Source organism: Zootoca vivipara, chromosome 2 (genome assembly GCF_965207765.1).
Source record: "Zootoca vivipara chromosome 2, rZooViv2.hap1.1, whole genome shotgun sequence".
NCBI classification, from domain to species: Eukaryota; Metazoa; Chordata; class Lepidosauria; order Squamata; family Lacertidae; genus Zootoca; species Zootoca vivipara.
In genome coordinates this window covers 13733547-14285046 of record NC_142584.1, presented here as the reverse complement: position 1 = coordinate 14285046, position 551500 = coordinate 13733547, and the positions used below count along the sequence as shown (strand labels likewise).

The 551500-nt window shown below is 43.3% G+C and overlaps 16 protein-coding genes and 3 long non-coding RNA genes across 55 annotated transcripts; 12 read left to right on the top strand and 7 right to left on the bottom strand.

Annotated features, from left to right (window-relative positions):
• Positions 1–1003: 1003 nt before the first annotated feature.
• On the top strand, positions 1004–12823 carry LOC118081597 (transmembrane protease serine 12-like). The gene is made up of 5 exons (XM_060271063.2): positions 1004–1232; positions 4390–4591; positions 6817–7085; positions 7604–7746; positions 12402–12823. The coding sequence occupies exons 1-5, from the start codon at positions 1124–1126 to the stop codon at positions 12645–12647; spliced, it is 969 nt and encodes a 322-aa protein (XP_060127046.2). The 5' UTR covers positions 1004–1123; the 3' UTR covers positions 12648–12823.
• A 1978-nt stretch (positions 12824–14801) lies between these two features.
• Positions 14802–28793, top strand: LOC148686741 (transmembrane protease serine 12-like). The gene is made up of 5 exons (XM_088661370.1): positions 14802–15012; positions 19098–19299; positions 21481–21737; positions 23448–23590; positions 28452–28793. Exons 1-5 carry the CDS (start codon positions 14913–14915, stop codon positions 28686–28688), a joined length of 939 nt encoding a protein of 312 aa, XP_088517496.1. The 5' UTR covers positions 14802–14912; the 3' UTR covers positions 28689–28793.
• Positions 28794–30639: 1846 nt separating this feature from the next.
• Positions 30640–45113, top strand: LOC118081596 (transmembrane protease serine 12-like). The gene is made up of 4 exons (XM_088664383.1): positions 30640–30792; positions 32331–32665; positions 35657–35971; positions 44031–45113. Exons 1-4 carry the CDS (start codon positions 30696–30698, stop codon positions 44040–44042), a joined length of 759 nt encoding a protein of 252 aa, XP_088520509.1. The 5' UTR covers positions 30640–30695; the 3' UTR covers positions 44043–45113.
• A 2195-nt stretch (positions 45114–47308) lies between these two features.
• On the top strand, positions 47309–60260 carry LOC148686740 (transmembrane protease serine 12-like). Of its 5 annotated transcripts, XM_088661364.1 has the most exons (6): positions 47309–47538; positions 49693–49894; positions 51191–51447; positions 53467–53609; positions 59462–59564; positions 59714–60258. In XM_088661364.1, the coding sequence occupies exons 1-6, from the start codon at positions 47439–47441 to the stop codon at positions 59839–59841; spliced, it is 933 nt and encodes a 310-aa protein (XP_088517490.1). In that variant the 5' UTR covers positions 47309–47438; the 3' UTR covers positions 59842–60258. The 5 variants fall into 5 exon arrangements, with proteins under 5 accessions (XP_088517490.1, XP_088517489.1, XP_088517491.1 ...); XM_088661363.1 differs by lacking the exon at positions 59462–59564 and having other exon boundaries at positions 59714–60260; XM_088661365.1 differs by lacking the exons at positions 59462–59564; positions 59714–60258 and adding an exon at positions 55678–56019.
• A 4937-nt stretch (positions 60261–65197) lies between these two features.
• Positions 65198–76541, top strand: LOC118079552 (transmembrane protease serine 12-like). 2 transcript variants are annotated; one of them, XM_088661362.1, is made up of 6 exons: positions 65198–65351; positions 66932–67136; positions 68202–68467; positions 71591–71736; positions 73497–73739; positions 76414–76541. In XM_088661362.1, exons 1-5 carry the CDS (start codon positions 65255–65257, stop codon positions 73734–73736), a joined length of 954 nt encoding a protein of 317 aa, XP_088517488.1. In that variant the 5' UTR covers positions 65198–65254; the 3' UTR covers positions 73737–73739; positions 76414–76541. The 2 variants fall into 2 exon arrangements, with proteins under 2 accessions (XP_088517488.1, XP_034959704.3); XM_035103813.3 differs by lacking the exon at positions 76414–76541 and having other exon boundaries at positions 73558–73739.
• LOC118079553 (transmembrane protease serine 12-like) lies at positions 74649–84965 on the top strand. Its single transcript, XM_060272014.2, has 5 exons — positions 74649–74849; positions 76414–76615; positions 79421–79686; positions 82437–82582; positions 84703–84965. Exons 1-5 carry the CDS (start codon positions 74738–74740, stop codon positions 84946–84948), a joined length of 972 nt encoding a protein of 323 aa, XP_060127997.1. The 5' UTR covers positions 74649–74737; the 3' UTR covers positions 84949–84965.
• A 1189-nt stretch (positions 84966–86154) lies between these two features.
• Positions 86155–112737, bottom strand: ATF1 (activating transcription factor 1). Of its 12 annotated transcripts, none has more exons than XM_035103806.3 (8): positions 112654–112737; positions 102822–102983; positions 99153–99275; positions 97413–97510; positions 96217–96347; positions 94543–94707; positions 93206–93365; positions 86155–89858 (listed from the first exon to the last, which is right to left on the bottom strand). In XM_035103806.3, the coding sequence occupies exons 3-8, from the start codon at positions 99273–99275 to the stop codon at positions 89714–89716; spliced, it is 822 nt and encodes a 273-aa protein (XP_034959697.1). In that variant the 5' UTR covers positions 102822–102983; positions 112654–112737; the 3' UTR covers positions 86155–89713. The 12 variants fall into 12 exon arrangements, with proteins under 12 accessions (XP_034959697.1, XP_034959698.1, XP_034959703.1 ...); XM_035103807.3 differs by having other exon boundaries at positions 102847–102983; XM_035103812.3 differs by having other exon boundaries at positions 102866–102983.
• Positions 112738–116343: 3606 nt separating this feature from the next.
• DIP2B (DIP2 acetate--CoA ligase B (putative)) lies at positions 116344–289445 on the bottom strand. 4 transcript variants are annotated; one of them, XM_035103797.3, is made up of 38 exons: positions 288958–289445; positions 207500–207571; positions 186007–186129; positions 178735–178860; positions 168551–168763; positions 164993–165142; positions 162093–162212; positions 159672–159869; positions 159281–159372; positions 158929–159039; positions 156179–156302; positions 154241–154350; positions 153243–153345; positions 151722–151786; positions 151074–151167; positions 149910–150029; positions 146505–146619; positions 144594–144733; positions 143312–143448; positions 141441–141521; positions 139940–140067; positions 138401–138515; positions 136944–137145; positions 136087–136196; positions 134913–134993; positions 134304–134427; positions 132711–132832; positions 131400–131511; positions 130664–130773; positions 129620–129750; positions 128532–128700; positions 127168–127338; positions 125969–126030; positions 124144–124201; positions 123503–123577; positions 122917–123094; positions 121858–121981; positions 116344–120452 (listed from the first exon to the last, which is right to left on the bottom strand). In XM_035103797.3, the coding sequence occupies exons 1-38, from the start codon at positions 289058–289060 to the stop codon at positions 120200–120202; spliced, it is 4722 nt and encodes a 1573-aa protein (XP_034959688.2). In that variant the 5' UTR covers positions 289061–289445; the 3' UTR covers positions 116344–120199. The 4 variants fall into 4 exon arrangements, with proteins under 4 accessions (XP_034959688.2, XP_034959689.2, XP_034959690.2 ...); XM_035103798.3 differs by lacking the exon at positions 288958–289445 and adding an exon at positions 275571–275768; XM_035103799.3 differs by lacking the exon at positions 168551–168763 and having other exon boundaries at positions 288958–289319.
• LOC148686739 (uncharacterized) lies at positions 124120–125945 on the top strand. Its single transcript, XR_015947954.1, has 2 exons — positions 124120–124255; positions 125772–125945. It is a non-coding gene; the product is annotated as an uncharacterized LOC148686739 (long non-coding RNA).
• LOC148686738 (zinc finger BED domain-containing protein 4-like) lies at positions 241390–244312 on the top strand. The gene is made up of 2 exons (XM_088661353.1): positions 241390–241705; positions 241866–244312. The coding sequence occupies exons 1-2, from the start codon at positions 241469–241471 to the stop codon at positions 243693–243695; spliced, it is 2067 nt and encodes a 688-aa protein (XP_088517479.1). The 5' UTR covers positions 241390–241468; the 3' UTR covers positions 243696–244312.
• Positions 289446–292879: 3434 nt separating the features above from the next.
• Positions 292880–329773, bottom strand: LARP4 (La ribonucleoprotein 4). Of its 8 annotated transcripts, none has more exons than XM_060272024.2 (17): positions 329505–329773; positions 320405–320509; positions 318475–318619; positions 316066–316218; positions 313713–313788; positions 312005–312141; positions 311039–311142; positions 309920–310030; positions 309099–309152; positions 308506–308715; positions 306660–306763; positions 302421–302654; positions 301782–301830; positions 300824–300982; positions 299632–299750; positions 298092–298257; positions 292880–297674 (listed from the first exon to the last, which is right to left on the bottom strand). In XM_060272024.2, exons 2-17 carry the CDS (start codon positions 320405–320407, stop codon positions 297333–297335), a joined length of 2166 nt encoding a protein of 721 aa, XP_060128007.2. In that variant the 5' UTR covers positions 320408–320509; positions 329505–329773; the 3' UTR covers positions 292880–297332. The 8 variants fall into 8 exon arrangements, with proteins under 8 accessions (XP_060128007.2, XP_060128004.2, XP_060128005.2 ...); XM_060272021.2 differs by having other exon boundaries at positions 318475–318622; positions 329505–329765; XM_060272022.2 differs by lacking the exon at positions 329505–329773 and adding an exon at positions 329135–329488 and having other exon boundaries at positions 318475–318622.
• Positions 329774–341978: 12205 nt separating this feature from the next.
• LOC148686737 (uncharacterized) lies at positions 341979–354809 on the top strand. The gene is made up of 6 exons (XM_088661350.1): positions 341979–342105; positions 344503–348421; positions 349468–349660; positions 351423–351610; positions 352708–352896; positions 354683–354809. Exons 1-6 carry the CDS (start codon positions 341982–341984, stop codon positions 354735–354737), a joined length of 4668 nt encoding a protein of 1555 aa, XP_088517476.1. The 5' UTR covers positions 341979–341981; the 3' UTR covers positions 354738–354809.
• Positions 345472–356130, bottom strand: LOC148686736 (uncharacterized). Its single transcript, XR_015947953.1, has 3 exons — positions 356080–356130; positions 349565–349666; positions 345472–345591 (listed from the first exon to the last, which is right to left on the bottom strand). It is a non-coding gene; the product is annotated as an uncharacterized LOC148686736 (long non-coding RNA).
• Positions 356131–383130: 27000 nt separating this feature from the next.
• On the top strand, positions 383131–450502 carry LIMA1 (LIM domain and actin binding 1). 9 transcript variants are annotated; one of them, XM_035103789.3, is made up of 11 exons: positions 383137–383296; positions 400852–400988; positions 407516–407561; positions 414713–415165; positions 426478–426589; positions 429339–429493; positions 433807–433914; positions 439346–439394; positions 440499–440614; positions 446134–446267; positions 448168–450502. In XM_035103789.3, exons 2-11 carry the CDS (start codon positions 400870–400872, stop codon positions 449168–449170), a joined length of 2295 nt encoding a protein of 764 aa, XP_034959680.2. In that variant the 5' UTR covers positions 383137–383296; positions 400852–400869; the 3' UTR covers positions 449171–450502. The 9 variants fall into 9 exon arrangements, with proteins under 9 accessions (XP_088517467.1, XP_034959680.2, XP_034959684.1 ...); XM_035103793.3 differs by having other exon boundaries at positions 383147–383296; positions 414713–414826; positions 426481–426589; XM_035103792.3 differs by having other exon boundaries at positions 383147–383296; positions 414713–414826.
• A 6823-nt stretch (positions 450503–457325) lies between these two features.
• On the top strand, positions 457326–489126 carry CERS5 (ceramide synthase 5). Its single transcript, XM_035108087.3, has 10 exons — positions 457326–457584; positions 469274–469379; positions 470862–470992; positions 472380–472437; positions 472835–472885; positions 475573–475665; positions 478715–478843; positions 479039–479145; positions 480846–481002; positions 487818–489126. The coding sequence occupies exons 1-10, from the start codon at positions 457382–457384 to the stop codon at positions 487968–487970; spliced, it is 1188 nt and encodes a 395-aa protein (XP_034963978.2). The 5' UTR covers positions 457326–457381; the 3' UTR covers positions 487971–489126.
• A 3149-nt stretch (positions 489127–492275) lies between these two features.
• On the bottom strand, positions 492276–494425 carry COX14 (cytochrome c oxidase assembly factor COX14). 2 transcript variants are annotated; one of them, XM_035103787.3, is made up of 2 exons: positions 494349–494425; positions 492276–492701 (listed from the first exon to the last, which is right to left on the bottom strand). In XM_035103787.3, the coding sequence occupies exon 2, from the start codon at positions 492694–492696 to the stop codon at positions 492517–492519; it is 180 nt and encodes a 59-aa protein (XP_034959678.1). In that variant the 5' UTR covers positions 492697–492701; positions 494349–494425; the 3' UTR covers positions 492276–492516. The 2 variants fall into 2 exon arrangements, with proteins under 2 accessions (XP_034959678.1, XP_034959679.1); XM_035103788.3 differs by having other exon boundaries at positions 494358–494425.
• An 80-nt stretch (positions 494426–494505) lies between these two features.
• On the top strand, positions 494506–507185 carry LOC148686735 (uncharacterized). The gene is made up of 2 exons (XR_015947949.1): positions 494506–494662; positions 506969–507185. It is a non-coding gene; the product is annotated as an uncharacterized LOC148686735 (long non-coding RNA).
• Positions 502309–520711, bottom strand: GPD1 (glycerol-3-phosphate dehydrogenase 1). Its single transcript, XM_035103785.3, has 8 exons — positions 520631–520711; positions 516849–517026; positions 511839–511979; positions 510591–510729; positions 508652–508764; positions 507859–508092; positions 505549–505655; positions 502309–503450 (listed from the first exon to the last, which is right to left on the bottom strand). Exons 1-8 carry the CDS (start codon positions 520669–520671, stop codon positions 503354–503356), a joined length of 1050 nt encoding a protein of 349 aa, XP_034959676.1. The 5' UTR covers positions 520672–520711; the 3' UTR covers positions 502309–503353.
• An 11291-nt stretch (positions 520712–532002) lies between these two features.
• SMARCD1 (SWI/SNF related BAF chromatin remodeling complex subunit D1) lies at positions 532003–545702 on the bottom strand. 2 transcript variants are annotated; one of them, XM_035103782.3, is made up of 13 exons: positions 545444–545702; positions 544075–544262; positions 543083–543125; positions 542872–542994; positions 541892–542014; positions 540925–541041; positions 540311–540412; positions 538951–539112; positions 538760–538857; positions 537428–537563; positions 534774–534896; positions 534462–534563; positions 532003–533737 (listed from the first exon to the last, which is right to left on the bottom strand). In XM_035103782.3, exons 1-13 carry the CDS (start codon positions 545609–545611, stop codon positions 533684–533686), a joined length of 1539 nt encoding a protein of 512 aa, XP_034959673.1. In that variant the 5' UTR covers positions 545612–545702; the 3' UTR covers positions 532003–533683. The 2 variants fall into 2 exon arrangements, with proteins under 2 accessions (XP_034959673.1, XP_034959674.1); XM_035103783.3 differs by lacking the exon at positions 545444–545702 and adding an exon at positions 545169–545318.
• Positions 545703–551500: the final 5798 nt, after the last annotated feature.

Below are 551500 nucleotides of genomic sequence, written 5' to 3'. Positions count from 1 at the left end.
AGCCCTGACACTGAGGTCCAAGTCTGAGGGCCTTCTGGTGGTTCCCTCACTGCAAGAAGCGAGGTTACAAGGAACCAGGCAAGAAGAGGGCCTTCTTGGTAGTGGCACCCATCCTGTGGAATGTCCCCCCCCCCGTCAGATGTCAAGGAAATAAACAACTACTTGACTTTTAGAAGACACCTGAATGCAATTTTTTATATGCCTAATGTTTTACCATTTTTATATCAGGGACATGGATGGCGCTACTGCTCTAAAACACTGTGCACTTGGGCTTGCCAATCGGAAGGTTGGTGGTTGGAATCCCTGCAATGGGGTGAACTCCCGTTGCTCTGCCAACCTAGCAGTTTGAAAGCACGCCAGTGCAAGTAGATAAATAGGTATTGCTGCGGTGGGAAGATGAACAGCGTTTCCGTGTGCTCTGGTTTCCATCACTGTGTCCTGTTGCGCCAGAAGCGGTTTAGTCATGCTGGCCACATGACCCGGAAAGCTGTCTGTGAACAAACACTGGCTCCCTCTGCCTGAAAGCCAGATGGGCACTGCACCCCATAGTCGCCTTTGACTGGACTTAACCGTCCAGGGGTCCTTTACTTTACCTTTACAAGTTTTTAATGTGCTGTAAGCTGCCCAGAGTGGCTGGGGAAACCCAGCCAGATGGGCGGGGTATAAATAATAAAATCATCATCATTATTAGGCATTTCAATCCTCATTTATCAAAATCCCTTTAACTGCTAAAAGCACCCATGCCCCACCCCTTTGCCTCTCTTAGCCCCGATTACTTTCGTAAAATACGATTTATTGTAAGGGGTAAAGTCCGCATCAGCTGCCATCTCTGTCACATTTCACCAGGCGGTGTTTTACTTTCCTTACGTCGGGTTAAATACCGGTAATAGGAAGCTTTGCTTCCGTAGGGCTTGGGGAGAGGTTATCCCCATCCTCTTTCGTTACCGGCTCTCGGGATTCCCTTATCGATCCCCGACAGGAGACTCCCGCCCCGAGGAACAAGCGATCCAACCGACGGGCGTAAAGAAGGCGCGGAAGCTCCTGATGCGCGCGTCGCCCCCCACCTTCCCCTCCCCCGCGCTAACGTCACTTCGGCCGGACGAGAAAGTTTCCTCGACGGACGATGCGGCGAAGGCGTCGCAGGGCAGCCGCTGCGCCTCTGCTGGCGCTGCTGGTGCTGCTGCTGTGCCAAGCCGTGGCCATGAACATAACGTCTCTGCTTCCCTCGGAGGGTGAGCCGGGCTTTCTTCGTCCCCCTGAGCGGTGCGCTGACCGTCGGAAGCGTTTAGGATTGCCCAGCGCGCCGCCAAAAAGCAGGGGCGGAGCTGTGCGTGGAGCGCACTTTCCCCGAGGAAGGCAGGCAGCGGGAGGGAAGCCGCCTCAAAACCTCCCGCGCAACAAGCGGCGCAGCAGGGGAGGGAAGGATGCGAAGGCATTGGATCTCTCAAATCAAGCGGGTGGTTTCTTTCCTGCAGGTCGAGGCCCATGGCTCCGCCGTGAGGAGGCTCCGCTTGGACAGGGAGGAGTGCGGAGCCCCTTCCCATCCCTCCCCGTCTCCTGGCAAGAGGCTCTAGGGGTGGCATTTGGGTCCTGGAAACGACCACTGTTTATACTTTTAGATATGTGTGCATTTATGAATATTTATTCTATATCTGAGACCTCCTTAAAATAGCACTATACACTCATCCTTGAAGGTTTATGCCCCCCAAAACTAGGCAGCCTCGAAGGTTGCTGCCTCTTGTTTCAGGCGGACCTTCTACCACCCAGCCAACTTCTTTGTTGCTACCCTTTCTGCTCTGCTGTGAAATCTATCATCTCTGGCTGACACAGATTTCACAAGGTGTTGCACAAGATTTAAACACTGTTACACATACTGTAGCCTACTGGTCAACAAGTTACCATAAATATCCTAGTTTTGACCTTTTGAATAATACAAAAACAGAAACCCAACTTGCCGTCCTAACTAGCCACTCTGGAGTTCCTCACATAATAAAGTTTACATGCAAACACACCCCTGTGTTTGGGGTGGGTAGAATAGTTTGTAATACTTGAAGTATACACACTTTGACCTTTCAAATTATTGTAGATAAAATGTATTCCTTCCTTTTAATGAGATTGAATCACATGTGGTGTTATTTTATGTTTTTAAAGATTCAAAAACAACAACAACACGCCTCCATCTTGAGCCGCCCAGCGACACTTGCTGGAAAAAAGAAAACATTTTTTTTGGGGGGGGGGGGCAGCATGCCTCCTGACTCATACGGCCATGATAGGTCCTTCCACGGGGACCCAAATGCCACCCCCAGAGCCGCTTGCCAATAGATGGGGGGGGGTTGCGAATGCAGAAAGCCAAGCTCTGCAGCAGGGTTCCTACATACGGCTCTGCTTCGCGCTCTCGTTGCCGCATTTATGCAGTTCAGATGGGAAGCGAATCGGAGCAGAGCAGTCACATGTGAAAGCTTTTCCAGGGGCGTCTTGCCACCTCCAAATGGGTGCCGCTCGCATGGCCGCTGCAATTTATGCAGAAGAGCCTCCGTTATAGCAGAAATCTGGGCGTGTGAAGGTGCTGGTTCTCACAAATGATGTCTCCAGTTAAGTGGTGCTATGTAGTCCAGAACCTACCGTATACATGGTAAAGGGTGCATTTTGCCAAGTCCATACCTCAGGCTTTATATCCATTAGCACGAGGGAGAAACGGGATTTTAAGGAAGTTGTGGTGGAGCAACACCATGACCAAACAATAAGTGGCAGCGAATACAATAATTAGTGTTCTAACTGACGTTCATTTCATGTGGAAAATAGGCTTGTTGTTATTATTTTTAATACTCAAACTTTTCTAAAGCAGACTTTAATCGTTTGTTGTGTTTGGGGGGGAGTAGGCATGACTGATGGCTTGGATTTTCTGCGATCGGTTCTCGGCAAAGTAGAGTCAAAGTGGTGGTTGGGGGGAAAATAGCACCTAAGTGAAGCAAAGAGCTTTCATTCTATTGTGTAAACTTAAAACCATAAGCAAAGCCAGTGGCCTATCGAAGTCCAGCAACCTGTCCTCTCTGTGGCCAATCAGATGCCTGTAGGAAGTGCTTTTGATACCATTGACCACAGTATCCTCTTGAACTGCCTCTTTGGGTTGGGACTTGGAGGCATTGTTTTCCTGTGGTTTGGTTCCACTCCTACCTGCATGGACAATTCCACATAAAGCGCCAACATATCTCCATCTTGGCAATTTAGCTGCAGGGCGCCACAAGTTCTGCCGCCAGTGCTATTTAACATTTATACGAAGCCATTGGAAGCAGTCATCGGGAGTTTTGGGGCACAGTGTCGTCAGTGTGCTGATGACATTCAACTCTACTTTTCCAGTAAATCTGAGTGCATAATCTGAATCAGTGCCTGCCTGGATGCAGAGGTGGAATGTATGATCCATGAACGAAGGACAATCAACTGAATCCTGAGATACCGGGTGCTAAGAATTGGGGACTCTTCCCATTCTAGATGGGTTTGTACTCCCTCTGAAAGAACAGGCACACAGTTTAGGGGTATTATTGGAATCATCCTTGTTCATGAGGGCCCAAGTGGCTGGTATATTTATTGGCCACTGTGACACATGCATTGGAAATCTCCCATCTGGACTACTGTAATGTGCTCTATGTGGGGTTTGCATCTAGTGCAGAGCAGACCACACAGCTTGGGTGGTGAGTGTGCACATACCATGCCAGCGTTGAGGGATCTTACAGTGACTGCTTAATAGCCACCAAGCTTTAAGTTTCTGCTTGCCTACATACAAAAACCTATACAGTTGTACCTTGGATCCCGAACTCCTTGGTACTTGGGCGTTTTGGCTCCCGAACGCCGCAAACCCGGATGTGAGTGCTCCAGTTTGCGAACCTTCTTTGGAACCCGAACATCTGACAGGGCTTCCATGGCTTCTGATTCGCTGCAGGAGCTTCCAGCAGCCAATCAGAAGCCGTGCTTTGGTTTCCAAATGTTTTGGAAGGCGAACAGACTTCTGGAACAGATTCCGTTCAACTTCCAAGGTACAACTGTATGTATATATATATCCCCTGCAGTATATGATCAGCTAATGAAACCTAGTTACCGGTAGTTTTGTTAAGCTAAAGTTTTGGAGAAAATGAGTGAGACTGAATGGTGGCAGAAGCATAAGTTTAAGTGGCCAGCAGGAGTGGGAGTTGGGTTTTGTTGTCCAATAAGTAAATAAATACTTCCCTCCACAATGCCCAACAGAAAGTCATCCGGTAACAGAATTGTTGTGCTATACCGATCCATTCAAAACAATGGTTCTAAGGATCTGCTTTAAATGTATTTGTTGCTGAACGCCTGCTGTATTTTGAGGGACGTATCTCACCACTAGCATAACTATGTTTTGATTTATAGATTGCGGGACAAGGCCTCTGATGGGTGAGATGACAGAATGGAATCGGATTGTGGGTGGACGTGATGCTGAGCCAGGGGCATGGCCATGGCAAGTTAGTCTTCAAGTTTACCGCTTTGGTACAGGATATCACCATGTATGTGGCGGATCTGTGATTAATAACAACTCAGTGCTGACAGCAGCACACTGCATTAAAAAATGGACGTAGGTATATTTCTGTTCTAAATCTTTTTCCTCTTCTTTTTGCCAATTATAGGTGTGAGAAAAGTATATTCCTTAAAGCGACATTAGCTTATTTTTGAAATCTCTATCTACAGCTAAAGACCCGGAACAAAAAGTTTCAGTATATCAATAGCAGGAGCAACCCACTTGTGGCAATAGGCCTGTAACATCAATCCAGAGATCAGAGGCAGGGGGATAGTTCAGAAATTGTGGGCCCTTTTTCTTTTCACCCCCATCCCCATCCCCACCTGAAACCATTCCCTGCTATGCTTTATAGCAAGGGTGGGGAACCTTTCACAGCCCATGCGCAATCAGAGGCAAAAAGTAGATTGAACAATGGATCTAATTCATACTTTTCTGGAGTTCACAGGTTTATACACACACAAAAACACTCACATCCCTCCAACCACCACAGGCAGTGAATTTTAGCATAGACATCCAAACGCTTTGCAAAGATCAATACATGGCATGGATAACCAGATCTCTACAGCGGAGTTCTTTACAAAAAAAATCCCATCTGGACCCTGCAGTTAAAATAACTACCACCCAGTCATAAATACCCCCTTCTTGGGCAAGGTGGTGGACAGAAATCTACTAGAATGTTGTAGTTTTTCAGATCTGAAATGGGAGGGGGGGCAGGGACTCTGCTTTCTATGTATAAAATAAGTTCACATCTGTTTGGTGGAAAATGCCAAGCATTTATTTATTTAGAACATTTGTACTCTGCTCTTCAGCCAAGAAGCCTCCCAGAGCGGCTTACATGAAATCAAGACACTCCCTACCTGTAGGCTTACAAACAAACAAGCAAGCAAACAAGAATACAACACACAAGGGAAAAGGGAGGAGGGAAGAGGAAAATAAAACTCAAGCACCGATTTCTAGACAGTTTCTATATTTCTATATTGACCAGCCAGCATAGTTCAGAGGCTGGAGGTAGCTGATGGAACTGGGCCGCCAGCAAAGCAGATGCAATGAAACCGATTGGAGACATTTTATACTGTACTGCAAAAGAATAACTTCAGTAGTTACTTCCTTATCTCTTATGTACAGCATATTTTTAAAGCACATTACTTCTTCCCAAAATCATGGGAACTATAGTTTGCCTCCTCACTGCCCCAGTACCCTAAACAAACTACAGTCTCCAGGATCAATTTTTTTTGGGTGTGTGTGTGTGTGCTTTAAGAGTGCAATGAATCTTATTTAAATGTGGTGTGGCTCTGATTACTGCAGATAATCATACTTTTCAACTCAGTTTCTTGCAGGTGTCTCGGGTACAATTGGTTGTGCATTTGTCTGTTAACCAAAGGTGTATTTGACTTTTTAACTCCAAACAGGGATAGTTTGAAGGTTGCCAGTTCGAATCTGCACGATGGGGTAAGCAGTAGATAAATAGGTACCACTGTGGCAGAAAGGTAAATGGTGTTTCCATGCGCTGTGGCTTCTGTCACGGTGTTCTGTTACGCCAAAAGCAGTTTAGTCATGCTGGCCACATGAACTGGAAAGCTCTCTGCAAACAAAGGCTGGCTCCCTCTGCCTCAAGCAAGATGAGCGCCGCAACCCCATTGTCACCTTTGACGGGACTTAACTGCCCAGCGGTCATTTAACTTTACCTTTATGTTAGCTCAATGAAACTATGATTTAGCCAGATGTATTTATAATTACATCTGTAAATAAAATAATCAGCATCGAAGAGCAGTAGGTGTAGTTGCACTGTGATAAAGAAGTCTCATTAAGAGGTGGTAGTTATATTGAGAAGACATGGCCACATTCATGATGGAGATGCAGACAAATATTTTTGCAGAAGATCTCCATTATTAAGGTATAAAACAAACAAATGGAAATAGGTGTTGCTCACACACAAATCACATGCCTGTTGTGAAGGTGGTAGCATTTGTCTTCCACACTTCTGAATGTTGTTTTTTTTTACAAGGCAATGGAGCAAAACTGTAGTGGAGGACAGAGAAAGAGTGGTTGGGGTGAGGGACAATATAAAATCCAGAATATTTTTCATCAGGATCTGCCTACTGATGTGGACAGTAAGCAGTGGAACAGCAACAAATATGGTGACTGAAAAAAAGGTATGAAGGTGTCTTATGAACCAATGACATGTGCAGTAAAATCATTTCTGAACCACCCGTTTGTAAAAAAAAAAAAAAGCCTGTATGTGGGCATGACCTGACTCTACAAAGGATTTTATTCTTTCTTAGGGATCCAGCATTTTGGAGGGTTGTATTTGGCTTGCACCATCTTTATAACCATGAGTTTCCTACTGTAAAGCGCTATGTCAGAGCTATCGTGATGCATTCTGGTTTCAAGAGAAGCACATACGAAAATGATGTTGCCTTGTTTAGACTAAAAAGGCCTATCAGCTACAGCGATTATATTCAGCCTATCTGCTTACCTAACAGCACTACTCAGCTAGTGGCAGATGAAAACCCATGTTTCATAAGTGGATGGGGAAACACGGAGGAGAAGGGTAAATATCTTACGTGTCGTCTAATCTGTGTTAAAAATCAGTTTGGTGATCTAATTGAGATTGGTGATCTCAGGAAGCATCTTTGCAATGAGTTGTATTCAATGCTAGCCCTTCTCAGAGTAGCATTTGATTCACTCCAATGAGGATATTCGGGATTATTTCGCACAATGCACAGAAAGAAAACTGAGTTTGCTGTAGAATGTACGGATTATTCCTTGTACCTGTCAAAGCTCCCTCCCTCCCTCCCTCCCTCTCTCTCTCTCTCTCTCTCTCTCTCTGTGTGTGTGTGTGTGTTTGTTGCATTCACACTGTGTGTTTTTTAAAATGTACTCTTAAAATGCTTTAAAAAAATTATTAATCTGTGGAATACTGGAAATAGACTTCACAGGGGATGTGTGGCACAGTTCATGAGTTTTATCATTGTCCTATCCCAAGTGCTGCCATAGCTAGCAATTTTATATTACACAGTGCTAAAGAGGCACAAGCATACTTCTAACAGTGTTTTGTGTTCATTACAGGTAGAGGAAATTTTATATTACAAGAAGCTCAAGTTGACATTATTCCACTATATATCTGCAATAGATATGACTGGTATGCAGGCGTAGTATCATGGAATATGCTTTGTGCTGGTTCTGCAACTGGAGGTGTGGATAGTTGCCAGGTAAAAAGGAAATAATTCTATTTAGAAATATATTGCCAAAAATGTATTAGTGCACCATTTTTTACCATGCTTCCCATCTCCCTATCTGCATGTGTACACAAACTAGCATGTTATGCTTGCACTCACAGAAATGTGGTTTTGGGAATCTTTAATCTGGAGATCATTGCACGCCGCAAAGTTACTGTAGTGTACTATACCAGTGCCAAGTTTTTTTCTTACTTGGGAGAGTTAGCAAAAGACTCATAGATTGCGAGATAAATAATATTTATTTTAACAAAATGGCAGAGAAAGTGGCTTTGTAGCTAGAAGCATCAGTTGCAATGGTACAGAATAAAATGGGTAAGTTACTACTCTAACACACATTGCCTAGACCAAAAGTCTACACTTAAGTAACAAGACTGTAAGTGGCAGCATATATGCACAGTGGGAATGCTCAGATGCCGATGACTGATGTTTGTGAAAATGGGGAGGGCAGAAAGACATCAAGGTTTAGGAAATGAAGAAGGCAGAAATCAAAGGAACGAATAAAATGTTGGTGTTTGGAGTTAAAAAGCTGACCAAAGTTGAACTGAGTACTGAATCCCTGCTAGAGGTGATTATCCTGGATATGATCACATTAAGGCTCAGGGTTTTCGGAAAAACACAAAAGCTGTGTTCATTGTAGGAAATACATACATGATAGGAAAGATCCTAGTTCTATCCCAAATAGCTAACTCCTCCCCTACTATGAGGTATGGAGAAAGAGGTGGAATTGAGGCCAGCAACCCTAAGAGTATTGGTCTAACACTGAGGGAGGATCAATAGGTCAGCACAAGGATGACAAGCTTGGGAGGTTCCTCACTAATCTACCCTTTCCTCATGCAGATACATCAGCCTACAGGGCAAGCAGAGTTGCCCCTGACTTTATTAAACACTAATAGTTACCTGTCCTGAGGAAAGGATTGGTTCCCTGAGTTTTACTATGATTTGAAGGTGTGAGGCCGTGTCTGTGATAGGTGTTAGGAGCACATGCAGTGGTACCTTGGTTCTCAAATGCCTTGGTACTCAAATGCTTTGGTTCTCAAACACCAAAAACCCAGAAGTAAGTGTTCCGGTTTTTGAAAGTTTTTCGGAAGCCGAACGTCCAATGCGGTTGCCGTCTATTGTTTCCAGGGCACCTGTACCAATCAGAAGCTGCGCCTTGGTTTTTGAACATTTTGGAAGTCAAAAGGACTTCAGGGAACGGATTAAGTTTGGCGCTTTTGTTTTTGCTATTTATTTTGCGTTTTTTGTTTTTGAGGCTTTTTCAGTTGATTTGTTTTTGTGACTGTGTGGAACCCAGTTCAGCTACTGATTGATTGATTGATTGTGTGACTGAGGAAATGGATAAAAGCCCCCCATCCAAACAATGACAAACGTCAGTGCAGGTAAGAAAAAATAATAATTTTAATTTTTATCATCTACAATACTGTCTTGTTTATTGTATAGTACAGTATATCGTTGCTTTCATTTTATGGCTCAATGGTCTCGTTAGATAGTGAAACTCATGTTAAATTGCTGTTTTAGGGGTTGTTTTTAAAAGTCTGGAATGGATTAATCCATTTTGCATTATTTTCTATGGGAAAGCGTGCCTTGGTTTTGGAACGCTTTTGTTTTGGAACGGACTTCTGAACAATTTAAATTTGAGAACCAAAGTACCACTGTATTTTGTTGGCCATTCTACCTATGTGTCAAGAAACATCCCGGGAAAAGGCTCAAGCAGTGATATAATGGTCCAAGATAAGCCAGCCTTTGTAGTTTGCTCTTGAGGTGCTAGGCCCATACACCAACCCTGGGTTCCTTGTCTAATGCAGTTCAAAACACATTTTTGAAAGCTTCCTTAAGGGAGAACACTAAGATAATGTTCCTTTCAGAGGCCCTGACTAACCCAAAGAAAATAGCAATGTTGGAGAGGGTCAAGAAGGGCAATCTAACCAAGTTTAACTTTCATGGGAATCCACAAGGTCAGGTACCCTGGGGAAGAACTAAAAAAAGCTGGGCAGTTTTGGGGTCTCAGGAAAATGCAGTTAAATGAAAAAGAACCTGATGGATGGTACTTTATAATCAAGGGATGACCATCTTAAGGTCTAAGATAGATGGAAGGAGTGCAACATGACAAAGGAGACAGGTAGCCAGTTGTGAGCAGGCACAACATGATTTCCTGTTACAAGGGGCCCCATAGACAATTGAAATACCTTTCTAGGTGACCAAGATTTCCTACTTGGGAAGAGGCAGTGGCACTTTCCCAGAGAATGGAAAAATGCAACTTAACCAAATTACCAGTGGAAAATGTTATTGCCATTTTATTTTTGAATATCCAATATACTTTGTATATATTCCCCCCCAAAACATTAATAAAACCTATTAAAAAGAAAAAGTTACTGCCGTGGCATGCCTTTTGGGGGGAGGGTGTCATGTGACCCCTCTCCGATGATAGCACGCTGCTGCAGACCAATAGGATGAGGTTTTGAAACTCTCAACCAATCAGGAGGGTGGGGGAACTTGGGCTTGAGGCAGGAGGGCTTAGTTGCATACCCAGACATGTTTGAAGGCAGCATCAAAGCTGGCCGTGGCACCTGTGGACTTTACCTACCTACTAGGCACTTTGAAGAAGAGCACCAGGAGAGTACAGTAGGTCAAGAAGGCAGATACTGTGAGTTTATCATACTCCCTGGCAGCCATCAGTGTTAAACCTGAAAAGTGAGAGTCAGGGATGTTAGGGGGGGGGAATACCTGTTTCAACCCAGAGCTTACCTGTAACGATGTTTGCAGTGAGACCAGACCCTGAACTTGAAGCTGCAATCCTTGTAAATGCCGTGATTCTGACCCAGAAGGCTAATGTGGTGTGTGTGTGTGTGTGTGTGTCCATTTCCTGAAGGATGAGGACAAGGAGCCCACATCAACATGCTTACCTGCAATGATGTTTACAGCAGGACAGGATCCAGACCCTGAAACCATGTTCCTGGCAAATTCCAGCAATTCTGGTCTAGAGTGGGATTGTAGATATATGTGTATATAATATTAATGCTCAAACCCCAATGGATGAGGCTACATCCATTTCCCTACCTGCATAGCTGCCAAGTCTCCCGTATTCCCCAGGAAACCCCCATTTTTTCCAGCTGTTCCCAGCCAAAAAAACATATGATTTTGTTTCCCCCAGTTTATTCTGGTGCGGTGGCCATTTTGGAACTGGGCTGAGCATGCCCAGAAGCGACTTTTGATGTTGCGCTGCCCAGTTCCAAAATGGCTGCAGTGCGACTTCTAGTGCGGCGGCCATTTTGGAACTGGGCAGAGCAGCATCAAAAGTCACTTCTGAGCATGCTCCGCCCAGTTCCAAAATGGCGGCAGCGCTACTTCCAGTCCGATCCCTTATTTTTCAGGCAGGAACGTGGCAGGTATGCCCTACCTGTAGAGGCTGTGGATGGCAGTGTAACTTTTCAAATTGCAGAAGAAAACGGGTCAGCAAACTTTTTCAGTCCACTGTCCCTCAGACCTTGTGTGGGGCCAGACTATATTTTGAAAAAATATATGAATTCCTATGCCCCACAAATAACCCAGAGATGCATTTTAAATAAAAGGACACATTCTACTCATGTAAAAACACCAGGCAGGCCCCACAAATAACCCAGAGATGAATTTTTTTAAAAAGGACACATTCTACTCAAGTAAAAACACGCTGATTCCCAGACTGTCCGCAGGCCAGATTTAGAAGGCGATTGGGCAGCATCCGGCCCCCGGGCCTTAGAAATAGAGCATGAAGGAAAGGAAGCTTTAACTGAAGAGCTGGAGGAGGAGATTCTGCAGGTGAGAGTTTTGTATCTGAATGATGTACGTGTTTGTGTTTTATTAGAAGGTTGGTTTCCCTTGTTACTAAAGAGCTTCTTTGTTTTCTACAGGGTGCTATATAACTTAAAGGTAAAGGTAAAGGGACCCCTGACCATTAGGTCCAGTCGTGACCGACTCTGGGGTTGAGCGCTCATTTCGCATTATTGGCCGAGGGAGCTGGCGTATAGCTTCCAGGTCATGTGGCCAGCATGACAAAGCCACTTCTGGCGAACCAGAGCAGCACACGGAAACGGCGTTTACCTTCCCGCTGTAGCGGTTCCTATTTATCTACTTGCATTTTGACGTGCTTTCGAACTGCTAGGTTGGCAGGAGCTGGGACCAAGCAACGGTGAGCTCACCCCGTCACAGGGATTCGAACCGCTGACCTTCTGATCAGCAAGCCCTAGGCTCAGTGGTTTAACCCACAGCGCCACCTATAACTACGTAGTGGTAATTTTGATGAAGCATCAATCGATGGAAGAGTACTTTTGAAACTGCAGGAGAAAATAGAGTATGAAGAAAAGGAAGATTTAACTGAATAGATGGATGAAAAGAGCTTGTCGGTTGTTAATATCTGTCCTATGTCCGAGCCCTGAATGCCAAAGGGTGCATGCATGTGTGTGTTTCTGATGTGTGTAAATAAAAATGATTTGCTTTAAACATCTGTGTGCATACCTTTATCAAACAGCAACATGGCTGAGCATGATTACTGATTCAGGCTTTCTCAATTGATCCATATTTCCTAGAAAACTGTATTTTGTTTTGCCTATTCATGAGATGCAAATTCAAACTTATTGTTTTTCATGTTCCAGGGGGACAGTGGAGGACCTCTGATGTGTTACTTTCCAGATTACACCAGGTTTTATCTGATAGGAATCACCAGTTTTGGTGTTGGCTGTGGCCGACCCAAACTTCCTGGAATCTATATACGTGCAAAAAATTATCGACCATGGATAGATAAAGCAGTCACAATATTGAGCAGAACTTCTACTATGAGCTTGCAACACATTCTCATGTTTTTGACCGTTGGATTGGTAACCTTCCATTTTGTACTATGAAAAGTCCTGCTGTTTTGGAATTTTATATTTTCTCTTTTAAAACGTATTCATTCTTCTTGAAAACAAGTATATGGCGCCATTTGTTTTTTATAATAATGAATGCTTTGTACTCAGTTGTTTAACCTTGTCCAAAATAAATGGAAAACTCCTTCATTAAAAACGTCAGTCCAAAAGGCATTGTTCAGTTACATTTATATGTTTTGGGGGCTGTAAGTTGTATTGTGACTATTGTACTGATCGGCTCCAATATGAAAAAAGAGCATGGTTTCAAAAACATGCAGAAAATTATAATTTAATATGTGAAAGAAATGCTTTAATTCTTCATAGAGGCTTAATTTACAAACTTCAAATGATCCTATCCCAAATATATATTTCCATATTCTATAAGAAATATAGATGATAGGTTCCTACCACTGCCATGCTTTTCTGTATCATTTAAAAAATAAAACATAATTTACAATTAATATTTTTTAGTCCTTATCCCCCAAAGGAGCATCTACAAATGAGAATTTTGTCTATAAGTAGTTCCATGTTTATTGTTATTAATTGCTTTCTGAAACTTCTCTTACAGCAAAGCAAAGTATTTAATGATTTGGTGTTAAATGGGTTTGGGGCTCCTCTGCAATCCTGTAATTTCATAGTGGTAAAATTGGGTTCTTTCAGAAGCTATTACTAAAATGGTCACACCAGTTTCTTCATTAAGTAAATACCTAGCCAGATCTGCTAAGTATATACTTACTGGCATTTACACTTGGGCCAAAATGTTGCAATCGAAACTACTGCTCCTGGAAAGTGAGCTGTAGGGGGAAGATCTCTAGTTGCAGATTAGCTCAGCAAGGTCTGAGAGTGAAAAGGAAAAATCCAGGGGTCAGCAAACTTTTTCAGCAGGGGGCCGGTCCACTGTCCCTCAGACCTTGTGGGGGGCCGGACTATATTTTGAAAAAAATATTCCTAAGCCCCACAAATAACCTAGAGATGCATTTTAAATAAAAGAACACATGCTACTCATGTAAAAACACCAGGCAGGCCCCACAAATAACCCAGAGATGCATTTTAAATAAAAGGACACATTCTACTCATGTAAAAACATGCTGATTCCCGGACCGTCCGCAGGCCGGATTTAGAAGGCGATTGGGCCGTATCTGGCCCCCGGGCCTTAGTTTGGCGAACCCCTGGTCTTATCTGTGCTTTGGATGGCAGTGCTAAAACCTGAGACATGAAAGCTTGGAGCTAAATGGCACCTTAAACCTAGGTTCTGGGCACAACAACGGAATGTCTAGGCGCGCTTTTTTAATCACAAGAATACAAAGCTGAAAATGAATGAACTGCAGGTAAAATATTATGTTTATTTTTCACAGGGTTTAATCCTTCCCACTCCCACCCCCACATATTTTTAAGAGGGTCTCTTCTCTGGTCTTCAGAGAGTGGCTGGAAGTGGGGAGGCTGAAACAGCTCCTCCTTTCCTTCCATTCTGCAGTTTTAATCGTGCAAAATGCTCCTAGGAAAATGATGTTTTTATTATTTATACCCTGCCCATCTGGCTGGGTCTCCCCAGCCACTCTGGGCAAAATGAGTTGGCTCCTATCCAGGGCCGGATTTAGTTTTGATGAGGCCCTAAGCTAGGCCCTTTATATGTCCAGCTGTCCTTTGTCAACAAATTGTCCCTGTTTTTTCTGTTGAATAGATGCTATATGGTAATTTATGGACCCAATAGGTATCTAAAGCCATTTGCACTTGCAGAATGTAGGCACCCTATATACAGAAATGAGCAAACCAGTGATATTTTAGGGAGCAGGCTAGCAGGTGGGGCCCATTACTCACATCATAGGAGCCTACACAACACAAAACACTGTTGCTGTATGTAGGTTTCGTTTTATTTGTTTTTTATCTTATATTTTGGAAATGTACATCCAGGTGTTTTTTTTCCTTTAAATTTTTAGGGGGCCCCCCAAGAGAGTGGGGCCCTAAGCTATAGCTCGTTTAGTTTATAGGTAAATCCAGCACTGATCCTATGGCCCTAACCTATGTTATGAAAGAACCTATGCTATGAAAGAACGGCCTCAGCTCCTTTAATGATCTCCCCTCGAGAACCAGAACCCTGCAAGACGTGTGTGTATGCGTTCGGTGAAAGCAGCAAAAGGTTCTGTCAGAACGAGCGAAGGAACTCCGCGCCATCTTCGCTCCATTTCCCTCCCGTGCGCCGCCGCAACGTTATTCCCGCCGCGGGGGGAGGGGGCGGCCGCCATTTTGTTTCGCCGACGGACGATGCTGCGAAAGCTCGTCCGGGCAGCCACGGCCTCTCTGCTGGCGCTCCTGGGGCTGCTCAACGCGCCCAGAAACGTGACGTCTCTGTTGCCCATGGAGGGTGAGCCCGGCTATCTCCTCCCCCCGCCGCCTCCTCCACGTTCCCCGCGCGTTGCGCTCGCGCCGCCAAAAAAGTACAGGGGTGGAACTGCGCGTGCGCGTGGGAGGGAGAGAAGGAAGGAAGGAGGAGCGGGGATTTCTTCGGAAAGTCTCCGAGAGGACTGAGATTTGCTCCCAAATCGAGCGGGTAGGCGAGGCCTGTAGATCCGACGTGAGGAGGATGTGGCGGCGGCATTGGGGTCCCCGTGGAAGGACCCATCGCGGCCTCACGAGTCGGATAAATGCGGTTTTTATTTTCCCCCCCCCAGATGTTTTCTTTCCAGCAAGTTGTCGCTGGGCGGCTCGAAACGGAGGGGTGTTTTATCATATTCATGATTCATCGTCATTATTTTAATCTTAAAAACCATAAAATTACACATCACGGGCTCCCATCTCATTAAATGGAAGGTTAAAATGTGTATAGTTCAAGCATTCCAAACTATGTTACCCAGTCCAAACACAGGAAGGTGTTTGCCTGTAACCTTTATTGCCTGAGGAATGGAGTTCCAGAGTGGCTGGTAAGGTCTGCAAGTTGGGTTTTTGCTTCTGTTTTTGTAGTATAAAAAGGCCAAAACTATTCTGTGAGGAACTCCAGAGTGGACTGTTAGGTCCGCAAGTTGATTTGTTTTTGTTTGTTTTTTGTATTATTAAAAAGGTCATAACTAGGACATTTATGGTAACTTGTTTCCCAATATGTGTAACAATGTTTAAATCTTGTACAATACCTTGTGAAATCTCTGTCAGAGATAATAGATTTCACAGCAGAGTAGAAAGGGTAGCAACAAAGAAGTTGGCTGGGTGGTAGAAGATCTGCCTGAAACAAGAGGCAACAACCTTCGAAGCTGATTTGTTTTGGGAGAGCATAAACTTTCAGTGGTCAGTGTGTAGTTAAATCAGATTTGGGAAAGCAGTTTATAAATAATAAATTATTATTATTACTTGGAAATTGAAGTCCCCTCCTTCCTAAAGTGCTTCCATGGAGGATGCTATTGCCTAATAGACACAGTGACACAAGTAGGCAATGGAGCATTCGCTGTTAAAATAGTGCTTTAAATTTGGGAGCTCATGAGTGGCATTCATTCTTAGGGCTTCATCCCTCTGCACCGTTAGCCTTGGAGTAAGCCCTACTGAAGCATGGAGCATTGGTGTCTTGTGAACCATGTCCCACAGAGTAGCTGTGTTAGTCTCTTCCAGCAAAAAGGACAACGGAACTAGTGACAGCTTAAAAAAAATAAACAGAAGCTTTCACAGACTAAAAATCACTTCAACGGATCATGAAGTGTTATGAGGGGCAGAGGGAGGGGTAGAATTTTAATAATAATAATAATAATAATAATAATAATAATAATAATAATAATAATAATAATGGCATTTGAAGATTAATTTGAAGATCTGGAAGAAGGGGCAGTAGTTATGGTTAAGACCAGGCATCTCCCAAACTTGTCCCTCCAGGTGTTTTGTGACTACAACTCCCATCATCCCTACCTAACAGGACCAGTGGTCAGGGATGATGGGAATTGTAGTCCCAAAACATTTGGAGGGCTGAGTTTGGGGATGCCTGTAAGACCATCACCCTTTGTGGACTAACCTCCAGTCCTCAGAGTTGAGGTGAATATGTTGGCAAACCCTTTGCTCTAGTAGTGATGTTATTTGATGCCAGATCAGTCCAAATAAGTCATCTGTTTTCCGTGGGGGTGCCCAAGGTGGCATGTATTACTGAGACCCAGGTAGGTTAGCTGAGCAGACCATATGTATCCTAGCTTTGTCCCCCAGGGTACTTGGTGCAGAACCAGGCCAGCTCAGATGGGAGGGGAGAGATGCTGCTGACCATTAAAATTCCATTGTCCTCACCAGGAAGCCGGTGTGCTCTGTAACTGATAAGAGGGTTTGTTCCTGGATTTGGGCCCTCGAGATACTATTGATGTACTACCCATCCCACTGCCCAGCTCAGGTGGTCTCAGAGGTCATGTTGGAGAGCATTTCACTGTTGCATTGGAAGACGTCAGTGCAGCTGAAGCTGCATTTACTGAGCCCACGGAGGATTTCATGACCTTCATGACAACCACGGGGTTTCTCAGTACATCAAGGTTCAACTCATGTTGTGGGGCATACCCCAGATCTGACTTTTGCGACAGAAGGAATTGTTGATTTGTGGTGAACTGTTTATCATGGATGAATACTTTTGGTGTGCTTTGGACTGCTAGCAGCAAGATCCCCCTTCAGATGTGGGGGGTTAAGATGGTCCACCCTGGAGACTTACGGAATCCAAAGGATTCCTGAATGTTTCATGGGATTTTCTGACTCACGTGGTTAGTGCTGCTGTTGAAGCCTTGGTTGGCCACAGGTTTTTATAGTCTGGTTATTTCCAAGTAGGGCTATTGTAATGTGCCCTACATGCCTTTGAAAATGGTCTGGAAGTTGCAACTGGTGCAGAATGCTGATGCCAGAGTTCTAGCTGAATGCCCCACAGGCTATCCTCTAACATAAATTCTGAAACAATTGCACTGCTTGTCTATTGTCTTCCAGGCCTAATTTAAGATGTACAAATTTATAAGTTAACCTGAATGCCCTAGGCGCCAAAATCTGAAAGTGTGCCTCCTCCCATAGTGACCTGCATTAATTTTAAAATCTACGTGGGAAGCCTTGAGGCTTATGGAATAGGGGTCTGTGGACCATCTTTCTCTGCAGTGGCTGCTCTTCTTTGGAACAGTCTCTCCTTTAGTAGTGGCATGGAACCTTTGAAATTATATTGTTGCTGATGGTTTCATTTGTTACTGAGTCCCGTATATTGTTTTAGAATGTTTCAATTTCAATTTTTACCTTTTGGTTTGGATTGTGTATATTTCCAACCTAGGACCTTTGGTTAATAACATACAAAATTACAACACAGTCCAGTCATTGTTCATAGCGTTTCATCATCTGAAGCATGTGCCAAAACTCTGGTGGGCTCAACAATGTCGGAGTGGGCATTTAAGGATGATCACGTTGATGGCCCTAGACACCTTGCCATTCCACAGTGAGACCAGGACCTAAACAGGGGTGTCAGACATGCCAATCAGAAAATCCCATAGAGCAGGGGACCTCAGACTGTGGCCAATGGACCATGAACGATAGGAGCCATAGCTGCCAAGTTTTCGCTTTTCTCGCAAGGAAGCCTATTCAGCATAAGGGGAAATCCCTGTAAAAAAAGGGATAACTTGGCAGCTATGATAGGAGCACTGTCTGTGAACAGTGGGTGCAAAGACTGCTTCATCATTCTTAGAACCCAGCGATCCAGTCTGGACACAAGGTGAGCAGGAAGTGGTCCAGAAGTAATGGGAGGGAGACACTTGGAAAGGGTTCTAAGCAATACAGATTGTAATACAGTACAATGAAGTACAGTATATGAGGAAAAGAAGCAATGAAAGTGCAGTTAAAAATCATACAGCATTTACCAAATTGCATCACATTTACAACAACAGGCAGAAAAAATAAGTGGTCCACTAAGACCCTCAGCAATTTTCAAATGGTCTGGGAATGAGAGGTTTGGGAACCAATGCCCTAAAGAATTCCTGATCATCTGTAAATTTCTTAACCTGTCCCTCACCTTTACAGGGGGGGAAACCATCACTGCCAGACCTAACTCACCAATAAATGGTGTCTATCTTTATTATTTATCTAAAACATTTATATACCACTTAATTATTTGCATTTCTAAATGGTATACAGTATATAAAAACCAGCCACAGAAAATGGGTCCAGAGGGTGGGTGCATAACAAAGGTGCTAACACCTCCAACCACAGAGTCAAAACCAGTCCACTCTGTGGCAAAAACCAGATTGTGATCCACAACGTGTGTCAAAGGGGTAAGTGATTCAAAAGTTTGCAGTCTTGCATAAACTCTCCCAGTAGTCAAGAGACAGAAGTGCTATGGCAAACTGGTTGGTTTATAACAATGACCCTTTAAATCTACTTTTAAGTTTCTTCGGTCGATGGATTAGTCGTGTGTATTAACAGAACATTTACGTTCATGGCATCTCATCAGTATATCTGTGTTTTTATTTCTAGACTGCGGAACAAGGCCTCTTATGGATGAGAAAGTAACAGAGACTCGGATTGTAGGTGGACACGATGCCATGGTTGGATCTTGGCCATGGCAAGTTAGCCTTCAGCATTATACCACTGGCCTAGGATATTTCCATATGTGTGGTGGAAGTTTAATTACAAACAACACGGTGTTGACAGCAGCACACTGCGTTAAAAAATATAGGCATGTATCTATTCTAAATCTTTTTTGCAATTTTAGGTGTGAGAAAGGTGTACAGATTTTTTTTTAAAGCACTTGCTGAATATTCAGAATTCATGGGGGGGACATATTTCAAGGAGGAATGGGAGAGGAAATGGGACACTGGGACTTCAGGAATACATTTCTCCTCTCATCCTCCCCAAAGCTTTCCCCACCAAACAACATAGCATGTTTCCTTTAATACTACGGTATATTGCTTGGTAGGTAAAACAGTGTGGCAAAGTAGATTTTTAATTGCCTGGTGCTCTTCCCCTCTGCTCCCATCGGCACTTATCAGAAGCCTCTCAGGTCTGAAAGGTGAAGAGGGAAATGGAAGCAGGGAAAGAATTATGAGATTATTTCAGTTGTGTGCACTTCTCCTTTATTACAGTAGGGTTACAGTTTCGAGCATAAGTTCATGTTTCAAGAGACTCATTGCACGGAAGACAATCTAATCTATTTTAGGGTATGCAAGTACAGAGGGCACTAATGTCCTTCAATTTCCAAATTACGGTATGCCCAGGTGTTTTTTTCCTACTTTGGCAGCAGGCATACATGCTGATTCCGCAAAGTGTTGATGCAAAACTGCACTCAAGCTTCAAAATATGCTTTTCATGCAGCATGGGTTATCAGCTACCCTTTTGTAGTTGACACATGCCCAAAATCTTGGTGCAGAATTATTTTTTGCAGTTCTTCGGCTTCTAACCTTAGTATTTCTAACTCTGTGGGGAGTCATCCTCAGTATTCTTACTCTGGTTTCCAGGGATGGAGATTTTATTTAATTCTAAATATATAGGTTAAAATTCAACATCACAGAGATTTGACTGTTCTGTTAGTACAAGTATTTCCGCATGCTGGAGAGATCAATATCCCATATCCTCTTCCCACATGCTGTTCTGGAGATTTTTCTGAGCTTCCAGACCGGGGGGAGCTCCCGTCACACTTACATTTTTGCACTGGCTTCCACTAGTGCTCCGTGTTACTTGAATCCAACTTGTAGCTTCCATTTTTATTTTATTTATATACTATCTTCTATTTAGATAATTTCATTATGGTTCACAGTAGAGTTATTAAGACCAATACATTAAAGCAATAAATAACAGCAGCGCCCCCCAAACCAAACAAAAACAGAGCTACTGGTAGCTAATACAAATGATCAGAGAGAACCATTTTTCAACAAGCCCCATGAGCACATCTCTATTGGTGCTTGTCTTATTTCATAGCAGTGGTGATTCCAAAGGGTCAACGGCACAACGGGAAAATATCCCGTACTTAAAGCAAGATGGACCTCAGCAGATGACAGTTGGGCTAGGAAGGTCTCGCCTGCAGATCTTGGTGACCTGGAGATTCACATTGGAGAAGGGATAATTGTTATCATAAGACCAGTCCAGAGGCAGAGTCCTGGCAGAGACAGGCAAACGACTTATAAAGTTGCTGTGCTTATTGATAAGTCCATCATGATAAGATTTTTTGGGAGTTGTGTGTAAATGGAATTATTGTGGCATGTTTCAAGAATGCTTTGGTCAATGTGAGGCATATCAGCTTAGATGACTTTAAAAGTGCATGAGACAAATTTATGGAGGATATGTCTATCAATTGTGAATAGTCATACTGAGCATGGCACATGCTGCTTCCAGATTTAGAGGCAGTATAACTGAGTACCAATTGCTGAGCAGCAACTGTAGGAGAGGGCAGTCACCTTTCAGGTTCTGCTTGTGAGCTTCCTACAGGCATCCATTTGATTGGCTGTTATAGGACATGATTTGGTTTGCTCTAGTCTAGCAGGATTCCTCTTAGTCTTATGCATATACTGTATGCTTTTACTGGTTATATTACTACTAGTATCTTGAAGCCCGTTAAAATAACGGGTGCTAGAGCAGACCTGTTGCTCTAGAGAGAGGGAGGGGGAGAGAGAGAGCGCATGTGTGCGTTCAGTCTCTGTGTCCAGTCCCTGTGTCCATGGGGCACATGTGCAGTAGCACAAACCCAGGGACACAGGGACTGGACGCAGAGACACTTGGACTTTATTATATAGGATTAGTGCAGAAAGCTTTGTCATTCCCTCATCATTTGACTCTGGCTCCATGCTTGCTAGTTTACCACCAAGCTTGAAGTAACTATTCTAAAATAGTTACTGACTCTATTTTTTATTTTATTCTGTCCTAGGAATGCAGCCTTTTGGAGGGCTGTCATTGCCGTGCATCATCTTTATGAACAAAACTCTTATACTCGAAAGAGCCGGGTCAGTACAATCACGGTCCATTCTGATTATGATTCAGAAAGCTATGATAATGATATTGCCTTGTTTACGCTAATAAGACACGTAAAATATAACAATCATATTCAGCCCATCTGCTTACCTGAAAATGATACTGACCCGTACCCATGTTACATAGCTGGCTGGGGAAACACAAAGGAGAAAGGTAAATCTTCTACTTTTCCTTTAAACTAAACTATTGTTAAGAGTGAGAATTCGTTATTTCAAAAAGCTTCTTTGCCATTTGATTGTGTACACAGAGGTAAACCTAGGTTTGGTTTGCCCGTTAGTGTACACAAGGAATTTCTGGTATTCGTGATGATTAATTTGGTTTTTGTACCCTTTCTTTATATTTTTTAATGTACAATTAAAGTTTTTAAGTATTTAATGTAATTATGAAATGTTTCTTGCTCATCACCTTTTCTGGGCACTGAACTGTAAAACAGGTGTTCAGGAAGGGTTATCAATATTAGCAGCCCTAACCCTGAGTCAGTTTTTCTGTCAGCAGTAATGATGTAAAATTTTAATCTTGCGTGCAGGATATTTACTAGCTAACCATGAGCAAACTGGACTGATTTCTTCAGAAGTCTTTGCTCTTTTAATCCAGAAAAAGGAGTGTCGTATGTTGAGTCTATAAATTATTTAGCTTTGTTTATGAATCTTTGTAAGCTTGCAGCATTTTAAACTCTTTATTAAGCATGATAAAAATATTTAACAGCTTATAACCAAGGTCAGAAAACACAAAATAAAAATTTACTCTGGGAGCATCAAATTTCTGCACTAAGAAAAGTTGGATTCTGCAAGGTCTGCAGACACACCCTCCAGATTTTGCTGAACTGCAACTCCCATTGGCCCTAGCCAGGATGGCCAGTGGCAGAGGAGGATGGGAGTTGTAGTTCATCATCTGGATCAGGCACCCCCAAACTGTGGCCCTCCAGATGTTTTGGCCTAAAACTCCCATGATCCCTAGCTAACAGGACCAATGGTCTGGGAAGATGGGAATTGTAGTCCAAAACATCTGGAGGGCCGAAGTTTGGGCATGCCTGATCTGAATGGTCAAAGGTTCTTTGCATATGATCTATTGCTTAGACAAAATATTTGTCATGCTTTCTGCATTTATCATATGAGGGCAGTATATGTACGTACTTGTGCCTTGAACCTGCCAAATATTTGTCTCTATCACACTTTTCGGAAATACGGTAAGCACTCAGAAAATCACTTCGTTGCTTTTTCAAAACTTGCCTGAGATTTGTGCACTTGAGAAAACTATACTTTAATTTTTAGGTATTTGATCTAGTCTACATAGAATATATCTTTTGTTATGACTCATAGCTGATGCAGGCATACCGAATTGGGTAAGCCACTGGGCTATATTTAAATGTATTAATCAAGCCGGGAAGATGCTTATGTACTGATGATTAATGCATATTTCAATTCAACCTTGCTGGATGGAGAACACTGAAGGGCTGGTTTTAATTAATTAATACCTCAAACCTTGAACCAATAAGGCAACAAACAATACAAACAAGTTCAATAACACCTGAAATCATAGAATAATTAACTATGAAGAAAACAAAATACTCTAATTAAAACACAAAGACCCAAATCTCAAGGTAGAGCATACACAGTTCCATATATACATGGGGCCTGCGATGGCTAGCAAACAGAATTCATTACAAGTTCAGTTAGGATTTGTGAGCCTTATTCTGAAAACGAAGGTAGGTTTCATAGACCTACTTGGGAAATACAAACCTAGTGTATTAAGTTTAAGCGTTAGACTAGCTTAAGCGGTTACCCAGCCACGTTGCATACCCGGCAACCTTGTTTCAGAATGTTAAATGCATTCTTCCAGCAGTTTTTTGTGCTTTCCTTTCAGGTTCTGCCAAATTAATATTGCAAGAAGCTCAGGTAGACGTTCTTCCGCTGAGATTATGCAATAGATATGACTCGTATGCAGGGAGATTAACAAAAAACATGCTTTGTGCTGGCTCTATGACTGGACGTGTTGATAGCTGCCAGGTAAAATGGAGAATCTATCTATCTATATATATAAAAATGTAGGCATTGCGCGCGCAGAGGTCACAGCCTTTCTCCGTAACTGCTGAACCAAATTGCATCAAAATAGGACAAAGCGTACCTTGCCCATCAGTGAGGAATCTGGCATAATTTTTTTCCCAAAAAAAGCACAGCTTTCATACCTTAAATAGTGATTAAACGCAAAAAAGTGGCACACAAATTAGACATCACCAGCAAAAGCCCTGAAGACTCCAGCAGCATCCAATAGAAAGGCAGATTGCATGCGGTCACCAGCAAAAGCTCTGAAGGGTGGCGCCAAATAATGACATCATCAACCAAGCAACCGAAAACACCAAGGCAGCCCTTACCAGACCCTTAGGCCCCTGCGAGGCTGCCAAGCCCCCACTGGGCCCGGGGGGGGGGGAGAGGGCGAACACCCGGATTGCAGGCCGCAGCATGGCCTTTGTTTTATGTAGGCCCCTGCCAGGCTGTCAGGCCCCCACTTGGCCTGGGGGGGGAGGGTGAGCGCCCGGATCGCAGGCTGCAGCAAGGCCTTTGTGTTATGTAGGCCTCTGCCAGGCTGCCAGGCCCCCACCACGCCTAGGGGAGAGGGCGAGTGCATGGATCGCAGGCCGCAGCATGGCCTTTGTTTTATGTAGGCCCCTGCCAGGCCCCCCACTGGGCCTGGGGGGGGAGAGGGCGAGCGCCCGGATCGCAGGCCGCAGCACGGCCTTTGTTTTATGTAGGCCCCTGCCAGGCCCCCCACTAGGCCTGGGGGGGGGAGAGGGCGAGCGCCCGGATCGCAGGCCGCAGCACGGCCTTTGTTTTATGTAGGCCCCTGCCAGGCTGCCAGGACCCCGCAAGGCCCGGGGGGGGGAGAGGGTGAGCGCCCGGATTGCAGGCTGCAGAACGGCCTTTGTTTTATGTAGGCCCCTTCCAGGCCGCCAGGCCCCCATTAGGCCCGGGGGTGTGTGTAATCCACAGCAACACACTTGGGGGCACGGCAAGGGGTTTTTACTTTAAAATTTAGCGGGCGTTGTGTCACATGCGAGGCTCCAGTGGCCCTTTTAACCTAGGCTTTATACTACGACTGATTGGAAGTCTCTGCGTCTTCAAAAAAAAAATCAACTATGCACTTTCTCTCCCCAGTTTAAGTCCTCTGATATTTGCAGTGGCCAATCCCCCACCCCACCCCTTGATTTACAATATCCTACCTTCTCCATGCCACCGAACAGCTCGGGCGCTTTGGAACTCGCCTTCTGTTGCTATGGGGCTGTGGGTCTTCACTATTCGATTCCCCCCCCCCCCGGTCGGGATTATTAAAGTGGTTCTCTGGGTCACCTACTCCAAAATTAGAAAATCCAAATAACAAAAAACACTCACACACAAAAAAACCCCAAAACACACAACGCCCAAATCATACAATACCCACCAAAATAAATGACAACACCAAAAATAAAATTAAACAATAATAACTTCTGCTTCTCGTGGTCTTCTTTCAAATTTTTTAAATAGAAATATATAAAAATGTTCACAATGTGTGCGCAGGGGCCAATGTATGGAGATAGAGGGGGAAGGGGACAACACTCTCCAGGGAAAACAGAGGGAAGGGTATCCTACCGAAACACAGGGATGAGCCAGGGGGTTGGAGGGAGGAGGGGCGGGATACGTCATGAATCGGGACGGGGGGGGGGAATCACAGGGATGACCCACAGCAATGCGTGGCCGGGTCAGCTAGTATACAATAAGTTGTCAAAACGTTCTGTCATGTAGTTGCTTGACTAATATATCAAAGCAATATATCAAATTTGCTGGTAAATGAGGGGAAAATGAATACTTTTTATTTTAAGACATATTGCCAAAACATGCTGTCATGCAGTTATTTGTCCAGGCTTACTCACTGCTGTGTCAAAGTAGCACCAAAGTAGTTAATACATTTTGGAGGAAAATTAGTTGATGTGAGAAAATGGGACATAAGAAACATCACAATAAAATTCAGGTGGCAACATAACTTCACCTTGTGAATCAGCACAATCAGTTATTTCTAAAAGCACATAATATGCATGAGGCACAGTACAAAAACACAGCATGAGTTCCTGACTGAAAATTCACAACTGAAGAAAGAAACATAAATACAAAGGCAGAGGGGAATTGGAGGGAAAAGGTATGTTCTTTCCTAATATGGATTTGAAGGATTATATAAAGAAACCATTGAGGTTTAAAACATATCACGTTGTGAATACTAATATTAAAATAATGATGATGCAGTAATAATAAATATAAATAATAAATAAAATTTTATTTATACACCGCCCTCCCCAGTCAAAATTGGGCTCAGGGTGGCTAACTCCAGTAAAATTAGAATAAGACGTTAAAAAAACAATTAAAATATGGGTTAAAATACAGTTTAAATTTAATTTTTAAAAAAATGCAGCCTCATTTTAAAGTAGCCCAAATCAAAACCATAAGGGAGGAAAACATAGGGGTCATACTGAGTCCAGCCCAAAGGCTAGGTGGAACAGCTCCGTCTTGCAGGCCTTGCAAAAAGATGTCAAATCCCGCAAGGCCCTGGTCTGCTGTGAGAGAGCGTTCCACTAAGTCGGGGCCAGTACCGAAAAGGCCCTGGCCCTAGTTGAGACCAATCTAACCACCTTATGGCTCGGGATCTCCGAAACGTTATTTGTGGACCTTAAGTTTCTCCGTGGGGCATACCAGGAGAGGTGGTCCTGTAGCTATGAGGGTCCTAAACCGCATAGGGCTTTAAAGGTCAAAACCAGCACCTTAAATCTGATCCTCTACTCCAGTGTTTCTCAACCAGTGTGCCTCCAGATGTTTTGGGACTACAACTCCCATCATCCCTAGCTAGCAAGACCAGTGGTCAGGAATGATGGGAGTTGTAGTCCCAAATCATCTGGAGGCACACTGGTTGAGAAACACTGCTCTACTCCACCGGGAGCCAATGCAGCTGGTAAAACACTGGATGAATGTGGTCCCGTGGCAAGGACTCCGTAAGGAGCCTCGCCGCGGCATTCTGCACCCACTGGAATTTCTCGGTCAGCTTCAAGGGCAGCCCCGCATAAAGCGAGTTACAATAATCAAGCCTGGAGGTGACTGTCGCATGGATCACTGTGTCCAGATCAGGGCGAGAAAGGTAAGGGACCAACTGCATGATACGGCGGAGATGGAAAAATGCCACCTTAGCTGTGGCTGCAACCTGTGCCTCCATGGAAAGGGAGGTGTCAAAGGTTACACTCAAATTTTGACAGAAGGTAATGGCACTAATTGAGCCCCCGCAAGAGATGGGAGTTGGCCCCTCAACCCCATGTCATCCCGACCCAGCCAGAGGACCTCTGTCTTCAAGGATTTAACTTCAACCGGCTCCCACGTAGCCATCCAGCCACAGCTTCCAGGCACCTGGTCAGTGTGTCCGGGGCCGAGGCAGAGCAGCCATCCATCAACAGATAAATCTGGGTGTCATCAACATATTGATGACAACCCAGCCCAAAACTCCGGACAATCTGGGCAAGGGGACGCATAAAGATATTAAAAAGCACCGGGGAAAGGTTTGCGCCCTGCGGGACTCCACACACCAAGGAGTGCCACGGCGGCAACTCCTTCTCTAGTGCCACCCTCTGTCCCCGACCTGAGATTAAGGAGCACATCGGCAAGGCAGTGGTCTAAAAGTTCGTGATCAACCATGTCAAAGGCTGCTGACAAATCTAAAAGAATCAACAGTCCCGACCCGCCTCGATCCAGCTGTCTACGGAGATCATCTTTTAGGGTGACCAGAGCCTTCTTGGTCCCATAACCAGGGCGAAAACCGGACTGAAATGGATCCAGAGCCGATGTTTCATCCAGAAACCTACCAAGCTGTTCGGCAACTGCTAATAATGTCATTTCTTTTATTAATTGCTTCCGATGAAACATCCCAAAATTATTTAATGTCAACAATTGAAAAACTTCAACTTTAAAAGCATATTTAAACATATATAAAAACAGATGTAGACTGGGATAAAAATCTCCACTTAGAAAGCTTTTAAAAAATGATAGAGACAGTGCTTGTTTGCTTTGTAATAGCAGCGAGATCCAAAGGGTAGGTTCCAACATCATATGAATGGGTCCCCTGATGAAGTGGCATGTGCAAGAGACAATTCTTCAGAATGCAGCAATCATTTGCATATATAATGGGGTTAGGATTGTTGGCGTTCTGATCACCAAAGTTTAGGGTTATTGATAGAAGTACAGGAGCTTTGCAGAAAAGGTATGATGTTAATTTCCTTCCATTCAGAACACATTGGACCACTTTGCTTCCATCCAAAATGGACGAACATGGAAGCAGGATGGTGCTGTCCCCCACCTGTGTCATGTTTTGCTCTGATAGCTAAGATAAAATAGCCCTTTTGAGTCTTGAGTTGATTTTCAGGGTCAGCTTATTACTTCCTTATATTATTACATGTATCTCTCATCTTTCCTCCAAGGGGTGGTGTACATGATTTCTCCTATTCCTTTTCTCCCCACAACAACCCTGTGAGATAGGTTACGCTGAGAGAATGACTCAGGGTCACCTCATGAGCTTCATGACTGATTTGAGATTTATACTCTGGTCTCTCAGATCCTTCTCAACACACTAATCACTACACCACACTGTCTTATTGAAACTGTTGCTGGAAATCCTAAAGCATCCATGATCAAATTGTGTCAGCAAGGAAACCAAGGTAAGATATCCAATTCAGGCTTTCTGGAGGTACTGTTTCTAGAAAACTGTGTTTTCTTTTGATAGTTCATGAGAGACATAACTCAAGATTGAGTGGATCCCAATCCTGTTTCCTAAAACTTCAGGGTACCATATTTTTTCATGTTCTAGGGAGACAGCGGTGGACCTTTGATGTGTTATTTTCGAAATGTTACCAGGTATTATCTGATAGGAATTACCAGTTTTGGGTTTGGTTGTGGCCGACCAAGATATCCAGGAATCTATGTTCGTACAGTTAATTACAGAAATTGGATAGATGCACATTTACTTGCTAAGACCACCAATGTGAGCATTCGATGGGTTCCAATCTGTTGTCTTGTTGCATGGACAGTCTTTTATATTCTATGAAGAGGCAAACTCTCCATTGTACTAGAGTGAATTTGGATTGCAAGATTGGAAGCAAAATTCTTCACTTTTATCAACAAACTTATCGTATCCCCCCTTATGAATTAAATATACGTATATATCAGATGTTATTTAAAATATATGTATTTAATGGTCTGTAAATCACATCATGAAATCATACTCTTCAAAAAAAATATGAAAATAAAGTTGAAAAAATAAGAAATGAACATGATCATTCAGTACACAATAAAAATGTTTTTGTCTTGATAGAAGACGACTGTTAAATATAAGCATCACATTTTCAAGGATCTATCCTGCAAACAAAATTCATTGTGCTGAATTCTTAAAGTAAATCCGCAGTGTTTTGAAGAAGTCAGGACTAAAGTATCGGACAGTTTTATCTTAAATCATTGCTGCCTCTACTTATTTGTCTATTGCAATGTAATCACACCATATTTCTTCTAAGCAGCTTTGTTGTTAATCTTTTAAAAACAAAACACCAGCATCTGTTGTAGGGTACAATCTCTTAAATAGTGACTAGGTGTTAGACTTTACACTAAAGGTGAACTTCTAATCAGGTGTCAAGGAAATCAACTTCAAGGGCCTTCTGGCGGTTCCTTCACTGCAAGAAGGGAGGTTACAGGGAAGCAGGCAGAGGGCCTTCTCGGCAGTGGCACCCGCCCTGTGGTACACCCTCTCATCAGGTGTCAAGGAAATAAACAACTATGTAACTTTCAGAAGACATCTGACGGCAGCCCTGTTTAGGGAAGTTTATAGTGCTAGATGTTTGATTGTGTTTTTAATATTCTGTTGGGAGCTGCCCAGAGTGGCTGGGGAAAGCCAGCTTAGATGGGCAGGGTATAAATAATTTATTTTTTATTGAATTTATATAACCCCCTATACCCAGAGGTCTTGGGACAGTTCACAGACAAGATCACAATATATAAAATCAAAATAAGAACAATAACCCATTAACCCCCCCCCCCAAAAGAGCCACATTTTAAAAGGGTACAGTCATACCACAGGTTAAGTACGCTTCGGTTTGAGTATTTTCAGTTTAAGTACTCCGCAGAAGTGTTTACTTCTGGGTTCTGCCGCATGTGCAGAAGCAATCTGCGCGGTTCGCGCATGCGTAGAAGCGCTTTATCAGCACTTCACGCAAGCGCGCTATCGCCGCTCGGATTAAGTACTTTTCAGGGAGCGAATGGCACCCCGGAACCAATTAAGTACTTAACCTGAGGTACCACTGTATAGGATTTCGATCAGGTCAACCAAAGGCCTGCTTAAAATGTTTTTGCCTGGTGCAAAACAGAAAAGGTTTATAATATAGGTGCCAGTTGAACTTCCCTGCATTCCACAGACTTAATAATAAATTATTATTAATAATAATATAAATATCATCATGAGCCAGAAAAACCACAGCAGTCAAGAAAATGCATAAGGGACATCAGGCTGATGGGTGGGTGGGCATATATACAGTGGATGCTCGGGTTGCTAACATGATCCATGCGGGAGGCAGGTTAGCAACCCACAGCGCCGCATCTGCGCATGCACAGGTTGCGATTTGGTGCTTTTGCGCATGTGCGAGCGCTGAAACCCGGAGGTAGTGTGTGTGCATCTGATCTAGATCTAGATCTAGATCTAGATCTAAATAAAACAAAGTACCCCACCTTTCCTCCTGGTAGCTACTTTGTTGTTGCAAAAGAGAGCTTTTCCCAACTCGCTGTTAATAGGCAAGTCCTACACCTGAACCATACCACCTAGTTATTATAAGAACTGCTGAAGGATTGGGGTCGGTTTAACGGTTTTTAAAATATTTTTTCCTTCCCCTGGTGCCGCCCAGGTCCCGCGCCCCCTTTTCCCAGCGCATGCTTCCCTCTGTCCCACGAAGACAAACTGCCGATACGCTGGAGCTTTCCCGCGCGCCCCGTCACGTGACGCTCCCAGCGTCACTGCTGCCGAGAGGGAAAGGCGGCGGGTTGGCCGCCATTTTTTCTCCCTCGACGGACGATGCGGCGTAGGCTTCGCCCCGCGTTCTCACTGGCTCTGCTCGTGCTGCTGTATGGACCACCGCCCGGAGCCCGACCCTCCGGGGTCCCTACACACGGTGAGCCCCCGTTCCCGCGAAGTGCGGTGCCGGCGTCGAAGCCGCTTGTGGGCCGGGCACTGACACGTTCGAAGGAATTAACTGCGCCTGCGCATGGAGTACGCTTCACCCTCTCTAAACTACGACTCCCGGCAGCAAGTGGTGTTTGGGTGTCAGCAGTGAAGGCGTGGTCCTCACGTGGGAGTCACGTGTACAATATTTGAGCCGGTGGGCAACGGATTTGCGCGCGGTTTTTTGCATAGAGTTTGAGGCGTGTGGACCTGCTTGTGAGAGTCCATTTTTTGGAGAGGGACGGAGAACTGTATCGCCTCTTCCGGCCGTAGTTTAAGTCGCAGCGGAAAGATACTTTTGAAACACGTCTCTTCACGGACACGCTTTTTGCAAAGGACACCATTAAGCCGTGTTACGTCCAACGTTGCCCTGTGTCGGTATTTGTTCTAATTTACCAAGTTCGGAGACAAGCACACGTCAGCTGCAGCTCCCACTTTGAGGTTTCAAGGGCGCTGCTTCCACAGCCTCTGGGCTTTTGTGCAAAGACAATATGATGATCTTAACAATGTGATCATAACTTGGTTTATCTTGACGTTACATTGATAGCAGGCATTTTTTGAGAAGGCTACAGCAAAAAAAGAGAAAAAAGTGTATGTCAATGAGTATGATGTAGTCTGTTCGCGTTGAACTATGGCTCGGGAGACCTGAGTTCAAATAGACACCAAGAGAGCAATCTTAAGAAGTTAATGGAACTTGACTGACCAAGCTGAGTGAAGTTCAAAGTTCAGCATAGGCTGTACAGCCCTAAAGTTCAGCATAGGCTGTCCAGTCAATTCGTGGAGGAGTTGGGCTATATATCTTAAGTATACTGTAAGTATACTGTAAAATAAAATAAAAATCCTTCTAGTAGCACCTTTGAGACCAACTAAGTTTGTCGTTGGTATGAGCTTTCATGTGCATGAACACTTCCAATGACAAACTTAGTTGGTCTCTTAAGGTGCTACTAGAAGGAATTTTTTTATTTTACTTACATTATACTTAAGATATATAGCCCAACTCCTCCATGAATTGACCAGCTGACCTGGAAATCCACTGGATTTCAATTTGCACATCCCTGTGGATCTTGGGTTTGGATTGTCCCCTAAGCCACCAAGCTCCCTGAGCATAACAATGCTGTTATATGGATAACATGAGGAGGGAAGACTATGAATACTGCCCTGATATTGAATAAATTGTATATAAACAAAGCACATGGATTATGCTGTCTTTTGAACATTGGGATATCATCCTGTAAGTATGTGTCCTTTTATTCTGAGAATCAAAGAAGCTGCGAAATTATTTTGGATTCATTTCCGATAACAAGGGATGGTGATTCAAAATGGGTTTGCTTCAGCTCTCTAACAGGTGACCCATTTTTGGAATTGTTGTACTGAACCAATCAGTTTAAATTAAGTGGCTCTAAGCATCTTGCTGAATACAGATTGTGTTTTATGGAACACTTACATTCATTGCATCTCACCAATATAACTTGTGGTTTTTTTTTTTAGTTTGTGGAACAAGGCCTCTTATAGATGAGAAAAAAACTGGGACTCAGATAGAAGGTGATCATGAGGCTCAGCTCGGGGCATGGCCATGGCTTGTTAGTCTTCAAATTTACCGTGTTTTTGAAGGCGGGTATCGTCACAAATGTGGTGGATCTTTAATTAGTAACAACTCAGTTTTGACAGCAGCACACTGCATTAAAGAATGGGTGTATGTATCTTTATATTTTGTCCATTTTAGGTATAAGGGAAAAAATGTATGGGTTCTTTCCCCCCTCTTTTTGCTTGGTTGCTTGATGTCAGGATTCTGTGCATATCATTTTGGTAGGCTTCTCACGAATCTTAAATAATAATATGATTTTATTAATACAATTTCTGAAAACATACTCAGAATAAGCTATGTTTCAATCATGGATCCAGTGCTTTAGAATTACTGCATTTAAGAATGTATTTTATGCTATTTGAGATTTTTATGTACGAGTCACGCTGCTGCCAAGGGTGTTGAGTGGCATCTTCAATTGTTCACATTATCCAAGTGATGTGTCATCTCATGAAGACCTGTGATTGATCCAGGGCCATCAGTTCAACACTATCTCAAATAATACTCAACCTTTCTTATATTTTCCAAAAGGAATAAGAATGGCAGGTAACACTGGATCTGAAGCGTGTGATTTAGAACTTAAAGGTAAAGGTAAAGGGACCCCTGACCATTAGGTCCAGTCGTGACCGACTCTGGGGTTGCGCGCTCATCTCGCATTATTGGCCGAGGGAGCCGGCGTATAGCTTCCAGGTCATGTGGCCAGCATGACAAAGCCGCTTCTGGCAAACCAGAGGAGCACATGGAAACGCCGTTTACCTTCCCGCTGTAGCGGTTCCTATTTATCTACTTGCACTTTGACGTGCTTTCGAACTGCTAGGTTGGCAGGAGCTGGGACCAAGCAACGGGAGCTCACCCCGTCACAGGGATTCGAACCGCCGACATTCTGATCAGCAAGCCCTAGGCTCAGTGGTTTAACCACAGCGCCACCTAGATTTAGAACTTAAAGATGCACAAATTCTGAATGGTGATTCATACAACCATCTTGAAGAACTTCCATGGGGGGATTTCTTGATTTCACTGGACCTTGTGAAGGTGTAGCTACACATGGTGATTCAACAACTTCATCACCAGTATGTGAGGTTACTAGGCAGCTTAGCTTAGACATGGTGCGCTCAGCACTTACTCCACCCTACCAGGTTCTTATACTGTACTGTGTTTCAAGGGTGATTCTGGACTTTGAGCAGCAGTTGCCCATACCAAGTAACTGTTTATGAAGCTTCACTCACTCAGTTTCGGCGTTTGGGTTCCGAAAGGTTCGTCAACTGAGATGTTTGAGAACCGAGGTACCACTGTATTGCAGTCATAAAATCAATCCCTTGCTGAATGAAAAGCCAGTTATAACATTGCTATTTGTATTAAACAGTTTGCCAAAATGATATCTATTCTTTTTTTTTTTGATTAAGGGAAGTACATTTGAATTGAAGTGGAATTATTACTGCATGTTTTGAGCTTTGTTATGGTGTTGCTCAGAGTTAAAATTCTCTTAAGCAGCAATTTTGTATTAACCATACAAGGGGTTTTTTTGTCCTAGGAATCCAGAGTACTGGAGAGTTGTGATTGGCTTGCGTCATCTTTATAAACGTCATACTCATACTGTCAATTTCCGGGTGAGAGACATTGTGGTCCATTCTAATTTCAAAGTGAACAGCTATGGCAATGACATTGCTTTATTTGAATTAATAAAGTTTGTCAAATACAATGAATATATTCAGCCCATCTGCTTACCTGACATTCCTCTTCTAGTGACAGACAAGAACCCATGTTATATAAGTGGATGGGAGGGAAAAGAGGAGAGAGGTAAATCTTTTGTTTTTCTCCATTCATAATAATCTAATATTAGTTTAGTGCAGTGTTTCCCAAACTTGGGTCTCCAGCTGTTTTTGGACTATAATTCCCATCATCCTGACCACTGGTCTTGCTACCTAGGGATGATAGGCATTGTAGTCCAAAAACAGCAGGAGACCCAAGTTTTGGAAACACTGTTTTAGTGAACACAGAAAGCTTTGTTGATATCAATACATTGAGATTTATATCACCTGAGGAAAACCTGGGTTTCGCTTGCATGTATTCTTAGTGGGGAACTGCTGGCTGGCAGGATGATACATAAATTTATTGAAGTTCAGTCTTATTCCTAGTCTCATTATTGACTGGGCACTGGTTTTTTTTGGGGGGGGGACGACGACCCCCAAACCCTTAAAAGTGCCAAACAATTAAAAACTGGGGGCAGGGATTGAACATGTGGGCTCTGTGGCTCTCCCTTAACCAAACAACCACCAGTCTCTGCAGTGTTGTCACTTTTAACATCCTGTACTCTTTCTGCCCAGAAGCGAATGGAGGGGGGCTTGCATCCATTTGGAACTGAGTTTTGAAAGGAGGCATGCTCAGCCTACATACAGCCCAGCAGAGAACTTTGAAGTCTGGTTTCTATCTGGATTTTCACTGTGTCCATTTGTTAGTACAGTAGGTATCTTTTGCTGGTGCCAGAGGGTGCTTGCAGGTGCAATGGTGTCCCCGACAGATGTAGCCCACGACCAGCAATTATGCCACAAATTGTACTTGCTTACAGCTTAGTCTCGTCACACGCACACTTTTACTTGGTCTTTCATCCCATATCCAGGTGGGGTGGGTGGAGTCCCCAGGAACAGATGCCCAAAATTGTCCTGGTCCTGTATTGCCTTATGAAACATCTCAGCCTTATTATACTGCTAGAAGTCTCCTCCTGTGGTTGACCCTTGCCTGTTTGTTGCTTATATCAGTAGCTGGCAGGATGGGTTAGAGTGGGGAAATTGGGGAAATTGTGGACTTCTGATTCAGTAGGGGCAAGAATGATTCCGTTGCCATAGCCTTGTTTCCTAGCACCATTACAAATGATTATTTTCTCATGTCTGCGAAGTATATCCAACCTTTCCTACGGCCTCTAGAATATCCTCACAGGTACCATAGAATTGCACTGTATTAATGTATGAATTGTTATCCATGTGCATGATGTGGTATTGACTCATTGCACCATCTTTACCCCCAGCCACACAGGCTGCTCACTTAAAGATTGCATCATTGGAAAGATATACAGTAAAAGGAAAATACCACAGTAAAAAAAAAAATACAGCAGCCTGCTAATCTCATGTACTGTTAACAAAATAAAAAATAAGAACCACCACAGGTCACACGGTATGACAGTCACACAAGCATAAATGAGATCGCATCTACAGTTTCATGTTTTAGCTGACAAAATTTTCTGTTTCTCCAAAATGTTAGAAGGAATTCTAAGCCTTGTTTGACAACACATGTAGATTCTGCACAAGGGGATGAAGGTCTGCTGCATCAGGCTTATAACATTTGTACTGGATGCAGAAGGTTGAACACAAGCATACTTCCAGTAATATTTTGTGTTTTCTTTACAGGTGATATGAAATATACATTACAAGAATCTCAGGTAGACATTATACCACTGTACATCTGTGCTAGACATCGCTGGTATTCAGGGCATGGAATATCAAGGGATATGATTTGTGCTGACTCTGCAAGTGGACACGAAAACACCTGTAAGGTAAAACAGAGATATTTCCACTGTAAACCATGTTACCAACAGATGCTGTTATGTGGCTTGCTTAGACAAATTATATTGCCTGGTAGAATGTCAAAGTAGCACTAAGTAAATTTACAAAATAAAAATTAAGATTACAGTACATTGTGTGATAAAATAGACAACAGAGACAGCCATGTGAAATTCAAGTGAGATAATAATGTTTGTAAAAGTGCTCTCAGCACTGTAAAAATCTAGAGCAAACACAAGTTCTTGTCTGCAGATTCATAGACTTAGAAAGGGTGGGGAGGAGAGGGGATGTGAAGGGGGAAAGGGCAACTTACTTTTTATAATATAGATATGGAAAGAAACTGATTCCAGTTGTGGTTGAAAACGTGTTACCATTAATACCAATTTTTTTATCAAATAGAACTATAGTAAGCTCACAGCTTGCACACATTCAGTTTTATGTATGTGGCACAAAATAAAAAGGGGATGGGATTCTGGGGGAAATGATTTTGACCGTCCCACCTTCCAATGAACCCGGTGGGCTTTGAGTGTACACAATTTTGGCTTTAGGCATGCTCCCTGGAATGTAACCCCCACATAAGTTGCAGGCCCTTGGCTGAGTGGTGAGAGGGCAAGATAGAGGAGCCATATTTTTTTTTCTAATTTGAACACTTGTACCACTTTGCTTCCAAAGAAAAAAAGCAACCTGAAAGCAGAAAGGGGTGTGTGTGTCTTTCACATAATCTCTGTGCATCACCATCACCACCACCATGTTATGAGAGCTAAGAATTGTTAGATCATATTGTATTCTTGGGATTTTCGCTTGATTTTAAGTCTTAAGTTTATTGACCATGTAGCTGGACTCTTCAGAACACATGATAAGGTTCTATAAACAACTTATCTGCAGGTACTATAAACCAGCCAAAGTGAGATTACCCAATAAAAAGATTTCAAGATTTATCTGTGTTTCCCTAGAAAGCATTGTTTTCTTTTGACATGAAATGCATTGTTCAGACTAATTAGTTTACAGCCCCTCTGCATATAAAATACTTCAGTATAAGCAACACTCAAATTTTGATTTTATATTTTTCATGTTCCAGGGGGACAGTGGTGGACCTTTGATGTGCCATTTCCCAAATGTTTCCTAATATTATTTGATAGGAATCACCATCTCAAGCATTAGCTGTGGCCAGCAAAAGTATCCAGGAATCTATCTTGGTACAATTCATTTTAGAGACTGGATAGTTTCACACCTACGTGGTAGAACCAGCACTGTGAACATTAAGTGTGTCCTGATCTTTTTGACTGTGAAGTGGCTAAGCTTTCACCTTGTTCTATAAAAGGTAAAGTTCCTCAAAACCCCACAACTGATTTTAATATATTTAGCAATATCAGCCCATTAGTCAGCTGTCAGTTTGTTATTTAAATTCAATCAACCCTAATTGAAAATATTTGTTCTTAATCTGAAAAGAAATACCGGTAGTCATAAGGCAGTACCTATTTAGTTGACAGTAAGCCTCACTGAATTCAGTGAGAATCAGTTCTGAGTAGATGTAGGATTGCACTGTTATTAGTGCATTAATAATATATTATTTGTATATCGATTATTATTATTTTTATAAAGCAAACAAGTTGATGTTTACCATAAGTACAATTAGTGATCTGTGAAATCTTACGTGACAATTTTATTTGCAAACAGCATGGTGGGGACCATTTATCAGCAGGAGGTGGGGTTCATTTTTAGACCTCTGGTGGGAGGGCATTCCAAAGGGTGGGTGCCACTACCGAGAAGGCCCTCTGCCTGGTTTCCTGTAACTTGGCTTCTCATAGCAAGGGAACCGCCAGAAGGCCCTCGGCGCTGGACCTCAGTGTCCGGGTAGAATGATGGGGGTGGAGATGCTCCTTCAGGTATACTGGACCAAGGCCGTTTAGGGCTTTAAAGGTCAGCACCAACACTTTGAATTGTGCTCAGAAACGTACTGGGAGCCAATGTAGGTCTTTCAGGACCAGTGTTATGTGGTCTCGGCGGCCGCTCCCAGTCACCAGTCTAGCTGCCGCATTCTGCGTTAGTTGTAGTTTCCGGGTCACCTTCAAAGGTAGCCCCACATAGAGCGCATTGCAGTAGTCCAAGCGAGAGATAACTAGAGCATGCACCACTCTGGCGAGACAGTCCGCGGGCAGGTAGGGTCTCAGCCTGCATACCAGATGGAGCTGATAAACAGCTGCCCTGGACACAGAATTGACCTGCGCCTTCATGGACAGCTGTGAGTCCAAAATGACTCCCAGGCTGCACACCTGGTCCTTCAGGGGCACAGTTACCCCATTAAGGACCAGGGAGTCCTCCACACCTGCTCGCCTCCTGTCCCCCACAAACAGTACTTCTGTCTTGTCAGGATTCAACCTCAATCTGTTAGCCGCCATCCATCCTCCAACCGCCTCCAGGCACTCACACAGGACCTTCACCGCCTTCACTGGTTCTGATTTGAAAGAGAGGTAGAGCTGGGTATCATCCGCATACTGATGAACACCAGCCCAAACCCCCGATGAGCTCTCTCAGCGGCTGCATATAGATGTTAAAAAGCATGGGGGAGAGGACAGAACCCTGAGGCACCCCACAAGTGAGAGCCCAGGGGTCTGAGCACTCATCCCCCACCACCACTTTCTGAACACAGCCCAGGAGGAAGGAGCGGAACCACTGTATGACAGTGCCCCCAGCTCCCAAGCCCTCTAGACGGTCCAGAAGGATGTTATGGTTGATGGTGTCAAAAGCCGCTGAGAGATCCAGCAGAACTAGGAAACAGCTCTCACCTTTTCCCTAGCCCGCCGGAGATCATCGACCAGTGTGACCAAGGCAGTTTCAGTCCCATGATGAGGCCTGCCCGACTGGAAGGGATCCAAATGGTCCGCTTCTTCCAGGCATGGCTGGAGTTGTTCAGCAACCACTCGCTCAATCACCTTGCCCAGGAATTGAAGATTTGAGACTGGGCGATAGTTGGCCATATTGGCCGCATCTAAAGACGGTTTTTTAAGAAGTGGTTTAATAACCGCCTCTTTCAGCGGGTCTTGGAAGGCTCCCTCACAGAGAGAAGCATTCACCAACCCATGAAGCCCATTGCCGAGCCCTTGCCGGCTAGCTTTTATAAGCCAGGATGGGCAAGGATCAAGGAGACAGGTGGTTGGTTTCACTCGTCCAAGCAGCCTGTCCACATCCTCGGAGATAACAGATTGGAATTGATCCCACACAACTTGACTAGACAGGACTCTAGCACTCCCCCGCCCCGGCCCTGCTCCCACGGTGGAGTCTACCTCTTCCCAAATCTGAGCGACTTTATCTGCAAAAAACTTTGCAAAATCATTGCGGGAGATCATGTGGCCTGTACTGGGCCCCGATGGAGCAGGTGGTTCTGCTAAATTGCGAACCACCTGAAAGAGTCTCCTGCTGTTTTCCGCAGATGCAATAGAGGCGGCGAAGAAAGTCTTCTTCACCGTCGCTACCTCCACTTGGTAGGCTCGACATTGAGCTCTAACCTGTGTCCGGTCAGCTTCAGAATGAGTTATCCGCCACCGGCGCTCTAGCCGTCTCAGTGATTGTTTCATTGCCCTCAGATCCGTGGAGAACCACGGGGCTGTCCAGGCTCCATGCAATCGGAGAGGGCGCTTCGGAGCCAAACAGTCAATAGCCCTGGTTAACTCCACATTCCAGCGGGCCACCAGGGAATCGGCTGAAAGGCCATCAACATGGGATAAAGCATCCCCTATCACTCTCTGGAAACCATTTCGATCCATTAGGTGGCACTTTAACCCATTGCCCCTGGTTACTTTGGACCAAAAGATGTCAATAGCCAGCATTTTTGCATATTGTTCAATGTTACAGAATGCTAAACAGAGGCATACTACCAGCTGTATTTTATGTATTCATTATAGGTAGACCAAGAAATATATTGCAAGAATCTGAAATAAAAGTTTTTCCACTCAATAGTGGAATAGTCTGTAATAGTTACGATTGGCATAATGGACGATTATCAAGGAATCAGCTTTGTGCTGGCTCTGAAAGTGGACATGTTGACACTTGCCTGGTAAAATGAAGATAATTCTGTTTCAAAACAAATTGAAGAAAATTTGTCTCGTTGTTGGTAGCTCAAATATCATTACTGGATGAGGGTAACACCGGTCTACCAAAGCACTTGGAAAATTGAAATAAGTTGCTGTTTCTTCATTTGATGAAATGGTCTCATTGACACGTCACAGTAAAATTCAAGCAAAGGCATAATTTCATGTGCCTAATATTAATTTGAGATTGCATGCGGCATAATTCCAAAACAAAATTTAAAAAATCCTTCCAGTAGCACCTTAGAGACCAACTAAGTTTGTCATAGGTATGAGCTTTTGTGTGCATGCACACTTCTTCAGATACACTGAAACAGTAGGCACCAGACCCTATGTATAGTCAGAGGGTGGGTCTGGTCTCTTAAGGTGCTACTGGAAGGATTTTTTTAAATATACTAGTAGCTTAGGAATAAGAGTGGGGACTTTTGAGTTTATTTTAGAAAGAAAAGTGGGGTATATATTTCAAAACATAAAATAAATGAAAGCAGAGCAGTGCATAAAAACTCAAGGTATTCACTTATTTCCACTTTGCTTCCCTCCAAAACAGAATTTGGCAAGAGAGGGTGAGGCAAGAATTGTAATAAACACATGGCTCTTGTTAAGGTAGCTAACATTAAATTGAATATCATGTACCGTGTTTCTCATATTATAAGACATGTCTTATATTTATTTTTTCCTCAAAAAAAACCACTATGGCCTATTTTCAAGGGATGTCTTATTTTTTTCCTCCTCCTCCTGCCGCGGCCGGCATTGCTGCTGTGCCTATCACTATGTCTTATTTTTGGGGTATGGCTTATATTCCTTGAATGCTTAAAAATCCTGCTATGGCTTATTTTATGGGTATGTCTTAAAATATGAGAAACAGGGTACAGTACTATTATTGACTAGCTTGATTTTCAGGGTATGTATATTGAGCCTATGTCTAGAATTCCTCTCCCCACCCACCCCAAATGATCACATTTTTAAAGTGGCCTTCCTGTTGGTACTGCTGTTGAGCCACAAAGGAAGATTACTCAATCCATTATTTCCAGACTCATCCTTATTTCCTAGCAATGATTATTTTCTCTTGATGATTTCTGAGAGGTAAAACTCAAAACAATTGTATCTCAATCCCTCTGCATGTGAAACCTTCCGAATACTGTCAAAAAACACTTAGATTGTCTTCTTTATTTTCCATTTTCCAGTGAGACAGTGGTGGTCCTCTGATGTGTGATTTGCCAGATGACCAGTGGAACGCCCCCCCCCTTCAGATGTCAAGCAAATAAACAGCTACTTGACACCTGATGGCAATTTTTTATATGCCTAATGTTTTACCATTTTTATATCGGACATGGATGGCACTACTGCTCTAAACCGCTGTACTTTTGGGCTTGCCGATCAGAAGGTTGGTGGTTCAAATCCCTGCAACGGGGTGAGCTCCCATTGCTCTGCCAACCTAGCAGTTTGAAAGCACGCCAGTGCAAGTAGATAAATGGGTATTGCTGCAGCGGGAAGATGAACAGCGTTTCCGTGTGCTCTGGTTTCCATCACTGTGTCCTGTTGCGCCAGAAGCGGTTTAGTCATGCTGGCCACATGACCCGGAAAGCTGTCTGTGAACAAACACCGGCTCCCTCTGCCTGAAAGCCAGATGGGCACTGCACCCCATAGTCGCCTTTGACTGGACTTAACCGTCCAGGGGTCCTTTAGTTACCTTTACAAGTTTTTAATGTTCTGTAAGCTGCCCAGAGTGGCTTTGGAAACCCAGCCAGATGGGCGGGGTATAAATAATAAAATCATCATCATTATTAGGCATAGCAGTCCTCATTTATCAAAATCCCTTTAACTGCTAAAAGCACCCATGCCCCACCCCTTTGCCTCTCTTAGCCCCGATTACTTTCGTAAAATACGATTTATTGTAACGGGCAAAGTCCGCATCAGCTGCCATCGCTGTCACATTTCACCAGGCGGTTTTTTGGATTCCTAACCTCGGATTGAATAATAGGAAGCTTCGCTTTCGTAGGGCAAGGGGAGAGGTCATCCCCATCCAGGGCAGTCTCGAGCAGGTCGGCCGCCCTGGCGCTGAGGGGCGGGGATCCCTCCGGCGCCCCCGCCCTCGCAGGGCGCAGCATGGCTTCCACGGGCTTTGCCACATAGCACCCGGCCTACCGGCCCGGTGCCCTCGCATCCCGCGCTACCGGGACTCTACCTAGAGCCGGCCCTGTCCCCATCCTCTCTCATTACCGGCTCTCGGGATTCCCTTATCGATCCCCGACAGGAGACTCCCGCCCCGAGGAACAAGCGATCCAACCGACGGGCGTAAAGAAGGCGCGGAAGCTCCCGATGCGTGCGTCGCCCCCCTTCCCCTCCCCCGCGCTAATGTCACTTCGGCCGGACGAGAAAGTTTACTCGACGGACGGTGCGGCAAAGCCGTCGCAGGGCAGCCGCTGCTGGTGCTGCTGCTGTGTCAAGCCGTAACCATGAACCTAACATCTCTGCTTCCCACGGAGGGTGAGCCGGGCTTTCTTCGTCCCCCGTTTAGGATTGCCCAGCGCGCCGCCAAAAAGCGGGCGGAGCTGTGCGTGGTGTGCGCTTTCCCCGAGGAAGGCGGGGAGCGGGAGGGAAGCTGCTTCAAAACCTCCCGCGCAACAAGCGGCGCAGCTGGGGAGGGAAGGATGCGATGGCATTGGATCTCTCAAATCAAGCGGGTGGTTTCTTTCCTGCAGGTCAAGGCCCATGGCTCCGCCGTGAGGAGACTCCGCTTGGACAGGGAGGAGTGCGGAGCCCCTTCCCATCCCTCCCCGTCTCCTGGCAAGCGGCTCTGGGGGTGGCATTTGGGTCCTGGAAACGACCACTGTTTATACTTTTAGATATGTGTGCATTTATGAATATTTATTCTATATTTGAGACCTCCTTAAAATACTTATAGCACTATACACTCATCCTTGAAGGTTTATGCCCCCCAAAACTAGGCAGCCTCGAAGGTTGCTGCCTCTGGTTTCAGGCGGACCTTGTTCCACCCAGCCAACTTCTTTGTTGCTACCCTTTCTGCTCTGCTGTGAAATCTATCATCTCTGGCTGACACAGATTTCACAAGGTGTTGTACAAGATTTAAACACTCTGTTACACATACTGTAGCCTACTGGTCAACAAGTTACCATAAATATCCTAGTTTTGAGCTTTTTAATAATACAAAAACAAATACCCAACTTGCAGTCCTAACTAGCCACTCTGGAGTTCCTCACACAATAAAGTTTACATGCAAACACACCCCTGTGTTTGGGGTGGGTAGAATAGTTTGTAATACTTGAAGTATACACACTTTAACCTTTCAAATTATTGTAGATATAATGTATTCCTTCCTTTTAATGAGATTGAATCACAGGTGGTGTTATTTTTTGTTTTTCAAGATAAACAAAAAACAAAAAAACGCCTCCATCTTGAGCTGCCCAGCGACACTTGCTGGAAAGAAAACAACCCAGAGCTTACCTGTAACAATGTTTGCAGTGAGACCAGACCCTGAACTTGAAGCTGCAATCCTTGTAAATACCTTGATTCTGACCCAGTAGGCTATTGTGGCTTGTTTGTGTGTCCATTCCCTGAAGGATGAGGGCAAGGAGCCCACATCAGCACGCTTACCTGTAACGATGTTTACAGCAGGACAGGATCCAGACCCTGAAAGCCTGTTCCTGGCAAATTCCAGCAATTATGGTCTAGAGTGGGATGGTAGATATATGTGTATATAATATTAATGCTCAAACCCCAATGGATGAGGCCACATCCATTTCCCTACCTGTAGAGGCTGTGGATGGCAGTGTAACTTTTGAAATTGCAGAAGAAAATAGACGAGCACAAAGAAAAAGAAGCTTTAACTGAAGAGCAGGAGGAGGAGATTCTGTAGGTGAGAGTTTTGTATCTGAATGATGTGCGTGTTTGTGTTTTATTAGTATGTTGGTTTCCCTTGTTAATAAAGCTTCTTTGTTTTCTACAGGGTGCTATATAACTACGTAGTGGTAATTTTGATGAAGCATCAATCGATGGAAAAGTACTTTTGAAACTGCAGGAGAAAATGGAGTATGGAGAAAAGGAAGATTTAACTGAATAGATGGATGAAAAGAGCTTGTCGGTTGTTAATATCTGTCCTATGTCCGAGCCCTGAATGCCAAAGGGTGCATGCATGTGTGTGTTTCTGATGTGTGTAAATAAAAATGATTTGCTTTAAACATCTGTGTGCATACCTTTATCAAACAGCAACATGGCAAAGCCTGATTACTGATTCAGGCTTTCCCAATTGATCCATATTTCCTAGAAAACTGTATACAGTATTTTTTTTTGCCTATTCATGAGATGCAAATTCAAACTTATTGTTTTTCATGTTCCAGGGGGACAGTGGAGGACCTCTGATGTGTTACTTTCCAGATTACACCAAGTTTTATCTGATAGGAATCACCAGTTTTGGTGTTGGCTGTGGCTGACCCAAACTTCCTGGAATCTATATACGTGCAAAAAATTATCGACCATGGATAGATAAAGCAGTCACAATATTCAGCAGAACTTCTATGAGCTTGCAACACATTCTCATGTTTTTGACCGTTGGATTGGTAACCTTCCATCTTGTACTATGAAAAGTCCTGCTGTTTTGGAATTTTATATTTTCCCTTTTAAAACGTATTCATTCTTCTTGAAAACAAGTATATGGCGCCATTTGTTTTTATAATAATGAATGCTTTGTACTCAGTTGCTTAACCTTGTCCAAAATGAATGGAAAAATCCTTCATTAAAAACGTCAATCCAAAAGGTGTTGTTCAGTTACATTTATTTTGGGGGGGCTGTAAGTTATATTGTGAGTATTGTACTGATCGGCTGCAATATGAAAAAAGAGCATGGTTTCAGAACATGCAGAAAATTATAATTTAGTATGTGAAAGAAATGCTTTAATTCTTCATAGAGGCATAATCTACAAAATTAAAATGACCCTATCCCAAATATATATTTCCATATTCTATAAGAAATGTACCATTGCCATGCTTTTCTGTATCATTTAAAAAATAAAACGTAATATACAGTTGAATACAGGCGTATTTGAAATAATAGTGTAATTTTTTTTAGTCCTTATCCCCCAAAGGAGCATCTACAAATGATAATTTTGTCTATAAGATATAGTTCCATGTTTATTGTTATTAATTGCTTTCTGCAACTTCTCTTACAGCAAAGTAAAGTATTTAATGATTTGGTGTTAAATGGGTTTGGGGGTCCTCTACAATCCTGTAATTTCATACTGGTAAAATTGGGTTTTTCAGAAGCTATTACTAAAATGGTCACACCAGTTTCTTCATTAAGTAAATACCGTGTTTCCCCTTTTTTAAGACACCGTCATAACTTTTTCCCCTCAAAAAAAACACAGGGTGGCTTACTTTCGGTGGGATGTCTTTTTTTTTTATATTACCGGTACGGTTTTTATGGCTCAGGGCGCTGCTGGGCTCTCTTGAATGCTCGGCGCTGCAGCAGCCACCGGTTCCGGGTGGCGGGGCGGCAGGCGTCCTTGGCCAGGCCAGGCGGAGGCCGCTGGCTTAGGCACTCCGCCCGCCGCTGCAGGGCTCTCCAAGCTCCTTGGCCGGGCCAGGCAAGTGAAAAGCAGTGAGCCCAGCGATGGCGGCAAGCACAGATGCGGCAGGGACGGCGGTGGACGAGAAGGCGGAGCGCGGGGATGCAGCCAGCAAGGCGGGAGCGCAATCAGCTGTTAAGCGGCGCTCTTGGAGTGCTGCCTCACAGCTGATCGTGTTCCTGCAGTGCCGGCCGCATGGAGTGACTCTGTGAGTGGAGGTGCCTTGTGGGGCTTGGTTTCCGCGGCGCGGAAGTATGGCTTATTTTCGGGGTATGTCTTATATTTCTCAAATGTTTAAAAATCCTGCCATGGCTTACTTTATGACTACGTATTTAAAAAAGGGGAAACAGGGTACCTAGCCAGGTCTGCTAAGTATATACTTACTGGTATTTACACTTGGGCCAAGATGTTGCAATTGAAACTACTGCTCCTGGAAAGTGAGCTGTAGGGGGGAAATCTCTAGTTGCAGATTAGCTCAGCAAGGTCTGAGTATGAAAAGGGAAATCTTATCTGTACTTTGGATGGCAGTGCTAAAACCTGAGACATAAAAGCTTGGAGCTAAAGGGCACCTTAAACCTAGGTTCTGGGCACAACAACGGAATGTCTAGGCATGCTTTTTTAATCACAAGAATACAAAGCTGAAAATGAATGAACTGCAGCTAAAATATTATGTTCATTTTTCACATGGTCTAATCCAGGCATCCCCAAACTGCGGCCCTCCAGATGTTTTGGGCTACGACTCTCATGATCCCTAGCTAACAGGACCAGTGGTCGGGGAAGATGGGAATTGTAGTCCAAAACATCTGGAGGGCTGAAGTTTGGGGATGCCTGGTCTAATCCTTCCCCTGCCCACCTCCACATAATCTTCAGAGGGTCTCTTCTCTGGTCTTCAGAGAGTGGCTGGAAGTGGGGAGGCTGAAACAGCTCCTCCTTCCATTCTGCAGTTTTAATCGCGCTAATGAGATTCCCTGCCGCAAAATGCTCCTAGGAAAATGATAATGATGATTTTATTATTTATACCCCACCCATCTGGCTGGGTTTCCCCAGCCACTCTGGGCAAAATGAGTTGGCTCCTATGCAGGGCCAGATTTAGGTTTGATGAGGCCCTAAGCTACTGAAGGTAATGGGGCCCTTTATATGTCCAGCTGTCCTTTGTCAACAAATTGTCGCCGTTTTTTCTGTTGAATAGATGCTACATGGTAATTTATGGACCCAATAGGTATCTAAAGCCATTTGCACTTGCAGGATGTAGGCACCCTATATATAGAAATGAGCAAACCAGTGATATTTTAGGGAGCAGGCTAGCAGGTGGGGCCCATTACTCACATCATAGGAGCCTACACAACACAAAACACTTGCTGTATGTAGGTTTTGTTTTGGTTTTTATCGTATATTTTGGAAATGTACACCCACGGTTTTTTCCTTTAATTTTATAGCCCCCCCCCCAAGAGAGCGGGGCCCTAAGCTATAGCTTGTTTAGCTTATAGGTAAATCCAGCACTGATCCTATGGCCCTAACCTACCGGTATGTTAATCGGGTAACCTTCAGCCGCGTTCTTTCTTGGCCTCAGCTCCTCTAATGATCTCCCCTCGAGGAGAACCAGAACCCTGCGAGACGTGTGTGTATGCGTTCGGTGTTTGTGAGGGAGAAAGCAGCAAAAGGTTCTGTCAGAACGAGTGAAGGAACTGCGCGCCATCATCGCTCCATTTCCCTCCCGCGAGCCGCCGCCGCCGCCGCCGCAACGTTATTCCCGCCGCGGGGGCGGCGGCCGCCATTTTGCTTCGCCGACGGACGATGCTGCGAAAGCTCGTCCGGGCAGCCACGGCCTCTCTGCTGGCACTCCTAGGGCTGCTCAACACGCCCAGAAACGTGACGTCTCTGTTGCCCATGGAGGGTGAGCCCAGCTTCCCCCCCGCCGCCTCCTCCACGTTCCCCGCGCCGCCAAAAAAGTACAGGGGTGGAAGGAAGGAGGGGCGGGGATTTCTTCGGAAAGTCTCCGAGAGGACTGGGATTTGCTCCCAAATCGAGCGGGCAGACGAGGCCTATAGATCCGCCGTGAGGAGGATCTGCCGCCGTCATTGGGGTCCCCGTTGAAGGACCCATCGCGGCCTCACGAGTCTGATAAATGCGGGGTTTTTTTTTAACCTCCAATCTTCAGAGTTTGGGTGAATATGTTGGCAAACCCTTTGCCCTAGTAGTGATGTTAATTGATGCCAGATCAGTCCAAATAAGTCATCTGTTTTCCATGGGGGTACGCAAGGTGGCATGTATTACTGAGACCCAGGTGGGTTAGCTGAGCAGACCATATGTATCCTAGCTTTGTCCCCCAGGGTACTTGGTGCAGGGCCAGGCCAGGCCAGGGGAGAGATGCTGCTGGATTTTCGGCCCTCAAGATAGAATAAGATACTATTGATGTACTACCCATCCCACTGCCCAGCTGAGGTGGTCTCTGAGGTCATGTTGGATAACATTTCACTTTTGCGTTGGAAGACTGCATTTACTGGGCCCACGGAGGATTTCATTACCACCATGACAACCATGGGGTTTGTCAGTACATCAAGCTTCAAGTTCAACTCATGTTGTGGGGCATACCCCAGATCTGATTTTTGTGACAGAAGGTATTGTTGATTTGTGGTGAACTTTATCATGGATGAATATTTTTCTGGTGTGCTTTGGACTGGTAGCAGCAAGATCCCCCTGCAGGGGTGGGAGGTTAAGATAGTCCACCCCGGAGACTTACGGAATCCAAAGGATTCCTGAATGTTTCATGGGATTTTCTGACTCACATGGTTAGTGCTGCTGTTGAAGCCCTGGTCGGCCACAGGTTTTCATAGTCTGGTTATTTCCAAGTAGGGCTATTGTAATGTGCCCTACATGCCTTTGAAAATGGTCTGGAAGTTGCAACTGATGCCAGAGTTCAAGCTGAATGCCCCAGGCTATCCTCTAACATAAATTCTGAAACAATTGCACTGCTTGTCTATTGTCTACCAGGCCTAATTTAAGCTGTACAAATTTATAAGTTAACCTGAATGCCCTAGGCTCCAAATATCTGAAAGTGTGCCTCCTCCCATAGTGACCTGCATTAATTTTAAAATCTACGTGGGAAGCCTTGAGGCTTATGGAATAGGGGTCTGTGGACCATCTTTCTCTGCAGTGGCTGCTCTTCTTTGGAACAGTCTCTCCTTTAGTAGTGGCATGGAACCTTTGAAATTATATTGTTGCTGATGGTTTCATTTATTACTGAGTTCCATATATTGTTTTAGAGTGTTTCAATTTCAATTTTTAACTTTTGGTTTGGATTGTGTATATTGCCAACCTAGGACCTTTGGGTAATAACATACAAAATTACAACACAGTCCAGTCATTGTTCATAGCGTTTCATCATCTGAAGCATGTGCCAAAACTCTGGTGGGCTCCACAATGTCGGAGTGGGCATTTAAGGATGATCACGTTGATGGCCCTAGACACCTTGCCATTCCACACTGAGACCAGGACCTCAACAGGGGTGTCAGAAAATCCCTCAACTTTACAGGGGGGAACCATCACTCCCACCGCGGTGTCTGGAAGTGAGAGGTTTGGGAACCAATTCCCTAAAGAATTCCTAATCATCTGTGAATTTCTTAACCTGTCCCTCACCAAGAAATGGTATCTAGCTTTATTATTTATTTAAGCCATTTATATACCACTTAATTATTTGCATTTCTAAATGGTATATATAAAGACCAGCCACAGAAAATAGGTCCAGAGCGTGGGTGCATAACAAAGGTGCTAACACGTCCAACCAGGGTCAATTCCAGTCCACTCTGTGGCAAAATCCAGATTGGGATCCACAACGTGTGTCAAAGGGGTAAGTGATTCAAAAGTTTGCAGTCTTGCATAAATTCTCCCAGTGGTCCAGAGACAGAAGCGCTACGGCAAACTTGTTGGTTTATAACGAGGACCCTTTAAATCTACTTTTAAGTTTGTTTCAGTTGAATGGAATAGAGTGTATTAACAGAACATTTAAATTCATGGCATCTCATCAGTATATCTGTGTTTTTATTTCTAGACTGCGGAACAAGGCCTCTTATGGATGAGAAAGTAACAGAGACTCGGATTGTAGGTGGACACGATGCCATGGTTGGATCTTGGCCATGGCAAGTTAGCCTTCAGCATTATACCATTGGCCTAGGATATTTCCATCTGTGTGGTGGAAGTTTAATTACAAACAACACGGTGTTGACAGCAGCACACTGCGTTAAAAATTTTAGGCATGTATCTATTCTAAATCTTTTTTGCGATTTTAGGTGTGAGAAAGGTGTACTGATTTTTTAAAAGCACTTGCTGAATATTCAGAATTCATGGGGGGGACATATTTCAAGGAGGAGTGGGAGAGTAAATGGGACACTGGGACTTCAGGAATACATTTCTCCTTTCATCCTCCCCAAGTCTTTTTCCACCAAACAACATAGCATGTTTTCTTTAATAATATATAGTTTAATCTCTTGGTGCTCTTCCTCTCTGCTCCCCTTGGCGCTGAGCTTCCAGACCTCTCACACTTACATTTTTGCACTGGCTTCCACTAGTGCTCCGAGTTACTTGAATCCAACTTGTAGCTTCCATTTTTATTTTATTTATATACTATCTTCTATTTAGATAATTTCATTATGGTTCACAGTAGAGTTATTAAGACCAATACATTAAAGCAATAAATAACAGCAGCGCCCAAAAAACCAAACAAAAACCGAGCTACCGGTAGCTAATACAAATGATCTGAGAGAACCATTTTTCAACAAGCCCCATGAGCACATCTCTATTGGTGTTTGTCTTATTTCATAGCAGTGGTGATTCCAAAGGGTCAACGGCACAACGGGAAAATATCCCGTACTTAAAGCAAGATGGACCTCAGCAGATGACAGTTGGGCTGGGAAGGTCTCGCCTGCAGATCTTGGTGACCTGGAGATTCACATTGGAGAAGGGATAATTGTTATCATAAGACCAGTCCAGAGGCAGAGTCCTGGCAGAGACAGGCAAACGACTTATAAAGTTGCTGTGCTTATTGATAAGTCCATCATGATAAGATTTTTTGGGAGTTGTGTGTAAATGGAATTATTGTGGCATGTTTCAAGATTGCTTTGGTCAATGTGAGGCATATCAGCTTAGATGACTTTAAAAGTGCATGAGACAAATTTATGGAGGATATGTCTATCAATTGTGAATAGTCATACTGAGCATGGCACATGCTGCTTCCAGATTTAGAGGCAGTATAACTGAGTACCAATTGCTGAGCAGCAACTGTAGGAGAGGGCAGTCACCTTTCAGGTTCTGCTTGTGAGCTTCCTGCAGGCATCCATCTGATTGGCTGTTATAGGACATGATTTGGTTTGATCTAGCAGGATTCCTCTTATGCATATACACTTTTACTGGTTATATTACTATTACTGCAGAAGCCTTTCTCATTCCCTCACCATTTGACTCTGGCTCCATGCTTGCTAGTTTTACACCAAGCTTGAAGTTACTATTCTAAAATAGTTACTGACTCTATTTTTTATTTTATTCTGTCCTAGGAACGCAGCCTTTTGGAGGGCTGTCATTGCCCTGCATCATCTTCATAAACAAAACTCTTATACTCGAAAGCGCCGGATCAGTACAATCACCATCCATTCTGATTATGATTCAGAAACCATTGATAATGATATTGCCATGTTTACGCTAATAAAACATGTAAAATATAACAATCATATTCAGCCCATCTGCTTACCTGAAGATGATACTGACCCGTACCCATGTTACATAGCTGGCTGGGGAAGCACAAAGGAGAAAGGTAAATCTTCTACTTTGCCTTTAAACTAAACTATTGTTAAGAGTGAGAATTCATTATTTCCATAGCTGTCAACCTCCGGATTTGAAGATAAGAAAATCCTATTGTGCTGTCAACTCCTGGATATGAAAGTAAGGGCGCTGAATAAGGGAGTTTCCCGCAAAAAAAGGGAAAGTTGACAGCGCTGTTATTTCAAAAAGCTTATTTGCCATTTGATGGTGTATTACGAAGAGGTAAACCTAGGTTTGGTTTGCCCGTTAGTGTACACAAGGAATTTCTGTTAGTCGTGATGATTAATTTGGTTTTCGTACCCTTTCTTTATATTTTTAATGTACAATTAAAGTTTTTAAGTATTTAATGTAATTGTGAAATGTTTCTTGCTCATCACCTTTTCTGGGCACTGAACTGTAAAACAGGTGTTCAGGAAGGGTTATCAATATTAGCAGCCCTAACCCTGAGTCAGTTTTTTTGTCAGCAGTAATGATGTAAAATTTTAATCTTGTCTGCTAACCATGAACAAACTGGACTGATTTCTTCAGAAGTATTTGCTTTTTTAATCCAGAAAAAAGAGTGTCATTTGTTGAGTCTATAAATTCTTTAGCTGTGCTTATGAATCTTTGTAAGCTTGCAGCATTTTAAACTTAAGCATGATAAAAAATATTTAACAGCTTATAACCAAGGTCAGAAAACACAAAATAAAACTTTACTCTGGGAGCATCAAATTTCTGCACTAAGAAAAGTTGGATTCTGCAAGGTCTGCAGACACACCCTTCAGATTTTGCTGAACTGCAGCTCCCATTGGCCCTGGCCAGGATGGCCAGTGGCAGAGGAGGATGGGAGTTGTAGTTCATCATCTGGATGGCCAAAGGTTCTTTGCATATGATCTATTGCTTAGACAAAATATTTGTCATGCTTTCTACATTTATCATATGAGGGCAGTATATGTACTTGTGCCTTGAACCTGCCAAGTATTCATCTCTATTACACTTTTCAGAAATATGGTAAGCACTCAGAAAGTCACTCCTCTGCTTTTTCAAAACTTGCCTGAGATTTGTGCACTTGAGAAAATTATACTTTAATTTTTAAGGTATTTGATCTAGGCTACAAAGCATATGGGATGCGGGTAGCGCTGTGGGCTAAACCACAGATTCTAGGGCTTGCCGATCAGAAGGTCGGCGGTTCAAATCCCTGCGACGGGGTGAGCTCCCATTTCTCGGTCCCTGCTCCTGCCAACCCAGCAGTTCGAAATCACTTCAAAGTGCAAGTATATAAATAGGTACCGCTACAGCGGGAATGTAAACAGCATTTCCATGTGCTGCTCTGGTTCACCAGAAGCAGCTTTGTCATGCTGGCCACATGACCTGGAAGCTGTACGCCGGCTCCTTCGGCCAATAATGCGAGATGAGCGCCTCAACCCCAGAGTTGGTCACAGCTGGACCTAATGGTCAGGGGTCCCTTTACCTTTACAAAGCATCTATATTTTGTTATGACTCATAGCTGATGCAGGCATACCGAATTGGGTAAGCCACTGGGTTATATTTAAATGTATTAATCAAGCCCGGCAGACGCTTATGTACTGATAATGCACTTTATTTCAATTCAGCCTTGCCGGATGGGGAACACTGAAGGGCTGGTTTTAATTAATACCTCAAACCTTGAACCAATAAGGCAACAAACAATACAAACAAGTTCAATAACACCTGAAATCATAGAATAATTAACTATGAAGAAAACAAAATACTCTAATTAAAACACAAAGACACAAATCTCAAGGTAGAGCATACACAGTTCCATATATACATGGGGCCTGCGATGGCTAGCAAACAGAATTCATTACAAGTTCAGTAAGGATTTGTGAGCCTTATTCTGAAAACATAGACCTACTTGGGAAATACAAACCTGGTGTATTAAGTTTAAGCGTTAGACTAGCTTAAGCGGTTACCCAGCCACGTTGCATACCCGACAACCTTGTTTCAGAATGTTAAATGCATTCTTCCAGCAGTTTTTGTGCTTTCCTTTCAGGTGATGGCAATTTAATATTACAAGAAGCTCAGGTAGATGTTTTTCCGCTGAGAAAATGCAATAGATATGACTCGTATGCAGGGAGATTAACAAAAAACATGCTTTGTGCTGGCTCTATGACTGGACGTGTTGATAGCTGCCAGGTAAAATGGAGAATATACAATAAGTTGTCAAAACATTCTGTCATGTAGTTGCTTGACTAATATATCAAAGCAATATATCAACGTTGCTGGTAAATGAGGGGAAAATGAATCATTTTTATTTTAAGACATATTGCCAAAACATGCTGTCATGCAGTTATTTGTCCAGGCTTACTCACTGCTATGTCAAAGTAGCACCAAAGTAGTTAATACATTTTGGAGGGAAATTAGTTGATGTGAGAAAATGGGACATGAGAAACATCACAATAAAATTGAAGCAGCAACATAACTTCACCTTGTAAATCAGCACAATCAGTTATTTCTAAAAGCACATAATATGCATGAGGCACAGTACAAAAACACAGCACATGAGTTCCTGACTGAAAATTCACAACTGAAGAAAGGAAAATAAATACAAAGGCAGAGGGGAATTGGAGGGAAAAGGGTATGTTCTTTCCTAATATGGATTTGAAGGATCATATAAAGAAACCATTGAGGTTTAAAACATATTACCGGTGAATAGTAATATTAAAATAATGATGATGCAGTAATAATAAATATAAATATAATTTTATTTATACCCTGCCCTCCCCAGTCAAAACCGGGCTCAGGGCGGCTAACACCAGTAAAATTACAATAAGACGTTAAAAAAAACAATTAAAATATGGGTTAAAATACAGTTTAAATTTAATTTTTTTAAAATGCAGCCTCATTTTAAAGTAGCCCAATTCAAAACCATAAGGGAGGAACTGAGTCCAGCCCAAAGGCCAGGCAGAACAGCTCCATCTTGCAGGCCCTGCAGAAAGATGTCAAATCCCGCAGGGCCCTGGTCTCCTGTGAGAGAGCATTCCACCAAGTCGGGGTTAGTACTCAAAAGGCCCTGGCCCTAGTTGAGACCAATCTAACCACTTTATGGCTGGTTGTTATTTGTGGACCTTAAGTTCCTCTGTGGGGCATACCAGGTGAGGTGGTCCCATAGATATGAGGGTCCTAAACCACATAGGGCTTTAAAGGTCAAAAACAGCACCTTAAATCTGATCCTGTACTCCACCAGGAGCCAGTGCAGCTGGTAAAGCACTGGATACGGACCCCCAAAAGAGCCCCAGATTGAGCGTTCTGGGGACGTGGGGACTCAGCTGCACCGTTTTCGGTCTCCTCTGTCCCCCGGTAAGGGTGCTGAGAGCGAGAGGAGTGGAGATGGGGTGCCTTGAGTTAAACTGCTACCCTCACAACGCGAAGCTCCATGCCAGCAGCCTGGAGCGGTGGAATCTTCTAAATTAGGTGGATTTGAGAACATTGGACACCATAAGTCAAGAAAAAGACTTTATAATAAATTTTTATTGGATACGGGTGGAGATTTAAAGAGGAAGTCAATCTCCCCCATTGAGTGAATCGAGATGCAGTTAATTTGCCCGAAGCCAGAAAGACTGACAGGAAGCATTCAATTATCAAAAATTGGAGCTGAAACCTTCCCCCTAAGGCAGGGTAAAGGGGAGAAGGATTGAACTAGCAAAATCCCTGTAAATATCTTTATTCTGGTCTGGGGAAAGTCCCCCTGAAAACTGGAGTCGGGTCCCTGGAGGGATCAGTGAACCGCCATTATGACATCATAATAGAAAGGAATTTGCTTGCCTCTTTGAGGCTGGAAACCGTCAGCAGTGAAGAAAGCACAAAATATAAGTCTGTGTACATGAAGTTGGACAATGCTCTTTTCATAAATGCTCACAAGATTTTTAAGATATGAAGAAGGATTAAAAATGAGAATAACCAGATCAGACATAACTTTTGTTTCTGAACTTTGGAAATAAGAACTACGCCATTTTCTGTCTAGTAATCTCTGCTTTCCCAGGAAATTTGAGATGAGCAGGATGACAGTAGACACATTATCTGACTTGGACTTTCAAAAGCAACTTCTGGAACTTATTGAAGATTTAAGATGTGACGAAGATTTAAGATGTGGGGCAAGAGGCTACAGTTAGAACTGGATATGGAATAACAGATTGGTTCAAAATTGGGAAAGGAGTATGACAAGGCTGTATATTGTCTCCCTGCTTATTTAACTTATATGCAGAATTCATCATGCGAAAGGCTGGACTGGATGAATCCCAAACTGGAATTAAGATTGCCGGAAGAGGACTTCCGGTCTGCCGCCATTTGCCGACCGGTGGGGGAAACCTCGGTCTCCGAGGCCCCTAGTGCCCCAGAGGGGGGGAGCCGTGAGAGCACCGCGGCCCCCCGGAGAACCCCCTGGATCGAGCATTCCAGGGACGCGATACCCAGCTGAGCCCCGCAGAGTCCCGCTCGCTGCCCGGTAAGCACCTTTTTAGGAACGCCCAGAGCAGGCAGAGCGGGACGGAGCCTTGGGTAGATTGCTTCCTCTGGGATGTGAAGCTCCGTGCCGGTGACAATTGAGCGACAGATACCTTCAAGCAAAGATTGGACTTGTAAGTAAATTTCCGGATTAAAAATTGGAGAAGATTTGGCCCTGGGAGGGGAACCTAAAAAGGAAACAGAGGTCATTCCCCCTCCCCATGAGATAACTAAGCAGTCACAGAACCTGCAGCTAAAATGCTGGAACGGGACTTTGAGATCCGCTAAAAAATTAAGTTGAACCCCTTCCCTGTGGGGCAGAGCCAAGGGAAGGAGATTTAATTTTGTTGATCTCTGCAAAAATCTTAAAATTACCTTGAACGAGCCCTTCGGTAACCTGGCCTGGAAGCAAAGACCAGCCACCATTGTGACGTCACCGGCTAGGAAGTTATTTATCACTATGAACTCTTGAACTTTTGAATTAGGTGTTGAAATAGTGGGATTCGTGCTGTAAAAGACTTTGGAAGTAAAAAGTGAAGTTGGATTTTACAAGACAAGTAAAGGATCAAGTTTAAATAAAAGTGTTGAAGGTAATCTGGGTGAGAACAGTGCACCGCCTTTGGAAACAGCAGCTCACGCCTCTCACTGTAATTTGAGAACACAAAGGATGTGGGTAGACAAAACAATGAGTCCTCAATCGAACAAAGACAGTAAGCAATATCTGTTAGAACAATTCCAAGAATTGGTGGAGGATGTGCAGGACTATAGAAGACAGACACAGAGTCTCAAAGAAGTGTTACAATTGTCTCCCCCAAAGGATATTTTGGAATTACAAGTTAAGGATGCAGAAGATAAATATGAAAAAGAAGTAAAGGAAATAGTTCAAGATGAGCCGCAAAATTTGAATCCTGGGCAACTTGTGAGAGAAGCTGCAAAGGACATTGGTTTTATTCAGAAGGCTCCAGTCCAAGAAAAGACTCAGGATCCTGGCCTCTCAGTGGGAGAGGGAGACCAGATTCTTGTCAATGATAATCAGGCAAAGACAAAAGATCAAAACAAGACCTGGCTTTTGGGGGGGGGGGCAAGAAGAAGAAAGATGGGAATGGGAATTGGGGACAGGAAATGGAACAACAGAAGGAGAGGTGGAGAGTGGGGCTTGAAGTGGGCAAGAGATGGAGTGGGGTGAAAGATATAAGGAATTTTAAACAAGGGATGGATTAAATGGTATGAAATTGGATCGTTATAAGGAGCTGGTCGGGGTTTTCAGGGAATTGTCAGCCAGGGGAGGGAGGGGGGTATTAAAAAATAAGGGTAATAGATCAAGAATTAGGTTATTAGATTTAATAATTGGGAATTTTTTAAGGGAATTTATAGGCTAAGGGGTTTTTATAGATAGAATATTTTTAGGGGAATTTCATAGGATTTAAAAATTAATTAATTATGTGAAGATTTAGATAGTAGTATTAGATGAATATGTTAAATGAGGAAAACTGCTGAAGTTTGGATTAAAATGGACTCGGGAAGGGAGGGACGGGGAAGTTGAAGTTATGTAAAGAATATTAGATAAGATTGAATATTTTTCTTTTTGCTTTCTTTTTTAAAATTTTCTTTTTTTCTTTTCTGTGTTTTTTTTGTATGCTTTTTTCTTTTCTTTTTTCCGTAGTTTATATTTTTATGTTATGATGTTATGATAAATGTTTTAAGTTGAAAATCTTCAATAAAAATTATTTTAAGATTGCCGGAAGAAATATCAACAACCTCAGATATGCTGATGACACAACCTTGATGGCAGAAAGTGAGGAGGAATTAAAGAACCTTTTAATGAGGGTGAAAGAGGACAGCGCAAAATATGGTCTGAAGCTCAACTTCAAAAAACCCCAAGATCATGGCCACTGGTCCCGTCACCTCCTGGCAAATAGAAGGGGAAGAAATGGAGGCAGTGGTAGATTTTACTTTCTTGAGTTCCATGATCACTGCAGATGGTGAAAGCAGTCACGAAATTAAAAGTCACCTGCTTCTTGGGAGAAAAGCAATGACAAACCTGGACAGCATCTTAAAAAGCAGAGACATCACCTTGCCAACAAAGGTCCGCATAGTTCAGGGGTCCCCAGACTTACCGGGCTTCGGGCCGGAGGGCAGGGGAGTGTGCGGGCAGCGGGCCGGAGGGCGGGGGAGTGCGCGCCCGTGCGCATGCGCACACGCACATGGTCGGGGAAAAATCGCCGAAAATCGCTTGTGCGCATGCGTATGGGCCTCCCCCGACCCGGAAGTGCATCGGAAATGACCTCTTCTGGGTCGGGAGAGGCCCATACGCATGCGCACAAAGGATTTTCGGCGATTTTTTGCCGATTTTGAAGATCGCCGACCCGCCACGCGCCGTAAGAGCAGGCAGCGGGCGGCGGGGGTCGTCGCGGGCCGGATTGGGAGGCCAATTGGGCCACATCCGGCCCGGGGGCCGTAGTTTGGGGACCCCTGGCATAGTTAAAGCTATGGTTTTCCCAGTAGTGATGTATGGCAGGGAGAGCTGGAGATGAAGAATGCTGATCGGCGAAGAATTGATGCTTTTGAATTATGGTGCTGGAGGAGACTCGAGAGTCCCATGGACTGCAAGAAGATCAAACCTATCCATTCTGAAGGAAATCAGCCCTGAGTGCTCACTGGAAGGACAGATCGTGAAGCTGAGGCTCCAATACTTTGGCCACCTCATGAGAAGAGAAGACTCCCTGGAAAAGACCCTGATGTTGGGAAAGATTGAGGGCACAAGGAGAAGGGGACAACAGAGGATGAAATGGTTGGACAGTGTTCTTGAAGCTACCAACATGAGTTTGATCAAAGTGCGGGAGGCAGTGGAAGACAGGAGTGCCTGGCGTGCTCTGGTCTATGGGGTCACGACTGAACAACTAAACAACAACAAACAACATATATAAAAACAGATGTAGACTGGGATAAAAATCTCCACTTAGAAAGCTTAAAAAGATGATAGAGACAGTGCTTGTTTGCTTTGTAATAGCAGCGAGATCCAAAGGGTAGGTTCCAACATCATATGAATGGGTCCCCTGATGAAGTGGCATGTGCAAGAGTCACTCCTTTAGAATGCAGCAATCATTTGGGTATATAATGGGGTTAGGATTGTTGGCGTTCTGATCACCAAAGTTTAGGGTTATTGATAGAAGTACAGGAGCTTTGCAGAAAAGGTAGGATGTTAATTTCCTTCCATTCAGAACACATTGGACCACTTTGCTTCCATCCAAAACGGACGAACATGGAAGCAGGATGGTGCTGTCCCCCACCTGTGTCATGTTTTGCTCTGATAGCTAAAATAAAATAGCCCTTTTGAGTCTTGAGTTGATTTTCAGGGTCAGCTTATTACTTCCTTATATTATTACATGTATCTCTCATCTTTCCTCCAAGGGGTGGTGTACATGATTTCTCCTATTCCTTTTCTCCCCACAACAACGCTGTGAGATAGGTTACGCTGAGAGAATGACTCAGGGTCACCTCATGAGCTTCATGACTGATTTGAGATTTATACTCTGGTCTCTCAGATCCTTCTCAGCACACTAATCACTACACCACACTGTCTTATTGAAACTGTTGCTGGAAATCCTAAAGCATCCATGATCAAATTGTGTCAGCAAGGAAACCAAGGTAAGATACCCAATTCAGGCTTTCTGGAGGTACTGTTTCTAGAAAACTGTGTTTTCTTTTGATAGTTCATGAGAGACATAACTCAAGATTGAGTGGATCCCAATCCTGTTTCCTAAAACTTCAGGGTACCATATTTTTTCATGTTCTAGGGAGACAGCGGTGGACCTTTGATGTGTTATTTTCGAAATGTTACCAGGTATTATCTGATAGGAATCACCAGTTTTGGGCTTGGTTGTGGCCGACCAAGATATCCAGGAATCTATGTTCGTACAGTTAAATACAGAAATTGGATAGATGCACATTTACTTGCTAAGACCACCAATGTGAGCATTCGATGGGTTCCAATCTGTTGTCTTGTTGCATGGACAGTCTTTTATATTCTATGAAGAGGCAAAGTCTCTCTCCATTGTACTAGAGTGAACTTGGATTGCAAAATTGGAAGCAAAATTCTTCACTTTTATCAACAAACTTATCGTATCCCCCCTTATGAATTAAATATACGTATGTATCAGATTTTATTTAAAATATATGTCTTTAATGGTCTGTAAATCACATCATGAAATCAACTCTTCAAAATAAAATATGAAAATTAACAGTTGAAAAAATAAGAAGAAATGAACATGATCAATCAGTACACAATAAAAATGTTTTTGTCTTGATAGAAGAATTTTCAGAATTAAACCAGTACTATCACAATATCTGCATCTTATTTCTATGCTAGAATATCAAAGTTTATGATAGATGGCAGATGTCGTCATATATACAAAGCACTTTAAAATATAACTTGTTATACTTGTATACTTGTATACACATACTCCATTGTAACACTTCCTCACTCAAATGAAGAGCGACTGTTAAATATAAGCATCACATTTTCAAGGATCTATCCTGCAAACAAAATTCATTGTGCTGAATTCTTAAAGTAAATCCACAGTGCTTTGAAGAAGTTGGGACTAAAGTATTGGACAGTTTTATCTTAAATCATGGCTCCCTCTGCTGATTTGTCTATTGCAATGTAATCACACCATATTTCTTCTAAGCAGCTTTGTTGTTAATCTTTTAAAAACAAAACCACCAGCATCTGTTGTAGGGTACAATCTCTTAAATACTGACTACGGTAGGTGTTAGACTTTACACTAAAGGTGAACTTCTGAGTGTGGTGTCTTTTACTGAAAAAGTTTGGTAAGCTAGTATTTTTTAAGGTTGAACAAAGGCCTGTATCACTTTAAAACTTCATAACTCTCCATATACTGAATTTGGATTCCTTATTACTGAGAACAAGAGGAGCAGTCACTCATTTGTTTTAAATATACACACAAATCATTGAACCAAGCGGTTGTGTGAAGACTGTTACCTATGTGCAGGGCCCAGTAGATTTAATTTCTGTGACAGAATAGTAGATGCCATGAAGCTTCATTTTCTGCCAGGGATGGACGGGATCCTCAGATGGTCTATCCCTTGCACTAGGCAGCACTACACAAATTAGACCTCATGTTCAAGAGCAACCAAGATGAGCATGCCAAAGACGTAACTGCAAACCTCTAGAAACAGGAGAACATGGCCAAGCAAAATAAAATAAAATTGTATTGTCCTGCCTAGGGGAGTGAGTGGAAGGGAAAACCCATCCAAGGATTCCCTCCTCCACTGCAAGAAAATATAAATGGTCTCTTGTTAAATAATTATTTTAAAAGATAATGATGACCATAATAATCTATGATGATCTACACATTTCTGTTTTCCCAATACTGCTACACGTCAACATGGTATCAACTACCTAGATCAATGTGCTGCAACAGAACTAAAAAAAAGTTCCTGCCCATCTTCCCTCCTTCTCCATTGTGGACCACCTGCCCCATCCAAAGAATGCAAGATGGGTAATAGGCAACCCATTAAGTAGCTTTATGAAAAGAAGAAGGCTGAGCCAGACACGTGTCAGAATTTGCATGCATCCATCTTCCCGGTCAGCTTCATTCCAGTCCCCTGGCATGTGCTGGTCTACAACAGAAGAGAAAGCAGAGGTAAAACCCATTGGCATTTTTTCTTTGATGGACAATCCTGTGAAGCTTTAGCCGTGCAGTTGCTCCTATTCTGGGACTGCATATAGCACAGGGTGAAGCTCCACCCGAAGCTCAGCCCTCTGTGGTTCCTACACATAGCGAGCCCACCTCCTATTGCCCTCTGCAGTGTGATGGGCACGCCACTGGCACTAAAGGAACTTCAACTGGGCAGTTTCCTTCATAAATGAAATAAAAAATAAAACTGGGGAGGAACTGTGCCTGGCACCTGCTTGGGAAAGGAGGATCAGGAAGTGATTACTGTAAATCAAATCACTGGTAATGCTGTCTCTCATTGCTCAATTCCCACGCTTTGCATTGCAAAAGGTGCCAGCTTCGATCTAAGGCACCTCCAACAATGGTCTGTCTCGGTTTAAGTCTGTTTCCTATAAGGTAGCCAAAACAGTACTTCCCACCCCTGTTGCCTTAAGCTCCCTGAGGTCCAGCTTCAAGGGCCTTCTGGCGGTTCCTTCACTGCAAGAAGGGAGGTTACAGGGAAGCAGGCAGAGGGCCTTCTCGGCAGTGGCACCCGCTCTGTGGTACACCCTCTCATCAGGTGTCAAGGAAATAAGCAACTATGTAACTTTCAGAAGACATCTGATGGCAGCCCTGTTTAGGGAAGTTTTTAATGTTAGATGTTTGATTGTGTTTTTAATATTCTGTTGGGAGCTGCCCAGAGTGGCTGGGGAAAGCCAGCTTAGATGGGCAGGGTATAAATAATTAATTTTTTATTGAATTTATATACCGCCCTATACCCGGAGGTCTCGGGGCGGTTCACAGAAATGATCACAATATATAAAATCAAAAGAATAATAACCCATTAACCCCCCCCAAAAGAGTCAGATTTTAAAAGGGTATAGGATTTCGATCAGGTCAACCAAAGGCCTGGTTAAAATGTTTTTGCTTGGTGCCTAAAGGTGTATAATGAAGGTGCCAGGTGAACTTCCCTGCATTCCACAGACTTAATAATAAAATTATATCATCATCATCAGCCAGAAAAACCACACCAGTCAAGGGACATCAGGCTGACATTTCTGTGTGTGTGTGTGTGTTTGTGTGTGTGTGTGTATATACACACACACACACACACACACACTATGGTTTGTGTGTGCGCGTATGTATGTATATACAATATATGTATCTATCTATATATAAATGTAGGCATTGTGCGTGCAGAGGTCACAGCCTTTCTCCGTAACCGTTGAACCGTGATGTAACAAATTTGGCCACAACATTCCATGCCATGCCCATGAGGGAGGGATCTAGCATAATTCCCCCCCCCCCAAAAAACCACACCTTTCACACCTAAAATAATGATTAAACACAAAAAAGAGTGGCACCCAAATTAGACGTCACCACCAGAAGGTCTCCAGCGGCATCCAATAGAAAGCCTCATTGCGTGCTCCCACCTCCAAAGCTGCGCCGCAAACACCACAAAGGCAGATCTCGCACTGCAACTACCATCGCCTCCTCAAAGCCTGCCCCCCATTTTAACTGCCGCCCGACTCAAATCGCCATCTTCAGTTTCTTTTTGAGTGGGGGACGGTCGGGGAGGGAATGTAGATCGGACGGTGTGTGTTTGTGTGTTATGCGGTTTGCGGGAACCGGATCAGGTTTTTTTTCCAGGGGGGACGGCCGGGGAGGGGATGGTGGGGGGTGTACTGTTTTGGGCGGTGTGTGTGACTGTTGTGGGCTTACCAGACTGTACTTCAGTCTTCTTTTGGAGGGGAATGGGCTCGGAGGGGATTTTCCTCGGCTGCTGTGTGTGTTTTTTTGGGTTTTTGGGCTACGGATCGGGGTTTTTTCCCCCAGTGGGGGACGGTCGGGGGGGGATGTGGGGGTGTACTGTTTCGGGCGGTGTGTGTGTGACTGTTGTGGGCTTAGCGGGGTGTCCTTCGGTCTTTTTTTGGAGGGGGGGAAGGACTGGGAGGGGATTTTCCTCGGGTCCTGTGTGTGTCTTCCTGTTGGGTTTTCAGACTCCGGATCGGGGTTTTTTTCAGCGGGGGACGACCAGGGATGGGGGATGCAGAGTTTTGGGCATTGTGTGTGTGTGTGTGTGTGTTGTGGACTTAACGGGGTCTACTTCGATCTTTTTTTGGAGGGCGGGCGGGTTGGGAGGGGATTTTACTCGGCTGGTGTCTGTGTGTGTTGCTGTGTTTTCAGACTACGGATCTATTTTTTTTAAAAAAAAAACGGGGGACGGTCACTTAAACAAACAAACAAACAACAATCATAAGAACTAAAAATAATAATAAACCCAAAAATCCAATGACAAAGTTAATACATCCGGACAAAAATAATACATCCAAAAATTAAAAAAACAAAACAAAAAAAACCATTACCTTTCTTAATACAAATGTTTTCAAAACTCTCAAAAAACAAACAAACACAGCAACGTGTGGCGGGGTCAGCTAGTATATATATAAATATAAAAGGTGCATGTAGGTGACACAGCACCTTTCTCAGAAACCGCTTGACCGATTCCGTTTAAATTTGGACACAACGTTCCATTCCACTGTGCGGAGGTTCCTATACAGGTTGCGTAGACAGATGTCACACATGGCCACGTAAAACCCTCCAAAAATTTGGTATGATCACAAATCATACCAAAGTGCATGCTGGGAATACAGGAGAGATTGCAACACAGCGCCCCCTAGTGATGGCTACACTGGTACTGCACCTAGGAAAGCTTCCCTCTCCACAGTATCTTGGCTCTGCTTCACAGACTAGGACTAGACCGTTTTCCAGACTAGACCCAGTGGAGGTAGGGGCTTGCCTGGGTGGGGGGTGACCCAAATAGGTCATGGGTCAGGACAGGGTGGGCCCAATCATAGGATATAGGGATGGGGGGGGTGAGGGGAGTTTGAAGGGGGACTCTGAGGCTCCATTTAAGAGACTGAGCCACAGCAATGCGTAAGGAACATCAGGCTGCACACACACACACAAAGTACCCCACCTTTCCTCCTCGTAGCTACTCTGTTGCAAAAGCGAGCTTTTCCTAACTCACTGTTAATAGGCAAGTCCTACACCTGAACTATAAGGTAAAGGTAAAGGGACCCCTGACCATTAGGTCCAGTCGTGACCTACTCTGGGGTTGCAGCGCTGGCTGAGGGAGCCGGGGTACAGCTTCCGGGTCATGTGGCCAGGCCAGCATGACTAAGCCGCTTCTGGCGAACCAGAGCAGTGCACGGGAATGCCGTTTACCTTCCCGCCAGAGCAGTACCTATTTATCTACTTGCACTGCGTGCTTTCGCACTGCTAGGTAGGCAGGAGCAGGGACAGAACAACGGTAGCTTGCGGGATTCGAACCGACGACCTTCTGATTGGCAAGCCTTAGGCTCTGTGACCCACAGTGCCACCCGCGTCCCCTACACCTGAACCATACCAGGCCAGCTAGTTATTATAAGAACTGCTGAAGGATTGGGGTTGGTTTTTAAAATATTTTTTCCTTCCCCTGGTGCCGCCCAGGTCCCGCGCCCCCTTTTCCCAGCGCATGCTTCCCTCTGCCCCACGAAGACAAACTGCCGATACGCTGGAGCTTTCCCGCGCGCCCCGTCACGTGACGCTCCCAGCGTCACTGCTGCCGAGAGGGAAAGGCGGCGGGTTGGCCGCCATTTTTTTCTCCCTCGACGGACGATGCGGCGTAGGCTTCGCCCCGCGTTCTCACTGGCTCTGCTCGTGCTGCTGTATGGACCACCGCCCGGAGCCCGACCCTCCGGGGTCCCTACACACGGTGAGCCCCCGTTCCCGCGAAGTGCGGTGCCGGCGTCGAAGCCGCTTGTGGGCCGGGCACTGACACGGCCGGAGGAATTAACTGCGCCTGCGCATGGATATGCATGCTTCACCCTCACTGAACTACGACTCCCGGCAACCTCCAATACAAAGCAGGTGGTATTTGGGTGTCAGATGTGAAGGGGCGATCCTTCACGTGGGAGTCACGTGTGCAATATTTAAGCCGGTGGGCAACGGACTTGCGCACGGTGTTTTGCATAGAGTTTGAGGCGTGTGCACCTGCTTGTGAGAGTCCATTTTTTTGCAGAATTGTCTCGCCTCTTCCGGCCGTAGTTTAAGTCGCAGCGGAAAGATACTATTGAAGCCCGTCTCTGCACGGACACGCTTTTTGCAAAGGACACCATTAAGCCGTGTTACGTCCAACGTTGCCCTGTGTCGGTATTTGTTCTAATTTACCAAGTTCGGAGACAAGCACACGTCAGCTGCAGCTCCCACTTTGAGGTTTCAAGGGCGCTGCTTCCACAGCCTCTGGGCTTTTGTGCAAAGACAATATGATGATCTTAACAATGTGATCATAACTTGGTTTATCTTGACGTTACATTGATAGCAGGCATTTTTTGAGAAGGCTACAGCAAAAAATGAGAAAAAAGTGTATGCCAATCAGTATGATGTAGCCTGTTAGCGTTGAACTATGGCTGGGGAGACCTGAGTTCAAATAGACACCAAGAGAGCAATCTTAAGAAGTTAATGGAACTTGACTGACCAAGCTGAGTGAAGCTCCAAGTTCAGCATAGGCTGCCCAGCCCTAAAGATGGACAGCCTATGTTGAACTTGGATCTTCACTCAGCTTGGTCAGTCAAGTACCATTAAACGTATACTTAATTACAGGTAGGTGGCCGTGTTGGTCTGATGTAGTAGAAGCAAAATAAAAAAAAATTCCTTCCAGTAGCACCTTTGAGACCAACTAAGTTTGTTGGTATGAGCTTTCATGTGCATGCACACTTCCAATGACAAATTTAGTTGGTCTCTTAGGTGCTACTAGACGGAATTTTTATTTTATTTTACTTACAGTATACTTAAGATATATAGCCCAACTCCTCCACGAATTGACCAGCTGACCTGGAGATCCTCTGGATTTTAATTTGCGCATCCCTATGTATCTTGGGTTTGGATTGTCCCCTAAGCCACCAAGCTCCCTGAGCATAACAATGCTGTTCTGTGGATAAAATGAGGAGGGAAGACTGAATACTGCCCTGATATTGAATAAATTGTAGTATATAAACAAAGCACATGGATTATGCTGCCTTTTGAACATTGGGATATCATCCTGTAAGTATGTGTCCTTTTATTCTGAGAATCAAAGAAGCTGCGAAATTATTTTGGATTCATTTCCGATAACAAGGGATGGTGATTCAAAATGGGTTTGCTTCAGCTCTCTGACAGGTGGCCCATTTATAGAATTGTACTGAATCAATCAGTTTAAATTAAGTGGCTCTAAACATCTTGCTGAATGCAGATTGTGTTTTATGGAACACTTACATTCATTGCATCTCACCAATATAACTTGTCTTTTTTTTTTAGTTTGTGGAACAAGGCCTCTTATAGATGAGAAAAAAACTGGGACTCAGATAGAAGGTGATCATGAGGCTCAGCTCGGGGCATGGCCATGGCTTGTTAGTCTTCAAATTTACCGTGTTTTTGAAGGCGGTTATCGTCACAAATGTGGTGGATCTTTAATTAGTAACAACTCAGTATTGACAGCAGCACGCTGCATTAAAAAATGGGTGTATGTATCTTTATATTTTGTCCATTTTAGGTATAAGGAAAAAAATGTATGCGTTCTTTCCCCCCTCTTTTTTTCTTGGTTGCTTGGGTATAGCCTGTCTTGATGTCAGTATTCTGTGCACATTGTTTTGGTAGGCTTCTCACAAATCTTAAATAATAATATGATTTTATAAATACAATTTCTGAAAACATACTCAGAGTAAGCTATGTTTAAATCATGGGTCCAGTGCTTTAGAATTACTGCATATAAGAATGTATTTTACACTATTATGAAGGTGTAGCTACACATGGTGACTCAACAACTTCATCACCAGTATGTGAGGTTACTAGGCAGCTTAGCTTAGACATGGTGCTCTCAGCACTTACCCCACCCTACCAGGTTCTTATATTGTACTGTGTTTCAAGGGTGATTCTGGACTTTGAGCAGCAGTTGCCCATACCAAATAACTCTTTATGAAGCTTCAATCACTCAGTTTCAAAAAAAAGCCTTACCATGCAGCGTGAGACAACTGCTGCTCAATAAGCACAAGGTTAAATTACCTGTTGAGCACATAGAACTTTCTCTGATTCTGATTAGAGCTTCCATGAGGAATTACAGTGGTACCTCGGTTCTCAAACGTAATCTGTTCCGGAAGACCATTTGACTTCCGAAACATTTGATAACTGAGGTGTAAAGGGCTGGCTGCAAGTTCAAAGAAGAAAAATGTAAACATGCAGCAGAAGCTGTTTGACTTCCAAGGCGCATTTCAAAATGGAAACATTTACTTCTGGGTTTTCGGCGTTTGGGTTCCGAAAGGTTCGTCAACTGAGATGTTTGAGAACCGAGGTACCACTGTATTGCAGTCATAAAATCAACCCCTTGCTGAATGAAAAGCCAGTTATATCATTGCTATTTGTATGGAATAGTTTGCCAAAATAATATCTATTCTTTTTTGTTTAAGGGAAGTACATTTGAATTGAAGTGGAATTATTACTGCATGTTTTGAGCTTTGTTATGGTGTTGCTCAAAGTTAAAAATTCACTTAAGCAGCAATTTTGTGTTAACCAAGGGGTTTTTTTGTCCTAGGAACCCAGAGTACTGGAGAGTTGTGATTGGCTTGCGTCATCTTTATAAACATCATTCTCATACTATAAATTTCCGGGTGAGAGACATTGTGGTCCATTCTAATTTCAAAGTGAACAGCTATGACAATGACATTGCCTTATTCGAATTAATAAAGTTTGTCGAATACGATGAATATATTCAGCCCATCTGCTTACCTGACATTCCTCTTCTAGTGACAGACAAGAACCCATGTTATATAAGTGGATGGGAGAAAAAAGAGGAGAAAGGTAAATCTTTTGTTTTTGTCTCTTCAGAATAATCTAATATTAGTTTAGTGCAGTGTTTCCCAAACTTGGGTCTCCAGCTGTTTTTGGACAATAATTCCCATCATCCTGACCACTGGTCTTGCTACCTAGGGATGATAGGCATTGTAGTCCAAAAACAGCAGGAGACCCAAGTTTTGGAAACACTGTTTTAGTGAACACAGAAAGCTTTGTTGATATCAATACATTGAGATTTATATCACCTGAGGAAAACCTGGGTTTCGCTTGCATGTATTCTTAGTGGGGAACTGCTGTCTGTCAGGATGGTACATAAATTTATTGAAGTTCATAGAATCATATTGGAAGAGACCACAAGGGCCATCCAGTCCAACCCCCTGCCAAGCAGGAAACACCATCAAAGCGTTTTTGACATATGGCTGTCAAGCCTCTGCTTAAAGACCTCCAAAGAAGGAGACTCCACCACACTTCTTGGCAGCAAATTCCACTGTTGAACAGCTCTTACTGTCAGGAAGTTCTTCCTAATGTTTAGGTGGAATCTTCTTTCTTGTAGTTTGAATCCATTGCTCCGTGTCCGCTTCTCTGGAGCAGCAGAAAACAACCTTTCACCCTCCTCTATATGACATCCTTTTATATATTTGAACACAGCTATCATATTACCCCTTAACCTTCTCTTCTCCAGGCTAAACATACCCAGCTCCCTAAGCCGTTCCTCATAAGGCATCGTTTCCAGGCCTTTGACCATTTTGGTTGCCCTCCTCTGGACACGTTCCAGCTTGTCAGTATCCTTCTTGAACTGTGGTGCCCAGAACTGGACACAGTACTCCAGGTGAGGTCTGACCAGAGCAGAATACAGTGGTACTATTACTTCCCTTGATCTAGACGCTATACTCCTCCTATATTGATGCAGCCCAGAATTGCATTGGCTTTTTTAGCTGCTGCATCACACTGTTGACTCATGTCAAGTTTGTGGTCTACCAGGACTCCTAGATCCTTTTCACGTGTACTTCTCTCAAGCTAGGTGTCCCCCATCCTGTATTTGTGCCTTTCATTTTTTTTGCCCAAGTGTAGTACTTTACATTTCTCCTTGCTAATTTTCATCTTGTTTGCTTTGGCTCAGTTGTCTAATCTGTTAAGGTCATTCTGAAGTGTGATTCTGTCCTCTGGGGTATTAGCCACCCCTCCCAATTTGGTGTCATCTGCATACTTGCTCAGGATGCCCTCAAGCCCATCATCCAAGTCATTGATAAAGATGTTGAATAAGACTGGGCCCAAGACAGAACCCTGTGGCACCCCGCTAGTCACTACTCTCCAGGATGAAGAGGAGCCATTGATGAGCACCCTTTGGGTTCGGTCAGTCAGCCAGTTACAAATCCACTGAATGGTAGCATTGTCTAGCCCTCATTTTACCAGCTTCTTTACAAGAATATCATGGGGCACCCTGTCAAAGGCCTAGCTGAAATCAAGATAGGCTATATCCACAGCATTCCCTTCATCTACTAGGCTTGTAATTCTGTCAAAAAATGAGATCAGATTAGTCTGACATGACTTATTTTTCAGAAACTCATGCTGACTTTTAGTGATCACAGCGTTTCTTTTTAGGTGCTCACAGACCGTTTGTTTAATGATCTGCTCTAGAATCTTTCCTGGTATTGATGTCAGACTGACTGGGCGGTAATTGTTTGGGTCCTCTCTTTCCCCCTTTTTGAAAATAGGGACAACATTTGCCCTCTTCCAGTCTGCTGTTCTCCAGGAATTCTCAAAGATTATTGCCAGTGGTTCTGAAATCACCTCTGCCAGTTCTTTTAATACTCTTAGGTGTAGTTCATCTGGCCCTGGAGACTTGAATACATCAGTCTTATTCCTTGTCTCATTATTGACTGGGCAAGGTTTTTTTGGGGGGGGACCCCCAAACCCTTAAAAAAGGCAAACAATTAAAAACTGGGGGCAGGGATTGAACATGTGGGCTCTGTGGCTCTCCCTTAACCAAACAACCACCAGTCTCTGCAGTGTTGTCACTTTTAACATCCTGTACTCTTTCTGCCCAGAAGCGAATGGAGGGGGGCTTGCATCCATTTGGAACTGAGTTTTGAAAGGAGGCATGCTCAGCCTACATACAGCCCAGCAGAGAACTTTGAAGTCTGGTTTCTATCTGGATTTTCACTGTGTCCATTTGTTAGTACAGTAGGTATCTTTTGCTGGTGCCAGAGGGTGCTTGCAGGTGCAATGGTGTCCCCGACAGATGTAGCCCACGACCAGCAATTATGCCACAAATTGTACTTGCTTACAGCTTAGCCTCGTCACATGCACACTTTTACTTGGTCTTTCATCCCATATCCAGGTGGGGAGGGTGGAGTCCCCAGGAACAGATGCCCAAAATTGTCCTGGTCCTGTATTGCCTTATGAAACATCTCAGCCTTATTATACTGCTAGAAGTCTCCTCCTGTGGTTGACCCTTGCCTGTTTGTTGCTTATATCAGTAGCTGGCAGGATGGGTTAAAGTGGGGAAATTGGGGAAATTGTGGACTTCTGATTCAGTAGGGGCAAGAATGATTCCGTTGCCATAGCCTTGTTTCCTAGCACCATTACAAATGATTATTTTCTCATGTCTGCGAAGTATATCCAACCTTTCCTACGGCCTCTAGAATATCCTCACAGGTACCATAGAATTGCACTGTATTAATGTATGAATTGTTATCCATGTGCATGATGTGGTATTGACTCATTGCACCATCTTTACCCCCAGCCACACAGGCTGCTCACTTAAAGATTGCATCATTGGAAAGATATACAGTAAAAGGAAAATACCACAGTAAAAAAAAATACAAATACAGCAGCCTGCCAATCTCATGTACTCTTAACAAAATAAAAAATAAGAACCACCACAGGTCACACGGTATGACAGTCACACAAGGATAAATGAGATCGCATCTACAGTTTCATGTTTTAGCTGACAAAATTTTCTGTTTCTCCAAAATGTTAGAAGGAATTCTAAGCCTTGTTTGACAACACATGTAGATTCTGCACAAGGGGATGAAGGTCTGCTGCATCAGGCTTATAACATTTGTACTGGATGCAGAAGGTTGAACACAAGCATACTTCCAGTAATATTTTGTGTTTTCTTTACAGGTGATATGAAATATACGTTACAAGAATCTCAGGTAGACATTATACCACTGTACACCTGTGCTAGACATCGCTGGTATTCAGGGCATGGAATATCAAGGGATATGATTTGTGCTGACTCTGCAAGTGGACACAAAAATACCTGTAAGGTAAAACAGAGATATTTCCACTGTAAACCATGTTACCAACAGATGCTGTTATGTGGCTTGCTTAGACAAATTATATTGCCCGGTAGAATGTCAAAGTAGCACTAAGTAAATTTACAAAATAAAAATGAAGATTACATTGTGTGAAAAAATAGACAATAGAGACATCCATGTAAAATTCAAGTGAGATAATATTGTTTGTAAAAGTGTTCTCAGCTCTGTAAAAATCTAGCACACAAACAAGTTCTTGTCTGCAGATTCATAGACTTAGAAAGGGTGGGGAGGAGAGGGGACGTGAAGGGGGAAATGGCAACTACTTTTTTGTACTATACATATGGAAAAAAACTGATTCCAGTTGGGGTTGAAAATGTGTTACCATTAATACAATTTTTTCATCAAATATAACTATAGTAAGCTCACAACTTGCGCACATTCAATTTTATGTATGTGGCAAAAAATAAAAAGGGGATGGGGTTCTGGGAAAAATGATTTTGGCCATCCCAGAACAAGTGAAGGCAGTGAAGGTCCTGTGTGAGTGCCTGGAGGCGGTTAGAGGATGGATGGTGGGTAACAGATTGAGGTTGATTCCTGACAAGACAGAAGTACTGTTTGTGAGGGACAGGAGGCGGGCAGGTGTGGAGGACTCCCTGGTCCTGAATGGGGTAACTGTACCCCTGAAGGACCAGGTGTGCAACCTGGGAGTCATTTTGGACTCACAGCTGTCCATGGGAGGCGCAGGTCAATTCTGTGTCCAGGGCAGCTGTCTATCAGCTCCATCTGGTACGGAGGCTGAGACCCTACCTTCCTGCGGACTGTCTCGCCAGAGTGGTGCATGCTCTAGGTATCTCTCACTTGGACTACTGCAATGTGCTCTACGTGGGGCTACCTTTGAAGGTGACCCGGAAACTACAACTGATCCAGAATGTGGCAGCTAGACTGGTGACTGGGAGCGGCTGCCATGGCCATATAACTCTGGTCCTGAAAGACGTACTTTGGCTCCCAGTACGTTTCTGAGCACAATTCAAAGTGTTGGTGCTGACCTTTAAAGCCCTAAATGGCCTCGGTCCAGTATACCTGAAGGAGCGTCTCCACCCCCATCGTTCTGCCCGGACACTGAGGTCCAGCACCAAGGGCCTTGCGGTTCCCTCGTTGCAAGAAGCCAAGTTGCAGGGAACCAGGCAGAGGGTCTTCTCGGTAGTGGCGCCTGCCCTCCCATCAGATGTCAAAGAGAAAAACAGCTACCAGATTTTTAGAAGACATCTGAAGGCAGCCCTGTTTAGGGAGGCTTTTAATGTTTAATAAATTATAGTATTGTATTTTTCTGCTGGGGAAATCCAGCCAGATGGGCGGGGTAGAAATAATAATTTCTGAAAGCAGAAAGGGTGTGTGTGTGTCTTTCACATAATCTCTGTGCATCACCATCACTACCACCATGTTATGAGAGCTAAGAATTGTTAGATCATATTGTATTCTTGGGATTTTCGCTTGATTTTAAGTCTTATGTTTATTGACCATGTAGCTGGACTCTTCAGAACACATGATAAGGTTCTGTAAACAGCTTACCTGCAGGTACTATAAACCAGCCAAAGTGAGATTACCCAATCAAAGATTTCAAGATATATCTGTGTTTCCTAGAAAGCATTGTTTTCTTTTGACATGAAATACATTGTTCAGACTAATTAGTTTACAGTCCCTCTGCATACTAAAACTTTAAAATACTATAAGCAACACTCAATTTTGATTTTATATTTTTCATGTTCCAGGGGGACAGTGGTGGACCTTTGATGTGCTATTTCCCAAATGTTTCCCAATATTATTTGATAGGAATCACCATCTCAAGCGTTAGCTGTGGCCAGCAAAAGTATCCAGGGATCTATCTTGGTACAATTCATTTTAGAGACTGGATAGTTTCACACCTACGTGGTAGAACCAGCACTGTGAACATTAAGTGTGTCCTGATAATTTTGACTGTGAAGTGGCTAAGCTTTCACCTTGTTCTATAAAAGGTAAAGTTCCTCAAAACCCCACAACTGATTTTAATATATTTAGCAATATCAACTCGTCAGCTGTCAGTTTGTTATTTAAATTCAATCAACCCTAATTGAAAATATTTGTTCTTAATCTGAAAAGAAATAGTCATATGGCAGTACCTATTTAGTTGACAGTAAGCCTCACTGAATTCAGTGGGAATCAGTTCTGAGTAGATGTAGGATTGCACTGTTATTAGTGCATTTAAAAATATATTATTTGTATATGGATTATTATTATTTTTATAAAGCAAACAAGTTGATGTATACCATAAGTACAATTAGTGATCTGTGAAATCTTACTTGACAATTTTATTTGCAAACAACTTGGTGGGGACTATTTATCAGCAGGAGGTGGGGGTTCATTTTTAGAGGTAACCTTTGGGGAACTGCACACCGGATGGTGCCAAAGCCAAATACACACATGGAGTGGCTGAGTTGGGGTTTCTTCATTTGCTTTCCCTCCACCTCCTCCTAATGGCTGGAGTCCTCGCCATTTCATTTCACTTCGGAGTGAGCCAAGGAAAAAGAGCAGGGATGAGGCGGAGGAGGTTGGTGGAGTGAAGTGACCACGTATGAATTATGGGATGGAACATTGCGATTGGTCAGACAGATTAGACTCTTTGAGTACAGGTAAAGGTTCCCCATCTTTGATACTTAGTGCTCAGTGGATTTTAGGGAGCCCCCTTCCGTGCAAGCTTCCCATTACAGACCTCTCCCTATTTGCCAAGCGTCTTCCTACATTTACTGGGTCGGAAATTCGCATACACCAAAGAGAAAATGCGCAGGGAAGCCCAATTTCATAGAACGATAAAGGGAAAATGATAGTAAAGGAGAGTAGGGGATGGAAACGCATTGAAACGTCATTTAAAAGCCTCGTGCGCAACCGCGGGACTGGCGGCTTCCTGCCAATCACGTGCCGCTGATGTGACGTCAGGGGGCGGGGAAGAGCAACCCGTCGTTTTTCTTGACCGACGATGCAGCGGCGGTGGCTCCTCTCTTGCCTCTCAGCCACTTCCTTGGTGGCGGCGCTAGTGCTGCTGTGCGAGGCTCCGCCGGGGGCCCTGTCCTCTGTCATACCCACAAAAGGTGAGCCCGGCTGCCCGGCTTTTGCGTGCCGGGGGTCACCGGCGTCGAGGAAGCCGGTCTCGGGCAAGGTCCCCCTCACACAACGACGCACCAGGGCGTCCCGAAGGCCGGCAGAGGCTGCCGCCGCCGCTGCGTTTGCGCGCGACGTCCTCGCCCGGGTGGGGCCGGGAGGGCAAGGAGAAAGCTCTCCGAACTACGCGTCCCGGCAGCCACCGGCTCACATCCGTGGACGGCGACGTTTACGCTATATTTGAAAGCGACGCGCGCACCTTACACGGCCATGTGGATCTGCCGTGAGGATTCGCTCGGGCGGAGGGGAGAGCAGCGAAGTCCTTGGCCCTTCCTCCCGTCCGTTGGCAAACGGCGCTGGCCGCAGCAGTTGGCGGAGTCGAAAGGCCCCGGGGCTCACAGCTGGTATCTGCGAACGAGATTGTATGGGTATTGCTACCGTATGTTTTGGGGGTGGGGTGGGGTGTTAAATCTAGCGGGGAGGGTTCCGTTTTTGAAGTAGCCAGGCCAGTGAGAAGGACAATTGGAGAGAGTGTATTGTGAGCTGGGCGAGAAGAGGGAGAGCCCCTCCTGGTTCCAGCTTGAATCCAAGGCTGGGGCTATGGGAGAAGAAAACCCTTCTGGGGTGTTAATGCTTGTAAGCCCCTCCATCTTGGCCCAGGTTAAATATATGTATATTATACCCTCAAACTGTGCTATTTCTCTTGGAAAGGGGAACTCCCCCTTGTTCTCTTAATAATGGCAATGGCGCCCACCTGAGAGGTGCAGGAATTGAGTTCCCGGGAGTTCCAGCTGAGAAAAAAAGCCCCACCCTCAAGACACCACACAGGTTCCTGTATCCCTCATTCCAAGGAAACCAAACCCTGGGTAAAGAGCATGGAATCCTGCACAGCTCAGAAGTTGGGGTGGCAATGCAATAATACATTAATGCCCATTTTTCTCCCAATCTCAGTCCTTTTAGCAGTACAGTTCTACCTTCCTAATCTCTATAGGACTGGATTGTCTCAAATGGCATATTGTTAGCAATGAAAATAATTTATCCTTTTACTTTAATATCAAATGATGAAAACAAAACATGACCTACTTGCTTATTCATGTATTTCTGATGTTTGTTTGCCAAATGTGTCTCATGCAGTAAACATACACAAACCATTTCTCTTTTAAAGACCTTATTGCTCTTTTTCTCTTAATGTTAGAAATTAAGTCCTCTAACACTGCAGGATAATGCACTTCATATCCTTTTTTAATTCCTTTAATTCAAAATAATAATTAAGTTTCAGTTTCAGGGGGGAAGCATGGAAAAGTGCAACACAGTCTTCATTAAGTTAAGCTATCTGTTTAATCTTGCTTTGAATTTCACTCTTTATCTCCTAAAAATATCGTTTGACTTCTTTTTTTCTGAATAAATTGAGTAAAGTTTTGAACAGTCTTCGCATGCTTATCTGAGTTCTTCACCAGCAGGAATATTGCTCCTTTGCCACTTTGTTATCTGAATGCCTCATTTGATGAGGCACCTAACAAACTTTTCACCAGTTTAACTGTGTTTTGTTCCTAGATTGTGGAACAAGGCCTATTGTGGATGAGATACAAGCAGGGTCTCGGATTGTAGGTGGACATGATGCTCAACTTGGAGCATGGCCTTGGCAAGTCAGTCTTCAAGTTTTCCACTTTGGCATAGGATATCAGCATATGTGTGGTGGATCTTTAATTAACCACAACTCAGTCCTGACAGCAGCACACTGCATTAAAGAGTGGACGTATGTATCCTTTGATTCTGAAAGTTTTCCTATAAATTTTAGGTGAAAGAAAAACATGCAAATGCATTGGCTGAAGTTGAAAAAATCTATAAGACAATTAAATATTTGTACATTATTTGTGAATCCATCTTGTCTCCCTGAACTGGTTTGTCAGACTAGACTGCAAAGGTACTGCTTAGAAAGTTATGGTGTGCGTGGCCTGGGAACAACCCCCCAAAGTGACAATTTAGTAGGAAATGCAGTGGGAAGCATTGCAGAACGGCTGTCTGATGGGGTCTGAGTTGGCAGTGACTAAGCAGGAAGGGGATCTTGAAGAGATGGTGGATAGTTCATTGAAAAGGTTGATCCAGTGTAAGGAAGCCATGTTGATCCATGTTAAGGATAATTAAAAATAGAATCCGATATAAAACTGCCTTTATGCCTTGGGTGGCCAATCCCCAGTTTGCAAGTCTGATTTGCTGCTTTGTCCCCAGTGGTTTTGGTAGTGGCAGAAAAAAAGCAAATAATAAATAATAAAAATAAAAATATAGTAGACACAGCACTTTAATGGCTGGATCCCAATGTCTTGATGGATGCAAACTTCCCTTGCACCCCCAATCTGATCTGCATGGATCCACTCTGTGGGTGGGTGAGAGAGAACCTGAGAACATAAAAGCAGACTGGGAACAAAGATGGAGGGGAAAGGACAGGATTGAGGACTAAGAAAGCCTGAAGAGAGGAGACTGAAAGAGTCACTAAGGCAAAAGAAGTGAGGCAGAGACAGCTACATGCAGGGAAGGGAAGCTGAGGCTGGCAGTCTCCTCCCAACTCAGTCTATAATCAGGTTTACTTTTTACTCGTAATAAAAGTTACTCTTATAAAAGTTGTATCTTAATAGTCCATGGATCGTGCGTGCATAACATGGACACACGTTCCTGAAATTTGTGCAAGCTTCAGCTGTAATTTTCAGTTGTTTCCTGTGGGGGGAAATGCTAACTTGTTCATGATGATAAGATGCTTTATTTGTCCTTTTAAATTTTGCTTAGCAATATTGATCACACTCACCCTTATAAAAATTCTGAATAGTCAGCTTAGTCTAAAACAAAATAACTTGCCCTGGCTGTATAAAGAGTATATAGCAGAAAGGAGGATGATTCCACATTTTCCTAATAATCTTTCTTTATTCAATGAACTACACTGGTTCTCAGTGCTCTTAACATTGCACTCCCCTTTTTATTTTGCTCACATTGTTTTGTAGCAAGGGTCACAAAACTCTCACATAGGTCCTCTTCAGGCATTCATAATTTGACTGAAATAAACTTGGGAAGGGGAAGAGCGCACATTAGCATTTTTCACACAAGTATAAGACGCTTCCCTAGACAGTTGCCCAGAACTCATAGAGGGTGGTAGAAGTGTTTTTTTTGGGGGGGGGGGGCAGACAGCTAGCAGTCTCTCCCCTTCTCCTATGCTTGCTTTTGGAATACCTGAAGAGGGCTATAGTACTGCAGCTCAAAATATGCAGAATTGACTTGTTACCATCAGCAAGCGTTGCATTCAAGTACATTAATAATGATTTTAAAGTAAATAATAGGTGTAGTGATGGTAAAGTTGGCACTTTAACCCATTGCCCCTGCTGCAGTCCAAATCTGGATTGAGTGCCACCATGCCCGGTATTTACATTGATTAAAAAACCCTCCCATTCATGCCAATGGAAGCTATTCTAATAATATTGGCCATGGTTTCTAGTAAGCAGCTTGGAATAGCACTTATCCATATGGATTCACAAGCTACTTGCATAGCTTCTCTCACTTTTAAGAGGTCAGCAGTTTAGGCTTGGACAGCTGCTGCTCAAGAAAGTGCTGTGGGAACACACACTTATTCATGCCATTCTTTGGCTATGAACCTTATCTTCCAAGTTGCTGTGATTATTTTAGTTTCCAAAAATAACAGCTTTCGATGAGTAGAATTTGCATAGGCAGTAATTGGCATGCGAAATTTGCAGTAATTGGCAGTAATTGGCATGCGAATTTGCATTCTGAGTAGAATTTGCATAGGCAGTAATTGGCATGCGAAAACCAGTCTTCTGCTGAATGGCTCAGATAGGAAAAGTATTTGCACTCATTATTAAGCACAGTCATTTTGTCAGCCGGATAGTTCAGTTGGTTAGAACATGGTGCTGATAACACAAAGGTTGTGGGTTTGATCCCCATAAGGGACAGCTGCATATTCCTGCATTGCAGGGGTTTGACTAGATCTTTGGGTCCCTTCCAACTCCATGATTATATTGTACTGTATCATTGTAAGATTCCAAGTTTGATTGAGGACAATTCTTGAATTTAATTGAAATATTATTGTTGTACACATTACGAATTTGTTTTAAGAAGTTTTACTCTTACCTGGACAGACCCTGTTTTCCCCATTTTAAGACGTAGTCATAAAATAAGCCGTAGCAGGATTTTAAAGCATTCAATGAATATAAGCCATACCCCTAAAATAGTGATAGGCGCAGCAGCAATGCCGGCCATGGCAGAAGGAGGAAAAAAATAAGACACCCCCTGAAAATAAGCCATTAGTGTGTTTTTTAAAAGAAAAATAAATATAAGACGGTGTCTTATTTTCGGGGAAACACGGTAATATATGTCTTACTTATTACATTTATGTTATCATTTGGAGCAATCTCAGCCATTCTCTCATCGTCTGATCAGAGTCTGGTTCCATGTTTATTGGTTTTGCACGGGATGTGAAGGAAGAGGCAACTCTCAAGTCTCAGTCTGTAAAGTTGCAATTTTATAGTGATCATTGACTTCACAAAGGATTTTATTCTAGGTTCCCCGAGTTTTGGAGGGCTGTGATGGGACTGCATCATCTTTATATGTACCAGTCTTATACTGTGAAGAGCCGAGTCAGGGCTATCATTATGCACTCCGATTTCCAGAAGAAAACCTTTGAAAATGATCTTGCCTTGTTTAAATTAATGGACTCTATCAAATTCAATGATTATATTCAGCCCATCTGCTTACCTGAGGGTCCGCTTCTTATGACCAATGAGACTCCATGTTATATAAGTGGTTGGGGGAAAACGCTGCAGAGAGGTAAATCTATACTTTTTTTCCTTTTGTTGACAGCAGTGAGAAAACAAACTTGGATTTAGCCTGCATGTTCTTTATTTGCAGTGGATGGAAGTGATCTAGGAAAGGGTTGCTTTGAAGGTTAAAAGGGGATTCGAACCGCTGACCTTCTGATTGGCAGGCCCTAGGCTAAGTGGTTTAACTCACAGTGCCACCCGCATCTCTATAGGTTTGCATAGGTAGAGCTATGCAAATTCTTGGCCCCTTCAGTGAGAGGTCCTTACATAGCTTTAGATTAGATTAGATTAGATTGCTTTATTGTCATTGTGTAATTACAATGAAATTGGAGGTAACGCAGCTAAATAAAAACAGGATTCACAATCCAGAAACCCATTAAAGGGGATATTGTCCTCTTCTGCCAAAAACATATGCAGAAGATGGACGGTTATCCCCAGACTCTGTTGATATTGAATTGCTACCGGTACTTCTGGGAGTCAAATATACTGCTGCCACTTCACTACAACAGCAAGACAACTTTTGGGTGTACAGTATATGTATCTCCATCCAATGAAGAGAATAAACAAACATTCACAGCAAGTCCAGTGTTCCTACCTTCTTTAGTGAGAATTTTGGATGGATGCTATTCAGCCATGAGACTGAAAACGTCACTCCTAGTGAGGTACTTTGCTGTGAACAATTGTACAGAGTACAGTGGAACCTCGGTTTATGCACACCTCGGTTTACGAATTTTCAGTTTACGAATGCCGCGTACCCATCTGGAACGGATTAATTCACTTTCCATTACTTTCAATGGGAAAGTTCGCTTCAGTTTATGAACGCTTCAGTTTATGAACAGACTTCCGGAACCAATTGTGTTCATAAACCGAGGTACCACTGTACAGTATTGCTTGTTAGATCCCCCACGTAGTGAACTGATACTTTCAGTTTATAGCGCTGAACAACAGAAGAGATGTCTCTCCCCCAAGTGGGGAGATATCTTAACAAAGTTCTCCCTCGTGCGCTAGGGAGATATATGCCTTTACGAACCTTGGCAAAATGTCCTTGAAACTTTTTTCTGATAGTGAAACAAAATAAACCACCCCACTCGCTCTGCAAATGTGCCACAAATAGGAGCATAGAAAATTGCCTTGAGCTAGGTCAAACTATTTGTTTCCCATGTCCATTATTGCCTTCTCTGACTGGCAAAAAATCGTGGCAAAGGTCTTTCTTATCACCTGCCTTTTGGCTAGAGGTGCCAGGAATTGAACATAGGATCTTGTGCATGTGCTGCCATTGAGCTGCAGCTCCACCTCTGCCTTATCTTTTCCTTTGTGGTGTTTTAAGTTTATAATGAAAAGGAAGTAACACTTTCTCTTGGCTACTGTGGAATAATGTGTGGATCTTGGAAGCAACACACAATAGATGTTCCTGCACAGATAAGCAATCTCCAGTTATAATCAGCTAAAATAAACCTTCAAGCCTAACATTTTCATGGGTTGGTGGTCTTAAAACGCTTCTTGTAGGAACTCTTGAGAATCTTATGCAGATTTCATAGGTGATGATATTCTTATAGTTGGAGAAACTTCCTTAAGGTACTTAGTTGAAGGATAAGCAGAGATTATCTATTACCTAGCACAGGACCTGGGACTCTGCATTTGAAGGTGCTTGGATAAATACCATGTTCTAGTTTTCCCTCTAATTGTTGGAGAGTTGGCCCTGGTGTCAGCCAAAATGAAATGTTTCCTGTCTGGGATTTATTTTGGCCAGAGCCTGCCCCTGAGCCCCTTTCACTCCTTTTTGCAACCAGCTGTTTCTCTGCTCTCAGCAGACATAGAAATTTACTTTGTCGGGGACAGAAACTGTCAGATGGATGAATGTTGCAGCCAGCTGTCAGTACAACAAAATCGTTCACAATGCTGTAAAAGCCTTATCACCTTGTGAACCAGGAAACTATTTCTTCAGAGCGGGTGGAAAGAGTAAACCTACTTCAGAATAACCATTTCTAGTTGCGGTCAAGTAAGTTTAGTGATTTCAGGTAAGTTTCTTTGCTGTAAGTGAATTTGGGGCTATTTCAAACATTGCTCAGAGGATGTGCTAGAGAATGGCAAGCTAGGAGTCACAGTTCTCTGCTTGGCATACCTGGGTGATGCACCAACTTTGTCACATTCATACATTATCTTTAAACATATACTAAAACTTCATAGGTACAATCTTAACTGCTGCAATGTGTGAAATAGCTCTTTCTTTCCCTGTGACCTGTTTGTAGCAAACAGTCCCACAAGTCTGCTTTTGTCTGTCTGCAATAATGATGTAAAGTTCACTCATGTAATTAGAATGAGCAAACTGGGAGGATCCTGACTGACAACTTAATGCAGTGCTGGGATTAGTCCTGGTGATGGTAATATTCATCCAGCCACATGGACTACCCACTTTGAAGATTGTGCTGCTGGAAAGATGAAAGGGGAATAGAGCCACTCAAGGATTAAGGATAGTGTATTCAAAGCTTCGTATGCACCCGGGGTCTGTGTTAACTGCTGAACAGTATTTGTTACAACTTAAAGGTGTTGGAAGGGTTCTTAAGCTTTTGGCAACAATTGTAGATTATCTAGTTCTGCACAGGAGATTTAGAAAATCTAGTGCCCAGTGCACTAGATTTAGGAAAACTATCGGCCCAAAAATTGCCAATATTCGGCACTTTTGTGTATTGCTGTGTATATCAGGCAACATTAAACAAAAATAAGCATACTTCCAGCTTTGTCTTGTTTTTCCTACAGGTGGAAAAAGACGTATATTACAAGAAGCCCAAGTAGACATTATTCCAATGCAGGTCTGCAATAGGGATGACTGGTATGGAGGGTCACTCAAAAAAGAAGACATGCTTTGTGCTGGCTCTGAAAGTGGAGGTATTGACACTTGTCAGGTAAAGATGTCAGGATATGTATGTCATTTTAAGACATGACGTTTCACTGTATATTATGGGTGCTAGGTCAAGTTATTGTTTTGTCCCTTAATAAATAGCAGTAACACTACAGCAGTTAGGAAACCCAAGACATTCATTGAATTCTGAGTTAGAATTCTATTCCTCTGTCTGTTTCATGATTATGTAAAACCTCATAAGGAATATGCAGAATGCAATCATAGCATAGAAATTGATATATGGTACTTCATGTGATAAAATAAGACATTAAGGGTGGGTGACACTGTACAGTGGTTCCTCAGGTTAAGAACTTAATTCGTTCCCGAGGTCCGTTCTTAACTTGCATCTGTTCTTAACCTGAGACACCACTTTCGCTAATGGGGCCTCCTGCTGCCGCCGTACCGCTGGAGCACAATTTCTATTCTCATCCTGAAGCAAAGTTCTTAACCCGAGGTACTATTTCTGGGTTAGTGGAGTCTGTAACCTGAAGTGTATGTAACCTGAAGCGTATGTAACCCGAGGTACCACTGTAAATGTCAAGCAATACCTTAATTTCATATTCTTGCTAGTTTTTTTTATTAAAGAATTTTCATACTTAGCAAAGGTGCATACAACATGTTTTCAATTCAGTGTCCTTTCTCAATTTCGGTGTCAGAAAGAAGGGAGGTATTGATTTTTCATTCTTTTGCTTAGTGTATGTGCAGTGTGTTTGTGCCAGTGTTGCAAGGATAGGTTCTTTGTTTATGTGTTTGTTTTTGTTGACAGTGTGAGAGGTTTGAGAGCCCAGAGCATGGTTAGTTGCATTTAGTTGATTGCAGTGAGTTTTGTTTGTGTGTGAGGGGTGTGTGTGTTGTTGGGTCACATTAGGCATATTGATTTATATGCTGTCGGGTTATGTTGTCTTGCAGGGCTGTATATGTAACAAAGGGAGTGAGGCAAAGACATCCTCTTTTGTTTGCCCCTATTAGTTTCAGATTGCTGGTTAGCTTTTCTTGTAGGGCTGTTTCTCAATATAGTTTGGTACCAGTGGTCCATGTTTACTCCTGACAGGTTCCTCCAGTGTCTAGTTATGATTCTCCTATCTGCTGAATAAGTGGCTTATGACCTCTTTGTAGTGTGAGTGTGCATTGTTGTCTTGGAAAATGCTACTCAATAGGGCTAGTTTTGGAATGGCTTCTAATACCTGTTTTGTTGGTATGCATATTTCTTGTACGATTGATGTCTAAAAGGGTTGGATTTGGGGGCAGTTTTAATCTGAAATCTTAGGCGCAGTACTGTGCCCAGAGCTCAGAAACTGCTTGCACTAATGAAATTCCTTGTCGCAAAACGCGCTTAGAAAAGTGAGTTTTGAAAGCTGTCTAAAATTAAGGCTCTAGGGTGGTGGGGAAAGTCAGAATATTTATTTCCTATCAGATCATTTGCACCACTTTTGACAGTCCATTAGAGACGTAACACCAGGGGTCCCCAAACTAAGGCCTGGGGCCCGGATGTGGCCCAATCGCCTTCTAAATCTGGCCCACGGATGGTCTGAGAATCAGCATGTTTTTACATGAGTAGAATGTGTCCTTTTTTTAAAAAAAAAATGCACCTCTGGGTTATTTGTGGGGCCTGCCTGGTGTTTTTACATGAGTAGAATGTGTCCTTTTATTTAAAATGCATCTCTGGATTATTTGTGGGGCACAGGAATTCATTCATATATTTTTTTTCCAAAATACAGTGGTACCTCGGTTTAAGTACACAATTGGTTCCAGTCTGTACTTAACCTGAAGCGTACTTAACCTGAAGCGAACTTTCCCATTGAAAGTATTGGAAAGTGGATTAATCTGTTCCAGACAGTCCGCGGAGTGCTTAACCTGAAGCTTACTTAACCTGAAGCCGAACTTTCCCATTGAAAGTAATGGAAAGTGGACTAATCTGGTCCAGACTGGTCTGCGGAGTACTTAAACCAAGGTATGACTGTATACTCCGGCCCCCCACAAGGTCTGAGGGACAGTGGACTGGCCCCCTGCTGAAAGTTTGCTGACCCCTGCGTAACACCAATTGGGCCACAATTTTCTGCAGCCTAAAGCTTAGCAATAACAAAAGAAACACTCATATCATCATCTTTATTTTTCATGTTCCAGGGAGACAGTGGTGGACCACTTATGTGCTATTTCCCAGATGCCACCAAATATTACCTGATAGGAGTCACGAGCTTTGGCCTTGGCTGTGGCCGACCAACATTTCCAGGAGTCTATATACGTACAGCTCGTTTCAGGAGCTGGATACAATCACAAGCTATTTTATTTGACAAAACCATTACACTGACCATGCCATGTATTCTCATCTTTTTAACTGTGGGATGGGTAATCATCCACAGTGCTCTATAAAGAAGCAAATTATCTTATTGTTCAGGAATGATGTCCAATTCCTTTTAAAATTTCCTGGGTTATATTCAGTTGTGTTCCTCTACAAATGGAATAATCTAGCACAGACCTCCATGAGCAGAAGGGTGGAGGGAGGTGATTTCCACTGATTTCCCCTTCCTTTTGTAACATCACAGGAGAGGAGGGGGAGAGCTTTGGAGGGTGGTGTGAGGAAGATATTTGCAAAAGTCACCTCCCCCCCCCATGTTTCTGTTCAAATAACCTTGTGTCAGCAATGTGGGACAGAGAGAGATGGACACCCTCCCTTCTTCCACATTGTAATTAGGGGAATTTATTATTAAGCAAGCAATATGCTCCGTAAATCAGTTACTTACTTCCCCTCCCCAATAGATTCAAACACACATTTAACCCTTTATCTTGCATGCTTGGCTATAGAAGCTACACGATGGATGCTAAATGTGCCATAGCATTTTAAAAATAAAACACAATTTGCAGTTCAGTGCACACACCTTGTTTGAAGTTTAGTTGCAACATGTCCTCAGTCCTTTTCCATCTTCTTGCATTTTTTTACATTATTTTTGAGATATGCTTTGCACACTAGTAGTTGTGAGCTTTGCTACAACTAGTTCCATAGTATCCAATGAATGGTGGCTTTAAGTATTAGAAAACTTGATCTTTGCTCCCTCTGCAGGTCTTCCTTGAACAATGTAAACAGCAAATTTCTTCTGTGTAAATCTACAGATACCACAGTACTAAAAACAACAAACCACACACCTATCAAAGGCTAAAACAAAGTACTGTATATTCCTGTGTATAAGACTACTTTTTAACCCAGGAAAATCTTCTCAAAAGTTGGGGATTGTCTTATACGCCGGGTCGTATTTCTTATACGGCGAGTATATCCCAAATTCTATATTTTGACTGGAAAAGTTGGGGGTTGTCTTATACTCCCAGTCGTCTTACACGCCGGAATATACGGTATGTGTTTATAAAAAGGTAAAGGGACCCCTGACCATTAGGTCCAGTCGTGACCGACTCTGGGGTTGTGGCGCTCATTTCGCATTATTGGCCGAGGGAGCCGGTGTACAGCTTCCAGGTCATGTGGCCAGCATGACTAAGCCGCTTCTGGTGAACGCCGTTCAAATTCAGATAATTTTGTATGAATAAGATCAGCACCAGACTTTCCCACAAGCTGAATTAACAAGGCAGTTTGAAACAGCATTTCAAGGTCTTTATTACTGAAGTCAAGGGGTACAGCCACCTATGTTTTTTTAAAAAAAATATTTACAAATGTTTTAAGCAAAGCTGCTAAGTTTGAGGATAGTTAGGATCATCAATAATTGTTATATTGCCTGTACTCACAACCCAGCTTTATGATGACCAGAAGATAGGTTGGCAAATAGCACAAATATGCCTCTTTAAATAATGACTGAAAATGATATTGATGACTGTACTTCTGTGATGATATACATGGTTATGGTTCCTCTTTTCAAAATAATAGTGCACATTAACAGGTTATCAACCTGCATTTTGCTCTTAAATCAAACACCACGACCTCCCCTGTTCTTGCTCTGAAATAATAGTAATAATTATAAACAAATGCTCTTTTAATAACATTTGAACAGCAAAATATTTTGTTACTATTAAATATACATATACTTGAGATGTATGGGAAACCTTGCAGATCACACTTTTGTCATAGAAGCAAAATATAATTTAGTATCATGCTAAAATGATGCAGCACACCTGAAAGTTTGAATCCTCTGAAACTCACACACAAGAAATTAAGTGTACACAAATAGCTAGAAGATTCCAGGCCAGGTTGTGAAATACTTATACCACACAGTACTTTTGTTGGTTGCAATCCAGAGGAAGGCACTGACCAGCCCTCGTCTGCCTCCACACAAAACATATAACCCACAGTTGAAATGGGATTTTCAAAAATAGATTGACATTTGGAATGGAGGTTATGTTAGAAAGCAAAGCTTTTGCATGTGCAAAAGTCAGGAGACTTGCTGGGTTATGCATGAATATTCCACATTTCACATTCCTTTCATTTAGGGTGCATTTCGTTATTTGATTTAATATCCAAATGCAACTTTGTTTTTTTAAAGGACAATAGTTTCTTTTTTAGAGGGTGTGGGTAAAATCAGGGTCTACTATAGTTCCACAGTAATTCCCCTTTTCAGCAGTACAGGTTGTGGTGCTGAGAAATTTCGCAAATACTCCCATTAGAATAAGACTGCTGAGCTCTGGTTCTAAATGAGTCTTGAATCTCAGCATTCTGTTGTGCTGCTACAACAGCCCTACAGTGCAGGCTGCTGAGCTTTAAAAGTACTAGGTAAAATAGAAGATGCTTGCCTAGTTCTGAGCCTGAGTAGTAGAGGGTCTATATTTAGCTCTCCCTCCCTGTGGTGTATTAGAGAGGTTAGAAGGGGGATAATGGAAACCATATGTGCTTCTCAGGGTGTGCATTTCCAGACCCTAGTATCACTCCTTTTCCAGGATACTTTAAACCATAAATATTCCTCATTATTACCCATTAATTTAGCTCCAAAGATATCGGAAACAATAATAACAGCATATTGGGTTCAGGGATTAGAAATTAAAGTTGGGGGTTGTTTGCCTCCAAGGCGAGGCTTGCACTGTGAGCCTTAGTTACAATTCCCCCCTACCTACATACAAAGAAAAGGCTCAAATTTTTGCATCTCTCAGAGAGTGAGAGTTATTCTCAATTCTTGAAGGGGGAAGAGTCCTAAAAATGTTTATGAGCAAATATTTTTCGGCATGTCTGGGAGGTCCCCAGAGCCACCAAGTATCGGGGGGGGGGGGATGAGTTAATGGGACAGTGTGTGGAATGCTGTGCCATAATGGCAATAGATATATTTTCTCTCTCTAATGCATTTAGTGGCAACATTTCAAAGGAATGAAATGAATTGAAATGAATCAAATTGAACTGGAATGAATCAAAATTAACTAGAGTAAGGCTACATTGCTTGTGTTAATTAATTAGTTCATTAAAAGATACTTTAACACTCCTTGAGAACAAGAACCAAAATGACACTATTATCCCTGACAGCATCTTTAAAGTGAATTATAAATGAATGTATCTTCTGTGAATACTAAACTATTTTCTCAAAAATATCTTCAGCAATTTTTGTTAAATTTAATTTGCCTAATGAAATATATAGAAATAGGTTCTAGTTTTCTTGAGCATCTCATAAAAATATAGAATTGATAATCTAAGAGGGAAAATATCTGTTTATTGAAACTTTATAAAAATTTAAAATATCCATATAAACTCAATTATAGAATTTGCAAAGGTAACACTTCAACTACAAAAATATACCTTTTGTCTATGTCAACTGGATTACTTATAAAATTGGAATTGCTTTAAGAAGTCACTGTCAGGTTCACAAATTCAGTTTTGTAATTGAGTGCTTTAACATATATAAACATACTAGATTTTACCTTTGGTATATAATTTTAGCTTTGTGCTTTGAACTGAGACAAGGGAATTTGGAGTTTGTTTAATGCTTCTATACAAGCAAAATAAGTATATTCAAACAGAATATGTGATGCCTATTCACTAGAAACAATCATTTCTGTTTATCTCAAGATGATGTTGTTTTTTCTACCCAGTGACATACACACACACAAGCCCTTTGAAAATATTTTCTGCAACATTTGTTTTCTTGCATTAAACATTTCAGAGCATCTGTATAAGCAATGATATGTGGGTCTGGTTTTCATGGCACAATAATCCAATCTTTCAGTTTGAATACATCCCACCACTCTGCAGGTTTAGACGATATGACAAGCTGTTCTGTGGCTTATTTGACCTGCCTGAGCTCCATACAATGGGAAGAAGCCACACTGGATTATTGTGACATGCAAACAAGACCGTGATATATGTTATTTACTCCTCACGGAGTCTTATGACCACATCGTAAGACAGAGCACCCTTTTTTTAAAAAAAGTTGCTTGCCTGCTAAAAGCAAATGCAATTTCTAGCAAAGTAGTGTGTATATCTTCTCAACACAGAGATTAGAATTGACAACTTGAAGCAAATGTATTGTACGTACAATGAACTGTGACAGCTTTCTTAGGATTCTTCTCCCTGTTGGTGGGCTGCAACAGGTTTTGATCCCCATATGTTGGAATAAAAATTGTGGCAGGTCTTCACTCAACTGGGAACCCTGGAAAAGTAGGCCTTCCAATCACAGGTGAGTGCTGCACACACGGGCACATACGGATCCTTACTATAGTTGTGCATTTCAACACATGGACTGGACCAAGGGCAGAACCTACTGCTAGCTGCACTTTCACTATGTGGTGAAGATCCTTAGCCTGTGAAGGGAGCAGAAAAAAAATAATTATCAGATTTAATAAATTGAACCTATGCTAGCTACGTTAAGAGGCATTAACACCCGAAAGCAAAAGATTCAGCTCTTCTGCATAATGGCAATCAAATGCCACAGGCATTAAAAAAATTCAGCTGTAGCACAAGAAATTCAAACATCTTGATTGACAGAATGTACAAGTCCCACTTAATCCTGATTGAAATGAAGATTCCAGTTGTGCCAGCAGAACTCTTCACGAGTTTTCATGCTTCCTTTTTGTACTCTGCCATCAAAGGTTCTAAACAGAATCTGAAGTCTTTGTGGAATTTGGATAGAAGAGATTCATTTTTGACCTTTAATTAAAAAAATTAATATAAAATTCCTTCTGAAATTCTTATGTTCCCCAAAAGGTGTTTTTTCTCCTTTTACACATTTTTATGGCAGTAAAGATCTTTCAAAGTTTTTAGTTCTTCAATTAGAGTTTTGTTCTGGTTTTCAAGAACAGCAACTCGATTTTCAAGACATTTAACATATTCTTTCTTCTTTCTACGGCATTCTCGAGCTGCTTCTCTGAAATTCAAAAGCAAAGTTTGTCAATTATTACATAGAAGTCAAACTAGTTTGGAATTACAAGCATTCTGCTTTTGCTTCATAGCTGATGTTCATCTAAAGATGCTTGCCTTTATCATTTCACAGACTGAAAAGTAAAACAAAGCCCCTTTCTTTGAAAAAAATGCTGATGTATCTACTTGACATAAAAATATTTAAAGAGCTGCAAGGATTAGCTCTCTTTGTAAGCTTGCTATTTTTGCCCAAATAGTTCAAATTATTTATCATATTAGTGATCCAATGTTTTTTTAAAAATGGTCCTGAAATCTGTAAACGGATAAATTATTTCATCTGCCTGAAGCACACATTTCAGGGGAGTACATTTTGGCTTTGTGAACAATAATGCTTTGGGGCTAATGAGAAATTAGAGGGTATCTCATAGGCAACTGGACTAGATGGGCCATAAGCCTGATTCATCAGAGCCCTGCACATGTCCTTAAATATGCTTTTAATAAAGTAACTAAGTTTGTCTACAATTACACATTTGAAGAAAAGGAAATACAGGGGCTGCAAAAGGGGGTATCTGTGATACCCTGTTGAACAAAGTGACATTGTCCTCAGGATGAACATCCACAGCAAATATTTACGACAAATACCCGAAGAGGGATGCGGCCATGGTCTCGTTATACCATTTCTTATAGCTGGCTAGTTTATTAACACCTTTAAGCTTTCTTTATCATACCAATAATTTCAAGACTTTAATAAATTGCCACTAGCATTGTTGGGGCAATCTAGTCTCTTCAAATTGTATAACAAGCTTGCAGTGCCTCCAAGGAGGTACAAATAGAGTGGTGCCTCGCTAGACGAATGCCCTGTAAGACGAATTTTCCGCTATACGAATAGGTTTTGCGATTGGAGGTTGCCTTGCAAGACGATTAGTTTTTTTATGGCCACCGCTTCGTCTTGCGAAGTGTGGCCATAAAAACCTCTGATTGCAAAACCTAAGGGGGCATTCGTCTAGCAAAGGGGAACGAGCTGCAGCACAGGAAGAAGGCAAAGGAAGACCAGCTGAGAAGCGCTGACAGCTGTCACCTCTCAGCTGATCTTCCTTTGCCTTCTTCCGGCAGCTGCAGTTCGTTCCCCTTTGGGGAGGCCTTCTTGCCGCTATCGCCACCAGACCCCAGCCAAAGGCAGTTAGCAGCGGGGTTTTTTCGCCGCTTGCATTCCCCCAAGGGGGAGGCAAACGACGGAAACCCCCCGCTGCAGACGGCATAGGGTGCAGCCTCGGAAGCCTCCGAAACTGCATCCCATGCCAGCTTTGCGCTGCGACTTTCTCAGGGAAAGCAAGCGGGCGGGCTAGGTGTCCCCCGCTTGCGTTCCCTGAGAAGGCACCCGGCTTTCTCAGCGAAGGCAAGCGGGGGACACCTAGCCCGCCCGCTTGCGTTCCCTGAGAAAGCCGAGTGTCGGGGGAGGCAGGCGGGAGGCGGCGGCGGGAGAAGGTATTTCCCCCCCACCGCCTCTTGCCCCGCACCCCCGGCACAGAGCGCAACTTCGGGCGTCTCCGAAGTTGCGTTCAGTGTCGGGGGAGGCAGGCGCTGCGGGGGGGCTTTTTGCCATTTGCCTTCCCCGAGCCAAGGGGGAGGCAAACTGCGAAAAGCCCCCGGCCGCAGCGCCACACTTTGGCTCTGGCTTGGCGGTAGGGGAAAGGCGCATCGTTCCTTCGCCTTTCCCCCACCCCTCCCGACAGAGCCGGATCCGACGAAGCTTCTTCCGATCCGGCTCTCTTGTTGGCAGCAGCGGCGCTTGCTCTCTTGGCTCGGGGAAGCGCCTGCCTGCCTTCCCCGAGCCAAGAGAGCAAGCGCCGCCGCCACCAGTTCCCCTGGAGCCCATAGGAACGCATTAATTGACTTTTAATGCATTCCTATGGGAAACGGTGCCTCGCTATACTAAATTTTCGTAGGAATTGAGTCTTGGAACGAATTAATTTCATCTAGCGAGGCACCACTGTACAGTATTAGTGGCTAGTTGTATTTACCACTCTCATCCTGAGACACAAGTGGGAATTAAGGAGATGCTCACATATGACACCTGTGGATCAGCTGCCAACCAGCTATTGGGCCAAGTAGGTCTTGTTAACATATGCGGCCCTTAACAATGCAGGACCAGTTACCTGAAGGACCACCTGGCCCTTTGATCACCTGGGAATTAATTTGTGTGCAACCATATAATTTGAGATTGAGATCATCTGTGGAAATTCTATTTGTGGCACTGCCCTACAGAATATCATAGGGCAGTGACATGAAAACAGGCTTTTTCTGCTGTGGTCACTACTACAGAAAGCTCTCCCTTCTGCCATACATGAAGCACCAACCACCAGATATCATCTGAAGATTTGCATTTTTGCCAAGAAGTTTCCTAATCCATAAGACTGGATCTTGTTTTAAGTGTCTGAATTTCTCCCTCGTGTTTTTATATTGCTGCTTTATTGGTTTCAGGTTGTGGTTTTGTTGTAATGTTTTAATTGATATCTTGGTGGTTGTTTTTAGATTGTACACAGCTTAGAAATCTTCGAAATATTAAGTGGTTTAATAAACGCAAATAAATAAATAAATAAATAAAAGCACAGTGCATGTGTCTGTGGTGTTGGAAGGCAGGACTGGCTGAAATCTGCTTCTCCTTTGAAAACCTCATGAGTTTCCCTCCTGTATAACTAATGTATTAAGTCTTTCTTAAAAAAGAATGAACAGCCCCCTTCCCACATTGTTTCTTTAAACTGGAAAAGTTTGAAGAAACAAAAGTTATCAAACACGCCAAATAAGTACAGTGGAACCTCGGTTTACGAATTTTCGGTTTACAAACGCTGCGGACCCATCTGGAATGGATTAATTCACTTTCCATTACTTTCAGTGGGAAAGTTCGCTTCAGTTTATGAACAGACTTCCGGAACGAATTACACCCATGCTTCGGGTTAAGTACGCTTCATGTTGAGTACTCCGCGGACCCGTCTGGAACGGATTAATCCACTTTCCATTACTTTCAATGGGAAAGTTCGCTTCAGTTTATTAACGCTTCAGTTTATGAACAGACTTCGGGAACCAATTGTGTTCATAAACCGAGGTACCACTGTATAGTCTAAATAAGCATTTGTTTAGAAAGGGAAAAAATATTTCTTGGGCAGTGGGGAAGAGGGAAAAACAGCCAGTAAAGCAAGATGAGCGCCGCAACCCCAGAGTCGTCCACAACTGGACTTAACCGTCAGGGGTCCCTTTACCTTTACTGCTAATCTTGGGTGATATGATTGTGTAGCCAAATATTCTATGGGGAATATATTTCAGTGAATGCCTAAGACCAAATGGAAAACCAAATACCTGTTTTTCATCAGCCGTATTTCACGTTTCAACTGTGGATCATCCGTCTTGGTTGACTGAGATGTCAAGGAGACAGGAGCTGTCATCACAACCGTCTGGGGGAGGGAAGTGGTGGTTGGTGTGCTGCGTATCTGGTATGTCTGCATGTCTCCTGATGCAGCTGTTGAGGAACCACAGTAAAGAATGCTGTGAAGAAAGGTGTTTTAAAGATTTCCTGTTTGAATTCGGGTACACACAGCCAAGCACAAAATGTACACAGCTGTGCAGGGTGTAAATGTAAAGAACTGGATATGGCTCAGAAAACCGTAGCCAGATATCTCTTAAGGGTTGCTCAAAGATAAACATTACACCTTTTCAACAATTTTATTTTTACTTTGCTTTCTTCAGAATGTATTTTGACAAAACCATTTTGAAGCAGCAGCACCTTCAAAACAATACTGATGAATATACAATACAGTATTGGTTAATTACATAATTCTGCTGACTTCATCCCTAGACAGAAGCTTACGAAAGCCCAACATGACACTGGCAATGCAAAAACATTATTTGTGTTAAAACTGGGCCCTCGGCTGCTACATGTGCAATGTTTGTTCACCAGCCCAACTCCTGCCTGGGTCGCAGACCCAAGGCATGCTTAATGCTGTACATGCAGATGAGGACACCTTGTTTTAAAAAGACTGCAGAACCCTGGGTTCTGCATATGTAGTATTGCTTATCAATAAGGCTTTAGGCATGACACATACAAAAACAAACATGATTAATAGAAAAAATTAGAATAATCTGTGACAGTACTGCATTTTTTTCTTAGCCTCAGAGGCAGCCAGGATGAAAACCCTTCTCAAGAATCTTTGGACTGGTGCAGATGAGATAAGCATGTTTAACGGAAATTAACATGGGCTTCATGTGGCCATAGCCGTAAAGCTAACATTCCAATCGCGTGAGAAGGAAATCCTCAGGATTAGGATTGGGCATGAAAGCTGCTGCCTAACAAAAGAATTAGTACCCAGCTACAAAAAGTCCCAGCTCCTGCCAACCTAGCAGTTTGAAAGCACGTCAAAGTGCAAGTAGATAAATAGCTACAGCGGGAAGGTAAACGGCATTTCTGTGTGCTGCTCTGGTTCACCAGAAGCTGCTTTGTCATGACCTGGAAGCTGTATGCCGGCTCCCTCGGCCAATAATGTGAGATGAGCGCCACAACCCCAGAGTTGGTCACGACTGGACCTAATGGTCAGGGGTCCCTTTACCTTTAAAAAAGTAAAGGAGGTGCCATCCCTTGGAAAACTATTGTGGCGGGGAGAAATAGGAGCACTTCTAAATTATTTTTAGTAGGTACTTACTCTGCACTACCACCTGGTTGCTTGGCACAAGTATCTGCTGACCATCAGATGTCTGTACATACTGTAATAGCGGAGTCCCACCAGCATTTGTAAAGGTCTGCAAACCCTGCACACACTCTGTTGCCGGGCTGCTCAGCTGTAATGGTCCATTTGGAGCAATGGCAACTTTAAGACAAGAAATAACAAAACAGAGAAGACACTGATAAGTGTTTATGGTAGGTTTATAACTTTTTGACCCCCTGCCCCAAAGTAAAACCAACGATTTCCTGTATCAAAGGGATGAGCTTTTACTCAGAAACACTGAAAAAATGGATACAGGTAGGTAGCTGTGTTGGTCTGACGTAGTCAAAAATATATATATTAAAAAATCCTTCCAGTAGCACCTTAGAGACCAACTAAGTTTGTAATAGGTATGAGCTTTCGTGTGCATCTGAAGAAGTGTGCATACACATGAAAGCTCACACCTACGACAAACTTAGTTGGTCTCTAAGGTGCTACTGGAAGGATTTTTTTATTTTGTTTTGAAAAAAATGGACTAATTCTTTTCAGTTCCAAAAAAAGATCTCCCCAAAAGGAAAAGTTAGAATCACAGTACAGTATGACGTCATATGACTCAATGAAAATGACTTCAAGAACCTGGCAGAAATTTTGAAACCTTGCAAAAAAGCATTGTGGGTATTTGAGAATCACTGGAAACGGGAGCCATCCATACTCCACAGATAACAAGAAGTAATCAGTGCTAGGAACATGTAATCAAAGTGATGCAGGAATTTTATGGTGCTTGCAGCAGAAACAAAGACAAACTGCAACTTTGATTTATTCTAATCAATAAGAAGTGTTGTACAATGTACAAAACATTGTACAAGCATTAGAAAATGTGCATGCTCTATTTCTCCTGTATTATAATACATAAATATAAATATAATTACATAATACATGACAGTTACCTGTACAAAAACCAATTTATTGATTTTGGGCAGGACCTCTTTTTCAAAATATTTGGAAATGACAGATCATTGTTTTTAGGCAAAAGTTCATCTAAGCCAGGCACCCCCAATGTTTTTGCCTACAACTCCCATGATCCCTAGCTAACAGGACCAGTGCTCAGGGAAGATGGGAATTGTAGTCCAAAACATATGGAGGGCCGAAGTTTGGGGATGCCTGATCTAAGCTATAGGAAGATGAGGTTGTAAAAAAGTTATAACCCCAATGTACAGCTATCACGTTCCTTCTGTTGTGCCGATACCACAAAAATCTTCCACAAACTACAGTCTCTTTCCTGTGAAGAATTTACTTCATTTTGCAACCAGCACCTTCATTTGCCAAACCACATCATAGAATCATGGAATTGTAAAGTTGGAAGGGGACCCAAGGGTCATTTAGTCCAACCCCCTGCAATGCAGGAATCCAAACTAAGGCACCCATGACAGATGGCCATCCAGCCTCCACTTAAAAACCTTGAAGGCGAATCGCAACATTCCCTTCCTTTTGCTGGCCTGCAAATTCTGATTTATAAACTATTTAGTAATAGATGAATAAAAAAATAATTCTCAGCAGAATTGATATAATAATTTCAGAAGAGACCTTTGCATTATTCTCAGGCTAATACAAAATTCAACTTTAAAATATTTCCAGAAACAGCATTCCTAACACAGACAAGTAAATAATACATACTATATTGTCCAGTGCTTGTTTGGTAAACGGGCGTAGGGACAGACATTGATGTGATAGTAGAGATACCAGGACTTGCTTCATCTCCTTTCCTGTCTCGTGCGTCTTCAGAAGAAAGATCATTGAAGATTTTTCTATAAAAATTACAACCAAGATACCAGGCATGACTGAAAAAACACTTTTTAAAAAATGTAATCATTACTCCCAATGCATAACCCTAGGTATGCAGTACAGGTGACTCACATCTTATGCTTATTTTACTTAGGCAATTGCAGCTTTGCACGGGTGGTGGAGAAGTAAATAAATGAATAGAGGGCAGAAGAAACCCACTCTCTGTTTACTGATTCCCCTTCTGCACACACAACTGCACAAAGCTGTGATCGTGGCAGAGGTGGATTTCGGGAGCATGACCGGTTCTGCTGCACTGGGTGCTGAGCCTAGGGGGCGCCACCAGGCATCATAACTGGCATAGTGTTTGAAGTAGAACAAGAGAAGGTGGGGGAGCATGCATTGACTTTGGGCCTCGCACAGGGCACTGCTGAAATCTGAGAGACCCAAGTCCGCCGTGGATTGTGGGCTTACCTGGTTTTGGGAAAGCAGCGTGAGGGCTGTAGCAGTGTCCCAGAGCCCTCACGCTGCCTTCCCTTGGGTGAGGCACCAGGCTTTGGGAAAGAGGCACAGGAGCTCTGGCATGGTCCTAGAGTCCTCTTGCTTCCTTCCCAAAGCTTGGACAAGCATTTTTATGTATACATGTGGACCTTCATGTAAGATGCGAGTTACCCTTATTTCTTTTCATGGTGAACAGAACCAGAATACAGGGAGAAAGATGCTGCTTTGTAGCTTTGGAGAAAATGACAATTATTTACCTTTTTTAAAAAAATAAAAAAAATAAAAAGTTAAATAAAATAAAATAAAAAGGGAACTGGATTGTGTTGGTAGGCCAGATCCTTATCACGACCACCACTCCGCAGCTTCTGAGGGATCTGTCAAACCCTGTGGGCTGCATGCATCTTACCAACCAGAAAAGCTCCACTGAAGAGCACCGAAGAAATGCCCTGTTTAGGGAAGCTTTTAATGTTTGATGGATTTCTGTATTTTAGTATTTTGTTGGAAGCCGCCCAGAGTGGCTGGGGGAACCCGGCCAGATGGGCGGGGTATAAATATTATTATTATTATTATTATTATTATTAGGAACTGACCTATAAGATGGACGGCGTGCTAGGATTCCTCTGGCTTTCTGTGAAGAGCCTATGCTATCTGAGGAATCTTGTGAATCGTCACTCTCTGACAAAGACACCTGAAAGAAACACATTTGTATTATTTTGTTTAATAGCATAAGAGACAGCAGGACACACCTTTTGGGAGTGCTGAATCATCAGGTTTTCAACCATTTGCAAACGGATTTTAATTACATTTAGACTTAACAAGTTTCTTCAAAAAGAACACACCACTACTGCTATTTAAACTAAGAAAATTAAACATGATCCATTGTACAGTTTGGAGTTCTGAAGTAATTCATAGGACTGCAATATAAAACAAGCACACAAACCACAAACACTTACTGCAAACTCATGAGAAAAGGAGTTGGTCAAAGTTCTTGGAATAGTTGCAAAAATATTTGGTGTCGGGTATGTTGAAAAAGATGGGTTTTAACAGCAGTGCAAATGGTGATAGCATTAAGAAGTCAATAGTCTATCATTCTTCTGTTTGAATAAGTGAATAGGTGTGATGTAGGATGGAACAAAGATTGGTCTTTGCTGGTACAGGTCTGCTAATCATTAAAATCAGAACAGCACCAGTTTATTTTAAGAATATCTAATTTTGCAGTGAAGCCTGTAGCAATGTAATGATATATATTCAAGGCTCCAAACTGAAAATATGCAGATTTAGATAAGGAAGGAAGAACATAAGGAAACAAAACAGGAATGTCTCAAGGACTCTGGATTTTCATTCTTTCTGCACACTTCACCAGTTTGGCAAATGTCAACAGTCCTTCTGGTGTTCCCAAATAAACGTCTTTCATTTACAGCTAACTGGTGAAACAGCAGCAAAAGCTCCACAGCTCTTGCAAAAGTATGTTGGTAAAGTAAAACAAAAATAAGGCTGCTGTCAGGAGAGAGGGGCAGCTCTAGCCTTCCCTCAGTTTTCAGCAATGAATTTGAGCATTTATATCCTAGAGAACTCCTAAGTGTAAGACGAATTCCTCTATATTCCAATCAAAATGACTGGTTTTAGATATTTGACATATCTAACACAGACAATGCACAAACATTAGATTTTTAATTATTATTTTTAGGGGGCAATACTATTGCTATCTTCAACTAATTGAAGGGCTATCATATAGGCGGAGCAAATTTGTTTTCTGTTGCTGGAGAGGGCAGGACACAATCCAATGAGTTCAAATCTCCAAAAAGGGATTTTCAACTACTGTAATCATCTGGAAGAACTTCCTGATAGCATGAATAGTCCAACAGTTAAACAAGCTGCCTTTCATTAGATGTTTTTAAGCAGAGGCAGGATGGCCATCTACCAAGGATGCTGTAGCAGCCAAATTGAATTAGATTACCTTTGAGGTCTCTTCCAATGCTAAGATTCTATTATTATAAATAACTAACAACACCTTAAGAGAAGGCTTACAAAGCTTTTCAAGACAGCTGAAAACATACACAATTGATCAAAACATGAAAAAATACAGATGGGGGCATAGAGGGAAGGCAGGTTTCATTGGACAAGTGGAAGTTGTCCACTGGACTTGGTTTCGACTTTTTAATTAATTGGTGTCTAGCACAATATTATGCATTTTAATAAATATGACAAAATAATAGTCCATAATAATGATGTGGAGCTTTGCTGACTTGCTGTTGTCACCCCACAATAGGCTGAAATGCACTATAGCAAAATTCGGGTGCTGTCAATAAAATTTCCAAAGAAAGTAATACCTGCACTGATTGCCCTTGTGGTGAGTGAATGACAGATGAGGTTTGAGCTGTATGAATGACTCCCTGGACTTGATCCCCAGAGAGCTGAACCACTGTCAGTGGAGTTTGACCTCTAAGGGACATCTGAAATAAATCAAGAGTTGATTAGCCAAATCATGAAAAACACAATTTAGGCAATAAATCAATAAGCGCCTACATATAATGACTCTGAGATTGAGGAAGAATAGTACTACCGGTAAATTTCTAGTAAGACAAGACTTCTTAAGTGAATATCGATTTTTGAATAGTGGCTGCATTTAGCCAGCTATCATATCAAGACAACCTCAGTTACTGTGCACTTTTAAAAAAAATAAACATTTTTATTAAAATTTCTAATTTAAACATTTTTATTAAATTTTCCAATTTAAATATCTAATCCATTTTCAAATTATACAAATTATGCAAATATCAAACAATTAATCCAAATCTTCTGCCCAATTATACAAATTTAATCTGACTTCCCATGTTTCAGACTCAGAAGGCCTAGTCATCTTATAGTCACTGCATTTCTATTCAATATAGTCCAGTTATCCTATCTTCTTTCAAGTCACTTAGTTATTCCAGCAAGCAAGTTTAACCAAGCAGTCTATGATTCTGTGTGAATTTATGCCTATGATTCCCTTCTGTAAGTTAGCACTGTCTCTTCGCATGCTTATATCTTGCCAAGTCAGTCCAGAAATCCAAAAGTCCTTTTCACAGCCGGCGGCCGCCATCTTCAAGCAATCCCAATAAATCAAATCTTTAAGCCTCTGTGATGATTTCTCCAAGCCGCTACTCAATACAGCCTTTTCAGGGGAGATTTTGCCAGGTCAGAACTGTAAACACACATCTAATGTTTTATTTATGGCTCACCCCCCCCCCTTTGACTGTTATCGTAGCCAGCTTTGTATCCAACGTGGCGAGCTCTAATTTGTAACTGCGTCATGTCTCAGAAATTTCTTGACAAGTTTCCAGCTGCTAATGAGATTGCTTCTCTTTGATGTCCATGAGTTAGGGAGTCTTTAGCCACATTCCAGGCAAGTCCATAAGTACAAACTTTGGTTATTTATATTTTCAATTCACACAGTTTATATATTTAAGAAACCATATTCTCTCAATAAATTTCTAACTTTCCAGTCCCGCTTGCTTTGTAAATGTTGTATATGGCTCTTCTGGGGGGGAGTTTTGTTAAGTAGATAGTAAAGCACAGTAAAGCATAGTTATAGAGTTCTCGCCCCCCCCCCCTTCCGGTCCGTCACATACCATTTCTTGCTCTGATGTAAACATTCCCGTTATCCTTTATTTTCTCAGTGGCTGAGCTTAGCAGAATAAATCTTCCTTCCTCGTCTGAAGCATGTCCACAACTTATATCCAATTTTTCTCTTAAGCCATGGAGCCTGGTTCGCTCGTAGAATCAGCGTCCAGGAGATCCAGACTCCCACGGGGGCTTTCCATCCAGTGCCCCCAGCCCCTCCTTCCTTCCGAAGTTGAAGCTGGTTGATGGGCATCTGCGGATGAGACTGCGTATTCCTGTACCCCCCAGGAAGATTTCGGGAGGCTGCTTACTCCTATTACAGCCTCTGATTACCCCGTGGGAGCCCGAGAGATGTTATTTTCAGCCATCTTCTACGGCGCCCCAAGCAGAAGTGAGTTACTGTGTACATTTAACACGAGTTCACACTAGATGTCCTCAGGGGTAATGTGCCACTCAAAACATACATGATTTTCAGCCCAAGTAAGATCATTTTCCAAATCTAATAACACAAATGTGGCTATTTTATGTAATTATTCATTTCTGCTTTACAGTAACTAAGACAAAGATGGGCAACCTGCAGCTTGGGAGCCTTTTGCCCTGACCTCATTTTATGTAGCCCTAACACATCCTGAAACTGCCCCCATTCCTCCATGCCATCACTCTTCCCTCTTTTCAGTTAATTTTCTCCTTTTTTTTCTTGACCTTTAAAAAGGATTTTGTCTCCCCCCCCACACACATTTTTTTCCTTTATTATACAATTGGGAGATGCATTATTTATTTATAAAAATAAATAAATCTTGTAAAAGCTTTTTACTGACTGCATGGCTTGGGGAAAGTAATTCTGCCCATCCCCAACTGTCTCTGAGATTGGTAGTCTTGTTTGTGCATATATACATATACAGGCTTTGGCATAAGCACATCTGTAATTGGGAATTCTACTCTGAGATCACTATAGTGAAAAACAAAGCAGGGCAGTCTTTATTCCAAAATAGCTAATTCAGAACACTTTTGTCTCTGGATCTGTCCACTGCCTGTATATGGTTCCCAACAGATTACCCTAGAGAAAATTACCTCCCCCGCTGCCAACAAAAAAAAAGCTTGACCACTGAGCCTAGGGCTTGCTGATCAGAAGGTTGGCGGTTCGAATCCCTGTGACAGGGTGAGCTCCCGTTGCTTGGTCCCAGCTCCTGCCAACCTAGCAGTTCGAAAGCACGTCAAAATGCAAGTAGATAAATAGGAACCGCTACAGCGGGAAGGTAAACGGCATTTCCGTGTGCTGCTCTGGTTCGCCAGAAGTGGCTTTGTCATGCTGGCCACATGACCTGGAAGCTATACGCCGGCTCCCTCGGCCAATAATGCGAGATGAGCGCGCAACCCCAGAGTCGGTCACGACTGGACCTAATGGTCAGGGGTCCATTTAGCTTTTTACCCATGCTGTAAGATGTCATGCTTTTCTGACTTCCACCGACAAGAAAGTTCTGAAATTCAGACGCTCTGCAAGAGAACCCAAATTCATTAATTTTCAGTGCCATCTAGCAAGTACAGCCTCTGCTCTTTTCAACTCAGCTCAAGCAGAGCACATGCATAAGCACCAATAAAATGAAACTTCACAACATCAGTGCTTGGTGGACTGCACCCTTTTATTTGCTCCCGTCCTTTGTGCTAAGGTCAGAAAGGCCATTGGAAGCAAAAATACTGAAGCCAACAACAGCCGATTAACCAGTATTTTTATAGATTTGTTATGATTCTGTGACTGAGAGACAATTTTTCAGAAGTAGCAACTCTTAAGTTAAAAAACATGGAGATGCTCAACTTTCCCATTTCTTTGCTGAGCCAGTCAGCTTAGGTGATCCCGGAATAGGATCTAAAGAAAGAACATTTGGATTTTATGAGACATGCCAATATCTAGTGGATATGGATGCATTTTCAGCTCCACAGAGGAAACACATGGTCAACTCAAATTCCTGGAAATTATGTATGCACACACACACAAATATAAATATATAAAGGGACCCCTGACTATTAGGTCCAGTCGTGACCGACTCTGGGGTTGCGGCGCACATCTCGCGTTACTGGCCGAGGGAGCCGGCATACAGCTTCCAGGTCATGACAAAGCGGCTTCTGGTGAACCAGAGCAGCACACAGAAACGCCGTTTACCTTCCCGCTGTAGTGGTACCTATTTATTTGCTTGCACTTTGATGTGCTTTCGAACTGCTAGGTTGGCAGGAGCTGGGACCGAGCAACGGGAGCTCACCCCGTCGCGGGGATTCGAACTGCCGACCTTCTGATCGGCAAGCCCTAGGCTCTGTGGTTTAACCCACAGTGCCACCCTCGTCCCTGTAAAAAACAACAACAACAACCTAATATTGTACAGTAAAATTTCAAATTAACCTACTTAAAAATTCCTCAGAGGATCTGACCTTAGATAGCTTTCTTTACCTGTTGGGAAATACGAGAAAGCTGAGCTGCTTGTAGCGTGGTACCTTGTAAAGATGCTGCTTGTGGGGGTGTTGCTGAATTGTTACTGCTGCTTTTGTGAGCCTCTTCCATAATCAGCCTATAAGAAACCAAAAGACAGCAAAATGCAGAGTTCATTATTACCCAAGAGAGATGGATGCTTTTCAAAGACTGCCAGAGGACATTATAAAATAACACTGCCTTGTTGGTGATTACTGTCTTGGCTCTACCCACAGTTGTGTCTGGCAGCCATCGTAAAGAGGATGTTGCATCAGTTGTTGTCAATATGTGCAATTCAGAGACAGGCCTAAAACAGGCATCCCCAAACTGCGGCCCTCCAGATGCTTTGGCCTACAACTCCCATGATCCCTAGCTAACAGGACCAGTGGTCGGGGATGATGGGAATTGTAGTCCAAAACATCTGGAGGGCCGGAGTTTGGGGATGCCTGGCCTAGAACCTTGCTGAAAGCAATGGAACTTATGCAGCCTGAAACATTTTAAGTCTTGCTGATTTCAATGAGACTTTGGTACACTGAACTTCCCACTGACAAGTATTCTGGACACCAACATTGCTCCTGCCATGAATTTTGGACCTTCAAGAAATACAATGGCCTTCCACTACGCTAGATGGACCATTAGTTTGAAACTGTGTAATACGGTTCTTTATATCCTTGTGAGTGACACCTATTTGATACAATAGTGTGGTAATTAGTCACATCATGATCTTTTGTCACTTATATATTCTATTTTTACTGAAATGAAAAAAATGCATATATAATAGTAGTTTGGATACAGAGCTCCTGTGAACATAAATCAGTGCACAGGATGCTCCTGCCTTGGGGCAAGGAAAGAGGGTTTTTTCCCCTGATTTCATCACCCCCCTGACCCCCTCAAAAGAATTTCTAGAAGAGCACGGAGGAATTGCAGGAAGAAAGCAGAATGGGTGAAAATCACCTCCACTGTGCCACAGGTTTTTCTTCTCCCACAATAGGGGAGGAGTGTTGGTGGTGGAATGCAAGTTATTTGTATTCTAGTTTGTTTCAGAACTTTCTGCATCTATGATATGTAACTACCATGCATTTTATTACACCTGCTGCACAATTAAGCATTTCCTGGTCAACAGCCCCAGTGTATGCACAGAAAGTGTTCCAATAAAAATACCTCCGAGGCAGTCAAAGATGATCTGAGCATGTTGTTACACAACTTTTGAAATAGTTGCAAGAGCTGTTGCTGAGAAACTGGAAATTACATTTCTCTCAATGGAAATATGAGTCATTGATTTTCCCTGCCGAGACCAACCACAGGAGCTCAGTCCTAAAACCTGAAGAATGCAAGTCACCATAATGAAAAAGTCTCAGATGAACAGTGCTATCAAACAGCAGACACCTCTCATGAACACAATGACAACTTAGCACATACTACGCTCTCTCTCTCTCTCTCTCTCACACACACAGATATTCTACAAGTGAACTCAGATGTTGAGTTATAATAGCTACAAAGAGAAAACCAAGCTGCTAAGCAACGAGGGAGGTATCAGCAGCTCAGTGGGATGCCAAGATTTGCAGAAACAGAAAAAAGATTTCGGAGGGGAATGTAAGAAGACAACCCCCTACCCCCACAGCCCAATCATATCAGACCATGCTCAGTGACCATAAAATGCTCAGTAGTTTTATGGGCTGGGGGACATACTGGTGGTAATAGAGAAATAGAGCCAGCAATGGCTGGTTGGCTGGGACACTGAACAAGAACATTCCAAACTGCAACATTCAGTTGCAGCTCGACTTGTACTATTCTACTGCTTTGGTTTTCAAACTATCCTCCAAAGAATTCTGGTGTTTCTCAATAAGGAGATCAGTAAAAGTGGGGAAACTTCCCTAAAAGGTAGCCTGCCCACCATTACCAATATCTGCAATGTGCAGCTACCCAGGAGTTTTGTGAGTGTTCTATAAAGTGCCCTCTCCGTTCACAAAGAATAACAATGAGGCACAATAGGCCTGGTCAGTGCTCTGCAAGAACTGTGCATCCTGGAACATGCCCCACAGTCTTCTGCAATCAGAAGGACTTAATCAGCCGAAAAGTCAATACAGGAGTTCCTTAAAGAGTTTGAAAACTATGTACTTTTTGCTAATTACAAAGGAGGGGGGAGGCTAATTCAGTATTATTGTTTACAAATTGAAAGAACAAGGCTTTTAAAAGCTTGTAAGGAACACGGTCTGGAAATATCTCTTCCATCTCAGGGAATCTCTATTATAACCTTCCACACAAAATGAGACATAAAGGTGTCACAAAATAACACCATCCAACTACAAAGAACACAGTGTTTGCATTTTGCAGGCTAAGATTGTGATAACTATATTACCTATTATTATTATTATTATTAATAATAATAATATTTCTATAGCGCCCTTTATCCAAGGATTGCAGGGTAGATTACAATATAGAAACACAAAATACATGTCATAGTAACAAACAAAAACAATACCCTCCCATTCAGTTTAAAAGGCCATAGTGTGTTTAATTAGCCAAAGGCCTGGGAGAAGAGGAAACTTCTTGCCTGATGCCTAAAGATATGTAACAAAGGTGCCAGGTGAGCCTCCCTGGGGGGAGAGCATTCCACAAGCAGGGAGTCAAAACAGAAAAAAGCATGTTCTCATGTTCTCATGCCCTCTGGACTCTTGCAAAGGAGGCACATAAAGAAGGGTCCAGATCAATTCATATTGGGAGAGGTGGTCCTTGAGGTCTTGTGGTCCTGAGCCACGTAAAACTATATAGATCAAAACCAGCCCTTTGAATTGTGCTCAGAACTAACTGGCAGCCAGTGCAGTTGCACCAGGATTGGCATTGTATGCTCAAACCATTTTGTCCCAGTGAGCAACCTAGCCACTGAATTCTGCACCAGCTGAAGTTTCTCAATCATTTTCAGAGGCAGCCCCACATATAATATATTGCAGTAACCTAACCTAGAGGTTACCAGAGCACAGACAGCAGCAGTTAGGCTAACCCTGTCCAGATAGGAGCGCAGCTGAAGCTGAGGGAAGGCACTTCGTACTGCTGAGGCCACTTGAGACTCAAATGACAGCAATGGAACTGGAAGGAGCAATGGAACTCAGATGAAGTTTAACCCCACCAGGAGCAGGCAACCTCCCATCCATCCTATCTAGCGATCCACCCAGTAACAGCCTCTGTCTTATCTGGATTCAGCTTCAGTTTCTTGGCTGTCATCCAATCCATTATTGAGGCAAGACAACGGTCCAGCATATCCACTGCCTCACCTGCAGATGTAAAGGAGAAGCAGAGCTGTTGTGTCATCAGTACATTGCTGACAATGTACTCCAAAACTCTGGATAACCCCCCCCCCCAGCAGTATCACGTAGAGAGAGATGTTAAACAGCATGTGGGATAAAACTGAACCCTGAGGAACCCCACATTGAAGGCTCCACAGGGCCAAAAAGCACTCTCCAAGTATCACCCTCTGAAAATGACCGAGGAAGTAGGACTGGAACCACTTTTAGACGTCACTAACTGCCTGTGCTGTGTGCTGCTCACTCACCCAACCTGCCGCACCTCCTACACCATACCTCCCTGTCATGGGCTGGCTGGATGCAGAAGAATGGTGGGAGGCACCAGTCGGGGAACCCCCAGAGGAAGAAGGCTCAGAGCCAGGGGATTGGTGGTGGGAGGATGAGTGGTCAAAGGGAGAAGAGTGAGAAGACTGGGAAAAGGAGGCGTCAGAAGCTGCAGGGGCAAACAGGGTTGAGTAAACAGGAAGATGCGCTGTGGCAGACAGCAGTGCAGACTCACAGAGGCTTAGTGCAGGCAGGCTGTGGAAGAAGACAGGGAGTCTTCCCCTAATGCTGTGACCAGCTACCAACCCTGCTGGTCTCCCAGAATGTGCAGATAAATGGGCAGAGCAGCCAAGCATGAGGGGCAACGGATGAACAAGTCGGGCTTCCAGTGATTTGCGGGTTGCGTGAGATGGCTGACAGCGCAGAAGGGTCAGCAAAGCAGAACAGGCAAGCAAGTCTAATAAGAGACACATATGGGAGCGGAGCAGGCAAGGTGCATTGAGTAAGAATGGTGTGAGCAAGCTGCAGAGGTGGCAAGGAGTAAGGGGAGGGAACTTTGGCAAGGAGTACAGTAATGGGAAGCGGAGGGGCTTTGCGGGAGAAGTGCTTTGGGAGTAGGGAGGTTGCCAAGTGAAGTGAGCAGGGGTGTCACTTCCTAGTTATAATTAAAACAAAGGCAGAAACTGAGTCAGAACAGGCTGAGTCAACATACTACTTTCACACTTTTGTGGCTGCTCACAAATTCAAGGGGGGAAAAACAGGCGAAACATAATCAAACTGCGTTCTGCCTCATAGACAATTTCTAAAATAAATGAAAATGTTAAAAGGTGATTGGAGAAAATAAAACAATAGCAAGTGTCTCAAAATGTCTATTTCACACATTCAACTCTTGACCTAGACAAAAAATAAACGAGAATTGCAATTCTCCATATATTTGCATAATTATTTTCATTTATATGGACCCTTGCATTTTTTAATTGGAGTGACATAATGTAATTACACAAGAAGCAAGTTTATTACTTAATTGGTAAAAAGGAAATAAAAGTCCCTTTCATATGCTGTTCTTATGCTAGATTTTACAAAATCATTAAGCTTGGTTTAGCATAGGAACAAGAGTGGCAGGTGGGGTGCCATGCCAACATCCTCCAGGCAGCTGCATAGCTCTTTGCCCAGTCCTTCCACAGTTGATGGGCCAGTGCCACCAGCAAGGGGCAGCTCAATGTGCCTGCCCAAGTGGCAGATGGGTAGAAGCTACTGCCAGTGGTGGTCAAATCTCAATTGATTTGGGCAATGGGAAGTTAAAAAAAAATGCTCTGACTGAAAATTTTCTACAAAACCACCATCACTGCTACCGATTCGAACAATGCAAAACAAGACATTCATCTCTAATATGAAGCCTGCTTTATCTAATCACAATCAATTCTTTCCTCCATGAACAAATGAAATTTAGTGCTTAATAGTCTTCTTTTAATTAAGATGAAAAGAAGTCAATATATATTGGCTTCATCTATCAGCAATTTAAATATTCTATTACCCGTATATTCCGGCGTATAAGACGACTGGGCATTAAAATAATAGTTTGGGATATACTCGCCGTATAAGAAATACGACCCGGCCGGCGTATAAGACAACCCCTGACTTTTGAGAAGATTTTCCTGGGTTAAAAAGTAGTCTTATACTGTACGCAGGAATATACAGTATTATTTGCTAAAGAAAATTTAATCAAACAATGAATACTGAATTACTGATATTAGTTGACATGACTAACTCCTCTAAATTACCGGTAAGTCACTTGATGCAACAGAAGCACCATAATCTCTTCATGCAGCCTTATAGCTGTTACTTTATATACTGTTTCAAGAGTATCTTCCAAAATACTAGTTTTCCGGAGCAGTGAATTCACACTTCCCAATGTGGTGGTTTCCAACGTACCATCTTGCAGCACTTCTGAATCACCTCTTCTGCTCTAATTTAACCCTGTTAATACTTAGTATGCCTACTGCAATTTTGAGTGTTCAAAATACTTCACATTGTTGTAACCTTACCCCAACCTTACAAGGTAGGCTATCACATGGAGTTCATGCTAAAGGAGGGATTTAACTTGTGGCTTTCACTAACCTAATAAAGTGAGAAAGAAGAATCTTATAATTCTTCTTCTTAAAGAACTTAATAAACTTTTCTTGTAATTATTATATACTGTATGTGGAAAGGATTTCTATTAACTTGTTATAGAGTTCCCAATTCTTTGGTATTTTGGAAGAACTATACTTCAGGAGAAAAGAAACTATTCCAATTAACCACTTTAGATGCTGAGAGAATTCTGTAGCCAACTGGAAAAACATACGTACACTCCAGCTCTTGGCAACTGTAAAATATTTAGATCAGGCCAAAATTTTCCAGAACACAGACAAAACTGGAAACAGATAATCATCCAGAAGAGTTTCATAGCTCTCACTAGTCGAAGAAATGTAGCTTTCTGTTTCTATAGCACTTTTGCAGAATTGTGAGAACTGTACAAATCACTGTCCAGAGTCTATATCAGGGATGTAAACATCTCTAGTATCTGCTGGTGTTTGGATACCTGAAATATTTTTACCACCTTTGTCCAAATGTAAGGCTAAAAGGAAACGTTAACAACTAACTGCAGCCCTAATCAGGCACTACTCATGTGAAGGGGCAACAAAGGGGCTGTAGGGACTCACTTTTAATCCTAACCCAGTCGTCGTGCAGCTTGTGCCAGACTCCCACGTGCTCAGGGGTAACTTTGGCTGTGGGGAGCCTTTTTTTTCTTGTGCAAGTTTCTAAATCGTGTGGGGAGCCAACACAACTAGGAAAGGCTTTCCATGGTAGAAGTTACAGCTGAACAAGTGGGAAGCTGGCACACTCCATACAAAGATGGGGGTGGAGCTAAAAGGTATTGCCCCTTTGTACTTGTGTTGCCCCTTCATATGAGTTCTTACTACTGTTCTTTCTTCCTCTCTTTGTTCTGTTTAATATTGCTAAAAGTGTCCTTTTGTTTCTCCTACACAAAATGTTTGATCATTTTGATGATGTAATGTTTTACTTTCTGATCTTTCTCTATACCACCTTAAACTTTGATCAAGCTTGTAATTTGCTACTATGTGCAGCAGGAAGTAATTGCACCTAAAGAGCAGCCAAGCAGCAAACTGTACCTGCCCCACACTATGCCCCCTTCTAAAGCTGTGTCACACATATACACAGCTAAGTCTAGTTGAAAGCACAGCTTATACTGTCCCATCTTTACCAAGCCACAAAGAGTTAGCAATGCATAGTATCCATGCAGCCACTTGGTAAACTGGCTGGCTGCAAATATGCAATGAGGATTTTACAATTTTGTAGCTTTAGGAGCACACTATAGATAACCAGCTTACCACTGAGTTACATGTACACTACAGTAAACTAACACTAATGTTCCAGTCTAAACTCAAGGTTCTTCAAAAACTCCTTGGGCAATCTAAGACCTCTTATTCCAGTTAAACATCTTGATCTTTTTTGCTCTTGCTTCTATGTAAGTCGCTCTCTTCATAATCCACTTGCGCTCCTCTTATGTGTTCCAATGTCTTCTGAAGCAAGGTTAGCAGAGAGATTCTATGGTGGCGCCTTCTGTGTGAATTCCCTGTCCTGAGAGATTACATCACATTCTTCTTTATTTCTGTTCCACTGGCAATTGAACTTAACTTAGTAAAACCAGCTTTTGATTCTGTTGCTGTTTAATGTACTGATCGAGGCTGTCCTCTTTTTTGCCAATGTTTATAAAATAATTTGATAATCTGACTTTAATAGTTTGATTACTGTGCTTTCTTATGTGAATTTTTGTTTTATTTAATTGCCTTAAGCAAATCCTTTGTGGAAACGTGTGATATAAATTATTAGAAGAAATGCTCAAAACATGCCATTGTTTTCTTATTTTACTCTTCATTAATTTCTTATCATTTATTTTAAAACAGCTACTACAACTTAAAACTCATTTTAATTACCACTTTTAGATTTGGGCTTACTATTGCTTACACATTCCCTCCCTTTTTCATTTTGTTTCTTGAGCATTTTGTGAATTGTAAACCACTTCGGGCAGGAATCTATCTATTTTCTTGTTTGCAAAAGTATCTAGTAAGCACTTGGGTGTAGTAGTAAAACGATTATTTATAGTGCATCACCATTGTACACACTTTACAGAACAACATAATCAAAAGAAATAGTCCATGCTCCAATAAATTTATAACTAACATTTCAATAGTGAGGAAGACAAGATAAGATGAAGAGCAGGAGTGGGAAACTTGTGACCAGATGCTGGTGGACTCCGGACTCCCATTAGCCCTATACGGCATTGCCAATGGTCAGGCATGATGGGAGCTACAATTCAACATCTGGAAGGCTACTGGTTCCCTATCCTTGGAGGAAGGCAAGAAAAACAAGAGATGGTTGTCAAAGCCCTAAATACCAAAATGTGGGTTTTGCTGAAATATTTGAAGGAAAATTAACAAATTAACAACCAATTATACAAAACGAGCCTTTTCTGAGGTGGCTCTCTGTTTGTGGGATGCTCTCCATTGGTAGACTTGCCTGGTGCCTTAGTTTCATATCTTTAGGCACCAGGCAAAAACATTCCTCTTCTCCCAGGCCTTTGGCTAATTAAACAATCTATGGCATTTTAAAATGTGGAGGGTTATTATTGTTTGTTACTGTGGTATTTATTTTTGTGCTTTTATATTGTAAAACACCCAGTGATCCTCAAGTGATGGGTGACCTAGAAATGTAATTAATTAACTAATAATACAGCATCAATGGGTGTTTTTTTTGTTTCCAAAGGTTATTTATTTTAAAAACTACTTCTTACTTTTTCACTTTGATAACAGGCCTCCAAGGTGGCCTATATTAAAAGGAAATGAACATGCAATTAACTCAGATAGTCAAAGAAGGCACAATTACTTCATGAGTGATGTAAAAGAGAAACTGCAAACATCCCTTTCATAGAATTTTATTTGGAAGGGACCTAAGGATCATCCAGTCCAACCCCTGCAACGCATTTTAGATTACTTATTTGGATCACTCGTTTTAGATCACTACAACTCTACATTGTCTCTTTAAAACAATTATGAACAAGAATTACCCTTGAAAGACATATTAGAAGTAGCCCCAAAAGTTGGGCGAACTAGAGTAGATTATTTAAAGGTTCTCTTTTTATTATCTTCAACAAGCTCAGAGCCATTTCACAAGCCTTGGTTTGGCAGAGTATATGGTCAGCTAGAAACTGCAGCCAATTCTGCCTATCTATCCAGAATTCATGTATGATATTCATTTTCATACACCTGTCTGCCACTGTTTTCACATTACGACGTCACACACTCCCTTTCAACATACCGTTACAGCATACACCTTTCCAGAGCTGCTTCCCAAAACCCACTAAAGACCAGTAAAACCAGCAGATTCAAGCACACCTAAAAACGAACAGCAGAATAAAAGCAGCAGTCATTGTAATTTGACATCTGTGAACTACCCTGAATATTTTGTTCAAAAGGCAGGATATAAATATGTTAACTATATAACCCCAGCACAGCTTTACAGATAGAATTTTAAAGCCTGGGGAAAATAAAATTTTAAAAAAACAACAATCGGAGTTGATGCCAGGCGAGCCTTCCTTTGGAAAGCAGATCTTAAGGATACACCTAAATACACACAGCGACACACAGACGACACAGAGCACTGCGGAAGTTGCACCTGAGCACAAAGGAAGCCGACCTTCCGTTTAAGATTAAACCCATCACGTGACTCGCTTTAGGTACTTAAAAACTGTTTACAGGCGTTCACTGCAGCCAGCTCCAAGGGGCCGAGGTCTCTTTTCCCTGCTCCCCGCACCAATAAAACACCGGAGGGTGCCGAGCTCCCCTCAAAGTTGATGGGCGTTGTCACTCAAATGGTGGTGCCACAACGGTTATGTGCGTGTGCCATAACCCCGTCCGCCTCCAGCAGCCCCTTTGGGGTCTTCCGTTAGCCACGGGCAAGAGGCAGCGGGGCAGGGCGAGGCAGAGCAGGGCAAGGCAAGGCAGCATTTCCCCCGGACACGACCGCGGCCTCCCCCGCTTCGCCGCCCCGCGTCCCCCCGTTGCCCTTGGTGCCCGTCAGCACGTTCGCGGCAGCCCCAGCCCACAACCTGCCCCTTCCGTCTTTCCCTGCGGGAGGCGGTACCTGCCAAGCGGCGCAGAACGAGCGCCCGAGCGCCCGGTTGAGACAGCGAGCCCAGGCCAGAGAAAGAAGCAGCATCGCGGAGGCGGAGGCAGGAAGAGCCTCAGGGCGCACACCGGAAGCCCTAACCCGCGCGAGGCTCCCAAGAAAAAGAGTGCAGCCCTTTCATTGGCTGAGAGCCGCTGGGTGGGCGCGGCCGGCTCTTGGCTTCGCGCTGCGAGCGGGAGCCCCCTGCAGTCTCCTACGCGGTAACGGCGCCTAGTGACAAATGTATTTTAATTAAATTTATTTTTTATTGAATTTATATGCCGCCTTTCCTTACGAGATCCCAGGGCGGTTCACAGAATTTTAATTGAATTTATATACCGCCTTTCCTTGAGAGATCCCAGGGCGGTTCACAGAATTTTTATTAAATTTATATGCCGCCTTTAATTCTGTGAACTGCCCTGGGATCTCTTAATGAAAGGCGGATTCCAGCGAATAAATAAGAGCACAGGGTTGCAGCGCGATCCTATCCGTGTTTACTTTATTTGAGCCAAGAGAAAGCATTGGGTTGATCGGCCATCATTTCCTTAACATGGAAGGAAAGGGAACTTCACACACTATTCTCTCTGCTCTAGAATAGCATCTGATCTGGCAAGAGAGCACAGACAGATTCTATTTATACTGAGATATTGCCGAAGCCCCATTTTCTTCCCCAGAATATAGCTGGGCAGAAAAACACTACCCCAGCCGTAGGTTCTTGCTTTCCTCCGCAAGCAGTGCTAGAGAAGCCTTGGAATCCTTCCCATGGTTGCCTGCCATTATCTGGCAATGAATCGCCTGCGAATGTGTTTCGCTTTGGCTTGACTTTTGTATGTTGTAATTCTAGCTAGAACTATCTGGGAATGTAACAAACAAGGAGGCGTTGATGTCATTAGGTATTTGCTGCTATTGTATTTAGATCTCGCCAAATTACGCTGCTCCATCTTGACCTTAATGCAATAGGTGAATTCAGCACCCAGTACTTCTCAAAATAATCATCCAAAAGCTGTTACAAAGGGAAGTTTTCCTCTGTGCATAGCTTAATATTATCTTTATTTCTTCCTTAAATGTATAAACAATTACGAAAAATGTTTATTGAATTCAGCATTTTATCTAAACGTATTTGCAAATGAATTGGATTATTTCTGTTCATAAGATAGTTTTCAAGTTAATATTTTCTACACATAAACCATATTTTGACTACATATTTGACAGCCTCCTACTCTTGCCAGAAAATAATTTAATAATATTAATAGCTCATTTGCCTGCAGCACTTCTGTGGACACAATGCTTTCTGGTGTGCTTATAGAGTACTTGTCCCACCTGAATCTACGGATTTGCTACTGTAGTAAATCTGATGATACCTGTCAATCAAGTAAAATGAAATTGTATAGCCTTGAGGCCTGCTTGCTTTTGATTCATTGAACCAAGCAGCACATATTCCGATTTAGTTCCTGAATCCAGGTCACGGGCCTACCCTATTCATGCACAAAATATGTCCTTAAGACAGGATTTGTCTTAAGGTTTGTCAAAGGTATTTCCTTCTGCAGAGGAAATATTTAGAGTCACTAGGAGAGCCAAGATGGCTTTTTGGGGATTGTTGTGAGTGCTAAAATTAAAGGGATTTTTTTTCCTCAGAGAGCATTTCTTAAATTTTGAAAGGTGAAGGATTGGTTTTCTGTGGAGTGTGTCTGCTATGTGTGTGCACCCTAATTTTTTGATAACAATAGCAATACAGTCATACCTCGGCTGCCGAACGCCTTGGGAGTCGAACGTTCCAGCTCCTGAGCGATTGAAAACTGGAAGTGAGTGTTCCAGTTTATGAACATTCTTTTGGAAGCTGAACGTCCGGCAGGGCTTCTGATTGGCTGCTGGAGCTTCCTGTAGCCAATCGGAAGCTGCACTTTGGAAGTCGAACGGACTTCCGGAACAGATTCTGTTCAACTTCTAAGATATGACTGCACCTAAACATCTTCAAGCTGAAAAGTAAACAGGAGCTTCTAAAGGTCATGTGGAATCTAGACCATTCACTTTTTGTTAGTAGACCAGAACTCCTAGCAGAATAATCAAGTTGTACCTGGAAAGACAAACCTGGTTAATGTCCTGATCTTGGACCACTGTTGCGATCATCATAATCCAGGTGCTGCTGCTGTTGCTGCTGGTAGGGGTGATCAGACATCATGAAGATTATTGCATTGCACTTTGAGTAGAGCTACCTTTGAAAACTTCTGAACATACTGCTAGTATAGAATACTGCTGATGGGGGCTTTCCCCCCAGAGCATGGGCTCTATTGTTACCTCCGCACTGACTCCTGGTTTGCTTTTCAAAATGTGGATTACCACCTTTAAACCCCTATAATCCTAACCTTTTTTTTTCATTTTGAGGGGCACCTTGACCCAAACAGTTTGGGCCCAGGGTATTTTAAGCACTGCCTGTCTGCAGAGATATGACAAGGGAGACATATCCCAACTACATAAGAAGTATAGTTGGTGGCACACGAGACAGGGCTTTTTCCTTCTTGTACTGACCCTGGCTCCTGCCAACCTAGCAGTCCAAAAGCACACAGTGCAAGTAGATAAATAGGTACCACTCCGGCGGGACGGTAAACGGCGTTTCCGTGCGCTGCTCTGGTTCGCCAGAAGCGGCTTAGTCATGCTGGCCACATGACCTGGAAGCTGTACGCCGGCTCCCTCGGCCAGTAAAGCAAGATGAGCTCAGCAACCCCAGAGTCCTCTGTGACTGGACTTAATGGTCAGGGGTCCCTTTACCTTTACCCTTTTTACTGACCCTGGCACTCCCTCCTCTGAAAGTGCTATTTAACCCCTTCTCTTTCATTTCGTCTGAGGCTAGTGAAGATTACTTTTTTAGACTGTATTTGAAGTAATCTGTATGGGTTTGGAGTTATTATCTGGCTTTTAAAATGCCTGCAGCTGCTCTTATGTTGATGCGTGGTTATTGTTGTTACTTTGCTATCAGGAGTGCAAGTTGCAAAAGTAAGTCTACGGCTCCCTTGACCAACTACATTCTTTCTGCGGCTCTCCTTTGGCACCAGGCACTCAGCTCCCAGGCAGGCATTGCACACAGAGATCACAAGGCAGGCCAGTGTGGCACCTGCTTGCCTGGTCTCCCTCACCAACTTCTGGCAACCAGCACCCCCTGGCCAGCTCGAGGCACCATTCACATGGGGAGCTTGTAGCCAGGGCTGCTGCAACAAACAGCAGTGCAAGCCTTTGGGAGGCAGAGACGTGAGAGGGCATCCGAGGAGGGAGGGAAGGAAAGAGGGATATAGGCCAATTTGGCTCGTGGCACCCCTAACTATCATTCAAGGAACCCCAGGGTGCCACGGCACACTGGTTGAAAACCACTGACCTAAACTATTGCGCTAGCAGAAGCCAGTGTAATAATTGCCACTAGTGGGGTGGGACTTTCTCCCATCTTTCCCTCCTGCACATCCTAACCTGTGCCTTCCCCAAATCTGGAGGGTCAGGGGAGAACAGCAGAATAGTGCAGTGGAGGAGAGGGAATATCATTCCACCAGGCAAGAAGAAATGTTTGCGCTGACAGAACGATCCCCTTAGTGCTATGTTGAATGTAACCAAAAATGTGCAGCACTCTTGAGCTTGAAGAAAGCATAGGATAAAATATTGGTAAGAATGTAATAAAATAAGTCAGGCATCATTATTTATTAACACAAGACAAAGGAGACACAATCAATGCGTTAATGGAACACTGTCCAGCCAGATGTTAAATTTTTTAAAAAAGTATATCTAAAACCTAATTTCAAATAAATAAAAAACTTTATACATAATTACAGTATTGTAATTTGAATCTGACAATGGTAAACTTACTGACGTCAACAAAAGGAAAATGCCTTCAGGGCTAAAGACAATGAACATTGGTTTTTGTTTTTTTTACAACCATATCTCCAGCACAGTAAAGCGCGGCCCATCATTCTTGACTACACAGTCAACTAAAATCAGAAAATCAGTGTAAAATGAACATGGTTGGAATAATAGGTACAGTTAGAAACATAATTAACAAGAGCAGAAATCGTCTGAAAGTAAGACATGAGACATTTTTGTCATTAAGTATTATGTTCATAGTAGTAAACCGACTCTCAAGATAACAGCTGTTCCAAACTGCTTCATAACCATGGAAACTGTTGAAAACACATTCTATTTAGGTTCATAATTGTCTGAGCTAATATGGAAATTCAACAAAAACTGGGCTGGCAACATTGGATTGCCCCATTGCATTCACTAAAAACCACCACCACCACCACATGGGTCAGGTATGGGGAACCCACAGCTGTCTGGATGATGTTGGGCCTACGACTAGAACATTGGCCCTGCAGGCTGTTGCTGAAAGGAGTTGAAGTCCAACAACCTCTGGAGTGCCACATCCCTGACATGGGCGGTTATGGGGGAGAACTAAGGGCAAACTAGCTCCAGATAGATCCCTTAGCAAAACCTATGGAGAACTGCGCCTTTATTGAATTCCATTTTATAAGCTGCTCTATCTCATGTACTGATGGAGAACATGGAATAACATACCCAAAACCACGCAGAGCAAATCAGTGCCACAGCTCAGATAAACATGACACTGATTCCACAGTCATTCCTTTGGAATCTCAGCCATTTTGTATAAGTAACCTGAAGGCAAACTATTATGCAGCACTGTGGAGGTCCCAGGCCTAAAAAGCAAAATTGAAATCCCAGGAGTCTTTTGAGAAGATAGCAATCTGTATTAAAATCACACACTAAGCATTTGTTTTCTTTCTGGTTTAACAATCAGATCAAGGGTGAGAGTTATACTGGTGGAGAGTCTGGTTAAGTTTCTTTCCTCCATAATTCAGAACACAGCTTAGTTCTTCCAGACTGGAAGTTCTAAAATGCCACTCTAGCAAGTTTATCTGTACTGAACACAAAATTTCTATTATGCTACATCTCGGAAGAATTGATAGTGTAAGGGGTGTGGAAAGGTATCACGCTACAGTTCCATTCAGTGGAAAGGCATTAAGACAGTGGTTTATTACGAAAATTGAGACCTCCTAAAAGCCAACATTGCAGTTAAAAATAAGGGCTGGAGTGCACAGGACATTTAGGCTGCAATCCTAAGCACATTTACAAGGGAGTAAGCCACAGTGGGACATATTTTCAAGTAAACATGCATAGGATTGCACCTATGTTAGATGCTGAAGCCCATCTGTACTGTGTGGTTCACATGCTGAATGATAGCAAGTGTGTGTTTCTTTTCCAAACCATTGCAAATGACATGCTAAAACTATTTCAGCGTAGAGGGCTTTGTATTTATGTAGCAGCACCACACTGTGGAAATACTGATAATGCAAAATATTAAAACTGTCTCTGCTATGAGCCAGTAGTTAATATTTCAGCAGTTTGAAGCAATGGACCTCCCCTTCTATCCTGTTTCTAGTTTTGCCATAATTCTGTGTTTTATGATACATCCCATCATCATTATGTGTGACCGTAGAAGATAAACCGTAAATATTTTGTTAATATATTTAAAAGCTTTCTGTCTAAATATCAATACATCAGGTCACAAAAAGAACTATTTGAAAAGTTTGCACAGAAAGTTTTTCAAGTATACATTTGGAATTTGTTTTAAGGGATAGTTGTGAGAGCTGCACTTAATATAGCTGTTGTAGTTGAGGATTTAATCCAAGTTTATATCTCTCTTAAAAATGTCTAAAAACATTAACTTTGTTACAGGGTGGGTAAACAGATATTATTAAAATATTCTAACTATTTACACACAGACCACAAATGGCCCAATAAGAGTTGTCACCATTTCTGGCATTTGCTTTCAGTGTTATTTTAACAAACAAACAGACAGAAGGGGAAGTGGGAAAGAATAGCATCAGGGCACAACCACAACAGTGAGGATCTAAATAAAAAGACTGAAATCTTGCTTTTCCCAGCTCACTGAAGACAGGGGACTGCAAACCATTCCCAGACAATGGATGTTCCAGCACATTTTAAGGCATCTCTTGTCATCAATTCTTTGAACGCTGGAAACTGATCAGTCACTTGGAATAGAATAATCACAACAACATATGGAGAGGTATTTCCCCACTATTTCAACAGAATTGCAACTGTCCCTGCTTTGAAGACATTCTGCCAAAGCTCCCGCTTTGCAGTAACAAGTCTCACCCAGAAAGCAGCGCGAGCCTCAAAATAACGGGCAGGGCTTTTTTCCAGTTTAAATGAAAGTCGCTCTGGCATTTGCACCTGTTACTATGCACAACCAAGGAAGGAAAAGAAGGAATCATGATTTGGACCATGAATTGAGTGGTTCTGATAAAACTGGTGACCTGCCTACACATCATTCATGACAAAGAGTATGCAGAGGCTATACAGGTTATCTTAAACATTCCAGAGTTGCAGAATTTTTCTTCTTGTTGTTTATAAAATGCTTTTAAAGCTTATGGAGGTCAGCCTCTTTGATAAACATGTGCCTTTAAAATATCAGTTTCTTCTACATGCTATGACATACTCTGGCCAGCAACTAAACAGTAAAAACTGAATGGATAACCTATCTGCATTGCTTGCATTAATTGCCAAACACACTTGATTTATTTTAAGGACTTTGGGTGGGGTTCACCTAAGGAGTCCAGTCAGTGGAAGCCCTGTCTGAGGGCTTCTACTTGCACACAACAGGACTCCCCCCTCCCCCGAAATTTGCCTGGGGGACGGGTATTGGGATACAGTGGGTGGCAGGAGGAGAGGAGGGATTGTTCCATCGTAAACTGCAGCACTAGTGCCGACAGGACATTCACCACAGCATGATGTTGAATTCCACCCAATACTGAAATCCTTAAAATGATGTCTACCTCTTATGTCATTATCTGAGCCGATTTTCTAAATAAATGAATTATGCATATTATTATTTACATATTTAAAATATAGGCAAAATCCTTTTTTTTTTAAATTCATCTATACGAACAAGTAATTCTTCAGTTCAGTGGATTATTGGATTTGGTCATGGCACAATTTTAAGTAAGCAGTGTGATTCCCGTATTAACAGACTACAGAATTAAGCTAACTTACAAGTTGCAAAGCACACTGTTCGGGGGAGGGGGGGGAGAGGAATGAGCAGGACTCACATGACCTGGTTCTTGCAGATTGTTATCTTAACTAAATAAACCCTCCCCTCGTATAATCCTAAAACAGTATTAGAAAAAAATACAAATATATACAACAGATGAAAAAACTTTACACTACAGTAAAGGCCTTAGTAACTTGCTGTTTTCTCATGTTGGCCAACTTCCCATTGTCTGTAAAGCCAACATCCTGCAATCCACATGTTCTTCACTGGCTGCCATCTTCTGCCTTTTGGTAAGTCCATTGCTGCCAGCCCACGAGAGAGAAGACAGTAGGATAGCATGGTCCAGCTTCACAACGATAATCACTAATGGTTAACCAGGTTTTGTTTGTCTGTTTGCACATACTTCACTGGTCCTTGAATGCTTTGTAAACTGTACTATGCCCCACAGTCCCCCAATTACATATTGTATGCTACGTAGATGGGATCCAGCTGATCAGCCAAGAAGCTGTCACGGAGGTGCATGCGCTGCTTCTCTCCTCTGGAATTGATTGGAATCACCCCGGGATCGACCACGACCACAACTCCCACAATTAGATAATGTTCTTCCAAAACCACGTTGGTAACCAGAGGGACTAGATCGAGGGCCTCCTGCTCACAGCCACATAGCTCCACAACCACCACAAGTAAGTTGGTCCACGTGAATACGGCACTGGGAGAAAAGTTAAGAGATCCACAATTTATTATACACATTTACAGGAACAAAGTTTACAGGTCTATCGTAAGGCTTCCACCGTGTCAGGTTTTGCCAGTGAACATAAGGTTCCCTGGCCGTAAATTGTGCCACTGACAAATGCAGCTACACTTAAAAACATTGCACCTTTGGAATATGTTGCCCTTTATTTTCCAGCAACTAGATCTTGATACGCTTTTCTCTCTTAAAAGCCCTTTATGTGGCCCAAACTGTCACCAAATCTTTGGATACAAGTCTATGCATCCCCTGAAGACAACAATTTGAAGTAGATGGATGCTTCCTCATTTCATTTAGTGAACCTAATTTAAAATCCAAAGCTCACCAGAGGTAAAGGACCCCTGACAGTTAAGTCCAGTCGCGAATGACTCTGGGGTTGCGGTGCTCATCTCGCTTTACTGGCCAAGGGAGCTGACGTTTGTCTGCAGACAGTTTTTCCAAGTCATGTGGCCAGCATGACTAAACCGCTTCTGGCGAAACCAGAGCAACACATGGAAACACCGTTTACCTTCCCGCCAGAGCGGTACCTATTTATCTAGGTTGGCAGGAGCTGGGACTGAGCAACGGTTTGAAATGTGGGGATTCAAACCGCTGACCTTCCGATTGCAAGCTGTAGGCTCAGTGGTTTAGACCATAGCGCCACCCGCATCCCTACACCATGCATTACACAGGGCGGAAATGGACTCACAAGGTGCTTTAAGTGTTAAGTGTGAATGCAACTAACAGGAATCCGAAAATGTGTATAATACAAGTATTCCCCTTAGAGAGATGGGATTGACTGCCACTCTTTGACCAGTATATGTTCTGTAACATACTTGGGTCTGTTATTGTGTAACATGTGAAATGGACCTTGATGTTTTTCACATACCAGCACTGAAGAGAGAATGTCTGGAGTTGTTGTCCAAAGCTGAAAACTAATATTAGCCTCAACTTAATAGTGTCCCAATGTGTAGATGGAAAAGCCAAGAATCCAGATTGCTATGATCCTGCTGTTACAATTGGTGTTCTTGTGTTATTATACTTCCTTTACCTTAACAATACAGTAGTACCTCTGGTTGCTAACGGGATCCGTTCCGGAGGCCCGTTCGCAACATGAAAAGGCTGCATCCTGAAGCGCTGCGTCTGCGCACAAGTGTGACGCAATTCAGCGCTTCTGCGCATAGCGCAATTTTGTGTTTCTGTGCATGCGCACGCACTGAACCCGGAAGTAAGCCATTCCGTGACTTCTCGGTTTGGTGCGGGACGCAACCTGAAAAGACGTAACCCGCAGCGGACGTAACATGAGGTATGACTGTAATGCATTTTCATTTCAATGTTGTGTTGGGGGGGGGGGACAGGACAGGACACAAGCTTCAGAGTGCCTTACCATTCAGCAATGCTCCTGTGTGTCCGAGAAACTGAGGTCTCTATGTCAATTGGATGATAGCGCAAGCCCCGTAGTTCAAGAGTTTCATCCAATGCCCCTACGATATACAGTGCATCATGGCGTTCTGGGGAGGAAAGAATAAATATTATATGTACAAAATACTTTAAAACGGAGTTACCGTAGTAAGTGATTGTGAGGATAGCAAAAATGCTTCAATAATTACATATGAGACAATGTGTACATTATAAAGTGAAATAATAATTAAAACACTTCACCTCTCCTCCCCCCCAAAAATTATAAATGAAAGAAATGAGGCAGTTCTGTTAAAAATAAGCAATAAAAGATTCACCCTCTGTTGTAAGAAATTAAGCAATAAAAGATTCACCCTCTGTTGTAAGAAATACTTAACTGACCAATCACATTGGTTCTGCACCAACAAAAGTCCTTCCCCCCTTACAATAATCCTGGCTACACCTATGGTGGTAGGGACCCTCAAGGCCTCTCTATCTGGCTTCTGGACTCCAGCCCACCCCCTGCGCTTCTCTGTACCCTCCTTGTGTTTTTCTGTCTAGCTGGAACGGGTCCTTAAACTGTCATAATGCCTCTTGGCTTGCTTGGATGTAGAAGGGTATGTGTATGCAGAAACCACTGACTTCTGCACAGCTGTAGCCTGCTGTACAAAAAGGTACGAGTCACATCCATTGCTCCACCCCCTTTGGGTCTCTGGCCTCCCCCACCAATCACACGCAATGCCCAGAAAGTGGCCCTTGAGCTGAAAAGTGTTTTCCTTCCCCCAACCCCAACCCCTGCTATAATAATTCCCCCCTGAATACCAATAGCTAAGAAAGAAGCTGCAGAATATTTTCCTTTTAGATCACATTATTCCATGCTATTGGGCATGCTCTTGCAAGAAAAACAGACACATGTTCTGAAAAACACACACACAAATTCAGGGATAAGCTAGCTGCAAAATGCGCCCCTCGCCCCGGAAGTTATCTGCACACTGCAATCCAAAGTTTAGGAACCTTCTCCCGAGGGGAAAAGGACTTTTTGTCCTACCTCCACTGGCTGCTGTGAGCTCAGTTCGGCGTACAAATCCAAGGTACCCTGTTCGTGCCCAGAGTGTTTGGGCAGCGTCACCAAAGCTTAGGCGGGTGTTGAAATGATCTGCTTGGAGGGTTTCATTATCATAGATTGTGTAGTAACCACTGGCAGTGTGGGGGCTATTCACCCAGATCTGCAAAGTTGAGAAACATATAACTTGATACTTAAAGGAGATCAAACAAAGACATGTCTTGTAATAAAACAGGCTGAAGTGAAAGGAAAGAGCTGAAATACAAATGCATATTTGACCTGTGAAACCCTTTAAATTCAAGCTTGCCAACATGGATAGGTGTTCTTTGGAACGCAGTTTCATTCAGAATGGATGCAATTTTCTAAAACGTATTTACTTTGATTTGAGATTCAAAAGATGCCTACGTAAAAACTCAGCCAGCTGAACAAAACACATGCCTTTAACACTGCTATGCAAATTTTCAGCTTGCAAAAATGTGACATGATCAACTGAACATCCTTGTGAAACAAAAAGGAGCTGTTCAAGACTGAACTGGATCAAATACATACATAAAACAAAGGCAGAAAATACCTCTCCAAGGTGAGAATCCCCAACTGGTCCTTTGGTCTCAGGATTAACAATTATCACTTTGACCCCGGGCAGTATCTAAGAGAGATGGAAAGTGGGGTTGAAAATTGACTTCTGTATGTATTAGTGACTCAGGTTTTACAAATCTGTCTTCAACTTTTCAGGGTATGATGCAGCTCTGATGTCCACAAATATAATGTAAGCCATTAGAATAGGGCATTTTATAGCAAAGAAGAGGTATATTTCATTAGGATAACTATTGTTGCCCACCTGACACCAGCTGTCTACTCAGGTGAAAAACACACAGGGAGGAGCCCTATTCTAAATCTAATTCAGAAACATTACTTCAGCCGGTCTAATTCATATATTTAAAAAATCTTCCATATAAGCTACAATAAATGTAATGTGTCAAGTGGCCCCAAAAGGAGAACTTTCGGTCCCAAATATACAAAATCTGTGAAACAACCTTTTTGATAACACAGAGAGGAGCTTGTTTAGCAGTTCTCTATCACATGCAATTACCAGTAAAGCCTGAATTTGTTCCATTGTCCCCTTATTCTACAGGCATGCAAAAAAACATTTCTCAAGGACCCAGAGCTGTCTGGTTGCATGCCAAGACAACTCACAAACAGATGTGACATTACCTTGCCTGACTCTGAGAGCAGCAGGCTCTGTGGAGCACCTCTTTCAACCAACCGCACTCTGGAGAAAAAGAAGGAATTTTTTTTTTAAAGCAAGTGTTTATAGTTTAGAGCGGTAAGTAAATGATAAAAGTACCCTTCCAGTAAGGTTGCCACCTGTCCTGTATAATACAGGATTGTCCCATATTTCAATGTAAACTGCTAGGTCCTGTATTATACAGTTTCTCCTGTATGTACAGTTTGTCTGTCTGGACAGTCAAATTTGCAAATTCATGGGTGGGTGGGTGTGCATGCTTGTGTATGACAAATTCCAGAGAGGCGATCTTGTTAGGATGCAATAGATTGTAATGGATTGCTTTGAAGTCACTTCAGCACCAGATGGCGGGGGGTCCTCCCCTCCACCGCCCCACCCCACCCCACGCCGTCCTGTCCTGTATATTGTCAGAAGAAAGGTGGCAACCCTACCTTCCAGTATTCTGGACAACTTTTTAATGTAGCCAAGCATAAAGTGGAGTTCAACATTATGTTATTACAAATGCATATCAGCTTCCCAGACAGAACAATCCTTCCCTTGCCCTGTGTACTTTTCTGGGGGTTGCATGGAGGGCAGAAGAGCTGGGGGACCTCTGTCATGTAAGCAGAAGCTCTTGCACAGAACTTCTGATGACAGGGTTTGTAGCTGAATGCTGCCCAGAGCTTTCCTTCCAGTTCAGATTCAAGCCATGTCATCAGAGTGTGTGTATGTGTGTGTGTGAACGAATCAATCAATCACAGTCCAGCGCCCAAGACCTAAAGAGCAGCCACTTCTGAACAATAGCTTCTGACGCCTATGGAGCAAACGAGGGAGGGAAAGGCTGGTAAAACAGCATTAACAGGACTATTTTTAACCGGAACACTGCAGATTAGGGCAAATGCAAACGGCAGCCTGGTTAACAAGTCCCACAAAAGCTGCTAGCCTGCAAAACATTTAACTCTTATGAATAAAAAGCAGGCAAGTAAAAAACAGTGCAGGCTAGACTAGAAATACAGCCTGATGGCAGAGAGGACGTGAAGCATAGTCTGCCTCCTGTGTCATGGATCACCTCCACCTGTTCATGCCTGCTCTGGTGTGTTTCCACTATACAGCAAGGAAGGGAAAGTGGAAACACACTGGAGTTTGCAAAAGAAAAACTGAGCACTGTTTCTCCTTTGCCAGTTCGCTCAGCTTCTTTGCTGTTCACAGGGGAAGGGGCTTCCTTTCCCTCAAAGCCAACATGAAAGCCAAGCAAACTGGCTAAAGGAGGGACAGGCTGCTCTGTTCCTCTTTTGCCAGCCCACACACTCACCTGGAGGGAATTCCATGCACCTGCCTGTGTGGAATTCCTGGTCATCAAGACCAACCAGGGAAGTAGGTAAATAAAAAAACTGGCAGAGGAGATTCACTGTTTGATTTTTGTAATACTGTAACTGGTGTTTTTTTGGGGGGGGAGGGTGAAGTTATTCAGATATGGGATGCTTAATACTATGAAGTTGGTAGAGACACTGGTGAATAATTGACTTTAGGCAAAGAATGAGAACAACTGTGTGTGTGTGTGTGTGTGTGTGTGTGTGGTTTCTTCTATGCAGCTTCTCGCCCTTCCTCTCCTTTACAGAGGCCTTGCACTCTCTCCAAACTGCTTACCATCACCTTATAGAAGGTAAACACCAGCTTGTTCAAATTCAGTGGCGTTTCAATAAATCTGAGAAATCTCTGTGCCCCTGCATCATCAATCTTGGTTACAGAATAACAACATAAACAAATACATAAATAGATAAATAAATAAATATAGTAGTAGTATAGTAGTAGTACCTGTCATGTCTTAAGGATTTCAGATCCACGTACACCGTGGTAGGATCAGGCCCTGAGGTTCCCTAAAACATTAACAGAGGTTATTTTTAAGTGTATTCCTACTCCTAATGAGACAAGTAATAATTAGAAGCTCTTCTGTGGATGAACAAATGCCTAAGGCTCAGAGTGCATGTATTGAGCAAGGAATAGTTTCTGCTGGAAACATAGGAATATATGGAAGACTTTCCACCACTTCTGACTAACATCACAATCCCCATTTTTCTCAGTCCACAGGACAGACAAACAACAGAGAGCAGCCCTTTCTCTTGTATAAATATGTGTGTGTGTGTCTGTGTGTGACACATATTGGCATGTAAGAAAAGATCACAAGGATTTTCATCTGTTACTGGTCACCCACCAATATTTATGTATTGTAAGCCGCCGAGAGTGGCTGGGGAAACCCAGCCAGATGGGCAGGGTATAAATAATAAAATTATTATTACAGTCATACCATGGTTCCCAAATAGAATCCATTCTGGAAGTCTGCTCAACTTCCGAAAACGTTCAAAAACGTTCAAAAAGGTGCGGCTTCCGATTGGCTGCAGGAGCTTCCTGTACTCAATCAGAAGCTGCAGAAACCGCGTAGGACAGGCATCCCCAAACTCGGCCCTCCAGCTGTTTGGGGACTACAATTCCCATCATCCCTGACCACTGGTCCTGTTAGCTAGGGATTATGGGAGTTGTAGTGCCAAAACAGCTGGAGGGCTGAGTTTGGGGGTGCCTGGCGTAGGATGTCCAGCTTCCAAAAAACGCTCACAAACTGGAACACTTACTTCCAGGCTTGCGGCGTTCAGGAGCCAAAATGTTCGAGTCACAAGGCATTTGAGAACCAAGATACGACTGTATTATTATTATTATTATTATTATTATTATTATTATTATTATTATTAACTGATAAAAACCTTTCTGAAGCTCCTTGGAGCAAATGTGATCTCTTGAATTGTTCAGCAGTGATGTAACTGTTCATGCTCACAGCAGGAAAAACAGCTCTTAGATAATAAAACACTATAAGGTGTCGAGAGGTCAATGAAAGTAGCGGTGTAAATCAGAACAAAGCATCCTTCAAAAGCTTCTAAGGCTGCATTTGCAGGTTGGGAATACATCGACTGTGCAGGGCCCCATGAAACCCAATAAGGAAACCAACAAGGCTTCAATGTTACCTGTAAACAGATAGCAACATTGACTCTTGACCCAAAAGTGGTGCTGACTGCACGAGGTGAGAGGCCAATGTCCTTGAAGAGCTTGGAGAAGGACTGAGTAAGGGCAACACGTGGACGCTCTTCTGCCACAACCACACAGGTCCGGACACCAGACAGGTTAATGCCTCTTGCCTGCCAATACACACAATGAAACTAGTTAGCTTCTAAAAGGCAAAACAAGGACAATGTTAGCCAGCCCTCCATTTAGCACCCCAGTTTTGTAGCCTGCAATGCATAATTAGGTTCTCTGTTATGCTATCACTGTCTCCTGATCACTAGGAAATCACTGGCACAGCTACATCTGTTTAATACTCCCAATCTACTCCTTTAGAAATGTAGGGACAAAATGTACTAGTGTTGCCCTTCCCATATAACCTGTAGTTTTTAGGCAGATATGGGAGTCCAGGGCACACTCGGCATTTTATGGCAGAAGAGAAAACACCTCGAAGGATCAAAAGATATGAACTGTATTCAAAGAGTCAGATCAGTTTGTACCATCAGGGTTGCTGGGTAATCATTAAAACAATATGCATTTTGTGCAAATGGCAAGATATCCATCTGGTCACACTAACATAGCAAAAAGAAAAAAGTTCTAACAATGGGGCCCAATGACTCACCGTTCCCAACTCACCATTGACAAAAATCCAGTTGACACCAAAGAGTGCAGGTCAAGCCTGAATACTGGCCTCATTTTTACAGAACACACCAAGTAATGCTAAGAAGCAAATCATTGGCTGCTGAGTTTTTCTGATCCCACTGCAGCAGAAATCTTACTAGTTTTGTTTAATGAACCAACTGGCTATAGCAGGTAATAATCTTGCACCAGATGACTGAACTAGCAGCATCTGTTACTTTTAGATGCATAATCTACCATGCGGTTCCATTTTACTCTCAGATTCAAGAGCAGTGCTTCTGCCTTCTGAGATGCTGTGTTTAACATTCCCATGCCACTATCTTTTCTGAGTTAGATACTGTACTCTATTTATTTAAAATACTTATCAACTGCACTTTTCCGCAGATTTAAACTAAACTGGCAGTACACCGGGAACACAAATGAATAGCAGAGCTCTTGTGCAGTTTCTCCATTCATTTCAATGGTGCTTATGCAGAATAATTTCTCATTTGATTGTGCTCGATGTTTCTAAACTGAATTTCAAAGATGGCTACACCAGATAGCCAGAGAAACCGTAAGAAAAAAAAAAGCTCCTTACAAAAGGAAGAGAGATCAAAATTTTCAATTGTGACAGTCTGAAAACCAGAATGTATTTTTTAAAATGGAAACAAATTCCCACCAATACCTACTGTAACGGGCTCCAGCTTCTTACCTTTAAAACATCAACCTGATTCCCAAGCCCCTTTGTACACATGTCCATGACCGAGTAGGAACAGAAAGTGTCCCGTATTTTATATTGGCTTACAGTGGAGAGCCACAGAAAAAGGTTGGATTCCAGCTCCATAGGAGGAATTAAGATGGACTGGTGACCAGAATACACACTGCCAAGGAAGATCACAGACAAGAGAATATATATCAGTTTTTGGAAGTGGATGGAGTCCATTCACTTGGCACTGCCTAACCTGTTCTCCTGGTGGCGACTTCGGTGCTCACATGCAAACCACCCCCCCCACAGCCCCCACTGGTATCTCAATCCAAGCAAATTCCAGGCTTATTGGCATACAGCAGCTGCTGAGACAGATCATTCTTAGCTGGGAGTTGCTGTGATTGTTCAGACCATTAACCATAGAAGCATCAGTGGCTCTTATACAGCATTTATTTATAAGATATATTTATATAATTTTTTTACCTTGCTACATAGCTCCACACAGGCCCTTGGCCATGTTGTATCTGATCTCAGTATTACCTAGGGGTTTCTGGGGCTCAGCTGTTTGCACTGCTGCAGGGGACAGGGCATTGCAGGTTCATGGATCATGAATGTTTGGGGTAAGTGAGTCACCAAATGTAGGTCTCAGGCTTAGAATAGCTCGTGAACAACTAAAATGAAATTTTTTGTGTGTATCCGGAAGGCTACATTAAAATTATTTGTACTAGATAAACTAAGAACATCATCTCCTTGCAGACATATAATCCCCAAGGGGAAAGTGTCAACACAAAAGATATAAGGGGGGGGGAGAGATTTTGACTCTGTACAGTTTCGATGTAAGGAAAAGCCTCTGTCAATCTTAATAGCCCAAAGAAAAATGTTAAGACATCTAGTAGTGGATGAAATTTGCTTGCTGTTTAGGAGGCAGTGCACTCGTACCCCTGACTCATGTGAAGTGGATACACTTCAGAGAAATCCCCAGATGTTCCAATCAGACCCTTTGAACAGGCAAAGACCAGTGTTCCTGTTTACACCAGCCAAGGACCTACCCCCTACAAGTCTATCCGTTCTTCTAACTGCATCCTGGTTCCTACCTGCAAAGGCACCAAAGTGCAAAGCCAAGCCCACAATAGGGATCTAAACAGATGGCAATCTGACGTGAGGAGTATAGTTCACACTGGAGTTTTATGGCTCTGCATTGGGCGCTGACTGCTGCATGGGACATCTGGAAAAAGGGAGAGAGAGAGAGGTTATTGAATCCAAGTGGCACAATAGCAAGAACCTGATAAATACAACCTTACATGTACGCCCATGAGAAACCACAACATGAGGTTAAGTGATGCTGATTATTTAAAGCATTAGTTTAACTATTTCACTAAATCAGGAAAGCAAGCCCAGAATCATTCCTTAGCACAGATTTGTGCTGCTTTCTTCACAGCAGCATCAAGAGCTCCTTGCTTCCATCATAGACACCCTCAAAGTCTCTTGTTAAGAAAGGCAGGAAGGGATTACTGTCCTCACGGTATAAACAAGTGCACCCGGGGGGGGGGGGCGGGCGATGGAGCTCAGGAAGTCAAAGGACTTTTGCCCAGCCTTGCACAGGCAGGCAGTGGGCGAGCAAGAAATCAAAGTCTTTAATATGCTCTCCTAATTCTCAGACTACTGAGATGCTGCTGGCTCTCCCACAGCACAGGATGTCAAATGCTTAGCAAAGGCTAATGGTGACCATCTCACTGCCCAGTGTGTCACAGAAATAGTCCATGGCATCAGACAGGGCCACTCTAACATCAACACTGCTCAGTTCTCCAATGCTGCAATGTGGTTTGGTTTTGTCCCTGCTGAGCCAGGGATCAGGCAGTGGTAAACCGCTGGCAAGCCTGGCACAAAAGGAGACCTAATCTGTGCATGCATGCCACAAACTCCTGCGTGGTCTAAGCTCTTTCTAGTTTCATTTAAACCATTGGAACATCAGGAACATCGCTCAAATTATTGACTGAGGTATGGTGCTAAGGAACATGCCAGTCCAATGTATTCATAATCTTGCAGCAAAAGATGTGAAAGCCCCTAAGGTACATCTAGGGCTCAGGCTATAGAACAGGAGCCCAAACACAAAACTGACTAGTGAGACACTACTGTACCTTCACTCCTGTAAGCATCCCTGTTGTGGAAACACTGAAATCCAGGTATGCCAACATTTCTGGAGTTGGAGGTTTATAGACCTGAGGTAGCCGCTTCCTGGGCAAATCATCTGGAGCGGATAAAAAAATGAAAGTGATTAATTTTGTATGTGGTCTTTAAAAATGAGCTTCTTTGGGGAATAAAGCAAGCAGGAGATGCTGGAACGCAATGGAACTACCTTTGGCAACACACTTACAAGGTAGTCTCTTTGTTTTCCAAATAAATTACAACCGGGACCTGTTTACATATTTTCTGAAAACAGTCTGCCTAAGAAAAGGAAAGGAGAACACCCACATCATATAAGAAGCCAATCGGCTCAACTTTTAAGATGACCTGTGAGGACACACACATACACATCACCAGGGTGGTGCAGAAGTATCTGATTACTCTGAAGTTAATCTGATTCCATCAATCAGCCTACCCGTTTTAAGTAAACAGACTGTCATGCAGTACTTCACAAGGAATATGGGCTACAAGCAGCCGACAAATGATTTTCTATCATTTGAGAACCTAGCTAAGGCGTGAAATCAGATTTGGACTTGTATTTTGAAGGTGGCAGTAAGCAACTGGAAACTTTAAATGGCTTCTGTTCTCTGTGAATGCTCAACAATTGTGGTATTGGTGAGAAATCCCTCTCCTCTATGAATATGGCTAGCAAGTAACTAGAACAGCTAGACAGACCAGTAGCTCTCTTACCTGTATCAATGATGGTTGGCCAGGTTTTCACATCAACAGCAGATGCCGCCTCTCTGGATCTCAGCAGCCTCATCAAGGTCTGACTTGTGAGGATACAGGCAGCTTTGCTAACCTAAAACACATTGAACAAGTGACTGCTGTTAGTAAGCAAACAAAGAATTAGCAAACCTGATTAGTGACCTGAGATTTAGAGCTTGCAAACTAAGGAACTTGGTTGTATCTGAAACCACCACATATTGATATACTGTTTCTTTGAGTGTTCAAAGTGCTTTACACAGTGTGTCATGCAAACCAGGCCAGGGCAAGCCAAGCGTTACTTAAGTGAGACTGTGTTAGCATGCAGGCTCTGGAGAGGAGCTTACAGCTGCTGTGCTCCTCCCTGGCACTTTTAGCTGCCGTGCCACACCAAACTAAGCCAACTTTTGGCTTGGCATATTGTCCAAACCAGGACATGTGCTTAAGCTCTCTCCTCACTAACCAAGAGCTGTAACCACGAGTCCCAATTGGGACAACAGGCTGAGCTGAGCATGGCACAGCAGCGGAAAGGACTGCAGAGGAGCAGGGCAGTCTCACTAAGCTAATATTTGGCTTAGTGTGTTGTGTGAATGAGGCCATTATCCCAGTATTCCTTAGCGGAAGCCTGCACAGCATCTCATTATTATTAGCGCCCTATTAAAGGTGATTTGGGGGGGGGGCAATGCTGAGAGACAGAGGTTTGCCTAACACTACCCAGTGAGTCTGTGGCTGAACTGAGGTTTGAATCTGGAACTCACCAGCCTACAGGTCACATTTTGAGTTTCATGTCCAGTATCTTAAGTTTCATGGACTTAAATGTTTCATGTTTTTCTTGTCCAGCTTCGACTTTACCCTGAGAAGCACCCAGCCCTTGTGCTACTTTGTATTTTACAAGATTCGGCAACCACAGAAGTACTATTGTACTAGCATGAAACAGAATACCACATTCTAGTGCAACAGAATACATTAGAATGCAATGATGTTCTTGTTTAGCTTAAGTCTGAAGGACAAGAGCAAGGTGAATGCACAATATGACCTGGAACATAAAAGGGCAACTAGCTGGCAAGATGCAAACTGTCCCCACTCATTTAATGTTTTGTGAATTATCAGGCAGAAACAAGGTATTCCCACCGCATTTCACTGGTAACAGCACAACAAACATAGAAAATAATTTCCCACGGGTTTAACAAAACTCTCTACCAGCTAACGTTCAAGAAACAGCTACTTTATTACTCTGAGATAAAAGGCCAACAGCTGATTTGGATGTAAACGGCTTTCAAGCTTTTTGCTACTCACATCTACAATCATCCGCACGGTGGGCAAAGTGGCAGTGAGATTCTGAGCGTGTGGAGGCCGGACAGTCACAGGGATGCAACCAGCATACAAGCAGCCATAAAATGCTGCAATGAGCTCGATGCCTGCAAGAACACAGGAAGATATAGCAGAGAAGTAGCTCAACATCCTCCACCTGATGGCCATCTTTTTCTGCTGCAAACACCTTAAAGACCGGCAGGGACTGGCAGGATGCTGACAAACACGAAGCAGGGGAAGTGGTGTTGGAGTCTGACTCAGGAGAATGCAGGCAGTGGTTTGTAGGTGCCTATACCAGCCAGGAGGCAAGAATCAGAGGCAAGGGGAAGCTTCAGAGTTGAGGAGGAAGAGGCAGGCAAGGCAAGTGAAGGACCAGGTGCTTCCCCACCCTCTCCTACACTACTGTCTCTGAGAACCAGGATAGAATTCAAGCAGGAAGAGCAGAGGAGGTTTCCATGCAGGTGTAGTCTCTCGCTACATGAGTGCAGCCCATTTTGGGAAGGTACATAAACTGGTGCAAGGGGAGTGAATCCCACTTGCTGCAACTGCTCCATAGAGCGTGGACTTTGGGAGTAGCTGTGTTATCTTTGACGATAAAGAGTGAACTCTCTGCCATGCGCATTCCTTTGGCTGGAAGCGCCCTTGAAAAAGAGTCACCGCTCTGGAGGGCAAAACACTCCTCACCCACAGCTTAAGCTGGAAATGCAAGCCACGCAGGCGAACTGGTGGCAGCAGACAGGATAAGGCAAGAGAGAAATTTTAAGAGGAGGAAAAGAAGTTGCCATGAAGACCCATTCCTAATTGACACTAGGAATGCAGTAAAAACTTGTTGAGTGAATCACTACACAAAATAATCTGGCAAAGCAAGGGAGAACAAAATGTAGCAGATCTAGACTGGGATCACCAATATGATTATTTGTCACAGTGAAAAGCAGTATTAAGCCACAATGGGGGGGAAAGGCTTGGATTCTCACTACAAGATTCTGCCTATCGGAGCTAAGCAACCCAGAAACCCTGGAAAACTTTGCTGATTGGGGTGTGTGGACATTCAGAAGCCAGAAAGGGGTGCAAGTGGGAAAATGAAACAGAGGATTGAGAATCATTAAAATGCCCATTGTCCAAACTACCACTGAACTTCCCTAGTGTATAAAACATCATCTCCTGGGCCTAAACTTGTTGAGAAATGAAAACAGAACATTATTTGACCTGAGTTGAAGTGCAAACAAAAAGATCCCCTCGATCATTCTTCTCATCTTTCTCTTTTTTTTAATTTAAAAATATTTTTTTATTACAGATTTTCTGTTTACAAAAGCATGTGCATCCTCTCTTTCTTCAGGTTGTGTTTTCTACAGGTCAAGTTACATTTGTTGCACTCTTCTCATCACTTGAAGAAGAGTTCCTGTTACAATTCACATGATCTTCCCCAAATTTGAATTTGCTATACCAGACACCTCAGTTTTGCACATCATAATGCACTCCTTACATTCCAGGGCACAGCAAAGCTTTGCCGTTTTAAGGGGTAACAGGATGTACTGAATTCTGTGAAACTCCCCACCAACAACCCCAGGCATTGCTTACCAGGAGGATAGAGCAGCACCACGTTATCACCGGCATTGAGGTGTCCCTTTTCATACAGAATCGATGCGATTCGCTCAGCTCGCTTGTGCAGCTGCAGGCAGGTGGCTGTACAGACAGGGGCCCCCTGGAAGAGACAGAAAGAAACATCCTCTAAACAAATGCATGGTGCTTGAAGAGAGTGCTTTGGAAACATATCTGAACAAATACAGGCTGGTCTCTGGAGGACCACTTGATCACTTTCTCAATTCACTTAAACTGCAATGTGCAAAGAGTCTTAGGGGGATGATGCTTTTATTAACACAGCCCCATGACTGGGCAAATGATGACTATTCCACACTCCGAGGATGCATGGAAACCTCCTGGTTTCTATCTCCGATTATCATGATTTAAACTTATCATGAACCCATCCTCTTCCATTATGTGACTAACCGTCTGAGCCCAGCAAATGCATTGACCTCAGCTGACAATGCACACAACCCTTAAGCTTGAACACATACCCCAAAACGTGGAAGAAACACGTATCAGCTGTGCCCCTATTCTACAGGGAGTACAAGGCACATAAAAGTTTGCTAAATGCATTATTCATACGTTACCAACCCCCATCCCTACCTTTGCATTGAGCAGGAGGAAAAGCATGTGCTCGGGCGTTGCTTGCGCTCTCCACTGGAGCACCTCAGACAGGAATTGATGCTGCAAGGAAAAGAAACTGTTAAGCTGCAAAGGCAACCTAAAGATGTGGCAGGGCACTGGTGCAAAGAGGGAGATGGTCCTCCGTAGATCAGCCCAGGCTTCTTTGATATATGACACCCACTGGATGGGAGTGGAGAGGCAGAACAATGCTGTTTTAGGTGTGTGGTGGGAGATCCCAGAGGGGCGACCTAAGCACAGGCTGTGGGGCCAGGCTAGGTGGGACTGACTACCTGGGGTCAACATTGAACAGACATCTGCAAAGTATCCAGAGGAAACACAGCCAGAAGAGACTCTGATTTAAGCAGCTTAAGGAAGCCACAGGGAACTGGGGCAATGTGTGGTTACCTTCTTTGTTTAATAGCTCTGCAGTGTGGCGAGAGCATGGAGTTTGGAAAAAAAGTGTCACGTGTCAAAGCTGTTATGATCGTAACTAGAGATGGGAAGGCCTGGAAAAAACCTGGAAAAATTGGGGGGGGAACCAGGTTTCCTCCAGTTTTTTTTCCCAAAAGCTGTTTTTTTCCATTTGGAAAAAAAAATCTGGTTCCCCCCCCCCATTTTTTCCAGGCCTTTCCATCTCTAATCCTAACCCTCTTCCCAAAATTATGTAAAACTCTGTATAGCTCAGTTGGTTAGTGTGTGGTGCTGGTAATGCCAATTATGCAGGTTCGATCCCCATATGGGACAGCTGCACATTCCTGCATTGCAGCGGGTTGGACTAGAGGATCCTCAGGGTTTTTTTTTCCAACTCTGCAATTCTAGGATTCTAGGATTCTCTCCCCCCTCTCAATGATAGAGCACACTCTGCTGGAGGATACAACCCCTACTTAGACTAGGCCTGTAGCCACCTGGCTAGGCAAACCAGCAATTACATCTGAGCAAACCAGAGTGATAAATGGCTCTCCTGACTCTTTAAGATTTAATGGGCAGGAGAAAAGCATGTGCATACAAATCATCGCCGTGATGCCGTTTTCCACTTTGGCCGCTAGCCTGCAAAGGCTTTTGTACTACTTTTTTGACAAGAAAGCAGCTGCGCATAGGATCGCCCGGTTCCAATCCAGGTAGCAAGTCTGGATAGCATGCAACAGAAGCTCACCTTTCTCACCAAATCATTCTCTTCTATCTGTCCAAGGTCTCTCCCAGAGGCCTGTGCAATGCGCTTCCCTGCAACCAGGTTCCCCACCATCACAGAGGCGGGGCCGACACCTGTTGGCAGCAGCAAACACTTGGTAAGAGACAAAAATCACACAGTTGTGTACAAAAGCAGTATGGGAGGAAGGGAACTAAATTAGGCACCACCCTGGTAAGAGGATTCGAAAGAATAAGGCACGAGACTGAGCCTTATAGGGGAGGAAACCACAGCAGATACGTTTTTTAAAAAACCTAAAACAATGCAAAATAGACACTCAGGACAAAGACCCATTTATGCTTCTGGGAAAGCCTGTCCAAAACAAAAATATCTTCAATTTCTTCTAGAAAGTGCAGATAATGAGTGCCTGTTGTACTCAACAGGAACACTACTGCACAGAAAATATGCAGCCACACTGAAAGCCATGCTCCAGGTTACTGCAGAGCAGGTTTCTGAGATCTTTTAATTACTTCATGAAAAATAAATTGTTTTCATTTCAGAGTATTCATTATAGAGATTTTTTTTTTGGTGGGTGGGGGGCACTACCCCATCCCTGTGTTCTGTCCCAAATAAAGTTCCATCCGTTAATTTTCTTGAAAAGAAGTTATAAGGCCTTCCTTTTCTCATGAACAATATCAGTGAAGGCATTTCAACCAAGAATAAGCTTCCAGTCCAAACTGGACTGCAGTCCTAACCTAAACACACCTTCCTAAATATGTCCCATTGAACTCAACGAGGCTTACTTCTGAATAAACATTTATAGGACTGTGTTGCTAGTGTGGATTTTTTTAAAAAAAGAATGTCATGTTTTCTCACACAATTACCTGGTTGTTTTTGCCTGGGTTTTGGCAGATTAGTCACACATGTGTGTGGGCACATGAGAATGTTACACGGGTGCAGTGACCCCTCCAGGAAGTGTTGTTTGGTCTGAGATATATGGATCCCTCCCAGAGGAGTTTTTGGCAAAGTATTGGCTGGAACAAGAGCGAGGCAATATACTCCCACTTGGTGAATGCTGTCGATCGCCTAGGAATAAGAAAGCAAGAGGATGACTTTCCAGCGCAGCTTAATTGTGAATCGCTTCAATTCATTACCTTGGCAGCTCTAGAAGAGATGCTGGCAAACCCATCACTGAAAGCTACAATGTAAATATATCACAAGCTTAATGGTCACTGCTACTTTGCAAGTAAGATATTGGGCTAAGAAACAACGGTCAGTTATCAGGCAGTTAGAAATCAAGGCAGGCCACATTCTCACAGGAAGCTTTCTGCACTCCTAATTTACAATGAAAACATATTAAACAGTAAAGCTTTTTTGGGGGGGAGTGGGGTATAAGGTGTGGGGTTGAAGAAATAGGCCTACATTATGTTTTCCCCTTTACAGGTGGGATAGGGGAGGGATTGCTAACCTTGTGTGCATGGACACTCAGTGATCTTCAGCTCCTGGGTGCATTGAAAACATTTCTCCCTTTCAATAAAAACACACACCTTCACGTTGTATTGCCCTTATTTTGAAACGATTACTTTTAAAAATGACTTTAGGGGATACCTTATGCAAATATGTTAATAACAGTAAGAGAAACAAGATATGTGTGTGGCTTTGGGTTTGTTTCTTGCATCGCTCCTTGTTTTTGAATCCCACACACTTTTGCCATAATTCAAAATAAAAATAAACAAAGAAATGCACTCCTATATTGTATACATTTACTTGGTATTGAGCTTTTTTTTGGACAATGAGATCCACTTCTGAATAAATATACACAGATCCACTTCTGAATAAATATACACAACTGCTTTTTAAAAAATACTGAAAGCTGGATTTAACAGCTGTTACTCATGGGCTCCCTTTGGTTGGCCTTATGAAATTTTAACCATTTACAATAAAATGCTTTGCCTAAGAGGTACCCTACATTTTAATATTATACCCGTTTCTGTTTCTATATGTAATAGGTGTGACATAGGCAATTATCATCATCATCATCAATTCCATGTGTGCACCCAAGAACATGTGAATCACTTTTTGCTGAGTGATGCTGAATTTATTTTGCTTCTTGCCACCTTAGAAGAGGCTGCTTTGTGTAAAAATAAACATGTAGTGGTACTTAAGAATACAGAAGTTGGCCATCTCTACCAATTGCATTCCACTTTGTTGATCTAGAAACTCCAACCACAGACTCCTCGGTGTGTCTGGCAAAGCATGGGCCACTACTAGCTGCTTCTGTTCCTATGGGATGCCAGTCCATCAAGAGAGAGGGACCAATTTAGCTCAGGGACATTCTAACCTGCAGCACACGGCTCATCCACTGGAAACTGTCCTCTTCTGAAGCATCTGGCCGTTGTTCAGCCACCACCACAATCCTCTCATCGTAGAACACAGTCACAGAGAATACCGCAATCCTAAAAAGGAACAGAAGATGTGCTGTAGCATGCATTCTTTGCTGGTGTAACCATGTCTGTAAAATGAAACAGCAGAGTCTGTGATATCTGAACACGGTAGGCTGAAAGATATCACAGAGCCTGGCCACAAAGCGCCCCACCCCCTTTTAGGGCAACCAGAAATTCCATCCTACAGTCACACACACTTTACAGCTCCCCGTCCTCCTCACTATTCCCTCCACTGTGCAATGACCCAAATCTGGAACATCTGCAAAATTTATGGCAGAAAGTGTTTATAACAAGCGCATGACAGCCTACAATACTGATTACCATGGAATGCGGGCAAAGATGATAATTAAACAAAATTCAAGGCGATTTCAGACATCTCACTGGCCAGTGGGTATCATCCATGCTGGAATAATTTATACTGACAATACTGGCAGGGTGGGATTGGGGGGTAGGGGTAGGGTAGCAGTCAACTTCCAAGTCTCTTCTGTATGAACAGTTTATTACTGCTCAATAGACCTAACAAGCAAAGGTGAACAGTGGTAGGTTTTAAGAAAGGAGTGGTGAGGAGAAGGCAAAGTGAAATTAAACAGTGCAATTAGGAGGAGGATAAATGATGGTCCAGAAAAAAGAAATGGATTAAGGAGGAAAAAGGGGCTGCTTCATACATTGCATGTTTAAGTGTACATCTAAAAGGGACTGAGATAAACAGATGTTTGAAAACACAAGCACCCTACAGTTACATTCATTACTGAGAACCAGGATGTGTGTTGCCGCTACCTATCAGTGATCACTTTGGCTTTTCCCCACCATGTAGTATGCTCAACGGTCCTTAGCGTAGGAAAAGTAACTGGGTTGGCAGAGGTGGTATAAGTTGGCAAAGGATATAAGCAGCATCATGGCAAAAAGGCATGAAACAAGAGGAAAGGAACAATGGGAAGCAAATGCAAATATCTCAAGGACTTTCACCATGTTTTGTGTCACCATCCTCTGCCCTCATAAAACAAAATCCATACTGCATAACAAGGGAGTGTCAACTTTCGTAGCAAAAAAGTTCTGCATTTGTGTGTGTCTCTAATTACATGCCACTGGATAATGAATTTTAGAAGAAAAATGGTGATCATTCCTTGTGAGAGGGATCCATTAGACACCATCGACAGACATGCCTGTATAATATGCAACTTTTTAGCACCATCAGATAATTAAACAGGTGCCATCTCCCCTACCTTTAAAATGGAAAAGTCTGCTGCTATTAAAAGATTGCCCTGAGATTTCCTGGATTTGAAGGCATAGGGGGAGGGAACAACAACACTTGACGTTCTCCTGTAATTTTGGAACCATGTTCAAAAGAACACTAGTAAACAATGTTCAAAAGAACACTAGTAAACAACACCCATAATTCCCCAGTTTGTTATTTTTTTATGGAGATGCAGACTTGCCTTCCTCTGTAAACCGTCTTTATAGATTCAACAGCCAGTCCAGTGGCCACAATGTCATCAGCATTATGTCTGCGTCCACTAACAATGAGCATCCCATCTATTTTTCCAACGACGAATACCAAGCTGCCCTGTATGGTGGAGAGCGGGGGGGGGGGGGGGGAAAGGCATCAGCAAACACAATCCTTCTCCCCATGATCACCAACTGCTTCCCCTTCTGCTATTTTGTTAATTCTTTTCTTTCATGTATTTAAACCACCAGGTAACATACATGCATCTTACAAGAGACCACAAAAGAAAATTATGACCATTTAAATCAGACCTTTTATTATGGAAAAGACCACAGAAAACCACCCAACCTGAAGTCTAAACTTAGGTTTCCATCTCAACCTGTTAATTAGTGACTGAAAAACAACAACTGTAAAATATGAGAAGATACTGAAAGAAAGGAAATTTGGGTGGATGATTCTAAACTATCCATAAAAACTGGAGTGCAAATCAGGTAGCGGGGGGTGGTGGTGTAATAATTGTAGCATCTAAGCCACTGGGTCCTAAAGTGTGGGCTAGGGCATATTATTATGCCACACAAGTACGTAAATTAAGCCAACATGTCACCACTCTATGCTCACGGGAAAAGGGAGACCCCATGCAACATTTTTCTCGTCTCTCTCTGCTAACACACGAGAAATATAGAAGTAAGGCTGCACCAAGATTCCCAAATGCAGCCCGTGCTGCAGATGATAAACTTGGAGGAACTTCAGAAGCATTGCCACTGCCTAGAAACTGCAGCTCAGTCCTACTCTGGGCATAGCGAAAGGCAGGATGCCAGGAAGCAGTATTAATGGGGATCTCTCCTGGCTGCAGTGAGAATGTCTGTCTGTTTATTGTTCCGAAAACTAACAACATATATATATATATATATATATATATATATATATATATATATATATAGAGGAGGTAGGTGGGTGGGTGATTAAAGCAAGAGTGAAGTGTGTCTCTAACTTTAACAATGAAGGAGCAAACACTGTATCCTAGGCACCAAAAGTTGTGAAGCAAATTTCTAACAAATTATAGTTATATGATAAATGCTTGCCTCTTTCAAAATAAGTTGCCAAATATATATAATAGGATATATCTATAAGGGGGGGGGGAGGCATCACAGAGGGATTCAGGAGCGTTTTGCTTTTGTTTTAAATACTTTTCTTTGCACAGGCTTGGGTACATCCTGGCCCAATGACTGCCTACTGTGAGATCCAGTGTGGTGTAGTGATTCAGGGTGTTGCACTAGAACCTAGGAGACAGGGTTCAAGTCCCCATTCAGCTTTGTAGCTCGCTGGGAGACCTTGGGCCAGTCATTGTCTCTCAGCATAATCTACCCCAAAGGGTTGTTGCTGTGAGGGTAAAATGTGAAAGGGGAGAAGCTCCCCTTAAGCTCCTAGGAGGAAAGGCGGGATATGAATGTAAAAGAAAGAAGGAAAAGTGCAATGAATGCAGGTGAACGTACAGGTCCCACGAAACCTAGCAAACCAGAGCGCACAAATGGTACATCGCCCACAGGAGAGCCAGTGGAATTCAGAGGGATGACCTGAAAGAAGAAAAGGAAGGACATCAGGGGACATCATTTCTGTACAGGAAGAAGCACAATTTATCCCCATTGCAATACAGCAAGAGCCCTTTCCAGATGGAAGTAGCCCAGGGTAAAAAAAAAAATCAATCCTTTCCCCCTGGAACATGCTTTGCTTACATAACCCAGGCACTGACATTAATTGGAACAGAGTGCAAACCCAGAAAGCACAAAACAAGGAACGCTGACTCTCACTGACAGGCGCAAGACAGTTTTACTAGTAGGCTTAACAAGATTGGAAACCAGGGCATGATCTGCTGCTGTGATGCTCAGAAGCATCTTGTTGCTTCTCTCTAGTGCAGTATTCACTGCTATCAAGGTGATGCGTGCACCAACCTTTCCTCCCGCGAGTTACCTCAATTTATTTTGAGCACAACAAAATTGCACTCACAATATCTACGTTTTCAGAGGAAACTGACAAGGATTAACTTGGCGGAAATGAAGGAAGGACAATACAGCTAGCACAGCAGGCAATAACAGACTCTCGTCTACAGGATAGGGAGGTTCTGTGTATGAAACAGTGAGTGCATGTGCGCAAGCTGTGCTGGAAAATAAATCACACACCCCGATCGCCTCCAAGCCCTCCGCAGTTCTATTCTGAATCCTCCCCCTTTATAACCAATAACATCCCAAATTTCTCAGCCACCATGGTAACTGGAAACTTGCTTTTAAAAAGTGAGCATCCAGATTCTTATAACTCCAGACTGCAGAACTGACTTAGTAATGTCACACTGCGGAACAAATACAAAGCCAAAGGCTTGTGCATCTTTGCTATGCATAGGAAGTCTCAGCTAAAGAGGTGTACAGATTAAGAAACACAATTGCTTTTCCACAGCCTCCCATATTCAGCCTTTCAGCTTCCAAAGCAAGGTGAGTGAATGCAGTCTGCTTGGATCTCCGGAAAGCCTAAAGCTCTCAACTCTAAGAGAAATGAGCAGAATTATTTATTCAAGTGTGGCATCTGTGATCTCCTACATTCATCGTTTCCTATCATGGTGCCACAAAAACAGATTTCTAGTCTTTCAGTGGCTAATTGTAGATGGTTCAACTTTTGGTACAGATACTCCCACATAGTGCTAAATTTGAGACAGTGTTTAATTAAGCTTGTATAGTCAGCTGTTAAGAACATATGTTCAGCGCAGAAAGTCCTCGGTTGAAGTCTCACCTCAACCATGAGCTCATAGGTGGCTTAAGGAAAGCCACTCTGTCAGCCAAAGCTCCACCACTCCTTGCAAATCTGTGGTATGGGGAGCATACTGACCTACCCTACTGGTCGCCATAGGGATTGTTAAGAATATATACAAAGAAGAGTTTTTATTACAGTCATACCTTGTTTTGCGACCGGGATCCGTTCCGGAGCCCCAGCTGCTAGCCAAAAAGGACACAGAGCCAAGTGTCACATGTGTGCATGCGAGCGGAGCGGTTTGCGCTTCTGCACATGCGCGAAGCACAATTTAGCACTTCTGCGCATGCGGCAAACCCGGAAGTAACCTGTTCCGGTACTTCCGGGTTTGCCACGGACGTTCGCTGAAGTGGATGCTAGACAAGGCAGATGATTGCGGAGGTATTACTGTACTTGCAAGCACAATATGAATGCTTAATAAATATTATAAAAATTAAACACGGAAAGATTCCCTTTTCCTTTCCCATCCACTATCTCAAAAAAAGAGAGCAAGCTGTGAAAAGTCCAAACAAACCCTCTGCTAACTCAGAGCACGGTCCATTTAAAGTCAGAATGCAGAATTACATACCTCAAATGTGCTTTTAGTAACTCCAGCCAGCCCATAATACATCATTCCTCCTGTTCTGGAGCTAACACAGATTTCGCCAATCTCATCTGTCTTGCAGAGCTGAGGAGGCCCATCAGGCTTCACTATGCACATCATCCCTAGAACAAATCAAATGCCATTAAGGAACCTCCCGTTCAGTCTCGGAGATAAACTCATTCGATAGAAATATAAGAGAGGAAATGGAACAGAACCAAGCTTGGGACCCAAGTACACCTTTTAAGAATCAACTGCTATGCTTAGAGCAGCTACAGTCCTATTTTTGTCTGTCTCCTTGTTTAACGTGTTCAAGTTATCAAACACTTAACTTTAATGGGCAAAACCTAATCTAGACTTTTCTTTCTTTCTTTCACAGCTTGTGCTTCCAGCATGTCAATCGATAGTCATCCCAGTAGAAGCTCCTTTACATTGTATTTTTGTTGGTTTCTAACTAGCCGCAAGTTCATTTCTAAGCACAGGAGAGGATGGGATGGGAGATGGGGACTGCAGAAAATTAGATGCACGGGGTGATATGGGCACAGACAGCAGTTTCCCTAAAATGGAATACGTAATTTCAAGGGAAATGCTACCACAAAGCTAAATTGCGCTACTGAGACCTTTCCAAGCACATGCTTTAAAGGTGGATTGGCCACAAGAAATGTGAGCCTTAAGAAGCAAAAGGATTAGAGGAACGCAATACCCATTTTCTTTTTGAGTGGGCAGAATAAGCCCAAACAATTTGAATAACCATCAGATGAAAAGGTCTGTTAGCAGTACCCAGAGGATTTTAAGGGTGCAACAGCAAAGGATTACATAGCAGCTGAGGCTACTGCAAGAGCAAAGCAGCTTTTGTGGCAGACAACATGGCTGCCCGACTCCCATTATTTATTTGAAGCATTTTTACCTTGCTCTTCAGCCAAATAACCTCCCAAAGTGCTTACATATTATCGGTAAAAATAAGGCAGCCCCTTCCCACAAATTTAAAACCTAAAGGATGCAACACGAGAGGAAAAAGTGAGGAGGAGGGAAGAGAAAAACAAACACACCCAGACACCAATTCTTAAAGCTACTTTTTAATTTTTACAATGGCCAGCTGGATTTTAAAACAGTTCAGGGGAAAGAGGAACAAACAAACCTCTGCTGCAGCCTGAAAGGATAGCTATTGTTAGGTGATATATGAGAGAGGGAGGAGCCCAAACAGAGAAAGTCTGAAACATTTCAGAGCGGGGCCATGTACTCTCCCCTTCCACCACACCATGATCCTCACCTCCTGGCATCACATGACCAACATCCTGCACAGTGAGAGCAGAGTTCTTATCTTCTGTGTTCACACGTATGACACTATAACTCAACCCATTCATTGATAAGATGGCTCTTCCAGGCAAGGGTGCCCCAGGGACACCAGGTCTAGAAAGACAAGAGGCATTAATATACTACAGCACAATATGAAGGGCACTGCTGGCTTCCTACCGATCATTTTAGCAGGATGGGGAACTTCACGCTTGGGTATGTATATAAATGTGGCCCTCTTGACCTCTCTATTTGGCCCTTGGCACCCTCACGTGCTCCACGTCCTTCCCAAGCACTTTTACGTGGCTGGACTGTACCCACGAAGAATTATAATGCCTCTGGCTTGCCACGAGGGAGATGTGTATGCATGTGAAGGAACCTCTGACTTTCGTGTGGCTGGAATGTGGCCTACTGGTACAAAACTAGGACACACATTCATTGTTCTGCCCATTTTCCCCTCTGGCCCCACACATCACTGTTAGGAAGGTTCCCCACAAAGGAATGGTCCCCTTGGACTGCAAAATGTTCTCCACTCCAATTTAGGGAACCTTCTGATAACTAGCTTTTTTCTAATTGCTGAATGACAGGGAGCCCCACTAGATCTGGGTTTTCTGAAGGCGTTCCAACACACAATGAAACCCATGGCTACCAATCTTTAGGTATATTACTTGGGTCACTTCATGTAAGGATATTTTAAAAGTCCCCGTATTATCTGAAGTGATCCAGGGAGGGTGGGCAGAAGGTAGGTTTAGGTCTCCTGGTAGATGTCTAGCTGATTTGCAGTAGATTGGCAAGGCACTCTGATTTCCTGCTGTTCAACAACGATAACAAGGAAAAGGCACATTTTCCACCTTAAATTAGGCTGCTGAAACAAAGCAAGTTTGGGTTAACTGAGTGTGTGTGTGTGTGTGTGTGTGTGTGTGTGTGTGTGTGTGAAATTGCTGTCCACTCAATTCATTTCTGGTACTGAAAACAAGATCTTTAGGCTCATAATGTGCTCAGAGGACTCCTGCTCTTTAATTTTAACTACATCTCTTATGTACATGGCTCTGGTTGTTAGATCCTGGGGTTCTGGCAAAATAAAAATAAAAATGGATCTGATAAGACTAAAGTCTGCCCAACACCGAACCAGGAACTTTATCCAAAGATAGGTGGTCACCGAGTCTATGTACATTCAGCGGAGTAGAAGCCTAGTTCTAATGGATTCTCAACCTCCTGATATATTTGAATGTGAATAAATTTCTATATGAACCCAATGAGAGATAGACATAATTCATGCTTCTCATCAACAGATAAAAAGAAAGCCTTAAACGCCATTTAGAATTATTAGGTTTGTTTTCCAACAGCTACAAAAAAAATCAATAATCCAAAGACTGCACAACAATGCCTCAAGAGTATGAAATCATATTCTAGGATCAAAACTGAAACTGATTTGTGTATTTTCATATTTGAACAAAAAGAATACATATATTAGATAATAGCAGAATGAAAAAAAACTTGTGAAGTTTTTAAAGTTATTTGTTTAATACTAAAATAGTTAAGCTCTGTTTCTTCCAGCACAGTGTAAGGCAAGCATTAAAGACAAATAATAATTTTGTGTGTGTGTGTGTGTGTGTGTGTGGAAACGTGTAATAAATTACAAAAACAGTAAAATATTTAAATTAGTCGCCTTTGTTCCCCATCAGAACTGGGATACCTATATATGCCCCTCCAGAGTTTTCACCAAGGCCAATATGTCCAAATGGATGGATGGCCATAGAGATTACCACCACTTGCTGAATTTCGTTTCAGATGCCCCAGATAAGAAACAAGCTTGAAGTATTTGTAAATTGGTGGCATCTCTTTAAAACACAAAAGAGGGTGGTTGGGAAAATCAGACATCACCTACCTCCGAATTGCCACAGTCATTGCTTCAGGAGATGTCGCGCAAGGACATATTGCCTCTGGTTTAAGCCCATGACTCTGGAACAAGCTTAGGAAAGCATCGCAAGAGGACACAGACCCTGGAAGGCAATCATTAACATTTTAAACTGTGAACAGGGCCTGCTAACAGAAACACAAAGGCTGCTTTAGGAAAGCCATAATGTCTACAATTTATATGATCCCTAAATGTAATAATATTTCCTAAAGATTTAATGCACTGCAGACATGTCTGAGTGCTATAATAGAGTGCCTCTTTCTAAAATCAGACTTCCTCACTTAATTACTGTGCCGTAATATAGTTCTGGAGCCCCAGGCATATTATAATTTGCAGGAGGCCTGTCTGCAGATGAAGTACACAAAAAGGCTGGATAAAAGCATATAATAGAATAGAATACTTTATTACGGTCAAAGACCAGCTCTTATAAGAATCCCTTTGGAAGAACAGTTCCAAGGAACATAACATATATGTGACACTTTATACAACAATAAAATTGATATTTGTAAATGCAATGCGCATGGGAGTACTTAAAACTTAAAACTTAAAAAACTGCCGCAGAGGACTGGGCCTAGATTGCTCGGGGAACCGTATTTTGGAATGTTCAGACGGCTGGTTATTCTGTGTCTGCATATCTGGACACAGAATCGGGCAACTGTCCTAGTTATCTTCTGGTCTTTGCCTAGCAGGCACTGGTCATATATTTGCTTTTCTGGGAGGCCTACTGACTTCGCCTGTATGGGGTCCAGGATCTCCCTCCGTGCCTCTTCATAGAAGGGGCATCTGTAGAAAAGGTGCTCTGGGCTTCCTATTTCCCTCAAAGGGCAGGCGTAGAGTCTTTGAGCATATGGGATCCTTCCAAAACAAGCGTGGGCAAGGCTGCGCTTCTGGCTGCCCTTCTTGTGTTTTTTGATAAGAGAAAGGAGAGGTAGGTTGCCGGAGCGGCTATGGATCTCTCGATTTCTCCAATTTTATATTCAGGGCATCTTGAGCAGTCCTGTTGTCTCTCAATATCTATGAGTCTTTGTCTGACCGTGGCTTTTGCTTGGCCCAATCCCAAACATAGAAGGGCTTGGGGAGCAAAGCCCATTTTCTGGAGAGTGTTCAAGACTGCTAACTGCCAGCCGGACTGGAACTGGTCACAGAGGATCAATGGAGCTATTCCTCGGGGGAGCAGATTTAAAGTCAGACATTTGTAGATTGATGATAGGCAGATTAAAGCTTCCACTCTCATCATTCCCGTTTCAAGTCTGACCCATGCATTTGAAACATGTAGGAGAGCTCTGAGAAATTTGGATTGTATGTGCTCCAAGGGAGAGAAGGAAGAGGAGGGCGGACCCAGGAGCTGGGCCAGCGTTTTGGCCTTGAATAGCTTAAGGGCCGCAGGAACGAAAAAAACCCCTTGTGTTCTGAAAAATTTGAGGATGCAGTTTGCGTTTTTTTCCATTTGTAATTTGTAATTTGTTCTAATTTGTGGCCTTGACGTTCCCAGCTTCTGAGCTTTGTTTTCCCCCAAAGGCTATTATCTTGGTTTTTTGGTAATTGATTTTGAGGCGTTCGGTTTCGCAGTATTTAGCAAGCTTCCTTAGTGCCCGTTTGAGTCCAATAGGGGTTCTGGATAAGATTACTGCCTCATCGGCATATAGTAAGACCAAGATGTGCCGGTTTGCGAGCTTCGGTGGATGGAATTCTAAATCATTTAATGCAGTTACTGGTACTAAGTTATTTAAATAAAAGTTGAATAGTAGTGGGGCCAGAAGGCACCCTTAAGCATATAATAACAATAAAACTGCAATGCCCACATTATGCTATTTATAAGGCCAGAAGAACCTCCACCATCCTTTCAAAGCTCTCTGAGCATCCAACCCTTAAAAAGGAATTGCGGGAACTGATGTTAATTCTAACTGTACAAAGCACTTCACAATGATCCCTAGGACTGTTAGAACCTCTGTGCAGACTCCTTGTGAATCTGAAATCATTTGTGAAAGAAGACAATTACAAGGTTTAAGTGCTCCCCCACCACACCCAGAAGATTAAGGTGGATCTTCCCAATGCATTCTCCCTCCATCTGATCCAGAAGTGCTAATTGCATTCAAATTGTACTGCTTGCTAACACCATCTGGCCAGACACTCAATTAAGCCCCCAAGAGGAGGAGCAGCACCCTGTTGCTCATTTCTTTCAAAGACCCTTTGTGTCATCCCCTGTGAGCAATTTAAAGATGCTCAGGTCTCAACCTCTAGCTGCCTGTTAATGGAGGGGGGTGACCCCCCCCCCGACAGAAATGACTGTTGTCCTCTTTTAAATATACACTTCTCATAGGACTTCTGCAAAGTCTTTGGCCATTTCTCTAGAGGTTGCCTTGAAGTAGACCCCAGTACCATGTCTGCCAGAATATATCCAAGTGTTTTAATTCCATTTCTTTTTCTTTAACTTTGCAAGTATAACTCAAGTTATTACATGCTTAGGAGGAGACAAAAAGCAAGTGTTACCCTTATCTGACTACTGCCATTCGACTGTATCTAAAATGATTTTGCAAAAGTATTCCTTGTGTACAGAACAACTTTACTCTTTATTATGAGATTTGGTTTTAGTGCTGCTACCTGTCCCACAAAATCAGGCAGCGCCAAGCTAGAATATTTAAGCAAAACTAAAACCGAAATTCAACTCCTCTTATAAGAGCAGCTCCAGAATCTGTTTAGATTTGGCACCTCACTGTTCCCTAAGACAATCATCATTTGAACTGTTTGAATGAATTGCAAAATATACAATGAATTACATAGATTGCAAAAAATACAGTGAAGCAATCCTTTTATTTACCTCTATTCTACAAAATAAATTGCAACAAATGCAAACAGTGCAGGGTAAAGTTCTCCACACACACACACACACACACACACACACAGCTTTGCTCTCTATTCTTCTAATTTGAAAATATAGAAAAAAATAGTTTAAACTAATTTCCTGTTGAAGCACCATGAAATATAAAACAAAGAATTACTGAATTGTCCCCTCTCTCGCATAGCTCATCAAAATTTTAAGTTACATTTCCTCCTGTAGCAAAGATTTTATTCAATGCTTTGCCCCCTGTGGAACACTCACTTCCATTGTATTGTATCCGGCTGCCCGTTCCATAAATGATCACACACAAAACCTTAGTGCATGCAGCCAAATAAGTGTATATAGCCTTAGGCTGCAATCCCATACTTGGGAATAAATCTTACATGCATCCATGTGTGCACACACTTTTCAATGCTCTACTGCCAAGTATGTCAGTAAGTTATCTTCAATGAGCACAATTCTGAAGACTGTTGGAGGAAAACCTGCTAAGTATGCAGGCACTATGGCAGGAAAACAGGGCCCACGTAGATACTCACAGGGGTTAGCACCATCTGTTACAATCAGCATCCGCAGGGAATTTAAGCTGACATCTCTTTGGTCCCGGTGAGCCATCATGGCCCAGTGCAAATCTCGACACTTCACCAAAGCTACCTTAGCTGCAACCCAGAGAATTAGAGAAAGTCAGTGCACCAAAGTGGAGGCTTACTTGCTGCTCCTTTAGTAAAAGCCACAAGGATATTCTCAGAGATCTGAAGGACAAATTAAGGGTACTACGATGGTGTTGCAAGGGGTAGTCCTCTCATGCAAAGCGCCAGGCGGACTTAGGAGGTAGATCCCTTTGGTAAAACAAATGCTAAGACTGCAGGGTGAGAAGATACCAGCTCTCCAAGACCCCCAATGAGAAAGTAGTAGAACCATGTAGCCTGAGGCTATGTTCCCAGTAACAGTCAAGAGTCACACATCCCTTTAGCATCTTCTCTGCATCCCATTCAGCTTCCATATTGGGCATGAGAACAGGACTGAAGACCTAACTGAACATAGGGGTGAGATATGTTTTTTTACAGGTGCTTTGCATAACAATACTTCCTGCACCTAATAAATTGGGGGAGGGGGTCTGTTTGCATTTCTTAGTACAGAAAGTATTGATCTGATGTGTAGAGATCTTTCCTATTCTACTTAATTCAAGAGGGTTCGGGAAGCTTTTCTCTGTGTGAAATAAACAAACAGGAGGTTCATGATGTTTAGGTTATTCCTTCAGAGGAGTTGGGTACAGCTGGCTTGAACTGATTCTATCTCTTTCAGTCAAGGTAATGCTGACTATAATAATAGGCCAGAAGGAGCCTAGGTTTCACTCTCTCTTTCTCTCTCTCTCCCTTCTGGTGTGGTGTTCTGCATATACTGTAGTGTTAAGGTTTAGTCTTATAATAAGTTATTGTAAGTTTAAGTTAAGTCTGCTGCAACTGGATTTCTTATGGAAAGTGCCAGTCCTGAATGTATTTGAATAGTGACCATTATGCTCATTTGTCTTCAGTAGCAGCAAAGCTCTGCTGGATAAAATACAATCGCCTCTGGTCTATTTTTTGGGAATCCTGCAACGTGTTTTAAGTTTTTACTCTGCTAACTATACATTGTTCTGCTCTGGATCATATTGAGTAGAATTTCATGACAAGTCTACTGGGCAACTGCCTTTCAATGCCCACCTTTGTGAGTGTGAACCCTCTGTACCCAGGAAAGAGGGCAGGTTTTCATCACCGAGTAGGGCACACTGACGGTGTGCAGCTTGTTCATTACACTCTGAAAGGCAGAAAGAGAGTCGATTTTGCACACGTATACACAGAGAATAACCCAGGCGCAAATCATATACTGTAAAAACCAACCATTGGCAAAAATGTGTGGTTTCCATGCACATAAAAAGGTGTTTCCTCTATAACCACAATGAATCCAATCCAATAAATCTAAGTGAAAATGCTAATTCATAGGATTTTAAGATAATGCTGACATGCTACACTTCACATTCCACAGTGGGATTGCAGTCATACCATTCTTCAGTGGTCCTTCCACCTTTAAGACTAAGCCGAGCTGCGGCGCGGGGTGAATTTTTTCATAGGGGAACAGTTAGGGCTAGACGCACCAACTTTCAAGAGCGAGGGTGATGTTGTGGGCATGAGCGTCCCGCTTCCCTCCCTAAGCCGGGCAGAAGCTTCCCAGGCTTTGGGAAGGAGGTGCCAGGGGGAGCATTTAGGGGACTAGCCTAGCCCCCCATGTCCAATAACTGCATGCCTCTGAAACCTACGAAAAGAAGTCACAGTAAAGTTTCTGCAGATCATCCTCTTAAAATGTTGACTCACTGTTAGCATGCTATGCCACAAGCCTGCATCTTTCTTGAAATCCAGGACGTTCACTATGGTTTCACCTGCAACAGAAATGTTAACACTTAACTTGTCTGAAATTTTGCTTCCTGAGGTGCAACTTTCTTTTCTGCTAAACAAACACAAAGTCTACTCCAGGGTTCAATGAATAATCATATTATACTGGCCACTTCTCAGACTTGCCATGAAAAACCAAAATCTCTCCCCTCAGATGCTTGCAACAAACTTCTTAACAGGAAAATAAATCTCCGTTGATAATGCCAAGCATTTCTCTAACAAGTAATGTACCAACAACACTTTCTACACACACACACTTAAACAGATTTGTATTGCTGTTGGGGGGGGGAATGGAACGCTATTTTAATTGTTTTATTCTATTTTATTGCAGTGATTATTGGTATTGGCTGCTTCAAGAGCCCAACAGGGCAGATTAAGATGCCTGTAAATAAACTGCTATGAATGCTCTGTTTTGGTTTATCTGAAGGCCCATCTATTGCAGGATCCTGTTCTCACAGTGGCCAACCAGAAGACTGCAGAAAGCCTGAAAGTAAGACCTGAGCACAGCACTCTCCCCACTTGTGATTTCCAAACAAGTGGTATTCAGAGGAAAGCTGACGAAAGGCCACTGGCGATGTGTACTGAGCACTTAGGGAAGCTAAGAAAATGCCTGGTGAAAGGAATGTTACTGAATTTTTAAAAATGAAAATAAATCGCAACATCCTTCTCCTTTGCATGTAAAAGCTACTAGGGATCAGTTTACAAAGTCAAGCTGCTCCTTGCAATAATTTCATAGAATCAAAGAATTGTAGATTCGGAAGGGACCATGAGGGTCATCTAGTTCAACCCCCAACAAGGCAGGAATCTTTTGCCCAGTGTGAGACTCAAACCCACGACCCTGAGATTAACGGTCCCATGCTCTACCAGCTGATATATGTGGGTATATTGCTGTAAAATGGCCTAGAATTTTCAATGCAGAGTGGCACATAAATGCTTTAATACAATGATTAAAATTTAAGAAACTATATGATTTTGTACAGAGAAACACATCAGTGAACCAAACTGTATATACAGGAGATAGCAGCTATCTCAATATGAAATAACACCATTAGCTTACGAGACATACATCCAAGTCTCTCTCAATGTGGCTGGGCAATGAAACCTTTATCACACTGAAGCGTCTAGCAGTGTGAACTGGTGCACCGTTTGCAAACAATCACTTTGATTTAATGGGTGTAGTGCATAACTCCTAAAGTCTACCACAGGCACCCCCAAACTGCGGCCCTCCAGATGTTTTGGCCTACAACTCCCATGATCCCTAGCTAAGAGGACCAGTGGTCAGGGATGATGGGAATTGTAGTCCAAAACATCTGGAGGGCCGAAGTTTGGGGATGCCTGGTCTACCACTTTACAACAGGACTGGGTTCACAGTTCTCTGGAGAGAGCTGTCCACTAGGACATGACTCCCTCTGTCATAACGCAGCCAGGCAGGACAGCACTCACCTTCAGAGTAGTTGCAGGCCTGAGACAAAGCCTGGCAATGAGCAAGCATAGCAATCCGTGACACGGTCACACCCATCACACTCCCCTCCTTGCTGGTCTTGTACTGAGAAAAGCGCACAAATGTCAACAATTCAGGGATCAAAGTGCTGTTATATTTGCCTTAACCATTCATAATGCCGAAGGCAGAAAGCCCTTTACTCTTCCCCATGGATATGCATGTGTGTTTGCATGCAAGGCAGAATATGGGTATGCATAAGCGAGCAAAATAGAGTAGAATGAGAAAAAAAAATACAAGCCTGAATTTGTTGCCATATGCCAGTTTCCCAAACTTGGGTCTCCAGCTGTTTTTGGATTACAATTCCCATCATCCCTAGTTAGCAGGACCAGTGGTCAGGGAAGATGGAAACTGTAATCCAGAAAACAGCTGGAGACCCAGGTTTGAAAGCCCTGCCCTACCTATGCTATTCCTGTTCTCTTTCTCTCTCAAAATAAAGTGGGAAAAGACTCACCAACAAAGGTAACAGACCATTTGAAATGAGCTTTAGAACTCCCAAAGTATTCCCATAAACCAGGGATAAGGAACCTGTGGCCCTCAAGAAGTTGCTGGGACTCCAACTCCCATTAACCCCAGCTAGCATGGCCAATACTAAGGGATGATGGGAAATGTAGTCCAGTGTCTGGAAGACTACAGATCACCCACCCCACCACAAACTCTTATGGCAGAAGCTTCTGCTACTCTTAACGTAAAAAAAGATCCGCTTGAGAAGAACAAAGGGCACTGGAAGAAGAACTTCCATGTAAATTGCGTCCTCAATTTATAATTGTGCCAGTTCACAAAGATGCTTAAACCACAACTTCTGAAGAGAAGGGCACATTAGGAAGACATGAGGTTTTGGCAGCAAGGCGCAAAGACACATGAAACACCCTAAAGATATTACAAGTTCAAAGATATTACAAGGCAGCATATACTGTTTTGTTAAGTTTTGCTCGCTACATACCTCAATGTAAGCTGGCTCAGTCCCCGCGTTTGAAATGTTGGGTTGCCAGTCCTTTGGTGACTTGGAGAGGTACTTGGAATCTGTTACAACCCACTTGAGCCTAGGCCAACCTAAAACCAAAAGGTAAAAAAGTGACTTCTAGGTTGCAATTATTTTTTGATGCATTCACATTGCAAATAACACAATCTGGCTCCCCCAGAGGAACCTGCTGCAATGCTGCAAGCCTCACAAAGCCCTTAAACAGGATGGAGGCTAACGGATTGAAGTTGAATCCTGACAAGACAGAAGTACTGTTTTTGGGGGACAGGAGGCGGGCAGGTGTGGAGGACTCCCTGGTCTTGAATGGGGTAACTGTGCCCCTGAAGGAACAGGTGCGCAGCCTGGGAGTCATTTTGGACTCACAGCTGTCCATGGAGGCACAGGTTAATTCTGTGTCCAGGGCGGCTGTCTACCAGCTCCATCTGGTACGCAGGCTGAGACCCTACCTGCCTGCAGACTGTCTCGCCAGAGTGGTGCATGCTCTAGTTATCTCTCGCTTGGACTACTGCAATGTGCTCTATGTGGGGCTACCTTTGAAGGTGACCCGGAAACTACAATTACTCCAGAATGCTAGACTGGTGACTGGGAGCAGCCGCCGAGACCATATAACACCAGTCTTGAAAGACCTGCATTGGCTCCCAGTACGTTTCCGAGCACAATTCAAAGTGTTGGTACTGACCTTTAAAGCCCTAAACGGCCTCGGTCCTCTATACCTGAAGGAGCGTCTCCACCCCCACCATTCAGCCCAGACACTGAGATCCAGCACCGAGGGGCTTCTGGTGGTTCCCCCATTGCGAGGTTAGAGGGAACCAGACAGAGGGCCTTCTCGGGAGTGGCACCCGCCCTGTGGAACGCCCTCCCAGCAGATGTCAAGGCAATAAGTAACTATTTTACTTTTAGAAGACAACTGAAGGCGGCCCTGTTTAGGGAAGTTTTTAATGTTTGATGCTGTACTGTTTTTAATATTCAGTTGGAAGCCGCCCAGAGTGGCTGGGGAAACCCAGCCAGATGGGCGGGGTATAAATAAATATTATTATTATTATTATTATTATTATTATTATTATTATTATTATTATTAAACAAGTTTTCTTCCCCACCTCCCCAGAAATACAAGGTTTCTAATATTTATGAAAAGTTTATCTGGGTTTAGGCTTGTGGGGATCATAAAGAGACATGTAAAGAGGCAGAGAGTTAAAGCCGCTTCATTCAGAATATTATTCTGACATACAGAAGATCTCCATGTATGCAAATTAAGATCATGCATGAATTATTTGGTCCACAATTACATGTTCTGAAGCTGTTCTGCACTGGTAGCTTCCCCAAATGCATTATCATGGCAAAACAAGCAAAATGTGTGCTTTTCATATGTAACCACATAGAGGCCATGATTAGTGGATGCAGCAATGCTTAAGTATGTAATATTCAAGCCATTTACAGCTTCGTCATTCAATAAGAGAATTGGATTGCCCTGTAAACCAGCAATGACCATGAAGTAATGTTGTGCTCCTAGCAACCCATTCCCATTGTAAAAAGCACCAGGGGCGGTGGCTCAGTAATAGAGCACATGCTTTTCATGAAAGCAGCCTCCATTCCAGTTACTAGTAACCCCAAATATCTCAGGTAGCAGGGATAGGGGGTGGAGTTGCCTGGTTCTTCTGAAAACTGGCTGCAAGCCCTATTTCTGCCAACCTGGAGTGATGGGTAATTGAGGGCTTGCTTTATCACTTACATGTCAGTAACTACAGCCAGGGAACCTAAATTTATGAACAAGTCTGCTGCAAAATAGGAATGTCATGTTTGACACTGATCACTCGTCATGAGTGCACATGCACCTTTCTCATTTCCCGATTGATAAAATGCCACCCACAATGATTGTTCCATATAAAACTAACAACTAACCTTTGAACTGCACAATTTCTCCATTCTGTGTTTTGGGGAGGCCCTTTAAGCAAACCTCAGTAGTGAGAGCCAAAGCAATGCCACAGCTGCCTAGAAGAAAGCCAATTTGCTGGCCACCAGCATCCTGTGGGAGGGAAAAGGGAATCACTGTGATTTGCAGATGGGGTAAAAGAGAGAGAAAAGGCCAGCTTTACCCTTACCAAACTCCTAAACGTCGGTAATGGTTTGGTAACTGGATGGTAACATTATGGACAACACTGAGGGAACTACAGACATTCAGATTCATCCATCAGTGGTTTGAAACTCAAATGACAACCACTACAGTGACAGCAAGGGGAAGCAGGCATTGCACACAATGGAAAAACACAGGGAGTGGTGATGATCTGAAGTAAGATGGGTGGCAACTATGAATGTGGAAGACATGGCATTCATCCTGTGCTGAAAAGTCCATGAATGGAAGTAAACTTGAAACTTGGGAAACAGCGTTCCAGGGAAAAGTCAGCCTTCCCCAACCTGGTGCCCTCCAGACTACAATTTTTGGACTACAACTCCTGTTAGCTTTAGTCACCACAGCTGGAGGGCAACAGGTTGTTGAAGGCTGACCCAAGTAATAGCCAGAGTTGTGCTTAACTCTGTGCTAAAGAGAGAAATTTCTGCTCCAAGAAAAGCTGAATTCCGCCACCAGCAGAAATTAAACAAGCATATTTGTATAATTCATGTTAATAATAATATTTTCGTTATCTATACCCCGCCCATCTGGCTAGGTTTCCTGAGCCACTCTGGACAGCTTACAGCATATCTAAAAACATCAAGCATTAAAAACCCCACAATAGAGGGCTGCCTTCAGATGTCTGCTAAAAGTTGTGTAATTCTTTATCTCCACTACCGAGAAGGCCCTCTGCCTGGTTATATTTTACTTGCAGGGTCCTGAAGTCAGTTTCTCAATTCCCTCACCACTAGCTTCTGAAATGTAGGCAACTGTTGCCCACACAATCTCAAACAGGTCTTTTCTCCTCCAGCCACAGGGGGAGGGGGAAGCATTAGATTGGCAAGACTACCACGTGAGAAGCGAAAGGAAGGGACCTCTGCAGATGAGCTCATAGTCACAGTTTGAAATCATCAGTGGGACAGGTTCCTAAATGGTCCAGACAGCGGTGTGTGTGTGTGTGTGTGTGTGTGTGTGTGTGTGAAATACACGGCAGGATAACCTGCAGGACTGGATACAGAACATTGCCAGGCCTGCATTCCATCTTATTTGCCCCAAAATTCTACAGATTTTTTTATTTAAAAAACTACCCCAAGAGGATAGCAGGCTACATATAAAAATCCATATTGCACTCAAACTTTATTTGTTAAAATAAAGCTACTTGTCTTTATTTGTTAACTTAATTTGTTAAAAAATGGACTGAACACATGGCATTTCCATACAAAAAAGGCCAAACAGAAATCACACACATAAATAATATTAATAATAATAATATATAAACAGCATATTGGTAAGAAGCTACCCCTCCTTTTTCAATCCCAGTATCCCTTAACAGAAGGGAAATTTACTAGGCTGGAAAGAGATGGAATGAGCAGATGATCAGAGAATCCCCTGCAACACAACAGAAGCGAGGGAAGAAAGCACTGAAATGGACAAGCTGGTTTACTGAGCATATAGAGCCGGGGGGGGGGGGCCCTGGGGCGAATCCATTTTCAAATGCAGGTTGTTATGGCAGTTGTCATATTGAGACCACAAATCAAAGAGATGCCCCTAGGAGACCCATAGCATTACCAGGCTAGGTTACCACCTCATTACCATTTCTCACACCATGCTCTTTGCCAAGCTGTCTCTTGAAAGACACTCTTAATACCTTACCATGGCGTGTTATTCCAATTATGGTAAGGGTAGTGGTGACCTTTACGTGACACACGGACTCTGTGAGAACACCAGGACCTATTCTCAGCAGTGCTCAGGACACAAACTGGCCAGAAAATCTATACTGAATCTGATTTCGATCAGAGCTGTTTCTCAAGTTACCTCCGATAGGCACTTATACAAAACTATGCCCAAAAAGTCTTGAAAACAATGTCAGATCTTGTTAATACACGTATCTGTTTGGGGAAGCGAATTCAAAATGCTACCATCTTGTTGCCTTATACAGTGGCACCTCGACTTACGAAGATGATCCGTTCCGTGGCGCTCTTTGTAAGTCAAAGTCTTCGGTTGTCAAAGAGCCTGTTCTGTGCATGCGCGAAGCGCGATTTTGCGCTTCTGCGCATGCACGGACCGTGCACGCTGCTTCTGTGCAGGCGCAGAACGCACGCGCGGCAACAAGACTTCCAGGTTTGCCGACTTCGGAAGTCGAAACCTTCGGAAGTTGAGTCATTCGGATGTCGAGGTATCACTTTCCCCTCTGGAACAGATATACTGTCTTATAGTTCTGATGTCTGTATAACAAAAAATAACAAAAAAAGCTCCCCATTGTTGCTGTTTAAATAACGTTCTCTAAAATGCAGGTGCTGAGCCCTGGTGAGAATAAGGCCCAGGGTACTGGCCGAGGGAGAGGTGAGATCCATGTGCTCGACGGAAGAGGGAGGCATGACAGAACACCAGCATTTTGAAATATCAGCCTGGATGTGCAATAGCTGTGAAAGACAGGATCTCTAGAACTGGAAGCTGCAAAGTCTAAATGCATCCAAGGCCGACAGCCTGACTTGGTTCTCATCCCACATCCTATCACTCCCCTAAGTTCCATCAACGTTACCTTTCGGGTTAGAGGTACCTCTATCGGCACTGGGATGACTTCAGCTAGCAAGCAGCCATAGAACGCCACCATGAACATGACAGGATCATTGTTGGGATAAACAAGGGCTACCTGCGATTCACAGAAATTATTAAGTTAGAGAAGGTAGGACGGACAGCAGTCAAGCTTGGACCGTTACACTGCAAAGCACAAAATAGGCTGCAGATGACTGCAAAATTAATTCATGTGCTGCAATTTTTTTAAAGAAGTATTTTTAAAAAACATTTAAAGGGGAAGAGGCACATACATTCATGCCCCACCCCCATTCGTTTTTCACAAGGGGAGCTATAAACCGTTTGTTAAGGCTTCTTACTCTGTCTCCAGGCTTCAAGACAGGCTCATTTTTGGTGCCCAATTTATTCAACAGTGTATAGGCCAGCTTCAGACTTCTGCTCCACAGCTTGCCTGGAACGCAGAGAAAAAGCAATGATGTTTCACATCAGTCACGGCAGTAGCAGGTGCAGCATCTCTCTCCCCCCCCGCCCGCCCGCTCCTGACACACGTCTATTATTATTGCTGGAAAATATCTGTATCCTGTATCTTAGCCAGTGCAGAATCAATGTAGGATTGCCAAAGTACTGCTTTTCTAACAAAACAGCTTATGTGCCAAGTCAAGGCAGGCAAACCACAATGACCCACGTGCCTTAAAAAAACCCCACTATGGTAAAGTGTATATGCTAACAAGACTCTATAAAGATTCTCACCATATGTCAGTGTGTAGACTGGCTTCCCAGTAACATCCAGGGCTGTCAAACAAGGGCATTTGGCCTGCGTCGTCCCCCAGCGTTGCAGAGCGGCTTCTAAAGCAGGAGGCCAGTTGCAAACTACTCCCAAGGGTTCTCCCTTCACAGGCGTCATCTGACGTCCCTCTGGTTTGGGCTGGTTTGGGTCTGGCTGTGGAACTGCAAAGAAAACGCCGCCAGATCAAGTGTTAAATCCACTGACGAAAGGAGCAAGCTGTGTATGGAGGACTAAATGGTGCTAAACAAAGTCTATAGCTCCCTGCATTCATGGTGCAAAGAATTCCCCCTTTCTTCCCCATTTTGGAAATCGCTGTTTCAAAATCCACTTTTAAAAGGTCGAAGCAATTTGAACTTATTTGTTGCTAAGGATAGATACCGCCCAGTAGGAGACAGGAAAACTGTTATTTCCAAACACAGAAACTGAAGATGTTAACTCAATTGCATTTGGCAAGAACCTACTATTACTGCTGCTGCTGCTACTATACAATTACGTAGCATCAATCTGTGTGCTAGGTACAATATGCAACACAGATGTGAGCAGAAAGTCTAAAATCTCAGCCAGTCAGCCAAGACAAATATGAACAAACTAAGATTACGTTTGACTTTAATAAAAGGCACCAAAGACAGAGTAGGACAGAGATAACAGGTACTGATAGCAGAAAGAGCAGGACAGTGTGGACCAGCAAGGATTTGTACAGTATATGGAGTTTTGAAAAGTTGAAGTGGTAACTTGATAAAGGTTAATCAACAGGTAAAGAGCAGCAGGTCAAAAGAGAGAGCAGATGGAGAGAATAAAAAATGTCAAGAGAACAGAGCCATTTACAGGAGGAGAAAATTTGTGGCTTAAAAAAAGGAGGGTGGTATTTAAATCCAGGAGAGAGAAATTAGGTTCAGATAGTTAGAACTCAAAAGCAACTTGCCCCTGTGACAGTGCCTAGGAGGGTAGTATATAGATAATGCCGTATACTGGAGTTGCTACATAGCTGTTTAAGAGTCAGCATTAGCACAAAAATGTACCATGGAACACCAAGCCGTTGTTTGGGTAAATAGCCCCACTAGGGCCACCAGGAGAGCAGCATGCAATCTGAGAGGTGCACCTCACTTGCAATGTTGATGAGGAAGTCTGAGCACACCTCCTGGATCACACAACGCAGCTGCGTGGGCCACAAAATCTCTTGGGCCAGCTCTCAGAGGAACAATCCAAATTTACTATTTGCCATCTGTCTCTCAGTGGGAGTTACACATGCCGCACAGAATTTCCGAGTGGAAGTTAAAGATGCATAAATGAAGCAGCAATAACCCAGGTTTCTCTGTTCTCATATTTAAGGCTTGAGCTACCCTCACCATGTCTGCGGCCCAATTCCATCCTTTTTTTCTTGGGCACCAGCATTTCTGACAAAGTGTCAAGTGTGACCACCTGATTTGAAAAGGGGATGGGTGTGGGAGGGGAGGCAGAAGAGACAACAAAACAAATGGGGGGGCGGGGGCGGGACATGCTATGCCAAGTGTTGCTCTCCCATCCCTCTTGCAATACAAAGACTGATTTGGCATATATACCCAATGATGGCATGGTATATTCCCAGACCTTCCCGACTCCGGAATGTTGTTGGACCCCCAACAACTTGCACAAGTTCCTGCCGACACAGCCAACAATCTGGGATGATAGGAGCTGCCTTACAGATTGTTGGACTACAAGAATTTGGGAGAAGCTGGTGCACCCTGTTTTAAGCAAGAAGAGCTCATCTCCCCCCCCTTTTCTCTTTAAGAAAACCTGTGGGCTTGACAGAGTAGCTCTCTGCCTACTCCAGAGGAGGGGAACCTCCGGCCTATGGGCCGAATATGACCCTCCAGGTGCCCCTATCCAGTTCTTGGGACTTTGCTTCCTTTCCCTTGCTATCTGTGCTCTGCACCCTGGAGTGCTTATGCCTGTCTGAATAGGTCCTTCAATTGTGATGATGCCATTATGTATCTGGAGTGTGTGTGCATGTGTGTGCAAAAATCTAGTGTACAGAGGCTCTCCAATATGCTGTTCCACCCACTGTTTGCCTCCAGCCCCACAACCCCTGACGATGTGGGGCTTGGAAGGTTATGCATGAGGTTCCCCTTGTGTACAGTTGCAGAAAAAGCATATGACCAGGAGGAGCTAGATGGAACTCTTGAGCTTTTCTATATAAGAGGCTAAGATACAACAGCACATTTGTTTTCTAATCCATATTGATCTGGAAACCTCATAAAAGGAAGGCACAGATAGAAGGAAGAGGATTCTCCCTTAACTACTGGAGCTTAACAGTCATCAAAAGAAGAAAAGCAAAACCAAGCAAAAGAACAAGACAGACAAAGTTTTATGTGAATTGCAACCAGCCCATTGGCATATCCAAATACCTTCAACAATTTCTTCAAAATCATCCACAAAAAACTCCTTCAGAGGTGGCCTCTTGGGTCGCTTCAGAGTATTGAGCAGCTGCTGGATTTTTGTTGAGACTCTGCTACTTACAGGGACACCTGCAGTGTGGGAAATTAATTCAGTTTATCAAGGGCTAGGTCACCTGTGGGCAACTGCCACTCTGTATAAAGAGCTACCCGAATCATACCCTTTCTGATGCAGCAAATTACAATGTACATGAGCAGAGATTGCGGTGATCAAGCCCTGATGTAAAACATGGGAACGTGGACTATCCAGAAGGTTATCTGGAAGGTACGGCTGCTAATAAAAGGACCACTTATTTCCTTTTCAAAGCTGTTTTCAGCATTTGCACAACACTGTCTATATAAGTTTTTTTATGTCTCAAGACCAGGCCGTATATGGCAAGCTGCAAAGGCCTAGACAAACTTCCCATTCCTTCCTGGGATTACAGAAACAGAGTCGGGCACCTTTGAGATCACAATTCTTGACTAATGGGATATGTTTGGCTTGGTGGGTGATAAATTGTGCATGCCGGATTGAAATGGTCTTGCTAGCATCCTTTTAAGACTTGACCACCAGAGGGCACTATGGAAGCTCCCGAGACTTGGCAAAGGTTTTCTCGCAGACTCAAATCAAGGCAGCAGTTTATCCTCAAGGTTATTCTAGTCACCGCAGTTGGGTGCTTTTCTACCTGTATATAACAAACTCCCGCGCAGCAGGCATTTTAGAAGTGCAGGTTCTATTTTACCACTCATTGGCTGCTTTATACTAAAAATAGTACTACCAACAAATGAGAGCGAAGCCTCTTCTCCAAGGTTAAGAAGAGCTGGCTTTAGATGTGAAATCTCATGGCAACACAGTTGAGGCCCTGGAAATTTCTGCATAAGAACAACAACAATGTTCTCTGACCAAAACAGTTCAATGCAAACTGTCAGTAATGCAGATCAGCTAGTTCATGCATTCTCTCTTTCTCTCTCTCTCTCTCTCTCTCTCTCTCTCTCTCTCTCTCTCTCTGCAAGGTGTGAATTACTTAGTTGAGAATTCACATCTTTAAAGAAAGGAACAAGGGGAAATGAATAGAGCAGTGCTGTGACAAACATAGATCTAGTGTGGCAAAACAAGACCACCTGTAGGTGGTTAGGTGCTGGCGAAAGGAGTTTAAAAAGCTATTTTTGCTTCTGTTTCAGCACCTGAAACTGTACAACCAAAGAGCTCATTTTACAGCCAGGTTGTGTAATCTGAAAGCTCTAATCAAATGACTGTGGAGACTATACAGAACCACCGAACGATCAAAGGAGAGGGTCTGTTGTTCCAAGCCTCTTAAGATTCACTTTACCTTTAACACCCAATGTCTCTCAAATACCCAATGCAGGGCTCTCATTCCTTTGTAAAACACATTCTGTACTTTTCTTTTTAAGGCACACACAAAATAAAATTGCAATTTCCTCACCAGAACTCCCTGCTCCCCTTTCCTACTCTGTAGTGCTCAAGGGTTAACTCTTGAAGCCAGTGTTTGGTATTTAACAAGAAAAGCAGTTTTCTGATACTCTGTGTGCATTGAGTTATCGCTCTTCTTTAGGTTACAAGGCACAGCAAAAGAACTGAAGCTCCTAATGAGATACCCACAATCCCTGGTCCCCAGATATGCTGAGGAAATGCATCAGCAGCAGTGGTATCTGCTTAAAACAACAATAGGAGCCCTTAAGAAACTGCACTCTCTAGGAACCACACATTCATGTCAGAGAGGCTACCTGTTTCCTCTTCAGACTATATGAGCCATTTGGGATCTGCCACACTTTCCACAGTGGTGGAATACAGAAACAACACAAAATAGTGAGCAGGAAAAGGGGAGCTTTCCGGAAGCTTTCTGGGAATCCACAAAACTGTTTGGGTTAACATCCTGGAGACAGGATGGAAGTTCAAAGAGCAACTGCCTTCCCTTACTCATACATCAATAGACTGGGCCTTGCTGCAGCAGTGGAGATATTCTGAGGTTGGAGCTGGGCTCAGCTTCTCACTTTGCTACTAGCGGAAAGGGCATATGGCTTCTTTGCTCTCTTCCGGGTGGCAAGGGTGCAAGAACCATTCTATATCAAGGCAATTTTGGTCATTGCATTCAAAGGATTCTTCCTTTGAAGCTGGCTCACCTGACATCATGTGACTTTGACAGGTGGGTGGCCCCACCTACCTGTCAAAGTGGCCTGCAGTTTGTGGAAGACTTTGAGATCTAGCCTGCTGTCTGCTTCCGCTTTCCCACCCTGTGGTACATGTTCTTTGCCCCTACATGAAGCAGACTTGAGACTTGCCTCAAGAAGGTCTCAGTTGTTCCTGCGCACCCCAGCAATGCAAAGCAGAATACACTGGCAGGCCAATTCACAATTAAAAGTTGGAGGAAATGCTGGTGTTAAGGGCTAGCACTTTTGCTCAAAAGCTTGGGTAGGAACCGGCAGCTCCTAATCTGGAACAGGCAAAGAGTATTCACATCTTTGCTTCTTCCACATGAAATATGAATGTGCAAGATAAGAAGTTAAGAAGCACAGGCGCTTCTTTTCTAAACACACAAAAAACAAACTACCATTTGGGTATTGGACAGAAGAGCTTAATACTAACAGCTGAAACTTAATCAGCTGCCTTTCCCCCCAAGATGCAATTGCCCAACCTGGGTCTCAGGGCCCCATTGTTCTCACAATTTCTCACAAGAAAGCAAACAGAAAAAAATTGTTGCAGTGTGAGGCAGGTGCCTACTAATGGCTGACATGGTAGACATTTAGGATAGATGGCATGCATTCTGCAATGCTGCACTGATGAGCTGTAGAAATAAAACCATGTTTCTGATGCCCTATTGGCTTTATCCCATAGTTTGGATCTGCAGATGTACCATCGGCTGTGTCCATAAGGCTAGACCGGTTGGATGCTTTGTGCATGCCCTTCACTATTCCTGATGGAGGGAGGTCAATAGCAGATGGGCGGGCAGAGGAAGCAGGTGTGGAGGTAGTTGCAGTAACATCCGGGGGAACTGAGAAATTTTCTAGAAGGAGGATCAAGAAAAAAAACAATTGAGATTCATATTATTATTTTTTGCTACCAGGTGGCCTAAGATACAATATCACATTTACCCACCTCTCCTTGCTCTGATGCAAAGGCACCTGACTGAACAGCAAGATTGATTCAACTTTCCATTTTCATTACAAAGCCATGGGCTATTTCACACCCCTGTTTCTCTAGGCCACATATTACACTGCCCATTTCCAAAGGCTAACTAGACTAACTCGTACAAGGGCAGCAAAAATGTTATGGGACATATCACCATTGCCCCATATCTCCTCTTAAGTAAGAATTGGACCTAAAGAATAGGAACAGGAGTTTTGACCATGAGCTAAAAATACTGGATCCTGAGCAGAAATGAGATGGGAGAACTTCCCATAGTCTCAGAAAAGGCCTTCTGAGTATTATTATTTTTTGTCATTTTGCCAACAGAGAAGATTACCCAGCTAGCTGACCATGTTGTCTCTATAGTGCACTGAATGCAAGACTAAGCCCCTTCCTCATCCCTTATGCAAACTTCCATATCTTGGATACATTCCTGTATCACAACAGAAATAGTGACACTGCAGGCTGAAATCTGGTCTAGTTAACTGCAATGCCCTTTAATGAGATACTGTGGCCTAATTTGCATGTCAGGCTGAGCCAAACCATAGCTTAGTGTGCATGTGTGAGCTCCCAGAGAGGAAATTGCAGCCATTTTGCTCTTCCCTGGTTGTTCTACTGCAATACCACACTAAAACCATGGCCTGGGCTTAGCACGTTGTCCAAACATGTCGTTCACAGTTTAGCTCTCCCAGACAAACCTCGGGCCAAATACTGTAGGACAAACATTGGTTTTAGATGTGTGGTTAGCCTGGAGAGAATTAAACCACAAGCCTGGGTTTGGACAACATGCTAAATCAAGCCATTCTTAGTTCAAAGCAGCACAGAAGAACAACCAGTGAGAAATAAAGCAACTACAATCTCCTCTCCTGGAGCCTACAGGCTTGCTTGTGCTCTGCCGCAGTTTGGCTTGGCATGATGTGTGAACCAGGCCACTGTGTCCAATCTTCTCCATCCTCTGCTGAGCTGCTATGCAACTGTGTATTTTAAGCAGCTAAGTGGTTCATAATTCAACAAGTTGCATTTCTCTGATGTGAATATATATATAATTGAATAGTTTTATCCCCCCCCCAAAAAAAACAGGCTACTGGGAGAGCATTTCAGGGACAGAGTTATCACAACAGATTTAATAAAGGTTAGCAGTCAAGTATTTAATTTCTGCAGGTAGCACATTCAGTTAACAGCACTGATGTGGAAAAACTCAGCATACAAGTTTACTTACATCCATGCAATATTGTAAGACACACAGATTGAAAATATGCAATGTATTGCATGTTCAGTGAGTTTTGTGCACACCAATGTCATCATTAGGTAAATGTACAACCATTCAGAAGAATATCATATTAATTAAAAGCATCCTGCTGAGCTGTTCCCTGACTTCTTAAGCAGAAATGCTTTATGGTGTACTGCAATTTGGGTAAGGGAACTGATGTCTTCTCCATCACTGTACCAAGATGTACAAAACAGAAAGACCTCCCTCAGAACAGCAGGCAGGATAGGATTTAGTGTGCATTTCGAAGTATATGCTAGACACACTCTTGAGGGCTCATCTGATCAGTAATAGCACATACTTCCGTTTTGTCCATGGGCTTATTCTCACTCTGTGGTGGCCACAGGGAAAATCCTCAATAAATGCGAAGGTCTGATCATGTCAGCCTATGGTGAGGCAGCTGTGCACAGAATTCAGTCTGGGTTGATCCATGCTGGATTGGGCTGCTAAGTACTCTTAAATAAATGAAACTTGGCATAAAATAAAGCTTTTTCATACAAGCACCCTGTGCTAGAGTTGCGCAAGAGTAAGGCCTCAAAAATCCATGCAACGTTAATAGATTTTAGAAATGGCCCCTCTATCAAACCCAACTTAGGTGTATTAAATGTTGACAAAGTGCCGATTCTGTGGTTGATTTCAATCCTATTCTTGTGAAGTGGCTTCTTGCCATGAGCTCTTAAGCCTGAGACAAATAAACTTCAGATCTACTGTGCTGAGTATATCTGACTGTGGCTATATTTTTAAAATGCTCAAAACTTACCGAGGTAGCCGCATGTTTATGTCTACCTCTGTGTTGAAAATGTAACAGTAGAAACGTTGCTCCTATGTTAACTGTGCTTCATATTCCCAAGATTGCACTTACAAGAAAGAGCTGTATTTCATAGCACCAATTTGACATTAGCTATTCAGCAACCAAATAGCTGGCTGTTCCAATTTGGGACCATATTTCACCATTGCTTTAATGAGAGTATCTTCCATTTGAAGAAGGCATTATTTATGCTGATGGAATTTCAAACAGGTAAATCTCCCAAGTTTTCCATTTTAGAAAATGAGTTGCATCCCAGTAAGAGACAAAGACATCAGCAACATACAGGTTAAAAGAAATAAAAAGAAGCAATTAAGAGACACCAAACAGCTACACATTGCTTGCCTGAAACCAATTAAGCCAAAGCAGAGAGCACATTGAGACACAGCAACCCCCCTGGGATGCAGGGGGATCCTTCGGAACACATTGACAAGAAAACACATACAGTGGAGCCAAACAAACCCTACAAAAATTCATACAGCAGCACCAGCAGCAAGGAGCACCTCAGAGCATCAAAAAACTGAGCCTGGGGTATCCAGATCTTTAAATCCCCCAACAAATGTGTACACGTAGCTGGGAAAATGGTTCAGGCGTTAAATATGCTTTAAAATTGGGTTGGGGGGGGGCTGGGGCTGGGGATGTAATTCCTGGTCTACCAGTCAGGTGGGATAAAGCAATATCTATCAATAAATAGCCTTGTTATATAGCCACTCACATAGTCGCCTATGATGAGTAAAATATCAAGGAAGTGAAGCTTTTGAAAAGCTTTTCTCATCCCCACAAGTTAGGCCGTTATGCGGAAGGCTGCATCACAGCCTTGTTGGATAAATTTAAAAGAAGCATGGCGATCTTTTTGGCTGGATAAGGGATAGACATCTGCAACACAACACAGGACATGTAGGCTACAGCAATCTCTTTGCTCACCCAGCAGTGAGAACACCTAGTGTAAATAGCAGCCACAAGCATAAAACAACACCCATGTGCATAACAAAAAGTGCCAGGTTACTGTGCACATCTTTCATGACTACTAGTGTAACTGGGATCCTCTCTCTAGGCCAACAGGCTCGCTTTCCCTCACCATGGGTAGGCCTCTACTTCTAGTGGGCAGAGTTTTTAAACTGTTTGGCCTTTGACACTGGGAGATTTCTAAACTTTTGACACAAAAAAAGAAGACGTGAAGCCCTTGGTTTTGCTGTCCGCACCCCAGCTCCTACCTATTCGAGTATTGGCAAATACATCGGCTAGTGACCCACTGGTCCCTTTGCCTTCTCCATGGGATAGTGTAGAAGATGCTGATGAAGATGTGGATGACCCCTGAATAGATCGGTTGATCCATGACTCAGCATTCTGTAAGCTCTGATGCAATGCAGCAGATAGAGCAGCCTGGCGCCTGAGCGACCCTTCATCTTCGGATGCAGAAGACGTGTCTGTGGGGGATCAGAAAAGGGAAGCACACCGCACTTAACATGCTCTCTTTGCAACCGAGGAAACACTGGCAAAGGCTCCGTAACACCCAAGGCAGAGTGTGTTCAAAGATGGGCCAACATGGAGGGGAAGCTGGTAGCAAGCTGCTTCCCCCCCCCCGCTCCAGTGTGAGCCAGCTTCTTCCTTACTACAAAGGAAAAAAGCTGGTACAAATATTCCAAACCCAGTAAAACATTTAGCCGCCCACCCATCCTTAAAGGTAATGCGTGCCCTTGTAGGTCACAACCCTGCTCTTTGCATGCTATGGAACCTGGCTGCAGTTTTCCCCGACGGCCAACAATTCTGAAATGGAAAACATCAGTATCAGCCCATCTCCATGGAGAGTTTTGGGAATAGGCGTTCTGGGAAATTGCCTGTGTTCTGCGATTACTGGCTTGCAGGAGGACACAGATGAAAGAGAACTTCTTTACAATGCCCAAGGCTGTATACATGTAAGAATTCCTTTGCCACTGTTTTTTCCATACAGAGAAAATCAGCATCAGTAGAACAGACTCTTGGTTGCAACAGGGGACTCTAAATAATTACAGAGAGTGATAGAAATAGATATTCAGCTATCCATACAGTGCCACTGATGTAAAAGATTTTTTCTGTTTGTGCATCTATTTGCATGTGTACACAAACATTTGTTTGAAAACACCATAGCACCTGCCTGTCGATAGCCTGAAAATGTAGGCTGCCTATAACTGCAATTTGCAATAACAAGGTATAATTGGTTAGGGAATACCAAATCATCAATTTGATAATATGAAAGGAAAAGAAAGAATATACAAATGTTAATTCAGAGATCTGCAGATAATGTATGGGTTTCAACAACATACCATGGGGGACTTCTAGGAGATGGCACAACTGAATGAGCAGAGGCCCCATATGGACATAAACCTCTAAAAAGGCATTCATCTGACCCATCAGATGGAAGACCAGACATGTAGAGCTTTAAAACAGAATGTGGCCAACAAGCTATATCGGTATGATCCTGAGGCCCTCCTGACACAGATGGGAAGCAACTCAGTCAGCCTCAAATGTCTTATAGTGATGCTGAAGACAGTTTCGAAGGGGGGGGGTGTCAAAATCTCTCTCACCCATAAGATTATGAATTCATTTGCACATATGGGGCAAATCTGCTTCCTTGTTCCCACACAACAGGAAATGTGTTTGAATACACATATATTTAACTATAGATTATCCTCGGGGGCCCTTCCAACTCTACAATTCTGTGACTCTATGAAATTCAGCCAGTTGAAAAATGTAAAAACCAGAGAAGCAAATGTCAGGAAAAGTGAGGTATAGAGGAGTTCAAAGGAGAAAGCTGTGACCTCTTGGCCACTCAGCATGAAACACAATACTTTTCTTCATCCTCTATAAGCTTTGGGGAGAAATGTGAATGTAGGAGGTTTTGTTGAACATGGGATTTGCAAAAAAAGAATTTCCTATGTATGAACCTATGAAGTTGCCTAATAGTCAGACTACTGATCCATCAAGCCCAGCCTTCCTCAACCTGGTACCTTCAGGATGCTGTTTGGCTACAACTCTCATCAGCCCCAACCAGCATGGCAAATGGACAGGATGATGGAAGTGGCATTCCAGGACATCTGCAGGTCCTGAGATGGGGAAGACTGATCTAGCCCAGTGTTGTCTACTCTGAACGGCAGTGCCTATCCAGAGTCACGGGCAGAAAAAGATATCTCCCTTCTGCTGCTACTTGATCGTTTTATCTGAAGGTGTTGAGGGCTGAATGAGGCACCTTCTGCATAAAAATAGTTTACTCTGCCCCAGAGTTACAGCACCTTCCAATATGAATAGCAAAGTCTAGCAAATGAATGTCCAGAATGCGTTGAATGTCAATATACATGTGTTAATGCCGACAATCCCAGATAACTTTGAAAAGGTCTGAAAATTCAACAGACACCAGGAGATTCGCTAAACACGGTTGCCAGCATACTCATTTGAACATCAACATACAGTGAATTTCAAACATTAATTGCAACACAAGGAAGTGCCATGGCAAGATAACGAAGCAAGAACCTGAGTAAAGCGACCAGCTGCATCTCAAGACAAGAGCACAGTCCTAATATCCCAAAATTGTGTATTGAGAGTGCCAAAGCAGCAACATATTCACACTGCCATGTGTGTGTAGTAAGCCCAGCTAGCCTAAATTACTTGTCAAAGAGGTAGCAAACTCCGAGTGCAGCAGCAAACTGAACAATGCACCATATAGTAGGGAATTTTGCACCTGTAGAAGAGACAGATTAACCCAAAGCACATTTGTCAAACTGCCTGTACTGCAGCTCTGACTAGATACTGAAGTGTAATGAAATTTAATGCCAATAGAGTTGGATTTTTTTTTAAAAAAAGGGTACCTCTGTTGATTAAGACGCAGTAAAGCAAGATTTCCTGCCTGTTACCAGTGTCAACATACTTCAATTAACCAAATTGTTTTCAATTATGTTGGTTTAGGTTTGCAACCTAAACGTTGTACAGTGATTTAAGACCTGGCCTTAGAAGGGCTGCTATCAAGAATAAGGTCTCCATTTCCTTGCGATCTGTGACTCACAGATACTGTATTGTTGGTACAGGAAACTATGCTGCACTTGCACTGGTCTTGCCAAGAAGAGGTGACTCTTAGACCTAGTTCCTTCCCCAAAGACTGTTCCTCTTTGTAAATGGTGCATGGAAAGGACCAATGTCTTGCTTCTTTAACAACTGTAGAGAAAATGTGCCCAAATCTAGAAGCGCCAACCAACAAGTGGCTGAGAATACTTTAGGTGCACCTAATAGTGCAATGCAACTAATAAACTTTCCAAGTTACCTCCCATGAAGCGAGAGACATTTCCTTGAACAGTTGACCTCCAGCTGGTAAGCTCAGAATTCCTGACAGCAGCCCTTCTTATGCATGTAAAATTCATGGCAGGCAGGCAAACTGGCAGGAAGTGGTAGTGAAGAGAGGGAAACAAAGCTTTGTTTTGTTTTTTTGATGGGCAAATGGACCCTGGGAAGGCCACAGGAAGGGTGCTGCAGAGCTGGCTCAATTGATGTTAAGTTCAGAAGTTGAGAAGAGAGCTGAACTGTGCCAGTGCCAGCCTCTCCACCAGGGAGATCAGGGGGGGGGGCATTTAACCTTAGAACACCACTGTGGAGTAACATTGCAATTGAATTCATGTCTACTCATAACTACATCCTATTGAATTCAATGGGGCTCACTTCCAGGTAAGTAGGATTAGAATTCTATCCTTAAGTTAAAAGATGACTGGCCCAAGAGTACCCAGTAAGCAAGGACAAAAGGCTCCCTCCCCATCTACTCCAGCATATAGAAATTGCATGCAGAAGTTTTAATCTAATTCAGTCTAATCATGGGGAATGCACCACATTCCGAAACAATCTCTGCTCATGAGATCAAGTGGCTGGCGGGACACAAGTAAAAAAAGCTTTGTGCTTTCATTTGACATCTTGACTGGCAACTGATAGATATTTTCCAGTCATGTGACTCAATAGATTTGCCTAAGCCAGCACTCAAATAATAAAAAAGGTGCTTAAATGGAACACCACAATTAATACAGCCATCAAAAATAAATGCTGAATATTTTTACCATGCAAAAAGCAAAGTGATAGATTTTAAGCTTCAAGGCTGGCAAAAGCCTTTGCAAAGTTAATTCTATATGCATCTTTTGCAGGATTATATAACCCAGCTACTAAAAAAAGAGGCCATATAAATAATTAAAACTTGAAACAGGCTGTGCTGGAGAAAGAACTCAGGGCTGGCAAAGATAATGTGTTGCTGGGCATAAAAGTGCACCTCCCTTAAAAAACCCCCACAAAATTGCTGTTGAGCTAGTCAAGAACAAAGTGATAAACTATTAGGAAAATACTTGATTCACTAAAAGCATCCTGTGTTAAATTTGGCTTTTAATAGACTGTGGAGAATTCAAATCACTGGGTGGGAAACATTCCATGTCTGCCCAGCATTCCTAGAGCTGAATGGAAAACATGGAGTGGTAAGTTATTGTAGGGACTATTGCTATATGATAATCAGGTATGGAAAATATCCGCACCCACTGAACTGATATCTAACATCTTTTAAAGTGTCGCATCCTAGGCTTGCCTATAAGTTGAGTCAGCTACATGATTTAGTATCAAAGTTGATTTTTAAACTCCTAGCTGTATCATTTCACTAAAGCTTATAGTTGCTTTAAAAAGCATGTCTTGTTATATCATTTCACTAAAGCTTATAGGCTGCTTTAAAAAGCACATCTTGTTTAACTTTGACAAAGTTTTAAATTGTAGGTTGAATAGCATGCAACTTTTGCTCAAAGGAGATACAGTAGAACCTCATCTTACGCTACCCTTGGGTAACGTAAACTTCGGGTTGTGAAAGCTGCAAACCCGGAAGTATTCTTCCAGGTTTCACCGCTCGCACATGCGCAGAAGCACTCTACATGCCACATGCATGCGCAGAAGCGCTCTATCGCACTGCGCGCATGTGCAGAACAGGCACCTCCAGTTGCGGAAACCTTGGGATCCGACCGGAGCTCTGGAACGGATCCCGTCCACAACCAGAGGTACCACTGTATTCCCCAAACAGGCAGATGATCTTTCTCCTGAGACACACACACAAAAGATCATTCCTGGCTTCATACCTCATGGATCACATCATAACTTAGTTTTCCTGGTTGGTTAACCAATACAGTACTGTATTAAGGCAGAGATCCCCTGGTTCAGCTATAACGGGGAACTCTGGTTTAATACAAGCCAGATTCTTTTCACTGAGACTGGCATTTGGCAAAAGAGGGAAGGATGAGACAGAGGAACAATCAGCTCCAACAGTCATTCCCAGCTTTGTAGACCAGGAAGCTGGAAAATATCTAAATTGAGCATTCTCCCCTGGGAAGCACACAGAAGACAGAGAGCCTGCACCTTTATCCCACAACCCTAAACATTCTGCAGAAAGAGGGGAGGGAGATGCAGGCTGAAGCTATATAGCACTCCCATGAAAGCATCCAATATTTCCTAACCCTAATCCTAAACTGGATTCATGGTTCAAATGGTAATTTTAATTTGCAATGTCTGGGTACGGTCTGAAGGTGATTACCAGGGAACCACACGCATGCTGCCCTGCGTTCTCTGATGGGAGGCCGCCAGGATATATAAATGTAGGTAAATAAGTAAAAAACAATCTTTTAACTCTCACAGGGCCCTTCAACATTACCTTAGCAGCGTGGCAGCAGCTGCTGCGGTGCCCACCCTGCCTGTGCCCCTCTGCCAACACACAGCAGCAGTTCCTGTGCTGCTAAGACAACATCAGAAGGTTCCTTCGGCTACAGAAGGAAATGTGTGTGAGGGCAAAAAAATAAAACAAAGCTTGCTGGGTAACAAATTACGAGTAAAAAGATAAGCAAATCTGTTTCATTTCATTTAAACTCTTATTATCTAAAATATTTCAAAAGGCCAACTCAATTTCTCCTCCCCATGTGGACCTCGGAATAATATTTTAGAATAGGAACAGGAGGTCCACTCTCTACATTTACAATAAATGGATGCCTTGATTAAGATGAAACTAGAAAATAAAAATGAACTGCAGGCCTCTGGTTCATGTTACGTCCAGTCTATAAAGTTCAACACCCCCCTGCTGCACATGTGTCTGGTTCAATTTTGCCCCACATGGGTCCATTCTGGCAGAATAGCAATGGGTGTTGAGGGTCTATAATCCTCCCCCCCCCCAGTTTTTCCTGCAGGGGGAACATATTACATTTAAAGCATCTGGTCTGGTAAAGGTCAAAAGAAATGCCCATGAATACATTCTGCTTCAGTCTTCTAAGGTCCTGAGCCCAGGAAATTCTACTCCTGAACCATCATTTGAGCATTCATGTGTTCAGCCTCAAAATTACCCTCAATCACCTGATTTAGACACAACAGAAAACCATGCTTTCCTACAATGAGAGAATGATAAAGCAAGCCCCAGGCTTGGATGCTCCCCACCCCCATGCCTAAAAGAAAAAGCAGCTTTTGGTTATAAACTAACTACAGTTCCCTGTGGCATCTGAACTCAGAAACCATTTTAAGCAGAGGATAATCAATAATGTTGTAACTAGATTTCCTGTCTTGGCACGAGTTTGGACAAGGTGACCTTTGAGGTTCTTTTCTAGGGTTCTATCTGATGCTGTAGACCAGCCCTTGACAACCTGGTGCCTGGCAGATGTTTGGACTACAACTCCCAGGTGATGGTTGAGCTGATGGGAGTTGTAGTCCAAAATACAGGAAGGGTACCAAGTTGGTAATGGCTGCTAAGGAGTATTGCCCAATGGAAGCTCATTCCACATTGAACCATTAGTTTGTAAAGCGAAGCTCCATGCTTTGTGCTGCAAGTAGGTTTGTGTTGTGTACACTACTGTTATGTCAGTGTTTTTTTGCAGCAAACAAATACACTATAGATGATACACAGATACACACTGATGTATGCATGTGCCTGGAAAACTTTATTGGGCCAGGTTATCTAGATACTGTACATATAAAATGGTGTTTTAATGATGTGTGTGTGTGCACATGCAAAAACTAAAGGTTTTTGACCCATAAAAAAGATTAGAGAATTCATATTTAGACAATGCCTTTATTTAGGCCACCCATGACATGTGCATATATGTGTGATGTGCATACTATGCATGTGCTGCAGGGTACTTTATGGTATACTGGCAGCAAACATATTAGCATAAAACATGGAGCTGCCCTGAGATCACAGAGCACTTGGTTCCTCTTCCCTGTGAATTCAGGCTGAACAAGTCTCTTGTTTTGGCTCCAAGGAAGTGATATCCTCCATTAAACCTGTCATGTGCTGTGGGTTATGGTTATGCCTTTAAATGTTCAATGTCTTTAAAAACCACTACAAGCCCTACTGGGAGTGGTTAATGAACCTTAATGCTGTCTTTTTCTTTGGATCAAATGCAGAAGACTGCACACATGGGGAGGGGGTTTGTAGCATTTAGCCCAGTATGAGGGCTCCCAAGTTCCTTGTGGGTGACCTAATTGTGTAGAAATTCAGATTCTTTTCAGAGGACTTGAATTACTGCCATCTCATTTCTCAGTGTGAGCCTGAATTCATTCCCTAATGTCATGAGGTTATATTACTTCAGCATCTCTATTTGTAGGGGTCCTTTGTGTGCTTAGATATTACTCAGTCATGTGGACCAGCATATCAGCAAACAGCCACATGTACAACAAGGATTAAAATCCTAAGGATATTTCTCCTTCGCCCCCCTGTGTGTGAGTTTGTAGTCAAGCCTACATTGTGCTTTTGACCGAGTAAAGTTGGCTGCAGCAGAAGCATTAAAAGGCCAAGGTGGTAGTGATTTCTAAAGGCATTGGGTATAGACATCTGAGCTCATGAAACTAGTTTGTTTAAACCAGGATTTGTGAATCTGTGGGGCATTCAGATGATGTTGCATTAGTTCCAACCAGCAGTGGCAATGGCCAGGGGTGGTAGTTGTAGTCTATCAGTGTCTGGAGAGCTACAAGTTCCCAATTACTTGTTTAAACTATGGTTAGTGAGAACAAGCCAGGATCAAACAGTGGTTTCAGATGTTAGTTTATTCTCACTAGAGATTAAGAGTCTCATGCTCGGAGTGGATTCAGATTTTGGAAGAGGCTACCCACAATTACAACCTATCCAATGTTATGGTGGGGTGCACCAACAGAAAGTTCAACTAAACTTACACATGACTTCTTATTTATGTAGTGGAAGTTCCACTGCCCAAATGCTGCTTAAAGCTCATGAGCCAAGCAATTATGTCTCCACCACTTTGATCACCATTAATCAGCTATCCTGAGTAGTGCTGTCAAGGCTGATCAAAGCCATAGGGAGATTCCCTTTTCCCAGGGCTGCTGTCTGTCCCCACTGACAGTTAACAGCTGGCTGGCACCATGAACCCCAAATTCCTGTTAATCAAACACCCAGAAGACTGACAGAAATGAGTGTCCCCAAATCCCTGGCACATTAATGAGGATTATTATGCTGAATAAGCTGCTCAGCTCTAATATTGCAAGTTTACAATAAGGGGAGCAGTAATTGCTCCTGTGAATAGACTGTTGACTGTACAGTATGCAGAATTTTTTTCAAATGCATAATCAGGGCCCATAAAATTGTGCAGCTTTCCCTGAATTCCACTAGAATGGGAGCATCTGAATGCTATCTTTGTACATTTACTAGCTCATTAGTCATAACGGTGTGTTCAAAAGCAATTAACTTGACCCCACAGTGGCTCTGGAACTTGGGTTCAAGAAATGTCAAATAGGGAAGAGTTTAGCTTCTGTGCTGCCATCTAGCTCTGCTCAAAAGAAGGAAATGCAGACCAACCTGCCACATCAACCAAGGAAGCCATCTTTCAACCAGGCAAGATGATACTCCTCATGGCAAACTCTCTGGAAGGGCCAGATGGCAAAAAGGTGTGTGGGCCAAAGCTAAAACAGGGTGAGGCCAAAGGAAGAAAGCCCTTTCCAGGGCTAAACTAGAAGTTTTGAGGGCAACCTAAATTAATGTCCTAAATTAACTTGAAGGGCAATCCTAATTAGTGTGGGGTCTCCATTTATTTATTTTTATCATCAAAATGAATTGAAAACGAATTGACAATAAATGAAACTCAAACTGAAAATTAACTTGTAGATAATTCAAACTCCAACACCACCCAATGTTTACTTTTCTTTTTTTTACTACATCCTAGGTCAATAATTAGTAAGATGTGCAAGATGTTCACTTGGCCACAGATAGTCCTGAAGACTTTTAAAGTTGGTTAGTGATTTGGAGCTGCGAAAAGGATGTGGGGAGCTCACTACTTCCAATTTGGTGCCAAGGCTTGCCATGTCCATGTGTTAATTTCTGATCCTCTCAAATGATTGTCATGTGCTCCCATTAAAATTCCCAGAAGCACACTGAGCTCTTCTGCTGAACTCTGTGTAGTCCCCTTACCCTCACAAGCCTGCCTATGCTGCTATCCTTACTGCTACATCTGACTTTTCATAGAACAACACCACTACTTCTGGTAAATATGGTAGGGGGCTGGTGGTCAAGATATGGGCCCCACCCCGACTATAAAACAACTTACATTGTAAAAATGCTGAACAGCTTCGCCCCCGTGTCACTACAATGCTGATTCCCCCCCCCATTTTACTTGAATGAGAAGAGTGTAACACCCAGACATTACAGGATTGTTGGCATGAGCGTAAGCTCACTAAGTGTGTAAACCTGTTGTTACACAGCCCTTCACTTCACTCATGGAGCAGCCTGAGAAAAAGAAATGTGTACTCATTAATGTTTGATAGCAAAACCACCAGGATCTGTAGCAAAGCCATCTGATCTCTTTTATTGGAGATCTCAGTAAATAAGGACCACCTCAGGCCACTCTATGAACAGGAAACTCATGCCAGCCACACGGTAAGTGGTTGTGGTTAATGTTTAAAAGCCTGCCTGGAAGCCCTGCCCTTCCATATGAAAGCCCTGTAGCCTAATCCAGTATAATCTGATGAGACAGCAGTGAGAAAAATCAACTCTGCACACACTCAGGAGCACTCCATTCTTCACTATTTCTTCTTAAGGACTCAGCCCTCCAAACACTGAAAACAATTGCTGCACTTGAACTGATAAATTGTAAAGTATTTTAATTCTCATTACAAGCTTCTCAGCACAAGCTTCATATCCTTTGGATGTAAATTATGGATTAAGACAAAAACACAAAGATTTTTCATTTCAGAGACTTATGAAGGGAGCTTTTACCTCTTACCAAAACAAACACCAACCATAAGTGTGAGGACATAAAGAGGAAAAAAATGAAATTCTTTAACCGTGGCTCAAGTGTGATAGAAGAGCCAACCAAAACACGATTGCAAATTTAAGATTCCAATCAGCGATTCAAGCAGATACGGGTAGATCTCTAACCTGGAGGGGTGCAGGCATCAGCTGGAGACTGTACAAATGTGGACCGTCTTTTTGTTGGCATGGGCAGGGCCATCTTCTGTTCCTTGTGTTTTGCCAATGCAGCTTGCACTGCCTCCGTATGGATGTCTGCAGATGGGGGTGGAAATCGGTGAGTACATCAGAAATCTGCATGGTAGAAGACGACGTCAAAGCAACCTATTGGGCTATCCTTCTGTAGCTGTGTAAGAAATGCCGGGCATGCAGCCACTTGGCAAGGTTAGGTGTAATGGAACCGGACATACTTACAAATCCAACAAAACTGGCGAAAGCTGCATCTCTCTCTCTCTCTCTCTCTCTCTCTCTCTCTCTCTCTCTCTCTCTCTCTCTCTCTTATACACATACGACTACACACCTATTTTAACTTGCTTTCTGCTCACTTCATAAGTGTGGCTTGTCAACCTTCATAGCCTTTAGGGCTTTTGTTTCTGGTCAATTGAGGGGGTTACTTTTTTTTTTAATACCATGCCCACTTCTGTCATGCTCACCATTGGAATGCAGCCTCTAGAAGGCTGGGAAATTCCCAATTCAGCCCCTAGGCTGAAATAGGATTCCCACCTCAGTTTGGGCAGTGGTTCTGGAAACATGTCTGATTTCTTTCTTTTTAAAAAAATAAATTTTATTAAGGTTTATAGAGAAAAGTACAAAGCTTAATATATTTTCATTTAAAAAACAACAACCCCAAACAAAGACTTTTATGTAGATACAATAAAAACACAAAAGTGTGGTGGGGGGGAAATAGAGAAGGAAAAAGAATTAAAGGGGGAAAAAAGATTACTATGGCTGATTTCACACCATATAAGAAGATCCACAACTAGTGATTTTCTGCTGCTATCTTTTCCCATAGAAAGTGTTCTATTTCTAAACATGCAACGTTGCATGAATGTATTGGGTTAGATTCTGCTGGAAGAGAGGTGATATCATGGGCTCAGCCTTCCCCCTTGCATGCTCCTTGAAACACTGCTCCAGAGGATTGTGGGGGGGCCCTGGCATGGGAGGTGGCTTCAGGAACTACAGTGGCAAGGAGGAATTGACATAAATTCTACAGCAGCCCCTGCTGGATCTCAACCCATTACATGAACTGGAGGAGACCTCACATTTGCAATTCAGGGGCAGTCAATGTGCTCCCTTCCAGATGTTTTGGACTAGGGCTACTGTCAGTCCCCAACAATGGGCATGGATCAGGCATCCCCAAACTTCGGCCCTCCAGATGTTTTGTACTACAATTCCCATCCTCCCCGACCACTGGTTAGCTAGGGATCATGGGAGTTGTAGGCCAAAACATCTGGAGGGCCGCAGTTTGGGGATGCCTGGCATGGATGATGGCAATCTTAGTCCACAGGGCACCATGTTGGCCAGTCCTGCATTATGGCTGTCATATGTCTCGGGCACATCAGGGAATCAGGCTGCAAAATGGTGTCCAGACAGATTTTTGCTGAATTGGCAAAATGTATGGGAAAACCCAGATGTATGGCAAGTAGAGTGATTTTTAAAAATATATATTTTAAAAGCCCCCCCCCAAAAAAAATCCCCAAAACTTTTTTTTGGGGGGGGGAGATGATTCCCCCCAAAAGCTCAACAACTTCAGGGAAAACACTGCTCAACAACTTTGTCCAGATTTTCACTTTGGGGAATATGGCAACCCTATAATATAACGAATAGATACAATACATTTTCAAAGGTACAATTAACATTCTCTCTCCCACCCCTCCCCCCACCATGTGTTTATTTGCAAACCAGAATTGCAGAAAAGAGGAGATGGATTCAAACCAAAACAGCACAGTCCAAATATGGGACATGAAATCCCAACTGATTACCAATTCAAAATTTTCTGCCATCATTCATCCTCACCCATGTCAAGGTCTAGGAAACTTCTATTTTACTGACTGAGCCATGCCCATACATTCTAGGGAGTGAGAACCACTCCTAAACAGGGTGCCTGCTATAAGTGAAATTAACCATGAGGCATGCACATAAAATGCTGCAAGTTTCTTTAAATTCAGAACCCTGAACGTTTGGGTTGTTTTCTAACCACGTTAAAGGGGAACAGCACCCGTACTGCCAATTGTGGAGAAATTACTTTACTACAAAGGTCCTTCAGTGGGGATATCATTGAGAAAAGTGTATGTTTTTATACCTGCCTCTTTTAAAATCCAACTTGCACTAGAAAACCAGCTTTCTCTGTACTACAGAGATATAAGAGCCCCAGAGTATGGTTCAACATAGGATCCGTATCCTTTAATTCAGTGAGAACCCCCAACTTAAACTGCATAGCAAAACACCCACCTAGGAGATATGCCAGTACAGTGGTACCTCGGTTTATGAACACAATTGGTTCCGGAAGTCTGTTCATAAACCGAAGCGTTCATAAACCGAAGCGAACTTTCCCATTGAAAGTAATGGGAAGTGGATTAATCCGTTCCAGACAATGAAAAACACCCCCTAAACCAGCAATTTAACACAAATAATACTGTCTACCAAGACCATTGATACATAAGATGAAGGCAATAATCAATATATTGTACTATAAAATAATTAAGACAGTATTGAAGATGGAAAAAAAATAAAATTTATTTTTTCTCTTATCTGGACTGATGGTAGTCATTGTTTGGATGGGGGCTCAGGGTCCTCTTCGCTTCTGTGGCAGCAGCAGCGGGGGTAGTTCGGCGACGGAGCAACTGGGCTAGGGCCTCCTCCTTACCCCTCCGCACCCCGCTTTTGCCCCTGGGACCCTCCGGCCCCGGATCTTCGGGTGGCCAGGCGATCCCGGCGCAGCGGCGCAGCAGCAGCGGGTGCGGTGGTCAACGGGTCCGAGGCTCCTTTCTCGGAGGGACTCCTCTCCCTCTTTGGATTGAGCGTGGCGGCGGCGGCAGAAAGGTCGGGTCCAAGGCCTCGGCGCTCCGCGAGGCGGGAGATCCCAGACCTCTGGCCCCTGGGGCTCTGCCTGGTCGGCGGCTGCGCGCCCTCAATTTCAGGCTGTTGTGCTCGCCGGGGGAGGGGCGACCTCTCGGCCGGTCCACCGGGCACCCCCGGCACCCACACGGCGTCGGCGGTGTCGGCGTCAGTGGCTCAGGAGCCGCTCGGGCAGCGCGAACATGCTGGCTGCCCTCAGGAGCTCCACGGACTGGGCCGAAGGCACGGAAGCGCTCCGATGCCTTCGGCCCAGTCCGCGGAGCTCCTGAGGGCAGCCAGCACGTTCGCGCGGCCCAAGCGACTCCTGAGCTGCTGAGACCGTCATCGCTGGGCACCCCCGGCACCCACACGGCGGCGTCGGCGGAGCTGCTCGGGCCGCGCAAACGTGCTGGCTGCCCTCAGGAGCTCCGCGGACTGGGCCCAGTCCGCGGAGCTCCTGAGGGCAGCCAGCAAGTTCGCGCGGCCCGACTAGCTCCTGAGACGCTGACGCCGTGTGAGTGCCGGGGGGTGCCCGGCGACGGCGGTCTGAGCAGCCGCTTGGGCCGCGCGAACGTGCTGGCTGCTGCCCTCAGGAGCTCCGCGGACTGGGCCGAAGGCATCGGAGCGCTCCGATGCCTTCGGCCCAGTCCGCGGAGCTCCTGAGGGCAGCCAGCACGTTCGCGCGGCCCAACTAGCTCCTGAGACGCTGACGCCGTGTGGGTGCCGGGGGTGCCCGGCGACGGCGGTCTCAGCAGCCGCTTGGGCCGCGCGAACGTGCTGGCTGCCCACAGGAGCTCCGCGGACTGGGCCGAAGGCATTGGAGCGCTTCCGTGCCTTCGGCCCAGTCCGCGGAGCTCCTGAGGGCAGCTAGCAGCCCGAAATTGAGGGTGCGCAGCCGCCGACCAGGCAGAGCCCCAGGGCCCCAGAGGCCTGGGATCTCCCGTCTCGCGGAGCGCCGAGGCCTCGGACCCGACCTTTCTGCCGCCGCCGCCACCGCCGCGCTCAATCCAAAGAGGGAGAGGAGTCCCTCCGAGAATGGAGCCTCGGACACATCGACCACCCCCGCCAGCTGCTGCTGCGCCGCCGCGCCGGGATCGTCCGGCCACCCGGAGATCCGGGGCCGGGGGGGGGGGTCCCAGGGGCAAAAGCCAGGTAAGGAGGAGGCCCTGGCCTAGCTGCTCCGCGAAGGCATCGGAGCGCTTTCGCGGATGCTCCGATGCCTCAGCGGAGGCCTCAGCAGGCCTTGGAAACCTTGGAAACCTTGGGTTACTTACTTCCGGGTTATGATTGTTCGTAAACCGAAAGTTCGTAACCCGAGGTGTTCGTAAACCGAGGTTCCACTGTACAGATGTGAGTTCCCCTTTTGTTACCAGTCTTAAAGAGTGTGTGTGTGTGTGTGTGTGTGTGTTAGAGTTTTGGAACCCCACACAAAAGAATGGCAACTTTGCTGTTGGGGGGGGGGGAGAGAAAAGCTCACCCATTTGCACAAAGCTAAAAGAGTAAGTATGGCTGACAAGTCACATAGCCCATAGACCCCCAAATCATCTCCCATGCAAATTGTTGGGCTCTATCCACACACCCACATATAGCTACAGCTGTATGAATGTCTGGAAGATTTCCTCCTAAAACCTGTTAGTCAATTCTGCCCTCAATAGAATTTTTCCTAACAGCATTTGAACATATCTGATGCTTTGTTCTTAAAGGCCTGGTACAGCTTTGTGAGTTCAGCAGCAGCAGCAGCCTGCTCATGTTTGAACATTGTGCTCCAGAAGGGCCATTTCAGCAAGCTGACAGGGACCAGGGGGATTAGCCTGAAGGAGATTAGGCAAAAAGAAAGAGACTTCATGCTGTAAATGCCAACTACTGAACATGACTCATCTGGACAGGCACAGTAGTTCAATGCTACAGATGAAACAAACGCCACATGATTCATATACTTCAGGAACGACTTCTTTTTCAGGAGCACAATAAGAGGGAACAAATGGTGGTGGGAAGGTTATTTTACCAAGAAAGGCAGGAAAACTCTTGTATGCTGAGAGGATTTAGCTGAGAGGGCTGAAAATGAATTTCCCGATTGGCTGGTGACTTTGGAATGGTGGTGCACAAATTGGACAAAGGCAGAAAAGCAAATTACGATTCAGGACTCAGGAGTTTAACAATGACCACAGCGTGCCACGAAGGTGGAGCAAGGATGTCATCAAAAGCTACCTGCAAGGCACAGAACTGCGGATAACGCAAACAAGCTAAGGAACATAATACTAAAGCTAAGAAAACCATTCCTACTTTTAATAATGCTCACTAGTCAGACATGAGCCCTGAAGAGCCAGTGTGGAGTAGTGGCTAGAGTGTTGGACTAGGACCTAGGAGACTGGGGTTCAAATCCCCACTTGTCCATGAAGCTCGCTGGGTGACCTTGCACCAGTCACTGCCTCTCAGCCTGACCTACCTCACAGGATTGTTGTGCAGATTAAATCAGATGGGGGTGGGGGGAACCACCTATGTCACTTTGAGCTTTTTGGAGAATGGAATCAATACATAAATGAACAGAATTTGGGCATTTCTCCATGCCACCTAATACCTTGTCCCTTCTTGATCCAGACAATACATGAGATCATCTGAATCCAGAGCTGTGCTAGTGGTGGTGGTTTTAAGTACTGCTATACAGGATCCTCTGCACATGAAACTCATGCTTTTGCAGCAAGAATGGGGCTTCTTAAAAATATCTTGTGGCTCCCAGCACACATTCACAGATGCAGCACCTTCAAAATATAGACAGGAGGGCGGGAATGGTTTGTGAGCTGCAAATAAGTAGCAAATTCAAAGTGGTACCGCATCTTCTCCCTCTGCCTTAGCTAGCACTAAGAAGTAGAAATTTGGACATCAATGAGCCTGAAATGGTAGTTACAAGATCATGGCAACTTCTAATACCTGCTAGGGTTTGGAGACTCGTGGTAGCTGCAGATGTTCACAAGAAGCAGACAGAATAAGTCTGACTATTTCTCTCATCGCTAGGTTTATGCATGTATCCTCCATACCAAGATGCATGTTCTGCATGTGAAAGCAGTAACACATAACTTGTCACCGAGGATGGATGAATCGCCTCCCTCCGCTCTCTCACAAGCGCTGGAAACACCAGACAGAGGTGATGAGAGACCCACTTTATGTGAACGTCTCAAGTTGCCTTCAGTGGGCAGAGATGATATGCTTCACATGGAAACATTTTGGACTGCACTGCATCTTGCAGGTTTCTGTCTCATGGAGTGAACCCTGGTATTTGGTAGGAGATTGTCATGAGGTCTTGGAAAAAAGGATGCATATCTCAACCAGTGAAACAAAGTTTGAGGAGTGATAACTGATTCCAAAATGTGAACACACACACACACACACACACACACACACACACACACACACACGGCAGCATAAATAGAATTCTCATTTTATCCTCACAACTCTGTGAGATAGCTTGTGGTAAGATATAGTGAGTTGCATGGCTGCAGGGGAATTTTAACACAGGTAAACATATCTTCAAAAACCTGAAAGGCTGTCAGATGGAGTGTGGAGCAAGCTTGTTTTCTCCTGCTCCAGAGGCTAGGACCCAAATTGATGGATTCATGTTACAAGAAGGGAGATTCTGATGGAACATCGGGAAGAATTTCCTGACAGTAAGAGATGTTTGATAGTGGAACAGACTTCCATGGGAGCTGGCAGGCTTTCCTTCCTTGGAGGATTTTAAGCAGAGGTTGGATGGCCATCTTTCATGTATGATCTAGTTGGGATTCCTTTATTGCAGCGGGTTGGACTAGATGACCCTCGGGGGTACCCTTCAATTCTGCAATTCTATGATTCCATTCTCATATCCGAATCCAGCATGCTAGACACTGGCCTCTGGTAGTGAATGCTCTACTTAAGGATTTATTTTTAGAAAAGCATTTTAAAAGACTGAAAAAGAAGTATGACACGAAAGGCCCTTTCTCCCTTAAAATCTAACACTCTAGTAAAGGCAGCTTGAAGGCTTGCTTCTGCAACAATGCTTGAAGTGAACAACAGAGCAGAACTCAAATCCCAGCCAGAAGAAAGATGCAGCAAATTCTACAGGAAGGATTTAGAATGAAAATGCTAAACTCATAGCCCCAATGTTTAAATCCTGGAGCTGCACTGAACTAAGTTTTACTTAGAGTAAACTCATAGGAAATCAACAAAGCTAAGTTAGTGATCTCCAATAATTTTCATGGGTCTGCTCTGAGGATAACTACCATTTGCTACAATCACCCATTTTTTTGTTTTTTGTTTTGGTAAAAAAAACAACCCCTCAATGTTTATCAGATGAATTTGTAGTAGCCTTACCGGATCGATAGCGTTCATCTCTAGCTCCCCCAGATCGTGCCCGATGATACTTGGATGAAGATGGTGCTGCTGATGGAGTGGGTGTCTGATTTCGGGGTTCCTTTTGCAGACCTGGGTCGACCCCTGGGGAAATATTACAAAAAAATACTACTTTATGAAAGAGTCAAAGAAAATAAATGGCTTCTTCTGATCAGCATTAAGGATCTGTATTGGCTGATTGCCCAGTAACAATATAGGTACTTTTGTACGCAAATGAGAAATTGACAACTGGCATATTTTTTCCTGCAAAATCTTGCACAATTGCGGGATTTCCTTTACTGAGACTTTTAAGAAGGTAAAAAGGTAAAGATAAGGGACCCCAGGATGGTTAAGTCCAGTCAAAGCCAACTATGGGGTGTGGGGCTCATCTTGCTTTCAGGCCGAGGGAGCTGGTGTTTGTCCACAGACAGCTTTCCAGGTCATGTGGCCAGCAGGACTAAACCGCTTCTGGCGCAACGGGACACTGTGACGGAAGCTAGAGCGCACAGGAACACTGCTCACAGTACCTTCCTGCCACAGTGGTACCTATTCCTCTACTTGCACTGGCGTGCTTTCAAACTGCTAGCAGACAGAACGACGGAAACTCACCCCATTGCGGGGATACAAACCTTTTAAGAACAGGCTACATGACCATCCACAAAAAATTATTTGAATATTACAGCGCAGGTAGAAAAAATCCCAGGAGTCTTGAATGCCTATATCCATACATATGTTATAGTGCTGTCTAAGTTGACCAAGGGTCAACTTGCTACTTTAAATTTAGTTGCCAACACCAGGTGCCTCCACATTTAAGCAACATTTGGAGATTCTTAACTCCCACCCCAATTACACTGCCCATGAAGGAACTAATAATTAAGTCATTATGCTTTTATCAGGAACATGGACAGCAACTGGCAAAGTGCAGTGCAGATGACGCACAACTAGGCACAAGCCTTTAGCGTTCTGCAGGCTGAAACATAGGCAAAAATGCATTCTCCTAGCAGGGCAGATAACAACATCTCCCAGCTGAGCAAGTAAGTGGCAGTTTATACCTCCTCTAGGAACAGCGAAGCTATCTCAGCTGCATTTCCCAGCCCTAAAAATCTGAGGAGCAACCTGAATAACCTTGCAATGTTTTCCCCCAGCACGACAGTTGTAGTTGCATACGCTTCCCCCTTCCTTATTCTTTAGGGAAAGGAGAGTGTCGGAAGCCATCCGAGTTGGGGCAGAATGAGGAGGTTTGGGGAAAATAGTTGCAGCTAGGTTCAGTTTATTCTTGTATGCACATTTATCAGCAAATGTATGCATGTAGATTCATGAACCCAGAAGGATGAGTGCAGTGGAAAAAAAGGCATTTGGGGAGGAAAATATTACCCATGGAACTTGTTACTTCTAACCTTCCAAACTTGAGTCAAATAAGAAACTGATCAGAGTATGTCAGTCTAATTCCTGATACTTCATACCCTCCAACATTTCTCCGATGAAAATAGGGAAGTCCCATTCCATAATGATAATGTTATTGCCCCAGCCACTCTGGGCAGCTTCCAACATATATAAAAACATGTAAAACATTAAAAAAAAAACACCCTTCCCTATACAGGTTTGCCTTGCCTATACAGGAAGACTCCGTACCCTCCAACATTTCTCCAATGAAAATAGGGACATCCTAAGGAAAAGTGGGACATTCCAAGATCAAATCAGAAACCAGGATAGCTTCTCTAAATCAGGAACGTCCCTGGAAAATAGGGACACTTGGAGAGTGATATTTTTCAACCAAAGCCCTGAAGTCTTATAGGGATAATAAAAGCATTCAAGCACAATAAAGCAAACTACAAAAAGTTTATAAACACGGTGGTATAGGCTTGTTTGGATGTGGGAAAGGAAATGTGTTATTTTAAAAGTTGCTGACCTTTCTGAATGAACAATTGGAATCTGCTATTTCTACTAAGTAGGCCACAATAGAGAAATGGATTATTTCACAGAAAGCTACCTGACTTGGAAATCTGATATGCAGTACAATCATTTTTAAAAAAGATTGGCAGGAAGTGCTTGGAAAAATAAGTTGTTTACAATTTGGGAGACAAGGGCCTTAAGAGGAGGCATTCACTAGTCAGGATGAGTGATGTTATCCCCAGTTTAGCAATAAATTCATAGCTTAGATCAGCATTTTTCAATGTTTCCACCTTCCGCATTGATTTGCTTGTCAAGGAATTGCATTATGAAGAATTCTGAAGCAAGTTCTAGGGTTCTGCTCACACAAGATACTGGCTGTGCCTCATGGTCAGAGCTGAACCAATATCCTAACACAGCAGTTCTCAAATGGTGGACCAGGGGACATCTGTGGCTGGGTCTCCATACCACAGCTTGCCCAATCTCTCCTCACTCACCCACCCTGCCCCTGCCAAACCCCAGTAATTTTCAGTCCTCTCAAATAGGTCCTGGGAGGTGGAAATTTGAGAATTCCTGTATTAACACACACAACAAACCATCTCCTAAAGATGCACACATTACAGAAGAAAATTGGTAGGGAAGGGCAAACTTTGCCTGACACTGCAGATCCTCACATTAAGCAACTCTGTACTGTATACACTTTCAAGGAACACAGTTTGAAGACCAATAACATATATAATGAGTTTAATTATGGTATGGCTATATTCTTTATTGCTTGAGGTCAGGTTTGAAAAATCCAACTGCCTGGGTCACATAAGAATCTGAAATTCAGTGCTGACTCCTAAAACATAACTTGCTGGCATCAATATAAAATTGATCACATGCATAACAAGTAACAGTTTCACAACTGCAGGAAATAGCTGCAAATCACAAGATTCCTGCCCCCCTTCAATGAACTGCCCCCGATTACAGTCTCCAATGAAAACTAGGCTACATTTAGAGAGTTTGCCATTTTTTTAAAATAAAAAAGTCATGTGTTTGGGTGGTTTTGGATGAAGAGGTGAACTGTCTCTGAGGAGAAAGTAAGCCTTTACCACTAATACATGGAATCAAACATTTATAGAATTTCATAAATTTCTAATCTTTAAAACGGTCCCTGACGAATGAGAGGAGCAGAAAGGTGGGAGTGGGAATACTTAGAAAAAGTTGTGTGAAATAAAATAAGCAAATCTGAACCAAAGTTAACCCAATTCTGCAACAAGAAAAACCTAGCCCTGCAACTTGTAAAAAATATATGCATATGTTTATAATTTAATTCATTTTATAATTTAATTCATTTCATTTGAATCTCACCTTTCTTCCACCAAGGAAGTTGGCACCATACCAGGAATTTCTAGCCATTCTCCCATTAGGCCCTCAACAGACCCACTTTGCTTCAGCCAAGTTGCTGCATTGCGAGCCTTCAGCCCTTGCCCCAGGACATGTTTTTATTATTTTGCATAATCAACTGCATGTTTTTTTCTATTCTACATAATTTATTCTGCTTCTGCATGCCGCACAAAAGCACAAGAGTCTATATGGAGCTCTGAAGACACAACTTTTGACCACAGGAAAACATTCCTGAATAAAATGTGATTTCAGGAGGCACTGGTTCAATAATTTCAAGCCTAACTACAAAATATTAAGGACTAGAAACTTGCTTTGTTTTCTAAATACAAGCTTGAACTTATAAAGAAGCTGATTTCTACATTATGTGCTTTGTCTGTATTTGCACAAAATCGTGGTATACACTAAGCCCTACCTGTATATTCACTCTTCACTTAGTAAGCAATTTTCATGTTAAACATACAATGCTCGCTCTAACATACCGACATAATTATTTAAGGCCCATCAGTCCATGAACCTAGCACTGTTAATTATAGTTTTCTTCTACTGTCGTTTCAGCTGCTAATTAGCAGTCACACTGGATATCAGCTCAGTGTTGCATGAAAAGCAGAGGAATTATAAGAAGAGATCAAACTGCTTTTTTGTAGATAAATAACAAGGTTCTAAAATTAGCTGGAAATCCCCAAAGAATAAAATATACTTATTTGTAGCATTGCTGGGGAAAGCTCACCGATGAGCAAGAATGGGAAAATTACAGACTATTGAAGCCTGGGGGAGCAGAAAGATTCACAAGTGTTTCTTCCATTTTCCCCCCTTCTTGTTTTTCTCTTCTTCTTTTCTGTTCATTGCAACAGGATGAATGTAACATGATAGAGGGATTATGTGCCAAACATTTAGAGCTGTGACGAACCGACAACCAAAGATGCTGGACGTTCTTTACTGGCTAGCCAAACGGGATGTCCGATGTTTGGTAGCAAATAAATGTAGCAGCTATAGGTAGGGACCTCTTACAAACTGGCAAAATACTACAGGCAAATACAGACAAAGATACAGACATAGTATGTGTGTGTGTGTGTGTGTGTGTGTGTGTGTGTGTGTGTGAGAGAGAGAGAGAGAGAGAGAGAGAGAGAGAGAGAGAGAGAGAGAGAGAGAGAGGGTGGGTGTTTACATTTCAACTGTCATTTCTTTCATGGCTTTGGTTCCCAATTTTCACAAGTTTACCAAAAAAAAAAAAAGGTTTGTCAGAACAGCATGCTTGCCATGTTGGTCCCAGAGGGTGAGACTAACAAAGAACTAAAACATACTGTCATTCAAATGGGCCGAGACGTGGAAATTTTTCTACAAAAATAACCAATGCATCTTTACAATAACATTCAGGTTTGCAGAGGATTACAAAATAACAGAGAGCAGTCAGAAATACACTTCACACCCACGACTTCACTTTCAATCCTAGACATTTTTCTCTTGGGATAACCCGCAGCATTAAAAAATGTCTTCAAAGTAAACTAAATGAAGTAATGGGGGAAGTACCTGGAAAAAAGAGACAACTACCGTACCTTTCTTGACGCACTTTTAATATGTGTCCCATACACAAGGTATTAAGACTTTTAATACGTATACTCAAAAGACTTCTGGAATCGTTGCTTATCAGACTCCAGTACTTATCTCTAAAGAAAAACTATTCAACAATTGTTTTAGTGTATTCTAGAGAGAATGCAAGGAATGGATTTATATCAGCACTAATAAAGGGAGCAGTTATAAACCACAGCACTTACTTGCACAAAGGGTTGCATAGCTTACCTTGGATAACCATATGAGATATAAGTGAGAGTAAAAGAGCAAAAAAGTTTTTTTGAGTGCTTCAATAAAAGTCCTGCAGCTAATGGTACAACTATAAAGTAGCCTAAGCCATGCCTTGGGGAGAGGTTTGTGTAGTCCAAATTCAAATTCATTTAAGTTTAGAACAGAATTGCAGTTAAATGGTTTGGGACCTGTCTTGCCTCAAACTGCTTATTCTGGAAAATCAGAAATGTGATGAAATAAAGAAAAAGAGCTGGCTACTACCTCTATATTGATGGCTGCTCAACCCAGACCTCAGATGGCCTCTTCCAGTAGTTTCAGGTACATATTTAAAAGTACAAAGGGAGAGAACCTAAGATTCAATCTGTAAGCCTTGAAATTAACAGAAAATTGATTAGCCAGCTCAAAGTTTTCTTTTTCTTTTTCTTGGCAGAGATCTCCCTGGATCTTTAGACCATTTGCACCCCCACCCTTATACAGGACGATCTTCAAAATTCTGTTAGGCAGAGCTGGGAAGTCAACTTGGACCAACTCAATGCCAGCAAACATTTAAGTACTATACTTGTAAAACAGTGGGGTCAACAATGTCATGGCAGAAATACAATACTGAAAGATTTTAAAAATTAACTATGGTCAGCTCAAGGGCACCTTATGCACATTTTTGCCCGCAAAACTGCAGGGGATACTTGATCTCTGCTGGAAATGTCAAATTAAATAAGCATTAACAGGTTCCACAATCCACATAGCAATAACTTCTTTCCAGAAGAGTTTACGCAGTTTGTTTAATGCTAAGAAACCCAAGTATTGACTGTAACAATCTTTGGACTAATACCAAGCAAAGGTAATAGGCCACTTTAAAAACAAACAAACTGAAAATAGAGTGCCTAGCTGAGCCTACCTAAGGGCTCCAATCCAGCACACATGTATCTGGGAGTAAGTCCCACTTGAGTTTGCAAGTGCTTGCTTCAGAGGGTTGCACTGTATCATACTTTGGCACTGAAGGTAACCCATTCAAATGCACCCTATTCCCACTCACAATTTGCCACCTTTTAAAAAAGGTATCCAGAAACAGCTGCCAGCCTACAAGCAAAGTGTACTTGAATGCAAGTCAGCTGCAGGGCAACCAGGTACCCTATTTTGGTACCCAAACCAGCATTAAGAAAGCACTATATCAGAGTTCACATAGGAGAATACAATTCTTTCCCCAAATGTAAGACTGATTTTCAATGCAAATACTGCAGCTTGAATATTGGGGAAATGCAGAATTTTATATTGGGGGAAATGCATTCAAGCCCCTCACAACAAATGACCCCAAACTGCACATTTATGGGGCAATTTTTTTTAAAAAACACAATCTGGCCGGACCTGGAGACAGGGGTGCCAACTTGAATAAAATATTGCTGGGGGGAGGAAATAAGCCCTGCTTTGCATAATCAATCACAAGATGTGGCACATGCACACCATTTGAATGGCAATGCCCACGAACTTTGGGAGTCCCTGGTCCCCTCAAATATTTTACTGGAGGTGGGAGAGACTTCGGCCCCTAGGAATTGACTCCTATGCTTGGATATGAAGTTTTCTATAGAATTAAAGACCCAAACTTTAAAAACAAAAACATATAAGCTATCCAATATATGCCTTTTGGAGCAAACCCAATCCTACTGGGGAACAAAGAAAGCAGCAATTATACTGCAATGAAATGGGGAGGAGGGGGAGCTGAACTTCCTCTAGGAAATCTGTATGACATGACATTTATGCTGAGTAAAATAAAAGCAGCTGACACCTTGTCTGTATTTTGGCAGGGTTGCCAGGTTAGCTATTAACTTGTCTGCTGCCTCCTCTCTACTCCACCCTGAACCCCAGGATCATGACTGTGTCTGAGCTTGCTAGAAGTGAGTCAGTTCACTTTAAAAAAAACGGAATTTTGGCATGCCATTTGTCATACCCAATCTGTGCACCATAATTTTGTGTGAAACATGTCAAGTAAGGTGTGTGGGCAGCCTTGCCACTAACACGCTGCAATGAGTCCGCTATTATAAAAGAATAGAATAGAATAGAATAGAATAGAATAGATACTTTATTGTCATTGTACATAGCACAACGAAATTGAATGCCATCCCATAAAAAACAAAATAAAAGAACATGGAGGAATAAATTCCATCTCTGTATAGTGCCCGGTTTCCTTTAGCTGGCTGACAAATGATGATGATGTTTATGAACATCACTCATTCCTTTGGTTGCTCTTACACTTACCACTACAGCACAGCTATTTAAAAGCAGCAGCTAGGGGTGCTTTATTAAGGGCAATGAGAAAACTGATGGACACCCTCTACCCGCTCCTGGCATGGGACAAAGTAAAGATTGATTCACCCTGTGGTAAATGTCACATAATTAAGATGTGAGAAAATATTCCAATTTGAGATTAATACAGTTGTTGTTGTTGATGATGATGTTGTTGTTGTTAAACATAAGAATTTAGGAGGATTCATAAAGTGAAGAAGGATTTAAGATTGAGGGTTGGCATACTGCTTCAGTAGTATTCACACAAAGGATGAAACAGTTGTACCGATTGGTTCCAAGAGCCACCATGCAGCAACATTACAGGAAGAAGTCTGTCATTACCTCTGGATAGGTAAAGGTAAAAGGTAACGGACCCCTCCTGGACGGTTAAGTCTAGTCAAAGGTGATTATGGGGTTGTGGTGCTCATCTTGCTTTCAGGCCGAGGGAGCTAGCATTTGTCCACAGACATCTTTCTGGGTCATGTGGCCAGCATGACTAAACCGCTTCTGGAGCAATGGAACACTGTGGCGGAAACCAGAACGCACGGAAACGCCGTTTATCTTCCTGCCGCAGCGGTACCTATTTCTCTACTTGCACTGGCGTGCTTTCAAACTGCTAGGCTGGCAACAGCTGGGACAGAACAATGGGAGCGCACCCCGTTGAACCACCAACCTGCTGATCAGGAACCCCAAGAGGCTCAGTGGTTCAGACCAAAGTGCCAACTGCATTCCTACCTCTGGATAAGGTGTATATTAACAGCAGTGAGGAGACCAGGATCTATTGGAAGCTCTGGGTGATTTGCCATAGATCAATAAGGATACTTCCATATTGTTTAACAACAGCAACAACAAAGCCTCCCCCACACACACCTAAATTAGACAGATGAAATGAAGAAGCCTAACCTGAAGTGGACTACTGTGTGTGTGAAAGGACTGTGAGCTAAGTTTCATTCTGGAACTGAAAACCAATTAGGCTTAGAACATCCTCTGAAGGCTAATTCTAAGTGTTTATCTTTTGCATATGGCTCTGGATGGTAGATCTTGGGGTTCTAGGGGTAAAAAAAACAAAGCAGAGCCAACAAACCTGAAGTCTGTCCTTCCCTGCTCTGTTATTGTTGTTTAGTCATTTAGTCGTGTCCGACTCTTCGTAACCCCATGGTCCAGGAGCACGCCAGGCACTCCTGTCTTCCACTGCCTCCTGCAGTTTGGTCAGACTCATGTTCATAGCTTTGAGAACACTGTCCAATCATTTTGTCCTCTGTCGTCCCCTTCTCCTAGTGCCCTCAATCTTTCCCAACATCAGGGTCTTTTCCAGGGAGTCTTCTCTTCTCATGAGGTGGCCAAAGTATTGGAGCCTCAGCTTCAGGACCTGTCCTTCCAGTGAGCAATCAGGGCTGATTTCTTTCAGAATGGATAGGTTTGATCTTCTTGCAGTCCATGGGACTCTCAATAGTCTCCTCCAGCACCATAATTCAAAAGCATCAATTCTTCAGTGAATTCTGTTATACTTGCTCACAAACCTAAGGGTAGAATTTTGAGCAAAAGCCACAACAGTGGAGCTAAAGACCTAGGTGACATGCAAAACTGTACTTTTGTGCCTATATTTATGCATAATGCAAGATTGGGTGGGAAATCCATTCAGCCACCTGGATGCTTTGCATAGAATAATTTGCCCGTATGGTAAGCCAAAGAGCAAACATGCAAAACACAGGAGGATGACCAATCAAAAATACAGAATTAATCTCCCCTGCTTATGCGTTAAATGTAGAAATTGCTGCCTGTGCTATTTTACAAAGCTTCACCATTCTTGGCCTTCTCCTGAAGCTGGGTGGTTTTACTCCTCTCCTTAAATTTATGTCAGTGTGTACTGAATGCCAAAAAGATCAATGGCAGGAAATTGGCAAGAATCAATGCAAGCATTTGGCTGCCTAGTTTAATTAATAAAGCAAAGGAATATGATATACAACCTTACCCTTGCCCTAATTTCTTCTAGTTTTCCAGAAGGACAATGCAGTTTATTTGTTTATTTATTTAACTTAATTTATTAGATGCCCCTTAACTGTGATTCTCTGGGTGATGTACAAAGAAATGTTAAAGCAGGATGAAATATACATCATTATCAGCCAAGATCCAAAAAAACCCACAATGATAACACTACTCCGTTGGCGCTGGACACCAATAAAACTTCAACTGAGCACTCCTCAGTGCTGGAGCAGCTGTAACTCACCAGGCATTTTTGTTCATAAGTGGTGGGATTATATGTGCAATGGCTATATGGCTAATGCAATAAACTTTGATTTGGTGGGATTACAAACCAAAAGACCTATTCTGAAAAGATATATTCACCACACTCACACTGATAATCATCATCTGGAGTTGGACCCTAACCTAGCTTTTTTTTTGTCACTGGCTAAAACATTTCTGTTCCCTTACATACAAAAACTCTGATAATGCTCCTATTGTCAGCCACCAGGACGGAAATATACTGCTTTATCAAAGAGCTCTCCAAGAGGTGTACAAATAAAATTGAAAATAAAACACAGCTAAAATCCACAAGCCAATTAAAAACATAAAACCATCATCATTAAAAACAAAAATAAAATCAAGAAAACCTTGAAAAGAAAGAGAGGTCACTAAATTATTTGGCTTGCCGAAACAAAAAAAAGCTTTTGACAGGCATCTAAAATAATAATAGCAAGAATGAAGATAACGTGATCACTATCAGTACTGAGTACCTAAACAACTCATGAAAATGATACCAGCAAATTTTGACAACCACATGCAATTATGTAAGCAAATAAGATGAAATTTTCTAGGACATGATCTACCTCTATGTTACCCTCAAGTGCTGAGTAAGCTGCCCGCATCCTCAGCTTTTAAGGAGAGTCCACCGATTCAGGCCACTAGGATGGATCAGCATGTCTATCTCTAAACATCTCAATTTTGGCTCGAATTTTCAATTATTTGCCTGAGGGTAAGCAAATAAAGACGCGGGTGGTGCTGTGGGTTAAACCACAGAGCCTAGGGCTTGCTGATCAGAAGGTCGGCGGTTCGAATCCCCGCGACAGGGTGAGCTCCCGTTGCTCGGTCCCTGCTCCTGCCAACCTAGCAGTTCAAAAGCATGTCAAAGTGCAAGTAAATAAATAGGTACCGCTCTGGCAGGAAGGTAAACGGCGTTTCCGTGCGCTGCTCTGGTTTCGCCAGAAGCGGCTTAGTCATGCTGGCCACATGACCTGGAAGCTGTACGCCGGGTCCCTCAACCAGTAAAGCGAGATGAGCGCCACAACCCCAGAGTTGTCCGCGACTAGACCTAATGGTCAGGGGTCCCTTTACCTTTACCTTTAGGCACAGGGCTGGTCCAAGACATTTTGGCACAGGAGGTGAATCACAAAATGCCCCCCCCCCACCAGTCAGAGAAGATGGGTGAGTGAAGATCTACATTAGGAACAGGAAAGGGAGAATCAGATCAACCTTACCCGATGGTTGAAATGGGAATCAAAGGCTGTTGTGAGGGGGGAAGGGGACCTGCTCTGAATCACACCAAGTGGGTGCAGAGTCAAGGAGACCCCAGAGGGCAGCCCCCACTATTCCCTCCTTAGAGGTAGGTAGAGACCAGCAGGACCTCCTATAGGCCAAGAGGCCACTGTAGAAGCGGCATGGGGGGAGGGCTACCAAGAGGCAGATCTGACCTCCAAGGAGTATGCTGAAGCTGCCACTGCCACCATGGCAATGCGTTCCTTGGAGGCCGTATCTGTTCCCCCTGTAGATGCCTGAGACAGTCACCTCATATTGCCTCATGGGTTGGTCAGCCCTGTGTAGGAGGAAGTGCTGATCTGTTGCGAATCACTCCGTTGTGAGTAAGGTTAGTAGAGTTGCACAGTCAGGTTAAGCAAGGAGCTGACATGTGAAGGGTTCTGCTTCGTGGTAGCAGACAAAAGTTGTGCTTGACTTTCGCATCCCTTTCAACATGAGGATTTGGGAGGCTGCTTTTCGCCTGATGTTTTCCAATGCAAGGATAACCTCCAAGGGAGTGGGGAGGAGAGGATGCGCACACCCTTGTGTGAAAATCATGCAAGCATTTATTATGCCAGGATAACAGAAAGATGCTGGTTTCTCCCCCACCAGCCGGAGCTTCTCTATATTCCGCAGGTCTTAGTAGTGTGGAAAACTACAAGTTCAAATCAAGGATAGAGGAAGGAAGATATTTTGCCTCAACCCCCACGTGAGTTGTGCTTCCTTTACAGCAAGAAGCACATTCAAAAGCTGTATGCTTCCTCAAAGTTCTAAGCACAATTAAGCATCTCACTTCCAAGAAGCGATTTGTTTTTCTTCTATTCCGGCCTGGAAGCAAGGCCATTCATTTTCACTGGCAGCTAACACACCTGGACAGGAATGAGACTCACTGATGGCTGGCTCTATGTGCCTTCTATAACAAAAAGCAGCCAAGCAAGATTTTGAGATTAGGGGAGGAGGCAGGCTGCAGAGTATTTACAGTAAATCAAGCACTGCTGTCCTGCTCCCTGACAAAGCAAACAGGAGTCAGCTAAGCCTGGCAGATGTTGGGTGGCTGTATTTAGAATTCCCTTTAGAATAATCCTGTTGGATCTGCAGTTTCTGCTGGCGAGATCTTCTAGATAGGCAACATGGTAGCAGTATTTTTGTAGGGGATTTTATGAGCTGCTGCTGAAGGTTTAATGGTCATTAGTTTTGAGCTGCATCTCCCCTTTAGTTCCTTGAAAGGCATCTCATAAATAAAATGGCTGACAATGTTTTTTTGTGGGGGGGGAGGGGAGACTGGCAGAAGTGTTCCATTATTAGGCCTCAATAACAAAGTCAACAATTTGCTCATTCATAATCAGTAGCAAAGCCAGAGAGGCAGATGTGAAAGGAAATGCATATGGATGTTATAGGTAGGTCCATGCATGTTGGCATCTTTCAGTTTAGTAGCAATTTAAAACACACACACACACACACACACACACACACACACACACACACACACTATACCTGTATGAGATAGAAACATTTATTTAAAATTCCTAGAATCCAGCACCACAGTTAAGCTCTCAAGCCTCTGCATGCTGGCACGTCCAACAGGTAGATCGTGATCTACCAGTAGATCACTGGATGTCTGTGGTAGATCACTGGCTGCCCTCCAAAGAAGCTCAACAACTTTGGCTCCCCTAAACTGAACCCCCCAAAACAGGGCTTTCCTTCCTATAAAAAACTCAACAACTTTGACCTGAACCCCCCAAAACAGGGTTTTTCCTTCCTATAAAAAACTCAACAACTTTGTCCTAAACCCACCCCCACCCCCAAATGGGGTAGATCACTGCCATTTTTAAACTCTGTGAGTACACAGTATCTTGGGAGTTGGCCACCCATGTAAGAAGAAAGATGGAGCTTGAAAGCAGACATATGGCATCATGAGGCCTGCACAGTGATCACGACACTGTAGCCTGAAGTTGCAGAGCTACACATATGGCAGTTCCTGTAATTCAGGGCAGATTACAGCTGGCATTTCTTATTTCAAATCCATGGCTGAAAAGGTGCATAAGAAGCAGCCTTTGTCTTTTTCATCTACATTGAATAGCAACGTTTTTATCCAGGGCAAATCAGTTGTGTTTTGTAAGAATGTACAATATGGGTTAAGGGAAATGATTCCACTAAAGTATGTCTAAATAAGTTGTCTAGTAGCTGAAAAGTATTACTACAAGCTACCATACTATCATAAAACAGTCCCTGTTGTCCAAAGGGTGTAAAAAAAAAGTATATTGAGGAATAAGCATGCAGAAGATAACACAACTGCCTAGTGATGTAGACTAACTTCTTTGGGGGTTGGCTGAAATTAAAAATAAATCAATGGCATTGACCTGCTTATTGATCCGCCTGCATTTGAGAAAGGAGATAAGAAGACAGGGCTTGCTATGGGCTCTCCTTTTCAGGAGGGGAGGGGGAGGGGAGAGCAAAAAGAAAAGGTAAATGAACAGTGGTTGGTTATTTGAAAAAAGTTGCCTAATACAAGCCACAAAGATGCCTGAGAAGAGCCTGCTCGTACCACTATAAATGCTATTCTTAATTTTTACAAAATAAAGGCCTGGTTATCCAAATAACAATTGGAAAAGCTAGATCCATTCCCTAAAGAGAGCCATGCAAAAGTAATAATATGCAGTTAGGAACATTGTATTTAAAGACAACACACAATCAATTTATATGACTATAGTATGTGCACCAGGCAAAATGATACACAGTATTCCAATTTCTTCCAGCAACAAAATCTTTTGAATGAATGTCCATCATTTTCCAAAAACTACATCCCTGCCCCTAATGCACATATTGATCTTGAAACATTTTGATGACTGGGAATGCTATACTAGAAACTACCACCAGAAAGAGGCAGAATGGAAAGGTTTAGGGCAGGCATCCCCAACCTTCGACCCTCCAGATGTTTTGGACTACAATTCCCATCATCCCTGACCACTGGTCCTCTTAGCTAGGGATCATGGGAGTTGTAGGCCAAAACATCTGGAGGGCCGCAGTTTGGGGGTGCCTGGTTTAGGGGTTCATATGCTGGGAGAACAAAGGGATGGACATAGACAAGTCTTTCATCATGACTGCTGGAAGCCTATCGCAGATTCTGCTCTCTGATACTTTACCATACAAACCACCACATGCACACTTGTTTCTTCAATGCCATGTTGGTGAATTTTTTATATAGGATTGTTAAACAGCAGCATAATAATGGTTGTGCACATTTAGAGGTTCTATAAATAAAAAGAGTTAGCAATTAAGAAGATGAAAGAAATGAAAGGCCCAGGGATTGATTGACGCTTTTAATGAATAGCCCTGAATTGAGTCACTAGCAAGAATATCCCATTGTTAGTAGTTTTACATTGCCCTTCTAAGAAGCTTCATTTCTCATTACAGGGTCTCCAGAGCTGTTGAGTTTTCTTCTAGTTAATCTTTGTTTGCCCCCTTCCATTCTAGAAAGTTGTAAAGGCCACAGCAGCAGCTGTTGCTGCTTCACTATGGTCCTTCCTTCTAATTTAGCATCTCTGTGTATCTAATTTTTATCCACACAATGTTTCATATTTTGCCTGATGTTCTATTGTTTTTCATTTTTTCTCTGTATGTCACTTTGTGAATGTTTAGGCCCAGAAAACCAACTGAATTAAATGAATAGGTGGAAAATAATAACCATTCACCAATGTCATTTTCCCTGCACCCTGATTGAAACCTCTATTTATATTTTATAAGCACCACTGCTCAACAAAAACTATAGCTAGAGAAATAGCATACTTTTCTTATTGATCTTTTCTCTACTTCTTACAAAAGACTACTTAAATCCTGATATTTACATTCTAAAGCGATGGGCAAACCTACCCAGCTGCTGACAACCTGCTGAAAGGATAAATTTCCTTCTGCTATGGTAGATCAGAAGGGGTTCTGCAAACATGGTAATATTGCACGCCTAAAGCAGTACTTTCAACTTCAGCCAGTAAGGGGTGCTAGTGTAAACAAGGACTCAACCTGCACCAGCAAACCCAAAGGAATGAGATCCTGAAAAGAGAACCAATGCTTTTCACATTGCAGTCTGGAAGCGGCTTCCTGTTAGGACAAGAAGAGGCAAGAACCAAGCAGGGCAATGAGTACGGTGCTAAGGAACACAGGTGACTAAGTCTGAGAACCAGGAGTGACAGTAAATGTTACCCCACCATCTTGTGAAACCATATCCTTGGGAAGTGCTCGTCTACAGCCAATCTGACGACAGACAGACCCTCCCATTCACCCACCCTTCTCGGCACAGCTGTCACTCTGTTGCAGAGATGTCACTGAAGCATTGATTTGCTAACCTAGCAGCCCCAGGAACTGAAGCCAAAGGTGAAGGCTCACGGGATCCTTTGAAGCCCGCAATTCAAAGTGTGCATATACATTTGCTACAATTTGATTGCAGGCATACAAAAACAACAATCATGTTGCAACTTTTTTTCTGCACCCTGTGTAGAGAATGACAACGCTAATCCTTTGTCCAGAACAGTCCAACATTTATCAAGCTAGCTGTGAATACCCATTTGTTTTGTTCCCGAGAAATCTGCATGACCGTGTGCTTTCTTCCCTCCCTGCAACAAGGAACCCTGCATTTTAACACTCCCTTTCATATTTTAGAGTGATCCTTTCTTTTTTTTCCCCCTTTTTCTTTTTGCACTATGGAAGTTTCTTAAATCTGCTGAAAATTAAAAGTAGAAATACACTAGCAATATACTCTGTAAATATGAATAACTAGATCAGCTAGCAGGAAATCCAGCGTGAATGACCTCCTAGACAGGAACGCATAATTGAGCTCTACAAGCATGGCAGCAAAAAATCTCAAATTGAAAACTTCCTCACCATGACAGCACAAGTAGTCAACTGTCACTTTAGTTTTGATGCTTTAATTGTTTAAATTAAAAATACTATGTAAACATGAAAAATAACACAAACGACCTTCCAAATTAAGTCCAGGACTACTTGCTCATGAAATGCTTTACTGGTCTATCTGGCCTAACATAATATTTACATAGGGTAATATCCACCAGATATCCATCAGAATACTCATAACATCATAAAACTCATGTAACTTCATAATACTCACATAACATTAAAAGCGGGAGGGATATAACACAATTTACAGAAAATTCACTGTCTGGTCAACTGGGAGGCAATTCTTGCTGTCTACAAATTGACATAAAATTAGGCAGGTTCTTTTCATTTATTGTTAACATATCTGGTACTTTATTTAAAAGGTTTATTTACTACTGCCTTTTATTATCAAATGTCAAAAAGGTTTACAGAACATATTAAAATGATATAAGCATAATAACTGAGCAGGAGCCACTATTATTATCCCCATATTTAAAAGATGGCACAGAGGCTACGAGTGAGAGCCTATGGCTTATCTAAGGCCACCAGTGAACTGAAAACTAAACCTGGGAAACCCAGATCACACAGTCAACCAAAGGAGCAATAAAAAACCAAGACAGTTAACTGGTGAAGAGACAGCATTGAAGAGGAATGGGTCAGGGGTCCTGGAAAAGCTTTGCCGAAGTAGTGGGTTTTGAGGAAACATTTACAAGAACAATGGGAGATGGGACTGAAAATGTGCAATGCCTTTGTGGCACCAAAGGAAGTTACATTATACAAGAACCAGTGCTTTTCCCCCCAGAGGGTAATCAAGGGTACGCAGTACCGGCACCTCTTTTTTTGTTGTTAAAAAGTGTGGCACTTACTATAACAACTTCACGGTGAGTACCAGCACCAATTTTTCCAGAAAAAAAAGCACTGACAATAACTATTATGACTATTTATTAAATCTGTATGCCACCATTCATCCAAAGATCACAGGGCGGTTCACAACAGAAAAATACAAAATGAGGACATAAAATACAGGATAAAACAAAAAGAAGCCAATAACCGCCCTCCCACAACACATTTATAGGCCACAGAATGTTAATCAAAGGACTGGTTGTAGAGATACGTTTTTGCCTGGTGTCTAAAGATATGCAATGAAGGCACCAGGCAAGTCACCTTGGGGAGAGTATTCCACAAATAAGGAGCAGTCACGGAAAAGGCCTTCTTTGCTGCCTCCACTGCCATTAGAAAGACTTGATCATGAGCCCTCAGTAGTGTTCGATTGCATTTGTCTGGAATTTTCCTCCACTCACATTCAAGCCATCTCCCAGCTTGTTTTAAACTACATTTAAAAGTACATTTGTTTTAAACTGCATTTAAAATAGAGGAGAGGAAGCTGAATTGACAGAGATGCTATCCTAAGCAAAGTGAGGCAGGAAGAGGAAGCATAACTGAAATAAATTTACAAATAGGGAAGGGGAGAAAAGAAAGGGTGATAGTCACAGAGTGATAACAGCATAAAAGCAAGAACCATAAGTTTAACTGAAGAAAACCATCATTTGGCAGATTAAGATCATTCTCTAGGAATAGGTAGAATCGAGTATGAAGTTATATGGGCTTTAAACTCCACTGATTTCAAAGGGACAAGTATGCACATGTGTGTACAGGTTTGCAAAGTTTTATTTTCTGCAGGGGTGGAGAATGCAAAACTGCATATGACTCACATTCAAGAAAGTTGCTTCATTACTGCAGCATGACAAGCCATTTGGTATAGTGCAGAGAGAGGTTTGGGTGACAAGCCATCAGGGCTTTGTGAATCTAATGATCATGCATTGGGAAGAGGATTCTACTGCCTGACCACAGGGAAAACAAAATTTTGAAGAGTGAGGAAACACACTTGACTGAAGCTGAGAAAATACTGCTCAAATTGGAACTACTGTACATTTACTTTCTCTTGACCAAAGAGCGCAAGGCACAAAGCCATGAGAAAACTGAACTGATCCACATCTATGTATGCATTTGCAAGCTACCTCTCGACAAGAATAGACATTCTACACATTTTGAAAGGGACTTTGCAATTAATAAGGATAATATGAGAGGAAAGTTTCAAATCCAGAGATTTGTTTCACACTTCAATTAAATCTCAGCCTCAAGCACCCTCAAATCCCTTCCTGCTCCCTGTACCATGCTGTGTCTGTAATTTAGATTGTTTGCCTGCGGCAGGGGCTGTCTTCTGTTTTAGTCTTACAGCACCCTAGTACGTTTTAGATATCTTAGGAATAAATCATAAAATCCAAAACTGTGTAAGATTACATTACAATAGGCACATTATTTCCTATACGATTGTTCAAAGTAAAATCTTAGTTTTTACAGCAGCCCATAATGACATATCTTTTAAGGGTCACTCTGTTGACTCTGGCTGCAAAAGTTAAGCAATTTCCTTAAATCAGAATCCAAAATAGATAAGGTGCTATCTTTTATCAGACTACCTTCCAGGAATTTCCTTGACACAATGTGGCCTGGTAGTTTGGCATGAAAAGCCTGGTGTTTTAACCATCACTGTGGCACACATTTCCTGGGTCTTATCTGCGAAATGGAAACAGAAAGACTTGCTGTGTCAGAAGGTGAACATAAAGGCCTTAGTTTATAGTAGGAAATGCTTTGATTTTTTTTCTTTTTTAAGAAAAAGAGGCAAGCATAATCCAATAGTATCTCTTTCATGTTCCCTACGAAACCAGAAATACAGCAGATTCCAAAACTAAGTACTTCATTCTACATTACTCATAAATGCTCCATTGGCACTGAAACGAATGGGAAATCTGTCATCAAGCATGGGCACACCTGAGTCACAACGGCAGCTGTAAACCCCACCTTAATCAGTGACATGGTTTATCCTTCTGCCTTCTGCCAGTGCTCTGGCTGACTCCTTTGGCAATTAAGAAAAAGAAGGTGTGGGGATGGTTCAGTGACATTACTTCTCCTAGTTATTAAATAGCATGTAAGCAAGCAAAAGGACGCAGGTGGCGCTGTGGGTTAAACCATAGAGCCTAGGGCTTGCCGATCAGAAGGTCGGCAGTTCGAATCCCCGCAACAGGGTGAGCTCCCGTTGTTCGGTCCCTGCTCCTGCCAACCTAGCAGTTTGAAAGCACGTCAAAGTGCAAGTAGATAAATAGGTGCTGCTCCGGCGGGAAGGTAAACGGCGTTTCCATGCGCTGCTCTGGTTCGCCAGAAGCGGCTTAGTCATGCTGGCCACATGAACCGGAAGCTGAACTCCGGCTCCCTCGGCCAGTAAAGCAAGATGAGTGCCGCAACCTCAGAGCCGTCCGCAACTGGATCTAATGGTCAGGGGTCCCTTTACCTTTACCTTTAAGCAAGGAAAATAAAACAAAGTGATAGTGCAAGGTGACAAAGAGGGAACAAAGAGCCACACTAGCTTTCAAGAGGTCCTTGGATTTAAACTCCCAAGATGAGAGAAAATTTGCTGAGTTTTTAAGGGGCTCAGCATGCAAGATGCAGTTCACTAGATCATGTCCCTATATAGAACCACGTACAGAACAAGGTCTGCCGTCCCCAACATAGGGCTCACCCACATGTCCCTTTGTCCCACAGATTTATTCCCTTTGGTCTGTAACTTCTAACCACAGGTCTAAGAGGTTTTTATTTCAACCTACCACTTTCCCCGGAAAAACCCTCTGTTTACCTCTGAATCAGAACAAATGTCTATCTGCAGAAAAACCCGATGGATGTTTGCTCCAATTCAGTAGTAAGCAGCAGGTTTTCCTGGGGAAAGCGGTGTGACAAAAGAAAAACATCTCAGCCTAGGAGTCACAGACCAAATGGAAGTGTGGATAAGCCTATAGTGCCTTTCAGATGTTTAGGACTACAATTCCCATCATCCCTGCCCATTTTGACATGCTGTCTGTGACTGCTGGGAGTTGTGAGTCCAACAACATTAGAGAATCAAATATACCCTCTCTGAAAATGAGGTGAGTTATTTCGTGGGAGAAGTTTTAAACACATTTCCATCAAATCACTGTAATGCAGCCTTCACGTGCCAGCACATTCATTTGCCCTACAGCTTTTCAGTTTGGTTATAGCTCACTAAGTTCATCCCCAATGCCTTTAGGCAAAATCCAGACACACCCAATGTCCACTGAAAGCAACAGACTTTAAATACTAAACTGTGTACTGATGGCCTTCAGTGCATCTTTCTAAGTTATTCTGGTGAACAACTCTAAACACAGGATGAAATATAAAATGTGTTCACCTTTTGTGGGTTTCACAAGCACATGAAGTTGACAAAGTGGAGTGAAAAGATGTGAGAATTTAAGAGACAATGGTTTTTAAGGGTCCAGCTTCTATTCAGGTACAGTGAAACAGCTTATTTGTATGCCAGAAAACCCAGCTTGTGCTACTTTCCAGATTTTCCATGCAGTTTAGCACACCTGGTTAAGAAGCTGAGTAGGAATTTCCCACCCGCCTCTCTTAATGCAGCCTGAATTATGAATTCTAAGCTCTTTTGAAAATGCAGCCCTACGGCATATTTAATATAACATGAAAACTGCAAAGTTTTTCTCTTTTCTGCCATTGATGAAATCACCTTGAAGGTAATGATAATCCACCATCAGCCCAAATTCACACTGACAAAGCAAAAACAATTCTGAAGCACTGGCATTCAATGCCCTTTTACCCTTATTCTTCTTTGGCATAAATTCAGCTAATTAACAGCTAATAACAGTAACAACTGCATCACAAAACTCTCTGCATATAGTACCAATTCCCTCCACTGCAAAAAAAATGGCCTTGAACCATAGTTTGCCTTAAAAAAACAACAACCAACAACAACAACAACAAAATGGTAAGCATCAATACTAGTTATTTTGTGTTAAGCCTCTTCTGCTAATTCTTCCTACCTCTGGGTGGATAGTAAAATTATTCTTCATTAATTAGCCACCCCTGCTTATAGAACAGAATTAACAACATTCACAAAGCATTCTCACTGAAAGTACAGAAGAAGCTCATCGGTATTAATGGACAAGATGATAAAAATGTGCATGAATCATTGGGTGACACTCAACAATTTGCAAGCGGATTTCTTCTCATGTAACAAGATTGCCACTCTGTCTCCCACCCCACCCCCAGTGGTGTAGTGGAGCAGGGATGGGCACCACCACTTATTTAACAGCAGGGCAATGAGATTATCTCCTGGGATGCTATTTGCCAATCTGCCATATGTGCCAAGTAAACAAGCTGCCTCCTGCCCCCCCCCCCAAAAAACCTACGCTAAGCAGAGGAAGAGGTAGGTTACCCTTAGCATGCATGCTAAGGGTTAAACTCAATACTTGTTTTGAAAAATTCCCCAAGTCCCTTTATCAAAATGTCACAAAATCATGAACAAGCTCTCGAGTCCACAAGAACTCTTACTCAGGTGCCAAGCAAAGGGAAGGTGGAGAAGAGAGAAAGAAAAAGCTGTATTGAAGACATAATGTCTGCACTGGTCCAAATTTCAGCTTTGTTGAGAATGGGTGTCCCTACCATAAGCATTAACTCTATGAGGCAATAGGTAGGTAGCCGTGTTGGTCTGGGTCGAAGTAAAATAAAAAAATTCCTTCAGTAGCACCTTAAAGACCAACTAAGTTTTTATTTTGGTATGAGCTTTCGTGTGCATGCACACTTCTTCAGATACGAAGGCAAGAATACGTCTTATTCTGAACTCTAACACAAGGCTTACCTTGGGTCTGTGGAAAATATGGAGCCAACAGCTTTGCCCTTTTCTTCTCATACCCCTTCTGCGTAATGTCCCCTAAAAGAAACCAAGGAAGCAGAAATCAAACATGTGTTGCCACATTTGGAAAAGAAAAGGAAAGACCTAAAAAGTGTTTGCATGATATTTGGACCCTTTTTTTGTCTCCAGCAACAACAGTATTATACAAGCTATTATATTTGGCAATTACTCTCAAAGCCCTTCACTGTTGTACCAGATGGTCTGAAATGGTTTAAGGTTGCAATTCTAGACATATGTGTTAGGAAGGGAGTAAGTCCCACTGAACTCAATGGGGTTTATTCCTGAGTAGATATCCAAAGGATTGCACTGCCATATGTTTTTCATCTGCTTTTGACTTTGTATCTCCAACATCATTATTAATGCATTCATTCAAAGCAGGTCAGAAACATCTATGGGGGGGGGGGTGCTGTGAAATTCAAAACGCCGCGTAAGTACAGTATATGACTATTATTAAACTATTTTCCCTGACACTGATCTGTCTGATGTACAGGAAGAGCCATCTGGCTGATTGTCTTTCACTCTATAAATTCTCACATTTTTATCTGAATGGCAGGAAAGAGGCTAAAATATGAAAGGATTAAGATAGGGGAGAAAAGCAGGAAACCCATAAACATTTTAACTATCTCTGCAGCTCTGCCTTCTTTTTCAGTTTTCCTGCTCTAAGGGTTGAAGGAAGAGGAGATAGCGGGGCCCTCCAGACTGGTGTTTTATTGTGGGTGTATTCGGCAACATGTTTGTGACACAATAATAGCGCACCAGTAGTGGACTGATTCTGCTTTAGTTTGTTCTGTGGTGCTTCTCCAGTGCTACTGCATCATTGGAGGGGGGCTATAACACAGTAAGAGCAGAAGAAAAACAAACCAGAATATTTATGGTATTAAAAGTTATGGGATTTCCACTGAAAGTTACAAGATGTGCACTGATTGAAATGAAGCGGTGTGCCAGCCCCAAAAGATTTGCAGCTGCAAACAGTATTAAAAGCAGGATTGTGTTTGACCTCCCCAATAGCATCACCACCACAAATCATCATGGATACTTAATACAATGGATATCAGGTGATGTCCTAGATTGGGGGTTCAGGTGGTCTGTGGCATGTTCACATTAAATATTCATAATCATTTAAATTGTAACAAAAAATAAAAAAATCATTCCAGTAGCACCTTAGAGATCAACTAAGTTTGTCATTGGTATGAGCTTTCGTGTGCCTGCACACTTCTTCAGATACACTGAAACAGAAGTCACCAGACTTGTATAGACATGTATAGTCAGAGGGTGGGGAGGGGTTTTACTCAGAAGGGTGATGGGAATGGGTGATTGGCTGATAGGAGTGGTAAACCTGTTGATGACTGTTAACGACTGCAATTGGTCTTGTGGGAAAAAGCAAGGGGTGAGATGGCTAAAGATAGCTTTATCATGCATAATGAGATAAGAATCCAATGTCTTTATTCAGACCAGGTCTCTCCATGGTTTTAAGCTTGGTAATGAGTTGCAATTCAGCAACTTCTCTTTCCAGTCTGTTTCTGATTTTTTTCTGTAATAAGACAGCTACTTTGAGATCTTGTATAGAATGTCCTGGAAGACTGAAGTGTTCTCCTACTGCTTTCTCTTTCTTGTGATTCCTGATGTCAGATTTATGTCCATTTATCCTTTGGCGTACGGTTTGGCCTGTTTGTCCAATATAGAGAGCTGAAGGGCACTGTTGGCATTTGATGGCATACACAATGTTAGAAGATGAGCAATTAAATAGTCCTGAGATGGTATGTTTGATGTTGTTGGGGCAAGTAATGGTGTTGTCCGGGTGTATGTGGCAGCAAAGTTGGCATCTGGGTTTATTGCAGGCTCTGGTACCAGTGTCCATGTTAAGTCTGGTGGTGGTATTATTGTGGGTGAGGAGTTGTTTAAGATTGGGTGGCTGTCTGTAGGCAATGAAAGGTCTTCCTCCCAGAGCTTGGAAAAGAGAACTGTCATTGTCTAGGAGAGGTTGTAGATCTCTGATGATGTGCTGTACTGTTTTAACTTGGGAGCTGTATGTGATTGCTAGTGGTGTTCTGTTATTTTCTTTTTTGGGTCTGTCTTGCAGCAAGTTCTCTCTGGGTATCAGTCTGGCTCTGTTGATCTGTTGTTTAACTTCATCGGGTGGATATTTTAGTTCTAAAAAGGTTTGCTGTAGATCTCTTAGGTGAGAGTCTCTGTCTGTAGAGTTGGAACATTTAAATTGTATTTGTATTGCTTTTTCTGGTACTGTATGTATTTTATTGTGTTATAATTTGTATTCAATGGAACACAAACTATTTTTATCATAGTACCGGTATATAATAAAATGCAGTGGGTGGGATTTAACAGAGTTGTTCCATGTACGGAAAGAGGTCTGCTTGCGGAACAGGGCTTTTCTGCCATCTCCTCTTCCATGTCCCCTAAATCAACTGTGGAGGATTGAGGGGAAAATCAAGAACACGTTTAAGGAGTGCACTGGGGTATGACAGAGTGATAAGTCTTGTTGCATGAGCAGACCTCGCAGGCATACTCCACTTAGCACTATACTGAATTCCACCAATATAAGAAATAAAAGAAGCAACAAAATACAACTAAAAATCAGACGCTATCTAGCACAGTGCACAGCAATTGCTACAACAGTCAGAAAAACCATTAAGTGGTCTCTCAAGACTATCAGCCATTTTTAATTGGTCTGTGGGAGGAATTGCTGGGAAATTGCTAGTCTAAATCTCTTGGAGAAAGCTTGAACTTTGGTACAGAGAGTCAAGCCCCTCAAATTCTCCACCAAAATGCCTCTGGCCCACCTGACTGGTATTTAATGTTTGCTTTTTAATCCTTGCACCTCAAAGCACAGCAACCATTATCTTCATTTTACCAGGTGGACAACAGAAGGAACAAACAGCTCACACACCTAGCAAGCCCATGGAAACCCCAAAATGACATGATCCACCCAATCATTCATAATTACTACCGGGACTTGTTCTGAGACTAAGGTAATATAGCTCAAGGAATATATTTTTAAACAACTGGCATTCTCATCTTCAGGTTTTTATAAAAGGCAGGAAACACAGAAATGATTGTTGGCTGGGGTTAGGTGAGGGCTTGCTTGTCACTTTAGCCCTGTACATTCAAGATTCTAGGAGACCGTGTTGGCCTTCAAAACCAAAACAAGTTTTGCGGATATTGGGATTGTGAAATTGCTATTACACAAAAGCCAACATGACTGCATGTAAAGTGGCTCTCAGGCTCCACTCGCAGTTGAGAAGTGAAGCTTTGTGTCACCTCAGGCAATAACTATATAATCTAAGTCAGACTGCCACACCTCTCCCCTCTGCCATGCTCTGGCAAGTCAAAACAAATTTAAGAATGGAAAATGTATTTATTTAACACCTTCCTATACCGCCCTTCTTCATTCATTCCAAGAAAACTTCCAACAATTTAAGACACTCTCTCCCTCCCTCCCCCCCGCTTTCTCGTGTGTATGTGAATGAACTACATTAAACAGAAGGCAAAAATTATCACAAGTGAATTAATTCTCTAATCTTCCCCCGGCACCTAAAGGATAACAAGGTAGGCATGAGGTAGGCTTCCTTGTAGAAGGAGGTCCAGAGAAAGGGCACCACAGTTGAAAAAGCCCTCTCGCCAGTGGACACCTATACAGTATCTCCTCTGATGTTCAGGCACCTAGAAGAGAGCGTCAATGGATGACTGCAGTGTGCAGTGCAGCAATAAGGGAGCAGGCACTCCTTTAGATAACTGGGTCCGAGACAGTGTAGTGCTCACAATTGCCTAGTAGCCAGCGGAGCTCTTTCAACCATGGCAAGGTGTTACCCCAGCCAAAGTTCAAGGAGTTTTGGGGCCATCTTCAAAGACAGCCCCACATATAATGCACTGTGAAGCATGTCTATAGAAGACACCCACAGAAAGGTCACTGTTGTTTCTCTCTCCTACAACTGGTTCCTAAAGTGGCATACAGTGGAACCTCGGTTTATGAACACCTCGGTTTACGAATTTTTGGTTTGCGAACACCACGGACCCATCTGGAACGGATCAATTCACTTTCCATTACTTTCAATAGGAAAGTTCGCTTCAGTTTATGAACAGACTTCCGGAACCAATGCATGCTTCGGGTTAAGTACGCTTCAGGTTGAGTACTCCGTGGACCCGTCTGGAACAGATTAATCCACTTTCCATTACTTTCAATGGGAAAGTTCGCTTCAGTTTATGAACACTTCAGTTTAAGTACTCCGCGGACCGTCTGGCACTTTCCATTACTTTCAATGGGAAAGTTTGCTTCAGTTTATGAACGCTTCAGTTTATAAACAGACTTCCGGAACCAATTGTGTTCATAAACCGAGGTACCACTGTACTGCTGTTATTGCAAGAACAGCAGGGAACAGCAGCAGGGAACAAACCAGGGGGCTTCTGTTTGTTAGAGCCCACCAATTCCTAAGTCTATTGTATTCAATCACATGGGTAAACATCAGCTTCCCACAGCAGTTTCCAAATTGCCATAAGCAATGCTGGCCTGAAGATGAACCATCAACAGCAGAGGAGGGTTGTACTAAAGCTAAATATCAGCCTTTTTGTCAGATTATTACAACTTGTCATGACATGATATTCTCTCTCTCTCTCTCTCTCTCTCTCTCTCTCTCTCTCTCTCTCTCTCTCTCGTGCATGTCAGAACCATTTTTTCTCTTAATTGCTTTGTGCAATTTTGATGGTTGCTTTGAGGGTGTCAATAGAAAGTTTCACAGAAAACACATTTAAAAGAAGGAAAGGTATTTCCCTAGCATGCTTAGCCCAGTGGCTTGTTGCATATCTTTACTCTCCTAAAGTAACTAATTTACTGCTAACCTAGTCTGACCCTCCTGTGGTGACACAAGTCACTGCACATTTACCCCATTTGTTTCTGGATTTGTACTAAGCTACCCTATCACAGTACATATCGTGCTAAGAGTCTGAAGCAGCAACATCCCTTAGTATTGCTGCAATAAAAGCAGTTTTGAGATTCAACATAAGTGATAGCATTGGTGTTGTTTACTTATTTAAATTCACACTAAAGGCAAATCAAATGTGCAGGCCCTTACAAAACAAAACAAAACAAAAATCTACTAATGAAGGGAAATCTGCCTACATTCAGATCAATCCTTGGTTCCAAAAGGAAGTAAATTGCTCCTTCAGTAACAGGACTATCAACTACACAACCAAGAATAAAGGCTGTAAAGGCCTAACGGTTTATGAGAAGGTGGTAAATTAGGCTGTAGTGGGAAGCAGATATGGTTGGATGGTCTTTTATCTGTTTGAGAAACCAGAGCCACAGTTGATGGTGAAATAGAGTCAGTAACACCTATAAAGAAGTTAAATCTCACTCTCTGCAGGAAGGAAATGCACACACACTAACTGGAAGACATCAAATTGATGTGGTTTTCCCCAAAAATGTTCCAGGAGCATACTGTCCTTGTTTTGTTTGAAAATTTAAGCTGAATTTTCTGTAACTAACTATACGGTAGAAAAACCAACATGGCAGTTAAAGCTCCACTCCTGTAACATGGCCCATCAGCAATAGTTCAAAAGTATTTAAAATACAGGCATAGTTTTAAAGAAATCCTCTAAAATTATCCCTTTCATTTCCGATTTCTTCAGTATAGGCTCTGTCAGCAAATTGCTAACTCCACAGTTTGAAATGAGTCTGGGCAATTTAAGCTTCAGAAACCCAAAGAATGCTAGAACTCGCTTTTCAATGTACCTTCTCTTTTCCTCAGTATTAGACAGTAGATGATGCCCGTATTACCGGTAGGTACTACCGTAGATGATGCCAACTTTATAAGAAAGGATGACTAGTGACAAGGGGCTCAGGTTTGGGGCAAAATAGAGCTCAGGGGAAATGCTTTGAGAAAATGCTACTACAGAACAGAATGGCCCCTGTGAATACTGGCTGAGTATCCATGTTGTAGGATTGAGCCTGATCTTAAATATGGTCATGGGATGAGGGCTTGCTTGAGCAGTGCTGCAATCAAGTAATGTGGGGTAGAAAATTATCTTTCCACCAAAATGTTTCAGTTTCTGGAAATGCACTGGGATTACACAAAATAAATTGGTAACAATAAATGGATACAATGCCAGTCAAACCAGCCGATATCAATGTTACAACTAACTTTTCTGATGACTATGCCTAAGAAACTTATTACACACAGCTCTTTGGGAATACTAATAGGTGACCCAGGCCCAGGGTACATGGCAGATCAAATGCAAGCAGTCTACATATAGCACCAGGGCCGTCTTAAGTGTATCCAGCGCCGTGGCACAATGATCCCTCCGGCACCCCTCGCGCTCTGCCAGGCAGGGCCAGGCGCAGCGGGCAGCCGGAGGGCATGGCACGAGAGGCAGGGACGCTGCCAGCTGTGCTCCGCCTCCGCCTGCTCAGCCGAAGCAGCGGAGCAGCGCTTCAGTCCAGGGAGCCCTAGCTGCCACCCCGACAGGTTTGCCCACACTCCTTGAAGTCACAGCGAGCACAGACAGTGCTGCCCCACAATGCTCCGCGGCTCTGCATGCAAATGAGTTGCCGTAGAGCATTGTGGGGCAGCGCTGTCTGTGCTCGCTGTGACTTCAAGGAGTGTGGGCAGAAGGCAGCCCTGTTCCTCTTCCCTGCTGCCCCTTGACTGAGGCAGCTCCGCCGCCGCTGCCTCTGCCTCGCTGCTGCCGCCTCGCTTCAGCCACCGCTGCTGGGAAAGGAGTGAAATGGGCGAGGCGGAGGCACGGGCGGCACCGTGTGCCTCCTTGGGAAGGATGGCCCTGTATAGCACAGCACAAACAAACAAGAGCAGCAGCAGTGACGGTGTAATCTCTGTAGAAAAAAGTTTTCAGTAGCAAAACTATTTCTGTAAATTCCATGGAGTACCTGCCAGTATTCCAAGCTATTTAATCAGAGGTCCCCTCTCTGGATTCCATTGTCATCAGCGGTGAGGTGGGTGATTAATGGCGAGATTACCTTTTCAATGAGGGCAACCCAGCTTTGATATACTCTCCCCAGAGAGGCCAGCCTGGCACGCACTCTCAGATACTTTCCTAGTGCCAGTCAAAAGTGTGTTTATTTTCCCAGGCGTTCAATTTTTTTTATAAAGTCTGTTCTACTCAGATTGTGATATTATTTTTATAGGTTTGCTGTTATTTTGTAAGTTTGCTTTATAGTACAGTATATTAAATATTTTATGATAAGCTCCCCATAAACTAAACACACACCAAGTGACTTTCTGTACTCTAAAAGACACTTAAGTTTCTTGTTTCTTGTTGTTTTTTACTTAGCCATAGCTTTGTTGATAAGATTACACAGTCCACGTGTTTGAATCAAGTATTTCATCCCAACTAGTGACATACATTATGCACAAACCCCACACTCAACAGATTACTCGTGAGATACAAAGCAACGAATGAGACAACCAACTGCTTGCAAGATCTTCTGCTGTGGTTTAACTTATCTTTTCCCTTAAAATTCCTCAGGACGGTTCCTTATGTACTCTGAAAGTTCTCTGTCCTATATAGTGCAATTGTAATTGGCTCATTTACAGAGGTAATAGCCTATATAGAAGCCAACAGATGTTCACAGGACTTGGTGAAGGACCTCCTGTTGATGGCGTTCTCTAGCAAGACATTGATCCAGCCCATAAAGGCCTGAGACTGAGCCCTTGTTGAACAGCGGCAAGGGTAGCAGTGACCACGCCTTGTCCAGCAGTTGGGTGTACAGTGGCAACATGATGCAGGCAGAACACAAGGGGACCAGAGCAGCCCAGCAGATCCAGCAGCTCAGCAGCGCTGCTGAAGGAGCACTTATGTTTCTTGTTGAATCACTGAAAATCAATGTTTAAGTGAGTACTGTGGATGCCACCCTCCATGGTAACTTTCCCCCTCCCTCTCATGAATCAGCGCCACCCACCTCACACATATCCTCAGCAGCTCATTAAGGAAAGGGAAGTAGGATGGAAAACCTCTGGGGCTTTGTGGGCAGCGAGGAAAGACCTCAAGGACGTCATTGCACCACAGGCACCACATTCACAACACCCCAGTGAGGGCAAATAAAACTTCCTTCAAAAGATCGGCAAACAAGCAGGCAAACATTTTTGTGAGCTTGTAAAATTTCCACATTTCCCTCCCGAGCTAAGTTAACAGCCTGTAACCTACTGTACAAGTGGTTACACCAAATAAACCAGCTTGTTTTCACATCAAATCAGTTTTCTATAAAAGCAATTGTGCACAGGAAAAGAGTGTAGAAGATTTGCTTAAATCCACGTGATGGATTGTTTGTACACCTGTTCCTCTGCACATACACAGTCATTCCCAACTTCCTGACACATTTATACTCACAAAGGCATCACAGCCCAAACATGACAGCCTACAAACAATTCTCATATAGCTTTCTACACTGGTGTGGGAAAACTGTGCTCCCCTTAAAAAATACTGGACTGCAGTTTGCATCATCCCTGACCATTGGCCATGCTGGCTTGTACTCATGGGAGCCAGAGTCCGAAGAATATCTGTAGGGCCACAAAGTTCTCACTCTTGTTCTATTCAGAAAATATCTGACATCTGAAGCAGCTCTTATTCTAGAACAGGGGTCCCCAAACTACGGCCCCCGGGCCGGATGCGGCCCAATCGGCCTTCCAATCCTGCCCGCGACGACCCCCGCCGCCCGCTGCCGCCGCCCGCTCTCACGGCGCGCGGCGCAGCGGCGATCTAAAAAATCGGCAAAAAATCGCCGAAAATCCTTTGTGCGCATGCGTACGGGCCTCTCCCGACCCGGAAGAGATCATTTCTGGTGCACTTCCGGGTCGGGGGAGGCCCATACGCATGCGCACAAGCGATTTTCGCCGGTTTTTTTTCCGCCCGTGTGCGTGTGCGCATGCGCACGGGCGCGCACTCCCCCGCCCTCCGGCCCGCTGCGCGCGCACTCCCCTGCCGTCCGGCCCACCGCGCGGTCGGCGCGGCGGGCACCGGCCCGCCGCTCGGTAAGTCTGGGGACCCCTGTTCTAGAAGTACTTTGTCCTCTGATTAGATAAAACCTTGCTGTGAAGTCAAGTCAATAAATGTCCTTGCAAGTAATGTGGAAGTGTTGTATCTGCAGATCAAAAAGAATTCTTCTTTAGAAAACGGCTTCAGCATTATGTAAATGAAAGAATTTTTTTAAAGGGGATCTGCAAGATTAAAAGCCTGGTGGATCGTGGTACTTAGTCATCAAGGAGTCAAGGACCTCCATGACTAACTGTTTACACTGTCTGGTGTGTAAACTGCTCAAGTGTTTACTCTGCTGCAGTGACATGTTTGGAAAGCTGCTGTGAACCCAACATAGCAACTTTCAGTCACTCAACATAAGGAGTAAAGAATCCACCCTACTGAATGGGAGGAAAAGGCAGCCTGGTGCTTCCTGGCTTATTCAGGGCACAAAGACACAACTGGAAAGGGTTAGTCAAGTGCTTGCTCCACCCTCAATTTGAGATCCCTATTTGATTGGGGGTGGGAGGGAGACATTCATTTGTCTTGATCTTGCTTTGAGAATTTTCTAACAATACCCCATAGTGTTGAGGAATATATGCATGCCTGGCCAGCAACAAATGTTACTGTTTATTTGCAGGCACTGCATTTATTTATATTCTTTGCTAACCACAGCCCAGACTCTGTGTGTTCTCTTGCATGAGAAAATCCTTCTGTGCCATCTGTATATAACGAAACTGTTGCAGCAAACATTTGAATTTGCCTTCGCAACTGGTTACCTTGAGTTATTAGCAGCATAAAAATCCACCAAGAAAGAAAGAAAGAAAGAAAGAACGAGCAGAAGAAACCACCACCACCACACACAGTAGGTGGTTGCCCACACTGGGGGGTATGATATACACATAATAATAATTTATTATTTATTATTTATACTCTGTGCGGCTGTGTATTTTCCACAAATATGGTGGTACTTTCAAAGATATACTTCTACTCTTGTAGGTTTTGTGTACATACATGTCCTCAGAATTACAGACACATACACAGGTATGTACTTACTCCTCCTTACTCCTCCAGTCTGAGGGTGGCTTATTTTCCTTCATCTCTCTTCCCTCCTTTTCTTCAGAAGGGCCAAATACAAAATCCGTATTCTGGCAGTACCTTTATTAGGGCCAACCAAAATACCACAAGGTTTGGAGTTCTGCAGAACTCTTCATTAGGCTAGATCATGGGTAGGCAAACTAAGGCCCAGGGGCTGGATCCGGCCCAATCACCTGCTAAATCCAGCCTGCAGACGTTCCGGGAATCAGTGTGTTTTTACATGAGTAGAATGTGTCCTTTTATTTAAAATGCATCTCTGGGTTATTTATGGGGCCTGCCTGGTGTTTTTACATGAGAAGAATGTGTCCTTTTATTTAAAATTCATCTCTGGGTTATTTGTGGGGCATAGGAATTCATTCATTATTATTTTTCAAAATATAGTCCCCCCCCCAAAGTCTGAGGGACAGTGGACCGGCCCCCTGCTGAAAAAGTTTGCTGACCCCTGGGTTAGATGGTGAACAAAGCCTCAATTTGGGGTGTGTGGGGGAAGAGAAAAATATTGGCTGGTGGTAACACCACGAGTGCTTCTTGCCTCGAGGAAGAATGCTGATGGAGAAGGTAGCAGACAATATATATAAGGCTTTTAAAGGGAGCCTTTACACCAGACTCAGTTCCTAAGGAAGAAATGCATGGCCAAAACAATACTGACTTCACGTTGAAAGGAGACAAAAGCATCAACAGAATAACAAAATGGCTGCATTTCCGCCAAAATGGCATTGTAGACAGGGAAATGAGTTCAAAAGGCAACAGTATCTCTATCTTCCTTCGGTCTGGCGGCTGATGATGCCCAGGGGCCTTTGATAACAGGGTTTCGGAGCTAGGCCTAGACGTGCAAACATGTAGCGAATCCATGACAAAATTCTTACTTTTCCCAGTCTGCATCAAGTATGGGGAATAATTTGTGTCCCTTCGTTTACATATTACTTTGTCCTTACATTAGTTTTTTAAATATTTGTTTGTGTCAGAGGATACTGGTCCTCATAGAAGGGGAAAAGATGTACACATTCACACCTGGAAACAAGCCCTCTGATTTCCCTATGATGATTTTGCTTCATCTTTCTCCCCCTCTACCCAGCCCAAGAGACTCATCTCACTATGCCCCACTAGAATCAAGAAATGTTTTCAATGGCACCCCTTTTTAGACGTCTTGCAAGTTCAAGTAGCAACAAAAGACCGCTCTGAATTTAGACCAGCCTTCCCCAGCATGGTGCTTTGTACTACAAGTCCCATGAGCCTCATCCAGTATGATCAATAATCAGGGATTATGGAAGATGTAGTCCAGCAGCACCTGAGATCCACTATGACAGGGAAGACCCAATTGGACAGATAATGAGGACGGCTCACTCCCACTACAGATGTCTGGTTTTTAAATTTTGTTACCCATCCCAAACTTTTGTGTTTAAGGCAGGTTTAAAAAAATATCAGTAGAACTAATAAAATGTTGCATAGGTTGTAATAGTGAACTTGTGAAAACGTTCACAGATCAAGTCTGTGGAAGAAGAAAAGAGAGAGAGAAAGATGTGGAGCAAAATTAGGTACGGTTGCATCACAATCCATCTATACCAGAAAAAAGATAGCCAGATGGACAAATGCCTCCCTTTGCCTGCACTTATTTCATCCCTGAAGTAAATAATTTTACCAGATGGTGCTTGGATAATGCCAAGGCACTGCAAAGCCAAATCTTCTGTTATTTCCTTAACAGGCACTGCTTTCAAAACACTCAAAAGATATTGTAGAAACACATCACCCCAGGTGATTAAGGGCTGCAAGCAGAGATTCTAAAGCCTATTTTCTATTAAAGGTGCTTCTAACTTAGGGTGGAGGTATATGATTAACCTACAAACTGTCTTCTCTGTGAATAGTTTAAGGAGTTAAAAAAATGACAGGCTCAAAAAATTTCCTACCCCTTTGTAATCAGTGTCTTCTATCATTCATTGTGCACAATGCTAAAAAAAATGCAGACAAATGACTAAACATTTATCTGCAAATCTGGCTCAAGTGAAATGGTGCATCGGTCTGACTCCTTCTTACAAGGAATTTTATCCATTTTGTCAGCAGGAGAGCAAATTAAACCTTGAGCTAGTCAGCACCACTCAGCCTAATCTACCTCCCAGGCTCATACCAAGAATAAAATTGGATAGTCCTATGTATGTCACCTGACACTCTTAGGAAAAAGATTATGATACAAGGTATCATAAAGTTATCCAATTTATTACTAGTATCACAATATTAGGCAAAAAAAAATCACTTTAACCACAGAGCGACTTTAATCCTAGCTTGCTCCTCTGCTCATATTCGAGGTGGGAGCACAATTCCCACCCATTCCTTGCTCTCTCTGCAACTTGCTGTATTATATCTCCCACTGTTCCCAAGGGTCTCCCAACCCAAAGGGGAAGATTTTAGGGGGCTGCAGAGAGAACAGGAGCAGGGAAAAAACTATTCTGCGAAGTCCATCCATAGCTGCCAAGTTTTCCCTTTTCTCGCGAGGAAGCCTATTCAGCATAAAGGAATTTCCCTTAAAAAAAGGGAGAACTTGGCAGCTATGAGTCCATCCCTTCACAGAAGGAAAGTTTGGATCCGAGTCAATGTCTACTATTAGGTCCAGTCATGACAGACTCTGGGGTTGTGGCACTCATCTCGCTTTATTGGCCGAGGGAGCTGGCGTACAGCTTCCAGGTCATGTGGCCAGCATGACAAAGCCGCTTCTGGCAAACCAGAGCAGCACACGGAAACGTCGTTTACCTTCGCGCTTGGAGCGGTACCTATTTATCTACGTGCACTTTGACACGCTTTTGAACTGCTTTTGAACTGCTAGGTTGGCAGGAGCTGGGACCAAGCAATGGGAGCTCACCCCGTCGCGGGGATTCGAACCGCCAACCTTCTGATCGGCAAGCCCTAGGCTCTGTGGTTTAACCCACAGCGCCACCCGCACTCTACATGATATCCAAACATTTGTCAAGTCATGAGTGTTGGTGAAAAATAAATTAAGAAAAATATTTTGCATCAATATCTATTTTATTTTATTTTTTTTAAATCCCAGCTTTTTCTTCATGTGCCTCCTCCACATGAGGTTTGGAAGGTGGCAAGATGAGAAGGGGTCTTCTCTGTTGTAGTTCCCTGTTTGTGGAATGCTCTCCCTAAGGAAGTTCACCTGGTGCCTTCATTACAATTTTTTTTAGGTGCCGGGTGAAAACGTTCCTCTTCAACCAGGCCTTTGGCTGATTGAATATTCTACAGCCTTTTTAAATGTGTGCGTGGGAAGAGGGGGGGGTATTGTTTTGCTGTGTCGTTTTACATACTTGTTTTTATCCTGTATTTTATTCTGTGAACTGCCCTGAGGTCTTATGATAAAGGGCGGCATATCAATCTAATAAATCTAATAAATAAATAATAAATTTTGAAAAAAGGGAAACACATGCAGTACCATTTTTGAGAAAAGCAGGACTTTGATCAGCAAAATTAACTTAAAAATTAAGGACTCTGGTAAAACTTATCCTAACAACAACTCTGCATAAAAGATCAAATGGACCTTGTAAACTAGACCATTCACTGCTATTAAAAGAGAACCCAGAAATATATCTGTTCCAACTATAAGCATGCCAGAATTCTGCTCACATCACCCAAGTTTATGTCATATACAGTTCAGCCTCTGGCTCTAAGAGGAATTACATACATTAAGTTCTATCTTGGGGTGTAAAGACGGACAGAATAGAGGCTATAATTCTGGGACACAATTTGTAATTTGGATTGGAGCCAAGAGAATAGAAAAACAAAGGCAAGCAAATATATATATTTGCCAAAGTATATAAAAGATCAAGAAAAGAGGCAGATGGGAAGGAACAAAATTCAGATATATGTGATGAATGTAAAATATTCTCAGTCTCATGGCAAACAATGAGGAGGATTTAACAGTTATAAAACTATTAGTGCCAAATTACAGTAATCCAATTTCCTAGATATTAGAATTCACTCCATTATAGCAGCACAGGGTCCAAAACCCACTAACTTCCTTTTATTTACAAGTACCGGTATGCTTTTAAGGCATTTTTTTTATTAAAAACAACAACCCTGTAAATCTCTTATTATATCCTTTGCATTCTTTCACGGTTAATCCAGCTTGATGTGACTCAGTGGGAGAGTCACAGCAGATATATTCCTATACAGTATCATGGTTCAAATTCTAGTACAGTGGTACCTTGGGTTACAGGCGCTTCAGGTTACAGACTCCGTTAACCCAGAAATAGTACCTTGGGTTAAGAACTTTGCTTCAGGATGAGAACAGAAATTGCGTGGTGGCGGTGCAACCCAAGGTACCACTGTACAGTCAAGGGCAGGATAGACATGGGCAAACTACGAAGGCCATCTGCAAGCAAAATGGACTTCTGCTTGCATAAGATCCCTCCCTCCTCTCCTCCACCCTGCAGGCCTCCACGTATTGGGGCTCGTTCAGCTGTAGGTCAGCACAGGGACTCAGAGTTGAGCAGTAAAGTTAATTATTTATTAAAGGAAACAGAATACAGAGAACCCTGCTGTAAGACTGGCCCCAGTAAAACAATTGCCAGAACTGACGATCTGTGCCTCTTACTTCCCCCTAAGTCTCCTCCCCGTCCAGCTGTTTTCCCAGCCATATTAAACTCCATTAGGGGAAGCTGCCTTGCACTCTCTGAGCAGCTACATACAAGGCTCTTCATGCCCTTGGAGACAAGGAAGAAGGGAAGCTGAATAAAGCAGGCAGGGTCCTGTGAATCTGTTGCAGTCTCAGTCCCCTCCTCCGCCTCAGCTGCCTCTCCTACGTCTGCAGTGCTTTCTGCCTCTTCTTCCTCTCTCTCACTCCAACCATTCTGCCCCTGCTTTATCTCATATCCTGTCTTCCGTGTCCCACCACCACTTCCCTGGCTCTGAGCCTTCCTCTTCTGAGGCTTCTGTAGGGGGTTCTCTGGCTGGAATTTTGCACCACTCCTCATCAACCAGCCAGTCCATGACACCATGCAACTCCCAAATCTGCTCTGCGTACAGAATGGGAAGTCTCAGTGAGAAAGCAAGAGTACCCCTGTGCAAGACTAGATATTGCCCAATATACATTGCAGCACCACATATGAAAAGTATTTTTACAATAATCATTCGCCAATATACATACAGAACTACGGCACCCTCCCCCTAAATACCCCCAAAATAAAAGTATAATTGATTTAAGTCGGCACTGGATGTTCTTTTGAAAAATCAGGCTTTAATTAGACTTTGGCCACCTCTGGCTGTTAACGGCAAACCATTAACTATGGTTCAGCAAGCTCACAAGCTGTGTGAGAGTGCTTGCAGCCTGAGCACTCCTGCTTCACTGCTCCCTTAGTTGAACAAACCATGGAGGACTGGCTTACTGTTGCATCTGAACTAGAGTTCATGGTTTGTTCTCCCAAATATGCCATGTGCAGGAAGCCAAGAGCAACCTGGCTTCAGATCTTGGTTTGCCTGAAGAGAAACAAACCAAGTGTGCTGGTTCAGATGCTAAACGATTTCATGGTTTCCTCACTCAGCTAAAGAAATAGCAAAGTGGGAGAGTGGAAAATGCTCAGAATAATTTGTTGAACCATAGCTGATGGCTTAGCATTACAGTCATACCTCGATTTAAGTACGCCTCGGTTTGAGTATTTTCAGTTTAAGTACTCCGCGGACCCGTCTGGAATGGATTAATCCACTTTCCATTACTTTCAATGGGAAAGTTCGCTTCAGGTTAAGTACGCTTCAGGTTAAGTACAGACTTCCGGAACCAATTGTGTTTGTAAACAGAGGTACCACTGTACATCTGATCGTGTCTACTGAATCATCAAACAAAAATAAACTAAGTGTGCTACCAGTGGAAGCATATTCCAAGTATGGGACCACACCGCATAGAAGGTGTCATGTCCTCACAACTTTAGAAGTCTTCACCTCCATACAAGCTGGGACACGGAGTAGTACTTTCCTTGCATATTTAAGTACCTAGGTGGAAATGTATGAGAAAGAGGAACTCCCAAAAGCTCATAGGCTCCAGGTCATGAAGGTCGTGAAGGGCTTTAAAAGTAATCATCAGCACTTTGAGCTGGTTCGAGAAGCAGTTGGTGCAGTTGGGCCACAATAAGATAAGTACAGCATGTCCCCTGTAGTCTATCGCTGCAATAATGCAAGCCACAGCTTTCTGTGCTAATTGCAGCTTCTGAACAGGCCTCAAAGAAGAGAATTGCAGGAGTCAATATATGAGGTTATTCAAACACAGGCAAGTGAGGATAGTTCCTTGTCAGAGAGATACAGACACAGGATGGCTCACTATCTGAAGATGGTGTTAAGTAAGGTGCCCCATGTCACTTCCTCCACTTGTAAATCCAGTGGCAAGGTTTAGAATACTCCACATCTCCACATCAAATCTGTAGTACCCAGGAAGGACTTTTTCAGAAGTGGATGAATCACTGCTTCCTGTAACCTCTCCAGAAATTTATTACCCCAGGTGTGAAAAGTGCATTGTGCCTGGGCTGAGCATGCCAACATGCACTAAATCACCAAAAGTTTTGACTCTGTTTCCACATCCTATCCAGTGTCATTTCCGAAATGCAGGCCTCAATAAGAACTATTGCATGCCTGTTGGTAACATGTTGGACCGGATCTGTGAGGTTTAAGTGCCATCTTTGCCATCCACCCATTGTGTGCTCTTGTACAAGTCACTACTTTTCTAGAGTCTGTTCTCCACTGCAGAAAGGGAACCATCGCAAACCCCATGAGATGTTGCGTGGGTGGAAACAGACTACAGGCCGCTTGGTTCATTTAAAATGCTTTAGAACTAGATTAGCAGTAGCAATCACCGCTGTCTAACTGCAGGAGAAACATGCAGATTACCCTGGGGTGCACATTGTTTAAATGCCCACACCTAGCCATTTTGCCACAGGGTTAACTTCTGGGTAGCAACTGATGAGTCACAAGCAATTAAACTAGAGCCAAAATGCTGCAGTCAGAGGAGCCAACATGTCCAGGCTTAACATGAGCCTGCATGTGAACACACAAATGCTCTGCAACTTAAAGAGCTGCTTTTCCACAACTGGAGCCAAAAATCCTTTCTAAACAGTGGTGTTCAATCCGTGTAAGGTGGTAACACCAGTTAATCCTGCTGTGCTTGCACAATGAGACCCTTTCAACTCCCCACTCCCCCATGTCCCCATAGAATTAGAACACTGAATCATTTACTGTCTAACAAAGGCATAATTGCAACAATAGAGAAATTACAGAAAAGGATCACGTACAGGCTGAAGCGCTCCGCAAAGACAAAAGGCTCCAAACACACCAGTGTTGGGGACAACATACCTGTGGTACTAAAAGGATCAGCTGCTGTTCAGGAAAAATAATAATAAAAATCACATTTTAGAGATGTGCTGCAGCTGCTTTCTGTGTGGAAGAGATCTGTCGGTCACAAAGGATGGTTTGACCACACTAAGCAGAGCTTCCCATCTTCCATGGTGACACCAAAATCTCTCATGGAACACAGGCAATACATTTTTCATAGCTCTGGCTTTCTAGGTGTTATGGATGATCTACCTGCTAAGGGTGAAAAGGATTGTCTTCTACACATAACTAATTGCACAATTATTTAAGAACTCGAGTAGCAGGTTTGATATGCACACTAAGCAAGTTTATGCAACATAAGCAAGTTTAGTTCAGCACGGAATTTTACTTTCTTCGGAGATAATATGAGTTTCCTTGGTGCAAAAGTTATACCTATTTCAATATTCTGAACCAGATAATAAAGCAGCCTGTCTGAAGCAACAAAATCTTTTAACACCATCTCACACAGAACATCGACGGAGAACGCTTCTTACACTGGCATTATAAAATTATAAAATGTGAAGTCTAGGTTTGTGAGTCACTCAAACAAGTATCAGTTTATGTGCCATAAAAATATAAAGTTTCTGGTTGTGGCAAACACAGGAAGAGCAGGGGAAAAGAAACTTCTCTTTTTAAATGTTGTGGTCTTTTCTGGACAGGTCACACAGTTTGCAACCCTGACTAATGATTTTTCAGAACTTCAGGCTAATGACCTCACTCTAACCTCTAATTTCGAAAAGTTACTGAGATCTCACATTCATCAACACCAGCAATCATGACTCCATTGTCTTTGCAATGTAACGTAGAAGTAATATCCATAGGATTTTGCATTGAGAATTTTTAACAAGGCCAGCAGAGGGAGCGCCATAGGCACACACTTCACTAAGTTAGACTACATAAGGCACCTGAATTTGTTTCGGGTACTTAGGACTAGTGGTTAATCATATGCTGCCCACTCATAACAACTGTATTTGAACTGGACCAAAACACAAGGGATGATACTCCAATGTTAAGTCATACTCTGAGTCGACCATCAAACTCAATAGACTTGATGATTTCAGTGGGTCTAAATCTCTGTATGACTTAGTTGAGTATCACCCAATATGTTAAGGCACCTGGAGTAAATACACTAACAAAATCAGTTGAAAAAGCAACGCAAAGTTGTAAACCATGTTTCAGAAACACCAGTTTGCTAGCAAGATAATAAACAGGCAGGAAAGTAGTAATTGGTCAAACGAAGAATAACTAACACTTTGGTGAAGGCTCAATCTTGATATGCGGTATATGCTCTCCCCTCGAGGTATTTTTCATCAATAAGTGAAGAAAATTAGGCCGTATGGTTTACCAGATACTAGGTTTGATGTTTAAGACCATTAACAACATAGCACTAATACCCCCTTTCTCAGTTATATTCATGGTCACTAGAGCAAGGGTGAGCCAGGACTCATTTCCAGCTCAGAACAAATGGCTACCTGCCCTAAAAAAAAAAATGGGAGGGAGGAGAGAAATACATTAATGCAATGTCTGACAAAATATTGACTAGAGGAAGAGAGAATAGAGCAAAACATAATATTTATTTCCACAATTTCCCTTCAAAAGTTTAATCAGCCTCACTTTGGGATAATAAATGGGAATGGGGAACAGGAACGTGCCTTTCCCAGAGCCTCTTCATTAGCTTCCTATATTGTGTTGAAAACAGTATTAAACAAATAAATTCTTTTTTATTTTTCAAAAATATCAAAGTAAAGCAAAGTCCCTTTAGGCTAGACTTATGCAAGCACTTGTTCAACTGCCTATTTAATGACAGAGCCCCACTAATGACAGGGGTAATAAATAAATAAATAAATAAATCAGAAAATATAATACAAACAAGTTTAAGCGCTTCAGATCATAGCTTTTTAAAGAATTGTTAGCTGTAGACACCAAAACTAGATTAGGCAACAAACTCAATTTATGTAAAAAAATAAATAACCCAATAGTACGCATTTACCATTGGCTTAAGCAAGCTTCTCATTAATAAAATTATACCAGCTTCAGCTGTTAAGCTATGATGAAGAATCGTTAGCCAAACAATCTCAAACTAGAAAAACCATTGCAAAGTTTCAGTAAATGGACTGTCCTTGATTCACCCCACTGTGCTCTGGCATTACAGAACAGTAATCTTGGAGGCTATGAAGAGCTGCATCACTTAACTGGGTGACACAAGGACAATACTTCAACTTCACCCCAGAATGCCTTGCATGAGTTTCAGCGCAGGTGAGACAGACCCTAAGAAACCCAAAGTGAACCAAATCAAAAAAGAAATCAAGGAGGTTATGTCATTTTAAATATTTCCAGGCTTTTTTTTAGCAACAGAATTAAGAGGATGCCCATATTTAGCAGTATTAAAATTAGACATAATTTAACTACCACATTAGAAATCTTGGAAATAAATAGAAATGAGTCACAGTTCTAACAAGTAAAACACAGGACATTTAGTCATATATAGTTTATACCACAACTTCTCCAAATAATTGGAGCTAATCCTAGATTGGCTTTCCTGTGGGAAGCCCAAATTCTGTTTTGGTGATTTTATACAAACTGGATAGGCTTGCTGTAGAATGCTAGAACAAAATTAACTAGAATCTATTTTTAACAGCCAGACATCTTTAAAACATAATTGTAAGTTATTTCTTAAGAAAGGGGGAAAATAAAGGGACGGCAAGCAGTAGGGAGTGTATTGAAAGGGAATATATGCATATATAGTATGTTCAAAACACATCATGTATCACCTTGAGTCATTGTTAATTTTCCTACTGCTAGTAAAATGAAATAATCTGTTTGCAGCAACCCTAAAAACAACCTGCTACACTCCCATGAGTCAGTTACTTTTGAGAAAGTGCCTCAACCTTGGGAAATTTATCCAAAGCTATGACTACATAATGCAAACAAAACTTGCTTTTTAAACTTCCAGTGGAAGAATAGTCAGACAGTCCTGACTTGTCAGCAAGCTTCACCTACAGAGCTCCAGTTAGGCAAGCAGAAAGTTGTTAGTGATTATAGCTTTACTAACTTGAAACTATTCTATTGCAATAAACAAATGAAGAAATGCATTTCAGGGCTGCATAATTTAATTCGCTTATATATGCTATTACTTATTTGAGGCAAGGTTTTTTTTTAACGCATAAAGCAACGCCAGTTATCTTTGTACCCAAGTAACAAAAAGTATATCACTTCTTCCTCCTGTCTGACACCAGTCAGTGAGGTTAACAACATGTAGGTGCAAAATAATTAATCCACAATGCAAAGCTTTGCTAACTCCTCCATTTTAGGACAATAAAAGCTCTAGTTTATGCTGAACAATCTACTCTAATGGGATATTAAAAGGCTGATTTCATTACCCATCTTGTTAGGAGAGGTATTTCGGTAGCAGGTTTGCAGCTCTTGTCTCCAAGGAAACAAGCTCACTAATAAGTAAGATTTGTCCCAGATTAGCTAAAGCAAACTGAAGTGAGCCAGAATAAAAATGTTGTAAATTAAGAGGGATTTATTTGTGATTACTTATATATTATCTGTATATTATCTTGTTACAAAATATACATGAGTAAATTATAAGGTGCAATATATATTCATGTTGATTGCTTTGTTATACAGTATACAACTGCTGTAAGATACCAGATAAGGGAATTATGCTGTAATGTTAATACAGTGGTACCTCGGTTTATGAACACAATTGGTTCCGGAAGTCTGTTCATAAACTGAAGCATTCATAAACTGAAGCGAACTTTTCCACTGAAAGTAATGGAAAGTGGATTAATCTGTACCAGACGGTCCGCGGAGTACTTAAACTGAAGCGTCCATAAACTGAAGCGAACTTTCCCATTGAAAGTAATGGAAAGTGGATTAATCCGTTCCAGATGGGTCCGCGGAGTACTCAACCTGAAGCGTACTTAACCCGAAGCATGGGTGTCATTGGTTTCGGAAGTCTGTTGATAAACTGAAGCGTTCATAAAGTGAAGCGAACTTTCCCATTGAAAGTAATGGAAAGTGAATTAATCCGTTCCAGATGGGTCCGCGGCGTTCGTAAACCGAAAATTCATAAACCGAGGTGTTCATAAACCGAGGCTCCACTGTACATACATACATACATACATACATACATACATACATACATACATTTTTAAAATGTTGCGGTACCAGTCTAAACATATGCAAACATGAACTGGTAATCTTAAAGCTGGTATTCATATGCAAACCATATGCTCTGTTGTTGCTCTTTCAACAGGACGTTGGGTAAAGTGTGGGATCTGCAGCAATATATTTTTCTCAGAGCATACTTGGTCATAAGACCTTCTTCAAGAGCTCTAACAAGTAACAAGGCTAACAGCAAAAGTAGCTCTTGGGGGGGGGGGGAGCCAGTCCTGGAAGAGTACAGTACTGCTCAGGTTCTCAAGAAAAAGAAGAAGTAAAGGCCACCATTTCCCAGAAACAAAGTGAGCAAATGGTTCTTCAAATGAACTTCCCTCCACCTAAAAGCTAAACTACTGTTGTATTTAATCAACTCTTCTGAAAAAGTTTGGTTGTAGTCTGCTAAAGCTTTTAAAATTGCTACTGAATTAAAAGTTACCTCTAATAACCCTGTTAAATTTTTGATCTTCTTACTGCCTTTAACCAATGTCAACAGTGCAAGATCACTAAAATCTGTTCTTTGCAACTACTGTGCTACAAAATGCGAAATCATAAATGCATATATAGCAAATTCATCTTACGCACAAACAAAAAGCTATCTTAAGAACTATTTGATGAGTAAAACTGTTATAGGGATGCGCTTTCCGAAGATCCGCAGGAAAGAATATTAGTGTTCAAATTATTACTTTCACAATTCTAAAACCCTGGGCTTTCACCCAAATGTTGAGCAGCAAAGGAGGTTGTAAGGTTGTACTTTGGAGAGGGTCCCATCGCTCAGTGGCAGAATTCATGTTTGCACACAGAAGGCCCCACATTCAATCTCCGGTCTAATCCTTGGCATCACCAGGTATGAGAGGAGCAGGAGATGCCAGAACTCAAACTAATAGACTTTGAATCAGTGTGAAGCTGCCCTGTGTGGTGAGATACCTGACATCACCTCCATCCATTGCCAGTCACAACTGTGGCCCAGCCAGGAACAGATGGAAGCTCTGCCATGTAGCCCTGCTGACTGACCACATCAGGCAGCAATACTGTTAGGTTCAAGACCTAACACCCCCCACTCTTGGGTAGGGAGACCCTGATGTTATAGGCCAAGGTGGACCAAGGGTATGACACAATATAAGGCAGCTTCATGTGTTCATAACGTCATTCTAATATTATAATGATGAAAACTGAATTAACTGTGAAGTGAACAAAGACCTCTCCAATTCAAGTTCTCTTAAAACAGGCATGTCCAAAGTCTGTTCCGGGGGCCTAATTTGGCCCGCCGGTCAGTTTAATCTGGCCCCTGTGGCAGTTCATTTCCTGGGGTAAAAAAAAAAACAAAGCTCAACAACTTCAATCCTAAAAAAAAGCTCAACAACTTTGGGGTAAAATCATTAAAAAAGATCAACAACTTCAATCCTCAACTTTGGTTGGCCCTTTGGTTGGCCCTCACAGCCCTTCACTTCATCAAATCTGGCTCTCTTTGAAAAAAAGTTTGGACACCACTGTCTTAAAGCGTTTTCCATTCACACAATAACATGCATATCCTGCCCTCTGTGACATACTGTAGACGGGACCGCCACAATCAATAACACATATTTCAAAAGGTTGGGCACACTAAATATATAATGACCTCCAATTGGCTTTTTGTCGTCGAAACACATTGCAGACATCTGTTCTCCCTGGAGACCTAGAGATGTGACGATAGACTGCTTTGCCTCTTTTCTTTTGGCAAATGTTTTGTGCCACTGGGGAGGTGGAAATTCTGCATTGATTTGCTATGGATGTTTGTATGTGACGCCAATAAAAGGTTTGATGGTGAAATATACAATGTATATGAAATATACTATGGGACTTCCCTCCACGAATTTAATCTCACTAAGCAATAACACTTCAGTGCAGATAATACCTTCTTGGAGTCCAGGCTACCTCTCTCTCCCCCCCCCCCCAAATTTCCAGTCCACATCATTCCATACATCTCAACTGTCCCAACATTGGGACATCCCATTTTTCATGCAAGAGCATGGTGCCCAAAATCACGTTAGTCTAAGTGAAAACTGTTTTAACAAGGTTCGGCACAACAACAAAGGTGTCACCAAATGCTGTTCCACACCCATCCTACCATGCTCCTTTTGGGGCAGGAAGCAATTTCTCCAGTGTAGGCGGAGGTTGCTGTGACCCAATTTCAAAAGCAAAACTTGATCAACAGTTCCTGAATCCTTCTGCACTGCTGCTCATCTACACTTGACCACCTGCAAATGCCAACCCCTTTACCAGGAGCACTGGAATAAGAAAGATTAACAAAAGCGTGATTGTGCTACGCCTTTTGTTCACTTCTATCACTCACCGGTTCAGGCTCCAGGGCCTGCAGCATTAACAATAGAGCCTTGTGATGCTTTAATATATCGAAGAGAAACCAGGCATCAAGAGTGTTCATCAAATCTCAAACTGGGCAGCATACAAACTTGCTTTATAAGCAGTAGAAGCATAGCCAGGTGCAGCATACAATTCCTGGATCTGTCTTGTCTCCAGTTTATGGGAGAGTTATGGTGTTTTTTTCTTTCAAAAAATCACATTGGCTGAGAGTTGTCCTTTGTACAGTTGATAGTGTTATGCCACAGAGTATATTGTACCCCAAGATGCTAAATATACACGCCATGCTATGTGGTTTAACGCTCAAGTACTACACAAATGTATCTGCCGTATGTTCCAACTGGGCTTGTGCATGTGAGAATGAGGAAGACACCAACAAATAAAAAGCAGGATGAGGCTATGCAGAAAAAGAGGTGAGGTTACCCTACTACTGTGAATTTTATGAGACAGGCTGCCATTCATTTTGGGGGGGAGGGCATGTACTTTAGGCAGTGGTGAGGGAGTGGATTTCCCCCCCCCCCAGAGCTATATTCTTCTGTGGAAACTTTTCTGCTTTGTAAGGTTATTAGTAACAAAGTATTTAGCTTTGTTTACTAAATACATCTAAAATAAACATGCAAAGTTGGCTTGCTCCAAGACATCAAAACATTTCCAATGCAAACAGATTTTTTCTGATGCAAACTACCCTATGCAAATTATCGTAATTTGCACATGGATTTTTCCCCAATGCAAGATTTTCTGGAAAACCCACATCACTGACTTTAGGACAACTTACATGCTAATAATAATAATAAACTCCAGAGGGGGTACATTGTACACACCTTATGCACAGGACATAGGAGCAGCCTTGCTGAATCACACCAAAGGCCTGTCTACTCCAACATCCTGATTTTCATAGTTTTTAAGCAGATGCCTATGGAAAGCAGAAGTAGGACATGTGTGCAACAGCCCTTTCTCCCTGTCCCAGTGGACTGGTATTCCGAGGTATAATGCCTGACCTTGAAAGCAGCATATAGCCAGCACAGCTAGTTCCCATTAATAGCCTTATCCTCCCATGAATTTGTTGAAACCCCCTATAAGAACAAAAATGTATCTGCAAAGCACACACATTTGCTACTAAATGATATTGTTGTTTTTCCTAAAATGTAACGTTTCTTTAAAAACTGGCAACATTGAGAGAACATGAAAATCATGGTATCGAGGAAAACACTGCCCCACAAAACTTTTGAAGGATCAATAGATAGGATGACAGAAGGAAAGAAAAGTACCGTATCTGGTGATATATGAGGGTGGTTCGTGACACATGCTCTGAATACTGGCGTATTTTGCAGAATCTGGGTTACATGCTTTCCAACATCTCTGTGCAGGCAGCATTATATTATTATTATTATATCCCACCTTTTTCTCAGGGTGGCTTACAGATTTAAAGATTCCACTTTTTAAATGAAAAGCTGAACTTCTCAGGATCCTTCAATAACACACAGTTTCTAAATCAGGTCAGATATATAAATCTTGTGTAAAAGACTGAAGATTACCAGTTCCAACACTTGATAATATACACCTGGAAATCTACCAAAACTATACAACTGAAAAATGAACCTGAAACAAACAAACAAACAAAAAGACACACAGTGGTTAATACGTGAAAGGTAGCATAACATGTTGTAAGTCAGTTGTCCGTGACAGTGGGCAGAAATATATATAGGACTTTTCATCACAGGCATACACGACTTCCAGCAGATTTCACATCCCATTAGGGTGCAGAGCAGCTTGGCAGGAGGCACTATGCCTTTGAGGTTGACTGTTCAGTGGGTGGCAAAAAGAAAGGCTGTATGACTTACTCCCAAAAGCACATACACATTCCACGAATCTAAGAAAAAGAATGAAGTTTGGGGGGGGGAATACAAAATTGTTGTTTCAGAGTCCAAGTGTGCAATTATTTCTGTCCATTTAATTAGAGAAATCATTGCACTTTACCTTTCAACTGGGGACAAAGAATTACTGAGTTTTAACAATGGCCTTCTGAAGTAAAATACTATTCAAATTGTGCCAAATGGTGAGATCAAGCCCTAACAATAATGGAACAGCCAGTGACATCCCAAACATCCAAAAACTGGGGAGGAAGGGAAGCAGCAAAGATTGCCAGTATTTCGTAGAGCTGCCAAAAGCGCAAGTACAACTGATCGCTGGGACTACAATAATTCACGTGGGAAAGGGCATACAAATCATGCAGGGGGGAAAATAGGAAGCTTGACTCTTGGCAGGGCAGGGCAACATTCCATTCTCCTCTTTTTTAATTCAAGAATTCCCCATCCACTGTTGTTAACTTTTGGCAATGCCTATTAAATGCAATAATGAGAGCATGTTAAACACAATGCTTTCCAAGATGTGCTTTGCACTGAGCTACAGCAATACTGCACATTAAATTGGCATTGATGTGCTTGGAAGTATGAGACGGATACTACTTAAAAAGCCATGGTAGGTAACACCACTGTGCCAATGCATCATTTTTGCAGTGCAACTGCCGTCATTCAAGACAAAACTGTCTTATTAATATTTTGGCTTGTTCCTTTGAGACCTGATCTGAGTGCTTTACCCTAGCTACATTAGCTTGTAAAACTATTAATGTTTTAAAGGTTTTTATACCCACTATCTCTGTAAAAGTCGCAAATAGTTGACATTGATACAATGAGATGACACACACTTTGTTCAAATTGCTTATCCATTTGTTCAAATTGCTTATCATTTGTTCAAAATGTGTATCATTTTTCATTCCTCCAGAGTTCTAAAATGTAGGTGCTATCATTTACACAACAATGTATGAATGGTGATCAGTAAATATTATGAGCTGTTTATGCATTCAGGGGTAATCAACATGGTGCCCTGCAGATGTTGCAGAACTACAATCCCATCATCTCTAGCCAGCATGATCAGGGATAATGGCAGCTACAGTCCAAGAATATCTGGAGGGCACCATATTGGCTACCCCCTAGAATGATATCATTTAATTTTCTATAATTATTTGCTTTAGAACTGTTCCTTCATTTCAGTATTCTTTTTCAAAATAGGTGTCATTTGTTTTAGTGCCCCTTTGGGTGCAATATGCCAGGCATTCCTTGCTAAATAAATTACTTGCAACAACTTTGCAAAGCTTGTCCTTCCAGTTTTGGGGTAGTTTTGATGCTGCCCACATTCTCCCCTGCAGAGATTAATTTCTGCCCAAAATTTCCAGATTCCAAATCCTTCTCTGATGCAGAAGTCAGGAGCACCCCCAAATTAAATTATCACTCGTTGAGTATGAAGTCAGGAGGTAAAGAAAATGTCAAATACTTGCCATGTATGCCAAACCCATTCAAAACTAAAAGATTTGAGGGTTAAAAGGTTAGTTTCTCAGATTTTCCAGGGCAAATAAAGCAGCCATACTATTTACACGCAACCCAGCCAGTACACTCTTGTGACCACACCCTGTAGATGGGGAGGCAAAATGTGGAATACAGTTCCACACCACACTGAAATTAACAAGTACATCTCCCAGTGATAAAAATGGTTCTGGCCTGTGCCTTTGCCCCACAAGAAAGGGGGAGGGGAGCAGCAACCTGTTCTAACCTGCCTTGAAATGAACGCCACAAACACAAAGCACACTTTAAAAAGCGGAGGCGGGGACAACGACTCTCAGCCTGTATGCAGGGCACACAGCACTAAGCTTTCAGTTATGTTTACATCAGCAGCCACTGCTTGAGGAATTTCATTGCTAAGGAAACCATACTGGCACGTAACCAACATGGCTAATATGCCAGAGCCATTATTGTGTCAACTATAATGTTCATTACAGAAAAGATCATGGCAGGAAGGGCTTTCCTTTTTTCAAAACCAGCTTCTCCAAGTTTCAGAAGCATTCTGTTTAAATGGTACATGTCAGGATGTGGCAGGTTTTATGTTTCTTGAAAGACTTTTAAAACAGCAGCTAACATCAAGATAATGGGTGGGAGGTATTAAGCCAGAGTGTGCACTCCAGTAAGAGAATGGTCAAATTCAATCATTTCAGTATGCACTCTGTATGAAAAGTGATATGAAATGCAGCTCATACCCAGTGAACTCTACTATCAATCAGGTGAAATGTTAAGAAATACTACCGTACTTGGAGAAGTCTGTATACTTCTTCTAGGCAGACTGTCCTCTACCACACTGCACTACAGCCATAACAAAATGTAAAGGGATGCAGTTTATGCCAGTGGGGGCAGATTTCAGGATTATAATAATAATGTTTTTTATTATTTATGCCCTGCCCATCTGGCTGGGTTTTCCCAGTCACTCTGGGCAGCTTACTGAATAAGCTGTAGCATCTACTTTGTTTTTACCAAAACCCGAACCAGAGTCTGGTGCAAGAGGCCGACCCTTATAATTTGTTGTTGTTTAGTCATTTAGTCATGTCTGAATTTTCGTGACCCCATGGACCAGAGCACGCCAGGCACTCCTATCTTCCACTGCCTCCTGCAACCCTTATAATTAAGATAGTCCTTTTTAATCAGGTATGGTCACGGCTGGCATTCTAGCCAGAGCTTGGAAAGGGCACTCCTCGCCACCAACACCTCCTGCATATTCAACAGGAGCGACAATAGGTCCAGGAGCACCAACAAACTACAAACCTGATATTTTATGGAGAGTGCAACTGTTTCCAAGACAGACTGTAACCTAATCAGAAGGTTTATCGACCATCAGTAGTACATCCATCTTGTCTAGATCAAGTTTCAGTTAATAGCCCAATCCAATCCAATCCTTCACAGCAGATAATCAAGGGTCCAATATTTCCACTGTGTTCCTAGGATCAGTCATATAAGAGAGTTGGGATGGATAGTACAAACATATTGATAATACTGTGGGTCAAATTTCCAGATCACTTATTTTTGTGGTTTCAAAAAGATGTTGAACAACATAGGGGACAAGATAAAAACTTGTGAAACCCCATAGGTCACGAGCCACTGGGAAGACAAGAAGTCCCCCAGTACCACCTTCTAGGTTATATCTTGCAAAACTGACCAGAGGTAGCTCAATATCACAACCTTAATGGTCAGCTCCACATGGCAGCCCAGACAGATACAATGTTCAATGGTATCAAATGCTGCTGAGCAGACCAGGAGAACCGTCGAGCTTGTACTTCCCCAACCATCTTCCGCTGAAAGCCATCCCCTAAGGCAACCAGGGCAGTTTCAGACTTGAAACTAGGCTGAAAGCCAGGCTAAAAGGAATCTAGAATAGTCAATTTCACCCCAGAATCCCTGGAGTTGTGCCACCACCACATGTTCACAGATCTTGCCCAAAAAAGTACTGTTTGATACCAGATAATAGTTATTCTGCACGTGCCAGTTCATTAAAACATTATGCAAAATTATGCCACTTGGAAGCAACTAAAATCAAGGCAACCCTAGCTATCCAATTTGGGATCTACTTCCGATATGCCCATTGGCAGAGAACAAATTGCCCACCGCTGCTGCAAGGCAAGGCATTAATATCTTGGATATGCTGCAGAGACAAGTTTTAACTGCTGCTTGAAAGAGACTTTAACAGAATACTCTAAATAAATTGCAGCTTCACAAACAAAATCAGCATGCCCTTTTAATATGCCAAAGAGAGGGCCATCTGGTTTCACTTCAAGCTGTATGCTGAATGTGGCAGTATTCTTCATCACAACAGCTGTCCCCTGCCCCACTGCATCTCTAGAAACAGTGCGTCTGAGGATTTATTTTCATTCCCTCTCATTAACACATCCACATTGTCACAAAGCTGTGAACAGCAACAGAAGACATCTTTGCTATGCAGTCACCAAGCCCTGAACTGTACTGTACGTTCCACTCCCACTCCCATATTTAGGGGCATTTAGGAATATGCTTTTGTCTCAGTCCTCTCACCTTTTTGAAAGTTATCTAGCTTCCTACCACCAAAAGAGATTCCATGGGTAAACAACTGTGGATCAATCTAATTGTAAGCTGTTCACCAGTTCCTGGTGAAGAGGAAAGCAGGGAATAGGAAAGCTGGCATAAGTTGAAGATCTATTCTTATGGGTCCCAGGAATAGTATAAATAAAAAATATTGAATAGATATTCAGTAAGGCAATATGGTGGTGTTGGGGGTTCCAAAGTGAAAACAGACACAACCCCCCACATACCCTTTGTGGGCTCTTCCTTTTCTAACCCCTTGATTTCATCAGGCAAACCTGGCACAGCTACTGAACTAAAACAATACACAAAGCAGCATTACTATTCAGTATAAATTACTGCACTTCTTTGATTCCACCTTGAATTGTGGCAAGCAAATAACACTCCACCCAGCATTACAAGACACAATGACGCAAGCATCAGAGCAAACACAGAACTGAAAACAATGAGAGGTTTTAGCATTCCCTGCAAAATCAAACAAAGGACTAGATCTGGAACTGCAACTTTTAGCACTTAGCATTGCATACTGCTTTACTGGAACTGCTCCAATGAACCTCTTATCACTGGGCTTCAATGATATGTTAATTTATCTTCCTCTTAACCCACTGTCTAAAAAACTAACGGAATCTGGATCTGGGCTGGTTTTAACAATCTCAATAAAGGCAACATTCAGCTCAATTATACAATGCCCCCAAGCATGCTTTATTACTTTGGCAAAGTACTAAAATGTATAGAACCAAAGATAAATAGGCACATTTTAGTCTCAAAGTTATGTCTTATGCAAATTCACATCTCTAGGAGACCCAAGGCAGTTATGGAACAAGTGTTTTCTTATAAATCTTTATACAGAGCTTCCCTCTAAGAGTCAGAAGGGACAGAAAGTATATACTTCCAACTTCCCCTTTGCATTGCAGTTATTTCTCAGAAATAAGCAAAGGCAATTTCTTAGGGCATAATCCAACATTGCAAAAGCGAAGTTTGCTTATGCAACCAGACTTCACCTTCCTCTCTTCCCCCAGCAGCTACCATTGTGCCTCCAAAATCTACTCCAAAGGGTTCCAACCCTCCAGAGAAGATTTTGAGAGTCCAGAGAAGGGGTTAGAGAAGGGAGAAGAGGAAAGCCAAGTGCAACTGCACAAGTGGAAGTCCCCTGCACTCATGCACTGCCTCTTGAATACAACCCAGAAATCATAAGTATATGCAAACAACATTTTCAGATGCTCTGTGCTACGTACCGGTAGTCCTTCGCTTTCTAGTTCAGATGGTGCTTTTCATACTTCATTAACTCATTAACTCCTGGGCTCTATTTGAAACACAGTGTGGTAAACATGTGCTGGATTATGGAGAAAGCTAGAAACAAAAGTGTTTGACACACTCATCTTGTTTTGTAACAGTGCGTACACAACAGAAACATACTATACATGGTATGATCAGGACTGCACCAGTATGGTCCACTGGCTAAAGTTTAGGATTGGTTATTTTTAAAAAAGGTGACATTTAAACCCAGAGTTATTAGGAAGTTAAAATGAGAGAACCTCACACCTGTAGCCAGAGCCCCTAAAAGGAAATTTGTGATACAAAGGTAACAACACCTTATAACGGGGGAGAAACAACAGATTGAGTTCTGGAGTCTAGATATGCAGGACATCCCTGGAAGCACAGAAAATTGATGGATAGAATTTCTAGGATGTATAGTATAGTAGAATATTCTGAGAAACTCAAAATCTAAGGACTGGCTCTTTTTGTTTAGATCACAGACCAGCTTTAAAAATAAGCATACTTTATCACAGCACAAATCTAAACCATCCAAGGTGCTTCAAATGTGCATGTCTGGGCTTTTCAACCTCTCTTGCAACAACAGCCCATTGCCACTACCCAGGATCCTATAGCACAGGTATGGGACTCCAAATGTTGTTGGACTACATCTTCCGTCAGTCTCAGCAAGCATGGTCAGTGGTCAGGGATTATGGGAAAAGCAGTCCAGCAACATCTTGAGGGCCAAAGGATCTTCACTTGTTGGAAAGCCACACCATATGAGACATCAGCCCAAGGTTTTCATTCTAGTTTTACTTGAAAATACCTAAAGGCAGCATGAAGAAGGATTGTCCCATTTTATTTTCACAACTGGTGAAAATAGGTAGGTAGGCTGGCAGGTAGATCTTTTCCCTTAGCAACAGAGAACCAGGCTTGAAGACTTCCTGATTCTTTACAACCCAATTACAGTATAGTGGTACCTTGGTTTGCAACCATTTTGGATTACAACCACGTCAGACCCGGAAGTACGTGTCCCTTTTTTTGGATTACAACCCATTGGGGGGGGGTAGACCTCATTGGCGAAAGTGCGCCTTGGGTTACAACCTGTTTTGGTTTACAACTGGACCTCCAGAACAGTTTATGGTTGTAAACCAAGGTACAGTACCACTGTATTGGCTAAGCCAAGTGAAGCCTTTGATTTAGCTTGCCTGTTTCACATTCATATCAGGCTGAAATTTGATACATACATTCAGGACACAATTCTATATTTCAAGTTCAGATAACAGCCCAACTCTCACCTGTTTTTAGCGCAACAAAAATATTGTAACACTATATCTCTACTGAAGAACTAGAATGTCATTTGGTGTGCTCCTTGGGACGCAATTCTCTATTTCAAGTTTGAATCCCAATTCCGAGTCCCATACCCATTTTCAGTAAATGAAATGAATCAAGGGGTGTCAAGTATTGTGATCTAATGGTTCCATGAAAAATGAGTGCATGAAAGGTGTGTCTGTAAAAAGGATATTTGATTTGGTTATGAAACCTAGCCAGGGACTTTATAACAGGCTGTATCATCTGGAACAAGCCATTCAAATAAGTTGATAAGTATCTACCACATGTCCATGTCAAAACAGAACTGTATTGAGCTCTAACTGATAAAGATTAGGATCAACCACTCATTAAACTCTATTAACATATTCGGAAGCTGTGGAGGATTAACCTTACCCTGACTTCCATCAAATGCAACAGTCTATTTTTTTTCCCCCAGCAGCAGTTGCAGTCCAAGTGAAAAAGTTAGGTAGGAACCAGTAGATGAAATTCACAAGTACCGTACTACCCTGATTCCCCTGAGTTTTAATTAATCCATGGCTCTTCTGTAGGTATTTAGACGCACTAGCTAAGGGGGCGACAACAAAAGGTAAGAGGCCCAGGTAACCTCTGGACACTGAGTTCTCATGGACCCAAATTTGGAATTAAGTGTTGAAGAAACAGAATGCAGCAGCACCAGCAATGGATTACAATTGCCACCTGCACTCATTAATTTAAAGGTAGTAAAAAAATCCATTTATTAAGTTTTGTAAATGGCTGCTGATACTGAAAGTACTGAAAATGAATGCAAACAGGCAAACAGGTGCAATAATAAATCAGGTGGGTTTTTGTGTGCAAAAAAAACCCACCTGAACAGTTCCCGATGCCCTAAATTGTTCAAAATATTAATCAGTATGTTTTATATGCTGTGGAAATAGTTAAGTTTTTTCCTCAGCAGCCTAAAGTATTGAACTGAAAATTTTACTTACACAAAGCTGGGGCAAATGTAATCATTGTAAATGAGTTGTATAAAAACAAAAACCAACCAAAGCTTTACTTCACCATTGTTATTAAATAACTTGTAATGTCTTAAAATATGCAGGTCAGAAGCATGGCACTTCCCTTACATTGTTTATATTTAAAGAAAAGTGCTGGAAACTATTAATATGCTAATCTTAGCCAAGAGATCTACATGACATAGCACTATTCACTAATCCACTCCAGAGTTTAGCTTTCACCGAGGTATGGGAATGGAAAATTTTCAGAGGGGAGAGAGAGAGGAAAAAAAGAGAGAACAGCTACGAAAATTTTCCATTACAGAAAATTTTCCGCTCCGCATCACTGCTAAACACACAGAGCAGTGTCTCATTTCTCATTAGGAGCTAGAGAGAGACTGGAAGCCTTTTGTATTGAAATCAGATCAGTTTTTGAGAGAATACTTCGTGTTTTTGGACTGTCTTTTGAATTAATCATCATGCCTAACCAGAAAAAAACTGGTGTGTGGCACCACTATATAGAAATCATTGAAGGAAGGAAGAGAGTTGGTCAATGTAAATACTGTGGCCAGACATATGCGAATAACGCAACAAGGATGAAGAGGCATCTGACAATATGCAAGAATTGTCCAGAAAGGATACAATCCTCATACAAGAAGCTACTGCAGTTAAGTGCTGGAACAACATCTGGGAAAAGTCTACTTCAGGAATTAATTGTAAGTAAACCAACTAATATTGTGATACAGACTAGTATCTCTAGCAAATTATTTCTTAAAACCAGAAAGTGTTTTACAGTAAAGTTGACAAGAGAGCTCTAGATTTAGAGGAGGCTAAAAATAATAATTCTTCTTTCCCCTCCCCTCCCCTTTCTTCCAGGAACTGGGTAACTCAAGTGAAACAGCGAATCTGCCAAACATGAAAACTGAAAGTGTTGAGCTGCCAGCTCTGGGGAAGGGAGAAGCAGCAGGACCTTCTTTTTCAAGGTCAGTGACACAAGATGTGCCATCTGTAGGTAGTCACTCAAGACAATCAGATTTTTTAGCAAACTTTGTGGACAAAATGTCAAAGGAAGATCAAGAAAGAGCAGATGAGACATTAGCTCGAGCTATATTTGCAAGTAGTACGTCTCTTTCCATAGTTGAAAATCAATACTGGAAGGATCATTACAAGTTAATTCGCCCATCATATAAACTGCCATCACATTATCGCTTAGCACATCCTCTTCTAGACAGAGAGTACAACAGAGTTCAAACAATGGTGGCTCAAAGGATCAGCCGAGCAGAATCGCTGACACTCATGCTAAAGAGATGGACTAATATACAAGGAAATTCTCTTCTCAGCATTATGTTTGCAACACCTGAAGCAATATTCCTCAAAGCAATTGCTACCAAACCTTCTCATCATACTGGTGAATACATAGCCAACATACTGGGTGAAGAGCTTGAAAGCGCAGGTCCACCCAGGGTACAAGCCCTTGTAACCGACAATACGAGTAATATGAGAGGCGCAGGGGAAGTATTAAAGTCAAAGTACCCACACTTAATAGTATTTGTCTGTTCTACTCACGGGTTGAACCTTCTGGCAAAAGATATCTTAAGTGCAAGTACGATGAAAACAATACTGGCCAACGGCAAAGCAATTGTGAAGGTATTCAACAATCACCCAATAGCTAATCAGGCTCTGAAGAAATTACAGAAAGAGAAGCAGGGGCAGGAAAGGGCCCTTTTATTGCCATCAGAAACTAGATGGAGTTCAGCTACCAAGTGTTTAGAGAGCCTGCTGCGTACAATGAACTGTTTGCAGCACGCTTCAGCGGAAGAAATGGTATCCCAGATTATTCCTCAGAACATTCGCAAACAGATTCTTGATGACGTGTTTTGGGTTAAAGTTCAAGATGCATACAATTTGCTACTACCAATTTCAGAGGCTACTGAGAAGCTTGAAGATGCACCAATCCTTTCATATATTCCAGAGATGTTCAGAAAGCTGAATGAAAATCTAATTCAGCTTTTGCCTTCTTCACCTCTATCTAAAGAAGAGGCGGAAGTAATAAAGCAAGGATTTACTAAAGTATCTGAGATGTGCTCCCATCCAGTACATCTGGCAGCAAATCTACTGGACCCTCAGCACTGTGGACAACATTTATCAGAATCTGATATAGCCACTGCTCTTGATATAATTATGGAACTAGCTAAGAACATCCCTAACATTAATGAAAGAGCTGTGATGGCAGATATTGCTGAATATCGTGCAAAAGAGAAACTTTGGAGCCAAGACATTGTTTGGCGGGCATCTGAGACTGTTTCTCCCCTCACATGGTGGAAGGGATATTGTAACACCAGGCAATTGTCCAGGATTGCTGTAAGGATCTTCAGCATTCCACCAACAGCCACTTCCTGTGAACGGAAATGGAGAACTTTTGACGCAATCAAGACAAAGAAGAGGAACAGACTGACAAATGAACGCACTGCTAAGCTTGTTTCTGTTTCTCTCTTGCTAAAGCAGGAGAACCAGTTACAAGCACAACTAGTGAACAGGATGAAGTGTGATAAATTGCCTATAGACTCCTTGCAGATTAAATCATTGTTCGGTGAAAGAGAACGTGGCTCAACAAGTTCTGAGTCAGATTCACCTCCATTTGGAGTGGAATTCACAAGAAGTGAGAGTGCCTCTACAGACAGTGAAACTGAAGGAGCCCCACTGTAGATCGAAGGACTACAATGACTCTTGGTGGAACAGTTTCTCTACATTCATGATTTCCTCCTTCAAATTTAAACAATGTAAGGGAAGTTAATACTTTTTAGTCCTTGATGTTTAAAAATATTTACAAGTACACTAATCAAAATAATTTCCAGGTAAAGCTTTGGATTTTTAGATATAAATAGTCTGTATTAAATATTTTTCCTAAGTAAATATTGGGAAATCATTTGAGTTGTTCATAAAAAGTTTAGTTCTGAAAAGTGTAATGTCTTCTGATTTCTGGAGTCCATGAGGTGCGGAAACAGCTTGTTCCTGATGGGCTCACACTTTCCTGGAAAAGACACACCTGTAACTTTGGGGTGCTCCTAGATCCAACATCATTTCTGGAGACTCAGGTAACCTCAATGGCAAAAGGTGACTATTTCAAGCTACACCTGGCTACCTAGCTATGGCTCGCATTGGACAGAGATGACTTGACCACTGTACTCCATCCAGCTCTTACTGATGTATTTTATGTTTTTACTGTAATACTGTGCTTCTTTTAGCCTGTATACTGCCTTGTGATCGTTTTATATGAAAGTGCAGTTTATAAATATTTAAGTAAAATAAATAAAACTCTAACACTGGTTGGCAGTTTGTTTCCAGAACCCAATTTAAGGTGCTCACATTCATGTTTAAAGCCCAGCATGACTTAGGCCCCAAGTATCTGAAAGACGGCCTCCATCCCTACCCTTTTTTAAATTAGGATCAGCAGAAGCAGCTCTCTTCATAGTTCCACAACTCTCAGAAGTGCATGGAATGGTGGCTTGTGAGAGGGATTCCTATGTGGCAGCCTCTAAATTGATGGACTTCCTTCAGACAGAGGTGCATCTAGCATCTTCATTGTATAGCTTTCTTTGTATGATACAGAAATAAATGATAAATTACAAGAACTCAGGCCAAAGAAGGATGATTTCAAAAGAGTATCTTCACAGAGTTTTAATAAGGATAAATTCCAGTAAACATCAACATCAGGACAAGGCCCTGTTTCGATTATTCTTCATCAGCACAGTTTTACAGGTCAAAGCGTACCAAATGTGTTTGTCTTCTTTGTATGATACACCTATTTACACTGGCCTTGGATTCTTAAGGTATTTTATTCTGTGGGTCCCACCACTTTTACTTAATTTAAACTGTCATGTTCTGGCTAGAATGGTTTTATTTGTTTTTTATCATTTCAACTACTATATCTGTTTTTATAATTGTATATTATAAAGTCATCTTGAGACCTTATGGTAGATCAGATGCCAAACTATTAAGTGCAACGGGGGAAATTCTGATTCAATTTTTTCTGTAAAACCCACATCACTGTCTTCACCATGTCAAGTAATAAATGCAAAATAATAGCCTGATAATAATGCTAGCCATTATCATCATTAAACTCTGAGGACATTGACCATCGTGTTCTTTTTTAATGCTTTGAGCCAGTACAAGGGAATCTTATCACGCAGTGTGCAGGAACAAACAACGAGATCTGAAAGTGAGTTAATAATTACTGAAAAGTAACATCACTAATGGAGTAAATGAAAACAAAAGGTGAGAAGTAATTGAGTCCAAGATACTACTAAGTATTGCCAAAGTCAAATGAACAGTAACATCCATCTTAACATAAAAGCTGATCTTGAGTGTTTTGTACAAGTTTCCCAGTCTATATTATGCTAGCTATGGCTCATATAGAACATTATTATGCATGTTTACTTATAAGTTAAAACCCCATGGAGTTTACTGGGACTTATTCAGAAAAGTGTACATAGGACTGAAGCCCTAGTGTTTCGCCAATGTATGATTGAACTGGTTCTACCGACTCTACCCCAACATTAACTATGATACTGTCTCATCATGAAAATAGGAATAGTTGAAAACAGCCAGGTTGAAAGTAATTGAAACAAAAGGCTTTCGGGAAGAGCATCACATTCCTAATCAGAACACAGAACGATTAAGAGGAAAGAGGTAAATCTACACACTAATGTAAACCCACACATTGAGTCATGAAAAGTCACTCCACATGCAAGGTCTTCTCTTCACTCTTCCATGTAAGTGAAATATCTCTTTTCTTTACTGAAGGTGTAGCGTCACAGAAATGCCAAGGTGAGCAAATGTAAAGTATGAGCAAGTATAAAGCACAGGGGGTTATTTTAAACTGAGGTACAAGAAAATAAGGTGCTTGGCTATCTACTGTAATGGTTTTTGGTGTTGGCATCTGTGTGTCTCGAGATACAATGAAATGTGCCTCAGGGACTGAAGACAAATTGCTGTGTTAGCAGCCCCAAAGTGACTTCCCTTAGGCGCGAGCCTGAGCAGTGTGTATGGAGGCCCTGGGCTGCCCAGACAACAAGAACCCCATCCTTGACTTCACTGTTGTAGTCCAAAGGAAAGCAGTGAGGAGGGAAGAAGAGAGGAAGGAAATGGTAGGCAAATGAAAGCAATGAGGAGGGAAGAAGAGAGGAAGGAAATGGTAGGCAAATTGAGAAATGGAGAGACGGGTACAGAAAAGGCGGTTAGATACAGAAAACTGAGCTGTACCGGGCATAAGTATTTAGTATTCCCTTGATTTTCTTTGATTGCATAGCCTAAGCAGACAGGACTAAGACCCCAGACTTCCTCACAAGGCTTTCTGCACTGTATGCCTGCCTGAGAATCCCTCTATCTAGTCTGCCATCTGATCTCCCTGGCAAATGAATAGGCAAGTTCCTGGCACCCAATAGGCAAGTTCTCTTTCTCTCTCCGCCATCCAGAGTGTACCCCCATTAGCTTAGAATGCTCCTTTTCCTCAGCGACTCTAACTTGTTTTGTAAAGTTTTGCTCATGCCCACCCACAGTCCTCCTGATGCCAGCCTCTGACCTATTACTATAGCCTGTCACTGTCCTAGATGAGAGCTAGGAAGCAGCTGCACACTGCGGCCAGTTATCAGCCCAGAGAGATGCTCCTGCAACACTCACGCGAACAAGAGGAAGGCATCAGCAGGCTTGGAGAAGAACAAAGAATGTATTTTTTTGGGGGGGGTCCTAAGTGGGGCACCAAAACAGCCCAACCAGAGGGTGGGGCATGAATGGAAAACAGTATGTGAAGGAATGGAATGAAACAACTGGAATCCTGAACATCAGCATGCTACACTGCAACATTTTCTTGCAGGTCTGCCTTGTTCTTTACAATCCTCATCATCACTCAGACGGGTGAACACCTATCTCATGCTACAATATGACTCTCTCTCTCTTTTTGTTGCAATCAGTGTGTGTTGGGGGAAGTATAATGCATCACAAAAGTCATCCTACTCATAATGCTTTCAAAGGCCAACAAGAGTCTAGCAAATCTCAAAAATCCAAGTGTGCCAAACAATGAATTGGACTGAGGACATAACACCTGCTGAATCCTTTCTGTGACCATTGTTCTCTCCCAGTAACTGTAAAAAGCCCACATTATAATTTAGGCCAGGGTGGGGGTGGAGAGACAGGTTCAGTTGCAACAGCTGAAAATTAAATTCCTATATTGCCCATTCCACCCTAGCCAAGGCTATGATGTCATGTTCCATGTACACATGTTGTTTCCACTACTGGCTATGAGTTATATGACCCTAATGCTCCCTAACAAGGCCAACAACTGGACTTCACCCCACTTGCATGTACAGAGTTGCATTACTGAAATAAATCACCATTTGAAGAACAGTACCTTTTCCATCAGGATTCTACTGCTATTTGCTGATATCTGAGGCTGTTTGTCAATTTTTAAAGTTCATTGGCTTCAAGTAGGTGAGAACTGTTTTGCTATTCCCCTCAGTACAAGTCTACCTTGTGTGCCTTATCTTAAATTTCAGATTAAGATTGTTGGAATAGGAACTTTTATACCTGTACAAAGGCCCGTGCAGCAATGAATGGTTCTGTGACTTGGAGCTCCCAAGCACTCATTATCTATATCACCATTTCAGAGTTCAACTATGAACTTGCCACTCTCTTTGCTTTGTTTAATCCTAGCATATTTAGCACACAATGACAATCTGGCCTATGAGAATATGCAGAGATATTACCCACAATAAAAGTCGCACTGAATAATGCATATGCAGCATTATCTCAATGAGCCATATGTGTTGAACTTGACAGCCATGCACTTCCAAAACCTTATTCACAGCACCAGCATTAAATATCAATATGGTTCTATAGTATATAGATGCTACACTTGGAAAAATTATAACTATTACCAGCTCTGTTTTCATCCTCACACTTCCTTCTTTTGGTCTTTAAAGTGAAGTGCTGACATCAGTAATTTCAAAATGAAAAAGTATTGCCAAGGAAGAAATCAGACCTGGAAGACCTGCAATTTAGAAAACCCCGGAAAAAGTGAATGTCATCATTCAGTCTCACTGGCATTTCACATATGCTAAATCCAGGTTGTAAGTAAATCGTGCAGAAATCTCAGCGCTGGAAAAAATAATGGAACCCCTAACTACAAAAGACACTACAGAACATGCCCTACACCCTGAGGTGAATTGAAAAACTGATTGATTTTAATGGATAAGAAGTTCCCCTCAAACTCTCAGTTAACACAGTAATGTGGCATACAACACAGCCTACAAATACATGCACAAAATCAGGAGTCGGAACTAAATCTGAGGGACACAGAATCCTGAGCAGTAGGTAAGAATGTAAATAATAGGACTGGGAGCTTCGACAAAGAACACAGTACTGCTTCTATGCATAACATGCCCTAATGTAACTTTGAGGAGGGAGGTGTGTAAGGGGCTTCTTCACACACACAAAGTACCCACATGTCCAAGGATAAGTGACTCAAATTTCCTGTTCAGTTTGTTGTTTTCATGAAGTCCAGAATTGTTTCTCCTTTCACCAAGTCCACAGGGCTTTTTAAATTATTATTTACAACAGTGTTTCTCAAACAGTGGGCCTTGGGCCACTTTCAGGTAGGTTTCAGTATCACAGCCTGCCCAGGGCCTCCTCGTAGGCCTGCTCTAACTCCTAGCTGCACCACCATTATGTGAGTGGCGGGCCTCAGTAATTTTCAGTCATTTCAAGGGGGCCCTGGGGGTAGGAAGTTTGAGAATTTAAAATATTGATAGCCCACCTTTCCACAGAGCACCACACCACACAAGGTACACTAAGGTACACTGTAAATTCAAAACTAAGAGCAGTCCAAGAGACACTTTTACTCTCGTCTCCACACTTTTACTCTCATCTCTTTTACCCCATGCACTGCTCCAGGGGTTCTCCTGACTCTCCACAGCAGACCTGGAGGAGGCGCAGGGCACAGGCAGGAGAGGTAGGGAAGCCCTGTTGCACTAGTCGCTCTTGCACAGGATTACACTAGCATGAACCTGGGCAAAAAAAAAAAAATCCTCTAGATCAGGAATGGGGAACATATGGCTCTCCAGATATGTTTGACTCCAACTCCCATAATTCCTGGCTATTGGCCATTGCTGCCTGAGGTTGATGGAACTTGAGATCCAACAATATCTGGGGGGTCACAGATTTACCACCTTTTCTGGACACAGAAATAACAGCATACAGCATCACTTGCAAATATAAGACTTCCCCTCAACATCCCTACTAAAACTTAGTAATATTTACCTACTTATCTCCTCCTACAGAGTTGTTAGGCTAACTTTGAAAATCTAACCTGATCCCTCAAGAATCAGTTATTATTCCTCATTTGCAAATGATGCTTTGATCTCTATATCTAGAAGAAAAATGTTTAGTTTAGAACTGCGACTGGATTGTGAGTGCCATCTGGTTTGCTTTTTGAAAAAATTCCTTTGCTCAGGCTTCAATGTGATATCTGCAAGCTTTAACATGTCCCAAACTGGCACATCTGATACTTGTCTGTCTGCTTTACGATTGCTCATGACAAAGCAGCTTGTTTAGCTTACCTGAAACTTTATTTTGTTAAAATATTGGTTAGCAAAATTGTGCAATAGGCCTGAGGCATTCAGCTGCAGAACATACCAGTTTGCATTTAAACCTAACTGTGTGTTGAAGTAAGCTTTACTCTGTTGACTGGCAAGAGTCTCCCACTCCACTCTTCTAAATGTAATTACATTCTACATTGCATCCAACAAGATTTTAAAGGTTCAGCTGAAAAGCCCATTGAGGAAAGGGGCTAGTGACAACTTAGTTTGAATGAAATAAACCACAAGCATGTAAAGCTAAGCCAGAATTCTGGCATGTTTCCTCCCCAGAGCGCTGAAGAAGCAGCAGGGAAAGAAAAAAGTGCATGTTCATCTTAAACCATGCTCGGCAGTACAGTCATACCTCGGGTTGCATCCGCTGCGGGTTGCGTTTTTTCAGGACATGAACGTGGCAGACACGGAAGTGTTTACTTCCAGGTTCTGCCGCGCGTGCATGCTCTATCGCGCTTTCATGCATGCGTGAAAGCGCTGCTTGGGTTGCGAACTTTTCAAGGTGCGAATGGCACACCGGAACGGATCGGGTCCGCAACCCAAGGTACCACTGTATTTGAAATCCATATACCCAATGGCATAGTGTGGGTTGCCGGCACCTGGGGCCATGTAGAAGTGGGTAGGGTGGGAGGGAGGGTAATGGACAGAGTTCGCACGCGCATACAACTACCTAAAGGTGTCCACATCACCCAGAAAATCACAGTCACAGAGATAATAAGAGTTCTGTTGTCTGGAAAGGTCCCTTCCTGGTTTGCATGGAGATGTTATTTCTAGTGGAGCCCAGTGACGGAATCGCACAACTGTATTGAGGCAGCACTGGATGTTGATATTTTGCACCCCTAACAATTTTGGGCCTGGGTTCAACCGCTTCAATGGCCACCCTCAAGCTACACACCATTGTATATATCTACCACTTGGGGCTCAGCCATTTTTAAAGTTTTCATTCAACCTCATAATGTCTGAGGATCTCTTAGAAAAATATATTTTACATGACATTTTTAAATGGGGTAAAATTGTACAATTTTCAGTTCTCATGAAAATCACATAATTTCAATGTATCAGGTTTGCCGGGTCATATTCCCTCTGAGAACTCAAGATTCAGAACAGGACTGGGAGGCACTGGAGCATGAGGACTCTGGAGGGAAGGAGAGGGCATGAGACTATGCAGAACAGCCCTCCTGATGAAGCCTCCACCTCTGCCCCTAGATCTGTTAAGGCAGAAGACCCAAGGGCTGCCCCTGCCTAGCCTGTAGAGAACAAATAGGCAACAAGCGTCTCCTACTGTGACAGAGCAGAAGAGGTCTGAGGAGGAGGCACATCCACCTATCCCTTTCACAGGGAGAGGCCATGTATCATGAGAAGTGAGGAGACTCGTTCCCCTTGGAGAAGTGCCCACCTCCAGGGCCAGGAGTGATCATAGGAAAAGGATAGATGAGTCTTCTCTGCCCCTGCAGGGAAGTAGGGAAACATGTTGGAACAACGTTGCAGCTCTCACACAGTCTTGGCACTCTTGAACCTTGGCCTTTGCTCTCAGGCTGGATTTATTGCTGCTACTCCACTGCCTTTGAAGAGCACACGGATGAGAATCTGCTCTTTCCTACCCAATGAGCCTTGGTCATTAAGGCTGCTATAATAAAAGTTCACTTCTTTACTCCTATGCAAACACCTCCATTGCCTCACTTTGGACAAGATCCAAGACACACTGCCCATCAAGTATTGCTTCATGGCCAACATGTTCGAAAAAAAATATAATACAGTCTAGTAATTTGCATGGAAACAGCATTCACAAATAATGGAAGCCCTCCTTTCAGCTAGCTTCCAATGTGACCCTGAGGGCTAGATCAAAGAGAAAATACTGCTAGCTACTCTTACAAAAGTGTGACTTCTTAAAGGTGAGTGTCAAGATTAATAGAAAATTATTAATGCACTCCATCTAATAAACTCCCCTTGCTGTGACTATCCAGTTTTTGAACCTAAAAGGGAAAAAATGAAGCATTCTCTAAGAGTGACAACTGTCTATTCTGGGTTCCATTTTTCTACTCTGCATGTGTTATTTGCAAAATTGATTTACATTGTCAAAATGTCCTTAGTGGACATACCTGGAATAACCACCTGAAATAAAAAAAGTGCAAGTATTATATTAAAAAAAAAACTTTATACATTTGTAAAATACCATCATTTTACAGTTTAAGGAAAACCCTTAAACTGAGTTCCTGGCAACAGATACTACAAGCCATTCCTTGAACAGTAGGAAAGTGCCACAATTTTAGATTTTGGAACAAGAAGAAAATGGAGAGAAAAAATAACACTGCCACAGAAACCAGCTAAGTCAGGTGCTGCATGCCAGCAGTCCCGCACCTGGTTTAAATTGTCACTCCCTGAATTAAAGTAGAAAGTTCCTCTGTTCTCTTAGTATAGTATTAAAGATGAGAAAAACGAAAACCTATCTTGCACTTTTGACAGGCTGACTGCTGCAAGCATCTGAAAAATGTTCCACTCCAGTACTGTTTATGATATTTTAATATGGCTTCAGTTTGGTCTCCTGTGCAGGTAATCCAAAGGGTTCAGTTGGTCCCCTCAAGGGAGGTATTGTTGTAAGTCCAGAAATGGAATCCTATCAAGTCAACTTTACGATAGGGTGCCCCTATAGGAGATGGCCCCTTTAATCAAGTGTCCAAATTTAGCTGCACTCGATTGCCACTGGTCTCCACAAAAGAAAAGTACATTATTTCTGGCAGGGTAGGGAACCACCCTGCTTATTATTACCTTGACCATGCTAGAGAAACTGTAGTGCTGTACATAAGAATGCACAGGGAGGAAGGAGTGTTTGAAATTAGCCAGGCGCCAGCTGCATTTTGCTCCTGGCGAGGGTCCAATTGCGACCATCTAGAGATCTCTGGATGCCAGGTTGGAGACTGACAAGTGTTACAGAAATGAAATCAACAACAACAACGATAATCCCATTGCAAAAAAAAGTTTCAATGCACCCAAGTTTTACTTTTTCAGACTGTTGGGGCCCAAGAATTGAATTCTTCGCTCCCTATCCTATGTTCTGGAAGTCCTTTGTCTACACATTGTAGCCTCCATATATGCTTCCACTTCCTATTTTTGCATATGCTTTTGACTGCAACTTAAATCTTTTTTGACTCACCCTTCCTTCATCTGCATGCTTCCAGCTTCTTGTTTGTGTACCAGGTGCATGCTAATTGAGTTGTTATGTTTGTTTAGCTAATTTCCCCCAAATAAGTAGTCAATGCTAATACTTTAGTAGACCTCATTTCCCCCCAAGAAATGTGTGTATTTTGCTGAGCTATTCCCTATTGCTGAGCTATTCCCTATTGCAGCAATGAATGTGCATATTTTGATTCTCTGTGTTGAGTAAACATTATCTCTGTGGCTTGGGAAAGACCTGCTGGGTAAGATCTGCCAAGACTCACTATTGCCATGGTTCAAAGATCCTAATAGACAAACAGGATGCTTAGAACGTGCATAAGGGAAACACAGCTCTACCAAGGAGGCCGGTTAAGAGTAGTGAATGGTGGATCAAGAGTTATCCATTAATGCCAACCCTATTACTTCTTCCGGAGGGGTGGCAGTGTTAGTAACATAAAAAATAGTGTCTTCTGGCTCCTTAAAAACTAACCAATTTATTATGACACAATATGTGTGGACTATAGCCCTTTTTATTAGAGGCATGAAATGTCATCCTGAATTACAGCACATAGATACAAGCGGGGGGGGGGGCACAAATGCAAACATTGAGGTCAGAGGGAATTGCAATGCAAAAATATGTAATTAAACATTGATCATTCACGAAACACTTAGCACAGAAATTTTGACATTGGTAAGCCATGTTGGGGACACAGGTGGCGCTGTGGGTTAAACCACAGAGCCTAGGGCTTGCTGATCAGAAGGTCGGCGGTTCGAATCCCTGCGACGGAGTGAGCTCCCGTTGTTCGGTCCCAGCTCCTGCCAACCTAGCAGTTTGAAAGCACATCAAAAAGGCAAGTAGATAAATAGGAACCGCTACAGCGGGAAGGTAAACAGTGTTTCCGTGTGCTGCTCTGGTTCGCCAGAAGCGGCTTTGTCATGCTGGCCACATGACCTGGAAGCTGTACGCTGGCTCCCTTGGCCAAAAATGCGAGATGAGCGCGGGACCCCAGAGTCGGTCACGACTGGACCTAATGGTCAGGGGTCCCTTTACCTTTACCTTTTTAAGCCATGGTAGTAATGCCCTATTGCTGTTATCACATGGTAATATGTGCAGGGGGGGGGTGCACACTACATATGACAATACAAGGTGTTGGAACCAAAGGTTCTCATGCTGGGTGGCTAAATGAAGCATGAAAGTCAACCAGGTCCAAGCAATCCTAACCGAACAAGTAGAAAAACAGGAGAAAGGGGAGCTGAATTTCACCAGCACACATCTCTCTGAAACACAGAAAAACCAGAGGACAAGACCAATTTTCCCTTCATTGGTTACTGCTTTTGCCCTCATTGCTGTCCTGCCAGACAAAATGCCCTGAAGAAGTAACATGCTGAACAGAAGACGTTAGTTTGATAAATTTAAACGCAGCAGCAGAGACCTTGGTGAATCTAATCTTTGGTGACATGCAAAAGTGGATAATTCTTTCCATGTGGTTGCCTTTTTATATAAAAAAAGGATACACCAAGGAAGCAGCTTGGGCTACGTTGGTTTCTCACTGTAGAAACATTTTTCTCTGACTTGCAAAAGGTTGACCAGGGAACAACTGTCTGCTTCCTTTCACTCTAGGCACGGATGAAACTGGACTCTGAGCTTACAGTCTCACCCTAACAGAAATTATCAGCAACTTGTGATGGCAGTCAGTGGGGACAGCAAGCCCTTCTCATTTATGTATTTAGCAAGAACAAATACTGTATGAAGGCTTCCCAAACTCAATTCAAATGTTCACTATTTGATCAGTAGGTGTGGAGCAAAGAGACTCTCTTTCAGTGGGGGGGAGGCAAAATGAAGAAAGGCCTCTTAAAACAGTCCATAAATGTGAACAAATGCCAAAATCTCTCGGGCTTTAGATTCAGCGCGCCCCCTGCTATCAGAGAAGTGCCTAAAACAGGGGGACACAACCTGCGGTCCTGCAGGTTGCGAGTTGTAGTTCAGAAACATCTGGAGGGCTGCAGGTTGTACACGCCTGGCCTAAAAGGAAGAGTTTTCGAAAACTAGCCACATTCACCTACCGGTACATTACGACATCATTATGTGTGCCCCTGTTTCACTTGGTATTTTTAGCAACAAGCCAAGGTCGACTGTAAAGCACAGTGGATAAAACAAAAATGTTAACCCCCCCCCCAATTATAATTTAATGTCCTTTAAAAATAAAAATAACACTTGTTTAAAATGTCATCTGAATGTAATCCATCATAAGCTAATCCTCTCCCGTCCGTGTCACACTGCATGCTGCTTTAACGGGTGCCCTAACCCTTGGCAGCAGCTTGGCAGGGGGAGGGGAGAAGGAGACAGGCTGTACAAGCAGAACTTCGCATGGTTTTTTTTTTTGAATCCCTGCCTTAATCTCTTACAACTAAATCCATGACGTAATATCAAGCACAATGAGATAAAGCCTGCTTTTCAATGCAAAATGAATGCACTCAAATTTAAAAATCACAATCCTGAAATGAAGAATCAGACATATGATCATATATCAATTACCATATTAATAATTGTGCAAAGTATTTATGACTACCAAGCAAACAGCATGGAGAAATATCATTCTGCCAGGAAACCCCCTCCTTCACTTCTGGAATGTTCTGGGCCCTTAAGTATTTCAAGTGAGTGGTCTTGCTTAGTATCCTTGCATGGGCCCTAGTGCCGATGAAACAGAAATTCTTAATTCCATAACTTCTTCCTAAGCAGATATAAATTCTGTTGATCAAATGGCGTGTGCACTGTGTGACCAGAGGCTTTAGATTAGGCTCTTGGGCAGTACAAAAGCTCTATTTAGTTGCTAGCAGATATGTTTCATTATAGGAACCAAACTGTATGCAAGTTTATTTGTGACATATATGCGATAGGAAGCTGGAAGCGTGATTTACATCACTCTACCCTGCAATAACCTAAAAGTAATCCTCCAGTTCGCAGATTTTAATCAAACTCAAGTGACTGTAACTGTGCAAAGAAGTGAGCTTCTATGTCTGCATTAATATGTAAAATCACTTCACTAGCCTGGAAGAATATAAAAAATTCACCAGCCCACAACATGTCTTTGCAGCCCACTCATCCGTATTTCTCTGTACTTCAGTGAGGCTTGAACACTGGGGCCTCAAAACTACCTGCTTGGTATCAACTGTTCGCCCTATCAAACTGCTACTACCCTGAGCAATTTGCTCCCAATAACGTCAGAAACTTTCTAGATCGTAGAGGAAGAAGTCGGGATTCAGGAAGCAGGTCCCCCTGCACGGGAACCTGAGTTCCCAATGACTCTTCCAACGAGACTTCAGAGATCCATCTCCAAAACATAGGGTTGCCATATTTCAAAAAGTAAAAACCAGGACACCCCAAAGCATAGCTGCCAAGTTGTCCCTTTTTTAAAGGGATTTTCCCTTATGCTGAATAGGCTTCCTCGTGAGAAAAGGGAAAACTTGGCAGCTATGCCCCAAAGGTGGTTGAGCTTTTTGGTTTTGTGAACCAGTCTTTGTTACCCCTAAAAAATGTCCTCTTGCACACAGAAATTAGAGCAATTAAAGAGCTATAAAACAGTGCATTTCTCTCCATTCTTTAAATGAACTGTACAGCAAAAGTTCCAAAGTACAATTCTAAGCCCTATGTTCTAAATGTAGAAACCAGAGAACAATAGACAGTTCAGATTGATTTGGTCTGAAGTATGATGTCTTACTGGAGAATAAACTGCTGCAATCAGTGCTACAACATTCCCAGTTTCTTGAGGAATTCTGTTCCTTTCTGATCACCATTAAATCTCTAATGGGGTGAACTACATAAAGAATAATAATAATAATTTATTTATACCCCACCCATCAGACTGGGTCTCCCCAGCCACTCTGGGCAACTTCCAACAGAAGTATTAAAATACAATAATTTATTAAACATTAAAAGCTTCCCTAAACATAAATGTGTATAATGAAGCCCAGACCTTTTCTCCACCTTCTTCTTAATGAACAGCAGCCCCTGAAGACTACAATGTTTAGTATAGGAGGGAAAGCACAACCTTTCCACAAGAAACTTTTGTTAGCTTGTTTAAAATGGCTTTGGACCCTTTTTCCCACTCCCAGAGTTGCATATGTGTAAACACATAGCTAAAAAACCTACAGAGAGGAGTAGCTGAGGGAATTTTGAGTGGGGGAATAGCCAGCAGGAAAATTATGCATCCCTCTTCTGCTCAGGTTTAGCATTGTAAAACTATTTTTCATTTTAAATACTTTCAGTATTTTGTAACCAGCATTTGTATATAATGTGCAGCTTGACCATATGAAAGCAAGGCCAAAAACAAAACATGCACCATTGCTGTGCAAGCAGTCAGTGACACTGCTTGAAGTGCTAATGCCTTCTGTGCCACAAGCTCCATGCTGAGATCTGAAGGCAAGAAGGAAATTTATTCTCTGGGCTGCTTTAAAATGGATCCATCTCTAAGGGAACACTGAAAATAGTTGCCTTTGCTGCAAGCTGAATGCAGACCAAAATGAGACTGCAGAAAGAACCTTCCCAGGGTCATCTACCACACATATATAATTTGGCTGCACTGTCTAGAATTTGAACAAAGGACTCTGGGCTGCAGCAGAAGTATCAGCACTGCCAAGTATCAGCTGACTGAGGATGACTACACTGCAAAGGGACTGTGCTGCACGTGCAGCTAAAGCCTCTGCGGGTTTTTTTCATGCCAGCAGACTGCACCATCACAAGTCACCCACAAAGTCCAGCATAACACTGCCAGGAAAAAAGTACAGTACACCGCAGGGTGAAGACCTGGGCAGGTAATGGCTTCTTATCCTGCAGTTCACAATAAAAATGCCAAGTTTTTACAAACACACATAGAGCGACCAGAAATTCCCATTTACACGATTATGTTTTTATTAGTAAATATTCCATAACTTCCTGGAAATGGGGGAAAGTGAGATGGTAGAAAACATCTGACTACAAAGGCTAGATCCAGAAGCTGAAGTTAGTGCAGAATGCTGTGCCACAGTTGCTGTCCAGAGTGAGACCCTGTCAGCATGTAACATCTCTGCTCAGAGACCTGCACCTACTGTATATTAGTATATAAAGCCCACTAGTATATTAGTATATGAAGCCCATAACAGCTTGGGACCAGTTTACTTGCAAAATTGCTTTACCCCAAACATGCCCACTCGGCCACTTCGATGAGAACAGGCACTGTTTCGGGTACACATAATACTCATCCTCCATTTGTAAGAAATCATTCTTTTAGTATGGCAGCATCCATATTCCCTGCTTATTGACACCAGGATGCCTTCAGTGTACTCCTTTTGATGCCTGCCAAAAGTATTTTTGTTCAGGCAAGGCTACCCAGTCATGTAGAATCTGTCAAGTGTTTTATTTTGGCTTTTAGATTATTATCATAGAATCATAGAGTTGGAAGGGTCTACAAGGGTCATCTAGTCCAACCCCCTGCAATGCAGGGTTCTTTTGCCCAACATGGGGCTTGATATTGTTGATTTTTAATTATTCTTTGTTTTAAATATTTGTTTCAACTGTTTTTTACTCATCGTTTTATTGTTGCTGTCTTTCCGTAAACTTTGAGGTTTTATTACAATCAAGCAGTATATAAATGTTATGAAATGAATATAATGGAAATGGTGCAGAGAGAACAAAATGAGTGCAAATCAGATCTGGAAGAAAAACCAAGAGAAAACAACCATTATGTAAGGTTGTTATGAATGCTTAAGTGCTTCAAATCAACTTTAAAACCTGTTCTGACAGTGGCTCATTCAAGCTGGGTTCTAGAATATAGGTAGAATACTGGTAGTACTGAGTCAATTAAACACTTTGATACCTTGCTCCTAAATATAGGAATTCACTTGGGCCTCATCCCATTCTCCCTCATAGTATTTTCAACCCTTTCCCATTGTACCATGGGAGATTAGGAACACACAGAGAGATTAATGGGTAAGACAATGCCGTAACGCATGAGCAGAAAGCCAGGTTCCATGCATGCAACACTTTCCAAGCTTTCTCCTGAGTTGCCAGAAGGGTACTAAATGATCAAAGGAATGCAAAGTTAGATTCCTTCAGCTAACTTCTATTTATTCATAATCAGCACTGTCCAGAGCTTATTTACATACATTTCCCAGGGCTTACACAATGCAATATAAAGCCCACAAAGCTTCCCAAATCACAGCAGCATAACCCTACCCCTCAACAAAATAAACCCAAAACAGCATACAAAATGTACACTTCCCTAAACATTTACAATACCCACAGTTAGGCCAATTAAGTGTCAAGTCCTGGTTTCTGAGGAACAGGCACTGGTGGTGAGTGCAGAGTGTATAAAAAACAATCAAAGGAGTGAACCGCAATAACCTCAGCTAAGCCAGAAGCTCTGCCTGGGGAATGGAAAAACAGATCTGAGTCAGGTAACCCATCCAGCACACTATCCCCCCAACCTGCCATTTTTATAACTTCCTGCATCTCCCCAGCTACCGGTACCATATACAGTGGTACCTCGGGTTACAGACACTTCAGGTTACAGATGCTTCAGGTTACAGACTCCGTTAACCCAGAAATAGTACCTTGGGTTAAGAACTTTGCTTCAGGATGAGAACAGAAATTGCGTGGTGGCGGTGCAGCGGCAGCAGGAGGCCCGCATTAGCTAAAGTGGTACCTCAGGTTAAGAACAGTTTCAGGTTAAGAACAGACCTCCAGAACGAATTAAGTTCTTAACCCAAGGTACCACTGTAGAAGCCACTGGAACATTCCCACAGTGACAAGTCCATGAGGGATGATGGCATACAGAAATGGATTAGCTCACAGTAGGGCTGGGCAATAACTGTTTTCCAACACCATAATATACTACCAGCTAAATACCGTGATATGGCGGTATATCACGTTGTCGGAAAGAAGCCCATGTCAAAGCAGTGGCAGATGAGGCAGGGATGCTAACACTTCGATTCTATGCCTGTCTCATCCGCTGCCTTGGCACGGGCAGGGTGGGGGAGAGAGCAGGCTGCCTCTCCCTCCCTGGAGGATGAAGCAGCCTGTTGGGTCCTGCCGCCACCCATCTCGGTATGGCAAGACCCTCCACCACCCCGGGGAGGCCTACCAAGGCCCTCCTCCACCGCAGATATATATCGTGATATATTGAGATACTGTGATATTTATCTGGTGATATATTGTGATGTTGAAAACCAGATATGGCCGATCCCTACCCGTGTGCTCAAGCCAGAGGGACATGGGGCTTGTTGAAGCAGAGGAAGGAACAAGCTGTATCGCGCCTTAGCAATGCAGCTGGTTTCTCCCTCTGCAGCAGTGAGAGGGCCAATCACGATAGCGGTTTCACTCAGTGGTATATCGCTGGTGAAACCAGCACCTTCTGAATCCCTCTGCCTCCAGCACCCGGCTGCAGCTTGTTTCTCCCTTGGCACTGGTAGCAGAGGGACTCAGGAGGCGCCGGTTTCACCAGCAATATACAGTGGTGAAGCCATTATCGCGGTCTGCCCCTAATACCGGTCCTGGGTGATATATGGCTATACAGTGGTACCTTGGTACTCGAATGGTTTGGCTCCCGAACAAATCTGCTCCCAAACGCCGCAAACGCGGAAGTGAGGGTTCCAGTTTGCGAACATTTTTCAGAAGCCGAATGTCCGATGTGGCTCATGTGGCTTATGATTGAGTACAGGAAGCTCCTGCAGCCAATCAGAAGCCGTGCCTTGGTTTTTGAATGGTTTGGGGAGTCAAACGGATTACGTTCAAGAACCAAGGTACCACTGTATTGCCCAGGCCTATTTCACAGATAGTTCCCAACTTGTGTCTTCTCTATGTCAGTGTCAACCCATGTCAAGAAATATACACTACTGGCATGAAAACCTTCCATACATCCAGGGGAACACTATGGCAAATACCTGCACTATTAGGCTGCCTTGTATGGAAGCTATCCCACAAAGAGCCACAAAGGTCTGTGGCAGATGTTAAGTCTGGACAACTAACATACATACCGGTAGTTCCCCAGACTTAAGAAACAGCCATGTTGCTATGCACAAGAAACTCCTTTGTCTAGTCCTACATCCTTACCAATATGTAACACCTCCAGAGTCCAGCAGGCTCTGAACTGCTTGGCTTAGCTTTTAAATTAACCATTCCTTAATTAATCACCTTCCATCACCATTCTCCTGCCAACAGTCCCACAACAGTGTTTTTTTTGCTCAAAACCAAAATAGAATACTGCAAACGTATGCATCAACTCTACCCCCACAAGGTTTGAACCCCTAAGAAATCTGACTAAAAAGGTATTGCGGAGATCCTACCGTAAGTCTTGTGTGAAAAGAATGCAAACCCAACACAATCTCATACTGACTCCCTCTTTATTTGTTTGTCAAGCCCCCTTTACAAATCACATTCACCCCTCCACTCTTGCAGGATATGGAAATCTCAGCCAAGTTCATCATCTCTACCCAAACAAGATTAAATCTCTCCACTGCCTATTATGTTTCTAAACTTTCAGTGAAACTTGCGTTAGCAAGGCAACAGCAGTTTCTCTTTCTTACACAACCACTGACTTCTGTCTATATCCAATCAGGAATCAAGTTGCTGGTTTTGGATTCTCAGCCAAAATAAAAGATCAAGATTTAATAACTGAAAAGCCTTTCAAATACCAAATCAAAGAGCCTTAAAATATAGGCTATATTTCATCAGCTACTGCCTTCTCCCAACAGGCAAGCAAAAAAAAAAGCTTAAGCCAGAACTAATTTGTTACTTTTTATTTTGCTATAAATATGAAAAAAGAACATAAACTTAACTTGTTTTGCATGTTTTCCAACTGAGTTCTATCACCACAGACCCAGTGGTGTTTGAAGACTGAAATCTTATGTCTAACTAGGATTCAATATAGAGCCATTTGGCTGCACTATAAAAACTTCTGAATCAGTTTGGCAATATTCTGTTTTGCAAAACAAACACTTCAGGGATGTATTTTAAAAGCAAGATGTAACACACTTTGGGTTGTATGTAGTACTAGTCCTACCCCAAGCAGACCCGTTCTTTTCAATGGCTCTACTTCTGGGTATAATTTAGCTAGATACAACATGAAATCAAAAGACTATTTAAAAAATCCTCACTGTTTTAATTCAAGGTTTCTAGGTGTATAGCCAAGAAACACAATGGAATAATTTGCTTCTGACTCATTCATCCCCAGTTTTCCAAAGGTTGCTCTCATTTTCTACTGAATTAGTTCCAGGAACAACAACCATGATTTTAAAGCAGCCACTCCCTCTCCTACTTTACCAATATGTTCCTGATATCAGCCACACCTGCATGGTTTCCGCTATGCAACTTATGTCTAACTTAATCATAGTCAAATCAGTTTCCTACTTGGTGGGCCACTTTCAGCAACACTATGGTTTATAACATGGGTCGGCAAACTAAGGCCTGGGGGCTGGATCCGACCCAATTGCCTTCTGGATCTGGCCCATGGACGGTCCAGGAATCGCCGCGTGGATCGGCGTGGAGATTCTGATCCTTCTGGCTGCACCATTCCCCCTCCCTCCCACACACCGCAGCGGCGCCTCCTCAATCGCTTCTCCTGGTTTCTACCTGCCCTGCCTAGCAGAGGAAGGGGGTTGGGCTTTGTTGAGCCGCAGTTGGCTGAGCGCCATTTTAAGCAGCCCTTCTCTGGAGCCAGCCCTTTCACGCCGCTCATCGTCCCGCCGCCGCCGCCGCCAGCCCCTGCCGCTTGCAAGGCACAGGTAAGCAGCCACTGGGGATCATCCAGTGATGTGGAGAAGGAAGGGGAGAGTCTGGCCCCGCACAAGGTGGGACAGTGGACCGGCCCCCTGCAAAAAAAGTTTGCTGACCCCTGGTTTATAACGTGACAGAGAACGTCTGCCACCAGGCAAACAATGATAAATAGTATGCCCCAATCTCATTGTGGCATCAAATAAAGAGAATCAGAAGTAAGCAGAAAGGTATTCTGAGACATCGCCAAAATATGTGCCTCCTGCCGTCAGAACACTGTGTAGCACCATTCCCCATTAATGTATTCTGTGGCCTGGGAAGTGACTCTCACATTCCACAATAACAAAAGCAAAAGATCAATCCACAGACACTACAGGGTAATCAATGTTCAAACCACTCATTCCCTATCCTGTTTCTCATATTTTAAGACATACCCATAAAATAAGCCATAGCAGGATTTTTAAGCATTCAAGGAATATAAGCCATACCCCGAAAATAAGACATAGTGATAGGCGCAGCAGCAATGCCGGCCGTGGCAGGAGGAGGAGGAAAAAAATAAGACATCCCTTGAAAATAAGCCATAGTGTGTTTTTTGAGGAAAAAATAAATATAAGACGTGTCTTATAATATGAGAAACACGGTACTCTTTCTATGGTGGCTCATAATGGCCTAAAACAACAAGAGCCAGCACTAAAAATAATAATAATTACATACTGCGAATGTACAGAGGTGGAGTGCAAAACGGGTCAGAGTCTATGTTCTTAGCTCAGTCACTGAGACTGAACATAAAAAAGATTCTTAAATTAGTATCTGTCCTTGTATTTTACCTTCTGTTGAAGTAAGCCAATAATATTCGATTTTTTGAGTTGTTTGAAACATTATGCTGATGTGCCAGATGGAGTCACGTTTCCTGTTTCCACTGCGATGACACCTTATTGTTTCAATCATCATTCTTGAAAATGTGTACTCAAGAACCAGATTTAAGGTAACAGAGGACAAAAGTGCACATATGTTTTAAGGAAAGCCATTTTGAGAAAGCCTGTCAAAACCTGCTTCAGCTTGGATTAAGAAATAGTTCCTGTTTTATCACACATGTGCCTAGGGCAAATACTTAAATGTAGTCTGAAAAGCTAAACTAACTGAAAATTGAGTAATCACACAATTAATGTTCATGGGCAGAGCAGGCATCTAAAAAGCAGTAATTACTACAAGCTACACTCTGAATTTTGCAAATCACACTCTTTGGAACAATTCTGGAAAAGAGGATCAGTTCCGATCACAAGGAACCCCCCCCCCTCGAAATGACCCTCAGGGTCCCTTCCTCTATTCTACAATTCTACGAAAACGCTACATTCAAATTTTAATCTATCTCCCATTCCACTTTTAAAAGGGCAAGGGCAAAAGAAAGGATAGATAGGGCAAAAAGCATCACTACACAAAATTTATCTAAAACTGTTACAATGAAATTGAATAGACTCACACGGGTAAGAAGAATGTCCTGAATGATTTCCACCCCTCAAAATATTATTGTTTCTCCAAGTGCACTATGATAACTTCAAAGCAGTTTTTATACTACATGCAGTGAGTTTTCAGATGAGGAGACCAGTATCCCAAACATGCAAAAACCTATTCCAACTTTCGCTAATTTAGGATTACGGTAATCTACCCTAATTTGAAAACTAGCAACCTACAAGTCATTAGATCCAGTAAATAAACAGTGGCCAAAAGGCAACCCTGATTAGGAAAGTTTTGAATGTTTGATGTTTCATCGTCTTTTAAATATTCTGTTGGGAGCTGCCCACAGTGGCTGGGGAAACCCAGCCAGATGGGCAGAGTATAAATAATAAAGTTGTTGTTGTTGTTGTTGTGGCTGGTGTTACAACACTAGAAGGAATGTGCTTAAGATTTAAACAGAAAGCACTAAAGATTTTTTTAAATCAATAAAGATCACTTCTTTAAATAAATCAGAATGCAGGGCACCAAGCAAAGACATACCTTTGGCCTGATCTATCAAAGCAATTTTGTGTAATTTTAGGTTAGCTGTTTTTAGCTGAAGCTTAAATTCCTGGCACCTTTCACCATGAAACAATCATGGCATAGTGTTGTCACTGTTATCTGGCAGAATCAGTAATCTTAGATTCTGCCCCAAGAATATAATTCAATTATTTTGCTCAAACAGACCCAGGACATAATCAAACACCTCTAGATCAGATTTCTGGGCTGATCCCAACCATAATGAGAGGCGGGGGGGGGGTCCTCTCCTTATGCCTATCTCTGTGATCTATGCAACTGATATACCTAAACCGTCTACAATAAGTCATGAAACGTTTTCCCAACCCTGCCTACATGATCAACTCACAGCAGCAACAAAGCATACTGTAAACAGGAATTTCAACCACAAGCTCTTGATGGCAGGAACTTTCACTTTTCTAAAAGAGGCTGTGCAAACACGGCTGTTGCAATGGTTCACAGAGGTGGAAAGCAGATGCAACCAGAATATGAACTTTTCTCTCCCTGCAAGTGTTTGGTGGATTTCCCCCCGCCGCCCCCCAAACATGTTCATTGTATTCAAAGACAATAGGACAGAAACACGAGGCTTCAAGAAGAAAAAAATGACAGGAAGTGTGCACTAAGGAAAAGTTAGACTTGGGAGAAGTTGTGCATAAAATTTATGTTAAAATATCTAAAACATTTAAGTCTAATCCTAGGAATCCTAGGTTGGTTGAAATGATTGACAGGCGATGTCAAATGATGCAATATGACTGACGAGGGGAGAGTTTGCTTGAAATGGTTTTTAAACTCTTATGCACTTTAGAAACAGTGCTTTTTGGTAAGGTGCTGACTTGGAGACCCTGAGGCTTGGATGTGCTTCTCACAAAGAAGTTCATTTATTAGCTTCTAAGAAACACAGAGAGAAGGCATTGGTGTTAAGCAAACTGCACTGTGTACCAATCTTCGATACATTTTAACATGACTGATGGAACTAGCCTGGAACTACCTGGGACATATCCTTACCAAGGGTAAATGGACAATTATTGCCAAATCATGACTGCAACGGGGCTACCAAAACATGAAGTCCCTCCTGCAAACAAATTTCCTCTCTACTTCCCTAAGCCAAGGTTTAGCAATACACAGTTGGGTTAAATCCTAATTTACCCTTCCACAAATGGAAGGGCTCCTTGTGTCAAGTCTTCTGATCCAGTGGAGGATCCCAATGGAGGCAGTGGATGAAGGTTAACTTTCACTTACTCTTCCTCCCTGCAGCCATCCCCTTATCCCAGAGGTTTGCCCAATCCTTTAAATTTTTAAAGAGTGTAAGGGGGGGGGTTATCAGCAGAATTTGCCCCCCATCTCCCACTGGCAGGAGCACTGCCTGAGCAGAACTCTACTCAGGGAATACTGTCATTGGTGAAAACTTAGTCTGTATCTATGCCATGTGCAAGCCCTGTTTAACAGTCCGCTAAACTCCAATTTGGAATGTCTCTTATATAAACAACATTAAAAGTATGAGAACCACTCAATGCAGCTTTTTTTTTTTACAGCCTGAGGATATTGTTACTGTCATGGAGTCTAAAAATATCACAAACTGCAAGGGAAATTATAGATTTCTTGCATGCTTCCTATTGTTCACATCAAATCAATACCTTGGATTGAAAAATATTGCTGTGCAAGCAGAACACATTTCCACTCACATAGAGGTTTGGATGGCTGATTTCCCCTCTTAAGTCCCTCAAGAGCCACCTTAGAGGATATCCTAACACTCCAAAGGCAGCTTTTCAAAGGCCACTGGAGGACAGAACTGGTAAACCATTCATACATAATTTGAGCGTAAAACAATGTAATGATAAGGGTAGCAACTTGCCAGACTTAATGTTCACCAAGGATGGGAGCACAATTTGAATTGTCCTCCTGAGATGCTAGACCAGGCATCCCCAAACTGCAGCCCTTCAGATGTTTTGGCCTACAACTCCCATGATCCCTAGATAACAGGACCAGTGGTTGGGGAAGATGGGAATTGTAGTCCAAAACATCTGGAGGGCTGAAGTTTGGGGATGCCTGTGCTAGACTGTCTTCAGCCAGCCCTGAACAAAACTGGGTTTAAAATGACAATTCAAGAAACCAGTTGAGTAGAAGTGAGAACACACACAAAAGTATACATTTGCTTGTGCTAAAAAATTCAGCAGCTCCATTAAAATGACGTGTCTCTTATGACACTGCACATATATCACTGGTGTCTTCAACTTTTTCAGACACAAACATACCTGTAATCCAAACATGTATCTGGGGATAGATTTCTTAATTTTCCCCATATACTTGTATGCTGTCGCAACTCACCTTAGATCTGGTCATGACCCAGTAGTCGGTCCCACCCCATCAGTTGAAGACTATTGCTATACCATAATAAACGAAGCCAAGCACAGCTGAGAATGGGGTTCTCCCAATCACCAAGAGTAGCAAGTGTGCAAGACAAGTCACGGCTCGAAGGTGGCAAGTCAGAGGGCTGAAATTTAAGAATGAGTGGGGAATTCATTCAAGATACAGTGGAACCTCGGGTTGCGGACGTAATCCGTGACGGAGGCACATCTGCAACCCACAGCATTCGTAACCTGCGATGCAATTTGGTGCTTCTGCGCACGCGCGAAGCACAATTTAGCACTTCTGCGCATGCGTGAGTGGCGAAACCCGGAAGTAACCCTTTCCGGTACTTCTGGATTTCCCGCGGTCCACAACCTGAAAACACGTAACCTGAAGCGTTTGTAACCCAAGGTACTACTGTATAAGTGTGGCAAGGATGTGTCTGTGCACCAAGCTGGTGCTTGCATTCTCAGCAATCCTGATAAACACAGTTTTCAGCAAGGTCTACAGCAAACTGTTTTAGCTTGAACAAAGCAATAGAGCCCAGTCACACACAGATGTGAACTAGCAATAAAAAATGCTTTTTGTCGCCCTTTATCCAACCCAGCATTTAATGTCAGTCCTTAACCACCCCGGACAGACACTACAGAAGTGCTTTTATTCATAAAGTCACCCAATTTTAACAGCTATGGCTGCCTAAAGCATAAAGCATTATTCCTGCATTAAAACATATGTTTTTCAAGGCAGCTAGCCATCCAGCTGTTTCGACAGCAAGATTACAGAGAGCCTACTTATGTCAAGATGCAATACAATTCCTTGCGTTGTTTTTATACCCTGGGGACATTGACTGGGGAAAGCAGGTTGCTTGATTGCTGTACGAGTCTACAGAAAGAGCCAAATGCTGGTCACTGAGGCAGGAAATTCCCTTGTATTTCCATCATTACATGAGTGTTTTAGGGTATGCTTGTAAAAGTTCATAACCTACTTACCGTATCTGTTATTATGGTCCCAAAAGTTAGAAGAACTGGTGGGGAGAGAAGTGAAAATATCCCACACACCCTTCCTTAACAGGTTTTATGCCTCACTACAACCCTAGCTTTTTATGTAAGCCAGTGGTTTTCAACCAGTGTGCCATGACACCCTGGGGTGCCTTGAATGATAGTCAAGGGTGCCACGGGCAACACTGAACTCTGTCCTTCTCTTCTTCCCTCCCTCCTCAGATGCCCTCTTGTGTCTCTGCTTCCCAAAGACATGCACAGCTGTTTGTTGCAGCAGCCCTGGCTACAAGCTCCCCAGGCGAAAGGTGCCTCTTGGACTGGCCAGAGGGTGCTTCCCAGGCCCCTGTGGAGCACTGTAAGGCACCTATATTTGGGACAGGGGGGGCAGCTCAGAGACCAGGGGCAGCAGTTGTGGCTGCCTGGAGGACTCTCAAGGAGGGGAAGAGGCTGATGGAATACTCCACAAGGGAAGTTGTTCGAGAAAGGGCTGCCAGCTCTGCAGGCAAGGGGTGACATAACTGGGCTCCTGAGCCCCACAGGGATGCCACAGAAAGAATGTAGTTGGTCAAGGGAGCTGTGGACTCAAAAAGGTTGAAAACCTCTGATGTAAACAGCGTATTTTACAATGCCGTTAAAGGGGATAGCTAAACAGGGTTCCACAAAACATGTGGAGATTTGAACCTTGAACGATGCATTCACCATCATTCTTCTCAAGGCTGTGCATCATATTCAAAGCAGTCTGGACACCAGCGAACTAAATATGTGTCAGGCAATAAACAGGGCACTGCTGCCTGAACAACTTCTGTTCAGACATTTTATACTTCCTTCTAACAGATCAACAAAAGTTGTTTGATTTGGGAATTGGGCAGAGGTCACAGGGTTCAAGACATGTGGTCAATTAAACTTGTTCTTCGGGGTCATAGTCATACAGAGTTCCCCTCAGGAATGCTGCTTGCCCATTCCCTGAACTTTTAGGTATCATTAAAAGCGGTCTGTTCTGCAGCACACCAATCTTCATACTGTGCACCAGGACACGCTAGTCAATAAAGCTTACCTTGAAAAAAGTAAATCCACCATGTTGGATGTACCCCTCGATGCCTCTCAGAGGAGGGAAGCCCCATGCATCATTTATCCCTGTCGCACACACGCAATATATGAACGTCATCTCAGGAGAGGGAATTTGGAAACTCACATGTCTGGGAAACCATGTTGTAGCCTTTATACTTACAACGATATAAAGAAGGGTACTGGGATGAAGAACACTTTTTTGTCTTCCTTTATTAACATTCATTTACGTTAATTTCAACGTTCAAATTGTATCTTTTGCACTGCCTTTTGATGCCTTTCCCTCTCCAGACACATACAAAGCACACACGCGCACACTCAGCAGAAAATCTCTGGCCATGGGCCGGCCTGCAGTCTATCAAAACCACAGTTTTAACTATTTTAAAAGTACAAAGCCTAAGCAAATTTTGAGTGCCTAGTGCACTTGGTAGCTGTGTAAAAAGATGTATGACTCACAAGAGAAGCACAGACAGGACCATAAAACATGACTGGCCCTCAGGACAATGTCGGACTGCCCACATGCAGTCAGTTCTTTTGAATGTAAAGGAAATACCAAACTGCATGTCCATGAACAATGCACAGCCTGGCCAACGCAACCTCTTTTCAGTGACAGACAAGGAAGCAATCCAGTTTGAACTTATACGGACTGAGCAGGCTGAGCTGAGGTTCTCATCTACACTAACCTAAGTTGGTGTTCTTATAAAAAACACCTTGGACTTCTTACTCCCTGTACATCATATGTACATCATATACCGGTATAAGCTGCCCAATTGCTCTAGTAAACTGAGAACCAGATTATTTCACATTCTCAATCAAAATGGTTCAACCTTATGACAGAAGAATGCATTTTTCCTCAAGCAGAAAACAAAAATGGTGTATTTCAATATTCCCTACAAAAACTTTTCAGAAACTACTTTGGGTGGAAGGGCAGATTACAAATCTAATAAATGATTTAGGAATTGTTCAAAAATTGCCAAGTTCTTACAAATAATAAAGATTTCACAGATCAGATTATTATTATTTAAATAAGAATTCTGCTGAATACTAAATAAAAAAATTCCTTCCAGTAGCACCTTAGAGACCAACTAAGTTTGTCATTGGTATGAGCTTTCGTGTGCACACTTCTTCAGATACCAATTTCTCAACACTCGCAAAATGCTACCGGTACTGGCAATTTCACAAAGTTGAGTGGCTAAAGTGCTTAAATACTGATTATCTTACCTTCTTCCTTTAACTTGCCAGTTAACACAATAACCAACTCTGATCTCTCAAGACTTAAATCTTCACTTTAATAGTAACATAGACGCCCAAAACAATCTACATGCTCAATAGTATAGGCTACTTGCCTTGAAGAAGACTTGTACATGTTAGCATGTAAACGCTGCCAAATGCAGTACAAAGCAGGCAGGGCATTCTTTACTATCAGAATGTCACAGAAGTTAGAGCTCATGGTTGCAATCCTGGAAAACCTAAACCAAGGAGCTGGGCATGTTTAGCCTGGAAAAGAGGAGACTGAGAGGAGATATTATCAAGGGCTGTCACATGCAAGAGGGAACAACCTTGTTTTCTCCTGCTCTGTGGGTAGGCCCTAAACCAGGCACCCCCAAACTGCAGCCCCGCAAATGTTTTGGCCTACAACTCCCATGATCCCTAGCTAACAGGACCAGTGGTCAGGGATGATGGGAATTGTAGTCCAAAACATCTGGAGGGCCAAAGTTTGGGGATGCCTGCCCTAAACCAAAAGCTTCAAATTACAAGAAAGGAGATTCCGACTAAACATCAGGAATAACTTTCTGACAGTAAGAGCTGTTTGACAGTGGAACAGTCTCCCTTGGGAGGTTGTGGACTCTCCTTCATTGGAGGTTTTTTAGCAGAGGTTGGATGACCATCTGTCATGGATGCTTTGGCTGAGATTCCTGCATTGCAGGGGGTTGGACTAGAGAACCCTTGGGGTCCATTCCAACAGGCTTCCTACAAAGACTGCACTGCGAAAGTCACTGTGAAAGTCACTCATTCTCTCTTGGCAAGTTTTTCATAAATGCTTCATTTAAAAATTCAGCCTCTAGATGTCAGATGTCCCAGCCGTAAAAACAGGATAATAATGGCACAGAGACGCCCATGATAGAAATGTAAGAATATGTTTCGAATGTGGTGATCCTGATACAGGAAGAGCTAGTCCTACAGACCTATAATAAAGGCACAGGTCAGTAATGAGACAGAAGGCATTATGAGTCACATCAGCATTACACTGGAATCCCCAAGATTCAGTAAGACAGGATTTCACCACCACAAAAGTTCTGAAGTCCTCAGGCTCCTGTTTATGCAGGCCAGCACAACAGAACAAGCCATGCAGTAGGCCTCAGCTGCAGAGGTGAATCAAAAGTTAGTCGACCTGTTGATGCCATATATTCAAGGCCCAATGGTCAGTGGTAGCAAATCTCAAATATTCCTCTTTTGCAGAGAGAAACAGGCTCCAACAAGCAGTCAAAAAGAGAAGCATTTCCAAATTAAACATACCCTGTTTCCCCTATTTTAAGACATAGTCATAAAATAAGCCATAGCAGGATTTTTAAGCATTCAATGAATATAAGCCATACCCCGAAAATAAGACATAGTGATAGGCACAGCAGCAATGCCAGCCATGGCAGGAGGAGGGAAAAAATAAGACATCCCCTGAAAATAAACCATAGTGTTGTTTTATTTGAGGAAAAATAAATATAAGACGGTGTCTTATTTTCGGAGAAACACGGCAACTTCCAAATCTAAGCAGTCTTTCCCAAGGAATAAATGGAAAACGAAAACCATGTCCTATAGCAAACAGTTCTTGAGAAAGAAAGTGAAACAGCATTCTTACTGGAATTTCGGGTATTAAACTGAACCGGTTGCCGCTGCAATTACAGCAGACCTGATGGGGAAAACACAAGGTACCTGCACCTTTAAGAGTTGTCATGCAAGCTACACCTGCTGAAATTCAGTCTTCTGTACAGCTATTAAAGGTTCATCTGGCCATTCTACAATTTCCAGTGCTAGGTATATACAACTTTTCCCCACAGAGATGTAGAGATATAAAACATTGCCCCTATTGGAAAGAGAGAGAAAGAGAGAGCCCATGGCCAAATGCAGCGTTAAATTTAAATCCAGAAGTTCAGGTTATATAAAACTCTAACCTCATTTCATCTCTGTGATACACACTAGTCTCAGGGCACAATTATTACTCATTGTTCACTGGGACAGCAAACAGTAGGGCAACCAGGCAGACTCGAAAGTAGGAAAATGCTGGCTTGGGCATTTATGTTTAAAGAGTGGTGAAGACTCCTCCTATCAGACATCCTATTAGTGAGGTAGTTTCAGGCCTTGAGGTTGTCCTGCTAGTATTTGTCATCAGCAGAAGTTTGGTATATAGTTTAAACTCCTTGAGCTGATGTTTGCTGCAAGGGGGGGAAACAGAACAAAACAAGCGCAGATGACTCTGCATGAGTCAGTGCTTATTACCACTGCATCTTGGAGCACCAATGATTAGGAAACAGAGTCATAAGAAGTCAGGACTCACAGCTTCTGTTCCTGACTCTGCCACTGACTCACAAGGCAACCTTCGGAAAGCCGCACAGTTTCTGACTCAGGCTCCCTCCTTTGCAAAGAGAACGGATCATTCCAACAGCCCCCTGTAAGTATGTTGCAAGAATAAATGAATATTATGTAAAGAGGTTGTGGGTGCATGTTCACTATGGAAACTTATGTTTGCCGTCAGATGGTAAAAGTTCTTCGATAACAACCTCCTCCTCCTCAACACCTACGGTTAAAAAAGGTGGGCTTACAGCATAAGAATTTGTTTGCCCAGTTGAGAGTCCCAGAATCATGTACCAGTTGGGACAACGTCACTCTGTGGGCCTGCTGGAACATATTCTCACCCCAGCCTAGGATTGTTTCCAGGTAAGAGTCAGAAGAGGGTCTTGAATAGCATTTGGCTAAGACAACTCCTTCCCCCTCTCCCTAAATCAAAAGCAGTGATAGAAACTAAGATATATAAGGCAAATGGCACCTTAAACCTAGGTTATGGTTGCCACAACGGTATGTCTAGGCACCATTTTCTTTTAAAATGAAATTTATTATTCTTGTTATTGTTTTTCATTTTATTTCTACATCACTTTATACTTTAAAGAGAAAATCTCAAAGCAGTGGACAACACATTAAAGCATCCATCAAACCACCCAGAATAAAACAAATTCAAGCAAGGAAAATATTTCAAATCCTTCTCTAAGTGACATTTAGCTCTCCCCGTATTTATTGATTGACTTAATTTATAGAGCTGCCCCATAGCAGAAGTACGCTAGGAACTAGTGCAGTGTAGTGGTTAAACTGCCAGACTAGGATTGGAGAGAGCAGGGTTCAAATCCCCACTCAGGCCTGAAGCTCACTGGGTGACCTTGGGCCAGTCACAGCTTCCAAACCTACCTCACAGGGTCATTGTAGGGATCAACTGAGAAGCCTTGCGCCAGTAGCCTATATGGCTAAGACGCCCCTGCACAGGACTGATGTAGATTGAGATAGCACCTACAGAGTGCTCTGACAATTCTAAAATGCTATATAAATGATAAGAATTATTCTACCACAATAAAACAGCAGAGGGGCTTGCAGAAGGATGCTCCACCACCTTTTCAGAAGTGTTCAAAGCAGTTTACTTGCGGTTTTACAGAATCCATGCCTAAATCCTTCCTGATAGGCCAGCACAGTCACTTATCGGCTCCGACATTTGGAATACTTTCATTACCCCTCTTCTCCATGGGGAAGTAATGTATCTCCCCTCCCCACCCCCCATAATATTGAGGGTACTGTATAAGGCTTCTCTTTATGAGGCTCTGGGTGTGGGGTTGGGAGTTCCCCCTCCAGCGTCTCACTCTTCTGCTTTCCATCTCTACCCCCACCCAGAAAGCAACATGAGGTTAGGCTGCTTCTTCCTCCCCACCTCTCTCTGTCTAGGTAGCAGCTGCCAAGACATTACCCCATTCGTTTCTACATGGTTCCATCTTTATTTCAGATATTGTGATATATCGATATATTGCTATGTTTAGCTGGTGATGTATCAGGATGTTGAAAACCTGATATCGCCCAGCCCTACTATTTAACAATAGTGACAGGTGGTGATAGGTTGAAGCTAAGAGAAATCATGACTTTGCTGTGGAGGTGAGATTCCAAGGGTAATTCCTGGGTTACAACTCAGACTCTTATCCTCAACACACACTACCTACGGAGCAGTGTTAGAAACTCAATATAAGCGAGGCGCCAAACCCTGGCTTATTTAACCAGGGTTACAGTCGCCAAAATGGAATGCCTAGTTGTCATTTTGGGGCCAGACGACTAAAAATACTTATTTTTCAATAAAACTTTTTGGTTCCTGAAATCCATTCTGATTGTGCAGATAAAATATAATGGATAGAATTCTACAGGATGTGTTGCTAGTTGTGAAAACAGTCAAGGATCCCCAGGTGGTACAGACGTTAGGTGCCATTCTGGCATCAGGGCATCTTCACTTGGTTGCAAGTGGCCTATAGCCAGGTGCAAAATGTGTCCGGCGAATTTTGAACGCTGCTCTTGAGCTTCCAGAAAATGCTTAGACAACACTACAAGGGCATTGCTTTACTGTAGTGCTTCCCATCGAAAACATATTTCTACACACCCTTTTGTCATACAGGCATAATAAAATATCTAGATTATTTCAACAAGCTTCATATCTAGCCAAAATAAGAATCTGCTTCCATTAGATATAGTTTGCACATAATTGTGGCAGCACACAGCTATTCTGTGCTACAGGTTCCCCAGTTAGAGGACTGCTCTAGTGCTCCTTCTTTGTTCACAAAATGAACAACTCTTCCTGCTCCCCACACAAGCGCACCAACATATGCACCAATTCTGCCACCACCTCTTACTTCTCTGAAGACTCCCAACACAATAAATTGCCCTGGCAGGCAAGCAACCACAATCCTTTCTTTAGTGAAGATTCTTTAGTGAAGACACATGGATAAACAAAGAGGAATGAAGTCACTTGCTGAAATACACTCAACCACTGTCACCTAGACAGGCTAGTTCATGTTTAGTCTGAAGAGTAAACAGGAACCTTCACTCCTACATGATGAAGCAATCACAAAGCAACAATGACCTGAAGTGTTAAGCTCAGAGGAAGCCTGCCAGCAACGGGAGTGTGAACCAGGGTAGGGCACTGGTTGTGTCCGGATGTCTGAAAAGTCAAGTCTGAGTCCTCGCACAGCTATGAACCTCACAAACTCACAAGGTAGCATTGGGCAAATCAATGCCCAAGTCTGGTGATGTGCCTAGAGATAATTTCACGAGCATCTCGTGAAAAAGAACAGATGCCAACAGCAAATGGCCTTGAACAAAGGAACACCTACATACTACTAAGCAAAGAAACCCCCCCATTGCTTTTTATTTCAGAACAAGGTTATGGATTCACAGTTTTAAAAGATTCCCCCATCCCGTCAATACACTTTCATTTGTTGTAGTTAAGCTGTTCATCATATATGGCAGTGGAAGCAAGCTTGATACTGACAAGCAAAGCTTCAAAAGAATCAGAAACCAAAAGGAGAAGAAACGAAGTGGGGCAGCTTACCTTGAAGCATTTGGGGTTCCCAGCCCTGCATGACCAGAGCTTCACAGTAGAGCTTCAGAAAGGGAGTGCACGATTCATGGACTGCTGATCAGCGTGGCAGTCAGAGGATAAATGAGCACTACTCACAAACTAGTTGCTTCTTGAAGAAAGCCACTCCCTTCATCAGTAGGAGTTGTACAGCAGATTGGATAATTCACGCTGAAGGGTGGGGTGTAAAGGAAATTTATGACCTAGTCTAGGAACACTGAATCATTCCTCTGCCCCCAAAATGGGTTATCATTTTGTTCTTTCTTATCATGCCTGACACGAGGGCTCAACACCATAACAACCCTCCCTCTCCAGCCCTGGAGAACTAGGTAATAAAGTAAAAATGAATGTATGCTACCAAGTGTACTGCAAATAGCAAGTATGGGAGAGGGTGAGTTCATTGGGATTGTGGGGAGTGTTAGTCCTTTCTTCTCCTGCCATGGTATACACACAAAAGCTAGGGCTACCAGCAGATTCGGGGGGGGGGGGCAATGTTGGGACTGCAACACTTGATGAAAGGTTTTGGTTTTTAAAAAAGCCCCACAAAAAACTCCTCACAGCCCATATCAAATTTGGAGGACAAACCCATTAGTAACTCTATGCAACAGCAAATGTTTCATTTGGCCCCTCACATTCTGTGACAGGGGTGGCTAAACAATAGTCCTGCAAATGTTGCAAAACTACAACTTTTATTAATCCTAGCCACCATGGTCATTGATCAGGGATGATGGGTGTTGCAGCTCAACAATATCCGAAGGTCCACAGCTTTCCTATCGCTGCTCTAGGATCATCAGAGTTGTATGTTTACTACCATCACCACTAATAGGATTCCCCTTGTTTATTTTATGTAGCAACGGTACATATGACTCCTGCTTCAAGGCTAAATTATGCTATCAAAGATATAAGGGGGCTTGTTTCCTTTCTTTCTCTTTCTCCATGGACCTGTGATCGTTTCTTTTAAAAATTAACAATGAGGGGATAGGATACTCTAGCTCAATCTGCACTCCTTTGTTTTCCCAAAGTGAAGTTTTCATGGTTGGACTTCTCTATTCCCCCACCCTATTCACCAACCCCCCCTCCATATTTATAATTTCACCCCCAGAGAGCTAGAATACTGAGAAGGGCCAGGTGTGGTGGTGTTTTAACCAGATAATAGATGTACATATATACAGTCCAGACCACAGCTGTGTGTATTTGGAGGTTGGTTATGACAGTAAGGAAGTCTTCTTGACGGCCTTTCTAAAAATGTATGTGCGGCATAGAAAGCCACATCCTGTTATCTTTTGAAAAAGTTAGGGAAACCCCCAACATTAATAAGCAGAAAATAAGCATCTTTATTAAAAAATAAAGAAAAACAAAGACTACGCTAGAAATGCCACTACTCCCAAAATAAAGCAATAATGGTGCTATGAATTTTGATTAATGGTAGCAGGGAATGACCAGCAATTAAAAGAATTCCTGAATATCAGTTGGTAGATTGTGTGGGAACTAGCCAACTTGAGGGGTGGACACCAGGCAAGAATGGGTCAGCTGGTTTACAGTCAAACCTTGGTTCCCGAACGCCTCCATTTTGGAATGTTTTGGTTCCTGAAAGCCGAAAACCCGGAAGTAAATGCTCTGGTTTTCAAATGTTTTTCGGAAGCTGAATGTCCGTTGTGGCTTCCGCTTGAGTGCAGGAAGCTCTTGCAACCAATTGGAAGCTGTGTCTCGGTTGTCAAACATTTCGGAAGCCGAACAGGCTTCTGGAACGAATTACGTTCGACAACCAAGGTTTAACTGTACTTGGTTTGGGAGCAAAACCCTTAACATTTATCAGTTATTTGACACCACATAGCATCCAGAGAGCTTCACGTGTAATTAATTCAGGAACCTTTACAGCAGGCATCCCCAAACTGCGGCCCTCCAGATGTTCTGGCCTACAACTCCCATGATCCCTAGCTAACAGGACCAGTGGTCAGGGATTATGGGAATTGTAGTCCAAAACATCTGGAGGGCCGAAGTTTGGGGATGCCTACTTTACAGCCTTATTGAGTAGGTCAGTATTATTTTCTACATACAGTGGTACCTTGGTTTATGAACACAATTGGTTCCGGAAGTCTGTTCATAAACTGAAGCATTCATAAACTGAAGCAAACTTTCCTATTGAAAGTAATGGAAAGTGGATTAATCTGTTCCAGACGGTCCGTGGAGTACTTAAACTGAAGCGTTCATAAACTGAAGCGAACTTTCCCATTGAAAGTAATGGAAAGTGGATTAATCTGTTCCAGATGGGTCCACGGCATTCGTAAACCGAAAATTCGTAAACCAAGGTGTTCATAAACCGAGGTTCCACTGTATAGCAGATAGATTGCTGAGAGATCAGTAGGTTGCTGAAGAATTAAGCTGGGCCTTATGTTAACTGCATCTTTGAAGCTTGTGCTTGGGACCCTCCTCTTTCTTTTAACTCTATGAGCCCCCACCCCAGGGTCCCCAACCCAGAATGGAACCACAGCACAGAGCAAATGTGATGGTGGTGGTGGTGTTTTTTAGCTGTTAAAAATAGCTGTGGAGATGATATTTAGCAGGAAAACAGCATGGAGGAAAAAGTCAAACACACCAGGGACCCAATCCATATCAGGAGATTACACAGTCAGGTTGTTTGAAAAAAGGAGAAAGGTAATTCCTAGAACAGAATTCAAAAGCATGGCTAAAGACATGTCCAGGTTTAACTCCAAAGTCACCTAGCAAATTTATGTAAGAGGTGAGATTTGAAGCAGTTTTTCTGGATCACAACACAATCTTATAGCCACTGTGCTGTATAAACTTCTGCTATAATGCCTATCATAAGGCCCATGTCAAGCAGGAGCTACCTATCCCTTCACTGAATAGACAAAATGGCTACAATGCCAGCAGCTTGTACATATTCATGGCACCCTTTTGAGGACACACCTATGACGGCACTGAAAACTTGGGTTAACTTGGCCTCGCCTATCCTTGCCACACAAACCCTGTTAAGAGCAGCTCAATCTCAAAACTGTTGCAACTCAAGTAAGTATGGTTTAGGACTCCCATGCAAACCATCTGAAATGACAGCGTACCAAGAAGCAAGATTTCCTATATTAGATTGATGTTTAAAATCCAGAGTTATCAAGTGACCAGGAGATGTACCTCATTTCAGCACGTCAGTATTAGAGCATTCCAGGTCTACATGAGTAAAAAGAAGTGTCTGGGAAAGGAACATGCTGGATCATGTCACAGGACTGTACTTATCATAAGCAGGCCTCACCTATGAACGAGGAAATTACCTTATAGTCTGTACTGCATGCAAGCACATTATAATTACAGAGATAGCATCACCAAAGTGTCCTTCCTGACTTGGTAGAGCTGTCCATAGAGGTTTGCTGCTTCCCACTTCTCTCCCTCACTTAATGCACCTTACTTCCCAGGGTTTGAGTTTTGTTTATTTCTTTAACCTTAGGAAACTGTCCCATTTGGGGGCATCAGGGCTGCTAGATACTACTGTAAACAAACTACTGTACCATGTCGCAGATACATGAGAGAAAGCAAAGGGAAGCAGCATATTACAGAAGAACTTAACACACTTGATATGCAAAGCACCATCACTCTTTCCTTATGAGAAGATCTGCAGGTGTTATTGACATCAGTTTGCCTCAGATATGGCTGAAATATGACGTCATGGTGGTTAAGGGACTGCTGCTGAAAACCGGAACTCTGTGTCAGTTCCCCCCTCATCTCTCTATAAAGCATAGTTAAGGAAATACATGAAGCAGCAACATCACTTTCTTAGTTTTCCCATCTAGTTTACCCCAGTGGCAGCCAATAAAAAGTGAAGCGGAAGCAATGAAATTTATGGCATGACATCAATGTCCCATGTTTCCTTAACTACATGCCTTACAGGGAAGGGGCGGGGAATATGAAGATGCCATTTTCAGCAGAAACACTTTGATCACTATTCTGACTTTATTCCACCTCAAGAACTCAATAAACACTGGCATATACACTTTTTAAAAATGCCCTTCCCCTGCTCTATGTACAGGTGAAATTCGGAAAATAAGATTATCGTCGAAAAGTGCATTTATTTCAGTAATGCAACTTATTTTATTTTTTTAATTTTTAATTTTTACAAATGCTTTCTTTTGGAAATTCCACAGTAATAAAACAAATAGTTACAATAATACAAAAATAAACAAAAATAAACATCACTATTACATTTCATTAATTACCCTACATTCCATTTATAATTTACCCGCCTAATGACACATAATTACAATTACAACAAATAAAGGCTTGACATATCTTGCTTTCCATGTCATGCATCTATCTCATATATTGGTTTCACCTTTTAAATTGTGTTACTTAAATAAATGCACTTTTCAACGATATTCTAATTTTCCGAGTTTCACCTGTATATGCCCTTTCACATTAAGTTCAGTTTCACATTGTAAGCTCAAGTCACCATAAGGTCACTGCAAAGCAATTCCCATTCTGAAAAAAATGATAACATGTTCACATCTGGGAAACATTCACAGTACCAACAATTCAGGAGCAGACTAGGATATACTTGACAATTTCCTAAGTAACTATGTATATAAACCTTTTACTGGAACTGACCAAAGCACTTCTTTTGCCTTTGTATTGCATTATTTGGTATCTGAAAAATGAATTTATTTGTTTTTTAAATAAACCATGTATATAAACTCCTCCTGGGGTAATCTTCAGTACAGGAAGACTCATAAGACTTCAAAACAAAGTTGGAAGCGGTCTTAAGATGTGGTGGATGCAGCTCCCTATGCAACAGTTCCACCTGGATACCAATTACATGCATGCACAGCCACACCTGAAGACAGCTTCCTACTGAATCCCAGCAAGCATCTACATGTAAATCTAGTGGACTCCTTTCCTACCACTAGGTGTACAGCCAACAAGCACCCTAAAGCCAATGGTCAATTCACCTTTCAAAAAGAAACACACTACATAATGAGGGGAAAACATATTGGCCTCAGAAATGTTAAAAACATATTACACATTCCCCTCTTGTTATTAGGCACTCCATAAAGGGGAGTGTGGCATGGCAGGAGGTTGATTTCTGCCAAAGAAGTTAACACTTTTTTGACTTCACATGATGTCAGGTTAAGGACACTGTGTTTTATAAAATCACCCTTCAGATTGGCTACTAAACCAAAGTGGCCAGTACAGTTATGAGAGAAAATTAAACTGGACATATTCTAATCTCGCTCAGGACAGCTCTCTGTGTAGGGCCACATTCTGCAAGAGCCACGAAAGCCACAAAATTTGGGACTGGATGCAGAATTCAGATTCTTAAGAGTATCAGCTCACATTTATTTATTCTTAAACTTTCCAGTCCTTAGAGATGTGTAGATATGCTTAGAGAAAATGTATGGGCAATGCCAACTAAAATCTCAGAAGCCGGAGAGTTGCCAAAGTGAGACTGCAATCCTAGTCACACGTACATGGAAATAAACTAATTGAATGCAGTGGTACTTACTTCCAAGTAAATATGAGTAGCATTGCACCAGGAATTGAGGCATGGTTGTATTACCTTTTTTATATTGCCCTGCATTGTGCTTTGCCTGTCAATGGTCTGAAAACGAGAATTATGCACAATAAAATAAATTATGCAGATTTACATAATTTATACAGCCTGTACAGTTTGGTTTCCCCCACAAGTGCAGTATTTCTCCTGCATGGAGATTGTTAATTTGTTTAGTACAGAGTACATACAGCTCTGGCAGCGGCATACTCTACAACTAATAATGTTTTGTAGTTGATACTGACTGGACCCAAGGAGCACAAGACAAGGAGGGAAATACTGGTTTGTTTGTTTTTCCTCCATTTCAGGTGAGGCATCCCAGAGTGGTTGCCAACACTACATTTCAGATGTTGGCTGAGAGGAAAGCAGAAACATGAAACCTGTCTCATTTTTAACAGAACTGGAAGGGAAAACAAAGAAGAGGGGAAAAATCAATACTGTGCACACAGGTTAAAGATATTAGCTTGTTAAAAACGGAGCAGAAAATACAAAGCATTTCTCACTGTTAGTATTACTGGGTGCTAAAGTTACAGGGAGGAGAAAAGGAACCACAAAGGGAGAATACGCTCAGAAGGAAAACAGCAGCCAATATCACAAAAGTAGCAAACAAAAGTAGCAAAACATTTTTAAAATGTTTATCGTCATGTGTTGCAAACCATTAACAGGTCTCAAATAAAGTTGTTGGAGCAACAGGTGCAGCAGAGATGCCTATCCTGATTCATGGAAAAACATGCACCCGAGAAGCCCCAAAACTCGCTTTTCATGGGAACACTGATAGAACACTCTCCAGGGCAATGTGGTTCTCCTCCTATAGAGAAGGTAACTAGGACTACTGCTTCCTCTTGCAGTCATTGGGGATTTGCAAGGCATTACAGATCCCAAACCATAACAACAGGATACAGCCACATGACTCACACTGTACTTAACACAAATGTTAACGGTATAACATTGCATCCTAAGTAAGTTCTACAGAAGTACATAACAGTGTCCAGCTTTTGCTCATGTGAATGTGCCTACTAAACAGGTCTGTTTTAAGAGGGTAGAAATCCCACCCACTTTCATTACCCTTTCACTTAAGACATTTTAGAGTTTTTTGCTTACCACATGCCATGTCTATTTAGCATTATCAAAATAGTCGGTTCTTTGCAGACTCCCAATGATCCCAGGTCTGAACTCAAGTCCTGCCAATTCCCAATGAAGTAGAGAAGTTTTTTTGGGGGGGGGGGTCTCTAATACAAAGCAGTTTGGGGTGGGGTGGGAGGTTGACAGTGAGCGCAGCCTCTCTCTTGCTAACACTTTTGTCTCAGCAAGTTGCTTTAAGTCATAGAACCTCTTTGGGACAAAAACAGCTGGGGGAAATTGGGGAAAGTTGGAGCTCCGTTCCCCAGCTTCATACAAAATCTGTGGAAAGCAAGTACTGAAACACAGGCCTGCTGCCATCACGCCTAGCTAGGCTTCATATTTTGTGGACACGGGGCCCAGTTTCAGCTATCATAGCAAGTATAATCAGAAATCCTGTATAACGCCTATTAGCAGGACAGACAGACAGTTAGTCTGGGATTTTTTTAAAAAAAAATGTATGCTGCAAGCAATTATTCCATAGTTGGGGTGGTTGGGGAGAAGCACACAGGGCCTCAACCATGTTGCTTTGGGGCCGATAATTCTAACAGAGCTGGAAGCAGAAACCTATCTAGTGCCTATAAGATCAAGCAAATCACTTGTGATGAAAATGGAAAGGAGCTGGGCATCCAGAGTTTCCTCACTCCTAAACTTCTTGAATTCCAGATAAGAAAACAGCTTAGAGAGTTTTGTTGTTCTTTAACAATCCCATGGCAGTCTAGCACCGCTTCCCCCTTTCAGAAATGAAATGAGACGCACGTGGCTGCTATCATAGCCTATTCAAAGTTCTAACGAGGAACACCCACAAAGTAAACAAATTACCTCACCATGAAGAAAAAAGTGAGATAACTGTGGAGGAAACTAGATGAAAATAGTCCTTTTAATATGCACAGAAGGAAGATGGAATGTAACCCACAACTTTTCTCCTGTAGTGGACATTGTGTTTGGTGGGTAGTCCTCTCTACACCAGTACAATTGTACCTTGGTTATTGAATGCCCTGGAACTCGGACGTTTTGGCTCCCGAATGCCACAAACCCGGAAGTGATTGTTCTGGTTTGTGGACGTTCTTTTGGAACCCGAACGTCCGACTGGGCTTCCGTGGCTTCTGATTGGCTGCAGGAGCTTCCTGCAGCCAATCAGAAGCTGCGATTTGGTTTTCAAACATTTTGGAAGTCGAACGGACTTTCGGAATGGATACCATTCAACTTCCAAGGGACAACTGTACCACATCCCAGATATCTCTTGGAGATACAGCCTGCTACCACAGGCCTACCACCCTACATCTGGAGAGAGTGTGTGTGCGTGCGCGCTATTATACTATCTCTTTTTATTATTATTCATTTGGGCTATTTATAACTCAACTAACAATTTTCAATAATAGATAAAAGTGGCATAGCTCGAAGCACCAGTGGATGGGGCCCAAACAGCCTCACAGTAAAATATGTTAGTTTTTTTTGGGTGGCGGGAGGCAAGACGTGGGTATGACAGAGATGTATAAAATTATGCATAGTGCAGAGAACGTAGATAAGCTCCTCCAACATCCTGCTATCACGCGCCACACAACATCGGCCCCCACTATCTCCTTCGGAAGCTGGCACCTCTGAGCAGTGCATTATTTAAAAGTTGTAGTGATAGCTGCAAGCTTGGACAGTTTGGTTTCTGTCAAGGCTGTCTACCCCTCCCAATTGGTGATAGATGCACACACACACACACACACACACACACACACAAATGAGTTTTTGGGTTATTTTTTTGGTTGATTGGTTCAGTGGCAGGCACAGAGCTGCCTTTTATTGGGTGGAAGGGGTTTGTTGACATTTGTTAAGAAATGGGCATTTCTTTTAAACCAAAATTGCTTAGATTTCCATATGTGTGCCCAGGTTCAAAAGGGCTGGCGACTTCTGAGCCTCTCAATACCAGTTGATGAGGAAGGTGAAAGAGAAAGAGAGAGCAATTCCACTCATGTCCTATTTGTGGGCTTCCCAAAAGCATCTGGTTAGCCAACATGGAAAGAAGATGCTGAACCAGATAAACCTCTGATCCAGCAGGACTCCCCTTATGTCCTTAAATAGCTGGCTGCCACTGGACGAAAATATCTATGCCATATTAATGTACGGTATTTTCATCTGCACCCATTTTTATAACATGACAAATTGAAGCAAGTGAATTTATTCCTTGTGAAATATAAATGCATCACTGCCTATACTGATACCAAGAGGTGTTTAGTTCACACAGCAGAGGCCAGATACATGTTAAAGCATCTTCAAATAGGCATCAGTAACTGATAAATAACTAATCAGAAAAAGACCCTTCTTGGTGGTTATATCTAATGCAAACCTATTGAGCAAAATATTTATTGGGCTTTTACCATATGACTCCTCTTCCTCTTCCCCTTCCCCTCCAAATTTGCTCCAGAAGGTGACCCAATACTCCTGAGATTTTGCCGGGTGGTTTTTTTTGGGGGGGGGGGTAGTGATTCCTGTTAGATTTCACCCAAAGTGGGTTTGCACCACTTTAACTATCATGGCTTCCTCAAAGAATCCTAGGAATTGTAGTTTGCTAGAGGTACTGAAATTCCATGGTAGAAATCTCCAGCTCTCCTGTTAGAGCTTCCTGGAAAAGGAAAGGGACTGTTTTATTTGACTGATTTAAAACTGAAATATAGATACTCCTAATGTGAGTTAAAGAACGAATCAAGTGTACACTCAAACAGGATAGATTTTGAACCTATCACAAGTCAACAGCATGTGACTGTCAATGCGACAGTCCGAGAAGTACTAATATATGCTAATATGCAAGGCATGCAGGTAACATTATTTGCACATGCACACACATCACTACACAAACACATTTTCATATTAAATTAGTATTCTTGCTTGGCAATGCTGAAAAAGTACTGCAGTGATCTGAGCTGCAGCTTCAAAGCGTATCAGATTCAGATGCTGCATAAACAATGCAGGATTTCCTAAAAACATAGAACAGTATAGGTTGAACGGTGTAGAAATAGTTGGGTTTTTTTAAGCCTAGGGTAAAATGACACACGCTGCAGAAAATATAAAAATGTCTTCCTAGCAGTTACAAGCGCCAGTAAATTCAGCAATTTACAATTCTCTCAAAAGGGCATAAGAGGACATTCTCTATCATCAACATTCACCAAAACTTAATACCAGACATAATAACAAGCTATACTCTTACATTTTTTTATGAACTTCCCTAGAAACTGGACTAAAATCCCCTCCAGAAATTTTGTGTGCTACCAACTGACATATCAAAGTAGCTAAGAGTGACCTTTAAAGGCCTGAAGCCTCCAAGGGGGTTAGTACCATTAAGGAAGCCTGTTGTGGCAAGTATATTGATGAATAGGGTCCTAAACTAAGACTTAACATAACACAAATTTCCTACTAATTTCTTACTGAGGAAAAAAACACAAAGTGATCAATGAAAGGAACAGCAACGCCACTTTTAAAAGATGCATATGCTACTTCTTCTGAATTGTCTATTCATAAAACTTCTGCCAGAAAAACTTATGAATACAGCGTGTTTACAGATCAGAAGAAAGCTTGCTTAACAAAGCAGAGCAGAACAGGATTGTGGAATATTTTCTCATGGTTTTACTGATCATGATCCAGCATGTGGAGAATGTGATTCTACATGTAAAGAGCAAATTAATTGTACAGAAATAGAGCTCAATTTCTGAGTAATTCACATGGAAATACCTACAGTATCTGATATAAAAGGCTTTAAACTAAAAAATCAAAATCTTAAATTTGGCCCAGAAGCATATAGGCAGCATAATTAACCAGTAATAGATGTTACTTTGTACTAGTGATTACAAGTACTAGCAAACTACTGGGCTGCTTCTTCAGAGGAAGTGTAACCACATCCAGAACAGACAATTGACTAGTCTGTAGTGCAGGACAGGCAACTGACTAATCTCACAACCTCCAGTTAGGTACCGGTAGGTATATACTGTGAAGTAGAGATGTTATGGTATGAGGGCATCTAGACCATATTCTTACCATATATTAGATGACATTTCAAGTGCTCATCTCTTAAGTTTCTGTGGCCAAGATTCAAACAACCATTCATTTTTTTCAGTGTTTGCAAGTGCACTTTGTGTTTTCTTAAGCAGTCATAATATGAATGACAAAAAAACAAGATGCAAAAGAACAAAGCAAAAGCAGTTTTTTGTGATATCATTGGTTATGTCTGCTGCTGAAAATCAAAAATTCTATTAGGCAACTACTAGCCCTTGATCTAATCAATGTAGCTCTTTGGTTGCAAACTCAAGTAACTTATCCCCAGTAAGATAATTCGCAAATCATTTCTCTTCTGAAATAACTCACAATGCATTCATGACAAAAAAAGCAAAGGATGTACACAAAAGGGGCTGGCAACTCATTTCCCCCCCCCCTTAAAAATGCCCTGTAGACATAATCCCTAATGTTACACCAGAGAGAGAGAATTTATACCCCGTAAAAATGACATCTCTTATTCCTCCCCCTATGCAGAGTCAGTCCTTTTCTCTCAACTTCAACACACAGTGTCTTCTGTTCTGCAAAAACCATCTATGGGCGTCATTTTCAAGAAAACTGAGGACAATAGCTTGACAGCCAGTGTGCAGAAAGCTCAACATGGAGACTAAAAAAAAAAAGCAACCACAGAAGAGAAAAGAGGAAATGTGCCATTTATGGCTCAAACACAATTTAAGGTTTTGTTTTTAGCATAAACAGGAACTTTCTGTTAACTGATTACAGCTGCATGAAACAGCTTGCACAGGTCACATGGAAAATACATTATGCTCCCCCCACCCCTCATTGTTATCCGAGACTCCTCACCCACATGTACACCTCATAAAAAGCAGTTGATTTTTTCCTTGAAGGAGCTATTAAAACACGTAAGATGACAGGGAATTAAACAGAAGAGGAAACCATCTACAGGAACACACATTAAAATTGGTACATTTACATGATATAAAGGGCAGGGGAGAAGGGGGAGGGAGAGAGCGAGCATCAGGTCAGTCTCTTCCCTCGAACTGTATGAAAGGCTTAGAGCTCTCTCTCACTCACACATAGAGCAAGCTACCCAAGGGCATTTGAAAAAGGGAAGATTTGCCACTCCAAGACAGCTCTTGTAGCCCCTTTTCAAAGGACAGAACTAGGGAAATATTTTTAAACAAGTATTTTAAGCAAACACAGATTTTTTTCCCCCATACCCACTGAAAGTAGCAAATCAGAAGAAGGCCGGATGACAGATAAGTGTGTAACAGAATTGGGGGGGGGGTTATACTACAATAAAAAGGATCCAAAGAATGCTCATCCAGCGGGGGTCCTTATCCAGAAATGGGGAATCCAAGCCTCATCAGCTCAGTCACACTCTCCCCACACTTCAGTGATGCTCACTGACAGGCACACTGCTGAGGAGGGATGCCCATCCTACCCCTAATGTGGGTGTCATTTGCACAATGCATGCAGTATTTTAAACAACCAGGGAGAAGTACATAAAGTGCAGCCACAATCCAGACATGCTATAAGGCTGAGCAATGGGCTACAGGGAACCCCCACAGCTCAATACAATGTTTAGCTTTGTGCATTTGCAGATGTCACCAAGACCAAGCATCTACCACAAGCCAGGGAAGATTCATAGACGCTTCTGCACCCCAACGGATTACAATATGAGCAAGGTGGCAATGTGGTAGTGGCCTACCCATTTCCATTGACTAACGTGGCAAAGGGACTGCAAAGATAAAATGTAAGTGCTAGGGTGCAAGCTTCAACTCACAATGAAGTCACACAGGCAGCGTGGGGGGGGGGGGGAGGGAAGAAGGAAATCTCTTGTGTGCCTTAGCAAAATTAATACAGACTAAGGGAAGGCAAAGGAGCAGATGTAAAGGAGCAGAAAATGGAAATCACACAGAGAGAAATAAAGAAAAGGAGCAGAAAATGGAAAGCACAACAGGAAGAAACACCATATACAGAATAATTGCCACACGTAGGAAGAACAAGGATATAGTTTGAGTTCCTCACTTGCAGCTTTATAAATCATTTAATGTGTCAACACAAATAGAAGTTATTAATATTGCAGTTGTTGTATAAGGGATTATTATGATGACCAGAATGTAACAGAAATTAGTAAGATTTTAGAATGCAGAAATAAAGCAAATAACCAAGCCATCAATTCTAGCACGTGGGGGGGACCACCTTATCTAAATGATAAAATTCAATATTTTAACTATTGATAATAATTGTATTATAAATTGGTATTGCTATAATGAGGCTCTTATTATTGGATTGTAGTTGAAAACAAAAAAGAAAGAAAAGAAAATGCAAAGCATACACACATCTCACACACTTAAGAAGAATTAAGAAACCCAAAGGCTCGTTTGCACACTCTCTAACAGATCCATGCTAACCCTAAACGAAGAAAACGCCATTATCTAGAGAAGGGGGAAACGGGAGGTTGCAAAGAGCGCAGGATTAGGAAAAGGAGAGAAAAGGGCCTCTTCTCCTTCTTCCTCCTCCTCCACCACCACCACCATTGCCCCGAAAACCGAAGGGGGGAAATGCCCTCTGCTTAGCCAAACAGGGGGCGATCGATGGAAAGGTGCCAGGAGTCGGAAGGGAAGGGGAGAAGGGCTCCGATCCCCTTTCGCCCTCTTTCCGTTCCCGCCCTGGAAATAAGAGGCTCACCTTCCGAGAGCTCCAACTCCAGCTCGGCGAGCTGCTCGCGGACCTCCCGGGGCAAGCTGGTCGGCGGAGACACGGCGCCGTTACCGCCTGGCGGCTCAGCCATGATGGGGAGGGGAAAGTGGCCGACTCCGGCGGCGGCGGCAGCTGCGGCGGCGGCTCCTCCTCCTTCCTCCCCTCAGCGTTGAGGGCTCCGGATCCCGCCGCGCCAAGCAACGGCGCCCGCCGCCATGGCCGTGATCCTCCTCCTCCGCTCTCCTCCTCCGACCGCTTCGCCTCCGCCTCGTCCTCCTCCCCGCAGCCGAGCTGAGCCCCGGCTAGGTCACATGAGAAAGGCGGGAGGCGGGCAGGCCCAGCCCGGACTCCGGCAGCAACAGCAACAGCGGCGCCGCCACCGCGCGAACCGAACGAGCGCCGCCTCAGGCAGGGCTAGGCCTAGCCGTCGAAGGCGCCACGGCTAGCTAGGGCGCGGGCGACCTCCGCTGGCCGCCGCGGAAAAGCGCACGGCGCCGCGATATCGTTCGCTCGTCGCTGGGCAGCTTCGGGCCAAACGCCCCTCCTGGAAAAAGCGCTTAGCATTGGTATGGCGCTTGTGAGGCATTTCCAGAGGCTTCCATATTCTCCCACCAGGGGGGCCAACTTGATGTAAAATATTGGGGTACCATCGTCCACGTGACGCAGTGCAAAGTTTGAATGGGAAGGCTCATCAACATTTGGGGGGGCGGTCAGTCGGACCCTCTCAAATATTTTATGGGGGGCGGGGCAAACCCCCCAGGGCGCCTAGAAGTTGGTTGCTATGCCTCCGACATTTCTCCGATGAAAATAAGGACGTCCTCCTATTCAATAAGAAGTGCATTTTTCTAGAAAAATAGTTGTTAGAAAGTTTGGCTCCTACTGTAACAACAAAAAATAGGTTCTGGTACTGCATGCCTTTGAGTAACCCCTGAGAAAAAGCACTAGGAGGAAGAGGAGCTTTTTTCTAGAAAAATAGAAAACCACCATGAAGTGGTTACAGTAAGAGCCAAACTTTTTAACAACAAATACAGTAGGTGCCAGTACCGCGTACCCTTGAGTAACCCCTGAGAAAAAGCACTAATAATAATAATAATACCCCGCACATCTCACTGGGTTGCTCTAGCCCTCTGGGCAGCTTCCGACGTACAGGTGGTACCTTGGTTTATGAACTTAATCTGTTCCAGAAGTCCGTTCTTAAACTAAAATTCTTCTTGAACCAAGGTGCACTTTCCCTAATGAGGCCTCCTGCCACCGGCACCCTTCCACCGTTCAGATTCCATTCTTAGACAGAGGCAAAGTTCTCAAACCAGGACACTACTTCCAGATTTGCGGAGTTTGTAAACCAAATCGATCGTAAACAGGACTGCTCTTAACCCGAGGTACCACTGTATATAAAAACATAAAACACTAAACATGAGAAGACTTCACTATACAGGGCTGCCTTCAGATGTCTTCGAAAGGTTGTCTAGTTATCTCCTTCACTCGAGCATCGCGCGACTCCATACCCTCCCATATTTCTGCGATGAAAATAGGGACGTCCTAAGGAAAAGCAGGGCATTCCAGGATTAAATCAGAAACCGGGAAGGCTTCCGTAAATCCAGGACTGTCACTGGAAAATAGAGACACTTGGAGGGTCTGGGCTCTAGAAGCACTGAAGTGGGTCACCCCACATGCGTAGCTCAAATTTGTTTTAGCCCCAGGATTGCTAATGACCAATCTTAAGATGAAGGGTCTGCCTTGCATGTTGAGCATGCTGCTTTATGGGAGTTGGGGCATGTTGATGTCCCTGAAGTGACGCCTCAACATCTTCCATATGTGCAAAGTCAAGAAGATTTGGAGCATCACATGGCAGGGCAGTCGGGGGAAAAGATGTGCTCTCCCAAGCCCACATTCCCAGCACTTCTGCTGCAGCGACGTCTACACTGGCTTGATCACGTCCACAGGCACTCATACTGTGGCCATCCTACCGCTACAGGATCCAGCATTCTTAATGGTGACATGCATACAGGAAACCTAAGTTCTCTTCTGGCGATGCTGTAAGGCAAGGCCAATCCCTACCACAGAAACACCATGCTCAAGAACAGGAATGGATGAATTCTCAGGAATTGAGTAAGCAATGTGGGAGGGATTAGCAAGTTGTTCTCAACCTTTTTGGGCCAACACATTTTGGAAAATTTATGAAGTGTCATGGACATGAAAAACCTGGCAAATGCTCATAATCGCTCATCTCCAAAAAGTCAAAATACTGTATCAATGCCTCTAACCACCTTTTTGTGTTTAAAGCAAGCTGCTTTGGGGTGGGGCAGGGGGCCTTGGCAAGCAGCAACTGGGGTGTTTAAGTGCTCAGTAGTGCTTGTGGACTCCAGGATTGAGTAGAAAGTATCTTTTATTTCACTTTAATGGACAGGGTTGATATGTGACATTGTGCATATCGATATGTTGTCAAAATCACTCACAAGCTGCATTTAATAGATTTCTTTGCTTACTCTGGGACAGGGAATCTGTGGTCCTCCAGGTGTGTCGATTCCAGTTCCCATCAGCCAACATGAGTGACAAGTTGTAAAACATTTACGTACATATGAAAGTTCCCCATTCCTGGTATTCATAGTAAGGCTGAAATCAATGCTAATTTGTGTGGTAATTAATCCTCATCTATAAAATGTAGTCGGGAATTGAGGCTTCCCCCAGACTTTTCACACAAGATACATGATGGAAACAAATATGGAAATACTTAAGGAAATGTTTTAACACAAATAACAAAGTTTTGCAACATATAAGTTACATTATTTGTATAATAATTTTTATACATTGCCTGTATTTGTTCAGGTATGTGTATTTCTTATAGCAAATCAATAAAACTGGCAAACTGATCCCCTTTTGCAGGTAAAGACTGGAAAACCCATATATGCACAAAATAAGCAGGGGGTTTATCGCTGCGTTTATACAACGCACAAAATAAGCAGGGGGTTTATCGCTGCTGTCTCAGTGCATTCACAAACCTTTCAATGGAGGTTCCACAAAGAATGTTGTCAAATAATGGAGTTTGCTTTTCCATAAATCATCAGGCAACGACTAGCAAAAGTGTAAATCTGGCAAGCATCTCATGTACTTGTGGGGAATATTCACTTAGGCTGTCATAGGATGTAGGTCTGTGGTTTCCTCCAACTTCCCAGAATTTTACAAATGCCGCAATTCAAAGCGGGGGGGGGGGATGAAGTGACTCATCTCTTCTTACAATCTTTGTGCAGAAAGTCATGCCATCACCAAGATGTTTTTGCCCCTACAGGGGAAGACGGGTGATTTTCAGCAGAAAAACCACCCTACTGTTCCCTCACTCCCTTGCAACAGCCTTCCTTTTCAAATTGAATGATTTCAAGTAGCTGCTGAGGCTGCAACTACATGTAGACAAAGTGAAATAACGTCGGTGAGGACATAAGTCATAGTTTCCATTGTACTGGGTCAGACTGGCCAACTGAAGTATTTGCTTTATGTTTCAAGGTGAAATTTAAATGAATGCTGTTCTTATACATCCTCTACAGCGGGGGGAAGGGGCAGATTTGTGGCTTTCCATACGTTCTTTGACTACAACTCCCAAAATCCTCAATCACTGACCATGCTGACTGGGGGCAACAACATCTGGAGTGCCACAAGTTAGTCTTCCCAATCTACAACTATACTTCCGATGTAGTTAATTAGCCATATGGGTAAGAGCCAACATCCAAAGTAGCCTGTCTGCCATAATGGCATTTAAGATCCACCTATTCAGGGGTGTCTCAACAATTAGCTTCAGGTACATCGTTCCTGCCCGTCCTACCATTTTGATCAGTTAGTGGTTTTAAGTAACCACTTAACTGTCTTCCACTGCCACATATTTGGCATACCAAGTCATTTAGCATCTGGACAAAGGATGTGTCTTTTTAAGGTGGATTTTATTATTTCCTTCTAACGGTTATTTCAGTTTCCCATAGCACCTTGGCAATGTCAAAAACAAATACAAATACATGTATAATTTTAACAATTAAGCATGAACCTACTTTACACATTTTTGTTTTAGACAGCTTTGACAACAGGAATAAACCAAACTGACAAAGTAGAGAATCCAGATAATTACTACTACTTTTTTTCAACAGAAGTCTCACAGAAAAGTGAGAATATAAATATCAGAAACCAAACTTTTCCGGGAGAGACATAACTGAGTGGTTTTGACTGAAGAACTGAAACCATTTGTGCACTAGCCAGTTACATCAGAAATATATTTGAGGGGGGATTTTATCCATGACAATCTTCTGTAGAAAACACACACCCTCCAGCTATTAAATATAAAATTCTTGAAGCTGTTACAGGTTACTTTGAAGACCGATTAGTTTCCATTTAATATCCTCTGAAACCTACATTGATACACTCATCAGATGTCTTCCAGATTCCAGGGCTGGAGACCCAGCTAACTTTCATCCAAAGAATGGTTTTTTAAAATGAAATGTACCATCCTAAAGGAAACCCACACAAAGAATATCTGCTCTCTCTCAAACACACACACGCACACATACACACACACACATAAGAGCATGATAGGCCATTAAAGATTAATGGTAACAATCTTATGTTTCAGAAGGAAATATCAAAAGTTAAAGAAAAAAAACCTATTGCATATTTGTTGTAATCACAATTTACAAAAGTTTAAGCGCCCCCCAACCCGAAGTGCATTTCTGTTGCATTTTGTCTGTATATAATGCTGCATTTTACAAATTCGAAATCTGTACACGTGTAGCAGGTGTTTTTTTTTCCTCATGTGAATATTCACTTGGGTAACAGTAAAAAGAGTGAACATATTCAGACATTTAGCCGATATTGATGAAATAGTAAGGCCATAGCTATTTTACTACAATAAAAGCATTGCTTAAGTCACTTAATTGCTACTGATCTGCCCCAGTTTCATTTTTAAGTTTTCTTCTGGTCAGTAAGATGGGTTTAGTTTAACCTACTGCTAAATCTGCATCACACTTTCTGCCAAGCTAAATTGAAAAAAGAAAAGAAAGCAAGAATAATAGGTTCCATGCCAACGGAGTATCTCCTCCTTTTTTCCCTTCCAGAACTTAAGCACAACAATAGAACCCAGAGTTACTTACCAATCCTAAAAACATGAAAGGAGGAAAACTCAGAACACTCATAAAATCACCAACAAATGAGAGCTGAGGAAACTGAAAGCTGTTTGCCATTATAATGAATTATTATTATTAACTGATAAGACTCAACAGGCATGCCTGTCCACTATTGACCTGTTAAGGAGAAAAGTAATGGCATTTAGGTTGACAGCTTTGACACTGATGTTTTATGGATGAAATGCAAACATCAGCTTCATCTCCACTGTTCCAGTATTTACAATGAAAATGCTTGTTTTGGTTAATTTTACCAGTACAGGCTATGCCAGTATATATTACATTCACCCAGAATTTTTATTATACAAAGGACAAGGGTTTACATGTTGTTGTTCACTGCCTCAATTTCCCAGTAACTATAAGAATGCTTCGTCCATTAACACTTTAATGCAAAACTATGCAGAAAACAAGCACTGCCACATTCAACGTTCTTACAATAAAATAGCAGAATTGCCAGCAGTGAATCTAGTTCTAAAGATGTTATTTCTCGTTTCCAGAGTAATATGAGAAGACTGATGGATGGAGACTCGAGACACTGTCTGAGAAAAAACAAGAGCAATAGTGAGCCCAGATAAGATTCTAATCATGCAATAACTGCAAGAAAAGTTAACAGCACACACTGTTCGCTCTCTTTTTAACAGTTGCATTTACTTCATTATTTCCTCTAAACCTAAAAGTTTATAATATATTTGAGGGGGGGGAGGCTATGTTAATTGAGTTGATAAGTTACCAAATATTGAGTCCTCAAGAGTAGTAACTTTACACTGGAAAAAGCTGTTTTTACACACTTAACACATACATTGCACAAGAGCCATAACCCACACACACACAGACACACACATTCAGGGTGTATAACCATAGGTCAAGATTTTTAACTCACAAGAAAGCAATTGTGAGTTCTATTTGTTTTAACATCCAATAAAGCAAAGAGCTACACTTTCAAGTTGATCTGCTTTTGAACAAAGAATCTACCCATACGTGGATACATAACGCAGGGTTAGGTTTCACACACTCGCATTGCCAGGTAATTATTTTGACTAGCCCCTTTCCAAACAACTGCATTCTCTCTGAATGACAACTCTCCCTCTCCCCCCACCCCCCGAACTCTTGTCGGCTCTTATAAATTCAAATACATCTTTAGTTTGCAATGTCACAATACGTGTCTACCCTAAGGATAACTGTAGCAGTTCAACCTTTTTTTCCATTCCAAGTGCAGTAATTAGATTTATGATCTTAAAAAAGCATTTTTTAAGTACCCTTCCATACATTTTGCAGCGTTCTTAACACTTTTAAATATTTTTCACCTTTTGTGGGTTATGTCCATACAAAAATAGCATTATGAGTAAACCAAAATGAGTTTTTGTGTTAACAGATGTGATCAATGATTTGTGTAAATTTAAAGACTGCCAAACCCAGCACATGTACTTTAAAATGAGTAATGATTAATAACATGCATAGAAAAAAGAATATCAACTATGTAAGTACATATACACTTCTCAATCAAATAAAAAAGTGATTGCCAAGCTGAATAATAAGTTAGAGAAATGACAAATCTAACTTTATATATATATTTATATACTTATAAAAATAGATATGAGTGTTCTCAAAGCCATTGATAGAGAATGCCTACTGAGTAAAAATTGCCAAGGGTTATCTGGCTAAGAAAATCAGAAGATGAACATTTTCACAGTTAAATTATTTATCTGCCACTGACATTTTAAAGTTATCACTAGCATATATAAACTAGGATGTGGTAGTATCTCGCAACTGCATTTTCCAGTGTTCACAACTAACAACTTTAGATTTGTTATACTTGCTATTAACTAAAGAAAGGTACACTTTGTTGTTGCAAGATACTTTCCCCTAACACTTTAATACAGAACCTTGAACTCTAGCATGCAGATTTTGGCAGATTTAACTTGTTGTAGCTTTCCTATTCCTTTTATGACTTACTACAGTTACCAGCTTATAACCCTGACTGCTCATTACACAATGTTGTTCATCTAATAAACATAAAGCTATGTAAAAATCCTCTCCAATGTTCTCCAGACTAACTTGGAAGTTTCCATGGCTATCACCTCTAAAAAACCGAGGGAACCTAGTTACCAAACTTGCTGTTTTAAAAGTCTGCCCTATACACAACCTGATTTCCAGTATAGTATGAAGTGCTTTTTTCGGTAGAAAGAGCTTTTTCAATATACAGTATCTATCAATGCAAGTTACTCTAGAGGCCTTGCCATGCAAGGGCAAACTTCAAACTGACTTGCCTCACTTCTCACAATTAAGAATACGGAAGAGATGAAAATCCAAGGTCATTAAATGTGATACCAAGAAAAGGTTTGCTGTGCACTTTTTCTGTATTACCGGTAGTCCTGCATCAGTACTGGAACAACCATTCCAGCTAGATGTGCATAATTCTGTAATAAAGATTTAGAGAAAATACTAACGCAGTGGGGGGAAATAAAAATAATGCAATCCCTAATTAGAGGAAAAGCAAGTACAAATTAAAACCTTGCCCACTATTCATTTACTAATCTTGCTGTTTGTATAATCCAAAGTAAAACAGAGTTTTAAAAACTGACCAAAATTAGTAAGTTCAAATACTACATTTCCAAAACACAAAATACTACAGTAGTACATTCAGTTATCAGCAGTGACTAAATCATGACATAACAAGTATGTGGCTACACTCATTCATACTGACCAAGCATGTCAGTTTTGGGGCTGATTTGTAATGCAAGGCCATTAATGGCATACACATCATCCTACAAGCCGTACATTAAATAGATTTAAAAAGTAATTTATAACTTTTACAGAAATGCTTTTTTCAAATAAGGAAAAAAAATATTTTGCCTCTTCTTTCTCCAGGTGAGGAACACGCTATCATGTGTATGTATTTGTTCCTCATTTTCAACAAACTAACTCATAACCCAAGAGTCTACCTTCAGGCAGGAAACCCGCTGCAAATTAAAACAAAAAAAGTTACAAAAATTATAATCTTTTATCATATTTATATTGATTCAATTCCTCCAGCATTTTATATATCACTTTGAGATGAATATTGGGACCTCCTCAAGCACTCTCACACCGCAAACTCTGTGCTCTTGAATTCAGTGTCCGCTTTCCCCACATTTGTATTTCTCACAGCTGGCCAGTTTCTCCTCTACTGCTCATTAGTCCATAGTTATGATTAAATAAAAAGTTTGATCAATTTTCCTTTGGTGATCGTGGTGGCACATACTGCTCCTTGCCAACACGCCGAGGCGCTCCCTGAGGAGAAGACCTACGTCCACATTGGCGCCTCTGTTCCCTGATTTTTCCTGCGGCTCCCCTGGGAGGCCCGTTGCCCCTGAAGACAGCAAAGTCCTTAACCCGTCCTTCAGGTTTTTCACACGCCTTCTCTCCAGCTCTTTCATGGGTGCCATTTTCTTCTGTTTTGGCAGGAGAGGTTACATTGGTACGCAGCTCCCTAAGCGGCTGAACAGGAACTGGAGCCATCTCTTTTGGGGGTTTCTGGCAGACTTCAGCATAGCTGAGCTTCCGGGGTTGCTTTTGAGGGGTCAAAGAGAAAGGTTTTAGTGTGCCAGAATACAAAAGGACAGCCTGCTGGAGAGCATTTTAAATTAAGAACCAAGCAGTTTCTCTTCGGTCAATGCACAAGTTTATTTTATTATTATTTTCAACAGCCCCCTCCATCCGGAAACAAACCTTTACTGCAAATACTGGGGTGAAATTTCCACATTCCCCAAGGCTTGGAGGTGTTTATTAAAGTCATTGAAAACCCACTAAAAGCAGGTAGGTAGCCGTGTTGGTCTGGCATAGTCGAAACAATTTTTTTTTCTTCCAGTAGCACCTTAGAGACCAACTAAGTTTGTCATTGGTATGAGTTTTCGTGTGCATGCACAGTGCTACTGGAAGGAAGAAAAAAAATTTTTTTTTGTTTCCACTGAAAGCAGACACCCTTACCTGTACTGTCCCAGTAGGCATCGTGTTCGTACTGGTTGTAGATGAAGTGGCGTTTGTCCTAGGTGATTTTACAGTACTGAGGGGGCACACAGGTGAAGGTGGCGAAGTCTGGCTTGCAACCTCTTTCTGCGCTTGGACCTCTTCCAGCTTATCTGGCTGAGTGGCACTGGTAAATCCAATGAGAGTTTGATATTACATCTTACACAGGAACTAGCTGGGTTTCTTGCAAATGGTTTCTTGCACCCAAAGCAGTAATTTTCCAGGTATGGGAACATATTTAAAGGCAGGGGGCACAGATTCCATATGCTCCCTTCCCTGTGTGCATGTTGAACGCATCATCACACACAATGCCAGCCCACTCCCACACAATTAATCATAACATCATAGGTCCTGCTCCTTTTGTGTTGTCATGCACTAGTCGTATGAGCAACACTTTTCATTGTTTTTATATTCATTTGTCTGATAAACATTAAAATACAATGGCCCAGTTTGCATGGAATGTTAAGCCAAATAAATGGCTTGGCACAAAACAAGCAAATATGTGGGTGGGCCACAAATATGTGGGTGTAGCCTCCCCTGGTCTGGCAGTGCTACCCAGGACTAAGCTATGGTTTGGTTTAGTATTAGGTCTAAACTCAGGCTTGTGATTTGTCTCACTTCAAAGCACTAGCTGTAGCAAAGGCTTGTTTCTTGGGTTTACCACTTGTGGCTTCTCTAGGGGAAACAAACTATGAGCCCAGATTCAGACTTAACACTAAGCAGACCATGGCTTCTCCTTGGCTAACAGAGCAATACCGGAAGTGTGCTATGGTCTCAATCTTCACTGCAGGGGTCCATCAGCACCAAGTCATTGTTTGGCTTAGAATTATGTTTGAACTGGCTCCAAGTACACCCATGTTCCTCTATTTAATCCAGGCATCCCCAAACTCAGCCCTCCGTATGTTTTGGGACTACAACTCCCATCATCCCTAGCTAACAGGAACAGTGGTCAGGGGATGATGGGAGTTGTAGTCCCAAAACATCTGGAGGGCCGAGTGTGGGGATGCCTGATTTAATCTGCTTGCTCTTAAGACTCACAAGTGAGCTCTTAAGAACTGTTTACTTATTTTAAGGATATTCAGTATAACCAGATATGGGGACCCAAATTACTGCACAGTACCTTTTACTCAAAACAGAACAATATGTTACCAGACATCTGAGGAGATAGGCAGCACCATGAACTACTTCTTACAAACATGAAGAGTACACAAAGCATTCATCAATTAAACGGAAAAGGGCAGGGCATTGTGAGTATAGATGCACTTACTGAAACTTTCTACCCCAACTATTATTGATATTTGCTTTTGTCTTTTGTTTAACTAGCTGCCCTGTAATTTGCTTTCCCCCTTGGTTTTCTTTTTATTGACTGCATGTCACTTTGAACAGCCTGCTGGCAGAAAATGCCTCTAGTACTAAAACAAAAATAAATATATTTGCCCTTCCCTTGCAATGCAGCTAGATAGTTCCAGGTGCAACTTAAAACTAACACTTGTCTCCTTACCTTAATCCAGGAACATCAATCTCACAGGGAGAACTGGCACTCACAACAGGCTGAACAGTACTCTGGCCCTGCTCTTCCTGAGTAGATGCTATACAATTGACTGGCAACTCTTTGTTTTCCTAGAGGAAGCAAAAGAACGATGTTTTCAGCCACACAGACTAAGATAACAACTCACATGAATCACTGCCACAAACAAGGGGCACACAAACATTTTAAAATAGGAATGTCATTCAATCAAGCCTGCGGAGTACATACATTAAAATGGATCCTTTACAAGTTTGTAAAAGCAGCTGTACCTGTCTATTCCAGCACTGCCCACACCAGCAGCCATAGCAGGGGTGAAATCAGTCTTGTACTTAAAGCCACAGTGGCCACAAACTGCATGCAGGTGAGTGAGGGAATTGGCAGAGGAGGGATGGAGCTCTCAGTCCCTCCTATGCTCACAGCATAGAAAAATAGACACACCCTCACAGGAGGCAAGCCATTTCCACACTCAGCACAGACCTGGAGCAAAACTGCCATAGGGGGGACAGATCTCTTCACAGGACTAGTTACAGGTCTGATGGGGCCTTCGGCAAACTTGTATCTAATGGGTCTCCAACTCTTGTCACTGGGCCCTGTGGCAGGCTTACCTAATAGCAGTGGCAGGCTCCAAAGTGACGCTACATAGGGGCATGGTGGGAAATTTAAATGTTGGCTATACTCAGGTACTTAACACTGATTCAATAGCCAAGCAAAATAAAAAATAAAGGCAGGCCCAGGGCAAGCATCACTGGTGACACCTTCCAGTGCACTGGCCTCCTGACCTTCACTCTCCCTCCCTCTTTTGTGAGCCCCTAAAGCAGGCAACTAAACATTTTGCAGGCTACTAACAGGTATGGGCTTATTTACAAGGGTGGCTGAAATAATCATGGCTCAGATTTCTCACCCAGACATTCAGCAGTCCTGGCCCCACTAGACGTAGTGCTCCTGTATGGACCCCTTGGAGCAAGACAAGTTTATGCACTGTGTAGCAAGCATTTCAAGGCAGGGGTGCATTTGCTTTATTATCGGTCACAGGATTTGGGGCCGGGCTGGTGGGAGGCAGCCACTTCCTGCTCTCTTCTAACAATCTGTGCCTTTGATTAGGGCAAGACTCACTCTAACCTCCCCTTCTTGCTCTGAGATTGGGTAAAGCACTGAGATTAGGTACCTTTTCTTTGCTTATTCCTTTAACAACGTCCGACATCCTACTCTCCAAGACTGGGTCCCCTTGTGTTTTTATCATGCTGCCAGGCAATGGAGGGAAATTCGAGGCTAGCAAGTCAAACTTTGGTGTCAAAGTCTTAGTTTCAGCTGAAGGCTGAGGCCGCTAAAAAAGAAGGTAACATGTTAATACACTGTGAAGGAGCAACATACTATGCTCCAATCAATATTCAATCTAGAGAAGAAATTGAGTAACACACTTCTTCCCTTCATCCAGATATCCTTCCAAGCCATATTCATGCAATACAATGAACTGGTTCACATGCAATGCTAAATCAGGCTGTGGCTTTCAATGAAAGCATGAGCAAGTACCGTAGATCCCTGAATAGAAGATTGTAGTCGTGCTGCTGCTGCACTGCTGTGAGCTATGCCATGATTTGCCTTAGCATGCCATCCACACCCAGGCTCATCATTTGCATCTTCCAGTAAGCCTAAGAACAAACTGTGGTTACACAGCTTGTGGTTTGTCTGGAGACAAACCACAGGCCTGGGTCCAGATGATATGCTAAACCAAGCAAGCCACAACTTCACTCACAGCAATCGCAGGACCAAAGGAGAAGCAAAAAGCAGCCACAACATCCTCTTCAGAAGTCCCAAGTGCTTGTATTTAGGTATTGTTGTGAACCATATTGGTGAGAAAATATCCAAGTACTATTGAAATTCACACAAAATGAGATTTCAAGAAAATATATTCAATGGAAATTGAGAGCAGTATAAGTGTGAAATCTAATTCCATTACATGCAATACAGGTGGGAATGAATAGAAAGGTCACTTTTCGGGCAGAAGGGAGGAATGGCCCAAGCCATGATTTTGGAAATGACAGAACCTCTTTTGGCACATGAAGGGCCATCACAGGGGCTGTTTTACAGTACAAATATTCCTTTTAGTAAACCCAAAACCTTACCAAAAGTCTGTCATCTTCCCGTCTTCTCCGACCTCTGAAAATGTTTCTCCTGTAAATAAGCAAAGAGAAACTTCCATGAACTTTCTATTTTTAAAGCCGCTAAATTGCCAACAGCTTATTGATATGACTGAATGCCCATCCATCTTTTATTCCCTGTGTTTTATTGGAGTTTGCCCGGTTTTGTGGACACTCTAGAGCTGGTAAAGAGAAGGTTCCCTCAGAGAATTAACACTAATATCGTTCCAGCATTAGTGTTAATATTATGGTGGTTTTTGTGGCTATATTAGCTCAAGGTTTTGGTGGTTATCTTTGACGTTTGAGAGAGGGTATTTCCCTTTTTTATCACTCACTTTTAGTCTGCTATTGATTTTGAATGTTAAATTTAAGAACAGCATTTGTATGAATTTCATTCGTTTGTAGAACTTTGTTTTAAGAGTAGCTTTGAGACTTCACTGTAGCAAAGTAGTCCCAGGTTCAAATGCTGACAAAATAGAGCACAGCTAGATGCGCTGATGAAGACCCCTGTCTGTCAATACAGACATCCTTGGCTAGATAGACCAATGACCTAGCTCATTATAATGCAGCTTTATATAGCTGGCAGAAACCTTAAAGCACACCTGTAAATGATGTATTCCTTACCTGCCTCTGCTCATGCCATAATCACCATTTTGCTCTATCTGTGTAACAGAAGAATCCTTCGGTGAATAGCTTTGATCTTGGTGTCCTGACAATGTGTTTGCTTGCCGTTCTGTTTGAAAATTCCTCGAGCTGGCTCTGTGCAGTTGTCCATCTCCTACAGACACAGCACTGACTGCGGATGTTACTTCAGCAGAATGTTCAGAACTACTTGACAATCGGAAATGAGGCTTCACGCTGGATATGTAAAGTATGTGGACATTAATTAACCCAACAGTGCAAAAAGGTGCTCCTGTCAACAAACTAAACTGGCTCTACCATTTGAAGCCACCAACACATTAAGAACTAAGGAAGCCTAGTAGTATTTTCTCCTAATAACAATACAATACATTGGCCACCAGAATCACAACTGTGAATTGACAGAATACAATGTTTGAAAGCAAAAACAAGGCTATTTTTTTACTCAGCTTGGTTTTTGGTGATGTCAAGTTGTGTTTCTATATAATCACCCCAATCCCCTCTTTCAGGTTCTGCTCAAAATCCAACTACTCATGTCCTACCTTCAAACAAGCATGCCCCCATTTTCTTTTTAAAATGTATTAACAAATTATGCAAAATACAGTAAAAAGGAAAAAAAAATACAATCAATCATTTATTTCACTATTCAATACAGATATGTCAATTCTATTCAGATTATATATAATCTAATTGAATTTGAATATATATATATATATATATATATATATATATTCAAATTCAATTAATAAGCTAAACTAAATTGGAAAGGAATAAAAAGAAAGAGAAAAACAAGAAAAGAAAAAGAAAAGAAACATGAAAGAAAAAGGTAGAAAGGAAAAAAGAAACATGAGCATGTCTCCATTTTCTTTGTCCTCACCTATTCTGAGATTAAAATATAAGGCAAAGTAACAGTCTCCATAATTTTTCTTTTTTGGGGTGCAATTACAGTGGTAACTCTACTTACGAATGTTTCTACTTACAAATGGAGCTCCGTCCGCCATCTTGGATGCGGTTTAGAAAGGATTTTTTCTACTTACGAATTTTTAGATAGGGTTGCTTCTACTTACGAATTTTTTCTCCCAATGCATTCCTATGGGATTCAACTTACAATTTTTTTCGACTTACAAATGTGCGTTCGGAACGCATTAAATTCGTAAGTAGAGGTACCACTGTAATCATGTTAAAACAGATCATTACTTCCCCTTCTTTTAAAAAAAATAACCACTCCCTGTATGGATGTGGTACCCAGTCAACACTAAGGTTACATCTTGTAAAATAAGGTCCCCAAACAAAGTCATTATTATTTTCATTATCATGTGCCAATAAAGAATCACATCTCTGTGAGGAAGGCCCAAGAGGCAAATAACTCCAAGAAATCCTTTGCCACTAGGGGATCAAGGTGCACGTAGTTTCTCTGAAAACACTCAAATATATGTGTGTGTGTGTGTGTGTGTGTGTTTCTAAATAGACTTACTCAGTATTAGCTGGAAAGACTGCAAGGTGGGTTTGAGCAGAACACACCCTGATAAACTATTCTGTCTGTTGCGAGCGGAGGGAGTGTATAGCCATCAATTTAGTATCACAATATTAATAGATCTAATCCTCAATGGAAAAACTCTTATTGGCCCAAACCATAAACTGATTCAACTTCAAATGTCACAAATGAGTTTGCAAAAGTCTGAAATATATTTAGAAAACAGTTGGTAACTTTTTATTTATTTTTTTGCAGTAACTGGAATCAGCTAATCCATCCATCCCCATTTCAAGAAGGTTATCAAAGTCCTCATAGGGCATCAACAAAAACTGCCAAGAGGGTCCAGAATGCTTTAAGACCTAAATGCAGAGACTTCTATAGGTTTCCTTTTGAGAAATGACCCCTTATAGGAAATTGAAGAATTGCAGCGTAGTACAATACAAATCACACTAGTAATAACCAAATGAACAGTTTACAAATTCCAGAATGTTAGGACCAATGCACACTACAAATAAATAGAAATATGAAGCTTTTAAAACCAGGTTTCAAAGTGTGTGAGCCAGCCCTCAGATCTCATAATCTTAGCTGTCATTGAGAAGGGCACACATTCTTAGCCTAAGCAAGAGAAAGAGAGGACAAAGAAAGAAAACAGCAGGAGAGAAAAGTATGAGAATATTAAGAGATGCTCAGACTTCGATTGTTAGGCCCATTTTCTCTCATGTGCAATATTTATCATCACAGGGCTGATACTCAGAATCCACACCTCATTCTTGATGCTGCCATAAAATAAAAAACGCACAACCGTCTGATCTGTCAAGAATTATTACTCAAAGGCATATGGATTTCCAAAGCTGTGGTGTGATTTAATCCTACAGGATATTCTCAAAGATTAGAAATATTTTGTTCAGCTCTGGGGGAGTTAAGGCAGGGCAAGATCTTTGTTTTCCTAAAATGTATGCCCACTGACACATACTTTTGTAAGGAGAAAATCATTTTCCAATGTGGTTAGATATTTTCATAAGGCTCTGAAACCAAGCTTTAAAAGCTTACTATATAGTCATGTAGTAATATTAAAACAGCTGGAAATGACAGATACACATTCATACTGCAAAAACCTAAGACTCTGAAACTTTCTAGTCAATCTCCAAGCTATGGCAACTATAAATTAGGATATGAAAGATATTTAATACTCATTGCTACAGAAAGTTTTTCTTTTAAAACAACTTTTCCTAAACACATTAATGTAGGAAGTTTGCACCTGAACCTTGACAGTGCACAACCAAAAATTTTGTGTGCCCAAGAGAAACTGTTCATGGGAAGTGCTTATCAAGTTACTTGTACCCAAGATAATCATAAAGAGGACATCTCAGCATCTTCTACATTTCCCCCTGCTTTTCACTTAGTACAAGCAATTCTACAGAAAGTAGGTTCCACGTGCTGGTGCCATCTAAAACTCAATCCATACCAAATGTCTCAACCTGTCTTATTAAAGGCTTTAGAAAGCCAAGTTTTATCAAGTTTCAGTTAAAATTAAAAAACCAGTACCACAGGTCCCGTTGTTGCTGAAACTACCGTATCATAGTCCAACTTCTGTTAGTGACACTGTCTGACGACCCTGAACTTTGGCCTCCCCAAATGTGTACAAAGGCTGTTGGCAAATGAAATCTAACAGAAAGCAATGGCTGTTAACCTAGCACACTATCATTTTCAGTAATTATGAGTTGCTCCCATTTACTGGATTTTTTCTTCTCTTATGAATGAGCATATCTACACTCAAATCTTTACAGCTGTATCAGAACAGAGTCTAATTTGGTAAATGAATTACAGAGGTGGAGACAATATGTCTGTTAAAACAGAAGTAGCTTGAAATGAACTTGTCATTGAAATGTTGTACTGTACAACTGCACTACACTTCCTCCACCGCACACCCAACTAACTGCAGAGAGCATTCCTTTAAGTGTGTCATTGATAAACACTTCAAGTGGCCACGTGAGCCAATACAACAGAAGAATGAGCCTGCAATGCAGCGTTGGGGAACCTCTGGCTCACAGGCAAATTTTGGCCTGCAAATGGTCCAATTTGGCCCACATAGCCTGTTCCCCTAAACCACATCTACATGCCCATCAGCTGATGCCACTGATAAGTATTAAATTCTGCATTGGCTGTGCACATGCACAGCTAAGGTAGCAGGATTTAATCTCCGCTGAACAGTGGGGGTTAAACTCTACTTAGTTCAAACAAGAGTGGGCAAGGGTGTCTGAAAGTTCCCTACCTTCTCCCTGCTGCTGGTCTAGCACCTTGTTTTTCCTTTGCTTCTTGTGGAGCTGCTGTGAAAGCAGCTTCTCTTGAGCACAGCAAGCATGGTAAAATTCTGTGGTTTCTTCCTCCCTTCACAACCCGTCATTGCCTTCAGTACAGGGGTGGAGACATGCTTGTAGCCAAGAAGCTATAAGTGTCCCATGGCCCATGCATATCACAAATCATCTTATTACTACACCTAAGACTTAAAATTACTACACCTAAGACTTAAAATTTTTGAGTGGTGAGCTATAGCAAATATAAATGTATTAAGCTGTTTCCTAGCTGATCCTAGGAACTGTGGAAGCAAATTCTAGCTTTGAATTAAACCGGAATCTGTCTCCAAATGGCAAAACAGACAGAAGGGGAAAAGCTGCATTGCTCAAAAGAATGGCTAACAAGACAGATGCAGTCATAGGTCTCCCAAAAAGGGTGTGGCCAGTTTTTCTTACCGGTTTCTATGGAATGGGCGAGCTATACTTAATCCAGCAGCATTTGTCTTGTACGATCCTGGTGAATTGAAGCCATTTACAAAGCCACCGTTAGGAAATGGAGCCTGCAGCAGATACAAAGTATATATCAGGAGGTTGCACAGAGGAACCATCCCACTAGTTAAAGGTTCTTTAACTAGAAAACTGAGGACCACAACAGTATACTCAAAACCAAGTTAAGTATGCTTCCCTACTTCTACATTTCCACCAACTACATACATTTCCCTTTTACCAGAATACATTTCCCTTTTACCAGCTGTGGCAAGGTAATGCTATACTGAGTGGAGATGTTCTCCTTAGAGCAGGGGTGGTCAACTTCCGAGAGACTGCGATCTACTTTCAAAATTATAATCTGGCAGTGATCTACCACCGTTTTTTGGGGGGTTCAGGTCAAAGTTGTTGACCTTTCTGGGGAGGAAAAATGTCCCTTTTTGCAGTTCACCTCTAAGGGGTTCAGGGAACTTTTCCCAGGGAGGGGGATGAAAGGGGGAGGAACAGAAGCAGCAACTAACCTGTCCGTTTCTAAACTCCGGCTTCCCTTCTGAAACAATAAAGGCCGACACAGGGAGAGGGGGTGGGGCCGGAAGGGGGCCAGTGACCAACCGTGATCTACAAAAACCTCACAGGGATCGACCAGTAGATCACGATCGACATGTTGGACATCCATGCCTTAGAGTATGTAAGGGCTAGAAAGTCAGGGCTCACATAAGAAGGCAAGAAAATGGGGGCAAGATATGTTAGCTCAAGCAAGGAGGAAAGGATAGAACCAATATGGGATTTCTCTAGATCAGGCACGTCCAACAGGTAGATTGTGATCTACCAGTAGGTCACTGGATGTCTGTGGTAGATCACTGCTAGATCACTGGCACCCCTAAAAAAAACTCACCCAAATTTTTCCTCCTCCCTAAAAAAGCTGAACTATGACCTGAAGCCCTAAACAAAAATGGGCCCCGCTCCCTCCTAAAAAAAGCTCAACAAGTTTGACCTAAACCCCCCAAAACAGGGCTTCCCTTCCTTAAAAAAAACTCAACAGCTTTGACCTGAACCCCTCAAAAGGGGGTAATCACTCCCAGTTTTTAACTCTGTGAGTAGATCAGAATCTCTTGGGAGTTGGCCACCCCTGCTCTAGATTAACAGCAAGAATTCCCAGAGTTTCAAAGACAGTATATCCCAGCAGCTGTAGGTGTGAATTTCTGCTGTGATTATCTATCACCAGTTTAAAATTAAAAGGTCTGTGTGTAAAGTCTTAGAATCCTCAGTAGCTTATTTCCAGAGCCACTAGTAGAATGCTAAACATTATTAAACCCACTAATTTTAGTTCATAGCTAGAGGAGGCTCGAATTTATTATTGTTATTCCACTGCTGAATCTCATGGTTTTTTAAGCAGACCTTTAAAACCACTCAGTAATTTTGAATAAGACAGTTTATCTGTATTTAGTACTGAAAATGCTTAAAGACTACAGCGGTACCTCGCAAGACGAATGCCTCGCGCAACGAAAAACTCGCTAGACAAAAGCATCTTGCGAGATTTTTGGGGACTCGCAAGACGAAGTTTTCAATGGCCACGCTTCACAAGACAAAGTTTTTCGGCAGTTTTTTTTGGGGGGGGGCCACGGCAACCCACCCTTTGCAAGACGAAATTATCACTAGACGAAGCGACTCGCGGCACGAATTGATTTCGTCTTGCGAGGCACCACTGTATTTTAAAAAACACTCAAGTGATATTTAGTGACATAACAGTGTTCTTCATCCATTGAAGCAAGATAAACCCAGGTGACTCACATACAAGACATAAGCATAAGCTTACCAGTGGTGTTTCAAAATAAGGTGCAGGGTTTGGAGACCATGTCTGAGGCACAATACTGTAGATGGAGTACTGCTGAGGACTATATACAGGCTGCATAAACAGTGGTGAGGCAAACTGTGCTTGTGTTTGAACAGGCTGAACATACACACTGGAATCCACTACCCGGTAACCATTCTTGGCAAAAAATGTGTTGATGGCTTTTATCCTGGCCTGTAAAAGGAAGATGAAACCATGGCACATTTACTATACATGGTGACAAGGCCATTAAAAGGTCTGTATTAGAGTAAAAGAAAAAAAAGAGAGCCTACAAAAAACAACAACCATATGGGATCAGCTGCACTAGGAAGTTTTCCATCAGTCCCATTGCAATGTTAAAAGGTGGCCCTCTTGGTTGTGGGAGGCGGGGGGTGGAGACGAGAGAAAGATCAGGATCTGGCTGGTTCCTGACCCTTGCTTTAAACCATGATTAAAATAAACCAATTTGGAGAGAAAGATTACACCTACACCAAACTGGTATTAAAACCACAGTGCTGAACCCATCATTTAAATACTGAACTATAACTTAAGATCCGAGAATACCTGAGGCAACTTACCATTATTGGCTTGCCCTGAAAGGTTTTAACTTCTTCCCGTAAATATTTAAATGCCTGTACAGATACAAAAACATTCACTGAGAGACTCACTTTGACAGAATTACACTTCAGAGATATTGGAAAGCTTATGGAACTATCTGCATAAATACAAACGGAACCAAAAAGAAAGAAAAACAATCTGGCCCCTTTTACAGAGGTTACTTTAGGAACAGTTAAGAGCTTTGCCACATAAAGTGTTAAATTAAAACTGGGGTGGACGGTCTGGTGGCAGTCCTCCAAACCTTTGCCTCTAGCCCTCAGAACTCTTCCCACACAATCTTCACTAGCCTGTGTGCTTTTGCCAGGCTGGAATATGTCCTAGACCTCCTGATAATGCCTCTTATTTGCTTTGATGAAGGACAGAGTGTGAGAGTGTGTCTAGAAACCAGCCTACTCTACAATGGTTTGCATTTGATTTGTTGCTCCACCCTCCTTTGCTGCCACTCACCATTGGCATGTGGCATGTTGCTTGGAAGGTAATGTGCCTCTTGAGCTGAAAGGGTTTCTTACCCATATCAGAGCAGCAAATACACCCCTGGATCAGTTGGGATATGCAGATTCTGCTACGCCACCCACACCCCCACGTAACGAAAGCAATGTTGTGTGTTCTTAGCTGCCTTCAGTCTTTCAAAGTTCTCTCCCCGCTTCTCAACTTCTGGCTGAGTTTACATGATTGCTTTGAGAGAGACAGGTTCATAACTGTTCTTGGCTGACCTCACCCGCTAGGAGAGGACAGAATATAATAGCAGTGTAAAATGCTGGCCACCACATGGTTTTCTTACCTGCTGTGCATCAGTGTCCGACTGGAATGTAACGTACCAGTTGTTATTATGAGCAAATTCACAACTTATCACTTTGGGGCAGCTTTCATTTTTAAACAGTGCCTTTACCTCCTGGAGGGAAAAAAGAGAGACTATTTCAGTAAATTACAATTGCTGTATAGGTTTTTGTGATGTATTATCAAGAGGAGCATTGTGCCATCTATGACAAAAGTCAAAGAGAGTGACTTAATATATATGCAGTACTATGTTTATCATCTTTATTTTTAAATATTTTGAATTCCTACTGGAGTACAAAATGAGTGAAACACTGTTTCCTACATTAGCAATGACCTGTACTCTGCTTACATAAATGTGGAACAGTGCATTTAGCAACCACAATAAGAAACATTACTTTACTTCAACTTCCAAACAAGATTGCTAACAATCTGTAAAGCCACCATGTGATCTCCTAAGTCAAATAGGCTTCCTGCAAAACAAAGCAAGCTTGTTCCAAAACAAATATCTGTATCCACAGCTATAGGGAACAACTAATATTTCACAACTAAAAAAATTAACCTCTCAATTTTTTAAAATGCCATTGTTAAGGTGCATTTAGTATAGGTATGACAACTGCTACTCAGTTATACTTTACAAAACAATCACAACCAAATATTCCAAATCTCCCTGATAGCCTGGAGGGAGTTATTGTGATGAAGCAAGAAAAATGCCTTAGAGAGTATTGCCTTACTACAAAGCACATCATTTGAAGTTCTCACTGGGAAAAGGAAAGCTTTCTGCAGGACTGACATCTTAAAATATATTTAATCCTGAGAGGCGATTGGCTGCTGTGGATGGAACTCAATGTCGTGCTAAGGAGATATTTCCATCAGCACAAGCATTTCTGTTTGCCTGACAGAACAATCTCCTCACACACTCCTCACACCTGACAGAATGGATCTGAAGGTGGTGCAAGGGGAGGAGAGGGGGAAACCCCATTGTGCTACCATGAACCCTTGTGCTGACTTCTGCAAGTGCACCATGCTAGCTGAATTTGGTCCTTTCTATCCAGATGAGTTTCCTTGCAGAATGGTACTTTCCCCCAACTTGTTATATCAATGGAATGCTTGAATGTTTTCTTACCTCTACAGGTGTTGTTTCAGGAATCTCACGGAGAATAATAATGCATCGTTTGTGGTTTGGCCTAACTTTCTCTCCTCGTTCATCCACTTGGACTATAGGAGTAGCTGAATTTAAAAAGAAGTAGTATCTTAAGAATAGTTTTTAAACTGCCAGAAACAGATACAACACAACAAGACCCTAAGAACGACATACATGAACCCTTTCACCCAACTTTCAACTTAATTCTGAAATGGGTTACTCCATTCGCTTGATTCTGTGCCCACAAGCTCTGCTCATTCTCATGTTAATCTTTCCCCTTTTTGGTAAAGAAGTTTCAACCAGAGGAAACCATTACTCCAGAAAAACCCACTGCAACAAATCTATGGGCAACATCCAGTGATGTTCTCACTTCCACAATGCACTTATGCCACAGGACTTGCAATTTCCCTTCACCTCTCTCCAGCCTCCATAACATGAAAATCTGCTCAAGGCCCTTCAGACCTCTGAGGAGAGAAAGGTTAACATGAGAATGAGCCCCACTGCAGAAGCAGACACTCACTGAAGCTACATTGAATCTCACCCTGGGGCATGAAAGGGGAAGGTAATTATTTCCCTTCAGTTACACATAGCTCAAACATAATAGGTTTATGTATAGCAGGCATCCCCAAATTGCGGCCCTCCAGATGTTTTGGCCTACAACTCCCATGATCCCTAGCTAACAGGACCAGTGGTCAGGGATGATGGGAATTGTAGTCTAAAACATCTGGAGGGCCGCAGTTTGGGGATACCTGATGTATAGGAAGGGCACCAAAACAGTTCCAAATCAAACAGCGCAGTTTCACTTTAAGGGAGTGGAAGGCAGTTAGAAACAGCAACAACTCTCTAGAGCCTTTGGTGCAGACATATGTTTCTCAGATACAGAAATGCACCTATTTATCCAGGGGTAAACACATCTAAAAATACAGCTAAGAAAAGAGTTTGACATACATCTTAGTACTTCCACAATTAGATCCATATTAGTTGTCAGTTTCTTAATTCCTTCCATGTTGGCGATTGTCCATATTGGAATAAATTGATCACTGTCCATTTGAGACATCAAGTAAAGATCCTTGGATAGATTCTCACTAGAAATAAATAAATAAGCATATTTGTAAAATTATACCCAGAAATCAGGGTGGTTTATCATAGGGACAGTTATATCAAACACTTCAAAACAGTAAAGAAAAATAGAAACTTATAAAGATACAATGTTTTTGTGTAGGACTATAAACATTTATGTAACAGAGATATACCAAGATCACAGGATGGAATCATACACATCATGAAAGCAGCAACGTAACATCCTTTTACCAATTTGTTCTAAATATTGATACAGTATTACCAATATGGGTTGCATATTACTACAAAGAAACACTTGCCTTATTGTTTTGGCCTGGTTAGTGCATGAACTGTCAGGAGCAGCTACCTACTGATCTATAGACCATAGCTGCCAAGTACCCTGTTTTCCCTGGGAAACCCCCGTTTTTTACTTACCTTTTCCTGGTAGTCCCCCGTATCACTTCATCTCCCATTTTTCTCCGTTATTTTCTCCTGCCATCGGCCTTTTTTTTTTTAATTTGCCCTTCTATGGGCACCCAAAATGGCCGCCGCCAGCTTCAAAAGCCGCATCTACGCATGTCCGGAAGTGCATAGACGCTACTTCCGGTGTCGGCGGCGGCCATTTTTGGTGCCCATAGATGGGCAGAGCGACACCGGAAGTTGCGCCGTGCACTTCCTGACATGTGTAGAAGTGACTTTCGAAGCCGGCGGCGGCCATTTTTGGTGCCCATAGAAGGGCAAAACGACACCGGAAGTTACGTCGACGCAACTTCCGGTGTCACACGGCTGCCGGTCCCGGATTCTGCAGTCTGGGACTTGGAAGGTAAGTCTATAGACATTTATATCCCACCTTCACAATATCAATACAAAATACAAAACAACAGTAAGTTGTGTGCATCCAGCAAAGATGTCCTGTTATTGCAAGGATGTCCAGCTCCTCATTGGACTTCCTCTCTCCTCTGCCCTTGGGCCCTCCCATGCCACCCCTCAAAATCTCTTCCGAGGTTTCCCCAACCTTCTGGAGCGTATCTTGCGGGAGCAGAGGGCACATGGAGAGAGAAGTAAAGATGGAGGTTCATTGCATAGACAGAGGTCCTTGTTCTAATGGGAGGACTTTGTTGGATGCAACCCTGAAGTAATAGAAAACTAGACGAGCACAAAAACTAGAAAAAAACCCATCAGGGAGCAATATAAAATTGCTATAAAAACAGCACTAAAACCCAAAGAAGAAAGGAAAATAGTTAAACAAACAAAAAAAACAAAAACTTTAAAAAGTGCCTTACATTTCTTTTTTACAGTAAGAATTTCAGAATCTTGACTGGGTCAGGAGGCACCATGCCAACCTCGTTCTGTCACAATAGCATTGTGCCAAATATTAATAAGAGGATTCAAGAGGAAACATTTACTTCTTTTTAATTGACCACTTACATAAGAGTCCTTAAAGCAAAGGTAAACTGCCCTCCAGTTACTGTTGGACTCCATGCTGGCTGGAGCCAATGGAAGTTGCACTCCAACAAACAAATGGCGTACACCATGGCAAGAGCCAATATCTAGCCCTAGTTATGTTAACCAATACATTTAATAAAGAGTTCAATACCGTGAGAAACAGAACTCCAATTGTTTCTTCAAACACTCTTTCAAGTCTTCCGGAGAAATGACAGGGCTGCCTTCATCTGAAAAAAAAATGTATTCGAGAGTGAATTACTAATATTTTTTCTTTAAAAAACAAACCAAAAGACAAAAAACTCAATGTACGGGGGAGGGGGCAGAAGTGCCAGGTTTAAGAACTGCCATCCTTCTTATCTGATATATGATACTGTACAAGTTTTGCTTTAGGGTATTGGCCATATTATATCTTGTTACTGAGTTCAGAAATGTATTCTTATATATACTTTTCATTGTATATATTTTTTACCATTATGTTGCATAAAGTCAGAAGTGATAAACTGGCAGATCATTATCTTCCCCACCTCCTGTGTGACAGGCCACCCACTGAATAACTAGGAATCAGGTGAAATCAAACTCTGTGTAATAAGGTACAGCCCACAAAATACCAAATGCCATAACCTGCCCGACACCTGATGCCGTATGATGGCAGCTGGGCATGCATGGCTTGGCCAAATGGGAGGCCGAAGGTACCCCAGCACTGCAACAGGTACTTTTAGTAGAACAAAATATAAATTTATTGTTATAAAGTGGTTTTATTATGATGATCTAGCACGTTGGACAATTCATTCTGATATTTCTGCTCTAAACAGAGATTCCTGCATTGCTTTATTAATGGCATAATCAGTTTATAGCTCCTCCGCACCTCAGCAAGCAGAAACATTTCAAAGCTTATACTGGACTTATGAAGTCAGGCCTTCTAACCCACGAAAGATTTTACTATTTCACCTACCCTAAACATGTCCAATTAAGTCACTTGTGACACAACCAAAGAAACAGGGATGATGAGTGTGAAAACAACCGCTTTCTGGTTTAGAAAAAATTCACTGCCTGATCGACCAGGCACCATGGTTTAAAAGCTGGCATAAAATTAAGAGTTTCTTTTCATTTAAAGTTAACATGAATATTGTAACTGAGGAAAGGTGGCTATTAGTAGCCTCACAATAGAGACATGTTAGAGGGCTATGGATGACAAGCTATGGTTAATCTATGTCCAACTGTGAGTTCAAACTGATCCTGGTCTCAGCTCACTCAGCTTTTAAATAAAATAAAGGAGACTGACTGGAAAGGTATAAGTCCATTGTGACACAAATGTAGGTGCAAAACATACAGTAATTTGTGGCACATCTTTACCCTGAAGAAGTTGAGAAAACATCCAACTATTTACTATGAGGGTGAAAACTGCCATCTTGGGATTTGATAAGTCAATTCTCTCTTTTGGGTAGTTTCAAAGATGCAGAACTCCCATCTTTTTCCCCCATCCCAGTCTGTGAAAAGAAACAGTGCCCTGAATATATGCATGATGCCTGCTCCTTGTTATTACATGTTACATACAGCACAGACATCTCATGGGAAGGCAAAGCATACATGGAGCATCAGTTCCTTCCCAGTCAGAACATAATGTCCTGAGACTTAATCCCCACCACCCCTCATTTGAAATATTACACACTGCCAGGTACACAAAGGAAAGTTCATGGCCACATCTGAATGAAGGAACTGGTTTATATGTGCTTCAGTTAAAATGCAGTGTCGTTTATGGTAGCAAATTTTACTGCAGTGTGACTATCTTGCCTAAGGACTGTAAGCAACCGGGGGGTGGGGGTGGAAAGAGAGCACTATCTTCATAAGGGTTTACTATGTCAAAAAATACTAGTGTCAGCTGTATATGTCTATAAACAGGCTCTTTCAAATTCAATCCAAGGAGAGGGGTCAATACATTCTGAAGACACCAGGCAAATCTACAAGGTCACTGACAAAGACTACAATGTTAGAAGACTGACACTCTTGGAAACTAAGATTGTTTCATGTTCATTTGGATATTCTTCCCTGAAACAGTACATCACCTGTTGCTTCCCTTCCAGGTTCCTTGAAGCTTCTTCCTAAGTGTCACTGTCAGTAGTTCTTTGATCTCATTCTCAGAATATACCCTACTGTACTACCTCCACAGGTTGTCTTCCAAGCTGCTTTCACAACCCTACTGAAAGTTTTAAAAGTCACACAAAACCTGAGGGTTCTAGAAATTCAAGAGACCGTCAGACCATCCTGCATCCTTAACAACAAGCATGTTTGTGTGCGTTGTGTGGAAGGAAACAAATAAACTATGTCACTATTCTAAATCTGAGTTTTGCTGATAATCCCCATGCAGTACACATGAATGGACTATAACACAGAATATATGCAATGGATATTGCTGATGCAAAGGGTAAAACATACAATTTGAATACCCAGAAAAACAGGGAGGTACCTATATTTAGGGGCTCTCGCAAAGTAGACTGGACGCTTACCAGAAACATCATAGAGTTGGTATCCAAGTTCTTCATGTGTCAAGACCATTCCATTAGCCGCGGATTCCTCAACACCTGAGCTATTTGACGCTTCACAAGATGAATACATTGTTTCATACCGCTTAGCACCATCATCTGCAACCTCAGCATTACCTGACACAAGTACAAAAGCCATAAATGGAAAAGCAGCTCAGGTTGCAAGCAATGAAAATGCATTTCCTTCCATTCTTATTGTATCCCACTTTTTGAGACATTTCCTCCACAAAGCTTACAAACTTCAATTAAACCCAACTCCTGGCAACCATCAATGTTATCATTACAAACAATGTAGTTTTATACACCTGAACCCACATACACTGAGTATGCAGGGCCTTTTATATATTATTTGCTCCATCCAATTTCAGTCAATTTTGGATTAATGGAGAAGGCTGAATTTAGAAGTCCCTCCTTCCCCCACACATAGACAAATACTAACCATGGATTCAAAGTACATCATTTAATAAGTATTACACATTTATTTTATATAAGAACAGCTTAGAACTACTGCTGAGGTTACAAAACATGCTGTACTTAAGTAACTGATCGAGTTCTCATCGTCGTAAGAGCCCTGGCCTCGAGGAAGTGATCACCATTGCCAATAGCCAAGATTAAATAACCCCAGTTTTAATACTCAACATGTTTCTGGGAAAGCAGAAAACTGTGTGTGAAACGTACTCGTGTGTTACAGTGGATGTAGAAAATTTTCTAGGGGACATTTTCAATTCCTAGGTTTGCTAGTAACAATGAATGGATGATGCCTGCAAATAAATATCAAGCTTTTACTACGGGAGCCATTTATAAGGGCAACCTAGGGGAAAATACCAACAGTAGTTTCCCTTCAAACGGCTTTCTTTTTAAATGCTCAAGTTCTTGACGGGTTTAAGCAGCAATGTGGGAATTCAGGAAAGGGAGGGAGAAAAGACAAGCACATGGGGTGAGGAATATTAAGAGGAAAGACTGGTTTGTGTGTTGGAGCTGTATGTGCCCCTCCATGCAGCACACAAAGAAAGGAAAAAATTGGAATAGGAAGTCTGGCAAATATAGATTTTGAAGCTGCTAAAGCAAACGCCATAAAGACACCAGTTTTCCCTACCCACCTTCTCTGGTCTACCTGAACTACCTTTCTTAACTAAATGAATTCCTTAGCAGAACTTGTTTGCTCCAGAACCCGCTGCATTAGCAGGAAACTGAAACCTAAAACTATTGTTCATTAAAGTATGAGTTTAACAGGCAACAGAACAATCAAGCAAAACAAGGTTAACAGCAACCTTGCTTCTCCGTTGAAAACAGCAACTACTTGCAGCAGAGAATATCCCATAGGTAGCATTTATTCCAGTAATTCTACATTTCCCTAAAGTTCAAATATTCAAGGGATGATGGACTACATTTCACACTTCTCGCCATCCCTAAGAACTAGAGGCCACACAACTAGAGGCCTTGTGACATTTCAGGTAGACTGCACATGCTTAAAAATCCTAGGAATGTCTACTTACATTTCAAAAAAATCTATTTCCACTACAAATATGTGGGAAAGCACTAAAAGTGGCTGGTGCCATAAGAATTCAGAACCAAGTGAGCCAACTTTACTTCTTAAAAGTAAATAATTTTCAAGCTGTGCATAATCTAAAATACCACAATTCTGCCTAGGTTTTCACCATTCTTAAATTGTGTAGGCATTATTTTGCCAATGTGTTTACCATGCACATGATCTAAGGAAGAACTCAATCAACTTGGGTTGTATATGGCCCTCAGCTTTCAAACTTTTTGCTCACAGGGTCACATGTTCACTAAAGTTCAGAAATGATGAAAAAAGCTCAAGGAAAGGGTGAGAAAAGAAAACAAAGGGAACAGAAAAAGGCAAAGTGAGAAAGAGATTCATTTCTGTACATTTAGCAACCTGCTTCCCTCTTAGCGCGATACTTGGGTCATCATTGGGCCTTTGTAACTTTTTAGAAACATTCCCATTCAGGAATACTAACCATGTGAACATCTTCAATAAACTTCCTCACAAATTCACATATATTTCTATCTAAGCCAGGGCTAGAGAACCTACGGCTCTCCAGATGCTACTTCCATCATCCCTAACCACTAGTCATGCTGGCTGGGGCTGATGGGAGTTAAAGTCAAAACACACCTGGAGAGCTACATGTTCCCCACTCCTAATCCAAGCAAACCAGCTGCCTCTTCTGAAGCTGAAGTAATGCCTTCTGTTACAACAACCAGCATCCAGAAGCTGCTACTGTGCTTTCAAGGACAAAAGAACTGGTTGCTGCTTACTGCTGGATTTAGAGTCACACTATAACCACAATCCTAGCTAAGCAAGAGATTAAGCCATTGTTCATATTTAGAAGTATGGTCTTGACATCTTACCCTCTGTACTGTTTCCCGGCACAGCTGCTGTCTCTTGCCATGATTGCTCAGTGCCATTAGTTGCCGGCGCAGATTCAGAGTTTCCTTGCATGCTTTCCTGCCATACTTTTGCATTAGGATTTAAGCTGGCACCTTTCGATGTTACCTGCTGAGAAAACAGAAGATGTGTATTAGCAAATAACAAGACTTAAAAGGTCAGGAATATTTCTTCTGTTAAGCTTTGGAGAACCATCTCCCATTTAAAAAGAAGTGGGCTGTGGCCATATTACAAACAAGTTAAGGCCGTATTACAAACAAGTGAAAACTCAGTGGGGCAGATAATGGAGTAATTAGGGGATATAAATTTCCCACAATTTCTAAGCAATTCTATGGGGTGAAGGAGCCCAGTGTAACAGTATGGCTTTCTTAGATTATTGTAAACCGCTGTGAAAATAAGCAAGCACCATTCCCCCCTGCAGTTCGCACCCTCCCCCCAAAAAACACCAGTATATGAGGTTTTAGGTTTGACAAATACATTCCTTAGTGAGGGACAAAACCATGTTTCATTCTGCAAGAGGTACCATCAGATTGAAATGTTTCCTGGAGTTTGGACGCACTTGTCTTTTGGGAACTCCTCCCTATAAGGCTAGACCACTGCTAGGCTCTTAAAGCAGGTGTGGGGAACCTCCTCATGTATGTAAGATGTGGGACAGAGAGAGATGCTGCTAGATCAGCTGTACAACCCAGCTCCCCATGGGAACTCGATTGCACAGCTAATCCCTGCGGAAAGCAAGGTTGAAATTATCACCTATCACCGTAGGCAATGAGTTCACCGCTGCCTGACCAAATCCCCATGGGGAACTTGGTTGCACAATCAATCCCTGCAGAAGGCAGCTTTGCAAGCCCAATGCTCAGAGCTTTGCTAAGCGCAGTGCTGGCAAAGCCCCTTGTAGTGCAGTTCCCAAGCACTTGATAAAACAGCTGGCTGTCAAGAACTTCAGAAGTGCTGTGCAATGGACCTTTTACATCAATCATCAGACATCATAATTCTCCAGCAAAGGAAGAATCAGAAGTCCACTTTAAGCTCCCAATTGTTCGTTTGAAGCTCCACCCTTACTTGCCGCATACCTGACATCAGGTAGGTGGGTGTGGCTTACCCAAAATGGCTCGCTGCCCAGGTTTGGCCCCCTGGGCAGGAGGTGCCACACCCTTTGGAAAGCTGGAAACCACAGGAGGGGAGAGCGCTCTTGTGCTCGAATCCTGTTCGTTGGGTTTCCCGCAGGCAACTGTTCAACCACTGTGAGAAAAGGATGCTGAACTATATGGGCCATTGGCCTGATCCAGCAGGCTCTTCTCATTTTCTTAGGAAGTGCCAAATTTGATAAGAATTATGCAGTCTCCCATGGAGTAATTCATGCTATGGTTAAGTATGTTTTCATTGCTTTAACACAGGCATCCCCAAACTGCGGCCCTCCAGATGTTTTGGCCTACAACTCCCATGATCCCTAGCTAAGGGGACCAGTGGTCTGGGATGATGGGAATTGTAGTCCAAAACATCCGGAGGGCCAAAGTTTGGGGATGCCTGCTTTAACAGCACCGAAACACCAACATTCAAAAAATGTACCTAACATCAGTGTAACCCGCAAAGTTTTTCAATAATGCACCCTCTCTATCAGTAAGTTTAAATTATTATGAAGTCCAAGGGCCCTCAAGTCAGAAACCAAAAAAGATTATGAGGAGCTTCCAGGTATTCAGATGTCTGCACATTTCAAGGGATCGGGCTGGCTGTTAACCGCACCCTGTCTCATTGGCAATTTAAATTTCCCCCCAGCTTCAAGAACCTCCTCTGGAAGATGGGCTCTCCTGAACAACAGAAATATAATCTGCAGCAACACACAGGAAGATACGGCGCTTTATTAAGACAGTATAATGATACTGAACAAGCACTGACCATCTTGCCACAGAGAAGCACAGGCCAGAGAACAAGGAAGTTGAATTCCAGAGTCTAGCCTTCTGGAGTCTCTCTAGCATCAAGGAGTGGCTTTAATACCATACCCTGTCCATAGAACAGAAAAAAAAATAGGGCATAAGGAAGCAGTATGGATTGCCACATATATAGTTTTGCCCCCACCATGATCACAGTACAACTAAACATCAGTATAGCTTTGTGAACTAAACACCTATGTCTCCCAAAATATGAACAGGCTTCACCACTGATGTTTAAAAGGCTTGCAACAGAGACATGGGTAAAACAGTGAGTGATAGAGAGGATTCTTTCTCAAGAGGAAGATACACTCCAACTTAGTTGGTTTTTAAATCACAGGTTATAACATTCAGTTTGAATCCAGTCTCAATCAGTTCCGCCTCCCCCCAATGTATCCAGTGTCATACAACTGCATAGTCATGGCAAAACTGTTCCACTTCACTAGCAGAAGTGAAGACTTGTGACAGTACAGAAATGCAAAGGATAAAGCAGAAGCCTCAACCAGAAACTGGTACCCTATCATCCCATTCACAGCATATTATTTTTCTTCCTTATATTTTCGACTAGATCTCTAATTCTGCATGCCATTGTCATAATTTAATAGAACTATGTATAAAGGTAGGCATGCCAAAGGCACAAATTCTAACACCTTTTTAAAAAAATACATAACGATATTATCAGGAGACTAAGGAAGTTGTTATCCAACAAGATATGGAAGACAGAAGATTAAGACTGCCGTAGTCGTTCGGTTATATTAAGGAGGAACCAAAACAATATACAAGGTTTTAAAAACTTTGCAAGATACACCTAAAAAGTCTTAAAACCTTGCCTTCCTCCCTTCCCATCCCTGGAGAAAGCTGACATAAGAGTATTCTGATTACCATTATAGTGCAGTGGTACCTCAGTTTAAGTACACAATTGGTTCCGGAAGTCTGTACTTAACCTGAAGCAAACTTTCCCGTTGAAAGTAATGGAAAGTGGATTAATCTGTTCCAGACGTGGCCGCAGAGTACTCAACCTGAAGCGTACTTAACCCGAAGTATGAGTGTAATTGGTTCTGGAAGTCTGCACTTAACATGAAGCGAACTTTTCCATTGAAAGTAATGGAAAGTGGATTAATAATCCGTTCCAGATGGGTCCGTGGAGTACTTAAACTGAAAGTACTCAAACCGAAGCGTACTTAAACTGTGGTATGACTGTATATAATAAATAATACCTCAGCCAGAGATGAACCTATTCCTGTTCCTATAACAGCCAATGATATATAGCAGGTACAGGGATGTGCACAATGTGATTATCACATCACATGCATCCCTTACTAAACATTATGGTTAAGGAAAGAGGCATAGAACTGGGTCTGCTGTAAGCAGGACTTATCCACCTCTACCCTGAGAAATTGGTGGAGATAGGAGTGAATCTGTAGATACATTTTGAGGAAAATACGGGACCCAACAAAAACTACTCTTTAGCCCAAGAATTGCAACTGGATTGCTTTCTTCATGCAGGTGAAAAGTTCCAATAAGGTTTATAGCTTCTAGAGTAGCCTTGGAGTTAGGTTGTATAACTATGAGATCGAGATGAGTAACCTCAACCTCTCCCTCGTACCTCTTTTTAAAGTTTCCGCCTCTCCACAACCATAGATGGCTGAAGTTTTGCCAGAATTAACCTTCACACAAAAGGTGTGTGTGAGAGGACAAGAATAACACACACACAATATTCAGTTTACAATGGAATGTACAAAGGGGCTCATAAAACATGTCCTCCTGCAGCTGATTAAGATTTGTGATTTTTTGCTTTTCTTACTACATTTTCTTTTACCTGTTTCGAGCACTCCAGGTTTGTATCAGCTTTTTTAGTGTACTTAGCTCCAAATCAGGCTTTACCCAATAACTAAGTTTGATCAGCAAAAGCCGGGGGGGGGGGGGAGCAGCAAGGACGAAGGTCTAAAAAAAAAGTTTTAGTTCTGAATGTTTTTGCATATTCTTTGTAGCAGTTTCTACACATATAATGTGAAATGTGTTCTCTGAGTCCTGTAGTGATTGCTGGTTGGTAATTACATACATACTTATTCTTTCACTATCATGCAATATAAATTTCTTTAACAAGCACTGCAATATAGCTATTAAGGAAATTTTTATTTTTAAAGGTGAGATTCCATTGCACATAATGCACAAGCTTCCCAGTGAAACAAGCAAGACAACACAATTTTTAAATGACTGGCAACCTTTTCACATACCTGCAAAGTTATTCTAGAGATCCTCCCAAACTTCTTATAACTGGAATGACAATCTAATAATTGTGCCTTTTGAGGGCTTGCATCAAAGCCGTTTGCAAGGCCAATTAAAGTCGTTTCTAAGCACCGATAATCCTCAGAGAGCAAATTCAAACTACGGTTTGGAAGAATGAAGTCTTGCTGCACCAACTTCCTGCTTCCGTTAAATGTCTAAATTTCATACACGAGGACTTAGCTCAGGCTGAAATCCAATATGTTACCACTTATTTCTACTGCTTGTTGCCAAAGCATGATTGAGCAAAAACAGTAAAAGCAAACAGCAAAATCCTGCGTGTGCCAGTGTCAAACAGTGTTGAAGTAACAAAACTTGTTATACAAGGATATCATTCAGTAAAAACTTTTCAGTAACAGCTCTGAAGCAGCTCTGCTTAACTAACAAATTTCAATAATTTCCTCCTCCTTTACATCACTGCAGGTGGTTGGACTAGATGAAGCTCACGGTCCCTTCCAACTCTACAATTCTATGATTGAACCATATACAAATGCAACTTTTCCCATGCCCTTTAGGCATATTATTAGCATTGTAACAGCTGGACATGAAATATTGTTTTGTGAAGTGACCAGATCTAGCCTTGTTACATGGAAGACAGGATTAGCATCCATGCACCAGACCACAAGGCTTAGCAGGCTTGTGCCCTGCCTAGTCATGGCCCAAGTTTCAGAGATTGCCTCAGCCACACACAGAGAGCCTTGGACTCGGCAGAGGAGTTCTGGGGGAGCAGAGTTCAGCTTCTGAAATCCCCTTTCTGCATGCTTTTCTCTGGATCCAACCCAGAGAGTTTAGTAACAAATATGCTAAACACCTGCAATCCACAGTCCATCCCTGAACAGATCATTAGAGTTCTGCCAAACAAGATCAAGACAGGCAGCACTAAAGTAACACTGGCAAAATGAAGCTTTTGCACTAGTTGTTACCTACCATTCCCCACCCATCCACACCCACTTTGCGTTATGCACATGCCTGACTTAACTTTTCAATGCAGTTAATATTCAAAAGGGTGCCATATAAAATCAATACCAAGACTGCATACCATGCACTTCTTTTACTGTAACTGTTATGTCTGATGTGTCATGCAGTTTCCACTAAAAATTCAAACCATCACACATTTCGATGTTGGTATCATTCATTCACCAGTGTCTAATTTTTTGGCTTTATAACTATGATAACAGGAACAAAGTAGTATTGTTGCTTTGATTTTTTTACCTTTGTTCAGCATAGGTCTATTATTTCTCCAGCAAGTAAGTTACTAAATGGACATTTTACTGTACTTAAAGGTTAGCTATGCCATAGCACCACCTTTGAGTATTTCAATATATACGTTACTAAACTCATCCAAGATAAGGAGATGCATTATTATGTATATAATGAGAACTTGTTAATGTATAATGAATCAGATTAGGAGATACAAAATATAAACATGAGAAAGCAACAAATATGGTAGCAGTGGGGGGCCCAGCCAGGTACACTTGTCCCAGGCCTCAGGGGGCTGGGATGGGGTAGTGGGGGTTGTTTAAGTTTATAACTTTATTATAACAAGACTCCTGCCTGGGGCCTCAGACAAGCTCTGCAGTATCAAAAACTGCTAATTGACAGTACATAGGCCGAATCCAATTTATTACTAGCCCAGTGGAAGTATTGAAGGGGGAATGATTTTTGCTTCCCAGTCTTAGCCAACACTAAAGCAAGGAATGGTGGCAACACAGGGTGGATAAAAATCAATGATTTTTTAAAAAAATCAAAAAAATCAGATTTTTTTGATTTAAATCAGATTTTTTTGATTTAAATCGATTTTTTTGATTTAAATTGGATTTTTTAAAATAAAATGCTTTTTGAGGAAAACATATTACCATCCAAAGGTTATTCCATCATGAAATAAAGATTAGTTTTTTTAATTATGTAGTATAAGGTTGTATATGTTTAATTTTTGGGGTAAATAAATTCCATTAATCCATTCACCTCTTCCAGAGGTTTTTGTAAGATTATTGGGCAGTTTCTCTGCCTACAAGATATTATCACAGGTGCTTGGTTTACTTTTGCAGTTCTCAAAACTGAATTTGACTCAACAGAGATCACATGCCTCTTCTTCACAGCAAAAATGTTATAACATGAACAGAGTTGAGAAAAAGACCTTAATCCTATTGTTCTACAAACCTATGAATACAGAAGCAACCCCTTCAGTGCCAAGTTTCAAGAAGTTCAGTGAATAGAATAGAAACAATATTTTTATGATTGTTTGGAGTGGACAGTATTTAAGTTTTTCATGTGTAGGCTGGGCTGACAGTCTAAGTTTCTTAAAATATATATATTTTGTTTTTGTTTAGCCAAATTAGTTAACAAACATGGATGTTTGTTTAAGCAAATAACATTTGCTGAAATGTTATTGTTTCAGTTGAATAAATCTATTTAAATTGTTATTATTAAGGTAATGATTATTTTTCTCCTTCCTAAGTACAACAGTAAAGTTGTCCAAATATGAATGATTAACCTATTAAACTGGGGATAAAAAAACTAATATGAAAAGTTGTTATTCTAAAAATCTTCATCTACTTGCATAATAAAGTTATACCAGCAAGAATTAGTCTTTATGATTTAAATCAACTATGATTTAAATCAAGCCTTACTGACTAGTGATTTAAATCGTGATTTAAATCGTGATTTAAATCAGTTTGATTTAAATCAAATCCACCCTGTGGCAACAGCTGCACTTTTTTCAGCCACATTCATGCCAACTGAGCTAGTACGCATTATACAGACAAGGCAGTAGAAGGGGAAACATGCAGTCGCTAAGCAACTATGGAAGCATCCCCCATCACTTCCAGGTTAAGAGGAAGCATTAAGAGATGCTTGTATGGTTGCCAAACGACCACACAGAATTCCCTCTCAGCCTCTTTCCCCAATGAAGCTTACCTAGTTTGAAAGTTGCACAGCTGCCAGGGGCAGAGAAGAAAAAGAGATAGTGACCTCTTAGCACTGTGTTCAGCACTAAACTGACTTCCCAGTCCAATCTCCATGTTATAACAAGATGCCAAAACTTTACTATAAGTAAAGAAAATTGAAACCATCTTTAAAACAACATGGGCAATTCTTTGGATTTGAGGTGTCATTATATAGAGGCTAAGGTACTGATAAAGGAAAAAGAAATGAAGATTAGCTGAATAAGAAAAATCAGAAATATCAGAACCAATTCAAAGCTTGCATTCTTGAATGATCCACTGCAATTAAGTATCATTTGCAAGCAAGTATGTTTAAAATAGCATGTCCTCCTAGAACTCTTTTACTTACCCATGAACACTATGGTCATTAGCCAATCAGGAATTGGAAACATCCAGTTCACAGACCAACCTTTGCCCACCAGGTCGAATTTGGCCCAGAAGGTCATTTCCCCAAGCCTGCTTCCACCTCTCAGTCAGCTGATGGTCAGGGTTCAATTCTGCATTGGCTGCACACATCAATTCCCCTGCTGAGAATTGGCATACACAACCAAAGCAGTAGGATTTAATCCACAATCATCAACTAAAGAAGGGAGACTAAATCCTGCTCAGGCATGGAGCAGAACTGGACTCTGCTCAACAGCTGCTGAGCAGACTACAATACAGCTGGGTGCAGTTTCACCAACACATTCCCTGCAAGAAAAACCCTTCCCCTAACATCCCACCGGGCAACCTTGAGAGGTGAGCAAGAATGCACACTTATCAAATCGCCTGGCAACCTCATAACATTAATGATAGACAAGTGGGTCCACCCACCTGCAAAAGTAGGCCTGTGGAGAGGGAGGAGATAAAGTTCTAGTTCACCAAATCAAAAAGGTTCCCCACCCGTGAGCTAGATCTTGCACAAGGTACACAAGTTAAACAGCTATCACAAATATAGCATGTTGGTAACATGCACAGTTGTACCTTGGTTTTGGAACAGCTTAGTTCCCGAACGTTTTGGCTCCCGAACGCCGCAAACCCAGAAGTGACTGTTCCGGTTTGCAAACTATTTTTGGAAGCCGAACGTCCGACTGGGCTTCTGCAACTTCCGATTGGCTGCAGAAGCCACACTTTGGTTTCTGAACGTTTTGGAAGTCGAATGGACTTCCGGAACAGGTTTCGGAACAGATTCCGTTCAACTTCCAAGGTATGACTGTAGTTGAACTCTGTTGCAAACTGATGATCAGAAATGGCTCTTGTGTTAAGAGAAAACGCTTCACTGCACTAAAGGGAGGCATCCAATTGTGTTTAAGTTCAATCTACTAACCATTCCACAGTTATGGAACGAAACAGACTAAAACAGTAAGAATGTACCACAAACATTGTTGTGGGGGCTAGGTTCATCATTATAAATGAAGGTTTTTAAAAAAAAAATATGAAAGGCTCACCATAGGCACGTTTAACCTTTGTATGCATTACAGCACAGTCCTAGGTAAGTTTACTTAGACGTAAGCGCCCTCAGATAAGTGTGTATAGGATTGCATCCTTAAAAGCATGCATTTTCAGTTACTTTATAAAGTGATAAGCTTGCAAGCTTGGGAAAATCAATTAATTGCTAACAAATGATGAGTCATTACAAACAGCCATACCATTTTCCCAATAGAAGAAATTAAAACAGGAACTGACTCTTCCTCCTGGTCTGCTTATATCCATTTCTGTTTTGTTTTTTTTAAGAAAGGTAAAGTATTCTAGCACTCCAGGTGTAATAAATTACTCTGAATGGCTACTACTGCAGCCGCTTATTTATTTCTATGTTAAGTTTTCTTAATTACCGGTAGTCCCTAGCCTTCAAATCATGTTTGCATCTAAATAGATGTGATTATTCCAATTATTCACACTCCTGTGATTCCTTATGTACTTACTGAGGAGTAATGTGATGACTATACATATATAGGAATGTGCTGTGAATCCCTAAGTTTTCTGACATTTTGTACACCCTGGAACAAACCCTTTTTACCTATATTGAATAACCTTTATATGTACTACAGAACAGCCACATTAGTCCACCCTTTAAGTACTCATAATAAAAGGCCTGTTGGTGAAATAAAAAAAATATAATGTATGATTTATAAATAGGTTCTAATCACACACCTTTGTCAGAAGTCAATGGTTCTGCTGAAAATGCATTTAAGGCATTCACTGTTTCATTATGCATTATTTTAATGGGTGCCTAAGGCTGTCTTCTAATACATATTTACTTGTTAGTAAGTCCCACTGAAGAAAGTCCCACTGGATTCAAGGCATGTGTAAAACTGATCTACAAGTAAGACTCCAAATAAATATTTAACATGAAAAACCATTTTATGCTTTCTTAATCTAAGTAACTGCTTATCTTATCACAAGAAAGATTGGAATTGCATTTGAAAATGGCATTCTCCATTTTGACTTTGCACTGTTTGAAAACAGCCATATGCTACATACAACTTCCATTCACAAACTTTTCCTTCTAATAGAGTTACACAGTACTAGAAGGTGCAAAGCTATATTGTTTAGTTACAACGAGTAACAATATTATTGCAATAATCACAATGTGTTAAGTTCTTCAAATAATAAAACCGGTTAAACCCATCTCGTTTAAATCACCTTCAGATCCAGAAACTACACCCCTTCACCACTGAAAGCGTGCTGTTTATGCGCACAGTTAAGCCAGCGCCAAGTTGCTAAGTTGCAACATTTCTACAATAAGAACAATACAATCTGGAATCTACTCAAAGCATTAGCTAGGCAAGAGAAAGAGAAAGCCAGGCAGTCAGCTGATTATTTTGCACTCATGCCATGTGCCTGCGGTTTGGCGGGGGGGGGAAGGCTATATGGGCGGAGGGAGTAAAAAGAAATCTTCCAGGTTTTATTTAAAAAAAAAGGTAGGAGGATATGCTGGTGGGGAAATAGTTCTAGTAGTATCTTCCCTCCCCCGGCGGGCCTCAATGTGTAACCTTCACACGTGCCCGGCCATGTTCCACGCCGCAACCACCACCAGAGCAACTTTTACAAAAGGTCATTGCAGTGCCTTTCAAGGCCTCCCTTCACCCGGGCTTTCCCCACCCCCCTCCACGCAAAGCAACCAGCCCCGCACCAAAAAAAAGCTCCCATTCACACACGCACAAACGCAGCAGCTCCGTTTCTCAGCACAGGCCAGCTGGGCCCGGAGGCCTGCTTCGCCATCACCCTCCCGAGCCACGCTTCCAGCTCTCGGGAGCCTTAAAGTCACCCACCCACCCAACACGCGCACGCACCGCCGCCGCCGGCTTCGAAGGCCTCCCGCTCCTTCAGACGCCTGCCCTTGGAGGGGGCACGCCCACACCACCCGGCTCCCCAAGCAGCAGGGCCGCCCCTCGGGACGTCTATCTGAGCCAGCCAGCCACCTCCAGCACCATATGCACATCTTAAGCCACCGAGGCAAGAGACCACCCCACCCATCGCCGCCACATTACCCGCCCGGCGGCAGCATGAGCTTCCTGCGCCCGCATGGAGCGCCCGGGGTATCTGCGTGAGAGCGAGAGCGCGCACGTGCAGGGGGGGGGTGAATGAGGGCGAGAGGAAGCGCGCGCGTATTGGGCACCTCCCCTCCTCCTCGCACCCCCCGCCCCCACCTTCCCTCAGCTCAGTTGATGATTATCCCAATGTAAGGGAGAGGGGAGGGTCAGGCGGAGAGATTTGCTGTGTCAGTCCCAACCCCCCCCCACGCGCAGCCTGGCGGGCAGCGAGGACGCGCGCCGCCTCAAAGTCACGTGCCTCAAAACGGGCCAACCTCCCCCCGCCGCCGCCGCGCGCGCCTGCTCCCTCCTTCATTCCCTCACTCACCTCCACGAAGAGCAGCATCTTCTTCCTCTCAACCTCCCAACCCCCTCCAGTCTGTGACCCGCCCGACCCCGAGGCCCACCCCCGCCCCCCGTCGCCGGGAATATTCTTCAAGCCCCTCCCCGCCCGTCGCTCTCTCCACCGGCGACAGCGACAGTCCAGACTCGGCTCTAGTAGCCGCGCGAAAGGGCACAAGCTCCGCCTCCCGCCGCCGCCGCCTCCTCCGGCCTCTCCACCAAGGCCGAGCCCTCCCCTTTTTTCTCTTCCGGGTCAACCGCTAGAAGCGCTTCCGGGCCACGAGCGGGACACTGAGAAGCCCCATAGTGATGACCCAGCCGGAAGTAATGGCGGCCGCTGTGCCGGTTAGCTGCACGCGCGGCTGCGCTGCAGCCGGAGCGTACCATTCCTTGAAGGGGGGGGGCGTTGCGGCTGCTCTTCGCAGGAACCATTCCCCGTACTTGGAGGTTGGGGTAGTGCAGTGTTTGCCGCTGCGAGAACAGGCGCCCATTCCCAAGTGTCGGAAACTGCGCGTTCATATGTGGTGGACATGTAAAAGGGTAAAAAGAGTACAGGTATTGGGAAATGATCTATAATGAATTCGAAAAGAATGTTTAAAAAAGTACTTTCTTCCACCTCGCCCCCAGCCTGCGAATAAAAACAGAAAAGTACACCCCCCCCAAAAAAAAAACACCAGAGTGCTTTTTGTTGGGGATAATTCAGACCAAAATTCCCAGGTGTCAGAAAAAGTTGTTTATGTATGCTGCAACTGCGCCCGTGTTTTGTTAGCCCACAAATGGAAAACAAGCGAGGTCCCAACCAAGGAATGGCAACTTAAATTGACAGAATATGCACAACTTGCAGTCTTAACCTGTAGAATAAGAGAACAAGAAGAACATATGTTTAAAGAAGATTGGAAAACGTTTATTGACTATATGGAAAATAACTACAGCTGAAAATGCTGGCAGCATTAAGATAAATTCAACAGTGTAAATAAGTTTTGATGACTGCAGTAATGGAAAACTGATTGGTATGTTTTTGTAAAACATGCAGGGATTAAAGATATGTAAAATGAACCATGGAAAGAAGAAGAAGGGAAGTCCTTGATAACTTAAGGACGTAAAAGGAGTATTTGAAATTGTAAAACAGAAAATGTAATAAAAATTATTTTTAAAAAGGAAACGTGCGTTCTTTTGCTTAGGCAGGGTTTATGAGCATAGATGCATTCCATTTGCACCCCCCTCCGCAGCCTAAACCTTTGCCGGTTTTCTTAGACATGAGTTCCAGAGCAACAGCCCAACTAAAGTATGTCACACAAGCAGAGCAGTCTTGCGGTGACACCTTAAAAGAGCAATCGAATGTGCTACAGCGTCACTTTTCAGCCCTGTGCCATGAAAGCTCGCATCCGCAAGAAGTTTGATGGTTCTTCTGATGTGCCCCTAAATGCCACCTTGTTTTTGGTTGGGTTGTTGCACCGCAAGCTGTGCTGAGTGCTACGAGACTTGCCGATGATGAATAGGCACGTACCGTGTTTCTCCGAGAACAAGACACCGTCTTATATTTATTTTTCCTCAAAAAAGCACGCTATGGCGTATTTTCAGGGGATGTCTTATATTTTTCCTCCTCCTCCTGCCGTGGCCGGTATTGCTGCTGTGCCTATCACTATGTCTTATTTTCGGGGTATGGCTTATATTCCTTGAATGCTTAAAAATCCTGCTATGGCTTATTTTATGACTACGTCTTAAAATAGGAGAAACAGGGTATGGAACTGGGCTGCTGCCTTGCCATGTAATCGCAGCCTTTGATGCATTCCATGTGCCATGTGTTAATTTGTTGTATAAAACATGTGGGCAACATGTGACACCTCCGTTGAAAGCGTTGCATTGACTGCGGATTTGCTACAGAGCTAGATTCAGGGTTTCACTGGCTGTGTTGAAAAGCCTTACATAGTTTTGGAGCCAGGGGACCTGAGAACCTGCCTCTCCCCCTATATCCCATCCCACTTTTGCGTGTGCTGCGAAACCCTTAAAAAATACTTCCGGGTTTGCCGCGTTCATGTCTTGAAGAATACATAACCGGAGGTGTGTGTATCCAGAGGTACCACTGTATGTGCTGGTACTCCCCATGAAATTGTTACAGTAAATGTCACACTTTTTAACAAAAAAGAGAGGTGCCGACCCTCACCATGAAGTAGTTACAGTAAGCTTACACTACCCCCTGAAAAAGGCACTGCCTTGCAATAATAATAATAATAATAATAATAATAATAATAATAATAATTGTACCCCACTCATCTCACTGGGTTGCCCCAGCCACTCTGGGTGGCTTCCAACAAATACAAAAGCATAGTAAAACTTCAAACATTAAAAACAGGTCTGCCTTCAGATGTGTTCTAAAAGTTGTATAGTTTTTTAACTCCTTGACATCTGATGCAGAGCGTTCCACAGGGCAGGTGCCACTACCAAGAAGGCCCTGTGCCTGGTAAAGCATGCTGTCACTAGTGCACATGGCTAAGCATAGAAGTACCAGTTCTCTGGAATTCCCTTTGAAGAGAAGCAAACCTCGACATTACCATGTTGAAAACCTTTCTTTCCTCCCAGGCATTACCAAATTATTCTTATTTTATCTCTGCTGGTTTAAGTTCTTGCTGGTTTTTATGTTTTTAATACTATTTTATGAGTGGTTTGTGTGCAGGATTGCACTGGTTGCTGGGACTAAGTCAAATTAAACTCACTAGGCCTTCATTTTGTGTTTACATACATAGGATTGCCACTCTGGGTTTGTTTGAGAGGAAGAGTGGGATATGAATCATTTAAATAAATAATCGTCGTTACTCTGGAAGAAGTAGGCTGCTTATACAATAATGAATGCATTTGTCTTTAAGGTGCAATAGGGCTTTTATTTTAATGCATCAGAGGGTCTGCAGTGGAGCAAAGGGGAATCTCTTTCTATGAAGCAGCTCCACCTATAGAAATCTGACTATGTCTGCAAATATTTTGCACGTGTGCAGATCTGCTAATCCCTATGAAGCACCTTGGTCTGAGCTCAGCTTGATGTGGTTGAAGTTACCTGACTGGGCAGACGTTTGAGCATTTGATGTACTGATCACTGCAGGATTTCATAAAGAATTTTTGGGGAATAATACAAGAGGAACTGAAGAAAATGTTTAAAAATCCCCTTGATAAAAAAGAAGCCTGAAGCTTATCTGTTAGGGCTGGTGGGCAAAGACATACCACATATGAAAAAAAACAATCCTGTTGTATGGAACAACAGCTGCCAAGGTAGTGATTGCTACTAAATGGAAATCTCAGAACATACCAACAAAGGAAGAGTGGATTTGCAAATTGAGTATATAGAATTGGCAAAATTAACCTCAATTATAAGATACCAATCAAATCAAAAGTTAAGAATGGAGTGGAAGTATTTCGAAGAATTTATGCCAAAATATTGTTCTAAAAATGACATGCTAATAGGCTTAGAATAAAAATTATAAGTAATAACAAAACCAATAAAGAAAGAAGGAAAAATAAGAATTTAACCAAAATGATCTACTATAGAATGCAAGGAAAAATGGTATAAAGAAATATAAAGAAGTCGAATTGCTGCGGAGGGAAGTGGAGGGTGGGTGGTGGGTTTTTTTTATAAGTGTATAATCATGGCTGAGATGGGATTGAACCCAGACTTTTGCATTTAATACTCGGTTCCCTGTTTCTGTGGAAAACAACTATAAATTGGAAATAAGCTGTTTTACCTGGAAAATAATAATAATCACTGCAGGATTTCGGAGGCACTGCAGCTTTGAAGATCATCAACAAAGAATTGTCACCTAATTATAGAACCATCATTACAGAGCATTATCAGTAAAGCAGGAGGTGGGGTTCTTCAAGTATTAAAGCACCCAGGTAATAAGCCAAGCTCTAATTGGACTGCTCCACTTATTTTTTCCGATCTTTATGCAGCCATTATTTTTTGGGTGCAAAAAAAAAATGATGTACGTTCTTGTCTTGTTCATTTCATAACAACTGAAGAGTTCAAGAAGTGCAGAAGACTGAAGTTTGTTCCTTGTTCCCAGTTCTTTACTTGATAGGTGGCTTCATGAGCTGCCTGAACTCAAGTTTTATTGTTGTTGTTGTTGTTTAGTCGTTTAGTCGTGTCCGACTCTTCGTGACCCCATGGACCAGAGCACGCCAGGCACTCCTGTATTCCACTGCCTCCCGCAGCTTGGTCAGACTCATGTTGGTCGCTTCAAGAACACTGTCCAACCATCTCGTCCTCTGTCAGCCCCTTCTCCTTGTGCCCTCAATCTTCCCCAACATCAGGGTCTTTTCCAGGGAGTCTTCTCTTCTCATGAGGTGGCCAAAGTATTGGAGCCTCAGCTTCAGCTTCCAGTGAGCACTCAGGGCTGATTTCCTTCAGAATGGATAAGTTTGATCTTCTTGCAGTCAAGAGTCTCCTCCAGCACTATAATTCAAAAGCATCAATTCTTCGGCAATCATCCTTCTTTATGGTCCAGCTCTCACTTCCATACATCACTACTGGGAAAACCATAGCTTTAACTATATGGACCTTTGTCGGCAAGGTGGTGTTTCCTTCATGGATCACTGTCTTGTCATGGCGAAGGGGCTTGAATAACTCAGAGAAGCCATGAGCTATGCCGTGCAGGGCCACCCAATGTGGACAGGTCATAGTGGAGAGTTTTTACTAAACGTGATCCACTTGGAGCAGGAACTAGCAAGCCACTCCAGTATCCCTGCCAAGAAAACTCCATGGACATTTATTACTGCACACCAAAATAAGCTTTGGGCTAAGGCCAAATAAGCCTATATTTTACATTTCCAATACCTTTGAGATGTGCCAACACTCTCCCCTGTCCAAAGTGTTGTGTTTGTGCAACATGGTGATTAAGAAACTGGGCATTTCCCCAAATTGCTGTTGTAGAGGAAACATTTCAATTGGAAATCTAATTTTGCATCTTTTGAAATTTAGTTTATTAAGTGAATAGAGCACAGAGTCATCATTCATGTTCTTAACAGGTTTAACAGGAAGTTCAGGTAAAATCATAACATCGCCCATGTGAGATATTATTGGATGAGGAGACCTCACTTCTTTTCCATTTACAGATGCTCATCATGTTCAGTCTTAGGCATAGCTGCCAAGTTATCCCTTTTCTCGCGAGGAAGCCTATTCAGCATAAGGGAAAATCCCTTTAAAAAAGGCATAACTTGGCAGCTATGGTCTTAGGCAATGTTCCAAATGTATGTATACCATGACTGGGGGGGGGGGGATGTCTTGCAGAGTGGCGCTTTATTTGTATGTATTTGTATGTATAAAAAATAAAATTGTGTCATTCGGAGAAAAAAATAGTATTATTATGCTTGTCCCTTGGATAAACTTTGTGTTGGGTTAATTTTTCTGCAACTGATATGAACTTTTTTTTAAGCATAAGACTTTGCTTAGGTTTGCAAAAGTGTTTTTTAATTCTGAAATTGTCAAGTAGTCTGCAACAAGCCTAAATGTTACAATTTCCCTGGAGATAATATCTGTATTAATATAATAAAAAATGACACTAACTATTTCCCAGATATCTTTGTCCCAGGACAGGGGGTTATGCAGATTTATGAATTCTACATTAATAAGAAGCCACTCACAGAAGCATAATTGAAAACCTAGATATAATATGTACAGATAAAGTTATTTCAAGAACACTAAGTCATTATAGCTAAGGGTGGGGGAAGATAAATTATGATTAGTGGAAAAAGTGCTTCCCCCAGACCTAATTCATCCTCAAAGGAGGAGATCCAGATCACATGAAGTAATAACTACCTCTCTATTCTGCCTTGGTCAGATCCCCACCTGGAATACTGTGTACAATCCTGTGCACCACAGTTTTAGAATATTTAGGATATTGACAAACTGGAACAAGCAGTCAAAAGATGAAGGGACTTGAAACCAAAGCTCATGACGAATGGTTAAGGTGTTTTGCCTGGGGAAGAGAAGACTAAAATGTGATATGATACCCATCTTCAAATATCTGAAGGGCTGTCACATGGAAGATGGATCAAGCTTGCTTTTTGCTGCTCCAGAGGGCAAGACCTAAACCATTGGATTCTAATGACAAGAAAGCAGATTCCAGTTGAAGATTAGGAATAACTTTCTGATAGTAAGAACTGTTTGACAGTGGAATGGACCACCTTGAAACATGGTGGACCCTCCTTCACTGGATATTCTTAAACAGAGGTTGGATGTCCATTGTGGTCCCTCCCAACCCTATGGTGCTATGATTCTATGACTCAACTGCAATGGGAATAAGAGCATCTATCAACTTTAAACATGCTGGAAAATAGTGTTACTAGAATCAGCAATGTGTGCTTGTCAGTTGATTCCAGTTCACACACAAACACTTCTCCAGAACACTACCAGGAGGGAAAGATAAAACACACACACACACACACACACAGAGAGAGAGAGAGAGAGAGAGAGAGAGAGAGAGAGAGAGAGAGAGAGAGAGAGAGAGAAGGCAGGCAGGCAGGCAGGCAGGCAGGCAGGCAGGCAGACTCGGGGCTAGAGAAGCAGTTTTATTCTCACCTACCTGCAACTCTCAGAAGTTTCCCAATAGTTAATTCCCCACCCCCATAATTCCTCACAAATCCCACCTTGTATGTTGCAAGTAGAATTGTTTGTGGGATCCGGTTTGCAGCCCATGCATGTCTATGCATGTTCCCAAGGCTACAGTCCTACACATACCTGAGGATAATCCCCATTGAACCCAGTAGAACTACTCAGCAGAGATGAATAAGATTGCACTATAAGTCTAGTATCTAGAGAACACCCCTTAAAGCTTTTCTCTCTCATTCATGTGATTTGTTAAACCAGAGTTTGTTACTCAAGTTTCCTTTAGACGAGTCTAGGGACTGCTCTAAATAACCTTTTGGTGCTATATGTAATTCATGTTTTGCTACTTTACCGCGGAATCTAAAACACAATGACACGAAAGGGTACAGTCCAAACATTCATTCCCAAAATACTAGTTAATGAGTTTCTGTCCAAGAGCTATAACCATCTTAAATGCTGTAACTAAATAATATGATCTTGGAGAGTTGTGATGGGTGTGTGTGTGGCTGTAATTGTGTTTTTGTTTGTTTTTTATGGAATGGCACTCAATTTCGTTGTACTATGTACAATGACAATAAAGTATCTATCTATCTATCTATCTATCTATCTATCTATCATCTATCTAATTCCACATAATGTCACTGATGTCTCGATTCACATTTATGTTTCTGAGTCAAGTGTATCTAAGAGAAGATATTCCTTATGTAATATATCATTCAGAGTAGCAAAGCCCACTCTGTCCATACATCAACACAGCCCGGTTCCATGGAATGTGCCCAACTCAAAACAAGGAAAGATCTGAGAGCTCAGTTAGCAAAACCTACTCCTTACAGGTACAATTGTTTGATATACAGTGATGTGGTAAACATATATATTTTCTGTTTCTCTGCTCAATTTAAAGTTCTAGTTTTGGCTACTAAGCCTTAAATAATTTGTGACCAGGTTATTAGAAAGACTGTCCACACCCATACGAACTTGCAAAGGTCCTTAGGTCTTCTGTGCGGTGCAACTTGGAAACAGCTTGACAATTTTAGATATTTCATACTGCTAAATCCCTGCCCACCCTAAGATCTCTAAGCTCCAATCTTGGATAAGAAAGCCAACCCCCCCCCCCTAAACCTCATTATTACAAGCTCCAAGCATGCCCCAGTATATGCCCTTACAGCTAATACTTCTGAATAAGTTTCAGAAACGATGGTGCTAGAACTGAGAGGCAGCTCTCTAAAGCTCATGTACAGCATGACAACCCTTTCTAGCTTGTATCTGGCAGAGCCGGGGAATGGAATAATCTACTGTTGAATTATCTGAGCAGTGCATTCCACCATCTCTCCAGGACACTAATGCATTCTGGGACTTGTATGTAAAGCATGCATGAGCACATAGAACAAGTTTCTGTTCCGTGTGGCTTCTTTTTATGCCAATGAGTGCTGAGTACCTGATGACATCATGGATTAGAAGCCATAGAATGGCAATTATGACATCAACTACACAAACAGAACGTGTTCATCCCCTAGGGATGAGTTTCTGCCTAACAGCAAGGGGGGGGGTGTAATTAAACCATTTGAAGAATAAGCCTACCACACAACTGACTAACTTGACCCGGTATAAAAAGCTGATTTGCCTTACTCTGTGCTGCAGTCATGGATTTCTCAAAGTTAGTTGGAATTGCGTGGGAAAAGTCACTCATAGCTGCTGAATCTTCGTCATCTTCAGGAAACTCAGGAAATGAAAGTGATGATAATTACGAACATGATCAGGCCAGTCGCAAAGTTACGACCTACAAAAATGAACCTGCTGTTTCTACCTTTGATGACGTCTCCCCCGCTGTGCAGAACGTGTTGGATAAAATTGAGCTAGCACAGCTAGAAAGAGCAAAGAAGGTATGTGTTGGAGAGAAAAAAATAGAGTTTCTGTCTTGGAGCAGGGAGTGCTGATGGATGAGGGGGGCCAAGTATGTGCAGCCTTTCACAATAGATTCTCAACATGGACTCCTGCTGGCACGTTAAGCGCAATTCTGCTCACCCACCAAGAATTACGGTATATTTGAGAAAAGTCGGGGTGGCAAAACAGGAGAAATGGGAGTACTGTAATCCCGACTTCTGAGGGTAACGGATTCAAATGCACCAGATTAAGTCCTTCCATTTGCTTGTTTACCAGACCTGCTGTATTTATTGGGTGCCTCTCTAGCCCTTGCAATGTGAGGCTTGAAGAGTAAAGGCTCCCAACAGCTATTAAGAACATATGAATAGCATAAGCAGATATCTCCAGGAAACCCGTAAGCAAGACTTGGAAGGCAATAAGCCTCTTAGGAACACAGGAAAGTGCCTTATACTGAGCCAGGACTTTGGTCCATCTAGCTAAGTATTGGCTACACCAGTCATGGGAAATATGGGGCCTTTCAAATGCTGTCAGAGCATGAGACACATAGTCCCCAATGGGGATTATGGGATTTGCAATCCAACAACATATGAAGGGGCAGATGTTGCTCCCAAGTGGCAGGTATTAATAAGTAAGATGCCTTTAAATCTTGACTGTGGTTCCACCTAGCCGTTATGACTAAAAGGTGTCGATGGGCTTGTCTTCCATGTCTTTTAAAGCACAAGTCCATAATTAATTGCTTAATCATTATATAATTTTTAGCAAATGTTTCAAACATTTTCACAATAATATTAATATCAAAGAGTTACCTTGCTTCAAAAATTGACTTCCCAGTGCTTTTACTCAAACATTTTCTACCTTTTCTTTTTATCTTTATCTGTTACACAAAGTTTCTCTATTACAATTAGGTCTTTTTCATTTTTCTTCCTCTGCCTTTAACTCGAACCCTGCCTGCGATTTCATTTGATTATAGTATATATATTTTAATAATCCACTAACTTTTTTTATTAAGACTGATTAATATCTCCTTACTGTACCCACCAGGTAGTGTGCTAAAAATAACACATACCACGATAAAATCAGAGTTATAGGAGCCAACTGATAGGGGCAGAGAGGTCTTCGCGCACCCCCTAAAATATTCGAGGGAGCTGGGGACCCCCAACGTTGATGGACCAGTGTCATTCAAATGGTGTGGGTGCACCATGTCATGTGGTCGATTATGCATGGCGGAGCTTACCTGGGCTTCCCCCATATTTTATTCAAGTTGGCACTCTTGATCAGCGTGAAACATTTACTAACACCACAGGTTGTTTAAGGTCCATTACTATGTAGCCAGACTCAATGAGCATGGCTTCCTGTAATGCTTCCAGCAAATGCAACAAGGGTGGCTCAGTCAGGGGCAGGGAAGGATATACACAACCCAAGAAGCGGGCTCCTGAAACACTTCTGAATTATGTCCTGCCCTCACATCCATTGTAATTCTGTGCTTTCAGGATGTTTCTAAGAAGCTGTTTCGCATTCTGGACAATGTGAATCGGACCTATGAGCACTACAAAAAGGATGATGGGATCGATCCTGAGATTGAAAAGGCGTACCACCATTCACAAACCTGGGAGGAAACAAACCGCCGGGCTCGTTTTTTGGATGGAATTGATGATGGGCTAGATGAGAGTGTCTTCAAAATACAGGAATTAAAGGCAGTGCAGGAAGCGCTAACATTCTGGTGTTAGTTCCATGGTGGTGGAAATGGGAGGGTATACTGTGGCAGGTGCCATCTTCTAGAACAGGGGTCAGCAAACCTTTTCAGCAGGGGGCCGGTCCACTGTCCCTCAGACCTTGTGGGGGGCCAGACTGTATTTTTTTGGGAGGGGGGGAATGAACGAATTCCTGTTCACCACAAATAACCCAGAGATGAATTTTAAATAAAAGGATACATTCTACTCATGTAAAAACACGCTGATGGGCCGGATTGAGAAGGCGATTGGGCTGGATCAGGCCCCTGGGCCTTAGTTTGGCTGCCCATGTTCTAGAAAGCTAGAAAAGGGTATTGGAGCAAAGAATCTTAAGTTGCTGTCAACACACGTGGGATAGGAAAAAAGTTCATACTGTGTGTGTTTGTATGACAGCGAGCTAACAGTGAAACACTCACAATCACAAAGTGCATTTAAAAGGGGGAAAGCCGCTGGAGAAACAAGGTTACCAAAAAACCAAATGCCCTAAATGCCAAATGTCCCGTGGAATAGTAATGTCTGAACAAGTTACCCAAAACTATAGAATTGAAGCCTTCGAAGCCTTCGAAAATGTCACAATTTTGAAAAGGATTAGAGGATAGGCACCCTTAGCTAGTAAAGAGGAAGAATACAGTCATACCTCGGTTTAAGTACGCTTCGGTTTGAGTACTTTCAGTTTAAGTACTCCGCGGACCTGGAAGTGTTTACTTCCGGGTACCACTGCACGCGCATGCACAGAAGCGATGTGCGCACTTCACGCATGCGCAGAAGCGATCTGCACGCTTCACGCATGCACAGAAGTGCTCTATCAGCGCTTTGCGCATGCGCGCTATCGCCACTTGGATTAAGTACTTTTCGGGGTGCGAATGGCACCCTGGAATCAATTAAGTACTTAACCCGAGGTACCACTGTACTGTCTTCTTTATTTTATAGTACAGTCCATTGATTATTGCCTTCATTTTGTGGATCAATGGTCTCATTAGACAGTAAAATTCGTGTTAAATTGCTGTTTTAGGGGGTGTTTTTCATCGTCTGGAATGGATTAATCCACTTTCCATTACGTACTTTCAATGGGAAAGTTCGCTTCAGTTTAAGTACGATTCAGTTTAAGTACGGACTTCTGGAACAAATTTGTTACTTAACCCGAGTTACCACTGTACATTCAGTTGACATTAACATGTGAACCAACCTGCACAAACCATTACATGTACAATGGTACCTCAGGTTACAAACACTTCGGGTTACAGACTCCTCTAACCCAGAAGTAGTACCTTGGGTTAAGAAGTTTACCTCAGGATGAGAACAGAAATCGCGTGCCGGCAGCCCAGCGGCAGCAGAAGGCCCCATTAGCTAAAGTGGTACCTCAGGTTAAGAATGGTTTCAGGTTAAGAACGAACCTCCTGAACAAATTAAGTTCGTAACCAGAGGTACCACTGTACTGGAGTATTTCTGTCTTTCCAAATTGTCACTTGTCTGAATTTTGGGATGAAATTCTCCAATCGTAAGTGTGTGCAAAAATCGAGATCTGCTTATATACCTGTGGGTGACTTGCCGCAAGGTTTTATAGCTCCCACTTGGTTTATAATAGCAACAACAAAATGGCTTTCCCTCTCCTAAATTGGGCTGTTGAAAATTAAAACTAACCAGGAGTAGACTTTTGTGCGAAAGGGCTATGGGCTTAGTCCACTCCAGTCCTGGTAATTGTACTGAAAACAAATGTACCCAGAGTGGCTCAGAGTATGCTCGGAAAGAAACCTCTGTTATTTAGTTCTAATCGTGTGTCTTTTGCATTTAGTTCTGGTTGTTAGATCTTGGGGTTCTAGTTTAAAAAGTGGGGGAAGGGATCTGACAAGACCAAAGACTTCCCACTTTGTAGAGTTTTAAAAGTCACAAAAGAACACTGAACTAGCCCAATAATGGCTACTTAAGCCAGCTGTGACACTCCAGGATTCAGGCAGAGAAGTATTTCTCAGCACTAACTTCCTCATCTTTTAAACCAGGACTGAACCTCCTTGGTGCCTTTCTGCATGCAAAGATATGGCTATAGCAGACTGGTTTCCTGAGAAAGCAAGGCATTGGTGATAGTATTTGACTAGTTAAATCTCTGTTCATTCGATGGCTAAACTGGAGATTGTTAAAAGGGCAGCTTCTCATTTTACATCACGGGTGTTTCCATCTTGCCTCACCTTGGGTTTAAACATTATTTCCAGATGAAATGCTGAAAGTGGTTGAACGAGAAGAAAAAGTCCTTCCTACTAAGGACATGATTGACGAGATGGAGGAGAAAGTCGAGAATTTTATCAGTACGATTGACTCAAATATTCAGCGTCTAATCAGACTATGCCGCCCACTTTTAGAAGGGAAAGCTAAGTCAAGACGGAAGTCAGGTACCTAAATGAAATGAATCTGTTAGAGAAAGAGGTTGCCTCATCGGGAAGCAGAGGTCCATAATGTTGGGAGATAACTGGGGAATACCAGTTAATCCAAAGTCCCACATGTGTGGGGAACTACAAAGAAAAAACAGCTTTTTTTAAAAAAAAACAACCTGCAGGGCTTGACTTTAGCTAAAGCAGCCCCTAAAGGTAAAGGTAAAGGGACCCCTGACCATTAGGTCCAGTCGTGACCGACTCTGGGGTTGCGCGCTCATCTCGCATTATTGGCCGAGGGAGCCGGCGTATAGCTTCCAGGTCATGTGGCCAGCATGACAAAGCTGCTTCTGGCAAACCAGAGCAGCACATGGAAACGCCGTTTACCTTCCCGCTGTAGCGGTTCCTATTTATCTACTTGCATTTTGACGTGTTTTCGAACTGCTAGGTTGGCAGGAGCTGGGACCAAGCAACGGGAGCTCACCTCGTCACAGGGATTCGAACCGCCGACCTTCTGATCAGCAAGCCCTAGGCTCAGTGGTTTAACCACAGTGCCACCTGGGTCCTTTAAAGCAGCCCCTAGCATAACTTAAAACACAGATCTATGTAGCATTTGTAAGCATGGGAAATAGAGGTTGTTAGAACTTTAAATATCCCAATATTAAGCACTTACAATTGAGCTCCCCTGCTTCTACCCATCTTGGAGTAAATACACTGCAACTTTGAATAAGTTTAAATACTTTACTTACATCAATCATAAGTCTCACTCATTCATCATTCAGTGCTACAGCAGAAACAGCACAGGCAATATATTATTGGTTGCAAAATACAAAAAAACGCTTCAAGCTTGGAGTGTTGTTGTTGTTGTCGTCGTCATTATACTGCCCTACAGCTGCAAGTCTCAGGGCAGTTCACGGGATAAAATCAGAATATAAAAACACAAAGTACATAAAATAAAAGCAACAACAGTTTGGGCTAGGGAGCTCCAGCATCATGCATGAGCTCAGCTTACATGGTTCAAATGAAGAGAAAGGGAAGGCAGAGGAACAGGAAACTGACAGTACTTCCTCCCTCCCCAGAGTTGAGGGGTGTGTGACCTAGCTGTATCTGCTCTAGAAATTTACAATTCTGTGGTCCTTAACTCCTTCAGTTACCAACTAGCATAGATATGCATTGTTAGGTTTAACTGCAAAAACTCCAACATACGTTTGGCTTGAAATAAATCAAAGTACCAATAAACCAAACAGCACACCCAAACTCAAGGAACCTGTGTCGGAACCCAGCAGTAAACTCCGTCATCTTGGACAATTAAGCCAGCATCAGAGTTGACATAGGGTGGGGCAGTTGCTAGGGGTTTTAGAGGGAAAGAGAAGAGATAAAGACAGTTGCAAGGTAGAGCTGCAAGCCTTGTTCATTTTGTGTGTGTCAGTGGCATATTAGTTTAAGGGTCTGTCTCATCCCCTGCTCTCTTGATGGTCTGTGCCAGCTGTCTGCTCCTCTTATTGGTTGACAGTGTTTGGGGGCCTATTTCCGAGGAGATTTTGCTTCCCCAAAATGTCTGTCCATCTACTTTAGATAAATAAATATTTATCTATCTATATAGCCTGCTTTTCACTGTCTCAAAGCGACTTACAAGTATAAAAATTTAGAATATACAAAATTTGAAACATGAACTTAAATCTCTGAAACTTAAAATGTCAAGAATTTAAACAAGAACATGAGAAACATTAAAACGTGGCAGAGAAATATCCATGAAGGAAGGGCTTCCTGAAATAAAATGGTTTAAACTAGGCACCTGAAACTCAGCAAAGATGGTGCCTGTCTAACTTCTAGGGGGAGAGAATTTAGCAGAGCTGGGCCCGCAACACTGAAGGCAAAATATCTTGTTGACATGAGTCATACTTCTGGTTTATTCTGGAGGCCTCAAGTGCCTTATTAAACTATGGGTCTCCTTGAATGATCTGATTGCACTCACTTATGGACATGACTGATTGCAAGCATGTTTGTTACATTTAGGACAGCACACAGAGTTTTATTGGGCTGGATCTACACTCGCCTTTTCATTATTAGAACGATATTAGAAATATCATTCTGGAACGTCAAGACAGGAAACGTCCCCGTTGGTTTTCGTTTTGCTTTCTTTCCCCGCTGTCTCCCTGATTTCTGGTTGCTTTGCAGTGTCACATTTTTATAACGCATTATGAATGTTAAAGAAAAGAATGTCTTGTGACTATATGGTTATCATTCTTTAACTCTTTTTTAACGTTAAAAAACATGAGTGTAGATCCGCCCTTGATTTATACGGAAGTTCACAGTGACACTGTGCAACAATTCCTGTTCCGGAGGTACTTTATCACTGGGCTAATTTTACTTTGTGTATAGTCTGATGCCTTCTTGTTATCTCTTCAATTATTTCAGGTCACAGAAATGCCATGTTTAAAGCATGGAGAGACAAAGTAGCCGATGCGCCCCAGGAAGGGGAGCCTATGACAGCAGAGCGGATGTTAGACGACGACCCTCTTACATTCAGCCGCACTAATGAGCTCAACAGCATGATGCAAGAAATGGTAGATTCGCCAACTTTTTTGAAAGTAGAGCATCCCGCAGTCAAGTACATTGTAACCATGGTAGCTAACCTAGGTAAGGCCTACAGCCTTCTAGGGAAGCAGTATCGCAGCCTTAAAATCAAGTGTGAAACCGAGAGTGCCTTGGAAAGCAAGCAGCCAGACAAAAAAGTTGGAATTCTGCAAAGGGAGCTGCGAATGGCCCTGGAGAGGAAAACAGCAATGGAAATTCAAGTCCACCACATTGAAGAGATGTGCAAGACACTCATGATTACTAATGAAGCATTGCACAAGGAGCTGCAGGAGGCAAATGAGAAGGCAACGGAGGCACGCCAAGCCTCCCTCAGACCTGTTGTAAGTAGGCTTCCTGAGAAACTTTCTGCAGGGAGTATGAAGGATGTAAAGGAAATCAGTCAGAAAGAAATCACGGATGAGAAAGAAATCAAGGGTGAGAAGGAAATCAAGGGTGAGAAAGAAATCAAGGGTGAGAAGGAAATAAAGGGTGAGAAAGAAGTAAAAGATGAGAGATATATGAAACTTCACGCTGAGCTTGCAGGAATGAGAAGTATGAAAGTTGAAGGAAAGGGCACTTATGAGGAGAGTACAAAACGCCACACTGAGCCTGCAGGAATGAGAAGGGTGGAAGCTGAAGAAGGGGGCACATTTGATGAGTCACCCAGCCAGCAGAAACCCACGGCTGAAACCCTTGACGCTGACAAGGATCAAGCAACACCTTCCGATGAAGAAGTACCCGTGACGCTTATTTCAGTAAAAGCTCGGGACAGCAGAACTAGACTGGACCTGCAGGATACATCACGACTGACAGTTGCAGGCCCAACATCCTCAGACCTGTCACAGGTATCTTCCGAGCTGTCGCAGATACCATCACAGGTATCGTCCGATGAAACAGGAGACATTGAAAAAGGAACAGCAACAACAGCACCTAGTAAATTTGCAGGAAAGAAACGGTTGTCAAAGGCAGCTTCATGGAAAAAAATACAAACAGCCCTTTTGAAAACACCGTCGCCACAGAAATTGTCTGGCAAAAGGTCCCAAGAATCTGAAGGGGAGCTACCTGCCCAACAGTCAGCTGAAGGCCTTCCCCCTAAGCCCATTCTCAAACAGGTCATCAGCGAGAGTGTCAGTGAAGCGGAACTCGAAGAATCGTCCCAAGAGCCAGCAGGAGGATCCCCAAGCCCCGCAACAAAGCGCAAGTTCTCCATGAAAAAGACTGCGGGGCAATTGGTAAAGGACGTCAAAGACAGAAAGGTGGTGAAGTTTGACGACGACGAGTCAACTCAAGAGCCTGGGGCAGCTCCAGGTGTCCAGAAGGAGGAGGATGCAGAGGTCCCAGGGGAAAGCTCATCACCACAAGCAGAAGAAGCCGAGGAATCAAGCTATGAAACAGTAGACAGGCCTAAAGGGAAGAAGCGGCCCAGCAGAAGCGGCCCAGCAGGTGTGCCACAGCCAAAGCGGGCAGAGAAGACAGGAGATGTCATCCGTGGTTTAGGCAAAAAGCTGCAAGAGCTTGCCAGCGAGAGAGGTGGTGTGTTAGATGCAGAGGCTCTCAAACGCATTTTTGAGGAATTGGATGCAACCTATCAAGACACAATGCAGGAAGAGAAGCCCGAAAGTCGTGGCGATATTCCAGGAGAAGTGCCTGAAAGCCGTGTCAGTGGTCCAGCAGAGGAGGCTGGAGGCAGCCCCGTAGACCAGGAGGATGCACTATTCACTGTCGAAATCCCCATGTTGCCTTCTGCATTTGTGCAGAAAAGGCAAAAATACTCAATTGTTGAAGAACTCCCTGGACAGGGTACAAGCTCTGAGCTGCAAGAATTTCAGGAGGTCATCCTTGTTTGCTTAGATGAGAAGATAGAGAAGTTAAAGAGGAGTCTCTCAGGCAGCTGGAAGCCGTCAGTAAAAACCCAGCCCACACACACACTAAGAGAAGAGATCTCTGAGGCAATAGACAGAAAACTGGATGAATGCATCCTGCTAAAGCAGAAAGTATCTGCTGGACAGAAGAAACAGAGGTTTGCAAGGAGCACAGAGGGCACAGAGGGCACAGAGGGTGAGTTGGAAGAGGAAGATGGGAAGGGAATCAAACTTCCAACTTTTTCCTTTAGCAGTCCTGTGGTGTCCCAGGAGTCTTCAAGCAGCTCTTTCAGCTCTGGGACGGAATGGGAACAAGAAATGACACCAGGACAGCCCTCGTCCTTCAAGTCACAGCGACATCAAAGAAAGACAAAGGCGGAAAAAGAAAAAGACAAAGACAAAGAAAAAGAAAAAGAAAAAGACAAAGACAAAGAAAAAGACAAAGAAAAAGAAAAAGAAAAAGAAAAAGAAGAGCAGAAAGAAGAAGAGTTGCGGAGAGACCAGAAGGAGCCCCAGTTGCAAGTGGAGGAAGAAGACTTGGCCAAGGTTTCACATCCCATGGAAGGAGAACAACCTCTAGAACGTCAGCCTGATGAAACAGATGTGCAAGCCAAGGTCTCATGGCAGGAAATGGAAAAGGAAGTGGCAAAACAATCTTCCGCAGAAAAACTTAAGCGTGCCCAGAAAGGAAAAGGGCCATGGCAGAAAGAGAGCAAATCCGATTTGAAAAGTGATAGCTCACAGGAGCTCAGTAGAGAAAAGCAACTTTGGTACTTGCAAATCCAGGAGCAGCTGCAGGAGGAGAAGCAGCGGCTGCATGAAGAACAGTCCCGGCTGCAGGAGGAACGCCACAGGCTGGAAGAGGAACAAGAAATCCAGCTGCATTGGCAGGAGTTGTGTGAGGGGCAGCGGCAGCAGTGGGAGCAGGAGAAGGAGCAGCAGAAGGAGCAGGAGCGCATGTGGCAGGTGCAGGCTGAGCGCTGGCAGCTCCTGCAGCAGCAGAATGAGGAGCAGGAGCAATTCTGGACCAGGCAGCGGGAGCAGCAGAAGGAGCAGCAGGACCTGTTGCAGAAGGCGGTTGAGCAGCTGCAGCTGGAGAAAAAGGAGCTGCTGGTGCTGCGAGGAAAGCAAGCAGAGGAACAGTGGCACTGGAGCCAGCTGAAGGAGCGGCACGAGAAGCAACAGCTCCTCTGGCAAGAGGAGGACAGGGAGCAGGAGAGGAAGAGGAGCCAGTGGCAGGAGCAGCTGGAGCTGCAGGAGCAGCAGATGGAGGTCCTGCGGAAAGAGCAGCAGGAGCAGGAGGAGAGGAACATGCGGCAGCTGCAGGAGCAGAAGGAGAAGCTGGAGGAGATGGAGCGCCTTTGGGAGATGCGCTGGCAACAGCAGCTGCTCCGCTGGCGCCATCAGATGCAGATGCAGCGGATGCAAGTGCAGAAAGTGAAGATGCAGCAGCAGCAGATGAAGAAGGAAGAAAAGTCCCTGCTTCCCAAGCTGAAAGTGGTGGAAGGTTCAATTCTGGATCATTTTTCCATGCAATATAAGATTGCTTCCACCCCTAAAGAAAGGCACGCTTCTCCTAGCCCCCTGCTCAGCCCCCTGCCTAGTTCACAGTTTGATGATGATACCTATGAGCTGGAGAGGACTTGGTTCCCAAGGCTGTTCACCAAAGCGGAGGAGTTTGCTGCACCCGGCACCACAGAGAAGCGTTACTGGATAAATGTGGAAGCTCAGAGGAGAAACCTGGAGGTGTTGGGGGAAGCTGTCCGGAAGGCTGGCATCTCCCCGGAACTATACACCCTCACCAAAGGGATAATCAAGCAAGCATTGCACAGCAATGTGGAAAGGCTGGGTTTGCTCTTCCGGAAATACATCACATTCTGCCATTTCCAGCAGGTCAGGTGAGACTAAAAATCTTATGTGAAGCTACTGGGAACCTTCGAACTAGTCATCCATCTATCAGGTGGACAGTTGGAAGGATGTGCTGTTGTCACATGTATATAATTTTAAGAACAATCTAAAAAAAAATTCATTATAGTTTTCCCAAACTGTTACCATACACTCGAGGAGGACATGGAGCAAGACCAAGGTGGGCTATGGCCTGGGGAGAAGAGGTGTGGCCTGGGAGAAATCCTAGGACACTTCCGGACTGTCACTGTTTTGGGGTGGGATTGAGCCACAAACAGTAAATTCAGTTTCTGTGACCACAGTTGACTGGGTAGTTTTGCAAAGGAAAGTTGCAGGAAAATATACTGGAAACTGTGGGGGGGGGGAGATAACACTTGCTTTGATGCAATGTCACCTTACTTCCCCGAAAACAATAAGAATGAGGTAAAGGTAAAGGACCCCTGGACGGTTAAGTCTAGTCAAAGGCAACTATGGGGTGCGGCGCTCATCTCGCTTTTCAGGCCAAGGGAGCCGGTGTTTGTCCACAGACAGCTTTCCGGGTCATGTGGCCAGCATGACTAAACGGCTTCTGACGCAATGGGACACTGTGACAGAAGGCAGAGTGCACGGAAATGCCATTTACCTTCCTGCCACAGTGGTACCTATTTATCTACTTGCACTGGCGTGCTTTCAAACTGCTAGGTTGGCAGGAGCTGGTTCAGAGCAACGGGAACTCACTCTGTCGCAGGAATTTGAGCCTCCGACCTTCCGATCGGCAAGCCTAAGAGGCTCAATGGTTTAGACCACAGCGCTACCTGCTTCCTTTAATAAGAATGAATGCTTATTAAACAGCCAGCACCATCTCATCTGCTTGCAGCACAATCAGGATGAATGTTCAATAGCCAGGTCATCCATAAGCGGTTCCAAATGCCAGGTAGAGAGGCTGAGAGAACCAGAATGGGCCCTCAGGCATGAGGACTAAGGACTAAGCTGCTGGGCTTTCTTTGTACTAAAGGAAAGTTTTATCCACATTTATATTCCTCCTGCCCTTCATTTACAGAGAAACTTTACTTATTCGGTTGGAGGCTGCCAAAGAAGCCAAGGATGGTGTTAGAATGCAGCTTTTGTACAAGATGGTAGACAATCTAGATGCTCACCAGAAAAGAGTTATGGGACACTGGACTCTTAAACAGATGATTGCAGAGAAGCAACGTCGACGCTGCCTTCAAAGGATGATTGCCTTGTTTGCTCAGGTGAGCCTAGGAGAATGAAGGGTTCACAACTCAGAGTTGTTCTGTGTTTTACTTTCAGCCCATGTCAGGATGCTGTCAGCGGCTCCCGGCTGGTTGCCCAGGAAAGTATAAAGACAAGGATAAGTTTCTCTTACTGTCTTTTTTCATTTCAATCTTTACAGAGAGAGGCTATAGAACCCAGCCTCTTGGATAATGGCATTGTCCCAAGTGAATCTCCACACACACACACACACACACACACACACACACACACACACACACACCGTCTGAGCTGCAACCTCCCTCAACTCCTCTTTTCTGGAAGGGTCAGGTTGGGAAGGCGGTCTCCACTGTGTCTCCTATCCCTTGTGAGCAACTCACTGCATGAATAGTGAGTTTCGCCACCAAATCTACATCAGTAGCGGACAGTGGCAGCAGGGGGAAGGGTACTCACTGTGTGATGATGGCTCCCACTTACATAGAGGGGGGAGTTTCTGCTTTGTGATGCAGTCACAGTGGGTTTGGGAAACTCACTTTGTATTTGCCGGAAAATCAGAATCTATAATTTTGGCATGGGGAACTGACGTTCTGTGCACACCAACTCTCCACTGAAGTCACAGAGGGGGAAGTATACCTCCTTGGTGAGTGCTTGAGCCCACGGTTCAGTCTATGGTCTGAAACAAATCTTATTCTCTATCCCACATACAGGGAGAAGGGTAGGGCTGAGTATATATTGAGATATATTGATATATCATCCAAAACTGGTTTGAAATCCATATCGTGATATTGGTTTCATAGTTTTCAACCTGGTAATATATCAACAAATCATGGTGTGTGTGTGTGTGTGTGTGTGTGTGTGTGTGTGTGTGTGTGATGCAAAAATCACAATGTGTGGGAAACTGTGAAGCCAGCTAATGCTTCTCTCAATTCCTGCAGCCTGTTAAGCAGGGGCATAGCCAGGATGAAAATCAGGGGAGGCAAGGGGCGGGCCAAGGGGCGGGGCCAAGGGGCGGGGGAGAGGCCACAGCGGGGCAAGGAAAGCTCCCTTTTCCCTTGCCAGCTTTCCCTCCTCCCGCCCCGGCGATGGCGGAGGGGGAGGAGGGGATCGGAGCAGCCCGATTTCGGGCTGCTCCGACTCCCTTCTCCCCCTCCGCGATCGGCAGGGGCGAGGGGGAGCCAGGATCAGCCCAAAATCGGGCTGCTCTGATCCCCTCCTCCCCCTCTGCAATCGCCGGGGCAGGTGGAGGGAAAGTCCCAGAGCCGCGCAAAGCGGTTGCCTGGCTTTCCCTCCGCCCGCTCCACAGCCAGCCAGGGAGAAGGGAGACGGCACCGGGTGGGCAGTGGGGCAGGCTGGCCAGCGGCCCTGCTTCTAGGGGGGGCAATTGCCCCCTCCTGCCCCCCTGCCTACGCCCATGCTGTTAAGTCTGCCAGCTTAACTCTGCCCTGCCTCCTGCAGTGGGCAGCGAATCACAAGAGCAGGCAAAAATCACGATGCAGGAAAAACCGTGAAGCCAGCCAATGCCTCTGCATAGCTCCATCCTTATTTCCGGCATCACGATATATCATGATGTTTAGCTAGTGATATATCACGATGTTGAAAACCAGGGGCAAGAAAATAGCAGAGCTTTGTTTGGCGGTCTCGTATTTTGAGCAACATTAGTAAGATGGCTTCTGTCTCCCAATCCTCCCTTTGCCCCATTCCTCCGGCTGCATGGTAGATCCTTCCCTAAACCATTGTCTGCATCAGGCAACTGACTGCTCTTTCTCTCTGCCCTTCTTCCAGCTCCGCTTGAGCGCCAAACTCCAACTTACCAACCCATGCCCCTTGTTGATCAAAGCAGGAGATAGAACAAAGAAGGAGAGCATTCATGTGCCCAACATTGGACCTGTCTTCCTGAAGCCCAGAACCCACCCAGGCCCCCTGGTTCGTGCAAAGAAACAACAAGATTTAACATTTTCAGCTACAATCAGGTACAGTATAATAGGTTCTTGGAGGGAGCTCCCATGAGATTGCAGTCTCTGTAGCCCGATTCAATGCTGCACTAGCGTAAGGGCGAGAATAAAGATTGAAAATGAAAAATGAAAACTGAATATGAGAATCCACACAACTAATGCTCTAGCAGGAACCTGGTTGTGCAACATAAAGTATCAGGGCTACAACAATGTGTTGCGCGACCAGCCACAGAAAGCACGCTTTCTTCCTGAACCTTCTCATACGCAAGCCATTCTTCCAGTGCAGCTACTATACCGCTAGGGGATTTTAATGTACCACTCCAGGGTATTCCTTCCTATGTCAGGAAACCTAACTACAACTTCTTAGGAGAAGGAAGGAGTATTTTTAAAATGACACTCTATTCAATGGCAAAATAGCTCATCATCTTGGTCCAGGGCAAAAACCCAACAGACCTTTCAAATCCATGTAAAACTAATGTTCTATGTTACAGGTAGGTAGCTGTATTGGTCTGACGTAGTCGGAACAAAATTAAAAAATTTAAAAAATTCCTTCCAGTAGCACCTTAGAGACCAAGTAAGTTTGTCATTGGTATGAGCTTTCGTGTGCATGCACACTTCTATGAATACAAAAGAGAGAGAGAACCAGAATCTCTCTCTGAAGCCTCTTTTTTTAAAAAAATAAAAAAGGACATATTTTACTTTAAAAAACAAAACAAAACCAATTTTTGGAAGGCAAGAGAGAGCCTCACAGAGGAGGGTCTCCTAATCTCAGCGTCAATCAGCTTCTTCTTCAGATCTTGATCAAACAGCTAGCCCATTGGACTGTTTGGGCTTACTGAGATCCAAATTACCCATTACACACACATGAAACGGTAGCCCAACAGCTATTTTAGGACAGGAAAAGTTGGACAACCAGGATAGAAAAACAGCAGAAGATGCCCTCTCCCTTGATCATCACTATATTTCAAATTACTTCCCATTTGTTTTTCTTCTCTTCAGGGCGTTTGTTGCATGTTAGAAATATAAGGATTGGATTGGCACTTTTCTTTAAGATAGTGGCTTACTTCAAAGTGTTTTCTTTCTTTGATGTATAATGGCATTCCTCCTCTAAATAGGGAGCAAAGCGGTGAACAGATAGAATCCCTGTGGAAGACGGATATCACGGAATTTAGTATCCCCCTTGGACCCAAAGAGCCTATGTCTCTGATGTGGTCTGAGGCATGCGGCTTTCCGGATATCCCTAGACTTTTGGAATTAGACATTTCCTCCATTAGGAAGCAACCCTTACAAAATATCAAGACTCGGTAAGTGGCCCTCCGTTATTTGAATTTCTATTCTGCCTCCTAGCAGAATGATAAAAGAAGACCATAATTCATTGTGATTTTCAAGTGTTTTCATACAGTGCAAAAGTTTAAAATATTATTGGGTAAAAATAAAATAATAAACTAAATTACTGGCATTATGCTGCTTTTTAATAGGTTTAGGAATTTTTTTAAATCCTTTATTAATCTGCCATCTGGGGCAAACTGTCCCACTCTGCCTGAAGGGGAGGTCTAATTCTACCTCTGTCCAACTGTTTTAGAAGGCTTCCGAGTGGCATGCTACACTTCTCTACAAGTTGTTGGACTCCATTTCCCATCAAATCAGGCCATTGGCTTTGCTGGCTGGGAATGATGGGAGTATAATAATACTAATAATACTAATAATAATAATAATGATATGGCGGACACCATGTTGGGAAGACTGTAATTGCAAACACACACCAGAGGCTAACAGTCTGGCTAAATATGTGAATTATTTTCATTGCTGTTTAAGACAGGTTTTATAGTATTCACGGTATATAGTTAGTATCAGTATGAATGCCACATATCAGTCATTAACACAAAATATCAAATAAATGCACCAAATGTTTAGGTCAGCCCCACATTTGAAAGGCAGCATACTGAAATGCTGCTTTTATTAAAAGAATAAACAAAATATAAGGTCCACAACCGGATTTATTGAGAAGCAGCTAGAGACATCACCTCTTGTACAGACTCAGTCAGACAAAAGCTGAAAATCTGGATAGAGAGAGGGTTGTGTAAGGAGGGGTTTAACCCTCTTTTCTCGGTTACCAACACTTTTTGAGGTGATCTGGTGACTGGTACTGTATATAACATCACTTTTTGACAACCGTCCCCCGAAAATAAAGGAGTACTTGATAACCTATAGTTACAGGTGGGTAGCCGTGTTGGTCTGAGTCGAAGCAAAATAAAAAAATTCCTTCAGTAGCACCTTAAAGACCAACTAAGTTTATATTTTGGTATGAGCTTTCGTGTGCATGCACACTTCTTCAGATACCTTCTTCAGTATCTGAAGAAGTGTGCATGCACACGAAAGCTCATACCAAAATATAAACTTAGTTGGTCTTTAAGGTGCTACTGAAGGAATTTTTTTATTTTGATAACCTATAAAATGTCTGAGCTAGTTATGGTACTTCATAGAATAGTCTACAGAGGTCACTGTTGAGTAGCACAAAGTTATTACTGTATGACTGTTTCTGTGTTCAGCTCCATTCTGCACTCTTGCTTTCCCATATATACACCGTATTTCCCCCCAACCAAACCATGCGAGGTAAGCCAAGAACAAATGCCAGTTACTGTTTGAAATAAAATAACCCACAAACCCAGGTTCGGATGTAATGCTAAACCAAACAATATGAGCAAAACTAGCAAGAGAGGAATGAAATACCCACAATTTTAGGAGCATGTGACAATTCAGCAACTAGCAGTCCCAAACAATCAGCAAATATTAATCTCAAACAACCAGGGTCCCCGAACATCTAAACAACTAAACTAAACATAGTTTAGTTTAACCATGGTTTAAAGTGATATGTGAGCAAGGCCTACAGCGTTTTCGATGTTTTTCAACTTAGCTTAAATTGATACCCGTTTCATCCCTTTTCTTAAAGGCATTGCTACGTTTTTAAGGCTGCCTCCCAAACAGAGGTATTTCCTTGGTTTTCACTGCAAAGTTAGCTGCATCTAATAGTTATGAAATAGTTAATATTTTATATTATCCATTAACTGCTGTTGTTTTTTTCTCTTGTAGGATTCAGAACATTCCCAGGTGGAAGTTATCTGGATATAATTTTATGCATTTGTAATTTAGATAGAAATTCATTCAGTGTCGGTGTGTAATTTAATCCAATATGTAATATATCTATAACACAGGTTGACTGGGAGCAAATTTATTCTAGATCTGAGGTGTGAATGTGTGATCTGGTATTGTTAGGCACTAAAGGGGTGAAATTGGGAGTCCTACAAGTCATGCTTGATGTTTTTACTCTGGGTAGAAGTGGGACTGTTGGTGAGAGAAAGGACATTTTGAGCCAGTACACCTAGCTAAACTTTACATGCAAAACATCATGTTTGAAATAATATATAGCAAAACTCCAGCAGCTGCTTCTGTTACAGAAAATGTAGGGTTGCCATGTGACCTCTTTTTCTAGAATATGTCCTCTTTTTCAGGGGTTAAACAAAAGCATTGCTGCTAAGCATAGTGGCAATTTGCTTAGCTATTTTCCCCTGTTGAACTTCCAAGATGAGACATGAAACCCAAATTCATATCATAAGGCAAGATTCACACAGAAAAGGTTCACACAAGCAGTGGGGGGAGTCCTTTAAACTTGGTAGTCATTGAAAGCAGTTAGACGTTCTTTTCAATTAATACGTAGAGAGCAAGGGGAAGGGATCCCTTAAATTTTTTTTTTAATGATAACAAGCACATGAATCCACCCCATGGAGCAGCAAACACACACACTCTCTCTGTGTCTCTCCCCACGCCCCCCCCTCCAATCCCAAGAGCCCTAAGAAACTGTGTCAGAGGTTTGTGCCCAATCCCAGCTCCCTTGCCATCCAATACAGTAAACTCTTTCACAGGTTTTCCCCCTGCCAGCAAGCAGGCGCAAGCTGAGGCTGGATAATCCATGGATCTTTACTGTGGCTTTCACTGAACAATTAACAAGATAAGCAAGTCCCTGGCAGGGGATGGTGCCGTGGACCCCCCTGGGTGTGTTCCACGGACCCCCGGGGGGTCCCCAGACCCCCAACTGGGAACCACTCATCCAATATTTTACCCAGAGTGCATCACACTGGCCTTCTGGGAACTGCCATCTTGCAGTCAGATCCACATTTTTGGTATGAAGATAACATTTAGGACTTCAGATAACTTTTCTTAAGCTATCTTATTCGCTCACACACAAGGTTGGTCACCTATCCATCTCTACCTGTGAAAATGCAGCTGGGAAAGTGTCTGTAGAGCAGATTCCAGTTGGTGGCCATGTGTAGCAGGCAGAGGAGTAGATGGACTGTTGCGCACTAATAGGGTGACTTGCATCGGATGCAACCCTCCATGTGAAATTAAAAAAGGTATAATAAACAAACACCCTCTCAACCTGTTATATCCCCATCTGTGAGTCTGCTGAGCAATAGTATGACTTCACTTACAATTCACACAGGACCCGTTGCCTCCAGCAAGCCATACTTTGTTCGTTTCGCAAGAGCTTTGTTTCCCAACCTACAGGAAACTCCACCTCTGAGGCAGCGCACAAGGAATTTGCTTCTGAAAGAGGCCAAAAGTTAAAGGCTCTGTCTGTCAAGGCAGGCTGACAAATGGAGTGACTAAGCCCTATTGTAGCTCTGACATAGTAGGACAATTGGAGCTCAGCTTAGCAGGAAGAAGGAGCCACAGGCCCAGTCGCGTTCAGCACCAAAAGGGAAATGCCCAGCTTTCCCGGGTCCGTGTTGTTGTGACGTGGGGTTTGTGATTTCAGCTCTCTTGACAAAACATGCTGGAGACAGTTCTCTAGTAACAGCTCTTTATTAAAGTGAACAAGACTGAAGACTGAGGAGAGGAAAGCTACATTTATAGGGACAGGGGACTAGCTAGGAAGGGATACATTTTGGAGGGAACAATATCACGCAATCACAGTGCTGCCTTTTGGAGGAAACCAATAAGACAGAGGATCCAAATACAGCAGCTTAAATGAACCAATAGTAGCTGTACCCTCTGGGACCAAAAGGCAGTTACTTTATCCTAATGCAAATACAGACAATAATAATACAGATATAAAATCCTTTGACTCAATACACAACACCCCTCCCCCCCTAGTGAGCACAGCAGACGTAATCCCTCAGGTACTGTGGGGTCCTACAACTTCTACCTGATCTCCTGACAACAGGTGTTGCAGGTTCTGGATTGGGTGTTACCTGTGGTGGAGGGGCTGCTATAGGGGTTTCATCAGGAACAGATGGAGTCCCAGACATCTCAGGGTCCCCGACCTGTACCTCGTCATCATGAGGACTAGCAGACCCTGGTTCATTTGCTGAAGCCCCTGGTGACTGCACCTCTGGACCATTTTCACTCTGGTCTCGCAGCTGTGCGTCATTAGCCAGGGATGAATTATCTGACTCCTCCCTGCTGAGCGCCCGGCGCCTCAGCTGATCTATATGTCTCTTCCAAACTTGCCCATTTTCCAAGGTCACATAATAGGACACAGGTCCACTAGCCCGGGTGATCACACCAGCCACCCACCGTGGACCTCGTGAATAGTTCCTCACCCAGACCAGATCTTCAGGGGCGAGATACCTTGTTGTGTCAGTCTCAGCCTGGGGGGTTGCTCTTGAATTACGGTTTGGCATTTTATCTGGGTGGACATAATCCAGCACCGTTACCAGTCTTCTACCTAAGAGCAGCTCGGCTGGCGACTTGCCCGTCGCAGTACACGGCGTCGCATGCTGCAAAAATAACATTCGCGCAATGCGAGCCGACCAGTTACCCTCCATTAAGCGCGCAATGGATTCTTTGGCTGTTCTTACCATGCGCTCAGCCTGCCCATTGGAGGATGGGTGAAAGGGCGCGGATGTGACCCCTCTTATGAAGTTATCAGCCAAGAATGCCCTGAATTCTTGGGATACAAAAGCTGCCCCATTATCTGATACAATGGTCTCAGGTAACCCGTGGGTAGCAAACAGCTGCCTCAACACCTTGATTACGGCAGCTGATGCCATGCTAGGGACCATCGCCACTTCTAACCATTTGGAATATGCATCAACGATAACCAAAAAGACCTTCCCTTGGAATGGCCCCGCAAAATCTATGTGCAGCCGGCTCCAGGGAGTCCTGGACTGCTCCCACCAGTGGACTGGTGCTCTGGCCACTTCTGGCCGCACCTCTTGGCATGCCTTGCATGTTCGTACCCATTGTTCTATGTTCTGGTCCATTCCAGGCCACCACACATAACATCGGGCTAGCGACTTCATCCTGACCATTCCCGGGTGTCCCATGTGAAGCGTCTCAAGAACCCTGTTTCTCAGTGGTGCTGGGATGATCACCCTATCTCCCCATAGGAGACAACCCTTATGCATGGACAATTCGTGCTGCCTTGTCGCATAAGGCCTGAATTTTTCTTCATGCGGACCACCTGGCCACCCCCTCCCCACCCAAGTGAGCACACGGGAGAGAACAGCATCTTTCCTCGTTTTCTCAGCTATATCCGTAGCTGTTACAGGAGCCCCCGGAAGTGTTTCTAGCATCATAATGTGCTCCGCCGGAGCAGGATCCTCATTGCTCCCGCCAGGAAGGGGCAAGCGACTCAGCGCATCAGCATGGCACAATTGTTTCCCCGGCACATGGGTCAAGGTGTACTGGAACCCATTCAGGAATATTGACCAACGCAACATTCTGGGGGAGAGAATTTGTGGCGTTTGTTTGTTTGGGTTGAACAACCCTAACAGTGGTTTGTGGTCCGTTTCAATGGAGAATTGGCGACCGTACAAATAATCATAGAACCTTTTGATTCCGGACACAATAGCCAGTGCCTCTTTATCAATTTGAGCATAGTTGCGCTCCGTGGGCGACAACGTACGGGAATAGAAAGAGATGGGCTTTTCCGACCCATCCGGTTCCCTATGACTCAGCACAGCCCCCAGACCGTATTGAGAGGCATCACATGCCAGGACCAGCGGCTTTGACTCATCATAATGAGCAAGGACGCTCCTGCTACTCAGCATTCCTCGCAAGGAGTCAAAAGCCTTCTGCTGCTCCCGCCCCCATCGCCACACATTCTTTTTCTGCAATAGTCTATGTAATGGTTCAGCTACCGAAGCTTTCTGGGGTAAGAACGAATGATAAAAGTTAATAAGTCCCAGGAATGACTGCAACTCCGTCTTGTTCTGTGGTCGTGGTGCCTCGATGATGGCCTTAATCTTAGCATCTGTGGGGTGGATGCCTGATGCATCAATTTTAAACCCCAAGAAATCCACCGTTGGCACCCCAAAACTGCATTTTTCCTTTTTCAGTTGCAACCCCACCTCCTTGAACTTGAGCAACACTGCACGGACACGCGCAACCAGTTCCTGTGGGTCTTTTCCAGCAATCAAAACGTCATCAAAAAATGGCAAGACCCCCGGCAGACCTCTTAATAGGCGTTCCATGAGCCCTTGAAAAATCCCTGGGGCCACACAAACTCCGAACTGTAATCTGTTAACTCTGAATGCCCCTTTATGTGTGACAATAGTCTGTGCTTCCGCTGATTGTGGGGCTACTGGCAGCTGTTGGTAAGCTTGTGCCAGGTCAATTTTGGCGAACACCTTGCCCCCAGCCAGTTTAGCCAACAGATGTGATACAACTGGAATGGGGTATGAGTTTCCCCTGAGTGCCTTATTGATAGTACATTTGTAATCTGCACATATCCTGACTTCCCCATTTGCTTTAAGGGGCGTGACGATTGGAGTCTCCCACTTAGCAGAGTCCACGGGTGAGAGAACTCCCTGCTTGACCAATTTATCCAGCTCTGCCTCGATCTTGGGTTGCAGTGCAAATGGCACTCGCCTTGGTTTGAGTCGGATTGGAGCCACCCCGGGGTCCAACTCGAAGTCAACTGGGGGCCCTTTATAACAACCCAGTTTTCCATTAAAGAGACCAGCAAATTCCTTGCATAATACCTCGCTCATCTCAGGGCAGGTTTGGATTGAATTAAGCCCTGAGATACTCAGTCCCAGGGCAGGGAACCAGTCAGTGCCCAGGAGACTGGGGCGACTGCCCTTCGCAATCACCAGTTTGAGTACAGCCTGTTTGTCCCGGAACTGTACTCTCACGGCACACATTCCCATAACATGGATGCGGCCTGCTGAGTACGACTGCAAGGTTGCCGGAAAGGGCTCCAGAGGGGGCAACTTACCCCGGGGGAAGAATGTCTTCGCGGTCTGGTCTGACACGATGGTGAATGCAGATCCGGAGTCCACCTCCATGTCGCACTGCTGACCCTCAATCTTCACCTTGACGTGTGCCTTGCCTTGCGCTGGAAACTGCACGGCCCTCCCATTGATCTCCGTTACGTAGTGGCAGTCCTTTAGAAAACGAGTTGCTGTGGGCGGTCTGCGATGCTCCAGTCTAGGTGCTCCTGTCGCTCCCGGCGCCGCCGATCTACAGACCCTGGCGATGTGACCCGTCTTTCCGCACGTCCGGCAGATAGCATCCCTGAAACGACAACTCTTCCTTTCATGGTTTCCGCCACAACCTGGGCAACTGCCTCGGCGATCTCTGTGCACTGTGCAGGCCTGACGCACCGACTCAACCCCACGGACTGGGCTCTGGCTTGGAGTAGCCTCTAGCTCGTCCATGGCATGCGCAACTTCTATCTGTGGCTTAGTGGCCTTGCGACTGGCATCAAGCTCCTCTCTTTCATAATTCTCCGTGGCGGTGGCCTCCTTCAAGGCTGAAGCAAGGGTAACCTCTTCTTTAGCCACGATGCGTCTTCTGGCTTTCTTGCTGCTCAGACCCCCAATAAACCGATCCAGGAGAGTCTCTTCCAGATTTTGGAAGCCGCAGTGCTGAGCGAGCTTCCGGAGTTCAGCCAGAAATGTGGATACAGACTCCCCAGCACGCTGCTGCCTCTTATGGAACTCCATCCGCCGGGCCATCTTGGTCTCAGTAGGCGCCAAGTGGCTTGTTAGGCAGGCAAGAATATCTTGGAGAGATGTCTCACTCAGCTTAGCTGGAGCAAGTAATGCCTTGGCTAGCTTGAAAGTCTCGGGCCCACAGTAGCTCAGGAATGTGGCCCTTCTTTTGCTGGCATTGGTGATCCCTTGAGCCACTGCGAAGAACTCGAAGCGTTCGACGTAGTCTTCCCAGGTGTGGGGCTCTGATGGCTGGAAGGGCTCCAATACCCTTGGACTCTCCATTGTCCTAGCAGGCAGGGTCGTCTTCTCAGCTGGCCAGTGAGTCTTGTTCTCAGCTGCAATCCGGACTCTGAGGCAGGGTTGTGTTTAACCGCTCCTCAGCATTCCGGATCCCACCTTCGTCGCCAGTTGTTGTGACGTGGGGTTTGTGATTTCAGCTCTCTTGACAAAACATGCTGGAGACAGTTCTCTAGTAACAGCTCTTTATTAAAGTGAACAAGACTGAAGACTGAGGAGAGGAAAGCTACATTTATAGGGACAGGGGACTAGCTAGGAAGGGATACATTTTGGAGGGAACAATATCACGCAATCACAGTGCTGCCTTTTGGAGGAAACCAATAAGACAGAGGATCCAAATACAGCAGCTTAAATGAACCAATAGTAGCTGTACCCTCTGGGACCAAAAGGCAGTTACTTTATCCTAATGCAAATACAGACAATAATAATACAGATATAAAATCCTTTGACTCAATACACAACACGTGTCTCATAAAGTCAGGAATATTTTTGTCACTTGCATTTCTCAGCTTTTAATCAGGGCTGGCTGAAGGTTTTTCGTTCCCCCAGGCAAATTATGGCCTACCATGAAAGGTGGCGTTTGGACTGCCAAACATTGAAGGGAGCCATTTGCAGGTATCTGATGTTGCTTTTGAGTGAATCGGACGGCATCGAGTTTTTGGCAAAACCACTGTTAGGGCATCAAGAGCTCATTTATGGCCTACCATAAAACATGGGGTTTGCACCGCCAAATGTTGTAGGGTTTAATTTGCAGGGGTTTGACACTACTTTTGAGTGAATCTGACGTTGAGTTTTTGGTGAAACCGTGACCTGACAGGTTAGGGCACTGAGGGCTCATTTTATGGCTTACCATGAAACATGGGGTTTGCACTGTCAAATGTTACAGGGCCCGTTTTCCTGGCATTTGGTGCCGCTTAGGAGTGAATTTGGAGATGTCACATTTTTGTCGAAACCGTTAGGGCTCTGGGGGCTCGTTTTATGGGGCACTGTGAAACGTAGGGTTTTCACTGCTAAAGGGTGCGGGGGGGGGCTTTTGCGAGGTTTTGGCACCACTTGGAAGTGAATCAAACGAAATGTATTCTATGTATTCTATGAAACTTTGACCCCGCAGGTTCGGGTGCCAAAGGTTCATTTTGGGGGGGCGCCGTGAATCATTAGGTTTTCACAGCCCAAGGGGGAATTGGAATGAATCGGACAAATTCAAGTTCTTGTGGGGTGAAGTGAAAATCCATGTTTTAGCATCTCACGGAATCAACATGGTGTGATATCCAACTGAGTCGTATTCAAAGTAGACCTAATGAGATCAATGGACTTAATTCTGATTATATCTGCGAGTCTTCTCTGAGTAGGCCTTAGTAGTTGGATATCGGCCATACTCAGTTTCTCTCTAACCTCAGCATTTTATTCTGTAAGCTACTCTGGAAACAGTTTCTGAATTGACGAACCTGCATCCCCACCAAAAGTTGGATGCCATGGTATGAGCAGGTTTGTCACTCAGAACTCCTCATGCTAAACATACACGTATTTAAGCTCAAATGCAACAACCGCTTGAAAAAATGTGTGAATTTCTTCTCCACAAGCGGCACTTGTTCTTTAGAGCAGTGGTCCTCAACCTTGGGCCTACAGATGTTTTGAGACTACAATTCCCATCATCCCTGACCACTGGTCCTGCTAGCTAGGGATCATGGGAGTTGTAGGCCAAAAACTACCATAGACTAGAACCCAAAGATGGTTTGAGTTTCCAAATATAACAAGCAACCATAGTTTGAGATGTTTATCCAGTCTGGTTCGCTGTCCTCTTAAGTGCTAAAAAGTCCACTCCTCTCTACGAGGTCTACAAGTTGCTTTCAGGTTTTGACATGCCTCCATTTCAATATATATGACGTTGCCATATTTCAAAAAGTCTCCCCTTTACCAACCCAGCTCTCAAAATGCAATATTATTGAACTGTAGGGTTTCTAATTGTCAGCTTTGCTGCAGAGTACTGAAACGCCTAGCTACACAAAACCTAATTACAGCCCGTTCTGACCCCTTTTTTTGTCTGTGGTCAGTAAAGCGAGATGAGTTCCGCAACCCCAGAGTGATCCGCGACTAGAGCTAATGGTCAGGGGTCCCTTTACCTTTACCTGCTGCAAAGGTATTTGTGCTAAAGGATTTTAATCTAGGTAAAGCCAAGAATACTGCCCCCTGTAAAGCCAGTGCCTTCGCTATTATTGCAATGGGTTTACACTCGCTACATGCCACTACGGTTTTGCCCTCAAACACCGAGGAAGTTTTATAAGCCCTACACATAGCAACAAGACACCAGAATGCCAGGTGGCACCAAATCGCTCCAACAACTTTCCCACTGCAAAGTGGATTCAGCCGGTCCCCCACCCCAAACAACGCCATCATTCAGAGCAATAATAATATTTGTTGGGTCAACAAAGCAACATACAATCTGAGAGGTGTGCCCCAATGTTTGAATTATGGGGAAAGAGGAAGGAGGTCCCTTAATGATAGTTGCTGAAAAAGCCACAGGAAGGGAGAATGCTCTTGTGCTCGACTTCTACTTGCTGCTGGTTTCCCTCAGTCATCTGGTTGGTCACTGTGAAAACAGGACGCTGGACTAAATAGGCCATTGGCTTGATCCAGCAGACTCTTATGTTTTTAATGAAACCCATTAGTTTCACCCACTCGCTCCATCCAACCTTAGCTGAAGCAGCTTCCTAATACCGGTAGTCTCTGTTTTTAAAAGACTCCTTTTGTGGGGGCACTACAAGAGTTGAAGAGGCTGGGCTAACTATCTCTCCCACTTTAATTTAAACATAATCCCTTAGAATGCTGGGAGAAGGATCCTGGTGTGTAGAAACCTAGCAATCCAGTTACTTGGGGTTGGAAAAATGTCTTGGTTCATATGTGGAGAATTTTCGCTAATAACATTTTGTGTTGCTCAGGGTTAACCAGTCAACACTCCCCAACAAAACAAAACAAAACAAAAACCCTGTCATTGTTGAATACTGTCTAGATGCATCCTTATTTCACATCCTTACTCTCTCCTGGGTAGCTCAGTTGGTGAGAGCATGGTGCTGATAACACCAAGGTTGCAAGTTTGATCCCTGTATGGGACAGCTGCAGATTCCTGCATTGCAGGGAAGCTTTTAATGTTTAACAGACCATTGTATTTTAATATTTTATTGGAAACTGCCCAATGTGGCTGGGGAAACCCAGCCAGATGGGCAGGGTATAAATAATAAACTTATTATTATTATTATTATTATTATTATTATTATTATTAAAAAATATTATTGGACTAGATGACCATATGGGTCACTTCCAGTTCTACAATTCTGTCATTTAAAGCATACGGCTTCCCGCAAAGAATCAAGGGAACTGTTGTGTATTAAAGGTGCTGGGAAATAAAGTTATGTGATGGATATATTACAGTTCCCAGGATGATTTGAAGGGAAACCATGTACAGTCATACCTCAGAGGTCGAACGCCTTGCAAGTCGAACGTTTTGGCTCCCGAACGCCACAAACCCAGAAGTGAGTGTTCCAGTTTGCAAACATTCTTTGGAACCTGAACGTCCAACGCGGGTTCCTCAGGTTCTGATTGGCTGCAGGAGCTTCCTGCAGCCAATCAGAAGCAGCGCCTTTGTTTCCAAACGTTTTGGAAGTCGAACAGACTTCCGGAACGGATTCTGTTCGACTTCCAAGGTATGACTGTACTTTAAATGTCTGGCGTGGATGTGACCTATGGTGCATGACATGTTAACATTGGCGCTGCCAGATTTCTGAAAAGTATGAATACAGAATACCTTGGTTTCTATGCTGCAGAGCAGTACGGGACTGCGATAATTCAACAGTATGGATGAGTCATATGTGTCCTTTTGAAGTTTCCATATGTCTAGTAACAAGAGCAAATTAAGTGCAATACAGTGCATTCTTACCTCTGAGTAGATCCCACTTAATACAGTGAGATTTACCTTTAAGCAAACCTGTTTCTACTGCATATCTGACAAATTGGTTATGCATCACCCAGCCTTAGGCTTTGAGAGAGATTAACACCTTAAAAGAAGAAGTGCTGTTCGCCTCCTGTTGTTTGTAGTTGTCACTGAGTACAGTGGTACCTTGGCTTATAGACGCTTCACATTACAGACGCTTCACATTACAGACGCTTCACGTTACAGACTCCGCTAACCCAGAAATAGTACCTTGGGTTAAGAACTTTGCTTCAGGATGAGAACAGATATCGCGCGGCCGCGGCACGGCAGCAGCAGGAGGCCCCATTAGCTAAAGTGGTACCTCAGGTTAAGAACAGTTTCAGGTTAAGAACGGACCTCCAGAACGAATTAAGTTCTTAACCCGAGGTACCACTGTAGTAGTTAGGGCTTTGCAAGGCCTAAGAAGCTGGACACCACACATGCGATGAAATGATGCACAATGGGTGGTAGTCCCAAAGTGTTGCATTTAGTCTAGCCAAGAAAGGCAGCTCCACGGTGAGTCACTTAGAAACATCTGGCTTTGCTAAGCTCTCGATGGAAAGGCTGAAAGTAACTTGGAAACAAATGCAGTTTGCCTTCGTCTCCCTGGAAGCTCGGCAGCTGGCAAACGGTAATTAGGAAAAGCTTGTCTCCATCACAGGGAAGAGGTCACAGCAGAGTCAATATAACTTTGTGATATAAGAGGAACAATCTCGAGGTGCGGGGTGAACTGAGCAAGCCAGGGCCGAACCTCAGAACATAGGATGAATCTTCTGGATCAAGCCACTTGGGTCCAGCACAGTGGCTGACCAGACACCTTGGAGAAGCCTGGACAATAGATATTGGTCATAAAATATATATGGTATAGCATGAGAACGATTGTGGAATATGAATATAAAATTTACAGCATGTTAGGGTCTGACACAGGAGTGCCTGGCGTGCTATGGTCCATGGGGTCACGAAGAGTCGGACACAACTAAACGACTAAACAACAACAACAACAAAGGGTCTGAGAGAAAATTATATGAAAATGATATATCGATGGGATCTAACACTGAGTAAACTGGCCAAAATGTATAAATCTAAATCAAATCAGTGTTGGAAACGTAAAGAGAAAGAAGGTTCTTTTGACCTTATGTGGTGGTCTTGCAGTAAGGTTAAAGCTTACTGGGAAATTATGTTTAATGAATGAAAAGGATGTTTAAAACAACTTTTTTATAAAAAAAAACCAGAAGATTTTCTCAGAACTACTGAAACTGTATAGAAACTTATTCTTGTATGCGACTACAGTGGCAAGAACGTTACTCGCCCCAAAAGGGAAAGAAGCAGAAGTCCCAGCAAAGGAAAAAATGGATACAAAAACTTATGGAATATGCAGAAATGGCAAAACTTACCAGAAGAATAAGAAATCAAGATAAAAGAATGAAAATGGTTTATTGAATATTTGCAGATAAATTGTAAACAGCTAAGAACATTGGCAGGATTATTGTAATAACCTGCAGTTTTATAACAGTATATATTTAAAGATGAATAAATGAGCAAATTAAGTTAATTTGGATATACAGAAGATATTAAAAATAAGTTTAAGAAACCGTAGAAAGTGGGGGAAGGAAGTCAAGTTTTGAAATGTCAAAATTATTGTAAGATCAGTGAAATGTATAAACCTGAATATATATATATATATCCCCCCTCCCCAAAGCCTCGGAGAAGCCTGCAAGCTGGACATGAATGCATCGGTTCTCTGCCCACCTCTGATTCCAAGCCACTGGCATTCAGAGTCATAATATCATAATGCCATTGCTGTTAGATTTGGCCTACTTTCAGTGCCAAAGTTTAGCCCTGGAATGCACAAAGCGCTTTTGAGCACATTCCCTTACCTCTCTGAGTGCCCGGTATATTCCTAAACCTATCTCTGTGGCAAGTTTGAGCTGCAATGCTTCTCTCTTTATGGTCAGTGTATCCATCAGCAATCCATCTCCTCCCGAGGAAGGAAGGCAACCAAGTCTCTCAGGGCACCAGAGTATAGCCATAGCGACAACACTGGGGATATCAAAGTGATGTAATGACAACATTGGGGCTGTGTCTGAAATACTGCTGCGCTGACACAGGGATGATGTGTAGATGTGTATGTGTGATTTTCGAATGTGTGTCCTATGGGGCTGTGCGTGGATTAACCTTGTATTGTGAGTTAATATTTCCAGGTGCAAAGCAGAATTGTGGACAGAGGCAGCCCAAAACATTTTGCCATCTTCGGTGAAGGACAAGGCAGCGAAGCTCCCTCCGCCTCCCAATGACATGTTGTTGTTTAGTCGTTTAGTCGTGTCCGACTCTTTGTGACCCCATGGACCAGAGCACGCCAGGCACTCCTGTCTTCCACTGCCTCCCGCAGTTTGGTCAAACTCATGTTCGTAGCTTCGAGAACACTGTCCAACCATCTCGTCCTCTGTCGTCCCCTTCTCCTAGTGCCCTCCATCTTTCCCAACATCAGGGTCTTTTCCAGGGAGTCTTCTCTTCTCATGAGGTGGCCAAAGTATTGGAGCCTCAGCTTCACGATCTGTCCTTCCAGTGAGCACTCAGGGCTGATTTCCTGAAGAATGGATAGGTTTGATCTTCTTGCAGTCCATGGGACTCTCAAGAGTCTCCTCCAGCACCATAATTCAAAAGCATCAATTCTTCGGCGATCAGCCTTCTTTATGGTCCAGCTCTCACTTGACATATGAAGAAGCAAAACAGACCGACAGTTGAACTTTATTTCAACAAGTTTAATTAGAAAGAAGCAGCCACAGCACCAGAGGGCAGCAGGCACACCCTGCTTCATCCCTAACGCAACACTTCCACTCCATGCGCCCTAGCATCTGCCACCTGACGCCAATGCCTCGCCCATCCTTGATCGTGGTCACGATGCTGAGGAGAGGATGCCTCACTTATTCTCCAAGACCAGAGACTAGAAGCAAGTCCTTGCACATGCTCTGGTTATCTCCCGCTTGGACAACTGCAATGCGCTCTATATGGGGCTACCTTTGAAGGTGGCCCGGAAACTACAACTAATCAAGAATGCAGCAGCTAGACTGGTGCTTAGGAGCAGCCGCTGAGACCATGTAACACCGGTCCTGAAAGACCTACATTGGCTCCCAGTATGTTTCTGAGCACAATTCAAAGTGCTGGTGCTGACCTTTAAAGCCCTAAATGGCCTCGGCCCAGTATACCTGAAGGAGCATCTCCACCCCCATTGTTCAGCCCGGGCACTGAGGTCCAGCTCCAAGGGCCTTCTGGCGGTTCCCTCACTGTGAGAAGTGAAGCTACAGAGAACCAGGCAGAGGACCTTCTTACGGTAGTAGTGGTGTCCGTCCTGTGGAACACATCAGATGTCAAGGAAATAAACAACTATGGTATCTGACCTTTAGAAGACATCTGAAGGCAGCCCTGTTTAGGGAAGTTTTTAATGATTGATGTTGTCACTTTATTATTATTAATATTCTGTTGGGAGCCACCCAGAGTGGCTGGGGAAACCCAGCCAGATGGGCGGGGTATAATAAATAAATAAATAAATAAATAAATAAATAAATAATTTATTATTATTATTATTATTATTATTATTATTATTATTCAGTTGCAGGACTAACTCGTTGGGGGTCAGAAGAGGACCAAATGTAGATGTTTGATAATTTGACATTTGATAGGTTTGGGTGGAAATGCATCAAAATGCAGCATTTATTAAGAAACATCTGGATGACCACTACGAGAACAGGTGCCGGGATGGCTCAGTCGGTAGAGCTTGAGACTCTTAATCTCAGGGTCATGGGTTTGAGCCCCACGCTGACCATGAAGATGACCCATCCAACTATGGTCCCTTCCAACTATAAAATTCCATGATTCTATGAGAATACTGAACTAGATGGGCCATTGGCCTGATCCTGCAGCCTCTTCTTATGGTTTTAATAACAGGATAGATATGGACTGTGAATAATGCTACATGCACAGTGCATTCCAGAATAGTGAGAGTGAAATGAAAGCAGAATCAATGGCAATGTGTGAACATGTTAGATACCTGACCACTTTGCTTTGTTTTGTTTTCTAATTCCTATGAGAAGAGGCAAGGTTTTATGTGACATCTGAGGTGTGGTGGCATCTTTGAAATGTATGAATGATGAAGCATGAAAAGAAACACTACGTTGGCGATTACTTATTGTTGAGAAGAAATGAAGCCTCACTGAGTATATATTTAAAATTGTTTAACATGGATTAGTTACACTTCTAAAATCCTTTTGCACACACGATGGAGATGATGAGAACTTTTTTTTAAATAAGTGTGTTCATTCAAACTTTCACTGCATGTTTTGGTGTAGAATTATTTCAGTCTGTGTCAATCAGTGGTCATGTACCCGCTAACTGAAAGAGTATATGGTCTTCCAGATTCATTAAACCACAAGCAATTGGCCTGATTTTATGTCTGTGTTCTTAGAGGGCAACCGGTACTTTTTCCACCTTCTGCTGGAATGAATGATTAATCCCGCAGTTGAAAGAAAGGCAATCTTAAATCGGGGGAAAGAGCCAACCCCTTGGCCTGTGAGCCAACTCACATAAAGCCCCAAATATTCAGCAGGCAGCATTATTGAGACATTTCCCCTGCATCCATGTCAAGACACGCCCTGCTCCTTGGCAAGGCTGCTTGGAGAGTGCAGATGATGACAACTGGATTATACAGGGTTGCTTATCTCATCTATGGCTGCACCCCACCCTCAAGATCTGGAAGCTCTACAAGACTGAGAAGGTCGCTTCACACTTACCGATTTAATAAAACGAGAAAGTGCTGCAATTCCCGTTTGCTCTGCTTACTATATTTCTGGTGACAGATTCTTATGAGATCCTGACTCGAGTCAACGCTGATCTGGATTGCAGAAACGTTTAGGTTTTGAGTTTGAAAAATAAAAATGCACAATAGGCAGGACAGAATCAGACGTGGTGCGACATATATTATAGGCACCTATACCTAAAATGTTTAACATATAGGGGTGTAGGTAACTAAATTCTGCCCAGAGCAGAACCATCAAAAATTTTGGACTTATGTCAGTCCCGGCAATTACTTTCAATTAGTCTACCCTGAGTTTGTCTAGCATTGAATATAACCTATGTCCCAGTTTTGGGACATGGGCATTACTCTATATTTTGACATTGTGAATAGCTTTGCTGTGGAAAGAGAATGCACAATTCTCAGGCTCACTCCTGTGCCATATTACTTGGATGATCTATTTTGCCCACCCAGTGTGGGAACAAGCTCTCCCTCTCCCTCTTTCTCTCTCTCTGTTTCAATATCTATTTACAAAATGCAATAAAACCAGCTAAAAACAATTAAAAGAGTAAATAATAGCAGATATTTTTTTAAAACAATACAAAGGAGACACTCATGGCAGAGGCTTATTCATCCAGCTGTGAAATATTTCCTGTTGTCAGGTGATATGCAGAGATGTTCCCATAACAGTGCACTGCACATATTTCAAATGTATGCTTTCCCTTGCAGAAATAAAAAGCCACCCGGCACTCAAAGAACCACATGAATATCATCCTCAGTCATATTTGCAATTCTATCCTTCCTCCCAGGAGGCCTGAGAAGCAAATTCATAGAATAATAGAGTTGGAAGGGATCCTGAGGATCATCTATCCGTAGCTACGGGGTTTCTATGAGATATCCCTTTTAGCTATTAGCGTGGCTTAGATTGATACCTGCTTCGATTCAGAGGCGATAATGCTTTTAGACCAGGCATCCCTAAACTGCGGCCCTCCAGATGTTTTGGCCTACAACTCCCATGATCCCTAGCTAACAGGACCAGTGGTCAGGGATGATGGGAATTGTAGTCCAAAACATCTGGAGGGCCGAAGTTTGGGGATGCCTGTTTTAGACCATTTTATGGACACTTGAGTATTTTAGCAGGTTTAGGCTGCATTCACACTATACTTTTAAAGCACATTTGAAGCCTATTTCCACCCTCAAAAATTCTGGGCACTGTTGTTGGTTGAGGGGTAACAGGAATTGTAGCTCTGTGGGGGTGGTAAACTACAGTGCTCAGACTTTGAGGAGGGAAATGTCCTTTAAAGGTACTGTATATAGAACGTTAGCTGGAAAAAGCTCAAATCTTAACACAAGTCTCTGACCTGTAGAGTTTAATGCAGTCAGGTGTTTTGGACTGCAACTCCCATCACCCCAAGCAGACTCTCTAATGGTCAAGGTTGATGGGTGTTGTAGCCCCAAAACAACCGGAGGGCACCATGTTGGGGAAGGCGGGTTTAATGGCAGAGAAGCAATGACAAGCCAGTTCAATTCAAATTGAAGCCAGATGCTGACTCACTGTCACTCTCTTGGGCCTTGAGCAATAAACAGAGCTCTCTTCATAAATCGAATGTTTTTGCCAAGCGGAAGAAAAGAGTACAGTAGTTACCTTTGCTGGTACAGATATCAAGAGAAAAAAATAAGAGCAAATTATTGTAAAAGGTAGCCTGCTTAGCAGCTCTCTTGCTTTGCTGTATTTGGCAGGAAGAAGAAGAAGAAGAAGAAGAAGAAGAAGAAGAAGAAGAAGAAGAAGAAGAAGAAGAAGAAGAAGAAGAAGAAGAAGAAGAAGAAGAAGAAGAAGAAGAAGGGGAGTAGTAGTTTGGATTTGATATCCCGCTTTATCACTACCCGAAGGAGTCTCAAAGCAGCTAACATTCTCCTTTCCCTTCCTCCTCCACAACAAACACTCTGTGAGGTGGGTGGGGCTGAGAGACTTCAGAGAAGTGTGTCTAGCCCAAGGTCACCCAGCAGCTGCATGTGGAGGAGTGGAGACGTGAACCCGGTTCCCCAGATTACGAGTCTACCGCTCTTAACCACTACACCACACTGGCTCTCAGGAAGCAAAAGCAATGTCTTTGTTGGGTGGGCTGCCATATTTGACTGGTGGGCTATATTCAGTTTGCTGGATCTTTAGTGGTGTAGGCCCGATATGAAGTTTAATTCCCCTCAGCACAGCAATATTTTCTACTTCACCTCCAATAGCTATGTAACTGCAGTTACTGTATCTCTATTTTAAGAGGTGAAACAGGCACGATGCTCTCTCTGTTGCACCTCCTGGGGTGAACTGCCAAAGAATCACAGCGCCCACTGAGGCTGCAGAGACTGATAACTCGTAACCACTGTCTCCTGTGTTGTTTTTGCTGTGTTAGCAGCACCAAAGTGATCTCTCCAGGGTGCAAGCCTAGCCGGTGCGTATGGAGGTCCTGGGATGCCCTGGTGACTGTTAGTTTGCATTTCTTATTACAGAAATTATTGATCTGATGTGTAGAGATCTTCCCTATTCTGTTTAATTCAGGAGGGTTCTGGAAGCTTCTCTGTGTGAAAGAAACAAGCAGCAGGTTCAAGGTGTTTGGGTTATTCCTTCAGAGAAGCTGAGTACATCTGGCTTAAACTGGTTCTGTTATCTTTTTCTGTCAAGGTGATGCTGATTATAATAATAGGCCAGAAGGAGCCTGGGTTTCACTTTCTCTTTTTTTCCTCTTTCCTTCTGGTAGGTGTTCTGTATACAGTGGTACATCGAGTTACAGACGCTTCAGGTTACAAATTCCGCTAACCCAGAGTACGCGACCTGAAAGTACACAAACTGAAAGTTGCGGAACCCGAGTATGCAACCTGAAAGTACGCAACCTGCAGCGTACTCAACCCAAGGTATGACTGTATTTCCACCCTCCTCCACTGGACTTCACTCATACTCCCGTTTTGTTATATTTGCATATTGTTCACCCTGCGTATTGTTTCCCCCAAAATTTCCCAATACATATAGTCTTATTTTTTGTTGTATACAGTTTTGATTGTTTACTCAAACCCTGCCAATGAGTCCATTTCTTTATGTTGCCTCTTCATATATGTTGTAAATGGTTCCCATTCTCTTTTAAAGTCTTTGTTGTCCTTTTCATGTAATTTTTCTGTTAGTTTTGCCAGTTCTGCATATTCCATAAGTTTTCCTTGCCATTGCAGAATGAATTAAGTTCTTAACCTGAGGTACCACTGTATAGTGCTAAGGTTTAGACTTACGATAAGTTATTGTAAGTTAAGTTAAGTCTGCTGCAACTGGATTTCTTATGGACACCGCCAGTGCTGAATGTATTGGATTTGTGACCATTATGCTCATTTGCCTTCAGTAGCAGTAAAGCTCTGCTGGATGAAATACAATTGCCTCTGGTCTCTTTTTGTGGAATCCTGCAACGTGTTCAAATTTTTACTCTGCTAACTATACGTTGAAGTTATGCTCTGGATCAATATTGAGTAGAATTCTCTGACAATGACAAGACCCCTTGGCCTCACTGATGTGGTCCAAAGGAGAGCAGAGCAATACATAAAATCATAGAATCATAGAGTTGGAAGAGACCACAAGGGACATCCAGTCCAACCCCCTGCCAAGCAGGAAACACCATCAAAGCATTCTTGGCATATGCCTGTCAAGCCTCTGCTTAAAGACCTCCAAAGAAGGAGACGCCACCACACTCCTTGGTAGCAAATTCCACCAGCCAAAGCCGGCTGCCGGAATTGCCAGGAGGCAGCGTACAAGGGGCCATGCAACCATCTCAGGGACTCCACGAAGGGTTTGTTCCTTAGCATTCCTTCCCCACTTCATGGAGTTCCAAGTATAGGCAAACACACATCTGGAACGCCACTGGGGGTCTGAGAGATATGCAGGGAGCAGACGTGGATTGGGAAGTGGGCAGGGAAACAGGGTGGTTTAGCACATTTTCCTCTGCCAATTCCAATTGCCTCCTCGGAAGCAGCTTTTCCTGTTCACCAACGGCCACTGGGACAATGCTGCAGCCGTCTGCATGCAATGTCTGCTTTGGCCCCGAGTGGCGTTGTGCAATCTACTTCTTTTCAACCTAAGCTTACCTTACAGGGTGGTTCCACACCTCAAGACACACCTCCAAGGACTTCAGAGGAAGGGCAGAAAACGAAATGTACAAAAAATAAGTGGTGCTCCTCTCCCTGAAGCTTCTTTTGCTCATTTAGTGTATTGATTATATACAGTATACAGTACATTTATCCTACCCTATGCCTAAGGCTCAGAGTGAATCTCCACAATTATGCGGGCTTTGGTAAGGTGGAGGGAATACCTGTGGGAAGCCTGCAAGCAGGACCTGAGTGGAGCATCACTCTCCTTACTTGTGATTCCCAGAAAAATAACACTGCCTTATTCTTAGGTGAACAACTATGGACATCCAGGGTGTCCATAAAATATAAACTTTATTAACTATTTACAAAATGAGGATGCATGCCAGCTTAAAGAACGGTGACTTGGCATGAAAGAACAAACACTTTATCTAAGTTACCTAGAGTGCAGGAAACCTGTAGATCTGGAAGCTTATATCAGATGTCAGAGGATTGGCCCTCAGGTGCCACCCAGCTCCCCGGATCAGAGAGAGTTCAGGGCTGCTGTGCAAGTGTCTAAGCTGGAATTGCTTGCTGTTCAGCACACCTGGTAGCTCAGGGACTGGGAACTGGGCCTCAATCCACAAGCTCTTCATTTTCGCCCTGCAATGTCTGCCAGCATAGTTCGGCCCTGTGTTGTGGAGACAGATGAACTGAAATCAATTTAATAAAAACGTGTATGAAAACATACATGTGTATTGGGCACAGGGAACGTTCTTTCATATGTGGTGGACATGTCAAAGGGTAAAAGTGTATTGGGAAATGATCCATAATGAATTGGGGGAAAAATGTTTTAAAGTACTTCCCCCCCAAGAAGTCCTTCTGTAATGGGGATAATTAAGACTGAAATCCCCAGGTGTCAGAAAAGGCTATTTATGTATGCTACAATTGCGGCCCATGTTTTGTTGGCCCAAAAATGGAAAACGAGCAAGGTCCCAGCCAAACAGGAATGGCAACTTAAACTGACAGAATATGCACGACTTGCAGACTTAACATATAGATAGAACAAGAAGAACAAATTTTTAAAGGAGCTTGGAAAACGTTTATTGAATATATGGAAAATAATTGTGTACAGCTGAAAACGCTGGCAGCATTAAGATAAATTCAACAGCGTAAACAAGTTTTGGTGGATGCAATAAAATGGAATGTTGATTGGTATAGTTTTTTAAAATATATATATATATGCAGGGATTTATGAGGAAGGGAAGTCACACTGATATCCTAAGGATGTAAAATGAATATTTGAAATTGTAAGACAGAAAATTTAATATAAAGAAAACTTGGGCATTGGAACAAATCAGTGCTGGACCAAGTTAAGTCAACAAATTATTGTCACTATAGTGATTAAGAACACAGGGGACTCCCGACTGCACCTAACACATACATATACCTAAACATTCTGGTTTGTAATTATAATATTGCCTTTGGCTGCAGTCTGTGAATGAGGTAACAGGGAATGCTTGCAATTACAGTAAGCTGCCCTAATAGCCTCACTGTAATGCAGACTGGTGTGTTTTGAAGCAGGCAAGATGGATAATGATAGAATATTATTGTACATAATGCTAACCTGGCCCTTGTATGCCAAGCCCTATTATTTTTGTACTTTGATGTTACAGTGCCGCATGACGGACAAGCCAGTTGAATCAAACCATTACAGATAATATAACCTCACTTTCTAGTTTACTAAGTTCCCTCCTGGGACAGTGCCAAGGGCTACCTAGCATCTGCTGGAGATGTGTTTTGCTCCCATTGCATGAATTTAGGAGGAAAGCTTTCCCTATTCCACCTGATATTTCACGACTTGGTCCCTGAATTTAAAAGTGCCAGTTTGATACAGAGACTGTGCATAATAAATCCAAGTCCAGACCTTGCCACACCTGTATTTCGTTGGTTGGTTGTTTTTGTTTGTTTTTTTGCTGTTTCTTCCCATAAAGCAGAAGTCAGGTTCTTGGAAGTTAGGTAGTTCTTGGAAGTTAGGTAAATTCCAGTGTAATCACTCATCAAAGCAGGCCTCTCTCTGCTGGGTGGAGCTGATATATTGTTACTGGGGTTTGTTTGTTTTTTAAAAAAAGTTTTTATTTTCCAAATATAACCCATTCACAAGTAGGAAAAGAACACAACAAAGAATGAAAAAAAATCGCTTGGTGCTTATGTTATAGACATTGTTTCTCAGACAGGAAGAGACTTTCTAGTTCTTTGACTGACGGCTACAAAATTTCAAATAGCTGTTTTGGAAATGAAAACAGGGCCCCCCCAGATATCCTTTTTATTGTGCATTATTTACTGTTTGTTGCTCTAGATCAGGGGTCCCCAAACTAAGGCCCGGGGGCTGGATGCGGCCCAATCACCTTCTAAATCCAGCCCGCGGACGGTCCAGAAATCAGCATGTTTTTACATGAGTAGAATGTGTCCTTTTATTTAAAATGCATCTCTGGGTTATTTGTGTATTTGTGGGGCATAGGAATTTGTTCATTCCCCCCCCCTTCAAAATATAGTCCGGCCCCCCACAAGGTCTGAGGGACAGTGGACCGGCCCCCTGCTGAAAAAGTTTGCTGACCCCTGCTCTAGATGCTATGAGGGCAGTCCTAGTCTATACTTCACGTTCAATACATTTTGCACCTGGAAAAGTTCAGGGTCGTACTGTGTCACTTCCAACCTGTGCATATACTAACTAGGTATCATGTATCATGTATCAAGTTTATTGCTTATAACCAAAGGCTGCTGCAATGTATACAATGTCATATACAGTGGTACCTCGGTTTATGAACACAATTGGTTCCGGAAGTCTGTTCATAAACTGAAGCGTTCATAAACTGAAACGAACTTTCCCATTGAAAGTAATGGAAAGTGGATTAATCTGTTCCAGACGGACCGCGGAGTACTTAAACTGAAGCGTTCATAAACTGAAGCGAACTTTCCCATTGAAAGTAATGGAAAGTGGATTAATCCGTTCCAGACGGGTCCACGGAGTACTCAACCTGAAGCGTACTTAACCCGAAGCATGGGTGTAATTGGTCCCGGAAGTCTGTTCATAAACTGAAGTGTTCATAAACTGAAGCGAACTTTCCCATTGAAAGTAATGGAAAGTGAATTAATCTGTTCCAGATGGGTCCGCGGCGTTCGTAAACCGAAAATTCGTAAACCGAGGTGTTCATAAACCGAGGTTCCACTGTACTAACTATAGCTTCTGGCTGTAATCCTGTAACTTTTCATATCACAAACGTTCTGGGACTTTCCCCGCTTTTGTCGTGCTGTTGCCCCTCTGGACAACATCAATGTGATATCATTGCAGAAGCATCACAAATGGTGGAATGGCGTGTGGATTTGTCCAGTATAAATGCCATTATTTCATGTTGCAGAATACGTCCCCCTAAAGAAAACCCCAGTCTGGAGGGGGCCTTAGATGATGTACAATAAGGTGGAGAAGGGCAAGAGAAACCATGGCTGCCTTGTCTTCTGATTCTGTGGCACAAAGATACAGACAGGATTTCTGGGCTGCATCATTAGCCATCCTGCTTGCACTGGATATACGCACTGAATAAACAGCGTAAAAATGGCACCCAGCAAGGTCTGCTTACAAACTACTTATTTTGTGTTGAAATGCTCCTGGCTGTGCACCTCAGAACAGCCAAAAGGAAAGGTGTAACTGTTACACTCAATTCTTTCCCCTTCATAACTCCAGCTACGATTATCAGAAATCATAGGTGGCTCACCAGCCACACCTATTTCCCAGTTCCTTTGTCTCAATCACCAGAAGGCCACTGTGGTGCAACAAAAATTGCTCAGCTCATGAGAAGCCCTGCTCCAGATTTTTAAAAAATATTATCCCACCCAGAGCAGTTAATGGAACTGCCTGTCCACTGCCTGCATGGAATCCAGCATAGCTGCCAAGTCTTCCACTGAAAAATGCGGGATCAGCAGCGGCGCCGGTACCGGAAGTCGCTTCTGCGCATGTCCGGACATGTTCAGAAGCAACCTCCGGTGCCGCTCTACCCGATTTTCGGTGCCCAGGCATGGGCGGAGCGGCACCGGAAGTCACTTCTACGGATGTAGAGGATAAAAGAGCTGAGAATGACAGCTGTACTTCAAAGTTCTATTTCCTGAAGATAAAAATAAAACATTCATTTCCATGCCATCCTTCTTTTTAATCCTGTGTGTGTGTGTGTGTATGTGTATATGTGTATATGTGTATATATATATATATATATATATATATATATATATATATATATGGTGCTACACTTTTATCATTTGGGGGGAAATGTGCCTGTACTGCGTACCATTGAGTGCCTCCGGGGGGGGGAACACTGTTTATAATTCAAACTAATTCTCATTCTGTTATCTCAATGTGTTGTTTCCTGGCGTTTTATACACTTTGCACTTACAATAGCACTGCACATACATTACTACAACAGTCCTTGCCTAGTAAGATGAGGTCAGTTTTATATTGCCTCTGGACAGCTACAGAATTTGTGGCAGAGGTGAGATCTGAACCAGCCACACCAATATGGTGCCCTCCAGATGTTTTGGACACCCATCCAGCTCCCACCACCCTGATCATTGCCTTTGCTGGCTCAGGGGGGTGGCAGTTGTAGTCCACCATATCTGGGGAGCTCCAGGTGAGCCACCCCTGTGTCACACTACCGCGCCTATGTATATTGTGGGTCCACAGTGTGGCAGAAATAAAAGAACGCAGTCCTCTGAAATCTTAGCCTTACTGCATAAATTGAGATTGTGCTTCCCCAGCCACCAGGAATAATCAACCACAACTAGAGAACATTACTGGTGGTGATTTGTTTCCCAGTTGCTGTAAATAATCTCACTGATGTGCCATTAAAACCAATAACATCGCTGCATTAATTTCGCTAGACTTTAGGTGAGCGAATTGTGGCCTGTTTGATCAAAATGCATTGGTCCTATGCTGTCACATAAGGAATCATTTTTATAGATGAGTTTGGTCTCTCGAGTCCTCTCATTATCTGTGGTAACTTCTTCTGGAGTTTACATGGTACTTTGGTTTGAGAAACTTTCTCTGACTTGATAAAGTTAATTTCTAGCAATACTTCACTATACTGGGAGTTAATTCCTTATACGGATTTGATATTTTAGTGGCATGATGAATAGAGCAACATGCCTTATACTGAGTCAGACCACTGACCCATCTAGCTTAGAAGTGTCTACCCCAGGAGTTGTAAACTTGTGGCCCTCCAGATGTTACTGAACTACAATTTCCATCATTCCTGGCTATTGGCCATGCTTGCTGAGGCTGATGGGAGTCGTAGTTCAGCAACATCTAGAAGGCTAAATGTCTCCCACACTTATAAGCAGTGGCTGTCAGAAATAAGTCCTTTCCAACTTTACCTGGAGGGATGCCAAGGACTGAATTTGGGATGTCTTGCATGCAAATAATGTGCTCTTCCACTGAGGTATGACCCTTCTTTACTAGTGTATGAAAGTGCCAGGAAAAATGAGCGAACAGACATGTTACTGTAAGGGAAAACAGGTGCAGAGCAATCAAGGATGCAGCTAATTCCAGATGGATGAAGCAGAATATGTTTCTTGCCATAACACCAATGAAAGTGGTCAACAGCTCAGATACTATGTATTGTTAGCAAGCTATGAGGAATGTAGAACTTCTGGTTCTACTGCTAGAAAGTTGTCTTTTCCCAGATACCAATATTACTATGCTTTCTTTAAGTTTCTCTTTTATATATTTAAAAATGTGGCTTCCCTCTCAGATACAGTTGCAGATATACTTTCCACATGTCACCCAATAAATAAAAGGCAGTGGTAATTGGAAGTCTTGCTCCATAAGAGCAATTAGTTTACGATAGTGTCTGTTAAAATCAGGTATCGTCGCATAAACAGTAGCATTTTATTTTTTTACCTCAGCCATGGATTCAAATCTGGGGTTCTGAATCTTTCCGTATCATTTTCTTGCTCTTTGCACTTGACTGAAATAATTACAGTCAAGCATGAGAGTTAGCAATTTTGGATAACCAATCTAGCAATCCTACCATATACATGTTTGCTTCTAAGGGCTGGAGATTCTCCACCCCGATTTAAAATATGTTGCCAGCCTTTAGGGAATTTGTAAAATCTCCAGATTGCACTGTGATTGTTACTGCATTTTTTAATCATTAAAAGGCAAATGACATTTACTTCTCGAGATTTCAGCTTTTGCAAACCTCATGAAGGACACAGCCATGCACCGAAAAGCTCAAAACAAATGGAAAAGACATCTCAAATATGTTTTCCTCTAAAATGTTGTGATTTTCTTTAAGCTGCAGGGGGGGGGCAGCTCTTTGCATTCCAGAAGCACCTTATCAGGAAGTCCTCAAGAGGACTTACAAATGAGTAAGAGACAGGTATATTGTACTGCTGAAGTGTTATTCCTAGTGTTATACAGCATAATTCAATGGAGATCTACTCAGAAGGAAGTCCTATTGAGCTCAAGGGGATACTCCTAGGTAAGTGCATGCAGTATTGTATATTCACAACACAATCCTAGCGGTATAGATGTCCATTCAGAAGCAAACCCCGCTGAGTTAAGTGGGGCTAAGGATAAAGGATTGCAGTCAGGCATGTAAAAAGGCTGAAAAAAATTGGATACAAATACATACATGGATACAGCAGTTATTAAAGGTTAATATTTAATTGACGCCAGAATTTTTTCTTTTAGGACACACAATTAGAAAAGGACTACGAAGGATTACTCCAATATATTACTACAGCGGTGAGATTGTTATATGCACAAAGATGAAAACATACAGCCCTACCATAGAAGAATGGTTGCTAAAATTATTGGATCTGGACAAGACGGCAAAGTTAACATGCTTAATTAGAGAGAAATCATTACTGACGTTTGTTAAGAATTGGACATTGTTCAAATATCCTTTATTAGGCATATCAAACCACACATTATCACATAAAATTTATATACAGATTATATAAAATACAGACTCAGTTGAGCAAGGCTTATCCCAGTCAGTTCCTTAACTCCAGGAAGAGTATAGATATATATAAATACTACACCAAACACTGCCACACCACCTACCAATTAAGGAGCACTAACTCTCTTTGTAATGGCCCAGCCTTTCTGCATGGACAGCACTCAAAAATTCAGCTACATTTCTAATGGACTTTTTGCATGAAAGAGAAAATGATCTTGTAATATCAGGATTTGAAGACTGAAAAAATTCTGGCTTCTAGAAGATAGAATGGTTGGATTTTAAGGAATGAATATTATATGCAGCTGCAGGACAGAGCGCTGGAAGTCCTTTTTGTCTTTTCTCTCTTTCTGTAGTTTTTCCTTTTTTCCCCTTTTCTCTCAACACTCTCTTTTTTTAGGTCTCACCGTTCCTTGTTTTTTTCTTCTTTCTGACTTTTTTTTAGACTATGTAGCTGTCTTAGCATATTATCAAGAGATACTTTGTAATGGGTATGTATTTTTGCGCATTTACGAATAAGCATCAATAAATTACTATTGTTTTTTTAAAAAAGGATAAAAGATAGCAGTCTTAAGTGCTGTTTTAAGCAAGTGATCAGGTTCCAGGAGCCAGGATGAGCGATGCTTATTTATTCTAAACCTTGCTTGGTAAGAAGACTTATTGTACTAAGCCTACTTTATTGGGAGTAAGTTTGCATATTGGCCCAGCTAGCTACTCCCCCACCCCCAGCCTAAGAATAAAAAGTTTTAAAAGTACTTCCCCCCAAAAAACAGAGTCATTTCTGTTGGGGATAATTCAGCCTGAAATCCTCAGGTGTCAAAAAAGGTTATTTATGTATGCAACAATTGCATCCCATGTTTTGTTAGCCCCCCAAAGAAGAAACCAACCAAAGAAGAAGGGCAACTTAAGTTGACAGAATATGTACAAATTGCAGACGTAACATATAGAATAAGAGAGCAAGAAGAACATACGTTTAAAGAAGATTGGAGAACTTTTTTTGAATATATGTACAGGAAATAATTGTGCACAGCTGAAAAGGCTGGCAGTGTTAAGATAAATTTCACAGTGTAAAAAATAATGGAAAACCAATTGGTATAGTTTTTGTATATGCCATGTAAAATGAACCATGGAAAGAGAAGAAGGGAAGTCATTGATGTTTTAAGGATGTAAAGTGAGTACCAGTATTTGAAATTGTAAAACAGAATATATGTATGGTGCTGGAGGAGACTCTTGAGAGTCCCATGGACTGCAAGAAGATCAAACCTATTCATTCTGAAAGAAATCAGACCTGAGTCCTCACTGGAAGGACAGATCCTGAAGCTTAGGCTCCAATCTTCTTCTTCTTCTCTGGCAATCACTCGTAGCCGAGTAAGATTGTCTTCCATAAACATGGTTTTAACAATGAGTCCGTAAGTGACTGTGGAGGCCAATTCTGGATCCACACTTCCTTCCACAGTGGGGTCATTGGTTTCCGGGTGGGAGTTGATAATGGTGTGGATTTGCCAAGCGTGGCAAGTGCAGGCCAGTGTTTCCCAGTTGTCAGTGTTTATACTACATTTTTTAAAGATTTGCCTTGAGACAGTCTTTAAACCTCTTTTGTTGACCACCAGCATTTTGCTTTCCATTTTTAAGTTCGAAGTAGAGTAGTTGCTTTGGAAGACGATCATCAGGCATACGCACAACATGACCAGTCCAACGAAGTTGATGTTGAAGAATCATTGCTTCAACACTGGTGATCTTTGCTTCTTCCAGTACACTGAGGTGGCCAAAGTATTGGAGCCCCTTAGGATGGTGAAATCTTAGGCTCCAATACTTTGGCCACCTCATGAGAAGACTCCCTGAAAAAGACCCTGATGCTGGGAAACATTGAGGGCACAAGGAGAAAGGGAGGACAGAGGACGAGATGGTTGGACAGTGTTCTTGAAGCTACTAACGTGAGTTTGACCAAACTGTGCATAGCTGCCAAGTTATCCCTTCTTTTAAGGGAAATTCCCTTATGCTGAATAGGCTTCCTCGCGAGAAAAGGGGAAACTTGGCAGCTATGCAAACTGTGGGACAGCTGAAAACGCTGGCAGCGTTGATAAATTCAACAGTGTAAATTAAGTTTTGATGGATGCAATAATGGAAAACCGATCGGTATGGTTTTTGTAAAATATGCAGGGATTTATGATATGCAAAATGAACCATGGAAAAAGAAGAAGGGAAATCATTGATATCTTAAGGGTGTAAAAGGAGCATTTGATTCGCTACTTTCGCTTACGGAATGAAACGCCCATGCGCGCCCCTCTAACTTTCCTTTAGCGCTCGTGGCAACCAGGAGAAAAAAACAAAAAACGGGACAGAGCGAGAGCGCGCCGCATTGGGGCGGAGCATGCGCAAAAGCGGCCTGGGTCGGGAGGCGAGGGGGCGTGGCTGAGGGGGCGGGCGCAGGCGGCTCGGATTCCAGAAGGGGGCGTGGCCACCGCCGTGCTCTTCTTTCCAGTCCGGCGTCCAAGGTGCGCCGCTGCTGCTGCTGCTGCTATAGCGAAAGCAACAGGTGCGCGTCGCGGCAGAGAAAGGAAGGAAGGAAGGTCCGGCTGGCGGGGAGCGGCCGTCGGAAGGTCGAGCGAGGTAGGTAGCGAAGGGGAGCCGAGGGCATCCCGCCGATCTCCTTGGCCCGGGCGCTTAGTCGCTGGGTTGCACCGGTCTAGCGGTGCCTTGGGAAGCGGCGCTTACTTTTTCTCCCCGTGGGGGTGGGCTCGCTTTTCTGCGGCGGGTGACCCCCCGATTCCCGAGGCAGCGTTTCCAGATTCCCGAGTCGGCGGAGTCGGCAGGTGCAACGGGAAAACCTTCACCATTGCCCCATTCCCGGGGGGACGACCCTTCATAGTAGTAGTAGTAATAATAATAATAATAATAATAATAATAATAACAACAATCTATTATTTATACCCAGCACGGCCCCCTCCCCGCCTTTCCCCAGTGGGATGACCCTTAATAATAAAAATATTTCTATTATTTATACCCAGCACAACCCCCTCCCTGCCTTTCCCCAGGGGAACGACCCTTAATAACAATAACAATAACAACAATAATCTATTATTTATACCCAGCACAACCTCCCTCCCCGCCTTTCCCCAGGGGGGATAACCCTTAATAATGATGATGATAATTCTATTTATACCCAGCACAACCCCCTCCCTGCCTTTCCCCAGGGGGATAACCCTTAATAATGATAATAATAATTCTATTATTTATACCCTGCCCATCTGGCTGGGTTTCCTTTACACTCTGGGCAGCTTCCAGCTGAATATATATATAAAAACACACACAATAGAACACCAGGCGTTAAAAACTTCTCCATACAGGGCTGCCTTCAGATGTCTCATGAAAATGGTGTAGTTCTTTTATCTCCTTGACACCTGATGGGAGGGCGTTGTGCCATGGCAGAGGAGGACCTCTGCCCTCTTTGAAATGTGAGAGGAGGGTGCCAGGGGATCTCGAAGGGATCTCAGCCCCATGGAGTTGGCTCCTATGCGGGGAGTTGATGACAACACCACAATAAAAGGAGGATTTGGGTACTTTGGTTATAAAGCTTAAAACGGTAAAAAGGGGTTAAAATACTCTGGTATATGTAACTCATGGATAGACCAGGTATAGGATAGGCTACTGACTGTGGCTCCTCAGATGCTGCGAACAAACAGTGTTTGGGTGGATTGTAATTTCACTAAACTGCAGGGGCTGGCAACCCTAATTTGCAGGCAGGTGCATTTTAATCTTCTGTTCCACCAGTAGGAACTGTGCACTTCTGCTGGGCCCAGAGGTGCTATGATTCCTGATCTCCAAAGTTCCTGTGCTGCATTTTCCTCAACGGGTCACTTGAGGGTGAAACTATCCAGTGTCTTATCGATTGCACAGTCCCCAGTACTTGGTGGTTCAGTAAACTGGTCTGGAAGTGCAATGTGGTTTATCCTATATGGGATCCTTGCTGGATCTTTTTGGGATGTGAGGAGGAGGAAATAGTCGACCTGTATATTCATCAAATATTTTGCAAGATTAACGGCTCCCTTCATAGTTTTCTCTTGCGTCTGCGCTCTTGCTAGTGAGAACTGCTGCTATTCTCCGGAGAACAGACCTGGTCCTGGAGATCTACTGTTCCTTGTATTTATCGAAAACATTTTTTTCACTGTACCTGCTGCCTTTGCTGAGGCTAGGAATAGGGACTGTGGCCTTCCAGGTGTGCTGCCATCTCCCATTAGCCTCATCTAGTATGGCCAATGATGAAGGATGATGGGAGTTGTAGTCTAATAACATCTGGATTCTACAGGTGCCCTGTCCCTGGCTTAGGTCTACTATGTTGTGACCACTGTGTTCTTGAGCTTTTTGGACCTTTTAGCTTGTTGAGATGGGGGAGGTGAGCATATTGGATTTTGCAGGCTGCTTGTTGATTATAGAAAGCAGCTAAGCACTTCTGTAGAGCATACAGGTACTTAAAATGAGCCTGACCGTGAATATTTCACAGGTATTTTTCTCTCTCTAGGTCTAGCTCAGGGCTGTGTGCTTGTTGACATGGTGTTCTCATTCTGCACATTCAATGGTGCAATGCTTGCTTTTTTGGGTGAGCATAATCAGGTAATGGCTATGAATTTGCTGGCTCAGTGTAGTACTCATCTGTGTAGAAGTTACAAAAAGGGAAGTTGGCAAAGTACTGTGGTTTCTTTGGTAACTAGTTATTACCTGGGATTTGTCCTCATGTCTGTTTTCCTGCAGAAGGATCACACCACACCTTCCTAATGAAGACTGTGGAAGTGATTGCAGATCACTGTGTATTCCCAGCTTAAATTGGGCTCTTTTAACCAAGGGGCCCTGGGACAAAGGATGGAAGAAATACAACCTAATCACATGCTTATAAATATGCCCAAAGCACCTGTGTGGTGGTTTGTTTAAGCTCTGGGTGTGCCTGGAAAGATTTGTCAAAGTTTGTCCAAAAAGTCTCCTCCTGCCAGCTCATGGCCTTGACTCACCTTTCTACCTGAGCATTGGGAATCTCTCCTGGGTTCATAGTGCAAATGAGGAAATGGTTACTAATGCCCAGAGTGAAAATTTTCTTTAGTATCCAACCTGGATATTCTTGACTCTAACCTGCAAGAGAGAGAATATCTAGAGTGGCTCTGTTCAGTAGACAATTATTTAGGAATCTGTATCTGAAGTTAAACAGTTGCTCTATTGCATTGTTGTTGTTGTTGTTGTTGATTAGTCGTGTCCGACTCTTTGAGACCCCGTGGACCAGAGCATGCCAGGCACTCCTGTCTTCCACTACCTCCCGCAGTTTGGTCAGACTCATGTTCGTAGCTTCGAGAACACTGTCCAACCATCTCATCTTCTGTCGTCCCCTTCTCCTTGTGCCCTCAATCTTTCCCAACATCAGGGTCTTTTCCAGGGAGTCTTCTCTTCTCATGAGGTGGCCAAAGTATTGGAGCCTCAGCTTTAGGATCTGTCCTTCCAGTGAGCACTCAGGGCTGATTTCCTGATTTCTGCTCTATTGCATAAATCTCTCACTTTCCACTTCGATTCTGTTAAAAGTGTGTGGTGTTTATTAGATCAGTTAATGGATTCCTTCTGTGGAGGGTCAGACTGCGCAGGGACAACCTATATTTGCAACTGTTTGGCTCTCGTACTGAACAGACCTCACACGAATCACTCGGGGGCAAGGTACAACGCTTGCATTTCTCCCCTTGTTTAAAGTGTAGTGGGCAGAGAAAGGAAGCTTTGCAACTCATTATATTAACAAACCTTTGCTCTTGAGTGGGGTGGAGAGGGAAAGGAATGTGGAACCTGTAGTGTTTTTCTTCCTTTCTGTGCGGTGATAAATATTTGGAGCACAGATGCAGAATTGGGGCATCCGTCATCTCCTTCCCAATTTTTAGCAGAATGAATGGCTTTCCTCTGTTATCAGGCATTGTGTACATGCCCTGTCATAGCATTTCAATATTGAACCTGGCCTGGAGTATTGGATAGGGATTAATTATGGGTTTCACTGTGGGTGACGTCATCATAGCTACTGACATGGTTACCATCTTGGATTTGGGTAAGGTTGCCGCCTTTGGTCAGGCAAAATACAGGACAGGTCCAGGGGATGGGATGGGGGAAATAAAAAAAAATACTTTACCTGGTGCAGAAATAGATATCATAAATACAATCGGAGAGCAATAATTCGAGCTGACTCACCACTTTTGTAACGAAGGAGATTTTGGAACAAGTGCCCTCATGTTTTAGCTGCTACTCTGCGCTTAGTGAGTAGCTTTCTTTTTCTTCTGATCTTGCTCTTTTATCATCCACCCTTCCTCCTTGTTGCCTGTGCAAACTCCACCAAACCGGATAGAATTAGGCCCATGCACTCTCCCCCTTCTCGCTCTTCAGCTCCCCCACCCAGATCTGCCCACCCCACATCCCATGATAATGGCTCTCCTCCTCATGGACCCATGCTCTGCCTACACAAATTACCGCTCAGGCTCTTACTGTCCTCCTGCCACTGGATCCACCCTCTGGCCATGCAGTTTTCAGGATGAGGAGGAGGATGAGCTTGAATACGTGAAAAAAGGCCATTTGAAGTCCAAACAGGACCAGGGACACTCCCCCCCCAAAAGGACAACCATATTTTTCTAGGGATGGGTGGCAACCCTAGACTTGGGACTTGTCCACATTTGAGCATTATTTAGCTGTTAACCTGCTTTCCCCCTATTCATACTGACATGTATTTGATTTTTTTTTAAAGGGAAGCAATTTTGGTTTTTCCTGTTCATACCAGTAGGCATACCCTTTTGTGTCTGTCCCTGCCTTTTTAATTCGCTGCTTCTGTTATCCCAGTTAAGAACTGATATTGGACCTTGTTGTTTTAGTTCCTTACTCAATAAGTGTGCAAGAGCCCACAGTCAGGTGAAATTAAATTTGCTTGTGCAGTGTTCTGGTTGTGTGCAAATCTGAGGAATCGAAAGGGGGGTGGGGCGGAATCCTCTATTCACGAGGACACCAGAATAGTTAGGAGGACATGAAAAGGAGAATACTGTCGCAGAAAGTGACAATTGATCCACCCACCTAAAACATCGAAAAAATTGTCCTCTACCCTGAGTGGAGATTATTCACCTATCGGGTAAACCCAAGTTTACAGAGGAAAAACACTGGAATTGGGATTGTTTGAAGGCAGCTATGCAGATTAAATAAGAATGCATACAGTTGCCAGTGCAGAATTAACTCAGAATAAGCTCCCGCGTGGATAAGCCCTTAATGCAGGCTTCCTCAACCTCGGCCTTCCAGATGTTTGGAGACTACAATTCCCATCATCCCTGACCACTGGTCCTGCTAGCTAGGGATCGTGGGAGTTGTAGGCCAAAAACATCTGGAGGGCCGAGGCTGAGGAAGCCTGCCTTAATGTAATGCTGCTGCTAACTACCATCTTATTTCTTTTCCCTTCTCTCCTGCCCTCTAATATTGTAGTGTGATGATAGCCTATTAGGTAAAAGGTAAAGGTAAAGGTACCCCTGACCATTAGGTCCAGTCATGGACGACTCTGGGGTTGCGACGCTCATCTCGCTCTATAGGCCGAGGAAGCCGGTGTTTGTCCGCAGACAGCTTCCAGGTCATGTGGCCAGCCGTTTACCTTCCCGCTGGAGCGGTACCTATTTATCTACTAGCACTTGACGTGCTTTTGAACTGCTAGGTGGGCAGGAGCTGGGGCCGAGCAACGGGGCTTACCCTGACGCAGGGATTTGAACTGCCAACCTTCCAATTAGCAAGCCCTAGGGTCTGTGGTTTAGACTACAGCGCCACCTGCATCCCCTATTAGGTAGAAGTATTAAAAGCTAAAGGTAAAGGGACCCCTGACCATTAGGTCCAGTCATGACCGACTCTGGGGTTGCGCGCTCATCTCGCAATATTGGCCGAGGGAGCCGGCGTATAGCTTCCAGGTCATGTGGCCAGCATGACAAAGCCACTTCTAGCGAACCAGAGCAGCACACGGAAACGCCGTTTACCTTCCCGCTGTAGCGGTTCCTATTTATCTACTTGCATTTTGATGTGCTTTCGAACTGCTAGGTTGGCAGGAGCTGGGACCGAGCAACGGGAGCTCACCCCGTCACAGGGATTTGAACCGCTGACCTTCTGATCAGCAAGCCCTAGGCTCAGTGGTTTAACCCACAGCGCCAGCTGCCTTGAACTTTTGAAGATGTCGATATTATGAAATCTGAAACTGGCAAGGCTGGGAGAAGGAATAGGGACAAGGATGCGGGGAATGTTGTACGTATATCATAATATTTTTTGCTAGAAATGGCTTCTGAGATAGTTTAGGCTACACTGAGAACTTGTGGCTTACTCAAGGTCACGCAGTGGTGTCTTTAGAAATGGTGAATTTTTCTGTGCGCGTGCCACATGAATGTATACAACAATTGCATGACCACTAAAGTCACTCTAAGCAGGGGTCAGCAAACTTTTTCAGCAGGGGCCCGGTCCACTGTCCCTCAGACCATGTGGTGGGCCAGACTACATTTTGAAAAAAAATATGAATGAATTCCTATGCCCCACAAATAACGCAGAGATGCATTTTAAATAAAAGGACACATTCTACTCACGTAAAAACACCAGGCAGGCCCCACAAATAACCCAGAGATGCATTTTAAATAAAAGGACACATTCTACTCATGTAAAAACACGCTGATTCCTGGACTGTCCGCGTGCCAGATTTAGAAGGCGATTGGGCCACATCCGGCCCCCGGGCCTTAATTTGGGGACCCTGCTGTAAAGGAACGTGTTGCAGAGCTAGCATGTTATGGCTCTGCCTGCTAAGGTGTGTACGTTTGGTTTGCACCTTGTGCACTGAGTAGACCCTTCCCCAAGTTCCTTTGTGGAGCAGAGATCCAAATCTGGGTCTGCCACAAACAAACCCAAAGCCCCCTGCAGTGCTTTACCCCTTGTCGATTTAGAATGGCAGACCTCTTTCCAAATGCAGTGGTTAGCTACGTTCCCTGTAAGTCATCATTCTAGAAATTGTGCCGGCGAAGGCAGCTTCTAAAGGAAGTGTTAAGCTGAACTATTATGGCAGAGAAGCTTAATGAGGGAGCTCGTGTGTACCGTGGCACAAAGCCAGCAAAGAGTCTGAGCATTTTGATGGCAAAAGCAGGTAATTGTACTATTGCAGATGTCCATCTCTTCTGCCATAAACGTTACCCCTGGAAACAAGAGACCCTTTCTACGGGGCGTTAAATGACCCCTTGTGTTTGAAAACGGAGCTTCCCGATTCAGTAGCGATCTCTTATCAGCGGGATCTTATTAGCAAATGGCTACAACTGTCTCTGGGTTAACTTCAGTTTTTCTTTCAAGCATTCTGCCTGGGTTAGCGGTTGCTGCAGAAAGCTTTAAAATAGGAGTTTAAACTGCTGCACAACCATTAGGAACTGGGTGTGAAGGAGGAGACTGTCGGGTCTCCATAGAGAAGAGAACGACATGGCCAAAGTCTGCTATGCCAGGGGTTATTGTCGGGTTGTTTTTTTTTTTAATTTAAAGATTATAAACCCAGAACTGTCCCATGCCAACTTTATTAGGTTAAAATTTGTTTCACAAGTGCCAATCCGGGTGTTGGTTTTCCTTCCGTCTTTTCAATAACTAGTAATTTATGTATGTATATATTCAGTTTATATCCTGCCCTTCCTTCTGAAGGAGCCCAGGGCAGCAACACATCTATAATAAAGTTGGGGATGTGACAGAGGTTTAGAAAGGGAGTTTACTTTTATAGGAGCAAGAGCAGGGTGTAATATGGGGAGCAGCATTCGATGCTTATCTGCCAGTTCAAAAGTTCTACAGCTATCAACTTAACAGCCTTGTTTGATTCAAGGCATCTTCTAGAGTAGATTCCAGGGGCTAACATATTTGGGAAAAAATGGTTTCTTATTATTAAATTCTAATCAGTCCTGTATTTTCTGCTGCACAGGCAAGTTTAAACGAATCAATGTATGGAAAAGAGTAGTAAATTATTACTGAAAATAGTTCTGCAGGAGGCAAGAAATGATGTGGGGGAAAGAACTCAAGAGACTGAGGATGAATCACATTTCTTCCAACGTTTCTCTGATGAAAATAGGGACATCCCATTCCACAATGATAATTTTACTATTTATACACCACCCACCAGACTGGGTTGCCCCAGCCTCTCTGGGCAGCTTCCCACATACAGCAGTACCTTGATTCTTGAATTTAATCCGTTCCCGGAGTCCGTTCGACTCCTAGAACAGTTTGAAAACAAAGACGCTGCTTCTGATTGGCTGCAGGAGCTTCCTGCACTCAATCAGAAGCTACGGAAGCCACGTCGGACGTTCAGCTTCTGAAAAACGTCCGTGAACCAGAACACTCACTTCCGGGTTTGCGACATTGGGGAGCCGATTTGTTTGACAACTAAGGCGTTCGACTGCCAAGGTACCACTGTATATAAAAACATAATAAAACATTAAACATTTTTTTTAAAAGCTTCCCTCTACAGGATCGCCTTCAGATGGCTCAGGGGTCAGATAACTCCATACCCCCCAACAGTTATCCAATGAAAATCGAGACATCCTAAGGGAAAGCAGGACACTCCGGGATCAAATCAGAAACCGGGGTGGCTTCTCTAAATCAGGGACGTCCCTGGAAAATAGGGACACTTTGAGGGGGGGGGGGTCTGCAATTGTTATCAAGCCATTATGGTCTTGGTGTGTGTGTGTTCCATTTTGTTGCTGCTAAAACTAAAACCCTGGTTTAAATAAATCCCAGCAGAGCAACAACTGCTTCCATTAGTTATCTGATTAGAAGTATTAATTCGTTCCCCCATATATGTAGCTGTTGGTTAAGGAGTGGCATCTGAAGGTAGGGAGTTCTTATCTGCCACATTGCATAATTATGACTGATCAAAGGTTAAAGAACAGTGCTAACTAAAGCTACATTTATCACTGCATAAAGTTTCCTGCCCATTTCCTTAACTCTGTGAGTGAACAGTGAAATTTATTTAACGAACAACCTCTTTTTAAAACGAGTTTTCATGTTTGCCACCCTACATAACTCGGATTAGTTGTAGCGTGGCTGGAAGGGAGAAGAGGCCCTGAGATAATCTGTACACCGTAACACATGGGTAGGCAAACTAAGGTCCGGGGGCCGGATCCGGCCCAATCGCCTTCTAAATCCGGCCTGTGGACGGTCCGGGAATCAGCATGTTTTTACATGAGTAGAATGTGTGCTTTTATTTAAAATGCATCTCTGGGTTATTTGTGGGGCATAGGAATTTGTTCATTTCCCCCCAAAATATAGTCCCCCCCCCCACAAGGTCTGAGGGACAGTGGACTGGCCCCCTGCTGAAAAAGTTTGCTGATCCCAGCCATAACACATTGTATATACACTGTTCCACAGAAATAACCGCCAATAAACCATAGTGGATTGATGTGCGGATACAGTTGGCAGAAAAGGCTCCGATAAAGAAATGCAGTTGGAAAATGTATTGTTCTCCTTCCTAGCCTAGAGTGGCTGGGGAAACCCAGCCAAGTGGGAAGGGTATAATTAATAAATTATTATTATTATTAATTATTACCCGGTATTAGCTTTGAGCCTTGATCAGGCTGCTATAGATACTGAGTTTGCGTGTGATGCTGCAGTTGTGGCTGGAAGTGGACGGCGTCCGCTTCTTCTTTGGGTGGTCAATTGTAGCCAAGTAAGATTGTCTTCCCTGAACACAGTTTTAACAGTGAGTCTGTAAGTGACTCACCTTGTTGTGGTGAGTGGGCTCGCACATTCCTATGACCCTTGTGAGCAAAGCCATTGGGAATCTCGAACTCCCAGCAGGGTCACCCAAGGTGGTAAGGTCAAAGGGGAGGAGCTAGACCAAGAATGATCCAAGAAGTCTTCAACGGCAGAACAGGCGGATGATTACAAGCGGTAGGTTACAACGGCTGTGTAGGCCAGGGGTTCCCAACAAAATTTTCTCGAGGACCCCTCATCGAGCCGCTATTGTGACAAGGACCCCCATTAATTCCTAATCCTAAAATTAAAAAGTGAGAGCCAAATCAAGAGTCTTTTTATATTTTATATTTATACGTTTTTTACAGTTCTTCTTCATCTGTAGGCCTTTGTTGTTTTAACGAACCACTTTTTAACCAACGGTCCATTTTTAACTATGCGAACTGTAGCTTCCGCGAAAAACAACGCTTTGTTTCCAAACACTACTGTTTTGCAAAGAGGCAGCGCGCGCCAGGGAGGAGGGAGGGGAATGGAGAAGACAGGGTACCTGCGCAGTAGCGCACAAATGAAGCCGACGCGCGCAAAGCATCTTGGGGAGGTGAGCGTTAGTAGAATGCACGCGGTGCCTCTTTGCAAAACAGTAGTGTTTGTAAAGCGCCACCTAACGGCATACAGCAGAACTACTGCCTCTATCTAATTCTAGTTTTGCGCTAGACTCTGCTCATGCAGGAAGTGGCCAAAACAAAAAATCTGTTATCATACGAAATATATTTAATATATTTTTTATTCTAATAGCATCTTGCGGAACTCCTCTGGCATAGCTCACGGACCCCTGGGGGTCCGCGGACCCCCTGTTGGGAACCACTGGTGTAGGCGGATGAAGGCTGCAGCAGATAAGAATCTACCAGTTGTTGTGATACTCATGCCATCGGAATAGAGCCTTACTGTGAAGACTGTGCGTTGGTCAGCGTGCACTGATCTACACACATAAATTCATGCACAGGCGTCTTCCAAAAACCCATCCCAAACCTAAACCCCCAAAGTCCCATGGCGACTGGCAAATTGTAGTGGGGGCAGGACTATGAAATCTGGAAGTCCCTAGTCATGAACCGGCACATGGGTGGTGGATACAGATTCAGTTGCTCTGACTCGAGGAATGAGGCAGTTGAGCAGCTCGGCAGCTGTATCCATGACTGAGCAGCCCTATTTAGGATCCACTCTGCTCACCCCCAAAAGGGGCAGGGGCTAGAAAGGGTGCCCTAAACATAGTCTGCCTCCCAATTTCCCTGACTGGATTACTGCGCCCAGTGGGGTCATCACCCAGCGGTCGTAAAAGACAATTGAACTTTGTAACATGGAATATACAGACTTTGTTGGATAAGACAGATAATGAGCGTCCCGAACGCAGAACTGCCATCATTGCAAGAGAGCTGCGCTGTTTTAACATCAATACTGCAGCACTTCAAGAAACTTGGAAGAGGAGGTGAGGGGCAACAGAAGGAAGTGGACAGCCATTTAATGTCCACTCATTCTGGAGTAGCCTTGATGCACACTCAGTGAAAATTCCTCCCTTATCCCGGAATGAATAACTTTGAAGTGGGGGTGACGTGATCATCTCGTGTTTGCTAAGAAACTTTTATCTCCTTTAAAGATTAACAATGCGCTTGGTAATCACCCAAAAGTTTCTAGGGATGAGAAACCTTAGATATGTCCGTAATGTGTTTACTCAGTGATGTCCATGTGAGTAAAGAGAATGCAGACTGAAATTCATAGGGAAAATGAACAGACTGCTAATGCCATCACTTCTGAAACAATCTACAGCCTTCGCTGTCTCGATTATAAAAACCTGCCAATGTTAACGATAATCATGGCTTCTGACATGGTTTACAGGCATAGCACAAATATTTATTATATTATTTATGAGATGTCTAGACCAACGTATCCTATAAAGTGACTGCAGGTGCTTCATGTTATTATAAAACAATTTTATTATACAACAAATCAAAACTCTCTTTGGTAAAACGCAGCAGTGCAGAATGAAAAGTTCGAGCCCGTGGGCCGCCAGTTAAGTCCTTCCAAAGGCCCTGGAGAAAAAGTGAGTTTTGACTTGGCGGTGGGATTTTGCCGCCCTAGGTGCCATCTTGCCTCTTCCACATGTGACATGCCATAGCTGAGAAGGCCCTGTCTCATGACACTACACCATGAACCACGCTGCTGGTATGATGATAAAATGCATGCATGCCTCCCTGTCTGCAGGGTCCAGGACATTTGATATTGCATTCTCTGGGATTAATGCAGGAACTGTGTCTACTGAATCATTGCTGCTCTGATGCAAATCTGTTACAAAATTTGTGCGAACTCCACAGCAGCCTCATGCTTTGGAAAGGGGCAACGCTTTTCTTGTATTGGTAGCACCACAATATTGGGCTTTAACCAGTCCCTGAAATTGAGAGATACTTTGATTAAGACCAGCCTGATGTATTGTCTTGATCCTTGAGTTTTCCAGAGCATAATGTTCGCAAAATAAGCTATTTATCTTAAACTTTCCCCTTAATTCCCACTAATAATTGAAAAACAAAACTCTTATGAAATGCCTAGCTCCCAGATGTAGCTGAAAATATTTGTACTCTTGGCAAAAGTACAAGCGTGTGCCAGTGCCCTTGCATGTTTCTACAGATGCACAAAAAGGCAAAACATTCTCTGGTGCTTTTGCAGTTCCGTAAGCTTCTTACTCAGTTGTTGTGGAGGCAGTTTCGTCGTTAAGGTGAGTTGAGTAGCAAATACCTTTCTTTCTAAGGCTAAGCACTTGTTTAGAGGGCAAGTGGACTCTAGGCCGAGGAGAAAAAAGCCATAAAGCTACTGAGCTCTTCAAATTGCTTTCAGAGTTTCACCTTTCTTACCCTGTTTTTCTTAGCAATAATTTGTAGGGCAGAGTGAACGTCCCAGCTGAAGCTTGTTGAAAGCTTTAGCAAAAGCCTGCAAGTTTTCTGTTGTTGCTTCAGAACGTGCTGTTCTCTGCTTCTGACTTGTACTGTATGTAGTTGCTGAGGAGGCTGGGGCACCTAGCAGTCGCTGTGTTAAAGCTTTCTGTATCTCCCCCCCCCTTCCCCGCTGCTTTTATTGAATTTCAGAACTCCTGACTTAAGCAAAGCTGACTGGTTTCCCAGCTATGGATCAGCTTCTGTACTCCATAAACCATGCAGGGCTGCTTTGGGATCCTAAAGTCCACATTTGTCGCTCTCCAAAGCTTCTGTTTCATGGGGAGCGGCAAGAGGACCTACCTAGGCAATGTTTGCTTTGCAGATGAGTGCTCATGTGTAAACATTAACCAGAAAAAAAACCCAAAAGCCACTTAGCTGCCCTGAGCCAGCGCTGGGCATGCCGGGATGAGAAAAAGCCGGGGAGTGAAAGCCATCAACCTGGATGGCCTCTGCTAATTTTGTTTGGAGGGAACCCTGGACTTCCTTGGAAGCTTATCAGCCATCCCTCTGTGAGAAGCTCAGTACTGGCAAGCAAGCTCTGGGTGCGAGAGCCGGTCCTGCCCTGAAACTGCAGGCGGAGGGAGACAAATATTCCAGAGCATGCTCAGTTTGTTGGGCAACGGGGAGGCCTAAGAGTGAGGCCAATGCCCTGTATGGGGTCTTCCACAATGTGCAGTTCAGTCCATGCAGAAAGCCTTTATTGACGTTTGACACAGCAGAGTCTGGAACAGTTAAAGGGAACCAATGCATTCTGCAGAAATCAATAGTGCTAAAACCCGTAGACCTGAAAGTTCATATGGGCACTTAAAACGGAGCTTTCGCAGCCATCTGAGATAGCATTTTGCAGTTGGAGAAGCTTCACCCTTTTTTTTTTTTTTAAAGCGGTAAAGAAGAGCATATAAATTGGTTTGTAAGCAAACATAATCTTATTACCGAGTGAATGTGTAATTTGAAATTGTGGGGCTGTGCCTATCAAAAGTCTCCAGTGTAGTGAGATACAGTGGCATAAAACATTAATCTAATGCAAAAAAAAAGAGCAGGAGGGAGGAGAGTAATATATGTAGTCAGTTTAATCTGCAGGATTAATCTTCAGGGTTGATATTGTGTGGCACACTTACTCATTGTTTGAGGCTATTTTGTTGCTGGCGTGTGTCTGCAATACACCAAGTAGTGTTGGTAAGAAAGCTCATCTTTTAATATTAAATCCTTATGCTGCAGTATCTCAGAAAGGGGTCCATAGCAAAGTTTTGGTGGAATGCAAACTTATTTAAACTTAATCCATGTTTAAATGGTTGGCAGCTTTCGTATGCGTGAGCTCATACAACACCTGTGGTGTTTAATGCCCCTGGCAGTGGTTGATGTTCTGTGCTTCTCAGTCTTATTTTCCAAGTGGAGCTAAATCATTCTTACCACATTGCTTTTTGTGCTCCCTCTGGCAACCCCTTGAACTGGTTGCTTTACCAGGCAAAAGACAGGCTTTTTGTTTGTTTGGAGGCTCGTAAGGAAGAACTTGGTGCATTTGTCTTAATGCAGACTGTTGTGTTCTTGCTATTGACCTCTAAGAACACAAAGTATGTTACTGACCTCTTAAGCACATGAAATACCATAAGGACCAAAATGTATAGAGCAGCCTGCAGAGCTCAGTTGGTTAGAGGTTGGTGCTGATAATGCCGAGGTTGCAGGTTCGATCCCTGTATGGAACGACTGCATATTCCTGTATTGAAGGTGGTTGGAATGCATAATCCTCAGGGTCCTGTCCAACTCTACAATTCTATTAAAAAATTCCTTCAGTAGCACCTTAAAGACCAACTAAGTTTTTATTTTGGTATGAGCTTTCATAGTATCTGAAGAAGTGTGCATGCACACGAAAGCTCATACCAAAATAAAAACTTAGTTGGTCTTTAAGGTGCTACTGAAGGAATTTTTAAATTTTGTTTTGACTCAGACCAACTTACTTGAGCAACAGCTGTGTGGCATTATACTTAAGGCTGAACCTTTGCGCCCCAACAGGGACAAGTGACATGAACTTATGTCCCTGTACTGGTTTGCATGATGGCTGTTTCTGTCTTGGCAGCTTAGGGCAAGGTTCACACAAACTGCGGAGACACGACATTGTGGCTGGGCCGTGGGTTGGGAGCTTAGCATGCTGGAATTGGCACATGGGAAAGTAGCTACAAACAAGGGAAGGGTTCTAGCCTAGTCTGTACGGTACTGGCTTGTCTAAGGGCCAAACATGTTTGCTTGGATTGCGCAAATGAGGGACGGGGAACCTCTTGTCCCATAGTTGAATGGTGATAGTTCATTACCTGCTTCGACATGTTGGAAGGTGCCACTGATGCAGGCAAACTGACAAATATGCAGTGAAGTTGTGATATTAGGAAACATCCCAGAGAGTCCATATACAGTCTGTGAGCAGATCACATCCCTTGTGTGCTTCAGTTTTCAGCTTTGGATCTGATGCACACAGGAGCAAGTTGGGGAACCTGCCAAATGCTTAAAAATTGTCTGTGTCTGAGGCCAAGGGTCCCTCCTGTGTGCCCCACCCTCCACAATTCACTCTGCTTGGTACTTCATGTTATAGCTATGCTTTCTCATCCACTTATGAATGTATATGTGCATGGGAACAAGCCCTGCTTCTTGTTGCCTTTTCCTGTCATTTTCTCTGCTGCTGCTGCTCCTCTTATTATTCCAGAGAATAGAAAGAGTCTGTCCCTCGGGTCAACCTCCACCCAGGGGAATGTAACTTCCTCTAGATTGGTTTCTGTGGTCAGGTCACTTTCCCAAGCTAGCAAAGTAGAAGAACCAGTTCTCGTACTTAATTTGAACAGGGTCTTGCTACTGTTGGGCCTCTGCATCTGGTTTTGGGAACTGGGTTTACGTGAGCAGTGTCTCCTCCTGGTTAGCTTCCCTGCCTGCAAAATGGGATTTAAGGTGTTTTGATGTAGTGGCACCTCACCTCCCTCAGTAGATCTCTTCCCCTTCTTAAAATCTCAGAGTGAGCCGAGGGAAAATCAGCCCTCCCTTGCCCGTCATCTTGCCTGAATGACTGCTTCGTGTTGTTTGTTTGTTTTGGCAGACTCTGATGCCCGCTCTGTCCCTGTGTCTCCTTTGGCAGCACTGTTGCAGGACATAATAATGTCACCCACAAATCAAGGGTCCATTCATCCCTTACTCATCCAGTGTGATATATGCCATCATCTGCCAGCAATGCCCCTTCTGTAGTCCTCATAGGAGGACAACACAGGCCCATCCCTCTGCAAAAGAATAAATGGACACGAATCTGACATCAGAAATGACATTATTCAAAAGCTAGTAGGGGAACATCCCCGGAGCGAATTATACTTCAAAGGGAGACTGCAGCCTGGCTTACAATTCACCAGGAACTTCAATGTTATTGCTTGTGGATTGAACCAGAGACAAAGGGTTTTTTAGCACATTTTCTCTCTTGATCGGCATACCAAGGACAGGGAAATTTGTGTTACCAGACAACTTTTAACTCTGTAATTACCACTGTCTGATTTTTTTTTTTAATTTGCATTTCCTTCTGATATTGCTGTTACTCTCCCCATGTCCAGCCCTGATGTTATACTGGGGGAAACACTTCATGCGTATGTAGTGGTAGTAGTAGTAAATAGTAATAATCCTCACTTTGTTAATGACCCTCCTTTTGTTCTCCATGAATGGCCCATCTCTTACGTATTTTGGTGTTTTCATTTTGTGAACAGGGACCTTGGGAGGAATGGCGGTATACAAATTTAATAAATAATAAGCACCATCTCCCAGGCTGTCTCCTGGGGAAGCTGGCCTGACTTACATTTTAACTATTGCTGGATCCAGAGGTTCAGGAAGCTCGATTAAATTCTAGCTCTTTACTGGATCCAGCATTTTAGGGGAGTCTAGAACCCCCAGACTCATAACACTATGGTGATGGAATCCAGAGGAAAGATATGAGAGTGCTGCTCACTTTCATGCAGTTCGTGGTAACTCGGGGGAAATGCTCACTCACCACCTTGGGAAAGGATGCTATTGGTTATTATTATTATTATTTTTTGGTCTACCTTTCAGATGCCTCAGAGGTTATTAATTCTTGCTCCCTGCCATATCATTGATTAGTTCAGACATCCCCAAACTGTGGCCCTCCAGATGTTTTGGCCTACAACTCCGATGATCCTTAGCTAACAGGACCAGTGGTCGGGGAAGATGGGAATTATAGTCCAAAACATCTGGAGGGCCAAAGTTTGGGGATGCCTGGATTGGTTCTTCTTAGCCAGTGTTGTCCCATAGTTAGTGTAGGGCTTGCGCATTAGCAAGATTTCTTCTTTTAATGTCAAGAACAAGAACAACAACAACATTTTTATTATTTAGACCTGCCCATCTGGCTGGGTTTCCCCAGTCCTCAAAGCATTCATTTCTGGCAGCCTTTGCAATGAACATAATGCCACCCATAGGCTTCAATAGTACAGCGTCCAGTAACTAAACCCATAAATGAGTGGAGCTAAGCTTATTGCATTGCCTTTGATTTACCGTATTTTTCCGTGTATAAGGCAAGGTTGTTTTTTTTTTTAAAAAAAAAGGTTTAAAATTGGGGCTCGTCTTATACACAGGTAGTGCTGAGGGGTGTTTTCTTAATTTGGGCTCCCCCAAAATAGAGGGCGTCTTATAAACAGAAAAATACGGTACATCAAATTGTAATTTAAAACAGTTTGAGCAGGGATGCATGGGGTAGCAGCCAACTAACTCATTTTGTCAGTGCAAGGATTTATGCTTGTGCAATAGAACAACCCCCTCTTCTCTGCATCTTCCCCTAATCTCTTCCAAATTGTTTGGGGAGCCCTGCAAACAGTCTTGGGGGAGGAGAGGGGAGGAAGAGGTGGAATAAGTTAGTTGGCTACCACCCATTATTTCTGCTGTGCTTGGCTTTTTTGTTGTTGTTTTTCAAGATAATCAGCTAGTATTACAATATAGAGCAGGCATCCCCAAACTTCGGCCCTCCAGATGTTTTGGACTACAATTCCCATAATCCCTGACCACTGGTCCTGTTAACTAGGGATCATGGGAGTTGTGGGCCAAAACATCTGGAGGGTTGCAGTTTGGGGATGCCTAATATAGAGCTTCCACTACAGTTGAACTTACCCATAACTCATTGAGACGTGTTTGCATGGGAACTGCATTTGCTGAGGCTCCTCAACTGCAACCTCCTCTTCTTGTAATGCAGATTACGCAACTATAAGATGGGGGGTGTCTTGCTTGCTGTGGATATGTTTTTCTTTTTTAGTAATTCAACTTAATATTTCTTCAGGCATATTTTGGGGAATCTAGCATGAAACCAATTCATCCTTTTTTTAAAAAACAACAACAACAACTTGAGAGCAGGCAGTGGAATGAAGAGAAATGTAGAAGTCTGCCATGGAGCAAGAGAAGTATTCGATGTAAAATCTTTTTCCCCCCTTCGCTCTCTAGTTACTGCTGCATTTCAAGATGGAGCCATCTCCCTTTAACAGAAGGCAATGGACTTCTCATTCTCTGAGGATCACTGCCAAGGAGTTGTCTTTTGTCAACAAGAACAAGTCATCGGCTCTCATGGAGAGGTTCTCCAAGTAAGTTCTGTGACCGTCCTGTCCAAGAGTACTGACTGTTCTTTCTATGAGAACAGTGGTAACAACTAGCAGCTGACCATATTTGGGTTTTTTTGTATGTATTTTGAAGAGCCCGAGACTCCTAATCTGGGGTTTGAGCCCCAAATTCGGCAAAATATTCCTGCACTGCAGGGGGTTGTCCTTAGATGACCCTCGTGGTCCCTTCCAACCCTAAGATTCTATGATTCTACTCCTGTGCTAGAGAAACTGAACATTATTCTTGACATAGGTCTTCCCTATGACTTAATCTGGACATTCCCATCCCTCCAAACCACGGTTTCGTATTCCTGTAAGTTAAAACACAACAACAACAACAACAACAACAACAACAACAACAACAACAACAACAACAACTTTATTATTTATACCCCGCTCATCTGGCTGGGTTTCCCCAGCCACTCTGGGTGGCTCCCAACAAAACACTAAAAACAGAATAAAACTTCAAACATTAAAAACTCTTCCCTAAACAGGACTGCCTTCAGATGTCTTCCGAAAGTCAGATAGTTGTTTATTTCCTTGACATCTGATGGGAGGGTGTTCCACAGGGTGGGCACCACTACCAAGAAGGCCATCTGCCTTGTTCCCTGTAACCTGACTTCTCTCAGTGAGGGAATCGCCAGAAGGCCCTCAAAGCCACAGTGTCTGGGCTGAATGATGGGCGTGGAGACGCTCCTTCAGATATACCCAGTACTGGGCTTGACTTTCCCAGGTGTACAGGTGAGTTATGCTTTAACAAGTTGTTTGCTTTTTGTTCTGTCTTCCCTGCATTTCTTATTTTAATGGCCTCTGGAGGTGCATTTGTGATTATGGGTTGTCAATTCAGATGTCACACTAAACCAGTGTTTGCTGTGATGTCTGAACTGAGCCCCTGTGTATCAGAGCTGTTCTCCTTTGCAGAGATTACTGAACAGAGGACTGGGGAATGTCACCATGTTTTTGTTGAGCTAGGAAAACAAACATCATGGTAGCTAAGGTGTGTAGCTTGCCAAATCATCTACCTTACTGTAAGTGTTTTCAGGAAATGCTTCCACTGGGTTCCTGATAGAGATAGCAGCTCAGTTTGAGGTTTCTGAAGGAGGAAATAATAGAATCAAAAGGAGTTGGCTTTTGTAACCCATGCTTTCAGCAATCCTAGCTGGTATGAACATGACAACGCCTTCTCCGCTGACAGAAATTGGAACTGGCTGCATGTGGAAGCATTCAATGTGGGGCACGGGAGGCTAGCCACTCTGAATATTTTAAAACACCTTGTTGCTTAAGAAATGCGGCCTATTAAGAGGCCTAATGTGACGTTTCTTCTGCCAGTGCTTGTGCGTAATTTTCTTACCCACTGAAAAATAGACACCCCCCCAACAGTTAAGCATGCAGCAGCAGGAGGTTTACAGACATCTGATTTTTTTTTACTAATAATGTCCTGATCCTGTACCCTTTTTTTTATTAAAACACCTCCAATGAGTACTTTATTGGCCTCTTTTTAGGAAGTGCAGTAGAATCCCAAACAAACCAGAGTCTTCAGGAAAACTAGCAGCATGGATTGTGTGTCTATATATGGATTGTCCATATATATAACTATATTTATTGGTCCCCTCCTCCCAAAGAGTGAAACCCAAAGCCCCTTGCAAAAATGAACGTTTAAAACAAGGAATATCCATCTGTCTGTCTGTCTGTCTGTCTGTCTGTCTGTCTGTCTGTCTGTCTGTCTGTCTGTATCTCCCTCTTTGGAAGTATTGTTCCTGATTCCCAGATCCAGCACTGCTTCTCTGAATCCTAGTGCTACATAATCCCTGTGCAGCAGATCCATTTTTTTGCTTCTAGGATTCCAGAACTAAAAACGCCCTGCATTTATTTGCTTCCAGTTATGCTTCACATTGGCACATTTATTGTGGTCAGATGCCACCCAGTGGCAAGAAGAATTGGGCTGGGCCAGCGTGAAGATGTTTTTATTTACCCACTTGTCCCGTGTTAAATTCAACATTTTGGAGCACAGGGTGCAGGGAGAGCATAGCTGTCAAGTCTCCCGTTTTTCGCGGGAAATCCCCGTATTTTAAACCGTTTCCCGCTGGCAGCCTGGATTGGAAAAAATCCCGTAAATCCCCCGGATTTCCTACCTGCCAGGGGGGCTCCATTTTGGGTCCTGGCACGACCCGATTTCTGGTGCCCAGACATGGGTAGCGTGGCACCGGAAGTTGCTTCTACGCATGTCCAGACATGCGTAGAAGTGACTTCCGGTGCTGCGCCGCTGCTGATCCCACATTTTTCAGCGGGAGACTTGGCAGCTATTAGGGAGAGATGCAAAAGTAGGAGCTTTCTGCTTTGTTTTGTACTGTTTCTCCAGCCTAGCAAATTGATAAAGTGGCAGGGAATGAGCCCCCTGCCGCATAAGGGAGCCAGCAAAGTGAGGTGCTTAAGGGTGTTAGACCAGCACCCAGGAAACCTTGCTGCCAACTATTGACGCTCAGCCCAGAAGCTGACCTTGTGGTTGACCTTGAGCCAGTCACTAACTCCTATCCTAATCTACTGCACAGAGTTATACATTGCAGGGACTGTTACCATCAGGATTTGAAATTTGCCAAGCACAATTTGCACCTGGCTGTTGGCCACTGGCAACCAAGTGAAGATGCCCGGGCGCCAGGATGGCGCTTGCCATCTCCATCATTTGGAGGTGCATGCCTGGGGATCCTTGGATCTTGACTGTTTTCACACACTAGCAACACATCCTGTAGAATTCCATCCATTATATTTTATCTGCAGAATCAGAGTGGATTTCAGGAGTCAAAAAGTCGTAATTAAAAATACGACTTTTGAGTCATCCAGCCCCCCAAATTCCGTTTTAGTGACCCTGGTTTAAGGAGACATTTGACACCTAGCTTATATATCTAACATTGCTTACCATTCCTTACAGGAAAGGAAAATATATAAATTGGGGAAGAAAATATAAATGGATCTAGTCTAGCATTCTGTTTCCTACAGTGGTCAACCAGATACCTCTGGGAAGCCCACATGATGACAATAGTACAGTGGTACCTCTGGTTAAGTAATTCGTTCTGGAGGTCCGTTCTTAACCTGAAACTATTCTTAACCTGAAGCACCACTTTAGGTAATGGGGCCTCCTGCTGCCGCCGGGCCGCTGGAACACGATTTCTGTTCTCATCCCGAAGCAAAGTTCTTAACTAGAGGTACTATTTCTGGAAACAAAGGGGTCCAATTGTGAATTGAGTTCTGCTTCCCCCCTCCCTCCTCCCTCCATATCCCCCCCCTGCCACTGAGAGAACACGGAGGAAGGAGTTATGGGGATCTGCATCCCCCAGCTCTTTCATAATCATATTAATAAACCTAGAAAAAAAAGAGAGAAAGAAAGCACACGGGCCCTACTGGTGGCAGAAGTGGACCGGTGTGTGGAAGGAAAATGAAGGGACAGTGTTATATTACATGTCTTGTTTGTGTATTTCTTGTTTGAAAATTAATAAAAATCTCTTAAAAAAAAAATAGAGGTACTATTTCTGGGTTAGTGAAATTCGTAACCTGAAGCATTTGTAACCCGAGGTACCACTGTGCTCCCCATCTCTTTCTCCTCAGTCATTGGCATTCAATGGCGTGCTGCTGCTTAACACGGAAATTCCCTCTAGCCGCCATGATGGCTAACAGCCATTGATAGACCTGTTCTCCATGAATTTGCCCAGTCCCCTTCCAAAGCCATCTTGGCAAATGGCCAAAATTGCATCTTTGGAGTTTCATCCAAAGATGCAATTTTGGCCATTTGCCAAGATGGCTTTGGAAGTCCTGGGGGTGTCTGGGAAAATGTGGTTGTGTGGCTGTGGTGCTGAAGCGGGAGGCGTAGGATCCTGAGGCGCCTTATATTCCGCTCCAGTCAGAACAAGCGTAGGTCGGCGTGCTATTTTTCTAGAAAAAGAGGTGCCGGAACTCTCCAGGAACGCATCCCTCATTCTCTTAGAATGGCAATGGCGCACACCTGAGAGGTGCCAAAACCGAGTTCCGGCTGAAAGAAAGCCCTGGGTAGGTGGAATGTTCATATTGTGGGTTTGTTAAATTTCTTCTTCTTCTTCTTCTTCTTCTTCTTCTTCTTCTTCTTCTTCTTCTTCTTCTTCTTCTTCTTCTTCTTCTTCTTCTTCTTCGCAATCACTCGTAGCCGAATAAGATTGTCTTCCATGAACACAGTTTTAAAGTGAGTCCATAAGTGACTGTGGAGGCCAATTCTGGATCCACACGTCCTTCCACAGTGGCAACATAGGTTTCCAGGCAGAAGTTGATCACAGTGACGTTTCTCCCTTTTGTCCTGAGTTCAAGCGTCTTCAAAGTCCACGGCACCTTTGGTAAAGGCTGTTCTCCCACTGGAGTGCTCGTAGGCCATTGTTTCCCAGGTGTTGGTGTTTATACAACATTTTTTTTTTAGATTTGCCTTTAGAGAGTCTTTAAACCTCTTTTGTTGACCACTAGCATTACGCTTTCCATTTTTAAGTTTGGAATAGAGTAGTTGCTTTGGAAGACGATCATCAGGCATGTTTAAATGTGCACCACCCCTAGAACATACTGCTAATGAATGGTATAAAAATACTGTGAATAAAACAAAGAAATGCTCCCCCCCCCCCCCGTCCAAGAACCTTGCTGAGGTACGCTGAATTTTTGTGAACCAGGAGGGCTGTGCTCCTTTTACCTCAAATTCCTAACCTGGTTTGGTAAAAATGGATTCAGAAATACTGTTTTATTCCTTTGACCTTCCCTAGTTGAATCCTGACAAGACAGAAGTACTGTTTGTGGGGGACAGGAGGCGGGCAGGTGTGGAGGACTCCCTAGTCCTGAATGGGGTAACTGTGCCCCTGAAGACTACTGCAATGCGCTCTACGTGGGGCTACCTTTGAAGGTGACCCAGAAACTACAACTAATCCAGAATGCGGCAGCTAGACTGGTGACTCGGAGCGGCTGCCGAGACCACATAACACCGGTCTTGAAAGATCTACATTGGCTCCCAGTACGTTTCCGAGCACAGTTCAAAGTGTTGGTGCTGACCTTTAAAGCCCTAAATGGCCTCGGCCCAGTATACCTGAAGGAGCGTCTCCACCCCCATCGTTCTGCCCGGACACTGAGGTCCAGTACCAAGGGCCTTCTGGCGGTTCCCTTGTTGCGAGAAGCCAAGTTACAGGGAACCAGGCAGAGGGCCTTCTCGGTGGTGGCGCCCGCCCTGTGGAACGCCCTCCCATCAGATGTCAAAGAAAAAACAGCTACCAGATTTTTAGAAGACATCTGAAGGCAGCCCTGTTTAGGGAGGCTTTTAATGTTTAATAGATTATTTTATTTCATTTTTCTGTTGTAAGCCGCCCAGAGTGGCTGGGGAAACCCAGCCAGATAGGTGGGGTATAAATAATAAATTGTTGTTGTTGTTGTTGTTGTTGTTGTTGTTGGGCTTTAGGAGGGGACCAGAGGTGTCCTGTGATCTTCCTTTCCTAATGCCACAGAATCTGTACTCCCCTATCCTCATGCGCAGGGGCACACTTGTGTGTGCCTGACCCACATGCTGGGGAACCCTGACCTTGAAAGTGGGTGGGTTCCACATTGGTGGTGGTCCAGGTTAAGAATAAGAATAAATCATCTGAGGGATGCTTGTCTGGTGGGTCCATTGTGTGGTATACGCAGTTGAGGAATGGCTTGCAAGAAGGACTGAGTACATATCTGCAGGCTACTGAAAGAGTACATATGAAATTCAGGGGAGATGCTATGGGGGAACATTAGTCATGAGTGTGGTAACCGGGCCTTATCAAGAGCTGCTGACTCTGGTGTCTCCTCCAACTGGCTTTAATTTGGGGACAGTTGAGCATTTAAATGCAGAGCAACTCATCTTCAAACTGCATTGTGAGTTAAGGGCTTTTAACCATTTGCAGTCGGAGGCCACAGGGGGCTTAATCTCCCCCAAATTGCTAGTCTGGCATATAATTGGCTTTGAAAGAACTTTTAAAGCACAGTTTAAAACAATTTGCTGCTGCAGTGTAAATGGCGATGTGTCTTGTGGGATCCTAAAGACTGAATGGATGTAATGTGGGCATAGGTTTTTGTGGACTACTGAGATGTGTGAAGTTTCGTTTCCAGTCATTTTACCATTTTCTCCCTCTCTACCCATTTGCATGCATGTAACTGTATCTGTACCCATGAATCGAGAGGGTGGTGCTTGCCATACATGAAAGCTCATGCCGCAATTAATGGAGGCACTTAAGACTTTTATTGCTGCTGCTGCTGAATATTTTGTTACGGGCTTATGACACCATATGGTTTGTAGAGGCTTCTTTCTCCTTCCCCAAACTTCCTTCTTTTTGTCAAAGCAGCCTTGTCAGTCATCCAACATTTAGCAGATTCTCGAATGACCGACCTACACATACAAACTTTGTGCGTGCTTCACTTGGCAAGTTTACGACTGAGAATAAAGCTATTTCTCTCCATTTATTTCACCAACCCTTCTCTCTACCCCTTTCCCCACAAAGGTACCAGAAAGCAGCCGAGGAAGCAACTGCGGAGAAAAAAAGAAATGTAAGTATTGAAAAGATATTTATGGAATGAATTGCCACGTGGAAACCATGTCAGCATTGGAGTTTCTCCATTTCCTGTAGCGGCTGCTCTTGAGTGTCCTCAAGGGAGTTGTCTTGTCTCTTCATCTGGTGTTGACTAGGAAACTTGCTTTTTGTTTGGCTCCTCGGCTTCAGGCCTTGCTCAGCCTCTGACCCACTTTCTTGTCCTTTCAGGGGTTGACCGAAGCACAAGGAAGTCAAGTGACTTTCCCTGGGGGTCATGCACTGACTCTCTCTGTATCAGCTTCTCAAAACCAGAACACTCTTAGCTCCCGAGTCCTTTGTCCTAACCTCAAAACTTCCATGAATAGCCTTCTCTGTGCTCTGAAGCAAAAGCAGCTGTTACGATTCTGAACCTTTTCGCTCATTGCTTAGCTCTGAGGCTTAAATGGATGCTCTCATTTAGTTCCGAATTCCTACCTGCGCTGCTGGATGTTCAGCTACCTAAAGCAAACCCTGCAGGAGGAAACGGAGCTGACTTGATTCCCGATTCCTGATTCTTTTATTCAACACAGAAATATAGAAGCTGTTTGAATAAGGGACTGAAGTTTGTATGCCTCTGCTTCCCAAAATAATTTTTTGTACCACCCCAAATCCATGCCACCAAGAGGCTTTCTGTTTTTAAGTTACTGTGGCTTTTTTTTCTGGCCCGGAGCTGCTTCTTCATCTTTTGTGCTAGGATATATTTGACCCCTTCTCTTCTCCCCCTCCTGAATCTCCAGTTCGCCAATTGGAGTCTATTATTTATGCTTTTGCCTTTGTCATCCTTGTTGAATGGAATCCAGGGAGTTCAGGGAGTCCAACAGGTGGTGGTCGTGTTTTTGTTCTGCATGAAGCGCACAGCAACCACAAAACCCCTCCTATTGTTGTAAAACTCCCATCATCATAGACCCAGGGGTAGGCAACCTAAGGCTCGGGGGCCGAATGCGGCCCAATCGCCTTCTCAATCCTGCCCGTGGATGATCCAGGAATCAGCGCGTTATTATAATAATAATAATAATAATAATAATAATAATAATAATAATAAAATAATATTATTATTTATACCCCGCCTATCTGGCCGGGTCTCCCCAGCCACTCTGGGCGGCTTCCAACAGAAAAATACAACACAATACTCTATTAAACATTAAAAGCCTCCCTGAACAGGGCTGCCTTCAGATGTCTTCTAAAAGTCTGGTAGTTGTTTTCCTTTTTGACATCTATTGGGAGGGCGTTCCACAGGGCAGGCGCCACCACCGAGAAGGCCCTCTTCCTAGTTCCCTGCAACTTGGTTTCTCGCAACGAGGGAACCGCCAGAAGGCCCTCGGTGCTGGACCTCAGTGTCCGGGCAGAATGGTGGAGGTGGAGGTGGAGACGCTCCTTCAGGTATACTGGACCGAGGCCATTTAGGGCTTTAAAGGTCAGCACCAACACTTTGAATTGTGCTCGGAAACGTACTGGGAGCCAATGTAGATGTTTTACATGAGTAGACTGTGTACTTTTATTTAAAATGCATCTCTGGGTTATTTGTGGGGCATAGGAATTTGTTCACACCCACCCCCAAATATAGACCGGCCCCCCCACAAGGTTTGAGAGACGGTGGACCGGCCCCCTGCTGAAAAAGGTTGCTGACCCCTGTCACAGACATCCCTTTAACAAGCCCACAAAGGACAATATGAAAATGACAGTGCATGCTGCAGTTAGCACGGTTATAATTTTAAATTGTAGTTGCAGTTTAGAAGTATGCTTGGTAGGGGTGTGTGAGAATGACACAACAGCCATGCGCCCTTCGATCCCAGCCCTTAGAGGGCGAGGCTGGAAGGACGCAACAGTGTCCTCCTTCTCATGCCCCCAAGGCGCTCTGTGAGACTGGGATCTGTACAGATCCAAGGGCTGGTGTGGGGCAGGCTCTGATTGCTCCCTGCGCATCGCCTGGCGCATGTGCCGTGGGTGCCATGAAAACATGCTCCGCCGCTGCCCATCAAGGAATGAGAAGAGTGTTTGAAAAGTGTTCCATTCTTAAAGAACCAGGAAGCAGCCTTGTGTCTCTTCAGACAATTAGTACATCCAGCTCAGAGATGCCCCTAGTGATTGGCAACGTCTCCCCAGGCAGTGATGGGCAACCTTTTGAGCTTGGTGTGTCAAAATTCACCAAAAAACCGAGCATAACTCGGGTGGTGTGTCACTTTGAGACAGAAACCATCATTTCGCGATATTTATAGTTTAAATAACAAAAATGTATAATTGTAATATATAACTGTATTTAATAAACAAAAAACTAATTATTTAATCAAACCAAACCAAAAACCCCTTATTTATCACAAAGTGCCCAGATTTGTTGAGCTTTTTGAGGGGAGCTGCCGACCAAAGTTTTGGAGGTTTTTTGGGGTGTGTGTGTGTGCAAAAGTTGCTTTGCTTCTTTTGGGGGGGATTCCCCAAAGCTGCTGCACTTTGGGGGGGGGGAAGAGAACAGAAATAAATGACAAATTATACCTTCGCTGGAACTAACACGCAGCACCGACATAGTCTGCCAAAGCGCCAAAAAACCCAGCACAGAACGGGTTAAAAAACTAATGCTGTTACACCCAATCATAGTCTGCCAAAGCGCCAGGAAAAACAGCACAGAAAGGGTTAAAAAACCAATCTATGGCTACCAGCAGCAACAACAACAAAGTATCCGGGTTTTAACAGCGGAGACAAGCTGTAGTGGAGATGAGCTCTAGGGGAGACAAGCTGCAGGGGGAGCGGGAGAACAAATGGGGGGGGCAACAACAACAGCGTGAATGGGCTGATGGGGCGTGTGCCAGCAGTGAGGGCTCTGCGTGTCACGTCTGACACGCGTGTCATAGGTTCGCCATCACTGCCCCAGGGGTTTCAAGACAGGGGTCTCTCTGATCTCTGGTGATGCCAGGGATCGCATCTGTATGCATAGCAGATGTTCTACCTTTTTGGAATGTCCTTCCATTGTCACAGCCCATGCTGTACTGTTCTCCCCAAACTGCATCAGCGTGCAAAGAAAACACACAAAGCTTTTGGACCCAACACTATGCTGAGGCATTCAATAGAAACAGGTGGAAACTTGAAGTGCAACCAGTTCTGGGAGAAGAAGTTGTTCTTAGGAGCATCTCTCTTTTGATTCTTTTTAAATTAGATCTGCCTTTATAACACCTCTGGTGTTTGGGTCATCTAAGTGACTTGTGAGAGGGGACTCTTTCTGAACATAGCAAGCGGCCTGAAGCGAAACCTATTCCTGGATAACGATTCTGATAGTGATCTGATACAGTTCCTTCAATCACAATGCTTGTTCTTCTCCCTTAAGAGTTATTTCAGGTAGTTGCTAAGGCACAGCTTCTTGTAACTTTTTTCTTCCTCGTGCTTCTGCTAGTGTCCTGCTTGCTCAAGATAACCTTCCAGTTTAACCAAGGATATTTGAGAACTGGAACTGAATTGTCCTCTGGGGGACACAATGTTTTGTTTGGGCAGGCTTGGGAAATTCTGTCCCGCTTTTGATCGTTATCAAATTTGGCTTCTTTAGGAAGCATTCCTTGTCTTATGTCTGAGTCATTGGATTTAAGAGCAGACAGTCGGCTAGTTGCTGGGCATTTAAGGAGGCAGCAAAAACTGTAGTATGCAGGCTGGTAAAACTTTCAGGCAACAGAAAAGGGATATCAATAACAGCAGTCAATCAAAACTCTGGACAAATGATTTACTACACTTCTATACCAGGCATAGGCAAACTTGGCCCTCCAGATGTTTTGGGACTGCAACTCCCATCATCCCTAGCTACCAAGACCAGTGGTCAGGGATGATGGGAATTGTAGTCTCAAAACATCTGGAGGGCCGAGTTTGCCTATACCTGTTCTATATTGATCAATAACTGATTCTTTGGAGACAGTATACAATAATCAAGGCTAAAACCACAAAGAAGAGCAGTGCATAAAATCTAACATGGAACAAAAACAGCACGATTCCACCTAAACATTAGGAAGAACTTCCTGACAGTAAGAGCTGTTCGACAGTGGAATTTGCTGCCAAGTAGTGTGGTGGAGTCTCCTCCTTTGGAGGTCTTTAAGCGGAGGCTTGACAGCCATCTGTCAGGAATGCTTTGATGGTGTTTCCCGCTTGGCAGGGGGTTGTACTGGATGGCCCTTGTGGTCTCTTCCAACTCTATGATACAAGACAAGAATAAAGCCAGCAATGGAGGATAACGGTAGTTTACAAGAAACGCCAAAACAACTTCTGAAAAGTATAGGAGAATAAAAATGGCAGGCAAGAGGGTCTTCTTGGAGTGGCTCCCATATCCTGTGGGAACACCTCCTATCAGATGCCAAGGAGACAAATAACTAAAGAACCTTTAGAAGACATCTGAAGGCAGACCTGCATAGGGAAGTTTTTAATGTTTTATTATATTTTTATATGTGATGGAAGCCACCCAGAGTGGCTGGGGTAACCCAGTCAGATGGGTGGGGTACAGATAATATTAATTATAATCATCATCGCTTGGTGCAAAAAAGACCACTTTTTCAATGCCGGGCAAGCCTCTTTATGGAAGGCATTCCACAATTATATTCTGTGAACTGCCCTGAGATCTTATGATGAAGGGTGGTAAAAAAGGTAAAAACCTGTAAAGGACCCCTGGACGGTTAAGTCCAGTCAAAGGCGACCATGGGGTTGTGGCGCTCATCTAGCTTTTCAGGCCGAGGGAGCCGCTGTTTGTCCACAGACAGTTTTCCGGGTCATGTGGCCAGCATGACTAAACCGCTACTGGTGCAACAGGACACTATGACGGAAACCAGAGCGCATGGGAACGCCGTTTACCTTCCCGCTGCAGTGGTACCTGTTTATCTACTTGCACTGGCATGCTTTCGAACTGCTAGGTTGGCAGGAGCTGGGACGGAGCAATGGGAGCTCAACCCATTGCGGGGATTCGAACCACCAACCTTCCAATCGGCAAGCCCAAGAGGCTCAGTGATTTAGATCACAGCGATGAAGGGTGGTATCTAAACCTTAATAGCAATAATAATAATAATAATAATAATAATAATAATAAATAAATAAATCCATATATTCTGGCGTATAAGACGACTTGGGCGTGTAAGACGACCCCCAACTTTTCCAGTTAAAATATAGAGTTTGAGATATACTCGCCATATAAGCAATACGACCCGGCGTATAAGACGACCCCCGACTTTTGAGAAGATTTTCCTGGGTTAAAAAGTAGTCTTATATGCAGGAATATAGGTAAAGGTGAAGGGACCCCTGACCATTAGGTCCAGTCGTGACCGACTCTGGGGTTGCGCGCTCATCTCGCATTATTGGCCGAGGAAGCCGGCGTACAGCTTCCAGGTCATGTGGCCAGCATGACAAAGCCGCTTCTGGCAAACCAGAGCAGCACATGGAAACGCCGTTTACCTTCCCGCTGTAGCGGTTCCTATTTATCTACTTGCATTTTGACGTGCTTTCGAACTGCTAGGTTGGCAGGAGCTGGGACCAAGCAACGGGAGCTCACCCCGTCACAGGGATTCGAACCGCCGACCATCTGATCAGCAAGCCCTAGGCTCAGTGGTTTAACCACAGCGCCACCTGGGTCCCTAATAATAATATACCATAATATAAATAAAATGTTAGAGCAACACCACTGAAAAGTTTCCCCCTTTAGTCGCTGGCTGTCTCATCCCAATTGGTGACAGTTTGGCGGGACACCTGGAGGGAGAGCCTTGGAAGATAACCTCAAGAGTTCAGACAGGTGTATGTGGGGCAAGAGACTTGCTCCTCCAGGTAACCTGGCCTCAAGCCATTAAGGGCTTTAAAGGTTAAAACCAGCACTTTGAATTCCCTGAGCTGAGGCATCAGAACAACCGGGAAGCCCTGGCAGCCGAGAGGAGGAGTCCCTTTGCAGCAGGAGGCTGCTTTGCGAACAAAAGCTTCAATAACACCTTGCTATATATTGTGCAGCTTTTTCCTCTCCTCTCCCCTCCCCACCCCCACCTAGCTGACCTATTTGGCCTTCTGCAAATTTGAGCCCAGCTTGAAACCGAGCAAAGGGCCTAATATATTTTTGCGGCTTAGTTGGGGATTCTTGCTAATTTGCAGAGGGGTGTTCGAAATGTGACCAGAAGAGTAATAGGGTGAGAGACTTAAATCCCAATATAGCCGCTAATCCTGCTTAATACGTTAAAGCTCTGCAGACCTGCTCCACTTTGCGGTTAGTCTCAGACCGCACTTGGTAGGATACGGAAGGAACACGCAGCGGAGATGCAGCGTTGCCAGGTATCGCGTCCGAGTTCCTTGTTTGGAAAAGCGAGGAGGGGGGCTAGCCTGCTGTCTGCCGCTAAATAAGTAAAAAGGCTTGGCTTGGCTGGGGCGTTTCGTACATGGCACTTTTCAGTTTAAATGCATAGTGTACAGCGGACACAAGTTCGGACAAGAATCCCTGAAAGCGTGTGGCCGAATCTGATAAAATATAAAAAAATAAAAATCCCAATTTCCTGCCGGTGTGGTGAGGAAGACACTTGCTGAAGTGCTACAGGAAAAGGCTTGTAAAGGTGGCCAGGCTTCAGACATAATCCTCCTGTTTCTTAAAGTGCCTGCTAATTGGTCCCCTGGAACAGATGGAGAAATTCTGCAGCATTTGGCAATAGCCTTCTCATATACTAATGGCATCCTTCCTTGATTCTGCTTGCTGGTAGCCGTAGGTGGATTTCTGTTCCCACGTTTGCTCTGAGCAGAATTTCCTGAGACAAAAGGGCTAGGTCCTAACTCTTCCATTAGTCAGGCTGCCTTTCTTCCATATAAGGCCATCCTGTTTTATCATTTCCTGCTTCAGCTCCTTTTTCTTTCCCTCTCCCTCCTCCCCCTCTCCCTTCCTCACCCTGGATCCAAGCTTTCTCCATGTGGCACAAGTTGCAACTGTTCACAGCTGTCTGAAACAGCAGAGAGGGCTCAAGGTCGGTGCTTTCGACTTCCTTTCTTTGGGGAGAGGAGGGAGCGGAAAAGCACCGAAGCACTTCGTGGCTTTTGTTTTGTTTTGTTCCTTGTTTGTTTGTTTGTTTTAAAAATAACCTGGCGCCTTTTAAGTAACCGGAATTAACTTCTTGCTTGCTTCTTCTTCTTCTTGTCGTTTCTTCTCCTCAGAACACGGAAAACCTCCCCCCTCATTTCAAAAGGGGGACTCTCAGCGTCCTGAAGAAGAAGTGGGAGAACCCGCCGGAGGCTCGGAAGGAGGCTCTCCGAAGCAGCTGTGCTGAGGTTAGGCAGAAGTCTGTCAGCCCCGGTGGTGGAATTGAAGGCAGCGCTGCTTCCCTAGCTGAAACTGACAAAGGCCCGGGGATTGGTCCCGGCTTGCGGCTCCGTTCCTCTTCCGGAGTGATTGGCCGGTTCAGATATCCCAGTGTTGACAGCGAGGAGGCGAAAGCCCATTCGCCCGAGAGTGGGAAAATGGAAAATTGCCTTAGAGAATCCAGACAAGAAGTAGGAAAGCCCGAGGCCAATGAAAACCCAGATTCTTCAGGGAAAATAGAGAAATGTAGCGTTCCTCTGAGCAGGCTAAAGATGATGTTTGAGAGGGGGGATGCGAACCAGACAAAGGTAAGGAATTGAATTGCTCCTGCTCCCCTTGGCTGTTTTTTTTTCTGGGGTAAACATGGGGGTGGCTCTCAAAAGACTTGCCCGCTGTGCAAGTGGTGATCTTATTCTTCCTGTGGTAAAACGCATCTCATGGCTAAGCTGGCGAAGCGCTAATATAACTCTGTGCCCAAGGGAGATGAATGCACACTGCAGAATGCAATTTTCCCACATGCCACACATGCACACACACTGCTGGAACAGGAAATTGAATTAACAAGCGTGCTGGCTCCAGCCAAGCCCCAAAGATAACTGTGACGGGCACGTCTTACAATTTTTTAAAAAAGAAGTTTGTGTGTGATTGCAGTGGCAAGCCATTGCATTCTGCAGCTGTGACAGATAAACTGAAGAGAGTCTGTTTCTTGTGGGAGATAAATTTCTGTCCTTTCCTATGTGTGCACTCAGCAAATGTTTCTTGTCTGCTAAAAAGGGGGTGGGCAATATCACAGGAAAAATGTGTGAACATAAGCCGGGAGTGCCTGCTTTTGCTAGTTTTGACTTGCAAATTTCACAGGCCTTGCATTTTCCTACAACTGGTCATGAAATCTGATCCTGCATGTGGACTGCAGACTGTGTCCCCCCCCCCCCCCGGGAAAATTGCGTAACTAGAAAATGAGTTGCATATGGTTGACTTTTTCTAGTTTTCTCATAGTTTCCTTCACTTTCGTCCCTTTGCATGTGTGCGGAGTCTTTGCTAGAATATAAGCAGGTATGGCTGAGACCTTTAAATAGCTGGAGGCTTAGGAAAGCCCAAATAGTTTTCAGCCAATGTAAATTTAATAAAATTAGTATTTAAAATTGTTTCGGGAAGGAATGGTTTGCTTTATCTCAGTTGTAACTGATTTTAATTTGCTGACTGAGATGTTCAATGAGTTCTGAAAATGATGTTCGCTGGAGAAATAGCAGGGTGTGACTCTGTAGATCTCTTCCCAGAAACCGACGCCAGCTCTCTGGAGAATGATAACTGTGTTGCCCTGAGCATAACAAAAGGAACTGTTTCTAAGAGATTGGACTACTTAGTCTAAGGCCTGTTCACATTAAACCATGGTTTGTTTAAAATTAGGGTTTAATACGAATGCTCTTTCCTCAGTTCCTGCTTCTCCACAAATGAAAGAAGCCAGGTTTTGGCTTTGCATGCTGCCTGAACCCGAGCTTGTGGTTTGTTTCCTGCAAATAAAGCACAAGCAGTAGCCAGGGTTTCTTCTTGGCTTACCATGGTTTGCTGTTGCGGTTCCTTTGGAGGAAGCAAACCATGAGCCTGGGTTTGGGCAACAAGACAAGTGAAACTTGTTTAGTCAGCATTGGAGCAGGGAAAGGAACACTGAGCAGTGTGTACTTTCAGCTATAGTTCTTGAACTATGGTTTAGCTTAATACGTGAACCAGACCAGCTTGTACCATTCTGGTGCATGTACGAACCTTCACATTGTACAAAATATTCTAATGTTATGTTTCCTAAAACTCTAAACAGAAACCGACTGAATGGGAGGTCATTTTACTGCTCCTGGTGAGCAATCAAGTTTTCCCCATAACACGGCAGCTTAGCTGTCTAGGAATATTCTTGAAGCAAGCCAGATAATTTGGGCTGCCACAGCAATTCCAGAGTGCATACATTGCGAGCTATATCCTCCAGTTTGAGTGCACATTTATTACCGTCCCAGTTTGTCGAATGGAAGAAAAGGGAAGGGCTTTTTTCTTCAGCTAACCAACACTGTTATAAATTATTTGCATTTGAGATGTTGTGCTTGGATAGTCACGCAACACTGTGTGATCCTACTAGGGTGGGAAATGTCTTTGGAGCAGCTGTAACCACTAGATTGTGAGGTACACAGACTTTTTTTGGTTAACTGATAGCATAATAATCTGTACTTTGTTCAGGGATACTTACACCCATGGCGTTCAGGAGTTGCAGCCCAAATATTTGAAACCCCTTTCTTCCCTCCCTCTTCGTCCTTAAGATCTTCCAAGGATGGCTACCGAAAATGCAGAAAAGCCCAATATTTAAGAAGGCAATGGAGCCTTCTGCTGTGAGCAAGGCTTGCTTAGGAAAGGTTTTCAAGCGCTAAGACTTGTGTGCATGTGATGTTCGCATCCGCGTGTCATAAAAGAGTATCACTGTGGGAAGAAGGTAATGGAAGGGTGTTCAAGTCCAGGCAATGAGTGCCTCATTCCTTGAGCTTTGGGAGTTGGACAAAATCCATTTTGGCTTGCTTGAGTCATGGAGTGGACATATCCTTGGGGATGATGAAGCAAGAGTTGCAGGAGGGGCTGCCAGCTATGATTTATCTTTCCAGGGACTGACTGACTGCAGGGAGTTTAGCCAGTTAGCAGAGGTTGGATAGCTGTCAAAGAATATAGAATGAGGTGCAGGAGATCTTGAACAGTAATTAGAAGATCACTGAAGGACTCTGTGTAACTTGGAGCACTTGGGAGCTGAAAGTTAGGGAAAATGGCTTATTAAACTTCTTTTAAAAATTTAAAAAATCCTGGTTTGTAGGAGACTGCCCATTTTCAGATGAAATCAGTTTCTCTAAAACAAAGCCCCACATTACAACATTTCTGGTTGGTTAAATTAACCACAGGCAGGAATGCAATCTTGATTGTTTGAATATTAAGAAACACATTCGAGAGGATGAAATTAGATCAGACAGAACCTTAAAATGCAATTGTGTGGAATCTCAGTTAAAAGCATCGCTGTTGGGTCAGTGGGTAGTCACTAGTTTTGTTGACTTGGAATATAATTGTTGAGTAACAAATGTAACTTTCTGTATGGGGGAAAAAGAATAAAATATTATTACCAATTTTTTTTTTTGGTTTGGGTTCATGGGCATAGCCAAGGGGGGGGGGACAGAGGGGAGGCTGCCCCCACATCAAGTAAATAAATAAAAATAACTAACTGACCAAGTGCGTTGCAGATAGCTCTGTTCTGCGCCCCCCCCCAATAAATAGTGCCCCAACATAAATCCTGACCAAGCCCATGCCTGGATTCCAGTCACTTGCAGAAAGCCCTGGTTTTCTGCAAAAGAAAGGGTACTAACTTGCTAATTCATGGGGATTCTCTGACCATGTGTGAGATAGGCAAAGAGGTGGACACCTCATTAGAAGTAGACTTTATTTTTGTCAAGATGCTGGGAGCTCTGGAAGAAGACATACTGTAATTCCAACTCCTGGTGTGCCCAAGTAGACTTCCTGGAGCTGGTGCCAAGTGTATTGCAAGAGACTTTTTAAACTTGACGATGGGAAACTTGAGTCGCCCAATCTAACGTTAGGCCTGGAAGGACACAAGTCTCTGAAGACTGGCCAATGATTCTGTCCTTCAGGGTTCTTAATTAGAAACCGAGCCCTAAAAAATTGAGACTCTCTGAAAGCGCCACACCCTTTGATTAATTATTCCTGCCTTCCATCAGGATTTGTAAAATGAAACACTCACCAGTACCTTTAAAGAACTGATCTGGTTCTTCCTTATGATGCAGAGTACCAAAGAAAACACTTTTAAATACTTCAAGGGATTTGTCTGTTTGGAACAGAGAAATAGTCTCTCTCTCTCTCTCTCTCTCTCTCTCTCTCTCTCTCTCTCTCTCTCTCTCTCTCTCTCTCTCTCTCTCTCATTAAAACTGCTTGTGCCTTGAGGTTGATTGACCTTGGCTTTTGCACTTCATCTAAAAAGAGGGCTGTTGAATCACAGAATTGTAGAGATGGAAGGGGACCACAAAGGTCATCTGCTCCAACCCCCGGCAATGCAGGAATCTTTTGCCCAAGACAGGGCTCGAACCCACAAACCTGAGATTTAAGAGCAGGGGTCAGCAAACCTTTTCAGCAGGGGGCCGGTCCACTGTCCCTCAGACCTTGTGGTGGGCCGGATTATATTTTGGAAAAAAAATATGAACAAATTCCTATGCCCCACAAACAACCCGGGGATGCATTTAAAATAAAAGCACACATTCTACTCATGTAAAAAAAACACGCTGATTCCCGGACCGTCCGTGGGCCGGATTTAGAAGGCAATTGGGCTGCAAACATGGGTTGCCTACCCACGTTTAAGAGTCTCATGCTCTGCTAACATGTTCTACCAAGGCACTACTTGCTTATGGGCTTCCCAAAACTATCTGACTGGCCGCTGTAAGAGCAGGGTGTTGGACTTAGACGGGCCTTTGGTCTGATCCAGCTCTTACATTCTTAATAACTTTTAGTGTAATAAACTCTCAAGTCTATTGAACCTGGGAGGTCTTATAAAGGGGGGGGGGAGCAACTGTGACAACTTGGACTCTACGCAGGGATAGATGATAGGCTGGTTCAGGGAGGGATGCCCCCTTTTCTGGCCAGGCTTCTGTAACTTTTGTAGCTGAATGAAGGATAGAAACCCACATACGGTACGTAACTTTTCCTAACCAAGGTGGCTTTCCTGCATCAACGGGGCTTTAGACCAGGTGATCTTTCAATAGCACTTGCAGCTTTTAAAATTCTGCACACGCATATGTGCATTTTTGCATATAGGTTTGGGCACAATTGTGTGCATAATTTGTTGGGCTTTGAAAAACGCACAACCCTGAGTGGCTCAGACATAAATGGGCACTCGTTTCACAAGGTCATTTGATTGGAGCAAAGTTTGATAGGGGCAGAACTGCCAAATTATGTGCATAAATCCACTTAAAACTGGTTTCTCCTGCATCCCTAGTTAAGCACCCACCCCAGTTGTTCTTGCGTTCCCCATGACAGGTTTCTTAAGTTTGCCTTCTTCTAACAAAAGAAATCAGAAACTCCTGTCTGCTAGTTTCTGCTTGTACAATGGAACATCTCCTCCCCTCCCCTGCAGCCCCTAGTAGGCTCTCAAAATCTGCTCCAGAACATTGGAAGAGTCCCAGGAGCAGATTTTGGGGATGTGCAGCAAAAGGATAGGAAGGGGGAGCCCTGTTGTGTGAGGGGAACTCTACCTGTGCGGTGTTGCATACAGTCGATGAAACCCGGTTAGGTATCTAGTTTGGCCCTAGAACATTCAGTTGGATTTAACATTCTAGTCAGAGCCCCAGGTCCTGCTGTCTTCCCTTGTCTCCTTTTTGAAGGGAGCGGGTGGTGCTGTGGTCTAAACCACGGAGCCTCTTGGGCTTCCTGATCGGAAGGTCGGCAGTTCAAATCCCCACAATGGAGTGAGCTCCCATTGCTCTGTCCCAGCTCCTGCCAACCTAGCAGTTTGAAAGCACACCAGTGCAAGTAGATAAATTGGCACCGCTGCGGCGGGAAGGTAAACGGCGTTTCCGTGCACTCTGGTTTCCGTCACAGTGTCCAGTTGCGCTAGAAGCGGTTTAGTCCTGCTGGCCACATGACCCGGAAAGCTGTCTGTGGACAAATGCTGACTCCCTCGGCCTGAAAAGCGAGATGAGCGCCGCAACCCCATAGTCGCCTTTGACTGGACTTAACCATCCAGGGGTCTTTTACCTTATTCTAGCTTTGGTGACTAAAGATTTGACCCCAACCCGGATTATCTGGGAGCAAGCCCCACTTACTCCAATGAGACTTACTTCTGAGTAGACAGAGGTTAGAATTGCTTTGCAAATGGACATTTGCAAAAAAATATTATTATTATTATTATTATTATTATTATTTTGCTGCTATAACAATTCAGTCTGGTTCATCGACACACACTGGACTAAATGCCGTGTTTTTTCCTCTTTCTGTTCTAAACTTTCTGGTAAGAAGTTTCCATTCTATGGAAAGTAGAAATTGCTAGGTTGTCGTGAACTTTATTATATGTGGCAGGCATATATTATTTCTCTTGCCAGCTTTCACAGGCTGCTCATGCCCCAAAGCATTTACGTTTTGAATTTTTTTGTATTTTAATTACGGCACTTCCATTGAAATCATGACTCCAGCTTCTTCCTGATGATGGGACTTCCTGGAACTTGAACGCTGACCTAAAGTTCTGTTGACACAAACTATTCATGTTAAGTGTTTGGGAAAATCCTCACCAAAATGAATTCCTGTCTGCTTACGGCAAGCTGGGGGTTGGGGAGAGAAGACGCGGGTTAAGTTGCTTCAAATAAACTTGAGCAACCTCTCGCTTTCATTTGAAAGCCTCTACTTTTAACAAGCGTTTGAGCTGATCTGCTTTCTAGCCAGCTGCAAATTGTTTAATGTTTATGTATGCTGCTAAATTGTAAAATGCATTTTCTCAAGCTTTGAGCTACCACCCACTGGTAAAAGGAAATACCATCTTTAATCTACCCCCCCCCCCCGGCCCAATATTCCTATTAAAGAAATAATCCCAAACCCAAAATTGCTTCCAAATTTGACTTTTAGCCCCCACTGATTATTCAGCTTGAAGCTTTTGCTGGTTTTGAAAGCAGCCCAAGTTAGGGCTGGGTGATATCTGGTTTTGAATATTGCGAGATATCACCCAGCTAAATATCGCAATATACCAATATATCATGATGTCTGAAATAAAGATGGAGCTGGTTTTCAATTCCGTGATATATCACCAGCTAAATATAACAATATACTAATATATCACAATGTCTGAATTAAGCATGGAGTCATGCAGAGACATTGGCTGGCTTCAGTTTTCCCCACATTGTGATTTTTTGCATAGGTCAAAAACTATGAAACCAACATCACTATATGGACTTCAAACTGGTTTTTGACGATATGTCGATACATTGCTTAGCCTTAGCCCTAGCCCAAGGTTCCTAAGCAATTACTTCTTCTGGATATGCAGTTTGACAGAGTCCTCTGGCACTTCTTAAAGACTTCCTCTGAAATGCTATTCCATAAATAGGAGTCTCTTTCACTAGATGTGGAGAAAACAGCCGTGGGGAGCTTATGTCCATATACACAGTGGTACCTTGGTTCTCGAACTTAATCCGTTCCAGGAGTTCAACTCCTGAAACCGTTCGAAAACCCAAGGCACGGCTTCCGATTGGCTGCAGGAGCTTCCTGCACAGAAGCCATGTCAGACACTTGGCTTCTGAAAAACATTCGCAAACACTTACCAGTGTGAGAGCCAGTGTGGTGCAGTGGTTAAGAGCGGTAGACTCATAATCTGGGGAACCGGGTTCGCGTCTCTGCTCCTCCACATGCAGCTGCTGGGTGACCTTGGGCTAGTCACACTTCTCTGAAGTCTCTCAGCCCCACTCACCTCACAGAGTGTTTGTTGTGGGGGAGGAAGGGAAAGGAGAATGTTAGCTTTGAGACTCCTTCAGGTAGTGATAAAGCGGGATATCAAATCCAAACTCTTCTTCTACTTCCGGGTTTGCAGCGTTCGGGAGCCAATTTGTTTGACAACGAACCCATTCAGGAACCAATGTACCACTGTATACCCATTGTGTGCATGCATTACGTTGAGGAAGAGTACAAAACCGTGGCATATTATGTCTTGCATAATATGCCATCTACCTTTGCTAGCGTGCGCCAACGGATCTTTTATTTTCAGGAGAGGAGGCATGTTCTGGGGAATCAGAAGTGTGTTTTTTCTTCTCGGCCTCAATCTTTCTCAGTTAAACAGGCACTACAGAGTTGGTGGCATTTAGCCGGAACCTGAGAGTGATTGGGATAGTGTATGTAGAACTATAAAATGCTTGTTTATTTAATTTAATGAATTTATATACCACTTGCTTGTAAATGGCGCCTGTAACATCATAGCGTGGAATGGGTTTTCTTTCAAGTGAGAAACAGTAGGCAAACCTGTTACTCAACACAACTGTTGAACACCTTTTCTTGAACAATAATGCATATTCCCTAAAAGAGAGCGTAGTGTCAGATAAAGTAAGGTGCTCCGGTTTTCCATTGAGGGGAAATGTTCATGGACATAGAAATCTATGAGGGAACAGCTCTATTTCCCCTCTTTTGAATGCCTGATTTATGCCCCTTTATAATAATAATTATTATTTATAATGATTTATTATTTATACCCTGCCCATCTGGCTGGGTCTTCCCAGCCACTCTGGGTGGCTCCTAACAGAATATTAAAAACATGATCAAACATCAAAAACTTCCCTAAACAGGACTGCCTTCAGATGTCCTCTAAAAGTCAGATAGTTGTTTATTTCCTTGACATCTGATGGGAGGGCGTTCCACAGGGCAGGCGCCACCACCGAGAAGGCCCTCTGCCTGATTCCCTGTAACCTCACTTCTCGCAGGGAGGGAGCTGCCAGAAGCCCTCGGAGCTGGACCTCAGTGTCTGGGCAGAACGATGGGGGTGGAGACGCTCCTTTGCACTGTGAGTTGCAGCCCATTGTAGGTTCTGGTGCTAAAATGCACCACTCCGCATTGATGCAAAATAGAAGACTGTAAATAACTTTTGAGTGGACTTTTTAACATAGAACCTATGTTCCATGTGAATAAGTAGCCTGCTGAAGGTTGCTTCACTAATTCTTCATCAACAGAAAATCTTGAGATCTTTGGTCTGAACTGGCGGTGATGGACCAGGAATGAGAGGTTGGGAGTCGTGGTGGGTAGCTCAAGGAAGTGCGTGGCATGGGTGAAAAAGCCAAATTCCATGCCAGGGATTGTTAGGAAAGGAAAATAAAAACTGCTGATAATCATAACGATGGCATGATAGAAGTTGGTCAAATTATGCCTGGCACTGGAGAAGTTTGGTAGAGAAAGGTTTTTCTCCCTCATAACCAGGGCCAGATTTAGGTTTGATGAGGCCCTAAGCTACTGAAGGTAATGGGGCCCTTTATATGTCCAGCTGTCCTTTGTCAACAACAAATTGTCACTGTTTTTTTGTGTTGAATACATGCTATGTGGTAATTTGGTGGCGCTGTGGTTAAACCACTGAGCCTAGGGCTTGCTGATCAGAAGGTCGGCGGTTCGAATCCCTGCGACGGGGTGAGCTCCCGTTGCTTGGTCCCAGCTCCTGCCAACCTAGCAGTTCGAAAGCATGTCAAAATGCAAGTAGATAAATAGGAACCACTACAGCGGGAAGGTAAACGGCGTTTCCATGTGCTGCTCTGGTTTGCCAGAAGCGGCTTTGTCATGCTGGCCACATGACCTGGGAGCTATACGCCGGCTCCCTCGGCCAACAATGCGAGATGAGCATGCAACCCCAGAGTCGGTCACGACTGGACCTAATGGTCAGGGGTCCCTTTACCTTTACCTTTATGTATCTAAAGCCATTTGCACTTGAAGAATGTAGGCACCCTGTATATAGAAATGAGCAAACCAGTGATATTTTAGGGAGCAGGCTAGCAGGTGGGGCCCATGGCTTACATCATAGGAGCCTACACAACACAAAACACTGTTGCTGTATATAGGACCCCAAGAGAGTGGGGCCCTAAGCTATAACTTGTTTAGCTTATACTGTATGTAAATGAGTCATAGCACTGGTTGGTCTCTGTGAGAACAGAATGCCAGTCAAATGTACCATGAACTCCACCCAGCAAGTTCTTCCTGGGTTCTTTCTGTCTTAAGACCCATGTAATTGTCAGTTTTGAGTAATTATATGCAGGCCAGTATTTGAGTAATTATATGCAGTATAAGTTTTGAGTAATTATATGCAGGCCAGTCTTACATGATTTCATTTTTATTGGCATTGTAACTTTTCGTTAGCTTCCCTGGGAACCTGTAGAAAGGTGGAGTTTAAAGTAATAAACTTCTTTTTTTAAGAAACAAAACAAAATTGAAGGTTTGAGCAAGCCCTGGCAGTGGGGCTTGTCTGTCTTGTACATTCAGCTTTGTAGATTAATATCAACTTAGTTTAAGATTCCCACCGCACCCCCAGCTAGGTAAAACTGTGGCCTACCTAGGTTATGAAGAAAGTGGTTGTGATTTGTACAGTGGTATCGGTGTGCATGGAATCAGTGCTTTTTTTTCTGGGGGTGGGGTGGGGGATGTTTGTTTGTTCGTTTATTGTGAGCCTAGTCGCAGTGCTACCCCCAGCCCCTGCCCAAGGCAGTGGCTAAATGTTAGATGTGGTTAATAAACTCAAGCAGACAATGATCTGGATTATAAGTGGCCACAACTTTATTGATTACAGATATAGGTGGATTTTTGGCTCAGGCATTGGATGCATATCTGTTCTAGCCCCCACATACAAAGAATAAATATTATTTAATTTTTAAAAGGTAAGGGGAACCCAGTTCCCCCTAAAATCTGCTCAAGAAAGCCACTGCATGGAATGATGGGTAACCATTAAAAAAGAGATCTCTGCACCTTTGGTGCAGAGATGCGGGTGGTGCTGTGATTTAAACCACTGAACCTCTTGGGCTTGCTGATGGAAAGGTCAGCAGTTCGAATCTGCGCAACGGTGCTGAGCTCCCATTGCTCTGTCCCAGCTCCTGCCAACATAGCAATTTGAAAGCATACCAGTGCAAGTAGATAAATAGGTACCACTGTGGCGGGAAGGTAAATGGCGTTTCCGTGCGCTCTGGTTTCCGTCACTATGTCCCGTTGCGCCAGAAGCGGTTTAGTCATGCTGGCCACATGACCCAGAAAAGCTGTCTGTGGACAAATGCTGGCTCCCTTGGCCTGAAAGGAAGATGAGCACTGCAACCCCATAGTTCCCTCTGACTGGACTTCACCATCCAGGGGTCCTTTACCTTTACCTATAGTTTAATGTTTGATGGATGGGAGACAGCTGAGGGAGGGTGGGAAAGGGAGATGATGCAAGAATGATGAGGCAGAAAGACAGGTAGTTAAGCATGTATGCTTTGTTCCAGCTGTGATGGAGAGTTATACGAAAGTCTTCATGGTTCAGGGGAGCGCATCTGAAGGAGGAGAATAGGGCAGCATTTCATAGCTGCTCTGAGTTCCAGACACACAGAGTAGCGAGGAGGAAAGAGCAGAGTAGTTTTAAGTGAGCTGGAAATCTCCAGGGAGATGGAAGGTTTTGGGCACAGGAGCTAAAATAAGCATGAGGAGTAGAAACGTGAGTTAATTGGACGGAGGAGAGGAGAGAGCTGAGAAGTAAGGACAAGGTATTTGCCCTGGAAGGGAAGCTACTGTAGAGGTTTCAGGACATCCATGATACAAGCAACAACAGGGGTAAACAAATACTCTGCCACAGAGTTCTGGATAGAGTTGTGGAAGGACTGAAGTTGTGGCAAAAGGAAACCCAGAGGGCTTATAGTGGAGGCAGGAGGCAGACAAGCATTTCAGCCAGGGAAACCGAGGAGATGTAGAGTTGATTTTTGTTGTTACGTAAAGGATGTGTATTCTTCATATTAACGAATATAATTTTATCGGCGATGAAACCTGTGTGCTCAAAAGCACGATGCTCAGACAGTCCCTTTTGGAGCGAGCCAGTAAACAGATGGGTTTGTGCCTTTCCCTTTTGTTTTTAAAGCAGGTTTTTCGTGACCAAGGCAGGGCTGGTGGTGGTAGGAGAATTTCGGAGAACAGCTTTTCCTCGGAAGACCTTGACTTCAGTTCCGGAGAAAGAAGCCACAACGTCTCAGGTGGGCAGCGTTCAATGTTGCATGGATCTTTCTGTTATGGCGGCTTCCCCCCAAGGGTACGGTACACAGGTTAAGCCATCATTTTGGCTAAGTGGAAGAGGGACCCATCTCCAAAACCTGGGATGTCGGAGGAAAACACTGCTGATCAGTAGTGCTGCCATACTCCATGGTTTGGATGTTTTCCCTCCTCTGCTGCTGCACATTACAGTACGTGTTGTCATTCTGTTGTTGGCTGTTTTGCTATTTAAATGTAAATTGTATTCTGCCGACTGTACTTTGTTTTGTAACCTTTTATTTGAACCACTTGGTGAAGGGCGAACAAACGATAAACTAATTGATGCGCCTCTCATTTTATGCAGAGTAGAAATAATAATAATAATAATAATAATAATAATAATAATAATAATAATAATAATTTTATTATTTATACCCCCCAGCCATCTGGCTGGGTTTCCCCAGCCACTCTGAGCAGCTCCCAACAGAATATTAAAAACACAAGAAAGATAAAGATAAAAGATAAAGATCTGATACATGCTTACCGGTATATAATGAAAACCTATGCCCTTTATTTTAATGTGCACGACTGATATCTCTGTGTTTTAAAATTGCCATTGCCATTGCAACTGCATCCTATGCACTGCTGAGATCTTCAGTTTTTATTTTTGGTCCCTGAGGTGGGCAAGAGGGTGTACATGAAATAAAAAGGGGCCAGTATGGCTCTTATGTGTTATAAGGAAAACCGTGAAGCCACACGATACAGATTTGTGCGAGGCATCTCTTGGATGACATTATTCCACGCATGCATAAGAGAGCATCAGTGGGGAAACAATATGCATCCATACCACAGATAGCTGCTGGAGGATTATTGTCCATCTTCTTCCTTCTTATTATGATTGATGCCATGATCTTTGTCATCATCACCAACCATGCTAGGGCACCATCATCAAGCATTGTAAATCAGCATTATCATTTCCACAAATTGTACATTGGGGGTTAGGGGGTTGGGAAAGAGACTGAGGCAAAGACTACCTTGGCAGAGGCAATATTTGGATTGGGAGAAGACTTCCTGGTTCATAGCTGAGTCTGCTGACTGATTTTGTGGCTCGTAGTCCATAATTTATTTGTCCTTTGCTTTACCAGTCTGTGATAATCCTGCTAGCAGTTGCTTTCCTAGTAAGCTGAGGGAAATACAGTTGCTTCTTCTGACAGATTTCCCTCCGCAACCAGTGCTATTTGCCTTGCATTCCTGAGCATTTGCTTGTATTGCACCTGCTCACCGTACAAGGCTTCTGGTGGTATTTACTTGTGTGTAGCCTGCGGCTCCTATTGATGTCTCCTGTTACCCAAAATGAATTGGTGGACACAGAAGAAGGGGTTGGGGTGGGGAGAGCAGAAACCCTTAGCTGTTGTGAGTGCAGAAGCGACAAGTGATGATTCTGCAATGGCTGTAGGATAGGTACATAACAGTGCAAGTAGGTGGGAGGCCAGGACAGTTATCTAACCCAACCTGGGTTGTACCATGTCCTTTAAAGTGAGGGGGAAGCTAAACTACACTATGGGGTAAAGAGATGATCCTTTCCATTGCCTGCTTGTTGCCCCTGAAACAATGGTTTTGGGGTGTGTTTCTTCTGGTGACCAAACATAGCTCCAGCAGTTTGGAGATGAGAATCTGCCTTTAAGTTCAAATGTACGAGCAACAAAAAGGTTCAGGCTTCCTCTCATCCACCCCCTTCTGTCTGCCAGTGCTGCACTTTTAAAAGCATCCCCATCCTCCTGCCTTGAAGGGATTAGGCAATAATCTGTTCCTCTCCCGGTGCCAGTTTGGCCCTTGGCTAGCAAAGGAGATTGTGGAACCTTTAAAGCAGGTGTCGGACCAGCCCTTGAGATGCAGTTCTCATGCCTTGGTTATGGGAAATCAATTCCTTGATGGCCTTTCTCATTCCAAATACCACCCCTTTCTCTTTTCTGCTTCCCCCTCCCACCCCCACCCAAAAATATACAATTTCATTCCTGGGCAAATCTGCATTAAGTGATGCGGGTGGCGCTGTGTTCTAAACCACTGAGCCTCTTGGGCCCAAACTCGGCCCTCCAGATGTTTTAAGACTACACTTCCCATCATCCATGACCACTGGTCCTGTTAGCTAGGGATGATGGGAGTTGTAGTCCCAAAACATCTGGAGAGCCGAGTTTGCCTATGCCTGCTCTTGGGCTTGCCGATTGGAAGGTCGGCGGTACAAATTCCCACGACGGGGTGAGCACCCATTGCTCTGTCCCAGCTCCTGCCAACCTAGCAGTTTGAAAGCACACCAGTGTGAGTAGATAAATAGGTACCGCTGCGGTGGGAAGGTAAACGGCGTTTCCATGCGTTCTGGCTTCTGTCACAGTGTTCCGTTGAGCCAGCAACGGTGCTGAGCTCCCATTGCTCTGTCCCAGCTCCTGCCAACCTAGCAATTTGAAAGTATACCAGTGCAAGTAGATGAATAGGTACCACTGTGGCGGGAAGGTAAACGGCGTTTCCGTGCGCTCTGGTTTCCGTCACAATGTCCCGTTGCGCCAGAAGCGGTTTAGTCATGCTGGCCACATGACCCGGAAAAGCTGTGTCTGTGGACAAACGCCTGCTCCCTCGGCCTGAAAGCAAGATGAGTGCCGCAACCCCATAGTCGCCTTTGACTGGACTTAACCGTCCAGGGGTCCTTTACTTTTTTACCTTACCTACTGGTAATGACAACTGTCTGCTCTTGTGTTCTAGGTCATCCGCTGAGTACCTCTCCGACATCAAGCCTGGAGAAAGCAGAGAGCAGGAAGAATCAGGAAATGCCTCGCTTGTCGGAAACATCCATCAAGGACAGGCTTGCTAAGTACCAGGCAGCTGTCTCCAAGCAGGGCAGCTCTGGTGGTCTTGTGGTAGGTCCTCTCTTTCCTATAACTGGCCGGCTGTTGCTTCACCAGAGCCCACAGCATGAGGGGGTGACTCCAGGAAAGGCTGGTCTTGTTTGGAAGAAGGTGCAATACTTGGATCCTTGAGGTGTGGCGTTGGTGACTTGTATGTTGCATTTTATAAAGTGCATATAGGTTGTTTTAAAGCTGCTGAAAGGGTTTTCAGACACCCCTCTTCCTCTTGCTTTTGGAAATGCTACTGTCTCTTGGTTTGCATGTGCCTAGCGCTCTGCCTCTGAGGATCTCTGCATGCAATCGGAAACCAGCCTTGCCATGTTGCTGGGAGCATGTCTATGGGGGGAAGCCAGGTGCAAAATGGTGGTGTGACTTGCCCAAAGCCTTGCTATCTTTTCTTTCTCTCTTTCTCTCTCTCTCTCCTTTTTTCCTGGTTCATTGTATGGTGTTCTATGTAATCAATGGATCCATCTTCTCCCTGCACGACACCCACCCCTGACTCCAAGCTCCAGTTCATCCATAACAATGTTATTTGTTCTTGCTGTGCTTCTGTGGCTGATCTGTACTTGGCTAGACAAATATTTGAACAGGAGATGGAATAGTGGCTGTAGAGCAAATTGCCCTTCAAGGGAAAAATTAGCAGGAGTCCCAGGTTTCCCGTTTCGGGGGGTGGGGGTACTGTTTTGTTCAAAATTGGTGACTTGTGGTAGCTTTGTGTCCACAACCCAGTATCCCCCCCCCCCCCAGACTCATGATAGCTTAGCCACTGCTTTTCCTAGTCTGGATTAAAAAGGGAAGCATGTGTCACACTTTGAGCTGAAAAAACTTGGGTGGTTTGGCTTTTTTTTAAAAAAAAAGTATGCAAGAGTAAAAAGGGGAAAGTGACATGCTTAGAAGAGCCTGCACCCTCTGCATCTTCTCCACGGATTGCTGATGTGACCTGAGCAGAGATGTGGGGCCATATTCAGCTACTGTGTCCTGCCAGCGCATGGATTTCCGCCTGTGCAACAGGACCTCCTCCCTCCCACTGTGTGTACCCTGCACCCTCCCCAGTTGTTCTGCTCCAGAGAGTTGGGGTAACCCCTAGTACAGATTTAGGGAGGGATGCAGAACGGGGGAGAACGTTTTGTTTTGCAAGTGGAAACGTTCCATTAAGCGCTGTGTTCGATTCCACCCATAGCTGGCAACCTCCTCTTGCCAGGGGCAAAGAACCCTGCTGCTTCAGGGATGGTGGAAGGGTCCAATTGACTTCCAACACAGAGCATATGTTTTTTTATATTTAAAACAATTGCTATGCTGCTTAACACCATAGTTTCAAGATCAGAAAAAAAAGCTTGCTTTGCTGAAATTATCTTTTTTTAAAAAAGGTCGTTGCTAGGTGGCTGAAGTTCAGCACAAAGAGAGGGGCCTGTTTGATCTTGGCAATGAGGTTGTTTCGTAGAATTGGGCTGATAATATTGAGTACCATAGCTGCCAAGTTCTCCCTTTTTTAAAGGGAAATTCCCTTATGCTGAATAGGCTTCCTCACGAGAAAAGGGAAAACTTGGCAGCTATGTTGAGTACATGGCTCTTGGTGGATGTGTCTAAGCCAGTGTTTCTCAACCTTTTTTGGGCCAAGGCACACTTGTTCCATGAAAAAAATCACGAGGCACACCACCATTAAAAAAGTTAAAAAATTTAACTCTGTGCCGCCCTATATTGACTATATAATTATGACTGTAAGAAACACTTGCCAATTGCTGTGTTGGTTGCAATCTCCTGTAATGAGGCTTCACAAGCCGCTGATTTCTCTGCCAGCACAATCCTTTGCTCAGCAAGTTTCAGGTTGAGCTCATCCAGCCAGCTTCTTTAAGTTTGTCTAAAACCACCCTCCCGTGGTGGTGGCTGTTGAGAGCTGCGCTCGCCCCGCGTCGTGACCCGGCCGGCTTCCTTTCCGGTGGGTCAGCGCTGGTTATTGGCGGCCGCCAGGCACGTGACAATGCAAATCACCCTTCTCGTCGCGGCACGTCGCGGCACACCAGCCAGCGTCTCGCGGCACACTAGTGTGCCGCGGAACAGTGGTTGAGAAACACTGGTCTAAGCCATATGGGGGACCACGAACAGTGACTCCCCCAAAGACCTCTGCAATTATGCAGGGATATAAGGGATCGGATGGTCCTAGTGCTATACTGGACCCAAGTTTTTAAGAGCTTTATAAATTAATACCATAACCTTGAATCTGGCCAGTGTATATGGTACCTGATTTTAAACACAGGAGTTATGTAGTGGCAGTGGTCTGTCATTGTCCACACCCCTTGCCCCCTGTCTAGCCCCCCCCCCCCAACAGCGGCTAATGGGAAAGGAGGCAAAGCTGGAGCAATAAATCATACAGAGATACAGCAGGCAGACTCCTTTGGATGGGTATTGTGTATGCAAGAGCCTCTAATAATCAATTCTATTGTTGGTTGTACTCTGTTTTGACCCTGCACACAATTTGAGCATTGTAAGCAGGTAAACACAGCACAATCTAGATTTCATAAGCACTAGGGAAGCTGGTCTTCCCTTCTGCCTCTCCTGCGCTAACAACAGGAAATTCTCTGGAAATTCTTAATCTTCTTGAGTTTGCTGTACCTTGCAATGGGCAGGTTCACCTCTCTGACACATGGGTTTTCTTCTTGCCATATGCAGCACCGTATTTCTGATGCTCTAGTTCAGTAATTGAAAGGAAATTAATGGCATGGGTAATTGCACCTTGATTAACAAATCTGCTTAACTACTAACGGCTTCCCTCTGCTTTGCCTTCAGTTTCCTGCCTTGCTTTCTCAAATAACAGGTGTCAGCAGTCTGTTGGCTTCTAGGGGGTGAATTGGTCAGTAGACAGAGCCTCTTAAGCACATGAGTATGTCCAGATTTTTAATAATAATGGCAGAAGAGGCTGAGAATCCCAGATCAGAAGCCATCTTGGGGCTGAACTCCTCATTACACAGAAATGTGCATAGCAGGATCCCAGGGACCCCTTGTAAAGGAAAACTGTGTTTGTGTGTTTTTTGTGTTTTGGGGGGTGGTGTTATTTCTCCACTGGAATAGTGGTGGTGGGGTGCTTAACCTTTTACCTGCCAGCAGCCTTTCTGCTGTATCTTCTACTACTCCATGGGACTCCAGGTCCATTTGCCATTGTGATGGAGCTGAGATTTGCTTCTGAGCATCAATGTGGTGGGTTTTCTAGAAAAAAGAAAAATCAGGCTAAGTTGCCTAGGGTAATTAGCACCAGGGAAAAAAACACAACTCGATTTGAATGGGAAAGATCTGTTGATGCCCTGATCCAATTTAGTAAATGAAAGTAAAATAAAAATGCTAAACAGAGCTAAAGATTTTGAAACTGCCAAGCTTGTCTAATAATGCATTTGCAGCTGGTATCCAATGGTTGTTACTTTAAAAGCTCTCCGCCATGCGTGGAAGGCAACGAATGTTTGGAACACCAGCTTTAGAAACGTAGATCTGCTTTTGCAGGAGCATTTCTGCAGTTGTTTTGGCTGTGTGATTTTGCCCGTATGCATAATCAGGGGTTTCCCCCAGCCAGAACTCACAGGAACTCAGTTCCGGCACCTCTCAGCTGGGTGCCATTGCCATTATAAGAGAACAAGGGTGGTGTTCATGGTGAGTTCTGGCATGGCGAGTTTCTAGAAAAATAGCACTGTGCATAATTCCTGGAACGTAATATCCATGTAAGATGTAAGTCAACTGTACATGCAATAGCTAGTTAAATTGGATGGTAAGCTATTTTTTTAAAAAAAAACAAGGCTATAAAATGAAATAAAAGCATGCTTTGTATGGAACCTGTATTAACAGTGTTCAGGAGACTGGAAGGCAATGTTTCTTAAACATTTCCCCTTGCTTGATCCAAGGTTTTTGGATCCTTTTGTTTGAATCTGAAGGGATGCACGCTTATTTAGCGACTTCTCTGCTAGTTTGTGGTAAAGCCTGGCAGCTGGCTTGGGTCAGAGTTCAGTGTCTTATTTTGTGAAGACTATTAGTAACAGTTGCTGTGTAGGATAAATAACAGCTCTGGCCACCTAAGGGCTTCTTCTAGTAAGGAATAAGGCCTCTCTGGGAAAACGCTCTAATGTGTTGATAGAAACTGCTGTATCTTGACATTCAGGGCTCCAGCGTTGTTTTGTTTTTTTAAAGCCACTTTAGGGATACGATTGAAGGGTGGTATAAAAATACTTCCGTTTCCATTGTCCTATAACATATCCGACTTTCTCAAAAGACTTAAGCGAGCTCCTCCCCCTCCCCCTTTAAGGACTTAAAATATACAAATGCTCAAGTGCTTTGTCATTCTGTAGAGTGAGACTCAAGCCAGCGAAAGCGAAGATAAGAGCTACAATTGTGAACAGAAGGAGAACTTCCCACCATCCTCAGAAGATACGTTTCCCCAGCAGGATGGGGAGAAGGTAAGAGATGGATCATGCGGGATGAAGATCAGAACAACTTCGCTTGGGAGTGGAGCTGCTTGGAGAGGCACGCCCGGAACACTGTAAAACCGCAGCATCTGGAAACTCGAGTTGTATCTGCTGATGTAAATTGATTGCAGGCTGTGCTGAGGTTCTGACTATAACATCATGGAAAACAGCATTGAATCTAAGCCTAAAATCTATCTGTAAAGCATGCTAGGGTTCATATCCCTTTTTCTTCCCTCGGCACAGGCTACCTAAAAACTCCATTCCAGCCTTGTATAAGTGCAACAGGACTTCACTTTCCTCTCTGCCACTCACCCCTGCACTACCCTCTATCTGCTTGGGAAGAGTTCCTTCTTATTATAATTATTATTTATTGAATTTATATAACGCTCAATACCTGGGGGGTCTCAGGGCGGTTCACAGAATAAAATCAAAACAGCAACCAAATACCCCCGCCCCCCAAAAAACCACATTTTAAAAGGGCATAGGATGTACATCGGATCAACCAAAGGCCTGGGCAAAAAGGAATATTTTTGTCTGGTGCTTGAAGGTATATAATGAAGGCACCAGCCGAACTTCCCTGGGGAGAGCATTCCACAGATGGGGATCTACTTCAGAAAAGGCCCGTTCTCGTGTTGCCACCCACCGCACCTCTCGAAGGAGGGCCTCAGAAGATGATCTCAGGGTCCGGGTAGGTTCATATGGAAAGAGGCAGTCCTTAAGGTATTGCGGTCCTGAGCCGTTTAAGGCTTTATAGGTCCTTAATTGTCTGGAGCAAATTTTGAGGGGTGGGAGGGAGGATAAGAAAGCAAAGTCCTGTTGCATGAGTGGAAGTCAGTTCTGCTTGCACACAGATAGTATTGGATATAACCCAAAGGTTGCTAGGTTAATCCTGAGTAGCATCCTGTCTTTGTCACCGAAGAATTTACTGCTCCATAGAAACAAAATGTGAGCTACAGCGTCCTTCCATATCAGAATATTAACATCTTATTCCTGTCTGTATGTTTTGCCTTGGGTACTTTTCGGGGTGGCTGGGTACCTAAATCTTGCACAGTATTCACTTGTTGCATGGGGGCTTTCTGTGCAGGATATGTTTCTGGCGGACTGTTTCCTTTTGCTAACTTTGGGCAAGTCACTGAGACCAACACCTCTGTCTTTCCTTCCTCTTCCCACCCACCTTTTGTTAAATTGGGAGTGGTGACTCTCTCTCTCCTGTAAGTGGATGTTTCATCAGAAGTGGATATCCTCAGTTGGAAAATTCTAAGCACAGATGCAAAACACTAGAGATTTTAGAGCAGTCAGATGCTGGAAATGGTGTGAAGCACCATTTACTTCTGTCATTCAGCATGTGCAAAACACAGTGATTGAAATCCTGTGTACTTTTAGGCTGCCTAAAACCCATTGAAACTAATGTCATCCTAACCCAGGGGTCCCCAAACTAAGGCCTGGGGGCCGGATGCAGCCCAATCGCCTTCTAAATCTGGCCCGCGGACGGTCTGGGAATCAGCATGTTTTTACATGAGTAGAATGTGTCCTTTTATGTAAAATGCATCTCTGGTGGGTTATTTGTGGGGCATAGGAATTCATTCATATTTTCCCCCCAAAATATAGTCTGGCCCCCCACAAGGTCTGAGGGACAGTGGACCGGCCCCCTACTGAAAAAGTTTGCTGACCCCTGTACCCCACGCACCTGGGAGTAAACACCATTGAATTCAGTAGAGTTTACTTCTGAGTAGTCATTGTTAGGATTGTGCTGTAACTGTGCACAGAGGATCGCAGCTTGAGGTTCGAACCCTCGACCATGTACAGTTTTCACCCTCACCTTAATGTTCGTTGGGTTCCCAGAACCAGTGCCTCTTCCGTTCAGTCAGTTGTGGTATTTAAACTTCGTTTTCACTTTTCACAGCAGAACTTCCTGCAGAAAATGTGAGAAGCTCCCTAGCCCTGCATTAAATCTCTCCCCTGTCCCACAATTCTGCCCCTGCTTGCTTTTATCATTTCAAAAATAAACATTACCTTGAAGCCCAGTTCTTGCGCATCTTTGATGATTAGGTTTGGGGAGTATGTACAAGTCCGTTTCACATGCTAGTAATTTAGGACGGTGTGTGTATTAGCTTCACTTTTGGAGAGCTATTGGCAGCTTCCTGATCCTCACTGGGCGGATCCTCTCAGGCAACTGTTTTAAATCTTCCGCTGGGTAACCTCTTCCCCAATAAAAGGTGAGCTTCACTTAAACACACATATTGAACTCCATAGTAATTCCTTTCTTTGTTCCCTTTTCTGCAGCTAAATGGATGGTCTGAATGAAAGGCCTCTTCCTGCGGATTTGAAAGAGTGAATAACTCTTACGTTTATAGGCATCATTTCCTCCCTATGGTAGGGTTGCCATATTTTGAAAAGCAGAAACCAGGACACCCCAAAGGAAGACCCCCCCAAAAAAATTGTTGAGCTTTTCTTTTTTAAAAAAAAAACCTACAATTTTTCGATTGACTTGCCCAAGATCCAGGACAAATCACTGCCTTTCAGAAATTCCCCTCAGACGTCAATTCCGCCTTTGAAATCCCGGTCACGTCTGGCAAAATCCAGGCATATGGCAGCCCTACTGTATGGTGACTAAGCACTTGCTTGATGGGCATGATGAGCACATGCAAGAATGCTGGATAGACTGGGGTGAGGTGGGGGGGTGAGAATGTGTTGGCACTTGTCTTTTTAAACACCCATTTAAAACGTGTTGGCCCTCTGTCCTAGCTGTATACGGGAAATGAGTGGAAACATTTCATAATCCTAACCCATGTGCTTATTTGCACATAGTTTGCATGCAGAACGAAGTGCTTTTGGGGTTCTCCTGGTAAAACAGTGAGGGTTGGGGGGGGGGACACGAGCACCCTTTTGCCGGGAGCTCCCTGACACTGTCGAATGCTTAGTGATCTGTTCCCAAAATGAGTCCAATGAGCAGTGTGTTTATCCCAGCTTATGTGCTTCCTAACTAATTCTTACAGTTCTGTTGCTTGGAATGGGGCTTCCAGTTGTCAGTAGCATCTAGCTAATTTACACCGTTAAGCTTATTATGGTGTATTTAGTTCCTTAGAGCGAGCAGCCTTAAGCTGCATTTTATTTAATAGAGCAGACATCCTAGAGGAGGGAAATGGCACTCTTGTGTTATGACTCTAGCCCCCTTCTTCCTTATAATTGCCCTGAAACCCTCGCTAGAAAAGCAAATGTCTGGAGCAGAAGCTGTTGCTGAGGGGATGGTGGCTTGGAAAATGTTCACATATGGGCAGGATTCAAAGCAGTAACAACTAAAATAATAGTATTTAGGAATCAAGAGATTCTAGCAGTGTAGCGGGGACCGCAATGTAGGGTTTTATTAATGCGACTGACCCTGAACCTACCTGGGAGATAGCTCAACTGGAAGAGTGTGAGACTCTGAATCTCGGGGTTGTGGCTTCAATCCCCACATTGGGTGAAATATTCCTGCAATGCAGGGGGCTGGTCTAGATGACCGTCAAGGTCCCTTCAGACTCTGCAGTGACTCTGTGTGTTAATTGCTTGGAGAGGCAATATCCTGTAGCCTATAGGTGTGTAGTAAAGATACAGAAATATCTGCACCTCTGGGTTTTGGAGCACTAGTAGCATGGTAACCGTGGCTAGAGGTTAAAAGTGAGCAGTTTGCTCTCTCTCTCTCTCTCTCTCTCTCTCTCTCTCTCTCTCTCTCTCTCTTTCTAAGCATCATGGGATGCTTTGAGGTAGGCCAGTATTCAAACCAGTGGCTATATGCCTAAGATTCCAGATTCAGGAAGGTAAAGGCAACTTGGGGTTGCAGCGCTCATCTAGTTTTCAGGCCGAAGGAGCTGGGGTTTGTCCACAGACAGCTTTCCGGGTCATGTGGTCATCATGGCTAAACCGCTTCTGGAACACTGTGACGGAAACCAGAGCGCACGGAAACGCCATTTACCTTCCCGCTGCAGTGGTACCTATTTATCTACTTGCACTGGCGTGCTTTCGAACTGCTAGGTTGACAGGAGCTGGGACAGAGCAATGGGAGCTCACCCCGTCACAGGGATTCGAACCGCTGACCTTCTAATCGGCAAGCCCCAAGAGGCTAGACCACAGCGTCACCCGCATCCCAAATTCCAGGTTTAGGTGTGTAGGGAAGGCCCTTGTACATTGAGAATCATCTCTTAGCAGCAGCTGTGTCTGCAGTGGATAATCCACTGGGAGAGGCATGCTATTGGGCCTTCTGATGGATTGAGGGCATTTCCAATTATCTATCTTGACCTCAAACCCTTAGTATAGTTGAGGCAATTTTTTTTATCTCTGGGTCTGTAGATTGGATAATCTCAGCAGAGTCGTCAACCTTATCCAAGGAAGATCTCTTTGTCGCCCATAAATCCGTGTATTTCACATGTCTCCTGCCCTCTCGGTAGCGTAGTCTTCCAAGGCGGAAATGGCTACAACTGCTGTTAGACTGTTTTAAGGCCAACCACTTTTTAGGCCTTCAAAGACAACCCGGTGGTGAAAATAGGACAAAGCTGGCTTTTTAAACACATGTCGCCACAGCGGTGAGAAACAAAAACAGCAGACATCTTTAATTTTCAAAGAGCCAAGAAATTGCTAAACAAATAAAATTTGGTACATGGCCTTGAGTTCCTTGTTCATTCAAGCAGTTAAGCTTTCTCCGAGATGCTATAGTAAAGAAATGCATCCTATGCCCCTTTATGTACAGCAGTGTTTCCCAAACTTGGGCCTCCAGCTGTTTTTGGACTACAGTTTCCATCATCCCTGATCACTGGTCCTGGTTGCTAGGGATCATGGAATTGTAGTCCAAAAACATCTGGAGACCCAAGTTTGGGAAACAGAGTTGTACAGTGGCTTCAGAGGTTTCTTTCAGCTGACACAGTGACTTCAAACCTAAGGAGGCAACACAGACATTTAAATCAGTGCTATCATCTTTAAATGCCTGTTACGCTGTTGAGGTTGGCTCCAAAGGATAGATATGGTCCTGAATTTGTTGTTGAGCCATCTGGATTTGGCTCTGCCCCAGCAGTGTTAGTATTAAGATGAAATGGCAATAAGAAGGCACTTAGGACAGGTGAAACTATGGTCTCTGCAAGTTAGGAGCTTGAGTGGATGAATCATTTCCCTTTCCACCCTATGTTAAGGCAGCTGAAATGTAGAATCTAAGGGCTTTTGGGCGACACAGATCTCTTGAGTTGGATGTGGCAAAGTTTCTGTGTTCTTCGCATCTGACCACCGTCTGCCTTGCGCTGTACACAACTTATTGGCCTGTTTCAGTTGTGCCTTGTCTATATGTTTCTTCTCTCTCTTTTTTAATATATTAAACAATAATGGTGTGTTGAGAGCAGACAAGTGAGGATATTCATGTACAGAAGAACTGATCATTTATATGTTTCCCCTCCTACAGATTTCCATAGTAGATGGTCTGAATTCCAGTCTCTGTGAAGATGGCACTCGTAAGTTTTTAATCCCTCCCCTGCAATAAGAAATCGACTCATATTTCACTTGGCTTTCTGGTGTCTGGGTGTAGATAAATAGCTGCTTTGTCTCCTGAAACCATTGATTCCAGAGGCAGCACCAGCCCTCCAATGAATCAGTCATTTTTGCCTCCTGGATATTTCTCAATCTGGATGTTATGGCAGGCATAGGAGCCAACTCCTAGGGGGCTGCAGGGTCTTTGCCCCCCTCCTAAAATATTTGAGGGGGCTGACACCCCCCCCCCGGTTGATGAGTATTGCCTTTCAAATAGTGTCTGTGCATCATGTCATGTGATTGATTATGCAGGGCAGGGCTTGCTTCCTCTCTCTCTCCCCCCCCATATATTTTATTCAAGTTGGCCACCCTGAAAACAGGAGGCAAGGTATTCTTCCGGTATGCAGTGGTTTCCCATTTCTGCTGCTAAGAAAGGAAATAAAATTCTTTTATAGAATTTTGTAGAATTGGTTGAAGTGACAATTTTTTTCTTTTCTTTTTTTAAAAATGCTGTTAATATTTTTTTTCCCACTGCCTCTACTTCTGCATCTCTCTCTCTGCACCCTCTTCCATACAAAGTTTCCTATTTTCCTGAAAATCAGTTTGGGCCGCATTGTATGTCAGAAACATGCAAGCCAGCCACACTCGTTCCAAGTGTATTCTTATGAATGGATCTCTCACAGGACTTTTGGATGACAAATTCCAGGCAGTGGGCAGGTTTTCAGACCTAGATTATACCTCTGACCCCCTTATTTAGCTCTGCAGCCATTTAAGTCTGCCCCACCTCACCTAAGTATCATCTTCCTTTTACGTGTTAAGAAAATAATTCCCTTTGGGCCAAAATGTTTGAAGCCCATTGTGCTCCAGCATTTATCTCAAAGGGATTTCCACTTGTGAAGAAAACTCAGCGTCTGAAGTAGCCGAGACTGTCTTTGAATTGCTTGCATCTGGTTTTCCGTTTGTTCCAAGTGAGATCAGTTCCCCATCCTGCACTGCATTTAGTTGTGCTGTCCTCGATTCAGGATGTAAACAAAATCATTTGAGTTTTAAGTGGCGGGTACTAATAAGATTATCTTCCCTTCTTCTAGCTGGGTTCAAGTTCCAGAAAGAAACGGAAGCCCCGAGGTCTGTCTATGCCAAACAACAAAGTCCTGATTCTAGAGCATCTAGCCAGACGGACGCCTCTCCCCCAAAAACCGTGAAGGTAGGTACAGTGCATAGCATTTTTTTGTAACAGTGGTCAACGCAGAAGAAAAGCGAGTGGGTCTCTGCATGTGCAGCATTGGATCTTACCAGTGCTATTTTTCTAGAAAAAGAGGAGCTGGAACTCCCCAGGAACGCCTCCCTTGTTCTTTTAGAATGGCAATGGTGCCCACCTGAGAGGTGCCGGAATTGAGTGCCAGCGAGTTCTGGCTGGGGGGTGGGGGGAAGCCCTGGATACAACCCTCAGTTTGAAATATGCAAGGAACTTCAGAGAAGGAAAACAAAGCATTCTGTGCAATGGTTCTGTGAGCCCTTCAAAACTTAGAAGCTGAAGATCTTCTGATAGGAGCCATTAAAAAAGGGACATGCCGTATTTTCCTGTGTATAACACGCCCCCGTGTATAAGACGCCTCCTATTTTGGGGGACTCAAAATTAAGAAAATGGGGGGAGATTGCCCCCGTGTGTAAGACTAACCCCTCCTTTTTAACATTATTTTTTTAGTAAAAAAACCCCAAACCTAGTCTTATATACGGAAAAGTACGGTATTTCAAGTTTATGTGGTCTTTAATATATATTTTTTATTAAACACAGACAAATATGTAGATACAAAAATAAATAGTAAATGTTATATGCATATACTTGGAAAAAATGAAAAGAAACTTGTCAAAATAGGAATAAAAGTTCCCCCGCCAAAGTCTTGAAAAACCATAATTATTCCAATAGCTCAGTCGTGCAATTAATTGAAATACTGTAATTTATTGAGAACAAAATAACTCATATTATGACATTCAGTACCATTGTTAGGTCTGTATTTTGTAATAAAAGGGTGCCAGTAGCATTTAGATTTCCTGTTGCACTATGGTCAATTTTTTCCTCCCATAAGCATTACTCACATTTTATAGAGCCAGTTGCACAAAGGTGTCTTTATAGATGCTGAGTTATAAGCAGCAAGAATTCTGTCCGCCAAAGTAATATTTTATCAGTTACATTTCTTATAACCAGGTAGCAGAGCCCACCTTTGAGAAGAGGGCTTAGTTCTTTCCAAGCATTTATTGGGAAATATGTTCAGATTGTGAACAGAGGGTGGTGAACACAGCACATGATATCATGGGCTGTCCCCTTAGCCTGCTAGATGACATTGCAAGGGATCGATGCCTTAGGAGAGCGAGAAAAATTCTCAGGGACGATTAACACCCCGGCTAGCACCTCTTTAATCTTCTACCCTCGGGCAGGAGATATAGAAATATAATCAGTCGTACCAACAGGCTAAAAAACAGTTTCTGTCCGTGGGCTGTTAGGCTGCTGAACGGAAAATAATATAGTGCAACTGACTTTCAGGGTTGGTGTGTTGTGCGACAAGCACACAGAGAACAATGAGATTGAGTGTTTGTGGGGGAAGGGGGGAAGCTCGGTTAATTTCATTGTACACAGGATGTACATTGACAATAAGGGTATTATTATTTAAAACTGTAAACTACTTTGGGTGCCTTGGCATGTAAATCCAATAAATAATAGCTTTCCCTTTAAAAAAATAACATATTCTGAAAAATAACTTATTCAGATATGTATGAAAGTAGCTGATTTTGCTCAACATCTCTGGCTGTCCATAGTACTGAAATCAGATATTTTCTTAATCCTCGCTGGTGTAAAAAGCACCACCGATAGGCAGCTTTACATTTTTTCTTTAATTGTAATTTTATAGATTTGTGTATATTCCGGCGTATAAGACGACTGGGCGTATAAGACGACCCCCAACTTTTCCAGTTAAAAATATAGAGTTGGGGATATACTCGCCGTTTAAGAAATACGACCCGGCGTATAAGACGACCCCCCGACTTTTCCTGGGTTAAAAAGTAGTCTTATATGCAGGAATATACAGTACTTACAAATATATCGCCAGTCTTTTATTAATACAGTGGTACCTCGGTTTGCGACCGCAATCCGTTCCACGGAGCCGGTCGCTCCCCGAATGGGTTGCTTGCGGAAGGCATGCTTCTGCGCGTGTGTGAAGCGCCGATAGAGTGCTTCTGCGCACGCGCTGCGCAGATCGCTTCTGCGCATCCGAGCGCCGTGGAACCCAGATGTAAACACTTCTGGGTCCACGGTGGTCAGAAACCAAAGCGGTTGCAAACGGAGGCAGTCGCAAACCGATGTTTGACTGTAATTAGATGTTTTGCTCACTTTCCCAACTCTGCCTCAACTCCTAACAGGGCGGATCAAAATTAAGCAACATTGCATTATATCTTTGGTAGTAAACTTTTCCTTTGAATATTGATGGTTAATAAAATTTCAGTTCTTGTTAAACTTCCTTACATTAATAATTCATCAAACTCAAATATGTGCATTTTAGTAACCTGTTTTTTTTTAATGTTTGCGCAATTAAGACGGTTGTAGTCAATATTCCAGCAGTTTAGCCCTAAAGCCATCAAGAGATAATAAACTTGGATTGTCTATATACTTTTGCGTGTGCACATTTTGCAAAATTGCTACCCATACTTGCAGCTGTAAAATGATGCTATAGATAAAATACCTTGATCTTGTGCAGATCTATATTTCCCGCAGATTTTAATTACAGTATACTTGATTGAATTCTGTGCCAGGCGGTAGGAGGACAAAAAAGTGTGTTTGCTTTTTGAGTAGGTAACTCTTAATTCCCAGTACATTTCCGAGCACAGTTCAAAGTGTTGGTACTGACCTTTAAATCCCTAAACGGCCTCGGTCCTGTATACCTGAAGGAGCGTCTCCACCTCCTTCATTCAGCCCGGACACTGAGATCCAGCACCGAGGGCCTTCTGGAGGTTCCCTCATTGCGAGAAGTGAGGTTACAGGGAACCAGACAGAGTGCCTTCTCGGTAGTGGCATCCGCCCTGTGGAACGCCCTCCCAGCAGATGTCAAGGCAATAAGCAACTATTTTACTTTTAGAAGACAACTGAAGGCGGCCCTGTTTAGGGAAGTTTTTAATGTTTGATGCTGTACTGTTTTTAATATTCGGTTGGAAGCCGCCCAGAGTGGCTGGGGAAACCCAGCCAGATGGGCGGGGTATAAATAATAAATTATTATTATTAATACTATTATTATTATTACTGTACAACTTGTTAATTCACTGTACAACAGTCTATAAGGCCTTCTGCTTCCCTTTCCATATTGTAGATGAAGTGTACAAAATTCCAGTGTTTGGTTCATGATTATTCAGAACTGAATGTTTATCATCTTTATACTTTTTATTGCTTAAAAAAGACCTTTCCTCCTTGATCTTTTGCAACTTAGTTGTTGGCTGAGTTTGTTTCTCGTAGTGTAAATATGAGAGTGTTTTTGTCCCAGGGAACTTCTTAGTGCGCTTTCATTCCAGCCCAGAGATGTGTTTGTAAATAGCCATTTGTCTTTTCCAGCTTCTGTTTCCTGCTCCTGGTTCCTAATCTCTACTCCTGCCTCCCTTTTTAATGTGAGCTCGACTCTCAGCTTTCTTGCCTGTTCTCCTCTTTTTATTAACCGGACTTCACACCCTTCCACAGTAGTTGCTAATCGTAGCGTGCTTGGAAAGAAACTTGTCTCTACACACCCCAAAACCTTCCTCCATGGTTTTTGCATGTAAGTTGGACGGGGAATTTATGCTGCTGCAGCAAATGCTAATGCCGTGCATTGCAAATGTCTGGTTCCCAGATGCGATTGGGGGAAACTAGTTTTTGACAGCCAAGCAACATTTCCTGAGTTCTTTCTTTCATTAGAGGGATGTATATTCCATGCTGCTTAAATTACCCTGTTACGTTGAGATTTTACTGATTATCAATGCAACAGAAGGTGGTTGTTTTGTTTTAAAAGGAAAAAACAGGTATGCCTTTGCAAGTTTGGAAAATCAGCCCTTGGCTGATCAGACCAGCAGCATGGCCTAGGAGGTATTGTCCATAAAGCAGCACAATAAATCTGTGAGGTTTGTAGCTGCTGCCCAATATATTTGCCTGGGTAATACATTCAACTTGCCAGGCACAATGCATGCTTAAAAGTTTCATATGGGATTACCTGCATCACCTGCCACCTTTTTAAAAAACACTTGAAGTTCCAGGCTTCACAACTTTTTCAACGTAAGTAGATTTTTTAAAAAAACCAAATGCCGGTCATTTAACTATATTAGATCCTGTTTGGAAGGTAAAACATGTAATCAAGGATGTTTCAGCCTGCCCACCTGAGCTAAGAGCCATCTCCTCTGCTACTTCTGCTCTTTCAGTCTCTCAGATTGTATGCATTTTGTGTTTTTGTGGGTGGAGGCAGATCTAGCACCCTCCCTGTATTCAGTCCAAACGTACTTTTCCTCCCCAGGGGGTGAGCTCTGGAGAAGGCAGGCTGGGGGAACAGCAGAAAAAGCAGAAGCCAGCGTTGAAAGATGCAAATGGATTGGTTTCCCTGCAATTGCCATTTGGCAGCTTTTCATTTTTTTTTAAAAAAAATGAAAAGCAGCTCCCCTTTTAAATCCGAGAAATGAACGGAAATGTGATCCCACCCATATGCCGTACATTTAATGCACTCTTCTACCACTTTTAACAGTCACGGCATCCCCCAAAGAACTGAGAAGTTGGAGCTCTTGGAGGGATCTTCCGACAACTCTCGGCTTCTTTAACAAACTACAGTTCCCAGCATTCTTTGGGTGGAGCCAGTACTGTTGAAAGTGGCATGAGTGTTTGGAATGCAGGATGTGGATGTAGCCCGTATAAGAGTTTTGTGGCCGTTTAGAAAGGGGAACAGCCAACTTTGAGACACATGGAGAGGTGTAAGACTTGACGGTGCTCAGTACGCTGGTATGCCTTGTCTTTTCAGTTTTGAATCGTGATCTGCCACATCAGCAGATGAATACAGCGTGAACTTGCTACATCTGCCTTTCTCCTTTTAGATTTGAGTGCCGCTGCCAACTTTGACTTTGCCTTCCCTCCTGCATCTGCTAACCCCCACCAACTCTTATAGAGAGACCGAATGAAGATGGGTGCTTTAGATTGGAGGGGTTGTTTAGACAGCCAGTTCCATGTTTCCTAAACCTATTTTTGTGTTTTAATTTTGGGCTGGCTCCAGAAGTATCAGCACAAGATCTGGATTAGCCTGGGTGGTGTGCTGGCAACCTCTGGCGTATTGGCTTCGGAGAAGGGACGGGGAGATGCATGGCTCTCAATATGTTGCACTACAACAATGTTTCACTACAACTCCCATCATTCCTAATCATGAGCCATCCTATTGGGGCTGATGGAAGTGTTGGAACGCGACAACATCTGGAAGGCCACATGTCCCCCTTGTTTTCTTGAGAACAGTGCTTCTCAAACTTGGGTCTCCAGCTGCTATTGGACTACAGTTCCCATCACCCCTGACCACTGATCTTGCTAGCTAGGGATGATAGGAGTTGTAGTCCAAAAACAGCTGGAGACCCAAGTTTGGGAAACATTGCTTCAGAAGGAGGCTCTGCTAGGATTGACTGTCAGAGCGTTGTTGGGAGTCTTGCATTGAATACTGTACTACTTGCCAACTTTTTCCCTGCCAGAAGTTCCAGTTGCCAGCTAAGGAAAGTTGTGTTGCGTGTAAGAAGACCGTCTACCCAATGGAGCGCCTCCTTGCCAACCAGCAAGTATACCATATCAGCTGTTTCCGCTGTTCTTACTGCAACAGCAAACTCACGTAAGTCCTTCAGGGAGAGCCCACTTCTTTTTTTATATTTAAAAGAGGCTACTGTAAGGTTAATTCTCTAGTGTGGGTTAGGAAAGGGCAATGTTTAGGTGCTGAGAAAAGCAAGGTGGGCATGGTTTTCAGGTGGTTCTTCGGAACTCCAAAGGAATCTACAACCCAAGGATGTACTTCTGCATAGTACACGATAAAGCAGGGAGAGTCTCCTGCGCACACCCAGCTGAGGAAGGTTAAGGGCCGGTAGTTAATTCTTTATTGACAAAAGCGCACATACTTCTTTTTTTAAAAAGTTACAGTATTTGGTTTTTCAGATTAAAATTTTGCAATCACATATCCAACATAAAAACAAGATTCCAAAGAATCTCCCGGACTTCCCCCCTTCTCCCCTTTGTGGGTCCTATTGTTAATCATTTCCTCCTGCATCTTTTATGATAATCCAAATCTTTTGCCTCTCCATTGTGTCCAAAACCCACCATTAAACTGCAAGTGTTGTTCCAATCCTACTTACAGTTATATGATCAGTTATGAATTTTCCTGATTTCCGATTCTTCCGGTCATTTTAGCCATTTTGGCATAATCCATCCGCTTGATCTGCCATTCTTCTCTGGTGGACGAAAGCACACTTAACAGCACCAGAGACAAAAGCACACTTACAGCAGCTCCTAAAGTGCACCATATACCCCCCCCCACACACACAGATGCTTCTGGCATCAGCGTAGCTGGTGTTAACTTTTCCAGGTTTGTGGCCAGTGGAGCACTTAAAGCAACAGTGGGGTTATGGTACCTTCCCTACTTATGTACCCTTGTCTGATGGAGAGTGCTCACGCAACCAGAGATTTGTCCTGAGTCGGTGCTGGGCTTCCCTCTTCAAGCTCCTCTTGGTCCTAGGAGACAACGGGGCAGGAGATGCCAAGCATTTGACCACCTGCCCCTTGCTGAACAGTCTCTTCCTCCACTTCCTGCGCCCCCCCAAAACCTTTGACCGCTTGGACCCTACGCCTCCCCCCTGCCCTAGCTCCTGCCTCAGGTGGCACCAAACCCCACAAATCTCTGGCCCCCTCTTGTGGGCCGGCCTCTAACCCCTCTGCCTCCGTCGCAATCTCCTCCCCAGGAGCCTGCCTGTTTGCGTGATCCCATCAAGCCGTGGTTGTGTGAATGAGGCCTATATATGCCAGGTAGAAACTGACCTCACTCCAGCCCCATTAATAGCTTACAGGTCGTGGTGGTTGTTGTTGTAAATGGCTGCTTTTCGTATCTCTGGCAGTTATTTGTCGGGGACTGGAGGGCAGAGGAGGAATGGTGGAGCCCGCCTCCCCAGCCTGAACCTTCCAGAGAAGAGGAAGACAGTATAGATTTACAACAGTGTTTTGTGGGAGGTCACAGCCCAGAGGTAGATGAAGGGCAGAGCTGGGAAATAATGGGAGAGGAAGGGGAGGTCTATTCCTGGCAGCCTGCCATGGGGGGCAGGGATCAGATTCCCTGGTGCCTGACATTATTCCAAACAAGGACAACTAACGGGATTGGGATGGAACAAATATATGAGAGCAATTCTCATATATGAGTTGTTACTACAACCTAATCTGGAATGGGTCACCTTCACCCCAACCCCCCCAGTCCAGTCCGTATAGTGGCCCTATCTTGTACATTTACATAAGAACATAAGGAGAGCCTGTCAGATCAGGCCAAATCCCCCTTTAGTCTGGCATGCTGTTCTTTCAACTCCAGATGCCTACGGGAGGTCTGAAAGCAGGACCCGAGTGCGAGAGTACTCTTCCCACCTGTGGTTCCCATCAACCTGTACCTGCCGAATTAGTACATTCTGAGATGGTTGTTATTTCTCATCTTGCAAGTTACTGAAGGTGGTAATAATTGTGCGTTTCCCCCCCTTGTACAGCATTGGAACATACGCATCTCTGCATGGGAACGTTTACTGCAAGCCTCATTTTAACCAGCTCTTCAAGGCCAAAGGCAACTACGACGAAGGCTTTGGGCATAAGCCACACAAGGAACTGTGGGCGAGCAAAACGGAGAGTGAAGAATCCCAGGAGAAACCTGCCTGCGTTGGAAACGCTGAGGAAGGCCCCCAAAGCCCTGGCGTGGAAGATGCTCCGATTGCAAAAGTCGGGATTCTGGCAGCTACCATGGAAGCGAAAGCTGCCGGTTTGCTCGAGAAGGAAGAGAGGCCGGCGGAAACCAAGAAGCTGAAGATTGCCTGGCCTCCGCCTCCCGAACAAGGCAGCCAAGGTAGCATTTTGGAAGAAGGCATCAAGGTGTTGAAGCCAAAGTGGCCCCCGGAAGACGAAATCGCTAAGCCAGATCATCAGGAAGATGTGGACCAAGACCTTAAAAAGCTGCGGCGGTCGTCGTCACTGAAAGAAAGAAGCCGGCCCTTTACAGTCGCTGCCTCGTTTAGAACCATATCCGTAAAGAGCAACAGAACTGAAAATGCGCCTCCTCCCAAGGCTGAAAGGAGCACAGTCAGGCGACCGGAGGAACCGGCACCGGAATTGGCGGTGGAAAGCAAGCCAGAGAGAAAGAGCAACACAGCTGATCCGCACATGGGTGAGGGGGATAAAGAGCTGGATGAGGGGAAAGGAGAAGAAGCGAGTGGCGAAGAGATCTTGGTTGAAAACGGCCAGAGGAGTGGCGACACGGATGAGGAAGAAGAAAATGCTGCAGGAGAGCCAGCCACGCTGGAGAAGGAGGAAGCACCATTCCATACGGCCCCTAAGCATTCTGTCTTGAATTCAACCACTGTAAAAGAATTATCCGCTAGCCCAAATCGCAAATCCCAAGACGTTGGATTTTTTGAAGGTGAAGACCTTGAAGAATTGACTGTGGAAGAGCAGATTAAGCGGAACAGATACTACGGCGAAGAGGAAGATGACGAGGAATAAATTGGACTCTCTTTCACTAAAGAACTTAACTGCAGGGTGCTGGGCCTTAAAATCGGTGTGTTTAGCCTTTGGGTTTTTTTGTTTTCTTCCTAAAGCAGCTTCCCTCGGTGAAAGAGGTTGATGCATAAGGGAACCATAAAGACTTGCTCAGATTCGAATTTTATAGGAAAGCTTGTTGGGAACCTGCAAGAATTTTTAACCAAACTTGTGAAAATGGATAGTATGCATAAAATTGTTGTGGGAAAAGCTGCTGCCTCAATTGAGCAAAAAAAAAGAAAAGAAAAAAAGAAAAACCCTGTACATTTCTGAATTCTGCTCTGTAACCTGGTCAGCTTAAATGCCATCTTTATTCTCTTCTGCTTCTGGTAGTTTTCGGCCATTTTTTTTTGCAGGATGTCACTATATTCCCCTTAGGTGAGCTTGAAGGAGAATGGGGCTGTCTGAGACACAGGACTATTACCACTTAACAATGTTACTGCAGTGCTTAGGGACCAGTTTCGAAGGGCACTTGGGGGAACCGTTTAAATGGCAATGACTGCACTTTAATAATGTATGTGTAAAGGCACAATAGATACATTTTTGAATAGTGAAAACACTGTCTCTTCTAGATAATGACAGTATCTGAAATAAAAGTCAGCAGCGTGGTTTTAGGGGGAGGCTGTGTTTACTTGGCAGCCACCAGGAGAGAACTGTCTTTGCATTAGGCTCTTTTTGTATATGACTTGTTGTGCATTAGGGTCCAGGTGAATCTCGAATCAGCTGGCTGGCCAGTGAAAAAGAGGATCTGTCTCATACCTGGGCTTAGAAGCACAGCATTTTAATCTACTGGAGCAATGCTAAGGGAAGGATTCTGTAGAGGGCAAAGCTTCTGTCTGCAGGGCAACGCTACTTTCATTCCATGTTTGTCTTTCCGAATAATGTTTTCTACTTGAAACTTTGCTTCTCCTTTTTTTCTGAAAACTCTGTACGTTTTAAGCAATTCTATGTGTACCCAAACTGCCAGATGTAAGAGTCCACATGAAAGATGCTGCACGCAAAAATCTCTGCGATGACAAAATAGATGAAACAGTGGGAATTTCTTGGGACTGATTCCTTAGCATTGTGCTTTTAGTGCTTTTCGACTTGACTGCATGGTATTTTATAAATCATAGTATTTTGAGATGGGGTTAAAAGGGCTTTACCTAAATAGTTTTTAATCTTTTTTGTAATGTATTCACTGAGATTAGCTCTAACTATATTTTAGAGTTGTAAAATATTCTGCTTTCTTACCAATCTTGCTAAGTATGAAACATTTTTATTCAATAAAGGCTATGGTCATTTTTATTGTTGGAAGTTTCTAATCCAGACTTTTCTTTGCCATGAGATGGCCAGGAAGGCAAGAGAGACTGCTGAGATTTTAGTATCTAGCATAAAACCAGTAGGTGGCACTGTCTTGCTTGTAATATGGTAAAGAGAGGCATGATGTACAGTGTGCTGCTGAGTTTTGTAGAACATGAGATGTACCTGTTCGAAAGGTATAACAGAAGACAAACAGACATGTGAGCAAACATCCACGACTATTTTCATCTAGTGTGTTTGGTTCCAGTTATTTTGCTAGATGGGGTTTCAAAATTAACAGATATTTTTCCCATTTCAGTAAAATATTCACAAACGAACATTATCCCTTATCTAATAGCAATCATACGTCAATAACATTGGGGGGGGGTAATGTGCATTGGGGGTGTAAAATTCTAATCACAACGGCTTCAACTGAGTTAGGGAGGGTTATTTCTACCACACCGAACCTGAGCACATCATCTGGGTGCTAAATTTGCAATGTCGGAATTGATTTGGTAATCAATTGGGGGAGATGTGGTTTGTTTAACAGCAGGGATAACGGCCACTTGTGCCAGATGGCGACAGAAGGAATTAATTCTGGAATGTGACTTAAATGCCAGTTGCTAGAGAAATGTCAAGGCTTGTAGGCACACCATGTTGTTTGCTCTGAGCTCTCCATCTGAACAGCTCTCGAGCTAATATATAAGGAGGTCAGGGGGTTACCCAGTGATTAAATTCATTTGCGTGTTAACAAGTTTTGTCTCTGTATATGGTAGGCAGTAGAAAACGGCAAAACAATGGGAATAAAGCACTGGTAAAACAGAGCACTCTTAAATGTATGCTTGGTCAGCTGGTTATTGGGGGGGGGGATGTGCTGCTCCAGCATTAAACAGATTTAGCCTTTTGAGGCATGATGGGAGTTCTTCTGACTTCTCTCTCTATATATTCTAAATCCAACCCAAGTTACTAAAGTCTTCTATAAAACCCTAAGAATGGGTTGGAATTAAATCTTGGAATTGCAGTGCTAGTAACAGGTCAATTCAACACTTATTGTACTGCTTCTCACATGGACACCCATTCTTGACCTCATCTGTGCTATGACCAAAGCTAATACCTTTAACACCCACATAAGTGCAAAAACAGGGACTTTATGTGTCATAGTGGTTCCCTTAGCAAAACAAAATCACACATGAAATAATTCTGTTGTGTGCAAAATGCAAGCACCTCCAAGTTCTTCCATTTGATTATGCTAACTAAGTTAAACATTTTTTTTCTAAAGTAAGCTCTTTATATGCCCCAACTGGCTCTTAGCTCATGCCACAACTTAAGAAGGATGTTGACAAGCTGGAACGTGCGCAGAGGTGGGCAACCAAGATGATGAAGGGTCTGGAAACCAAGCTATAAGAGCAAGCATAGGCAAACTTGGCCCTCCAGATGTTTTGGGACTACAACTCCCATCATACCTAATCACTGGTCCTGTTAGCTAGGGATGGTGGGAGTTGTAGTCCCAAAACTAAAGGGCCAGGTTTGCCTATGCCTATATAAGAGGAACAGTTGAAGGAGCTTATTTAGCCTGGAAAAGAGGAGGAGACTGATAGGAGCTATGATAACCATATTCAAATATCTAAGGGCTGTCACCTGAAAGATGGAGCAGCTTGTGCGCTCCTGCTCTGGAGGGTAGGATTGAAACCAAGACACAAGAAAGGAGATTCCGACTAAACATCAGGAAAAACCTTCTGACAGCAAGAGCTGTTTGATAATGGAACGGTCTCCCTCGGGAGGTTGTGGACTCTCCTTCCTTGGAGGTTTTCAAGCAGAGGTTTGAGGGCCATCTGTCATGGATGCTTTACTTGAGATTCCTGCATTCCTGAGGTTTGGACTAGAGGTCCCTTCCAACTCTGATTCTGTTTCCTCTTAAAAGATTCCACTTGCTGAATTACCTCTTGAATCATGGAAATTCTACTTTTAAACACCTGGCACTATGCTTAGATGTAACATTAAGTTACAACTAAGTTATAGTTTAGTTATGGGTCTGTTTTACAAGAGAACTAGATGAACTCTGCTGGACAACATAATGGCTTTTTAAAAAGGCTTCTTCAAAGCCTAATTTCAGGAGTGGAATTGGGATTCTGTGGGCACCAAGGTAAGCCTTTGCGGCCACATGCAAATGCCATGTTGGCAACACATGATTTAGCATTAGGAGAATGAATTTTGCTGTTCCTGGACTCACATTCATCTCACCTGTTTTCTTCCTGCGCTACTGTGAGGAGTTGGGAAAATTGGCTTCCATTCTGGAATAGCTACAGCTTTCGGTGTCTTCCAATCTCAGGCAAAACTGTTCATTATGACTATATTAGTGGAAACGAGCCCATTTCAAACCATAGTTTAAGAGATTTATTGGTCTCTGTGCTGAAAAGCCAGACCCATAGGATATTTGACCTAGTTAGCTTCCTAGTTGTAGTTCTGTCCATAAAAAAGGAATTGAATTAGTCCAATATGGTTGACAATTGCCAGCACAATTCAGAACAATATCTGTGGTTGCTGCATTTGGATTAAAAGATGGAGTTGAATTTTAAATGGTAGTTGCATTTCACTTCATTTGCCATGTTCATCCATACTGTTGAAATGTGGGAGGTTGGATGTGCTTATTTTTATCATGCTTTTGAGAAATTTGTGGGGTTTTTTGTAGAATACGTGGCTATACCGGGGGGGTCTCAGAGCGGTTCACAGAAGAAAATCAAGATAAAAAACCACAAAATACTTACTGTAATAAAAATAAAAACAACAACCCAATAGCTCTCCCCCCCCCCAAAAAAACGGATTTTAAAAGTGCATAGGATATAAATCGGATAAACCGAAGGCCTGGTTAAAAATGAACGTTTTTGCCTGGTGCCTAAAGATGTATAATGAAGGCGCCTGGCGAACTTCCCTGGGGAGAGCATTCCAGAGCCGGGGAGCCACTGCAGAGAAGGCCCATTCTCGTGTTGCCACCCCCTGGACCTCTCGAGGGCTATGAAGCTGGCATATTTTCACCAGTCATAATTAACAAAATTTTGGTTTTGGATGACATGCTAAACTGCTGCTAACCTTGAATGGAACCTTCCAATCTTGCAGCTGGGCCAAATAAGGGCATAATGGATGAGCCTGGAGTTCGGCTAGGTACATCCTCATTGCGCTAAACCATGGTTTAGCATGATGTCTGCACACTGTAACTCCATAATCTTTCCATGAGCCCTAAAGGGAGGCAGTGCTATGTAGCAGACTCTGGGGAAAGAAGCCAATAGTTTGCCAAAGGCTACTTGCTGAGTTCATGGCTGAGTTTAGATTTGAACTGGGGACTCCCTAGTTTGTTTGTAGCCAGGGCTGCTGCAACAAACAGCTGTGCAAACCTTTGGGAGGCAGAGACGCAAGAAGGCATCAGAGCAGGGAGGGAAGGAAAGAGGGACGGAGGCCTGTGTTGCCCACAACACCCCTGACCATCATTCAAGGCACCCCAGGGTGCCACAGCACACTGGTTGAAAACTATATGTTCAGCTGAATAGTTGAATAGTTCAGCTAGCACACAGACAACTCTGCACAGATACGTAACCAGAAACCCTTGTTTTCCAGGGTTTTGAGTGCTGCTTAGCAATTGTGGTTAAAATCATTTGCTTTCAGCTGGTAGGTTACCGCTTGATCTAAAGTGGGTCACAACTGAAGTGCTACCACCATACAAATATGTTGTTTTTTAAAAAAATAAGATCTGGGACCCCAAATGCATATGCAAGATTAATGCTGGGTCCTGGGTCTAAAAAGGTTGAAAGCTGCAAGTTCAAATAAGGCCCTGCTGGTCTTTTTCACTTTAAAGTTAATACTTTCCTACTCCCTTTCTTCTTTTTAAACAAGTAGTTCTTGGATTTTAAACAAATACAGATATAAGAACAATTAAATATTTACCCAGTAGTACATTCAGTGTTGTTTGTTCTATCCATTGACTTTAGGCATAAGTTTACACATTCAGTGTTCAAACCTATTACTTAACATAACCTCTCCACTAAAAAGATGGAGTGGTTGGTATAACAAGGTCTTGATTTTGGCCATTAACAAAGCTAGAGGTAGCTTTGGGCAATATTGCAATTAATTGTCTGAAACTGGTATGACTGTCATACTGCATTCCACTCTGGCTCATACAGGGAGGAGCAGTATGGAGTAGGGCTGGACAATTTCAGACACTGTGATCTATCACAATATTTAGCGTGTCTGGTGAGATGCTCAGACATGGCTGCATCCCAGATATTATTCTCCCATGCTTTCCAGTGTTTTTCAGTTAGGTTCTTCCATGTTGAACAACCATTAATTGTGCTGCAGTTAGTAAAGAAGCCTGCTAACTATCAGGGGTGCAAGGTGGGTCCCAAGTCTATGTCGGAAAATAGGGCGTGTTGTACTTCCTTTGGAAATTGATTTGCTTGTGGGAATTGGGTGCGTCAGGTTGCAAAATGCTTGCTTTCCCAATCCTTGAACTGTTGTGTGCCTGGAAGCCGTCTACTCCTTTTAAAACAATTTGTTTCCCTTTATTTCTTTAACTTGTTTTGTATTCAGTTAAACCCTAACCCTTTCTCTTAGCTGTCTTCCATTTTTAACTCCACATTTTTCTCCTGCATGTCTTCAATGAAGGGTGTGTGTGTGTGTGTGTGTGTACCCTTTAATCTCAGCTGTCTCCTGATCAACGTTTTCCTGATCCTTAGGAAATCTTACCTTATTCATGCTTCTTTGGATGATTTTTGTGTTCTTGATCTTCCACCTTTGCCTGTTTTTTCCTCTCTTTCTAAGTTTGGTATTTTTCTCAGACTTAGTGCAATATACATGTCTACTCAGACACAGATACCTTTAAATTCAATGGTACTCTTAGGATAAGTGGGTTTGCAGTCTTAATCTGCTGGTGTTTTTTTCTGCTTTTCAGCTCACTTTGGGATTCTTTTTCTTTCTTTGAACTATTTTGCTTTACCATTTCTGATTTTCTTTTGATTTGTAAAGAACAACATTGCCGGTTTCTTCCCCTCCAAAGCATTCTTTGATATTCTTGGTCACACTATGTGTGAGAGAAAGAGGGGCGGAGAATTGCTTTCTTTCTTTCTTACTGCCTGCGTGTTAACTTGTGGGAAATCCCTCAGGGCATGTCCTGTTCTACTTACTGGTACTCTATCTCCAGCTTCTTTGAGCATGCTTCTGGCTTCAATTTTACCCCAACACAAAATTTTATTATATATCATGGCTTCTGGTCCATGTTGTTCTTGGATCTCTCCTCTCTTCTGCTAATTTAGTTAATTCCCCCCCCAAGGATCAATATTGGACCTGTTTTAAAGGCCTAGTCTACTTAAATGATCTCAGCACTTTGGGTTTAGGAAAGCCAGGGGAGCTGTCATTCTAGTTAAACTACTGAGTCAGTTTTTGGGCCGGACCTTCTTGTGCCTGTGTAACATGTTGGAAGAGCTCCGCCATGCCCTTGCATGGTTCTCTCGAGAATGGATGTAAAAACTACAACAACCTGAGCTCCAAGCAGCGCTTTCTTGCCGGCTGCACTTTGCACTGTTAAAATCCCCCCTACACCACATGCGTGGCAAGAGCAGTTGAGGAATCCGACTTGATGTCAAAATTTGTTGCAATGGCATGATTTCCCCTTACGCTTTAAAAAGAAAAGTTAAGTCCTTTTCTCCCCCTGCCTCCTTCCTGTGTCTCTCAAGAGATTGTCATATAAACTCGGGGATGTGGGTTTGAGCCCCACCTTGGGCTAAATATTCCTGCATTGCTGGAGATTGGACTAGATGATCCACGTGGTCCCCGTCCCTTCCAACTGTATAAGTCTGAGATCATTCAGCAGACAGGACTTGAGATGGGAAATGCCTTCAGCCCAGCAGTCCTGGGATGTTATAAACAATGTTTCTGCACAAGCTTCTTCACCGTGATTGTCGCAGCAATGAAAAGGGGGGGGGGAAGCCCACCTTATTATTATTATTTCCTCCTCGCTCCTCTGCAAAATATGACAAAGATCACGACAGCCCTATTCCAAAATAAAATTCACGAGTGCATAGCAGCAACTGACATTTTTAACAGGACCGCGCTTTGTACTTCAACAATTCCTTCCTGGCCATCTAAATATATATATGTTGATAAAGTACTGCATTGCCATCGGTTGCATAATAATAATAATAATAATAATAATAATAATAATATTTATACCCCACTCTCATAAAGCTGCACCGTCGTTTTAGAGCGATGAAAAACATTGTGCCTTTTTTAAAGTAAGCACATAATTTATTTTTTAATTATTTTATTTATAAAATGGAATTTTTTATTTTTTTATAAAAGGGGAGGGGCTAAATATCCCGCTTTAAATAGACAGCTGCTGCACCTGTTGAATTCCGGCAACCTGGTGCTCATTCCCCCCCCTTTTTTTTTACAAAGCACATAATTGAGGGGAATATTATTATTATTATTTTATTTATAAAAAAGGAGGAGGGGACTAAATAGCCAGCTTTAAACAGCCAGCTGCTGCCCCTGTTGAATTCCTCTTCCCAGGATAACTGGCGCAAATCTCCTTTCCCCTTCCGGCGCGCGTGGGCGCGCCACCACAATACTGTATTTCCCTTCGGGCGGGGAGGAGACGGAATGAAAAGAGAAAGTGTGTATGGGGTGGTGATGGAAGCCTGCGGAAGAGCGCGTGCGCCTAGTTCCCCAACGCTCCCTCCAGCGGCGAAGTAGGGCGTGGCGCGGCCTGACGGACGGGCGTTCCCTTCCCGCTCGATGGGCGGGGACTCCGGCCGGCACCGCCCCCTCCCTTCTTTTCTTGGCGGCTGCTGCTGAGGGAAAGAAGTGTCAGTCCGGTCGGGCGGCGAGGGCGGCGGCGGCGGCGGGAAGATGGCGGCGGCAGCGGCGGCGGCGGCAGCGTGGCTGTGGAGCGGTCTGTGGAACGAGCGCTTCTGGTTCCCCGCCAACGTGAGCTGGGCCGACCTGGAGCGCGAGGACCCCGGCACCGGGGCGGTGTACCCGCGCCCCCGCCACGTTTTGGCCGCTTTCCCCGTGGCGGTGGGCCTCTTCGCTCTGAGGCAGCTCTTCGAGAGGTGGGAGAGCGGCGGCGGCGGCTAAGCGGGGAACGGGGTGGCAGGGACGGAGGGACCCGGCGGGGGGAAAGCGGCGCACACTTCCGTCCACCCGACCGACCGCCTGCCTGACGGGCCGAGGCGAATGGGATGGGTGGGTGGGTCCGAGAGGGAAGAGATAGCGTCGGCCTCGCTGCCGCTTCCTCAGTTGGCCTCGAGGAGGGTTTGGGGAGCGGGTCAAAGGAGGGAAGATCCGCTTTCTCTCGCCTTCACGTGCCACCGTTTAATTTTGTCCCCTCCCGCCCCAGTTGATCACGATAATGAAACCTTCAGAGGAACTCAGTACAGTAGCTAGCTTTATAAAGATGGGGAATACGCAGGAGAAATGATTTCGAGGAGATATGGAAGGTGTTTGTAGAATTTGTACTCTTCAAAAGGAAAGGGATTAAACACCAGTGGTTCCCAAACTTTTTTTGGCCGTTCCCCACCTAAGCATCTCTAAAATCCTGATGCCCCCCCTCCCCGTGACATAATTCTTATTGTTCAAAAAGTGAACTCCTATTCACGTGGAGGAAGCCTTAAAGGTCATTAATTGGTCTAACTCGTTCTCGAATTGCCTCCCTTAAAAATCAAATTGCCCCCTTGTGGGGCGTGTGCCCCACGTTGGGAACTACGTGGTTAAACCATTGCAAGAGGTGTTGAAATTTTGGGAGGTTGGATAGTTACAATGGAATGGTCTTGATGGTGGGGTGCACCTTTTAATTCTCATTTATGATAAAGTGTGACTTTGGGGCGTGCCCTAGAAGCATCTTCCAAAAAAGTGCTTCATACAAGAGGCTGTTATAAAGAAGACAAGACAATTGTGATCAATTCACCACCCTATAATAAATTTTCAAACTGCCCTTTGTCATAAATGACTCTAGGCAGCATTAGTTGCCAAAACGGAATGCTTAGTTGCCATTTTGGGGCAAGACAGCTCTAAAGTCTTCTTTTTCATGGAGTGGCTGTGATGGATTATCAGTTAAACATCTGGCTAGTTCAGATGACAACCTTGAGCTGCGTTATGAACTTTGAGACCTTAAAGAAGAAAAATCACTTGATCCAGGGACAGTTCACACGCATATATTGGCCCATTCCTACCCGTTTTCTCTTAATGGTGACACAGAATGTAAGAGTACAGTGGTACCTCGGGTGACAGACGCTTCAGGTTACAGACTCCGCTAACCCAGAAATAGTACCTCAGGTTAAGAACTTTGCTTCAGGATGAGAACAGAAATCGTGTTCTGGCGGTGCAGCGGCAGCGGGAGGCCCCATTAGTGAAAGTGGTACCTCAGGTTAAGAACAGTTTCAGGTTAAGAAGGGACCTCCAGAACGAATAAAGTTCTTAACCCGAGGTACCACTGTATTTACAACTGAGCAGCACAGTTGGGTGCGGTAAGCGAAGACAAGCTACAACATTTAACTATAATATTATTCACTGCTCCTGCTCAGGCTGCACAGAAAAAGCATTTTGGTTCCTGAAATTCATTTGGATTGTGCAGATAAAATATAACTGATAGAATTCTACGGGATGTGGTATTAGTGTTTGAAAACAGCCAAGATCCAAGGATCCCCAGGCATGCGCCTAAGCAATTATGTGGGCTTCTACAATTTCCTCTTCCAGCCGCAAGTTGTCAGGCTTCAACAAATCCTGTTCAGGGAGAATCCTTTTAGGACCAGTTAGAGTGACATGGAGGAAGAAGCATGGTACTTTGGATCTGTCACCATGTTTTAAAAATAAAAAAATTCTTTGGTTAAATATTCATCATTACATTCACTCCCAACAGACTTACTCTGCAAGCATAATAGTTGATGACATCAATCTGCACAATATGTGTCTGAATAAGTTCAAAATAACTGAGGCAGTTATTAAATAATTTTAAGTTAATATATGAATTAGTACTGAACAGGATGAGAGAACAAATACCGGTAAATGTTTAGGTTCAGTTCAGCATTAGGGTTAGGTCTCAGCTATGCCAGTTTCAAAATGAAATTTTACCATGCACTTAAGGGAGAGTCTTCTGCTGCTGTGCTACTATGTGTGTCAGCTGGCTCGCGGCAGCAGAAGACTCCACTTTTCCTGAAGGAAGCACTGTGGCACAAGCCAGGTGACTCACACCATAGCACGGCAGCAAAAAAACCTGCTGTGTGACAGCCAGCCAGATAGTGGAGATGCCAGGTGTCATCCTGGTGCCCATATATCTTCACTTGATTCCGAGAAGCTGACAGCCAGGTGCAAAACGTGCCTGTTGAGTTTTGATCTTTGCTTCCAGGTAGTTTATACATAAACAATTAAGCTATAAAAAACTATGAAACTCAATAGTGCATTAAAAATAGTACCCGTTTGACTTTGTTTTCTGTTTTATTTATTTGTTTATTGGAGGGGGGGAAACAAAGTTAAAAGCACTTTACATTCATTTTACATGCAACATTACATACATCTGACATACCTCACCTTACATACCTCCTCTCGCGTACATCTTCAACTTACTTTCAGTCGTTCTCGTAAGATTATGATAAAAAAAAAACTACAATCATGCTTCAACTCAACATCATCTCCCTCCACCCACCTGTGTGCTAGACTTCCATTCACGTAATCCATACTTATCTTTCCTCTGACTTTCTGTTTGTTTTCTGTTTGATTTCCCTATAAAATAGCATTTTTGTAGCAAGAGAAAAACCTGTATTCATGACTTTGGCTCTAGAATCAAAATCTCAGTAGACTTCAAATCTATGTACAGAAGATAAATTGAAAAGTGGAATACCAGGAACATTTTTTTTGAAAATATTAGAAAAAACTGCTCAGGAATGTTGCGGCTGGCCATACAAAGCAGTTTGGGTCATACAACCCATTTTGAAAGGACTAGTACAGTCCTGGCAGTGGGGGCTGCTGCTGTCACTTCCAAAGCTCTGGGTGGCTTGCAGCAGCTAGGGCACGTGAGATAGTGGGTTGTTTTTTTTACCATCTTTTTATTGTCCCTTCTCCTTTTTCTTTCTTCGTGGTCAATGAGAATAAATTAACTATACCAGCTCTAGGGCTGATGTAGTTAGGTGCTCTGTTGGGAGAATAAAGGGGGCTTAGCGTCTTGCAAATCACCAACCACCCCTGATGCACTCCTTTTCTTTTCCTCCCCTCCTCCCCCCTCCCCTGACAGGCAGAACATCTAAGCTTATGGAGCATCTCGCTTGTGAAATTTGGGCAACACGATACAGCCTTTTTCTATGTAGAAGCCTTTTGACTCCTCCCATGTTCATACATAATTTTCTGATTTATCCATTAAAATTTCACTACGCCTGTTTTCTTATCCTCATGTCCTGGAACACTCCATGAATTATGTTCTTTAATTTAACACTGGGAGTCTGGGACTGATGACTCACAATGTGAGCCACAGATTTCTTAAACCATTGTTTTTTCTTCCCTTCCTGTCTGTGGTGCCTCACTTTAGAGGAAATGCATTCACATTTTCGGCACATCATAGCAGCACACTGGTTTATCATATGCATATCTCTCCTTTTTTAGGCCCTAGGAGAGAGTGCAGTCTATTGTTCCTATGTGTTCGTCTGTTTCCTCTTAGTTTTTCCAGACTGGTGATAAGTGAAACTCTGAGAGAATGACACGAGATCAGCTTTAGCTTCCATAGAATTGCTTAGTATTCTGACCTACAAAGGATCATCTCATTTTTTTACTGAAACCTTCAGAAAGGGCCTCAAATGCACAAACAGATTTAATAAGTGATGTGGTTTACTACTGGTAGTGTAGTTGTTTCTCATGTGTCCATGACCATTTGGACCATGTGTCAGGCCATTTGGAATTGTGATAGGCCTGACAGACTGCCTTCCCTAAGCTTCCCTTCCTAAGCCTAATTGGGGAGGGGTTTACTTTTTATATTTATATTTAGATCCTGTCATATTTATTCCTTTTTTTATTTTTCATACTCTCAATCACACCACAGCAATAAACATAAAATGCAAATAGATGTTAAAATCACATACGGCATATGAGGATTAATTAAGAATTCTAGGTGTAGGCATTCTGTGTTGGTGGCTCTCTCTTGTTGGCTTTCTTGTTAATGTAAGTGGTGAAATAACACAAAACTGAGCCAAGCAACTCCCAATTTACATGGGAGTTATGTTCCCAGGTGCCACATGGGTCAGTGGGATGCACGTAAGCCTGCCCCACCTCCCCTTGTGCTCACACACAGATGAGGAGTTGTCTGAATAAATTTATTGTATTTGATTTTAGATTTATTTTCTGCCCTTCCCTATAGGACAGGATGTCCCAGAACAAGTTGTCTTAAGTGGTACTGATAAACATTATATAAGCGTCTTGTTGCTGAAAGACATTGAACTGGATCAGTATCAATGTCAGTGTGGAGGCATTGACTCCCTTTCATCCTTTGTGTGGGAAGCAACTTTAAATGGAGGAGAGTTTCAAAATTACCGTATATACTCGAGTATAAGCCGACTTTTTCAGCACATGTTTTGTGCTGAAAATGCCCCCCTCGGCTTATACTTGAGTGAGGCAGCCAGCGGCGGAGGGACGAGCGGCGAAAAAGGAGCCCTTTCTCGCCGCTGGTCCAACCACCGCCACCTGCCTCTTGCAAGGGCAGGCACAGGAGCTGCGGTTGGGAGAGGCACTGCGCCTCTCTGAACCGTGGCTCCTATGGCTGCTCTTGCGAGCGGCACAGGCGTCGGCGGAGGGACGAGTGGTGAGAAAGGGCTCCTTTCTTGCCACTCGTCCCTCCGCCGCAAGCGCAAGGCGGGGCAGCGGCCAGGCAAGGAAAATTTGAATGCAGCCGCAGCTCCCACGGCCTGAGGATGGTGGAAGGTCCCGGCTGCACACTGAATGGGGAGAAAATCCATGCCCATGTGGCCCCGGGGCAGGCAGCATAGCTGCCAAGTTTTCCCTTTTCTCGCGAGGAAGCCTATTCAGCATATGGGAAAATCCCTTAAAATAAGGGATAACTTGGCAGCTATGAGGCAGTGCGGGGCGTGCAGGGAAGAGCCCGGTCGACGCCCCCCGTCCCGGCTTGCCATCATGGCAGGACAGGGCGCTGCCACCACTGCCGCCTCTTCCCCAACGCAGTTAGTAGCATTTGCACTCAGCAGCCAGTGCTGATCTAAACCTCTGCTCCATCCCCGCTGTGGTTATAGGAATGACTACAGGGAAGGAGTCTGGCACACCAGCTTTGTTTTAAGCCCGCTTTGCATATTATGGGTGTGATAAGGACTCCACATCAGAGGGCAGATTGCTAGCTCTGCTCCCTGGTGCTGAAAAAGCGCTGGCGCCCTGGGTCTAAACACCCACACATTGGCACAGACGTGTTCCTGGGAGGAAGCTGTTCTTGTCTAGGCTTCCATACAATGAGGGTGTGGCAGTGCAACAACAGTGCGTCCTGCTTCAACCCCAAAGCCCCGTGATGGAAACTACTTGCTAGGATTACTTACGCTGGTCCTCCTGAAAATGCATCCATTATAGAAAACCCATTTAAACTAATGGAAAGGACTGAATGTGTTACTGGTTGTGCTGATAGGATTTTAGGGTTGTATCATTGTGTGATGATGCATTTACAAAGGTCATTGCCATGAACAGATTTGCAGACTGTAAAGGGGGGAAATGGCACGTGAATACTTAAATAAATCTTACCACTCAGTTTTTACCAATGATATTTGCATGGCAAGTATGGTGCCCTTTGGTCCCCTTCATTCCATTTTGTTAGGCTCTATATTATAATATTGTGGCACAGTATTGAGCAGGTCATGTCAAACATTGTATAGGTTGCAACAGCGATGTGTGCCATCCAGGCTGCTGGTCCTGTTCCTAAAACTAAGCATCTGCAAGGTTGCCCAGTAAACATTCCTTTGTCGCATGTTGGAATTACAACAGACATGATTGATTGGTTTGTATAGCTGACACAATCATCTTGTCCCCAGTAATCATCAGTTCTGACTGTTTCAGCGATTTCAGGCAGCTGTTTCTGAGGTTTATTATTATTATTATTATTATTATTTTCCTGCCATCCCAAGCAAGTTCGTCAATACATTTGCACCCCTTCCCGGACCATCCAAAATGTTCCTCTCTAAGTTTTCCTCTCTAAGTTACCCTGCAATTAATATCCCAGCCAAACCCTGCTCCAAATTTCTTCAGTTAATTCCCACCATTCAGTGTTACCCTCTCTAAATTAAATTCAAAATAAAGTGGGTACACAATTTTAGGGAGGCCTACACTGACCACACCTCAGCACCACCCTGCCCTGCACCTGCAATGACCCATTACATGGCAATGCTGCTGCTGTCAGGAAGCCAGGTGCACAGCGCTGCCCCTGCCCATCAGCTGCTGCTGTTCATAGAATCATAAGAGTTGGAAGGCACCTCAAAATCCACCCTCCTTCAGGAAGACTACTGCTGGGGCAGGAAGACTATTAGTACAGCATGCCTAGTACATGGCCATCACCCACTGCTTAAAACCGTCGAAGAAAAAGTGGATAGATAAAAGTTTCTAATCAAAGCTCAGGGACATCCAATGAAGTTGAATGTTGGAAGGTTCAGAACTGACAAACAAAAGTACCGTACTTCACACAACATATAGTTCAACTAGCCCACTCCTCTAGCAGAAGCCCCAAACAAGCCCCTTTCAGGCTGCTCCTTCCTCCTCCTCCTCCTTTGCCACTGTCAGCATTTCCTACCCTAGGCTTATACTCGAGTCAATAAGTTTCCCCAGGTTTTTTGTGGTTAAATTAGGTGCCTCGGCTTATATTCGGATTGGCTTATACTCGCATATATACAGTAGTTTGCATTATGGCAGGGAGGCTGTTGCAAAAGGTCTTAGGGTGAGTTGACTTGGTAAAAAATGTATGCATCCAAAGAAGTTTTCTCATTCTTCTTGCCTAACCTTCAGGAAACCACTTTTGAAATTGAGATGTTTCAAAAGTAGTTCAATGGAGCTCTGGTCCTGCTTGAGTTTCCCACAAGCATCTGGTTGGCCACTGTGAGACTGGACTTAGATGGGCCATTGACCTGATTCAACAGACTCTTCATATGTTCTTAAGGTTCAAGATTAATAAAAATATTTTTTTTCAGATCTCAGCTGTTATCTTGCAGTGTTTGCAAACTTGATGAGACGATGTGACCCTGTGAAGATGTGTACTGTTTTAGTGTAGTTCAGTCAAATTTTATTCCCTCAGATGCAGACTTTAGTGTGGTGTAGCTAAATTGATTGATGCCTTTTGAGCCCTTATATATATATATATAGAGAGAGAGAGAGAGAGAGATACTTCTGATGGACACATGAATAGAAAACGTATGCTATTTGTTGATTTTTTTCCGCGAGGCTGCTTTATTTTTGTTTTAAAATAGTACTATTTTCTCATAGCCTCAACTCAGCACAGGTGTCTTGCCAATGGTCAATACAATACAATCCAACCTTGTTGGATTTAAGTTTGCATTGTTAAAAACCTACACATAGACTGGAATTTAGGAAGATTACAGCTGGGACTGAACATCAGCGAAGCCAAGAGTTCTAGGTTACTCCAGACTTGAAGATAGAACTGAGATGGTTCAAAGTTATGTGCACTGAACTTTTCAAAAAGATGCATTTTAACAAAAGAGTGTAGATCAAAGAAAAACTTGAAGTGCATTGAAAAGCATATACATTGGTGTTTCTGCTTTTGTCTCATTGAAGGATGCTACTTGTAGTTGCATAAGGAAACAGAACCCAAGGAAACAAAGCAAATTGTATTTCAGAAACAAAATATATGTTTGTTTCAGAAACAAAATGCATGTTTATAATCCTCAGGTGTCTTTTTATACTGGTATTATGGTTGATTCTTGGAATGTACTTTAGGGCATAAATGTTTATCTCTTGTATCTAGAGATGAATTGTGAAATAGATTTCAGGTTGCTAGCCAGAACCTACTTAGCTGTTACTTGGTACACTGGAAAATGGAAGGTTAAACCCCAGAAGATTTCTACGTAAGACTAAACCCATGGAATATTTTTACCTATTAATATTAAAAATTAATAACAAAAATGAGTTTAATACTCTCCTGGGGGCTATCTCTTGCAGGAGAGTATGTTTAGCCCCTTGCTGTGGATCTAGACATCCAGCCAAGCCTTTTATTAACCCACATGGGTAATCTGTCTATGTGCGGTGGAAAATATAAGATATAGACAACTCTTTATATCAGGGGTTGATAACCTGCTGGCCTCCACTTGCCTCTGGACTACAATGCCCATCATCCCTCACTACTGGCCACTGTTGGATGCAGCTGATGAGAAGTGGTCTAACAGAATATGGGGAGGCATAGTTGTTTAAACCTGGAAAGTCATTAACACTTGTATTCATCACTGTCCTTTGCTATGACATACGTAGAAATCCCAAGCGATCTCCTTTTTGAACTGAACTGTAACATAGTACAGTATTACACAGCCTTAGTTATGTAATACTAATTTAAAGGCAGCTTAATCAATTAAATGTTTTACAATCTGACTTGCACAAGTGAAAACATGGACTAGGGACATCCTGGCTGATCTTAAGCTTTGAAGAGCAGGAGCTCCTTGATAAACGCAGCTTATATGCCAATGCACCTTGAATTTGGTCCAAGCACACAGTGGTAAGCAATGTACTTTGTTTTAACAGAGTTTGAGATTACACTTCATTTAGTATCCATTATACTTTCCAAATGTCTTCATAACTGCAGCCTTGTAAATAAGCTTGCGGAAGGTACTGGCCTGCAAAAAGAAATACTAGCTTACTGGGGGTTAGCAGAGGTGGGATGGAGAGGGCTTGTGTCCTTTGGCAGTTTCTTTGCTGGGAGTAGAGGAGCAGTTGAGCACTCTGTTCCTCTCCAATCAGCCTGTTTGTTTGCTTCCATGGAATTCAGTATATTCACCTTCATGTAGTTCCTTGTGGCACCTTAAAGACTTGCATGTTTATGGTGGCTTAAGCTTTCATGGACTGGCATCCGCTTAATCAGATTCATGAAGTGTTACTTTTCAGCTAGCAACCTGGGCTCATGAAATGCCCATAATACTGTAAATACATTTGTCTCCTATAAGTGCCACACAACTATTTTCTTGCTTTGTTATTTTGTTGCAACAGGTTAGCAAGGTTGTACCTCTGAAAGGTAAGTTTCAGGTGGTTAATTCATTGCAAGAGAGAAAAGTGTTATGCATTAATGCTTTATAGCAAGTTATATGAACTTTTTTTAAAAAAAACTTCTGAAAGTGTATGGCAGCATTTAGAGATTTATTTCAGTGAGATAGATTGCACAATAGAACTCAGTACAAGTTGCAGTTGCTAATACATATAATGATAAGATTGTATATGCAACCACTGCATTGTTTTTTTTATTAGGTGGAGTGGGTAGACTTTAATGAGATAGGCCAGAGTATGCTTTTTAATTCACATCATCATCTTGCTGTTTTTATTACATTTTGATATAAGACAAATACTGTAACTGAATTGGGACCTTTGCTCTCTTCCATACTGGAGACACGGGCACTATGCCTGGTGCGGTGTAATATGAATTGAGCTGGTAACAGCTGAAAATGTAGTTACCAATATGTAATTGATATGTGGGTTTAACAAACTTTTCATCTAATAAAATATGCCCACAGCTGGGTGACTTCCATTGTTAGGATAGACTGATGAGTGCAGATTCATCTGCTGTCCTTGGATCGGTTTGCTAAATGGCAGCTATGAAATCTTTGGTGATCAATGCACTTCTTAAATGAATTTCCTCACCCTCTTCTGTTGCCCATTTCCATTACCCATTATAAAAAGAGGAATCCTGCACTTTTGAATTGAGGTGCCTGCAAACATACAGCCCCACAGGAAGGAAATACGTTGTTGTTTATGCTGTAGTGGGATCTCAAGAGGCTATGTTCTAGTTTTTGTGTAGAACATTATGGTCTAATTTTGGCAAACTACTGTAATGTGCTTGGTTTGGGCTACTTGATAAACTTGGTGACATAGAGATGAACTACAGAACTAGTGCACTTAGGACTAAAACAGATGTACAGTCGTACCTTGGTTGTCAAATTTAATGCATTCTGGGAGTTCGTTTGACCCCCCAGAACCATTCAGAAACCAAGACGTGGCTTCCGATTGGCTGCAGGAGCTTCCTGCACTCAATCAGAAGCTGCAGAAGCCGTGTCGGACATTCGGCTTCCAAAAATCGTTCGAAAACCGGAACACTCACTTGAAAAGAGAATTAGACAAATTCATGGAGATAGCTATCAAAGGCTACTACATGTGATGACTGCTCTGCCTCCACCGTTGGTGGCAGTAATGCTTCTGAATACCATTTGCTGGAAACTACAGGAGAGGAGAGTGCTGTTGTACTTATGTTCTGCTTGTAGCTTTGTGAATAGGACTAGATGGGTCATTGGCATGGTCCAGCAGGCTCTTTGTATATTCTTATGAGTTATAGTAAAAGCCATGGAAACCTTCATGCACTGCTTTTCGCATTCAAATGAATTAACCAAGTGTATGATGTAGCTGCATCTTCAGTGTAGCTGCTGCTGTTTTGTCTTCTAATTTAGTTTATTATCTGCCCTTCACCCCCATTGTCCAGAGTGGGCTACAACAATGCTAAATACAGTCAAACCTCGGTTCTTGAACTGCTCCGTTGCTGAACGTTTGGAATCCTCCGATTTTCAAACATTCCTTGGAAGACGAACGTCCAACGCGGCTTCTGATGAGTGCAAGAACCAATCGGAAGCTGCACCTCGGAAGTCGAACTGTCTTCCAGAACAGATTACATTCGACTTCCGAGGTTTGACTGTAAAGTATTAAAAATGTACAATCAGAATTATAGGGTGGGTCTTGAAAATATATTTACCAGGTTTCAAAGCCTAAGGTAAAGAGCTCTCTCTCTCTCTCTCTCCCTCCCTCTCTCTCTCTCTCTCTCTCTCTGCCAAAAACTGTATAGTGAAGTTGACAGATGCATCTCTGTGGGGAGGAGTTCCACAACCTACCTATAGGTACATGCTGGCATGCTAGTGCTACACAAATGTGCCAGTACCCATGATAAGTGCATTTAAGTATGTCAGGGAAAGCATGGAACATTTACATCAATAAGCATTTGCCTCTTGCTTGTGTCAGATTTGTTTGAGCTGATCCCTGAGCAGTTTCTGATCTGTTTAACTGGAACTTAAAATCGCCCATTATCAATGTACCGCCCCTCACCCTAGCATAGGTTAATCTGCCAGAAATGTAATGTTTGAAATGGCCCTCACATTCCTTTCTTAAACATCTCTCTTTGGAAATGGGCTCCAGTACCTCTCGCTGTGGATTTGTGCTTTGAGTTCTTGCTGTAGTCGACTGTAGAATTCTTTTCAAAAGATTACTGTATTTTCCTTTTTCCCTCCCATACATTAGGTACTATGCAAGGGAAGGAGTGGGTATGAAATTTGTGTTCTAAAAAGTTCACCTATCTTAATGAGCTTATTGAGATGCTCAGGATGTGATTACATATTGTGTTCGGAGAGTGTTTCTATGAATGAGGAAGACAGCCAGACAGAGTAGTATCCAGCTGGCCCAAATTTGTCTGTGACTTGTACCATATTGAAAATTCTATATAGAAGTAAGAAGATGCTGGATCAGGTCAGCTTGATAAACTTTTTCTCTGTGTTCATTTGTTACATCTTTGGGATTTTTATTTTCCAGATTTATTGCAAGACCATGTGCTGCACTTCTTAACATTCAAAAATGTGAACCTCGCAGAGCTCAACCCAATGCAATTCTAGAAAAGGTGTTTACATCTATCACTAAGGTGAGTGATGCTTCAAATTTTTGTTTGAATCCAATAGAATGAATAGTGGTGATAAGAACCATACATACCACCTTGAGCTCCTTGGAGGCATGGGGGATATAAATGTTATTAAATAAATAAAATGCTCATTTCCCCCCAGTTCTGTTGTTTTCCAGGGAAAATAAACTTTTCACTACTATAGTAAACATTTAGCTACACATAACCAGAAAATCTGGCTACATGTCTTCTTTACATTGTTTTGTATGTGTTGCTGTCTACTCCCCACTTCCAATGTGTGTGTTGAGTGCATACATATAGTACTCAGACTATAATTCTATAAGGTTTGGACAGAAACCAGGCAAGGTACTGTTGAAGATAATGGATCGTATCATTTCCTCCATACTTCTCAGTTTTTCTCTGAAGAAAATTACTTCTTTTCTTACTGCCACTACTACGGTAGGCTAATCTGTTGAGTTATTTTCCTATGGCCTGCGTTTCTCAGAACATTGATGTGTAGACTATAATAGATGCAACCAGTGTTTTCTTTTTCTTTTTAGAAAAAGGGGTGTTGATACCTACCATGAAGTTGTTAGAGAAAGTGTCATACTTTTAACGTGGGGGGGGGGAGTGCTGGTGGTGCGTACCCCTAGAGAAAAGCTCTATTTGCAACAGCATTAAACAGAAGACTAACCTTTATCAGAACTAGGAATGAAGGTTTGACAATAATTCACATACACCCCTAAACCTTACCTATGCTGAAACAGGCATATTTCCAAGAAACTATGGATTTATTTCTGTTTTATTCTCCACAGGATGGATCCTGGAGGCTGACTTCTTATTTCTGTTGAATGCTTTTAACTCCCTACTGTTGCTTTTAATTTATATCAAATACTCTATTGTAAGAATATCCCCGTCATGCTCTGTTCACCTTGGCTACTTTTGTTAGCAAAAGGACTAATGTAAGGCAAATATAGGCGTAGTTTTGAAAGCACTTGAATGGAAACTAGTTTTGTTGAAACTAGCCTGACATCAAATCATGTTTTGCTGGCAGAATTCCAGGTGATGACTAGGAACTTTCTGCACAGATGCCTGTGGCTGAAGGGAATAAATCTCCAGTAGTATTGTCATCTTTTTGAAAAAGATAAGGAAAATACTGCAAGCAGTCAGTAGAATAATCCAAAATGTAAAAATGCAGTGTAATACCTTACGGGTGTGTTAAGCTTACACACTTTGGTTTTGTGCGGGTATGTGTTATTTCTTCGGAATTTGTTGTTCATGGCATCTTGCATCCACATTTTTATTTCATATTATCATATTGGATCTTTATGTATATTTCTGCTAATAATTTGCTTCTTGAACTGATTATTTAACCAGTGATACTTTTTCTAGCAAAATATTGTGCAATTTTGTATAATATGCAGCAGGTCGAAGAATAATTGGGTGATAATGGGAAGAGTCTGTTTTGGAAGGTAGCTAAGGAATATGTGTTTGATTACCTTCTAGTGTCCAGATGCAAGAAGATTAGAGGGCTTGTCAAAACAACTAGATTGGGATGTCCGAAAAATCCAGCGCTGGTTTCGTCATCGAAGGAACCAAGATAAACCAAGCACTCATGTGAAATTCTGTGAGAGCATGTAGGTTTGTGTGTAGTTCACCTCTTACAGGTCCAATTGTTTTGTTTTGTTTTAAAATTGACATCTTGTGGTCTCTGAAATTTTGAAGAAAGGCATTTTTGTAAAACAGGTGCTATTCAGCAGTAGGCATTACTGAAAATTCTTTTAAGGTTATATCCAACTAAATCATTGCATGGAACAACAACTACAAGTGCAGTTGCAGCTGCTCCCTCTTCTCCTTGTGTGCCTCCAGTATGACCCTCAAATCTGCTCTAGAGGGCTAGAGGGAATCCCCAGAGCAGATTTGGGGGGTGCATGGGGAAGGACAGAGAAGGGAAGTTCCATTGCACTTGTGGAAGTCGTTCCACGTGCACAATTATTCAGCTGGATACAACACTTATTTTTTTATTTGTACCAGGAGATATATTTGGATGTTTCACCACTATTTGTGTTTCAGTGTGGTAAAATAGCTCTTTCACCTTTAGTTTGGAGTGTACAGCAAATAGCTATAATCTTTTAATCTTTATGCAAGCTATATTTTATCCTTTGAAGTTATTTCCCATTGCATGCACTTGAATTTTTCCTGGGCTCTCATTTCTTTTCATTCCCACTTAAATTTATTTTCTTACCCTTTTCTGCATGACCTCTATCACTATAGTATCTGAGCATCTTTGCCTTCCTGCCTGCTACTTCTGTGACTTCTGCCTCTCTTCCTCAGTGGCTTCTTCCCCAAGATATTTGCTTTAGGTGAGTGGGAGTCTCATTTGACATCTGTCTGTCTTTGGTTTATACTCTAAATTGGAAGCTGCTTCATCGTAAGCCCCATTCCCATGTTACTCGTGAGTAGGGCATTGCTGTGATTCATGCGATCCTGTCCCTGTTGTAGCATCTCCTCCTTCAGAAGAAGTTTGTCTGAAGTGTCTGCAGTTGTCTGAAGTGAATGCCCAACATAGAAGAATTCTTGTGAGATCAAGATACATGCAGGAACTCACATTTTGAGGTTTTACCAGACAACCTTCGTGTCCATGCATATGCTTTTTCCTCTTATTGTGGGGCTAGCATAGTTGTGTGCAGTCATACCTCGAGTTTGTTTACTTCCGGGTTCCGCTGTGTGCAGAAGCGCTCTATCGCTGCTCGGGTTGCGGACTTTTCGGGGTGCGAATGGCACCCAGAACGGATTGGGTCCGCAACCTGAGGTACCACTGTATATCAAAGTCTCCTATGGATATTTTATAGATCTAAATTACATTATGTTAAGTCTCTAAAACATGTTCATTTTAATGAAGGAAGTCACAGAGGGCTCTAATTAACCTTTATTTTGAGTTAATTTTGGATTTTTCCCTGGTTGGTGCTTTACAACATCAAGATATTTGTGCCAGATATTTGATTCTTACTTTTTCACTTCCAGGTGGAGGCTTACATTTTATTTCTCTATATTTACGTATGGACTCAGAATTCTTTGGTTGGTGAGTATGTTGCATAATAATATATATTCGGTGGAATTAAATTGAGAGATTCAATTGGTCCTTGGGGATTTCCTTGACATTATTATTTGCGTTGTCAGTTATTCCTTCAATTCTATCCTGGCAGAACAGGAAACGTAGCCTTTATATCACTCTTCATCTCAGGAATGCTGCAACTTTCTCTTTTTGACTCCAGAACCAGAAATACCAGTCCATGATTTGTGATGCCTTTTGTTTGTTGTTTCTTGAAAAGGGTGTTGATCCCTATCTTACAATCTGTGGTTGCTTGTATTGAGGGGGAAACCGCTCCCCCTCAATATAAGGGATCCCATATCAACACTTTCTAGTTGTAGTGTTTTCTAGTATCTTTCATTCATTCATTATTATTATTTTAATCTAGTCACCCTGGTTTTGGGATACTCGACAATGCTGGTACAACTACCCTTTTCAGGTATGTGTTGTCTTTACTAATAGAAGCTTGTAACAGTGTTAGGTATAATTTCCTTAAGTCCTTCAGCTTTTGACTAATCATTTTCTTCTTGAACCAGTTTGCCACTGGAAGTACTGATATATACACAAAGCTCCCTCATTTGATACAGCTTATCTGTCAACCTTGAGGGAAGTAACCTGTGGAACAGCTGTGTCTGTCAAAATAAGTGGTGCATCCTGACCTTGCAAATATATTTTCACATGTTAGAGCTTAACTTGGAGCTCTGGTAAATCAAAGGTGATGGATTGTAGGACATGTGCCTGGTTGTTTTTCAAAGTGAATTTGTAGATACAGTGGTGCCTCGCTAGACGAATTTAATTCGTTCCACAGGTCTTTTCTTATAACGAAAAATTCGTCTAGCGAATCCCATAGGAATGCATTGAATTTTTTTTTGCCCATAGGAACGCATTAATTGAATTTCAATGCATTCCTGTGGGAAACCGCGATTCGCTAGATGAATTTTTCATGAAATGAATTCGTTTAGCGAGGCAACCTCTGCTCGAAAAATCCTTTCGTTAAGTGGAAATTTCGTTAAGCAGGGCATTCGTTAAGTGAGGCACCACTGTATGTCAAGAAAAAGGTAATTCTTAGAGCAAATGGGCATATTATGCTTTGCTACACATTCTACTAGTGTGCCTTTTGATGATCTGGCCTGTGTAGGAGGTAATGGGCATACTGTACTTTACTTAGAATGTGTTTGATGCTTTAGTGTTAAACGTAAGGGATGAGGGAACACAAAATAGCTGGAATGATGCAATAGGGAGAGATTATATAGTGACAGTTCTCTGTGTGGTGTAGACATTTTAGTCCTGCAGTCATTATGTAGATAGATTTAAAACTAGTGAGAAAAACTGTGTGTGCTGAAAACCGTCCAGTCACTAAATAAACACACACTGCAACTGCATCTGAACTCAAGTTTTTGTCTTGTTGCTGATCTATCAAAAAAGTGCTTTTTTTATGGGTTTGAGGCTCCAAACAGTACAGGCTGATTGCTCTCTAGGTTTTTTTTTTTTACATGATACTTGAATGGTAGGGACCCAGATGGCGCTGTGGGTTAAACCACAGAGTCTAGGGCTTGCTGATCGGAAGGTCGGCAGTTCAAATCCCTGCAACGGGGTGAGCTCCCATTGCTCGGTCCCAGCTCCTGCCCACCTAGCAGTTTGAAAGCACGTCAAAGTGCAAGTAGATAAATAGGGAAGGTAAAGGGCGTTTCCGTGCGCTGCTCTGGTTCGCCAGAAGCAGCTTTGTCATGCTGGCCACATGACCCGGAAGCTGTCTGCGGACAAACGCTGGCTCCCTTGGCCTATAGAGCGAGATGAGCGCCGCAACCCCAGAGTCGGGCACGACTGGACCTGATGGTCAGGGGCCCCTTTACCTTTACCTTACTTGAATGGTAATGCTGAATTCTTCTCTGATCCTCCTCTTTTAAAATTGCTGTTTCTAAGTACAGTAACATGTATTTCAAAAGCACACACAGCAAGTAATCTGTGTCCCCTATTAAATGGACCCCTATTAAATGGAAGACACACTTTTTAAAAGTTAGCTAAAGGCTGTCAAGTTTTGCAGCCTGGGGAATAGAGATTTCTACCAATCTACTTGTCTCCCCCCAGTCCTTAGCTTGTCACCCCTCATTGAGATTTTGGGAGTGGGGCATCAGAAATATTGCCCTTTCCCTGAAAACTGAAAACTATGCCCAGGAGAAGGTGATGGACATTTTGGTGCAGTCAGGCCACCAGGTTTCAAGTGTGGTGGGAGTTTTTGCTGCCACCTTAATGTTATCCTCAAGTGCAAATGACAGCTGTTTATATAAGGGTACAGTTGGGTGTGATTTTGGGAGATCTGCATCAGATCTCACTTAAAAAGCCATACATAATAGCAGCTCTGGGGGAGGAAGCGGGAAGAACCGAGAGAAGGGAGGATAGGTGTCTTTGTAATTACAATATTGAATGCTTAGGTCATTTTACAGGATGGAAGGACATAAACACTTACCTGTTTAAGTGAGCAGTAGAGAACCTCTAATTCTCCTGCAGGTCAAATTAGGCTAGAAAGTGATCACAGATTGTCCTGCAAAGGAGCAATAGAGAACCGAAAAGTGTGCTCCCAATTGCTTTTTGGCAAGCAAGCCTTGTTGTCAGCTTCAATCAGTTGATGGACAGCGATAGCAAACCCTGCTGAGATGGGCTGCACTTTGGAGCCCCCAGGCAGGGTTGAGCACCCAATCCCTTGCCAAAGCAAGGCATGCCTATCAGTTTACAAGCCCTGCAGAGAAACATTCCATTCGCTTGCACTTTTTGAAATAAAATTGCATAGGCAAAGGGATGCTTCACCTGAGGTCATGATGACACCGGGAGATTAATAGGTGAGTGACCCCAGCTATAAGTCAATTACATCCTTGGGGTTGGGGGACATCAGGATCTGGCTCTCTGGCTGGATTCAGTTCCCTATCAGTGGTTTTAAGTATTTAAATTGGGGTGGGGAACCAGATGTTGATGGATTACAGCTCCCATCTTCCCTGACCCTTGGGAGCTGATGGGCATTGGAATCCAGCAGCATTTGGATGGCCACAGGTTAACCATTCCTGCTTTAAGTAGCTCTTAATACATATGTTGCATGCTGTTCCTAAACAAGACTTTCTTTCTGTTTTTCAGCCCCTATCATCTAGCCTTTACTACTATTATATTGTGGAACTGGCCTTCTACTGGTCTCTTATGTTTTCCCAGTTTATAGATGTCCAGCGAAAGGTAATTAACTAGCTGTTTCCAGGAGCCTTAAACAATCCCATTAACCTTTATGAATGAGGGGAAGAATCATTCAGTACCAAGTAATAGAATGACTGATTTGTATCTTATAATAAAAACTACTTTGATTAGAAGACTTCTATCAAATGCAAACTTGTGATGAGTGAAGTATGTGTATATGTCTGTGTGAATGTATTATGATGACTCATGTGAGACTGGTTGAGCCTTTTATCCTTTTCTAGGAGAGGGGGGAAACTAAGGACTCCTATGTGTGGTTTTCTACATTTCCTAGCTTGGTTTTTTTTGGGCTATGCTGAAAGCATGGGTTTAGAACAAAAGCAGACAGGTGCTCTCAGCTAGAAAATGTATATTGAGGCTGTGCTGACCTGCATCTTAAGGGCACTGCTGTTAGAGGTTGCCCTTTTCTACACGGTGTTGTAGTCAGGTCCAATGTGAATCCGGTACAAATGTGCATTTGGACGTGTGACATTGGACTGTCCAGGCAAATAAATGTCACTAGTTTCATGGGTTTGTATCCTTTCCTCTTTCCCCCTGCTCCACAGTATTGCTTTACCTAGGCATGCTATTAATCCTTGTTGTGTTTTAGGTTCCTTAAACCTGAATGTTTTCATGCCAGTATCTCTAAGATTTCTCTGCTTAGATCAGGTATCCCCAAACTCGGCCCTCCAGATGTTTTGGGACTACAACTCCCATCATCCCTAGCTAACAGGATCCAGTGGTCAGGGATGATGGGAATTGTAGTCCCAAAACATCTGGAGGGCTGAGTTTGGGGGTGCCTGGCTTAGATAGTGTTCAACAGAGAAATGCTCAGTAAGTTGTGATTTAGATGCTTTCCCAATTTGATTAAGGAAGGAATTTATCATTTTTCCTTTGATTGTTGAAAGCAGTAGCATTCTTAAGGCATATGTTCAAAGGAGCTTACGGAGAGAGAAAATTAAAACTAATAATAAAAAATTAATTTTAAAAGCTTTTTTTTTTTTAAAAAAAGATATAGATCAGCTAGTTGAAAACATCATTCCATGAGAAATCCAATTTACAAAAAGTGGTCTTGTGTTTCCTGAATAAGGTTCTGTTGAATACAGTGAGCAAACTGGAATCCAAGAGTATAAAAGAAAAGTATGGAATCCCAAAGCCACAGACATTGTTTTGCATTTCTGTAAGAAACAGACATCAAGAATAAATATGACAGATAAAAATCAGTTGCATTAATGTATACATATAGGAGAGCACAAGGCACAAACAGGAGTTGAATAGTTGTGTTATAGTAGCCATAAGAATAAATATTTCAGAAGCTGTTGATGTGTCCTGGAGTGATCATGATTGTCTACCCCCATCATTGCAAAACAAAGGAACTGGCAGTTTGAGTATTGTTGAATGCAATTGTTGTTTTTATATATGCTTATTAAACCTTGAGTCCCTGACCCAAGGTACTCATTTATTCCGGGAACTGCCCTGAAACCTCTGGGCATCGGGCAGTATAATAGATAAATAAATAAATGCATACTCTGTTTTCTCAGAAGGAGTGCCCAGCATTGGCTGCTTATCATGAGGCTTGGTTCCTAGAATAGGCTACCCAATCTGTACAGATTCTACACCCAGAATGGGAGCTTGCTGAAAGAAAAATTAAAGTCTATTGTCTTATTCTGGCACCAGTGATTTTTCCCCAAAGCAATACCTTTACTGATAACATTTCAGATTACAAAAAACTCCTAATTTTATCTTATTCAAACTGACTACATTGAGAGACACTCCTATATAGCAAACAACCCTGTTCTGCAATGTCCCTCAGATCAGCCTCCATAGCGGAGGACTGGAAAGTAGCCAAAGTAGCACAGTGGTGTTTTTTTAAGGGTTCCAGCAGGGATCCTGAAAATTACAGGCTGGTTAGCTTAACGTCTGTCCCTGGAAAACTGATGCAAAGTAATGTTAAAGATAAAATAACCAACTATATAGATAGAAGAACAAGGGAAAGTCTTGTCTCACAAACCTATTGAAATTCTTTGAGAATGTCAATAAGCATACACAGTCGTACCTAGGTTCTCGAATTTATTCGTTCCGGGAGTCTGTTCAACTCCCGGAAACGTTCGAAAACCAAGGCATGGCTTTTGATTGGCTGCAGGAGCTTCCTGCATTCAAATCGGAAGCCATGGAAGCTGCGCTGGTCGTTCGGCTTCTGAAAATCATTCGAAAACCAGAACAATCACTTCCGGTTTTCAATTGTTCAGGAACCAAAACGTTCGGCAACTAAGCCGTTAGACATCCAAGGTACGACTAGATAGCAGTGATCCAGTTGGCTTGGACTTTCAAATTACTTTTGACTAAGTACCTCACCAAAGACTCCTGAGAAAGCTTAGTAGTCAAGGAATAAGAGATCAGATCAAAAATTGGTTAAGACGCAGGAAGCAAAGTGTAGGAACAAACAGACAGTTCTCCAAATAGAGAGAAGTAGTGGGGTCTTTGTCTTTTGACTTGCTAATAAATGATTTGGATTTAGGAGTGAGCAGTGAGGTGGCCAAATCTGCTGATAATGCTAAATTGTCCAGGGTTGTTAAAACAAAAAGAGATTGCAAAGAGCTCCAAATTGGCCTCTCCAAACTGAGTAAATGGGCAGTGAAATGGCAAGTGTAATCCACTGTAAACAAGTGTAAAATGATGCAAAAAAAACAATAATCTTAACTTCACGTACATGGTCACAGGGTCTGAACTGCAGGTGACAGACCAGGAACCAGAGTAGATAACTCGATGAAGATGTTGGCCAGGGTGCAAATCCCATGTTGTCATTTCTGTTGAGGATTAGGAAACTTTCTCACTTTCAAGAACACTAATGACACACCAGTTTGATTTGTGGTGAAGTGATGGCTGTACAGATTTCTAGACTGCTATTCTATAATAAATAATTGTGATCTTGAAAACAGCTCGCCTTTGTGTCAGAAAGAAGTTTGTAGGTGCTAAACTAAAGATTTCCCAATCTGTATATTGTTGTGTTCCTTGCACTCCGTAGTGATATCATGCTGGTACTTGTTTTTTTCAGGATTTCCTGATCATGTTTATTCATCACTTGTCAGCAATTATACTCCTTAGTTTCTCCTATATGAACAACATGGTGCGGGTAGGAAGTTTGGTTTTGTTGATTCATGATGCATCAGATGGCATCCTAGAAGTAAGTACCTCACACTATTCTATTGAGTTTTTACCACTGTATTCAAATGGCTTGTTTGTGTTAGATGCTTTTTATTTTTTGTTGCGTACAACGGAACAAAGTAATAACCATTTCTTAAACCATTTCTTAAATGATGGGATTATTGCATTGAAGTCTGGAGGAGTTTTCTTAGAGCTTCTCCCTTTCCCCCCCCAGGTAGCAAAACTGACCAACTATGCCAAATACCAGCGAGTCTGTGATGCCACCTTTGTACTGTTTTGTGTGGTGTTCATTGTTACTCGTTTGGGGATTTATCCTTTCTGGTAAGTATTTATTGGGATTGAGGTGGGGGAGAGCAAGTCAAGGGATAACTTTAGGGGTTCACTGTGCCAAGAGTCTGGTACAGATGATTAAACAGCTGTAGCACAAAGGTAACCTCTGTAACAGGACCCCTCCACAGATGTGTGATAGGCAGCATATCCCCTGAAGGACTTGATTGATTTGGGGGCTCCATAAACAAAAGAGCCTGGCAGAATGCGTGAAGTGGCATCAGGAGCTCCAGGTTTTGGTTGTGCTGTTTTACTATTTTATTTACAATGGCAAAATACTTAAGGTGGGCCCTGAGTTGGGTTTCGAGCTCCTCAGGTTGCACAGTGCCCTTGCAGCTAGCGCTTGAGAGGCAAGATAGGGAATGTGGTCCCCGGTCTCTATGCAGTCATAATGCCAGAGGTCCTCTCCCCCTGTTGCAGAAGGGCCCAGTTTGAATCTGTGGAGATTGTTGAACAGTTCCTGCTAGCCACTCAGAAAAGGTGCCCTGCTTTAATGTTATATCTGTGTAGGCCCTTGAAAGATTAAGAACTTGGATTGTCCAGATTTCTGGATTACACAGGGAGCCTACACAGGTAGAAAGCGCTCTTCAGGAATTATGGTACTATCAACGCATGAGAATCCAGGAGGAGTCCTGCAACCCAGGGTTGCTCCTTTGTGCTGAGTGATTTGGGAAGAGGACTTAGGCTGCCCAGCACATCTGCATTTGAGGTGTGGTCAGCAGATGTCCCTCTGAGCATCTACTCATGTCAACTTTCTACCCTAGCTATCATTTTCAGCTATGACAGTAGAGTACTCCCTCAACCAAGGAGAGATTTCAGAGTATTAAATGACTTGAAATGTCTTCTTGCACTGGTACAAGTCTGTGCAAGTAAACAAATCTTCTTACTACTGGCCCTACTGTTTGTGATTACGTCGTGGCAATCTGTACGTATTGTTGCTACATCACTCAGCAAGCCCTTGGCGTGTGGTAGGGAGCCAGTGAATCTTTAATGCTGTTTCCATTGGTCTTATTGTAATCCCCCTGTTTCCTGGGTATGCCTGCTTATCTCAGATTGCAACGGGAAGCGACTTTGCTGTCTCGATGGTTGCATACTATGTAATGCCATACTGCACTTATCAAATAGCATGTGGTGGCTCATGTAGAAACTGTTTTTCCCTTTAGAGGTGGGAAGGTCCCTCCTCTGAGAGTCAGAAGGCAGGTTTGACTAATGAAGACCTGCGGGAGGAGAGTTTCAGGCTCTCTTTGAGTTCAAGCAACCAGAGGCCTCAGATTTCATTGGCTTTCTCCCTTTTTAAAGTCCGTAATATATCTGATATTTTCCTGCTGTAGCAAGGTGCAGTGGGGTAAATCACACATTTTCTGTCAGTGTAAGGCTTCCTAAATCCATTAAACATGTAAAACCAACAGACCGTTTTTTTTAATTTTTCTGGAAATAGATAAATTGGTAAGCATTTCAGCTCTTGACTCAATCAAAGCAATAACAAAAACTGAATGGAGAAGAAACTTGTGCCTCTGAGATGCCCACTCATATACTGAGATCTCTTAAGATTGGAGGCATTAACATTCTGTAAAGGAAATTTTTAATGGAGCAGATGTTTTTGTAGTCCAGTCAGCTTGGTTTCTATCTAGAAGCTGGGAGTTGTGAAAGATAAGCAAAGTGCCAATGTAACAACTTACTTCTTTGTCTTGCAGGTTACTGAACACAACTTTGTTTGAAAGCAAGGAAATAATTGGCCCTTATCCATCATGGTGGCTATTTAATGGGCTTCTTCTAATTTTACAAGTTCTAAATGTCATCTGGTCGTATTTCATCATTCGCATTGCCTACAAGGCCCTGGCACGAGGGAAGGTACAAATTCCTTAAGCACTGGGAACTCCCAGATACTTGCTACCTTTTTGCATATTTCACAACCTGTGGCTTTGAAAAGAAGTAGGAGGACTGCTGCCTGAGACAATAACTTTTTACTTCGATTTCAGTTTAACTTATATGTTCGTTCTACACAAGTGAAATTCAGGCTTTATACGCAGAGTATGCTGTGCAAATCAAATCAATTCGCACTTCTCCTTTGTGTAATTTACATGCCTTCCAAACTTGAGGCTTTGAGAGAAATCAGGATTTGCTGAATGGGAAGGAAAATAGAGCATGGAGTTAAGTAGCTGCTAGAATGAGAAAAGGATTTGTCTCTCTTCACACCACTCTTACTTCCTCCCATTAGTAATCGCACACACAAACCCACCGGCCATAGCTCTTGATCCTTCTCCAGACTGCCCATATTTATCCAGACCACCCAAGTAGTTCTCTTACATTGATGAATGTTACACACTTGTAAATGTGCAATTGTAGAGCGAATCGCAATTTTGCTCAGAATTCCCTGATGAGCTGTACTTCATGTTACATATCAAATGCTCCCCACCAGACAACATCAGAGGCTTATGTTTGACTGAAGTAGGAAATGCCACCCCAGCACATCTGGTTGGCCACTATGATAACTAGATGGACCTTTGGTCAGATCCGGCAAGGCTGCTCTTAACGTTCTTTTGTACTCTGAATTCTGGTACCAACATTTTATTGCTGCCAGATAAACCTGGCCTATGTAACAGTGCTAGGGGTAAACAATTGCTAAAAAATACAAGTAGGCACCAAGAAAAGCTTGAAACATCACCATGTAAAATGTGTTCATATAAACAATAATGCACAAAGTGTGCACAATACGTTTTAATAGTCATAGGGAGTGGCACAAAGCTAGGCAGAGCCTGTACAAAGCACAAACTGGAATAATGCTTGACATTCTTGGCTCCCTCTTCTAGGATTTCCACACACTTTCAAATCTGTCTTCTCAATCCTAAGCACTTTTTAAAGATGTAAATTGTAAAAACAGATATTGAGTTGCTGGATTCTGTATTATCATATACCAACCCTTGTTAGTGGACATAGGAACACTGCACTGAAAGGCTGGAGGGCTCTGTTTTGTTTTGTTTTGTTTTGTTTTTAATGCAGTAGCATAGAAGGAATATTCTGAAATGAGAATTGATGTTGCACCGATGCAGATCATACTGATCATAATACAGGAGGTTTGCCTATCCTTTGTGCATATTGCTCTCCAGTGTAACCTTCTGGATCATTTCTCCATTGATTCCACTTCACTGTTCTAGTTACCAAAAATGGAAATATTTAATTCTAGGAGCTGATCAGTGTGTCAAATACACCCAGGAGAAGGAAAGGTGATAATGAAAGGCCGAAAGGGCCTTGCTGCTGAACTCCTCTTTGCTTTGTACTAGTGAGTGCTCCAGGCCCTTACCTTCAGTGTTGCTGAGCATAGGTGCTAGAACTGACTCTTAGAAGCTGCTTCTTTAAGAAGCAATGGAAGCCACTACATTGCCAGAACTTAGCTTGCCTTCACGTCTTTCTGAGGAGGACATTGGCATGAAGGAGGACAGGTAGCTAAGTTTATTAAGACCTCTGGCTCTCAAAGTAGGGCTTGTGTTTAGCCTGCTATTGTGTCTGCAGGGCTTTGTGGGAGAAGGAGAGGCTATAGTTTTATGTAGGAAAGAAGTGAAGACTACTTGTTCTTATGAAAGTGGCCATGGAAGCAGATTTGAGAGAGAGAGAGAGAGAGAGAGAGAGAGAGAGAGAGAGAGAGAGAGAGAGAACAATTCAGATTCAGAATCTTAGCTAAATACTATATATTTACAAAAATAAACCGTTCTATAGTACTGGGCATTTGCTTTCCAGTAGAGCATTTTAATGATGCCTGAGTACTTTTCTTTCTGCGTATTCAAAGAACCCCAATTTCTTCTCTGCCTTGCAGCTTAGATACTGCTTCTTTTCTTTACACGTATTTGTATCTTAATTACATATATATTTGTGGATTGAATCTAGACTTGCCATGAGTAGAGCTGGGGAGCAAATAAGCCGGGTTGAGGGGAGCCTTCCAGAATAACCTGGGAAGTAGTGCTGAAGAATGCTGGGGAATCAGTAAAATTTGCCCATTCCACTTTTCTTTAAACAGGCTCTTCAGCTGGATCTCGGTCCCTTCCATGAACGGAAGGGGAAGTCTGGATCTCACCCATGTTTGTTTCGTTCATTTATCTGCTGAGTGGCTATAGCTGATTTTCAAGCTGGGGTATCTTGCAGGAGACCTGCATCTCTCCTCTCGTTGCTTTTCTTTCCTGATCAGGTGACCTAGTCAGGGAAGGACTCTCCTCTGTATTCTCCATTCTCTCTCACTCCTTTCTCTGTGCCAGACTGAAGCTGGATCTCTTCCTCTTCTTGTATGTAAGTGCAATCTGCTATTGTGGCTGTGAGAGGGGGGACTACCTGTGTCTAAAACGAGTCTGAACACTGTTTAGCCTCAAATCAGCTGTACTTTGCAGGTTTTTTTCAAACAGTTGTTAGTTAATCTGAAAACAGCTCACAAGAAAGTCAGGTCTCTGATATTGACGTAGGTGGCTATAATTAGGTGGCTATAATCTTTGTATACGACCTTCATCTGTGGACCTTCAGCTCTGTGGTTCATCTTGGTAGTATTTTTTCACTTAAATCTTCCTTTCTTTTGAACTGAAAATAGAGAATAGAAAATTAAGAATGTCAGAATGCATCAGGTAATGAAAATTCGCTCTAAAAACACATTTTTTAAAAAAATGCTGAATAAAACAGCATGTAAAATTTGAAAACTTAGTTCAGTTCATCAGTTGCTAAAATGAGATTGTTTCTCTCTGAAATGTTATGAAAATGACATTGGTAGATTTTATATATTTTGTGGTTTTATATTTTGATTTTGTTCCTTGAACCGCCCTGAGACCTCTGGGTATAAAGGTAAAGGGACCCCCTGACCATTAGGTCCAGTCGTGACCAACTCTGGGGTTGTGGCGCTCATCTCGCGTTAATGGCCAAGGGAGCCGGCATACAGCTTCCAGGTCATGTGGCCAGCATGACAAAGCCATTTTTGGCGAACCAGAGCAGCACACAGGAACACCGTTTACCTTCCCGCTGTAGCGGTACCTGTTTATCTACTTGCACTTTGATGTGCTTTTGAACTGCTAGGTGGGCAGGAGCTGGGACTGAACAACAGGAGCTCACCCCATCGTGGCGATTCGAAATGCTGACCTTCTGATCGGCAAGCCCTAGGCTCTGTGGTTTAACTCACAGCGCAACCCGATCTGAGACCTCTGGGTATAGGGTGATATATTATTATTAATAATATTAATAATAATAATAATAATGAAATAATATTAGATAGGTAGGTAGGTTTCTGTTGGAAAAGTGTTGCATAAGGCCTGAGCAACCACCAATAAAATATCTGCTTGTCCCTACTGTGGATGCTGATGGAATTTAGCATCATGAAGCCAGACTTCATGAAAACCTACATGGTCAGTCCTTATGGATCCGGGTCATTTACAGTATTCAAAGTTAAAATCAGCACCATTTATAAGGGGATATAGCTTGGAACCTGGGATAAAAAAGCCTGCCACATAGTATTCCTAATCTTCACATGAGGAAAACCATTGCCACAAATGGCTATGAAATATAACACAATTTGTGTTAATTATTCTTGCCTCCCATTTATATTATGATTTTAAAAGCATTTGGTAGATATCAGGCAATATATATTTGCAGCTCTTGAGAAGTGGGCACCTACAGTTGACGCTGTCAATCATTAACTTGTCATTGGTAGGTGCCCTGCCATCCTTTCCATAGGGCTGTTCAAAGTCCATATGCCTAACTAATCAGGGGTGTGGATAGCTTGAGCACACCTGGTGCACAGGTAAAAATCCTCAGTGTTATGTAAATCAGTGCTATTGATTGCAGGCTCACAAGTGGAGGACCTACGCTTGACAGCTGCTACAGCAGAGATAGAAAAATCTGTATATAACTATGATGTGAGCATTTCAGCCTTGTTTGCAGCAACACCTGGTGCCTTTACTGTTCAGTAGTAATATATTGCCACCTTGTGGCAAGTCATGTAAACAATAAATACGAAATGGACTGTGGACTTTATAGGGCCTGGGTGTCAGTCTGCATGAGGATTTTTTTCCTGCTGCGCATGGGTTCTAAAACACATGCCGCATGATGCACTAGTTAATCTGTACCCTTCCTGCAGTTTCTTTCTGTTGGTTCTGTGTGTTTTCAGAGCTGTTCTTTTACGGGTGGTGGTGGTCCTTCTCTCTATATGCTAGTGCTTGTGGTGTGTTGTAGCATCACACTATTATATTTTCAGTGGGAGTGTCTTAAAACTTTAAAAACATTCCCCACCCCCCAGCTTTTACACCTCACCTTTATCTTAACCTTTGGTTGGCGGAAGTGGGCAGAAAATTATCTGCCATTTTCATGTACAATCCTGCATTTCACAGCCATTAGCAAGCAATAGAGAAGGCAGTCCTTTGTCACAGTGTAGCCGTGAGAGACAAACACACACACAGACACACATTTTCTACCATAAATGAAGCTCTGTAAAGTAGTACTGTACTGTATTTCCCTCCCCCACTTTAGCTCCCTGAATGTTCACCTGCACTATTGTGCCAGTGTTTACAAGGTTAAAAATAAAAAGCCATATGAGGGCCCCCCAATGCCACCAGACACTAATAAGCTACTTCCCACTGTAATCAGCGACATGGGATTACTTTTAGAGGAAGAAGTGCACAGTGCCACAATGTGCTGTCACCACTATGCCTCAAGGACTACACCTCCCCATAGAAATCGCCCCAGACTTCTGGGTTCATCATCTGAGGCCCCTCTTCATGTGCCTTTTCCACGTGAGGTCTGGAGGGTGGCAACACGAGAACGGGTCTTTTTTTATAGTGGCTCCGTTTGTGGAATGCTCTCCCCAGGGAGGTTCGCCTGGCACTTATATATATTTTTAGGCACAAGGCGAAACATTTCTCTTCAACCAGGCTTTTGGCCGATTAATATTCTGCAGCCTTTTAAATGTGTCTGTGGGAAGGGGAAGTTATCGTTTTGTTGTTTCTCTTTTAATTATTCACTTGTGATTTTATCTTGTGTTTTACTCTGTGAACCACCTTGAGATCTTGCGATGAAGGCCGAAATAATAATAATAATGATAATAATAATAATTAATAATAAAAAGAAAGAAAGAAAGAAAGTTCCAACAGTGAAAAGCTGTCTAGGGCATATTTTTGTTAGTGTAAGTATATGCAAGCTTTTGAGTGTTACATAATTCTTTGTTTATATAAAGTCTACATGTGTAATATAGCAGGAGTGGGTTCAAGATATATTATTGTACCTGTTTTGCATAGCATCACGTCACCCAGGAACCACTTATTGAAATATGTTCTTATCTCTATTATAACTATGTATATATATATTCAGTTATGAATATATAAGGAATATACTTACGTAGACCACAATCACAATTCAGCCTGCCCCACAGGTTGAATGCAGCTCTAGAGTTCTCTCTTCACCCCTCAGGACTCTCTGGGGCTCACATCTCCCTCCCCCCCTCTACTGGGCCTGCTCAGTGCCTGCCTTCCTCAGGTGCTTTCGCATGGCCGGAATGTACCCTTGAACTATTATAATGTCTCTTACTGGCATGCCTTGATATGTGTAAACCTCTAGCCACAATGAGGCTGGAAGTAGCTTCTGATGCAGAAGGTAAGAGTCGGATCTGTTGTGCTTTTGCTTCTGGTCCCACCTACCACTGCCATGTGACCCGTGGCTGAATTCCCCATCCCTGTCATTGAGGGAAAGCCTGACCTCTTCACCACTTGTCTGTTGTTTTTGTTTTAATATATGTTTACCTGGTCAACTAATATGCCTGATGGCAAAATTAGACTTGGGTTAATTCTGGTCATATGAAAAGTGTACTTGTAGTACTTACATTTCAGGAGATACTCCTCTTGTGTTCCTGGGCTATCCTTGAAAGAATGGTATTCTCTGTTTAAATTGTTATCCGTTAGAATGAGTAATGTTTGTAAGGCTATGTGGCCTTTTTCTTGAAGAGCTGAGATGCGTTCTCTTTGTAAGGTGAACCTCTTCCCCTCAGCTTTATGATGTTCCCTTGTAGCTCAGGTATATTTAGTGACCAAGCAGTCGAATTTCCTGCCCTGGAAGATCCATCTGGCTTCCTCTTTAATGTCATTTTGCTGTTTCCTTTAAATATTTCGCATACATTTTATAATATCCTTGATATATTTTCATTCTGGCACCTGGTTAGTTATATTTGAATGTGTTAAGTTACTAATTTTTTTGCTTTAAAATGTAGATTCTTGGCCCCTTGAACACTTTTCAGAAATTGGAAGGCAAAGAAGCAAATCATTTATTTTTTAAATTTTTTTGTGGAGAATGGAAATGCATTAGAAATAATATATTCCATTTCCTCCCCTGCAATATTTAGAGGTCCAAAAGTAGCAGCCACAACTCCTGCAAAATAGCATTTCTGCCCTTGGTGGAAATCTGTCCTTATGTGAAAGGAAGCTTTCACATAAATTTCCTTATTTTTGTGGCTGTGTAGAAAAACTGCTTCTTTGCTTTTGGTACTCTGTTCTTTCTTGGTTGTTCTTCGCAAACTTCATGACTAAATTTGAAAACTATACCATCTAAACAACTAATAGCTAAGTATAGTGTGGTGAATGCTACACTGAGTGCTTAACTGATTTTCAAATTAGCCCTTATATTTGTGGTAAACTTACTCTGCTTCTTCCTGTCAGGTGTCAAAAGATGAACGCAGTGATGTCGAAAGTAGCTCTGAAGAGGAAGATGTGACTTCAAGCAACAGGAAAGGAGTCCTTAGCTCTTCAAGCAATGACACCAGTCGGATTAACGGCCACATAACTAGTGGGCAGTGGGCAGAAGAGGAGTAAGAACCGGCAGGGAGACCTCAAGAAAACATAGACTTGTGTTCAAATGACTAGATATGTCTTAACTCCATATCCCCAAGAAATCTTTACTCATGCCGGCGCTTTGCCCCCCAAATCCTCCAGCAGTTCTGAAACAGGCACATCACAGTTTTGTACTAAAGGAATCTAGTTGATTGCTAGTGCAAAAGCTATTTCCAGTTTCACATTTTAAAGAAATTAAGCCATTTTGCATTTAATGGTATCCTATGTTTGCTGAAGTGTGTGTGTGTGTGTGTGTGTGTGTGTGTGTGTGAGAGAGAGAGAGAGAGAGAGAGAGAGAGAGAGAGAGAGAGAGAGAGAGAGAGAGAGAGAGAGAGAGAGAGGTGGGTGGGGAAGCTGTTTTATTTTAAAGATCAACTGAAGCTTTGAGAGAAAGTATTCTTGCAACAACTCTGAAGGTTCGGATCTCAAACAGGTTCTGCCTCTCACTTTTTAATTGCACTCCAGGGGTTTGTTTGTTTTTTAATACACTGGCCTGGTCTAAATTGATATTCCATGCTCCTAGCAGCAAGGACTAAAGCTGTGTCCTGAGGAGTCTGGGATGTGCCACAGCTAGGCATAGCAACCTGGTGGTGGTGGTGGTAGAGACAGGCCAACTTATTTGTTGTTGGAATTCCATTTGCTAATAAAGTTTTATGTCTGCTTGTTTGGGTGGGTGGGAAGACAAGGCTGGTGTTCATTGCTTCCCCCCCCCCCCCGCCAAGTGGAGTACTGTCTCCAAAGTCTTCATTTTGACTTCCTAAAATCACCTGTTTTTCCTACAAATGCTATGGGTTTTGAGTCACATAGGAATTACAAGAAAGAGGTGGATAAATTTGTGTACCAGGATAATAGGCATGGATGATCTGGTTCTGTTGCCGACTTTTCCATAGACAGTTCTACTTTAAGAAGAGAAGCAAGCATGCCGCCCGTACCTGCTTCAGAATCTTTTGGTGAGGTGTCAGTGGGATAAAGAGGTTGCCGCACAAGGGCTTTGAGTCCCTCCCTCCCTTTTACTAAATGGTACTTCAGGGGAGATGAAAGGCAGCAAAGTGTTGTCATGAGCAGGACTTTGAAAATGCCCTGAGTTATTATCATTTTATACTATTGTTTACTCTGAATAAAAAGAAATTTGCTTGAAGAGTTGGGTCTGTGAATTTTGCTTTACTGAGGAAGGTTGTGTGCATTCTGATTTTAGATAATCTGCTAACGTGCTAACATTGCCAAATTACACAGAAGCAGGAGATGGTGCTGGAAATTTGAAGGCTGCAAAGCAAGTAGCACATTAGTAGTATTAATTCTGTGGGTACTGTTAGCTGAGCTAAACCCATCCAGGGCCTTATGCTGGTCTGGAAGATGTTCAGCACCCAAAGAGTTGCCGATTCTCCCAAATGGCCCTTTTTTCAATCTAGGAACAGCCAGGTGTACTTCCACGCAGCATGTGGGGTCTACTTGTATGTGCAAATTGGCCTTAGAGTAGAGCTTTCCAAACGGTGTGTCACGACACGTTAGTGTGTTGGCCGTATTGTGTAGGTGTGCCACGGGAATGCTCCCTGCTCTCCTCCTGGGTTTGGTATTAAAACTGAATTACTGTGTTACGAAATGATGCATGTCTAAAAAGTGTGTCACCAACATGAAAAGTTTGGAAAGCTCTGCCCTAGAGTAACATTCCATGTTTCTTACAGTTTAGCAGTCACCTTTATGCCTGCTAGATTCTTTCTGAACTCTGTTAAGGTGTGATGATCTTTTACAAGCTCTACAACCAAGAAATGGAGCCCAAAACTGCTAATTATCATTTTATAGTATTGTTACAGGGCCACCAAATGATTCTGGGTCAGAGTCCAATTTAGAAGAAAACAGCTGCTGCCCTAGATAGTCTAAAGAACGTTGCTTTTTTCTGTTTGACCTCTCTGACATTCATGTATCTATGTATGTATGTAACAGTCATATCATGGGTGAAGGACAGAGGAAATCAGAGGTGGTACTGTTGCCGCTTCTTGTGACCTGTTGTCACAAGCAGGAAGTAAAGATGCAACTTTTTCTTGCCATGATTTCCTCCCATTTCCCTCCTATTGACTTCAATGGGGATATTAAAACTATGTAGATACCAGGTCTGGCATAGTTTATGGGATAAGGAGAGGACTTAGGATCCTGTAGTTCCATAGCCTCCCTGCCACCCAATGCGAACAGCCCATTTTGCCCCATCACCGCCACACAGAATATTACCCTCTCTCTCTATATATATCCCACCCACCTGGCTGGGTTTCCCAAGCCACTCTGGACGGCTCCCAGCAGAAAAGTAAAAACACAATAAAACATCAAACATTAAAAGCTTCCCTAAACAGGGCTGCCTTCAGGTGTCTTCTAAAAGTCAGGTAATTGTTTATTTTCTTGACATCTGAAGGGACGGCGTTCCACAGGGAGGGCACCACTACCAAGAAGGCCCTCTGCCTGGTTCCTTGTTTATTGCCAGTTTAAGTAGGAAGCTTCCTTTATTTCTGGTTTGAGCTATCTTTCATAATGCTTATGCATACTGAACATGTGTATAGGAACTGGGAGTTTTACAGAGCGGTAGTTAATAGATATCATGGTTTAAAAACTACGGTAATACAATGACCCTCTGAATCAGTTACAGTGGTACCTCGGTTTATGAACATAATTGGTTCCGGAAGTCTGTTCATAAACTGAAGCGTTCATAAACTGAAGCGAACTTTCCCATCGAAAGTAATGGAAAGTGGATTAATCCGTTCCAGACGGGTCCGCGGAGAACTGAAACGTTCATAAACTAAAGCATGGGTATAATTGGTTCCGGAAGTCTGTTCATAAACTGAAGCGTTCATAAACTGAAGCGAACTTTCCCATTGAAAGTAATGGAAAATGAATTAATCCGTTCCAGATGGGTCCACGGTGTTCATAAACCGAAAATTCATAAACCGAAGTGTTCATAAACCGAGGTTCCACTGTATTAAGTTTCACAGCCTTTAGGGCCAAGCTAGTTGTTACAATAAGTTTTTGGCTGCCACACATCCTAATTCTTACCTCCTCTGTATCATCTATTTTATTGAAAGTATTTTTATATGCTATTTAAAATATTTTTATATTTTATTGAAAGTATTTTTATACAGAATATTCCACTTTTCAGCCAAAAGAAGGCTCCCAGAGCAGCTTACTGCAATCAGTGATAAATCAGTTTCTATTCTCAGGCTTTCTATTCCATCTAAAGGATACAACACAAAAGGAAAAGAGATTAGGAATAATGAAAGTTTGTTTTTTTCATGTACAAAACTCTTAGGGTACAGAAACCCTATTGGTGAAAGGTTAGCCTTTGCTGTCATCATGTTGACTTCCTAAATGAGACGCTTCTAGCCATTTCCATGACTTTTTAGTGGGAAGGGTAACAGCAAAGGATGAATGAGCATTTCTAAACTATTTTGGCCTAAATCATTATTTCACAAAGTGGAATTAGCAGTAACTGGTAGAAAGACATTAACAGCTTACTCAAGGCATGAGATAACTTCACTATCTAGCAGACAATCTACATGTGACATACCAAAAAAACCAACACCCTGGCCTTGACAGTTCTGAACACTATTCCTCCCCCTCCGCCTCCGGCCCTATATATGCTTTGTGATTAGTATAGTCTGCTAAACTAAAGCTACCCTGGAGCCATGCTGTTTGACACACATTTCACCTTACCTTGATACAATCTTTACAGCAGGTGGAATGAAGCCATCCTAATCCAGCCTGCTGTAATGAGATTTTTATTTCTTGCCTAATTTGTTCTTTGTGAACTCTTTCTTGCTTTTGTTTATTATTTAGAAATGAAAAGACAATGGCCAGACAGTTGCATAGCAGATGGTATAATTAGATTTACAAGAACAGAAGGGCCGACCTCCCATTGACTGAAGTAGGACCAGAGAATGCAACATCACGTTCAATATTACTTTGCTTTTTGCAAGGTTTCTATTCGGCAATCCTCACATCTGCAATTGTGTCAGTTTTTCTATTTTCACATGTCTTTTATCAGAATATGTATGTCAAGGCGACATCATTTATTCCCACATGGAAACACTTGTTGACCCAGATGTAAAGACAGTGGGACGCACCTTTGCTTTAAAACTTAAAGCAGGAAATTAGTAAATGGAAACAGATGAAGTACCACAATACCAACCCACAAATCATTTGCAAACTTGTAGGCTCAGCCAGAGAAATCCTGTGGCAATCTGTGTTTATCATATTGTTTTCCTTCTTTAAATGAACAGGAGGATGCAAAAATAAAGAGGGAAACAATTCTGTGAAAACATCTTTTATAGTTAGATGCTGCTAGCAGTGTATATTTACAGAAACAAGCCACATATGAAACATTCAATTATTGCCGAATTCCACAGGTGTTTCCATCCTTTTATGCATCACACCCTGAATTAGTGATTCTTCATGGCAGATTCCAGGGCTGCATTTTCTGAAATGAGTTTTTATTGCAGCACACCAGTCTTGTATTCATTAAGCATTAAGTCAGACAACAGGACAGTGTTCAGTCCTTAACAGCTTCTGCATTTATTTCCTGCTGCTCAAGTTGCTTCAGCAAATTCCTCCTCTGGAAAAAGCGATATACTCTGACACTACAGAGGTAGCCACCATACAAGGTAAGGAGCATCATGGACCCGGAGAATGCTTTATAGCCAAAGTCAGCCAGCTGCTTTGCAGAAGCCATTATTGCTGTGGGAAAAAAGCAAAGGGGGGTTACTATTTGGGTTTGCATAACACAATAACTCATTAGATCTTTTCCATTATACCTGAGGTATGATCAAAGGAAGGAGTTGAACAGAAAAGCACATTTTAGCAATGTATGTAATCAAGGCTTTTCAGTATCTAAAGAGTGAAATTGTTTTGGGGAAAATGAGGTGGTGGTGATGGGGAGAATATATATTCAAGCTTATGTTTCCCTCCTTGGGCTATTTCAGTTGACAAAATTCATACTAGGCATGTATGGTTTACTTCTGCTTGATTAGAAGAGGCTCGGGAAGATCATAATGCCAGGCACGTATATTCTCTAAAGATATTCTCAAAAGAAGTAGATAGTTGCTGGGACTAGGAATGAAATGGATAATCGGGTAAAGATTTGGGGACTAGGTAGAGGCACCAGAGACTACAGGCAACCCCCCATTTACATGCATTTGAGTCATGTGCGACTGCACACATTGCCGTGAACTCCAAAGTGGCACTTTTGCAAAAACAAAAAACCCAAGCAACTTGGAACAGAAATACATACTGGTACTAATGCAAGTAATAAGAGACACATATTTTAAAACTAAGATAAAAAATGTTTCTGAATTACTACTGCAGATGCGGGGGGGGGGGAGTACTGTCCCACTCCCCACCCCCAGAGACTGGATGCCCTCAAATAAGCAAAACAAGAACAGGAACCACAATATCAATGCCCACAAAAACACCTGGGAGAATAAAAATGTCTTGGGCCGGCACCAAAAATATGAAGACTGGCTGATGCCAGCTAAGCTTCCATGATGAGAAGCAAACGGAGGAGGGGCCTGACTGAAAACAGCCATTTTCTCGTTGCCATCCCTCGGAGGGCACGTGCATAAAAAAGACATTGAGAAAGACATCCCATTGGTTTAAACCCAGAAGTCTGAATTGGGCTTGGAAGCAAACCGCCAACCCTCAGTAGGGTTGCCACCTTGGTTCTGGCAAAATGTAGGTGTGGGTGGATGACTTTTCTCCCCCACCTCTGGTGCTGAAGTGACTTCAATGCTGATCTTTTCTGTGAACCGCACTGAGACCCCCGGGCATATATATAAGTCCAATAAATAAGTAATAAATGATAATAAAGCAACCCGTTACAGCCTATTAACGGGATGGCCCCTCCTTAATGTGTCGCGCACACGCACACACACATACAGGTGCACACATTGGAATTTGTCAATCTGCCTGTACTCGGCCACCCAGAGCTTAAATCCGCGACCTTTCACACAGCTTTCCAAACACACGCATTTGGAGACGACCTCTAACTTGGCAGAGAGACAAACGTTATTAATACAGGTCGTAGGATTTGACACCGAAATATGGGGCAATCCTGTATTATACAGGCCTTATCCTTCAGGAAAAGAGTGACCCCGGCTGCACCTCAACCTGTTTAGCCCTAGCTAACAGCGTCTCCTCAGGACTGAGCTCTACTAAGTTGGTTTTCGACCATAGAGCTGGAAGGGACCCCCAATGGTCATCTAGTCCAACCCCCCCGCAATCCAGTCTCTTAACACTATCTGTAAAAATAAAAATGCGACCCCTCCCTAAGCGATACAGCCCTGACAAATTATTAAAAAACAATACAACCCAGCCCCAAGCACACACACTATTCACCGCCGCCTGGCGCAGTCGCGAAAAACCTCTCCTTCAGCTGCCTTATTGCGCGTGCAGCTGGCAGGTTCACTTCCGGGTGTTTTCCGGACGCGCGAGGGGCGCGGTTTCCGGATCAACAGCTTCCCGCCTCGCCCCTCCCCGCGCGCGTGACGAACTGCGGCGCGTCTACATAGAGCTGGGAAAAGTAAGAGTCGCGAGTCCGGTATTCCGTCGGGGGAAACGCCCATGTCCGTTTGGCGCACCAAGGAAGGGAAGACAAGTGGAGATGGCAGCGGCCGGGCGGCACCCAATACATTGAGAAAAAGGTACGTTCGTTCCCCTCGGGAGTTTGCAGGAACGGTAGTTTGGCTACAATTCCCAGCACCCTTGTGAAACTGCAGTTCCCAGTGTTATTTTTTGGGGGGTGGGGTGGCCTTTGGAGTTGGAAGTACCTGCCACAAAAAGAGCCCCGAAGTTAGCAGAAAAGAAAAGAAAAGAAACTTCTTTGAAACTCTTCTTTTGTGTGAAAGCAGTTTCTGCTTTAGGGGTTTGAACCGCCTATGGCTGCCAATGCGACTGGTGGGTGAAGGCCGTGGCAGCCCTGCAGTGTAGTCCCCTAGGCCCACCGAAGTTAGTTGGGTATAATAGCATCGTCGTCCAAAACTTGAATGCAGGAGGATTCTGCTCAGGTAATCCGCTTTGGGTCGCCGCCACCTGGGTTCCAGTTAATGCGCACGTGGAGGCATTTCAAATGGTGAAAAACTAAAAATTCATCCTGGGAAATGATATATAATGAATTGAAAGGGATGTCGAGGTCATGCTGACTATATAAATAGGGCCAGGTGGCGCCTGGGTTTCATTTTCTCTTTCTAGCTTTCTTCTGGTGTAGGCTCAGTGCCGGATTTAAGTATAAGCTAAATAAGCTATAGTTTAGGGCCCCATTCTCTTGGGGGCCCCCAAAAAAATTAAAGGGAAAAAACCCTGCATGTACGGTATATTTGCAAAATATAAGATAAAAAAAAGATAAAACCTACATACAGCAACAGTGTTTTGTGTTGTGTAGGCTCCTATTTGTTATGTGGCTTTAGATACCTATTTGGTCCATAAATTACCATACAGCATATATTCAACACAAAAAACAGCGACAATTTGTTGTTGACAAAGGACAGCTGGACATATAAAGGGCCCCATTACCTTCAGTCGTTTAGGGCCTCATCAAACCTAAATCCGGTCCTGGGTGTGCTATATATAGTGTTAAGGTTTAGACTTATTATAAGTTATTGTAAGTAGTCTGCTGCAACTGGATTTCTTAAGGACAGTGCCATTCCTGAATGCATTGGATTTGTGACCATGCCTTCAGTAGCAGCTCTGCTGGATGAAATATTAATTGCCTCTGGTCTATTTTGAGGGAATCTTGCAACATGTTTAAGTTTTTAATTAAAGTTTTAAAGTTTGTAATTAAGTTTAATTTTATACGTTGGAGTTCTGCTTTGGATCAATATTGAGTAGAATTCCATGATACTGTAATCAAACAGTAAGTCACACTTTCCCCACACAAAACAAATGCATCTAATCGTAAATTTCCATATTTCCTACTAGCATGGAGGGCAATTAGCTGCTGCTCAATAATAGGCTAAAACCTTGCATTTCTCCACTGTTTTTTAGATTCCCCCTAAAAACGGTGTCCAAATGAACTCAGAAACTGTACATGAGTCTACATGTTGGTAGTCTAGTGCTCCTCTTCACGTGTTGCAGTTTTCTAGATCCTCTCCCCCGCCCACCTTGGGCAGTTAAAAGGATGTCTTGACACTGCGGTGCATGTTGGGACGTGTAGTTTCTGTGTGGCTCTTCCTCCTTTGGGGATCTGCCTGAACCTTGTCTAGACACTTGCTATTCTTCTGCAAGCATGACTGCATCATGTGCCCTTAGACCCTGGAAAGGGTTGCTGCAAGAAAAACTTTCGAGTACTTGGAAAAAAATATTAATGTAGATTTAACATATCTCTAATGGAAGCAGCAAATCCAGTTGTATGTGGACACAGTGTAGCCCAAACATCTTATTAGGCCTATGTGAAGGAAAATTCTTTCAAAGTAATGTACTTTAGTAATAATAGTCAAAGCTAAATAGCAATAAAGTTATAAGAACCGTTTAAGCAAAGAGAGGCTAAAAATACTTATTGCATCTTAGTACAGTAATACCTCTGTGAATGTCCACCTCGTCTAGCATCCATTCCGGCGAATGTCTGCGGCAAACCCAGAATACCGGAACAGGTCACTTCTGGGTTTGCCGCATGCGCAGAAGTGTAAACCGCTCCGCACGCGTGCGCACACGCAGCGCTTTGCCCTGCGCCCTTTTCGTCTAGCGGCCGGGGCTCCGGAACGGATCCCAGTCGCAAAAAAGGCAAGACTGTAATTGCAAAATCAGCATATTGTGGAACACTTTGGGAAGGAATAAAATTGATTTGGTTCCAATTATAAATGACTGAAGTAGGAGATAGCGTACAATATACGTAGGCAAACTCATTGTTACCTTTGTTGTAAAAGCAAGGAGATTTGAGTGGCCAAGTCAAGAAGCTTCCACTCTCAGCTTCTGAAGGTATCTAAAGGTGCTCTAATTGTCTTGTCCTAGAGCAGGGCTTGGCAAGGTTTACCTCACCTGAGATGGTTCACTCCCACGGAGATCGCTCCGTGGGCCAGATCGCGTCTGCGCAGATACGCTTTCTGGCACCGTGGAAGCGAGTCCCCGCTCCGCGCTGCGCCAGTTTAGCGCAGCACGCAGGGACTCACTAAGTGGGCAGCTCGATTTGGGGGCAACTTGTGGGCCGTTTAAACAACCCCCATGGGCCACAAGTTGGCAACCCCTGTCCTAGTTTCGAAACCAGTTACTGTTGGCAAAATCCTCTCCTTTGCACAAGGAATAAAGGTAAAGGAGGCCTGTGTTCTATTGCACCTAATCGTCCTGCATTTCTGTTTTATTATGAATCAGCATCTGGATCATATAAAATGGAAAGGTGGGATGAAATTATTATAAAGATACGTATTCTCTCTGACAGTGCTATTTTTCTCTTATAATGGCAACAGCACCCACCTGAGAGGTGCCGGAACTGAGTACCTGTGAGTTCTGGCTGAGAAGAAGCCCTGCTCTTTGGCATCTTGGCCTCTGAATCCAGGTCCCTTTGTGCAGACAGTACCAGTGCATGGAGGATGCAATAATAATAATAATAATAATAATAATAATAATAATAATAATAATAAATTTTATTATTTGTACCCCACCTATTTGACTGGGTTGCACCAGCCGCTATGGGCAGCTTCCAGCGTATATAAAAACATACTGAAACATCACACATTAAAAGGATAAACTCCCCAAACAATCAGCGGCTAACTTAAAAAGCAACAGTTACAGGTAGGTAGCCGTGTTGGTCTGACACAGTCAAAACAAAATTAAAAAATCCTTCCAGTAGCACCTTAGAGGTGCTACTGGAAGGATTTTTTTTATTAAAAAGCAACATTATCAGACCACAACAAAAATCATATACTTTCCTGCTAAACTATTCTAGGAAATCAGATGTACAAGCCCTCCTCCAGGGGTGCCCACAACTTTTTTTCCAGTTTAGGTGAGACCTCCCCCCCCCCACAAAAAACACACAACCCAATAAGGATTTGAGCTGATTTGCTCTTGCGGGAGTGAAGAACCTTGTTATGATGGAGAGGTGCAATAGTTAAAACTCTGCTGGCCTGGGCTGCCAGCTCTAGAGCTGCTATTTATAGTTAACCTAAAATGTCGCTGACCTTGCCAGCACAGGGCTACTTGATATTTCTCAAGATCCGTAGGTGGGCCAGAGGAAAGGCTGCTCTGGCAGCTGACCAAGCGTAGCCCTTGGGTGGGTTAAGAAAGGACTTAGGGGTGGAGAGAAGAGTTCTGCATACCTTCCCTCAGCCACCCAAATCTGGTGCCCCTGTTCAGCCTGAGCCCATGTATGTTAAAAAAGGTAAAGGTAAGGGACCCCTGACAGTTAAGTCCAGTTGCGAACGACTCTGGGGTTGCGTGCTCATCTTGCTCTATAGGCCGAGGGAAAACCAGAGCAGTGCACGGAAACTCCATTTACCTTCCCGCCGGAGCGGTACCTATTTATCTACTTGTACTTTGATGTGTTTTTTAACTGCTAGGTTGGCAGGAGCTGGGACGGAGCTCATCCTGTCGCAGGCATTCAAACCGCTGATCGAAGCCCTAGGCTCGGTGGTTTTGACCACAGCACCACCCGTGTCCCTTCATGTATGTTTACTTGGAAGCAAATCCCATAGTCTTCAATAGACTTTACTCTCAGGTAAACATGCTTAGGACTGTATCGTTGGGAGTACTTAAAGCTTGCAAACCTGACAGTTGCACTAGTAATTAGGAGCCGGTGCTTTGTGTTCTTGTGTACCAACTCCCCAGTCACACAACAACCACTGTTATCAAGGAGAAACTACCCTGGGATTTTAAAGGGGATTTCACATTGGCAGCCTGGAATTTCTTACTGTGCTCAGAGTAGTTCTCTCTTTACCATTTGGGGCAAGGGGCTCCCAGACTTCTTTTTATGGGGCATGCATTTTGATTTGCCATGACAGTATTGGATCTATGTGATTTTATATATAACAGTGCAAATGTTTCAGGGCTGGCCTGCTGCATCCTTTCGAATCAGGGCATGTCCTGTAGCTTCCTGTCGAAATCCTATAACTTTGCAAACCACAATTTTTCCTCTTTGTTTTTTGGAGGGAGGATGCTTTTGTTGTGCTGTAGTGAGCTAAGAGTGGGGAGGCATTGCAGAACCACTGATAAAGCAGAATGATGTGTGGATGATCCGTGTTGTTGTTGTTGTCTATACCCCACCCACCTGGCTGGGTAATGCTCAGCATGTTGCAGTCAATGGCATGTGGCAGAGTATGCCCACAATTTTTATTTTTTTAAAAAAGCCTAGAGGTGTCTGTCTAATCTTAGTTTCTGTTTGTACCTTTGTGTCTCTCCCATCATGGCTTTCAGTTTTTTAAAGAAATGTTTTCTATTTCTTTTCCACCATGGAAATAGTGGAGGAGTCTAGCAGGAGCCAAATTTTATCTTCTTGGCTTTGTTCACACTTACATCAATGTTCGCACTTGCCAAATAAGTGTCACCTTGTAGCTGAGTTCACTGCAGGCATGGCGAGTTGTGTCATTATTATGTGAGACAACACATGGTGAAAGTTGTCTGCTCCTCAGAGGAGAATAGGGTATTCTCAGTAGTTCCAAGTAGCACCAGGTTTAGGACGATGCAGGGTGTTCCCCCACACAGGAAGCCAAGCCGAAGGGGCACAAAAGAATAAAAACTGGATAGCTCAGTTGGTTAGAGCAGTGGTCCTCAACCTTGGGCCTCCAGATGTTTTTGGCCTACAACTCCCATGATCCCTAGCTAGCAGGTCCAGTGGTCAGGGATGATGGGAATTGTAGCCTCAAAACATCTGGAGGTCCAAGGTTGAGGACCGCTGGGTTAGAGCATGGTGCTAATCATGCCAAGGCTGTAGTTTCGATCCCAGTAGGGACAGCTGGGTTGGACTTTGCCCAGCATTGCCTGGGGTTGGACTAGATGATCCGCAGGGTCCCTTCCAATTCTACAATTCTATGATTCTGTTGAGAAGATCCACAATAATGCAACTGTACCTGTACCAAATTGATTTTTTGTGAAAATAAGAAATATTGGCAGGGCAGGCGCCAATATTACCAAAGACCACCCCTGTGCCAAGCCTCTGTACCAGCAAACCCCAGTAAATATTATACCTTCACTTACACTGGGCCTGTCTCTTCTTAAAACTGAGAAACAACTCTTAACAGGCTGCTGTGCTGGCAGAACATAACTCCAAATGGCAAAGGGGAGACCTTTTTATAGCAACTGCAAAGGGCAGTGAGAGTGCCATGTAGACCTAGGAGACTTTCAAAGAGCAGCTCGCCCAGTTTCAAGCTATACACAGTTTCTACTAAGTGAATGCGAGTTCCCTGCCATATCAGGATGACTTTCTTCCACGTGATAGTACAGGTGGGAACCACTAAAGGTTAGGGGTAACCAGATGCAAAAGAGAGACAGGACACCTGTACCTTTATAGGAGGAACAATACACTCCCGTAGTGTTAATGCTGCGAGCTCCTCCATTGTAGGCTCAGGTTGTATATATGCGTAAATAAGCCATATATTATAAAGACACTACGGTCTCCGCGGTGCCTTATTCCAAGGAAACCGAACTCTGGAATCTTGCACTACTTGGAGATTGTGGTGGTGTGAAGTTCACCTCTTTCTTACACCTTGCTTTACTGAGGTTGGTTGTGTGCATTCTGAATTTAAGTAATATTCTGCCAACATTGCCAAGTTACACAGGAGATGGTGCTGGAAGTTTGAACGCTGCAAAGCAAGTAGCACATTAGTGGTATTGGTTGGTAGGTACTGTTAGCTGAGCTAAACCCATCCAGCGCCTTATGCCAGTCTGGAAGATGTTCAGCATCCAGAGAGAGTTACTGAGTCTCCCAAATGGCCCCTCTTCGAAACTAGGAATGGCCAGGTGTACTTCCATGGAGCATGTGGGGTCTACTTGTGAGCTTGCCTTAGAGCAGAGTTTTCCAAACGGTGTGTCGCAACACATTAGTGTGTTGGCAGCAGTGTGTAGGTGTGTTGCACGAATGCTCCTTGCTCTCCTCCCAGGGCTGGAATTTAAAGATGTGTGATATATGTCTCCTTGTTGGTGTGTTAGGCAGCTAGCAGAAAGAGCTGCATCCCAAGTTTAAATGCATTGATTGTGGAATCAAAAGTGGTTACGACACACACGACGTAGCAGGCTGCATGTAATAATCTTGTAGTGTTCCACGTTTTGATGCTTTTGAGAATTCTAGCGTTCCTTGTAAGTAGGTATCAGATGAAAAACTTGTCCATGTGCCATACTTTCAAGTTTTTCACCTGATACCTACTTACATGGAATGTTAGAATTCTCAAAAGCACAGTGTGATTGATATAAGCATTCCACATCGTGGTTATTGCTAATATATAGATTATCTCCTGATCAATCCGCTGGTCTTTAATCTCTCAGAATATGTTCCGCTCATATGATAATTTGGTCTATGGAATTACATATTGTGACATATGTTGAATATTTTTTTTTTAAAATAGAAGTTATACTGTTACACTTACGTAACAAAAGGTTCAGCAGTGTTTTGTATGTGGAATCAAGAGGGCAGAGGTGATGAGCCACCATGGCTGGAACATCTTTTTGAAGAGGTACGATAGGTAGGGAAGCTGATATATGAGATGATGGATAATGCTCCCTGGAGAAGGGTGCAGGTATTGATATTTGCAGGTTCCTCCCATCAGAAACTGGAAGGCCCAGAGCCAGTGTCACCTGTGATTTGGGGAGGGGGAAATAGGTTCCTCTCCCATCCTTCCAATTTATTTATCTTTAATTTAAATTTTTGGGCTGTCTGAATAGAAAGGTCACAGGGTGTCCAGTGATTCTGAGCATCTAATAAAAGGCACAGCGACTCCTGCCACATCAGCAGATTAAGTTGCTGGAGGGTGGGAGAGCTGGAAAGGTCACTCCAAAATGAGGAAGGCAACTCAGCTGCAGGACTGGGAAAGCAAGTGCCTTGTGAAATGGGCAGAGTTTTCCTCACCCCATCCATCTTCAGCCCCCTAAAACTGAAGAATTATTTTGGCCAAGATGCAAAAGTCACCCCAAAGCCATATACCCAGAATATTCCTAACATGCTTCTTCTGTTCTCATAATCATCCGTACCTTTGTGCTGGCAGGATAGCTCGGTCAGTAGACGTTGGGCAAAAAGGATTCCTGCATTGCAGGGGGGTTGGACAACCCTTGTGGTCCCTTCCAACTTTAGAGTTCTATGTTTCTATGATATCCCCACTTCCATTGCATGCTGTGAAGTTCAGCCAGGTCTTTGAAGAATGAGAAACAACTAATCTGTATTTCTTGTTTCTCACTTTAATTAATCTGTATTTCTTGTTTCTCACTTTAATATTAGTTTTTCAAAAAGACAAATATTCACATTCAGGGCTACAGTTCCCATTCCCATGGATACCAGGGATGCTAAGGTCAAGCCTTGTCCGGAGAGAGAACCGTAGCAGCTAGTTTTAAATCATGCCTGGGGTTCCTTGCGTTCCAGGCATGGAGTAAATAATAATAATACAGGCAACCCCCCATTTACGCAGGGGTTATGTTCCGAGGCACTGTGCATTTAAGTGAAATTGCGTATATTTGAAACGCCATTGAAAAAGCCTGCAGACACCCTGTTCCTCCCCTTTTCGTGATGTTTTTCGGGTAACTTTGGGTTTGAAGCAATGCATGTACACAGCTGCACACATATTGAATGTGCATAAATGGTGGGTTGCCTGTAATCGGAATTTGCTTCCTGTCCCCTCTCCCAATTACTGACTTTAAACAAGCTCTTAAGGGAGGCAAAACCACAGCCCAGAGAAGTCAAAGTCAGAGAAATGTGACAGAGAAGAGGCAGAAGAAATTCTCTCTTTCTCTCTCTGCTCAAGAGAAAAAATAAAAGCCAGAGCTTTGCCTGCTGTGTGTGTCGAGAAGTGGGCAAAAACAAGAGACTGAATCAACATAGGCAACTTTTGTCCATTTAAGGTGAGATTGGTAAATTGCAGAAACTCCCTGGCAAAAGAGTTGATCCAGTACCTCCATGGTGGTTAGAGCTGTTTGACAGTGGGACGGACCACCCTGGGAGGTGGGGAAGTATCCTTCACTGGAGGTTTCTAAACAGAGGTTGGACGGCCATCTGCCTGGGATTATTTAGCTGTGTTTCCTGCCTTGCTTGGGGTTAGACGACTCTTGGTGTCCCCTTCCAACTCCACTATTCTACGATTCTTTGGATGAGTCCTGCCTTGTTTGCCCCATGCTCTGTGTTGGGTCCCTCTTCTCGTGTTGGGATGGCAGTGGGGAAACAGGAAGTCCTCCCAAACCCCTTCCTTTGCAGGAGCGAGACTGGAAGCCCATCAAAAGTGCTGAGGATGGTTTTGCAGGCACTTGATGAAGTCGGAGACAGGTTTGCCAGTGTAGCAGATCTCATAGACAGCAGTGAAAAGTGGGAATCTGCAGTGGGGAGAAAAGCCAGTAAATGAGATTTAACTCCCACACAGGTAGCAAAGCTTGCTAGGAAAATGAAAACTTGCAAAAGGGCAAGTTTAAGAAACCTGCTGTGACACTAGGAAGAGCATTGGAGGGACCAGCGGTTTGCCTGGAAATAAAATGTGGAATTTCATAAGGCCTTAGGGGTGCGTTGTTGCCCTGTACTTTTGGAAGTGCAAATAAATAGGATGCTGAGCTTCATGCTTCAATCCTTCACACACTTAACTGAAAGCAAGCTCCTCTGAACTCAGTGGGACTTGCTTTTGAGTAGAGTTTTATTTGTATACAGCCAGTTTTAATTGATAAAGGCTAAGGGCCACAGCAACAGACAAAAAAGACAAAAATTAAAGCTGGCACTTCCAGCCACAAGTGGTTGCTTTTGTTTATTATAGTAAGTTAATTCACATTTCCTTTATTATCTCAAAGTAGACCTCCCATACAGTGGTGCCTCGCTAGACGAATTTAATTTGTTCCGACGGTCAATTCATCCAACAAAAAATTCGTCTTGCGAGGCACCGTTTCCCATAGGAACGCATTAAAAGTTAATGCATTCCTATGGGCTCCGGGGGACTGGCGGCAGTGGCGGCGCTTGCTCGCTTGGCTCCCTGGAAGGCAGGAAGGCAGGCGGCAACAGCCCTGCAGCTCTCCTTGCTGTCGGTGGCAGGGGGAGAGGAATGGAGGCGGAGAAAGCAGCCCTTTCTCCCCGTTCGTTCCTCTCCCCCCTACCGCCCGACAGAAAGCACAGATCCCGGGGTTGCCGGATCTGTCAGGCGGGGGGAGGCACAAGCGGAGGACCGGTCCAATGCTCCGCTTCTCCCTTCCCCCGCCCGACAGAGCCAAATGCTGAATCTGTCAGGCGGGGGGAGGGACAAGCGGGACGATCCCCCGCTGTGTCGGGCGGGAAACGCAGGAAAGAACCTGTGCTTCCCCCCCATCCTCCGCTTCCCCCCGCCCTTGGGGGAACGCAAACGACGAAAAGCCCCCGCTGCTCCCGTTGCCGCCTAGCACAAGGCGGCGGCTGCTGCCGAGGGAAGCCGGCTTTGGCTTGGCGGGGGCGGGAAGAAGGGGAGGAATTCCTCCCCTTCTTCCCGCTGCCGCCAAGCCAGTCACTGAGCCGAAGTGCGGTGCGGTGGATGCTTTTCACCATTTGCCTCACCCTTGGCTGGGGGAAGGCAAACGGCAAAAAGCCCCCTGCTTCTCCCGCCGCTGCCTGGCACAAAGCCGGTTTCGCTTCCCTCGGCAGCCGCCGCCTGGCTTCAGACGGTGGCTGCCGAGGGAAACAGCTGTGTGCCAGGCTGCTGCGGGAGAAGCAGAGGAACCGCTTCTCCCGCCACCGCCCAGCACAAAGCCGACATCGGACGGGGCTTCAGAAAGGCGCAGCGCTTCTCCGAAGCCCTGTCCTATGCTCCTGGGTGTCCATGGCGTGGCGGTGGGGGGGGAGGAGAAGTGGGGGAACGGATCCGTTCCTCCACTTCTCCCCCCCCTTCTTCCCGCGCTACAGCCCTTTGTGTTCCGCTGGTCTCTGCCGGTTACGCCTCACCGGCAGAGACCAGCGGAACACAAAGGGGAACCACCTGCAGCGCAGGAAGAAGGCAAAGGAAGATCAGCTGAGAGGCGCTGTCAGCGCCTCTCAGCTGATCTTCCTTTGCCTTCTTTCCTTGCTACAGCTGGTTCCCCTTTTGCTAGACGAATGCCCCTTTCGCTAGGTTTTGCGATCGGAGGTTTTTATGGCCACTCTTCGCAAGACGAATGAAGCAGCCATAAAAAACCTCATCGTCTTGCGAGGCAACCTCCAATCGCAAAACCTATTCATATAGCGTAAAATTAGTCTTACAGGGCATTCGTCTAGCGAGGCACCACTGTACTTAGATTTTGGTAACATGCAAATTTATTGAACTGGTTGATTGACTAATCATTCATCAACAACCAATCCAAGAATTTGCATACAGCCCTAGAAACAAGCCCCGGCCTATCGCTCATTGTTACACCAATCCAATGGGTGCCAGTGCAGCATTCATATTGACGGCAAGCGAAACAGAAAAAAAGGTCATACGGGACTCACTTGTCAACCAGGTTCTTGTTCTTGAGGATGTGGTTCAACTCTGCTGATGTCTGAGGGCCCTGCAGCTTCTGCCCATTGAGCATCTCCTTCTCTAGTTGCTCGATAGACTGCAAGATGCAAGACAGATCTCCAAGTATGAGTGGCTGCATGGCACGGCCTTCCTCCCCAAGTTGGGAGAATCCTAGAAGGTTGATCCAGAGATGGACATCCTTCTTTGTGTGGCATAAGATATATCCAGAGTTAAAGAGATTCAGATGCTGGACTCTCTGCCCAGGAGATCCTGCAAACCAGGGATGGGAAAACTATGGTCCTCAAGATGGTATCATGGCTGGTGGTCAGGGGTGATGGATGTTGTAGTCCAGCCAACAGCTGGAGGACCACTGATATCTCATCCCTGTAAACCAGTTTAGCAAGGTGTGTGCATATCTGTAGTAGGGATCAAACAGACTTTTCGGCATCTTTACCAACTACATATCCCATGACTCATTGGGGTAAAGGACCCCTGGATGGTTAAATCCAGTCAAAGGCAACTATGGGGTTGCGGCGCTCATCTCGCTTTCAGGCCGAGGGAGCCGGTGTTTTTCCACAGCTTTTTGGGTCATGTGGCCAGCTTGACTAAATCACTTCTGGCGCAATGGAACACCGTGACAGACGCCAGAGTGCCCAGAAACGCTGTTTGCCTTCCCACCACAGCGATACCTATTTATCTACTTGCACTGGCGTGCTTTCAAACTGCTAGGTTGGCAGGAGCTGGGACAGAGCAACGGGAGCTCACTCAGTTACGGGGATTCGAACCGCCAACCTTCTGAGGCTGTGCTTTAGACCACAGCACCACCCGTGTCCCCTGGGAGAAGCCATGGCAGCGGCTGAAGTACAAAGCCACTTTAAATGTTCTAAGAATGTGTAAGATATCCCTGCTGGAGATGAAAACACCATATTTATTTCCTGAAATTTATATATTGCTTGATTATTATTGTTTTTTTAAAAAAAAACAACTTGGATACTGGCCAGGCCAGTATGCTTAGCTGTAGAGAGGTGACGGTATTGAACAAGGCCAGCCCAAACCAAACCTCTCCTCTACACACAATCTGCAAGTAGCTTCCCAAGGAATCCTGCAGCTTGCCTCTTAGATGTTGCTTTACTATGTTCCTAAAATACTGTTGCCCCAGGAAAGCATTTTCACCATCAGGCCTGCCCTGGTGTCAAGCTTTGCTAGTCCACATTTCCTTGCCCTGCAGTCATCCTGCAGAGCTCGACCTCTGCCACCCCACCGCTTCCCAAATTTTGTGAAATACCCAGTGTTGACATCAAAACAAGCATTGCAACAAAGATTGAAGTCAAATGTCCTTGGCAAGGGATGTGGATATTTTGTGCAAACCTAACGGTTTTCTCTCTCTCTCTCTTTTTAATGCCCAACTAGGATTTGAAGGCAAGGATACCGTAGGAGTCTTCACTGCACTCTGGCTAGAATTACCCTCTGGAAGCCATTGGCTGGGAACTGTGCGGCTGTTGCTCTCATAGCAGCTGCTTTATGGCCTGGAATCAAATAGCTCTTTGGTTCCTGAAACCATTTCCCCATGTACCTTTCAACAGGATTGTTTCATTTTACATTTTTATGATGGATTTTTGTATTTTAATGCTTGTGTGATTTGTTTCTCATCATTGCAAACTGATTAGAAGACTGTTTCAGCATTAAAGCAATAAATAACCATCATCACCATCATCATATGATGATGATGCAGAGCCTCAGCAAAGCCAAAGGAATGTGACCTGTTCTAGCCTGGCAAAGAGGTCACCTCTCTTTGCCAGGCTAGAACAGGTCACATTCCGTTGGCTTTGCTGAGGCTCTTCAGCCTCCCATCTAACAGCTGACATGTGGGAAAGAGGTTGGTCACCTGAGCAAGCTCCCAAGCTGCTGCAACTCCCACAAGCTAGAGAGGTGCTTGTGGGGAGCTCTTTAGGGTGCTTAGCTGAAGCACAAGGCTCCCCTCACCTCAACCTGAGCAGCCCCTCAAGAAGTTTCTGGCTCGCAAGGAGAAGAGATGCTCTTTGGGCTCTGGAGTGGGTCTTATGAGGGAGGTGTGTTCCGGCACCTTTTCGTGTCGGGGGGGGGGGAAGCATTGAATATAGAAAAATAATACTGGCTTCCCTTACAGAATTTTGAATTACCGATGTTTGAAGCACTCTTAAGCACTGCATAAAGAGGGATTTTAAAAGCTCTGTGAAATACTATCTTATTGCACTACAGTAAGAGTTTTCCTTGAGAGATATTTGACAACCCTAAAGAGCCCTATGCAAATGCTTACTTACCTTGCCGGTCTTGGCAAAAGCCTCTGCCACTTTTCGGTTACGGCCCCCGTAGCAGGTGGTGATGAGGTCGGCAACCCCACAGCTCTCCAGGAAAGTGGCAGAACTGACGGAGCCCTTGCAGAAGATTTTGGCGAAGTCGATCATCTCCATCAGGCCCAGGCGAATTACTGCTGCCTTGGTGTTGTCTCCAAAGCCCAACCCGTCGCAAAAACCAGCCCCGACAGCCACAATGTTCTAAGGAGGAAGAACATAGGTTGATAACCAAAAAGGCTCCGGCCAGCGCTAGCCTTGCAACTATTTAAGGCAGGGAGTAGACAGACCAACGTTTGGTGTTCTAAGCAGGCCTACAAATGATGGCTCCCATGGAAGGATGGCAGCAGAGATGGGTTCTATAGAAACCACCTCTCTCCTGCAAGTGTATTAATGTAACGTGCATTTCGTTGGAGAAGCTCCCATCAAGTCCACCAGCTCCCTGGTGAGGCAGCATGGCTTCCCAAACAGTCATAACTTTGTATCTAGAGTTGTACAGACTCTGTGTGCACGTACGTATGTACTTGGGAGGTCAACAGAAGCTTTTGGCCAGGTGTGGGGGATCTGAGGCCCTCAAGATGTTACAGATCCCATGATACCTGACAGTTGACCGTGATGGTTGGGGCTTGCGGGAGTTGGGAACCCAACAACATCTCCCATTCTTCTGTGCAATGCCATCATGCCAGCAGAGACCTCCCTTGGCAGCAAGCCACACCCCATGCAGAAGCTGCCAAACCGTTGGGTAGCCTGGTTATTCCTGCACCTTGAGGGCACCACAGATTTCTACGGTGTCCGATTCTTGCACCACAGTGATTCGGAAACAGGGTGTCTGCATCAGCTCCTTCAGAATATGTCCATGCTCCATGTTCTTGCAGCCTGCAAGGAGGTAAGACATGGGCATAAGTAGAAACGGCCTTGCTCCTTGCCTCACTAAAGCCCAAGGGAGGAATTGGAAGCATCAGAAGAGTGAGGTGTCCATCAGTGGAAGCGTTTCTGCTTGCCAGAGGGAATGATGTCTCCACTCTCCCCACCCCCATGGCGACCACCAATGGATCTCTCATTTTCCCCCTCCCCCAGGGTTATCAAAATTAGAAGTATAATTCTCAGGCTCAAGTAAAAGAGTGGGTGGGCTCCAAAAGAAGAGTTCCATGCTTTATAATGCTGCAGTGGTTCAACGGAAGGGGCATTTGTAACCGTAATTAACAAATACGACAAATCTGGGAGACACTGGTCAGGAGGGGGCTGCACTGGAGGTTGAATAGAGCTTGTTCCAGTTGCTCTATGAAGAACCTGGAACGTATTAACAAATCAGACCCTCTTCTTTCCTCTTCTCTGCAGGGAGAGACTGTAGCTCAGCAGAAGACCACATGTTTTGCATAGCATTCAGTCCTTGCCACCTTAAAATTGATCAAGTTAACAAGTGACAGGAAAGATCCATCTTTGCTAGAGACCCCTGGACAGCCCCTGCCAACTGGGAGTAGACAATACTGGGCTAGAGGGGCAAATACTCTATCCTGGAGCATATATTTCCTGTTGATGTATCGCCACATCCTCTCTGCCCTTTAATGCACTGTGGACTGTCCTCCTGAAAATTGGCTGCCCATGGAAGACAATCCTACTCTGCTACGAGTGATCGGCAAGGGAAGAAGCAGCATCCTCTCTGTGCTGCTCCCCCTACTGGATCCAACAAAGAGTAGCAGGGCAGTGGGCCATTACAGTCACCTCTGGTGATAGCCAAGAGCAGCTCTGCATTTTTACACGGTTGCACTTGCTGCGGTTCCTCCGTGTTTCCCTGCCACTGTTGTGTGAAGTGAATACAACTAATGTGTTGGATCCACAGCTCAAGCAAGCCTACCCCCCCCCCCCGGAGAATATGCATGCAGGTGTTTCGAGGACACCCTTTACTCTGGATATGTAGTGTAGCTAACTTGCTTAATTCCTTAAGTGATGCATTTTAATGTGATATATTTAAGCAAACTGAATCAAAGCTCCTTACAACTTTTCAAAAAACAACCACCAGCAGCCTACAACGTAAGTCAGCAAAAAACAGAACAATCTAGGCAGCGAATAAAAATCTCACAGCTGGGAGGCTTATATAAAAAGACGTTTTCAGACCCTTCTGAAACCCCTGCAGTGTTATTAACATGACACAGATCTGACATACAGCAAGGGAGAGAAGCCAGGGCTCTCCCTGTTCCCTTCCAAGTCCTTCCACTTGCTGCAATCCCCAGGCGAGGGAGAAAGATGGATGGCACCAAGAGTAGAGAGCAAATCAGGCAGAGGACCCACACCGGTTTCCCCACATGCTCTAGAGAGTTTAAAATGATGTTCCTTGTGCTCGAGGTGAGATGTGGCAAAATCATACCATCTGTGCCAGAGATGGGGAACTTGCGGCCCTTGAAATACTGCTGGGCTCACAACTCCCACCAGGCTCAGCTGTCCTGGCCGATAGCCAGGGGGTGATGGGAGTTGTAGTCTGCAGCATCTGAAGTGCCACATGTTCCCTATTCCTTGTCTATACTTGATGAACCAAAGCCTCTAGTCTAGTGTACCATTGTAGAACTGCTCTTGCAAGCTTCAGTAGGCCCAAGACATCTAGTGGTGGCACTGGTAAGGTAAGGAGGGACCTTGGCATGAGCAGCCCAGCCAGAGAGATTCTCGCCACCCAGCTGGTCATAAGAATTAAGCTCAAACTCATTTACCAATGGTGGTCTCGCAGAACTTCTCGTCGGCCACTTCGTTGGCGATGTTGGCCCCCATAAGCACACTCATTCCGATGCCAAGCTGCTCGCGGATGATGTCCGATATCAGCTTCAGACCGTCGGGTCCTTCATCCACACCCTGGGATTCAACAGAACATGACGCAGTCAGTGGGGTAGCTCTTTGTTGAGACCCCTCAAGTAGCCCGTAGTCCTCCTGAGAGAATCCTTATCCCCAAAAGAGATGCAACAGCATACAGTAGATGTTGTGACTAGCAGTGGCTGCTCCCAGACTTTGCAACACCCTTCCTAGAGAAAATGGACTGGCTCCCTCCTTGCTGTTGGACTTTCTTGTTCCAACAGGCTTTGGGGAACTGACTATTTTTAATGAAAAAGGCTGGTGCTGTGATTTTTTAAATTGTAATTAAACTCAAATATATATTGTTTATATGTGTGTGTTTAATTGCTTTCCAACGATAGGTTTTTTCTATGTTTTTGGCTGTTTCTATTTTATCTATCCCCTTCATGGAAGGGGCTTGAATAACTCACTATGAGCTATGCCGTGCAGGGCCACCCAAGACGAGAGTTTAGACTAAATGTGATCCACCTGGAGAAGGAACTGGCAAACCACTCCAGTATTTTGTCAAGAAAACTGTGGACATAAAAAAGGAGAGTTTCCAAGGCATGCTCTGGTTCATGGGGTCACTGAGAGTCAAACATGACTAAGACAACTAAACAACAAATTTTATCTATATAAGCTGCCTTGCGTCCCAGTCTGGGGGGAAAGCAGCATACAATATGCCTACAACAGTAATTTTGGGTGTTGGGAGCAGCAAAATTGGCTCAAGGGCTGCTGCTCCCTCCTTTCCATATGTGAGTATTAAATAATAAGTGCTCAACCCAAGAACTTTGTATTTGCCTGAAGCTTTGAAGATGCCACAAGAGTCAAAGAATACTTCCAGGAGCCTCAACAGGGAATAAGCTTGCTGCAATGCTATAATCTGTTATATGCTCTCTCAATAAACCACACCCATTGATTAACCATAGGCAATTGTGTCCCATGCAGGTGTTCCCCGACCCCGTTCCATGTGAGTTTATCCCCCTCACACGGCACATGCACCCAATTGCCTCTCAGCTCATCTAAGCAAACTCATGGAACCTGCCCCAGTTAGTTCCTAGGATGGTTGCATCTCCAGCCAGCCCCACCTTGCAGCTGCTCAGCGCAGCCCAACCCTTAGTTCCAACTCACACCTTGATGAGCGAGACCCCAATCGCGTCCTTCTTGATACGGCCTTTCAGTTGGTCACAGAGCTTCCCAATAAATTGATGCGGCACGACAAATATAAGGATGTCTGCATCAGCTGAAGCCTTCACCACATCTGGCACTGCCACCTGCAGCAATGGGGGGGGTTGGAGAGAAGAAAGGCATCAACAACAGCAGTCTAGGCAGATCAAGGGAGCAGGATCCTCAGTGAGAGCAAGGGAGGGTGATGGTGGTGGAAGAAAGGTTTGCCGCTCTTATAGACACTTACACATGCTCAACAAATCATAGGAAATTCTGCAGGGTAACCAAATGCCTTTGAAGAAAGTTGAATGTTTGATAAATGACTTTCCCCCCAAAAAACTAGAGTCCTTTCTTTTTTATACAGTGGTACCTCGGTTTATGAACACAATTGGTTCCGGAAGTCTGTTCATAAACTGAAGCGTTCATAAACTGAAGCGAACTATCCCATTGAAAGTAATGGAAAATGAATTAATCCGTTCCAGACGGGTCCGCGGAGTACTTAAACTGAAGCGTTCATAAACTGAAGCATGGGTGTAATTGGTTCCGGAAGTCTGTTCATAAACTGAAGCGTTCATAAACTGAAACGAACTTTCCCATTGAAAGTAATGGAAAGTGAATGAATCCGTTCCAGATGGGTCCGCGGCGTTCATAAACCGAAAATTCATAGACCGAGGTGTTCATAAACCGAGGTTCCACTGTACTTGTTTTTAGGAGGTAATTTAATTATTGTTTGAGCTTATACCAGTGTTATATATTTGATGCCAGTCTTGGCCAGGGAGGGCAGGATACAAATAAAAGTTTTATTATAAGATATGTAAAATGAACCATGGAAAGAGAAGAAGGGAAGTATGTAAAATATTTATTTGAAATTGTAAACCAGAAAATTTAATAAAAATTATATTAAAAACCAAGCATGTTTTAATAAATTTACCAAATAAAGGTTATATAAACGTATAATTTTTGCTTGTGATGAACCCCTCTTCCACCCTTTAAGAATGGAGGATCCCACCTCTGACCTGGAGCTTCTGAACCTAATCAATCTATAGAATCTAGAATTAATCTATATAGCATGCAGCAAAAGCAGTGAGAAAAAGCAGGTTTTTCATGGAGCAAATCATTCAATTCACGGCGCAGGCTTTCAAGCCCCATTGTATTACCCAAGCATCAGGGCAAGGAGAGGGGTCTTGCGTATTTTTTGCTTCCCAACCTGAAGTGATCATTTCAGCCGTGATCAAGAAAGAACCTGACCTTTCAAGGGACATGCTAATACAGAAATGCAACAACATGAGCAATTTAGAAAGTGGAAGGGGACTGCCTTGGGAGGCGGTAGGTTCTCCTTTGCTTGGAAGTACTTAAGCCAGGTGTGGGCAACGTTGGGCCCTCCAGATGTTGCTGAATTAAAACTCCCATTATTCCTGGAATTGGCCATGTTTGTTGGGGCTGGTGGGAGATGAAGTTCAGAGCACCTAAAGCTCCCCACACCTGATTTCAGCAGAGGGTGGGTGCCCATCTGCTAAGAGATACTGTAGATACATCCTGCAGTCTAGAGTTGGACTAGATCAGGCACGTCCAACAGGTAGATCGTGATCTACCGGTAGATCACTGGACGTCTGTGGTAGATCACTGGCTCCCCCCAAAGCAGCTCAACAACTTTAGCTCCCCTAAAAAAAGCTCAACATTTTTGCCCTGCAGCCCCCCAAAATGTGGCTTTCCTTCTCCCTAACCCCCCCCCCTCTCCAAAACGGGGCTTTCCTCCTCTCTAAAAAGCTCAACAACTTCGACCTGAACCCCTCCAAAACAGGGCTTTCCTTCATAGAAAAAGTTCAACAACCTTGACCTGAACCCTCCAAAAGGGGGTAGATCACTGCCAGTTTTTAACTCTGAGTAGATCGCAGTCTCTTGGGAGTTGGCCACCCCTGGACTAGATTATGACCATAATCCTGCCTATGGCAATGAAGATTTTTTTTATTTTGCATGGAGATATAAGCACAGAATTTGTCACTAGTTTAACTTGAACATCCATTATGGGGTAGCTAGGCAAGGTAAAGGTAAAGGACCCCTGGATGGTTAAGTCCAATCAAAGGTGACTGGGGTTGTGGCGCTCATCTCGCTTTCAGGCCAAGGGAGCTGGCGTTTGTCCACAGACAGCTTTCCCGGTCATGTGGCCAGCAGGACTAAACCGTTTCTGGCGCAACAGGACACTACAAAAATGCCATTTACCTTCCCGCCGCAGCAGTACATACAATATTTATCTACTTGCACTGGCGTGCTTTCAAACTGCTAGGTTGGCAGGAGCTGGGACAGAGCAACGGGAGCTCACCCCATCGCAGGGTTTTGAATTTCCGCACTTCTGATCAGCAAGCCCAAGAGGCTCAGTGTTTTAGACCACGGCACCACCCGCTAAGTATTGGAGAGCGGTGGGGCATGAGGAAGATATGATTAAAAAACGACATAAAAGGCATTTAAATAGGGCACTCTCCTGAACCCTGTGCTCAGTGAACAAGACTTGCCTAGTGTAACATCTAATCTCTCTGCCATCTCCCAGCATGTGTTTTTATTGAGTGGGCTTTTTGACACTCTGTTAGCACTGGGAAATGTTAGCAGGCAGAGAGAAGGTTATTTATTACTTTTGTTACCAAGGCAACTTGTTCCTTGAGCTTCATTCTCCTGGAAGAGGCAAAAGACAACCCTCCTGTGCTCCTCTGGGTCTGGCAGGAGGAAGGAGGCCCAGGGAAATCTGCTAAATGGGCCTTGAAGACCCTTCCAGGCTTCCCACAAATAATCCATTGTCATTTGATAGTTACCTGTATACCATAGCTCACCCAAAAAGATTATACGATTTGTTTTTACAGCAAAATTGAAATAAAAAGTCACCAAAATAGCAGCAGGATGAACACACAAAATAAAACCAGGTAAACAACGAAACAGTGGCTAAAATAAAATAGTATGAAATAAAGCACAGTGGTAGCTGGCCCACAGAACTTAATGGTTAGCAAAGGCAATCAGAAATAAAAACTCATGCGGAAAAATGACAGCAGAGAGGAGGCTGTGTAGATCTCTCAGAAGGAAGATCTACTTTGGACCCACGACTGAAAAGGCCCTGCACACAAGATGGTTTCAGAGCAGCTGGATTCCATCAGAAGATCTAACTTGTCTGGGGGGTGATAGGTATGGGAGAAGCAACTCTCTGAGATGTACCTTTATTGGCCACCTTGTTTGTTCGCTATGAGTTTCTCTAGAAGCTGTTGCATACCTATAGACGCATTTCAAGTATTCCTGAAACAGCGCATTTGGAATCAACGAATCCACACATCGGTCCCACAGTCAGAATTGGGAACTATTTGTTCTTTGAATTAAATGCAGAGTATGGCAGTGGGTTTGACTTCCTAAAGAAATGCCATTTCCCCCATTCTACCACTGGCTAGGGTTTGGAGCGTGTAACTATGTTAAGCACACAACACATATGCTAAAGTATCCCAGTAGAAAGGTGATGAAACAGAAATGGAGTCTCATTCAATTGGGAACTTGGCGTTGGCTAGCACTGGGAGACCAAAAGGGGAAATTGGAGAGAGATCAAAACACACAGGTCCTTCCCGAACAGCAGTGCACTTTGTCCTGCTTACAAACTGTTTTTCCTTTCCAACAGATATATCAGAAAGCTGCCCCTTTTCAAACCAACTGCTTCTGCCATTGTTATTTCTGGGCCTCATTTGACATGTGATTCTTCCTCCCCACGTCCCCCTACAACCTTTCAATGTGTATCCCTCACTGTACATTTTCAGGTGATGAAGTTGGTGCAAGTTTTCAAGAAGTCAGAAAGCATGAAATGCTCCAAGAAAAGAGTCCTTTGTTCAGAGTTATGTGGGAGGGAAGTAAGCGAGATTCTCAACATTCAGCATGTTCCAGCCAAATCATAAGCGTGTCTCAAGTCCTCACAAATTCTAAAACAGGATATATTTGAACACTTGCTTTCCTCTCCTCTTGAAACCAACGGGAGTTAGTTTAGCTTAAGTCCACTCCACTCCTCCAAACAAGAGACCAACTTCAGCTACTGGGAATCCCATAATTCATCTTGGCCTAGCCTAGATACATGTACTGCAACAGATTGACAACTACTTCCCATTGTCAAAAGTCAGGGACATTGCTAGGTAAACGTTTCTTGGCACAGGTCTATGGCATATATTTTATGTGCATATTCTAATTTGTCTGCGTAAATGCAAATTAAGGACAAATATCAAGGGCGGGATTTTTTTTTGCTGCCGGGGCTCCCTCTGAGCTACAGACGCATGCACACCTTACATTTAAAGTGCATTGCTTTAATTACTCAAAGAATCCTGTGGTTTGTTAAGGTTTTGCATAAATCTTTGGGGTGTATGTGCTTGAAATGTATGGTATGTACACAACTGAAGGCAAATACTCAGGTGCCATTAAAGGATGGGGAAGTGTGCTAACTTTTTCAGCAGGGGGCCGAACCACTGTCCCTCATACCTTGTAGGGGGCCAGACTATATTTCTTGGGGGAAATATGAACGAATTCCTATGCCCACAAATAACCCAGAGATGCATTTTAAATAACAACACACATTCTACTAATGCAAAAACACCAGGCAGGTCCCACAAATAACCCAGAGATGCATTTTAAAATAAAAGGACACATTCTACTCATGTAAAAACACGCTGATTCCCGGACCGTCCGCGGGCCGGATTTAGAAGGCAATTGGGCCGCATCCGGCCCCTAGTTTGCCTACCCATGGTTTATTACATTTCTGGATCCCCATGGTTAATGCTTCTTGGATTTTCTGCAACAGGCACCCTAACACCTTGAGGCTGTTTCTGACCCTATGAAAGGCTCTAAGCTGACATAAAGGCACAGAGAGGGAGGTGACACATTGGCCTAGCCTGGAATACAGCTGCCACCCTGCCCACACATTGCTTTCCTTCCTTCCCTCCCCTCCCTCCCCCGGCTTCTGAACTTACCACATTGGGGGGCAGCTTGTGGCCTGGCAAGTACTTGACGTTCTCATGCTGTGTGTTGATGATCTCAGTGAGTTTCTTGCCACCAATTTCCTCCTCAAACACCCACATGTTTACTGTGGTGTCAAACTTGTCCAGCTTGGCTGCATTGCCACCCACAATCTTGGCAATAGCTGAACCCCTGCAGGGGGAGAGAAAAAAAGAAAGAGTGTGTATGCAAGACGGAGAAAGCGTGCAACCCTCAGAAGTTCAAAGCCCTGTCTCTGTATCAGGTTATGTCATTTATACACTGCCCAGAGGGTGCCAAAGCAGCAAAGAGCATATAAATGCAAAAGAACGATACGACAAATACACCCAACAGCATGAATCAGCAAAATCACCCACCAAACACAACACATGGAGTATGAATTCATGAACTGCCACAGACACAGCTCCACAATTTTCCACTGCTGAGCTGGAAGCTGTGTTAGCTCTCATTCCCCCTTCCAGCATCTCACCTAGGAGCAAGCCTACAACTGATCATCTGTGGTGAGTAATAACAACAACAACAATTTATTATTTATACCCCACCCATCTGGATGGGTTTCCCCAGCCACTCTGGGTGACTCCTAACAAATTAATAATAATAATGCTTTAAAAAGTTAAGATAGTTATTTATTTCCTTAACATCTGATGGGAGGGCATTCTACAGGGCGGGTGCCACTACTGAAAAGGCCCTCTGCCTGGTTCCCTGTAACCTCACTTCTCGCAGTGAGGGAACTGCCAGAAGGCCCTCGGAGCTGGACCTCAGTGACTGGGCAGAACGATGGGGGTGGAGACGCTCCTTCATGTATACTGGGCTGAGGCTGTTTAGGGCTTTAAAGTAAGGTTACCAGACGTCCCCGTTTCCCAGGGACAGTCCCCAGATTTACAAATCAAAATCCATCCATTCCGACTGAAGTTGAAAACTGCCCCCTGATTCATTAAAAAAAAAATCTGGTAACCTTACTTTAAAGGTCAGCACCAACACTTTGAATTGTGCTCGGAAAAGTACCTTCACTCAAATCACACCCCAAAGGTATGGCCCAAATGGATAATGTTCTGGGTCAACCCCACTGCGGCTGTCCCAACAGTAGCAACCCACCGCCAAGTGTGACTGCCAACTAAACAGGCTTCTCCTGCAAAACAGTTGTTCCTCTTCACAGGTAGGACTAGCTACTACCACAGGTAGGACTAGCTACTATCCTCTAACACGGTGCCACCAGGCTATAGGAAAGGACTTGCTACTGCCACCAACTGGCTTGAACAGTGTTCCACCTCAAGCATTGTTGTTCATGAAACTTTGCACATCTCCAAATCGCAACATTTCCAAAGGACCACATGCAAAAGGCAAATTTGCAATGATCACGCCATTACGTTTGCAATGGAGGCTTGCACTTCAAGCATTTGGCAGGCTTCCCTTTTCTTTTGGGAATTTTAGGGACAGAACTACCGAAACTGAATAGAAACTTATTCATGTATGCTATTACAGCGGCAAGAACGTTACTCGCCCCAAAATGGAAAGAAGCAGAAGTCCCAGCAAAGGAAGAACGGATACAAAAACTTCTGGAATATGCTGAAATGGTGAAACTTACCGGAAGAATAAGAAATCAAGGTAACAAACTTTTTATAAAAGAATGGAAATGGTTTCTTGAATATTTACAGATAAATTGTAAACGGATAAGGACATTGGCCAGATTCTTGTAATAAACTACAGTTTTATTATATATTTAAAGTAGATGAATGAATGAGAAAATTAATTTGGATATGCAGAAGATATTAAAAATAATTTTAAGGAACCACAGAAAGGGGGAAGGAAGTGACGTCTTGAAATGTTAAAATGATTGTAAAATTAGTGAAATGCATAAATCTGAAAAGCATATAAAGCATTCAGCTGGCTGCTTTTCACCCAGTTGCATCAAAAAAGAAAAAAAGACTGGGGGTGGCAAGGTTGGTATCCACTTTCCAACCCGCAAAAGTCTTACTACTGTTAGCTAATAGGCATGGATAGCTGCCCCGTGGATTTCTCTAATCCCCCTTTGAAGTCACCCAAGCTTGTAGCTATCGCCACGCCCTGTTGCAGCAACTTAGGTGTGTGTTATGTGAACTACCGTAGTACTTTCTTAAATCTATGTGCATTACTCACATAAAGGCCTCTTTAGAGAAGCTTGGTTCCTCCCCCTCTTTCCAAGGAGGCGTGCAATTATTCAGTATACTATCACATCATTCGTGCAATGTAGCTGTTTAGAAATATACTGTATATCTAAAGGCGCCAGTCAGCTAAATTATATTAGTAAGAAACCAAGAGGAAGAGTCTAGACCAACCTTCGCCAACCTGGGACCATTCAGACGCTTTGGACTACAAATCCCATCAGCCATAGCCATCAAGCTGTGGATGATGGGATTTGTAGTCCCAAACATCTGGAGAACACTGTGTTGGCGAAAGAAGCTGGCCTAGAAACATGCACCTTCAAACACACAAACAGGTACAAATCTCTCACATTACCGTAGCATTATAGGCTTGCACTTGTGTTTAGGAGAGAGTAGAATTTAAACAAGATTGCTTATTATAACTAAAACCTGTACATATGCAAACAGAGGTGCCCATTCAGAGACTTGCAGTTCCAACTCTTGAAGCTGGAAGCTTTCCCACCTTGCTACTGATGTGTCAAGGAAATTCACTCGGTAGTAACCCTCCAGCAGTGCATGTCCAAATATGTGCTCTGCACATGCTCCAAAAGATAGCGCTGTTCAAGTGTTATTATGTTGCACAGTCAAGCCTTAGCACTGAAAGCCAGTTCTGAGACTAGTCTCTGACATGTCCTGGATGGTAGTAATAATAATAATAAGAGCAGCTGCAGGACATTAACGCACCGAAACAACCAAGCAGAGCCACGAAGGCATTGCCTCGCAGCACACAGAGCTTCTTTTCGAGAGAGTGATACTGGACTAACAAGAGGCGCCAGAAATAGACTCAATTGAGGGGCGCTCTCTCCTCGAGCACTAGGGGGCTCCTTCCCTCTCCCTTTGCACCCCTGGCAAGCAAACCACGAAATGGCAGAAAGTCCCACCAGAGGGAAAGCGACTCTGGCTTGCACCTGTTCCCACCACCGCCATTTATTAACCCGAAGGTTAAGGGCGCAACAAACTTAGGATAGCTCAGTCGGTAGACCAGGACTTCTCATCTCAGGGTTGTGGGTTTGAGCCCCACGTTGGGGGTGCCAACTTTAATAAAATATTGGGGTGGGGGAGAACACCCCACGTAATCGATCACATAACACGGCACACTATTAGAATGGCAATGCTCATCAACTTGGGGAGGGGCGTCCCCTCAAATATTTTATTGCGGGGCCTGAAGGGACCTCGGCCCCCAGGTGTTGGTTCCTATGGTTCAAGTCGCTGAGGGATCGAGGGCAGCGCTCGCTTTAAGCGACTTGATTTTTAAAACTATAAAGGCAAAGCAATAGCCCCCCCCCACTACCACCTTCAGTCCTACGGGGCGTGGGGGGCATATGTCGAGAGCCCCACACATCACAGGGAGCAACAGGAGTCAGCTTTCAGCCCGTCCCCCGAAAAAACAAATAAAATGACCCCGCTCGGCTGGGCTGGCATGCAAGAGGGTCAAGCGAAGACGCGCTGCCGTCGTGCAAAATAGCCTCCTCGCGAGCGCCGAGCCCACCTGAGCCTAGAGTGTCCTAACTTGCACCGCCTCCCCCGCAGCTGCAGCAGCGCTGCCTCCACCCCACGCGCCCCCTCCGCTCACTCACCAGTTGCCGGAGCCCACGATGCAAACTTTCTTGCCTCCCATCGCGGCGGACTGTCAGCAGGCTGCTCGCTCGCTCCCACTCGATGATGCCCCGTCGGAGGGGCATTATAAACTCCGCCGCGCGGCCCCGCCTCGCGTCCCGTGCGCACCCTTTCCTCGCCGGAACGGCTCCGAACAGGGAGGGCCCTCGACGGGCTGGCGGGGAAGAGACGGAGGAGGCCATGCCCTGTGGCGGCTGCGGGGGCGAGAGACGAGAGGCAGAGCCCCTGACCCGGACTCTCTCTGCGCACCTGAGCTGGCTCCGCAGGTGTGCGTTTCTGCGTTGGAATCCGCCAGGCAGTAATTTGGACGGGTAGCTTTCTCCACGTGCTGCTCGTGTGAATGAACGATCTTGGAAATTTAGGGGATTGAATACATAAGCGTACGCCTTCATTATTTTGACAAGCGTAGGAAAGGAACAAAGCCAAAGCTTGAAGAAAGCCACACAGGTGTAAGATCTCTGCAGTCCTGAATCACACTCAACTCCAATTGAGCTGAGTGGAGCTTGCTACCGAGTCCAGGTGTAGGATTGCATGGTAAAAAATGCCATTCCAAACACGCAGTGCCGGCCTGACCATGTCTACTCAGAAGTAAGCCCATCGAATCAAATGGGACTTACTTCGAGATAAAAAGTGGTGTTAGGATTCTAGCCTTGTGAGGGATATTTATTTCTATAACTTGTCTGCCCCTTGATTACCGCTGTCTGTAAGCTGTGCATCCAGTACCATATATATATATTCCACTGAAAACAGTGGGAGTTACTTGTTCTGTAAGTGAACATATACTGTACATTACTGTATAGGATTATGCCGCCAGAGTGCACCTGGAAGTCCCATTGAATCTAATTCAGCAAACTGAGCTACCGATACCAGTAGTGCTTGCTTAAATATTCAATTTGCAGATTGCAGGATTTAAGCGTTTCCCCATAATTTAATAACTGCCCCCACTTATTCCATGTACTGTAACTAGCAGAGTCTGAACACAGAGCAACTGCCCCGACTGCTAGATGCTCTTGTGCAAATCCTCAGGGTTATTGCTGCAATCAGTTGCTAAACAAAGCTTCTCACGGGCTCAAATAGCAAAGTTCAGGGTGGTAAGACAAGAGCAAAGGTCTTCGCTTGATCTCCCTCAGATTGAAAAGTTAGTGGGGCACAGGGCACGTCCCTCTTACTCATGGGAGCCTGTGGTGTGATTAGCAAGCAAGAGCTTATGCTAGGAAGTTGTCATTTGGAGCACAGAGATAAACGGTTGTGTGGAGGGGGGGGAAAAAACCCACCCTGACAAAGGAAGAAAACATAAGGCACTCGCTTTTGTACCTTGGAAGTTATGGTGTGCAGGAGGAACCAAACCACATTAGCTTCCATTGCTGAGCTTTTGAACTTGCAGATTCAAGTCACCGGCTTATTTTACAGTTCCAGAAACCATCCAATGAATTCCATATGACCTCGGCCAGATCATTCCAACTCCAAGCAGTAGGGTAATTGAGAAAGGGCACTGCTATCCACATTTTAGCCAGCATGTACTGAAGATCAGGTCTGAATCTGAGCCAAGGCTCGGGTCCAGATCTTCTGTTCTCAATACGCAGGATTGCACAGAGATTTATTTTTGAGGAGTAATATTCTGCATAACTGGGAAAGGGCTACAATATCATCGGGCATAACTGTTAAAGCAGATTAAAACCTTTGCTTCTCATTTTACTGGCTTCATCAGGGGAGGGGCTGGTACTTTTAAATTGCTTTCTTTCCATGCATGGTAAATTGCTCCTAAAGCAGCAACATAATCTAAAGTTGCCTTCTCCAGCTACTGACTTGTATGTGTTACTGATTTCCAACTTGCATTAGCTTTGACCCAGCATGGCCAATGGACAGTGATGATGGAAATTGTATATCAAATCAGGCTGGAGAAGACTGATATAAAGGGATGGCTGCAGAAAAGGTTTCCACAGCAAACTTTTAGTGATTCCCCCTCTTTAAATAAGGGCTTTGGGCAATTTGGGTACAAGGCAAGGATACAAACATCTCGAGATTGGGATGTTATTGAAATGCTATGCCTTCAGTTCCCCACAATCGAAGGTCAGAGAGGGAGGATAAAAAAGGGTGTTATTTGGCTTAGGTGAATTGCATAGAAGAAATGGATGTTTGTCAATGAATTGAGGCTTTGCGTATCAAGCAATTCAGCTTCCCAACCATCATTTAAGGTAGGTCAGTAATAAGATTTCCCTTACAGATGGGGAAAAGAACTTGATACTATGTCATGCTCAAGACCACACGATGCACACTCAAAGTGTGCTTTGACCCCAAGGTCCTTCAACCCTATGGTTGTAGCTGCTTGCCAACTGCAATATATCACATCAGACATTGCCTGTGGCAGGGGTCAGCAACCTTTTTCAGCCAGGGGCCGGTCCACCATCCCAACCATGTTATGGGCTGGACTATTTTTTGGGGGGGGGGACTGAACAAATTCCTATGCCCCACAAATAACCCAGAGATGCATTTTTTAATAAAAGGATACATTCTACTCATGTAAAAACACACTGATTCCTGGGCCGTCCGCAGGCTGGATTGAGAAGGCGATTGGGCCGTATCCGGCCCTTGGGCTGCCTACCCCTGGCCTATGAGTTCTTTCTGACAAAAGAAAGCCGCATTTTAAAAGCCACCGAATCTGTATGCGGTACTGATGTGAGTCATAAACAAGCAATCTACTCCGCCAAAAGGAAAGTGAGTGGTGCCCAGGCTTTAGAACAGAGAACACATGTGGGTGGAAGCAGGAGGAACTCTCTGGTGCTTTATGGGATATGTCAGAGAGCTCAATCTGCTTAATGAAAATGCAGGTTGAAAATAAATCATAGGAGGACATCTCGCAAGGAAATATCACTAGTCATAAAAACTCATTTTGGAGTTCCAAGTAAACCAGCAACTGCAAGCCAAAACATTAGAACCCATTTGAAATATATTTGTGGGATGGAACACTGGGGCAGACAAGTCACAACAGTTCCTAGAGTGTCCACTAACAGGAACTCACCTGGAGGGACACCTGACTACAGGTCAGTTCCTGTTCCCTCAGACATGCAAATGAGTTGGATTAGACAAAAGCCCTAGCCTGCAATCACTCTCTCTCTTAGCTACTTCCTCCCTCGATGAGGACACATCTCCAGAGAATCTCTAGTTAGCATGGTTCTCACTCTAGGCCTGCAGCCAAGAGTGAGACCAAATGGAGTCTTACTTTACTAAGTAGTCTCTAGATGTATATGTACTTGTAACTTTTCTAAGCAAGCCTGCCTTTCTGAGATTATGCTGTAACTCAGGATGAAACTGTAAGTAAACTCTATCTTATTTTATAAACACTGTGTTGTGTATTTCTTTTAAGAGGGACAAAGGGGACCTTTGCCAGGAAGTGTAATATTGAACTATAAAGTGTAATATTGTTATAGAGATTCTAGCGAATCTAATGCACATGCTTTGCTGCGCACAAAAGGGGAATGTCACTCTGCTAATATTGGAAGCTTGCTAACACAAGCTTGGATAGGATCTATCTAATAATATATCCTAATCCACATCCCTAACATTCCCATAAAGGGTTATTACGGCCCAGGACTGCGTATTTTTGTGTATTTTTGAAGGATTGCTTTGGATTGTGATTTTGAACTGAGTAGGATTTTTTCAGTTAGAACTTCCTGGTGAGCACATGGTCTATTGTTCTCCAGTGTGCCTAGGGGATTAGCTACCCCTCCCCTCCCTCAGAGTTTACAGCACTGAGAACTCAGAGGCAGTGAAGATTATTTTGCATTTTGAGATATTTTTAGAGATTTTGATTTTGGAATTTTTGGCAAATTTTTGAATTTTGAGAAATTTTTAGAATTTTGAGATTCCAAGATGGCTTTTGCAGATTTTGATAGTGGAGTTAAGCCAGGATTCATGGCTCTAGATGATGACAATTATGTATTTTGGAAACAACGCCTGATAGCATTTTTAGATGCAAGGAATGTTTTGGATGCCATTGAAAATCCTATGCCTACTGGCACAACAGCAGAGGATTTAGCCAAGATAGCAACTTGGAAACGCATGAACAGCGAGGCCAGATACATAATTTTGAGTGGACTTCGCAACAGGCATCTAACATCAGTTAATAGCAAAGATGATGCAGCTAAAATCTTAAAAGATATTGAGCGCAGGTATGGAGCATCTACTAAGAACTCCTACAGGAATTTGATGAGCAAATTAACTGCGCTGAGGATGAATTCAAGAGAAGAATTCACTGACCATATCAGCAAATTTAGTGAAATTGTTCAGAGGATTGATCTTACTACTAAAGCCCTTGATGAAGAAACAAAGGTTTCATTTTTGATAGCATCTCTAGGACCAAGCTTCAGTTCATTCAAGAGTTGCATGGATCACAAAAAGGACCTGACTTTTGAAGAACTGATTGATCATTTGAGAGAGGAATGCAGAGATTACCTTGATTCTTCAGAAAGGAATACAGGGAGAAAGGACACTAATTATGCTTCCAAGCATTTCCAAAGGTCCAGACAAACGCCAAAGGAAATAATTTGCTTTAACTGCAATTTAAAAGGGCACATGGCGAAGGAATGCCGGGCACCTAGGAATAAATCCCGCCCCTTTCCACCAAAAGGCGAAAAGAAGGGGGGTCGTGGGCGTGCAACGATATTGCAAGAAAGAAATGTAGCTTTCCAGAGCTGTGAAGGAAAGCGCAATAAGTGGCTTTTAGACAGTGCAGCAAGCAGCCATTTCTGTTATAAAAGGGAATATTTCAATGAAATAGACAATAATAAACAGTCTGAGATTGAAATTGCTGATGGAAATGTTATAAAGTCAATAGGTGCAGGATCTTTGAACTTGAATTTCAAAGTGAACAATGAGTCTTTTGATACTACAGTGAGTAATGTTAAGTATGCACCAAAGCTGAACTGTAATCTAATAAGTGTGTCTAGCTTGGACAAGAAAGGTTTTGAAATTATATTTAAAAATGGACAATGCAATGTGATAAAAGATGGTGAAGTGTTTATTCAAGCCAAACTAATCAATGATGTGTATGAGATTGATATTTCAGAGAATGAGTCTGCAAGGGTTGCACAACCCAGCAGAAAGGATCAACCAGATCTGGAACTCTGGCACAAAAGGCTTGGACACAGGGATACCAACCTTATCCTGAAAATGCAGAAGGAAAATCTGGTAAAAGGTCTACAGGTAAAGAATTGCAGTACACCAATGCCAAACTGTACAACTTGCATAACTGAAAAGGCAGTCAAGCCTTCCTTCCCACGTTGTACAGAGAAGAGAAGCACAAAAGTCATGGACACTGTTCATACTGACCTATGTGGTCCGCTGAATGTACCTTCCCTAGGAAACAATAAGTACATTCTGATATTTATAGATGACTTCTCAAGATATTGTGTTGGATATTTTCTAGAAGAAAAGAGTCAGACACCGGAATTGTTCAAACTGTACTTAAACATGGTGAAGAACAAATTCCAGAGAGCTCCTTCCACCTTAATTTCGGATAATGGTGGAGAGTTTTGCTCACGGCAGATGAAGGCCATCATGGCACAAGAAGGCATAGCACATGTAACTACAGTTGCTTACACGCCTCAACAGAACTCCATTGCTGAGAGAAAGTTTAGGTCTATTATGGAGATGACAAGGTGCATGTTAAAAGAGGCCAACTTGTCACAGAAGCTATGGGGTGAAGCGGCGAATACGGCGATTTATTTGCAAAACAGATTGCCTACAAAGGGTGCAGAACGCACACCATTTGAACTTTGGCACGGGAGAGTCCCAAGTCTGCAGCACATACGTGTGTTTGGAAGTGTCTGTTATTACCACGTGCCCAAAGAGCGCAGACACAAGCTTGACTCCAGAGCAAAAGCAGGTATCCTGGTTGGATATGCTCCTGGAGGAAAGGGATATAGAGTTCTAGATCCAAAGAGTGGCAGAGTAGACCCATACCATGTGGTTCATTTTGATGAACTAGGAAAGTTTGATACAAAGAACACTGTTATTGACTGTTCTAGAGAGTCACCAGATGAAGAGTTTATAAGTTTTCCTTTAGCACAAGGAACTAATATACCTTCTAGTGTCACAACACCCCCTACAGGCGACACCCCAGAAGACGCAGAGGTCCAGACCCCTGGCGGCACCAGAGACGAAGAGGAGGAGCTGTACGTGGACATGCCAGCGTTGGAGGAGGATGAGGATGCTGATGCGGTTGCACAACCAGAGGTCAGATGCTCATCCAGAACCAACAAGGGCGTTCCGCCACTACGACTGTCCTACTTTGCAGGGTCGGCGTCTCCACCAGAACCTTCCACTTGGGAAGAGGTAGAGCAGATGCCAGCCACCGAAGCCAGTCTCTGGAAGAAAGCCGTGCAGGAGGAGATTGACGCACTGCACAAGAACAAGACCTGGACACTCACAGAATTACCTGCTGGTAAGAAAGCAATTGGGAGCAAATGGGTGTTCAAGGTTAAAAGGGGTTCAGAAGGGGAGGTGCAACGTTACAAAGCAAGACTAGTGGCACAAGGTTTTTCACAGCAATATGGCCACGACTATGACCAAGTCTTTGCTCCGACAGTAAGATACAGTAGCGTAAGATTACTTTTAAGCATCGCAGCATCTAAAGGGATGGAGGTGAAACACATCGATATAGCTACTGCGTTTTTGCATGGGGAAATTTCTGAAGAAATTTACATGAAGCAGCCTAAAGGTTTTATAAAGCCAAATGAGGCACATTTGGTTTGCAAGCTTCAAAAGGGACTGTATGGTTTAAAACAAGCAGCCAGAGCCTGGAACTTGAAATTGCATGGAATGCTGGTGAAACTTGGGTACAAGCAAGGTGAAGCTGACAAGTGTTTGTACACTAAGCAGAGTAATGGACAATTTTCTTATATTCTTGCCTTCGTTGACGACCTTTTAATCGCAACGTCAAATGACAGGGATTATAAAAATGTAGTCCAGCACCTCAACAAGGAAGTGCAAGTGAAGGAATTAGGACCAGTTGAGTATTACCTTGGGATTCAAGTGGAAAGAGAACAGGATGGTTCATTTCTACTTAATCAGAAGCAAAAGATAATTGAACTGTTGGAGAGTATGCAATTGCAGGATGCAAAACCCGTCGACACCCCGATGGCTACAGACTTCTTAAAGAACCAAGAGGATTCGAAGCTGCTGCCAAACAACACCGAATATCGTTCAGCAATTGGTAAACTTTTGTATTTAGTTACCACATGCAGACCTGATTTAGCCAATGCAGTAGGGATTCTCAGCAGGAAAGTGAGTAGTCCCACTGAGCATGATTGGGTTGGTGTGAAGAGGGTGGTTCGATATCTTAAGGGTACAATGGATTGTAAATTAAAGTTACCAGCTGTCAGTGACCCTAAGCTCATTGGGTACACTGATGCTGACTGGGCGGGTGATAATTCTGATTATAAATCCACAAGCGGGCATGTTTTTATGTATGGGGGCGGAGCTATTACATGGGGCAGTTATAAACAGAAATGTATAGCTTTATCGTCTACAGAATCGGAATATGTTGCGGCTACAGAAGCGTGCAGAGAGATTTCCTGGCTGGACCAACTCCTAACAGACTTTGGCGTGGAGAGAAAGGAACCTATAAGCCTGCTGGAGGACAACCAAAGCTGTCTAAAGCTGGCGCAGAATGAGAAGTTCCTAGCACGCTCAAAACACATTGGGGTCAGGTACCACTACGTTCGCCAGATGATACAAGATGGACTTGTCGAACTGTCGTATTGCTGCACATCGGAGATGACAGCAGACATCCTGACGAAACCCCTGCCAAGACAGAGTTTCCAGAACCTGCGTGTCAAGCTGGGACTCTTGGGTGGTTGAATAAAGTTGCTTATGTTTTGTTTTGTATGTAATGAATGTTGTGAATTGCCTGAGAAGGGGTTTGTGGGATGGAACACTGGGGCAGACAAGTCACAACAGTTCCTAGAGTGTCCACTAACAGGAACTCACCTGGAGGGACACCTGACTACAGGTCAGTTCCTGTTCCCTCAGACATGCAAATGAGTTGGATTAGACAAAAGCCCTAGCCTGCAATCACTCTCTCTCTTAGCTACTTCCTCCCTCGATGAGGACACATCTCCAGAGAATCTCTAGTTAGCATGGTTCTCACTCTAGGCCTGCAGCCAAGAGTGAGACCAAATGGAGTCTTACTTTACTAAGTAGTCTCTAGATGTATATGTACTTGTAACTTTTCTAAGCAAGCCTGCCTTTCTGAGATTATGCTGTAACTCAGGATGAAACTGTAAGTAAACTCTATCTTATTTTATAAACACTGTGTTGTGTATTTCTTTTAAGAGGGACAAAGGGGACCTTTGCCAGGAAGTGTAATATTGAACTATAAAGTGTAATATTGTTATAGAGATTCTAGCGAATCTAATGCACATGCTTTGCTGCGCACAAAAGGGGAATGTCACTCTGCTAATATTGGAAGCTTGCTAACACAAGCTTGGATAGGATCTATCTAATAATATATCCTAATCCACATCCCTAACATTCCCATAATATTCACTTTTGGAAGAAGTGTATGCTAAACATTATTGGTGTTTGGTGCCCTAGGGTCATTGCTGCTCCATTCATAACTTCCTGAAGTCAGTTTGCGTCTCCTTTGGCAATAACCTGGATAGGTAGCACAGGCAAGGAGCTCTTTAGGCAACCTTGAGCCAGTCTCTTAACCAGGGGTCAGCAAACTTTTTCAGCAGGGGGCTGGTCCACTGACCCTCAGACCTTGTGGGGGTCTGGACTATATTTTGAAAAAAATATATGAATGAATTCCTATGCCCCACAAATAACCCAGAGATGCATTTTAAATAAAAGGGCACATTCTACTCATGTAAAAACACCAGGCAGGCCCCACAAATAACCCAGAGATGCATTTTAAATAAAAGGACACATTCTACTCTTGTAAAAACATGCTGATTCCCGGACAGTCTGCGGGCCGGATTTAGAAGGCGATTGGGCCGCATCCGGCCCCCGGGCCTTAGTTTGGGGATCCCTGCTCTTAACCTTCAGCCTAACCTAACTTGGACTGGGAGAACTCAATCAGAGCAGCTCAGGCACTAGTGACTTAAAAGATTGGATTACTGCAATGCACCTATGTGGGGTTTCCCTTGTATTGGCCCAAAAACTGGCTAGTACAGAATGCTAGAGCACAGCTGCCGTCAAGAGACAGACCCTGTCAGCATGTAACACCTCTGCTCTGAGATATGCCGTGGTTGCTGATCTGTTACCAGGCCAAATTCAAGGCGTTACTGTTGGTATATAGAGCCCTTAACGACTTGGGACCAGTTTACCCGCAGGATTGCCTTCGTTTGCCCACTTTGCTCTGTGGAACATCAGACGGGCACCTTCAATGTATCATTTTTGGAACCTGCTTAAATCGTTTTTGTTGAGTCAAGCCTATCCAGACACGTAGATGCTGGTGTGTTTTAATCTTTTCTTAACTTTAATTATCTTTAAATGTTTTGATTAAACTGATTTTATTGGTAATTTCAGTATCTATTTGTAAGCTGCGTAGAGCAATACACAAAATTTGTTTAATAAAATATAAACCTGATAAGCCTGCTTAGTGTCTAAAAATGGGATAAGGCCCATTTTACAAACTTAGCAAGTGCCCTATCACAGCTGAGAGAAGGGGAATCCTGCTCTGGCAGAGGGACCCCAAACAAACAAACAAACAGCTTCTGTTGCAAACCCAATACCTTTCCTAGATTGTCCTTAAATCAGCAACAGTTGGCCATTAAGACTTTCTAGGCAACACACTGATGTCTTCTGTTTCAACCATTGCCAGGTTTGTATTTCTCTTGCTTCAGGCTTTGGCATGGCACAACTTGCTCATTCCACCCCTTGATTCTTCCTCCTCCCTGTGAAGAATCTAGGCTGGGCCTTCACATGCAACAGATGGAAGAATGAGCTATACTGCTTCAGGCTATATAAGTAGGGGCTAACATTTTTTTAATGCTCTGCTGCTTCAGAAAGTTTCCTATATTCAGAAAACTAGCATGCCACAAAACATCTGAATTCTGCTTTGTGCTTGAGGTACTCATTTTCTTTCTGCAGGATCTTTTTTTTTTTAACACAGGGAACATCCCAAAAATGAAATTTCCTCACTTAGGAAAGCCTAAACTAGTAAAGGCCGCTCTACACCTGCTTCCGTTACCCATGCACAGCTGTTAAAAGACGTAGGCTTACTTTTAAGAACACAGTACGGTATCTAACTTCATTATAAAGATTTAATGATTTTAACGGACTACAGTTCTAGACAAAATAAAATCTCCATCCTCTAAGCTACACTAGCTTCCATGTCTGCTCCTCGATACAACACAAACTACTTTTCCCTACCTTCAAACATCTCTATTGTGGTTTAAATGTTTTATTTGTTGCATTGTATTTTTGATGAAATTTTGTGTACCACCCAGAAAAACGTAGGGTCGAAGGCCACAATGAAATGGCAACAAAAGTGTGTTTTCATCAGATGTGTGGCGATCCAATCACATGCATTTTTCTAAGTTCATGGCACCTGAAATCAACCACTGCATCCCCAAATGGCAGACCTTTTATTTTGGTTGGATATGTTGATCTAGAGACCTTTCTCAACAAGAAATATTTTTGTTGCCATCTTGAGGAATTACTACAAAATGACAGATTTGGTTGGTGAACTGACTTTATCTTCCCACTTACCCTCATCCGACTCTTGCCTTCTTTTGTCGAACTTTAGCTTACTCAGTAAAAAGCAGCAGACATTAATGGTGCAATACATAATATTGAAATTGCATGAGATCATCTGATCCGGCTTGTTCTCATGAGATTTAACTCGAAATGGTTAAGTGCTTTGAGAAAAGATGTAAGCGCAAACGCACTGCCTGGCTTCCATTTGGGCAGGGATGGGAAACCTGTGGTCTTTCCAAACAAGACACTGGACTCCGATTCTCACCTGCCACAGGAGTGAATGGCCAGGGAGAATGGGAATTGTGGTCCCAAAATGACTGAAGGTTCCCCATTCCTCTCCCAAGGCTGCTTTCTCCATGTGTGTACGTGTACACACACATGCACAAAAGAAAATATCCAGTGTTTTAATGAAAGCTTAAGCATGCACCCAGCAGCCTGGTTTTCCTACGTTGCCAGGCAATTTTTCTTCTCCAAGGCAACCAATAAAAAGGGGGGGTCACCTCGTCCGAGCCATTAAGTGTTCCAAGCAACCACAGCAAACACTTTAGGATTTTTCTGAAACGGGGAGGAAAACGGAAACTCAACTTCCCCGCCTGGCAGTGCAGCACAAAAAGGATGCAGAGCACCATCGTTTAGAGGCAGTTTTTATTAGAAGAAGGTGACATCTAAAAGGATACAGTACAAAAAGAAAAAAAGGAAAGAAAAAAGATTTGGTCCACGGGGAGGGAGATGGGAGAGAAGAGAGCCACGAAACACAAAAGCATAATAGGGAGCAGTTAAAAGCAGCTACACTTTGCCGAGCCAGTCAGTCTCCGAGCTTCCTTCATCTATACTTGCCCTGAGAGCCTGTGGCAGCTACGTTAAGGCACCGGGGTTCTATTCCCTGGTACCACAAAGCGGGGTTTGGTGGTGGACGGGGAGGTAGGCAAAAAGGGCGAGGTGGTCTTTCATATGGCAAAGACGAGACAAGAAGGATAGAGCCTCTCACTCTCTGAACATGGACGCATACACAAGGGAATAGGGCCACCCGGACTCCTGAATTCAAAGCGGCCCCCTAGCCTCATTCCAGGAGGTGGATGAGGAAGAGGGGCTTGTCAGTAACTTGATTTTTTTATTTTTTTGCAGCTAGTGTCATAAGAGTACAAGCAGCTGGGACCTGTCCAGCTGCATTACAGTCCCAAAAACCAGTCTGCAGAAAGATGCAGCTCCGCCCAACCCCCCCCCCCCCCACAGCAGGTGCCTGGGACCAACCTTCCAGCCCTAAACAACCACGTCAGAAGTGAGTGGCTGCTTTGGCCAACTTTGGCAGAAATTCCTCCCAGGTCAAGAACACCTGCCTGCCATCTCTCCCCGCTCCGTCAGTTCCGCACCCTGTAATTCGCTCCAGAAACCTGCTCTGTGCCAAATTAGGTGAGGAAGGCATTAGGAAAGCAACCGTTACTGGGAAGGTGCCCTTCCGCCAAGTTCTGTGGATCTAGAGAGTTGCTGGGTGGGGAGGAGGGAAGGAGAAGCATTTAGGAATTGGGATGGAGGTAGGGGTGAGATGAAGAGGCCCCTCCTCCCCCGCCGGGGGGGGGGGGCAATGATTTGGGATGACCACTGTGGAACAGGCCTAGGCCCAAGACAGCATCTGGGCCTCTCCGCCAGCTATCCCATTCGAAAACGAAAAGCAAAACACCAACATGAAGTTAAGACAGATACAAGTGTTGCGACGCTGCAGACTCCTTGCCAGCTTTGCTGTGTCGCGGTTCCCAGGGAAAAAGCCAGAGGGAGCTTCCGTTGTCTCATAATAGATGAATTTGCACAACATCCCTCAGCCCCTTAAAGGCATATGGAATCTGCGGCAGCGAAACCCTCCTGCTCCTGCAACCCTACAAGGAGCTGAACAGGCCCAGGCTTGTGCCCATCTGCCCAGGTAAAAAGCTGATGTGCAGACACAGCTTTGGGGGTGGAATTGGGGGCAGGGGGGGGAGTTCCTAGGGACTGGCAAGGAGGCCCTGAGCTTGCAAGGCTCTTAACTGAAACTGTTCCAAGCGTGGAAGAGCTTCAGCTAGAGCCAGGACAGGAGAGCCCTGGGGCTCCAAAGGCAACAATCGAGGAAGGAGGCCAAGCTGAAATACAAGACCTTTGGCGTGACACCATCCCCTCCTCCCCCCGAGGGAGGGGACCGGAGCAGCGGAAAGAGATGTCTGGAGAGGAACAGTAGGTTCTGTGCTGAAGTGGGAATTGTATAGGCCTGAGCAGTGAATCCCTGCAGTGTTTGGTTAGCCGTTAAGACCTGCTGGCTTGCTTGGGGGAGGCAGGCTTGCCTATGTGTTGCGGATTCCCAGGGCCTGCTCCAGCTCCTGCCGTCTCTGCTGAACCTGTGAGAGAAGCCAAAACGAGAGCTTTAGCATGCGTGTAGCAAGAGCAGGTGTTGTCCAGTTTCTGATGTTTCCAGACAGGAGGAAGCTAGCAGCAGACGCCACACCTACCAGCGACATTTTATAGCAGTGATGGGGGACCAAATGTCATTTGACAACAACTCAGACCTGCCCTTGCAGCCGGAGCTGATGGGAATCGTAGTCCAAACCATCTGGAGGTTACCATGTTGGCTACCCCTGCTATAGTCCTGGCTCAAGAAGTACTTCTTCTTTCTTTAACTTATTAAATTTACATATCACCCTTCATTCCAAGGACCACAGGGTTGTTTCCTGTGCTCTTCCCTTCACAAACATGTGAACTCTTAAGTTCTTTTGGGTGCCCTGTCCGCACCTCCAATTTTTACATCACACAATTTGAAATGTGAAACATCTTGTTTGGGGGTTTCGGTGATTTAATTTTTCCACACATGGGAATGAGTTAGGCTCTGAACTGCACAGGACAAAATATGAACCTGAAGGAGTATGGAAAATTATCCTTTATTCATTTGCTAAATGTGTTAAATATGCTCATGGCTGGCAGGGCCTTGAAATGCCAAGAGTCTCTGGGGTGCTTGGGCAACCAGGACGAAAGTATCCTGCCCAAACTGAGGAGGTGACACTCCATGATATGGCAGACTGTCCAGCTCACTGTTTGGAAGGGATCGCAGGGGATGAGCCAGTTTACCTTAGAGTAGAAGTATCTGCACACAGCCTCCTGAGCCCATGGCTGGAAGTAAAACTCAGCTCGGCGCTCCTCTTCTGGGTTCCCGACAACATCAGTCATAGCCTGGAAGGAGCATAGGGAAAGGGAGAGGCAGACTCCTTTAAATGCATCCATTCATCCATGAGCTAAGCCTAAAGCCCTCCCTTAAAAGGCCCAACAAGGATTCTAAATTTTAATCCCATAGGCTAGCCTTTCAGCCTGAAAAGAAGTGTTGCCAGCCCAAACAAAGCCAGGTGGTGATCTGTGCCCGAATTCTGCTTTGAGGCTTCTCACCTTCAGGTCCCGGCACTGGGACTGCAGCCAGTCGTTGATGAAGCCCTGGGGGTCTCTGGCAAAGCTCAGCATGAATTCCCGCTGGGTCTTCAGCTGGTTGATTGTTTCTATGGTCTCGTGGATCTGAGAGGGGAGAAAACGACGCACGGAAACGTTGGGAAAAGGGATGCAACAGCACCGTGCTGAAATGCCACCTGCTAGCAGAACACACATGAAGTAGGTCTGCAGCTTCCAATGTATCCTGGGGCACATTTTCACTCCTCATTGTTCTTTTAACGCAGAACATATTCAGAAGCAAGAACACACATTATACCTCTCTTCTTGGCCACCGTCTGAGTCCTTTACTCTGCTGTGGCAAGTTTTTCCTCTTCCTTCCTGTAAATTTGTACCATTTTATCCATGCACCCATTTAGCCTAGACACCTGGTTCGTTGCATCATTTCATAACAAGGCAACTGTAATCCCAACTCAGGGTCCCCCTTTTCTCTTAATTCAGCAAACAGGATAAAATTTATGAAGGGGTTTATACGGATCTATTAGCAGCTGTGTTAATTAAGGGGAGGGGGGAAAACCCAGCCGAGGAAGTTTAAATGTGTTTGAAAAACTCCAGAACATCAAAGGGCAGAATTGAAATGGCATTAGGATTGGGATCCCAAGGAGGGAGTAAGTCCCGTTAAAAACTCAGTGAGGTTTATTCTGAGTAAATATGCTTGCAAGTATGCAGTAGGGCTGGGATATTTTATAGCTGGCCCAATTGTGTCATATGCTCTCTTCACATGCACTATCCCCACAAGTCCCACCCCCTGTCCTGGTTACAAGTGGTGGATCCTTCAGCGGTTGCCCCAGAGCCTGAATCCTACCAGCCAGGAATCTGTTTTGTTTCATCCTTTAACGACAGTGACTGGGCAGCTGTCCCAGAGGCTCTGAAAGGCTGTCTCCAGGCCAGGAAGCTGGGAAAACCCAGGTTAGACTCCAAGGCTGCTCCAAGGTTTTCCACAAACATCTCACAGACAGCAGTTGCCCTTGAACTCTTTTTGCAAGATGCTGAACCGCTGAATGGGCATATGCTTATCAAGAAGCTGTCCGTTTGCAAGACAAAATAGGTAGTTTCGCCACTGAGATATCACACACCTGCATAAGAGTAGGTGGAATGCATTTTGTAGGGATACAGTGAAAATACACAAGGGAAGGGGGCCTGGATCAGAGTATTCTGTGCTCCCTTTTGGTCAGAAAATACCATTTGGAGAGTCAAGTGAGTCAGTGCAATGTGCAGCTCACCTCTACAGGCAGAGCAGGGATAAGAAAGAAGAAAGAAGAAAGAAAAGAAGAAGAAGAAGAAGAAGAAGAAGAAGAAGAAGAAGAAGAAGAAGAAGAAGAAGAAGAAGAAGAAGAAGAAGAAGAAGAATTTGGACTTGATACCCCACCTTTCACTCCCCTTAAGGAGTCTCAAAATGGGTAACAATCTCCTTTCCCTTCCTCCCCCACAACAAACACTCTGTGAGGTGAGTGAGGCTGAGAGACTTGTGTGACTAGCCCAAGGTCACCCAGCCGCTGCATGTGGAGGAGCGGGGAAGCAAAGCGGGGAAGATTACGCGTCCACCACTCTTAACCACTACACCACGCTGGCTCTCATGCTGGGGAACTTTTATGGGTCCATAGGCCACAATTCCCTCTGGAGGCTGCATTAGCCAATGGTGGCAGGGACCAAAAAATAAACAGTGGGTGCAGTCAATATGGGCCTGGTCAAATCATACTCTCTCATGCACACAGACACTCGTTCTTCCCCCGCCAGCAATCATTTTGGCAGTTTTCAGGCCAAGCTGCCAGAACGGTGCCTGTGTTCTTCAAGGCGCTTGCAGCTGGAGAAGCCTTCTCTCCACAAAATTACACACAGCAATTAGGCTTAAAACAGCTTTTCAATAGAAGACTGTTTTCAATCCTCGTTGTGGTGCAGAGGGAGAGTTTTCAGTGTACGTGTGTGCACCTGCAGGATTAGAGCCCCCCAAGCTATGACCCCCCCCCCAAATCACCCCCACACTGCAATTGGAAAAAGCCTACTAGCTCCCTTAGGAGGCTGTTCTCATGCCTAAAATCTGCAGGAGGGTGGCAGTTGGGGTCCCTAGATAACCTAAAGCATTCTGAAATACACAAAGCAGGGGATACATTGCAGGGATCACGCCTAAAGCCAAAAGTGCATTGGGTGCAATGGTCGGTGGACACCCGCCTCCCCCCTCTAAATTTCTTGGTTTTGTTTGCCAAGTGCGTAAAGCTGAATGCACACAACTTAAATCTGGGCTTATTCTAAAGGCAATGGGGAGAAGCTGTCTGTTTGAACGTCAAGGCTGCAATCCAATGCATGACATCAACACACAGCCATGGAAGAAACCAGAACTGCCAACTGGCGCCCAAGCATTATAAAGTTTTTTTTCTTTTTTTGCCCCTGTTCCCCCACCCCCAACAGAGTTGTGTAATGCTTGCTGTTTCAATGGATTTTTTATGACAGAAACACCTAATCTACACGGCTGCAGAACAACAACTTTAAAAGCTCACAACTGGACACGACGCAGGAGGAGCTGTCCCTTCTCAGACATCACAGAGATCAAGGCAAGAGTATTTGCACAGTGCAAAGACCACTTTTCAGAGGCTCGTTCCCACCTTGTTATCCAGCGCAGCTATCTCCTGCTGGCTGGCTGTGGAGAGTAGGAAAGAATTCATTTGGGTTTTCAAAGTGTCATCCACTTCCACATCAATGTCATAGCAAGCAGTTTTCTTCTGATCATTTGGATCGACGCTGGAGAAGCAAGACGAGAGAGAGAGAGAGAGAAGAGTGTGGGTTCAGCAGAATTCTCCCAAGTCACCAATGGAGATAACTGGGGAAATGAATCATCAAGCTGGGACGGACAGTCAGTAGCCTTGTTCAGGAATTGTCAAACTACAACTCCCATCGTCCCCAGCCTGCATGGCCAGGGATGATGGAAGTTGTAGTTCAGTAACCTCACTGCAAGAAGTTACAGGGAACCAGGCAGAGGGCCTTCATGCTAGTGGCACCAGCCCTGTGGAATGGCCTCCCATCAGTTGTCAAGGGGTTAAAGCAGGGGTAGGCAACCTAAGGCCCGGTGGCCGGATGCGGCCCAATTGCCTTCTCAATCCGGCCTGCAGACGGTCCGGGAATCTGTTTTCTTTTTTCTTTTTAACATGAGTAGAACGTGTGTTTTTATTTAAAATGCATCTCTGTGTTATTTGTGGGACATAGGAATTCGTTCATTTTCTCTCTCCAAAACATAGTCTGGCCCACCACATGGTCTGAGGTACGGTGGACCGGCCCACGGCTGAAAAAGGTTGCTGACCCCTGGGTTAAAGAACTACACAACTTTTAGAAGACACCTGAAGGCAGCCCTGTATAGGGAAGTTTTGCAGTGTTAGATGTTTTATTACGCTTTTATATTTGTTGTAAGCCGCTCAGAGTGGCTGGGGTTACCCAGTCACTCTGGGCACCTTCCAACCCCTTTAAAACATAATAAAACATCAAACATTAATAATAACAATCTGACCCAACACAAAAAAGTCACAATAACTTTGAAATAAACAACTTATATCAAATAAAGCAACATTTCACAATCCACTAGAATATAATAGCAAACAGTAAAATTAAATACCAGCAAATAATACTGGTAATTTAATAATAATAACAACCACCACCATCTGAAGGTCCACAGCTTACATCACCCCTTCTTTAACCATCTTAGGCAAAGAACATTTTTAGGTAGCATTTCTCCGCCTCCAAAAATCCAGTCTGCCCAGAGCTTCCAATTTTCTGTAGATTGATTTCTGCTTCTACATTAAAGTAGAAAGTTTGTTCCAAAGTGGTCGGTTTTTTGTCTTTGTAAATGTTTTCTCTTATGTCACGCTACCCCCCCCCCCCGGTGACAGTCTTGCGGCCTGCCTGGCAAAGATTCCCACGCCAAGCCCCCCCCCCTTGCGCCTTACCTGATGACATGGTTGATGATGATTGGTTCTGGAGGCATAAGCAAAGCATGCAGCCGCTGAGGGATCTCCGAGAACTTCATTCGCTGAGATTCAAATATCTGCAGGTCGAAAGGGAAGGCCAAGCAGCTCAGAAGGGCCCAGCTCTTAGGATACCCCAGAAAGACCCACTGCCTGGCCTCATAAGCTTTTACCTGCTGGAGGTACTTGTCACAAATGACGTACTCCCGTTCGTGAGGGTCCTGCAGCTTGTGGGTCTTGATGTATTGCCACAGGGCCTGGATAATCACTGGGCGGGTCTGGGTGTGGATGCCCAAGAGGCGAGCCAAACGTGGGTCCAGTTTGAACTGAGGAGGCTGCCAAGAAAAAGCAAAGTCTCAAAAGGGCAAGAACACAACTCTCTTATTTGCCTTGCCTAAAAACCGTAAAAAAACAACAACAACCCCTCAACTTCTGAGGGGGAGAAAAAAATTCCCTGTGACCATTTTGGCGGGGTGTGGTGGAGAGAAAACACTCATTATTTTAATCATCACTTTTGCTACACAAACTCTCATCAGGAAAGAGAATTGAAGCAATTTTCTGATTAAAAAAAAGTGTCCGTGGGAACACGGACAGGTCCAAGAGACGGTCTAGTTACAATTTTACCAGAGTTGCTGATATCCCTCCTAACTATTTCCAGAGGGGCTGCTGTGTTAGTCAGTTGTAGCAAAAAAAAAAGCCAAAGAAAACTGTGGCACCTTATAGACCAGGCATCCCCAAACTGCGGCCCTCCAGATGTTTTGGCCTACAACTCCCATGATCCCTAGCTAACAGGACCAGTGGTCGGGGAAGATGGGAATTGTAGTCCAAAACATCTGGAGGGCCGAAGTTTGGGGGTGCCTGTTATAGACTAACAAAATTATAGCAGAAGCTTTCATGGCCCAGAAGCCAATTCATCAGAAGGATGGGGTGCTATCTTATTTATTTAAAAACGTTTATATACCCCCTTGGCTGTAGTAACACCTCTGAGCAGTTTGGAACTTATCAGGTCCATCTATACACATGGGTAGCTAGAGGTGAAGTCAGAAGAAAATGAAACACAAGAAATACCTGATTCTGATAATTGGATTAAAGATGTAGAAATCTTTAATCATTATGTAAATGATCTAAATGTAGAAATCATTACAGCGACTGTTGACAGAGCAGTTGTTGGCTGATAAACACAAACATTATTAGTGGGGCCGAAGAGCTGGAAATAATGCCAATATATTTCACATCTAGCAACCAATGCACCCCTTGGGTTTCAGATTGTACATGGGTCTAGGAGGCTTGGTTTGGTCAGAACCAAGTATACACATCTAGAGTTAACGTTAAATGCATTACGTCTGGTAAATGAGCCACCATAGCTGCTAGAGGGCTATGAAAATTTGGGTCCTGGGCTTTTGAGATCTGCTCACCCATGTACTATCTAAAACCAAAGGGGTGCCTTGGTTGCCATTTGTGAACTTTTTTTTAAGTTCCTCTCCCTTCAGGCCCCATCTCAGCTGGCCCCGTCATGAAGGAGCTTTTGCCTACCTGGTAATCCAGCATCAAGAGGACAGTACAACGCACATTCACATCGCCAGGTCTTTTCACCTGGAAACCGTCGGTTTCCTGGGTGGTAGCAGTCCTATGCCACTAAGGTGGCGGGGAAAGAGACAGGCAGGTTGAGAACTTATATTGGTTTAGAAAGCTATTAGGGGTTAAGGGATATAACAAACACATAGGTTAAAGGTAAAGGACCCCTGGACGGTTAAGTCCAGTCAAAGGCGACTATGGGGTGCGGTACTCATCTCGCTTTCAGGATGAGGAAGCTGGTGTTTGTCTACAGACAGCTTTCCAGGTCATCTGGCCAGCATGACTAAACTGCTTCTGGCATAATGGGACGCTGTGATGGAAACCAGAGCTCATGGAAACGCCATTTACCTTCCCGCCAGAGTGGTGCCTATTTATCTACTTGCACTGGCATGCTTTCGAACTGCTAGGTTCGAACTGCTAGGTTGGCAGGAGCTGGGACAGAGCAAGGGGAGTACACCCTGTGGCGGGGATTCGAACTGCTGACCTTCCAATCAGCAAGCCCAAGAGGCTCGGTGGTTTCGATCACAGCGCCACCCGTGTCCTGAAACACCCACCCACAAGAAGCATCTTACCTCCACCAGGTGATTATCAGGGCCATAGAGGTCCTTGTCCAGCTCAATCACCAGAGACTTAAAGAAGGATGAGAACTTCCTCTTCTGTTTAGTAGCATCATACTTTGAGAGAGCAGACTGATGAAAATGGGAGGAGGGAAAAGGGAGAATGAGACCAGCAGATCCCGGATCACAGCAACCAATTACACAGAGCAGTCAAGCCTGAGAAACTAACAGGAACCGTGAATCATCTCTCAAAGAAAGATATGAAAGCTTGCTATCTGTGACCTGTCAAATGCCTTCCACAGAGCCAAGAGCAATGTCCTCTCTAGTACTGTATTGCATCCACCCCTCCTCAGAGTAGTATCCTTTATCTAAGGTCTTCTTTGGGGCTTATTGAAGTGTATGTCACTTGCAAGGGTTAGGCTTATGCCAGCTTCATGGCTCTCTCCCCCCCCCCTTTAAAAAAACCTGGAAGTTCTCTGAAGTTCTTAAAGCTGTGAAATTGATACACCTGACCATCGAAAATATAGACCTTATGAACTGTAATATTAAGGCAGATTAGGAATATGGCCTGAATGAAATCTCAGGTGCTGGTTAGAGATCTCCACTGTTGAACCAGAGAGTATACAATCTGAATCTGTTCAACCAATCTGTTTTGCTGCTTGCAATCAGCAGAAGCACTCGATGTTCCTGAATACAAACCAAAGAATTATCTCACAGTGCAGCTATGTAAAGTATGAGAAATTGTGCGATTCCAGGCTGCAGATGAGTCACATGCCACTTCTTGCAAACCCCCCCATTTTGGTTGTGACGGAACCCTTATTTCAAGCATTGGTAGAAGCCAACTTTCAGGACTGGCAACAGGCTAGGTTTAGCCACCTTGTCTAGTTTAATAAAGAACACCATGCATTACGAACTCAGCAATGATACATTTGCAAACTCTCTGCAGCCCTAAGTGGAGATGATGATTGTAGCCCTCACTCACATCTTCTAGCAGACGTCCTTCCACTCGGAGCTCCCAGGAGGCCACAGTGCCTTCTCCATCCTCTGCATCAGACTTGGCTGGGTTGAAGGTGTTAGAGATAAAGATGCGCAGCTTCCGCTTTTGCTAAAAAGGAGCAGCACCCAGTGCGCGTTAGTTGTGAAAGTGAGAACCGATAACCGTAATATTTAACACTTCCTCAACCCAAGGAACCAACTGGACACCCAAAAAAGAAAAGGGGTCTGCACAGCTGCTAATGCTCATCTCTGTATCTGAGATAGCTGCAGAATGAGCGAGGAAGCAGCAGCTAACTTAAACTGTGCCATCAGGGAGCAGTGTGATTTCTTCTGTATCAGTCAGCACCTACAGAAGCCAGGTCTCAGTTCATAACCTTTGATTAATCTACTACAGGAAGGAGAAGCGACTAAACACGGCCTTCTTCCATTTGCTTTGTAGGGTCTCCTGGCTTAATTCATTTCAGCACTTGAAGTGTAGATGGGACTTTGGTTTGAAAGCAACTCTAACCATCTTAGCAGGTATGGTTTGCAATAAGACAGGAAGTGAATACAGTGGTATCTCAGTTTTTGAATGCAATCTGCTCCGGAAGACCGTTCTGAGTTCTGAAACGTTCAAAAACTGAGGCACAAAGGGCAAATTTAATGGAGAATTTTTTTTAAAAAAAAAACCCTCAGCGGATGCCGTTTGACTTCCAAGGCACGTTTGATAACAGAAGCATTTACTTCTGGGTTTTTGGCGTTCGAAAACAGAAACGTTTGACTTCGGAGATGTTCAAAAACCGAGGTACCACTGTACATTTCTAATCGCAAATGCACACTTGAGCATTCCTATTTAGAGAAGCCCAGAGCCTGTAACTGTGCCTCAGACAACAATATAATTGTTATGTCTGTACTGGGCATGTTGACTTTATTTTCTATTGCTGTAGGAAAGATCAGTGTTTCTTATGGGGACTCTCCTCTTGTTACCTTAATGGGCCGTTTCAAGGCTTCCTGGATATCCAACCGCTTCCTCATGATGGTCTGGTCCAGCTTCCTCTCAAACGCCAACAAATCCATGTATGCCTGAGACTCTGGCACTAGCTCCCGGATCTAGAACAGAGCACAAGCACTATCAGTCAGGGCTGGCCTGGCTCCCTGAAACCGTGACAGACCTCAAAACACTTGAAGCCTCACTCACCCGCTGAGGTAGAATCTTATCTGCCATCTTCTTTTTCTTGGCACTATGGAAAAACAAAATTGGTAGGGTGGTAAGTCCGAAACCCTGCCTAAGCAGTACCTTGTAGACTGGATATGTTACTGAATCATATCTACTATTTGATCCATTTTAAATAAAAATAAAAATGCAAACAAAATACATAAAGAATACTTCCTACTATGATAGAGCTTTGTTAGGCGCTGCTGCTGAAAGCTATGAACAATTCTAAATGGTCAATGGGGTAAAGTAACTTACAGTTTATGTTAAAATTTGTAAATGTTTTTTGGTGAAAAATCAATAATTTTTTTAAAAAGAAACTTTCTAAAGGAAGCTGAATGCCAGTGTCTAAGAATCACAGCATAATCCTAGGCATATTTACTCAGAAGTAAGTTCCACTGAGTTCAGACGGACATGCTCCTTATTAAGTATGCACACAGCTGCAATCTGCAGTGGGGATCTTAATATAGGTAAAATTATTTCGCATCTGCAGCCTAGAGAAGCTTATCATATTAACAGCACCAGCATATGCAAGTATCAGAGAACACCACTTGGCTTGTTTGCTCTGGGTTCTTCCGAATCTCAGACACTGCACCTGATCTGCACAAACCACAATGCACCCACACAGTGTCCCATGCCAATATCTGACCACATGACTGATGTGGGAATTACAGACTGAGGGTACATGAATGGAATGTTGAATGCAGGAAGCTCCCATAAATACACGTCTGTCAGCAGGTCTGCAGTTGATCCATCTCCTTTCCTCCTAGTTTTTCAATGGCGATTTCCCAGTTTAAATTGTCTTCTTGAGGCTTCTCTCCCCCGCTCCTCAGTATTTTTTCAAGTAAACAATTTTTGGAACTTAAAAGAACAGCCAACATCCCCCCCAAAGATGCTGAAGTTTCTTAGCTTAAAAAGTGCATGGCATTTATGCTCTTCATTGCCATGAGGCTTGTGAAAGAAGAGGGTAATCTTACTTGTGGTTACGGTTCTGAACTGACTGTTGCTGAACTTGCTGGATCTGCTGAGGGGCTGGCCTTTTGCGAGACTGGTCCATTCCCGACTGAGCCATCCCTGGTCGGACTGAAGGGCTCCCGCCATACCCTGGAGGTCCCATGGCAGGTCCCTGAGGGTTCATGCGGCTGCCAGGCAGCATGCCAGGGCGCTGGGAAAATAAAGAACACAGAGGAACATGACTTCTGAAGAGTCTCAGGACATCACTGCTTCCCTTTAGCGAAACACCCCAAAGCATTTCCCTTCAATTCCATCAAGGGTATTTCTTAATCTCATCTGTCACAGTTGGTCCCAACAGAATCAAGTGGCACACTTTTCTTGGATTGTGCCATTTCAGCCTGCAGCTGGAGACTTGCAGGTTTCGCTATGCCTCCAACATACGAATTATTTTGTGTGCAGTGCATCTAGCACTACCCATAGAAGAATCCAGACATTTCCCTATTATTGCATTAAGCTTAAATGTGTGTGTAGATGTGGGGCGGAGGTAGGTATCTCTCCTGGTCAGAGAAGCATTCAAACAAGCAACTTACCTGCCCCCTGAAATGGTACAATCCAAGCAAAGCTTTATCGCTTGTACCCGCTCCTTGCACAAACCAGCCTTTAGCCTCGCTATCTCTAGAACACCCCACCTCCCCCTTTGGAATTTTTCATTTATTCATTTGAAAAAACCAAACCAAACACCTTTACACCGCTAGCCGATTTCATGCCGGCTTTAAATTTCTCTCTGCTTTCAAAACAGGTGCAGCTCTATTTTCCGTTTCCTTATGCATCACTTTTATGCAATAAAAAAACCCAAAACACGCAAAACCTTATAAATGAAACGAATGAAAATACCATAATCCAACCCCGCCCCCCAAGAAGATTCCCTTAATTGCATTTCCACGTACCGGTTGCTAATCCCCCACTTAAGGCCACAGAGAACCCGGATCTTCCTCCCCTCCCCACATCGCCCTAAATACCACCCCTTTCCCCTCCCCCTCGGCCCTAAAAGCTTGATCCTTAAACCCGCAGCGCCCCCGTTTCCCTCCTCCTTTCCTCCCAGCCCTTGAAGCCTCACCCCCATATTCTCCCCCCGCTTTTATTTTTCCTTTCTCCTTTGGGTCCAATAAATCTTATGCCCCGGATCCTCCCCTCTTCCAGCAGCTTTTTTCCCGTTTGCTCCTCTCCTCCATCTTCCCAAAGAAAGCCTCTCCCAGCCTCCGGACGCCCCGCCCACCGCCAAGCCCCGCCTACTGCAGCGCCGCCTCCCCCCTCGCTTCTCGCGGACGACTCGGCGCCCCGCCCACAGGCCCCGCCCCCTCGCCTTTCCCTCAGCCGGGCCGGACTGGGTACCGGGTATGCAGCGCCGGGCAGAGGAGAACGGTACATTCCTTGCCCCGGGGCCGGGCCCATCCGCACAGGAGGCCCGGCAGCCCCTGGGCCCAGCGCTCCCGCCCCGGGGCCGGCCCCGCCGCCGCCGCCGCTCGGAGCCACCGCCTGGAAGCCCGCCCGCGCCGCCATCTTCCCTCCCTCAGCAGTACAAAGCGGCGGGGCGCAGGGAGGGGAGGGAGGGAAGGAGGCGGATGTGGGGTTAGGATGGTTTTACTCGGGCTCGCTACCACAGAGGTGCCGCCCGCCGGAGGCAGAGCGTCGCCGGATTGGCCATAGAGCCCGGAGCCGGGCGGAAGGTGGAGGTGAGCCTGTCGGGCTCCCCCTGCCGTTCGGAGGGCTGCTCAGTCAGCCTCCAGAGGCTGGAACTTTTAACCGCTCTGCGGGGAAGGGCCGTGTCTCAGTGGCAGAGCGCCTGCCTTTGCAAGCAGAAGGTGCCGGATTCTAGATCCTGGAGCGGCATCCTCTCGGCAAGGTTGGCATCCCTGTCAAAAATATTGGGTTAGGCATACTGCCAGTCTGTGTGTACATGAATGCGTACCTTCCAATATTTCTCCTATGAAAATGGTGACGTTCGGTGCCCACTCACATCACAAAGAGCTCTCGGCAGCCCAGAAGCATCATAGCCAGACGCAGGAGAGTCCTGTCAGGAGTAAGCAGGGACCAATGGTACCAAATAGTATGGGAAACAGCCTTACTAGAAAAACTAACCAATAAACTGAAACTGATGGGGACAAATAGAAGACTACACCTTCACCCCGGTATGGTTCCCCTTTATCACATACTGTACACAGTCCAACAAGATGACGACAAGAATCGGCTGATGGCATACGAATGAATCTGGCAAACCTGATCCAAAAACACACGCATATCCCACTTACACACAAAAACAAATCTCACAACAGCCAACCAGACAACCAGCCTCACCCTAGGCCACCCCCAACATCTCACCACCAAGGAAATATGTACAAGTGAATAGTAAGAGAACCCGCACAAGTGACGCTGACACAAAACCCCATACATACACACACTATAAGTAGAAGAATAGAAGCATTGCCACAGTTTTGTATATGAACTTAAGGTGCATATATTTTGGGAATGATTGATGATTTTATGTAGCTGCATTGCTTTATGCTTTGTGGGTCATATGATGAAGTAGTTGTGTTCTATGTTCTAAATCAAGCACCCTGCTAAGAGTTGTTTCTTTTTGTTTTCCAGTGTAGCTAATGTTTATGTTTGCAAACTGCCGAGAGCTACGGGTATAGGGCGGTATACAATATTAAATAAATAAATTTTAAAATGGTGTGGTGCGAGCAATTTTTTAGTCTGTAAGTGTGGCCAAGAGAAAAATGTTTGAGAACCACTGGTGTAGACAGTACCGAGAGAAATGGACCCCAAGGGTCTGACCTCAGCAGAAGACCACTTCCTAGGATTGTGGTTTAGACGTTGGCAGACCCATCCTGGAATGATAGTGTGGACAACCAGCCACTTCATCTCTTGTTGTCAGTGGCACGACTTCTTTCTTTCTGACGGATTTGCCACGTCCCAGCAGCCGAGAGACAAAGCACCTCTTGCAATAACTATACGGTAGTTTCTATCATGAGTCGTGGGTGTGTGGAGAGTGTATGGCCTTTGCTTTAATTGTGATGTTCAGTGCTTTATAGATTGTCATTGTTTCACTGATTGCTAATTATTCTATATGATTTATGCTGCATTTCTGATGTTCCATTATGCTCTGTCACATTATTATTATTTATTGTCTGTAAGCTGCTTTGGGATTCAATTTGAATGAAAAGCAGCGTAGAAATATAAATCATCCACCCATCCATCATTTTTTTGACACTTGGGAATTGTCTCTTGTTCAAGCTCCCCTAGCCCTGTTGCTCAAACTTTGCTTCCTGCCTTGCCCTAGTACCCTGCCTCTTGGGCTGCATTTCGCTTCAGCATTTCTTAACCCCCTGCCTTTTCTTGAATTGGTTTGTACTAACTTTGGTTAGTATCATTCATTGGTTGTGGGTTACTGTTCTGGACCATACGCTTGCATCTTTATAGTAAGAAGAAGCTATAGAATAGAAGGGCTCACTGGTTGTGAGAAATCCACTTTAGCCCTGGAGCAGAATAATTTAGGGCTGGTTAATTTGTTGTTGCATGTGTGTACATCTGGTGGCTAACGGTTTCCTGTGAAGCCTTTGGCTTAACCTCAGAATGCATTGAGGCTGAGAGTTGCAGGATTGAAATAATCACACATTCTTCTCTCCTTTTTTGCTGTTCCCCATTTATCTCCCTCTTCCTCTCTCGACCACTGTACATCTGAATCCTATCACTGGGTAGATTGGAAGCTAATGCTATTCTAGAAATACAGTTTTTGTGCTGATTTCCAGTTGGTTAGTCCGTCAAGGCAGGAGCCTGGTTTTTCGTATGTTGTAAAGTACTACATGGTCTGAAGTTCAACATCAAAAAAACTGATCGCCGAAGAATTGATGCTTTTGAATTATGATGCTGGAGGAGACTCTTGAGAGTCCCATGGACTGCAAGAAGATCAAACCTATCCATTCTTAAGGAAATCAGCCCTGAGAGCTCACTGGAAGGACAGATCCTGAAGCTGAGGCTCCAATACTTTGGCCATCTCATGAGAAGAGAAGACTCCCTGGAAAAGACCCTGATGTTGGGAAAGATTGAGGGCACAAGGAGAAGGGGACCACAGAGGATGAGATGGTTGGACAGTGTTCTCGAAGCTACCAACATGAGTCTGACCAAACTGCAGGAGGCAGTGGAAGACAGGAGTGCCTGGCGTGCTATGGTCCATGGGGTCACGAAGAGTCGGACACGACTAAATGACTAAACAACAACAAAGTATTACATAGGCCAGGGTGGCCTTCCAGATGCAGCTGAACTGCAACTCCTATAAGTCCGAGGCAGTAGAGCCAATGGTTAGGGATGGTGTGGGTTGCAGTTCAGCATCATCTGGGAAGGCCACAGGTTCTCCATCCCTGCTTTAGTAGTTTGGCTGCTACCTACTTCTGCATGGGTGCTTCTCATGCCACACTGGTAATGTAGGCAAACAGAGAGCAAACTCGAAGGGCATATTATGCCGGTAGCTGCCTACAGCAGTGCCATTTGCTCCCAGCTTTGGAAAATACACATTGTTAACTGCAGATGTGTGATGGTAGTGAACAAACCTCCAGTATTCCTGGAGACCAAGAGTATGCCTTGTCAAAGAGCTTAAAAACAAAACAAAACAAGCCAGCAACAACTTCCTTATATATAGAAATCCCATTTGTTGTGCAATATTGTGTATTGGTTACTAGTCAGGCATAGTCACCCATGAATGAGACAGTAGTTTGTGGCACCGTAATTTAGGTGGCAAAATCCTTCCCGAATCATAGGAGTTGGAAAGGACAGAGGCAAATAATGAGTTTTCACACACTCATCAGCTCACAGATGAAACTCATACAATTCCGGTCACTGAGCACTTCCAGACTGCTGCTATTTTGAGGTGAGATGCCACCGAATTCAGGTTCCACAATTAAAGGCAATTTGATGTTTTTGGGCAACAAACTCACTTCTCCAAATCAGACGTTTTGCAGCGAGGAAAGCGATGAAGAAACTGCACAGGAAGGTGCGGGATGGCAGTGACTTGACGCAACCTCCTTGCAAACACATCTGAACAAATGCTCAGTAAAAACAACAACTGCATAGTCTAACCTCCCTGCAAACTTCGTGCCAACGAATTGGGGCAAATGCTCAATAAGCAGGTCATCTGGAATTGACCCCCCCTCTGTTTTTATGCGAAGTACTGAGCTGAGAGCAGTTCACGTTGGATTGCCAGGTGTTTGATAATTCCCCTGTTCTTACAATCCAGACAAACAGCAGAAACAGGCGGATTTTCAAGTCCCTGATGATGGACTATCATCAATCATTATATCCACAGGTCAACTTCAGCCTTATTCAGCTCCTGCTTTAATTATCCCTGTGTATGGCTGCAGCCAGAATTAGTCATCTCCATGATGCATTAACATAAGAAGGAAAGGACAATTAATTCCCAGCACCACATGTCTCAGTTAAATGGAGATTCAGAGGACAAAGTAAAGTCATTAATGACAGAAGGCAAGAGCCACTGCCAGGCAGTCTCTAGCTGTTCTTTTGGAAACGGTGTGTTACACAATCAACATATAAAATATGTAAGGCAGGCACATTTGGCTCATCTACTCCACTTAACACGGTCTGGGCAGAATACAAGGGTCTCCTTCCTTTCAAGAGCTTTGTGGCAATGATAGAGGCTTCTGTTTGGGGGCTTTCTAGACAACGAGCACCGCTGCCTGCCAAATGAATTAACTATACTGTACTCCTGTTTATAACTTTAAAACAAATATCAAAGAGGTGCACAGCCTTCAAAAAAAGGTTTACTTTCCCCCCTTTCACATAATGGCTGCTTATTGCTGCAAAAGAAAGGGGCTTTTTAATGTTTATTTATTTGGTGTTTGCATTTATTTATTTGATAAATCCCACCTCTACCTCCGAAGAGACTAAAGGTGGCTAACAAATAGTAATTCACAGAGAAATGTAATCCCTAATCGCCTCCCCCCCCAGTGTACACTTAATCAATTAACAGTATCTTCAACTAATAATTTTGCCTTTTATCCATAAAGTCAGTGATTCAGAGCAATTAATTTGTTACTGCCTACTTGTACAGGTCTGAAGTTTATTCCCCCCCCCCCAATTTCTTCAGTCTGGTTAATGAGCTATAGCATTACTTGAAATCCTTTTGACCATGCTTCACTTTATAGAGGAAGCCAAAGGAGGCTCAATACACAGAAATAAGCTGATTCAATTCATTGGGGTTTACTCCCATGTAAATGGTTTTAGGGTTGTAGCCTAAATGTATTTAGAAAACATTTTTTTCAAGAACAGTTTTGCAGCTGACAGGTACACCAAGGAAACGGCTAACATCTAATGAACTTGTTAAAGTACATACATATCCTGTAATAGCATCACAAAAAGTGCAGACACAGAGGGGGAAGTGATATCATTCACCACGAGTGATGTCACAGGCGCTGTTCAATAGGTGCCTGCGAGTCTCAGGCAAGCATAGACCACAGATACTCAACACTGCAATGAATATTCCAGCTGTGAGGGATTTCCCTTTTTGTCAATAAGAAATGTTGAAATTTGAGTGTTGGGAAGAACGTGACTGTCCCACAACCTTGAGGGAATCTATCTGGTTTCCCACTATAAATGTGTAGTTCTGTTTGTTTGTTACTGCCTCTCTGAGAACAATGAAAAGAGATTGCAAAGTGGGAGAGTCTGCCAGCCTTTTAATACCCAGCCTTTGTTTTTCAATCTAGACTAAGATTGTGGAGGCATTCTTAGTACCTTTCTTGAGATGATGGCACGGTTCACATATTGAGAGGAGTGAGATTTGCAAGGAGTCAGTGCCCAGAGGGCCACTCATCCCCGATGGACATTGAATGGAGGATGCAGCCAACACAATGGTACCATTCCGTTCCAAGCCTCTTGTGACACATTGGGCTGCCCTGGTGCATGTGCAACCAAAACAGGATGAATGCTCATTGTCATATAACTGCCCCATAAATCAGAATGAATGCTCAGTGAAGACCAGACATAGTCTAACCACTGTGTAAGCTTTGTGCAAGCAAATCAGGATGAATGCTCATGCTCAATAAATGGGTCATCTGGCGAAGCCAGGCTCAGTAAGTAGGAACAGAATAAAGCTGTTTTCATCAATCGTACCAACAATGCCTTCATCTGGAATTTGTCACTTTTTAAAGTGTGGCGGAAGGCAGAAGAGAATTCTTTTTGGAATCAATGCACACATGAGGGAAGGCATCCAAACTTCTATCGGCTTTACATTCAAATTAGAGATGTGAGAAATGCAGAAGCCAATTTAAGCATCCCTTGCAGTTAAATTGCCAAGGATCGGCTCTGCCGCAGCACATCCAAAATGACTTTTGCAAAACAAGCCTCCACTAATTTGGGTTTAGATGTGAGGACCAAGAACAT

What these genes read in the sequence shown, in the direction of transcription:
- LOC118081597 (XM_060271063.2), top strand. Translation starts at nt 1,124, where the DNA reads ATGCGGCGAAGGCGTCGCAGGGCAGCCGCTGCGCCTCTGCTGGCGCTG. An exon ending in GTCTCTGCTTCCCTCGGAGG is followed by an intron (nt 1,233 to 4,389) that starts GTGAGCCGGGCT and finishes TTTGATTTATAG; the next exon opens with ATTGCGGGACAAGGCCTCTG. An exon ending in GGGAAACACGGAGGAGAAGG is followed by an intron (nt 7,086 to 7,603) that starts GTAAATATCTTA and finishes TGTTCATTACAG; the next exon opens with GTAGAGGAAATTTTATATTA.
- LOC148686741 (XM_088661370.1), top strand. Translation starts at nt 14,913, where the DNA reads ATGCTGCGAAAGCTCGTCCGGGCAGCCACGGCCTCTCTGCTGGCGCTC. An exon ending in GGGAAACACAAAGGAGAAAG is followed by an intron (nt 21,738 to 23,447) that starts GTAAATCTTCTA and finishes CTTTCCTTTCAG; the next exon opens with GTTCTGCCAAATTAATATTG. An exon ending in GACGTGTTGATAGCTGCCAG is followed by an intron (nt 23,591 to 28,451) that starts GTAAAATGGAGA and finishes TTCATGTTCTAG; the next exon opens with GGAGACAGCGGTGGACCTTT.
- LOC118081596 (XM_088664383.1), top strand. Translation starts at nt 30,696, where the DNA reads ATGCGGCGTAGGCTTCGCCCCGCGTTCTCACTGGCTCTGCTCGTGCTG. An exon ending in CTCCGGGGTCCCTACACACG is followed by an intron (nt 30,793 to 32,330) that starts GTGAGCCCCCGT and finishes TTTTTTTTTTAG; the next exon opens with TTTGTGGAACAAGGCCTCTT. An exon ending in TTGGTAGGCTTCTCACGAAT is followed by an intron (nt 32,666 to 35,656) that starts CTTAAATAATAA and finishes AGCTGACAAAAT; the next exon opens with TTTCTGTTTCTCCAAAATGT.
- LOC148686740 (XM_088661363.1), top strand. Translation starts at nt 47,439, where the DNA reads ATGCTGCGAAAGCTCGTCCGGGCAGCCACGGCCTCTCTGCTGGCACTC. An exon ending in CACTGCGTTAAAAATTTTAG is followed by an intron (nt 49,895 to 51,190) that starts GCATGTATCTAT and finishes ATTCTGTCCTAG; the next exon opens with GAACGCAGCCTTTTGGAGGG. An exon ending in GACGTGTTGATAGCTGCCAG is followed by an intron (nt 53,610 to 59,713) that starts GTAAAATGGAGA and finishes TTCATGTTCTAG; the next exon opens with GGAGACAGCGGTGGACCTTT.
- LOC118079552 (XM_088661362.1), top strand. Translation starts at nt 65,255, where the DNA reads ATGCGGCGTAGGCTTCGCCCCGCGTTCTCACTGGCTCTGCTCGTGCTG. An exon ending in GGAGAAAAAAGAGGAGAAAG is followed by an intron (nt 68,468 to 71,590) that starts GTAAATCTTTTG and finishes TTTTCTTTACAG; the next exon opens with GTGATATGAAATATACGTTA. An exon ending in GACACAAAAATACCTGTAAG is followed by an intron (nt 71,737 to 73,496) that starts GTAAAACAGAGA and finishes TTCATGTTCCAG; the next exon opens with GGGGACAGTGGTGGACCTTT.
- LOC118079553 (XM_060272014.2), top strand. Translation starts at nt 74,738, where the DNA reads ATGCAGCGGCGGTGGCTCCTCTCTTGCCTCTCAGCCACTTCCTTGGTG. An exon ending in CTCTGTCATACCCACAAAAG is followed by an intron (nt 74,850 to 76,413) that starts GTGAGCCCGGCT and finishes TTTTGTTCCTAG; the next exon opens with ATTGTGGAACAAGGCCTATT. An exon ending in GGGGAAAACGCTGCAGAGAG is followed by an intron (nt 79,687 to 82,436) that starts GTAAATCTATAC and finishes TTTTTCCTACAG; the next exon opens with GTGGAAAAAGACGTATATTA.
- ATF1 (XM_088661354.1), bottom strand. Translation starts at nt 112,229, where the DNA reads ATGGGTTTAATCTTAAACGGAAGGTCGGCTTCCTTTGTGCTCAG. An exon ending in GCACGCCGTCCATCTTATAG is followed by an intron (nt 96,348 to 97,412) that starts GTCAGTTCCTAA and finishes TAATTTTTATAG; the next exon opens with AAAAATCTTCAATGATCTTT. An exon ending in ATACGGCTGATGAAAAACAG is followed by an intron (nt 89,859 to 93,205) that starts GTATTTGGTTTT and finishes TTTGAATTTCAG; the next exon opens with AGAAGCAGCTCGAGAATGCC.
- LOC148686738 (XM_088661353.1), top strand. Translation starts at nt 241,469, where the DNA reads ATGCCTAACCAGAAAAAAACTGGTGTGTGGCACCACTATATAGAAATC. An exon ending in GTCTACTTCAGGAATTAATT is followed by an intron (nt 241,706 to 241,865) that starts GTAAGTAAACCA and finishes CCTTTCTTCCAG; the next exon opens with GAACTGGGTAACTCAAGTGA.
- DIP2B (XM_035103797.3), bottom strand. Translation starts at nt 289,060, where the DNA reads ATGGCTGAGCCGCCAGGCGGTAACGGCGCCGTGTCTCCGCCGACCAGC. An exon ending in GGAGTTGGAGCTCTCGGAAG is followed by an intron (nt 207,572 to 288,957) that starts GTGAGCCTCTTA and finishes GGTTTCTTTTAG; the next exon opens with GGGACATTACGCAGAAGGGG. An exon ending in ATCAGGTTGATGTTTTAAAG is followed by an intron (nt 127,339 to 128,531) that starts GTAAGAAGCTGG and finishes GTGTATTGGCAG; the next exon opens with GCAAGAGGCATTAACCTGTC.
- LARP4 (XM_060272017.2), bottom strand. Translation starts at nt 329,170, where the DNA reads ATGCGGGCGCAGGAAGCTCATGCTGCCGCCGGGCGG. An exon ending in AATTGTGGAAGTACTAAGAT is followed by an intron (nt 311,143 to 312,004) that starts GTATGTCAAACT and finishes TTTTAAATTCAG; the next exon opens with CTACTCCTATAGTCCAAGTG. An exon ending in CGCCCATTCCATAGAAACCG is followed by an intron (nt 302,655 to 306,659) that starts GTAAGAAAAACT and finishes TTACATATCCAG; the next exon opens with CGTGAAGCCTCATTTCCGAT.
- LOC148686737 (XM_088661350.1), top strand. Translation starts at nt 341,982, where the DNA reads ATGATTGACGAGATGGAGGAGAAAGTCGAGAATTTTATCAGTACGATT. An exon ending in TAAGTCAAGACGGAAGTCAG is followed by an intron (nt 342,106 to 344,502) that starts GTACCTAAATGA and finishes CAATTATTTCAG; the next exon opens with GTCACAGAAATGCCATGTTT. An exon ending in TGATTGCCTTGTTTGCTCAG is followed by an intron (nt 349,661 to 351,422) that starts GTGAGCCTAGGA and finishes CCCTTCTTCCAG; the next exon opens with CTCCGCTTGAGCGCCAAACT.
- LIMA1 (XM_035103789.3), top strand. Translation starts at nt 400,870, where the DNA reads ATGGAGCCATCTCCCTTTAACAGAAGGCAATGGACTTCTCATTCTCTG. An exon ending in CTCATGGAGAGGTTCTCCAA is followed by an intron (nt 400,989 to 407,515) that starts GTAAGTTCTGTG and finishes TTCCCCACAAAG; the next exon opens with GTACCAGAAAGCAGCCGAGG. An exon ending in CTCCCCCAAAAACCGTGAAG is followed by an intron (nt 440,615 to 446,133) that starts GTAGGTACAGTG and finishes TTTCCCTGCCAG; the next exon opens with AAGTTCCAGTTGCCAGCTAA.
- CERS5 (XM_035108087.3), top strand. Translation starts at nt 457,382, where the DNA reads ATGGCGGCGGCAGCGGCGGCGGCGGCAGCGTGGCTGTGGAGCGGTCTG. An exon ending in CTGAGGCAGCTCTTCGAGAG is followed by an intron (nt 457,585 to 469,273) that starts GTGGGAGAGCGG and finishes TTTATTTTCCAG; the next exon opens with ATTTATTGCAAGACCATGTG. An exon ending in CATCAGATGGCATCCTAGAA is followed by an intron (nt 478,844 to 479,038) that starts GTAAGTACCTCA and finishes TTCCCCCCCCAG; the next exon opens with GTAGCAAAACTGACCAACTA.
- COX14 (XM_035103787.3), bottom strand. Translation starts at nt 492,696, where the DNA reads ATGGCTTCTGCAAAGCAGCTGGCTGACTTTGGCTATAAAGCATTCTCC.
- GPD1 (XM_035103785.3), bottom strand. Translation starts at nt 520,671, where the DNA reads ATGGGAGGCAAGAAAGTTTGCATCGTGGGCTCCGGCAACTG. An exon ending in ATCGTGGGCTCCGGCAACTG is followed by an intron (nt 517,027 to 520,630) that starts GTGAGTGAGCGG and finishes CTCCCCCTGCAG; the next exon opens with GGGTTCAGCTATTGCCAAGA. An exon ending in TTGGGGTCTCGCTCATCAAG is followed by an intron (nt 510,730 to 511,838) that starts GTGTGAGTTGGA and finishes GTTGAATCCCAG; the next exon opens with GGTGTGGATGAAGGACCCGA.
- SMARCD1 (XM_035103782.3), bottom strand. Translation starts at nt 545,611, where the DNA reads ATGGCGGCGCGGGCGGGCTTCCAGGCGGTGGCTCCGAGCGGCGGCGGC. An exon ending in CCTTGAAACGGCCCATTAAG is followed by an intron (nt 542,015 to 542,871) that starts GTAACAAGAGGA and finishes GCTCCTTTTTAG; the next exon opens with CAAAAGCGGAAGCTGCGCAT. An exon ending in GTGACAAGTACCTCCAGCAG is followed by an intron (nt 538,858 to 538,950) that starts GTAAAAGCTTAT and finishes TTCGACCTGCAG; the next exon opens with ATATTTGAATCTCAGCGAAT.